At 35.9% G+C, this 497,850-nt stretch overlaps 1 long non-coding RNA gene and 1 pseudogene across 1 annotated transcript; one reads left to right on the top strand and one right to left on the bottom strand.

Annotated features, from left to right (window-relative positions):
* Positions 1–110,943: 110,943 nt before the first annotated feature.
* On the top strand, positions 110,944–369,205 carry LOC137221493 (uncharacterized). The gene is made up of 6 exons (XR_010942037.1): positions 110,944–111,160; positions 117,149–117,254; positions 153,197–153,265; positions 258,938–259,014; positions 291,052–291,137; positions 367,941–369,205. It is a non-coding gene; the product is annotated as an uncharacterized lncRNA (long non-coding RNA).
* LOC137220745 (ubiquitin carboxyl-terminal hydrolase isozyme L3-like) lies at positions 181,953–182,734 on the bottom strand (annotated as a pseudogene).
* Positions 369,206–497,850: the final 128,645 nt, after the last annotated feature.

Genomic DNA, 497,850 nt, shown 5'->3' with positions numbered 1-497,850 from the left:
CGGAGAGAAGTCGGGCCAGGCAGAAGGATGATAGGAAAGGGGAATGTTGGTTAACTAAGACTGGTTTCATTCGATGTGAGCTGCACACAGCTAACAAGGCATCAATGCTCTTACGCCTCCTACTGTAGCTGTCTCTATGTTGTGCATGACGATTAATATATCTTTGGGTCTCCAAAGTGACTGATTTGATTCCATCATTTTTAGAGGCAAAGTCTTTGTCAAAAGGCACACCAGTAACTTCAAATAAGGTATTAAATTAACTATGTATTATTTACTGCAAGTGTATTTCTCTGATATAAATCTAATTTATGCGGCAGGATGAGAAAAACGTTCATTGCCATTATATATTGTTTAGGGATGAGGATGACAATCTGTCACAATACCTCTGTGAGTCCAGATTCTAGCTAATTAATTCTTTTTGTGATGATAAATTTTATTTTATGCTTTACTTGTATTTTATCTCATATAATATAAATGAAATAGTAAATGAATATAATAAATATATATGAACAAATTATTTTACAATTTAATTTCATATTATGATTCAAATTTCAGTCACAGTTTTTCTAACATGCTAGCTCTCCTAATATTTATTTATTTATTTATTTATTTATTTTTTAAATCACATGACCCAACTTTATTTTTTTTATTATTTTTTATTTATTTTATTTTATTTTATTTTTTTACATCTTTATTGGAGTATAATTGCTTTACAATAGTGTGTTAGTTTCTGCTTTATAACAAAGTGAATCAGTTATACATATACATATGATCCCATATCTCTTCCCTCTTGCGTCTCCCTCCCTCCCACCCTCCCTATCCCACCCCTCTAGGTGGTCACAAAGCACCGAGCTAATCTCCCTGTGCCATGTGGCTGCTTCCCACTAGCTATCTATTTTACGTTTGGTAGTGTATATATGTCCATGCCACTCTCTCACTTTGTCACAGCTTACCCTTCCCCCTCCCCATATCCTCAAGTCCATTCTCTAGTAGGTCTGTGTCTTTATTCCTGTTTTACCCCTAGGTTCTTCCTGACATTTTTTTTTCTTAAATTCCATATATATGTGTTAGCATACGGTATTTGTCTTTCTCTTTCTGACTTACTTCACTCTGTCTGACAGACTCTAGGTCCATCCACCTCATTGCAAATAGCTCAATTTCGTTTCTTTTCATGGCTGAGTAATATTCCATTGTATATATGTGCCACATCTTCTTTATCCATTCATCCAGTGATAGACACTTAGGTTGTTTCCATATCCTGGCTATTGAAAACAGTGCTGCAATGAACATTGTGGTACATGACTATTTTTGAATTATGGTTTTCTCAGGGTATATGCCCAGTAGTGGGATTGCTGGGTCCTATGGTAGCTCTATTTGTAGTTTTTTAAGGAACCTCCATACCGTTCTCCATAGTGGCTGTACCAATTCACATTCCCACCAGCAGTGCAAGAGTGTTCCCTTTTCTCCACACCCTCTCCAGCATTTATTGTTTCTAGATTTTTTGATGATGGCCATTCTGACTGGTGTGAGATGATATCTCATTGTAGTTTTGATTTGCATTTCTCTAATGATTAATGATGTTGAGCATTCTTTCATGTGTTTGTTGGCACTCTGTATATCTTCTTTGGAGAAATGTCTATTTAGGTCTTCTGCCCATTTTTGGATTGGGTTGTTAGTTCTTTTTTTATTGAGCTGCATGAGCTGCTTGTAAATTTTGGAGATTAATCCTTTGTCAGTTGCTTCATTTGCAAATATTTTCTCCCATTCTGAGGGTTGTCTTTTGGTCTTATTTATGGTTTCCTTTGCTGTGCAAAAGCTTTGAAGTTTCATTAGGTTCCATTGTTTATTTTTGTTTTTATTTCCATTTCTCTAGGAGGTGGGTCAAAAAGGATCTGGCTGTGATTTATGTCATAGAGTGTTCTGCCTATGTTTTCCTCTAAGAGTTTGATAGTTTCTGGCCTTACATTAAGATCTTTAATCCATTTTGAGCTTATTGTTGTGTATGGTGTTAGGGAGTTATCTAATCTCATACTTTTACATGTACCTGTCCAGTTTTCCCAGCACCACTTATTGAAGAGGCTGTCCTTGCTCCACTGTGCATTCCTGCCTCCTTTATCAAAGATTGAGTGACCATGTGTGCATGGGTTTATCTCTGTGCTTTCTATCCTGTTCCATTGATCTATCTTTCTGTTTTTGTGCCAGTACCATACTGTCTTGATTACTGTAGCTTTGTAGTATAATCTGAAGTCAGGGAGCCTGATTCCTCCAGCCCTGTTTTTCGTTCTCAAGATTGCTTTGGCTATTCGGGGTCTTTTGTGTTTCCATACAAATTGTGAAATTTTTTGTTCTAGTTCTGTGAAAAATGCCAGTTGTAGTTTGATAAGGATTGCATTGAATCTGTAGATTGCTTTGTGTAGTAGAGTCATTTTCACAATGTTGATTCTTCCAATCCAAAAACATGGTATATCTCTCCATCTATTTGTATCATCTTTAATTTCTTTCATCAGTGTCTTATAATTTTCTGCATACAGGTCGTTTGTCTCCTTAGGTAGGTTTATTCCTACATATTTTAATAGGAATGGGAGTGTTTTCTTGATTTCACTTTCAGATTTTTCATCATTAGTGTATAGGAATGCCAGAGACTTCTGTGCATTAATTCTGTATCCTGCTATTTTACCAAATTCATTGATTAGCTCTAGGAGTTTTCTGGTAGCATATTCAGGATTCTCTATGTATAGTATCATGTCATCTGCAAACAGTGACAGCTTTACTTCTTCTTTTCCGATTTGGATTCCTTTTATTTCCTTTTCTTCTCTGATTGCTGTGGCTAAAACTTCCAAAGCTATTTTGAATCAGAGTGGTGAGTGTGGGCAACCTTGTCTTGTGGATCTTAGTGGAAATGGAACTTAGTGGAACTTGATCTTAGTGGAAATGCTTTCAGTTTTTCACCATTGAGGACGATGTTGGCTGTGGCTTTGTCGTATATGGCCTTTATTATGTTGGGGAAAGTTCCCTCTATGCCTACTTTCTGCAGGGTTTTTATCATAAATGGGTGTTGAATTTTGTCGAAAGCTTTCTCTGCATCTATTGAGATGATCATATGGTTTTTCTCCTTCAATTTGTTAATATGGTGTATCACGTTGATTGATTTGGTATATTGAAGAATCCTTGCATTCCTGGAATAAACCCCACTTGATCATGGTGTATGATCCTTTGAATGTGCTGTTGGATTCTGTTTTTAGTATTTTGTTGAGGATTTTTGCATCTATGTTCATCAGTGATATTGGCCTGTAGTTTTCTTTCTTTGTGACATCCTTGTCTGGTTTTGGTGTCAAGGTGATGGTGGCCTCGTAGAATGAGTTTGGGAGTGTTCCTCCCTCTGCTATATTTTGGAAGAGTTTGAGAAGGATAGGTGTTAGCTGTTCTCTAAATGTTTTATAGAATTCGCCTGTGAAGCCATCTGGTCCTGGGCTTTTGTTTATTGTAAGATTTTTAATCACAGTTCCAATTTCAGTGCTTGTGATTGATATGTTCATATTTTCTATTTCTTCCTGATTCAGTCTTGGTAGGTTGTGCATTTCTAAGAATTTGTCCATTTCTTCCAGGTTGTCCATTTTATTGGCATAGAGTTGCTTGTAGTAATCTCTCATTATCTTTTGTATTTCTGCAGTGTCAGTTGTTACTTCTCCTTTTTCATTTCTAATTCTATTAATTTGAGTCTTCTTCCTTTTTTTTCTTGATGAGTCTGGCTAATGGTTTATCAATTTTGTTTATCTTCTCAAAGAACCACCTTTTAGTTTTATTGATCTTTGCTATCGTTTCCTTCATTTCTTTTTCATTTATTTCTGATCTGATTTTTATGATTTCTTTCCTTCTGCTAACTTCGGGGGTTTTTTGTTCTTCTTTCTCTAATTGCTTAGGTGCAAGGTTAGGTTATTTATTCGAGATGTTTCCTGTTTCATAAGGTAGGATTGTATTGCTATAAACTTCCGTCTTAGAACTGCTTTTGTGGCATCCCATAGGTTTTGGGTCATCGTGTCTCCATTGTCATTTTTTCTAGGTATTTTTTAATTTCGTCTTTGATTTCTTCAGTGATAACTTCGTTATTAAGTAGTGTATTGTTTAGCCTCCATGTGTTTGTATTTTTTACAGATATTTTCCTGTAATTGATATCTAGTCTCATAGCATTGTGGTCAGAAAAGATACTTGATACAATTTCAGTTTTCTTAAATATACCAAGGCTTGATTTGTGACCCAAGATATGATCTATCCTGGAGAATGTTCCATGAGTACTTGAGAAAAATGTGTATTCTGTTGCTTTTGGATGGAATGTCCAATAAATATCAATTAAGTCCATCTTTTTTAATGTATCATTTAAAACTTGTGTTTCCTTATTTATTTTCATTTTGGATGATCTGTCCATGGGTGAAAGTGGGGTGTTTAAGTACCCTACTATGAATGTGTTACTGTCGATTTCCCCTTTTATGGATGTTAGTGTTTGCCTTATGTATTGAGGTGTGCCTATGTTGGGTGCATAAATATTTACAATTGTTATATCTTTTTCTTGGATCGATCCCTTGATCATCATGTAGTGTCCTTCTTTGTCTCTTCTAATAGTCTTTATTTTAAAGTCTATTTTGTCTGATATGAGAATTGCTACTCCAGCTTTCTTTTTATTTCCATTTGCATGGAATATCTTTTTCCATTCCCTTACTTTCAGTCTGTATGTGTCTCTGGGTCTGAAGTGGGTCTCTTGTAGACAGCATATATATATAGGTCTTGTTTTTGTATCCATTCAGCCAGTCTGTGTCTTTTGGTGGGAGCATTTAGTCCATTTACATTTAAGGTAACTATCGATATGTATGTTCCTATTCCTGTTTTCTTAATGGTTTTGGGGTTGTTATTGTAGGTCTTTTCCTTCTCTTGTGTTTCTTGCCTAGAAAAGATCCTTTAGCATTTGTTTTAAAGGTGGTTTGGTGGTGCTGAACTCTCTTAGCTTTTGCTTGTCTGTAAAAGTTTTAATTTCTCCATCAAGTCTGAATGAGATCCTTGCTGTGTAGAGTAATCTTGGTTGTAGGTTTTTCTCCTTCATCACTGTAAATATGTCCTGCCAGTCCCTTCTGGCTTGCAGAGTTTCTGCTGAAATATCAGCTGTTAACCTTATGGGGATTCCCTTGTGTGTTATTTGTTGTTTTTCCCTTGCTGCTTTTAATATGTTTTCTTTGTATTTAATTTTTGACGGTTTGATTAATATGTGTCTTGGCGTATTTCTCCTTGGATTTATCCTGTATGGTACTCTCGGTGCTTCCTGGACTTGATTAACTATTTCCTTTCCCATATTAGGGAAGTTTTCAACTATAATCTCTTCAAATATTTTCTCAATCCCTTTCTTTTTCTCTTCTTCTTCCTATAATTTGAATGTTGGTGTGTTTAATGTTGTCCCAGAGGTCTCTGAGACTGTCCTCAGTTCTTTTCATTCTTTTTTCTTTATTCTGCTCTGCAGTAGTTATTTCCACTCTTTTATCTTCCAGGTCACTTATCCGTTCTTCTGCCTTAGTTATTCTGCTATTGATCCCATCTAGAGTATTTTTAATTTCATTTATTGTGTTGTTCATCGTTGCTTGTTTCATCTTTAGTTCTTCTAGGTCCTTGTTAAATGTTTCTTGCATTTTGTCTATTCTATTTCCAAGATTTTGGCTCATCTTTACTATCATTATTCTGAATTCTTTTTCAGGTAGACTGCCTATTTCCTCTTCATTTGTTAGGTCTGGTGGGTTTTTATCTTGCTCCTTCAACTGCTGTGTGTTTTTCTGTCTTCTCATTTTGCTTATCTTACTGTGTTTGCGGTTTCCTTTTTGCAGGCTGCAGGTTCATAGTTCCCATTGTTTTTCATGTCTGTCCCCATTGGCTAAAGTTGGTTCAGTGGGTTGTGTAGGCTTCCTGGTGTAGGGCACTAGTGCCTGTGTTCATGTGGATAAGGCTGGATTTGTCTTTCTGGTGGGCAGGTTCACATCTGGTGGTGTGGTTTGGGGTGTCTGTGGACTTATTATGATTTTAGGCAGCCTCTCTGCTAATGGGTGGGGTTGTGTTCCTGTGTTGCTAGTTGTTTGGCATAGGGTGTCCAGCACTGTAGCTTGCTGATCTTGAGTGAAGCTGGGTGCTCGTGTTGAGATGGAGATCTCTGGGAGATTTTCACCATTTGATATTATGTGGAGCTGGGAGGTCTCTTGTTGACCAGTGTCCTGAAGTTGGCTCTCCCACCTCAGAGGTGCAGCACTGACTCCTGGCTGCAGCACGAAGAGCCTTTCATCCACATGCCTGTGAATAAAAGGGAGAAAAAGTGAAAGAAAGAAGGAAAGAAAGAAAGAAAGAAAGATAGAAAGAAGGAAGAAAGGAAGGAAGGTGGGAAGGAAGGAAGGAAGGGGAGAGGGAGGGAGGGAAGGAAGGAAAGAAAAAAAGAAAGAAAGAAAGAAAGAAAGAAGGAGAAAGGGTGGGAAGGAAGGAAAGAAAGAAAGAGAAAGGGAGGGAGGGAAGGAAAGAAAGCAAGAAAGAAAGAGAGAAAGAAAGAAAGGAAGAAAGAAGATAAAATAAAATTATTAAAATAAAAAATAATTATTAAGAAAAATAAATTTTTTTAAAGATAAAAACAAAAAACAGAAAAAATGGACGGATAGAACCCTAGGACAAATGATGGAAGCAATGCTATGCAGACAAAATCTCACACAGAAGCACACAGACTCCCTCCCGGCTAACTGTGGTACACTAACCCCCTGCAGGCTGTGTTCACGCTGCCAACCCCAGTCCTCTCCCTATGCTCTGACCAAAGCCCGAGCCTCAGCTCCCAGCCCTAACCACCCCGGCGGGTGAGCAGACAAGCCTCTCGGGCTGGTGAGTGCAGGTTGGCACCGATCCTCTGTGCGGGAATCTCTCCGCTTTGTCCTCTGCACCCCTGTTGCTGTGCTCTCCTCCGTGGCTCCGAAGCTTTCTGCCTCCACCAGCCACAGTCTCCACCAGCCACAGTCTCCACCCGCAAAGGGGCTTCCTAGTGTGTGGAAACCTTTCCTCCTTTACAGCTCCCTCCCACTGGTGCAGGTCCCGTCCCTATTCTTTTTTCTCTGTTTATTCTTTTTTCGTTTGCCCTACCCAGGTACGTGGGGACTTTCTTGCCTTTTGGGTGGTCTGAGGTCTTCTGCCAGCGTTGAGTAGGTGTTCTGTAGGAGTTGTTCCATGTGTAGATGTATTTCTGGTATATCTGGCACAAGGTGGCCATCCCTGGTTTCACATCAATATGATCTCAGGCACAAACCTCCTTGTTTTTCCATTTTGTCTTTAAGTTACTTGTTGAAACAACCGGCCCACCGTCCGCATGACTGTCGTGGCTTTAGCCGCCAGGGCCCCTCCAGAGCCGGCAGCCTCAGTGAGGCCACCCTCCGCTCGGGCTCCGGAGCAGTTCCATGACGGCGGAGGGAAGAGACCCCGAGCCGGGAGTTCCATCTCTGCGGAAAAACCCTAATATTTATTTTTAATAAAAAAGATGAGATTGCTGAATCAATTGTGATTAAGGATTATAATGGTATTTAAGAACACATCAAAAAGGCTTGGGTTTAAATCCCAGATCCACCACTTGGATCTCTATGATTTGGGCAAGTTATTTAACTTTCCAAAGCTTCAGTTTTCTTATTTATACAATAGAAATAACAATAGTACTATACTACATAGGGTTGCTATGAGGATTAAATGAGATAAGACATATATAGTTCACTGCCTGCCCATAATATATTTCCAATAAGTACTGATTATTTCTGTTGTTATTATTTTGAAGGTGTTGATAATGATGACTTCAGTTTTAACCGCTGTAGAATCTAGTGACTTTATAAACTATTGGACATCTTTGAGTCATGTGTTTTTCCAGTTGTACGATTTTATCAGCATGTCTCTTAGTTTCCTTAGCTGTAAAGTTCTATGAATCCATTCTGAATTTCCACACACCTTCAACAAAATCATAAGTGAAAAGGAGAAGTTAAAACATATGTTCTGGGGAGGAGTCAAGGTGGAGGTGTGGGAAGACGCAGAGTTAGCATCTCCCCACAACTAGGGCATCTGCCGGCCACTCTTGGGGGACTCCAACCCCCAAGGAGATGGGAGGAACCCCAAAGTGAACTGGTAGGATGTAGGGGCACCACGCGGGGAGGAGAAGTGGAGGCCAGACAAGACTGGTGCCCCTGAGGCTGGGGAGATCAGAAGAGGCAGGTGGGAGGGACTCTCCGGGAAGACCAGGAGAGGAGTGGAGGGAGATCACCTGGTGCACTGTGGCTGGGGAGTCCCGTGAGCTCCCAAGCTGGTTCTCTGCCATCCCAAGCCCCATCCAGGCTGTGTGGGTTCTGGGGGCATAGGAGGGAGGCTGGGGAGATCAAGAGAGAGAGGCAGCTGTGGGAGAAGCAGGAGAGGAGTGGAGGACATTTGCTCCACCCACTTGGGCCCAGGGAGCCTGCTGAGCGCCCAGGCCGATACCCTGCACTTCAATCCCCATCCAGGTTGCGTGGGTCCTTGGGGGCTTAGGAAGGGGGCCTGAGGGATCAGGAGAAGCAGGTGTGAGGGACCCTCTGGGAGGAGTGAGTGGAGGACGATTGCCCCACCCATTTGGGCCTGGGGAGCATACTGAGCTCCCAGGCCAGATGCCCTGCCCTCCAAACCCCTGTGCAGGCCACATGGGTCCTTGGGGGCATAGGAGGGAGGCCAGGGAGATCAGGACAGGCAGGTGGGAGGGGCCCTTGGGGAGGCCTGGAGAGGAGCAGAGGGCGGTTGCCCTGCCCACTTGGACATGGGGAGCCTGCTGGGCTCCCAGGTGAGGTTCCCTGCCCTCTGAGACAAGGGGTGGGGGACATGCCTGGGCCCCTTCTGTTCCTTGAGCCTAAGCCCCACCCCCACAAACCCCAGGGCGTTTTCCAGCCCTGTGGGTCCTGAGCATTGGCCCCTCCCACCACCCAAACCTCACCCTTGCTTAGGCTCCGCTCTCCACAGCCAAGAACTTTCCCTGCCTCCTTTTTTTTTTTTCTTTTCCCTTCTCTTTTTTACTATTTTGGTACTGATGTACCTTCCGGTTGTTGATTCATCTTTTTTTTTACGTTCTTTCTAACATATCTGTTTGTTTCCTAATCTAACTTTATTTTTTACTTCGTTATTATTCTCTCTCTCTATCTCTTTTTTTTTTTTGTCACCCCACGCAGCTTGTGGGACCTTGATTTGAGAGCATGGGGTTGGGCATAAGCTCCTGTGGTGGGAGCTCTGAGTCTGAACCACTGGACTAACAGAAAACCTCAGACCCCAGGGAATATTCATTGGAGTGAGGTCTCACAGACTTTCTCATCTCAGCACCAAGACCCAGCTCTACCCAATAACCTACAAACTCCAGTGTTGGAAGCCTCAGGCTGAACAACGAGTAAAACAGGAACACAATCCGACTCATAAAAAAAAACAATGAGACAGTAGAAAAATATGTCACAGATGAAGGAGGAAGGTAAAAACCTACAAGACTAAATAAATGAAGAGGAAATAGGCAATCTACCTGAAAAAGAATTCAGACTAATGATAGTAAAGATGATCCAGAATCTCAGAAATAGAATGGAAGCATGGATTGAGAAAAGACAAGAAATGTTTAACAAAGATCTAGAAGAACTAAAGAACAAACAAACAGAGATGAACAACACAATAACTGAAATGAAAAATACACTAGAAGGAATCAATAACAGAATAACGGAGGCAGAAGAATGAATAAGTGAGCTGGAAGACAAAATGGTGGGAATAACTTCTGAGGAGCAGAATAAAAAAAAAGAATGAAAAGAATTGAATACAATCTCAGAGACCTCTAGGACAACACTAAACACACCAACATTCGAATTATAGGGGTCCCTGAAGAAGAGAGAAATAAAGGGTCTGAGAAAATATTTGAAGAGATTATAGTCTAAAACTTCCCTAATATAGGAAAGGAAATAGTCACCCAAGTCCAGGAAGAACAGAGAGTCCCATACAGGATAAACCCTAGGAAAAAAACACCAAGACACATATTAATCAAACTAACAAAAATTCAATTCAAAGAAAAAATATTCAAAGCAGCAAGGCAAAAACAAAAACGTAGCATACAAAAGAATCCCCATAAGGTTTTCAGCTGAGTTTTCAGTGGAAACTCTGCAGGCCAGAAGGGAGTGGCAGGATATACTTAAAGTGATGAAAGAGAAAAACCTACAACGAAGATTACTCTACCCAGCAAGGATCTCATTCAGATTCGATGGAGAAGTTAAAAGCTTTTCAGACAGACAAAAGCTAAGAGAGGTCAGCACCACCAAACTAGCTTTACAACAAATGCTAAAGAAACTTCTCTAAGTGGGTAAACACAAGAAAAAGACCCACAAAAACAAACCCAAAACAATTAAGAAAATGGTAATAGGAACATACATATCGATAATAACCGTGAATGTAAATGGATTAAATGCCCCAACCAAAAGACACAGACTGGCTGAATGGATACAAAAACGAGACCCATATATGTGCTATCTACAAGAGATCCACTTCAGACCTAGGGACACATACAGACTGAAAGTGAGGGGATGGAAAAAGATATTCCATGCAAATGGAAGTAAAAAGAAAGCTGGAGTAGCAATACTTGTATCAGGTAAAATAGGCTTTAAAATAAAGACTGTTACAAGAGATAAGGAGGGACACTACATAATGATCAAAGGATCAATCCAAGAAGAAGATATACAATTATAAATGTTTATGTACCCAACATAGGAGCACCTCAATACATAAGGCAAATGCTGACAACCATGAAAGGAGAAATCAACAGTAACACAAAAATAGCAGGGGACTTTAACACCCCACTTACACCAATGGACAGATCATCCAAACAGAAAATAAATAAGGAAACACAAGCTTTAAATGATACAATAGACCAGATAGATCTAATTGATATTTATAGAACATTCCACCCAAAATTGGCAGAATACACTTTCTTCTCAAGTGCACATGGAACATTCTCCAGGATAGATCCCATCTTGAGTCACAAATCAAGTCTTGGAAAATTTAAGAAAATTGAAAATGTATCAAGCATCTTTTCTGACCACAACGCTATGAGATTGGAAATCAATTACAGGAAAAAACCTGTAAAAAACACAAATATATGGAGGCTAAATAGTGCGCTACTAAATAACCAAGAGATCACTGAAGAAATCAAAGAAGAAATCAAAGAATACCTAGAAACAAATGACATCGAAAACATGACAACCCTAAACCTATGGGATGCAGCAAAAGCAGTTCTAAGAGGGAAGTTTATAGCAATTAAATCTCACCTCAAGAAACAAGAAAAATCTCAAAGGAACAATCTAACCATACACTTAAAACAACTAGAGAAAGAAGAACAAAGAAAATCCAAAGTTAGTAGAAGGAAAGCAATCATAAAGATCAGAGCAGAAATAAATGAAATAGAAACAAAGAAAACAATAGCAAAGATCAATAAAACTAAAAGCTGGTTCTTTGAGAAGATAAACAAAATGGATAAACCCTTAGCCACACTCATCAAGAAGAAAAGGGAGAGGATGCAAATCAATAAAATTAGAAAGGAAAAGGAGAAATCACAACTGACACTGCAGCAATACAAAGGATTATAAGAGACTACTACAAACAGTTATATGCCAATAAAATGGACAACCATGAAGAAATGGACACATTCTTGGAAAGATACAATTTTCCAAGACTGAACCAGGAAGAATTAGAAAATATAAACAGACATATCAAAAGAATGAAATTGAAGCCATAATTAAAGATCTTCCAACAAACAAAAGTCCAGGACCAGATGGCTTCACAGGTGAATTCTACCAAACATTTAGAGAAGAGCTAACACCAATCCTTCTCAAACTCTTCCAAAAAATTGCAGAAGGAGAAACACTCCCAAATTCATTCTACGAAGCCACTATCACCCTGATACCAAAACCAGAAAAAGATAAAACAAAAACAGATAATTATAGAACAATATCACTGATGAATATACATGCAAAAATCCTGAAAAAAAGACTAGCAAACAGAATCCAACAGCACATTAAAAGGATCATACACCATGATCAAGTGGGATTTATCCCAGGGATGCAAGATTCTTCAGTATATGCAAATCGATCAATGTGATACACCACATTAACAAATTAAGGAATAAAAACCAAATGATCATCTCAATAGAAACAGAAAAAGATTATGACGAAATTCAATACCAATTTATGAGAAAAACTCTTCAGAAAATGGACATAGAGGGAACCTACCTCAACATAATAAAGGCCATATATGACAACCCCACAGCAAACATCATACTCAATGGTGAAAAACTGAAAGCATTTCCATTAGGATCAGGAACAAGATAAGGATGTCCACTCTCAACCGTCTTATTCAACATAGTTTTGGAAGTCCAAGCCACAGCAATCAGGGAAGAAAAAGAAATAAAAGGAATACAAACTGGAAAAGAAGAAGTAAAACTGTCACTCTTTGCCAATGACATGGTACTACACATAGAAAATCCTAAAGATGCCACCAGAAAACTACTAGAACTAATCAATGAATTTGGTAATGTTGCAGAATACAAAATTAATGCACAGAAATCTCTGGTATTCCTATACAGTAATGACAAAATATCAGAAAGAGAAATTAAGGAAACACTCCCATTTACCACTACAACAAAAAGAATAAAATATCTAGGAATAAAGCTACCTAAGGAGGCTAAAGGCTTGTACTCAGAAAACTATAAAGCACTGGTGAAAGAAATCAGAGATGACATAAACAGATGGAGAAATATACCACGTTTTTGGATTGGAAGAATCAATATTGTGAAAATGGCTATACTGACCAAAGCAATCTACAGATTCAGTGCAATCCCTATCAAACTACCAATGGCATTCTTCACAGAATTAGAACAAAAAAAATCTTACAATTCGTATGGAAACACAAAAGACCCCGAATAGCAAAAGCAATCTTGAGAAAGAAAAGCGGAGCTGGAGGAATCAGGCTGCCTGGCTCCAGACTATATTACAAAGCTACAGTAATCAAGACAGTATGGTACTGGCACAAAAACAGAAATATAGATCAATGGTACAGGATAGAATGCCCAGAGATAAACCCATACACATATGGGCACCTAATTTATGACAAAGGAGGCAAGAACATACAATGGAGAAAAGACTGCCTCTTCAATAAGTGGTGCTGGGAAAACTGGACAGCTACATGTAAAAGAATGAAATTAGAACACTCCTTAACACCATACAAAAACGTAAGCTCAACATGGATTAAACACTTAAATGTAAGGCCAGACACTATGAAACTTTTAGAGGAAAACAGGAAAAACACTGTGACATAAACCACAGCAAGATCTTTTTTAACCCACCTCCTAGAGAAATGGAAATAAAAACAAAAATAAACAAATGGAACCTAGTGAAACTTAAAAGCTTTTGCACAGCAAAGGAAACCATAAACAAGACAAAAAGACAACCCTCAGAATGGGAGAAAATATTTGCAAATGAACAACTGACAAAGGATTAATCTCCAAAATATACAAATAGCTCATGGAACTCAATATCAAAAAAACAAACAATCCAGTTAAAAAATGGGCAGAAGACCTAAATAGACATTTCACCAAGGAAGACATACAGATGGCCAAGAGACACGTGAAAAGCTTCTCAACATCACTGAATATTAGAGAAATGCAAATCAAAACTGCAATAAGGTGTCACCTCATGCTGGTCAGAATGCCCATTATCAAAAAAGCTTGAAACAATAAATGCTGGAAAGGGTGTGGTGAAAAGGGAACTCTCCTATACTGTTGGTGGGAATGTAAATTGATACAATCACTATGGAAAACAGTATTGAGGTTCCTTAAAAACTAAAAATAGAGCTACCATAGGACCCAGCAATCCCACTACTGGGCATATACCCTGAGAAAACCATATTTCAAAAAGAGACATGTACCACAATGTTCATTGCAGCTCTATTTACAATAGCCAGGACATAGAAGCAACCTAAATGTCCATCGACAGAGGAATGGATAAAGAAGATGTGGTATATACACACAATGGGATATTACTCAGCCATAAAAAGAAACGAAATTGAGTTATTTGTAATGAGGTGGATGGACCTAGAGTCTGTCACACAGAGTGAAGTAAGTCAGAAAGAGAAAAACAAATACCATATGCTAACACATATATATGGAATCCAAAAAAAAAAAAAAAGGTACTGATGAACCTAGTTGCAGGACAGGAATAAAGAGGTAGACATAGAGAATGGACTTGATGACACGGGGTGGGAGGTTGAAGTTGGGATGAAGTGAGAGTAGCATCGACATATACACACTACCAGATGTAAAATAGTTGGCTGGTGGGAAGCAGCAGCATAGCACAGGGAGATCTGCTCTGTGTTTTGTGATGACCTAGAGAGATGGGATAGGGAGGATGGGAGGGAGGCTCGAGAGGGAGGGGATATTGGGACATGTGTATGTATATGGCTGATTTGCTTTGTTATGCAACAGAAACTAACATGGTATTGTGAAGCAGTTATACTCCAATAAAGATCTATTAAAACAAACAAACAAACAAAAAGCACAAATATGTTTTGACATGTGACTTTTTTTTCTAGACTAAGAAACATGATTGGATAATAACTAAAATTCTTGGGGGTTAAAGTAATAAAAACTCTAAGTATCTATGGAGAATTTGTTTTTTGTTGTTAGCAGCAGTCTTTGCAGGTTGTCCTAATTTATTAAGAATCTAGACATTCAGAATTAACCATATAATTCCTTGAAATGACTTAGTCAACCTTGTTATTCACCATATGTCATTTTTTATTATAGAAAGAACTACCATCTATGTTAACACAAAACACTTTCATTTGGAGCTTGGTTGCGGAGTGGCTTTTTTTTTTTTTTTTTTTTTTTTTGCGGTATGCAGGCCTCTCACTGTTGTGGGCTCTCCCGTTGCGGAGCACAGGCTCCGGACGCGCAAGCTCAGCCGCCATGGCTCACGGGTACAGCTGCTCTGCGGCATGTGGGATCTTCCCGGACCGGGGCACGAACCCATGTCCCCTGCGTCGGCAGGCAGACTCCCAACCACTGCACCACCACGGAAGCCCGGGAGTGGCTTTTTAAACAAAATATTTGATTCAATGAAATAAGTCTTCACATTGAAGAGCAAAACTTGCATCAGCAGAGTCAGTAAGCTCAGTGGGTGTATGCATGCACTTTGGAGCCAGATTTCATGGTTTAAGTTCAGGATCACCTCTCACTGTCACTTTGGTTAAGTTGTTAAACTTCTCTATACCTTTCTTGCTGTCTTTTGGGGCAACGGGGAAGAGAAAAAAAATAAACGCACAAAACAGCTTTATTGAGATATTATTCACATACCATACAACTTGCCCATTTAAAGTGTACAAGTCAGGGGCTTCCCTGGTGGTCCAGTGGTTAAGACATCACCCTCCCAGCACAGGGGGTGTGGGTTCGATCCCTGGTTGGGGAACTAAGATCCTGCATGCCGTGGCCAGAAAAAAAAGTGTAGAAGTCAGTAGTCTTTAAATATCTTCATAGAGTTGTGCAACCAATACCACAATCAATTTTAGAACATTTTCATCACCTCAAAAAGAAATCCCATACTCATTAGCAGTCTCTGTCCATTCCCCAAAACTTGTCAACCTTAGGCAACCACAACTCTACTGTTTTAATAGATTTGCCTGTTCTGTGTATTTCACATAAATGAAATCATGCAATATGTCATTTTTTGTGTCTAGCTTCTTTCACTTAACATAATGTATACAAGTTTCATCCATGCTGTAGCATGTAACATCAAATAATTCCTTTTTATTGTCAAATAATATTCCATTGAATGTATATACTATGTTTTATTTACTCATTCATCAGTTGAGAGAAATTTGGGTTGTTTCCATTTCTTGGCTATTTGTGAACATCTGTATAAGTTTTTGTGTAAACATGGGTCCTTACTTCTCTTGGGTATATGACTAGGAGTTTAATTGTTGGACCTTACGGTAACTCTGTTTTTTATCTTTTAAGGAAATGCCAAACAGTTTTCCAAAGGAGTTGCACCATTTTGCATTCCTAATAGCAGTGTATGTGGGTTTCAATTCCTAAACATTCTTGCCAACACTTTCTATTACCTGTCTTTTTGATTATAGTGGTAATAATGATGTGAAGTGGTATCTTGCTATGGTTTTAATCTGCATTTCCCTGATAGTTAATATCTTGAACTTATTTTGTGTGCCTATTGGCCACTTGTATATCCTTGAAGAAATGTTTATTCAGATCCTTTGCCCATTTTTAAGTTGGTTTATTTCTTTATATTATACCACAAGTTTGGGAGAATTATGCAAGTACATTAAGTACTAAGAACACTGTCTGATATACAGTAGATGTGCAATAATATTAAGAAGCAGTATTATAACCTCATTTAAAATTATGCTGTTTCACTGAAAAATCTGTGAGACTTAAAGGGTTTATTTTGAGAAAAAGAGATGACTAAGGGAACTCAACTGCAAAGAGGAAATGATCTTAATTTTTTATTGTTTCTTATTCAATGTTTAATTGTTTTCTCCCCAGGTATTATTGTAATGGGCTTAATTAAAATAAATTAATAGGAGTTTTTGTACTCCTCTTTCTCTAAAATAAATCCAACTTAGTAGTTGAAAGCCATCCTAAAAATAAACTGTTGCTACATAGAATAGAGAAAAGCAATTCAATGGATAGATTTGTTTATCATGATAAAAAGATTTTTAATAATGGACAGGAAATGCTCACTTTATGTATATATGTTGAAAAATATAAACTATTCTGAGAGTAAAATGTTTCACTTTAGTAATTTCAACAAGCCTTTTTCTTACTAACTATTCTAAGTTATAAAATGTTTCACTTCCATTTTATAAACTCTGAACAAGATTCCTTTTGAGAATGCTGACACATCATGGAAGTCATAGATTAAAGTAATGTTTACAGATGCAAGTTCTATCATTTTTTAAATAAAGCAGGATATTTTCATTTTTAGCAAAATCATTTCCTGTACAACCATGATGATCACAGAAAAGAAGATGGAATGAGCATTTGGAGTCATAGAAGGTAAACAGGATAGCCATTAGCTACTAATGGAAAGAAGTTCAGCAGGGGCATTAAATCTGAATTACATAGCCACCAATTTGTATTTTATCATATTGATAATGAATGCCAACATTACCATTGAAACGAAACTAAGCATTCTTCCTTTAATCCCAATAGGGAATTTAAATCAATAATGCCACATTATCCATCTACGTGCATATCTATATATGCACATGTACTTTTAAATTACAAAATCATATAATGTGTTTTACTTTCATTTCAAATCTTTAACACAGTGATGTACTTCTCTATTCTTCCAATCAATTTATTCTGTTAGTGTTTTTCAGCATTTTAAATCCCTAAGCTAAGTCAATAATGTTGATTACTTACCATAAGCACTGTAAACCCTATTCTAATACAGGTTATTTGCAATTTGACATCCTCATCTATATGCATTATTCTGCTAGGAAAATTAAATGAAACCCTTGATTTAGAATCTGAAACACTTAGAAGTAATGATCCTGTTTACTGATTGACTGAAGTTGTGGTTTTTAAGCACTACTTAATAGAGGAAACAAAAAGCAGTATTCAAATAAAATGGAAGTACCTGAGTTACTTTAGGAAGAATACATAGTCAAGAAATAATAGGCTTTTATTTTATTTTTCCCTGTTTATGCCTCAGTGCTACTTAGCTAACATTGTTATTTAGCTCAATATTACACATCTTTTGAGATACATGATCTTTCCAAATTTAAACTTAATGAATCCTATCAGCAGTTCCAAGATTAGACTGTTATTTACATAAATCAAGTTTTCTGTTACATATTTGTTTAAAATACATTATTAAAATATACTTTAAAATATCATTAATATACATCTTTTATAAAGGGTTAGATTTATTTATAATCTATTTAATTTATCTCTTAAAATTTTATATACATGTCAGTACAGGGGCATTTATCACAGATAACCTGAGTTGAGTGAAATACCATAAAGTAATGTTTATAGAAATTCTCAAAAAGTAAAATTGCTGAAAATCCTTCTATGAAAATTGAGGCAACATTTATAATGCTTTTGCCTACTTTATCTTTTATCTGTGTAGTTGTTCTCAAGCCTCTCTTTTAGATGGGAATATCCCACTAAAGTCAATCGCATTTAGTTGTATCATGGATGGTTGAATATTTAGTGTTTGACTTAATGTTATGGCTATATTTAAAACTAAGAATGGGTAAACTTATTTCAGAGAAGACAAAGTAAAAATAAAGCTCCAAAGTATAGTATTTTGAGTTGAGCAAAATGTAAATAATGAATAATTGAAGAAATAATAAAGTGAGAAAAATTTTCTGTTTGCTTCTAAATAATTTATGAAGGATTAACTTGAACTGAGTTGAACATTTGAATTTACTGATCTTTCTTAATAGTAAAATATCTTTCATCTCTGAGATTAATATCTTCCAGTTAAAGTACATTAGACAAAATAGAGGGTATATGGTAGCATATATCCACTATTTTGGATATATGCTACCATAAAATTAAGTAGACTATTGAACATTTGGAATAATTAAAATACTAAGAGTATATTAAATACCAAATGTAGAAGTCCTCATTTCTAGATAAATAGTATCTGGTTTATGAAGTTTTAATTATTTTGGTTATCAATTTTGTTAATTTTACTTCAATTTTTTTAAAAGTAATTTCAATCTGTTGTGGAGACATGAAAACAATTCATGTGACAAATATTTACATTTTGGCTAAAAAACGATTAACGATTAATGTATCCTTAGGAGGATATGCTATAGTGAAATAAACAGTTTTAACTTACTGCAAATAGAGAGTAAACATACCTGCTCTTTCTCATTGGGCTGCAGTAAGGATTAAAGGACAAACTTTAATGTGAAAAAGTGGAATACTAAGTCCAGGGAGTGATCTACAAAAGTTGTCATTGAACTTTACCTGTAATGCATAACATTGAAAAGATTTGAAGGGTGATTTTGCTTTGTGTTTTAATGTACTACTTGTTCAACTGGACATTCAAGTGATATACTGTATTAAAGGGAGAAGCTAGAATTTAAAGCACATACTGTACAAACATATATATGTATGTGTAGATAGATATTTAATGTATATATATATGTGTGGATATATATTTAATGTTTAATATTTTTTCTTAGGTCAAGAAAATAAAGGTTTAGATAAGTTAGTCAAACCTTTCTAAAATAAATAATTCAAAAGTTAAACAGTGTAAATTAGGACATGCTTTTCACACATGTATGTGTACAGTATTTTTCAATTTCTAACGTGGTGGGTCAAGAAAATGAAGGATTAGAATGAATAAGTCAAACCTTTCTAAAACAATTCAGAAGTTAAACAGACTAAATTAGGATATACTTAGTTGATAAGTATTTCTTTTCAACACTATTAATGGGAAAAAAATAAGATTAGGGAGACACCTAACCACTTCACTTCAGGCTTTGAAGTGGAAATGCCTGTAGGGGTTCTGTATTATGTTAAGTACTTAAAGTTGGTCAACACCCTAGACAAGATAAGGAGATTAAGTCCTGATTAAACTCCTATCAGTAGAATTCAAATACTGATCTGGCAGGACAAGAGCTCTAATCAAGTGCTCTTGTTTGTCTGTCATTGGCTCAATATGAGACACAATCAGTCACCATTTCTTCTGTTCCAAACACAGCTTCTTCAACTTTGGTTGTTTATAAATTAATTTCAAAAGTCCTTGGCTACAGTTAGGTGTATGGATTCCATTTATCTGTGCTTTGGTGCAATTATGGCACTGAATTATAAGGACTAACATTAGGCTACGAGATGCCTATAAAGATTAAGTTATTTCCCCCTTTCTCAACAATTAGCAGCACGAGACTGTTTAGCAGAGATCAATTGTAATTGAGGAACTGAGAAAGGGCAATAAACAAATTACTGGTGCTTTCACGAAGTCTGAAGCCTGTTGGTTTACAGAACCTCTGTTATTTAATCCAGAAGCCCTGTAGGTTGTAAATTATCCATTACAGTTGTCACTAGGCCCTTAAACAGAAGTTATGTACTAGTTTAAAGATACAGGAAAAGAAAGTCTCCTGGTCTTTGTCTCAGGCAAAACAGGCTGCAGAGAGTTAGATCAATTTAAAATATAACACTAAACTTTTCAAGTGATGTAAAAAAGTTTAGAGGTTCAGTCGGATAAGAAAATACAATTGCAGCTGTTTAGTTTTTGTAACTAAAAATCTGATACAGAAGCTTCTTAAAATGTTTGATTTTGACTGATTCTATGATCTTATGAGTTCTATGAAGTCTAGGAAGAATAAAATAATTGTACATTTTAAATTGTTTTAAGATTGTAAAATCTTAAATTCTACATTAAGTACAAGAAGGATAAAGAGATAATACATATCAGAGAAGATATTTATTTTTTGGCTTATTTGAGGAAGAAAAATTGTATGTAACAGCATACGAAGAAGTGAAAGCTGAGGGTTCTTATCTTAAAATTTGACCACCTTGTTATTTAAGCTGTACAGTGTACAATTAAATACATAGGACATAAAAAGAAAAGCAGAATATGAGTTGTGTTTTCAAATACAATAATATTTTTAATAAACAACTTATCTAAAATATATTCAAACAAATAGGGTAACAATTTTTTTTCTTACATTGGAATAGTGCCATCTAATTTAAAAATAAATAAAATATTTACCAAGCATGCGATTTTCATGACAATGAAGCTTCTTACAGAAGCATTCCATTAAAAGCACATGGACCCTAAATAGAAAGTTTTAAAATTTTAGAATAATGAATATGTGGATACTTTTGTGACATTTCATGTGGACCAGAAACCATAAAAGAATATCTGATTGCTTAACAATCAAAAGTATCTAATGACCAAAACTCACCATAAATAAGATTAAAGAGATAAATGACAAGCTGGGAAAAAATTATCACCAGAATTTTGACTATGGTTAATATTGGACTTTTTGGTGATTTTTTTTTTTTTTTTTTGCAATAAATGTGTATCATTTAAAAAAAAAGTGATGGGGCTTCCCTGGTGGCGCAGTGGTTGCGAGTCCACCTGCCGATGCAGGGGATGCGGGTTCGTGCTCCGGTCCAGGAAGATCCCACATGCCGTGGAGCGGCTGGGCCCGTGAGCCATGGCCGCTGGGCCTGCGCGTCCGGAGCCTGTGCTCCGCAACGGGAGAGGCCACAACAGTGAGAGGCCTGCATACCGCAAAAAAAAAAAAAGTGATGTTATCTGCAGAGGGGATGAACAGGTTTTTTGTTTTGATTTGTTTTGTTTTAACCTGTAACTTCACTGAGGTTTAATTTAACCACTGTTTAGTTTTTGTAAGAAATGTTTCATGCAATACCTGCCATAGAGTAGCAAACTTAAGGTTCTTTATTGTTAATGGAAAATTGCTTTAGCTGAAGAAAACTCCCCTGCATGCTACAACTAGTCCACTTAGTTGCAAATTTTCTCTTATACTGACCAGAAGCTTCATTTTAAGGATATTAATTCTTAATAATAATTTAGAAAGTAGAAAAGAACTTAGATTTGCATTTGCCTAATATTTTCAAGATAAATAGACATGCTCCTTAGAAATGTGTCAATAATCATAATTGTCAAATGAGAATATTTCCACAAATAAGCAAAATGGGCATGTTAGATAAAAATCTATAGCATTGCTTAGCATTTTCCTTCTGAGTTCCATAAAATAAAACTTGGGATGCCACTTTTACAAGTCATTAAAGAGGAGCCATCTGTCATCTCCAGCAAGTTCTGCTCAACCCTTTGCTTCTATTTCCCCAGCAGATCTTAATAGAAAAAGCAATTCATGGAAATGAGAGAAAACTTGGTGACAGAAGCAATCCTCTGGAATAGGGGGCAAAATCCCATTCTCCAATTTGCACTGCAGGCTTCTCTTTTCTTTTTTTCTTGTTTTTTAGAAACTGTGCTTTTTACTGCATATCCTTTTCTCATCTAAAATGCAGATTTGCTGTTTATTGAGGTGTAAGTTTTGTTTGTTGAATGAGTATCGGCACAATCGCGAGCCACAACATAGTTTAAAAAGTTACCCTGGGAATAAAGATGCAGAGGTAGAGAATGGACTTGAGGACACGGGGAGGGGGAAGGGTAAGCTGGGACAAAGTGAGAAAGTGGAATTGACATATATGCACTACCAAATGTAAAATAGCTAGCTAGTGGGAAGCAGCCACATAGCACAGGGAGATCAGCTCAGTGCTTTGTGACCACCTAGAGGGGTGGGATAGGGAGGGTGGGAGGGAGATGCAAGAGGGAGGGGATATGGGGATATATGTAGACGTATAGCTGATTCACTTTGTTATACAACAGCAACTAACACAACAATGTAGAGCAATTATACTCCATTAAAGATGTTAAAAAAAAAAGTGAAGTGAGCATTAGAATTTTTATTTCTTAATTTTGAATAAATCAATTTTTTATTATAACAACAAAAAAGTTATCCTGGGAATAGACACTGCAAAGTATTACCCACAGTTTGCAATGTAGATTTTTTGTTTTATTGTAGCAGAATAGAATAAGTAGTAGAAAGTAATATTTAAAAAAAGAGAAATTTCTGTGCTGTGGAATGTTGGCTATGTCTGGGAGAAAAATACAAATTGGATGCCAGCGTGGCAAAGAAGGCTGTTTAACCATCAGAGGCCTTAATGCTTATAAGGGGCTGAACATTAAATTTAGGTGGGGTGGTTGCTTGGATTATGTGAACAGAGTGGGGCACTCTTTTGTTCTAGTTATGTATGCATCTCTTTACTGGATCAATGCAGGTAGCCATTTAATTAAATTAACCACATATCTGCCATTTTTCACCTTGGTTGTACTATTTGTCCAAAATTATTAATAAATGTTTTCAGGGAACTACTTAAAGAGTCCTAGGAGGAGACAAGATGCATATTTCAATGGAACTATTGATGAAAATCCTTTATAATTCTGGGCAGAAATGAAAGACATCTTTCTCTCTTCTTTCTTCCCCCTCACCCTCATCCTTCTCCTTTTCCTTTTCCTTCCTATGAAAGTAATAATAAAATAATGATAATAATAATAAACAGTAGCAATAAACAAATAACAATAAACAATATCTTTTAAAATAACTGAGATTCTATTTCCATTTAAGAAGGAGACAGGCTATCCTCAATTGCATCTACTTTGGAAAATATTTTTCTTCTAAAATAGTAATTTTGCCAAATAAATATTTTACTTGGTAGAGTTCAAATAGCTTAAGAAGGAATTTTGAAAGCAAATGCTTGTTTTATTGAGACATGTTTTGAGTGGAAATAACATTTCTGATCATTGTGGCAAAAGACTGTCTTGCTGTGGGAGCACAATAAACAGTCCCTTGCTATTAAGAACTAGATCCACGGTCCCTATGAAGTGCTCTTATGTGACAGGAATGCCTCATCTCTAGAAACTGAGCAGATGTTTAGTATAAGTTTGCCTGGTAGGAGTAAAAAAAATATTTAAACACAGACGTCTTCAAGAGCATTCTCTGCTGTCCATCCTGACAATGCTCTATTTGTCAATGGTTAAAGACTGACAACACCATATTTTCTGAATAAAACAGCTTGACAGTGGATTCTTTTCCTTTTTTAATTCTGAGAGAACTTCTGGGTGGTGTAGTGTATATACTAAATCATTAAGATGTCTGGAGGACTTTGATCTTATGGGGAGACACCTGGATAGAATATCTGATACTGTGTTGGTATTGGTATCTGGTAATTTTATAATCTGTCTTCAGAAAGGAAAATATGAATTATGTGGCTATTAACTAACATATAAAATAGAGATTTAGGTGGAGATATTAACTTCATAACTCAATCTTTCAAGTGAAACATCTACATTAATTAATGAATTCAAGAGTATTGAATTCACTTGGTTGTGATTCCACTAAACTACCAACATTGGCTGGTTCTCTAATTTAATTCTTAGTACCTTTTTTTTAGACTTTATGCATAATTGTCATTATATGTGATTTTTTAAAACTGAGAAATAACATTAAATATCAAAAAGGAGAAAGGGGTATAACTTGGTTCATTTTACCATGATTCTCTCTCAAAAGGAGAAAACTACTAGTAGAAACAGTCTGAGAGTTGGCAAACTTTTGTGTTTATCTGTGAAGTTATTTCTATCCTCTTTGTTATATATCCCAGGTGCCTTCATTTGTTGGTAAAATCCATGATTTTTAGATTAACAATATGATTTTAAATTCCAGGAAAGCTTTATATTGCATAAAAGGACACCAAGGAGATTTTGTTAAGCTCTTTCTTCCAGATCAAGTGAGATAGAATCAATTATTTCCCTTAAGTTGGAGAAACTCTGGAATGTCACTTCCCAGAACCCATGAGCCTGGAAGAAGGAACTTTCCCTTGACTATGGTCCCTTGAGTCCCAGTGGTCTGAGAATCTTCTCATATACTCTAGACCTTGAATTAAGAATTTAAGAATTCTTTCATTCTACTCTGATAAATATGAAAGATGTCTCCTTGGGACTTCTTCAGTGAAGGCGTCCCAGAGAAGATGTGTAACTGACTACCTAGAAAAGAGCACACTAGACTTCAATCCTCAGCAGCTTGAGAGAACTTTCAACTATTGTTGCCTGATGCTAATGAGAAATCCATGTTATTAGTTTACTAGAAAGAGAAGATCAGAAGTTTTCTGGCAGATAGGGGATCCGGAGTTTGTTCTTGAAGAACTAGACTTACATTTAACCGTCTAGGAACTCAAATCCTCTCTCAAACAGATGACACTGAACACCTTGGAAATGTCATTCTTCAATCCCCAGTCAACCCTTTAGTAGACCTTATGGATTTTGATAGGCCCAGGGAATGAAACCACAATCTCTTAATCATCTATTGACAAAGTCTCCAATGATACTTGTGCATCTAGATGAAAATGAACAGGCATTGGGATCTAAGATAGATATTCCAGAGACGTTCTTAGATACTGCAGAGAAAGTGAAACGTTACCTGGGACGTTTTTGTTACCTTCTCAAACTGCAGTCAAATGTTGAGCTATGTGTTTTGACTAAGGTCCCCTGAAAGTCCATACCCAGACAGATGATGGCCCAGCTGCAAAGAAGACCAGAGGTAGCTGGGTAAATCAATTAAAATGTATTAAATACCTACTTGATGCCAAGCACTATGCTAGGTAAATCTCACAACTCTGTCAAGTCTTCGTTATAAAGAGGGAAAAATAAACCCAAAGCAGTTTATTACTCTAATAATAATAACAAACAAACAAAACCACATTTGATGTTAAGGGAAATAAAAATAAGTAGCCCACACTCAAATTCTTAAAAATGCTTCTTAACATACATTGGTCAGGGATTTTATAAACTCATATCATTTTCCTGCTTGTAGTTACTTTAGCTCATAAGTTGAGCTTGAGACTGCCTATGCCAATCCTTCCTCCTGATCTCATTGAAGTACTCGTGGGGACTTTGCTCTCTTTACAGAAATAAGGGATTGCTTGTTGAGCCTGGAGAAAAGTCAGTGGTATGTCAGGAGTCTGTGAGAATCTCAAGGGCAATGATGCGATGTCTTACTTGGGGAAACTGGAGAGACTGGTTTGGTGCCACTTCTAAAATTAAGATGGTATCAGACAAAGTAGCAGAGTTGGGAGAAGCCTCCTGTGACAGATGATTTGATGGCGTACCATATGGTATTTTAGTATGGAAATGGTGACTAAACAAACTTGGCTGATATTCTCTCTCCTTAACAGCAAACCTTTGTGCTCATGAGTTGCTTTGTGCATACTGGATAAAGCAGTGCATCGGAAGGTAGGTTGGATCAGAAACTGGGCAGAAGAGAGGATGGATTTCATAGACAACCTCACTTAAGGTTTTTGATTCCAGGTGGGATGCTATTCTGAGCTAGGAAACAAAGTCACCAGAGATAAGGACTTCCTCCCTCCACCTTGTCACAAGTTCTGTTGTGATGTTAGTGCAAAGCCTATTCTGCCATCGGCAGGAGTATAAGAGACATTTGACTGTGGACTGTGAAAGTGACCCATCTTAACGTTGCTGAAATGGTAAGAACTTCAAACTTCAGTTCCAGATGTTGTCAAGTTCAGTCTCTGTACACAGAAAGGACAGTGTGACAGCTTTAATTCTTACTGTGTTAATTTTGAACCTAGTAAGGGTTTGTCTCAACATAATAGACACTATTATAATCGGGAGTACCTGAAATTATTAAAAATAAATTCCATATTTTTGCAGTGTTCTTCTGCTATAAGATTGTAGGCTAGACCATCAGACCATGTTTACTGAAAAAAACATCAAAATCAAGGCAGAGTTAGAATGGACCAATCGCTTATAAACGTTGTGGTCTAGGGAGTCTGCCATTTCTTCTGATATGGCTGAGTACATAATCACTCCTAACCTCTCTGATCACATTTTAGATTTGGATATCATTTACATAATTTATAAGCATGCAGAAAACATCCCAGAGGGCAAATAAACACATCAAAAATGAAAGAGAAGAAACACTGAAAATTATTCTTTGATTCGTTTTACTTCTCTTTCTTGGATCTATTTTGGGATGCTAGCTAAGCTACCAAATAACTTTTCTCACAAGCACTTTAGTATACTGAGTGTGTTTTCTGTTTTAATGTCTAATCCAGTTATTTTTATTCATCTCCCATTGGTAAATTATTCCATGGATTCCAACTTCCAGAATATAATTCCCAGTGTTTCAGGGCAGTTCCTTGGGAGATGTTTCACAATGAGCACGTTATTTCAGAGCATTTACATCTACCAGTTTATAGAAAATGTAATCTGCTCAGCTTTTGATCATCCTTATTAATTAAGAAGCACAATGGTAATGCTTAATCAATCCTGGCTCCTTTTGAAAATGTTACCCTATATTTTTCTTGCATATATTTCAAGTTTTCAGTCCATAGCATGGTATCACTCTTTTGTGACCAAAAATGATTAATAAAAATTTCTTAACTTAAACCAACAAATAAATAGTAATAACCAGAGGTCCCCAGACTTTTTGCCAACTGGGGAAGGATAGAAGTCAGAGGAAAGAATATTTTAAGAGCAAATCCTTAGGCAAGTAGTGACAAAATCCTTGTCCTTGAAGCTTATATAAATAACTTTCCACTGTTTTTTTAACCTTTTCTCTCCCCTCCCCAGTCCCCTCAGCAATGAGGCATGTCACTCCACTCGCTCACATCCATCTTTTTTTTATTGATGTCCACTTTGGTGTCTGTACAGGTCATCAATTTTGCTGCCTCTTAGGCAGCCAGTGGGAATGTACAAGTTAAGTCACTGGACTTTGTGTGTTGAGCTTGAGGCGGAGAGAAAGGGAGGAAGTGTCAGCTTTCTTTAGCACTAACAGTCCCAATCAGATACTGGCTCTGGGCCTCATAAATCTTGTGGCTGACCCAGGTGAACCCTGAGGCTCCGCGCTCACTGAAAACTGATCAGGCCTCTGCTTAGTTTAACAGGCCGTTCTCAGTGACAAGTGAAGGGTTCAACAAATGCACAAAACAGATATATATTAGTTGAAAAACTAATGGCTTTTAAAAGAATGTTTGACAATTGTTTAAGGCTGTCTGTAGATCCATTATACTGATAAACGACTGCCTTGGTGTATACTAAAGCAGAGCTGGTTCGGAGGACACCCACTTAAAGTTTGTGGGGTTTTTTCTCCTTTTCCCCCCTCCTTTGGTCATCTAGGTGTGCGCTCCATGAGCAGCACATCTAGAACACCTAGGAAAGTACCTGTGCTGCGTAAATTTAACCTTGCAGCCCAAGTGGAATTAAAAAGACTCTGAGACTGCCCTCAGTGACCTGCAATTGACCGCCTGAACTTCTAAGTTAGGGTCAGGTGGAGCCCAGAATAAGAGGTCAGAAGCTGGTCAGCTTTCCCTAGCCCTAACATGCTGAATAGGAAGACTTTATTGCTGTGATTTATGCAATTGGCCGAGACAGGTTAAGGAGACCTTAAAACATACCATAGGGCTCACTTGCACAGGGACACTGTCCTCTCAGAAAATAAATTCTGATTGTCCAGCTGGAAATCTCTTAGGGATACGCCTTGAAGTATTTTACCCTCTCTGTCTACAGAGTCATTCCCACACTCGACCCCCGAATGTGACAGGGTTAGTGTTTCCAGATTTATTTAAACAATACCAATGCGCCAAACGAAGCACTTTCAAACCTGATTAATTGCAAAGGCAGAATAACCATCAGTAATGAATTATTTGGGGGAGCAGTAAACTCCTACAAAAGTTAACTCTTAAATCAGTTGCTTCAGAGGTCCAACCACAAAGAAACTATAATATTTAGACCTTTCTGAAAAAAGAATTTGGGATTTGTGTTTGTCTTTGGAGCTTGGTTCTTGTGAACTGTATCAAGTCTTTTTGGATAATATACATGAAAATTACTCTGCTTTTATTGAAGAGTAAATTTTAGAGCTCTTACAAATAAGTTTCTGTTCCTAGTTTGTGCATAGTGGACTCAGAAACCGATCGACACTCATGATTTCCACTTTTACAGAAATGTGCAATATGTAGCTGCCATTCTTTGTTCAGCTTCCATGTTTGTAGCGAACCAACAATGTGGCTTTTGCGACACAAGTCATGATATAGTCATGAATGTCAGTTTTACTCAGGCTGAAAGCAAAGAATTGAACCCAGGTCTTTCACAGATAAAAAGCTACTTGATGCTATAAACCTTTAAGCTACCTTTCTGCTTTTTCACAGGGCATTTAGTGCTTCTGGGTGCATTTGCCTCTATAACTCAGGCTGGCTCTGATCTAATAAATGCAATTCACAAGGTATTAGTCTGTAATGTGGTCTAATTTCATTTGGTAAATGAGAGAAAAAGGTAAAACTGTGAAAGATATTCACTTTGTAAAATGGCTAGTGTGTAATATTCAGCAGCTAATTTCCATAAGTTTTTTAAAGACACACTTTAAACAAAGGGTGTGCATGCCCCAAATAGATGTGTATGTATGGGATTGGGACCACTCAATCAATGAGTGCTCTATCACTTTGTAAGGTAAATAACAGTCAACCAAATTATGTGTATAGTAAACTTATGCAGGACAAGCTCAAAGGTTATAAAATAATAAATGTTGTGGAAAAATATTTTTGGGGTACTTACTTGGTGCGCAGTGGTTCAGACTCCTCCCTCCCAACACAGGGGGCCTGGGTTCGATCCCTGGTCAGGAAACTAGATCCCACAAGCGTGCCACAACTAAGAGTTCACGTGCCACAACTAAGGAGCCCATCTGCCACAACTAAGGAGCCCATCTGCCACAACTAAAAGACCTAGTGCAACAAAATAAATAAATAAATATTAAAAAATATATTTTTGAACAAGTATTTAGCTGATTGATCCCAAGACCTCTGTGTTTTGTCAAGGTTACACTGATTTTTCTTCCCCCTCTTTAGTGTGGCCCAATGACATATTTCTTGAAAATAGGGCCTAGCTGTAAAAGGCACATTTCTAATGAGCCTAGAAAAACTTCTTATATATTTTTGGAAAAATATGCAAGATTCTGGGGCTTCCCTAGTGGCGCAGCGGTTGAGAGTCCGCCTGCCGATGCAGGGGACACGGCTTCGTGCCCCGGTCCGGGAAGATCCCACATGCCGCGGAGCGGCTGGGCCCGTGAGCCATGGCGGCTGAGCTTGCGCGTCCGGAGCCTGTGCTCCGCAACGGGAGAGGCCACAACAGTGAGAGGCCCGTGTTCTGCAAAAAAAAAAAAAAAAAAAAAAAAAAAAAGATTCTATTGTACGGGATGGAGGAAAGGAAAGGACCCTCCTTCTTGCATATCTTACTATAATGCTTTTCTTCTGGTTGTGGAAAGTGGACCCTCACCCAGGTTAGAGCTTCTATAGATATGAATAAGGCCTGATGAGAGTCACCCAAGGAAAATTAAGGAAAGGATTAGAAGTTTCAAGAAAGGCCTTTCTCCTCAGATCAGACCGTCATAGCCTTTGTCTTTTCAGCAGCTCAATTTTCTTTTGCCGGGGGGTTCCCATGCTTTAGTGTGGTTAAAATGTTGTTTTCCTGCTGCATTTAATCTGTTGTAAAAAGGGTATCTTTATTCTTGAACAATAAAAATTAAAGCTAATGTTCTCAGTTCACTGTAAATAGCTTTTTGGAAACTCGGTTAATTAAATCTTCCATTATGAAGTATTTTCTATTACTAGAAGAAATTAAAAGTAGACAGGGAACACAGGGCAGCCATTAATGAGGTTACTGAAGATGCAAAGGGATACTGCATTATGAGACTGGTTCCAGAGAAAGTCTGTGGTATAGCAAATCCCTAAAGAAATGAAAGTTTGCTGTACCAATGATCACTATTGATCAGTAGGTGTTTTTGAAAGCTCTTGCAGCAGTCAATGGGCAATTTAGTCTTTTGCCCTTGGAACTAACTGTTGATTGATTTCATGAATGACCTTGTTAAAAGAATAAACAGATTAATATTTAGAACTTGTTAGTAAGTAATACATTAGGAATTTAGCGTTCTGTATAGTTCAGCCCTTTTAGAACCGTTCAGTCCTTCCCATTCTGCATGGACTAAACCTCCTCAACTTTTTGTGTTATTCCTTTAATCCATGCCAATTCAGTCTGTGGGATTTCCTCATCACTTGTGTTCAAAACCATTTCTGTATCAATGAATATTTGGGAGAGTTGAATCCTTTCCAATTGTTTTTTTCCTGCCAACTCTGTTGGGATTTTCTCTCTTTGGATTAAAATTAAAATATAAAAATGCGGTCTTGTTTTCTTATCATCACCAATAATTTTTACAATCTTAAGAACACTAACTTTAGGTATTATGGCCAAATTTCAGCTCAAACAACATGCCATTTTTTTCCCCAGAATGCAATCAATATAACTTTACTGACAGAGAATGGTTGTCTTTTCAGTCTGCCGTGAGGCACTACTGGCAATAAGTAATTGTTAGTCGTGTTCCAGACCTGAGACGCAGCAAGTTTCTTACTTCTGTGCGTGGCAGTTGGCTTTATTCAACAAACTGCAGGTCACCAGCAGGGGCTGTGAGGATTGCCTCTCTTGATACATTAAGAATAATTTCTCTCCTTGTGTATTTCTCAACTCTGCAGTTCTAGGATCTTAACGTTTAACTTGTCTTGGGAAGCCTTTTTCTGTCAAAGGAAAAAGTGCTTAAACTGATGGGAGGCTAATTTTGAGGGCCTATAATCACAAAGAAGATAGCCCCATTCTTTCTTTATGGACAATAGGTTGATACACCTTTCATAATTTAGTTTTACTGAATAATAAGAGCCAACACATTAAGGCTTCAGTATGCTTACTGAACTAAGTGTTTTTATTTGCATTAACTCAATACTCATAACAACACTATTAGATAGGTTCCACTAATCTTCACTGAGAGGATGAAGAAACTGAGGCACAGAGATGGTAAAGCTTAAGGACAGTTAGTCAGTAGTTGCTGACAGGAATTCAACCCAAGAAATTTGCCCTTGGAACCTGGCTTATGAACATGCTATATACCACATCAAACAATTAATGATGATTAGGTAAAGTTAAACTGGACCAGCTCTAGGCAAAACCATGTGAACTGCTTGCATCTTTGTATCTTAGTGTCCTCTTGAGAAAACTACTTGACATCTTTCATGTCCTTTTCCAGGACCCTTCCCTTACATTTAGGAGCAGTCTTTACTCCATCTGCTTATTCTCTGCCACCATTCACACCTTATGTAGAAGAAAGAATGTAGTATTCATCACTTATGCGTTGACTAAATCCATCCACACTGTGATATCGTCTTTTAAGTAATTTATATTCATTCATTCATTCACTCCACATATATGTATTGAGGTTTTATTGTGTTCCAGAAACCTCTTTCCTTTCCCTTTCCTCCCTTCCTTCCTTCCTTCCTTCCTTTCTTCCTTCCTCCCTTTTTCTTTCTTTTCCTTCCATTGTCCTTAATTCCCTTCCTTCTCTCTTAAAGAAGTATGGCAATGAAGTGGAGCAGATGTACGGTCTTCTTCTTGCTTTTGAAATTCTGCTAAACCACAGACTGGCCTCAGGGTAAACCTTTTTAACCATTTTAAAGAGAAGACCAACAGAGTCAGAAAGTCACTCACTTCTCCAAAACCAGATAGTCCTAATCCCCTGGAGAAGCTTAAAAAAATACACATAGACACCTCTGAAGCCTTTACAAATTCCTCTCGATTTTAGGGCTTAGATTCATAGACTTAGCAGGCAAGAATTTCATGCGAAGTGCTCCAAGCACAGTGATCTCCTGTTATGAGCTGGCAGAGCATTTGCCCTAACTTCTTCAGGGAAAAGTGACAGGGCATTTTTGTTTATGAGACACAGTACTTGAGTTTTGCTTTTAGCTGTGCATTTTACATACACAGTTTCAAATGAAGAGTTAATTGAAACCATCATATTTTACCAAAACCTTTATGGCAGCTATCTAGAGCATGAATCACATCATTTGAAATAATCTTGGGTTTGCAACAAGATTTGTGCTTTTAATGAGCCTGGTCTAAATCATGGGTTTAATGCAGAACCAATTCAGTTAAACTTCAAGCTTTTACCGATTTTGCTGTAAATTTTTTTTTATAGTTCTAACGCTTAAGGGACTTTTGTCAAACTTTTTGGTGACAACTAGATCAAAAAAAAACCCCACAGTTATTTGGCTCTACATCTCTCCAGAGCTGGCAGAGAACAGGAATTGCAGAATGCAACTGGCAGGGCCAAATACACACAAAGACAATGTAATAACATTTCAAAAGAACAGTTCCATGGGGTTCTTTGTTGGAAGTATTATTTTGTCTGCTTTCAGTGATTTACTGCTTTTTTTTCCTCCTTCTAGATTTCATTCCAGAGCTTAGAAAATAACAGAATTAGAAATGAGAAGAGAAAAAATACAATTCTTTATACCTTTCATAGACCACAAAACACATGCAGTATAAGACTAAAATAATAAAAAAACTAACATTGGAATTTGTTGAAATGCTACATTTATGTGACTTTATTTTGTATTTAATTTAACTTATGCATTTATACTCACACTTAGTCCAGAAATGTTTTAAGTTTCTTCAATAATAGAGGAAAAGCAAAGTTATATAAATTTAAAAGCCACAAAAGAAGGAAAAGCGAAAGTGGACATGTAATAGAATTAAAATGACCAAAGAAAATACGTTCATGAAAAGATGTACAATATTCTTAGCCTTTAGGGAAATTCAGATTAAAACCTCAGTGAGATATTATCACACATCTATTAAAATGGCTTAGTCATATGGTAGTTCTATTTTTAGTTTTTTAAGGAACCTCTGTACCGTTCTCCATAGTGCCTGTATCAATTTACATTCCCTCCAACAGTGCACGAGGGTTCTCTTTTCTCCACACCCTCTCCAGGATTTATTGTTTCTAGATATTTTGACAATGGCCATTCTGACCAGTATGAGGTGATACCTCATTGTAGTTTTGATTTGAGGACACGGGGAGCGGGGAGGGGAAGCTGGGGCAAAGTGAGAGTAGCATTGACATATATATGCTACCAAATGTAAAATAGATAGCTAGCGGGAAGCAGCAGCATAGCACAGGGAGATCAGCTCGGTGCTTTTCGATGACCTAGAGGGATGAGATAGGGAGGGTGGGAGGGAGGCTCAAGAAGGAGGGGATATGGGAATGTATGTATGCATATGGCTGATTCACTGTGTTGTACAACAGAAACTAACACAGCGTTGTGAAGCAATTATACTCCAATAAAGATGTATAAAAAAATAAATAAACAAAATGGCTTAAATAAAAATACTGGCAATACCAAGTGCTGGTGAGACTGTAGAGAAAATAGACCTCTCACACATTGCTGGTGGGAATGCAAAATGGCGCATCCACTCTGGAAAACAGTATGGCCGTTTCTTATGAAGTTCAACCTACCATATGAATCAGCAATATCACTCCTGATGTTATCTATAGAATGTTATCTATAGAAATGAAACCTTATATTGACACAAACGCCTGTAGATGAAAGTTGGTAGCAGTTCTGTATGTTAGTGTCCCACACTGAAAACCATCTAAAGCCTTCTAATGGGTGAGTGTACAAACCGGTACTGAGCAATAAAAAGGAACAAGATGCTAATACATGCAATACCTTAGATAAACCTTACAAACGATGCTATGCTGAGTGAAAGAAGCCAGTCTCAAAAGATTACATACTGTAGAAGTCCATTTATATGACAGGCTAGAAAAGACAAATACGGTGGTGGAAAACAGCAGAGGTTGCCAGTGTTTAGGTACAGGAAAGGTGTAATTGTTCTGAACCCTGATTGCGATGGTGATCACACAAATCCATACATGTGTTAAAATACATAGAATTGTACAACAAGTAGAAAAAATGTAAGACTAAAGTATTTAGGTTTCAAAGCTGGCTCCAGGTTTTATAATGGGAAAAAGAAAAGTTGTTCAGTTACATAATTTACAAGATACATAATGGAGAAAAAAATACTGGGAACTCTGAGGAAGTTCAACTACTATTTATGTTGATACCAGATGTGCCTTCACAAAGGGAACAATGTGTTAATCACACAATAAGGTCCTACATGAACAATGATGAGTTTCACTGAAATGTTTCATTTTGGGTGCCTCAATATAGGCAGATGGCATCATAGCAAAACACAGCTGAGTAAAATTAATTCGAGGTGTGTCAACTCCATGTAATCTAAGGAAAAAAAATCCTTATTTTGCTCAATCTAGAGGTAAATTTTAACATAGCCTTTGAAGATGTAATCCAAGAAAAAAAATCTTTAGTTTGCTCAATCTAGAGATAAATTTTAACATAGCATTTGAAGAATCTTCTATATAGCTTAGCTTTCAAATAATATTGGTTTCTAAAGACTACTTTTAATGATTACAAGCACAAAACAACATAAAGGAAGGGTGGAGAAGGCAAGGGTGAAAGGGTGAGGTGTGGTCATTAAGATAGAAAAACATAAAATTAATTTTGTGGCACTCGTATCATCTCATTGTAGTCATAAAATGTGTGCAGGTAGAAAACACCAATTTTCAACAGCATTTTTATGTCACAAATTTTAAATAAGAGAATAATGTTCTGTATAAGCGGCAAATGTTCAATCCAATTTAATAATTTAAATTCCCTATTCATTCATGTCACTTCAAGAAAGCTTAATTTACAAACTTAATCTGGGGAAAACACAATAAAATATAATATACTTTAACATTAAGTGCTTCCTCTTGTGTTTTGGTTACACTGGACAGAAGAGAAATCTCCGGTTATCATTTGACATTAAGCCTTGAATGTCATCGAAAGACATAAATATGTGTATATTTGTTGTCATGTCTTGGGAAATTCAGTACTTACTTTGGTAGAGGCAGTGTTGCTTTAGACTAAAAATAAATTGAAGAAAATTACATAAACCATACCAAATCTCTTGGAATTATCAAAGAGATAATGAGAGTATCAGAGGAGATATATTACTATAGCAAAACCCTAATGCACATGCACACACATTTGAAAATCATATGACAATAATTGAAAAATTTATGAATATCTTATAATCAAGAAATATTCCATAACTATTCCTTCACTTAAAAACTATCTTAAAGTATTTATTTAAAATGCCATTCCCTGAATGCTTCAGTATATACCATTGCCATTTTGCCTAATGCATTTGAAATTATTTGCAGATCCTTATTTCTCAAAGATGAGCTCTAACTGTGTCAACCCTTTCCTAGGCAGCAATTTTTTGACTCATAGATCATTCTGATTCTAATGAGTTGGGAGTTCTATCTATTCAATGCTATGGGGTTGGCCACAAAGTTTGTTCGGGTTTTTCCAAAACATCTAACAGAAAAACCCGAACGAACTTTTTGGCCAGCCCAATATTTTGTTTAAGGCTTCCTATTGCTAATCATGGCATTCCTTTAAAAAAAAAAAAAAAAAAAAGACCAGAAAAACCCTAAACTTAAATGTTATCATTTTTTTTTTGGAGAGCCTAACCATATGCACTGTTTGCCAACATGCCCTGAACAGACACACTGTGATATTTTGTCTAACTGACATCTTTTTCATGGTCAGCAAATTCTTCCCTGGGAAGGGAATTGGACACAACTCTTTCAGCTTACATGAGTACCATTTGATACTCTGAAGAAATAATGTAACCTTGACGACGAATATCAAGTTATTGTACGGAGAATATTTTCTGTGATCTAGCGTGGGCCAGTATAAATTTTTTAAAAAATGGATGTTTTGCTAATTCAGGACAATGACAATTCAGAATGAATGCCAATCTAGTTGTCAAACTCAATGAACATATTGCCAGAAATATGTAAACCATTTAATAACTATGCTAGGAATGTAATATTTACTAATTGTATCAAAGAGGCAAATCTTATCAGTTTCTCTATATCTTACCTTACATCTTATATCTGTTAAAACACTTTCGAGGTTTCTCTGTTGCTCTAAGGAGAAAATTCCAAATTCTTATAAGGGTATAAGATTTCCTCTAGGATCTGTGTCCTGGTTACTTCTGTAGTCTAATCGTGCCTTACTTCCCTATACCTACCCCATGCTGTAGCTGTCTACACCGTCTGAAGTAGCTGTTTTTTCGTGCAGTTCTGCTTGCCGGAAGTACCCCTTCTCCCCTGTCTGCGTGGCAAACTCTTCCAAGTCCATCAGAACTAGCCGCTTTGGTCATTTCTGTGCAGCCTCTTCTATGGCAGATTTAGGTGTGATATTTGTCTTGCTCCACAACATTCTGTGTCCAACTCTAAAGAGAAACCACGATATTGTTTTTATCCAATCATTTACATGCCAGTTGCTCTCACTACACTGAATTTTTGGAGAATAGGAATTTAATTTTTAAAAAATCTTTGTATCTTATCAGACTGTCTGGTGTATAGTTGACGCTCAATAATGTTGACTGAATTAAATGTGTGTGGCGGTGATAATGGCAGGAGGGCATAGTGCTGAAGATGAGGGAGAGGAAAGGTACGCACCAAACAGCTTTCCCTCTGAGGACTAATTTGAGAAGACTCAATACACAGCTGTGAGAAAGATATAGCAGGCGAGAATTTTGACTGGGATTTATGAACTGTGCCCAGAGAACAGCAGGATTTTAAAGGCCGTATGGACATAGTGTTCCATAATGTTTTAGAAGTGAAAACAAAAATGAGGAGTCATTAACATGTGCACACCTTCCAGTTTGACTCTTGAATTAATTTGCCCATTTTGCTTTTTTAAAAGCAATTTACGCTGTGTAAACTGCTATGAAATTTCTCTGTGACCTTGGGAAAGTCATTTAATATCGCAGGGCCTCAAAATGCTTATCAAAGAAATGAAAGGGATTTAGTATTCACACTAAACCAATATTTTGTTCTTCATTGACATCTTAATAGTTTAATGAAAGCCATATTTTATAGGCTTAGTACATAGAATCTGACTTCGTTTTGTGACTTAATTGATGGGCTGCTCAATAATATCCCAAACCAACTAGTTTTTTTCCGCATTGGCTTGTTACAATATTTAACATTCCCACCCAGATTTGTTTGGGTTCAAGGTTATCCCTATAAGGATCTCTTTAAAATGCTAACAAACTCTCTAGAGGATAGACATATAAACTCATTAATACATATTCAATATGGATTAATGATCTTTAAAACTTAAATCTGATTGGATCACTGCCTTACTTAAAATCTTCCCAATGCACTTAGGATAAAGAGAAACTTCTTATTGTGGCCTTTGAACCCTAGAAATTCAACTTTCACCTCCCTATCCCCCTCTCCAGACTCATCCCCATCACTCTCCACCAGCTCTTTTTTTTTTTTTTTTTTTTTTGCGGTACTTGGGCCTCTCACTGCTGTGGCCTCTCCCGTTGCGGAGCATGGGCTCCGGATGCACAGGCTCAGCGGCCATGGCTCATGGGCCCAGCCATTCCGCAGCATGTGGGATCTTCCCAGACCGGGGCACGAACCCGTGTCCCCTGCATTGGCAGGCGGATCCTCAACCACTGCGCCACCAGGGAAGCCTTCCACCAGCTCTTTTAGTCTCCGGCAATCACCCTGCTACTGCTTGCTGTTCCCCTCACCAGTTTTTCCTAGACGGCCGTAGTGAGCACCTAGTTATCTTTGGCTTGCCACTGAATTGCTGCTTTCCTGGGGCGGTGTTCGCTGACCTTCAGGACTAAGTCACGTCCTCCTGTTCCAGACTCCCAGAACACCATGTGCCTCTGTGCCACTGGCTTCACAGCACTTCTACGATTATCAGATTACTGTCTGTCTTCCTCGCTTGATCATAAACTCCCTGAGGACAGGGATTATGTCTGCTTTTGCTTACTGTTACATCCTTACTGCCTATCATGATCCCTAGTACAGTACCATGCCCTCCATAGATATTTGTTGAATGAATGAAGGAATAAAGGATTAAATGAATAAATAAATATATCATCAAACCAATCAGCTCTGAGCCTTAAGAAGGCACAAAACTTCGTGGAATGAGATTAAACATAGATTAAAAAGCAAAGCTTCCCAGTGGCCTACTAGGATCCCTACTTCTCCCTCAGCCTGTATCCTTTCTCCCTCTTCTAGCCCTCCCCTTTTTGTTCATCCCATTTCAGCACAGCGGCCTTCCTGTGGCTCACCAAACACATCAAGCAGACACTGACCTGGGGGCCTTTGGGCATTGGCCTGTCCTCCTATGAGCTTTTTTTTTTTTTTTTTTTTTTTTTTGCGTTACGCGTGCCTCTCACTGCTGTGGCCTCTCCCGTTGCGGAGCACAGGCTCCAGACGCGCAGGCCCAGCGGCCATGGCTCACGGGCCCAGTCGCTCTGCGGCATGTGGGATATTCCCGGACCGGGGCACGAACCCGTGTCCCCTGCATCGGCAGGCGGACTCTCAACCACTGCGCCACCAGGGAAGCCCTCTCCTATGAGCTTTCCTCCAGACTTCCTCATGGCCAACTTCTAGTTCATGGGGAGCATAATTTTCTTCCCACATTGAGCACCCCTACAGTCCTCATCTTCCCTACCATGCTTTACTTTTCTCTTTTGCATACCATATTATCTGCTGATATCCTATATAATTTATTCATTTATTATATTTATTATTCTCTTTCTGTTTCCCTTCTTATAATGTAAGCTTCTTGGGGCCAGGGATCTCTGTTTGGTTCACTGATATAACCCAAATACCTGTTTGGAACACTGCCTGATGACATGTGGTAGCTCGACAAGTATCTGTTGAACGAATGAAGGGAAGGACGTGGGCAGGAACATTGTCTACCTGAAGTGTAGAATGGAAACTACCAAGCAATCACCAGTCACTAGATTTCTGATGGAGGGCAACAGGAGAAAGGTAGCATTTAAAAGACCAAATTATCCACTCCTCCATTTTACATTAGGCCTAACACTGCTTTTAAGTTAATGAACATTTATGGAGAAAGATTGTAATCTACTCCATATTAATTTATCTAATAGATAAGCGAATGGGAATGGCTATGCTTTTGACAAAAGAGAGATTTCTGCCTTTGAGTTCTCCTGTGTAAACATGGCAGATGGTTATATAAACATAGTACTTAAGAACTGTATTTGGCAAAGAAACAAGAAATATTCTTACAGGGACATTCTGCACTTTTCTTTATAAGAACTAGAGAATTGTATAAAGACATGAAGTTCCTTCCCCTCCAATTTGTGAAAAGTGAGTATCTACTACCATGTTCACCTGACTCAACCAGATTACCAAACTGATCAAGCTTTCTTGCTTTTACTCCAGTTGGATAACATTGACAAATTTGATGTTTATTACCTTTATACTTAGGAGAAATGTATTTGAGCTTTATTCTTTAATGTGGACACTATGTTTGATAGTTAACACTTGAAAATGTGGATTCTCATGAAGCACAAAAAGGAAAGAAAAAATAATGAGAGTAACCCGAAAGCATTTTAAGTAATACAACACCTTTAAGAGGGAAATTGCGGAAATTTTCCATTCAGTGGAAAATCTTAACTAAGTTGGGTTTAAAAACCAATTGTATCAGACTTAGAGGAGGTTTGATAATTTTTAAGGTCAAACTTGAAGTCACAAGGAAGATAATACAGACTTTATTCTCAACTACAGCTGCCAGGAATGTATTTAGCCTATTAATAAACAGATAAAGAAGGATCTTTTGTTTCTTCTACTGTTACTCTTGCTCTTTGAATCCTTACATGATTTCTCTGCCCACACTTCCTCTAAGCTGTTTTCTCCCAAAGGATGGTTTTACGTGGTGGTTTTCCTCCTACATCCCTCCCCCCCCCCCCCCGCAGTCTTCAATCTTTTTAAAAGAATAGGAAGAGAAAGAGAACTAATCATATATGGTTAACAATGCTATCTTCTTAATGAAATTATTTAGGCTACTGAAGTCCTCTCTATCCATGCTGTAGTTGTAAAAATTATTTGCATTACATTTTCTTATGACTCTTGTTATGTTGGCATTTGTATCTCTTATTTTATAGGAAGATTTCTAATTGAAGTCCAATGGTCTAGATTTCAAGTATCTAGGCAACGACTCTTGTTATATAATGGATATTTAAAGCATTACATCAGAAAAAGACCAAACCAAAAAAAATAAAGCTGCAGGTAGGTGGGGTCATGAGATATGTGCCTTGAATCCAAGAGCTGCAAACCTTGTTATTCAAAATACTGGAGAAGTGGGAAAGCTTCATTCTCTCCACCAATTTTAAAGAGTGAACAAGCTTAACCCACTGAACAAAACTCTGAAATGTTTCTAATTCCCTTACTATCAATGAAGGTAGACCAGAGAATGCGGAGAGAATTTTACCTTAGGGAAATGTACTGCTCTGCACTTTCAGTAACTGTATAGTCCATTTCTGCCTCTATGCTTGGAAATTAACAGCATGTTAACAGGACTATTGCCTACACTGTGGCACTGTCTGCTTAGGATTAGGCCATTAAATATTGATGGAGATAATTGTTCCTGCACTTGAACATCAGAAAGATGGAACTAAGAGTAGTTTAACTGGCATTTGTCTTTCTGCTTGGTAAATAGAGGGCTGTATTTTAAAGTACAGAATAGGTATTACCATGTACTCAGTTCCATAGCCAAAGCATCATTGACCAGAAACTGTGGCTTGTAAAAATGTTATAGTAAAATTTAAATGAAACAATTCAGCTGAGCTTTGTTGGAATTTACTGAAATAGAATGTGATAGAACTGAGCCTTAAGAACATGCAAGCAGGATTTCTTGCCATTTATCTAGTTATTTTTAAATTTTAAAACGATAGTCACAAGTATTATGGTAAGAACTGCTGTAGTATTTTGTGTGTTTTATAATCTAGAGGATTTCTTGTACTTTTACCAAATAATGCCTTAGACAGCCTGCTGACTAATAAGTCTCTAGGACTTACTGTATTGCATTGCAGTTTGTCATGTTAAGTGTCTGTCTTCCTGACCAGTTTGTGATTTTCTTGAAGGCTTATGTCCTGTTCATCATCCTAAACTCAGTGTCCAGCACAGTACTTAATACAACCTACGTAAATCAATAAATATGAGTCGAATTTAGTTTGCAGCATCATCCTTCCCCTTGATATTCTTTTTTTTAATAGAATTTTAAAAAATTAATTAATTAATTTTTGGCTGTGTTGGATCTTCGTTGCTGCATACAGGCTTTCTCTAGTTATGGTGAGCGGGGGCTACTCCATTGTGGTGCACGGGCTTCTCATTGTGGTGGCTTCCCTTGTTGCAGAGCACGGGCTCTAGGTGCGCGGGTTTCAGTAGTTGCGGCATGTGGGCTCAGTAGTTGTGGCTCGTGGGCTCTAGAGCACAGGCTCAGTAGTTGTGGCTCATGGGCTTAGTTGCTCTGCGGCGTGTGGGATCCTCCCGGACCAGGGCTTGAACCCATGTCCCCTGCATTGGCAGGTGGATTCTTAACCACTGCACCACCAGGGAAGTCCCCCCACTTGATATTCTTACCTGGTTATAGAAATATCTCATCTGACAGAACTGAATAAAACTAGCTTTGAACACTCTGCTGAGGCTTTAGGAGACAGTTTAGGTTATTGGTAAAAACATGGTCCTTCGTGACAAGCAGGCTTGTGTTGGGATCGAGGCTCTATCACTTACTAGCATGTGATTTTGGCAGAGTATTTAAAATTTTTTACCGTTAACTTTTCCATTAGTAAGACAGGGATAACAATGTCTACTTCTTAAACTGTTCTGACAATAACTGAAATAATGTATTTAAAAGATCTATCCACAGTGCCTAGAACACCATAGACTTTCAATGGCAGTAATTACTTTTTTTTAATTACATATAAAAATAATTGGGGCTATTTTAAGAATCTGTCCAATGAGTCTGTCTTTTAATTAAAGCATATCACAGAGCAACAGTGTCCGGAATATGGCAACAATGCTGGGGGAGTATTTGTTTAATTAAAATGACTTTCAATATTGTTTCTTTTATGCTTACATTTTATCTATGTATCCATCTATGTATCTGCCTATCTACCTTTAATATTCTTAGCCTGTGTGCCACTAATGACTTGATGGATAAATTGAGCCAACCCCAAATTAAATCAGAGCACATCTCATGATTTGGTGAACACTGTTGTTATGGACTGAACTGCATCCCCTCATGTTGAAACCCTAACCCCCAGTACTTCAGAATGTGACTGTATTTGGCTTAGGGACTTTGAAGAGATAATTAAGTTTAAATGTTAGGGTGGGCACCAATCCAATTCGACTGATGTCCTTGTGTGAAGAGGAGCTTAGGACACACAGAAGAGACTCAAGGAATGCACATGCATGGAACCAAGTCCACGCGAAGACACAGGGAGAAGAGGGCCATCTGCAAGTCAACAGCGAGACCTCAGAAGAAATCAACCCTGCTGACCCCTTGATCTTGGACTTCTGGCCTCCAGCACTATGAGAAAATAAATTTTTGTTGAGTCACCCAGTTTGTGGTATCTCGTTATGACAGCCTGAGCAAACTAATACAACTGTGAACAGTAAGCCAAGTCCAATTCAATTTTAATTTGACAGAAACTGAATCAAACAAATAATTTTAAAAATTTACCCAAAGGAGCAAATTCATTAAGGCTGATTCTAAGTGCATTCTGGCATATGTGAGGTGGAGAATTACAAATGCATTTCTTTTGGACCGTTTTTTAAAATTCTTATCTACCTGTTCTCAGGAAAGAGCCTCCGTCGCTTGACATACGAGCGCACAAATACTCTGAATGAAACCTACAGAAATGTTCAACATGTCCATCTTAACAGACCCTCATGGTGGAATGAGTCATATTCTCACTCATTTTATTGTTACATTCATTGACTAAGCCAAGAGTGTTACTTAAGATACATTAAAGTCACATATTAAAAACTAGAAACCATTTTCTTTCAAAATTTTTTTGAGAAATGCATAATGCATATTCAATTTTATAATTGCTTTTTTTCCCCAACTACACCAAATTTCTACTGTCAAAGCTAGAAAACCTCTGTAGAACTAAGAGAGCTAAAATTTTACTTCGAACTTTCTTCTAAGTAGACAGAGTTTCATTCACAACCAGATAAAGATATCTTTGTATCCTACTTATTGCAATAATAGACCGGATGGATTCTTGGTAAAACCTGAGTATTTTTAAATGCTCTATATGTTCTAGTTCTAAATTGCATGTTTTAAGCATATTGCTTTGAAATCCTGAAAAAAATGCATACTGAATTTTGATGTGTTCTAAAACAGTCATGAAAATTAACATCTTCCTTCAGCCCAGGGCCAAACAGATTTTTTTGCAGGGCCAAATTAGAATCTGCCTACAGGCTTCAGATAAAAAAAGGTAGCAAGCAGGCAACTTTTTAAAGTCAGAAAAGGCAAAGTAATCTTACATGGCTATCTTTTTTGGTAATCTAAGTAGCTGGGGAAGGGAATAATCTTTTAACTTAACCTTAACCCTCCAGAGTATGTGGATGGTAATAGATTTTTTCCAGGACATAGGCAGGCATAATGGTACTTTACATCCTATTGGCAACAAATTGTTTTAATATAGAAATATAAATTACTGGGAGTGAAACGTGTAGGGCATGTTAACTAGGTATTCTCCTTACATATTTTTTGTTAGAGTTTACATCTGAGCAGGTCTAACTTGTCATATGGAGTTGGGAGGTCAGAAACCAGAATCGTGGATTACTAATTGCAGATTGCTATTTCTACCAGCTCTGAGATTCCAAAGGTGATACTCCATAGGTGATAGACATTTACTCTTCTCACTGCTGCAGATGGAAACCCTTCTTGTAGAACTGATTTCCAGCATTGTGTTCCGCTGGGTCCTTTAGTGGGTCACTTCTTGGTTCACTCTGATCAGCTTTTTCACAGTTTTATATTCCTTTCTAGTCTGCTGAAGAGTTTCTTACAAGGAGAGCCTGGAAGGGAATCAGCTGGCCAGCCAGCCAGGATGTTTCCCGTACAACAGTATTTCATGGCCCTTTACAAAGCCGCTAAAATGGGAATCATTCTTTTGCAGTTTGGCCATCAGATTACAGTTCTAACGCTTGGGGTGTTGGCCATATCCAAATTAAGACACCCTTAGAGTTAATGAGATCTCTCTCTTCTCTGGAGTTCCCAGTGATACTGGCCTGCAGGATGGTCATTTTAACTGGCCGAGTAAGAAGTACTGAAACCTCATTGCAGTCTTTTCATCTTCCTTTAAATCCTTTTCCAGGGCAGTTACCCCTGGCAGGCTAAGCTCTAAGGGGTTGATAAAATACCCCACTTGTTCTCCATTGCACTCATTTTATTTGATGTGCTGACACAGTCAAATGTCTCCTCAAAGACATCATGTTGGCTGCAGTTTCTCCCTCCCCTCCTGCCTCCAATCTTTGTATTTTCTAAGCTGCTTCAAATCTTTGAGGAGTGAGTCCTAGGGGAAAACCAGAGTACTTAAATCTAGTGAACTGGGGTTACACAAAAAAATATGAAATTGTAATTATGTTATTCTTGGGTTGGAACTGGGGAAACATGAAATTCTTTGTCTAGGAGTACCCAGATTATGAATATAATGAACTGTAATAGAATCTCATGATCTGTCGGTCAACACCAATACTCTTGGTGTGCTAGCTGTGGAGGAATTTTATGATGAGAATGATCAGATCTAGTTTATCAAGAAAGATGCAGTACAAATCTCTGATTCACAGTCCATCTATTAGAAGTTTGAGAAACTATTTGTTAACCTCTGTGTTAATATGTCTGATGAACACACTCACTGGATTAAATGCTGAGGGGGGTGGTTTATACATTGCTAGTTCTACAAAATACAAGAGTCTCTACAGATTATCCTAACCCATCCCCCCTCCAGTGAATGAATTACGCTTGCTAGTTATTGAGATGAAAAAAATTTCTCTAAACCTTTTGAAAATCTCTCTTTGGAAGACTCTATTTGACCTAACATATAGTTCTATGTCTGACAGTGCTCAATTAATGCTAAAAAAAACAAAACAAAACAAAACCCTAGATAAATGTTTAGGGTTGAAAAAAAGAGGAACACACATTCTCTCTTGCTCCCTCCGTTACCCTCTCTGTCTCCTTTTCCGATACCAGATTATGAAGAAAAAAGTTTGTAAATGACTGAACATTTAGCATTAATGTATATTAAACCTATTCACTATGTGCCATGTACTGTGTAAGGAGCCAGAGAAAGAAAGAAAAGTAAGGTACTGTTTTTGCCCAAAGTCTAATGGAATAAATAGAAAGAAAAAGAGAATGTATCAGAAAGGACATAGTGTGAAGAGTAGGAAAATGAATAAATCAGAAATCATAATGGAAATGTAACCATGTGGAAGGAAAGGAAGTTTTCACAAAATACTCTAAAAATGTAGAAAAAATTGATTTTTAAAAAGCCTAGAACAATTCATAATGAGGGGAATTATATTTTTTGCCCTATAAAAAAGCTTGCAATTCTAATCTATTATAGTAGGACTTGTGTTGTTTGCTAGCTTTTGTTTTTATTTTTATAAGATGATGAATTGTACTCATCTCCCTTGTGATTTGGAGCATAAGTTTTCATATATGAGGGATGTAACAGTAGAGTAGAAACATTAGCTGTTCTAAACAGAGATCATCTTAGCAACGTTGGTCTTATTAGCTCAAAATAATAATTCCAAACTATAGAAATAGTGAAAAAAAATTGAACAAGGAAATGAAGCTAAGCAAAATTCTGTTATGATATGTTCTTTTTGACCATTGATGTTAACCTGGAGGCTGTAATCAACACTATTTTGTTTCTATCCAATGTCCCATTTTGAGCCCTAGTCATGTTAAATATCTAGAGACAGGTAGTCAGAGGCAGAAATCGGATGAAGTTGGACACTTTCAAAATTTGGAAAAGAAAGCTATGGTAAAGAAGTATTTTCTAAAGTATTCACAGCAAAGATCTTTTAATTACAACTCAGCAGGTAAAAAATAGTTTCTAATAAATCCCTTACAAATACATTGCCATATTTAAATTTGGGTGGCAAATGTTATTAATTAGCTTACCAAGCACTGCTCAAACCCACTTCTTTGGAACTCAAAACGATTAATGAAACACACACATGTTTGAGATTCTGGGATTATGATGGTATAGTATTGATGATGCTCAACTCTTACCAATAACACATTCATTCATGCCTGTATTCATTCATGCATTTTGTATGGTACTGTACTTGAGGGTACAGAGAGGAACATGGCACAGTTCCAGACCTCAAGAAACCACACCCTTTTAAAGGAGATGACATCACTATGGTTTCGAAGTGCTCATTCTCTTTCATTATATATACAAAATGTGGAATGATGGGTAAGAAGTCTTGGAAGTTAGAAGCCCTGTCTTTGAGTCCTTCTTTTACTGGTTAATAGCTGTGTTCCAAGCAGGGCAGATTCCCATCAGTAAAATCAGGTAGTAATTTGCTCATTGAGGTAAGGGGATTGTATGTAATAATCCCTGTGATTCACTTAGTACCGGAACTGGAACATTCAAATTGATCAAAAAATATTAGCTATTATTATCATCATATTATTTGAATCTGGACAACAATGATTTTTCCTTTTTGCTCAGAAAAACGCTAAGCAACTTGTTTATGAATACACAGACCATAGGTGAAAATACTGGGATTCAAACTCAGGTTTCAGTGCTGAGTGATTTACATGCTCAGTATTTTTTCTTTCTACTATATTAGCTCTCTTCTGAAATAGCTTCATTTCTAAGACTTCCTTGAAAGGGTAACACTTATAATTAATATGGAAAAATCATCGTGTAGTTCTTTCTAAATCTTCTTTTCTGTAGCTTATTTTGCTAAATCTTCTGTAAGAGTTATTCTTTTTACTCTTTCACAGAAATATTTATAATCTTGCAGCATACTTGTTATTAAATAATGAATAATCATTATTAAAAAACGTTATTCATTTTTGCCCAACAAAATATCACATTTTGGACCCAGCAACTTTAGACCCTTGATTAACTCTTCTTTTGTAGCTACTAAAAGTATTTTTTAAAAAAGTCTTAAGAAAAGATGTCAAGCATGTACTAAAGCTTTGTCAGTTCTGTTTTCAGGCTAGAGTATTTTTTTTTAACTGCTAAGTTATACACCCCATTGGAATCCATTACCGTGGCAGGTTTTTCTAGGCAAATAGCACACCAGAGGGATGTTTGGCTTTGAGTTTTCTTCTTTCTGATTTAGTTTATTCTTTGGTTGCTAATTTGCATTTTTTCTATGAAAAAGATTAGAATTATAATACATATGCAAATGCATAAAGAAAAGGAAGCCCTGTGACCCCCCCCCCAACAGTATGAACTTGGGCAAATTAATGTCACCAATTTCTGCCTCAGTTTAAACATCTGTAAAAGGGGGTAATAATTTCTACTATAAAGGTCTGTTTTGAGGATAAAATGTGATGATGTGCTGGAGGTGGCCGATTGTTAATTATTCAGGAATTTTGTGAGCTGGGTCTTAAAATCTACGTAGTTTAAAATTGGCATGAGGGAGTATTTACATAATGGAAATTGGCAAATTCTATAAATTAGAGTTTTCCTTTTCCTTCCTGGAGAGCAGGTTTACCAGCACATCACTGGGTAGTCCTTGTAAACTGCTTAGTAAAGTTTTAGGCCTACATTAAGAATTCAATATTCTTAGTTCTTAAAAGTACGATTATGATGTTAATTCAGAAATCTGCATAGGAGCATTTTTCTTCATTGTCTCTCCAAAGGCTTGTACCAGTTTATACTTTTATGCTAACAATAAAGATGTCAAGATATTTGTATTAAGAAACCTACCCCTTAGTACCTGCACATAGGAATCAATTAAATAGGAATATGCCGAATTTCATGAGAGAAAACTTCTCATTAGTTGATAACCAAGAGACCTTAATGAAATGGAGATGCACAAATACTGCTGGTTGCAGGTCATTGTAAGCTTCTTGTATTATTCCTTCTCTTTGGTAGCAACACATAAAATATTTCATGGATTAATCTGAGCTAACACTAGAAAACAAATATTTTCTAAGCATAACCTGCCACCTCATCTCTGTGTTCATCTGTTGGCTTCTATTACTTTTGTTTCTTCTATGAAAGAATTTTGCTTACCTGGAAGTAAAGTGTTTGAAAAATCACATACAAATTCAAAATATGTTTTTAATGATAGGTCCATGGCTTGGCTCTGTAGAGAGCATCCATATATCAAATACCTTCATGGTTCTGTCTTCTACTTGATCTGGACACAGGAAAAGCAGGATTCCAGGCAGAGGAGAGCAGTTTCCCAAACCTCACTTGTACAAGTGATTAGAGGCCACTGTTTGAATCCACATTTAGAGGGTAAACTCAGAAATGGGCCACATTTTTAGTAGGACTGCTTCTACAAGGAGGGATGAGGGGATCTGCTACAGCTAGATAGCAGATGTTGGGGAGAGGAAACTCCCCATTTAGATATGAAATAGAGGAAAGGGTACAGAGAATAAATAAAGCATGTCAAAGGATGTTGAAGGAGTATTTATAGTCAATATTGACTGACAGAAAAAAATTTGATCAAGGCAATTTTATTTTTGATGAAGTTTCTGGGAAAGTTGTTGCTCAGATCCTGTTACATTTCTTTTATCTTCCTAACATGCTATTGGTCTATATAGTTTTATCTTTATTATATACCTAATATACAAATTGAATAAATGTATAACATATATAGTCTCACAGTGGTTTTTCTTTTTTCTGATTGTAAATGTTTTATAATTTAAAACATTTTAAAATTTCAAGAAATAGAGGAGTGTATGAAGTGTATATAATCTCATACCTCAGATAAAATTACTTTTAAAATTTGGGTAATAATCTTTTAGACTTTTTAAAAACAAACACATTTATTGAAATACATACATACATATAGACATTCAAATACATACATTAGCATACATATATATTATTGTTCATTTACTTGTTTATTTTGAATATGGGACCATCCTATTCTAAAAACTTGCTTTTTCATTTAGGATAGGTTAGTTATTATTCCATATCAGGACATGTAGACTTTTCCATTATTTTTCATAGTTATATAGTATTCTGCTGCTTGTGTATTCCATCATTTTTATAATTAACATAATGACTGAAATTTAAGTGTTTCTAATTTTTCAACAATAAAAACAATGGCCATTCCTATGTATATTTCTATCTTATATTTATATACAATTGTACATTCATGGGTATGTCTGTAGAATAAATACCCCACAATGGATTGCTAATTCCTGCTTTTAAGTCTCACAATAACCTTGCAAGGTAAGGTTACCATTATTATGCTCATTTTATTGATGAATGAACTAAAGAGTACAAAGGTTAAATAGCTTATCCAAAGTCATGTTGCTAGTAAGGTGAAGAGCTAGGTTGCATACTTGTACCATACTTACACAGTCCAACTACAGAGTGCTATACAAAGCTGTCTGTCATTATTTCTTCTTCTTAGTATTTCGTTTATTCTCATATTTTAACATTTCTGAAGCCAGACTCCATCTCCACACTGATGCCATTTTATCATTGTCAACCAGGTAGCACATGATGTAGATGTCATTGCTGACATATGTGCACCTAGGTTGTTATTAGTGGTTCTGTGACTGAACACCTGTAACCCTCCAACAAGCTATTTAGGGACCTTGGCGGCATGGATATGAGTCCTGGTTGTGGTCTGAAAATCTTTTGAAACCTTCATTTAAGTAAAAAAAGTGCCAGTAACAAAAGTTGCCAAATGGGTATCAAAAGCCTGTAAGAAAACTCTAGAGATTAGCAGGGAATTTTATAAAGAAATATTGCATCACCAACAAGCTTGATGAAACAGTGAATAATATTTGGCAGAAAAATGCAGACATTGTTAACTATGAGTCAAAAAGTATTCAAGAAGAATTGGACTGTAAACGTAAAGAATCTCAATCAATTGATTTAATTTATATATTCAATGTTATGCACGCAGAGGAGTGATATGTGATAAAGTACAGATCTAAATGTAAAAAAGCTCTTTGAGAGAGTAAAAATAAAAATTATAAATGGCAAGAAAATGGTGTACATAGTATAATTCACAGTTTTTTTTTTCTTCCTCTTAGATATATATAATGTAACAGTGCCCCTCATAGTTAGTAGCTTTTTAGGATTTAGTGAAATATATTAGTACCTTACGAAGTTGTTTTAAGAATGACTCTAAATACTTAGAACAGTGTCTAATATACGATGAGCATTTGATAAATGATAGTTATTAAAAATATTTAATAGAAATTGCAAATTTTCTTCCCCAAATGGTGAATCAATTTATAATACCAATTTAACAATTTTATTACAGTAATTTATAACCTAAAACATAATTTGGTATAATTCTTCATCAAAAAAACCCACAAAGCTATTATCTCAAAGCTATCATATGTGACCATGTATCTTTGGGTGCAGATAAAAGAAGTAGTTAAGTTTGATGAAAGTTTAAAAAACCCCAAAATACACCATCTGTATTGTCTATAATCACTTAATTCTCACCTATTATTTCCTCAAATAGATGTTGAAGATTTCTGGGATATATATGGGAATGAAGATTGAACTTTCACCAATGATTCTTTGACCTCTAGCTAATAATAATAAGTTTTTAAAAGATAACATATTTTAAAAATTAAAAAAAAATTAAAGGAAATTTCTTAGAGGCTCATATTAAAAAAATAACAGTGAGAACATATTATATAACTGGACTCAGGAATATTTTGATATATATGAAATCAATCAGCTTTTCCATGGAATGAGGTTTTTTTGGGGGAGTGGGGACTTTGATACTTTATTGATTCAGTTTCCTGATCAATGCAAACTTGACACTACACTTTGACTTTAAGATATTGGAGTTGTTTCTCCCTACTCAGTTTATTTCTCAGGGGTGTTAAACTGCTCTAGGCAGGAATTAGAAAATAAAAGAAGTTGTTAAATAGATACAACTGAAAACTTTCTACCTGTTATTTTCTCATGGGGCATCTCCTATTTGAGATCATATTCTTAAGATTTTTTTAGAACCAGGAGTGCCTGATTTCCTAACTTTCATGTTTTGAACCTAGGAATCATAATAGAGTCACAGGAAGATGTTGCAAGAAAGATTCTGAATCTCCTTAACTTTCTGTGAATACTTTTTGTCTCTACCCATTAATTTAGGGTGTAAAATATGGCTTCCATGTCTGATATAGAAAATTGATAGTTTTCTCTTTTTCTTCCCCATCAGGAAACATTTCCTAACCTTTTGGAGTCACTGGAAGGTTTGGTCTTAGTCGCTCTTAGCAGACGTCTGTTCAGGCTTTGTGTGGGCCATGCTGCGGGCACTATCAATAATCGCGCTGCAGGCCATGGCCCACTTGCAGGGCTGACACACTTTCACTTAAAGATCCTTGAAAGAATGAATGGAACATTGGTCACCTCCATCCATTTGCCACACAGCTTCCACAAGGCTAAAAGAGCAGAGTCTGCAGGCACAGGTGAATTTCTATAAAAGAGTCAGAGCAAGTCAGAAGGAACCTTTGGTTAGGGACAAAGTTTATTTTCTGGATAACTTGTGTTTTCATAAATCTCATAAGAGAAGTTACATAAACATTCAAACTTTCAAAACAATTTTTAAAAATTTGTGCCTGTTGCCATCTCCAAGAAAGTCAGAATTCTGTTGGGAAACGTAGAAAGTATATGAAATGCAATATTCACATCTCTAGATATTCACCACTTATTGCAAATATAATCATGAATGAGAAACTTTATTTCGCATCATGTGTTGAAGTTGCTTGCTGCCATAATGTCGTCTCATTCAGTCATCTCTTAAACCTCTGCTCTCAGAGTTGTTTGTAGATATCCTAAGGGATGGACAGGTCCAATTCTGATTGTTGCGAAATTATTGCAATGTGAAGCTTTTAGTTGTTCCTGGGGCTGAGGAAGAAGTTTACTTTATCTTCATGAGGGCAGCTGACAACTGGGTCATCTTTGGATGCCCGCATCAAATCCAAGAAATTACCATACCTACACAGAGAACAGCATGGTGCTGCTTACCTGAGTAGGGGTGTTGAGGCTTGATAGTTTATGCTTAAAATGTATCAGGCCTCACGCCAGCATATCTAGTACAGTAGTTGTTAAGACAGCCAAACAATTGTAAATGAAAGTGGAGTCAAGCATTTAGAGGAAGAAACACTAATTAGAACTAATTGACAAGTGTTATAACACTCACCAGGGTAGCTCTTTACATAGGAAAATGATAGTTATGTAAATACAGTGATTAATGGTATTTGCTTAGCCATTATTTTTCTTCTTGGCATCAGGCATGATCAGAACTTGGCCATTGATTACACCTTCAAATTTATGGTAGATTTTTAAATGAACATTTCTGTTTCTCAGGCCAGTTTTTCTTGTGTCATTTATATAGGTGTGTGTGTTTTATTAGATTTCTATGTTTGTGTGTTTTACTATTACATCGCTGTTGGATATAGACACAATTTGTAACTATCTTTAATCTCTGTTGTGGAAGCTACTCTCAATCCACTGACATACTGAAAAATTGTTCCAAGCAGGTAAGCATAAATACAATTATATACTTTTTTTGTGATTTAAATATTCTGGTAATAATTTGAAAATAAGGCTTCAAGTCTGTCAATCTAGCATCTGCCACATACCCTATAATTCTCTTAAGAAAAAGAAGAAGTATGCTGAATACATTATTTATTTATTAGTACAGTTTACCATATTTAAAATTATAATTTGACAACTCCTAAAGTAGAAGTTTCACTAAAAGCAAAATCAAAGAAAACATATTCGACTACTTCTTAAACATGAGAAATGGGAAAAGAAAGTTTGTTAATGTCTGATCAAAGCCAGACACTCCAGATGGGAGCTGCAGTGGAAGGGCAGGAAGGTTCAGAAAAGTTTAGAGATCTGGGTTCAGGCTATGATTGTACCACTAATTATCTGTATAACCAATGAAAGCCACTTGAGTTCTTTTGATCTTAGTTTTCTTGTCTTTAAAATGAGAGGAGGAATGAAGCAGATGTTTTCCAAGGTCCCTTCTTCCTTTGAAAAATTAGTCCATTTCAAGTTATTTATTTTGAAATATTTCCAAGGTAAGTTCACAAGAGTAAAGTTTAGCCGATTTTCACAGAGAGTGGTAAAGAGCTGCTGGTGATAGTGGTGGCTCAGACCTGAAATTGAGTCCCATCTGGTTTATGACCCATATGGGCTTTACCTATTTCCTTGAGGGTGGGGATGGAAATTGGATAGAGGTGAGGGGATCTGATATCCTTGGATTGAGTTACTTTATTGAATTCTCCTGTTTCAATTATATAGGTATTATAAACTATCTTCTGATTAAAAAGAAAATTTTAGGGTAAGAAAAAGTACAAATTTGAGAGAGTTAAAGAGCCATTTATACATAAAATCATACCTCTTAACAAATCTTTTTAGAGAATGTGTTTGACTTTTGCAACCAAAATCATCACAACCTCTCCTATAACTCAATCTCAGAAGAATTATTTTATTACTGTATCAGTTTCCCAGGGTTGCCATAACAAATTATTACAAGTTAGGTAGCTTGAAACAACAGAAAATTATTCTTTCACAATCCTGGAGGCTAGAAGTCTGAAATCAAGTCAACCGAGCCATGTTCCCTCTGATACCTCTAAGAAATGTCTGTTTCATGCGTCCCTCCTAGTTACAGTGGTAGCTGACAATCCTTGGCCTTTCTTGGTTTATGGAAACATCATTCTAATATCTATCTCTGTTGTCACATGGTATTATTCTGTGTGTCTCTGTCCAAATCTCCCTCTCTTTATAAGAATACCAGTCATTGAATTTAGGGCCCAACCTAATGCAATTTGACTGCATCTTAACTAATTATATCTGCAAAGACCCTATTTCCAAATAAGATCACATTCTGAGTTTTGGGGTGGACGTGAATTTTGGGGGACAGTGTTCAGCTCAGTATAACTGTCATCTAAAGGAAAATGTCAACCCAACAAGTATCTGATGACAAATAAAAATATCTTAATTGAAAACTCAAAAGTTCATATAAATCTGTCACTCTTAAGCAATGTTAGGAATAGGCATCGGATATTATTCTCAAATATGGCTTATATTGGTCAAAATAGTGTGAAAATTACATTAAGTAATAACTTTCATAATAAATTTTGAACACATGAAACTTGTGGGATGACACACAAAATTGAGTGCATGCCAAGTATATTCAGTTAAACAATGTTGAGGAGCCAAAGTTACAGTTGAATGTGTAAAAGAAAAACAAAAAGGAATAGAAGATAATGTCTATTTTTTAAAAATTCTAAATTGTTTCCTTTATGGCTTTTTCCTATTCTTTTAAAAGTATTTTCTTCTCAATTACTCCATCAGACATAATCTCACATATCTACTATTCTGTTTTCTTCATTTTTAACTTTTTTTCTCTTAAAATATTGATTTTTATAATTCTATTTTTAGCTTTGATATAAAAGTAAGAGCTAGTTGAAAGGTGATTTATTAATTTTGACTATCATCAGTGGAAGCTGATCTAATTTAGCTACGATTATTTTTTTTTAAAGGAAAGTATCATGACTCGTGTATGGAAAGTTAAAAAAATTCTTCTATTATCACCTTTTTTCCAGAATCCCTCACTTTTCTAATGATATTTTAATTAAAATATGTTGACAATAAGGGTATAAACATGTTATTTAAATTTATGCCTGCAAATAATGGATCAAGCTTAAAACATGAACACACACACTTCATTGGAGAGAAAGACAGGGCCTAATGGTGGAGAAACAGGGTGTGCTCAGTGAAATACTGAGCAGTGAAATGGCATGATCAGATATGTAAATATATAGGATTTATCCTTTTATAGAGGGAAGTGAGACGCATGATTGTAGGAATCTATGTAACCTGGGCTGAGAGTTGTTAAACCAGACAATGCCCATGCTAATTAAGTAGAAAGGGATAAATTTACAGAAAATTTAGAATGTGGAATTGATAATGTGGGTTGGACAATTGAAGGGAAGGATCTGAGGATGACAGGTAAGTTTCTGTACTGGTCAATTTGATAGAAGGTGGTGGCATTAACCTTCTAGGGAATATAAGAGATGGATGAACAGGACTTGAGAAATAAATGGTTGACTTTGTGTTTGTTACTTGAGATGCCTATGGAGCATCAAAGAATAGAGTGCAAACAGTGGATTTGAAGCTCAGAAAAATACTTTAGATCAAGAGAATTTTATTTTACTTATTTTTTAAAAAAATTTTAGTAGAATATAGTTGATTTACAATGTTGCATTAGTTTCTGATGTACAGCAAAGCGTATCAGTTATACGTATACATATATCCACTCTTTTTTAGATTCTTTTCCCATATAGAGTATTGAGAAGAGTTCCTTGTGCTATACAGTAGGTCCTTATTAGTTATTTATTTTATATCTAGTAGTGTGTATATGTCAATCCCAGTCTCCCAGCTTATCACTGCCTCCTGCCTCCCACTTTCCCCCTGGTAACTGTAAGTTTGTTTTCTACATCTGTGACTCTATTTCTGTTTTGTAAATAAAGTTCATTTGTACCAATTTTTTAGGTTCCACATATAAGCGATACCACATGATATTTCTCTTTCTCTGTGTGAGTTATTTCACTCAGTATGACAATCTCTAGGTCCATCCATCTTGCTGAAAATGGCATTATTTTGTTCTTTTTTATGGCTGAGTAATATTCCATCATATATATGTACCACATCTTCTTTATCCATTCCTCTGTTATTTTTCCTTCCAGTTTTATTGAGATAAAATTGACATACAGCACTCAGTTTAAGGCATAAAGCATAATGATTTGACTTCCATATGTCATGAATGATTTATCACAATAAGTTTAATGAACATCCATCATCTCATATAGATACAGAATTAAAGAAATAGAAAATGTGTGTGATGATAACTCTTGTGATTTAATCTCTTAACAACTTTCATATATAACGTACAGCAGTTAATTATATTTATCATGTTGTATATTACATCCCTAGTACTTATTTATCTTATAACTGGAAGGTTGTACCTTTTGACCACTTTTCTCCAATTTTTCCCTCCCCTCATCCCCTTCCTCTGGTAACCACAAATCTGATCTCTTTTTCTATAGTTTATTTGTTTGTTTGTTTGTTTTTGAAGTATATAATTAAACTACAACACTATGCTAGTTCCCATTATACAGTACAGTGATTTTTTTCCTATGCATTTCAAAATGGTCACCACAATAGGTCTAGTTATGATATGTCACCACAAAGATATTACTTAGTTATTGACTATATTCCCCACACTGTACATCTCATACCCATGACTCATTTCTTTTGCAAATGGAAGTTTGTGTCTCTTTATCTCCCTCACCTATTTCTTTCCCCTCCGGCCCCCTCTCTGGTAACCACCTGTTTGTTCTCTGTATCTGTAACTCTGTTTCTGTTTTGTTATGTTTATTCATTTGTTTTGTTTTTAGATTCCACATTTAAGTGAAATGATACAGTATTTGTCTTTCTCTGTCTGACTTATTTCACTTAGCATAATACCCTCTAGGTCCACCCATGTTGTCACAAATGGCAAACTTTCATTCTTCTTTATGGCTAAGTAATAGTCCATTGTGTGTGTGTGTGTGTGTGTGTATATATATACAACTTATTTATCCATTCATCTATTAATGGACACTTGGGTTGCATATCTTGGCTATTGTACGTAATGCTGCAATGAACATAGGGGTGCATATAACTTTTGTAATTAGTGGTTTTGTTTTCTTTGGATAAATACCTAGGAGTGGAATTACTGGATCATATAGTAGTTCTATTTTTAACTTTTGAGGGAAATCCATACTATTTTCCATAGTGGCTGCAGCAATTTATATTCCTACCAACAGTTCATAAGGGTTCCCTTTGTTCCATGTTGATCAAGAGAATTTTAAATCTAATTTATCTCATTTTTTTTTCAAAAGAAAATTTTTAGCAGTTTACAATAACAAAGTAAAATAAATTGAAAATAAGGAATAAAAATGTATTAGAAAAGAAAATAAAGGTAGGACAATTAGAGGGGGCCACAAGTGAGATCTGTTAACAAAATGTGCTGCTACAAGGTCTTATACAGTTGCTTAAAGTGGAGTAGAAATATTCTCTAAGCTTTCTAGCAGCAATCATGAGGTGGGGAACACCATCACTGTCAACAGGGCATGGAGATTCATGTTTTGTTAATTGTCATATCCCTTGAACCTAGATAAATATCTGGCACATAGTAGTTGTTTAGTTAGTATTTATTGAATAAATACATGAAATTATTCTTAGATTTTTAAGGGATATTTTTATTGACAATAATTATTTGCCCTAGGGAAAATTATTCAAGTGTTTGGGATAGATTATATTCTTTTTTTCCAAGGACATTGATATTTAGTTGATTCAGTTAGCCGCAAAATATTAATGTCATTTTCACTTTGGTGGAGGGGGAAATCTAGGTTTCATTGAAATAATTTTTTACACTTAATACTAGCCTGTTCCTAGATGCTCCAGAACAGGTTTATTCATGAAGCTCTGTTTTATGAATGGCCTTGGTCATAACTGTCAAAGGAGGGTACTTATTCTTATCAGCTTCACGATTAATGGATACAGGAAGGAGGATAATTGGACTTTTGCTTCCTCTAGTTTTGAAGGTATACAGGAGTTTAATTCTCCCTATGTAGGCAAAAGTTGCTTCCATTGAATCATTTTACTATTTTTTATGAGCATGCAGCCAACCTGTGTGTCCCTTAAGTTCCCTGAGGAATACAGAGGAAGCCAAATTCAGCTGACATTGACTAGGGGCTGGTTAGATGTGGAGCTCACTTAGAATAAAGAAACAAATTATGACCACAAACATGACTTCGTAGTATCCTGATTTGTTTGAGAAGACTGAAAAGACCATCATATAATTTGTATTAAATGCCAAAACTTTCTATGAAAATGAGTAAAAAGGCAACTAAATTTTCTCCTGTCAGAAACACAAGCGATCTTTACCAACTATTCTGACTGCCCATGAGTCCTAGGACATGCCTTTGGCATCTTTTCTTACATCCAATCCCCCCACCCCCCGGCCACCTGCTGTCCATACAGAGACAACATCATTCTGCAATTTCAAATTTTTGTGAATTGATCTCCTCAGGAAGCATTGGAATAGAGGTTTTAGCAACACCACAGGAGGGAGTTTCCTCTTTGCTCTACTCCAGCCAATCTTTGAATCTATAGTCCTGAATACCTGCTATAATTCTTTCTTTCTACTTGCTACTCTTCAATTTCATGCCTTACCCTCATCACTTCTTGGGCACTTGAAAAAATAGGGTAGTGGAGAGAAGCCATCATTGATCACCAGATGTTTTCTAAGGACTCTCACTGCACCTGGTCCATGGTAGCTCTCATATGGCCATCTTGTGTAATCATTTATTTGAAAGTGTAAATAACCATGCTTCATTCTTTCAGGCAGTCCAATTGTTTCCTGATTTTAGATCAGTCTGTGTCACTCATTAGTCTTCACTGCTCCTTATTGAGATACACAGCTCAGCTTTACAAAAGACTTTCCAGATACCTGCTCTTCATTACTTAAGATGATTGATCAAGAGTCTGAGTTATCAGGAGTCTCTTGATTATCTTCAAGCTGGAAATTGTGTTGAAGAAAATAAAGTCATGCTGTCAAACCTTATATCACTTTTATGTATCTAAAAATCTTAGTCCAAAGCATAATGTGGATAATATTTAAAAAAATATTTTCAAATGTAGTGCTGTATCTTATCACTCTATTTTTCTCTGAGACTTCCCACCCAATGACTCTTTGAGTTTTTGCACTGCAGGAGGATAGTACATAATCTCTAGAACAAGAAGGTCTTTATTCAGGATGTACTTACTGTCCACTTAGATTTTCATTCGTGAACATATCAAGAAAACCAGTCTTTTGAGGAGTGTTATTATTCTGTAAATTTATTTAATAAATAAAAATGAAGCCTTTAGAATCCAGATTATAAAGTATATTCTATAGTATAGAAATCATATTCTTTCTGGATAGAACTTTCTAACATGAGGTTGACAACCCTGGAATAAAAAGAATATATGATAGAACTAAAATCTGCTCGTTGTAGTTTCCAGGGCTTATGGGCAAGTGAAAATAGAGACACAGAGAGAAAAAAAATGGTGATAGGGCTTCCCTGGTGGCGCACTGGTTGAGAGTCCGCCTGCCAATGCAGAGGATATGGGTTCGTGCCCCGGTCCGGAAAGATCCCACATGCCGCGGAGTGGCTGGACCCGTGAGCCATGGCCACTGAGCCTGCGCGTCCAGAGCCTGTGCTCAGCAATGGGAGAGGCCACAATAGTGAGAGACCCGCGTACCGCAAAAAAAAAAAAAAAAAAATGGTGATAATGCAGGGTTCATTTGTAAGTGTTCTCCATCCTTACCACAATCATTGTTGGGTTTCAAGGGAGGAAGACGTTTCTATGGGGAGCCTTAAGACACAGGAACTAGTGACATACCTTTACTGGCATCCTAGTGACATGCTTTTACAGGCATGATGCTGCCTTTCAGGAGAAGGCTTAAGCCAGGCCACTTCCAATATGGCACTGAGGGGGCAGGAAAGGTTAAGATTTATTGGCTTGGGACAGTTGCTTCTTCTCCATGGCATGTACTTAGAAGGCAGGGACCCATATTTGCCCTAATAAGGGAAGGGGCTGTTGATATGGCTGGTGGGCCATCAGATCTAGGTTAAGAGTGAAGAGGTCATCTTGTACGGAGAATTTTGACATCACAGTGACAGTATGTCATGATGAGAGAGCCGGATGGCACAGTAGCTTCTCAGGTGTCACCAGTCCAGGGAGCAGCTTGTCCATCCACTCTGCAACTAGAGACTTGCAAAGACCCTGAAGGAACAATGCACATTGTAAAACCCTTCTCATTCCCTACCCAACACAAGGCTACATGTCAACACTGTCTCATACACCAAGATGCCTTCTCAGAGAGAGGAGCAGGGGCAGAGAGTAAAACTTTACAAGACTGAACATTTTCTTGTGTTGTCCAGTCAGAAACACAGTTACTTACAAAGCTTGTTTTAATTATTAAAGTTGAATTGAGGTTACCTAATTGGACTAAATTATAGTCACCTCTAACCCTGTCTTTATCACCCAGAAGCGTGAAGAATTTTTAAGGAAATTGGGTTAGTTATAGAAAAATGAAGGCATTTTCTTTCCACATAAGGACTAAATGTATTTGTTCTAAATTATATCTTACCTTTGTCCAAATAATTAAGAAGTGGGGAAAATCAAGAAGACTTTATTGATTAATATTATGCTTGACCAGTGTTGCATACTACAGATAAGCCTTAGGATCATGGAACAATTAGTGTGGTTGACACTATTCAAAAATTCTAGCCCATTCATTGTTTCAGGAGGTCTACAGTGAGACATGTCTGAGTGGACATGGCTTCTCCTTTCAAAATAATTCCTTGTTGCAGAAGCAAGAAAGACCTGGTTTGACTGTGAGTGTAAATGAGCTAAAAAATTACAGTTCTTCCTCTTGAAGAAAATACTCAGTGTCAGGGTGTCCAGCTCTCGTCAGGGACACAGAAAACTCCATCTTTATTTTGATGGACTAAATGAGAGATTAGTTTGAACAGCTGATTTTTATCCCAGTCATTCCACAAACTGTCAATGTTTGTTTGAGATTTCTTGCTAGTAGGCTGTTTATCACTATGACTTGCTTTGTTCTTCCTGGCTTTGATCTGAGTGGACCAGATTCTTGTCCTAAGTAACTCCAGGGGAATTCCAGGACAAGGGCAACACTCTCTAATCTGATGCTTGGAAGCAATGGTTTTGCTTTCTCTATCATGTCTTCAATTTTCTGTGTGGCTCTTTTATTTTCATTTTCACTTCAGGTCATTTTCAGAGTGCAGCATATCAGAGAAACAAGAAGAGGATGGGTCTTCTGCAGAGGTTCTCTTTTGGATTGATTTTTTCAAAGAGCTGCAAAATAGCAATAAATGCCTTGCCCTGGTTCTGCCACATGGGAATCAGTCCCAAGACAAGTGTTTATTTCTTCAGTGAAAAATAATATCCAAGCCTGTTTGTGAGCAGTAGTTACAAGTATAGAATTGCATTAGCTGATTATGGGTAAGGCCTAATCCTTTCTAGACATTTTGTTTGATTGTTGTAAAATTTTTAAAAATCACAGTCCATTTTTGGCTCACTTGCTATTGTTTTTATATTACTTATAGATTTTTGGTTGTTTCTGACATGTATATGTACACTTTCAGCACATACACATAAATATTACCATAAATGTCATTCTCTTTTGCAGTTTCTCCCGCCTGAGAGAGGTGTCCTTTGTACATGAGCTAAGGGTTTCTGTGAACCTGAATTTGTTCTAAAGCAATTTGAAATCAGTATCTTTTAGAGAGTCTAAACCAGTGGTTTATGAACCTATTTTATATACATATCACACATATATACATATATATTTAAGGTCAAATAAATATTGGTCATAGATTTAAGATGATTTGAGAGGACTAAATTGACACTTTGGCTTGAGTTGTAATAGTTCAGTGCAGTGCAATGATCAGAATCTCACAAAATCTCTCTCTTTCTCTCTATGATTATTAACAAAGAGAATGTGAATTCATAAATTGAGTTTTACTTAATACAGTATATTTAGGATTCAAAAATCTTCCAAATATGGAGAGCAATAGAAAAGAAAAAAAAAAAAAGGGAGACCTTGTAGTGAAAAGGCGGAAAAACTTAGTTTAGGTGACAGTTAGGTGCCATATGCTCTGAGACACCTTCCTTCACTTCCTAGTGCATTCAAGTGGTGTCACTCTTTGGATGAAGGCAATGACACTACTTTGACAATACCATTCCTAAAATAGAGTTTAACTCTTTTTAAGCTGGCCTTAAGAAGACCCATATTTAGAGCCAAAGCTATTGTCATTAAAGAACAAATCTATGATGATAAGGAGACTGAAGAAGATGATGTATCTCTGAGTATGGCAACTAACACATCCACAATAAGCTATGGTTTTTCTACTATGCTATATAAATATCATTTATATACAGAACTAGTTACCTTTTATATAAATTTCTAAAATGTGTAAGTCTACTTATTATTGTATACATAAAGCTTTATTCTTTATATGTTATGAGCTCTCTGCATCATTCCCTCCTCTTAAGACTCACATGAAGAAAAGATGTAGGAAACTCTTCAGTTAGTTCAAATCTTTAGAGAATCACTAGTTGGACGCATTTTCCATAAAAAAGGAGAATGAAAGACAACCCTGGGAATAAGTCTTCTCTGGAGGTTGGACTTCTTAGCTCGTGAGTGTACTCACTTCTCACTTGTGACATACAGGTCCTTGTCCTTCAAATTACTATTTCATTTAAATTACTAATTCTTTTCATGTAGGAGTTTTCCTCAGCAAATACTCTTCATGTAGTCTCATAAAACCTATTGCATTCTTGCTGAGTTTTCAAATCAGATTTTACTAGTCAGTCAACTAAAATGTTGGTGAAAGTGTATAATGTATTATCTTTATATCTTGGCTTACAAGTTAACATAACACAACATAACATATTGATGGCAAAATGTAAAGCTTCACATAAACAAAAACAAAAGGCAAACACATGGAAGCTCAACACATAAGAGAATAGCTACGGGGTATAAAAAATTTATTTCTTATTTTCATTTAGCAGTCTACATTGTGAAATTTTTGGCAATTATATAAATTTGGGACCTAAGTTTTTAGTGAGAAATGAAACTATTCAAAATAATTTTCATAAATTAAAATATCAGAGGCATGTCACAAAGTAAAATTGATTAATTTGGTTTCTTGACGTTAGAGAAGGCATGCTGATAGGGTCCAAATTCCTCTCAGAGAATTCAACAAAGCCCCACACCAGAAGAATCTAGGTGAGTTGCTTAGTTCTGAGAAGACTGGATCATCTATGGTAAAGCCTATATAATTTCAGAGTTTTAATATTTCTGAATTCACCCAAATAAGGACCTAAACCACATGAAAAAAATGATAGAACCTGACATTGTACTTCAAAAATTTACTAAGCCCAGAACTACACCTAGAATGTGCTTCTTTTAATATAACACAAATGAAAATCAATTTAAAATAAAGCCAAACTAAGATGAGTGAGCATCCAAGTATTCTTGAATTCCAAACCTACATGATTTTAGAACTATGATTCAGTCATGGCTGAAGATAGGATTTAAAAGACTACCCTAACCATCTGTTCTTCAGTCTTGAGATTTGGTTAGTACACATTACCAACAACCATGCAAGTGGAAAAGAATTTAAAAGGGCACTTTTGGGCTTCCTTGGTGGCGCAGTGGTTGAGAGTCCGCCTGCCGATGCAGGCGGACACGGGTTCGTGCCCCGGTCTGGGAGGATCCCACGTGCCGCGGGGCGGCTGGGCCCGTGGGCCATGGCCGCTGAGTCTGTGCGTCCGGAGCCTGTGCTCCGCGGCGGGAGAGGCCACAGCAGTGAGAGGCCCGCGTACCGCAAAAAAAAAAAAAAAAAAAAAAAAAAAAGGGCACTTTTCTGAACATCAGTGCATTATTTGGAAACTTGGAGGAGTCTAGTGAAATGCTGTGTTTTAACCAGCTCTCTTCTTCCACCTACACATACTTTTCTTTTTTCCTTTGTATTATTTTCTTTCTTACCAAACTATGAGTCCTTTTGAACCAGGAAAGTGGTATAAAATGTCAGGTTTGTTTCTCTCTACCCTCCCTTTCCAGAATCTAGATGTTGGGATCTTTGCACACATTAGCTACTTAACACATGCCTGTATGTAAAGGACACTAGTAAGTAGAACTACTGATATCTAAATATTTTCTTCACTGTGTAATTCTGTGTAACTTTTTTCAGGAAAAACTTAGCAAGTTGAGTGAACTGATTCATAGCTACTTATGTTTTATACGAATTTCATAAACTTAATGGAAAATATCAGCTAACTCTATTGTACTATATATTAAATATATGTGGAATACGATCAACTTGGTAAACTAAAATTTATTCAAGCAACATTAATCATTCATTCAACTATCAGTTGTTGAGTTATTAATAAGTACCTAATAAGTATCACTCTGGATTGGATACTAGGGATACAGTTTAATATTCATAAGCCTCAAGATTATTTTACTCTAGGAATTTATTAAATAACTACTATGTATTAAGTACTAGTTAAGATGCATTATCTGCTTTTTCTCATTTAATTATAACAGGCCACGGTCTATTTTACAGATATGTAAACTAATGCTTAGAGAAGTAAATTGTTTTCCGAAAGCTAAAATTTTTTTTTTTTTTTTTTTTGCGGTACGCGGGCCTCTCACTGCTGTGGCCTCTCCCGTTGTGGAGCACAGGCTCCGAACGCGCAGCCCCAGCGGCCATGGCTCACGGGCCCAGCTGCCCCGCGGCATGTGGGATCTTCCCGGACCGGGGCACGAACCCGTGTCCCCTACATCGGCAGGCGGACTCTCAACCACTGCGCCACCAGGGAAGCCCCAAAAGCTAAAATTTTGAATAAATTGGAAAGGACAGCCTCTGCAAGCAACCAGGACTGCCATCCTGATGTCTAATAGTTAAATATGAGCTAATTCAAAGATAGTCATTAAAATAATGGATGCATAACTTCCAATGGACAAAAGGGAATACAAAAAGGTTTATCAGTTCTGCACAAATAAGAAACTGAGGTATAGAGAAATTAAGTGATTTGCTCGGATCACATAGTGAGCCAGACAGAGTTAGGACTAAGCCTGGATTTTTAATTGTCTGATGTTGCTCCACTGTGGTATTTGTCCCCACAAATTCAATTTTCAAACCAATATTTTGAAAGCATTTATTACATTTATTTTCTCATTTCAGGCATGTATATACTATTGTTATTGCTGATTCATATTTTAGTGATTTTTAAACATCTCCATTTATGCTTTTAAAATAATTTTTTTTTTACTGAAGTATAGTTTGTCATAGTATTTTTTCTTTTTTTTTTGGTTGCACGGCATCTTAGTTCCCCAACCAGGGATTGAACCCACGTCCCTTGCAGTGGAAGCCCAGAGTCCTAACCACTGGACCACCAGGGAAGTCCTCCATTTATGCTTTATGGAGGATTGTTAACATGTGCATCTCTAAATGATAATGTGGTTTAAAAAGATAACCTACAGTTTAAATTTTAAAAAATGTGTGTATACTTTGTCAAACTTTATTAAATAAGAAAGTATTGCTGCCTCTATTAAAATCATGAGAAAATGGCCATTGTTCAAAAAAGGAAGAATTTGTTCTGTGTATTTATAGAAGTACTTTACTTTTATCACTTCTGTTTTCCTGAGGGAAAGATATGTTGTCGAATTAAATATTTCTTTGCAACGTGATTTCAAAGGGTAAAATATGATCTTCTTGATTAATTGATTTGTAGTATCCAAAGCAGCAAGTCGAAAGCTAACAAAAAAGCAATATGCAATCTAGTAATGATTCTATTACTTTAGAAGCTTTTCTTTACTTACATTTATTCTTTGACCCCAAATACTCCAGTAGCAATGTAATTTAGCCTATTTTTTCAATAGAAAAAAATACAAAAAATGAATCTTCAAGATTCCATGAAAATCACTTGATAATGCACTGGAGAATTGCTATTAAGTTTCAATAATGGTAAAACTCTGGTTCAGATGCTACTCAAGGAGATTTTAGCTACAGTCATTTTAAAAAGTCCAGTTAAATCACATCAGATCACTAAAAATTTAATTTCTTTTACCTAACAGAACAACCATTTTTGAACTTACTGAAAGCTGACCACTGTTTAAACCAGTGTTTTATAATAGGTAGTTGATATAATATCCAATAAGTATTTTCCTTAAACATGGTGCTGCACGACTTACATGGAGGTGAAGACAAAAAGGAATGAGTGGAATTATTTCAGAAAAAAAAAAAATCTGGGTCAGAAATACAGTTATCATGTTAGACCAAATTTGGCCATTATCCACAGAGGGACCTGATAGAAAATAGGTTTTTGTTGATGAGTCAGCCTAGCTTTAAAGAAAAGAAATATTGTTATGGAATGAATATAAATAATGAGGGACCGGAGAGAAAAGCTCCTAAATATCTTTGAGCACAAAAATAAAGCATTAGCTTGTGCAGGCATGAGGAATTAAACCTAGAGCTACTGAAATTATGCTTACTAAATTCCTGAAACCCTGTGGGCCAGTTTATTTAACTGCCTTCTCCCTTAGTTTCACATTCTACTTTTCTTATGTGTGTACGAGACATGTGTTTTTTCTGGAAAAATAAGAAGTCCAGGCTATTCAAAATGACTTCCAAAGATGATGAGCCCCTTCCTCTAGCCACCAGCACACATCCTTTCCATCACCCTGCACATGTCTGAAGGGACAATAGGAACAGCTGCAACAGTCAACAATAATGTGCACCAGGGATGTGAGCCTGGTCTGGCCCTGTGTCTTCTTGGGTCACCTCTGAGGATGATGTCATGTCATCATGCTCTATCATGTTTAGTTATTAATCCTTTAGACTTACCAAAGAGAGAGGCTGCAGAGCTTCTGTATGGAAGAGCCCACCATTTTTGGAAGAATGTTGTGTTAGTGACACACATGACATTGAAACTATGACATAATAAAAATTAGTTTACAATGAAAATTGTACTTTGTCAGGAGTCTGGGTCACTGACAAATGACCCAGAGATGACTCATCTGTACACAGATCTCCCTCAGCCATAATGTAGAGTATATTGCTTTCTTGACATCAGGAGAAGTTTTATTCAAATGCATCTCCAATATGTTATTTTTAGATCTGGTCAGAATCCTATTAAATTTGAATTTTATAATATTTTTATGTTCAATTTGATTTCCTCAATTATAGAGCTTTACCTCTGATATCAGTAGTTCCATTACAGCTTCACACTACAAGTTTACCAGAAAAATTCATGGCAGTTATTATTTTTATGAGTTTGTACGTTCAAATATGAAACATACAAAATAGGTTAGAATTTATTAACATGAAACATTTAATACAGAAAGAGATAGGTCATTATAAAGTTATATGTCACAGACATATTGAATGCACCCAATTACTTTTAAATGTTTAAAGTATACCCATTATGTGCTATTATAGGGATTATAAACTATATTGAAGTAATATATTCAAGCATCCAAAAATCAGAGTAAATAAAAATAATTCTGCTCATTGGCTCACAGTTAGGAAGGAATGAGAGTAATAACAATAAAATAATAATGTGTGGGGAAAGACAAGTACATTCTGCAGCAGCCTGAGCTGCAGCAGGCCCTGATTCAAGGGAGGGAGCTAGAGGCTTCCAACTCGTAAAAATGAATACTTGTCTGCCAAGGAAAGACTGCATACATCTCTTCCTCACTCTTACCCTCCAGGGCCTTATTTTGACCTCCCTTTGAGAGGGAGAACCCTCATATTCATACCCTCTGTCCCTGTTGAGAGGGAGAACAGAGGGAATGAATATGACCAAGAACATTTCACTCCAGGAGCCTGTGACTCTGGGAGCAGTTCAGCACCTGCATCTCGGGGGTAGTTTAGCACTGGGATCACACTGACCTTACAGAGTGGAATCCGCGGTGAACTTCTTAATTGAGCCTTACCTTAGGGTTTGTTCTCATTAGGAGATAAAGTGAGGGACCATTTCAAGTCTTATCATTTAGCAGATGGGAAAGCTGAGGAATAGATACGTTAAGTGATAGCTTATTCCACTTCAGGTTTTTCTGGAGTTCCCTTGCTGAAACCCAAAGTGAATAATTGTCTATGCTGGCAACCGGAGACTTGTTTTCTCAAGAACATGGGATAGATACAAATGCTCAGTGACAATGGTTATTTACTCTTCTCATCCCAGGCTGCCTCAGCCATGCTCAGTGAGAGGCTTACATGTACCACTTCAGCTTGGAGCCTCACCTTGGGGGTGACGAAGGAACCTGAGCAGGGTAGGATGGTGCTGAGGAGGAGGGAGGTGGGGCAGAGAATGCTTCCTTGTCAGCCCTTGTTAGTCACGGTCAAGGAAGTACAACAGAAGATCAAGCTCATTACAAGGAAACATTTTTTTCTTATGGAAAAATGTATGAAAATCTTAAAGGTCAGGCTGTATGCTAAGAATTGTTGAAAAGCTTTGAAGCATTTGCTAACTGAAAAATGAATTATAGTCTATGTTAAAAATGATTATGTTTAAAAATAAGGCATGTACAGAGTTGAAAGGGACTTTGAAATTCCCCTTATCCATATACACATGTGACTGTAGAAAGACATGTTTCAATTTTTATACATATTTTAAATAAAATTTTTATTTTGGAATAGTTTCAGATTTATGGAAAATCTGCAAAGCCAGTACAGAGAATTTTTTCCCATGTACCCCAGACAAAATTTCCCCTATTATTAAATCTTACATTGGGCTTCCTTGGTGGCGCAGTGGTTGAGAGTCTGCCTGCCGATGCAGGGGAGGTTCGTGCCCCGGTCCGGAAAGATCCCACATGCCGCGGAGTGGCTGGGCCAGTGTGCCATGGCCGCTGAGCCTGCGCATCCGGAGCCTGTGCTCTGCAACGGGAGAGGCCACAACAGTGAGAGGCCTGCGTACAGCCAAGAAACAAACAAACAAAAAAATCGGACCCCCAATACAGGGGACACGGGTTCGAGCCCTGGTCCGGGAAGATCCCACATGCCGCGGAGCAACTAAGCCCACGTGCCACAACTACGGAGCCTGATCTCTAGAGCCCACGAGCCACAACTACTGAGCCCATGTGCCACAACTAATGAAGCCCGCGTGCCTAGATCCCATGCTCCAAAACGAGAGAAGCCACCACAATGAGAAGCCGGCGGACCACAACGAAGCGTAGTCCCCGCTCTTCTCAACTAGAGAAAGCCTGCGCCCAGCAAGAAAAAAAAAAAAAAGAATCAATATTGATATATTAACTAAAGTACATACTTTATTCAGATTCCCTTAGTTTTTTACTTATCATTCTTTTCTTCCTTTCCAGGAATCCATACAGGAAGTAATTTGCATTCTCCTAATGACAAATTGTGTGGATTGACCTTTCATATCCTTACCTGTTATCATATATCGGCTCCAGTGTGGTGTCTGTTTGGATCTTTTGCCCATTCTTCGATTCACTTTTTCTCCTGCTGTTGAGCCCTAAGTGTTCTATTCTGGTACAACTCCCCTATCAGATATGTGTTTCCTAAATATTTCTCTAAGATATGGCCTGTTCTCTCATACTCCCAATACTATCCTTCAAAGGGCAGTTTTTAACCTTAATAAAATAAAACCCATCAATCTTCCCTTTCATGGATGTGCTGTCCATGCTGTGTCCAAAAACTCATCCAAATCCAATCACCTAGATTTTCTCCCATGTTTTCTTTCAGAAGTTACACAACCTTGAATTTTGCATTTAGGTTTATTATCCACCATGAGGCAATTTTTGTGAAAGTTATAAGGTCTGCATCTATGTTCAGTTGTTTATGTGAGTGCCCCTTGTTTCAGCACCATTTGCTGCAAAGAATCTCTTTTCTCCATTGAATTGCACCCTTGTCCAAGATCAGCTGACCATATTGATGTAGGTCTGTTTCTGGGCTCTCTATTCTATTCCATTGATCTTTAAATATTTTACTCCACTCTCTTCTTGCTTCCATGAATTCTGGTGGGAAGTCTACTATAATTCTTATCTTCATTTCTCTCTAGATAAGGTGTCTTTTCCTCTGGCTTCTTAAAAGTTTTTCTCTTTGTCTTACATTTATTGCAATTTGAGTATGACATGCGTAGGTAGGGGGTTTTATTTGTTTGTTTTGTTTTAATCTGTGGTTTAAGGTCTATCATTAATCTTGGCAAATTTAAATAATTCTCCTGCTTTGTTCTTTCTTCTTTAGAGATATTCCAATTAGGTATTTGTTACACTTTTTGAAAATTTTCCACACATCTTGGATATTTTGTTTTCATTCATTTTTCTCTTTGCATTTCAGAATAGAAACCTTGGGAAGTTTCTATTGACCTACCCTCAAGTTCACTGATTATTTGGCATATCCCGTCTACTAATGAGTCCATTGAAGGCATGCTTAATTTCTGTTACAATATTTTTAATACTAGCGTATCATATAAATTCTTCCTTAGAGTTTCCACCTCTCTACTTACGTAAGCCATCTGTTCCTGAATGCTGTTTACTTTTCCATTAAAGCTCTTACCATAGTAATCATAATTATTTAAAATTATTTGATAATTCCAACATCTGTGTCATTTCTGATTATTGCTTTCTCTCTTCAGATTGTATTTTTTCTTGCCTTTTGTCATGCCTTGTAATTTTTTTTTGAAAGCCATACATACTGCATTGGGTAATAGCAACTGAGGTAAATAGACCTTCATTATGAAGATTTATGGCCATCCAAGTAGGAACTGACTGCGTGTAATGTGTGCTGTAGCTACAGGTTGCAAAGGCTTTAAATTCCTCTATTGCCCTTATTTTTTCCCCCTCCTTGATATTGGGCTTCTCTAATGCTCCTCCACAGAGGAATTCTGTGTCCAGCTCTTCCAGCTAGAATGTACTTTTATTTATACTGAAGTCCTTTTGTTGTGGTAGTAAGATATGGGAGAAGTGGAGTATTTTATTGTCTTCCAATTAAATCTTCATATTTTAGTGGGTCTGTGTCTTGTGCCTGTGACCTTCAGTAGTCTGATTCCCCTGCCTCTCCTCTATTATCTTCCCTGAGTGCAGAATTCCTGACCTATATACTTGAGGCTCTGACTCTTGTTGATTATGGTTTTCTTCTCCTTAGATAAAACAGAGAGTCTATAGGGAACTGAGAGTAGAATGATTGTCTTTGCCCCCGATTGCGATAAGGTTTGGCAAAATCCTTCTCCTTGGAGCCTAAGCCTTTTTAATGGAGAAGGCTCTGGGAATATTTCACAATGATTCCTCTTCCCCTCTCAGAGCCAGGGGAGTACCTTTCATAGCTCTTCCCTGTGAGAACCTAGTAGGGTTCCTGGAAGTAAAGCCCATGAAAGTGTGAGGCTTTCCCTGAAATTGGGGTTCCCAGGAGTTTCTCATTCTCATGCAATCCAAATTCAAATTGTAAAAATTAACCTTTAAGTGTTCCTACCCGTTTATGGCTCTACCAGCGTCTGCTCCACACGAGCACATCTTATGCTGTAACTAAGGATGCTCCTGTTCTCCAGATTTCAGGGTGGTGGTTTGCCCTGCAACCACAGTTCTCTTCAAAGTCCAAGAAATGTCATTGATTTTCAGATTAGCCAGATTTTTCTTGCTGTATGACAGGGTGATAACTTCTTAGCTCTTTATATATTGGAGCTGAAACCAAAAGTCTGTATCTATTAATTTTAATTTTTCTCTCTACATAGCCTCAGTGATATACTGGATTTAAATCATCATTATTATATCTACTGTTGTAATTTTTCTTACCTTTTTTTCCTTGCTCTTACTGGAAACAGAATATTCAATCATCAAACACTTCATAAGGCTCAATTCCTCTATTTTGGAAGTCTCTTCATTTGGTAGTATTAACCAAAAGCTAAATAAATTCTAGGCAATTAAAAGAAATGAACTGGAGTAAAATTTCTACACTGGAAGAGCTCAAGGTGTAGTAGTGTAAACAGACAAATACTAGGACAACTAAATAGGCAGGATGTTGAGAGTGCAGAAAGGCATATAAAGCAGACACCAGGTGGAGGAAGGGTTCTGGGAGAAATTGATGGAATCAAGAACAGTACTTAGGTAGGTGGAGTGGAGATTGAGGAGGAGGGAAAAAGAAACATTCCAGCCATGGGAACACCATGTGAAAGCATGATGGATCGATGAAGCAGCGTGCAAATCACTAAGTAGGGTGTGAAGAAGAGCACCATCTGTGGAGGAGTGTTGGGCTCTGCTAAGGCATTTGATTTTATTCTGAAATCTATTTGGGAGCTATTGAAGGATACTGAGCCGTGGTGTATTTGGATTGCATGTTATACATAGGACTCTGTCCGTAGAGGGGAAGATAAGGTATAGCATCTGAGACAGACAGCAGAGAGACAGGTTAAGGGTCTAAAGCATTTGTGGAGGTGAGAATTTAGGAGGCTCTGGATTAAGGCAGTGACAAGGGGGTGAAATAAGACACAAATATGTAAGATGTTAGGGTGCATATATACATGCATATATAGGGTGCATATATACGTGCATATTGTATACGTGAGTGGATTTAGGGGTTGAGGGAGGTCTAATTGTCTGTGATTTCAATAGTGGGGGATACGAGAGTGCCATGCACTGAAATGGAGGAGGAAGAGGAAGGGCAGGTTGTATTTAGAGAATGAGAGGGAAAACGACAAGAAGTTTTTTCTATATATTTCAAAAGTTCACTAAGTATTTCTTTTTAAAGTATTCTAAAACCTACTGTAAGGAGAAGAATAGATATAAAAAGAAGTTGCTGCCCTTATTTTGATAAATCAGATTGCATAATTTTCTACTCCTGAACGGAAATTAGAAATCATTATCATAGTTCAGTTTCAAAATCAAATGCAGTCTTGTTTCAGGCCATATACTTTCGTAAAGAGGTCGTGCCTAGTCAGCTATGATAACTCCAGCAAGAACTTTTTTGGGGTTCTACTATACAACTAATTACTGGGTAGAAAGACCTGTTTGAAAGGATAAGAAAAATGATGATGGAAATGTAGCTACTGATTAAACATTTTCTTTAATCACTCCCTGACTGATTGATGAGGAATAATCTTTTTGAAATTAGTTAAGGAAATTTTTGACTTCTGTAAAAATTCCATCACAGATGTAACTTACACAATAGTTGTTCTGAATCATAAAAAGTTCAACTAAAACTCCAGAAGAGCATCTAATCTATAAAGACTAGAATTTCTTCTGACTGATGAATCAGATTTAGTAAGTACATTTCTTCATAGTCAATGACAGATACATTTCCTACCCACCAGCTACTCTGATAACCAACATTGTAAGTAGTCTTTCAGGTCCTTTGAAGTCCTATGCTATTGCCCATACAGCATTTGAGCTTTCTTCTTTTGTTTTATGGTTATTTTACACAGTTTTGTTTGTTTGTTTGTTTTTTTGCGGTACGCGGGCCTCTCACTGTTGTGGCCTCTCCCATTGTGGAGCACAGGCTCCGGACGCGCAGGCTCAGAGGCCATGGCTCACGGGCCCAGCCGCTCCGCGGCATGTGGGATCTTCCCAGACTGGGGCATGAACCCGTGTCCCCTGCATTGGCAGGCGGACTCTAAACCACTGCGCCACCAGGGAAGCCCTACACATCATTTTTAATTTTAGACTGTGAGCTTCCTAGGAGCAGAAGTAACACAGTAGTTGCTCAAAAAAAAATTAATCTTTCAACAAACATTTACTGAGTGTTTATGATATACCTAAGAAATAGGATTTTATCACTGCCTTTAAGGAAGTGGTGTGTTAGTGAGTAAATAAATTTAGACTCCAGCTTTTCTGAATAATCAGGCTCCTTTTTGAAGGAGTTTATATTAAGTAAAGAATTAAACCAGATTTTTATTCCTTGAAATTAAGAGAGAAAATCATCATTTGGTTGAGTATGATCCATCAGAAAAAGCAGACATTTTTGCTTTAAAAATAAAGACATACTTTGTTGACAAGAGTCAAATGGAAGCATATAATGGATCGCTACAAAGAAGAAAACCAAACTAAAAACTTAAGTGTATTGATATTGGAGAACACAAAATTTAGTCAAAAGAGAAGCCCAGAAATCTTTAGAAATCTTCATGTAGTAACACAACACAGTTTCAGTTAGGGATATACTTACACTTAAAGTTCTAGATTTTTTGGTACAATAAGGAGAACCTATATGACTAATATTACTTCATAGTTGTCAAAGATAATAACCTCCTTTCACATTAAGCTATACTCCTCCTGAAACATTGGATCTGTAAGGTTTACTGATATTCATTCTCAATTATGCATCGGCAGGTTCACCTCTGCTCTGTTCTATTCACAGAATAAATGGAAACTGTAAACTAAGCATATACTGTATTAGTTAAAGGTTTACCAAAAGAGTTCCCATGGTTTCCTTTTCTCACTAAATGCATTCCCGCGTGTTGGAAAAGATCTCTGAAGCGGAATGCATCCCGGCCTTTAGGCCTGAGGGTACATTATTTCAAGCATATCAGGCTGCCTGGTCTAGTGCCTTTTACATGGGAAACATCTAAAGACCCTGTTCCCTCACAAAGATTTCAATAAAAATCCAAATGAAATTGATTCCTCCTTTGGCTTTGTTTTGATTTTGGAGATAGACACTCTGGTATGTTTATTCACTTACATTGTTTTAGCTCCCACAGCTAAACATAAGGAAGAGGAAGCAATCACAAATAGCTTGCTTACACAAATCGACCTTGGCTTTTTAAAATCATGTGCCAGATTTCATTTTATTAAAAGAAATGTTACTGCAAATCCATTAGTAGGAGCTATTTGTAAGATCTATTAATTCCTAAAATTAATGTAAAATAAAAGTAATGCTTTTTGCAAATATTTAAAGTGTCATAATTTCACAGGATTAATTTAAGTGATTCTAAAGGTAGTGCTCCATAAATCAGATAAATGTCATATGCCAACTTCTAATGAGTACTTTGTAAAATATCCCAAATTTTCCTTTTATTTTCCATTAATTTGTGAATAAAGTTATATATCATACCTTAAACTTCAAAGGTAGGTTTGTTGGTTTATTAATCCAAGTGTGATATCAGACCATAGAAGTGATTTGCCTCCTTTGGGAATGTCATTTGGAGATTTTCTAATTAATGCACTACCGTGAGCAAAGGTGACAGGTTAACCATAGCAAGAACAGGAACATGCTCATTCTTCACTGAAACTCTCAAATGTTGAGTCACATGCAGTTTCAGTTATTTTGCATGTTTGGCAATCTTTCCTCCCCAATGGAACAGTAAACATTAACTCGGTCCTCTGAAAGAAGCTTATAAAAACATAGTTAATGTAAGTTTCACCCTGTTAAAAACCTTTTTTTTATTACAAGGCCAGTTTTCCGTTTTGCAACATGATAAGAGTTGTGTTTTATTTTAAAAAGAACACGACCAAACTTCCCCACAAATATTTCAGATTTGTCACGGGTCACTAAAATGTCAGATCTCTGATAGTTTTGTTAATTCATTCTTTTTCAAGATGATAGATGAAATATACTGGGGAGTGGGATAGATTATAATATGGAATTTAGCACTTGAAGAGAGACTTTTTAATGGTACTATGATGACTTAAGAAAATCACAGTGTGTTTTTGTTCCGAATTTGTTTTCCAACACCAAACATTCCCAGAAACACAAATTATATACTCAGTGTCCTTGTATTTACAACCATGATAATTTTAATAAGGGCAGTTCATGCTACATTTTCCCTTTTCCAGTTTTACTGAAAATACAGTGGGCATTCTCTGCAGGCTTTCTAGAGGCAAAGCTGACGTCCGGGAAGGCTTTGGTGGACGGCCTCCGCTGTCCAGTCCCCTTGTGAAGGAACCTTCTGTCCTGCAGTGGGATTGCAGCTTCTTGGAAAGGGGAGCCATTTATCACAGTTCTAAATGAAAGCATTCTTTAAACACAAATGTCTTTTTCTCCCTTTGTCTAATTACTGAGAGGAAAAGTGAGAAGGAAATGTCAAAACAGAGAAACAGTGGTGTATAGAGAGAGCAGCCACTCTGGAGCTCAACCGGCTTTTGTGAGGGTCTGGGCGATTTGTCAAATGGTTGTGGCATAAGTCAAGCTCTGAGGTTGAAAGGTCTTGACCTAAGGAGTCCTGGAATCAGACAGTGTAAGCAAGGGGTCTGCTAGAATTTTCAGCTGTAGTGGAGATGAACAATGATGGGAGCTGGACATAACAAAACCTCATTTGCATAATTCAGGTAAGTAATTTTATTGAAACTGACAAGGATGTGACAGGCTAAGAAAGAGAAGAGAACACAGTCTTGCTGGGAACCACTAAAGCTCCTCAGTTAGGTATGTGAAAATAAATGACAGCTAATCTCTTCACTAAAAAATCTGTAAACAATGCTATTTTACCCAGGACTCACCCATGACCTTTTGTAGAGCCAGCTATAGATTCTTTCGTCTAGTCTTCCAGAATATAGCAAACAGAATGGACTAAATTCAAATTATGTTTTAGACTTTAACTGATAATAATTACTTCCCTTGATAGAGGCTCCTTCCAAGGCAGGTCTACATAAAGAAAGAGTAGAATGTTTTTTAAGTGGATGGTAATCAAAGGTTTGAGATCGATGCTACATAAGACCTTATTTTAACTTAAAAATAGATTTTTTGGGGGGGCATTTTAACTTGGGTAACTTGTACTAAGAATCTAAAAAGTGAAATGTCTTTAGCACTTGAGCTTGCTAATATGTGTTCAAGAGATCATATTAATCTTTGTCAGTTGATCTTTTCAGCTGTTTTTTGTCTTTCTATTTCAGCGTGGATTTAAACAAGGCATAAATTTAATATTGTTGCATATGTTTTAACAATTAAAATATTTAATGCCTAACAAGTATATGTTGTTTTTGACTTCTGATAAAATCTTATAACATCAGCAAAATCTACAAATTAGATTTTATGTGGCCTGGATATACCTATTCCTAAAAAAAGCAACAAAAATTATAAGATTATCAGTAAAAAGATTTCATTATTTTAGATAAGAGAAGCTAAATTCTTAAAAGCCCTCTCCTTGTCCTTTATATTTGGCTTCGCTTTTATGTGTGGATCACCAGGAGATAGCTACTTATCTTTTATAATCCAGGCTGCTCACTAGTCATTGGTGACTTTTATAAGCAAGGGCTGTAATGGATGGAAACAGTAATCAGCCTAGAGAAGAATGCTACTCAAACCTAGTTTGCCAGAAGAGAACTACGTCTGCTGTGCCCTTCAAACATGCAAAAAGTATGAAATCGACTTAGACACGAGTTGCAAAATCTCCAAGCATGTTTGGGTAGCAAATACATAATTCCTCCTTCTGCATTGTATGGAACACATATATAGTTTGGTCCACAATGCGGATCATTCCATCGAATGGGAAGCAGTTGAGAGTTCTGGCTAGATCAAATGTGGATCTCAGTATTATAAGCAGTCTAATGCATAATTCATGAGGCTTAATGAATATTCCAATTCATGACAGCCAACTGGCTCCATAGGTCACACCTCCTAGTCTCATATAAATAAAGAATGAGATACTGGAAAGCATACCAGCTGAACCAAACTGAGTGCCAAAAACATGCATATTAATGAGGCACTATAATAGATACTTGACTCTTTGGAGGTGCCTATATTGGTTTCCAGCTACAGAGGGAAAGAAAGTTCACAATGTACCTTTAAACACACCATACTGTGTACCATAAAATACAGCTCTTTCTATGAAATATAGAATCAAATTATAGTGATGTGATTTCAGATTCAGTCATTAATTCCATAACATCCTCTGACACTTCTAACAACATTGAAACATTCTGGAAAGAACCCCACCCCCTGCTCCCATATTCCTTTGCAAATCTCAACTTGGTAACTAGGGAGAGGAAGTCCTTCAACAGTGCTGTTCTTTTATGTGTTCTGTTTAGACCTTGGATCAGGATGAATGGTAGCTCAGATGAATGCATTTGTGCCATTTTTCTTGGCCCCAGACTATGTTTCCTCACTACCATGACATCTGAACAGAAGGAGAAAACATCTCCCCTTTGTAGCAGGCTAATTTAATTTGTACCTTCCACCTAGGGGTAAATATGTTTGTCTGTCTGTCTGAGCTTTTTGCCTACTTTCTTTTCTCACGGGAAACCCTACTGAGTCAAAAGCAGGAAATTGCTTAGTGCTCTAACTTTATTTTAAAGTAATTTAATTTTAAACCTTCTCACACCCACCCTAAAGTGAAGCAACTGTTGGAAGCCCCTTGGGATACCCTTAATGACTTCTGCATGTCTTCTGTGTCACAGATGTCAAAGGCTTGTTTTGAGGTATTGTGCCTTTCAGAATAGATGATTTAAAAGAGACGGCTTTGGGCTGTTTTACCCACAGAAGATGTGCATTCGTTTTAAAATAATGAAGAACAAAATCTTGCAGCTTTTACATTGACCCACATCCTTTCAAATCTGTATTACAACTCATTGATCTTTACTTGATTTTAACTTGATTTGGGGAATGATTTGTGGCTTGACCTTGTTTGACATAGAGAATTTGTCAAAGATTTAAAAATAGACTACCAACAAACACATTTTCTCCTAAGTAGAATAGCAGTATTTCATTCCTTAAAAACTTAGAAATATCTAGGTATGTGATCTAGATATTGTTACTGTTTCTCAGGGCATCCCAGATATTGGAATGAACACCTTAAATTAAAATTACAGAGAGTAGTAGTCTACTTATTAATAAAGCCTTAAATAGAGGCAAAATTCTCCTTCACTTGAAATGCACTCATCAAAATGTAACTTTGTTTCTCTTAATTGTTGTAATAGTTCTCAAATGAACTTTAAGAAGAAAAATTTCTTTTTTCTTAGGTTTGTGAAAACATTCAAATTAAATTCTCTTTCATGGTACTTATATCTCTCTACATCACTTATTTTTCAGAGATATAGCCTCATTAATAATCACACATTACAAGAAATAATGACTTATTGTTTAAAAGAGAAAAATAACTCTGTTAAAATTATTTTATTAATTCCTATTTAATGTAAAAGACCATTCTGGAATATATTATTGGCTTATAATATGGAAATCTTTACTCATGACCAGATCAATCTTATAATTTAGTACCATACGGTAATAGATTTCCATAATTTGAAAGGAATAGCAATATAGCAATAATGCTAATGATAAAGTTTATTAATTGAGCTTGAATTTTGAACAATATAATTAGTTCACAAGACAAGTAAGCTTATTAAAAGAGTTTTATGTTATTGAATAAATACATTTGAAAATTTCTTAGATCAAAATACCCACATATCCTTATGTGGAGCCACATATTCAAAAACATATGGAGAGATATAGCTTTTTCTGAAGAAGAATTCATAGGAAAGAATATTACAGTTGGGTATAAGAATTTTTCATTGCTTTCACCTCACATCCATATTCCTTCAAAATATGTCAAAAAATTGCTCAATATTAAAATTATCATCAGATAACTTCATTCCTAAGGCATTTCTTTTGATAAGGAAGCCAAATCTAGTTAGTGTGATTTAAATTAACTAGAAATTTGAGCATTTGATTTGTGGCTAGGGAAATTTTCCATCTTTTCAGTCTCTAAAATGGCACAAATTGACCGCTGCAGAAGAAGAGAGCTATCTTTAGCATAATAATGTGGCCTTTCCAACTGAATCCGAAGTTGCACATTAAGGCTAGCCATTAATACACTAGAATCTAAACCTGGGCTTGGCAAAGTATTTCTGGAAGTGGCCAGACAATAAATATTTTAGGCTTTGGGAGCTGCATATGGTCTCTCTCATATATTCCTCTTGGTTTTGTTTTGTTTTACAACCCTTTAAAATTTTAAAAACCATCCTTAGCTTGAGGGCCATACAAAAACAGGCCATGGGCCGGATTTTGATCACTGACCCTAGTTTATCAACCCCTAATGTAAGCTTTTAGGACCTTGTTTAATATAGCAAAACATCTGCTTATCCTCAGTCACATTGTTATACAGATGATCATTTTAAACTCAGGATTTCTTCCTTATTTATTTTGTATTGTGCTGTGATTCATGAAAGAATGTCTTGACCTTAAGGCTTTATATATATATATATATATATATATATATATATATATATATATATATATATTCTAACTAGTGTTAAAAAACTTAATTTATGGTACTTATATTGGAAAGTTGAATTTGTTGTTGTGGTGATAGTGGGGGCCTGGACGACTTTCCACAAGGTATTAGCTTTTCCACCTTGCTGCAAAGTGAATGATCCTATGTAACCATTTCTCCAATTAGGTAAAATGCTACAAGAGGTATTGTACTCCTGGAATTTTTCTTTAATAGACATTTAAAGGCAAAGTCTCTTAATTCTAAATAACACAAGATTTCAAAGAATTCAGGGTATTCTTTCAGTAATTAATTCAAATATATCAGTAAAATATAGTTTGTCTAATCTTTAGACTAATATGATGTAGATTTCCTCTGACATACCCAAAATAGTATGTCTAAAAAAAGCAAAACCCTCCTTTTTGTAAGAATGGCTTTCTTTAAGTCAAAATATTTGGATGAGGAGAGGATTATCTTTAAAATATCAGAATGCATTATTCAGTCCTCTTTCCCCAGCTTCATCATCAACACAGTGTATATTTTATGACCGTGCTTTGGGCTAAATTTACTTTGCACCCACAGCAATGGATTGTTCCTGCACTGCCCATCTCTCCCAGGTTCTGCACTAATTTATCTTCTCTGCATTCTTGTTCACAGTGCCTGGGGACAGGGTTGCTCGCCCAACAAATACAGATTCATCACTGTGTGATGAGGGGAAGAGAATTTTGCCTTTAGGCAGGTTGTTATTTTAAATGCAGCGCCAAGATATTATTTTATTTTACAGCAATACTTAAGGTCTAACATTTTGTCTTAAAACAAAAGAGATCATGGTCTAATGGCCCCAGGATTGATCCCAACCAACAGTAGAAATGCAAAGGCTACTCAGACCCTGCCGGAGGGGTTGGGAATGCAAGGGGATGCATCTAATGGGGAGTCTTTACCTTAGAAGTGTTGTAAGAACCATTTAGCATCAGGCAAAAAACTGTAAGGATGAGTATTTACTTGGTGGCATATCCATGACCTTTGCTTTTTACAACACAGGTTATTTTGCATCTACCATACATATGTCAGGGATTGCTTTTGGCTCCAGGGCATAACATGAAAAAGATCGGCTTGGACCTTAAGTATCTCAGAATCCTCTTTTCATTCTTGATTGGTCTTTTTCTTTTTTAAAAAAAGTCACATTTTCAGATCATATCTCTACAGTCATCACAAAGTGGTCCAAGACCTTAAAATATTAGTAATTTACTTCAGGTCCTGTAAATATCATGGACTTGCAAGTAATAGCACTTATTGTAATCATTAGTGAACTTGACTTTGTCCTCCCCTAACTAGAACAGGAATTGAAAAATCCCCTGATCTATATCAAAAATGTTGTGTGTAGGGTCACATGTTCACTATTCTGTAGAAAGACGTGTAGTTTTTTCTGTCTCAGAATTCCGTAATCCAAAAACACTGAATTAGAGTCTATATTTCTCAAAGCAGGGACTCCTCTACAAAAATTGGAATGCCAATTTACTTATTTATCATGAGAAGTATACTTACAGAGAATGGCAGATTCTTGAGTTCCTAGCTTACTTCATTCTTGTACTGTATGCATATCAGCTAAGAAAGTCTAATTATAATCATCCTCCCTATAAACTTTTGTGTCCTCAGCAACCTCATTTCAAAGTTTTCTTAGTGACTTACTTAGATGAGACTTCTGATGTTTTGTAGGCTCATCTCAAGTTGTATTTTACTACGGAAGTGAAAAAATAGTATAAAGTTTAAATTGCTTTGAAAGGCGATCCTTTTTTAACAGGAAATATTTGTCAGTATGATAAGAATGGAATTAAATAAAAACCTTCATAGTACGTCGTCAACTTTTAACATAAGTCAGAGCATAGTTTGAGACATTAATGCTTTTTGGGAAGTGATGCTTATGAGCCCAATATGCATTGGAAATCAAGACAAGTCCTTTCACTGAAGGCTAAGCTCTGTAGGGGAGGGACAGTATTCTACTCATTTTTGTAAGCTCAGTATCTAGCACTGTATTTGACACACAATAGTAACAAAGTAAAACTTTTTTTGACTTACTGAATGAAATAAATGAAGATCTTTGGAACAAAAAATAAAGGCAGGAATGGAGAGTTTGGGTGAATTTTAAGTTCCTACAGTGAAATTTGGGTATTCATTTGAAGGGGAATACATTCTCTAGGATGTCTTTATTTTCTTTAAACTCTACTCATACTTTAATATAAAACCAGCAGAATGAGATGAATCAGAACAAAACAAAAAGTTTCAAATCCCTCTCTTGGATACAAACTTCCTGCCGTCTTCAACTGAAAGTGATATCCTCTCTTTTAACATCATATGATATTATACATCTCTCTGACAGCATGTTTTGTGGCTTACCGTTTGTTGTATTTAACTGTGATGTCGCTGTGCCAATGGAAGCCTCTTGGTCTCTCAACCACCCTGGTAAATTTGACTAGGACCCTAAATTCCAGAGCCTATGATTGGTCAAATCAACCCAACTCTTGTGGATTTCTGAGGGCTTTCTTCTACATTTCCTCTGCCGTAAGATAATAAATACTGCCTCCTCTGATATCTGTACGTAGCATTTCTCACACACTGAACCTGAAATTTAGTCCTTTCACTGGTTTCCACAAAAATCCACAAAAATGAAGCTTTTGGTGAGTTGAAAAGCTTTTGCAGAAAAATCAACAATCACTGAAAGGTGGCCCTATTTGATTCTATAATTCCTTTATCTTAAACTTTACCTTGAATCTCTGCTCCTCCTTCAAGGATTTTCTCCACCACAGTTTTGGATTATTTTATGTACTACACAGAACAGCTTCCTCTTCCTCCAAAGCCTTTATCCAGGCTAACCTTCAAACATAGAACATTCAGCGCATTTTCCCAGAAAAATACAGCCTTGTCCCTTGAAAGATCTGTGGTGTCAGTTGTTAATGTTATTATACTCTGTGACCCCTGAATGTAAACTTTACCCCTTATTTACATTTCTTATCCGCAATCTTCTTAGGGTTATAGGAGCTTCTCAATAATACCTCACATGGATATAACACTTAAGAGTTCATCAAGAATTTTTAAATTTACTGCTAGTTTGAATCTTCAAAATAACGAAGTAATTGACAAGAAAGAGATACTACTTTAAAGCAACAATACTTAATCTAAACAGGTTAAATGATTTTTTTTTTCTTAACAAGATCATATGGCTTAATCAAAAACAGAGTGAAGATTTGAACCCAGATCTTTGGCTGTCAAAGTGTAGTGTTTTTTCTTATATGAAGCCAAAATTAATGTTAGCTAGATAAATGAATATTTAAATGTAGTCACCACAATACATATACAGTTAAATGGATGTGGTATTGAAAGCAAAGATTTTGTTGAGTCTTCTATACAGTGGGGTGGAATGGTGATGGGGGGAAAGATAATACCAAATATTATACAGACAATATAACATCCTACTCTAAGAGATAAAAGTGTCTTCTTACATTGTCAAACTAACATTATCATACCTAATAAAACTAAAAATTATTCCTGAATATCATCTCATGCCTGATCCATTTGCAATTCCCAAATATACAGAAAATGTGCTTTACAATATCTAAACTGTCCCTCAGTAGCTTTTTGGTAATACTCTGACTTGCTGAATGGCCTTCTACTAGTAGAGCTTTCCCATATTGGTGGGGAAAATTCTGCTCCCCTGGGTCCTTGTACGAAAAGGCTATTTTGAAGCTAATGAAATGATCTTTCACTAGCAGGATCAATCAACCTTTTTTGTCAGAAAGGCAACAAATTCATCTGTGCTAGGAGTGGGTCACAGAACAAAACAGAGCTTTAGTATTACAAGGCCACCTATCCTGAATTCTTACATTTTGTTCCTGCAAGATGACTGTCCAAAGTGACTGAAGATAGAGTTTGGGGACTTCCCTGAGATTACAAAAACCAGGATGTATTACTGTTTTTGTGCTTCCTTTAATAATTATTTGACATATGACAGATGCTGGTTTAAACTTGCTTTCACTACAGCATTCTACTTGGTAGAGAGGCTATTAAGAAACAAAAATAAAACAAAGATTTGATTTAGTCATTCTATCTCAACCTTCTTTTAGTGTGGATAATAAATATTTGACTATATCAATACCAAAGTCCATACACATGGCACAAAAGAAACAAATAAATGAGTATAAAATTACTTTCAGACTTGTTTATTTTCAGTGCCAACCAGTACTCGAATGTTTTTGGTATGGTCAGACTAATAGAGCCTCACACAAACAGTGTGTAGAGATTGATGGATTTTTAGATATTGGCACATGTACATTTACAGCTATCGACAAAGCTTAACTCTTTTCAAGAACATTACAACTAATATTGGCATTCTGTTTTATCTGTTGACACTCAACATGATGTACTGTGGAAGACTTTAAGACTTTCAGTGTTTGACTAAGCTTTATTCATTAATGTTTAATCACTTACAATTCAGTAAGCATTGTGCTTTCATTTTTTATGTGGCTTGTTTATCTATGTAAAGTAAGTCAACAGTGCCTTTCTGATAGTCTCCCAGTACATTTATAATCAGTCCCACTTAGTGATCAGTGATGAGTATGGATACAACTACTATTTGGATTACTTTATCATTTACACAGACTTTAAATTAAATTTTCCCTACACGAAATTATAATAAAAGTAAATACCAGCCAAACTCTCCAAAGCTATGAACATCCTGGAGGTGGGGCTTGGGGGGCAAAGATAATATTATCATTTTTTTTAATGTACTATTTAAAATGTGTTGTATGACCATGGGCTACTATATCTATGCTATGAATAAGAAAAATGCTTACATTAAAAAACATCTTGGAAGAAACTGATTTTTAGCCATTGAGAAATGGCTGTAGTGCCCATCCTTAAGAATAATTCACTCCCTGAAATGGTTGCCCTGAGGAAACAATGAAGGGACCTTGAGCCATAGTTCTGCACATGCCACCGCACTGAATGCACACCATTGTATCATCATCTTCAGGGCACTAGTGAGAGACAAAATGCACTTGGCCAAGGCTGGGGGAAATGGGGACACAAAGAACCCGATTCAAGCAAAGAAAAATGGGTAGAGGACACATTTGTCGAATTTTAACAGACTCCTGGCATTTGTATTTACTTTTTGTTTACATTTAGGCTTTTACAGAAAACACTGAAGTGATTTTGCAAGCCCTCTTTGTATACTGAAAAGCTGAAAATGTAGATAAAAGCACAATTTGTTACTTAAGAAAATTTATTAACATTCTCAGAAATAATTTTACACACTGGTTTCAAATAAACTAAGAAACAATTGAAAACTATTCATACAATAAATAAAAATGTCATTTCTTTTTTACAGCTCTACAAATGGAAAAATACAGTTCTCTTTTTCCCTTTCATGAAACCGGCCTGGAGTGTGAACAAACAGGCCAGAACCAGGCTGATAGACACTCAGTTATACTTTATTGCCGTCAGAGTCCCACCATCATGTCAGATATTATATTCACCACTCACCTGTCTATGATTGCTAGAAAAAGGATTCTCATATGTAGCTTTCGTAAAGTCTGAATTTGTTCTTTATTCTGTACTGTAGAGTTTGAATACATACTGATCTTTGTGAGTATGTGTTAAAATCATGCAATTCATGATCACTGAGGATGACAGGAAGATATGGCAGTAAGCGGAGGTTCAGAAAATTGGATCCATTGTAACTTTCGGTAGCGTAAGGCAAAAGGCATATTTTGAGGCCAAAGAATGTGTGTGCTGACCTGAAGGGTGGCCGTGATGGAAATGCCCATAGGGGAATGACACAGCTGGCCTCCTGCTGCCCCGGTAGGTTTGGCTGGTGACTAGTTCCACCTGTTGAGTTGTCCTATTGCATCCATTTCAGCCTCAGTGCATAGGACTGCCTGGGAAGTCAGCTGCCAAGGTCGAACGTGAGGTCCATTCTTGGAGGCCATTCCCAGGCTGATTTTCCAAGGGCCTTGATAAGTGGCAATGCCTTATTTCACCTGCTTGCTGCTTTGCAGATGTGTGTTTCTGAGGCACATCTGTGACTCCTGATGTGTGCTGGTATGGATTCATTTTTCTGTTTGCTTCCTCTGGGTCAATGAGTCTCAAAATTATGTGCATCAGCAGCTCCTGGGAGTTGGTTACAAATTCAGATTTCTAGGCTCAAATATGTCTGGATGGGAATCCAGGTCATCTCTGGGCCTTATTTTTAGAAATCATTACTATATCAATTGTCATAAAGAAACAGAGATTTCTTTTAGGTTTTTCTTTTCAAATGAATTAGTAAAAAGTAGCATCACTTATCTGAAATATTGGAAAATGACTCAGATAATAATTAAATCTTTACCCAATACAGACAAAACACTGATAGAAGTCACATTAAATTAATTTTGTTCTGCTTAATGATAAAATTGTGGAGCGATTCTCTTTATTATGCAGGGAACCCTGATTTGGTAAGAGACATACATTTATGAGAGATCTGAAACTCTCTAAGAAAATATTTTATATGTCACCAGGTCATGGCTGTTTCACTAATCACTCATTAGCACTGATGATGAGTGATTTTTTTCCCTTATGTTTTTGTTCATCTGCTAAGCTAATACAGAGTTTCATGGTTGATTTAATTTTTTTCTTTTACTACTGGAAAAATTAAATATTTCTTATGCTAATTGGTCACTTATATTTCTGCTTCTTTAGATTTTATTGTATATAATTTGCCCATTTTTTTCTTTCCCATGAGGGTATTAGAATTTTGACTGTTGGTTTGAAAGAGGTCAATATATTAAGGATATTAACCCTCTACTATATTTGTTAAAAACTTTTTTACTCTTAGATTTTAAAATGGCATAGCAGACATTGCTAAATAAACCAAGATGGAGTTTTGGAATCATTTTCAGCACATCAATCAGGCTGCAACTATGAAGAGACAAACTTTTTACACAAACTGAAATCACGTATTTGCTATTCCTGTTATATAGTTTTAATTTTTCTGTGTTTTTTTATTGGATCTGTAATTAAGCAGCATTTTAAAAAATGTGCTTTAAAACAGTGTTGTTAGGGCTTCCCTGGTGGCGTAGTGGTTGAGAGTCCACCTGCCGATGCAGGGGACATGGGTTCATGCCCCGGTCCGGGAAGATCCCACATGCCGTGGAGCGGCTGGGCCCGTGAGCCATGGCCGCTGAGCCTGCGCGTCCGGAGCCTGTGCTCCACAACGGGAGAGGCCACAACAGTGAGAGGCCCGCGTACCGCAAAAGAAACAAAAACAAAAAAACAGTGTTGTTAGTTTGGGAATTATTTCTTCATTTAAGTTTAAAGAACTCGGGAAAATCATTCTTGCCCTGAAGTCTTATGGGATATAAATATTCTGTATCCACTAATTCCAAGCAGCTTAGACATTGCAGGTTTACTTCTCTAGTTTGCTGTGTCTGTTGACTATTGTTTGCTTCTGCTTTTAACAGTGCTGGGTTCCTAGGGTTACCATCCTGGGACTACTTTAAATTAATTTGACCTTCTTTCTTCTGTGCTCTGACAGAACACAGTTAGTGGCAGTTTTTGGATACATAAAACTAAGTTAATCATGTGTAGACATAAAAATTAAAATTCTCAGTTTCAAAACTTAGAGCAAACTTTCAGGCAAGTTTCTACACCTCTCTGTGCATCTAGACATACTAGGCTCTTTGCTGTTCTTAAAATAACCTGAATCCACTTCAGCATCAAGGCCTTGAACTTCTTATCCCTCCCTCTTAGAAATGACCTTAACCTAGACTTTGCATGCATTGTTCACCCTATCATTTCACTGAAGCCTCTGCTCAAAGTTGACCTCCTTAGAGAGTTTTAAAAAGAATCTCTATTCATGTAGTATTCTGCTTCATTTTTCTTAAAGCTATTTTTCATTACCTAAAAATTCTTATATAATATACAATTTATAACTTATTATATGTTTGCTTTTTTATATACATGTGTTTTATGCATATTGGTGTCCCCAGATCCTAAAATACTTGTTAAACTAATAAATATACAAGTAAATCTAAAGTAATAAAATTAAACTCTATATAGATCTCTTTTTAAATAGTTCTTATTTTCAAATCTCACCAGTGTGAGATAACACCAGCAAAATAGGGGCCTGGACAATAGGTGTGAACATTTTGAATATCTTCGTGCCCTGAAACTCAACCAAATTATGTATAATAAGTAAAAAAGCTAATAATAGTCAATATTGTCTTAATAATTTATTAACATTTACTTGATGTAATCACCAAGATGATTATTAGCCAATGATGCTTTCATTCTTCCTATACATAAAATCTTCCTCGGTTTGATGCTCCAGGCATTAAAAGAGGCTATTGATTATATAATTATAGCCCAATTGTTGCTTTTGTTTAAAAAGAGTTCCCCACTTCCCTCATTTCTTATTGATATAAGCTTTGTTGACCTGATTAATTTCCCAGAAGCAAACTGAAATGTAATACTTGACATTGGGCTTCTGAGGCTACTCAAAGTCTTGCTTTACTCTTTTCATGACTGGCTTTTTAAGCTCATCAAATAGAAATTGATTTCCTAGAATTCCTTAATATTTAGATAACGGTGAAGTGGCTGTGTTTTCTGACAGTTTACTGTTTATCTTTGTTGCATGGGTGTGGGAGGTTGTAGATAAAACTATTGAAGAAATCATCTCTCTCTAAATATATGTGTGTGTATCTATCTGTCTATCTATCTATATACATATATATGCATATATGTCTCCTAGTTCTGCATTTTTATCAGATAATGAATGCTATTACTATTCTATTCTATGAACTCTATCTCCTTTAGTATTCATTTGTTACTTAATTGTCCTGTGTTAAACATATTCCCCATGTATCATTTTAACTAGGTAGTTCTTTAGGGCAGATGCCATACCTTATTCTTCCTAATTGGTATCCCCCAGTGCCTAGTACATCTAAGACAGTGCTGAACATGTGCTATGGAGTAAACAGTTTTCTTAAGAGTCTGACTTATTTGAGTTTGATCTATGGTTTTGTGTCCCCATGACTCTACCATTACTGCTACTGATATGTTACAGTTCATCATATTAAGTACTTATTTTTGAGTGCTTACTCTCTTCCAGGGTTGTGCCAAATGCTTTCAATACATTTCTTTCTTAACCTGAATGTCACACTGACTTTATGATGGAGGATCATTTTATAGGTGAAGAAACTGAGCCCTACAGAGACCAGCACTGATCACTTAGCCTGTAAGTCTTGGTCCAACTCTGATTTGAATTCAAAGGCTAACTGGCTTCCCTGGACTGAACATCCAGGTCATCTTCCTGAGCAGTGAACCCTGTGCCTCTAACAAGAGAGGAGACCAATAAATAAGGACCTTGATGTGTTCCTTCTTTTCATGGTGACCACCAGCTGTTCCTCTATCTTGTCTCTTCTTCTTTGTCTTTCATGTGAAACAGAAAAATATTATTTCATATCTTGAGACTGATATGATATATACATTAGAAAAATGAATAAAAAGTAAAGATACAAATAATAGTATGATCATGAACATTAATAAAAGCTGATTTGAAAATTAAGTGTTTTCCCCAAACCCTGAGTAATAAGTGAGGAAGAGCTTAGCTTACAGTGGGCCGGTTAAAATTGTTTCAAAAGAATTTTGATTAAAGTTTTACCCTGTTGGCCTTTTTCGTGGAAATAGCCACAAAATAAGATAAAACAAAAACATCATCAAACATAAACAAAACAAGTAGGCTTCTTTATATCAGTAAACTTATTTAAAATGTTCTTTTTATTGTTGAATGCAGTGAAATATCTTCGCAATTTTCCAACTGTGTTTTTCCAACCCCAGGGGAAAATCGCTTTGAAGAATGCAGCAAATTATTTTGTATACTACATCCAAGCCTACTGAACCAGAAGAATAAGGACATAGTGCTTGTGAGTTCAGCTGGATCAATAGCTCAGCCCTGGGATTTGCTCGTCTGCTGGATACTGAATGAAAAGCACTAAGCTGCCAGTTTGTACCATGGATATTTAAGACCCCAGTACAGTCAAGAGACATTTTTTGTAAGACAGAAAGCAGCTTACCTGTAAAAATGTTTAGATATATGAGCATACAACATACAGAGACGATGAAGTGTACTTGCAGATCCTGTAGGAAATTCTCCCTTTCTGCCCTACTACTCAAGAGAAAGAGCACACACACACACACACACACACACACACACACACACACACACAACTCTACATAGAAATATATACTTGTAGAACGCCTTTATTCCAAAGGCCACAAAACACTCCACAGACACGATCAAATCCATTCCTGCATCTCCGTGAATAAAAAGTGAGTGTTTGTGAATACCTACTCTTTCCTGCTGGAGAACGTTACACCGCTGGCCAAGCAAGTTCAGGAGGCGGTTTTCTCAATCTCTCACTTTCTTGACTGCACACTTCACCATCGTAGGCTGTCTGGTTGCATAATGTGTGTGCAATTTGATGAGTTATCAAATCAGAGTTCTGACAAGGAAATGTTTCTGTCTACTTTTCTGCCACTCCTAGTTTTTCCTCAATGAGCATCTGTATCGGTCCTGGTATCATAGCAGCAAGATAAGCAAGCAGCCCTATTAGATGGGAGGAAAGTCGTGAGAAGATATTAGATCCAGGCTTTCATGCTTAGCTTGAGACCTTTGTGGTTCTGTCACTGTTCTGAACATAGAAGACTCTCCAAAGTCGTATTTAGAAACTGCCCTGAGAAAAAGGGACAAACAAACAAAGCAATTAAGAAATGGAAAAGTAAAAGTCATCCAGCTAAAAAAGAGGTATGCACTGAGGCAATAAAAAGTTTCTGGCAGTTGGCTGTACTTATTCCCTCTTGTCTGTACTCAGAGTGGAAACATGCAATCCAGAATGATAAGTGAAAGCTTTTAACGTCCCATTCAGGCTCAGTTGCCATCTAGAGACTCTAGGAGTCCTTTCCTGGCATGGGGCCCCACCAGGAACTGCAGGGGAAGAGGAGCCACTGCTTCAATCTCTTTATCACTGTAAAGTGGTCCTTGCCTTTGGCGTTTCCCCTGGCTTCAGTTTCTGCTTCAAGCAGTGGTGCGGTGACTAAACAGATAGAAATAATGACAAAGAAAAATGTGAAAATATTTGATAAGACAACTCCTTCCCCTGTAGTGAAAAGGAAGATTCTGCTTTGATTTCACGATTTATCTGCTCATTTGGCTCAGGACTTTGAGTTTAACCATCAACCAAGGAGGTGAGGAGGGATTTTCTTTTTTGCTTCCTTCCCTCCTTCCTTCCTTTTATCCTCCCTTCCTTCCTCCCCCCACCCTTCCCTCTCTCCTCTCTTCTTTCAGAAAAATTGTTCTTTGATACTTTTTAGGAAGTGATTAGTGAACATTTGCTATACCTGTGCTGAGAATGTGACCTTGAGTCACTTAAGTGTTGATCTCTCTCTTTACTCAAAATATTCTTTCAAGAAGGAGCACAGCCAAGTGGTCTAAAGTGCAGTTTTACCATATGGTTAATATATCACAATCTTTGCAATTAATCAAATATAAGTCTAAATTTCTGCTTAACCTGTTAAATTGTATGACCTTGGGTAAATTGCATAATGTCTCCAGGCCTCAAATTTCTCCTCAGTAAATTACTAGTAATAATGTTTATGTCATAAGGTTGTGGTAGGGATTACATTAGATACTGTATATAAATGGCTAAATTCAGTGCCAGGCATCAAGTAAGCCCTTAATAATCGGTATGTGAGTGGTAATTCTTGATGGTCCAACTTTTTTCTTTACTTACCACCAATGAAATCTTTCAAATAAGTGGACTGTCAAAAGTTGCTTTGCTTATGGCAAGAGCACATTGATAGGGGTAATATGGCTGTTTGCAAGGGTTTCTTCTCACACATACAGTTTATCTTGATTTTTGCATGCTAATTCAGAATGGCATAGTCTTTCTTGATAGGAACCAAAGAAAGATACAAAGACAAACCAGAATTGAGATGGAAAAGACCAAATTGAAAAGAATGACTAGGAAAGGGGAAGCCCAAAGTGTAATAGAAAAGCCAGTTCTGTGTTGGAGCACATGGTGTGGAGGTTCAAAACAAGGTCTCTAGGCACAGTCAGCTTCAGATTTTCCCTCTGCCACTCTCTATTTGTATGGCCATGGGTAAATCATTTAACTGCTCTAAATTTTCCCTTTTTTATCTTTCAGAAATATTAGAATATTAACTACTCCAGGGAGTGTTGGAAGTATTAAACAAGGATACTATATCTCAGTTAAACCGAGAGCTTTCTTCTTCATCTTCTCTATTGGAATAATATTCCTAAACACCCTGTGTAACCACGTCATTCACATCATCCAACACTGTAAAATAAAGATGTACATGATATAAACAAATAACGGGCTAAATAAAAATGTTAAACACCTCTAGGTAAAAAATAAATTATTTAAATAAAATCTTAATGTCTTATACTCTATTATTTACATAAATTCCCCAAACAAGTGAAGTGTTTAATTTAGCACCAAATCTGAGGGTGCAGCTTTCCAGTCCCTAATCACCTGCACATTATAGCTTTACTAATACAATTTAAAGTCTGTTCAAAACAACTAAACCAAGGTATTTGTAACAACACCCACTTCAACCATCTTTGTTGGCTAATCATGGACTCCTGACTGATTTTATTGAGAAGTGGGATTGAGATCTTAAGGAACAAGCAGCTCATCAATACTACATAACATTGTTTATTTAAGTGGACAGCAACTTGTGTGAGCTCAAATACTGTTTAGACCAGTAAATGTTCTATAAAATAAAGCCGCCTTATCCATTCAAATATCTGAGGGGAAAATATTATAAATAATAAAATATTTTAAATGGCATTGCAAATGTTCACCTCAGGCCATACTTAAAGAATGAATACTGGAAATAAGAGTGTTACATATAGACTTTATTGTTTTGCTTTATGGATAGCGCAGCAGTTTTTGTTTGTTTGTTTTTTATGTAAAACTACAGAAAATGGCCATTAGCGTTCTAGTGATCTCTAAGTTACCTGTTGGTTTTGGAAGTGCAAAACGTTTCCATAAAACTGCTGATGTCAGTATAGCTTTCAGGCATAGGAAAGTGGTTACTTGGACCTTATTTTAGTTAAATAAAAAACTTCTTTAATAATAATTTTAGGTTGAGATGGGAAAAAATTTTTCTGCTTGTTCTTCTGTCTCCCTAATCAAACTTCTAATTGAAAACACATTTTTCAAACAAGCAGCAAAATAAAACATGAATATCACATAAAAAGGCTATTTTTTTATTAGTAGAGAACATTGTAATTTTATAGAATTTATTTTGGAAAATTTAAGGCAAATGTTCTGGTTTAGTTTAAACTGGCATCAGATATACCTTCATTGAATGGGGATTGAGAGTATTTGCTTAGCTCAGCTGACATTTAAAATAGATAAGGAAATCCAAAAAGGAGTCAAAAAATATTTTATAACATAATGTAACTGGCTTTTCCCAATTCTTTTTACATAATTTGGTGGGAAAGTGATTAATTGTAAGCATAAATGACTCAAGCGTACATGAGATTTCTGTAGCCATTACAGTACAAACCTTTTCAAAACGTCAGGACCTTGGAATTCAAACATGTATCATGGCTAAAAGAAGGTGACTGGAATTTTTCAACTGGAAATTTTCCCACATGTCAGGAGAGTCTTCTATGATTTCATATCCCTGTTCTCATGCTTTATGTATTTTATAAGAAAAGACTTCTCTTCTAAGGTTTGTCTCCCACTTCTCTTATATTTCTACTGGTACAAGAATCCTAGTCTGTCACTGTCACTCTATAAAGATGATATATTTTAATATAAATATTTAACGAGCCATTTTAGAATCATCTACTGAGACCTTTCTTTCCACAAGTGATGTTCTGTCCTTGATACCGTGGGTAATCATTAGTTAAATAATATCACCTGTAGCCTGCCTTGACTAATCAAGGTCAATTTAATTGTTGCTACAAAGTCTTGCATGTCCTCCAAGCTGCAGGAAGCCTAAACAAGAAGATGTTTGCGTGAGTTGTTTTCCAGGAATTGGAGTCAGCTGTGTAGAGTTCCAGCTGAGCTGGTTAAGACTGGATAGGACCACCAACTCTCCAACTGGGCATGTGCGAATGTCCGCTCTGTGACCTTTTGACATCAGAGGGCTGAAATTCCACCCTCAGATCGTGCAAAGAGCCTCCAAGTTTGAACGAGCAGAGGCCTGTAGCCTATTACGCATGTGCATAACGCTCATTACCACGCGTTTTTCCAGTCTTCTTTCCCCACGCCCTCCAGCCTCAGACGACCCTGCCCCTTTATTCGATATCCCATAAATACTGCAGCCTCTTGCCTTGCGGGGTTTGGGGCTGCGAGTTTTAACCATCTCTTTGCCCGGCTGCTTCACTGATCAACCTACAACTGGTCAACTGGGTTGATCAACTGGGTTTGTGTGCTGCAAACCTTGGCGTCTCAGCATTTTGGCTTGCTGAGCTTCAGATGAACGAACCTGCTTCTGCTCCCCGGTCCATGGTGAGTTACCATAAAAGAGGCGGAGCCCTATCCTTCAGACTATCTGGGGTTTCCATAGTGTCCTATCATGGTTAACTCCCCTCATTTTATGTAGATATTTCTGTAAGCCCCTAAGTGGGGAACCTAACTTTTAATCCTGATCTCATGTTTTTTTCTTCTCTCTCTAGAACCAAAGTAACTATTTCTTTTGTCTTCCCTTCAGATAGGATCTTTCTTCTCCCATTCGTTTCTTTGACATCACCCTCTCTCTCTGGGGTAAAAAAGCCTCAAAGCTTAGTGTCAGTAGCAGAAAGTGCACTGATTTCATATTTTCAAAGTCTTATTCCCAGGATATTGTAAGTGTCAGGTGTTGGAATAGGTTCTGGGAAACCAAGATGAAGAGGCACATCTCCTGCCTTCAAAGAGCTGACAGTTTACTGAACAGACAAGATGGATTGAAAAGTTTCCCCTGCCACTGCTCCCTACCCCAGGGCTTCTGTTTCCAAGAGTATCATCTGAAGTAAGACTTAAAGGAGTTTTCCCAATTTTGCATTCTAGGTAGAGAGGAAAACATGTTCAAAAAGTTCAGAAGATAAAAGAGAGCATGGGGTGTGTAGAAAGTGAGTCTAGTAGGGCTGGAACCTAAAGGGTGAAGGAGAAATAATTGGAAATGAGTTTGGATAGGTGGGCAGGGCCCATTCATGGCATTGTTAGTATGTCGTGGAGCCTATTATCAGAAGCCACTAAAGCATTTGGAGCAGATTAGATTTTCACAATGGAAAGATCACCCTAATATTAGAGGAAAAGAAGTGAAGGTTGGGGTTCGGTGGGGAGAGTTAGGGAGAAGAAGGAGGCTACTGAGTAGCCAGTTGTACGCTGATGTCTGTCAAAGGCAGAGCAGATGTTGAACATTTTGGGGACTGGAATTGATAGATTTGGAGGTTGATGAAATGCAGAGGTTAGTCAAGAATAAGGAATAAGGCTGATGTCTGAGTTTCTGGCTCAGGAACTGAGTAAATGCCTTATTTTCCCCTTAAGATTCTGAGTAAGAAAGGAGTTTTGGGGCAGATTTGGTGAAAGAAGAATAAGATCAAATGAATTTGGCTTTGGAGCTGCAGAATTTGACATGCATGTGGGAGGACCCAGTTGAAATTAAGTAATCAGTTAAATATATAAGGCTGGAGCTTTATACATTTAAAGAAAAGTATTTAAAATTTGTGTGGAGTGGCATACTAAAAATGGACTGCAGAAGCAGTTCACCCTGGGTGAAGGCAATAAAAGGGACGTTGTCTGTAGAACTAAAATTAAAAACAAAACGAATTAAAAGTTAGTCTGCACTGATGCTTCAGAATAATGCCAATGAAAAAATGCTCCTCCCTGTAAACATCTTTTGTCTGAGCCCCAACCAATTGCTGTGGTTACTATCTACTTTATAAAATCATGGTGCACATGCACCAGGAAGCCTACAATATTACATTCAGTTTTGGTTGTGGAAATCCAAAATAGAATGCAATTTCTGAAATTGGAAATGAAAATAATCAAGGGTATTATTAGGACAGTCCAACAGCATTAGAACACACGTCTGGGAAGATGAATGCCAAATTGGGGTATAATGGACATATATAAAAATCATATCTATAGATAAATTTGAATTCCATAAATTTTAGTACTACATCAAGGTCTCCATGATCTGATACTTGGTTATCCCTCTGATTTCACCGACCCCATTGATCACTTCACTCACATTGGCTTTTTCAGTGTTCCTCGTAGCCTGCTGCCTCAAGGTTTCTGCATTTGATCTTCCCTTTGCTTGGAATGCTTTCCCCCTGTATACTCACAGCTTATTCCTCACTTTCTTCAGGTCCCTTATCAAATATCCTTTTCTTAGGGAGTTTTCTCTTGTTTACATTATCAAAATCTGTTCCTCCCATCCCCACCATCCATCTGCTATACTCTTCAGGCCTTTTGCTTTTCCTTAACCACTTTTCGTTTTGTAATGCACAATAGATTTTACTTGATTTTTGTTTGTTCCCATTTTCCCCTAGAATTTAGGAACGAACAGGGGTTTCCTTTTATTGCTGTATCCCAGTTTCTAGAAGGCTCATAGGCATAGAGTAGGTTTTTTTTTTTTTTTTTTTTTGTGGTATGTGGGCCTCTCACTGTTGTGGCCTCTCCCGTTGCGGAGCACAGGCTCCAGACACGCAGGCTCAGCAGCCATGGCTCACGGGCCCAGCCGCTCCGCGGCATGTGGGATCTTCCCAGACCGGGGCATGAACCCGTGTCCCCTGCATCAGCAGGCGGACTCTCAACCACTGCGCCACCAGGGAAGCCTGGCATAGAGCAGTTTTGGTACCGTAAGTGGGGTCCAGCTGCTCACGACTCTAAAGCCAATAAAGAGGCAAGGTTGACGGATACGAAAGTTTGCTTTGTTTCGGACGCCAGCAGCTGGGTTGGGGGGAGAGCGCAGACTCCTGTCCAAATGCCGACTTCCGGCCTGACAATCAGTGGGCAAGAGCTTTTATAGCTGGAGGGAGGGGGCTACATGCAGAAACAGCACAGTCAGCTCTGACAGTCATCTTGAAATTGGTCATGCAGTGGTCTGATCAATGTCATCTTGATTTAAGTATAGCTAGTCTTGAGTTCCAGGGTTGGTTTGTTTCCATTTCTTTGAGGCAAGTTCTCAGAATTGTGGCAGCTTATGTCATGGCTGCAGCCTGGTAATCATGTAGTTAACGTCTCCCACCTGTTGGGGGTTTCAGTATCTATAGACAGCTCACAGGACATGGCTCAGAATATTATCTATAGCCCTTGAAGAGAAACTAAAGGTCCTTGACTATGCTTAATGACTAAACTATTATTTAGTCTTATTGGACTGTTTTCCTTTGTTCCTGAATTTTTCTCACTTCTCTGATTAAGCTTTGGCTCAAGTTTTTCCACAGACAAAAGGCAGGCAGAGGACATGGAGGAGGGAAGTACCGCAGGGTTCTGCTCTGTTTCAGTTACATAATAAATATGCCTTAAGTAGAGGAAGAATATTATATGATTTGTGAAAGTAGTTTTATACAAAATATATTTATGAAAATAATAACAAGCCACCTTTTGGGGATGAATCCATGTCTTAATTACTTTCACAGTGCCTATTTCAGTTTCTGCACCAAAAAATGCTTGATAAGTAGGGTCCTGGTTTACACCCATGGTCTCAGCATTAATTATTAATGACACCTCCTTTAATTTTCACAAGGGTGTCAGGACAATATGGTCCTCTGATTAATAAAATTCTGATGAATGAAATATTAAAAGACTACTCTGGAAAAGTAGAGCTGTTTGAGGTATATCCTACTTTTAAACCGTGCCCCCCATCTAATTATGCACTTAACTGAGTGAAGTTTCAAAGAAAATAGCTTGATATGTTCTCCCCCCTACCCCATTCTACTTCCTGTAGCTGTCTTAGTTTTATTTCCATTGAATTTCATAATAGATATATTTTTGGATTGAATGGTAATTCGTTTCCAAAGTATTTACTGAGTTGTTGTAATGTTTTTGTTCCTTTAAGGAGCTCCCAATCTGGTGGTGGTATTCATGGCATTTTAGAGCCAGTATTATAATTTACAAATATAAATGGATATGAGTTATTTTTAGAAACATTTTTAGGAAAGGGAAAATGCTTTTATTGCAAATAAGAAAAATAAACCTAAAATTAACAAACTGGAGTCTTCTAAAATAACAATGATGTTCTTATAAATTATCATAACTCTGTTCTACCATAAAACCCCTATAATCATAACATCCTAGAAATAACACCCTTAGATTTTGGCATTCATTTAATCTTTATTTTTATGAATATTTAAAATTTTTACATTTTGTATAAAAATTTTGTATCCTATTTTCACTCATTATAACAGGTACTGGGGCTTCCCTGGTGGTGCAGTGGTTGAGAGTCCGCCTGCCGATGCAGGGGGCACGGGTTCGTGCCCCGGTTCGGGAGGATCCCACATGCCGCGGAGCGCCTGGGCCCATTAGCCATGGCCGCTGAGCCTGCGCGTCCGGAGCCTGTGCTCCACAGCGGGAGAGGCCACAGCAGTGAGAGGCCCGTGTACCGCAAAGAAAAAAAAAAAGAAATAACAGGTACTTTCACACCACTACATGTCACATTATATGAAAAACACATAAGTATGTCTATAATTTATGTAAATTGCTTAATCCATTATCACAGACATTTGACTTATTACTTTTAATTATAGAACAATTTTGTAATAAACATCCCTATGCCTTGGGTTACTTTATATTTTGATTTCCTTTGAGGAAGTTAAAAGTAGAATTACAGGGTTTTAGCTAAATTTTTGTAGCTCCTGATATGATCTAAAATGTTTGTACTAATTTATAGCGTTTACAACAATTTAAGATGTTATACTTATTTCTAAATCTAATCTTCATATTTACTAAATTGGGCGTTATTTTCCCTTCTGTTATTAGAAGGGAGATGACAAAACTTGCCAAGCAGATGGAAGGCCAATAGCTACCATGATGCACATACTTAGTTTTAGTGCTTATTGGCCTGGTAATATAAGTTAGTGATTAAATGCCTAGACTTCAGATAAAATTAGAGCCAAATCTCACCTCTGTTTAGTATCTGATAGAATTGTAGTTTCATATAACTAATCTCTCTGAACCTAAATGGATATAATTCCTACTTCCTAGGATTGCCACAATGTCTGTACATGATAGGTACACAAAATATTATAGCTGTTATTAATGAAAGTGAAATTAGACTAAGAAAAAGCGCATTTTTGTTTTTACCTGATGATTTTAGTATTTAAAGGTTAAATTTTTTTCTGTATGTTTATTTACTATAATTATATATTCCTCTGATATTATTCAGAACTCTTCATACGTATGTGATAGAAATCATTGCAAAGTGATTTTAAGGAAAATACAATCCATAGGCTCATGTGACCAGTTAACTCACGGGTGGTTTGGATTCCGTGGACTCAGAGACTCACACAGTGTTATCAGGGTGTCTCTCGCTCTCTGGCTTCAGCTCTCACTCTATCCGGTTCTGCTCCTTATAAAGCGGTCGCATTCTCTCCTGTGCAGACAGGAACCCTCCGCGCGGGTTTGGAACATGCTCACCACTGGTTCCAGGAACATGCTCACCACTGGTTCCAGGCTTCCTCTTTCCAACCTAACACAGTGGAAAGAGCTGCTGTCTCCCAACATCCATTATTAAAACTTCTGGGATTTATCCCTCGCTCCTATCCCAATCCAGCCAGTTTTCTCAGGAGGAGCCCTAAACCCTAAGGCATCCATTGTGTGTAATGAGGAAAGTTGCTCATTTTGTTGCTTGAGTTATTTTCAGAGTTGTCTGGCTCAGATGAGATGTCTGGCTCAGATGCAAGTGTTGTGAATGCCCAGGCCAAGGTCAGAGAGATGACCAGAAATACAGGTTTGGGGAATCATCTTGGCTACCCAAGATACTATACCTGCCACCTATGCTTAGATGATGACATTCCAGAGAACACTGTCTGTGTGCCTGGAAGCACATGGCTATGCTGGTCTCCTGGTGAAGGTTCTCTGTCTCCCAAGGCGCTGCCCCACGCTCTGAAGTGAAGCTGTTATCATTGCCACCTTCTGGGGCCCAGAGGAAGCAGGGTTAGGCCAAGCGTATTCTTCTGGCTACATTCCCAGGTCCTCTTCTTGAGCTCTTTATTGAAGTGCCTCAAAAAAGTGGGGGGAGAACTTTTTGAAGTAATATTCTTTTGGTTGCTAGAGTAACATTCACGCTCTGCCACGAAATGTCCCTTGGTGCCACTGTCAGAGCCATAATAAGGCTCGTTTGTCAGTTCCAATGTGACATTTCTTATGTTTCTATATAATGCTTCTTAGATTACAGTCTTTAGACAATAATCATTGTCAGTGGGATCATCTTGGAAAACAAAGGAAAACAGGAGCATCTGAAGCCCCCCAGTCTGAACTGTTCTGTTTGCTCTGAGCAGTGCGTGCCTGCTGAGGTCTGAGCTGGCTGTGACCAGTGTCGTTTTAGTGAGTGACAGCATTGACTTGCCTCCTGCTATGAAAAAGGCCCAAATTTCCCTTCCACTTCCAGGGCTGTTTGGTTGGCCTTGATTTTCGCGCATGTGTGTGTGTGGGGGGGGGGGGGGGGCAAGTTTTTGCTCAGAAAGCTCTTTCTCCTTTGATTTTGCCTTAAAGGTTACAGGTCACGTTAGGCCAGGTCTGTGAGGATTTTGCTGAATCCTCGGTGAAGAGCAATCATTGCTATTCAGTTTCCTTCATTGATAGTAACATACGTTTTGACAAATAGTATGTTTTAGCCTAAGTTATGTGGTCTTGTTTATGCCTTTATCTTTAAAAATCTCAATTTTAGGGTTGTGAAAATCCTAGTAGAAGCTAAGGTCCTCTTTGTCAGCTAGCAGGTAGTAATTTCTAGTTTATTTCTAAATAACGTTTCATTCTGTGTAGACTGAGAAAAGCAGAAAAAATGAATCCAATAATAGACTTTCTCAAATGATAGATCCTCTTTTCGTGTAGAATATCCAGCTAATTTGGACGAATGCTTTTGTGTGGATATTTAATTATTCAGATAATTACCTTAATTAGCCAATGGAAATACAGCTACACCTAAACGGAGTTAGAAGTTGGGAATGTAGCCCAGTGCTCTTGATTTTGTTTTATTACTTGACTCAGAATATTAGTTTCTTCAATCCTCTATTGTTCTCTGTACAATTTTATTCCAGGCCAATTCATTTTTACAGCCCCAAATTGCACCTCTGTGTGAATGAAGTCTAAACCGTGGATAATTTCAATTGTCTTCTCACACATCTATTCTTATCTTTCTAGCTGCCTGCTAGCCATTTCCATTTGACCCATCACAATCACCAACTCTACCTAAAATCAAGCTGTTAATCTCAAATCACATTTCATTTTTCTACCCTAAAACATCCAGCCTGCCTGCCCTCTCAGTGGTACCAATGCTTTCCTTCCAGCTACTATCCCTTTCTCTTCCACCCCTTACAGCAAGATTCTTCAAAGAGTAGTTTATACCTGTAGTTTCCTAGCTCTCTCCTCTCTTGCTCTCCTGGATCAAATCTAACCAGGCCTTTGCCTCCACCTTTCCACAGAAACAGCTCTTATCACCAGTAACCTCCATATTAAACTCAGTAGTCAAATCCCCACTCTCATTTTACTTGAATTATCATCAGCATTTTCTTGACACATTTTCTTTCTTTGGTTTCCGGTGCAACACACTCTTCTGAATGTCTGGTATTTTTCTGGCTGGTCCTGCGCTGTCACCTTTGCTGGAGCCCCATCACCTCCATCAACAGGTGGGACTGCCTTGTGGCTCAGTGCTTAGACTTCTCTTTATGTTTATACCCCATACGAAGGTGTTCACTTTCAGTTTTATGGCTTCAAAGACTATGCAAATGTTGGTTACTCTAGACCTATATATCCAGCCTGAAACCCTTCTCTGAACTCCAGACATCTCTTCTTGGATGCTTAGTAAACATCTCAAACTTTATATGTTCAAAACTGAGCCTCTGACGCTTCCCCCGTAATTCTGTGTTCCACAGTCTTTTGCATCTCACTAAATCCATTTTTCTAACTATTCAAGCCAAACACCCCAGAGTAATCATTGACTTTTCTTCTCTCTCATAGCCCCAACTCCAATACATTAATAAATCCTGATATATTGATATTTACATTCACAATCAGGGCTGCCTACATAATTTGTGAGGCTCTAGTGTAAGATAAAAAATGTGAGACCATTTATTCAGTTATTAAGAATTTCAAGACTATGACAGCAGAGCATTAAACCAAGGGTGGAGTTCCATGAGACTGCCTAAGATGCCTGCCTGTGAAGCCTGTTCACAATATTTATTCTAACTACTTCTCACCCCTTCCACTCACATGAGAGCCAAGCCACCATCACTTTTTCCTGAACTATTTAAATGGCGTCCTACCAGGTCTCCCAGTTCCCCCTCTTGACCCTCTCAAAGTATTCTCAACTGAACAGAGAGATATAATAAAAGATAAATAGGAGAATGTCACTCCTTTGCTCAAAACCCTCCAGTGACTGCCATTTCACTCACAATAAAACCTCCATTTCTCTTTCCCCATCCCTCTTTCCACACCTAGGTAACTGCAGTCTCCTCCAAGCTGCCATACTGCTCTGTCCTGATTTTGATCTCCCTGTATCCTTTAATAAGGCCAGTCTTTATGAAACACTGTTTTTATCACCTCGCTTCATAACACACAATCCTTATCTCCTATCATTTCAAGTAAAAACTCCTCTGGCTCTTAAAGCCCTCCACAGTCTACTCTAGTGCTCCAAAAAAACCCCATTACCCATTTTTTTCTCTAAAAAGCTCCATTCTCTTTAGTCAAGCCAGGAAGCCAGGCTCAGCTGTCCTCCATATTCACCCATAATCCTGCTGGCATCATTTCCTTTAGTAGGGAGCACATTTTCTTTTTTTTTTTTTCTCTATGCCTGTCTTGATCATGCACATCCTCCAAGGCTTTATTTTTTTACTTCCTCCCTAAAGCTTTCTCTGACTATCCCAGTTCTCACTGATTTACCCTGAATTCTAACACCTGTTGAATTTAGATTTTTATATTACCCCCTTTAACACAAAGATGTGCTCTCTGGAATTGGTAGCAGGTTGTTTCACCTATAAGCACCTTTTGGGCAGGGTCTGTATCTTTTGCGTTACCCACTGCGGTGCTGAGCCCAGGGAGAATGCTCAACATACGTTTATCTATTGACTCATTATAGACATGATCTTAGTATCTAATAGTTACTGCCTTATTGAACATATGTATTAACAAGAGGCACTAAATATTAAATCAAAGCAGACCTTTTTGGAGTGTACCAGAGAAGGCACCCATGATACACAGAATAAGGAGAGTTACCACTTATTGAGTGCTTGGCAAGCATTCTACTCAGGGTTTTACGAAGTCCTCACAAAACCCTATGAGTTAGATATCATTATTGTTCTCATTTTGGTTATGAGTAACCTGAAATTCAAAGGGTTGAAGGAATTTAAGGGATTAAGGACACAAAGCTAGACATGGGTTTCAAATACAGCTGGTTTGAGAGCTGAGCCCACCACTGAGCTGACTGGCCTCCCGTAAGTCTGTTTACTGTAAAATTTGTAAGGCCCTGGACTACTATAATAATTTCAATACAAAGTTTCCAATATATTTTGCTAAGATACAAATCATATATTTTCTGTATCAGAGAACTATAGAGGCTTTGTACTTTGTTTTGTCACATATTAGAGAAAAATAGCCAAATATACACCCATTTTCTCAATTATGCCCACTTTATAAATAGCTCTTGGCAACCCGGGGGGCCTATACTGTGAGTGCATAGTACAATCTTCCAGTCATTCCACCACTGGGGTAAAAATTTCAAGGGTCTGCCAGTCTTACAAATTAGTCTCGGAAAGATTTGTTTTCAATAGTTGAGTTTAAAAACATTCGAAATTACATTTGCTACAGTTTGTTTAAAGCTTTTTTTTTTCCCTAGCCTTTCTGAGTTGCAGCTTAATTTTTCACTGTCTCATTTTAATTTCTCTTTCTTTCTGGATTTCATCCTCTCATTCATTATTCTTTGTCTCCTCTCTGTTTCTGGCTTTTCTTCCTGCAGCTGGGCTCTGGTTAGAAGGGGTGGACGCAGCTGCCCAACCGTTTTCACATTCTTCACTGATATGATTTCCTTGAGGTAAAACATCATTTAAGAAGTATTACTCAACAATTAAATGTTTCTGTCCTCCTCAAATTCTCTGTCTGAAAGTCTGCCAATAAGGCCCTTTGCAGTTGTTTGTATTGGTTTGGATCCCTTCCTGTAATGCACTATTTTATTTATGCTGGGCTGCTTGGCCTTTTATGTCATATTTTATTATAGTTCTAATTTCCTCTTTCTATCTAATCTCAACCACTGACTTGGTTCCACTGTTAGCTTTCTTTTTTTTTTCACGGGGAGGGCGTTCATTGACTACTTTTCACTGCTTTTTAGACTACATGTTTCGTCAACTTGATGGGCCGGTTTTCACAAGGTTTAGGGGTAATTTTGGAGGCAGGAGTTAAAATCCTCCAAGGCTTAGCAAGAATCTAACTTGTCCACCATGCTCCTGGCTTGAAGCAGGGATCATTTATATTGATATCACTAGGTAAGGACACAAAGTTATGCCCACAAGACTGTGATGTGGGGTAAAACCTGAGACTATATGGTTTGAACGGTGATTCTAAACAGAAGTATCTTTTAATCTTTCAACAGTTATCTTAGACTTTTTCAGAGCAGCACTCTAGTTGAATTTTCTTTTTTTTTTTTTTAAATTTATTTATTTTTGGCTGCATTGGGTCTTCGTTGCTGCGCAGGCTTTCTCTGGTTGCGGTGAGCAGGGCTTCTCATTGTGGTGGCTTCTCTTTTTGCGGAGCACAGGCTCTAGGCATGTGGGCTTCAGTAGTTGCAGCACACGGGCTCAGTAGTTGTGCTACATGGGCTTAGTTGCTCTGCGGCATGTGGGATCTTCTCGGTCTGGGGCTCGAACCCACATCCCCTGCATTGGCAGGCATGTTCTTAACCATTGTGCCATCAGGGAAGCCCTCTAGCTGAGTTTTCAAAGGAACCATTAGAGATTTAAAAATCTGGTTCTTATTAATTCATTGAATAACCCTTATTCATTATGCCTAGTTTATCTTCAGATAAATAAGGATGTATCAGGGTAGTTGAATCAAATGCTGCCCTTTAACATTTATAGAAGGAAAAGGGAGAAAGTGGATCCAGGGATAATATTAATATGTTTAACAACCGTGAACATCAGTGATCAGAATGGAAGCCAATCTCCAGAAGGAGTTGGGTCTTGGAGACTCCTGACATGCTGGTACTTACACCTTGGTTGCTGAATTATTGGGAGACAAGAGTCCCAACAAAGGGCACCAGGGGGTGCATGTGGGGCACTTGAGCTAGTAAGGAATTATTTTAATACTTTAATAAGCAGATACATGTCCATCTTGGGTGAGAGTGTGCTCACAGTTTCAGTTACAGTCATCCCCTTCCAATTTGTACAATGTGACAGGTGCACCCATAGACTTGGGATGGCATGTGATTTTTCATGGTGGTTCCTAGTGAAATGTGTCCTGGTCAAGTTTAGATCTTTTAAAATTGAGGTTTGCAACTCTATGGAAATCAAAGCCTGTCTTTGTCTACAGAAGGAAGTCTTCTTATATTTCAAAATGCATTAAACTTGGGATTGTTTTGGTTGTACCAGTTATTAAATGTATTTTTGGGAAAACCACTTAATAACTTTGATTTTCACCCTCTTCTTTTAACGGGTAAAAAGAAGGGAATTGCATAAGATGAGCTCTACGTTTCTTTTAAGATCTAACATTCTTTAATTCTATTTAAATACCAACAAAAAAAGTTCTTTTGCCTGGCATTTAATAGAGGATTGAATAAAAATTAACTCATCTTTTAGGATGTATAGGAAAAGACACAGTATGACCAACTTCAAGGGCGTAAAAACCAGCCCAAATAATCGCTTATTCACATCTTTCCACAGGTTTCCAACACTCTGTTTAAAGACTATCCGACTGAAATCGTTTTTTCTCCCTTGATTTGAATACAAAAGCATATGATAACTATGCTTTTTTCTCTATATATAGCATTCAGTTATATTCTGAAACATCGCCATAGCTTTCTTGTGTTGAGGGTTCAGAAATCTTCTCTCTGCCTGATGTGGAAGACATAATTTTTAATGTTTATTTCAGTTGAAAATGGGTTGAATTTTGTGGAAATTTATTTTTGAGATAGAGTTTGTCATTTCTGGAGCCATGCAAAATGAGCTATTTTTTTTTTACATGAATGACACCTATGTAGTAAGTCAGAACGATTAATAAGTGGTATAAACAGGCTTTACCTCAGAGAAAGAAACAAGAAAAGGTAATTTCTTCTTAAACCTTAAAAACCACTAAGCAAATAATCTGGATCACACACCAGAATTCTGTTAGCTTTTTGTGTGTCCACAGTTCTCTGAAGCACAAAAGCTAAATTGTTTTGGTCACGTGGTCCAACATCCACACTGACGACCTGTTCTACAGACAGCAGCTTTCATCCCTAATGATCACATTTTGATAATGCTCTTATTTAGAAGCTAAATCATGATCTTTCATACAAAACTAAATATATTCCCCTTAAGGTGAAGACTAATATTTTGCCTGCTCTAATTATAGTATCAGTTGTCATGCTATAGGTCCTCTATGACAGACATGCCATTAATGAGGGAAACAGCCATAAGACAATGAGTGCCTTGTTTAAGGTTAGGGTTCAGTATATTTTGATTGACCTTAGGTGTAATCCTTTTTGGTTCCAGTTTAACTGGAGTGTGTGTGTTTATTAAAGACTATACAACTAAAGAGTGAAACTAAGAACTAGAACTAGAAACCAGAAAGGGGAATTACAACAGGAAAGATTCAGCATAAAGATTTGGCCATCTACCTACCCATCCACCATTAAAGAAATATTTATTCAGGGCCTTGTATTTTCTAGACAATGTGTTCATTTTTGTGATAGTAAAGGAAAACAGATCTTGATCTCAAAAAATTCACTTTTGGGGTTACATCAAAGATAAATTATTATAATATACTCAGGTTTGTGAAACTAGAGAAACTTATAGAAAGTACAGTTGATAACAGTAAAAAAAATTATGTCTTATCTATATCAGGCAGTCATCTAAGCAATTTATATTTAATCTTTATGATACCAAGTATGAGATAGGTACTACAATTATCATTCTCGTCTTACAGATTGGAAACTGAAGTATAGGAGGTTATTTGTCCAAAGTCACTCAGTGATTCTGGGTCCATTGAGAGGAATCACTTCTCAGAGGGGAGACTGAGTTTTCTCAAAGAGATTGAATAGCTTCTGAGAACAGTTACAAAGGACCCTGCATATGGCAACTACTGAGCCAAGTAGGTCCTTGCAAAACCATACCGTATAGGATGGTTCTGTCCAGAGTATCTAGAATATTTTGTCCAGAATATGTATTACTTACACTGCTGAACAAGGCTGCAATGGCCACTAGTCTTGATATCACATTTCTCTTCCCAGTTATGTGTATGTTACAATGAGCCATTGATTTTTAAAGTCTTCTTATTGAAAAGAGCTTACCAGCTGACAAATTTCCCCATTTTTTGATTAGCTAATCAATACTGTGTCAGTCTGGGTATTAGTCAGGTTTTATCTATATATCTATATCTATATAACTAACATGATATGTATCTATCTATCTATTGAGAGAGAGATTTATCATGAAGTATTAGCTCATGTGATAAAGGAGGCTGAGAAGTCCCACAGTCTCACCTGCAAGCTGGAGACCCAGGAAAGCCAATGGTACAGTTCCAGCCCAAGCTTGAAGGCCTGAGAACTGGAGCACTGATGGTGTAAGTGCCAGTCCCAAAGCAGGAGAAGACCAATGTCCCAGCTCAACAGTCAGGCAGAGAACAACTTCTCCCTTCCTCTGCCTTTTTGTTCTATTCAGGAGCTTAAGGGATTGGCTGACACCTACCCACCCTGGGGAGGGCAATCTGCTTAAGCCAGACAATTGATTCAAATTCTAGTCTCTTCTGAACACACCATCAAAGACAAACCCAGAAATTATGTTAAATCAAATATCTGGGCATCCTGTGGCCCAGTCAAGTTGACATAAAATTCACCATCCCAAGTACCAATGTGTGAAGTGTCTGATTAGCGCTGGGTTATCAGGGGCCCAAAGAGAGAGAAAGGCCCATTGCTGCTGGCAGGGGTGCAGATACTTTAGCTGACAGACCACAGGTCCATCTCTGGATGGTTCCCATTGCCCCATGTCAGAGTTTGCTGGATCCAAGAAGTGCTAGATAAACCTGTCCTTCCAGTCAGTCAAGAGAAAAAACATTAAGGAAAATAGTAATTCAGCTGGTATATGTGAAAATGATTTTTTATAAGGTTTAAAATACTGTACAATCTATTTTCCACCTAAAGTAATTAGAGGGATTATATCCAATTTTGTTGAGAATGCAGAGAAATGAATTCACTTATCACAGTTATAGGACTGTAAATTGGCACAATCTTTTGGAAGGAAAATATGCATATATTTTGACACGATAAGATATAATAGATGTGCGCAAAGATAAGCGAACAGTTGTTAATTATAGACACTTCATTGTAAAAAAAAAAAAATTGAAAAAATTTACCTGGTGATAGGGGATTGGCCAGATAAATTATGTTACATCTAAACAATGGGATACTATGTTACATCTAAACAATGGGATACCATTTAAATATCACATTGTGGGAAGATTATTTATTGAAATAGGGAAAACGATACTATTTAGTCTTGAGCGAAAAAAGCAGACGACTAATATATTAGTATATTATTAGTATGTTAAAGTTAAATATGTTACAGTATTATACAGTATACTTTTATAAAGAAAGGTCAGTATATAACATAAAATATAAGTGTGTAAAATTATGTATAAATATGTGTACATATATAGACACATTCAAGAAGACTATAATCTAATATTTTACTAGTAATGGAATTAGAATTTTAAACAAGTTTCTTATTTTCTGCATTTAGCATGAGTTGTGAAATTAGGAAGAAGCTAATAATTATTACATAGATTATTGTTAGGTAGAGAGAAATCCAAATAAAATAAAATAAAATTTATGAATCATTAAATTGCTTTTTAATTATTATTTTTAATGAACCTGGTCCTTCTCCAGATTTGAGCTCTACTTTGCCCACACCATTTACCTGTTCTTGGGCTAATACCCTTCCTAACTAGTTTGATAAGGATTACTAACTTCTTTAATAAGGATTATTATGTGTTTTTTACTTGTTTTAACTAGTCTACATTTTTATCATCATTTCACATATGAGAAAAGAGTTCATAACTAATAAGGGGCAGTCCTTTTGTGTTGGCATTAGTTTCATTTCAGTATGATCTAGGTCAAAATGAGGCTGAGGCTGGGCCACAGGTGTTGGGCTAGTTGCCATAGTTTCTGCTAAGATTTAAAAAGCATGAGATTTTTCACATATAAAAAGTCAGATATGGGGGTTTTGTTGAAAAACAGATAGCTCTCACAATGCAGAGTTTGAGTTCCTACCAGACGGTGACGGGCTGGAGACGAGCAGCTGCTGTCCTCTGAAAATGGCACACGTGATCCAGCTTGCCATGTCCCACCACTCCACACTTCATACTTGGCTGAAATATCTTGCCTAAATTTATAGGCATTTCAGTTTGCTATCCATATTTGAATCATCCCTGTTTTCACCACATTTAAGGATGAGGTTGAAAGAATTGAGTGTTCTTTTTACTATCTTAAGTAAATCATCTAGATGACAATTGAACCTCTAATTTCAGGGTGTGTTTCCTTTTTATTTCCCCAAAAAGATGAGGGTGGGGGAGAGAGAGAGAGAGAGAGAAAACAAAGTGCATAAGAAAGGCATTTGTCAGAGGAAAGCATGAAATGTGAAGGAAACTGGTATTTGTAAGATTTTGTTTTTTCTGGTTTACAACTTTATCAGTGCCCATACCAAATTACTTTATTTGTATCTGAAGTGTTCAATATTTATTCAGTTTGTGCTTTAAAGTAAATACTTGAGCCTTTTTTTCCCTAACTGCCTTTGTGTATAGGAGCAGAAAAATAATGGAACATTAAAAGGAAACTAGCTTTGCAAATTTACTGAAATGAAAAACAGAAAAGCAGATTAGCTGGGAGTACTCCAAGGGGGCAATGATGCTGTGGCCTGTCAGGACATTGAGGCATTAACCAATGTGCAATTAAAAAAATAAAACCTGTGAGGAGGCAATGCAGGAGAATAAAAGCCTATTAGAGCGCTCCTAAGAGTTGAGACTCTTGCCAGCACAGCCATCTGTCAAGAGATTATGGAGAAGAAAATTTCCGCAGGAATTTTCCCTTGGGACCAGATGAAGTGCCAAGAAAAGGTGTGTGGCATCAGGAGTGAGGACAAACTCTGAGAGTCTTCCGCAGTGCTTATCACAGACAGAGAGGGAACCATCAACCCACTGGGTCTGAGAGAAGAGAAGACAGTGCAGTCTCTGTATTGTTTTTGGCCAGAGAACCTAGTTTGTCTTAACAAGAGGTCATGAAAACCAGTGTCTTTTAAGGTAAGTTAAACTTTGTTGTATTGAATCCTAAAATTTTTCTGTGATTCAAAGACAATGAAGTAATATGTTGAACTTTGCATACTAAGGATTCTAATACAAAAATGAATGTGAAGTTTGAGTCAAATTGCAGAAGGTGATCAAAAAATACTTGAGCAAAAATGAGAATGTCATTTTTTTTTTAATTTGAATCTTTGGAGTTTATGAAAATACCCAAGACATTTACTTACATGAAATGTTGTACTAAAATGCTCTTTTCACTTATTTCTTCCAAGTAAATGCTGGGTGATGGACTCATGAGTATTTGCCTCTAGAGAATTCAGTTCATGCCATGCTGTGAAATAATTAAAAACCATACAACCATGAAAGTTACAAGAGTTAATAATAGGGACAAATATTTCATAAAGTTCCTGGAATCATGTCAGGAAAAGATAGTTTAATTTTTAATTCTGAGTAGACCTTAGTTCATTCCCTGACCTATGTTCCCATATAGTACATTTTGTGTTTTTAACAATATTTATTCCCCATTTTCTTTGTGATTAATTTTATTTTTCTTTTTTAAGATAAGAAAGTATGTTGATTATAAAGATGAAATAAAAATACCACAGATTTATGGTCTAGATAAACATGCATTTTTTATTTCAAATTTTTTAAGTCAGAAAAAGAGTTATCTTTTTAAATGACAAGAAAATAAACATGTAAGAAGATAGGTCCCATGCTAATTTAGCAAGTATTTTTAAACCTATAGTACTGATAAGAAATTGTCAATCAGAAATTGGGACTAAATGTAGTTTAATTCAATTTTATATTATCTTGATCAAAATAGAGACATTTCATTTATCACATTGGTTACTTAGAGAAATGGATATGAACAGACATAAATATAAATGCTAAACAGTGGTAAGAAATAATCTTATGGGAAAGAACACCAAGTCCAAGAAAACAGTGCAAATTCTGAGGGATCACAGTGATCCAGTGTTAATGCTGGCCCTGTGCCCATGTCAGATTATTGTGTCTGTAACTGGAGAGAAATTATCATGTGAATTTAAGTCAAATTATCCTATGAGTTCAATTATAGTGGAAAATTAATTTTAATAACCCAGGTTTTTGAATCTTCCTTTCTCTCTTACAAAAGAACAGTTTTGCCTGAATCATCAGCATATTGTTTACATTCTTTTTTATTTCATTATTTCATTCAATCTTCCGTTCACTTTTCCATTTAACCAATATTTAGTGAGCGATGTTCAGGTAGAGGGCATCATCGGGCTAGGCATAAAAGTAATGCATGGATGTGGTCCCTACTCTCAAAAGGCTTACAGTCCAACACATGGCATATAACTTCTCCATTCAGCTTCAAAATAATTTGAAAACCAAAACTTAACCTCATGTTGTTGAAGTGATATTTAAGACTAACTGAAGTTAAGGCTAACAGAAGTTAAGTGACAGCAGTAGGAAGTATCTGTGTTAGTAATGTAATTCAAGACTTTCAGTGCATTGATTTTATTTGTACTTCAGTATTTAAAATTTTTTTAATCAGTAAGGACTGAAATAAGCATTTTTTACTCTGCTCTTGGATTTTCATTAAGTATAGTTTGAGGTTCTTTACTTTAGAAAATGTGGAATAGGTTAATTTTACACATAGAAAAAGGGAATTCCTGTTCAATAAAAAGTAGACAAAGTATACTGGGATATTGACAAATACTGCATCTCATTTGTGGTCAAAGTTATCTCTCTGCATCTAGGGATACATCTCTGTATATTAAGTGTATTTGAAATTAGAGATTAGATTCTTACCTGCTATATCCACTCTTGTTCCTAAGACTGATTTGGGGGTATATGCATTTCAAGCATTTTTTGGCAATATTACAATAGTTGGTCCTGAACAAAAGTGATATTTAAGTTTTGAGTTATGGAGATCATCTCTGGGATCCTTGCCAGAAATAATGAAGTTCTCGTTTGGATGAGTGGGTCTGGAAACTGTCACCTCAAATAAAATGCGTTTTATGATAGAGTGCGATTGCCATATTTTTTCAAAATAATGAAATACTAAGTTTAATAGTCAGTATTTTGATAATGTAACGTATGTACAGTAATATGAATATAACATTCTTTTCATAGAGAATGGATTAGTCAAAAGGGAGCAAGTTGGAATCATGTAACCATACAACTGTTAGGAACAAAATCTGGGGCATTAAAATCATAGTTCAAAGACCTATGAGTAAAGAGAGCAACTGATTGCTTTTGACTTTTTTTTCTTTCAGATAAAACGTATAGTAGGTTTCTAGTTAAGAGTTTGATGTTTTTAACCTTCATTTATTGGTCACAAAACATGTTCTTGTACTATATATTTTTAAATATTTGTCCCCTTTTGTCTCTGCTGAGCACATAGTGGTGGAGGGCTCATTGTTTTGGAGGCTGCCTGATGATTGAGGGAGTCCTAGTCTCCTCCCCGCCTCACTAGCACCTGATTGCTTTAGATCCAGAAAGTGGTAGATCAACTTCTCTTCAGATTCAGTAAATCACGTGAAGTAGTGCGGCATTATCTTTAAGCGTGAGGTGCTAATATCAAACTTGTTGGGTTTCAGTCTTGACTTTTCTAATTACTACTTTGTGAGGGCAAGTCTCTTACCTACTTTTGCCAGCTGTAAAATGGGCATAAAAAGGGCACTATTATTATTGTGTGGATCAAGTGAGATAATGTACATACAGTGCTTACCATGTTGTAAACTCTCACAAATATTAGTGATGATGATGGTGATAAGAGTTTGAAGAAATTCAGACCTTCCCAGTGCCTTGTTTGAATTCTTGCACTAGCCTCTAATGGTGTCCAGTTTGTGGTATCTTTATTGCATCCCATGCAAGTTGCCAGACAGCTTTCTCAAAAGCGCAAATCTGATGCTATTACTTTCCTAAAGTGGCTCTCCGTTACCTTTGACTAAAGACTCATACTTGCTAGTATGGACTACGAGACTCCTCTGTCACCCTCTCTGCAGTTTCTCACACCTCTGAGTCTTGGCACATACTGGTCCCTCTGCCTGGAACCCTTACTCCTGTTCCTTACCTGCCTAATTTGAACTTAACCTTCAACACTCAGCTAAAGCCGTCAGGAAGACTTTTCTGACCCCACCTTCACCCACCCCTCTTTATCCTCAGGACTGTACATGTTTCTAGTCTGTCAGCTTGTCATTTCCTTCAAAAGACTGTGAACTATTTGAGAACAGGGGCTATATTTTTTTCATTAACCCAGAATTTAGTACAATTTCTGTGACACAGAAGATGTATAATAAATGTTAATAGGTTGAATGAATGTTCTGGTGAGCAGGCGAGGAGCATTGATACTTCTCCTTTTATGACTGTGTTTATCTTCTGGGTACTGATGTCATGCAGAGGTACTGACATAAACACATGTCTCCGTGAAAGGCAAGGCAAGAATGGCCAAAGTACACTCTGTGAACATGCTTTTGCGTCTCTAAAAACAATCTTACTTTATCCTTTTTTGCTGCTGAGCTGGAATAAGAGAACCAGATAGAGTGCTTTTAATCTGAAACGTAAGTTTTAAACTGTACATTGACAGTAAAGAACGAATTATTTTTGTTGAAATTTTTGATCAAACTAGTTGGGCTAATGTATCACCAGAGTGTTGGTCAGAAACTTCTGGATCTGTGTTGTTCACCCCTCTCTGTAGAGTTTATTTAATCTTGTGATTGGAAGTCAAGATTGCAATAGTTCTTAGAATGATTATATCAGTATAGATGTAAAGATGTGGTCTTAGGAAATAAGATTCATACCCTAAAAATACTGTATTAAGCTATTAGTGTCATTAGGAATAAATTCAAAATGTTTATGGAAACAATTGAGCTATTTTATGAGACTCAAATTCTATGTTTTGCTGACATTTTGACAATGAATTGGGATTTTAATGCAATTTGTATATTTTTGAATAAGCAAATAGAGAAGACAGATACAATCCCTCTCCCTTCTTCAAATGGTGAGCTGCTTCTAGATGCTCCAGTTTTGCATTTCCTGCCCTTTGAAATAAACTGTTTCAATCTGGAGCAAGAGCCTCTATGCCCAGGTTCCTGCCCTTTTCTCTAGCACCCGTTAGGGGTCTCTGCCACTGCTGTTATAACTATTAGAAGAGCAGAAGAGGGAAAATATCTCATCACTGGCATGTGCTCACTGCTGCCTTTCTCATTCTGCTGCCAGCTTCCACTCATCGGCCCCTTCTCTTTCTTGGCACCCATATTGGAAGTGACCCTGCTTGGAGTCTCGCTTTCCAGGTTCCATATCTGTAGCACTGTGCAGTGAACCAAGACTCAGCACCAGCTAGTTGCATGGGTCTTGTCCTAATGTGAAACTTGTCAGGTGGCTGTGCTATCTCCAGGGTTTTCTTTGTTGACCCTTAATATGAAAGCAAGTTGTGGCCAAGCTGGTTTGGAATGAGAATATCGCAACCCCAAACTTAACTGCTCTGAGAATGAGTTATACCAAAGTAATAATGAGTTATAATCAAACTATACTACCTTCTGATGTAACCATTTAGTTTTCCTTCTATCCTTTACTCTTTATGGTCTACTCAGAAGGGTGCCAAAGGCTACTTTTTATTTTTTCTTTCAGCAATATGGACTGAAGGTCTATTGTGCCGACTAATATTTTAAATTAAAATTTTACTCCTTGGGTAAATGAGTCTACATGTGAATTCTCTGATTGCTTCTTTGTGTTTCCAGGACCTGGCATAATCCTTGGCACGGAGTAGATATTTAATCCTTGTGAATATTTGAATGCGATACTAAATAGAGTTGGAGTGCCTAGTATATATTGGCAACTTGGAGAAACTGTATAGATTCTACTTCACTTTTAGGAAGACAGATGAACTGGCATCAGAAAATAGCTGAGAGACCATTGGATTTCTCAGAGATTTTCACGAAAGGACAGTCACAGGAAGGAGCCCTTAAGGCCCGTTATGAGACCTCACAAATCATCACTTTTTAAAGCCCACTTCAAAGGTTATACAGGAACACAACTGGTAGGGGGGGACCGTGGAATTCCATGGACTACAAGTCAACAATGCCTAGGGAAAATATCTAATAAAATACTAATTTTGAAACTGTTTTATGTAGTTGAGAAGTCCAGATTAAAAGAATAATCAAATGGAAACTGAATTAATTGACAGATTTCATCTATGTATATAATTCAGTTCCTGTTTCTATTCTTGTTTCAATAGCAGTTTCTCTGCTGCCATTCGTCACAGCATTGCTGCAATAAACACCTTACTATTGTCTGAGTTCTGCAAAGTTGTATACAATATAATTTCTGGTACATGTATGCATGGAATTCCTTTATTACTAACAATGAACACAATGGAAGTCTACATTTATATAGTAGTTTATATTTTATTAGTTATAAATGTTAGCAACGTGAGGGACCTTAGCAGGTCTAAACAAATTTGCTCATTTGATAGATGAGGGAACTGAGTCATAAAGTGATTAACTTATTTTTTTCCCCCATGGAAAAATTAACCAAAAATTGTCATTCAAAGTTATGTTTTCTATTATATGAAAAGTGATTGTCAATGAGACGCTCAAGGTCAAGGTTGATATCTGGCTTTATCTTCTTTTAAAAATGAATTTAATGACTTCATTAAAATCTAGGGATATATAAAAGGCAGCAATACTATCACTCCATTAACAGAGATTTACTTATCAGGATTTCAAACAAGGAATTCATCAAGCTAAAATTCTTTCCAGAGAACAGAACTGTCCTATATTCAGGGAACATGAGGCCCATATCTTCTGTCATGCCCTTGAAAATTCTGACAACATACTCTAAAATGGCTGCAAGAGGCTGCTTTCTGTCTCAGCTGGCTCAAGGTATAGAAACTCTTTGGAGGGCCAATATGCTTCGAGCATCCTGGCATGTCTGTTCTGAATCAAGCTTCCATATTCCCAAGTTAACCTACCTAGATATCCTTAAGGCTGTTTATCCTTCTAGGTGTCCTTAAGGCTGAGAACTGGCCTTTAGAGGAGAGTCATCTCCCACAGCGGCTCAAGACCCAAGGCTATTCAAGAGAAAAGGCAGAAACAAGTACAGGAAAATAGTGAGTAACGCTTTGGTACACACTCACATACATACACACACACACAAGCAGTTTACAGAGAGAGCAAAACATACCATGGCAGTGACTTCTTTATCTTGAATAAAGAACTAAGTTCTTTAAAGAAAAATGGCATAATTAGAATAAAACTGTCTTGACTCAGAGAATCTATGGTCCTGTCAAATTAGCCTTTCTGATCCTTGAACTTGCCGAATTTGTCTTTGTTTCAAGACCTTTGCATCAACTATTCTGCTACTTGAAATGCTCCCCCTTTATGTTCATGTGACTGACTTCTTGTCATCATTTGTAATTTTCAACTTAAATATCAACCTCAGAGAGGCTTTTCCTGACCATTCTAAGAAAGGCAGCCTATTACTGCCTGACATCACCCTATTTTAATTCTTTGCATTGCATTATGCTCATCAATAACTAATATTTTTTATTGTTTACATTAAAATGTGTATTCTATCTTCCCCCTTACCTTGGCATAATATAAGACCCCACGAGGGCAGAATCTTGCTTGTTCCTTTATATTCCTCGCTTGACACATAACAGATACCCAATAAATATTTACTCAGTGGATAGCTTTTTCATCACCAGAGATTAAAAAGTTGAATTATAACTGGTGTTTAATAAAAAAGTTGTTTAACTGAATTTGAGGACTAATAATAGTGGAGGGAATTCCAATAAAGTTATCTCTCTCACAATTTTCTTTGACATTTTCCTTCCATTTACTAATTTGGGGTGAAATGTCCTTGATAGTTTGCCTTAGATATGAAAAAAAATCAAAATACTTGATACAAGTTTTGGTGAGATTTAGCATTATACTGAAGTTTGATTTTAAGGCAGAGATGGTTTCTGTATATTTCACAATTGATTAACCAATCAACCAGAATACATTGAAGGGTCAGGTTTATGAGATTCCTTTACTTTGTATTTATGTGTAGGCTTTTAGATGAGGAATATGTTTAGACTAAAAGTATCATGCCGTTATTTTTATTACAATGTGTGGCGCAGTGCTGTTTTCTTTAGTTCTGTTACTTACGTTATTTACTTCTGTTGAAAAACAATGACAGAGGGACACCACTAATTTTAATACAGAGTTTAGTAATGATGGTTTTGTGATGGTAAGCAGAATCAATGACAAGCAAAGTAACTTATTTTCATACAAAACTAAATTATAATTGCCAGATATTTATTTATTTTATTTTGGCAAGTCTAGTAATCTTCTAAAATAACCTGTTTGATAATATTCTGTTAAGAGCACATCAAGAGCACGGGGTGACAACTGATTCCAGAAAGTATTGTGTAATTTACTTTAATATGCTGACAACAAATCTGTACCGATTTATGAGAACACTGGATGCAGATGAAAGCCCAAGAAATGAAAAGGGCATATTTCGGTAACTATAACACACCCCATTATCAAACCTGAGACTGAGATTGGCACATACTAAAAAATGTTGCTATCTCTTAATCTGCCACTCCAGCATGTTTCAAAAAATTCCATAACCAATAACTGGGTCTCCCAAAACATACTTCCATACTTCCCTTACTGCCTAAAACATTCAGTGCGTCTGTGACGTGGTCCTGATGCTGTGGTTTTTGCTTGAGCATGACGAAAACCACGTGAGATGCCTCTGTCCTCCACTGCATCCTGGACCCTGCCGTCCTGCTGGATTTTGCTGACATCAAACGGAGTCCTTAGGGTTCAGAAAGGCTGGGCAGGTGCACCAGACACATCAGAGGCAAATATGTAACAGCACGGAGCATTTCTGCTTGGCTTGTTGGGTTTGACATGCCAAAATAGCCCAGAAGGAATAATAGTGCCTTTTGAAGTAGCTGAGATGCTTCCCCGATGTCACTTCTCTGAGTTTTAGATCAATGCCTGGAAGATGAATCAGAGCATGTGAGAAGAGTCACCGAGGGGAGATGTGTTGGAAAGCTTGCAGGAGTGAAGCACCCAAGCCCAGAGGAAAGGTGGGGTGAGATGTGCAAGCAGGAAAAAAACAAAGGGCTGAGTCATTGGAGGCCTAATTGACAATGGCACAGCTGTGACAACAATTTGCCGGCAGCCTGACCTGTTTGATGAAAGGGCCTCTGCTTTCCTTGGAACCTCAGAGTTGCAGCGACTCACAGGAATGCACCACTCATGTTTCCAGCTGGCTCAGCCTCATAAATACCTAAACTCACAAGATGACATTTTTAATGCTCTGCAATTGCTATTCTGCATTTATATTTATTGCAATTCAACATATCCATTAGTGCATCTATCATTGATAAGTTTGTCACTGCTTCAGGAAAACAGTCCATCATGCTGCATCAATTTCCCTTTACAAGCTATTAATGTACTGTAATGCAGCTTACAATATCATGTGGATATATTTGATTAGAGAGGTGCCAGAGTCAGTCAGATTGAACTGAGAATTGCAAGAGGACCCAAAATCTTAATTTATTTATTGTAAAGATGAACAGCCTTGCTGCACAGTGAATGTGTTAATACAACAGGTGTATCTTTTTCACCTTCTCAAACAGGCACTGAAAAGAACAAACTTAAGCAATATATTTTGACTCAGTTTGAAGCACAACAGACCTACAATATTTTGTTGACACTTGACATGTTTAGCAGAATCATATTCATGTTTTAATATTTTCTGCATGCAATTAGCAGCTTTATTCAGGAAACAATGATGGCATATGAGTCCAGGAGATAGGAACAACTATGGCTTTCTGAAATAGGGTAAATAAAAATATTAAAACTTAGTAAATAAAACAGATGTTCAATACATGACTTGAGATAATTCTGGATGCTATAACAATTTCTGTTAAAAATAAAAACAGGGGCTTCCCTGGTGGCGCAGTGGTTGAGAGTCCGCCTGCCGATGCAGGGGACACGGGTTCGTACCCCGGTCCGGGAAGATCCCACATGCCGCGGAGCGGCTGGGCCCGTGAGCCATGGCCGCTGAGCCTGCGCGTCCGGAGCCTGTGCTCCGCAACGGGAGAGGCCACAACAGTGAGAGGCCTGCGTACCGCAAAAAAAAATACATAAAAATTTAAAAAATTAAAAAAATAAAAACGCATCTAAGACCCGACACAGCCAAAAAAATAAAGGAAATAAATTTAAAAAATAAAAGAAAACAAAAGGCACCTGTACAACAAAAATTCTAAATTGTATAGAAATGAACAGTGCTCATGCGTATGGACTATATTATTTCATTCTGCAATTAGGATCTGGCAAATCACTGATGTGCATGGAATCCAGAGGCTGAACTATGTCAGGACAGTCTGAGCTATTTTAACAATTCTGGCCATAGTAAAATGCTTGAGCCATTTTTTAAATCTTATTGTATCTTATTGCAAAATGTAAAGGAAGACACATTATGCACTTTAAAAATATGTTTGTGAAATATTATGAAATCTACCCTTGAAAATTATTTTTCTAGAGGGGTTATACATGGATAAACACTAGAGTCAGGCACATATGCACTTGAACCCTTACTGAGTTACTTTTCAAATGTGTGGCATCGAGCCAAGGTAGTAATTTCTTTAAACCTCAGTTTTCTGTATGTTTAATGATGAAGATAAGACCCATGCATAGGATTGTTCTTAGAATTAAATGAGAAGCAAATTGTGGTACATCCACACAATGAAATACATGTAGCTATTGGAAAGATTTAGATGGCCCTGTATGGGATGTTACAAAATAATTGCCAAAGGGACTTCCCTGGTGGTGCAGTGGTTAAGAATCCACCTGCCAATGCAGGGCACACGGGTTCGAGCCCTGGTCCAGGAAGATCCCACATGTCTCGGAGCAACAAAGCCCATGTGCCACAACTACTGAGCCTAAGCTCTAGAGCCTGTGAGCCACAACTACTGAAGCCTGCGTGCCTAGAGCCCGTGCTCTGCAATAAGAGGAGCCACCGCAATGAGAAGTCTGCGCACCGCAACGAAGAGTAGCCCCCGCTCGCTGCAACTAGAGAAAGCCTGTGCACAGCAACAAAGACCCAACGCAGCCAAAAATAAATAAAATAAATAAATTTATTTTAAAAAATTGCCAAGAACTAGTTAGATTAAAACCATCTAACATTAAAGTATTTTAGATTTTATAGTAAAATATATATAACATATGCACAGAAAAATTTTGGTGGGATATACAAAACGTGGAAATGTGTGATAAGGTAAAGGAAGAATAAGATTTAATTTTCATATTATGTCCTTTTATACTGTCTGATGTCTTGCTATTTGTTCATATTTTTATGATTAAATGCATAGTTTAATTTTTTTAAAGGATGTAATTCATTAAAATGATTAATATTATCTGGCATATATGAGAGCTCAATAGATGTTGGCTGCCAGTTATAAATGCTCCTTTTCCCCATGAGATGTGATAGAAATTTTGCTCCTGCTCTAATAAGTAATGTAAAGTTTGAGGTTAAATAAGGAGTTGGCATGGGAACAGATGGATTTTCAAAGTTCCTGTGATAAATGTCTCCAAGTGTGGGTGCATTGTAAACACAGGAGCACCAATAGTATGAGGGGCTGCTTAGAAAGACTGCTGGCCATTCAAGGACATCTTTACAAGCATAGTGCACAGGATGAAGAAGGTAGACCTTCCTGTCTACTCCTTCCCAGTCACAGCACTCTGGAACCTTGTGCCCCGAGTGGCTTCCCTATTTTAGGAGAGATGTCACAGGTTCGAGTATGTGCAGAGGAAGATGACCAGGGCAGCATAGAGAGCAGAGTCCATATCAACATGAATAGTTCATGGAGCTGGGACCCGGAGAAGTGAACAAAAGGGACCCCTCATAATGACAGTTCAAGGGCTGCCACACAGAAGAGGGATTCAACTTAATCTCTGTTAGTTCCTGAGGGCAGAACTGGGACCGCTGAGTAGAAGTTTAAAGGAGACATATTTCAGCTTACAGCTGCAGCTAAAACCCAGCATGTCATGATTTATAGCAGCAAATGCCACCCTAGGCAAGGATAGAATTTTCTGTTAAATTCTGAAGATAAAAAGTACCAAAGCATCTGGATTCTCACAAGGATAAGATCCCAAACTTAAACTAAATAAATAATCCCCACAGATACTGCTTTCCAAAGGTTAGATACATCCAGTGGATGAACTTGTGTCGGCAGCAGAGCTCCCTGCCCTCCTTGGTCCCATCCCCTCACTGCTTCTAGCAGTGTTCAGTAAAGCACATCATCTTCTTCATGCTGCTTTTAGCCCCTTCTCTTCATTCTGGTATATAGCCTACAGAGTTTAGATACTGGACATTACTGCCTGCTGTTGCTGGATTTGTCTCTTTGCCTCCAAAGGGCCCCCTTTTTTTATCCTGTGACTTCATGGCCTTCTGTTCATACTTCTGCTGTTGTATTTAGCTTCTGCCTTGCATTAGCGTTAGTTGGGCAATACTGGTTTCTACTCACTAAAACATAAGCTCCTTGAGGGTTGACACAATATATTTTTGTGTCCTAGTATCTTAGAAGAAAGTAAGCCTCAGTAGATTGAATCACACCCCTTTATGAAGAGTAAATGGGGGCAATCACAGATTTAAGTGTAGATTTAAATGTTTTTAGCAAGCCATCCATCACCTCTGTATGACCATTAGCTTTGCTAGAGTTCATCTATCTCGGGTCATGAGCAATGAGGAAATTCAAAGCACACAATCAGAAGAGGATTTTTAGATAATGATGCGTACGCAAACCTGTGTCTCAAATCAAGGAAACCTATAATAAAGACATATCTTCAAGATTTCTGCGATCGGGCTTATGGATACTTTCAGATTTGTCCATGGATGATTCTCCAAACGTTTTGCAATCATATTTGCATAGGGACGGAACAATACTGTCTTTAATGCTGGAGCAGAGTTCAGGGGTCCCCTACTGCGCTAGGTGTTACCTCTGTAGGAAACTCATTATCAGCCTTGGAAGCAGCAGTGAGCAGAGATGAGCCTCCAGAAAGCTCGAGGATACAACACTCTGCTTACTTGGGTAGTCAAACTATTTCGCTAAGAGTAACTGAGTCTTATAGATGCGTCGCATACCCTTTCAGGTCAGTGGAATCTTACATGCGTCAGGCTTTTCAACACGCAGCATAATTTTTCGCTCTGGCTTTCTGTACCCTGTTCAAAAGTGTATTTGAGAGTCTTAAATAACACACAGGTTTCATAAGCACTTCACTTAAAATGAGGAAAGCAGGATAGGATTTTAGCCTAAGCATCAAAAAGAGTGGGGCCTCTGAATCAGGTTCAAATGTTAGAGTGAACTACACTAAATGTTTGCCCTAGATTTCCAAAAATACAGCTCAAATCTGAAAAATCTAGCACACTAAAAATAGTGTGTGTCTCTTAGAAATATTAGGGTTTTTTTCCAAAACTTTCAAATACTTTAAATTTAAGGAATTTTAAATTTTATTTTAAATTTAAATATTTTAAATTTTCCTTCCCATCAGCAAATGTACTGATGGGAAGGAAAAGACATTACTTTTAAAACATCACGGATCAACTTGTTCTCACAATTATTCTTACAGTCTTATAAAAAATTGTCTGGGGCTTCCCTGGTGGCACAGTGGTTGAGAGTCCGCCTGCCGATGCAGGGGACACGGGTTCGTGCCCCAGTCTGGGAAGATCCCACATGCCGCGGAGCGGCGGGGCCCGTGAGCCATGGCCGCTGAGCCTGCGCGTCCGGAGCCTGTGCTCCGCAATGGGAGAGGCCACAACAGTGAGAGGCCCATGTACCGCAAAAAAAAAAAAAAAAAAAAAAATTGTTCTGATACTCATTAGACAAATATAATAAATTGTTGTGTAGTAAGCATCTGCTCTGTGCCAGCCATAGTCCCGACTGCTGCTGGACGTACACAGACTAGACACTTCGGTCTAGACTGGTGGGGGGGGTGGGTTGGGCGGGAGCAGAGGCTACAACCTAGGCAACTGATATTTCTTCATGACACTTAGATGAGTTGTAATTTTCACCATAGTTTAACGTTTACAATGTCTGTCATCTGAGCTGTGACTCCATGAAGGCAGGAAGCTTTTCTGTCGTGTTCTTGAACAAGACAATGTCTAGCACAGTGATGGCACATGACAGGTGTTCAAGAAATGTTTGCTGAATAGATGAATTAGATGAGCAAACTACTGTATTTCAAAATCGAGTGATATAAGTATTATGAGAGAAGTGCCCACAAAGCACTGGGATTCAAACAGAGACATCTTTGGTGAGCTGAGATGAGAATTGGTGTGTCATTTGAGATATCCATTAAATATTTGGGGTGCGTGTGTAGGAACTTGATCAGATTGAGATACTGCACCCAGCTTCATCCTGATTCTAAAATGAAGGTTTTACATTCCAGTCCCTAAAATGTCTCATAGGGTGGGGGAGGGATATATAAAAGACAATGCTTTATTGTTACCTCAACTTGAACCTGCCTGCAGAGCCTGTTCAGGCATTGTCACTGTCCCTCCTAACCACGGGGGAGAGGGAGCGATCTTTGCTGGTGTTTACAGATGACAGAGCTGAAGGTATTTCAAGCCACGTGAATGAGTGCAGACCACAAGATCAATGGAGGCCTGCGGAGAGTTCCACAGGCACTGTGTGAATGACTTAGTATTTCCTGGCCTAGGAGCTGCTGGTGGAGAATGCTTTTGCTGTTAGCAGTCCTGCTTGCACGTTCACTCTTGGGCCGTGTGACATTATTTCTCTCGTGCGAGCTACCCCCGTTTTGCCCACAGGCACTCCCGTCGCTACCCGGAACATGACAGCTTTTCCACTTTGCCTCCAGTGGTGCCTCACAGCATCCCCACCACTTGTGATCAACAGCTTTAGCTCCCCTTTCCGCTGTTCCTTTAGCATCTGTCTCTGTCGGTCCTCCTCACACCCTTAGTCTGGCAGCCTTGGGTGGCAACAGGCCTGGCCTTGATGTCAGCTGGCTTGCGGAGTAGGAACTCAGCGTTGATGACTCCTCCTTGTCGTGTGAGTTTACACACAATTTATCTGAGAAAATAAACACAAGAGATCCTGAGCTGGGCTGTGATTCTGGAAGTGTGCCATTCTTTGCAGGGCTGGTCCAATTGAGAAATTTGGGGGCAATTCCATTAGCTAAGTTAGTAGTTTGATGTCCTGTGTATCAATGCATCCTTTGAAAGGATCTCATCAGATCTGAATTGCCTATAGGTATGCTGAATATATGCTAATCCTCTAATGCCTATAGACTTCTGATTTAGGGATCATCAATACCATGTAGATTTCACTATCCATGATTACAGATTAATTCTTCCTTTTGAAGATTAATCAATATATATTGATGGCCTTTGAACTTTAGAAGTTCACAACCTAATGATATGAAAATCAGAAACAGTACCACCAAAAGCCAGTGTCTAATAATATTGGCTGAAGTTATATACAGATATGCATGTATTTTATATTATATTTAAAATTTTCTTTAAAATTCTCATTTTATAATTCCTAATGACCACTTATTGATTAAATCCCTTTTCAGTCATAATAAACAGTTAATAATTATTGTTGGAAAGTGAAGTCTTTGATTATAAAGATCAGGACTACACATTTTTCCAGAGAATTTTAAAATTCTCTCAATTTTCTCTTTTTTTTCTACCTGAATTCAATAACGTGGGTGAAGTATATAGTTGTTTGGTGGCTGACAATTGTAGTTGTTTTGTCTGTTAAGATATGTTCAGCTTGGGTAAGAGTCAGTGTTAAGCCCAAATGCCAGCTTTTGATTTATTTCGCTAAGCCACGCTTTCTCTTTAGTATCAAACTATTAACATATGTAAAATTGTGAAAAAGGCTAAATATGCAGTATTTTCATCTACTTAAAGTTCTTCCTCTGACCTGGTATTGCATGTCTTATATTAGCCAGGCCTCTTTTGGTTATAAGTTCAGTGGATCCTCATTTAATATACCTCCACTTAACCACTTCTCTAGATTAACAGAAGCCCTCTATTCCCCTATAAAATGCACTAATGCTAAATGCAAGTGTTAGATGGTTATTCTCTATCATACTTGAGCACTTTTTCTCCTACTGGTGAGCTGAATGCTTCATAAGAGTAAGGGATGTTTGTTTTGTTTTCAAACATGTTTATGCCTGTTATAGTATTATAATTATGTAATTTAATATCTGTTTCCTGATGAATTAGTGAGAAAGAGAGTTGTGGGTGCTGAAACTAAATCAAATTCTTGGGAAAACTTGATAAGGGCAAATCATTAAAACAATATTGCTCAGGAATCACCTATTGTAAGACGATTGTGAATCAGGAAAAAAATCTGTAAAATTTGGAATGATTGCGTACCCAGATTGCTTTACCATTGGCTTAAAACCCCCATGTTACTTTGAAGAAGTTTAAATTAGAAATCACAGTTATCAATTTTGGCTGTAGTTTGTACAAGGATAACAGTGAAAACTCCAATCAGCAGATCTAAAAATAATTGGAAAATATGTATACAGTTTATATCTTAAGTTAAAATAAAGGGTTTGAAGTATCCATCACCTTTATGATTTCCCACTTGCAGAACTTTTTCAACGGCCGACCATCTCCTGGTCTAGATCCTTTTGGAAAATGGTTTCCTCCAGCAGCAAATACTGGCTCTAGCTAGGTGACTAACTGGGATAATACTGGGGGTCTCATTGACTCCCAGGATGAACTGCCCCAGGACCCTGGGTGGGGAGGCAGCAGGGAAGCTCTGGGAGCTCAGAGGCAGGAGTTTGGTTTGTGGCTTCATCTCCCACTTACTACTGCTCACGTCAGCCCTGGCACATCTCAGTCTGTGTCTCTAGATTTTAAATTTCAAGTTTCTGGGAAAGAGAAGCTGATTCTACCAACTTGGATCAGCTACCCTTGAAGTAATCGCCTATCATGAATCAATCATCTCTATTCCAGAGAAAGAGACTGGTTTTGTGGTCATGAATCAAAAAACCATTTTTGCAAAGAGAGAACCATTGTGAATCATGCACCTGCCCCCAAGAAGGATGTACTTTGCCCTGAAAATCGATTATTTGAGAATTAGAAAAAATTTGAAAGAAGTTTAGTGATAAATATATAACGAGGATGAGGAATTTTATCCACCAGAATTCTGGGGAGCTGCTCCCAGAGCTCTAAGAGAGCTTGGAGCTGTGGATCAGGGTATAATTCCTGAAGACATGGCAGGCAGAGAGGGCCACATATAGGAACAGTGGGACTTTCTGAGGGGTAGGGTATGAGCAGCAAGGGTCTTAAAGGAGGAAACCAAAGGGAGAGCAATATGATGCTGAGTGGTTAGTGAGAAGGAGAGAGGTATAGGAGAGGGGGAGAGAGAGGGAGGGAGGGAGGGAGGGAGAGAGAGAGATCTTGACATCTGTCTCCTCCATGGGATATTGGGGAGAGAAAAGATCTAAAGCATCTTGCAGAACATTTGCAGGGTGAAGCACCACATAAATACCTGCACCCTCCACTTCAAGAAAACCAAAATAAAGGTCGATGTTATTTTTAAAAGATTTTGTTGTTGCAATGGACGAGCAAAAGCAGGTCTCAACAAGGCAGCCAGTAATTATTCACACTAAAATATCCACAATGAAGTACACATTGGCTACAGTATTATAGGCTCAGTTTTGCTTTTGGAACTCATTCCTGTTCTTCTCAGAGGAAAAGAGTTGTATCTAAACACATTCATTCCATTTATGGCAAAATAGAAAATTAGAAACTCAGGTTCTAGTCTTTGTTTCCCCAATTAATAGACCTATAAACTAGTATTTCTAATCCTCATTTTTCTGACTCATAAAATGTGGTTGATGGATATGAATACCAAGTAAGCGACATGTACAAATGTGTGCAATACAAAAGCCAAGTATTATTCCAGCTTGAAATTATTAATGGCTAATTGCTCATTTACTCTTACTCACTATGAAACCTATAATCCTAGGAAAGTAGAGATAGAATAAAGCAAATACCAATAAGGAGCCTTTACCTTTCCTCTCCTCCACTTTATTATTTCTTCTGGAAGATCACAAATATCACTCTTCTTTTTTTTTTTTTCCTCTGGCTTCCCCAGCACATTCAGATTTTCTGGAGTTCTTCCCCCCAACCCCTCCAGAGTATGACACAGATCCCCATTTCTCTTCCTCCATGACGCTGAAACCAATGCAAAGGCCCTTTGGTTTTCAGGGATTTCCTAAGAAGGGCTGCCTGGAAATAAACACCAAATCAAAAATTACACACATTAGAGAAGTGACCAGTTTTCCAGATACATCAATATATTTTCCACATATTCGACCCAGGACCATAATGGATGTGTGTGTGTAACTGGACCTTCACAAATGCCCATTATCCCCTCCCAAATTTTCAGGTCTAGCGTATGGTATGTTTTATTCCTTAGTGTTTTATTCCTTTATCGTCGGGAGTACTGCCTAAGATCTTGTTTTTTTATTTTTTTTAACATCTTTATTGGAGTATAATTGCTTTTACAATTGTGTGTTAGTTTCTGCTTTATAACAAAGAGAATCAGCTATACATATACATATACATATATCTCCATATCCCCTCCCTCTTGCGTCTCCCTCCCACCCTCCCTATCCCACCCCTTTAGGTGGTCACAAAGCACTGAGCTGATCTCCCTTTGCTATGCAGCTGCTTCCCACTAGCTATCTATTTTACATCTGGTAGTGTATATAAGTCCATGCCGCTCTCACTTCGTCCCAGCTTACCCTTCCCCCTCCCCATTTCCTCAAGTCCATTCTCTATGTCTGCGTCTTTATTCCTGTCCTGCCTCTAGGTTCTTCAGACCATTTTTTTTTTTTTTTTTTAGATTCCATACATATGTGTTAGCATACGGTATTTGTTTTACTCTTTCTGACTTACTTCACTCTGTATGACTAGACTCTAGGTCCATCCACCTCACGACAAATAACTCAATTTTGTTTCTTTTTATGGCTAATATTCCATTGTATATATGTGCCACATCTTCTTTATCCATTCATCTGTCGATGGACACTTAGGTTGCTTCCATGTCCTGGCTATTGTAAATAGTGCTGCCGTGAACATTGGGGTGCATGTATCTTTTCAAATTATGGTTTTCTCAGGGTATATGCCCAGAAGTGGGACTGCTGGGTCATATGGTAGTTCTATTTTTAGTTTTTTAAGGAACCTGCATACTGTTCTCCATAGTGGCTGTATCAATTTACATTCCTACCAACAGTGCAAGAGGGTACCCTTTTCTCCACACCCTCTCCAGCATTTATTGTTTGTAGGTTTTTTGATGATGGCCATTCTGACCAGTGTGAGGTGGTACCTCCTTGTAGTTTTGATTTACATTTCTCTAATGATTAGTGATGTTGAGCATCCTTTCATGTGTTTGTTGGCAATCTGTATATCTTCTTTGGAGAAATATCTATTTAGGTCTTCTGCCCATTTTGGATTGGGTTCTTTGTTTTTTTAATATTGAGCTGCATGAGCTGCTTATAAATTTTGAAGATTAATCCTTTATCAGTTGATTCATTTGCAAGTGTTTTCTCCCATTCTGAGGGTTGTCTTTTCATCTAGTTTATGGTTTCTTTTGCTGTGCAAAAGCTTTTAAGTTTCATTAGCTCATGTGTTTGTTTATTTTTATTTCCATTTCCCTAGGAAGTGGGTCAAAAAGGGCCTTGCTGTGATTTATGTCATAGAGTGTTCCGCATATGTTTTCCTCTAACAGTTTTATAGCGTCTCGCCTTACATTTAGGTCTTTAATCCATTTTGAGTTTATTTTTGTGTATGGTGTTAGGGAGTCTTCTAATTTCATTCTTTTATATGTAACTGTCCAGTTTTCCCAGCACCACTTATTGAAGAGGCTGTGTTTTCTCCATTGTATATTCTTGCCTCCTTTATCAAAAATAAGGTGACTATATGTGCATGAGTTTATCTCTAGGATTTCTATCCTGTTCCATTGATCTATGTTTCTGATTTTGTTTTTGTTTTTGGTGGTACACGGGCCTCTCACTGTTGTGGCCTCTTCCGTTATGGAGCACAGGCTCCAGACGTGCAGGCTCAGTGGCCATGGCTTATGGGCCCACCTGCTCCACGGCATGTGGGATCTTCCCGGACTGGGGCACGAACCCATGTCCCCTGCATCGGCAGGTGGACTCTCAACCACTATGCCACCAGGGAAGCCCTATTTCTGATTTTTGTGCCAGTCCCATACTGTCTTGATTACTGTAGCTTTGTAGTATAGTCTGAAGTCAGGGAGCCTGATTCCTCCAGCTCCATTTTTCTTTCTCAAGATTGCTTTGGCTCTTCGGGGTCTTTTGTGTTTCCATACAAATTGTGAAATTTTTTGTTCTAATTCTGTGAAAAATGCCATTGATAATTTGACAGGGATTTTATTGAATCTGTAGATTACTTTGGGTAGTATAGTCATTTTCACAATGTTGATTCTTCAAATCCAAGAACATGGTATATCTCTCCATCTGTTTGTATCATCTTTAATTTCTTTCATCAGTGCCTTATAGTTTTCTGAATACACGTCTTTTGTCTCCTTAGGTAGGTTTGTTCTGAGGTATTTTATTCTTTTTGTTGCGGTGGTAAATGGGAGTGTTTCCTTAATTTCACTCTCAGATTTTTCATCATTAGTGTATAGGAATGAAAGAGATTTCTGTGCATTAATTTTGTATCCTGCTACTTTCCCAAATTCATTGATTAGCTCTAGTAGTTTTCTGGTAGCATCTTTAGAATTCTCTGTGTATAGTACCATGTCATATGCAAACAGTGACAGCTTTACTTCTTCTTTTCTGTTTTGGATTCCTTTTATTTCCTATTCTTCTCTGATTGCTGTGGCTAAAACTTCCAAAACTATGTTGAATAATAGTGAGAGTGGACAACCTTGTCTTGTTCCCGATCTTAGAGGAAATGTTTTCAGTTTTTCACCATTGAGAATGATGTTGGCTCTGGGTTGTTCATATATGGCCTTTATTATGTTGAGGTAAGTTCCCTCTATGCCTATCTTCCGGAGGGTTTTTATCATAAATGGGTGTTGGATCTTGTTGAAAGCTTTCTCTGCATCTATTGAGACGATCATATGGTTTTTCTCCTTCAATTTGTTAATATGGTGTATCACATTGATTGATTTGCGTATATTGAAGAATCCTTGCATTCCTTGGATAAACTCCAATTGATCATGGTGTATGATCCTTTTAATGTGCTGTTGGATTCTGCTTGCTGGTATTTTGTTGAGGATTTTTACATCTATGTGCATCAGTGCATATTGGCTTGTAGATTTCTTTCCTTGTGACATCTTTGTCTGGTTTTGGTATCAGGGTGATGGTGGCCTCGTAGAATGAGATTGGGAGTGTTTCTCTCTTTGCTATATTTTGGAAGAGTTTGAGAAGGATAGGTGTTAGTTCTTCTCTAAATGTTTGATAGAATTCGCCTGTGAAGCCATCTGGTCCTGGGCGTTTGTTGGAAGCTTTTTAATCAGTTTCCATTTCAGTGCTTGTGATTGGCTGGTTTATATTTTTTGTTTCTTCCTGGTTCAGTCTTGGAAGGTTGTGCTTTTCTAAGAAGTTGTCCATTTCTTCCAGGTTGTCCATTTTATTGGCATATAGTTGCTTGTAGTAATCTCTCATGATCCTTTGTATTTCTGCAGTGTCAGTTTTTATTTCTCCTTTTTCATTTCTGATTCTGTTGATTTGAGTCTTCTCCCTTTTTTTCTTGATGAGTCTGGCTAATGGTTTATCAATTTGGTTTATCTTGTCAAAGAACCAGCTTTTGATTTTATAGATTTTTGCTATTGTTTCCTTCATTTCTTTTTCAGTTATTTCTGCTCTGATATTTATGATTTCTTTTCTTCTGCTAACTTTGGGGTTTTTTGTTCTTCTTTCTCTAATTGCTTTAGGTGTAAGGTTGGGTTGTTTATTTGAGATGTTTCTTGTTTCTTGAGATAGGCTTGTATTGCTATAAACTTCCCACTTAGCACTGCTTTTGCTGCATCCTATAGATTTTGGGTCGTCGTATTTTCATTGTCTTTTGTTTCTAGGTATTTTTTGATTTCCTCAGTGATCTCTTGGTTATTTAGTAGTGTATTGTTTAGCCTCCATGTGTTTGTATTTTTTACCGATTTTTCTCCTGTAATTTATATCTAGTCTCATAGTGATGTGGTCGGAAAAGGTACTTGATATGATTTCAATTTTCTTAAATTTACTGTGGCTAGATTTGAGACCCAAGATGTGATCTCTTCTGGAGAATGTTCCGTGAACACTTGAGAAGATAATGTATTCTGTTGTTTTTGGTTGGAATGTCCTATAAATATCAATTAAGTCCCTCTTGTTTAATGTATCACTTAAAGCTTGTGTTTCATTATTTATTTTCATTTTGGATGACCTGTCCGTTGGTGAAGGTGGGGTGTTAAAGTCCCCTACTATGATTGGGTTACTGTTGATTTCCCCTTTTATGGCTGTTAGCATTTGCCTTATGTATTGAGGTGCTACTATGTTGGGTGCATAAGTATTTACAATTGTTATATCTTCTTTTTGGATTGATCCCTTGATCATTATGTAGTGTCCTTCTTTGTGTCTTATAGTAGTCTTTATTTTAAAGTCTATTTTGTCTGATAGGAGAATTGCTACTCCAGCTCTCTTTTGATTTCCATTTGCATGGAATATCTTTTTCCATCCTCTCACTTTCAGTCTGTATGTGTCTCTAGGTCTGATGTGGGTCTCTTTAGACAGCATCTGTATGGGTCATGTTTTTGTGTCCATTCAGCCAGTCTATGTCTTTTGGTTGGAGCATTTAATCCGTTTACATTTAAGGTAATTATCGATATGTATGTTCCTATGACCATTTTCTTAATTGTTTTGGGTTTGTTATTGTAGGTATTTTCCTTCTCTTGTTTTTCCTGCCTAGAGAAGTTCCTTTAGCATTTGTTGTAAACCTGGTTTGGTGGTGCTGTGTTCTCTTAACTTTTGCTCTCCTGTAAAGGTTTTAATTTGTCTGTCAAATCTGAATGAGATCCTTACTGGGTAGAGCAATCTTCGTTGTAGGTTTTTCCCTTTCATCACTTTAAATGTGTCCTCCCACTCCCTTCTGGCTTGCAGAGTTTCTGCTGAAATATCAGCTGTTAACCTTATGAGGAGTCCCTTGTATGTTATTTGTTGTTTTTCCCTTGCTGCTTTTAATATTTTTTCTTTGTATTTAATTTTTGATTGTTTCATTAATATGTGTCTTGGCGTGTTTTGCGTTGGATTTATCCTGTATGGGACTCTCTGGGACTCCTGGAGTTGATTGACTATTTCCTTTCCCATATTAGGGAAGTTTTCAACTATAATCTCTTCAAATATTTTCTCATTCCCTTTCTTTTTCTCTTCTTCTTCTGGGACCCCTGTAATTCGAATGTTGGTGTATTTAATGTTGTCCCAGATGTCTCTAAGACTGTTCTCAATTCTTTTCATTCTTGTTTCTTTATTCTGTTCTGCAGTAGTTATTTCTACTATTTTATCTTCCAGGTCACTTATCCGTTCTTCTGCCTCAGGTATTCTGCTATTGATTCCTTCTAGAGAGTTTTTAGTTTCATTTATTGTGTTGTTCATCATTATTTGTTTGCTCTTTAGTTCTTCTCGGTCCTTGTTAAATGTTTCTTGTATTTTCCCCATTCATTTTCCAAGATTTTGGATCATCTTTACTATCATTACTGTGAATTCTGTTTGAGGTAGACTGCCTATTTCTTCTTCATTTGTTTGGTTTGGTGGTTTTTTACTTTGCTCCTTCATCTGCTCTGTGTTTCTCTGTCTTCTCATTTTGTTTAACTTATTGTATTTGGGGTCTTTTTTCAGGCTGCAGGTTCATAGTTCCCATTGTTTTTGGTGTCTGCCCCCAGTCGGTGAGGTTGGTTCAGTGAGTTGTGTAGGCTTCTTGTTGGAGGGGACTGGTGCCTGTATTCTGGTGGATGAGGCTGGATCTTGTCTTTCTGGTGGGCAGGACTGCATCCGGTGGTGTGTTTTGGGGTGTCTGTGACTTTATTATGATTTTAGGCAGCCTCTCCGCTTTGTGTGGGGTTGTGTTCCTGTCTTGCTAGTTTTTTGGCATAGGATGTCCAGCACTGTAGCTTGCTGGTCATTGAGTGGAGCTGGGTCTTATCGTTGAGATGGAGATCTCTGGGAAAGCTTTGCCATTTGATATTACATGGAGCTGGGAGGTCTCTAGTGAACCAATATCTTGAACTCGGCTCTCCCACCTCAGAGCCACAGGCCTGACACCTGGCTGAAGCACCAAGACTCTGTCAACCAGGCTCAGAAGAAAAGGGAGATAAGAAAGAATAAAATAAAGTTACTAAAATTAAAATACTTTTTTAAATTATTTAAAATAAAAAATTAGAAAGTAATTAGAAAAAGAGAAAAAGAAGGAAGAGAGCAACCATAACAAATCCACAAATGATAACAAGCGCTAAAATCTGTGCTCAAAAAGAAACAAAAAAATGGACAGACAGAACCCTGGGACAAATTGTAAAAGCAAAGCTATACAGACAAAATCACACAAAGAAACATACACACACACACACTCACAAAAAGAGAAGAAGGAAAGAAAATACATATATATATTAAAAAAATGAAGAGAGCAACCAAATCAATAAACAAATCTACCAGTCATAATAAACTCTAAATACTAAACTAAGATAAACATAAAACCAGAAACAAATTAGATTCAGAAAGCAAAACCCAAGTCTACAGTTGTTCCCAAAGTCTACCGCCTCAATTTTGGGATGATTCGTTGTCTATTCAGGTATTCCAGAGATGCAGGGTGTGTCAAGTTGATTGTGGAGATTTAATCCACTGCTCCTGAGGCTGCTGGGAGTGATTTCCCTTTCTCTTCTTTGTTTGCACAGCTCCTGGGGTTCAGCTTTGGATTTGTCCCCGCCTCTGTTTGTAGGTCGACTGAGGGTGACTGTTCCTGCCCAGACAGGACAGGGTTAAAGGAGCAGCTGATTAGGGGTCTCTGGCTCACTTAGGCCAGGGGGAGGGAGGGTTACGGAATGCAGGGTGAGCCTGCAACTGCAGAGGCCAGCGTGATGTTGCAACAGCCTGAGGCATGCCATGTGTTCTCCTGGGGATGTTTTCCCTGCATCACGGGACCCTGGCAGTGGCGGGCTGCACAAGCTCCCAGGAGGGGAGGTGTGGATAGTGACCTGTGCTTGCACACAGGCTTCTTGGTGGCAGTGGCAGCTGCCTTAGTGTTTCTTGCCCATCTCTGGTGTATGCGCTGATAGCTGCAGCTCACGCCCGTCTCTGGAGCTTGTTTAGGCGGTGTCCTGAATCTCCTCTCCTCATGCACCCTGAAACAATGGTCTCTTGCCTCTTAGGCAGGTCCAGACTTTTTCCCTGACTACCTCCCAGCTAGCTGTGGTGTAATAGCCCCCTTCAGGCTGTGTTCATGCAGCCAACCCCAGTCCTCTCCCTGGGATCTGACCTCTGAAGCCAGAGCCTCAGCTCCCAGCCCCCACCTGCCACAGTGGGTGAGCAGATAATATTCTCAGGCTGGTGAGTGCGGGTTGGCACCGATCCTCTGAGTGGGAATCTCTCTGCTTTGCCCTCCGCACCCCTGTTGCTGTGCTCTCCTCCGTGGCTCTGAAGCTTCCCCCCCCCCGCCACCTCCATCTCCACCAGTGACGGGGCTTCCTAGTGTGTGGAAACTTTTCCTCCTTCACAGCTCCCTCCAGAGGTGCAGGTCCCATCCCTATTCTTTTGTCTCTGTTTTTTCTTTTTTTCCTTTTGCCCTACCCAGGTACGTGGGGAGTTTCTTGCCTTTTGGGAGGTCTGAGGTCTTCTGCCAGCATTCAGTAGGTGTTCTGTAGGAGTTGTTCCACATGTAGATGTATTTCTGATGTATTTGTGGGGAGGAAGGTGATCTCCACGTCTTACTCCTCCGCCATTTTGAAGATCTCCGCTGCCTAAGATCTTGATAAGAGTTCTCCAATTCTTGTACAGCAGAACTTGGTTTAAGGAACCTCCTGCTGTCATCCTCTCCCTGTCCCCACACCCTTTCCATCTATTGGGTAGAACCTTCTCTTTATGGACGATGATCTGAAAAACCTATGAGGACAGCACTATGACATCCCAGAGCACTCAGCATCAAGCAGATCATTTATAAATTAAGGAAACTCTTGACAAGTACCTGCAATTGTAATATTCCTCTGCCTCTCAAAGGAAAAAGAAATCACCTTAGGTCATTTCAGGCAGATAAAATTTGGGTCTCCTGTATGCATTGGATGAAAAGGGACATGTATGAATTAGTTTTTACTGCACTCTACATTGCAAAAAGATTATAGCTCTCCATAAACTTAACTCATAAAATGACATTCAGTGTAAGTTATTTCTTTCCAGAGAGATTCCCATGGAATGCCTGTAGTTTTAAAATAGTTCTCATTATTTATTGAACTACTTAAAAGAAATAAAAAGTGATTATGCTTATGTTTTCTTAAAGAAGAAAAAAGCTAGATTTTAATCTATTCATGTTCTCTCTATGAGAGTATGTTCCAACTGAGAAATGGGACCAAACAGGAAATAACTTATGATTTTTTTATGTGAAAGGGGGACCATAACCATCACTTCTGTTTAGTTTATAATTTTTCAAGTGTTGCCAGCCTTTCATCCTTTCCTGATGGGGCACTTTTTAACTTTCATCATACATAGTTATACAAATGGGTATTAACAGAGGAAAAATTACATGAATTATTTAGGAAAGCCAAGTGCTTTAAGCATTACTGTGAAAAATAACATCCTTATCATTTGTGTATAAAAAGCCAACATTTACTTATTCTGGGTAAAAATAAAATACGTTCTTGTGCCAGTTAATGATAAAATTATATATATATGAGATAACATATATGTGTATTATATACTATATGTAGTGGATAAAATTTTTTCTGAAAACATTGTCTCTAAATGTATGTCTGAGTGGTATTTAAAGATCTTTTTTTAAATTTCTCCATAGAAATTCCTTTCGTACAATACAAATCATTCAAACCACAATCATTAAAGTGCTTTTGAACAGTAAAGTTCTATACCAGTAGTCAGTATTATTATTACTTCTATGGTTTATGTATACCCTATACACTGCATTCTACATTTTATGTATTCTTTTATTTGTGAAAATCATTGTCAACACAATGAACTTTCCAAATACCAAGAATGATTCTGTTCACAAACACTCTGAGAGAATCATTTAGAATTTTTGAATAATAAAAAATGAAATCATTCTCTATTTGTGCAAGTTCCTAGGGTGTTATGAATGCAATGTGATCTTGGTATTTGCTTATCAAAGGAATGCACTAAAATACTGCAGAAAAGGCCATGGGTCATGATGAACTCCATTTTATTACTTAACTTGACTTTGACTATTAATTCTACATTCCTCTCTCTTCTGTTGTTCTTATTAATGGGTTTTAATGATGAGATAAAAGTCTTTGTCTAGTGTTTAGCAAAAAGTTGTAGAATTTCGACATGAATTCAGCTTTATTTTATAGAAGACATTGTGGTTAGTGAATAGTTTGCATTATGATGTTTTCAGATCTTACTGGGAAAATGTAACTCAATGAATAGTTTTCTTACTTGGTGATTACTTATTTTCTTTTGTACTCTTCTCATTGAAAATTAATTCAGCAGTATGAATTGAATTCCTGTATATGCTTCTAAGGTGGTCCTTTAAAATGACTTTTTCTCTTTTGTTCTTGTATTCTGTTTCTGTGTTACTTTGCTCAAGATTCAAATTCCCAGTAAAGAGGATGCAGTTGGCTAAACTTAAGTGAAGAGCTGTAATGAGGTGGTAAGAGGAAAGTTTTGAAAGAAGGAGCCAAAACTCCTTCTATGTTTTACAGGTGAGACAGGCACATGGATTTAACCCCCTAAGACTGCACTCATTAGGGGAAAAGTAATGCCCCAAAGTAACGTGGGGTATGGAAAGCAAAGGGAGAGAGATAATGGTCTCTGTAGTCAGGAAGCCTACATGGAGTGGGTGGAAATTTAGCATAGCCTTGAACAAAGTGTGAGTTCCAGATGGGCATAGAAAGGGAATCAAAATCATTCCAAGAATGGATCGATTTGAATTACTAATATTCAGTTGTTCGTTTTCTTATAATCTCATGAGAGTGGTACTGATGAATTAAACAATCAATCACAGAGACAATAGCATTACAAACTAGGAGGTGTGTTTGGGTCCCATAAGTAAAGCCACTTTGTAACATGAGTCTTGGTAAAGGTTTCTAGTTTATTTTTACCTGAATTTCACTTGGTCTTTGGTAGCCTTATTGTGAAATACTAATACATGTACAACTTTTCATCTTCTTCACAGGGGAACTGACACTACTGTGAGTTTTATTATTGACTCTGATGCCCTCAGAGGGAGGTTCAAAATATTGCAAATAAGGGATGTGAGAAAATTATTTTCCCCAATCATTTCTCAGTTCAAGTCTTAGCTGTGCCCTTTACTTGTTATGTAACCTTGAGCAAATGTCTTAAATGCGCTGACTTCAATTCCACACATGAATATATAATATTTATATCGATTGTTTGATATACTTATTGAATATAATAGATTAAAAATTGTTTATAGAATTAAGTATATTGCCAATTACATCTCTTACATTAAGAGAACTAAATGCATTCTGGAATTAAAAAACCTAACAATTTGAATATTTGATGCCATTTTCTAGGGAAAATATAACCAAACAGTTCAATATGAGATATACATGCACAGTACAAGAATGAGGTTGAAACTTCAATGTCTCAAAAAATAGCTTTATATAGTCATCTTTTAAAATTAAAATTATATTCTTAGAAATATGTATAAATGCTGTCTCTACTTTTCCCAGTGTTTTGTAGGCCAATAAAAAGACAACTCATTTTCTATCATCAATAAAATCAGATTTCCTAGTTTAAAAAAATAGAACAAATATAGTTCTTTCTCAATTTTCTGTACCAAAGAAGCATTGATGTAGATACTCTAAAATAGCAGGTAATGTAATCAATGCTTATGTTACTGGCTTGACAAACATTGTTTTGAGTATGTTTTAATTTGGGTATTTCTGATCTTTGAGAACCAGCTTTGCATAAGTTGGATCAGTAGCTGATAGCTTGGTTATGTGATATGATTTGAGTGGGCAAATCCTAAAGTATCTTTCTAGTGTCCAAAATACCTGAAAATCTCGCCAAACTTATCGAAAGACCTGGTTAAGAATTAAAACCTTACCTGGGAAGACCAGAAAATTAATTAACTAATGCCCAGAAACATGTATGTTCTTCTCTTCCGGAACCCAACTCCATTTTCCTTTGCTCCTCTCTCAAAAAAAAAGCCTTCTTCATTCTTTGCCAAATATTTGTGTAATTACCTGACTTTAATTTCTTCTTATTCTGTAACTGGCTCCCCCTTTCTCTCCACTTGTTTTAATTCTGTATCGGCCTCTAAGGTCCAGTTTAAACTGTCTTTTGATAAATCCTTCATTATTAACTCAAGTAGAAAGGCATTGTCCTTTCTCTGAACACTTATGAACTTTGCGGTCTGTATGACTCATTTGCCATTTAATCATTTGGTTTTGCCTTGTGACATCTACTCTATTGCATGTTTAGCTTTTTAAAAAATTGTTCTTTTTCCTTTTTTTCCCCCTCATTTTTCTTGTTCAATTCATTCTTCGCACAGCATCCACAGTATTCTTCCAAATGTCACTCTCCTATTTAAAACCCATTGTACAACCAATTAGGTCTGTATTCCTACCTTGACTTATGAAAGCCACATGAGAGCCATGTGAGTATTCTTTCAAATCACATAGCACAAAGGGCTCTTTCCTACCTTAGGGCTATTGCCAACACTATTCTTGTTGCCTAGAATTCTCTCTGCCTATCTCTTTATGTGGTTGGCTTCTTCTCATTCTTTAGAGCTCCATCTATGTGTTACCTCCTCCACAGTCTTACTCCGACATTATTATCAAAATCTGTTTCTCTCTGGGTTCTCTACTTTAGGACCTTATTGCTTTCTTTCATATGTACAGTGATATTTTTCTTACCTTCATGATCTACTCTTCACCATTCTCCACCCTGCCTCTGCCCTGGAGTCTTGCCCTGTGAATTGCATCAGTGAACTCCTGCCCTCTGGATTCAAGTTGGGTTTAGCCAATGAGAGAGGAGATTTAGAAAGTGAGGACTGAGTACCAGTACTTATTCTTCTGGCTCCCTCCCTTCCAGGTCATCCAATGTTGGCTGTTTCTTAGAAAGTAGATATTGTGTATATTTCCATTTTACAGATGAAGAAACAACTCAGAATGGTTAAGAGATATATGCAATTACACAGCTACAAGTTGGTAGTGTCAAGATTTAAATTTAAGCACTTTCTCTAAATCACCCTGCCTCATTTGACAATTGAAACATCACAGTTGATCCAAGTTTTATTTCTCAGACCAGTTGAAAACACTAGTCTGAGCTTTATTTCTCTACCTCTTTGCCTCTAAAATCACTGTCTCTTTGACTTAAGCTCACAATAGAGGGTTGGAGGAAAAGTCACCACAGTATTGATACCATGTGTGTTGACCTGTAGAATTCCTACGGAATGTGTTATCAAATGTGCTCAAAATCATCTAGACCTGTGAAAAATAACAAAGAGTGACAAAATTTAAAAAAAACAGTAATAACCATCTTGAAATATATCCTGAAGATAAGTATAAGACATCATAATAATAATAACTTAATTTTAAGAATTACTTGAACTTAATTTTTAGGTTAAGTTAAATAAAATCACTAAAGATCTTTGTATTGAGCTGCATATTTTTTATATCATAACAAGATTGACCAAGCTCTCAATGAGAGAATATTTTTGAAATCATCATGTGATAAGACTCTTTATCAGTAGTATTTCTATATTATATTTTGTTAACTGGGAAAAAATTACTATTTGGACTTTATTGAGAGAACAAATCCAAAAGCTAGAATGTAAATTCAGGGAGAAAGCAATCCTTACAGGTTTTAAATCTTAGAGATAATCTTGTGGGGAATAATTGTTTAGGCCTTGAAAGTTTGAACGTTTTACACGTTTTGCTAAAACATTATATGTCCAATACCTCCACCCTTCCTTCAAAATTGAAGAGCTGTAAGAAAAAGCTCTCATTCTCTTAAGAAGATCCATTAATCTCCTTAAACATAGAAAAGGCAAAAAACATGAAGGATGAGAATGAACCCTAATGTAAATACAGATAAATATAGCAACAGCTGTAGTTGAACAGTTACAGAATTGACTTGAGAAGTGAAACCTCTGTAGTACACACACACACACACACAAACACACACACTTTGGATTTATTTATGAAACAGCGTCTTCTAAACATAGAACCTTGCATTGCAGAAAAGGCAATTAAATAGAACAGCATGAGGTTGTCAATCACTTCAACAACTAACAAAAGCATCTACTATCAAAGCAAATAATGTAAATGTGCAAAAAGGTACCTTGCTATCAAAGCAAATAATGTAACCATGCAAAGGCAAAGAATTCTCTGTAGCAAATGTCACCATTTTAATGTTCACCATTTTTGTGTATGTTTTTGCATATCCTTGATCCTAGTGTGTCAGTTATTCTGAAATTTGTTATAGAATTGGCCATTATCTTTTCTTAGAGGAATTGGTCATTGTGTGAAGCTTTTGAAAGAGGTTGGGACTTTCTTTTTCCATCTTCTCTTTCTTTCTTTCTTTTTTTTTTGTTGCCAGTGTTGTACAAATAAATGGACAGTCACACCTTATCATCACTTAAAGATGCATGTGCATGCTGCAGTTTACTGAAACGTGATTGGCTGCTACATAAATCAATCTGATAGAGATCAGTTCCATGAAGAAGAGATAAATCATTAGCCAGAGCTTTTGGAATGTAGTTCATTTTAGATAGTGATTATTGATGATTTAATTTTAGCAGTACATGTACATGCCTAGACCATGATGTTATATAAAATGTTAATGCAGAAGAATATATTCATTTTTAAAGTGAGTATAAAGAAACCAATTAGAAGTTTACATGCAAAACATGTCAATGAAATAGTGGTGTTGAGAAGTCGAAAGTTCTGTTTACTAAATAAGTTAGAATGTAGCCTTATTTCTCAGGAAAAATTCTTAAATCTTTTCTTTAGACAGCAGCACAGAGAAGTGGCCCCAAACTTCATTTGACTTATCACACCCAGATGACTGAAGCTCAGGACCATTTTCGATGTACATCTTCTGCATCTTGGCCTCCATCTGTACTGTTTTTTTGTGCCCTTAGACCCACCACTTCTATTCATTTCAATTCAACAGCATTTAGTGGGAGTCCTCATGAGGAGAGATCTTGTGCTCTGAAATGCACTGTTTGTTTTCTATCATGTGGGTAAGTAGGGAGTGGGGGATGTGTGTTCAGTAGTGCTGACACCAGTAACTCCAAGTGACAGTGGCATAAGACTGGCAAAGACATATTGAGAGGTAGACCAGCTAGGTGGTGCCCAGGACCCACATCTGCAAGGGACACTAGGACATCATTGGGAAATTAATAAGATGGAAGAATGGAATTTATTAGAAAATTTCCAAGGAAAGTTATACACCTTGTTGGGAGAAATACTTTGATAGGCTAACTTGGAGTGGGAATGAACTGGTCAAATAACAATAGCTGGTCACCAAAATATCTTCTCAGAAATGTCTTTGATTTACTGAGTGAAGTATTCAAGTTTGGGTCAGAGGGAAAAGCTGCCACCAACAGGCATCTTCCTTCTTTACCTCATGAGGTCCTGCTTTGAATAAATGTGAACAAATATTTAAACTATACTGGTTTGCAGGGACACAGAATTATTGCCCTGCCCAAATGCCTGGTGTAAGTCTCTGGAGAGTAGGGCAAGTGAAAGCACGATGGCAGTGCTTAGTGAAAGTTTTATTTTACGTCTCTGGTCTTTGCCCCTGGCTAACCCAGAGTGAGTCATTCTGGTTTTTTCAAATCAATCTCTAGTCTTTAACAGGCAAATCCATTTCATTGAGGAGATGCAGTATATTAAGTTTGCGATCAGTTTTGCAGTTTTCTTTTCCATCTCTTGCCTCTCCATACACAATCCCTCTAGTCTTTGCTTTTGCCTTGGAAGTGTCATCATCTTTTCTAACTCCTAACAGTTCCTCAGTCTATACAGCCTAAGATCTGAGCTGATTAACCTGCCAGCTTCTAGAATCCAGTTCTTACCTTGTCCTTTTATACTGGTGACTCTCTAATTCACTTATTTCCCTTATTCTGAGTGATCCCAAGACATTAGGACCTCTCCTTAAATCACACTGGGTACTTCATTTTAATCATGAACTCCCCAGTGGAACAGGGTACTTACTTAGGTAGATGTCAATATCTGTATGAAAATGAATGCCTAGAATCCAGAAACATCTTGCCTTTTTTATTTATTTTTAAATACATTTTTATTGGAGTATAATTGCTTTACACTGTTGTCTTAGTTTCTGATGTGTAACAAAATGAATCAGCTATACGTATACATATATCCCCATATCCCCTCCCTCTCGCGTCTACCTCCCAACCTCCCTATCCCACCCCCCTAGGTGGTCACACAGCACCAAGCTGATCTCCCTGTGCTATGGGGCTGCTTCCCACTAGCTATTTTACATTTGGTAGTGTATATATGTTAATGCTACTCTCATCTTGCCTTTTATTTTTTTTAAAATTTTTTAATTTTTTTAACATCTTTATTGGAATATAATTGCTTTACAATGGTGTGTTAGTTTCTGCTTTATAACAAAGTGAATCAGTTATACATATACATATGTTCCCATATCTCTTCCCTCTTGCGTCTCCCTCCCTCCCACCCCCCCCATCCCACCCCTCTAGGTGGTCACAAAGCACCGAGCTGATCTCCCTGTGCTATGCGGCTGCTTCCCACTAGCTAGCTATTTTACGTTTGGTAGTGTATATATGTCCATGCCACTCTCTCACTTTGTCCCAGCTTACCCTTCCCCCTCCCCCTGTCCTTGAGGACATTCTCTAGTAGGTCTGCATCTTTATTCCTGTCTTGCCCCTAGTTGCCCCTAGGTTCTTCATGACATTTTTTTTTCTTAAATTCCATATATATGTGTTAGCATACGGTATTTGTCTTTCTCTTTCTGACTTACTTCACTCTGTATGACAGACTCTAGGTCCATCCACCTCACTACAAATAACTCAATTTCATTTCTTTTTATGGCTGAGTAATATTCCATTGTATATATGTGCCACATCTTCTTTATCCATTCATCTGTTGATGGACACTTAGGTTGCTTCCATGTCCTGGCTATTGTAAATAGAGCTGCAATGAACATTGTGGTACATGACTCTTTTTGAATTATGGTTTTCTCAGGGTATATGCCCAGTAGTAGGATTGCTGGGTCGTATGGTAGTTCTGTTTGTAGTTTTTTAAGGAAACTCCATACTGTTCTCCATAGTGGCTGTATCAATTTGCATTCCCACCAACAGTGCAGGAGGGTTCCCTTTTCTCCACACCCTCTCCAGCATTTATTGTTTGTAGATTTTTTGATGATGGCCATTCTGACTGCTGTGAGATGATATCTCATTGTAGTTTTGATTTGCATTTCTCTAACGATTAATGATGTTGAGCATTCTTTCATGTGTTTGTTGGCAGTCTGTATATCTTCTTTGGAGAAATGTCTATTTAGGTCTTCTGCCCATTTTTGGATTCGGTTGTTTGTTTTTTTGTTATTGAGCTGCATGAGCTGCTTGTAAATTTTAGAGATTAATCCTTTGTCAGTTGCTACATTTGCAAATATTTTCTCCCATTCTGAGGGTTGTCTTTTGGTCTTGTTTATGGTTTCCTTTGCTGTGCAAAAGCTTTTAAGTTTCATTAGGTCCCATTTGTTTATTTTTGTTTTCATTTCCATTTCTCTAGGAGGTGGGTCAAAAAGGATCTTGCTTGCCTTTTAAATTGCACAGCTTTCCCCCACCTACCCCTCCATATCTTGATTAAAATAAGGTAAAGCAAAGATTTTATTCTGATGAGAAAGCTTGAGACATTGGAGATAGAAGCTGGCATATATGCTAATAGGAAGTGTTATATTCTTTGCATATCACATCAGATTTCCTCTTAGGAAAATGAATGTTCCTCTGTGGCAGTCACAGAGGAGGTCAGGGTCTTGATTCCAGGTGAGGGAGAAGGCAGCTGGTCAGTGCAACATACTGTAAGATGGGTGTGTGTGTGTGTGTGTGTGTGTGTGTGTGTGTGTGTGTGTGTAAAGGAGAAAGACATTTAGCAGGAAACCCCTTGGGAAGGTGTACACATTCTGAGAGGAGTCCTACAAATCTAGTGTCCTGTCTTGTATTTCTTTTCTGTTTCTTTCTGCTCTCCCTAAGCCTCCAGGAAAGTTCTGTAAAATACCTCAGCCCGCTGCAGGCTGTGGGGAGTAATGAGACAGGCCCACATCCATACTTAGCACAAAATGGCACGAGGGGAGCAGAAAGAGCGTTTGAGAAGTCAGACTCCGGCAGGAAGAGGTCGCCGGCAGGAGGGTGTGGCAGCAGACAGAGACAGATGGCTGGCTGAGGGGGAAAGTGTAAACGAGCACACATTCTGTAACATGTAAGCAATGTCTGGGATTCTCAGAGTTACCAGGGCACAAGAAACTGCTAAAAGACCCAAGTCCCTCGGGGTGGGGTCTCAGACTATTGTTGTACAGTCATTAAAGGGAAGGGCGACCCCTGGAGGCCAGAGCAGCCTACAGCGCCAGCTTCCTTTATTCACCAATTTTTTCATGATGCACTCCTTGTTAAATAATAAAAACGCCCACCCCTCCTGAAGGGCTAGCTAAGCATTTTGAAAAATGCATTATTTTATTAGACCATCTTATTAGATTAATGTACAGTTAGAGCTAAAGGAATAAATGCAAACTTAGCAGTGTTTATCCTCCCAGGCACCTGCTCCTTGATTCTTCTGATCCAGAGAATTGAGCATCCTTACTCTTCCAGAAGAAACCACGAAGTGTTCCCAATGGCATAAGTGTCCCCTCACCCCCTCTCCAACCCTCATCCACCACCAAAAAGATGTCTATTTGCTAAAGTAGTGCATTCTGAACTAGCAGCACATTTGCTAGAGTTAAATGTTTTCTTCTCATAGTCTAGTGAATGAACTTCTTAATGAGATTTGAACACATTACATACTTTGGATTCACTGTCAAGCCTCTTGAAGGGGAATTCCGTATGTAGCGGAGACACGTTCTGTGATGAAACTGTACAGCTAGGAAGTAATGTTTTCAGCTTGATCCCAAGGGCTGTTGGGCTCTGAGGTGTTCATGCTGAAGCAGAGGCATTGGCAGTCACTCCAGTGAATGGAGAACTGTATCCAAGCCTGGCAGATTATCTTTGAATCTTTGACAAATACATAAGTCTCTTTTCAAATAACATTCTCAATTTCACCAGTTCAGAAACAGCTTTTGTCTCCTTAAACACAAGTTATGATCCCCAGCTGACTCACAACTTACATACTGATCAAAAGTAGATTTCTTCTATGGCTTGACTACCGAAAAGGTCTGCCTTCTCTCCTTATTCTAATTCATAACAAAATAACTAATATACTGTATTATGCAATTTCGAATGGAAATATTTTCTGAAGAACAAGACAGAAGAATTGTCTGATTGGTTTTTTGATTCAAGTTGGCAAGCTCATCCTACTGAAGTGAAATAAATATTTAGATAATTTAGATTATTTTAAACCTATAATTTTATTTAAAAATTTTTGGTTAGCAGCTGCTTAGGCACCAAATACTCCGATAGTGATGTTGCCCCAGGGTTCAAAAATCAGAGGAAGAGTTGTCGTTTATTGTGATCTGACTTTATGGAAGTCTCTATGAATGCTACAAACTTTTTCCAAGTGATGTTTTACAGAATTGCTTTTAAAAACCCCAGAGGGTAAATAGTATTCTCAGAATAAACAGAAAAATGCTGACCTTGTCAGATTTAGCTGCTGAAAGCCAAGCTGTCTTAAGACTTGGAGGATCAAGGGTCATGGTTATAAACAACACAGATTAAAAAAAAAAAAAAAGAGAAGAAAGTAAGAAATCTAGAAGGAAAAAAAAAGGGTAGTGAGCTGCACCATGAATATAAGTAATAAATACGTTGTCCTTGACAAAAAGGGAAGGAGATATTTATGTAAAGATATGAAATAAAACTAAAGCAAAAACACAACCAAAAAAACCTGAGGCCCAAAACTACTTGAGAAAATGTTTCTTAGAGCATATTTAAAGCCGGAAATGAGTCACTTTAACTTCATCTGTTTTTGGTTTCAGAAGGGGAGAAAGGTCAAAGCTTCTTTGTTTTAAGTAAGCTGGTCACTACTTCTGAAGTGTAACATGATAGGGTTCAGGAGCCTTAATGAAACAGGCATTTCCCAGACACCCTGAGCTGTGTGAGAGTCCTTGGCAGCGGCAGGCCAAAAATGGGTCTGCAAAAATGTGTCATAAACAAAGGCAAAGCGGAGCATGACCCCTTCTTGACTTTCATATCTGGGTGTGTGTTTCTGTAGCCACCTCTGAGGACAATAGAAAGCAGAAATCGGCCATTCCTTTCTCTCTTGTCATACATTACCTTGCATTATAGCTCCACAACCAGAACCATTACAGTTCCATTTATACCCAGGCACTAGGTATAGATCTATGCATTTTAAATATTGCCTTGATACAGTGATGTCTTCTGTTTAGCTTAGACAAATTAAAGAAATAAGTTAGGAAACAATTATCATCGCAGGGAACACAAGTACTAACTTCTAACAAATTCTACAGTCCTACTGAATTCAGCGTCCTTCCAATGGAAAAGTTAGAGTGTAATATGTCTAAAAAAGTAGCGAGGCTGAAGCTGGCTGAAGAGATGGATTTCAAGAAGTAAGCGCAGTCGACTCTGAGCCTGGGAGGCCAAGACAAACTGCCTTCTGCAGCAGGAAGGAGAATATAGCCCTTTCTATGTCTTCATGGGATTTGTCGAGGGGAGGGTGTCTTGACTATGGGGAAGAGGGAGTTTTGGAGGAAAGAAACGAACCCTGAAGACACAGTCAGACACTGAGGATTTCCATAGCCTCTCCTGTTGGTGGCTGGCCTCCCCTTTGCTGTCCTCCTGTATTCCATCTGGAACGTGCTGCTTCATATACACCTCGGGACTATGGCCTGGTTGTTTCTGACTTTGACTTGGCAAACTTTTCCAGGCCTGCTGTATTCCTGTCCTTGTTTCCCAAGAGCAATATAGTCACTCTGGGTCATCACTACCACGCCTGTCACCATTTTGCTTAATGGTTGAGGTTTCATGTTTTTGACCTTGGGTTGAACCCGGTAATGAATAACTTCTCTATACTGGCTCAGCAGTTGAATTCTCAACGCCTTTCTCTGACGATATGCATGTTTTCAATGATTAGAAGTGCAGCCGCCAAGTAAGGAAAGAGGGTGATATTTACATGGGCTGGGCTTAGTGGCAGGATCTGGAGCTGTAGATATTCCAGCATAGATGCCTGTTCACAGCAGTGCTCCAAAGTTGTGTTTAGTGCCTGTCTAAAATCCTGTAGGACCTTCCACTCCATCCCTTTAGGAAGGCAGAGAAATGTTTTGCAATCATGACATGCAGTCCTTTATAGTTGATCAAGATACTTTGTATACATTATCTCACTGGATTCACCCCAATCTTGGGAACTTAGTAGAGAAATTATTATCCTCCAGAATTACACCACTAGCAGGCAGCAGCTCTGGAACAAAACCCCACGTCCTATTATCTTCCATAGCAATGCTCTTTCTCCCATTCCATGCTGCTCTCCCATGGTTATTATAACAAGAGTAAACCCACAGATGCAGAGTTTTAGAGTTGTGTGAAACTTTAAATATTATCTAATTTAATATTAATATTATTAAAAAGATGAAATTTAGCTCTGAAGAAAAGAAGTGGCTCACACAGTATTATTGGTAGAAAACACCGTATATCTGACTTCAAGTCTTACACACACACACAGGAGAGAGAGAGAAAGAAGGGAGATTGAGGCAGAAATTAATAAGGATTAGGTGACAGTAATAAGGAAATGTTCAATGTGGTCATGGTTTCATGGTAGTAAAATTCAGCAAGGCTAGATTCTGATATGAAAAACATCAAAATAATTAGTTTGATTTTTCTTTATACAGAATATGACAGAGGCATGCTCTTAATCAAATTTTAAAAGAAGTTTATAGCTTATAGTTATTTTTATTTATTGAATATCTCCTGACCTATAAGACATTGCTGGTGATGTAAATATGACCAGGACATAGTCTCTACTCTCAAAAGACTCTTTGTGTCAGAGGAGTTTTTGGCAGTTTTAAACCATGGTCGCAAACTGTTTGACATTCCTGCCATTAAAGGTGGGATCTATGTCCCCTGCCCATGAATCTGGGTAGGCTTGTGACTGCTTCAACCAGTAATGGTGATGCTACATGACTTCTTAGTCATTTAAAGCCATGAACTTGGCGGCCTGAGCTGACATGTAAGAAGTCCGGCAATTACCGTGAGCCCACCATGCTGGATAAAGATGCATACACCTCATGTAGGGATTAGCACACCTGCTGAGCCCAATTTTCCCACCAACCCCACCAAGGCACCAGAATGTGAGGAAAGACATCTTTGACCCTCCATACCAGTCCAGCTACCAGCTGAATACCACCAATTACTTTGTCAATGCCCTGCAAAATAGAAGAATCACCTGGCCAACACCTGTCCAAATTCCTGACCCACAAAAATCAGGAGACATAATAAGATGGTTGTTGTTTTAAACTAAGTTTGAGGGTTTGTTATGTAGCAATAAATAACTAGAACATTGATATAATAAATACAATTTTAAGGAATTCAGAAAATAGGAGGCATCTGTGTTAAGGGGTAAGAATCAGTCATGAAACAATTAGATCAATAAAAGCCAGAAAAATCAAGGAAGTCTTAGGAAAAAAGTTAAAATTGAAATGGATCTGGAAGAGGCAACCTAACTTCCTGAGGAGGCAATTAGGGAGAGAACAACATGAAATTTAACGAGCGTCAGAACTGGTGTTAGCAATGATAATGGCAACTAGCGTTTATTTAGTGCTTACTATGAGCCAAGAACTCCACAAAGTCCCTCATATATGATTTTATTTCATTTATAATGCATATCTTATAACTTTCAAGATATGCATTATTATGCCTTTGGTATGTGGGAGGAAATAGAACTGTTTGCCCAAGGTGACAGGTATCCTGCGGTGGGACCACGGCTCCAGTGGGATATGTCTGACTCTGAAGTCCATGATTTTAACCCTCGTTTCTATACTGCTCTTCTGAAATCACCTTTCACCAAATGAGAAATATAACCATATTATACTTATAGCTTAGATAGAACGTTATTGATATGAATAAAATTCTAAATAATTTCTTTAATTTTCTAGGGCGTTAGTAAGTAAATCAGACATGGCATATGTTTTATCTCGTCTTGAGTCCACAATATACATCTGGTGATTAAAATTATTTTATCAATATTTGTGAGAAGCCATTAAAATGTGACTTTTTAATAGAACTTTAAAAAATCTGCTATTTTTCAGTATCACCCTTTTATCAATAGCCTCTTTTCAGATTAAAAAATCCTTTGTTCTAATTGGGACATACCAACTTTTCTAAAAGATCTTCTTCTGGGTATTTTCTTTGCAAGTACTGAGAAAATGCCCTCTGCTATGTAGCTGAATGCAGGATTGGTTACTTCGTTGATGGTATTTTAACCCCTATAAGCTATTAAACAAACCTGAAATATGATGAAGGAGCTCAAGTTTTAACACACGGAAATAAATGAATAATCCAAATCATATTCTTAGCTTTAACTAAAAGAAAACACATGTGAAAAGGTGCAAAGAAATGCAGGAAGATAGGGTTTAAGTGGTCATCTGGTATAGAAAGGATATCAGGAGATTGAACAGTGTTGTTCTCTCTGATTTAAATTGTCATTAAAAACAGACTCAACCCTGAAGTGATAATCACAAGCTTTAAATCACCTACTCTGAATGTCTCAGAAAGTAGAAACCTCATCTCTCAGGAGGAAAAAGTAAATCAGTACAATGTGCCCACCAAAGAAGGCGACTCTGTGCGGGCAGCAAAGGAGGTTCCCATGCATCTTCATCTCTTAGGTGGACCAGACTGTATGGCGTTGCTGTGAGAAAATGTCCATGAACGGAAACAACGCTTCATCCAGAAAGAATAGCTCTTACAACATAGCCAGCAAAGGAGTGCTTCAAAAGTAACAATGTGAGACACATACACACGCAGTGCCAAAGGTCTGTTCCTCATTAAATTATTAAGAGTATTTTAAAACAGATTAAGTGTCTGTCCAAAGAAGTAACATGGCTGCAGTTGTGTTATTGTTTGACAAACTGTATATTATAAACATTTTCCTGTCTTTAATTATTCTATTATATGGAAATACCAAAATTTACTAATTGAATCCTCTGTAGTTGGGCATCAGGTTTTCTTTTCCTTCACTGGTATCAAGAACTTACTTGAATATAAGTCTTTGTGCACATTCATAACTTCCTTCTAATACATTCTTAAAAATTAACTTACTGTGTCAAAGAGTGCACATGTTTTTCAGGCATTTCTTACATAGCACCAATTTGCTTGCCCTAGAGGAAAATGATGCCAATTTATACTTCCATAGACTAGGAGAGTAGTTCTTTCCTTTTACTGAGTATAACAATTTATTTTTTTCATTTCAAAAATGTGCAGATTTACTAAGTCTCTTTATTCCACATATTGTTTTTTAGTCTTCTAAGCGCATTTTTTTCTGATGTATTTTTTAAACCATCAATTGTATCAATATCAGTATATTCCTTAAAGATTCTCACTTTGTTGTTATGATGTTAGCTAATTGCCTGTAATTTCTTCTAGATTTTTATTGTTTAATTTTAAAAGGATATTTTAATTCACCTAGAAATAATTTTGATGTATAGTGTGAGAACAAAAATTAATATCCTTCTACTTAAAAAAAAGTACATTAAAAGCTATATACCCCAATTTAATTTTTGTTCAAAAATCGTTGTCTTAGGAATCATAACCACACATTCTAATGATACTCAGCATATTTGTAACTTTCATCTAAAATTGTCTTCATTGTCAGTAGAAACTTCATAAACACACCACTCAGGGGTTTATATATGACTTTGATTCTGATCAGAAGTGGAACGACTCAGCGTGATCACTTACCTCATTCAGTAGACTTGGCTTTGATTGGCTTTATGCTCTCTCTAAAAATACAATTTGACCTCAATTGATGAAGATTCGCCACCACCAAGAATATTTCAAAGGATTTGGACCAATGGTACCCAAAAATTCACCAAAGAGGACTTCCAAAAATATACTGAGTAGTGGAATAAATGTCTGTCTTCCTAAAGTAACTAATTTGAAATTGGCAACACTAATTTTGTTGTATCCATTCCGATTTGGTGGTTTGAATTTTTGTTTTCATTATTTAACAATTGTACTCTCCATATTTTCTCTAAGAATCAGCTTTCTAAGTGACCAACGTTATGTATTAAACATCTCTTGTGTGATTTCAAAACGTTCACGTACTTGTGAGAAAAAACATTTATATCAAAGCAAGGAAGTGTGTGTGTGCGCGTGCATGCGTGTGTTTTAACCAGACTAATTAATTCTAGGACATATGTAGCAAAGTATCTCACAGAGATAGGATTATGAACAATATTCTTATTAAACATAGATTTTTCTTGTAGTAGATTTAGTAATGAGAAGAACAACAAGCTAAGAACACAAATAATATGTTATGCTAATTAATAAAAGTGTATGTTCCAGTAGCACACTCTTTGAACAGAAACTTTATTTCCAGAAATACCAAAAAGAGCATAGGGATATATTCTATGAAGTCAAGAAGGGGAAGAAGTTTTATTTAGAGATAGTAAAGTAGTGCATCTAATTTCTTCCTATTCACTTTTTTTTCTTCAGTGTAAATGCCAGTGGGTGATTCCTGTACGCTGAAGCTACCACAGGTTCTTCCCACTCCTGGACCCTAAGGTATTTGATTTTGTAATTCCAAAATTGGAAGTTTTTAAAACACTAAGCACTAATTAAACAAGTAAAACCCTACACATTTGAGAATTCTGGTTAGAATAGGAGAAAGGATATAATTAGAAGAGAAGGTGAGTAGGGGATTTATCCTTCAAGTATGAAAGGAAGAGTCATGAAATGATTAATTCTTTACCTTTTGGAGACTACTAACCTTGTGACCTGTAACCTCTTAATTCTTACCTGGAAGTTCAAGACGATCTCACAGGCTTTTGGGGGTCAAGTTTTTTGCTCAGGGAAGTTTAAGGAGCACCAGACCAGAAACACCACTGGAAGCCCCCTGGCCATTCCCTCTTCTCTTCCCAGTTCCAGCTTTATTCTGCACTTTGAAGGATCTTGTGTGCATGTGGGTGGATGTTATAGCCACATGTCCACATTCAGGCTCTGTCCATCTTCCCCAACAGCCACCTCATAGCCACAGCTCGGAACTGTACCCACGCAGGCAGTGCTGTCAGTTACTGAAAGGATGGACAAGGAAAGGGCCTCTTCAGGCCCCAGAAGCAAGTTCAGGGCCATTAGAGCAGAGTGTAGAGGGATGGGCTCAGGATCCAGGTGGGCATGTCTTCTTAGCATCATGTCTTCCTCACTGCTTGGAGAGTAGCAGGCTGGAGGAAGAGCCCAGAAGTGTTCTCTAAGACACAGAGCTTGGGACCATTTTGCCTCAGTCCAACGTGGTAATGATTTCCAGGGACTGGAATCTTGGTTACTCATCTAGTCTTGGTTCCCAAACCAGCACTTGCATTCTGCCATGTTCTTCCCAAAGACCGCAGCTTTTCCTGAGACCTTGATTTTAAAGATTTTGTCTCCATTTTCTTCTGCTGATGACTTGGATTTCTGTCTGTCTGCTCCAGGCTCCTTGAGCATCTTATTAATTAATCCAGAGAGCTAGAATCTCCACTCAGCATCTTTTGAGCATGATGCTCATGCTGACTGCTAGTCTTAACTCACACCATAGCCCACCTCTGGCTCCTTCTTCTGACCACCTACTATGCTCTAGTGAACTTACCCTCTGCTCTCATTGTCTGGTCTGATCTGGAATCAAGTGAAGCCTCTGTAGAAGAGATTCTGACAAATACACTTGTCCTGGAAAGGACGGCTCCAGGCCTACAGAGAAGTCAAGAAACAGTAGCAACAGGGCACCCAGGAACAGGCCTCTAAAAGACCATTTTGAGTCCATTACCCTTAAGTGATTAAGAGGCCATTTCAAGGAGAGGCCTCATGTCCCTTCTGAACATATGTACAATTATCCTAAAAGGAATCAAGCAGATTTACCTTTAGTGTAGGCCTTACCTCGCAGAAGCATTCTTGCCTTTCTTCCTACAGATGCCTTAATTACTTTAATGGGGATACAGTCTTTCATTCCATAATTTGAGAGAAAAGGCTTAAAATACACAGGCCTGACTATGGTTAGGCATTTGCAGAAACTCATTCACACTAAAGTGTCATCAGTCAATCAATCAGTTAGCAACTATAAATGGCAGACATTAGATCTCTTCCTTTTTTGATGAGCATGTGTAGGGGGAAAGATAGTAGAAAGAAACTTTGAAAAATCAATGCTTCTGCATATGTGGGTGGAATTACCATTGAGACGAGGAAAGAGGAACATAAATGGAAGGCTGGGAACCTCGAAGAGAACACCCAAAACTTCACAGATTCCCTCATCTTCTCATTGCCAGACTGAAGGTAGAATTCAGTCCAATTCAATTCCACTCTTAGGACCTAGGGTTCAAAGAACATAATCTCTAGAAAATTAACCAGCAGTGTGATTATGTTGGAAGAATAATATCACACTACATATTCTGTGGAGGAGAGACAATAGATACGTTCAACTTACATTTTGAAACCTGAACGCACAGATGTGAAGCAGCCTTTCACGTTGTGTGGAGTCTGAGGGTGTCGCACGTTGAAGCGTGGGATCTGGCCTGTGGTTACCATGACCGAGGATCTTTGAATAGCTACCTTCATACATCATTTTCTGCTCTTATCTTGACTTTGCCTCTTAGGGCAAACAAATTTCATAGCAATAAAAATAATACTAGATAACATTTTTTGAACAAAGTATTCGGCTAAACAAGCTACTTGGATTGCATTATTGAATCCTCACAGCAACCCTAGGAGACAAGTTTGAGGATGGAGGGTTAGGAGTTTTAGTAACTTGCAGAAGTTACGGAGACAGAGATTGATAGTACCAGGATTCTAATCTCATTCCATGGATACTCATGGAAAATTTTGTTGTCCAGTGCTAAGTGTAACAGTAAGAGCTACACTTTATGGTTTCTTCTGTATATTTTGTGTTCACATCACTCTTTGCCTCAGGGCTTTGGGTTAGAGGGGATGTTTTGCAACAGTAAATGGATGACTAAACATCATAATCACCTGTGATTTAACTGTTCCCAGGATAACATGTTTTCAGCTATGTAACTGTTCAATAAGTGAGATAAAAATAAGTGGCATAAAGCTATCCTTAAAGATGGCTAACAATAAATTAATACGGCAAGAAATGGAATATGGCTTTCTCATAGAAATCTAAGCAGAGCCACATGCACGAAATGCCTACTTTAAACATGCAAATAAGTTTGATGTCAATCTGCTTTTCAGAACTTCTCTGCTTAAAGGATTTTGTTCTTTTTGAAGTAAACAAGCTAGAAGGCTCTGATTAAAGTAGGTTAGACTCATGGCAGAATGTTTGAGGGAAGCAACATTTTTGCCACAAGATGCTTTGCTCCTAGAAGCTAACACTAGACTTATGGTGGGAATTAATAGGATTATTGAAACTAGATAGCAATTAATTTATTGATTAATTCTATTATTAATTGTGCAAACATTTATTGCATATCAGAGACAGGTAATATATTAAGATACCATGGTTTGCTCTGTGGAGGACACAAATACTAGCCATTTAAAGGCTCAGGCTTTTTGGTTTGTATCAATAAAAACCAGCTGAGGCTACCATTGAATCAAGAGGAGACTTAGTTTAAGGAGATACAGAATTCTAAGAAAGGGAATATACCAAGGGATATTCCAAGGAGTCATGGAACTTATTCCCTTATCGCTGTGGTCATGCCTACTAACCCAGTGCTTGGCACATGGAAGTACTTGATTAACAATTGCAGCATAAACTAAGGGCTGAATCAAGAGCAGAAATGTTTGTACCAGGAAACCCAGAAAGTGGTCAATTTCCATGTCTTACCTCTTTGCCTTTGCATTCATGTTTCCCCATACTCTCTAGAGAGAGACTATGGCTGCTCTACCATCCCGGAGTTTAGATATTATAGTCCAGTTATACTTCCTCACCATGTGTGATTCCAACTGGCTCAAAGTGAATGCCCAGCCATAAGACTTGGCTTGGCCCTCATGGCCAAGAGGGAGATTATGTGGAAAAATATGGCTGCTGGGGGCACACCTAGAGAGAGCAGTTCTGAGGGCGATGTTTATTACAGCCTCGGCACATAACTCAAGTGTTTACACCAAGCAAAAATGGATCCTGCAGTCCCAGGGCCTTTAGATATGTATATAAGTATACATTGTTTCTCAGGGTACTGCACTTGAGCCCTCTGACTCTATTTACTCTCCCTGCAAACACACTACTTACACCCCTGTTTTCAGATAACCTCTTATAAGTTGATGATTTCCAAATCTATTTTCAGCATAGAGCTCTCTCCTGAGCTCCAGATCCACCTATCCAATTTCTTACTCAATTTCCCATGCATGTCTATTAGACACCTCACTTTTGATATGCTCAAGACTGAGATCATCTTCCCTCCAAAATCTGTACCTTCTCTAGGATTCTTTAGCATGTAAAAATGAATACCGTTTTTGAATCTATAGTAAAGACTGTGGTGAATGTTGGCAAGTCGCTCTCGTTAGAGGGAAAAATATAAAGATACAAAAAGGACATCTTGGAATTTGGAACAGAAAATTAAAATCTAAAAACTGCCAGCAATATCACACATTAATAAAATGTGGGCCCACACATAGTCTGAAAACAATATGTAATTTGGGAATTCAAATCCATGTATTTGGCCACTGGAGTAAGACTTAGTAGTTGGGTGATGATACATCCCAGTTTCCCTGAAACAGTTCCAATTTATTCCTATTGGCCCAACATCCTATCTAGTTTTGTATCTGTTTCCAATGTTTAATTTTTGATGAAGTATTATTAATAGTTGAATTAAAATAGTCTTGGATGGGCTTAGTAGAAAGAATTCCACTTTTTTATTCTACTTTCTGCCATGAATTCATCTAGTAATGTGTGAGAGGTACGTACAGTGAACAGAATTCTCACTCTATCACTAGTGACAGTAGCTAGCGATAATCCATTTATCTTTTCATAGCTTTTTCCAGACACACTGTGGCTAAACTCCCATTTCATCCAAAGACAGCTAACTCCATGTGTTATTTGTATGGTAATGGGAGGGGTATCACACTCTGATGCCCCTGATGGTATTGTTAAACTAATTAGTTGTGCCAGGGTCCATACAGTGCTCTGTGAGATGCATGAAGTCATCAATCAGTGGAGTCAATGAGAAACATGGGAAATGATAACTTGGGTGTACATGAAACATAAGCAGGTAATAAAGGCTGAGCAGTCTTGCCCTGGAAGACATAGAGAGTAATTTAAATACTCTTGCTAGAATAATATGATATTCATTACATGGTGCAAATCTATAACTTTTCAATTGTTTTATTTTGGAGAATACTTTTAAAATTTCCTACAGAATGAAGCTCAATCTTCTTGTCATAAAACGTTTCTGCCTAGCCTCTGCACCTCAGTTCTTGCCTCTTCCCTCCATGTACCCTTCAGTTCTGCTACATCTATGCATCACATATACTATCTTCCCTCAGGACATGAAGCAGAAAATATTTTCTCAGCCTCATAATTTTCCCCCGTTTCTCTGCTTGGCTTTCTCAGCATAAGGCGCATTCTTTTGCTATAGCACTTAACATAGTCTACTACAATTTTGGATTTGCTATCTTCCTCTCTAAACTGTGTCGTTGGAACAGAGAGTCTGTATTTCCTTCAATATTCCCAGTAATAAAAATATTCCCTTACACATAATATACATGCAATAAAATTATATTGCATACAAGGTAGAAAATAAATGCTGTAACGAGGCACGAGGCACAGGTAAAGTGTTATAGGAGAGGAAGCAAAGAGATAAGTGATTTCTAGCTAGAGAGAAAGGGGAAAATTCACACAGCATTTAATTTTTTAATTGATCTTGTGGTATGTATTGGATTTGGGGAGAAAGAAATCCTAGGCAAAAAGTACAGCATAAGAATATAGAAAGTGTCCTGAAAACTGAGAATTTAAGTGTGGGTAGGGTAAATTATAACATGAAGTTGAGTGGTGAGTAATACTTAGAAGGTCTAGATCAAAATTCCTGAATGGCAGACTGTCTAAAGTTCAGAATTTATCCTATTAATAGTGATAAATATTCTGAGTGTTTGGAGTCAAGCATCTTCATGTAGTCTGAAAACTACGTGAGATGACTTCATAGGAGGAAAAAAAAAAGGAAACCAAAATGAGAAAATCACTGTACAAACTAGGTGAATAAGTAGTGCTGTCCTGTAGCCAGATTGTATTGGCTTGTGAGAGCCAATTGCTAAGGTTTCAGGATTTTTGTAAGTCAGTTTTTATATACAATCATAATTAAAAATGGAATTATGTAAACTTAGAATTAAATAATTTATATGCAAATAAAGGTAATAAATACTCAGAACTATTCACTTCATACTTATTTTACTATTATCTATGCATTTGAGGTCACACGTATCTGTATGGTTCAAATAAGATAAAATTATGTATTACTCCACATCTCTTCCCAACTGTGTTTAGCGACGTTATGATGCAGTAGCTTGACATCAGTCACGATGGGAGTATTTACACTACAGCAATTGGCAAATGCTACAATCATGACTTTCCCCTACAAAATCAGAATTGGCTTGCATTTATTAATATTTTTGCTAAGATTATAACTTTATGCTTTCTCCCTTACATTTATCAAGGTCCCTTAATATATGTCTTTGGACAAACTTGAAGTGGAATTACTATAAGCGTATGTACACATTGCATAGTAGTATTTTTTAAGAATCCATAAATATATTTCTCTGTGTGAGTTCAGAGGCAAGAAGAGTGTTAACTAAGGGAGTGAGGAAAAATCAGAAAGTATTGTATTTTTGATCAATTCTAACAACAAAAAATATATATAAACACATATTTCCAAATAAGGTCACATTTGGAGGTTCTGGATGGACATGAATTTTGGGGGGATACTATTCAACCCATAACAGCTCATAACTGAGTTCAAAATTTCAGGAAATACTAAAATAATTTTAAAATTACGGATATGGGTTTTCTAAGTAATAAAATCATGTCCTGGTTTATTTCATATTACATCCTCACTCATTTTTCACATGGTTTATTGTCTCCTTCCCTCGTTGCTCTAGTTTCGGAAGGCTGCGCGGCTTACCCATAAGAAAGGGTAAGCTAGCCCCTGTGGTTGATCTTTATGGGAACACAAGATGACAGATAAGCTGAATGCACTCTTTCTAAATATTTGACCCACAAATGTAGCCAGACACTTAAAAATAAAATCTGTGTTTCCTAGCTGTGTGGTTATATTAATATCAGACAAAGTAGACCTCAAGAGGAGGAGTACTGCCAGAAATAGAGGGCATTTCACAATGCTAAAAGGGTCAATTCATCAGGAAGACATATCTTAAATGTGTATTCACTTAATAAAAAGAGACTTAAAATCCGTGAAGCGAAGATGTCAAATTCACAATCATAATTGGACATTTTTTAATACTCCACTCTCAATAATTGCTAGAACATATAGACAGAGATATCAATAAGAATACAAAGAATTTGAACAGTACTATAAACACTCTTGGGCTAAATAGCATTTATAGAACACTCCACCAAACACTACAGAATACACATTCTTTTCAAGTTTATTCAGGAAGTTCTCCAAGGTAGACAGTAGGATAGACCAAAAAATAAGTCTCAATGAATAAAAAACAAAAGGATATCTTACGAAGTATATATTCTCTAGCCGCAACAGAATTACATTAGAAATCAGTGATTTATTAAAAGACACTCCAAATATTTTGAAATAAGGAAAAAAAAAGAGCTGCTTAATGATATCAGCTCTTAAAAAGGATGTCAGTTAAACAACTTAGTCAACTCTGTGAATTCCTGGTCGGCAAAGAAAAATTTTGGTCAAGAAAATTAAAACTCAATCAAATAATCCTTTTGAAATTTATGGGTAATGGGGCTCTTTAAAGTTATCTTATATATTGCCATTAATCACTGGCTTGCTGCATTTATAAAGATGTATTCAGCAATATAACTAATCCTTTCAGGTATCCTAAGATTATTTACAAAAATACACTATATTACTTTTAATGGTCCCATCTTTTAAAACTTCTAGGATCTCAAAGCCTTTCTGGAACGGGAAGGAGACTTGCCAGTTGTCTTGGAAATGTAAAATAAACACTTTTTCTATATATGTTAATGCCATTATTTATTGAGTATTTACTCAGCTCCAGTGTAACTGGGGTCATTAGCAAAATAAAAGCAGCTCAGATCCTGTCGATACTTGACCTTTAAAATAGTTGTACATTCTGTGTTCCTGGATATCAAACCAGCTAGCCCCCAATGTGGCATCTTAGCTGTTGTTGCAGTGCAAGTAGAAGCAGAGGTGCCATTCCTTGTTGAAAACTTTTTGGGAAAAAAATCTTCTGCTGTAGACATGGTGTTTCAAAAATCAGACAAAATATATTTCATGGAAAATCTATTTTGAGATCGACATTCATTTGAAAAGCTAAAACTAGCATCCGGATAAAAAAAGGAAGGGATGAAACATCAAACTGAAAATATCTTCCTATATTGTGACATTTTCTCAGATGTAAATGAGACCACCTTTAAGGCTGTCACAAGCAAAGAAATCCAACTGGGGTCTTGATGACTGAAGGGATGCTGAAGAATCTCTCATCAGCGGACCATAAAGAATAAAGCAAAAGCTATCAGTAATGTGCAGATGTTATCAGGATGTGACTTCAGCACAACCCCACATCCCAGTGGAGAGACAAAACTGCAGATGTTTAGTGTATTACAGGAACTAACCGCCAATTCTGTTTTGCTTCTCCTACTTTATAATGTTTAATTTTTTTTTAAAGACATGAATTGCACTTTTGAAGAGCTTCCTGCAACCTGAATCACTTTGTAAGTCTAATTGCTTACAACTAGGATGCTGGGAGCTCTGGGGAAAGTGGCAGATCGATTACTACTTGGGTGTGGGACAGTGTGGAGTATGCAGGGGTGGGATGTGTTTAAGCATTCAAACGCAGGTGATGGGAAGAGAGTTGTCATTGTTGTGTGATAGGAACCCTAGGTGCCAGGTAGACCTGTGTACTGGTTTGACAACAAATCTACTTTAAATTTGCTCAAGTCCTGACAAACCAAAAGAATTCACAGAAGCTCGAATTTGTTAAAGTACAAAATATTTGGAGATGTGAAGCAAACAGTTCTGCCCAAATGATTCTTTTCTTCTTTTTAAGTGAAAAATGGTAATGATTTAATAGATTATTTATATAGCTTCAAAAGAAATTATTTGCCTTGGTGAGAATTCATTTTTGGGGAACGTCTGGGTTTTGATTTTTATGTTCTTGATATCAGCCAGTTGTAAACTCGTGAACCTATATTCATTTTGACTGGTTTAGATGTGGTCATTTTCCAAGCAAGTTTTGTTTTTCAAATGAAAGCAGCCTATCTATGCTCTGTTCAGACGCTGGTGCCCTCTTCTGCCCACTGCAAGTCTCTACTGTCCTGTCCCCTCTGCTTTCCACCCCCAGTGGCTCTTTTCTCCCTCAAGGAGCCTATAGGACCTTCCCTTCAGTGTCTTTAGATCTAATGAGTCTACATCTTCTGGATCACATGGACTGAAGGTTATAGAACAAATCACAGAAAAGGGGAAAAAAGGTAATTAAAAAAACCAACATGACCTCTTAGAGAATAAAGACATAAACCATGCTAATTTGGGGGATGGGCTTGTATTTCAGGAAAAAAAAATGTAATTTACATTCAAAAGAGTAAATATTAGGAAGCATACCACAGAATTACATTCTAGTAATTACATCTGTAGAAATGATTACATCTGGTATTTAAAAAGATGAAAAATCAGAGGCAGATATCACCTGGAATAAGGGCTGGCTTAACATATATGAGTTCTTAAATTAATTTTCTTTGAGATTCATGAAAGAAGAAAGCCAGAAAATGGGGATAACATATTGCACTTGATTCTAAAGGGAAGAGACGAGAGGAGCAAAAGCAAAAGGAGAGCCCTGCTTTATCCTAGAAGGCTCAAGTAAGCAAAGAAATTCTAATCTGATCATTAGAAACAAACCAAATCAAAGACAAAGCAATTCCTGGTTTTAAACCAAAGACAAAGCAATCCCTGGGTTTAAAGCACATTTACCTATTTATGTCCACACGCACTGAATGTAATGGCAAGTGAACACAATTCATCTCTAAAGGTTGGTTTATTGTGGGCTTGTGTTCTCTTCATGTTTGTTTTCCTAGTACCCAGCACAGTGCCTGGTACTTTGACATTGTCCAATAATGTTGATTTGATCGAATCATTGAACAAGAACAAAGAACCCTATTCTGAATATTGGATGAAGTGAAAGATTCAGATATTTGAAGACTTCAACACTCTTTGTCTAAAGGGCCACCTAAAACTTATAAGAAAATTTCATGTAATTTTTATGTCAGGATAGGCAACTACAGAAGGAATGAAAGAAATTTTTTAGTGTAAGATGGTTCTACCTTTGCTAAGATGTGACCGACTGAAAACCTCAAAATATTTTGAGGAGATGCTATCTGCCAAAGGGATTACCACAATACATGTAGGATCAAAGAAAATTCCACATTTTACCCTGGTGATTAGCTGTAATTAAATAAAGTAAGTCTTTTTAAACTTCATTAGCAGCAAGATGTTTGCTACAGCAGAGTGGGCACAAATCATCCATTCTTAATTAAAAGATAATCCACAGGATGGCCATAATCTTCTTCAAAAAATACACCATTTCCCCCTGAAAGATTTTCTCATCAAATAAGGATAAATAACAGTTTCTCTGAGTTTAAGCCATGAAGGAATGGGTGCTCCTCCCGTCTGCTTGAGTGAGTGCTGAATGTGGCTGATAGCATCACTTTGGCATGCTATTATCTAAAATGGTAGAATACCTCACTTCAGCAAAGTCTGACATAAATCTTTGAAAACAAAGACATTGCATATGTATGAGCTGAAATAGATATGACAGTGTTGGCACATTAATATTCCTGTCACTAGGGGGTTTCAAACTTTTAAGGAGAGGATGAGAATGAATTCAGACTGTAGCTGGTAAAATAGGGCGACATACAGTAGGACAATTAGGCATTGCTAACCATAATAAAACATGTGCAGAGAAAGGGTTCCCCTGCTCCCTGCCTTTGGTTAAAAATGACTGTGGGATTATCTCTTGGGAATGCCAAGAATAATTAATTTGGCTTAGAGATTTGCATGGTTGTTCTAAGCATACTAATAAGAATGTTCCGTGAAGACCAGTCCCACTCAATAGAAGAGAGAACTGTTTTTTCTTGTGTAGCCACTGTGGTGGTTCATGGCTAACAGATGTTTCCACTTATTCCTCAACAACCCTCATTAAAAGTAACTGTGAGGCGTAATTGACTAGTTCTCCACATAGTTGGATCTACATAGAAAATAGTCCTATCACTGTATGTTTTACAATGATTTCTTTTCCCGTTTTTTGTTGCTGATATGAAAAGCTTTACCATGACCTTTTCACTTAACTTCTCAGGAAGAAGTAAATGGATGAAAACTAACCTTTTTCCTCCATCTTACTCTGGATGGACTTACTGTGTGTTGCGAAGTTCTACTTGGAAATGCCAACCATTTTTAGAAAAGCCTTGTAAATCATCAAATTCTAGAAAATCATCACTTACTAGGGAAGATGACATAACAGTTGTATTAGATTTCATTCTGTAGGGGAGTGGGCAAGAGTTATTCAACACCAGGTCCTAATGAAAAATTGTCACTAAGTTACAGTTCTGGTGTTTGAAGCTGATGTTGAAATGTCAGAATTTTTTCTTTTGGTAAAACGTATGTGTTGACCTGGTGAGTGGATATGAGGGGCTGCTTAAAAGCTTTTTTTTTTTTTTTTTTTAACCAAAAGCTTTTTGGATATGTTGGGAGGCTTGGTCTGAGCCTTGACGGCAGTCACCAGATACAGGAAAAAAAGGCTTCAAAACCTCTCCTTTGCCAAAGAGACAAGAAATAATATCTGACAAAGGCATCACAAGCAAACATGATGGCGAATCAGTAATTATACAGGCTACAAAGGAGAGCACATCTCACTTCCAAATGTCTTTTTTCTTCTTCTTCATATTTTACTAATAACATCTCATAGAGGTGCTTAGGTCAGTATTTTTAAAAGCAATTTAATATATGACTGTGCTTTGGGTTAGGTTTAACTCCTTTATTAGACTAATGCTATTTGTCATTTCATGCATGTGTCAGCATTGTTTTTGAATGGCAAAAAAGGTTGGGAATAAACCAAGCACAAAGAAAGACATTCGCAGCTCACTATATGTAATTTTGCTTTAGAAAGGAATAAATATTCCATGAAGATAGGTTATATGCCACTTGCAAAATATTGCTATCTCTTAAAGGGAGTTACATGTTGAAAGAAAAAGACAATAAATTAAATAATATTAGTGAAAAAATGGCAGCAAATTTGACCAGATCCAAGTTGCATAGCTTCACTCTTTAATCTCAGACTCTTTGAATGTATTGTTCTTGATTTTGGAAAGCAAGTAAGAGAAAGGCTTTTCAAAAGAAGTTACAAGATTAAATTTCAATGTCACAATATTACTTTGTTTTTCATCAAATAGTATACCATGAAAAATTTACGTGTACAAAATGAATTTTCATCCCATCTTACAAATAAATCATCATTAGAAGCATATGTCAAATGAATCGAAGTCCAAGTTTCAACCAGGATGGATGTGAAGAAAAAGAAAAAAATGATAAATGGGATGGAATATTTACTTCAGAAATAACTGCAACTTATACTTTCTCAAAATCTTTGCCTTTTTATTTCATAATAATCTGTTACTGATCAAAGATATACTATATGTCAAATAAGCAAGATGCTTCTGGTATAAAATTATTGATATGAACCGTAAATGAAAACAAAGTTACTTGGGCCTTGAAAATGTTCTCTTTCATGTTGATTCATTGCAGACAACTAATGAATTGCAGTCTCTTCTTCTTTCCCTGACATATTTGGGATGGTTTACATGACTTTGAAATGTCTTACGTATTTTACCACCCACTATAGAGTATTCGGAAGAAGGGAAGAAAAACATGCATTTATCTTGCTGGTGGTCATTTTTTACCATCTCCTTCAGTATCTAGGAATACCAAAGGTATACTGATAAAAGGGAAAGGAGAAGAAAACCTAATCAAATGTATTAAGATACAAGAATATATTTTAAAGGCTATCTTAGAAGATATTTGATAATTACCAATCCACTGACCACATGGTCTCTAGTATGAAGGCACTGTAAGATCTCTGATAACCATGTGCTAATCAAGCTACCTATAAAGTGGCTGTAGATAAGGGTGCTCCTGAAATTATGTCTATAAACACCAGTTACCATTTTAAAAAGCACTAGAAAGATGTATTTTTTCCCAGCCACATTCACATAAAGAAATTTATTTATACCCTTACAATTTCTTTCTTAGGATAGTCTCTTTTGTTCTATCGGATCATATAGATTAAATTTACTGTGATATTATGTTTTCTGATAACTATGAAAGTCAGAATTTCAGCATACCACTGATAAAGCTATCATATCCCTTTATTATGTATAATGCACCTATTGTGATTTAGACCCTTGCAAAAGCTAAAAGCTTTTATTAAAACATTTCAGACATATAACCATATTTGATTTCAAAGATACAGTATAACATATCTTGTTTATTTGAATTAAACGTTTGTCTTACGTTTTAGTACACCATACTAATTTCGTTGTTTAAATTGGACAAAAATGGCCATGAGTTTGATTCTATATGGAACTGAAACATTTAACACAATAATCATTTCATATGAAACGTAGAAAACATACCTACAAACAAATGTGAATTTGATATTATCAATGAAGAAGAATATACCCTAAGAAACTGGTACCATTTAATGTTACATGCTATGGCATTTCATTATCTGGCAAAATAAATCTTCCATCTTTCGTTACCACTTTATATAAAATAAATAAAAGACCAACTTCTTTTCTTATCCTTGCATTGCTTACTCCTTGAAAAGCAGATATGTTTTATAAAAGAAGTTGTTATATTAAGATGTATGTCTGCTTTCCTTCAGAAGACAGATTAGAGTGCTTCAGCTGCCACTAAAGTTGTCGTTCTTTGTAACAAAATGTAATGCTGCATATATAAAAATGCAAAGTGTAATGTAGAGTCAAATGTCTCTCAGCACAAGAGTTGTTCGTTTTAGCACCCATTTTGTTGGTATTTATCAACTTACTAATTATAGGCAAATTGCTTCCAACACGAAAACTGTGATGATTAGCAGTTTTTTCTGCTAACTCTAGTCTACTGTAGTTCCGGTAAAGAATGTCAATAATCCAGATTCCTTTCTTTTTCCTGCCTTAGAATATGTAAAAATAAATTCATCAGGCTAGCATTTCTAAACTTTTGGGAAACGTGGTTTGGAAGGATGGGGGTGGAAAGAGGAAAAGGGATGGATTAAATATATCAAATCAAGAGAAAGTCTACTTGCTACTTCCCAGCAATTGGACAATCTTGAAGGCTCACTGGAGATTGGTCTAGCACAAAATGGAATTAGGTAATCCCAGTTTAGTAACAGAGTAACTGTGTGTGATTGCACAGTAATTGCATAGGAAGTGCATCAACTGCTAGCACCCAGCATAAAATCTCTATGTTAAAGGGAGGAAGAAGAGTCTTAAGAATTACTTCACATACCATCATTGATACCCAGCAAATGGCTGGCATATGTTGTGTAAACCTCTCATACAACTATTCAGCAGAGCTATATGTTATTGCTTGGTCAGACATAAAACAGTCTGTAACCTTCAGCTTTCCAGTACAGTCCTTTAAAGTGAGCTCAGATGAAAATGGGAGTAACATACCCATCTAGAAAACATTCTCATAACGTGCAATACAATAAAAGGTTGAATTTTCTATCACCATTGCTGATTTCACCCATTTGTTTCTCATTACAATAAGTAAACAAGATTAAATGCAAAATCTTACAGTTCAGAGTACATTACAAAGCAGAAATGTCTGTAACGAATACTGACTTAGTGTCTTAACCAACTTATGTGTCTCTAAGTGACTATTTCTCCCTGCTAGGAAGTTTTTACAATTTTAAAGTTATATTGGCAGGTTCCAGTCAACAATGATGTCTGCAATGGCCTTCTTTCTCCGATACGTTGCTTTTAGTCTAATTGCTTATTTGCAGTCTCAGCAAGCAGAGAGAAGAATTTTATCCTCTTTGCCTTGTCTCTGAATACTAACTAGCTGGCCCAGCCGAGGCTCTCTAAAGAGAGAAACTGCATGAGAGACACACTGCATTTGACACAGTCAAGAGGTAAAAGAAAGAGCAAAACAAAAGTCTATTCAAGACTGAATCCTCTGATATTCTCCCCCATCCCCCAACCCCTTTAAAAATAAAGCAAAAGGGGGGAAAACCCATAAATCCATGCCTGAATGCCTGAGGTTGTCGGAATAAAGGACAGTGAATGACAGGTGACTGTCAGCATAATTCTCAGTCTCCAAGTAATCACTTTTTGGCATTGTTGCACAAAAAAAGTGTATACATAACAAGGGAATATGTCATAAGTTCTCTATGTATGCACAGACAAGTTCAGCATAGGAGAAGCAACTAAGCATTTCCACACCGACCCAATGGTTTCCTTTCAGTTCAATGTATTGTTGCTGGAAAATGTTCTCAAATTATTAAGTGTTTTTCTAGTGACAAAAATGCTAAATAACTTTGGGGAAACTACTGAAGGGTTATGAACCTACTTTCCTCTTACTTCTTTTTCGAAATGTATTTACAGAATGAGAGATCTGGCTTGATAAATAAAACTCCTTGCACACGTTGCTAAAATGTTAAAAAAAAAAAAAAAAGGAATAAGAGTCAACTGATGAGTTTGATTTTTAAAAGTCTCCTCTCCAGCTATTTTCCCCCAAGATCTCTTTACACTTTCATCTTCACAGACGGCCTTAATCTTCCTGTCTTTTTTGTTCCAATGTCTGGTCAGTTTGTTTTAAAGTCACCTCCCCCTCCCCATTTGCTGGAACTGAAACTTGACTTCGGGCACTTGGAGTTATAAATGCTGATAAATGTGCAGGCCTTTCCAGAGAAAGGTGGGAAGTGCTGAAGCAGGAAAGGTTTTGATGATTATTTAAATAACGTGTATTAAGTTGTCTGTTGCATGAGCTCCAGGTACAGAGAGATAAACAACGGAAGTGATAGAGTAATTGGTAATTAAAAGAAGCCTGGCCTCTTCTCAGATACTGGCGCACTCCAGTCTGCTGACCATCCGTAGTGGAAGGACGGGGATCCTAGCCTCAGTTCCACTGGGCTGAGGAAGAGACAAAACTGACCAGAGCTCCAAGCTTCTAGGTCCTGCCTAGAAGACGTGGGCATGGAGACGGTTCACTGTGACCAAGTTGCTGATGCCAGGTGTAACCAGGTGACGAGCAAGAGTCTAGAGACAGTGATCTGTGTCACTCTAAGTACTCACAGGGCACCATGAAGGCAAAGCTCCACTGCAGTTACCACCCCAGCAGGTGTTACCACATAGTCTAAATCTTCTGAGAGAAATGAAGGAGGAAGGAAAGAACTCGAATGACATAAAAGGAGACAAATAAGAGGAAGTTACTTTCCTAGTTACAACTTCTTTCTTTCGCTTGCTATAAAGGAAGAGAAAAATCTTAAAAGGATGAGCATGACTGAATGCTGTGTATTTATTTCACTATTAAATATGGATAATAATTTGTTTTGCTTTTAAAGTGTGGAAGTTGAAAGTCCTTGAGAGAAAACAGTCACCTTATACAGACTTGAACTCAGTCTTCAAGAAGTTAATTTGTAGAATATTTAACAAACTGATCAGATGAGAATTTTCTTCAATTGCATATGAAATATGTCTTTGCACAGATAAGTGAACAAGATTGCTGGATTCTGTTCTCGTTTTTCACTTACAGTGGCTGTAACTTAAGCTGCCACTTTTGAGTATTTATTTCAGAGGCCCAAATAGAAATGATTATATCCAACACTTGAAAATGTTTTCATATAGTCCTTATTTGTAGTAATATTTCTACTACATTTTTATGATGGTCCTCATGAAAAAACTCCTAAAGAAAACAGTAAGATTAAAAATCTTCTTGTCCTGGGACTTCCCTGGTGGCCCAGTGGCTAAGACTCCTGGCACCCAATGCAGGGGCCCCGGGTTTGATCCCTGGTCAGGGAACTAGATCCCACATGCCACAAGTAAAGATCCTGCATGCTGCAACTAAGATCTGGCACAGCCAAATAAATAAATAAATACATAAATAAATTAATTAAAGGAACATTTTTTAAAAATCTTCTTGTCCTGATTGAGATTGACAAGTTTAGAGCTATTAAAAGTCACAGATAAAATTGTTTTAAAATTCAGGATTAGTCTAATATTGCTTTTGGTTATTAGGAAAACCTGGGCATGGGAGTTATATAGGACAGTGATATGAGACAAAGATTTGAGAGGAAATAGACCAAATTTCAACTTTTAACAAGTGAAATTAAACGTATGCATGTTTGATGAACTGATTTCTCTTTTTAGCGGGGGGCAGGGGGGAAGAGGGCTCAAATGAACCAGGATTAAAGATGACTACTCAGTACTTGCATGAACATTTTTTCTTAATGAAAATAGAATAATTATTATTTTAAAACCAAAGATTTATTTGTGGATGATGTGTCAGTGTGCCTGTGTGTCTGTGTGATGAGAAAGTAGAAAGAATTATGTTGGGAATAACAACTAGAGCCTTTCAAAAGGAAGATGTTTAATTCTTCATTTCATTATATTTAACAAGATTCCTAATATACAGTTGAAGAATTCCAATTATTAAAAAAAAATAGTGACCTTTGGATCAATCATATCTTGACAATTCCTAGTGAGAATTCAAGAAAAAACTCAAGGTCTTAAAAGTATAGAAATCTATGTGGTCACCATCATCATGAAATAACAGAAAGTTTCATATATTTTATAAATAAGATGATTATTTTTTGAGCTATTTATTTCTATGAAGACTTAATTTTTTTTCCCTAATGACAAAGAATGAGGTGGTCAAGAGAAGGCATGAAATACCCAGCTGACAGTCATTTTTAAAGAGTAGGTGATAAATGCTTTCATTCTGGAATCTGCTCAGCCAAAATACATTAGTAACTGTAGTTTACCCAATATGGCGATCCTCTAGGTTGCACGTCTGCAGTGCCAGGGCTGAGGAGTGGAGCGAGTGACCACTGTGAGCCAGTAGCCAGGGAGGCAGTGTGGCAGAGGTGGGGCTTGTACTCTAAATGGAAGGAAGAGAGGTTGAGGAGAGGTCTGCAAGAGGAGAAAGAGCCTTGCTGGACAAAGAATGAAATGAGCAAAGACACAGATGTGATGATGAAGATAGGTAGAAAATGTCCAAATCCTGACTTTCCCTTTGCATAGATAGATAAGACAGAAGGATATCTCATGTTGGGAAGTGAAATTCTGTGATAATAGTTTAGGAAAGTTTATTACTTTCTATTAATGTAGTTTAAAATTTATAAAGGAGAAGTTTTATCTTAATAATATAACGAATACTGAGAAACAGAGAAAGAGGGATGTGAAAACCTGGCAACTTAAACTATTTTATCCCTTTTCTGGCTGAGAATGGAAATTCAGATTAGACATTCATGTAACAATTTGACTGACACCCTGCCCTACCCCCACCCCCCCCGACCCCGTGTTCTTCCTCCCCCTGGGCACCAGGACTGAAGTTCAAGAGCCTATGTAGCAGTGACTTACACAGTGCTGTTTGAGTATAAGTTGGTACAGTTTTTTTTTTCTGAAGAAAAAAACAAACAAATGCTTTATAGGTCAAAAACCTTGAAAATGTATATATATACTAACAATTCTACTGCTTGGAATTTATCCAAGATAAATACTCAGATAATCCAGGTAATTAAAATGGAATCCACCTAAATGTGAACTGTAAAAGATTGATTAAGTAAACTATGTTATATCCAGATGTCTGTCATTGCTTAATTCCAACCATGAGAAATCATCACTATTGACAATTGTTCTAAGTTCAGGTGAAATGGAGCAGTTATTCCGGATCAGCAACCCTTGGGACTGTGCACAGGTATCTGTGTGGGCAGTCTGTACTTTATGCTTGATGAGATGCTTAAACATATGCAAATGCTTCCACTATGTTACATATGGCTGTTTGCCACCCATGTTCCTCCAGTGGGAAGGTTCAATTTGGTTACCAAGTAAGCAGTTTCTCTTTACACTTAATGGAATTTTAAATACCAATAGTATATCAAGACATAGAAAGAAGATATCAACTGTGTTCACAATAAGATGGCCTGTAGAAATCATCTTTGCTTTACCTGTGCCCTAAAGATTAAAAAAAAAAGATAAAAAACTAGCTAACATCTGTCAGAAATAAGCAAATGTATGAGTAATGATTTTTCAGAGAATTATATAAAGCAATCACAATTGTGAAATTAAATTTTTCTTCACATATAGGTTATATATATTTTTTTATGAATGCTTTCACACTTACTCCAAGTGCTAAAGAGAATCAATTGAAGCTAGAAATTCTCACAATTTTCATGGAACGCTACCCTTGAAGGCTTCAAACGTCTGCTCATTACCATTTTAAATGCATTTATTTAAATCTAGCATTTACTTTCCTTTTTCTACCTGTAAGTAATGCATTGGTAACATCAAAAATTTACTTTGGCAAAGATACTATTTTTCTCACAGAATAGGTTTGGGGCAGTAGTCAAAAATTTTTGCTAACCCACAGTAAGAGTTTTCCTCTCTACTGGAGATGACTGGCCTGTGCTCCCCAGGGGCAGGTACCCGACATGAACACTCTCTGTGTTCCAGCAGTGACTGACAGTAGAAGATGCTAAACAAATGTTTGTGGCAGGAAGAACACTTAGAGGCAATCCTCGCTCCAACGAAGTTAATTATACATTGTCTCCTGAGTACATTTTGCTCCTTCTTCCTACCTACAAGCTTGTCAACCATCCTACCGTACCTACTGAAACTCTGCTCTTCCCTAAGTCTCACTCTCTCTATTATCCTCTCCTGATTAACTGAGGCTACTGCCATTTCCCCTTTCTTTAAATATTTAGATTTTTATCTGTTCTCCCAATATCGTGTATGTTATCTTGCATTATAAATGATCTTTCATAATTACATGCATTATATATTAGTAATGGTTCTTCCTTGTAAGCAACAGACACCAACTCTGGTTAACAATAGTAAAAGGGAACTCACTGGAAGAATATCCAGGTGGGGACTTACACAATTAACAGGGAGCTGGCAGACCAGGCTTCAGACCATGATTCAAGAAGAATCAGGGCAAGATGGCAGAGGAGTAAGACGTGGAGATCACTTCCTCCCCACAAGTACATCAAAAATACATCTACAAGTGGAACAACTCCTACAGAACACCTACTGAACGCTGGCAGAAGACCTCAGACTTCCCAAAAGGCAAGACACTCCCCCACGTACCTGGGTAGGGCAAAAGAAAAAAACAGAGACAAAAGAATAGGTACGGAACCTGCACCTCTGGGAGGGAGCTGTGAAGGAGAAAAAGTTTCCACATACTAGGAAGCCTCTTCACTGGCAGAGACGGGGGTGGGGGGTGGGGGTGGGGGAAGCTTTGGAGCCACAGAGGAGAGCGCAGCAACAAGGGTGCAGAGGGCAAAGTGGAGAGATTCCCGCACAGAGGATAGGTACTGACCAGCACTCACCAGCCTGAGAGGCTTGTCTGCTCACCCGCCGGGGCAGGCAGGGGCTGGGAGCTGAGGTTCAGTTTGGGAGAAACACTCCCAAACTGATTCTGTGAGGCCCCCATCACCCTGATGATGAAAACCAGACAAAGATGTCAAGAAAAAGAGAAAACTACAGGCCAATATCACTGATGAACATAGATGCAAAAATTCTCAACAAAATACTAGCAAACAGAATCCAACAGCACATTAAAAGGATCATGCACTGTGATCAAGTGGGGTTTATCCCAGGAATGCAAGGCTTCTTCAATATATGCAAATCAATCAATGCAATACACCATATTAACAAATTGAAGGAGAAAAACCATACGATCATCTCAATAGATGCAGAAAAACTTTCAACAAAATTCAATACTGATTTACGATTAAAAAAAACTCTCCAGAAAGTAGGCATTGAGGGAACCTGCCTCAACATAATAAAGGCCATATGTAACAAACTAACAGCCAACATCATTCTCAATGGTGAAAAACTGAAACCATTTCCTCTAAGATCAGGAACAAGACAAGCTTGTCCACTCTCACCACTAGTATTCAACATAGTTTTAGAAGTTTTAGCCACAGCAATCAGGGAAGAAAAAGAAATAAAAGGAATCCAAATCAAAAGAAGTAAAACTGTCACTGTTTGCAGATGACATGATAATATACATAGAGAATCCTAGAGATGCCACCAGAAAACTACTAGAGCTGATCAATGAATTTGGTAAAGTAGCAGGACAAAATTAATACACAGAAACCTCTTGCATTCCTATACACTAGTGATGAAAAATCTGAAAGTGGAATTAAGGAAACACTCCCATTTACCATTGCAACAAAAAGAATAAAATACTAGGAATAAACCTGCCTAAGGAGACAAAAGACCTGTATGCAGAAAACTATAAGACACTGATGAAAGAAATCAGAGATGATACAAACGGAGAGATAAACTATATTCTTGGATTGGAAGAATCAACATTGTGAAAATGACTCTACTACCCAAAGCAATCTACAGATTCAATGCAATCCGTATCAAACTGCCAATGGCATTTTTCACAGAACTAGAACAAAAAATTGCACAATTTGCATGGAAACACAAAAGACCCTGAATAGCCAAAGCAATCTTGAGAAAGAAAAACAGAGCTGTGGGAATCAGGGTCCCTGACTTCAGACTATACTACAAAGCTACAGTAATTAAGACAGTATGGTACTGGCACAAAAACAGAAATATAGATCAATGGAACAGGATAGAAAGTCCAGAGATAAACCCATGCACACATGGTCACTTAATCTTTGATAAAGGAGGCAAGAATATACACTGGAGAAAAGACAGCCTCTTCAGTCGTTGGTGCTGGGAAAACTAGACAGCTACATGTAAAAAATGAAATTAGAACATTCCCTAACACCATACACAAGAAGAAACTCAAACTGGATTAAAGACCTAAAAATAAGGCCAGACACTATAAAACTCTTAAGGAAAACAGACGCAGAACACTCTATGACATAAATCACAGCAAGATCCTTTTTGACCCACCTCCTAGAGAAATGGATATAAAAACAAAAGTAAACAAATGGGACCGAATGAAACTTAAAAGCTTTTGCACAGCAAAGGAAACCATAAACAAGACCAAAAGACAATCCTCAGAATGGGAGAAAATATTTGCAAATGAAGCAACTGATAAAGGATTAATCTCCAAAATATACAAGCAGCTTATGCTGGTCAATATCAAAAAAGCACAAACAACCCAATCCAAAATGGGCAGAAGCCCTAAATAGACATTTCTCCAAAGAAGATACACAGATTGCCAACAAATTCACGAAAGGATGCTCAACATCATTAATCATTAGAAAAATGCAAATCAAAACTACAATGGGGCTTCCCTGGTGGCGCAGTGGTTGAGAGTCCGCCTGCCGATGCAGGGGACACGGGTTCGTGCCCCGGTCCGGGGAGATCCCACATGCCGCGGAGCGGCTGGGCCCGTGAGTCATGGCCGCTGAGCCTGCGCTTCCGGAGCCCGTGCTCCGCAACGGGAGAGGCCACAACAGTGAGAGGCCTGCGTACCACAAAAAAAAAAAAAAAAAAAAAAAAACTACAATGAAGTATCACCTCACACTGGTCAGAATGGCCACCATCAAAAAATCTACAAACAATAAATGCTGGAGAGGGTGTGGAGAAAAGGGAATCCTCTTGCACTGTTGGTGGCAATGTAAATTGACACAGCCACTATGGAGAACAGTATGGAGGTTCCATAAAAAACGAAAAATAGAACTAACATATGACCCAGCAATCCCAGTACTGGGCATATACCCTGAGCAAACCATAATTCAGAAAGCGTCATGTACCACAATGTTCATTGCATCACTATTTAAAATAGCCAGGACATGGAAGCAACCTAAGTGTCCATCGACAGATGAATGGATAAAGATGTGGCACATATATACAATGCAATATTACTCAGCAATAAAAGGAAATGAAATTGAGTTATTTGTAGTGAGGTGGATGGACCTAGAGACCATCATACAGAGTGAAGTAAGTCAGAAAGAGGAAAACAAATACCATATGCTAACACATATATATGGAATCTGAGGGGAAAAAATGGTTCTGAAGAGCCTAGGGGAAGGACAGGAATAAAGACCCAGATATAGAGAATGGACTTGAGGACACAGGGAGGGGGAAGGGTAAGATGGGACAAAGTGAGAGAGTGGCATGGACATATACACTACCAAATGTAAAATAGATAGCTAGTGGGAAGCAGCCACATAACACAGGGAGATCAGCTTGGTGCTTTGTGACCACTTAGAGGGGTGGGATAGGGAGGGTGGTAGGGAGATACAAGAGGGAGGAGATATGGGGATATATGTATATGTATAGCTGATTCATTTTGTTATACAGCAGAAACTAACACAGCATTGTAAAGCAATTATACTCCAATAAAGATGTTAAAAAAAAAAAATTCAGGAAGGACAGGTTTTAGGAAGTAATAGCACAGTAAGTTTCCAACAGGTGGAATAGAGTGGTCAGAATACCATCATGGTGACAGATCGAATTGTCATATTTAGGCCATAGATAGAACTTCCTACTCTGCTAATGGTCTAGAAAAAAGAATAATTTGCCCCCCCCCCACCTTTCTAGAAGGAAAGGACCAGGCTAGAAATTCACACACCAGGAGAAAGAGGGGATTTCCAAAAAGGAAATTGGTGGGGGGGCCACTAGGAAGAGCATGAAAGGCAAGGCCTTCCATTTACTGAATTAAATTAGATGATTAGCTCCTGAAGTACAGGCAATGACTTTACACTATTTCATCTGTAAAAAGGACCCACTAGTGACTTGGACAAGTATATGGCCAGACATGTGCTGCTAGGAAGGAAAAGGGGCATGGAGAGAGATAATATTTATTGAAATTGTGTGACAGGGCTACACATATTCATGAATGCAGTCATTACTCTGTTGCTCACATGAGTCAAAACCATGTAAGCGGCACCCATCCAGAAGGCTACCTTGTGAGACTTGCATTGTGTGTGCGCTGAGGTTGTGCACAACCTGGATATGTCAATGGAGATTGTATATAATACTGATCTTAGTGCAGTACCTGTTAAAGGTATTCCATAAATTATGATTATGTTTAGTAATGATTTATTATCAGAGTTAAGATTCTCTACTCTATTTGTGCAGGGGGGATCTACTTTTGCCTTTTTTCAATTTGCTCTTGACTGATCATCTAGCTTGTCAAAAAACTCCACAGATGAAAGATGAAGCCCTGTATTTAAATCTCCTCCCATCGGTAAAATAAGAGTCTATGGGGGTTCCTGGGTGACCTAACAGATATAAAACAGGCTGAATTAATTGTTAGTAACCACTTTTTAAAAATTATATATACAATGAATAATTCTTTCCAGCTGCTAAGTTTGAAAAGAAAAGAGTAAAATGAGTTAACAAAAACAAAAAACTCAGCCTTTCCCAAGTCCAGAAAATTTGATGGGAAATAAATGCATTCACCAGACTCATTTTGTGTAAGGAATATTTTCAGTGTTCTGGCTTTACTTAGTTATTTCCTCATTTCAGAGTTAAGCCACACAAATAAAGGAAGATGACAGTGCCAGGAAACACACATCCATCCCCCTTTCCTATGAGTATGCAAGCTGCCAGAGTGCTGACAAAAGTTGAAAGGTCAGCAGTCATCTGTGGCAGATGTGCTTCATTATGATAAACACTTGGATGCTGAAAATGGTTCTGTTCACAGATAGTTTATAATTTAGGTGAGAAATACAAATGTGAGGAAGGTTCACTGATGGGAATCTTATTTCATGTTTGAGCGCAATTAACCAGCTGATAAACAGGCTTTTGTTTTCCATATGAATGGACAATGTCCATTCATTTGGGACACTATCTTGTCAAATGGGCAACAATAACAATAAAGTTTATGTATCTTGGCTCTCTTCTGCTCTAAAACCTGTAGTAACCTCCTGCGATAGAATCAAGAACCTCAACTGAGCGTGCAAAATAATTATCTTCCAGAATCCACCTGATGGTGATGCTATGGAAGATTATCTTGTTTTGAACTGGAAATAGGACTAAAAATCTCTTTTAATTTCAATAACTCAATTTTAGTATAATCAGAACATGCTTGTAAGCCCTAGTATTCGATATTCCACAAGTTTATGTGGCTTAATCTTGAGGATGATATACGTTATCAGATTTCAAAAGACAATCTAAATTTTAAAAGCATATGACAATTTCTTATTATCTGGACTATCTTGCAGCCATTTTCTAAGCCCTTACTGATAAAATGCTGAGGACTTTTCATTGCCACTTAATGTTTTACCACAAACTATAAATTTTGCACTTGACTTTTTTTCTCCTCACCCACACATTTTCCAGTGTGCCATGTTCATCTCTCTCTCTCTCTTTTTTTTTTTTTTTCTAAATAATAAGATCATCTGTTTCTGTTTTGGCTTCATAAATGAAGATGACACATGACTGTATTGGGGTTTTTTTGCTCACAGTGATTATTGAAAAGAAAAGCCACCTGTATCTTCTTGCTTAGTTTCCCTTGAGAAGAATGAGCAAAGTGAGCTGTGTAGCCTAGTAACCATGGAACATGGTTCCTGTATAATGTTCACAACTTTGGCAAGGTAATTATTATTGCTATGCAACTTCTGGTAAAATCTGTGAAAGAAAGGAAATTATATTATTAGCTTTCACATGTTGACCCAGATATGACTGGATCAGTTTAAGAAGGCAAATCAGTGTTGATTTTCATTTATCCCCTCAATAAATATTTATTGAGTACTACTATGTCCTATTTACTTGAGGATAGAATTACGAATAATGTATGGCTTCAGTTCCCAAGAACTTAATAACCTAGCGTGTTTGGTTGTACTGCTAGTAGCAGTGGTAGATACTGGTGATGACTGGTGATGATTTTGGTTTGTATTGGGAAAGAACTGTTGGGAAGCAGATATATCACCTGGACTTGTACATCTATCCCCTGGGAAATCCACACTAATTTAACTTTTTTACCTGCTACCTTTATTACCACAGAATTGTTTAAATGTGATATTTCTTTTTTTTTTTAATGAAAGCTTATTTATTTATTTATTTTTGGCTGTGTTGGGTCTTCGTTTCCGTGCAAGGGCTTTTCTCTAGTTGCGGCGAGCGGGGGCCTCTCACTATCGCGGCCTCTCGTTGCAGAGCACAGGCTCCAGACGCGCAGGCTCAGTAGTTGTGGCTCACGGGCTTAGTTGCTCTGCGGCATGTGGGATCTTCCTGGACCAGGGCTCGAACCCGTGTCCCCTGCATGGGCAGGCAGATTCTCAACCACTGCGCCACCAGGGAAGCCCTAAATGTGATATTTCTTAATTACTGATGCCTATCACTCTTAAATCTCATTTATATTTTAATGAGCATCAAGGTTCTCAAAAAGTTTCAAAGGGTAGACATCCAACGGTGGGATCAAACTTTAATCAAACATAAGAAACTTTTCTCAGCTTCCTTCTCTGTCTGGGAAAGTGCTTCATGCTCTATAAGAAATATGCTCGTTGGCATAAAGGATGTAATTTTCCTGTGGAGATGAGACATGTATATATGTGTATCTAAGTAATATACAGTATACATATGTATGCACAATGCTCTTGCAGATTCGTATACTTGTACACATACGTATAATGTGGTATAGACCATGTATAAAAAAATGGTACTTCATTCATTCTAGGTAACAGGTCACTGTAGGTTGAGGGTTAGTCATAGAGAAAGGTCATTATTAACTTTGACATAAAATGATGTACTAAACTTATTTTAGTGAAAAGAAAGAAGACATGTATTTTCTCATAATGAAAATGAAAAAAGGGAAGAGAAACAATATTGAGGACTCAATGTGGTGAGTAATTTCAGTAAATGGAATATCCACCCGGCCCTTTCACTCTGGCCGAAGAATTGGTGTACAGCACTGTTTTCTTTACGTTGAAATCTTAATGATGAAGAACAACTTACTATGAATTTTTTTCCAGTAACAGTTACCTTTACAGTATTAATGACTCTTGACTTCTCTTGTTTAACAGTTTTATTGTTTACCTGTTAACTGTATTTGGTAACTAGCTATTATGAACCGAGAAGTATTTGTTGACTTTTATGTGACCAGCCCTGGGCCAGGTTTTAGAGAGCAGAGCAAAAATGCAAGACAAGATCCTTTCCTGCAAGGGTATTCTGATATTATTGGGTGGCCTACTCTCTGGCAATACACTTGAACATGAAATTACTGGTAATATGGAAAGGGACATGTGTTGCTGCTATAGGAAGACAGGGTTTGTATCTAAGGGCTTTTCAGAAACTTGAGGAAAACACAATACCAGCAAGCAGGAACCCTGCTTCTGGCCTGTATCTTAGGGAGCTCTGCACTGTATCTTAGGGAGCTCTGCACTTTGGAACGCCTTCCACTAAATTTTTAAAGATTCCTTCTGGGGGCTAGGACCTACAGGGTCCAAGAGGGCCATCCAGGTCAGGCACCTGAGTTCAGACCACAGCATTTCTTTCACGGGGTCACATGAGATTAAGCTTCCAGCATAGTGCTGACATGTTGATTTCAGGTGAATCTCACTCACTTTGAACACAGGTGGAGATTAGGGCCCTAGGCTACTGATAGTCCGCCTCTAACCCTTGGGCCACAGGGACAGTTCTCAGCTCTCTGTGTCCAGGTCATATGGCTTCTCTGATCTTTACTTTGTGCCCATCCCCACCCCACTCCTGCCCCCAGTTGTAACCTAGGACAGTTTCCCTACTCCTTCCACAGGCTTTGCACTGCATGTCAGGCAGATCTCTGGCAAAGGCTGTGCCTGTCTCCTTGGAGGACTTTCCAGGATGTTGCTCCTTGATGCCCATCAGCCCTTCTTTTCTTTTTTTTTTTTTTTTTTTGTGCGCCTCTCACTGTTGTGGGCTCTCCCGTTGCAGAGCACAGGCTCCGGACGCGCAGGCTCAGTGGCCATGGCTCACGGGCCCAGCCGCTCCGCAGCACGTGGGATCTTCCCGGACCGGGACACGAACCCACGTCCCCTGCATCGGCAGGCGGACCCTCAACCACTGTGCCACCAGGGAAGCCCGCATCAGCCCTTCTGATCAAGTTTTCTCTTGCCTGTGATTGATGTGGAGGCATACTCTCCTGGGTAGTCTTAAACCTTGCTGAAAATGGATGGACATTCCTTGTGTGAATAGGACTGTTCTTGCTCAGCTCATGGGACCCTCAGCAATCTTCCTCACTGGTGGCCATATGTGGTCAACATTGAAAGGTATTAAATTCTAGGAATGCAGTGACTTTAGCTAAAGATTTCAAGGGAAGACATATTAAGAAGATATGTTATTCTATGTTTATAAAATTCTGTTTGATAAAATTGAAATAACAGAAAATAATAACTCACACTTTCCTGCCTACTTTGGGTAAGATTTACATTTATTTGTAGTTCTCATCAGTGAAGCAGTTATTACCTTTGATGGCACAATGAAGCCATTGGGTGGAGCAGCGTCATGAGTAATGATGTAACTAAATAAACGGTATTAGGGAACTGGAGTAGCAAGAAGATCTGTATTATTTCAATACAAATGCATTCTGAAGAGCTATGGCTTTATGAATCGTAATGACACTGCTATCTTTTTCATGTATTGTGAGGTATGACATTAGTTAGGAAATGACACATTAGACAATAAATAACATCAAGAGATTGTTCTTGAACCTGAACAGGAAGAGATAGAGCCTGGATACTAAGAAGAATCATCATATGCACTGATTATACAATAGACAAATATGTAACTACTTCTTCTCTACCCATTGTTCTAAGTCTTCATTTCTGCCTCATATGGGCTCATGGATTTTGTAATATATTTCAAATGTAATTATTTATAGAGATATAATTCAGACATTCTAAATTGATCACCCACTGGGTGCTACATAATTTATTTATTTTTTAGTTGACATAAAGTTCAGTCAAGTTAATGAAAAATATCAAAATTTTTGAATTAGTGTATGACAGAAGAAATTTAACTTTGTTGCAAATAATACAGTATTTGGTGTTTCCATTCTGGACAAGCTATGCTGCAGAAATAGCAATGGCATTGAATCTCCGTTCATCAGGGTCACATTCCATAAACTTCTTGAAAACTTCTATGGCATCCTCTAATAAAGTTTCATCACTAGTTTCCCCATGGTTAATTGGAAATGGTTGCCATCCATCTAATTCATAGAGATGCCCATCTACATGAACTAATGCAATAAAACGAAGATCTACTTTTTCATCTATATTTTGTGCCTCAGTCTGACCTTCATGGTCACTGGTCTCATGAGTAACTCGAATGGAGTCATAGTTCCCCAGGTATATGGCTCGTTCTTCAGGGCTCAGTGATGCAGACTCCTCCAGGAATTTTTTCAAGGTCGATCCAGATTCAAAGTGCATCTTGTCTTTATTGTTGGCAATAGCATGGATCAGTCCAGTTGTTCCACAGGCCCTGCTGATCGTTCACCTCATGAAATATACTGATGATGTAATATGTTGTCCCTGAGATTTTATTTTTTCCTCTTCTTCTGTTCTGAATACTTCATACTTTTCTGTAATAGGGAAGAGAAGCAACACTGCACACACAGGTCTTGGTACCATGCTAAGGAGTTCAGCATCCATTCCATATACATCAACAAACTGCCAGTTAGGATGTAGACCTAATTGTTTGAGAAACTGGTTGGTGACCTCGGGATTGGCCTCCAGCGGCAGCCAGCGCTGACCCTCCATGGCCGCTCTGCCTGGCCCCTCTCCAGCTCTCTAGACATATTTTAAATGTTCAAATGAATGGAGTACATGCATTGATCTTGTTCCTGTGCCAGCATCCGCTATAGAAAGTGCAACATTTTTTGTGTAATTGTCCCATTATTACCTTAACTAATACTTAATTTTACTGCAAGTGTTAGATTTTAAATTTTATGTGTCCTAAATACTTTAAGAGAGTCTTTTCCCCCAGATTATTTAGACACAGTTAAAATCCCACCACAAGGAGAAATCATAGTCTACAGTATTATTATCTAATGGATTCAAAAACTATATGTTTTCTGATCCTGGCTTAATTGTCAATGAATGAACACTATGATAATGCCAGTAAACTGAAAACTTAGTAGTAATAACTCTAAATTTAAGATCAATTTCTTATTATAGTTAATTTTTCAATTTGCTTATGAAATTTTTAAAAGTTTCCTTGTTTTCTTTCACTTCCCTTTTAAAAAAACTTTTCTTTTTTGAAAGAAAACATAAGAAATTGTGATGATTTCAGTTGGGTAAATTTCATGTCTTAATGGTAAATTAAATTATTTAAAATAAAACCATGGATAGAGTAAGTGGTTTAGTCTAGTGTTTCTTCCATAATAATGAAAAGAATCTTTTCTAGGTACCCAGCTGCCCCACTGACTATTTATAATTTTTAAGGAACCACTTTATACATTTTAATTTTGGTGTCATAGGCCACATAAAGATGGATAGACCCTTGTAAAGTGACCAAGAAGAATTCTCTGATCATACTTGATGCTTGTAGTCATCAAAGAGTGTTTGCTTTCAAAGGAATTATTATACTTCCAGCTTGCTTGCCTTGGGGAATGTCAATTAAATCCAAATTATTTAATGACAGAGATTTTGCCATTTTTAGAGACAGGGTAAGTGAACTAGAAATGACAAAAATCAAATGAGAAATGAAAAAATACATTTTGATGTTTACCTGTAAATTGCTTATCTTTCAATTAAGCATTGGTTTACCCTTGCCAAATGTCCCCATTTGCAGATGCCTGTTAAAAAATAAGCTGTTTTCATTTCCTGCTAGTACACAATTTAGCTTCTTTTAATGCATGCTTGTGCTCAGGGTTTTCTGAAGAGCCTTGTGTTATCTCTGTATCTAGTCCTTATAAAGAATCACTTTCAGCATGTGTGGCCTGGTTCCTAACAGTCTATCGATTCATTGAATTTCCTGAATTTCAGAAAGACCCCCATTGATTCTTTATGCTGCCTGGCAGAGCAATTCTTAATTTTTGTCTGATTCTTTCCAACATCAGTCTTAAGAAGAAAAGGTTTTTCTTACAACGCCTTGAAGGGTTTACTGAATCATGCATCACCAAGAACATTTTAAAGCATTATTTTGTCTGTTATTTAAAGTGGAAAATGCCGTCCCTTAAGACACTGGCACTCTGCCATTTGCCTCCAGAATATTTCATGGTTCACTGTCAGGACTGCTGCTTTTTCTCCAAGAACATATGGGCCATTTTGGAGAAGTTTTCTGTAACATTCAGATGCTGAACATATTATCTGTGTACACTTGGTCTCCAGCAAATAATATTTCTGGAATTTTAATACCTAATGGATTCTTTCGAACTTACTGAAAAGTCTATTAAACATGGTAACACCAAAGGAGGGTTGTGAGTTGGAGGTAGAAGGAACTAAATATAACTGATGCAGAGTGTAGCATCATTAGAATGTATTCCTGTGATTTTATTATTTTTCATTGGAGTAGTTCTCTTCTTCTCCTCCCTCTTTTTTCTCTGAACCTCCTCCTTTTCCTTCTTCTTAGTGATTTCAAGTAGTCACTGCAAATTATTTTAAATGGGGGAGAATCTTCCTATACTCTGTGGTGTTGATACATAAGTCATTGGAATGTGGTAGGGGTTAGCCACACTTGTGGATGATTGTGTCATTAAAACTGCATCCAATCAATCTGGGAATACCTCACCTGCATTGTTCTGTAAATACCTTTCTTACTAAAACACCTGTTTGGTTTGATGGTGTATATTTTTAGTCAAAGGAGTCAAGCAGAACACATTTAAAACAAACAATTAAAATTAAAGTGTGACTACATTCTGGATAGAAGAGCTAATTGCAACTCCAATAAAGAATAGCTTCCCCCCTTGTACAATATAATGTACTGATGACCAGAACTGGGCAGATTCTAGTGGAAAGACACTCATTCCTTATATTACTGTTCTACCAGATTGTCTCTTTGCTGGTCATTTGGTGAGCAACTCCTTGATTTGCTGTTATGGAGCTAGGTGGCTCTTAAATGAGCGATAATCTGCAAATGGTTCTATGATGATTAAGGAAGAATGGAAGAGTACAAGGAAATAAAACAAGAAAATAATAATCATGTTTTAGATCTTGAAATCACTAGTGACTCCATAGGCGGGGACCTCTGCGTAGAAAGTTTTTTGCCCAAGCAAAGCTGGGGTCTTTCCAGATCCTGAGGAGTTGAGTTGGAGAGGACAGAGGTGATGATGGTCAGAAAAAGATAAAAACAGAAAATAAAAATACATGACAGAATCTCTGTGTCATCACAGAAGGGATGAAATCAGGGATAGATTTTAGAGACTGTACCCTTTGGGGAAATCCAAAGTAAGTATGGCCATGTGTCTTAGCACTTCAGTTATTTCATCTCCCTTACGTTTCAGATATGGATGTGATCTGGTTGTCATCTCACTCTTACTCTATGTGTCATTTTGCCATTTGGCCATGACAACAACCAGTGTGAGAATAAGAAGTCATGGCCTTCTCTGGACTCACTGTGTGGTTAGTGGCATCCACTTGCTCCCTGAAGATTTCTTTAAAGGACAGGGAAAAGTGAAGCTTGGGAAGGATCCTGATAGGCAACAGGAGAGGAGGAGGAAAACTAAGATTCCTTCACTCCCATGGCCATGTAGCAGACAGGAGAGACAGTGGAAATGATTTGTTCGCCCTCACCTTCTAGAGGCAAAGTCAAGAGAAAAAAAATCCACACTTGTTGGGAAAGGTTCAATTAAACAAACATAGTTGTTTAATTGTCTGCCTGATGGTAGGTTAGTATATTTCACTTACCCATAAACCACAATGTGATTATTTGCATATGACTCACATATTAAAATAGTATTTGTTTTTCAGATTAGGGTGTTCTCATTAAAATTAGGTGAACAAAAGTATAAATGTATCTTTACGAAATCCCCAAATAGATACATCCTAAAAAGGAAATTTGGAGAGTGATATACTACTGTATCTTTTAGTACATCTACAGTTATCCACCCCCCAAGCATCACCCTCCCAGTCCTGATTTCTCTGAGCCACTTGATGCTTTCATTTTTACTTACCCTGAAACATACAACTTGGAGTTAGAACTTAGTACAACACATGATAGTGTTTCACTAGAATGTTTACCACATGGAGACAATCATTTAAATATTTCTATTCTGGAGACACACCTTTGATTTCTGTGTTTGAATATGTGTTATGAGAAACATGTTCCGTGTTTATTCAAAGATTCCCAAATCCTGGCGTGTATTATTTAGTAGAACTGGACCAATTTTAAATCCTACTACCCCAGGAAGCCCAAGGTATTCAGAAGATCTACACACCTATAATGTCCACACGTACTGGCGCCCACACACCCAGAGTCAGAAGATTCTCAAATTGTGTATTTTAAGAGAGACAGTATAGAGGAGTGGGGAGGGCTGCATACGATGCTGTATTCAAGTCAGTAAAAGCGTATCATTACCTTAGAGTTTCTCAAAGGGAGTTTAGATTCCGAAAATCCTATGAACACTTTGGTAGAGTGAAGTCTCACCTGTGACATGATCCTTTGGTCTTTCCTACGTTTTTGCCCTTCATGTTCAAAAGTGGTGCTTCGGATGGTGTCAGTGTATTTGTCAGATCTCCATCCATCAATAGGCCTCCTTCTTGGCTTGTTTACACGAGCCCTGACTTGCAGGGAACATGGGCAGCCGAAGAACACAGGGAAGAGGGCCATGATAACAGCAGGGAGAGAATGCCACTGTGCCTTCTCTCATACCCAGGATGTATGCCCTCTGTCCTCACACGGAGAGTCATGAAATGAGGAAAATGATATTCATGGCATCTTTTATAAGACATTAAGTCAATAAAGTCTTTTAAAAATTCAGTGACTTGTAAATCTTTATTCTTAAGATTATATATATATATCTTAAGATTATATATATGTATAAATGATGAATCTTGTTTTTGTCTCCAGTGGATATAGGCATTTGATCCTAGACAGTCACCAACATTTCTTTTTACATAGTTTATGATGACAGTCACTTGTTTTTCCACCTTCACTAGAAAGACATAACTCATGCTCCTCCATTTAACTGGGACTTAATGGAAGAAATGGTGAACCCCACCCTGACCCCAGGGTTGAGACTCTTTCTTTCTGTGACATGCACAATCCCTGTGATGCTAGACCATAGGAGAGCATGACAGGTAGTGTATCACCAAGAAGTTCGTTGTCGTATGCATTGTGAAAATGTCATGAGCTCTAGACCATTGGCAAGAAATTAACAAAGACCAACTATATAGGTTGCTTGTTACTGTCCTTTGATACCACCACTAGAATAATTCTTCTGTCTTCAAGTTTTGTCAGTCTTGTTGCTCTAGTTACCAATTTAATAGGGCCCTATGTACTTTGGTATGAATACTGACCATGTCAAAGCCACGATTTATGCTAACACAGCAACTTCCCACAGGAGCCGCTAATCTAAAGGTTATGTAGTAAATCTTAGTTGGATTGAAATGTATAGTCCAAATGCCATAGTACACAAACACCATCTTTTTTATCCACTTATCTCCGTCATACTATTACTTGTTAGCTACTAAAGGAGAAAATTTTGATTGTGTTTAATTGGTGGCAATTAATAATATTAGTTCCATCTTCAGTATTCCATAAGGCATATGATTTCTCTACATCCACTCAAATATTTCAACATTTACTCAGATATTTCAAATGGTTAAACCAGCTTCCTCTTTGACATGCTTAGAAGAGACCCTGGGTTTGACTTTTTATGCTTTTAAATGCACTGTGAATCACTGTGCCAAACTCCTGCCCTTCAAGTGAGTGATATATTTTATTTACACTCTTAGAAAAACTCTACGCATAGCCATTATTAATCACTCACACCTTTAAGAATGATCTTACCTTTTAGCTATTCATCAAGATCGGTATCCTTCCTGTTAGAAAGAAACACATCATAACCGATGTACAATCAAACTGTAGATGGGCCCAAGTACACGGCTAATACCAGAATAGATGTCTCTTCACTTGAGGATTACACTCACATGTGTGCATGCACACACACACACACACACACACACACACACACACACACTCACACTCACACCTCAGTATGCTGTATCCATTCTGGCAAGTCCCTTTAAAATGCCAAACTGCTAAAACCATGTCAGCTCTTAGATAATACATCACTATGATATTGAAGAGCAACATATCATTTCCAAAACTGCTCCTACCCTGAGCAAGGCCAATAAGACATTGGACCATTGGAAACAACAAAAATTCAAAGACCGTAGTCTACGATTTTTATCAAAAGCAGGAGAGGGGGAAATTGGCAAATAAATAAGTTCTCTCTGCTGATGTACTAATTTCAAGAGAAGGCTATTTATAATTGAACCATATCTCCATTTAAAAATCAAGAAAATAAAATTTTCCACCTTTGACAATAAATGCAATGCATGCTTTTCATTAGGGAAGAAACGCTAAGTACATTCACAAAATGTGTTTAAAAGAATTTCCTTTTTTGGTGGACATTCTCATGCACCTCTAAAATGTTGGCTGGAAATTGCAGAGGTGATGCTTTCATCAGCCCCAGGGGAAAACAAAACAAAATAGAAATGAAAATATCTTTGATTTTCCCTTTTTCTTTAGCTACTACTCTGATTTTTGTATTGGGATAAGAATTAGAAAAGGCCAGGGCTTCCCTGGTGGCGCAGTGGTTGAGAATATGCCTGCCAATGCAGGGGACACGGGTTCGAGCCCTGGTCCCGGAAGATCCCACATGCCGCGGAGCAGCTAAGCCCCGTGTGCCACAACTACTGAGCCTGTGCTCTAGAGCCCATGAGCCACAACTACTGAGCCTGTGTGCTGCAACTGCTGAAGCCGACGCGCCAAGAGCCTGTGCTCCGCAACAAGAGAAGTCACCGCAAGGAGAAGCCTGCGCACCTCAACGAAGAGCAGCCCCCACTCGACGCAGCTAGAGAAAGCCCGCGTGCAGCAACGAAGACCCAATGCAGCCAAAAATAAATTAAAAAAAAGAAAAAAAGGCCAAATGTGTAGCTGGCTTCTAAAAGGTTTTAGATAACAGCAAAATGAGGTAGAAAATGCTTCAGAGTAAGATTCTTATTACACAACATCTGTCTTCAAACGTGCATAACCTTAAAAATATCACTAAAATAAATATATCATGAGAGAGACATTTAACTATACCGGTAGCACTTTAAAATTACAAGATCAAGAAAAACTTTGCAGTAAGGCTTTGAATCATAGAAGATGCTAAGAACTCTCTTTTCAACAGAATGTTTAACTCCCTGGGCATTAAGGAATTACTTAATTGAAAAGGAAATAACCCATGGGAGAAAATGTAGCCAGCAGTAAAGCTGCTTACAATTTTTGATAGGCCCTAGTATAGCACAGCAGAAAGGCAAATGATTGTGTGCTCACTCCAAAACTCTCTTTCTTAAGAGTTTCTCATTCATTAATTTTTCTTTGGTGGCATTAAAAGCTTCCGAAGAGAGAGGCTGGGATATTGAACTTGTTATGAATATCCTTCTTACTGATTTCCTCAGTTCATGGAAGGCAGATCTGTAAGACACAGGATCTAATCCCAATTTAGACTTTTCTAACTAAACCCTAAAGCAAAGAAAGGCAGCCCCTGGAAGAAGTTACTGCAGGTAACAGGGGTATATTGCTCACCATTAAGTGTCTTAAACACAGAATAGTCAATCTTTCTTGAGGTATATTTAGTGAATGCTTGTAATGTGCCTGGAATTGTGTGAAATTCTGGTGAGAATATAAGCATGGCAAGTACAGGTCCCTTTGGTCAAGGAGTTCACAGTCTAATATATGAGACTCATGTGAAAATAATAACATTATAATGTGACATGGACCACGGAATAGCTGAGAATACAATTCCATAGAAACAAATACTCGAGAATTATACTTCATGTGGGCTTTAAACACATTGTGGAAAAGCCATCCTATGTATTTTAAAAATATTTTCCTGAGAAGCGAAATCATTTTGTGATCTTATATATTACACGCCTTTAAAGAGAGCACCCCACTTTTTCTTGTATCAAACTAGGAGTCTCATTCAATGAGGATGTTACTCTATGGCATGATGAATTTAAAGCAGCAGCGTTCATTATCTCCAGGTTTCAGGAAGGCAGAGGCAGAGACAAAGGGATACCCCTTTAGGATCTGCATTACTTTAGCCTGTTACATTTCAACTATCAAACCTGCACAAGAAGCACCCAGATTAGTCAACAAGCAGATGATTAGAGATAAAACCTCTCATCTTGGGATAAATTTAATCCAGGCAGCATGTGCTCTTTGGTCATTTTATAAATATAGCATTTTAGAACAACATTCTCAGAGATCCAGCAGTGTATATCCAGCATTGCAGCTAAAATAGTCAAATAGAAATAAAAATAACTCTCCAGAAAGTCGCTGGCATTCATGTTTCCATTGGAGAATAATTACAGAAGTCAGTTTAAAAGCTAACTTAAGAGATGTTGAACCTCTCACCCCCGCAGAAATGCTAATGACTAGTTGTATTATAGTCTTAAAGCAAAGGTTCCAAAACCTTCTCTTTCCCAGATTTACGGTGTTACAATTACTGGCCGGGACCAGGCTCTCTGGAAGGAAACAGAAATTCCCTGGGCAGGGAGGAGATCCAACCACACATCTCCGGGGGCAGCAGAATTTAGCCCTGAAGGTTTAATATTTCTAATCCTGTTATTTTCTAATCCTATTACTACAATGTTGAGGTGAATTGAATATATTTCCTTCTTTATCTTCATGCAATCTCACATATTTCCTTTAATAACGACTTCTGGCTGACCCTGCAAGCAATTTTGCTTCTTTAATTCTTAAAAAGAATATATACACCATCTAAATGATATCTGTTTATAGTAACATGCAGTGCTGTCTCCTTGCGTTGCCTCATGACAAAGCTGGTATTACAGTGACTACACATCCAGCCCGTGATTTCTTGCCTTTTATTAACCTAACTTATTATTACATCAAAAATCATGGTTTCCACTGATGACAGATTCAGCACACACACATTCACACTAATGTGTGTGTTTATGTGTGTGTGAAGTAGCTACACAATGAGTTATTGAGTTGTATATAGAAAAAATGCTAGGCAACTGCGAATTACAAGGATATAATGCCATCAAGGGGTTTAATGGTGACATCATAAATCACAAGAGCAAGGTATAAATGGACTGTGCTTTCCCACAACTCTCAGATGCCTCTGGCGCTATGATTTTAAAAGTTGTCTACTCTCCCCCAACCAGTATTCCCTTCCACGTGGATAATTTGTGTTATAATTTCCACCTTCTCCAATCCTCTTTACTTTTCCTCAACTTCAAACCTTCTCTCTACACCTGGAAAGAATCTGTCTTTCCCCCTCTGCTATTAGAGCAGCTATATTTAAATGGAACACTGGATTGTCCCAAGTTGAAATATAACAATTCTAGAAATCTTGCCGTTCTGGGCTAGGTGTCACACTCAGACAATATGACAGACAGGTGACAACACATGCGAGAATTAAGAGATTTTTCTCCTCTTGGATAACAGTATGCTTCGTGTACTATTCTCTTTTCCTCTGAGACTAGGAAATCTAATTACTACCCCTGTTAGGACTGCAAACATAGAAATGGGTTTTATAGTTTTGCTTTTTATTCGCATCTGAAATTCAGTGAATCCAAGTAATTTATTTCTTATGTCCTAAATGATTCCCTTTTCTCTCTGATGCTGTCTTACGAGAGAATATATTAACATAAAGTAATAACTGGCCCAAACTTGTGTCCAAATTTAAATATGTCCTAGCAAAGCCAGCTCCATTCTAATTGGTTTTATGTGTCACTTTAAAGCTAGAAGACCCAACCTCCTGGCAGCTTTGCTTTGGGTCTTAATTAGCCACTTAACTGCAAATTGGTTGGCACCCTAGTCCTTTCATCAGTTGTTACCCAAATAGCATCACCGACTTAGGATAAAGAAAAGATCCCACATGTAGCAGGTCTTTCCATCATTATTGCCCTTTAATACAAAGAGGGGGGTTCCCAACTCTAATTAAGGCTACGTTTTTGATAGGCAATTGGCATCTTATTTAATTCACTCTCAGTGCAGTGTCTTAAAGGGAAAACAATCACAGTAATGTGTGTATAGTGCTATATAATTTACAAAATATTTTCATCTACTTTATTACTCTTACACAGTGTTTTAGCCATGTATTAATCAATGTTCTTATTGGTTGTAGTGATTTAAGATGTAGGTGTTATTTCAGTCCTTATCCATTTGTCTGCATATCCACTAAGCTATCTCCAGCATATAAAGGGAGTCGTTATCTTTATTTTTTGTTGCACTTCTAGAATGATACACATACTACATGGAGAGGTACTTCTCTGCAAAGCAAACCTAAGTGGTTAGTGGGCAGAAGAGTCACCACCTTCAAAGAAGACACAGTTAGTTATGAGAGAGAAGAAAAGAATTGAGAAAGAGCAAGGAGGCTTGGTTCTGTGAATATAGAAATAAGCACATAAGGAAGAAAGGGGCCACAGATATAGGTTAGATCCAAAAATTTGCCAGAGAGTGAGAATTCAAAAAGAGTGTGACTTAATTAGTTTAGTGTTTTAACAGAATACCCTCAGTTGATGCTTTGCATGCGATATGATATAACATCCTTTGTTCCTGCTGGAAAAGAAAATAAATAATTATGGTGCCTTTTTAGTAAGCAACACTGTGGCTTTTTTAAACCTATCTTTTCAAACTGGTTTTATTAATTTATGCTACAACACTTTTTATAAATTTTAAATGCAGGTATTCTTTTCTAATCTATCATTTTAAACCACTAGAAATTATATATGGTCATTACACTCAAACTTCCTATCTTTCTGAAAGGCAGCAGTTGAGACTTTGCATATCCCAAATTTCCTCTGCCCATCACAGCTCCTGGAGCTGACGTCCAAACCCACAGGCTGACCAAGAGTGAGATTCTTTCAGGCTGTGTGTTTCTGAAAACTTGGAAATACTGAATTATGTTTATGAGATTCATTTCTCAACTGCTCCAGAGCTTATAAAATATTAGTATTTACAATATCCCGGAACAACGAACACAGCATGGAGGCAGCTGCCTCATCAGAGACTGAGCCACAATGATTTCAGACGTTTGTCTATTTATCATGGATTGGATTTCCTTGGCAAAGAATTCAATAAGGATGATGAGCACACCAGTCCAACACTTTGCTCAACTTTGCAATGAAATTTGCCCCTCACCATCACTCCAAAAGCAATGCTTCTATTTGGTAACCCCGTTGCCTCTAAGGTGAAGTGTGAAAAATAGCGATGAGGAACTGAGATCAAATGAAGTCAGGCCTTTGATTAAATGCAAACTGAGAGGTGTTGTGAAGGGAACACAGATATTTTCCCTTTGGCCAACATAGGCAGCATCTACAATTAAATCTCAAAAGGAGCAGATGTATGCTTACAAGAAAGATTTGAAAGAAAAATCATTAGGAATTATTATGCTTCAGCCATATCCAAAAGCAAACTTGTTCCATGAAATGTATGAGCTATTAACTCTGGCAACACTAGACCTTTTTCCCTCCCATATGTGATTATACAGTACCCTGTTTTTAAGTATATTATGCATTTGAATGTATCCAACAAGTCCTCTGCCCTAAATAAAAATTCAGTCATCTAGAAGAAGCTTGATGATAATGCAATCACTGTAAATTACTCAGCTAGCAAAGGATTTTGTTTTTCTACGTCAGACAAACAAATGAAGCACTTTACTTAGTATCTTTCACCTAGTAAGTACTGAATAAAATGTCCAAATGAACGAAATAGTTGAGAAGAAAGAACTAGTCTAATAAGATAATATTTCTAGCTCATGCTACATGGTTCCTTCTGTGATAGCTGAAGAATCTTGTTTTAACCACTTCAAAAGGGAAAATATTTTATTTTTGTTTAACTACCAAAGTAATTTCACAGTGCAGCTGCTTGCCCACAAAGAACCCTGGGTAAAGGAGGGTCCACCTGAAATAGATGTGTAGCCAAAAAAAAAAAAAAAAAAAATCTTGGTGTGTTTGAGAGTTCATTAGGCCTTCCCTGTGATAGACATTACCCTGAAAAATAAAATGGAGAGTCTCTTTTCCTCTCTCTAGATTGAGTTTATTCTGGCCAAAAAAACACATTCCAGAGTTTTTCTAATTTCCTTACTGAGTTCATTTGTGAGTGGCCACAACAGTTGGCCGAGGTCAGCAAGTCAGGACCACAGTGCTTTATGGCTCTTGGGAGTTGTAATTTTTATATCAAAATGGAGGTTATTCAGGGTGGTTGTTTTCCCCCAGCTGTTGTTAAGTAGACTGTATGCTGACCACCCAGTGGATGAGACCAGGGTGGGTGGAAGTGGAGAAACTATTTGATGTGACTCAAAAGAAGAAAATGCAAGATTCTTGAGGAAGATTCTATTCTGGTAGGAGGCCATGAAATACTTGTCTTAAACAACTAACCTTATTTTGTACTCTAGATTATAGACCTACCTCCTATGAGCAGCCCTTAAAAATTGAGACAAAATAGAAGACAGTGCCGAGGTGCTGTAGGAAGAAGATATGTATTAAAGTCAAGTTCATAGAATAAAGAAAATAGTTGACTCTAGTCTCTTAGATATTTTTAATTTGTTTTTTATATCCTGTTTTGAATAATACTAAAAAGTCAATGAATAATTTAATATTAATTGAGTAAACCTTATGTAAGCTATTCTATCTGAATAATTTTATAAAACTGGAGTTATAGAACTGACTTTATAAATAGACTATCAAGTAGAATTACTATTTCTAAATAATAGAAGTAGTAAAAGGGTGCAAGAATAGAGTGATTATATGGTTTTGTTTTACTCATGGATGAATAAGTAGTTTTTTCTTTAAATGACTAATTTAAACCTTAATTAATCCTTGGCTAATAAAGTAAACATAATTTAGTTCATTAAGGTGTCACTGAGAATAGAGACATGTCCATTTCTATTACGTTACTTAGAATGTAAGCTTCATGAGATTAGGAAAACAGGCTTATTTACTACTATATTCCTAGTACCTACAACAGTTGCTGACAAATTTTAAACATTAGGTAAACTATTTGCTGAATAAATGCACCTAAATCAGTGATTTCGCTGACCAAAGAGAAAAGCTGTAAAACCAAAACAAACAAATCACAGAAAAACAAGAATCTTAAGATTGAACCCAGAAATTTGAATGTTTTAGTAGATTACCCAGTGATTTTGATGATCATTTAATTCTGGGAACCACCAACTGTATACAGGTGGGTACCATGTATTAGAAACCACAAGGTGAGCCTATCTATAGACATAGAATTCAATTTAAAGGAAAGAATTTGAATGTCTTTAAAAGAGGCACACTCAATCTGGTTAGCAAAAATTTCTGTATCCCTCTCTACCATTGTACACTAATTTCATTTTACTCATTTTCTCTACCTGTCTCACAACCGAAGACATTTGAGTTTCCAATCTCTGAATTATAGATTCTTGTAACTCAGTCTTCACAGACTCTCAATTTATATGAAAGCTTCAATTTGATATTTATTTTTCCTTATTTTATTTTTATATTTCTCATAAGAAACAAAAGGCACTTTTGAGATTAAAAAATAGGAGATCCAAGAAGAAACTTGAACTAGATGCCCATTAAAAAACTTCCAACAGTGAGATTCTATGAAGACACTCATAATGAAAGTCTCAAGTATTTAGTACATTCCTCAGGTCTCTAATGCTTTTATGGAGAGAGGCATACAGAAGACAAGCAAAAGAAGAGGTTTATACCTTGAGGGCTGGAAACAGATCTGCCTTCAAATGCAGGAATCTCATTTGCTATTTGAAAATTTAATGTGGCTTTTGTTAAAGGCACATTGCAAACTGAGATTTACCTCTTTCAGGTTACCAATGTGATAAAGACTCAAATAGTCCTTCGTGGTTTGAAGGAGTGTTTAAGGCTTCTTCACCTGGCCTCGTTTCTCTCTTCAGCTGCATGTTTTACCACCTCTCTGAACTTTTACCCATAATATTTTCAGCTCCTGGAACAGACCACCGTCTCTCTTACCTTTAGGCATTCTCTCATATTGGTACTACCATCTGGAATATCTCTCTCATCTTATCTTGACTAATTCATCTCTTAGATTCTGGTAAGGAGACATTGTTTTTCCTTAAGGAGATGAGTTCCAATGTAATCCATCAGCCCTCAAGTTGCTGGTTGCTTCAAGGAATGGTGCCCCACACAGGCTCCATCTTAATGCTGGTAGACATTAAGAAGTGGCAGTAACTAGACTGGGCTTTGTGAGAAGGAGCCCATACATAGTTTCCATTCCTTCCACCATGTCCACTCTTTCCATAGTCCCGTTGCACAAGCTCATTTAGGCCCTGGGGTAGCAGAGGAAACAAGCCAGTTGATATCTATGAGACAAGTCATCCTATCCATGTGGTTATTGAGGGCTTACTCTGGGGGGAACATTTTTTCTTGTGAGGATTAACTGGAGACACAAAGAGTTACGTGCTTTACACTTACCCCAAAATTCCATCTGTAGATTTCTACTCAAGACTTCCTTATCTACAATCCTCCAGCTTCATTCTTCTGCCCATGACTGAGTAGCCAAGGAATTTCCCACTGTCCATGAGTTCATGTATAACCATCCTTCAGATCACTTCTCCCTCCATATTAAGTGAATGATGCAGTGTACTGCTCTTATCTCTGCCTGCTGGTAAGATTTTCCCTAACACAGTCCTTTAGACAAGTTCTAAGTGGGAGTACAATGGAATGGTAGTCCGTTTTCGGCTACCACCAACATATGTGAAAAGGCTCAAGTTCCTTTCTTCATTATGTGGTTGTAGGGACCCCCCTTTCCCCTCCAGTGGGCCATAGTTGAGGGAGAAGTGATGGCACAAGCATGAAATAGAGGGCTCAGGCTTAAAGTTGGCCAGAGCCCTCTCAGAGCCAGTAATGCAGTGGGCACTGGGACAAGACAGAGGTGAGGCAGAGAGGACCTGAAGTGGTGCATATGAGGTGCCTGATAAATATCCTCAGTGTTTCCACAGTGACTGACTCATCGGATGTACTAAAAATATTTGTGGATTTATCATCAGAAGCATGAAACCATCAACACTGATGAAGAAAGTGACTATTCTGAGAAGTTAAGGGAGGTGAATCTTAGAAACCTTTTAAATGGAAGGAGATAGAATTAAAATGGCTGTAGTAGCTTACAAGACAATGCTTAAAGGATGGTTTTTAGGCAAAAGCAGACTTAAGAGATATAGTAAGAGTGAGCAAGTATGTCTGAGAGAATAAGGAGGGATAATGGAGTAAAAGATAAGGCAGGGAACTGACAAGTTTTAAAGCACCGTGTAAACGTCTACCTGGCCTGGGATCCTCTGGAAGACGTGTGCAGTTGGGCTGGGTAATTTTATGTGTCAAATTGACTAGGCTAAGGGATACCCAGGTAGCCAGTAAAATACTGTTTCTGGGTGTGCCTGTGAGAGTGTTTCCAGAAAAGATGAGCATTTGAATCAGTAGCCTGAGTAAGGAAGATCCCCTCCCCAATGTGAATGGGTGTCATCCAATTGGTTAAGGGACCAAATAGAACAAAAAGCTAGAGGAGGGGCAAATTCTCTGTCTTTAATTCACCTGGAATGTCTGTTTTCTCCTGCCCTTGAACATTGGAGCTCCTGGTTCTCAGACCTCTTGACCCTGGAACTTAGAATAGTGAAGGAACCCCTTTACACCAGGAGTTACATCATCAGCTCCCCTGGTTCTCAGGGCTTCCAACTTGGACACTACCAGCTTTCCTAGTTGTCCAGCTCGCAGACAGCAGATTGTGGGGCTTCTCAGCCTCCATAAACATGTAAGCCAATTTCTATAATAAATACCCTCTTACATGTATCTTATGTATACCCTCTTGATTCTGTTTCTCTGGAGAACCCTGACTAATACAAGAGTGCAGAGAGCACTGACAATTTTAAGACTGCTAATTTGAAGAGGACTAATTTGCAGCAGTTCTTATGGGTTGTAAGCGCAAGCTGTTGCAGTATGAGCTGTGAACTTGAAATATAGTGATTGGTGTTTTAATCCTGTCGTTGCCACCTACGGCATTTTCCCTTAGCTGCAATGTGAGAGACGGAATAGGTCTTTGAGCCTCTTTCAGGCTTGAACATTATACAATTATGATCGCAAATTAGAACCCTAAGATTCTGTGACTATCCAAGGGAGGAATCCTCAAAGCCTGACAAAAAGATAGCTTCACAAGGTGTGGAGGTGTGGGCAGTGCTGTATAAAAACGTAAAACAAAATGATTGGACATGCAAGTGATCGTATAGCTAAATGATCAGCTAGCAAAAATATGATGAAGATGATCTTACGGGATATAGGGAAGAACTATAAGAAGTCACATTTTACTATTGTCTAGATAGGGATGTCAGTGAGACCTTCCATTGGACAGGAAAGAGAGGGAAAGTGAATAGCAGATTTCGGTGATATCTGCATGTAGATGTATCTGGTAGCTAGATTCGTGTCAGTAGATAAAACTAAGGTTTTAATCTAAGTATCTTAAATTGGAGTCACATGAAACTTCCCTTGCAGATGAATTGTATGATGTGAAGTTAAAGGAAATTCTGGAAAGGTGGCTGAGTAGTAAAATGTAAATACAGCAACAAAACCTCCAAGCTCTTGGGAGACTGAGGGAACTATAGTATGTTATTGAAGAGAGGAAGAATACAAGAGTAATAGTTACTCCTCTCACATTATCTAGCTACTCCCTCTTCCTTTTTTATATTTTTGTGAACAACATGGTGTTTGTGTATGAATTCAGGTTAGATAGGATTAAATCAGAGGAGAATTTAAACACTGTTTTTGTTCAAAAGATAAATGTCAGTGATGGGTTGGCAGATGACTTCAGTATGCAAATATTTTGGCTTTTATCAAGATAAGATGGATTCCAGCACAAACTACTTCCACCTGCAGACTTTTCTTAATAAAAATGCAGTCATGTTGTCTTGGGTCGGTCCACTTTCTTTATCAAGACGCTCAATTTTCTTTACTTCACTATAATGGCCCTGAGATACATTCCTCCTTGACTAAGGTTAAGGTGGAGGATACAGATGTAATGCCATACTATAAAACTAGTTTTATCCATCTGGATCAACTTCCATGCTATTATTATCCATATGGGAAATTGCAAAGAAAGCAGAAATATGACTTTCATTAGATTTGTAAAATGTACTGATATAAAACAGAATAGATTGTCTATCACTTTGTTTATCGTTCTGGGCAAAGAAATGTGCCAATCATCCAACTATATATATTTCCATATACAATTGAATACTCCTAAGATATTTACATCTAGATATGTTGTCCAATGGGAAAATCTTTCAAAGTGATCTATTGTTTTTATCTGGCTCTTCTCTTCCCACAACTCTGGCATATTGTAAATTGTCTCGAAGAGTCTTGTTACAATGTTTAGTTCTTTAATCTCATGTCAAATTGAAGGCTAGTTTGACGCATATTAAAAAATGGTAGAAAATAGAAAAGAAGACATTGGTGATAAACAGTGTTTAATTCCATTTTGGAGAAAACAATCAACTCTCTTTAGGATAAAGCTGAAAATGGCAAAAGCTCACACACATATACAGTGCTGTATCATTCTCAGGTTAATAAAAACAATTTATATGCAGGGTAGTGAACAAGAGGGGTGTTATGGAAAACATTTCTCACCCAGGGACAGTGTACCAGATGTGCTAAGACTTACGGGAGCAATCAGAGGTGACCAAGTCTCTGTGGCAGGCCTTATTAAGTTAGATGGCGACCCAGCATCTTCGAATTATTAAGCTGTCGAGGACTTCAGTGATTAAAACTGAAGAAAGGTCAGATACAAACCTTCAGAATGTCCCTGCACTGAAATTTTCTTATAGGCACTAGACCCTCATGGAGATACTTCTCTTGATACATGGATTCTTAAACATTAAATATTTGAACTGGATTTATGGAGAGCTTGAGGGAATTTTAGTGGATGATGCTTCCTCAAGCTATCTCATACCAGTTTCAAAGCTTTAACCAACATCTCAAGAAATATCCTTAGAGGGTGATTTTGCATGCCATCAGAACTGAGGGCAGAGGAACAGATTCATGGGGACTTTGACATGTTCAGTTAGGTCCAAAAAGACAATAGTTACAGGTAGAGACATTAGGATAAACTTTCAAAACCTTACAATGACTATATGTAAAAGTTAAAATTAAGTTAGCACTTGTTGATGGTTTAATGCTCCCCCAAGTCATATCCTAGGCTTTAAATATTGTTTGAGTTTAGATAACTTTTCTCTGTCCTGGGCTCTTCCTCTCCTTCTCCAAATATATCTCTATATTATGATACATAGATAAACCAAATTCTGAATACATTCATATGTAAATGTAGAGGTACAGGGGTATCATGTATCTATAAATAAATACTACGCATGCATCGGGATGTTAAACGTTACCCTTCCTGTTGTCTTGGAATTTAAGCAGAAGTCTCAATTTGATATGCACCAAAATGCTTCATATCCGGAAGCAAGTTGCTGTACTATCTCCGCAGCACATGCCAAATCGGTTCTGCAAGCTTTAGCCTGTTGTTCAATTCCTCAGTATTCCTGATGATGACTCATGGTATTAATAATGGTGGTATAACAAACAGAGAAGATCAAATTTCAAATTCAATGTATTTTATTCCACAAGTTCCAAATCTTATTTTAAAACTATACTTTGATACGAACAATACAATTTTAGATGAAGGATTTAATAGACAAAATGATGGATTTGCTGTAGTTTCTTAAAAAGTATTTTTGAATCTTTTTTATTGAAAAAAGAAAATATTTTTACTGATATAATCTATAGCTTTTCTTTATGAGATTTTTACATATTGATAGTTGATTCATATTCCACTTCCCACAAACCTTAAAGTCCTGTCTTTCTAATATGCTTAACATGAAGAATAATTCAGAGTTTTGGAATGCAAATACTTAAACATGAATTCTTACAGTTTGTGCACATGAGAAAATTCCATAGACGACAGTGTCCCTGTCTTTGTGGAGACACAAATCTCAGATCGCTTTTCAGATTCGCACATGTTCTTTCATTTTCTTTCTTGATCAACATGCTGCCTGTGCTATTTTCCCCTCCACTTTCTGACTTACATGAAAATCCTGGAAGTTTGAGGAGCTGGCTTTCTGTGAGGTAAATCTTGACCAGTGGGAAAGGGAAGGAGTCAGATACATCAATTGCTTCTGTTTTCTTTCTCTTCCCCACGGACTCCTCAAGGCTTGCTTCCTTTTTGCAAAACTTGCAGTTCTGAGTGCCAGGTAACACGAGGACAAGGCAACCAACCATGTGTCTTTGTGGCTCCTTGTTAAGCAGAAACCAGTGTGGTAATACATCATAGCATACTGGTTTCACATTTCTTTGCTTTGCTTCACCTTTTCTCTCACCTTCACTGCCAGGGCTAACACCTCCTAAAAAATGTTAACACCTTAACCCTTGCCCCATCCTCTGCTTCCTAGAAGACTCGGTTAAGACACTTTCCATTTAGGATGACTTCTTTCAGCATATGTAGACTTGGGCCATCAGCATTCTGGGAAAAATTTTGGTAATGAATCTGTCCTTGATATTGTTTTGATAAACTAAAGGAAAAATATATGTATCTGCAGACTAGGAGTTTATTTATTCAGACACCTAAAATTGTGATAGAAAAGACGACTGTCAAAGCCGAGTGTAAGGTTGTGGTGGTAATCCCAAGACTCTATCAAGGAGAGAGAGTTACCTCAGTCTGGTCCAGAGAAAAGTTACTGGCTTCAATGCATAATATTTAAGATTTTGTAGCACATTCCAGATTGCATCACCATTGTTTCTAACCCAGTGGATGATCTTACAAATGTTATCTGAAACTCAGTGAACAACCCAAGCCCCGTGTGATTAGGAGTATAATCTGGATTCTACTAGATTGGGTTATTGTATGTCAGAAAATCTTGGCATTCATCCCAACAGCTGTCATAGATGGATTTGAGAGGACCATGGTGACTCAAGTGTGGCTACGTAGAGTGAAGTGAATGTGGCAAGAACTTTGCTTTTTATACCAAATTCAGAAATGAGAATAGACATTGACCATGAGATTTGGAAGAAAGTCTATAATTTGGTGGGTAAAAGTGCTTATGAGGTGTTAAAATGGAAAGGATATGTAAACTTTGCCATTGATGTAAGTGTGGCTTAATTGAATCCATATTTAAAACAATATCCATGTTCATCTACTATTAATAATAGTGAAAGATATATGACATTGAGAATAAATTCTTCTGAGCCTTTCTTGTATTCTAAATGCTCAAGGATTACCTTTTGTTATCATCAAGAATCTGAGAGTAAATATATTTTGATATCCAGAAATATCTAAAACAATTATGTTATCTGGGTTCTATGCTAAGGAAATGTAACAGCTCTAATGTGACTAACCATTCAGTTTCCATCCATACTCATGGATCATAGTTTACTGTTTCTTTCTAAAGTGAGAATTGGGCCAACACTATTCAAGCACACTAATAAAATGCTTGCATTTTAATCTATGAAAAAATTAAGTCAACTACCAAATGTGCCAAAAAAAGAAAGAAAAACAAGAAAGAAAACAATATAAAATTACACGGCTTAACCTAAAACTAAGTAGAAATACGTATGAGGGTGAATTTTCTCCAATGAAACAATTAGACTACACATATCAGACAATATTCCCCTTTGTAATATGTCCTCAGTAGACTTAACAGCTAAGTTCTGGGTTAAGTTTTGAATAAATCAGTTGGCAATTAAAAATAACTGTAACTGGCTTTGAAAATTATAAAAGTAATGTAATTTTCACTGTAAACGTTATAAGTATAAAGAAAAGCATGTTAAGGGAAACAGTTTGCAACACCCAGGGAGAGTCATTGCTAATTTGGGTGTATTTGTGCCCTAATATTTTAAAATATATATTTACACAAACATATACTTCCAAATTAAGATAATACTGTGTAGGCAGTATTGCATTGTTTTGGGAGTTTTCTGTCATCAATTTTCCGTGTATTTCTCCAAATCTTTTCATAATCTTTGAGAAAACAATTTTTAGTGGCTTCTTCATAGCATTACTTCACATGGCTGTAGCATACCTTATTTACTCATTAGTTCATTGGTAGATATTTAGGTGCTTTTGTCCATTTTTCTATTAGAGAGAACTCTGGACTGAGGATCCGTATATACATATACTCTTTTTTGTGTATCTCCTATTCCTTCTTAAGTAGTAGAATTACTGGGTCAAAGGGCATACACAATTAAAATTCCTTTGACACTTATTACCAAATTTATAAAAACTGGACGTCAAAATGCTATCCCACGTATTTTCGATTTATGTTTTTGACTATTTATTGAAATTTAACTTTTAAAATTTATTATCAGTTTGTATTTATTATTTATATCTTAATGTCCTTTACTATTTTTCTACAGCAAAAATTTATCTTATGTATTGGGATATAATAACTCTTTATATATTAAAAGTTCTTAAAATGAGTGTGCCAGACATGATTAAAGATGAAAAACAAAGAACTGACTTTCACAAGCTTATTTTAGCACTCCAAGACAGAAAATAAATAAGCAGACATGGAAACAAGATATTTGTTTGTTTCAGTCAAAGATATTTCTTTGTCTCTGATCTTTTAGATAGCAATAGGGGTGGTGGAGTAGAGAAGAGTGATGCCTTAGCTAATGTGTTCAGAGCATGATAAGGTCCTCCAGTTTCTCAAATCTTTATTTTAAAAACATATATCACTTTATAGTTTTCCTTATTTAGGTCTTGTCCACTTCTTGTCAAATTTCTTCCTTTGTATTTTACATTTTTGTTGTTATAATGCAAAGAGAGATCCCATCCATAATGTTTCCTAACTGGCTATAGCAGGTGACTAACAGTTTAATTGTGATGTCTGTAATTTGAGCTACAGTGCCAGTGTTAGCATCAGAGTGAGCCAATTACCGCAGATGCTACTCAAAATTTCCTGGGATTGAGCCCCTCGAACTCTCTTCCCCTAACTTCTTGAGCTCACACTCAGTGTAGAAGTATCAGAGTTAGAGAACCTGACGATGACCAAAAAGTTTAGCCTTTTAAAAAGTATTTATGCCTATTGGTAGTTTATGTCTTTAAGTTATACTATGAAATTTGCTATTTATCAAAAACACCTTAATTTTTGTGTATTGCATGTAGTCAAGTTTAAGAAACTTTAAAAAAGTATTTATACATTCTAAAAGCCCATTTAATATTTCTCAAGTTGTATTACAGTTTTTGAAGTTATTTTCTTACAGATTTTCATTTAAAGAAGAAGAGAAAGTTGACTATTATGACTGGATAATGTTGAATGAGACTGGGATGCTCTCTCTGCTTTCTGACTCCACACTTGACCAGGGAGGTTGTGAATGACTATATGAAGGGGGTTGAGTGACTGTTATGGTGGGAACAATTCTCAGGAATGATCTATCTTCCTATCTTGCTGAATGTCAACCTGTGTATTTCCATGGGACTAATTACCAAGGGGGAGCCCTGACAGATCACATTAATCCAGGGAGAACATAAGAGTCAAGGAGAAACTTTCTCCTGTGATTCTCCATAAGTTCTACCTATAGTTTGTTTGCAGGTGAAATTTTGGGACGTTTTTTCTCCTAGAATTCAAAATATAATATTAGCTGCAATTTTACATTAACATATTTCACTGATATTGCTCTGTGTAATTATTGTTTTCCTACTAAGCTTGAAGACTTTGAATGCTTTGTGTTTTGGAGTCAAATCAACATGCTTGTTATATTTTTTTACAGGCTTAGCTGAAAAAAAGTTTAAGTATGAGGGCAAAAGAATATTGATACCATGAATTTCTTTTCTCCCTACACACAGAGATCCCAGTTAAGGGTGGGATGAATACTTGCCTTCCAATAACCATCCCCAAACCATCATCACATCCCCCAACCCCTTCGCCTCGGCCTTTATGCAAATCACTTCCTTCTATATGTTCCCATATCATTTCACACTTGACTATCATTGTGCTCAGCACCATTACTTAAAATTATTTACTTCTCTGAGTTTTCTTTACTGGATTATAACTCCAAAAAGGTAGGAAATTGGTCTTATTTTTCATTGCGTCTTCTTCAAACTTCTGTAAGGGCAAGGTATATAGTAATTGTTTATTGAATGAATCAATAATCCATTGAATGATTATTTTATTTTGTTCTCACGTTACTTCTGAAACTGATCAACACCAGCGTCTGCCAAGTGCTTTTATAAGCTATTTTAGTTCTATATTGAGTGACTAAAACTTAAACAATATTCTGTTAAAAAAATAAAATGGTTGTTTTCACTGTGCGTCTCTTCAACTTACAGAGTAAATTCATGTTTGGTTTGATGAGTAAGCGTATTCAGACGTTTATCTGGCACACTTGAATAAATTCTGAGATGATAGATCAGTGTACTGTTTTTAAAGTAATAATAGAGTGTGTGGAATTCAGTCGAACAGCTTCTAGCAGCAGCAACAGCTAACACTTATATAGCATTTACTATGTGCCAGGCTAGTAGCTAACTTAAAAGCACTTGCCAGGCATGATTTAAAGATCTACATGTATTAATTTCTTTATTCCTCTTGATAGTACTATGAGGTTGATATTATTATTCCCGTTTTACATATGAGAAAACTGAAGTAGAAAGAAGTTAAATAAAGTGTCCAAGGTTATGTAGCTGGTATGTGGTAGAGTGAGTATTAGAAACTAGGCCCTCTGGCTTCACAGACTATGATCCTGACCATTGTGCCAAAGACTCTATTTTAGATCACATTTAGAACATGACCCTGAGGATGAAAAAAATATTGAGTGGTGAAAATAGAATCACAGAAACATAAGCTACCTTGACTTCAATAACATCAACGTTAGACTGAGAAGTTTATTGATGGCAGTAAATTCCTAGATTTTGAATCATATGCTCACACCCTAAACAAAAATCTTAAGAGGAAAAAGTGGCACCTAGGATGCCCATTGCAGTCTGTAATGGCCAAACTTAATCCAAAATCTATGAACAAACAACACTGTAGGAACTGCGGGGTTCTTTTATGTAGAAGTGGGGTTTTTCTCAGCAAAGATTAATTAATTAGTGCTAGTTAAGAAAGACTGTCCACCTGGGTTTTCCCTCCTCTTCACACCCCTAAATCTCTCTGAATCTTGGCTAAGCAAAAGGGGTACCTGAGACTGCCAGCCCATCCTTTGTGCCTCTCAGTTTGTCCCCTGCCATCTGTCCGACAACACTGCCACCTCTCACACAATACCCACCCCCTCCAGCTTTCAGGCAACCTCACCAGCATGGCCTTTCTTTCAAAGCCTCTTCCACATCTGATTTCATAAGGCTAAAAAAATGACTTTTTAAAGCATTTTAATAAACAAATTAGAACTTAACAGTAGCTATCCTCATTGTCATGAAGCAAAGTAGGAATTATTTTAAAGGGCGATAGGAAGAATCTTCTTACCGCCACTCTGTTCACCAGAAATGCACCTTCTCTCTGGTATTGCCTACAAAACCGTATTGTTACTCTTGAACGGATACCATCAAACATTGCCAGACATCAAACAAATAAATAGCACATAATATTTCTCCAAAGTCTCAGAGTCAGTAGGTTGCAGAGGTGCGATTTGATATTTTTCTATTCTGACTCCAAATCTCAAACTTCTTTCATAAGACCATGATGCAAAAACCGGATGAATTTTAATGAGGGACTAGAGAAGCAGCAAGGGATGATGTCAAGAGAGAGCCAGCCTGGCTGGGAGATTCTGGGAAGTCAGCTCATAACCTAAAATCTAAAAGTCTCTGAATGTGAACAAAAGGGTGAAGAATAAAAGGTCCCAGGAATCTCAAGAATGTTCTCTCTTTCGAAATATTTCTGGAAGTGTGATGTTTATGCCAGGCTACAGTGAGAGACTGAAAAGGGGTTCAAAGTGGATGCCGCAGTGAGGAAACCCCAGCTTTGTAGATTTGTTTGCCATATTTATTCATTAGATTCCAAACTTTTAGATTTACATTCCAACTTTTAAAGATATTGTTTAAAAGGTGTTGTTTGCCACCAGATGAAAGATGATGAAGAGAGTGCTGACAGAAACAGAGAAGTGACTGAGATATTAGTGATGTTGAATCCATGTGATTTAGCATCTATCTGAATTTGAGGAAAAGAGGAGATCTTATAATCAGAGAGGCCCAGAGTTGTGAAACTGGAAGATCTGAGAAGGGTGTTGGGTTCAGTCTGAGGTGGAGTTGATCAGAAGGGAGTTTTGAAGCGAGACAAAGTTTGTGACGTGTTATGGTCAACATATATATTTGCTTAGAAATGATCGTGAAAGCCAGGCTGCTACAGGTAGTTTTTCAGGGAAAAAAAGAGAGAGGTTAGGTCAGGGAGGGATGAAGGATGGAAACTTTGGAAACTTTTGTGTAGGGAGCAGAACAAGAAATAACAGTCTGAAAAGAAGTCCTAGAAGGAGCAGTTGGAGAGAGCAGCTTTGCAGAAGGTACTGGCAGAGAGCTGTGAAGATGCTACAGAGCAGTTAAAGATGAGGATGGAAGAAAAAAAATCTTAGATCTGGAAGATTATCATTACACCTCTGAGAGAGCGATTCACTAGATCAATTGTGCAAATGGGAAAAGAAAAAGTGAAGAGATGGAGGTTCTTCTTCTGAGAATGATCTTTGAGAAAACTAGCAGTAAAAGAGAGCACACGGGCAAGAAAGGGGTGTGAATGGGAGCACAAATGTTGGTATGTTTGTAGTCTTACAGTCTGAAGGGAAGGATCCAGGGGAGAGAGTGAGAGAGAGAAAGATGTGTGAGAGAAGAGAAAAGGCATGTGATTACTGGGACAAGCTCTCAGAGGATGTGGAAAGAATGGAATGAGGTCGCAATTGAATAAGCCCTGAAATTACTGCTTCTGTGATGGGAGGGAGAGAAGAGAAGTTGGAAGGAGAAGCTGAGGGTTTTGAAGTGAAACAGGAAAGGCATTAAGGAAGCTCATTGTCATTAGTCTTGATCTCACTTAAGTAGAAGGTGATATTATTTGCAGATAACAATTAAGTGTGAGCTGGGGCTATGTTCTTGAATGAAACAACCTTATGCAAAGGCAGTCAATTTAGAGACAAATTAAAGCATTGATTAGTTCACAGTGCGTGGCTGATTTCTGCTGAGTTTATGATGGAACCAGTTATTTTGTTATAGAGTTCTCTCTAGAACAACTTGAGAGTTCAGGAGCAGAAAAACTGGCCTTCGAGTTAGCATACATCTTGTTTTCTATTGTTGCTTCCAAACTTCTTTTCAGTACCTTCAAAAACTCAGCGAACTATTTTCTTTGTCTTTATTGCTCTTATCTACCAACTTCAAAACCCTTATGTGCTTCTGTGATTTCAATACTTGTGTCATCATCTTTCTCTCCTTACATCTTGACATCATCCTCCCATTGCTCCTCCAGCCATGTTAATAACATCACTGTTTCAAAGTCCCGTGACCTCCTCAGCTCTATTTAACTACATCTTATTCCACCTAAGCAACCCATGAACACACCAACATTTCACACACTGTAGTCATTTTACATAGCTGTTTTTCCAGTGTGATCTTGAGCTGTGGCTTCAGATTTAAGAATCTTAATTAGGGAGTAAAAATATACTTTAATTTGAAGGTAAAATGACATATATATTAAGCTGAAAAATAATTCTTATTCTGCAAAACTGGTTCTCCTGCATCCAAAGTTCTAATATGCTCTTTTTCTCTGAAGCACAATATGTAAGTAAGCTGATTAGTGAATATAAATGAATGCATCACATTTTTGTTTTGGGGAGCCTCGATCAGAAGGACTTGGGCCTCTGAATGCATCCACTAACATTTTTTCAAAGGATTTTTACATATTTCTGAGCACTGGTTAATTTTAAAGGCCCTCAGAATGCCCCACTGAGATGACACCCCTGATTAGAATATGTTTAACAAAATACAATGTATTTTATTGGTGCATCAGTTATTACTAGGGAAAGCTACTTCTTTGATAGCATAGATTCTATTTTCCTGAAGTTAAAAAAATTCCCTACATCTTTTTCCTTCTGACAAGATGGCAAAAAGGGAAAAGAAAAAATTCTGATATCAACGTCACACAGCTCCAATTCCCATCCTGGATATTTTTTCAATGAACTGGTTTGCAGAGCCATGGTTGGGAGGTTGGCTGCTTCAGCTCTCACACATGTGGCCCACCACTTTCATCCTCCCCCAACCTCATAATGAGTCCTCGGTGGGGCTCTGTTAGGAACTGGGCTGTCAGCCTCAAGTGGGCACTGGCTGCTTTCAGCAGCATTGCTTCTGATGATATATTTGTTAGGAGGGCCATTTGCTAATACCTGATGAAGTATCGCTAACATTAAGCTTCTTGAAAATGAGCTTGCTTTGCTAACCTAAGGGCTGTGGGACCTCTGGGATTAGGGTGCATAGTAATGATGAAGTTTGGTTCCAGACCACCTGTCTATGACAAAGGGCTGGGGAGTTGAGACATCCCTGAGAAGCATTCTGCACAAGAAAAGAAGAAGGAAAGGGATGTGCCTCTCCAATGCAGATTTCCTTCAGATTCAGTGAAAGTTTACCCCCAAGGGGCTCACAGCCTGGCAATTTTTTTGCACTGAGCGTTTTGCTTGTCTCATGTTGTCTCAAGAAACTAAAACTAACACCTTAACTAAGGGGTAGAATTTATCAGGAAGGTTAAAACCAGTGTAAAGTAAAAAATTGGAGAAAATTGCCTGCAATTTTCTGGAGTTTATTATTCTACGAAGCTTCAGATTAGTAATTCTGGAAGGAGGGAAGGAAGGAAGGAGGGAAGGAAGGGAAGATCAAAGTTACTCAGGGTCCTTGGGAGTACTTGTTAATAACAAATTCTAGGCTTTATCCCTAGAGATTCTGATTCGCTAGACCTGACACGATGCCTAGATATGTGTGTTTTAACATGTAATCTAGTCAATTCTGATGCAGGTGGTCTTAAGAAAACACTTCATGAATCACTGACAGTGAGTTTCTAGAGACTTGGAATTTAATCTTTAGCTACCATCTTGGCCCTGTTGTAGTCAGACTTTAAGATTCACATGAACTCTCTCCAAGTTTCTATTCTCTTTCCATGTATAGATTCTCACACATGTTGCCATCTGTTAATTCAATCACTCATTTAGTTTCCATGTATTGAACACTGGAGGCTTTGCATTTGCCCTCCAGAGCCATTCTCCCACCTCCGACCTGCCCGTGTCCTGGAGGCCAGGCGGTAAGGATTGCATCAACCAGTGCTCTTGCCTTCAGAAGGCCAATGGGGAGTACAGTGAGGGTATTTATTTTCCTGTGCTCCATTTGAGAAAAGTTTGGCAGTGGCCGAGTTTCCTCCAGTTTGCCAGTGGCTGAATTCCTCTATTAAAGCATCTAGTAGGAGATGCCATAGCTGTAGCTCTGGCAACTGGCCCACTTCTCTTTCCCCTTCAGGCTTAGAAGACTAACAGCTTCTTAAGATTGTCTAACCCAGGGTGCTCCATCATCTCTTGCTGATTACATGTAACTCTCTTCATACCTTGTAAGGGTTCTGTGCTTCATTTAATCCTCTTGAGCGTGACATGCTTTCCCTGAGGGGACCCTGTCAACAAATTAAGAAACTTTATACCAGCTTTTTATATCAGGTCTTAGAAAATAAAGCAAGGTAACAAATAATTATTCTGAATTGGGATAGGTATTATGATAGCAGTATATACAGAATGATAAAAGAGCATAGTGGAAGGAAAAAAGGAATCTGTCTTGGCAATTGGGAAAAGTTATAAACAAGATGACCTTGCCGTAGGGTCCTGAATGTTATTTCGGAATCTTTAGGTGGAAAAGCAGGGAGGAACAGTCTGCAGAGAGTTCCCGTGAACACTGACTGCCATTACAACACTTCAAGTCACTACCATCTCTCACAAGGGTTAATGCTACAGTTTTCCTTCATTCTTTCTTACCCTTTTCCAATCCAGTCCACACACAGTGGAGAAGTGATCTTTATATAACATACGAGAAGAATGTCAATAAATATGTGTTAATAAAAAAAAATTTCTAAGTTTTTTCTAGCTAAAACTTAGAATGTATAGGAGGAGGTAGTGGTAACCGTGGTGGAAAATAATGAAGCATGTACTCTAAATAGCTACTTAAACACTGCAATATTATGGAAGGTTTTAGAATAGAGGATTGACATAACCCAAGCTTTATTTCAGAAACCCTGGAAGCAATATGAAAGATGAACTGTGAGAAGAAGAGACTAGAGGAAGAAAAAACTTATTAGGAACCTCTTCTCACATGATAGGATTCTCTCTGATCTTATAGAAGTGATTCTGTTATCCATTGGAAATATTCTCTGAAACCGATCATTTTCTAAAATATTATCTTCTGGTAAAGAGTATGAAAATCCCCAGTGATAATTCACACCTAAGGTTTTACAATTGTCTAGGCATATTGCCCCGAGATAACATAAAATTCTAAATTGCTTTAATGTTCTATTATAGAGAAAAATATGTCATTTAATATTCAAACTTCAAAATTTTCTCGGCAATCTGATAATTATACCTTAAATCCAATTTTTTGACTTTAACTTTTTCACAAATGTACATTATTAAATCAAACTACTTCTTTTCCCAATAAATTCTGGCATAGATATTAAATACATATTGTGATCATATAAATTTAGGTCATTATATTCTGATGAAAAGCTCTGAAAATAAAATATTGAGCATAATTTTATTATTTACTTAAAAATAATTGGCTATCATCAAAAATAATAAATGTTATCTTCTACAAATAATACATGCTGAAGAGTGTGTAGAGAAAAAGGAATCCTTCTACACTGTTGGTGGGAATGAAAATTGATGTGTACACTATGGAAAACAGTATGGTGGTTCCTTAAAAAGCTAAAAATAGGGCTACCATGTGATCCAGCAATCCCACTCTTGGGTATATATCCAGAAAAAATGAAAACTCTAATTTGAAAAACTACATGCACCCCAGTGTTCCTAACAGCACTATTTACAATAGTCAAGGCATGGAAACAACCTCAGTGCCCATCAACAGATGATTGGCTTAAGAAAATGTGGTACATATATACAATGGAACATTACTCAGCCATACAAAAGAATGAAACATTGCCATTTACAGCAACATGGAGGGACCTACAGATTATCATACTAAGTGAAGTAAGTCAGACAGAGAAAGAAAAGTACTATATGATATCACTTATATGTGGAATCTAAAAATAACACAAATGAGTCTATATACAAAACAGAAACAGACTCACAGATATAGACAACAAACTAATGGTTACCAAAAGGGAGAGAAAGGGAAGGAGGGACAATTTAGGAGTATACAAACTAATACAAATACAAATACAAACTACTATACATAAAATAGATAAGCAACAAGGATTTATTGTATAGCACAGTGAATTATATTCAATGTCTTGTAATGGAATATAATCTGAAAAAAATATAACTGAATCACTTTGCTGTACACCTGAAACTAATACAATATTGTAAATCAAATGTATTTCAATAAAAATGAATAAATAAAATAAATAGGGAGGAAATTCCTATAAATTTATTTTCAATATAATGGAAAATATATTTTCCATCAAAAATTTTTCTTTAAAGAATCTGATTTTATATGATTAATGACTCAAGTACAGATTAGAGGAAGAAGTGAAAGATGAAACAAAATTTAATTGGCCCCATCATGCTCTATAAAATCATATTATAAAAACCTTCTTTGCTCATGTGAAACTATTTCTTTTATTCTTTTTATGTGTATGTGGTTTTTAAAAGCAGCTTTATTAATATATAATTGACATACAATAGACTGAATATATTTAAGTTAAACAACTTAAAAGGTTTTCACTCATGCATCTACCATTATAATAAAAATGATGAACATATCTATCATCCCTATTCCTCCTGCCTCCTGGTAATCCCTTTCTCCCAACCCTCCCTGACCCCCATATTGCCCCTAACAAACCACTGATCCATGTTCTGTCATTAAAGATGAGTTTACATGTCCTGTAATTTAATATAAATAGAATCATATAGTATTTTTTGGTCTAGTGTCTTTCATTAGTATAATTATTTTGAGATTCACTGATGTTTTACTGTGAAAGAATATTTCATTCCCTTTTAAAGTGAATAGGATTCCATATCGATATACTAGGGTTCTTTATACTTTCACACTGATGAAAATTTGGATTGTTTCCATTTTGGGATTATTACAAATAAAATTTCTGTGATCATTTGTGTGGACATATACTTTGATTTCTCTCAGATGAACACCTACGAGTGGAATGGCTCGATCATACGGTCGATATTTTTAAAAAATTTTATTACATTATCAAGTTGTCTTCCAAAGTGATTGTATCATTAAACTTCCCATCAACAGTGTATGAGAACTCCAGCTCCTACACGTTATTATCAACACTTGATGTAATCGATTCCCTTCCTCTTCTTTGGGAACGCCCATTAAATATGTATTAGATGACTTGAAGTTGTCCCATAGTTTACTGATGCTCTATTCATTATTTTTAATCTTTTTCAATCTCTATGAGTTTGATTTAGGTATTTTTATATCTTTATATCTCTACTTAACTTTTTAAATATATATTATAATAAACTGTCTTAGTGTCCTTGCCTGCTAATTTTAACATCTGTGTCAGCTCTGGGTTGATTTCAATTGATTATTTTATGGGTCTTTCTTCCTTCTTTGCGTGACTGGTATTTTTTTATTAGATGCCAGACATTATTAATTTTACCTTGTTGTGTGCAGGATAATTTTGTATTCCTATAAGTATTTTTGTGCATTGTTTTGTGATGCAGTTAAGTTACTTAGAAAGAGTTTGATCCTTCGGGGTCTTTCTTTCAAGATATGTTAGCCCAAATAATGCTTAGTCTAAGGATCCCTGTCCATACTGAGGCAAGATCCTTCTTTTTTTTTTTGAAGTTTATTTATTTATTTATTTATTTGGGCTGCATTGGGTCTTCGTTGCCACGCACGGGTTTTCTCTAGCTGCAGCGAGCAGGGACTACTCTTCGTTGCGGTGCGCAGGCTTCTCATTGCAGTGGCTTCTCTTGTTGCAGAGCACAGGCTCTAGGCGCATGGGCTTCAGTAGTAGTGGCTTGCAGGCTCAGTAGTTGCGGTTCGCGGGCTCTAGAGCACAGGCTCAGTAGTTGTGGTGCACAGGCATAGTTGCTCCGCGGCATGTGGGATCTTCCCGGACCAGGGCTCGAACCCGTATCCCCTGCATTGGCAGGCGGATTCTTAACCACTGCACCACCAGGGAAGTCCAAGATCCTTCTAATTATATTTTTCCATTTTGGTCCCGTGGGAGTGCTGAGCACTATTACCTCTCGTCTTCTTGGATGGCTCTTTCCCCAGCCTCATGGTTTCCTCAGAGCGCGAATTGCTCAGCACCCAAGCATACAACGATTGAGGCAGACCCTCTGCAGATCTCCAGTGTTCTGGCTCTGTTCGTTTCTCTCTTTTCTGGAACTCTGTCTTGTGAATTTCAGCTGCCTTCATCTCCCTGGACTCTCTGTTCCATCTCCTCAACTCAGGGAGTCTGCTGAGTTCCCTGGGCACCCCATGCTCCCCATTCTGGCACCACAGGCCAGAAACACTCTCACAACTGGGACTGGGGCAGTAAAAGAGCTTGCCTCATTTGTTTCTTGTCACTCAGAAATCATGTCCTTTTTTGCCTGATGTCCAGTGTCTTGAAAACCATTGTTCATGTTTTTGGTTATGTAATGTGGGAGGGTAAATCTGGTCCTGTGACTTTATCTTGCCTGGAAGAAAAAGGTGTCTATTATAATGGATGATTTTCCTTCTTTAAGGATATAGCAATCATTTTGGTTTTCTAGAAAAACTATTATATGTCAGGAAAAGGAATTCAGTTGTGAGGAATGTCTATGACTCCAAGCTTAATTTCACAAAATGTTAGAAATGATAAAACACTTACTTTTCTAAAATATTGAAGATAACTACTTTAATGAAGTACATTAAATACTTCTCAAATACGTTCTCTCAAATAGTCTTACTATTTTTCTTTTCAAGAACTCTGCCAGTAATATGAGTAAAATATGTTTAAAAACTATCTATATACTATAATCACCTACATGACTATGTTGAATTTAAATATAAAACATTTACTATTGGGATACATACCTGGCCTGGATACTGTTATATTTTAGAATATGATATAACAGATTCACCATTTCCCACTCTGAAAGAGCCATCTGTATCTCTTGACGTGTAAATAGAATCATGCCCATAAGGATAGTTCCTTAGGACCATCAGCTAGTTCAGACAAGCATAATGCACTAGTCTATATGAGGCACTTTAATGTCTCTCAGACCATTTGGGTAAATTTTATAAATGGCATCTTGTTAAGGTCCTCATTACACTGGTGTGGTTAATATACTTCATGTGAATCGCTCTCATAATCCATCATTTTTAACTGCCAAAACTCATATTCTAGCTCTGCTGCTTACTATTTGTGTAATTCTGGGCATACTCTGGCCTCTCTCTGGCTCATATCCTCATCTATAAAATAGAATTAATAAGAGTAGAACTTCTTAGAACAGTGCCTGACAAATAATATGTGCTATGTAAAACTTTTGTGAAAAGAAATAATATGCAGTTAATACTGGGCAAGGCTTGCTGGAAGAGGAGCGTCTGATAATGATAACACTCGGTGGGATTGCTCATAGTTTTCTTCTAAGAGGAATTCTGGGGTGGCAAGAGGTCCTCTAAACCAGTGTTTGACAGCAACGAGGTATGTCTTAGGAAAGAGGACCCAAGACAGTAAGTGGGCTGGAGATAGCTCTCAAGCCTCCTGCAGCCCAACAGCAATAGAGAACATCCTATAATTATTTTGCTCCTAAGAAGTCCAGAGAAGAGGCTAAAGGTTGGGTTGGGACCAAAGCGACACAGTTAGTGCAGGATGGACCCTGTGGCCATGGAGTAAGTGGTAGATGCAGTGGAGGCCAAAGGCAGTATCTAAAGCTCAGGCCGGCCAACCCACACCTCCCTGGTGCCAATGCAAGCAGGCACCGATACGCCTGGGCCAACCGCCTTCACCTCATGTTGTGAGAACACACAGGCCACCAGACCAACAGGAAAAGTAAAAGAAGGAAAGGTCCAGAGAAAGAGGAGGAACAGTCAGAAGGCGATCACTCCTCAAGTGTTTGAGTCATCAAGAACTGGACCACATTTTCCTGGACGTGGCTAGGTTGGTTCTACCCTCAGGCAGAAATAGGGTTTTAAGGAAGAAATTAAGTCCAGTTGTGACAAAATAAAGTTGGAGATTTGAACCCCTGAATTTCTCAACTGTTAAATTTGTACCAATAAGTTTTAAACTGTAATTACAATATAGGTGCACATAATAATATGTGATGCTGTAAGCTTTGGCCCTCTGGTGTGCAGTCAGGAGGCGTGAAGCCTAGGCATGATTCTGTTGCTTCTAATTGTGATAACTGGAGCAATTCTATAACCTAAAGACCTGTTTTTTTGTTTTTTTTTGCTTAATAAAATGTGTGTTGTAACACCTGTCCAGCATTCCTCGGGTTTCCCGTGAGCATCAAATGGGATTATTTATGTAAAAGTACTCTGAGAATCTATGAAGCATAATGGGATCACAGGGAATTATTATAAATTAGAGCATGAGCAATGATGAGTTTTAGAGGCATCATGGAATGCAGATTTATACTAAAACGCATGCCCCCAAATGGAGTTATGGAAGTCAATATATAGTGAAGGGAGTCAATATACTGAGCTAGGAGGGAATATATTACAGTCTTCAGAGTCAGAATGACCTGATAAGGAATTCAAGAATTCTTAGCACAGATATTTACTATCTTATGGCATGAATAAAGTTAATTTACAGTTTTGAGTCCCAACTTTCTCTTCTGCAAAATGAGTTTGCAGTGAAGAATGGAAATCATGTGTGGTAAGGGCCTTGGGCATAGCAGGCCTTCACTAACGAATGATAGTTAATTTGTTCTCAAAGGATGTGAACCAGTTTTACATTACCAAGACAGGGTGGGGAAGTGGGGGTAGATGAGAATGTAGGAGATGTGAGGAATGAGAGCAGTGGTAAGTCATATACAAGATTGCAACGTTCATTGATTGAACACTGTATAACCTATGCAATTGCTTCCTGAGGACAGGGAAAGTCACAAGAATCATTACGGGGAAGGAGGAGATTGAATTAACTCTCCTCCATGTGTTCTGGGAAAGCATGTGGGAAGTTTGGAACCATCTTTAATTGGCTGTAAAGACAAAGACTGCATATGTTCCATGATGGCAAGGCTGGGATCAGTTCATTGTGGCATCTGTGGTACCAAGCTCAGTACCTGAACAGGACACTCCTCCTCTTTTAAGCTTACGATCTAGTGAGGCAGGCCGAAATCGCTTTTAAAAATATGCAAGTGGGGATTCCCTGGTGGCGCGGTGATTAAAGAGTTCGCCTGCCGATGCAGGGGACACGGGTTCGTGCCCCGGTCTGGGAAGATCCCACATGCCGCGGAGCGGCTGGGCGTGTGAGCCATGGCCGCTGAGCCTGCACGTCCGGAGCCTGTGCTCCTCAACGGGAGAGGCCACAACAGTGAGAGGCCCGCGTACCGCAAAAAAAAAAAAAAAAAAAAAGTAAGTGATTCTGAACATTATTAGGAAAAAAAATGGTTTCATTACTATGAAATAAAAGGCATGGATCAGATTGAAGACGAGCTAAAAATGTAGTTTGGGACAGAGTAGGGATCATAGTGTCACTAATAATAATTTCTTTTTTAAAAAAAAATCAGAGTGATTACTCAAGGGAAAAATGTGGGACCTCCTTCGTCAATGAGGCTATTGTGAAGGGTGCCATGCTAGCTATGTGGAGATGAAGCCCCAGTGGAGGGTGAGACTTGGAGCAAAAGACCAAGGGGGATGACCTTGACTTTGGGAATCATCTCATTAAGGATGGCTTTGACACCTTGTTAAAAAATCTGTTTCTGGGAAATTTGGAACATAGGAAAAGGCAAAAGTTATCTAGAAAGCCATGATTGCCCCAAAAGTTAGCAAGAGGAATTTTGTTCATCTTAGGTAGATTAAATTTTAGGTAGCAAATTGATAATAGGATCTATCAATCTATCATCTTCACAGTTTTCTAAAACTTTCATATGAATTAGTTCATTTAATATTAGACATAGTCAAGGCATATGTCATTAGCCTCAGTTTGCAGATTAAAAATAAAAAGTTCAAAGAGGGCAAGTGACTTGCTCAAGGTTACACCACAAATAATGGAGTTGGGGCTAGAACTCATGTCTTTTGATAAACAATCAAAGTCTTGCTACAACATACACTGTGTTATACTCTGCATTTTTACTCAGATACAAAACACCATTTTAAATGAGAGAATTGCCCCAAACCTATAGATAAAACTAAAAGCAGTAGGCCAAATCCAGGTACTAGATCTTATATTGGGATGTTGGAGTATATCCCACTTTCACATCTATTGTTGCTGTTTTAATCAGGTCGGATATGATCAGGATTTACCTTTCCTGGTTTTCAGGTTCCCTATAATGGGATTTTTTGAAGTTTTAAGAAATGTTTCTTTGAACAATTTCAGTTCTCAACACCTCTCCCCCTTTTAAGAACAAAATGGAGTTCTCTGCATTGGCGATTCAAATCAAGACGTGCCTAATTAAGCAGAAAGGCTTCCACTTTGGTGAAGCATATTCTTGGCATAGGTCTGTGGGGGGCCAACACAGCATATCAATAGGTCAAGAATATCTCCCATCCCTGAAACATTAGGCTGATTCATTTGAGACATTAGAGAAATTTCCTTTTTCCAAATTTCATTTATGAGATAACCTTAAAATGAACTACTTTAGGGCTTCCCTGGTGGCGCAGTGGTTGAGAGTCCGCCTGCCCATGCAGGGGATACGGGTTTGTGCCCCGGTCGGGGAAGATCCCACATGCCGTGGAGCGGCTGGGCCCGTGAGCCGTGGCCGCTGAGCCTGCGCGTCCGGAGCCTGTGCTCCGCAACGGGAGAGGCCACAGCAGTGAGAGGCCCGCGTACCGCAAAAAAAAAAAAAAAAAAAAAAAAAAATGAACTACTTTACGAGATTGAGAGATCATGGCATTTTTTAAGGTCATGTTGTCCTACATAGGCAAGGGGAAAAAAAATCTATTTTATCAGTTAATTCTATTGTCGTATACACTTTCTCTGCCAAACTCCAAGTTAAAGACCCCAAAACAGTTTACTTTTTGGTTATAGACTAATGTCATTTTCTTCTTTTCTTCCTTTTCTTTTTAATTTTTTGTTCCTAAGGCTATCAGATTAATTAAGCTTATAGATACAGGCAGAGGGTGTGAGAAAGATATAGGGTTTCTAGATCTATACAGGTTTAGTCAATACTTTTTACTGGTTCTGGAAATTAAAAGGAGGGAATAATATCCTTGTTCAGAGGTACATTGCTAGAGACAGGATCCTGTGACATTCTGGCTGAAGTGTCAGTCCTGGATTTGTGCAATTTTGACCAGGCCTGACTACATCTGCATAGACTGTGGATGATGCCTTTTCTCCAGGAGGGCAGGTCATTCCCCCCTTTTATTTATGTTCCATTTCATTTAGTATGTATGGTGGGCATGGTGCCACTCTTGACTTTTAACCCTAATGGAGAGAGCACACAAGTTGACTGGGAACCTCTAGGGAAAATTGAGCTTTAATGACAATTTGAGTGTAAAATCTGGTCTCTGGAAGAAAGGTCACCACATCTGCATAGCCCCTGGAGTCAGGCTTAGAGCCCTGTCTGCTTTCAAATAAAGAAGCATTTTCCTGTGTCTTAAGGCTGCTTTCATTTGAGGTACAAGGAGCACGTGACAGAATCAGGGGAACTGAGTGATGTTTGTGCATGTTTGACTGCACTCTGCATCCTAAGAGAAGACTTTGGAGAAACCCAATCAATACTACAAGCATGTCCTGGACAGCAGCAATGCTGTTTTCATTCTGTTACGATAATGAATTGAAGTCTCCCAACAGCAGATATAATAAGCACTATTCAACCCTTGATATTCAATCACTTTTAACTGGTTATATGTATCTAAAATTCACTGTTAACTGTGGTTTTACAATACCCCATTGGCAACCTTTAATGGCTGTCTCTGCACAAAAGTGCAAAAACATCAAAAATGCCTCTCAGTGCCATATACTCAGTGCTTCCCTGTATTTCCTAAAATGTTTTCCATTTTTCATTTAAAGTCCAGTGGAAGGCATTCAGACATTGTGCACAAAATGAAGTGCTTTTGCCTTCAGTTTGAAATGATTTTTGCCGTTACTGTTAGCCTAGAGTTCATATCTTCATCGCTTCTGGTTGTGGAGTGATTTCGTGTTATCTAGATCCCCTAAAGCAAGCTAATCTTCTACAAATAAAAATGAAGAGAAATCAGTTTGTTTTTTTTTTTTTTCCACAAGACTCACTTGCATTCTGTTTGTTTGTTTGGTATCTGATTACTTTTTACTCTTTAAATAATTTTTTTTTTTTTTTTTGCTATGGAACGAGAAGCAGAATAGCAAAGGCAGTTTATGTACAGGAGAAATGAGCAAGTGTTTCTAACTATTATTAACAGAAATGAGACAAGAAATTAAGGGCTCATGAAAACTCCTGGTAAAATCCACATCCTGGAAAGAATCCAGGTTTAGAACTTACAGTATAAATATAAATAATTCTATCTCAACATATTTTACTAGCTTTTCACTTTGTTTTCAATTTAATTTTAAATATGAAGAATGTATTGTCTTAGGGTTAATTCAACATTTGAACAAAGTATCTGGTCAATTCAAACTATGTTACAAGGTCATGTTAAATTACATCATTAGATTTTAAGATTTCAGTTTCATCAGTTCAGAGTGCTTCATGTAAATGGGATAAATCTGACCAAATTCAGATCTTGGACAGGTGAGCTAGTGGCCTGTATAAGTGTTTTTGGTTCACTGACTGAAATTGGTTTGTAATCATTTTACTTTTATTTCTGATTTGATCCATAGGCTTTATAAGATGATTTCAAAGAATCCACTTTATAAGTGGATTCTTTGAAACATTCATTTTACTACGTAAAATACAAAACAAGGCAACAATGACAGAAGCCCAAATTAGTTACCATAATAGAACAAATATGGTTAATTTTTTTTTTTTAGTTTTATTATGCAGAGTCAGCAAAAGTATAATGTATTTTAGTCTAAATATCAGTTAAGATCACAATATTTGAGAAAGATAATAATGGAAGCCATTATTGTGACAAAATTTACAAATTTCAGTATTTGTAAAAATACTAATATATGAATAATTCAATAATATACATAGTTAGATTTTGTAAATAAGAATTAAAATAATAGGCTCTAAGTTTCTTTATGTCGTGTATACAGAATAGGCAAACTTCTACTTCCAAACAAATAAAAAGCTAAAAGATTCCATCAAAGCAAGGGTGGTAAACTAAACTTAGCTTTTATAATAAAAATAGTGTCAAATTCAATTTCCCTTTCTACTATCAAGCAATTTTGAAATGTTTTGAAGTAGCACCAGGCTGCAGAGTAATACAATCTGCAAAATATCACCAATATTTTCAAACATGTGGTAATGATTTTCCTCACACTTAAAAGTGGTCCCAATTCTAACAATAAGCACAGTTGCTCTAGAAAAAATGCTAACTTTGACAGGTTTGCTAGCCATTTTTTATTATGTTTAATGAAAGATCACTAACTTCTTATAATACTTCAAAAGATCATCACATTTTGGGGAGGGGAGGTGCAGTAATCACTCTAAATCCTTATTGCCCAAGCAAGTAGTGACTACGCTAGACTAAAACATTACTTAATTAGGTTACCTATATTTAAGATACTTAGAATTTCAGTAATTATTAATTCCCCAATTGTGGAATTCATGTAATCTACTTTATGAGACATATTATTAAAAAATATCCTTACCTCATAATGTCTACAATGTGAAATATAGACTTTTTATTTTACAGAAAATAAACTCAAAATTAGGAACATGTATAGTACTGATAAAATATGAATTATTTCTCTTAAATTCTGGGGAAATCTAAATTTTATCAAAATTTGGAAAGGCATTGCAATTTATCTCAAAGTGTTATAAAAATAGACAAACATGTACAATGACACTTGCAGTAATAAAAGAATTTGGGAGGAAAATAATTCAGGTCCAGTATCATGACCAAGTTTTTTGGTTTGTTTTCATAGAAACATAAAATAATATGTATTTTGTATAATTAATTAATGACTAGAAGCCTAAGAAAGTTGTAAAAAAATCTTTGTTTCGAAATGATGCCTATTTGTCTTCTTGATATGGTTTCATTCAAGATCTGAAATAAGCAGAAACTAACACATACCATTGTAAAGTAATTATACCCCAATAAAGATGTAAAAAAAAAAAAAAGATCTGAAATAAAATTCATTGAAGTTCAGCCACTGTAGAAAAATGTTTCATAGCTAGAACACAGAAATGATTTAATAAGTTCTATGAAAAGTCAATTTGCATGAGATCAGCACCTAGCCTATAACGGGTGGTAATGGATTGTTGGCTTGATTTTATACCACTTGACATCAGATTACAATACACTGAATAAATGTTAACCTATAATCCCTTTAGTAAAAGCGAGCATTGTTTGTCTTCCCTTGTAGAGACCACATTGATTTTCTTTTATTGGATGTTCAACCACTGCACCTTAGATTGATTACTTTGAATTAAATGTGCAGAGAACATTTTTATTATTCTAAAACAGCAATCTTAACATTAAGGAGATGCACTTCCTCCCATCCCTCTGTACTACAGAATGTATACTCAGCCATATCATTTAGATTTCTTTAGTTTTCCCATTTTGTTTCAGGGCTGCTGTGATGCTGACCCCTACTCTGCCCCATGACCCTTGACCCAGACGCATCTGACCAGTCAAGGCTCTGGGGGTGGCAAATTAATAGAAGCCCTGCTTGTTAATTGCATAAAAGAAAAGCCAAAGAATTCATCACCTCAGTCATGGCCATTGCTTTCCTTTGACCTCCTTCTCCCACAAGGCTTTTGCTGGTGGTCACATCTGTGGTTTTCCTATAGCCTACATATTTGCCATATAATTATTCAGCATCAAACCTTATTAATCAAATCGATGCTGTGTTCTAAATGGAAATTGCAGGATTAATACAAGCATTCATTTCATCCTGAAAATCTTGATGGCTTTAGCACGTGAAATCCAATTGGAATATAAAAGAAGGGATGTAGAGACCTGATTGAATTAGGGGAGGCATGGTGCACATTAAATTACATATGCCAGCAGGGTTCCCTGCTTTTATAGTAAAATACTGCTTTGGAGTCCATACGTCATATACCTCTTGTGATTTTCTGTTATTCACTAGCACTCTCAATAAAAGCAAGTACATAAAAGGTTTCCATATTTTTAAAGCTGTTTTAAAAATATCCAGTGTGTCTTCAATAGAAAAAAAACACAATTTTCTATGACTATCTCATTGAATGTAAGAGATTATCACAAGATGATATAGTTGAAACTAAGTATATTTTCTACTAAATGATGTTAGACAATGCTTCATGTGATGGAAAAGGATATATAAATCTATAAAATTATCTTTCAATAAACCCTTTTTTACTCTAAATGTCTTTAGTAGGTGGTCAATAAATATTAATGGAATTAATAAAGAAAAAAACATTTCATACAGGGCTTGGGAAACTGTTTTTATTGCGGACAACACTATTTGAGACTGAGACTTGGAAACCAGAGTCACAGCCAGATCATTATTGACAAGTACCTCAAAGATTTTAGCAAAGCTCAATAGCTTATTCTTTGGGGTTAACCCTGACCTAGTGCAAGATTAGCACTAGCACATCAATAACCTAAGGAAATAGGCCAAATTATGTTCTTTAATGCTTCAATTTGAAAATTTGGGCACATTCTAGAAATTCTTTTCTCCCAAAGAGGTTTATTTAGCTCAGTTTTTGTTTTTAGGCTTTGTGAACATGAGAGAAGAAGTGAGTGTCTTTGTATTGATAGCTCTGTTACGGATGTAGCTAAGCTTTAGGCACATTTGTACATGACCATTTGAAAGGAATTTAAATGTAAAGGAAGTACAATAATCCTACAAAGATAGATAGCTATGAAATAGTAAAGCAATTTGGTTAGGAGAATTCAGTGAAGGGAAATAGTGTTGTCTCATCATTAGAAGTTACACACCATAGGAGACATTTCTTCTAAAATTTCCTAGTTTTATGTAATTTAAAGGTCAGACTTTGTCTCACCTAAAACAAGTTTAAACTCACTTTTGAGACTGTAATTCTCCCTTTTTTTTTAAACTAATAAAAACAAAGATCTTTCCACAAAGGTCTGTGACCATTATGTGAATTAGAAAAAGTCACCACCTCTAGACAAACAGCTTCCTGGATGTCCAGCTTGGTGAACTTTTACTTTTATCCCAAATAGAAAAAGGAATATCTTGCCAAGGTGCATGGCATGAGAACTAGATTTCATACCCTCTTATGCTCATGGCAATGTGTCCTTGTACAGTGAACAACCTGTACTGCCTTTTGTGGCAGACCTGCTTTCTGTGAATACTCAGAGCCACATGGACATCGTCACTTGCTTTTCATTAGTTACCAATAGACCATATTTAGTCCTTAGTTTTAAAGAATAAATTTGAATTCAAATAAAATTAAGGGATAAACTCAATAGGGAGAAAGTTCTAATTAAGGAGAATTTTTCCATGGAATACATCTAAATGCTACTTATCTGCCAGTTCACCTTTGTTTCTCTTAGAGAATAGGAGTGAGTTTTCTGTACTTGATTTTCTTGGGTAGCTGTACAAGTATGCCTTTGAAGGACCCTGACTATGGTAGCTCATCTTCACCAGCACTATCATTTGGGGGCAATAGCTCAAAGCATGGGGGTCTTCTCTCCTCCCTAAGCACACATTTTTGAGTGATGCATTTCTCTAGAAATCCCATCTTAACATAAGAAAAAAGTTATGCAGAAGATCTTTATGGCAATATATTTATGAAATTGCATTTGACAATCATGAAAACAAGTTTCTGTGCTTTATTTTATGACACAAATTCTTTCATTTTAATACATCCCTTGCCAAATTAGATGATTTTACTTATGAAACTTTATATATACATCACGATTAGTGGTAAAAGACAATTAGGTGTGAAATAAATCAGTTTATCATCCAGAGAGAGGATTTTAAGAACAAGTTGATATATAAATACTGTCAGGTGCTGTCTGTTAGTTAAAAATAAATTGTACCTCAGATCCTTCACTGTAATTGCCATCATTCACTATTTATACATGACCTGGAATTTGATTCATTTGGAATTGACTTAGAGCTTTTGTTTTTCATCAGCCTTCCAATAGGAGCTTAAATTAAAATGAAAATCTTCAGGATGAATGAAACTGTTAATTCAGCATTCTATCTGATCTTGGCATAATTATGTGTATGAATAAACATGGGCATGGGCAAGTGTGTGTATGCATGTGTGTATACAAGCACGAGAAGCATGTCTTCCCACCTTCCAGAGAGGGGTGGTATAGTGGTTCTGTATGAGGTAGTTTCCCAAATAGTTCTGCCAATCTTTTCTTGCTGAGGTCTAGAAAGCAAAATTTCTTAGAATCAGCACTTTAGTAAATGAAAGTAATGAATTAGTTTGATGTTGCACTTCATTAATAAAAGGACAAACAATGTCCTGTTTTACCAAGAAAGCACTGTATGCCCACTTATAAGTAATGATATATTTTTAAAATTTATTTATTTATTTTTGGCTGCATTGGGTCTTTGTTGCCGTGCACGGGCTTTCTCTAGTTGCAGCGAGTAGGAACTACTATTTGTTGCAGTGCGCAGGCTTCTCATTGAGGTGGGTTTTCTTGGTTTGTGGAGCATGGGCTCTAGACACGCGGGCTTCAGTAGTTGTGGCTCGCGGGCTCTAGAGCACAGGCTCAGTAGTTGTGGCGCACAGGCTCAGTAGTTGTGGCTCGCAGGCTCTAGAGCGCAGGCTCAGTAGTTGTGGTGCGTGGGCTTAGTTGCTCCGAGACACGTGAGATCCTCCTGAACTAGGGCTCGAACCCGTGTCCCCTGCATTGGCAGGCGGATTCTTAACCACTAGGCCACTAGGGAAGTCCAGTAATGTTATTTTTATTAATAGGAAAAAGGAAATTTGCTAAGTATATATTTGATGTGTCAGAAGTGTTTTCAAGATAGGTGCGTGCAGAAACTGAAAATTGCACCCTCGAAGCCTAAGATAACTTTTTCTGGGCCAGTCATGTAAGTGATTCCCTTTGCATGCCGGGAGATCCAAACATTTTGTGTCTCACCAAGGATGTACATTCTCTCTTTCTGAAGCAAGCTGAAATTCACTCTCTCTGTTCTGAGGATAAAAGTAATTATTTGGTGTATCTAAATTAGAAGACTAGAGCAGACCAGAATTAGAGCACCACAGCACATAGTTAGGGTCTGAAGAAAAATAATGCCTGTCTAATTCTATCGTGTCTAGATCAGATGAAAGTGAAGACTATTAAATACTCAATGAGAAACAAACAAAACAAAAACCTTGTCATTTTTTTAGGAGACAGATATGCAGAAAAGAGGTAGGAGAAGTCTGGTGGCAAAAGATGTATAAATTACTTCACCTCCATGAGAACATTCTCCATACAGTACAGTGAGAGATACCATGAAACTACATAACAATATTTTGAACATTTCTTAAAGTTGTACAATAATCTAAAAATTCATATTAATATTCCCTTAGGTTTGGCAAGAAATCCATAGAACTGAAGTACATGTCACAATGAGTTGGATTGTATTGCTCTCATTATATTGAGCTCACCTGTGATTTGCTTTATTGTTATAATTATTTGCTATCATTTGTCATGGAGAAAAGAAATCCTTTTATAACAGGGACCAATCCTGTTTAAAGAAGAGTCAAATGTTCAAACTCATTTTATGTTGTCAATGTGTCTCACTGAAATGAAGGAAAAAATATTTTAATACTATATATCGTTAGGTTCTTTTTACAAAACTACTTTTAAAAAACTTTGCTGCCATATGAAGAAATAACCTCTTCGCATTCATATAAAAATAGGTGATAAATGTCTAAGGGGATAATTTTAAGAATCTGTACTTATATCTATACACAACGTTTTTTTTTCTTCTCAAGTTCAGTTTAAAACCAAGGGATTAAATTATCCAAGTTGTCAAATGATTGTTTTTATTTGATGTCACTCTATTCAGTGTTTTGTCCTGGGACTGTGTAGCAATGATCTAATTTGGATCCACTTTGAATATAGGTGAAAACTGCATTTTCTGTTAAATCTGCACAAGTGTTTATATATTTTGACTGAACTATCTCAACACTATGAAAAGTACTCTTTTATAATATGCGATGCATATTTCAAGATGATATCCTTTTCCATGATGGAAGAAAAGACATCTCGTTTTGCCAGTTGTCTTATAAAACAAAGTAACTCTCTTTCACTTGGTAATACATTGGCCTAAGGAAGTAAATGATCTACATATTATTCATATATATATTTATATTATATATTTATATTTACAGTATAACAAAATACCATTAAATAAATAACAGCTAAAGAATAATCTTTTCTTTCCTTAGCAGTAGAGTACAATGATAACGAAAAGCATGTTCTAAGAACAGTCACACAGATAACAAGCCATAAAACAGAATGATCCAGTGAAATCATTCTGAAACAAAAAACTGATAAAAGCTAGACATGTTTCAAAGAATACATTTTCAATGTACAGATGATGATTTATGCGTAAGAAGAGCCTTTTAAAACGTGTAGGTGATAGGAGCGCTCAAACTGTACCCACTGTTCAAGTCTCAAGTGACTGGACACTGGGAATATGAACAGTGCAAATGGACTCTCACACTTTACGTTACAGGTACTGAATGACCATAGGAACTGACAAGTACAGAGGGCGAGGTCTTTATTTTAAAAGTGGATTGGAAAATTATGTTTTAAAAAATTGAAGAAACAGAATTAAAGATAAATCCACCTCCTCGATAATCTCTTTCTGAAGTTGGCATTTAACAAGGAGCCGGCTATTCTTTAACGAAGGCCCATCGCACTAATAATGCACTCTGTGCTTTTACCGACCGAATCATGCCATAAACTCAAGATTCAGTGCAGGATGATAGCCAGCCTTACACCAGCCCCCCAGATAGTCCGGGACATCTCAACAAACACTTGAAATGCTACCAAACCCAAGCTGCCACTTCACATGATTTATGATGTCATTAATGTCAAGCTATCAGTGGACAAGAGTAAAAGAGACAACAGCAAAGCTGACTAAAAACAAATAGTTTTGATTAAACTCAAGGACGTTCAGTACAGCTTTCAGCAAAAAGGCATTCATCATTTCCGAAGCTGACCTTGTGTTTTTTTCTCCCTTCATTTTAAAAAATCTTAAATATAAACGTAACACACGTTGGTGTTCTTGCAGACTCCGAACCCCGTGGTAGCTGTGTCCACTCTCTAAGGTGAAATGAATGAAGTAAAAGATACAGTACCTTTTTCGATGGGGCTGATGGAGTAGTTAATTGACCCTTTCCCTTAAACTCTCCCTTCCCCTCTCCTTTTATTTCCCAGAAGAATTCTGTCACTCTCCTTCTAAATCATTTCCAAAGAGTAGGCTCTTCTCTCTCTCCCCTCTCCTGTTTTTTTGTGCCATTTTTACATTCAAAAGAAAGAGGGGCTAGAAATGGGATATAACAAGAAAGATAAAAATGTATGTGAAGTAAATAAGGGAAACAAATTATTTTCTTGCAAACATTTCTAATTTGGCCACAAAGTTTGTCTTCTAGAAACATAGTCAGATTATTCCTCAGAGTATTAGTGTGCTCACATCTCTTGTAATAAGCGGGCATAATGCTCCTTCATCTGACGTGGGCTCTATTTAGAGCATACCAATTCTCTTTAGAGTAAGGATTAAAATAGAAAAATGTAAAGGAGAAACAAATGATTTATCAGAGATTTTGTTCTTTGTCAATATCCAATTGGACTGTCACCTCAGGAAATCTCATTTCATGCCCTTGTAAAAGCTGCAATAACTCATTCAAACAACAGGAGGAAACTAATAGTTCAGGCTTTAAAAATGTATTTGAAAAAGCTGTCAGTGACTCTGTTTTCTTTTTTTTTTTTAAGGTAATAAGATTTTCTACTCAAGTAGAGATTTTAAACAATGATATTCTCCCCATACACTACTGGTATATCTTTATAAGCATCCGGACTTCACATTCTTTTATTCAATAATTCTTTTATTTTGTTAACGTGGCACACTTCAAAACCATGAGGTTTTATCAGCAGATATGGCTTTCACAGACATTAATATAAATCGAATTATATCTCAATAGCAGAATAAAATTATTTAATTATGGTAGTTCAATTTTAACTACACATATACTTAAAAACATTTAAAAAATCATTATCTTATAAGACTTAAGATAAAAGCTTTTTTTTTAATGATTGGAATACTTTCTGAAATGTTGCCCACTTTTAGTTGGGATCATTTACTCATATACACTTAAAACACTCTGCCCCAAGTTAGGTATATTTATTCTGATTATCAAAAATTTTCTGGTAGGTTTTTTTTTTTATGGGAAATAAGACAGACTGTTTTATAAGTATTAACTGTGCATGAGAACATTTGTAATATCACCCTTGGAGAATAATAAACAGATACTACAGATTGAAATTCTGACATGGTTTACAGAACAATAATCCAAACATCTGTTATAATGACAAGGGATTTGAACAGAATAGAGAGTAAATGGGAAAGCTATGCTACTTTTAGTACAGTTATAACGTTAAATCAAAGCAGTGCAGCTCAAGGCAGCTTCCTGCTTATATAAACAATTTTCTACATGTTCCTGGGCCACAAGCCAGATCTCAGATTCAGTTACAAGCACAAGGTCAAGAGGGAATCAACAGTATGAAATTACTGCCTATGAATCAAAAGAATAAATGGATAATTAAATATGAAAACAAATTAGGAGGTATACTCTCATTTAACTCATCAAATGACTTTCTCGGGCAACTTTACGTATGGAATTTGTTACAGAAGCAGTAGAAGCTTCAATGTACTTATTGATTAAACCTGAGTTATTAGCATTTCCCTGAGTTAGGCTCACCATATCATGTTTTTCTACATATATATTTGAATCCATAAGAAAATCCAACATCTAATCATAATCAGGAAGATAAATATCCAGTCATAATTTTATTCATAGAAGAAATGATGCTAAACAATTTTACACAAATGATAAAAGCAAGTTTCCTTAAACCTGAACTTCTAAGAGACACATTGTTGTTTGGAGAGACTTGTGTCCCAGGTGTTAAATGATCTAAAATCTAGTTTTACTTTTGTCAATATCAATACTGTCTTGGCCATATTATTTAGCCCCTCTAAAATCTAGTTTTCTGTAAAATTCAGATGACATTAGAGAGACCCTGAGAAATTGTCTGAAATAAGAAAAAAATATGTACACAAAAACTGTAAACTGACATATATATATATATATATGTATGACAATGGATTGAATGTTTTGAATTAAAGTTTCTAATGAATTTCTCAGTCTAACAATATGTTTGTCTTCTGATATGAATAAAAATAATGTCATCAGATATTGGCTAGACCAACTTCTTTATTTTTGGTTAGGGGCCACCTGAATTCCTTTTCATGGAGAGATATATTCATAAAATCTACTGCAAATATGAAAGAAAGGAAAATAATTGAAAATAAAAAAGGATAAAAGTTGAGAGGAGAAAAAGTAGTAATGTGATTTTCTTTTTATTCCTTTTTTTTTTTTTTTTGGTGGTACGCAGGCCTCTCACTGCTGTGGGCCCTCCCGCTGTGGAGCACAGTCCCCGGACACGCAGGCTTAGCAGCCACGGCCCATGGGCCCAGCTGCTCCATGGCACGTGGGATCCTCCCGGACCGGGGCACGAACCTGTGTCCCCTGCATCGGCAGGCGGACTCTCAACCACTGTGCCACCAGGGAAGCCCCTTTTCATTCTTTTAAAAAGAAAATTAGAATTGTTTGGGGATCAAAACCTGTGAATTTCCTCTTCCCAACACACATTTTTGAAGGCTCCAGAATGTGCGTGGAGATAATCTTCTCTGAAAGAGTGCAGCCTTAGAAGTTGAAATAGGAAATTGAAGAGACAGAATTTATCATAGAAAATATTTCACATGAGTTCATCAGATTGGTGTAGTTTCAAGTATGCCATCAGGTTAAACATCATGCTTCTAAATTATTCTATTCCAACTGAAGTCCACCTAAACTCCCCTCAGAAGTTTCAAAAAATGTAAGAAAACAAATTACCAAAGTTTAATGATGGCTTAAAATTGTTCTGAAATGTTGAAAAACTAAAAAAACGATGGTCTTCCAGTTCCAGTAAAGATAAACACATGCCAACATTTCCCTTTCACTGAGTGCAACTATCAAACCTCCACAACTTGCTTGAGCAGTATTTGAGAATACTGAAAAGTAAATAATCAGCAGGCAGGAAAGGAAAGAACACTAGAATTTGAAGTACCATGAAACAGAGTTTATTATTTTTTTCCTCCAATATTTATTGGCCTGAATGCAATGCACTATAAAACTCAGAAGTGAGCACTATGGTTCAGACACAGAAAGATCAAGGAGAAACCGTCTAGCTCTGGTTTGAGGAGCAGAAAAGGAAACTCCTAAAGTTCAGTGACAGTGGGAGAAATCTCTTGATTTTTCACCTCTCCTTTTTCTCTCTTCTATTGCACTCCATACACAGGTTTTCCTGCAGCCAAAACTCCTTCTCTTTGGTAGAACTACATCTCCAAGAGGGTGGTACAAAACTGTTGATTTTTATCCCTCTCCCTCGTCCTCCTGCCACATAGCTCTGGGGGAAGTGCAATCACAGTAGAGGACAGTTTCTGACCAGAAGACCAAAAAGTGAAACCAAGTGGACTTGAAAGTACCACTGGGGCTTCCCTGGTGGTGCAGTGGTTGAGAGTCCACCTGCCGATGCAGGGGACATAGGTTCGTGCCCCGGTCCAGGAAGATCCCACATGCCGTGGAGCGGCTATGCCCGTGAGCCATGGCCGCTGAGCCTGTGCGTCCAGAGCCTGTGCTCCGCAACAGGAGAGGCCACAACAGTGAGAGTCCCGCGTACCGCAAAAAAAAAAAGTACCACTGATATTTAGGGAAGAAATATCTTGGGAAAGCAATAATTTTGTTTATTAATTCCTGGGTTATCCCCAGACCTATGCAAACATGGGTCTGATCCTAATTAGCATACCATAGACTTTAAGAAGTGTGCTAAGAAATAGATCTCTCATTAGGTCTCAGACTGATCACTGGGCTATACATATGCAGGATAGAAATGATAGCACTGCAAAGGCTTTGAAAACTGAACTGACATTGGAAACACAGCCTATACAAGGCTAAAATAATGATCAGCACTCTCATAGAATATAAATAAGACCCAAAGTCTCATAAATGTAATATTCAAAATGAACACAATAAAACAAAAATCACCTGGCACATGAAGAACCACAGATATTTCTACTCATATGGGAAAATGAAATCAAGAGATACCAACGAAAAATGACAGAGATGTTGGAATTATCTGGCAAGGACTTTAAGGCAGTATTGTAAGTAAAAATGCTCCAATGGGAAATTGCAAATGAACTTGAGTCAAATATTAAAATAGAAAGTATCAGCAAGATAATAGAATATATAAAGAAAAAAACACATATAGACATATACATACCTAACTTACATGCACCTAAATAAAATGAATAAAAAATGGACAGAACTGAAAGGAGAAATAGTTCATCAATAACTGGGGGAGACTTTATTGCTCCACTATCAATAATAGACAAGTAGTCAAAAGATACACAAGGAAAGACTTAAGGAAACAACATAAACTGACAATCTGTATCTCACACTAACATATATCTTTAGAATATTCCACTGAACAGTTGCAGAATACACAATCATGTCAAATGCATAAGGAATGTTTGCCAGAATAGACCCATACTAGGCTTTAAAAGAATTAAATTAAAAGATTAATTTAATTAATTTAATTCAATTAATTTAAAAGAATTAAAGAGAATATTTTAATTTTAATAAAGTTCAGTTTATCTATTTTTTCTTTTATGTACCATGATTTGGTGTTGCATCTCAAAACTCATCACCAAACAAATTCATGCAGATTTTCTTCTTGATGATTTATAGTTTTCCATTTTACAGTTGTATCTCTGATCCAATTTGATTTAATTTTTGTGTAATGTGTAAAGTTGCATATAGACATCCAAATTTTCCAGGACCATTTGTTGAAAAACAACTTTGAATATGAATTGCTTTTGTGTCTTTATCAAGATTTGTGTGGTGTGTACAAATGTAAGTCTACTTCTGAGCTCTCTTTTATGTTCTATTGATTTATATGTCTATTCTTTCATTAATGTCACGTGGCCTTGATTATGGTCACTTTAGAGTAAGTTTTGAAATCAGTAGTATGAGCCCTCCAACTTTGTCCTTCTGTGTTATGTTGACTATTGTCAGAAGCTTTGACTTTACAAATTTGAGAATCAGCTGGTTGATGTATATATATTATTATTTTGCTAGGACTTTGATTGGAATTGCATTGAATCTGTATATCATTTGGAATCATTGATAATTTAACAATGTAGAGTCTTCCAATTAATGATCATGGAAAACATCTTTACCTGTTCTTTAATATACTTCATTAGGATTTTGTTTTCTGCATGCATATTCTATACATATTTTATTAGATTTATATCCATGAATTACATTTTTATGCTAGTGTAAATGAATTTTGGGAATTTCAAATTCCAAATTCTCATTGCTGGTATGTAGGAAATCAATTGACTTTTTACTTCAGCCTTGTATCTTACAACTTTTATATACTCACTTATTCGTTTCAGACATTTATTTGCAAATTCAAGGGCTTTTTCATGTAGACAATTGTACTGTCTACAAAAAATAACAGCTTTTCCCCTTGTGTATGTTTGTATTGCTGTTTCTTATCTATTGCAGTAAGACTTTAAGTGCTACATTAAACACAAATAATAAAAGAGGACATCCTTTCCTTGTTCCTGATGTTAGGGGGAAAGAATCCTGTGTCTTAGTTATAATAGTCGTTACAGGTTGTTTTAGGTGTTCTTTACCAAGTTGAGGACGTTCCACTTACTTAATTTTTGAAGAATTTTTGTCACAGATGGGTGTTGGATTTTGTCAAATGCTTTTTCTGTGTTAAGTGATACGATGAGATGATTCTTCTTCTTTAGCCTGGTAGATTGATATTTGAATGTTAAACTAGCCTTTTTTAATGGAAATACATTTCATTTGGTCATGGTATATAATTCTTTTTTATACAATGTTGGATTCAACTTTTTTTCATATTTTGTTGAGGATTTTTATATGTATGTTCATGAGAGATACTGGTCTGCAGTATTCTTGTCTTGTAATGTTTTTCTTTGGTTTTGATCTTAGGGTAATGCTGACTTCATAGAATTAGTTAAGAAATGTTTCTTCTGCTTCCATTTTCTGAAAGAATTGTCGAGGAATTTCTTCCTTGAATGTTTGTCATAATTAACTAGTAAAACCTTCTTAGTCTGGTAATTTCTTTTTTGAAGGTTACTATTTATATTATCTTAAATTTTCTTAAACATGTTTAATGAACCAGAATATGGACTATCTTGGTGCATGTTCCTTGTGAACTTGAGTATAATGTATATTCTGCTTTGGTTGGGTGAAACACTGTATAAAAGTCAATTACATCAAATTTATTGATAACACTTTTCCAGTTATCATATCCCTTGTGATATTCTGCTGGCTTAATCTGTGAATTACTGACAGAAGGGTGTTTAAGTCTTTATATTATTGAATTTCTGTATTTATTTTTTCACTCTATCAGTTTTACCACATACATTTTGAAAACCTGTTAGGTATAGACATCTATAGAATCCTTATGTCTTCTTTGAAGGTGGCTTCTTTAACATTATGTAATGCTCATCTTTATCTTTGGTAATATTTCTTGTTTCGAAGTTTTCTTTGTCTGAAATTACTATATACCTACTCCAGCATATCTTTACTTGGTGTCACTCTGATATATCTTTGTCTATCCCTTTACTTTTACCAATTGGAGTCTTTATATTTGAAGTGGATTTCTTTTACAAAATATACTATTGTCTCTAGTTTATATTTGTTTGTTCACTCATTTAACTTACAAAGTTTAATTGGTATATTTACATCATTTACGTTTTAAGTTTAGCTGATATTTAATCATTGTATTTCTTCCCCTCTTTTTTCCCTCTCTCTTTCTGCCATCTCTGATATTAATTAAGCATCTTATGTGAGTGATTCCATTTTACCTCTTTTCAGAGTATATCAATTATACTTAAAAAAATTTTTTAATTTATTTCTCTAGAGTGTACAATATACATTTTAAATGAATCTAAATCGATCTTCAAAAAAAAAAAAAAAACTATACACCTTTCCATGTAGTATAGGTAACTTAGAGCATTCTCAATACTCCTTCCCATCCTTTGTGGCATTGCTGTCATGCACTTCACTTATCCATAGCCTATGATTACCCAGCATATTGTTACTGTAGGTACTTTGAGCAAACAGGTGTTTTTTAGATCAAATAAAAAATAAGATTTTGTTTTCCCTTCATTTATTACTTCTCCAACACTCTTCTCTTTTTTATGTAGATTCAGGTTTAAACCTATACAATTTCCCTTCAGCATGAAGAACTTCTTTTAATTTTTCTTACAATATTGGTCTGGTGAGATATTCCCTCAGTTTACTTTGGCTGCACAAGTCTTTATTTCTCTATTTTGAATGATAATTTTGCTGGACATAGAATTCTAGTTTGGTGAGTAGGGTTTTTTATCAGTATTTTAAATATTTGACTCTTCTTTTTTATATGGTTTCTGATGAGAAGTCACTTAATTCTCATCTTTGTTTTTCTATAGGCAAGGCATTCTACCTACACCTCAAGCTTCCTTCAAAATTTTCTTTGTTTTGTATTTTCTGAAGATTGACTATAAATGCTTAGATCTGGATTTTTCTGGGGGGAGGGTGGAGTCTTTATTCTACTTGGAGTTCTCTGATCTTCCTGGATCTGTGATTTTTAAAACACCTGGATGAATTTTGGAAATGTCTTATCCACTATTACTTCAAATATTTTTTCTGCTCCATTTTCTCTTTCTACTGCTTCTGGTATTCCAATTATAATTATGTTAAACCTTTTGGAATTGTACCGCAATTCTTGGATCATTTGTCAAAATTACTACTTAAGTGTTTCTACAGTAAGGCCTATGACTTCATTGTCTTCTGCTTCACATTATCACCTCTCATCTGTTATATCTCTCTGGATGTACATTTCCAAACAGATTTCAAGGTGGCAATTTGCCTCATGACTCAGCTTTCTGATGGGTCAAAAAAAGTCGTTGTTTTCCAGTTTGTCTAGGTTTTCTTGTTGTAAAGATGGGAGTGATAACTTCTAAACTCTTTACCTGGTTAGAGATGAAACAGGAAGTTCCCTCTCTGTTTAATTCTCTGTCATATTTATCACAATCTAACAAGATGTGGATTTTATTTATTAATTATTAATTAATAGTCTTTTTCTCCAAATTGGCATGTAAGCTTCATGCAAGCAAGATTTTTTGTCTTTTTAAAAGATTGTTATTGATATATATTAAAGTTTAGAACACTATCAAACTCCCAGTATTACACAGTAATATTCCTTGATTTAATGAGTTCATGTTGGTTATTTTAAAAATATAGACAAAAACTCTAAAGTGGTCAAAAATACTTCTTCCAATTAATTTTCTTTTCATATCCCCTTCATATGCCTTTATGTCCCCATAGCATTTCTACTTACTGGCAGCAATCCAAAGTAACGGCAAACTTTCACAGAAAAGCAGTTGGTTTGATGGTGGATATTTCTGCGATAATTGATTTCAAGGATGAGAAATAATTCTCATCTCACCTACAAATTTAGTAGATTAGTAGTAGTTGCTTAGAAGCCAGATATTAAGCTCAATGGAAAAAAGTTTCATAATCAATGAAATTTATTTTTCTACTTATTATTTAGAAAGAAAAGTTGTAGTACTTGCTCTGTACATGCCATCTCTGGCCAGTGGCACACAAACACCAATTAATCATTTTTAAATAGGTGGCAAAATGCTTTCCTTAGGCTGCTCTTAGATGTACTCTTTCTAATTTAGTCTAATTCCCAAAAATGTTTGTATAATTCATCTATTACTAAGTAATTATTTATTTACACAAATAATTTCAACTTAAATTTAGTTCTTTCTAGTGAAAGAAAACTCCTTTAATTTCCAGTAGCTAATAATCTTTCTACTAATATGAGTAACCTTAGTTCAGCCTAATTATATTTAACCCATATTGTCTACTAGCTTATATATATTAGAATTTTCCATTTGAGTCATCTTTCTATCAGCCTTATAATATCAGATTCACTAGGTTCAAGTATAATCAGCTTGAAATTTATTTGGATAGATTTGCTTTCTGGGAATTCAGATTCATATTAAGTGGTTGGAATTTAACATCTTTATTTTAGATGGTATGAACTTTCATATATTTGATGGTAAGAACTTTCAACAACTGGCACTCTGGAGTTATCAGAAATATTGCCACTTAAATTCCTGGGAAAGCCTACCAGATAGCATATCCAACTTAAAATAACAAGGTGGGTTTTGTCTTTTGTATCAGATCAATGTTAAATAAAGAGATTTTAAATACTGTGTTTTTTTTAAATATATTGGTATAATACTTTCAATAAAATCATTGGGATAGAAAGCTTCTAAATTTAATTTTTAAGTCTAGAAGGTATTGAGGAAATTTTCTCTATTTTAATTGCGGAATGAAAAATTATGAGAATTTTCTCTCTCTTTGTAAAAGCCTTGACACAAAACTGTCTAGCTTTTGCTCACTGAGGTATTTATTATTTTTTGATGATTTTTTCTTTTTGAATGAAATGAAATTAATTAAAATTACTGGTAACATTTTCAAAATTTGACAACCCTAACATAACCTAGAGTTAAAATTCTAGGGAAATAAACATGTAATATCTGAACACAGGATATATTTGATTTGCTGAAAGATAGAGATGAAGCACAGGGAAGTACAACAGTATGCAGAGACATTGATATATTTGGACTGGATCCAGGTCTGTTCTAGAAATTCCATTATTTTTATCCCATAGAGTAGCTCAATATAATTGTTTGATATATTGTCCTTACTGTCCTTCAAAACCATGCCTTTTTGATACCTTGGGCTGGCATTAGAGGCTTGAGAATAAAACATGAAGTAAAATTAGGTCTGTTTATCTGTTCTAAAATGCTTTAACACAATTAGCTATGTTATATCCCAGATTAAGAAGTTAGATTTTTTTTTTTTAATTTTAAAAGTCACTAGACTAGAGCTAATCTCTCTAGCTTGTCTAGGGAAGAGCAAGACTTTCCTCTTCCCTTCTCTTGATTTGCTTTGCTTTGGTGCCATGGAGGTGTTAATTTTATTCCATCCAGTTTTAAAATATTAATTGTACCTGTCAAAAAAATATTTCCTCCCGGAACTGGATGTTGTACATAAAGAAATGTCATATTGAAAGAAATGGAAGCATGAACTCTGAAAGCTTTAGTTAGCTAAATGAATATTGACTGGCTAATACTACATATAATGAACAAAGATTTAATAAGGTCTCAAGCAATAATGTGAATTGCTCATCTCAGTTACCAATGTTTCATCACATCTTAAAAAGGTAAAGTTTAACTCTATTAAGATGGTCAGGATGATCTAAAAGTTATCTCTGACCTGTTTAGTTTACCAGATGGTAAATGACCAGAATAGAGTTAAATGTGCCGTTGTCTTCGTTGTATGGAGTTTGGGGTGATGACTGAAGTGCTAGAGTTTAAGCATTCTAAACTATTTCCTATGCTGTACAAAGAAGAATCAAAGAAATTTGCATCATTAAATGATTAAATCCAACAGTGGCATCATTGGTAAGATCATTCATGCAACATTCATTTAACACTACTTTATGGAATATGTTATGTGTTTTAAGGAACAGGTCCAGGAAAGATAAGGGCAGGATTTACTGTGTTCCAAGGATTGTACTAAGCACTTTGCATGGACTATAGCATATTATCTTTAGAAGGAGCCCTTGAGACAATCATTTTTATCACCCCCTTCCCAGGTGTAAAACATTGAGGCTCAGAGAGCTGAAGTAACTTGTCCCTTAGGGACACACAGTAAGTAAATGAGTAGACGAGATTTGGTTCAACCCAGGCATAATTACCCTCCTTCCTGCTCCCTACAGCAATATACTACATTCCTATAAACATAATCAGAAGCAGATTGTTAAGGAGATATTTAAAGTATACTTCCTCTACTATAGGTGTTTAAATCTCCTTGTCCTGATTTATTTCTTTTGTTGTTGCTCATAGATAGAGACTGTGGTAGGCAGAATAATGGCTCCAAAGATGTTCTTGATCTAAGTAACAGAACCTGTGAATATGTTACCTTATGTGGTAAAAAGAAACTTTGCAGATGTGATTAAGTTAAGGATCTTGAAAGGGGAAGATTATCCTGGATTATCCCCATGAATTCAGTGTAATCACAAGGGTCCTTATAAGTGAAGAGGGAGGCAGGAGATTCAGAGTGATTGGATGTGAGAAGAAATTCGACCAACTATTGCGGCTTTGAAATGGAGGAAAAGAACTATGAGTCAAGCAATACAAGCAGCCTCTAGAAGCTAGAAAAGGCAAGGCAACAAACAGAGTCTCTCCTACAGCCTCCATAAAAAACAATTCTGCCAACAGCTTGATTTTAGTCCCATACATGCCATTTCAACTTCTGACCCTCAGAACTGTAAGAAAATATCTTGTATTGTTTTAATTCACAAAGTTTCTGGTAATGTGTTACAGTAGCAATAGGAAACTATCATATAAGCCCAAAGCAAAATATTTACAAAAAAACTATTTCTTTCTTTTTCCTCCCTTCCTCTCTGCCCCCCGCTCCATATTTCATAAACGATTTGGATTATTTGCACAACACATATTCGGGTGAACTTTATTTATAACCAACCAACTTCTTTGAGAGATATTAAAAGTACCAGTTACTGCATTGACTTATTGCTTTGACTCCCCTCTACCTGTCTAATATTCCAGCTATTAGTTGGTTTAAGGCAAAGGATGGATATACATTATATTTTCCAATGCTGATTCTAATTGAATAGTGGTTTTATTTTTGAGTGCAAGCTTGAGAAAATTCTGAAGCCATGTTGAAACTTAGGAAAAAGCACTGTGATCAATTATCAATGTAAATATTTGCTGTGAACCCAGGAGGAGAGAAGTAATGCCATGTTTAGAAGTGGGAGAGACCTGGAAATGTCTTTAGAGATATGAAGGAGAACTGATTCATTGGGAACAGTCAGAGATCACAAAGAAGCTTGAAGGTATTGAGTAAATGCTGAGGGAAGAAATACCCAAAAGGAACAATCTTATTTCAAACATTTTTCTTGGGGGTCAACTTGGAATGACATTTCCTGGATCTCATAACTGCGTATGTCACAGTGAATTGAAATAATAGACTTTGATAGACTCACAGTGTTCTGGTGGACTGTAATCCATACACAGTAATAATTCCTTTGGCAAATGGAGATTTATAGACTACGCAAAGCCATGAATTGTTTTGCTCATCATTACGGTTGATAAAAGTACTCATAGCAACTTTTAGTAGCCTGACAAGTATCCCAAACTGAAAAGGCACCTGGCCAAGGGAAAACTGAGGGTTAAGTGGCATGATTATGAACTTTGGATTGTGTTTGATGAGCGCTAATTAAATATCAGATTAGAGACCTCCCTCCCTTATTTAAGAACAAATTACTTGAGAAAAATACTTGTTAGAATAATTTGTCAGATGTTCTCTTTTATCATTATAGCAATGCCTCAAAAGTTACTGTATGGAAAGATCAAAATTCTGGCTTTTGCTTTAAGTTCTCAATGTACATTGACCAAGAGCAATACTTCCTATGTGTAAGAACGGTAGAGTCCATAGCTTTAGGGAATTTGATGGTCTAGAATGCATTTTTAAGCAACAGACATTTCTCCTCAACTATTAAACTCTTAAGTTTTCATTTTTATTTACATATAACTTAGATATTTCCTTGAATAATTTTTAATTATTGTTGTTATTAACTGAGATGGAAAAAACCCATTATCTAAGAATAGGAGGAGAAAAATCTCTTTTCAATTGATATATTTATCATTTTAACTGGGCATAGTTATAATTGTACACACTTGCCAAATGGATGTTTACAATTAAGTCTTCTTTACATTAGTTGTGACATTAACTTACTATGGCCAACTCAGCCTTTAAATCATGTGCTAATTTAATACTAGATATATACTGTAGTTGAAATAACTATAGTATATATCAACTAGTATCAAAATGTTGGTAGGTATAAAATAAAGTACCTCCTTTATGCAATTAAATCTACTGATTAGCAATCCATTCATGTTGGGTTTATGGCACACAGATTTGTCACCAAGCAAATGAACAGTTGTCAGGTTAAAAAGAAAAAAAATGTTTTGAGTGTGGAAAAAATACAGAGATTCCTAATATATAATCATTGTTTAAGACAATATAAATGTCTGTGGTTAAGTGTAAGTAGGACATACACAGGGAAGTGGAAAGAGAGCAAAGTTTTAGGATTGATATACAGTGAATAGCCTTGCATGAAAAAATTAAGATTCTTCTGAACCTACCTTAAATAAAGCATCCGGCGCGTGATAGAGACGGATCACTTGTTCTCATAAATCTGGCATTTAAACTGAACTAGTTATGAATATTCGTGACAGAAAGATTTAGCCGTATGCCTCATCCCCCCACCAGTGACTGTATAATTAGTCTTTCCGTTAATCTTCATTACCATTGTCATCTTCCACCTTGTCCTTTGAAAACAAGATTGAAATAGAAGGATATCTCGAAATTCATATTGAGAAATATGAGGGTTGTAAGCCATTCAAATGACAAAGGTGCTTGGAAGAGACAGCAAAAGTTATTTCATCTAATCTATAAATACACCAATGTTAAATTGATTAAAATTTCAAAGGAGATTTTGGTGCATGTTAATGCTGATGAATAGTCTATAGACAGCAAAGGGTAAGATGAAATGCAGGCTAGGAGGAAGCACTAAATTGTCTTTCACATTCCTTGTGCTCTGTCTTGTTCCTGCCCCTTGCCCTCCAACACAACTAGCTACCACTTCAATCTTATAGCACAAATGTGCTTCTGGAAAGGCATTTATGTGATAAGAACTAAGATCATGGATACGTTTTTAGAATGCCCTCATGAATTCTGTAAAAGAATAAGAGAGACAGATTGAAACTTATCCTTAAGAATTAAGTTCTCCATCACTGGGAAAGCAACTTCATTTAGGCACTATTGACTGGTATATCACCAGAAGTAGAAGTCCACTAATAGAAAAATAAAACAAATTATATTACTATTTATATAGCACCTACTAGGCATTATGATCATATGTTACCTGATTTTTCCCACAATCCTGCCCTATAGGTATTTGTCTCCTTTTTTTAGATGAGGATAGAGGTAGAATAATTTGCTCAGGGTAAGTGTAAGTTTGTGGTAGAACAGAACTTGAAACCATAGTGGTAAGATTTCAAGCAGAAGCTGTCAGATGGTCTCAAATACTTTTCAGGTGATTCAGGGTGATTCAAGGAGGGAGAAATGGTGCAGAGAAACATTAAGCTATATGGAGAAAAGCAAAAGTTAAAAGAGCAAAGAAATAGACTTGACAAGAAGGATATAGTGTCTTCTGAAGATTAGGTTCATTTTTACCTGAAATTAGGATGATAAGGCCCATTTTATTTATTTTAAAAACCTCTTTGGTTGCTCATCTGTCCAAGAACTCCAATTTTCTGTATACACAAGGTGCATTGGCTTTAGATCTTGACTGAAGTTATTGATAAAATATAATAGTTTCATCCACTTTTTCACCTTCAAAGACAGATAGCTTTTTTTAGGAGATCTTCTGAGTCCTTTACCTGGCCTGATGTGGAAAGGATCATGCCACTTTCATTGTTTGCAAAAGCACATGAACAGAAGCTTCATTGACTTTCAACATGAAGTAATCTTCCCAGTGAAATTTAGAGAAGAGTCACCTTCCTGTCAATAATAGATTAAAGGAAGTTTTGTTTTCAATATTCCTGCATAACCTGAGCCACTTATTATTCGATGCATTCTTTTAAGACCAAGTATCTAAATCAAGCAAGAACATCTTGTATTGTCACCAAGTGATGAATTTATATGTGAAGGATAGAGTTGCTCTTTTGTTTTTCATTTATACATAAATAAATGCATTTTTCATCCTAGACATGAATTAATTCGTGCTTTTCTGTCCTAGACATCTACAACATGAAAAGAATGTAAATCCAGACCTATCGATATAATTAACATTGGAAACAGTAAGAGTTGGAAAAAAGAAATAGCCCGACAATATATTTACGTACTTTAAATCCGTCATAAGCTAATGAAGTACATTTTGAATTAGAAGGATAAAGAAAACTCATTGGATTCCAGATTGGGTACTTTCTAGTTATGCTATGCTATCTTCCATGTTATCTTCCTGCCACTGTAAGCTGATACAACTGAAATAGGTAGTTAATTTCAACACACAAAAAATATGACATTTGAGGTACCCAATCTGGAAGAAATTGTTGCCTTCGTTTTTAGGTACTTCTTCTTTGTATGGTAGTGAAATTTCTTTTAATAAGATTCAAACATTAATTCATATCATTATGACAATAACAAAGAGCTTTGGCACCTTTTATTAGAGACATATATGGTTTGAAACTAAACAACAATGCAAAATCATAGCAGTGTGGGCTCTTTCAAAAGTCAGGTTCAGGGAAGCATTCAACCATTCCTTAAAATAATTTTAACTCAAACCCTGGACCACTTTAGAAAACCAGAAGAGTACATTAGGTGGAATTCAGATCAGGGGGAGTAAATAAAGGGTGCTCTATCATTCTCTCACCTTGAGGAAGATGCTGCCATTTGAGGCCCCATTGATTCCAGAGCTGGCTATAACCTCATTCTGGAGAGTATTTGATATCTTCCCTGGAATCATATTCACAAAAGTGTATTTTATTATTATGTTGTCAAGTTTTCTTAGAAAACTTGAAATAAAATTTATGTTTGTATTTGCTATACAATATTTTTAGGAACTAGTGTCTTATATATTAAGTCTGAGAAATTTAAATTCTTCCTCTTGTCTAATAAGGGCACATAACTTTGATTTCACTGCTGGAAACTTCAGATACAAATTTTAAGCAAGAATAATCATGTTAGATATGCAGAATCTTATCATCAACATATTTTTATAATCGTTTCCTTGGTTCTGATTTTTGTTTCTCTTTTACTTCATAATAAAAGTCTTTTCCTAGAAATCTGCTTCGAATACTCTGTGGGGAAAGGTGGGATTATAAATAAATAGAAATTTAAAAATATGTATGGTGGGACTGCATATTATTGGATAGAAAATTGTCCACTATTTTTCTATGAAGATGTTCCCACTAAAAAAAATTTAAAAAATAAAAGAACTTCTGTTTCAAGTAAGCATTCATATACCTGAGTACTCGAATTGTAAAGCTCATGCAACACAATAAATATTAATGATGAGATAAGAATTTGGGGGTCTGAGGTTCTTGACCCCCAGAGTTAAATACACTGGTACAAGTGGATTTAGTCCTACTTAGCATGAACTGCCCAATGTTTCCTTGCAGTTCAACTCTTGGGTCTTCTGTTTTCATGCTTTGGTTCCTTAAAACTTACCTACAACTCTTGCTGTGAAAAATAAACCAATTTTATTGTCATTTTTGTTTAAAACTGCAAATGACTTGTACTTAATAGTACAGTCTAGGTGGTGGAAAGATATTATAAAAGCCCAAATAAATAACTTCCATTTTGGGGAAGGAGAAAGAAAAACCTTGAGAATGTTGTGTAAAAAGTATGCAAGGACATAGAGTTGAGAGCATTAAAATTTGTTATTCAAAGATTAATTTACTAACATTAAGAAAGATATTTTATTATTGTGTTTTAGATCCATGCTTATTAAAACATTAAACATTGCCTTACCCATACTTGCAAGCTATAATTATATAGACTCACTAGAAATTTCCAGTTGAAAAAATAAAAGATTTCATTTAAGTCCAAGAAGATTTCTGGTTTTTTTTCAAAGCAGTGGGTTCCTTTTTCCTATTTAAAAATGGAAAACTCTGCCTATGTTTTCTTTTCTCACGCATCTCTAAACTAACAATCATCTAAGACAGTAACGAGTGTGACCCATAAGAATTAAGTTGTACCCCTGAAAACCAGTCAGTTACAATCAGTATCTCACTGTTTCATAAACTGAATTTATATTCCTGTGAATTCTTGCCAGAGTTGAAAATTTCATATTATGAATTATTGCACCTATATGACCCATTTCCAAATGCCCCCAATGAGGAACACATAATCTCTCTACTTAACATGCATTAAAAAAACATAGATAAGAATTGTTATTAAATCTTTCACAGCTATGTCTTAAATTGAAATTATTTCCTTTAAAAAGAATAGTTAAATAGATGCAGAACAGAAAATTGGTTATCAGGGATTAGGGAAGGCAAGGAAGGTGTGATTGTAAAAGGGCAGCATGAGGAGTTCCTTTGTGATAAAGAAACAGCTCTGTACCTTGATTTCAGGGGTGGTTATAAGATATGTACATGTGGTAACATGCCATAGAACTATATATAAAAACATGCAAGAATGAGTGAATTCAAAAATTGCTGAAATCTGAGCAGTATCTATCTATGGTCTGGTTTATTGAATTGTGCCAATCAGTTTCTGGTTTTGATAATGTACTATGGTTTTGGGAGATGTCAGGTTTGGAGAAAGATGGGTGATAAGGGACCAAGGACTTTTCTGCAATTTCATGTGAGTCTAAATTAGTTAAAAATCAAACATTTTTTTAAAAAGCAATCAAATTAGCTGAAAGTGAGGCAGGTTTCATTGATTTTATTTTCAGAGTCACCTAATATATAACAAAAAGAAAATGAATTTATGTATCCAGCAGAAATAAATACATAAAGGAATCATGTTTAAGTATTTTTGAAATTGATTTCCTACATTTTGATTTTTATGCAATATTATAATTGCATAAAAGTTTATATTCAGTGTTTGCCATTATGTTATGACAGAAAATAGCATTTCCCATTTTCCTACTAATCTATGGATCTAGATGTGTGAGACCCCTTGAGATGTGACACCTAAAGAAAGTAAAAAGTATCTAGGCTCCATTCAACACTTTTTAAAAGGCTGCCTGGCTACTTTCACACCACCTTAGTGTATAATGGCAATTTATGGAGAGTCATTCCTGTCAAAATTCAACAGTGTCTTTTCTATGTACCTTAGGACAATAAGTAGGTAGCATCTATTGAGTACTTGTTATGTTAACAAGAACAGTGCTAAAATCTTTATAAATTGTCTAATTTAATATCCATTCTCACCTAATGAGTCAGGTTATTATCATTCCAGTTTTACAAGATTGTCCTAAATATGTCAGAAGCTTTCTTTCTAAACCTGGTACTGCTGGATACTGGTTTGAAAATTGTGTTTACTATTAATTTGTATCTACTGAAGTGTACACTTTGATCTTAGGGCCACATTGACAATTCTGAAATAGCCTCTTCTTCTCAGGCTAGCCACAATAAACTCACTTTTCAAAGTTCTCTAGGTTTAGCGCTAAATTCAACTCATCAAGTTCTTCCCAGTCATCAATGAACATAATACATCAGCCCAGTTTGCAGCTCATTCTCCCAGAAGAAAGTGCCAATGGTGTGTCAGCTCCCAGAGATGGGATATCCTGCATATACCAGTTAAAATTTCTGCTTTTGTACTAAGGGCTTAATGGGATTTGCATAATTGTCTTGATTTATGAAAAGCAATTTATTAATCCAGGCTTCAGGACGTTAGTGATATTCCAGTTCAGTGTTGCATGATTAAGGCAGGTTTTGAAACACAAAACAAAAGAAACAAACACTCCTCTAAACTTTAAATGTACAGATTCTCAAAATTATAAAAGATGGTGATGAAGATGGTGATGATGATAATGATGATGATACACAAAGGATCAATTTTCTTTTGGTGAGGAATTTATTGCTTCACCTGTAGATTCTTTATGAATTAGGTTTTTGTGGTTGATTTGAAAGTACAACACAAAACATAGGGCAGCTAATTAAATTGTGCTGTTTCTTATTAATGTTTAACCTTAATTCATCTTTTCAAAGGTTAACTTTTCATAAGTTTTGCTCTTTAAAGTTCTCTGAAAGCCGAACTGTATGATTTACATTCCCACAGTAAATTCCTAGCACAGGGGGACCCAGTAAAATATGCAATAAATTGATGTTTGGAGACAAGGAGTGTAAATGATTTAAAAACAAACACTATAATATATCAAAACCATTCAAATTGTTACTTATGTTTAGAAAATTCTTTATTCACATTTCTATTGCTATATGTTTCTATATGGTATATTATGTTATGCATGATATATTCTATAAAATATTAAATATATTTATGTATGTATATGCATTCAACTGTCTCATCAAAATATTCAAACTTTTAATAAAGTTAAGTGTGATTAAAAATTAAAGTAGTAGGTTTAAAAAAATGGTATCTGGGTCAACTGCCTTTCAACAGACAAAACTGGCTATTATGTACTTATTTTTAAGAGGATTTTGGGAAGTTTCCAAATTTCTTAGTTTTATAAACTTCTGTATAAATCAGCATAAAGGGGATAGATAGGGATGCAGAGAAAAATTGCCATGCAAATTATTCAACTGGGATCTAAATTTCTAAATAAATCAGCTGTCTCATCATTTTACATTGAGCCCCATTAAAAACAGTGCTACTACCTTAATTAACCCTTAGCCCTTAACCCTTAGTATTTATAAATACTTATAAATATTTATACTTATTAAGAAAGTATAAATACATACAGAAATGTATATGCAAGAAGTGAAAAGCACTTGGAATCCCAACACCTTGAGATAATTGCTATTAATATGTGGCATATACATAATGGCCCCAAGCCGGAAACAACCTAAATATCCATTAACTGGTGAATGGATAGATAAAATGTGGTATATCGATGTAATGGAATATTATTTAGCAATAAAAGAGAACAAAGAGTGACACCTTTTAAGTCATGGTTGAATGTCAAAAACATGCTAAGAGAAAGAAACCAGAATAAAAGACCACATGCATGAGTCTATTTATATGAAAGGTCCAGAAAAGGGAAATTTATAGAGATAGAAAATAGATTGTCAACTGCCAGAGGCTGGGAATGGGAAGGGGAATTAATTGTAAATGGGCATAAGAGGTCTAACTGGGGGTATGAAATGTTCTAAAATGGATTTATGGTCATGGTTGCACTACCTGGTAAGGTTTTTAAAACCCTTGAATTGTATGCTTGAAATGGGTGAACTTGAGAATATGAAAAAACAAATCCCACTAAAGATTGTTAAAAAATATGTGTTGGCATAACACTGTCCCAATTTTTTCTAATGAATATAATAAAAGGGATTGTAATCTACATTCTGACTTACAGTCTTTTTTTTATTGAGTATATATTATGGGCCTTTTTTATTTCAGCATGGAGCTATATCACCATTTTTGACAGACTATAATAATTTATTGTATGTGTACCATAATTCTTTTTCTAATTTTTCAACTTTAACATACATGTATGTGTGTGTATGTGTACATACCTTTACATATTTGGTTTGATTTTTTGCATAAACTAAATTCCTATAACTAGAAATTTTGAGTTTTGAGTATGAAAATTATGCATATAAATACATATGTAAGTATATATTATATCTGTCTATTTCTATCTATTTTTATCTGTCAACAGATAATTCTCAGAAACATTGTACAAATTTATACTTTTATCTTTACATAATGAGAATACTCATTTACCCTTACCATTCACAGCAAATGGACATTATCACTCTTACTAATCCAAGTTAATATTTTGAACAATTTAACGATATTACTTTAATTGGTAGTACCTACATGGAGAGGTTAACATCTCTTCATCTATTATATGTTCATTTGTATTTCTTTTTTTTTCGACTTGCCTGTTTGTTTACCTTGCTCATTTGTTTCAGTTGAGTTGTCTGTGTTTAATCTATTAGGTGATAAGATTTAGCTACTTAGTATTTGACTTTCACATATTTTGCAAATATTTTTTTAAAAATTTTTCTTTGATTTTAAAATTTTTATGCTTGTTTGTCATACAAAAGCTTTGCTTTTTTTTTTGTATTCAAACCTATAAAATTTTCTTTATTGGTTTTTCTTTTTGATGCTATGCTCATGAAATTCTCCCCTCCCCAAGATTATAAAAATAGTCACCTAAAATTTTTTTCAGTACTTCTTTGATTTTAATTTTCAACTTAAGTATTTAAATCACTTGTAATTCAGTTTGGTACTAGTAGTATGCTAAATATGCAGCTTTGCTTTTTATCCTTATGACTCCTCAGTTGAATCAGATTGAATAACCTATTCATTTCCTAATCTAGTTTGAAGTTAGCACCACTCAGGAGTAACAGAAATGGATGGATTTCAGCCAATTTTGAAGAAATATATATATTTATGATAAATATTTGGCATAGTATTCTCATTCCTGACAGACAATTTTGCAGTCCTTAGTTTTTACATATCACCAAATCAATTAAAAATTGGGACAAGAACTGTTTCCTATTTGAAAGATGAATTAGGAACATTGTCCTTACAGATGTATTCTGACATAGTCAGCTAACTGAGAGGAGAGACACAATTCCCACTTCTGTTTGTTTGTTACTTCCCATAAAATTCTGTTTCATCATTGAGTGAATTCTCTCCATTTACTCCTCCTTCTTGGATAAAGTATTTTAAATTAAATTGAAACTAAAAAATCCCTATAAATTATGATAGATGTAATAAAAATATAAATAGAAAATAAAATATTAGAATCACAGCACTTAAATATAGCATTTAGAGTATGCACGTGTTTCTATGATTTAAAATGTATCATAAAATATGTACAAATAGTTGAAGGTAAATTTTAAAGAAAATTTTGAAGAAAGCCCTTTCTTTCTAGTCCAGGGTAGGAAGCACCCTCGGCTTGAAATTATAAATGCTGATATTTATGGAGTGTTTTCCATTTGCTAGGCACTGTTTTAAGTAATTAATAAATGTTGAGTGCTTTGATTCTCACAATAACTCTATGATGAATCCATTGAAGCACCAAGAGCTTAGATAACTCACCCATGGCCTTGTAAAAGGAAGAGCCAAGATTCACTCCAAGCAGTCGGTTCCCTAGTCCAAGCCTTAACCACTATGCTGGCTCTCTCCAAAGACTCCAGTGATTTCCAGCTCTGCTTCTTCAAAAGTCTTGTGCTCTCAGAGAAAGACAAATATCATATGATATCGCTTATATGTGGAATCTAAAATAATAGTACAAATGAACCTGTTTACAAAACAGAAATAGAGTCACAGACATAGAAAACAAACTTATGGTTATCAAGGGGGAAGGGGGGGAGGGATAAATTGGGAGATTGGGATTAAAACATACACACTACTATATATAAAGTAGATAATTAACAAGAACCTACTGTAAAGCACAGGGAACTCTACTCAATACTCTGTAATGACCTATAAGGGAATAGAATCTAAAAAAGAGTAGATATATTATATGTATAACTGATTCACTTTGCTATACAGCAGAAGCTAACACAACATTGTAAATCAACTATACTCCAATAAAAATTAATTTTAAAAAAACTTTTAAAAAAAAGTCTTGTCCTCTCATACTGTCACCATCACAGATTTAGGTTTCAACTTTGATACAAAAGGTAAAATATAGACTGCTTTCTTCATAGAATAACTATGGGGATCAAACTGGATATACTGTTATATCAAAGCACAATGAAAAATGAGTTTTTATCAACATTACAAAAAATTTCCTGCTCATTTTTATTATTCATCTAGAAACTTCAGACTGACTCTAGACTCCAGTTATATACACTTCATGGGCTCATTCACCCATCATTCATTCAAATAAAAAATATATAACAGGCAGTTATTATGAGCCAGTCTATTTAAGTGTTTGGAATACATTGATGAACAAGGTAGTGAAGCTTCCTACTCTCATGGAGCGTCCAAGTGTTTCGGGGTAGGTCAGGAGGACTTTACAGAAAATAAGCAACATTTTAGGGGATGTAGAGCTCCAAGATGATGCTAATAACATTAGTCCAAAGGAAGTATAATTTTCTATACTTAACACCATGAAAATCAATTCAGCTGAAGAAACATTTCATGAAATCCTCTTCAGAATTAAAACCACATCGTGTTAGAAGGCAGAGTAATTCTCAAACATATGAAATCAGTTATTATTTTAATGTTATTACATCTCAAATCACTATTGATGGAAATTATATCAATCTACAAAAAGTGATTCTTAAGAATCAAACTCAGACTGAGTACTGTATAATATAAAGTGTATACTTCATTTTATTTTGGGCCTAGGTTTTTAAAAGCTAGCATTTGAAAACTAAGGTTTTGAGCCTTACTACTTAACCCAGGATACCCGCAACCAAGTACAAACTTTTACTTTCCAGTTTCTGGAAGAAGCACGCAACGGAACATCACCAAATACACAATTTAGCATTTTGTTAATACTTGAGAATTAAATACTAGAGTTAACTAATCTTAATAATTAGCCAGGAAAATCAGCAGAGCTTCCATCAAATGGAATAAACCAATAGGATTTGTTGTGCCAGGAGTTCTATTTTACCATGAGATCAGTAAGCCAGGACATTAATTTTAAGCTCAGTCTTTAGGTTTATTCTTGCTCTTGTCTTTTGAGTTGGGCTGTGTCCCAAAGCCAATGTGACCAGAAAAGGAAGAAGGTCGAAGTAGAAATCATGCTCCAAGGTGAATTGTAAGATGTGAGCAATTTTTAAAATATTAATATATTGTTAAGAGATATCCTGCATGGTAGGTGATGAGTCTTTGCCCTTAGCCCTTGGCTTCCTTATTATAGTTTTTTGTATAATGCATTTATTTATGTTCTTATTTTTTCATTTTTTTTAACCAGATACTAGCAGTAACATATTGGCACCAGAGCCTCATAAACAAAGTTAAGCTGTGAATTTCTAAATTTTAATATGAAACACATTTCACCAACTCACCTAAAACCACCCCCAAATCCCACCATAAGCCATCACTTGAACCAGATTAGCTGAGCCAGGTTCTTGCAAGATGCCAGATTTCTGCAGCTACGCTTTTCATATTCTCTGACTCTCAAATCTGAGTAAATTATATGCTTAGTTTGATATCGTAGCATTTTACACTTTCCTTGGTCTTGGCTTTTGGCATTTTCTACTAGAATGCCAATGCCCTCAGTAGTGTCTTTTTGTTTACCACTGTATCACTATCTTACAGTAGGGCTGATATAGAATGGGTATTAAGTAAATATTTACTTCATAAAATTTTAAAAAATACATATTTCTATAGTTAGATGAGTTATTTAGTAGATAAAATTACTGACAAATAAATTCAATCTGATAAAATGAGTAAGAGATTTCAGAATAGGAAGAACAACATTTGAAATGTTGGAGTTGTATGTACTCTGTTAATTTTTATAAAGTTTTGCATTCACGTGATGTATGGAATGCTGTTTAATGAATTAAAGTGCTTTCAACTTTAAAGGTGCAAAAATCCAATAAATGTAATATTTACTAGGAAACTTAGACTGATATTGGCACTAATAATTACTCCTCTACATATACACACACAGTGGAAACCTAGCATTCACAATTTCCAACCATTTCAATGAGGCTAAAAGTTTTAGGAGGAAACTTTTCAGAGATGGAGCATGTAGAAACTTCATTCCTTGTCTTTTAATCAAAGGAAGGATATATTTCTAAAAGCTGTCCATCTGCCCTTTCATGAGCCCTGAATTTACATGATAAAAAGCAGAAATATAATTAATATATTTTTTCAATAAGAGACAGTTTTAGGCATGTGCCTCAGCAATGAATTGTGAAAGCTTTGACACATCTAATTTTGAAATCTATGTCACCACCCTGGGAAAGGAGGAAGGAGAAGGCAGGGCCTCTGCAGCCTTTCGCTTCTGAGATGTTTTTAGTGATCTATAGCTGCAAACCAAGGGAAGAGAGTTTCCATTTTGCTCTTGAAAGATGTATCAAGCCCAATTGCCAACACATAGTCTTTCCTGTCACACATTTCACTGATTCTAAATCAGTGAAGGAGCTGTCTTCTGGCAGCATTACTGCATTTGAATCTCTTTCTTTCAAATCTAATCTACAGTTGCTGAACCAGGCAATCTGCATTCCAAAAAAAAGGCTGTGACTGTAATAACATTAGGCCACTAATATTTCCAATAAGTAGAGTGATGGAAAAAGAAACCTCTGTAGTGGAGGGAAAAGAAGTTGTGGGAGAACCCCATAGTATATTTTCAAAAGTGGAAAGTCTGGTGGGGGGACAAGCTCAGATTGTCAGTCTTTCAAGGTCAAATGCATTAATTTGATAGAAGTTCAGTCCACACTACCGGTTTGAGGCAGATTCATACAAAAAGAGAAAGATGTGTATAGTTGTTGGAAACTCAGGATCTCTGAATCATAAATACTAGATTCATTAATAATTTTTGCATGACAAACTACTTGATTTCAGCTAGCATTTTCTATAAATATTAGACATGGGTTGAATCGACCTAATGAAGTTCTTGTGATTAGTGCCTGAACTGCCACCTGGGAGGATATTACATGAAGAGGGCTTACCATTTGAGGGGTTTATTCTGGCTCCTTTTCCATAGATAATGGATGTCTATAAATTGAAAACTAATCATTCTTACTGTATAACCCTTCCCCTCTTGTCCAACATGGGTGCCCAGGATGCCAAGAATTTCAGGGTTGTGTTTTTGAATGTGATTGTGTTGGAAGTTTTCACATATACATATAAGGCACATAATGAACCTGAATCTTCTTCACCTGGTGGTATAGAATGGTACAAAACTTATACAGATAACAACATTGTTAGAGTATGCTCATGGAAGGAATATGAATGTCATCTATGCCTACACAGCCATGCCAACTTCACATTGTGAGTTAATCAGAGTAATCCCAGTTGGACTTACCGACATGGGAAATGACTAGTGAAGGCAAGAAGGGGAGAACAAGAACAGGGACTGTTCACTTTTCCAATAATCTAATATACATTGTTGGTAATTAAAAAATGTTTGTGTAGAAACGTTCATGGAGTTAGCAGCTTATTTCCAGGTAATGGCAAGTTATTTTCTCATACAGCTTATAAGGTACATATCTAAGCAATCTTAGGCTCCAGTGCCCAGAGAAGGTTAACCGTCAGGTATGGAAAGAGACTTTTGAATATGTGCTACAGACCATCCAGAAAAGACACACATTCATAGAAATCTGAAACTAGTTAGCCTTTGGCCAAGGGTAGGGAGAATTAATGCATAAAAAAAATAAGACATTGCTAAACACAAACTTATTTTACATATTAGTAAAGCTATCCTCTTGAAGAAATAGAAGGTTTTTTTTTCTAATTTTTCCTAACACTGTTTTAAAAATCTTTTTGAAAAATCAGATGTAGATTAACATATACATTCACATCAGTCCTCTGTCAACATGTGATCAGCTTTGTCTGTTTTGAAAGGCCTAACTCAGTCATTTCCAAAATTGTCCAAACATAAACAGTACTTTAAATTCAATAAAAAAAATATATTTGTTGGTTCCCATCCCATACATGTTGAAACTGAATCCCCAGGGAGGGGTGTGGGAATCTGTATTTTTTAAAAAAGAATCTCAAGTGATGTTCTCAGACATGTTCGGGAATCATAATCCCAAACTATTACCTGAACATAAACCCTTTCTGTGATATCTGTGAGCAGTCAGAATTCCACATATTAACTAAACCATATTTACTTTTCTGTATATTTCTCATTTTGAAGGCAATGTAGAGGGCTCATTCCTTCTAGGGAAGTAAGTGACAATCTGTGTTAATAATGATATTGTTGAAGACTGTCACAAATTCTGAATAATCTAAATTATTTGTGCAAATCACAAGAGGAATAATTTGGGTATTCTTTGGACTCACTATGTAATTTTTAGTAGATGTTCTAGTGACTTGCATTTCCCTGGTTAACCAAATTACATGAAAAATGGTAGATTAGATTGATGATCTGTCATCATATTTTAATAGCTCTTACTATACTTATGGAATATTTTTATAATCTTATGTTAATTACTAGCTATCCTATTCTTGGAAGAAAAGAGCTAAGAAAATGAGAACGAAGAATCATCTAGAGGTTTTGGTATTTAGTCAGAATCAGTCTGGTGTTTGATCCAAACTGCCCTTATGATGGAAATACATTTATTTACTCTTATAAACAGATTTTAAAAAGTGGTAAGGTGGAATTTCTTCTTTCGATGAGCTATTTCCCAAACTAGCTTCATAATATAAAATTTTCCAACGTTGACTATATTTTCTTCCAAAAATTTATCTGGGTCAGTTACCACATGATGGAATTATTTACTCCTCAAGTCACTGGTTAATTGAACACATGATTACAAATCTACTGTGGGCTAAGACTGAGGGAAATAAGTCAGACTTGGTCTTTACCTCCCTGGAACTCATAGTAATGGTGAAGTCAGGGTGGAGCATAGGGTTTATTCCAGACTTGCAAAAGCCCAGAAACTAGAAAGAAAATGGTACTTTTACCTGATTCCCAGGGCCATGGATGGACACAGCTGCAGTTGCAGGAGAGAGCTGACCTAACTCCCTGCTCTCAGTGAGGGATGCTTCTCCTTGGACTGCACATCCCTGTTTATCACATATTCTTGTGGATGTCTCAGTCTTCCAGGTCGTTAGTTACCAGAACAAGCAGCCCTATCATGTTGTGCCCATCCCCCCATCCAGTGCTCCCACTTTTACATGCTCTCATCTCAGGGACCTCCAACCCACAAGAGCCATCCTTTTCAGGCCTGGATTCACAGGGACACAGCCTGTGCAGTTACACAAGGTCCCTACTCAGACACGCCTGATGCTTGGTTTAATGCTTTATTGTCACCATCTTGAAATTCTTAATAATTTTTAACCAAGGGGTCTTGCATTTTGTCTGGCCCTGCTAATTTTGTAACCCACCTTGATTACCCACTTTTGTCACTGCAACATTACATCCTTGTGACTTGCAGTCATTTCTGCTTCAACTTTTTAATTCAGCTTGAAACAGCTGGTCCAGTTTTTTGAAATCTTAGCAAAAATTTCACCTTCTCATAGATACTTTTAACCACCATTTCTTTCTTTTCTTTTTTGGGTCTTCCTTTTTTTTTTTTTTCAGATCTAATTTTACCTATAAGTCCTGTTTTTCATACTTAACCACCATTTCTAAAAATTAAATCCTCTCTGCCCAGTTACCTCCATCCATGTCACTGCTTATTATCACTACAACAACTATGACAATATGGAACTATTTTATTTGTTTACTTATTTGTCTAATATAGGTATACTCCTTTCAGGAAGAAACCTTATTTTATCTTTTTTTCTTTCTTGCTTTCTTTTCTTCATTGAAGTAACATTGGTTTATAATATTGTTTCACACGTACAACATTGTATTTCTACTCCTGTATACCCTACAGCATGCTCACCACCAAAAATTTAATTTCCATCCATCACCTTATAGCTGATCCTCTTTACCTACTTCATCCTCCCCCACCCCTTCCCCTCTGGTAACCAGTACTGTTCTCGGTACCTATGTGGTTGTTTGTTTATTTATCTTGTTTGTTTGTTGTTTATATTCCACATATGAGTGAAATCACACAATATTTGTCTTCTTCTGTCTGACTTATTTCACTTAGCATAATACCCTCAAGGTCCATCCATATTTTTGCAAAAGGCAAGATTTCATCTTTTTTTCTTTTTTTAATTTGGTCTTATTCAATATTTTACCTCTATGTCTTACAACATTGAATCAATCAATAAGTGAATGTATGAAATTCATGAATCTGAAGCACAGGAAGCATGAGGGAGAGTGGTACAAGACAAAGCTTGTGAAATAAGGAAGGACCACGAGTTGGGGATGCTTGTCTTTATCCTCTCAAGGGAGAGAGATATAAGTTGAGGTGTAGAGATGTTTTTCCAATATACGAATGTTTGACGTTGCATTTCTATTTAAAACTGATTTTCCTGACAAAAATCTATTTCTCATTACAAGTCATTGTATAAACTGATATTTTACTTAAAGGAAAAAATAAGAATAATTGATATTTTTTAGTTTTTTGGACTTCAGAATATGTCAATACTCTCCTTAAAAGTGAAACAAACACTGTATTCCAAATATGTAGATAAAATAGACCAATTATCCTCAGTTTGGTACTACCTAACAAAATATAGCTGCCATTTTGTTAATATTCCTATCTTTTTTTCAAGGGAGTATAAAAAGGAAGGAGAATTAATATCTAAATTAAAATCTCAAGGGTCATTGTATATATTGCAAATGTTCAGGTCATTCAGCACATGAGACTGATAATGCAAAATTATACTATTTTTCTTGTGAACATCATTTTTTTTCTGGGCATATATTCTTTTCACTGAAAAAAATTATATATTCAGTTAAAATGATCTTATAATCAAGTGAGTAGGTGTATAGAAATGTCAAATAGGAATGATAATATTTCCCACCTACCTGCCTTCACAGGATGCTGTGAGAATTGATATGAAAATGTCTTTGAAGTGTTTTGAACTGCTTAGAAGAAAGATATGATATAAATACAGAGCTGTATTTTTGGAATTATGATTCCAATGGCCTCTATGATAAATCCTGTGATTTTAGAGTTAGAAGAGATACAGTCACCTTCTTGTCCTAACTCTTCACTATAGATTTGAAGCCCAGAGAGGTGAATATTTTTGGTGCCACTAACTATATAACAACTTATTTTTCAAACAAAATTAAACATTGATTCAGTGAACATTTAGCATTGATTTCATAGCTTTGGACATTGAAACAGGTGATGTCCTGGTAACTTAGTGCATTAGTTTGGTGGGCAGTCACAACAAGATACCACAGAAATTTATTAAACAACAGAAATTTGAACAACAGAAATTTATTTTTTCACAATTCTGGAGGCTAGAAGTCCAAGATCAAGGTGTTAGCAGGGTGGTGTTTCTTCTGAGGCCTCTTTCCTTAGTTTGTAGATGGCTGTCTTCTTGTGTTTTCACATCATCTTCCCTTTGTACCTGTTTGTATCCCAGTTTCCTTTTCTTATAAGGACACTGGTCATAATGAAGTAAGGCCCACCATAATGACTTTGTTTTAATTTAAGTACTTTTTTTAAGGCCCCATCTCCAAACACGGTCACATTCTGAGGTACTGGGGGTTGGCACTTTAACATATAAATTTGGAGAAAACACAATTTAGCCCATAACACTCAGATACCTGTGTTTGGGCCTAGCATGAAGTCACTAACTAGTCATTCCATACACCCACATTTACAGCCTTTTAATGCTTCCATTGCTTTTTTTCAGATATGCTGATCTTCCTTCTGGTTCTGAAACATGCCCAGCACTTGCTCTCTTTGGTTCTTTGCACTCATCTTTGCCTGGTAGGTTCTTTTATAATCTCTTCATATCACTATGTGTCAGGTCTTAGCTTAATGCCATCTTCACAAAGATGTCTTTTTTTGGCCACATTATGTAAATCAGTCCTAGTGATATTGATTTTCTTATCTTATGTATCTTCTGAATAATCTATGAGGAAAAAAAAGCAACCTTGGATGCCTGGGAACTGATATGACATTTAAACCTAGACCTCAATCTCAATGTCATTACAAACTTATCTCCCTCTTACAGCTGAGCCATGTTGTTCTCCTGCAGAGCATGATGTCACAGAACATTCCCATCAGCAAGGTCATCGTGCACCCCACAGAATAACCACCATCTCCCCTCATTAAGTGAGTGACTAGAGCTTTTGAAAACCAGTTATAGCTATAACCTTGCCTTAATCTGCCTTCTCTGTAGATAAGATTTATTGAAATAGCCGATCATAGACTTGTTCCTTCTTTATGACAACCCCCAATCTACCCCTAAATTCTCCCCAACATTACTCAACCAGAGCTCCAATCCTATGGTCAATTCTTTCTAATGCCCTTATTGAGACACACCACAGTTCCCAAGGTGTGTGTTCTCCCTCCTTGCAATGAGTGATAGATATAACTTGTTCAGCTGCAGGTGTTCCTGGTAGTCTTTTGTTGGTCTATTTTCTAGATCATTACTGTCTGTCTTCCATGAAGGCATAAGCTACGTGAGGGAAGGAATCTGGGTTTGCCTCATCACATCTTCATTACTAGCACTGTTCACAACAATGTTCGCTGTACCCAGCACATAATAGGCACTCAGTTAGTATTGGATGAACAAATGAATTGGATGAACAAATGAATCAACCAACACCAGAATACTTATGACTATTTTATACCCTTTCAAGTGCCTCTGTTTAGAATGTTTTAGGGTCTTCATAGTGATATTAGGGATATATAAGAAGGAATATAGTCCCTAAGTAGGGAATGACATAGTGCAAATGGTATATGAGGAAGATCATTACTGTTGCTGGCAGCAGAAAAGAGTCCTGGGGAAGGGAATAGATATTATTGTGCTAGGTAATAATAGTAAGGTTTGGGGTGGACACTTGGATAAAGTGAGCAAATGGCCTTTTGAGAAATGTATCACACAGCAGTGTACCTTGAGAGTACATTAGTTATAAGGTACCAAGATAATAAGTTTGACAAAATACATTCAAGATTGTGAGTCTCCAGAATTTTTGTTTCAGTCATTGTTCTCATTAAGTATTCACTATTTGTACCTGAAATGGAGATCTATTAAAAAATGTCAATTGTTTTCTTAGTTATTGTAACCTTATCTTACACGCAGTAAGTTTTAATTCTAAATTTCAAATCTACTGATTCAATACTTTTAGGATAATCCTACAGAAATAGACTTTCTGAATTTTATAATTGGATTTTATTTTGCCCACAGAATTATACATTTTTGATTCCAAATATTGAAAGATGTGTATTATTTTATCGATTTGTATATTAATTAAATTTCTATAAGTAATAATAATGTGTATCTAGATGTTTCCAGTTACACATAATCCTGTTTCATGCTTCATGCAAAACAAAACAAGACCCTCTGATTACTAAATTTAGCAATGTATAATCCTATATAGAAATTACTGCTGAAGTAGTAAATAGTATTATATTTATGTTTTATAAGAATGAACAAAGACTCACTTATGAAGCATCTGCTTAGACTCCACTATTTTTTTTCTTTTAATTTGTGAGATCAAATTGTTTTAAGTGGCCAACAATTACAACTTGAAAGGGATACTTTGTTAATTATATTTCTCCTAATGTGGATGTCCAAATGTTTCAATTCTAAATATGTAAGTTGAAAGTTTAATGCTAATTTTCTATGGTTTAAGTTTCTTGTGACTTTTCATCTATGAGCTATTGTATTTGATTTCACGTCTCTAACTCTTTTGAGTTCTGAGTTACACATCTAAATCTCTGGCAAAACATAGGCTTAAATTCCACTGCTCCTATCAGAAGGGAGACTTTATTTTATGGAGTGTGAACAGCTGTGCTAAACAGAGTTAATGTTAGAATTACCACTGAGAACAAAAGTGTGGAGCTTTTCACTGCTTAATTAAAAAAAATGTTTCAAGTGCCACCTTCAAAGTGTGACAAGGCAACAAAAGTAAGAAAAAAGAAACAGAGTAGAGAGTATATCTTCATGTTATTGGAAAACAATCTACCAGGAGGAGTTGGAATATACTACTGTGGGTCGTCTCTTAGTAGAGTTTTGTTAATATATATCTGGGCATACAGCATGATGCACTTAAGTGTTTACTTATTTTTTTTAACAAGGTTTTTTCCTGGCTAGTTAGCTTACTGGTTCTCCCATTATTAAAAATTTGGAGGAGTGGAAAAAGAATTCTGGTGTGACTTTCACTTAAAGAGGCAAGCTTCAGGCAGCATCAAGGGTACACTCTAGTTCTGGCAGGAAGTGATCTTGAATGATGTTCATAGTCTCCAAGTCCTCTTGTTTTGAAACTAGCACAAAGAGCTCCTTAATATGGGAAAGAAAAAAGGGGGGTGGTGGAGGGAGATCTTTAGGACTGTCTCTTTGGTGAGTCTCCAGTGGAAGAAGCCTATTATTTATTTATTTTCACTGAAATATTAGGTGAGAATGGTTATAGTAGAGAAAGCTTGCTTTCTCTTATTTCTTTGAGAGTTAAGCATGGGGCATCCACGACCTAAATCTGGGCAGAAGGGACCAACTTTCCCCTTGACCCATGTTCTCCTTTCAGACCTCAGGTATTTTGGGGAAAGAACAACCAGTAGCCTTTACAGCTATGACTCAGAGTGTTTGTTAGAATGAAAGGCAAAAAATATTCATTATGATCTATTTAATCCAATTAAAAATATTGGTTTCAGGTCTTACATTTAGGTCTTTAGTCCATTTTAAATTTATTTTTTGTATATGGTGTGAGATAATGTTCTAATCTCATTGTATTACATGTAGCTGTCCAGTTTTCCCGGAACCACTTGTTGAAGTGACTCTGTTTTCTCCATTGTATATTCTTGCCTCCTTTGTCATGGATTAATTGACCGTAGGTGCACAGGTTTATTTCTGGGCTCTCTATTCTGTTTCATTGATCTAAGTGTCTGTTTTTGAGACCTGAAACCATAAAACTCCTAGAAGAAAACTTAGGCAGAACACACTTTGACATAAATCATAGAAAATTTTTTTAGATCTGTCCCCTAAGGCAAAAAAAAAAAATAAAAGCAAAAATAAACAAATGGGACCTAATTAAACTTAAACGTTTTGCACAGCAAAGGAAACCATTGACAAAACAAAAAAGACAACCTACTGAATGGGAGAAAACATTTACAAGTGATATGACCAACAAGGGTTAATATCCAAAATATATACAGAGCTCATACAACTTGATAAAAAGAAAAAAGAGCAGAAGACTCGAATAGGCATTTTTCCAAAGAAGACATACAGATGGCCAACAGGCACCTGAAAAGATGCTCAACATCGCTAATTATTAGAGAAATGCAAATCAAAACCACAATGAGGTATCACCTCACACCAGTCAGAATGGCCGTCATTAAAAAGTCTACAAATAATAAGTGTTGGGGAGGGTGTGGAGAAAAGGGAACACTTGTGCATTGTTGGTTGGAATGTAAATTGGTGCAGCCACTATGGGAAATAGTAAGGAGGTTCCTCAAAAAACTAAAAACAGAACTATCATATGATCCAGAAATTCTACTCCTGGGTAAATATTGGGAAAAAATGAAAACACTAATTCAAAATGATACTTGCACCCCCAGTGCTCATAGCAGCACTATATACAATAGCCAAGACATGGAAACAACCCAAATGCCCATCAACAGACAAATGGATAAAGAAGATGTGGTACATATATACAGTAGAATACTACTCATCCCCTCCCTTCTTATTTACTGATACCATTCTTGGAAATGGATTTTCCAACAAAATTAAATATGCATTTCTGAAGCATAGCCCATTAACCATTGGGCATCTTTTAAAATGCAGTCTTTTAAAATGTTCATGCTTATGATTAAAAAAAGAGACTAGATTCTTATTAAATAACATTTTCAGCTAAACATTTCATGATTCATGGATGTTCATCTCAATATTACTGATGTATTAGATCTGATACATCTGTGTGCTTTTAGTTTGTTTCTTCAGTTCAACAGGATTTAATTTGATACTCCCTAATATGTTTCACACATAAGTTCTTTACCTATACTTTACAAAATGACAAAAGTAATCTCCTTTAGGCATAGTTCTCTGTATTGCATCACCAGTATTTATGTGAGTTTTGGGATGGTTCTAAAAGCAAGAATATATAAGGAAGTTCGTCTATTCTGTCTTTCTGCTTCATCTAATACTTTTTAAGAAGTCTATTTGACAGTCTAATAGCAAATCAAATATTTTGGACACCTAGACTCAGCTAAAGTCTAGATACAAACCACATATCTGATAAGGGATTGATATTCAAAATATATGAGGAAGTCACACAACTCAGTAGTAAAAAAATGAATAGAGTTGACCCTTGAACAACACAGGGGCTGGGAGCACTGACCCTCCACACAGTCGAAAATCTGCATATAACTTATAGTAGTACTCCTTATATGCGACTTCTCCATATCCATGGTTTCAACAAATCTTGGATCCTATAAGTGTACCTACACAGTTCAAACTTGTGTTGTTCAAGTGTCAACCATAATCCAATTAAGAAGTGGGAAGAGGACCTGAATAGATATTTTTCCAAGGAAGATATTCAAATGACCAACAAGCACATGAAAAGGTGCTCAACATCACTAATTGTGAGGGAAATGCAAATCAAAACCACAATGAGGTATCACCTCACACTTGTTAGAATGGCCATCATCAGAAAATCTACAAACAACAAATGCTGGAGAGGGTGTGGAGAAAAGGGAACACTTGTGCACTGTTGGTGGGAATGTAAATTGGTATTGTCACTATGGAGAACGTTATGGAAATTTCTCAAAAAAATTAAAAATAGAGCTACCACATGATTCAGCAATCATATTCTGGGTATGTAACCAAAGTATATAAATCACTATCTCAAAGAGATGTATGCACCCTCATGGTCATTGCAGCATTATTTACAAGAGCCAAGATGTGGAAACAACCTAAGTGTCCATTGACAGATGAATGGATATAGAAAATGTGGCATACATGGTCACTGGAATATTATTCAGCCATAAAAAGAAGAATAACCTGCCATTTTCAATGAAACTTGACAGCATTATGCTAAATGAAATTAGTCAGATAGAGAAAGACAAATGCGATATCATTTACACATGGAATCTAAGAAAACCAAACTCAGAAACAGAGACAGATTGGTGGCTGCAGATGTAAGGGGGTGGGGTTAATGGGTGAAGGTGTCAAAAGGTACAAACGTCCAGTTATAATTTAAATAAGTTCTGGAGATAGAATGTACAGCATGATGATTATAGTTACCAATACTGTATTATATATTTGAAAGTTACTAAGAGAACAGATCCTAAATATTCTCATCACAAGAAAAATATTGTAACTATGTGAGGTGATGGATGTGTTGACTAAACACGTGGTAATTATTTTGCAATATGTACATATATAAAAAAATTACGCTATACACCTTAAACTTATACAGTGTTATATGCCGACTATATCTCAATAAAGCTGGAAACAAAATTATGGTAATAACGTTTAGGACCATTTGGGGATTAAACAAAACCTTATATTGAATTAGCATATTGTGAGGAACTACAAAATGATATTTATTACTACATTTGACCCTTGAACAACACAGGGGTTAGGGGCACCAACCTTCTGAGCAAAAATCTTTGTAACAGCTTTATAGTTGGCCCTCCTTATCCATGGTTCTACATCTGTGGAGTTGACCAACCTCAGATAGCGCAGTGCTGTAGCAGGTACTTAGTAAAAAAAAATCTGCATATAAGTGGACCCATGCAGTTCAAACTCTTGTAATTCAAAGGTCAATATTGTTATTACACCTATATTTTCCATTACTTTAGAGGAATCTGATTTAAACAGTATAAATCATTCACATGAAGTCTCAAGATGCTTTATATAAACTAGATGGCAGAACAGGATGACGTTGGAACAAATTTCTAAGAACCATGTATTTCATTTTTTATGGCAATGGGACTAATCCTCTCAAACTTATAGCTCTTGATTTGTGTAACTAGGTCATTCCTATTGATTTTTGGAGAAAGAGTAACAAATGGGATTTGGTAGACTTTACAGAAATACATGCAAGGAGGAAGAAAAGGTATTTTTAAATCATAAAACTTTTTATTGAGAAAGAGTCAAAGCTAAAGCCATACAAAAGCCAGCACTATCTCCCCTTTACAAATCACAAGCCTGGAGGAAAAGTATATCCTTGAAATGGAAGGGTCAGTTGCATCTTAAGTAGTGTTAGACTATGCTAGTAGCCTAAAAGGTGTTTTCCCAAGGACATTTTGGCATGTCGTCCATGATTTTCACAGGCTTCTGATGTATTCTTGAAAACTCAAAGTTCTGTTCAGTATCTGATATTTGTAGTTGACTGTGTAAAAGATGAAGGCAAACCATTGGACTGATTTCCTCTTCCTTAGAGTTTTACAATATTCTATATTGAAGTGTGGTAATTCTACACGGAATGTACTGCTGCCTTAATTTCACTAAATGAATGTCCAGAAGGTTGAGAGCTCTTTCATCTTTAGCCTTCCTCCCTTTTCAGTCCACTCTTACACTGTGCCTTTCCTTCTGTAACAACACCTGCCATGCCCCTTTCTGAGATTTTTAAAGGTAGACGTGATTAAGAGTAATTTGGAGCAGGTCTAGAAATGGCCTAGAGAAGTTCAGGATCAAGCTCTAGAATTAGCTGATTTTTTGGCTGCCCTGGCAATGTGTGGGAAATCACTGTGTACTATAGAATTTTCCTTTTTATTCAAATACTTTGAGTTTATTACCTATCTGCCCATAGCTTCAGCCTTCTCTAATTATTTGTTCCCCATTTCAGTATATAGGATAGAATCTTATTCCTACTAAAATTATACTATGTATTTTATTAGTTATGAGGGAGCTAAGGTGGGAAGGTAGAAAGCAATGCCAGTAGAGTAATAGTTTCATTAATAAGTAGGACTCACTAATGAAAAACTTCTTTTCTGGAGAAAATTAGAAATCAGAAAACCAGTTTTCCACTCCAGCAACTGATGCTAAAAAGCTTCAGTCAGACTTGCCTTTAGAGTCCCTTCCAAATACCAGTGGAACTACTACCAAGCAGCTTAAGCAACCAAACTAAGGCGTTGCTGTCCCTGTGCTTGAAGATGCTCTGAACGTCACAGTGGGGCAGTAAAAAGATGTGTGGGTTAAGATCTAGTCCTTGTCACTCTATGATGTTGGGGAGTCATGTAGCTGATAGGTATCAATTTAGTCATTCTACAAGGAACAGTTTAAATTAACAGCCCAATCAACACAATCCTTGAAAAATAATCAAATTTTTCCTTATTTACTTGGGGAGTAGAATTTTAAAAAACAAGAGAAAACAAAGGTCATCCCTAGGTAAGTTAAAGCTTCAGGTAAAGAACTCTTTACACTGGAGACAAATTATCAGGCCTCATGACTTCCTTAGGACCTGCCTGTTTATCTCAAACAATCTGTGCTCAGAGGTGTTTTTGTCATAAAGCTAAAATTGCAAAGTGCAACATTTTATATGACATAATTTTTTCAGCTTTTTGTTTTACACGGGTGATTTCTTATATAATTGCTCAACTCGCAGGTAATTTGTAAATCAAGATATTACTATATAGCAACATAGGTAATAGGCCATCACAATAGAAATAAAATAGAGAAAGAGAGAGAGACTAATAAAATATAATTATATATTTTTTATTATGGAAAGGCAATTTCTGCTTTCTATTGAAAATAAGTATAAGATTAGTAGTTAAATTTGATGATAAATGCTTCCTTAGATGCCTCATTTGTCTCTTATTATAAAAGTTATATGACCTTCAACAGAGATGTCAGGTTGCTGAAAAATACAAATAGTTTAAATATGTTTTTCATCAGACTGAAAATTTGTCTAAGGGGCCCTTTGAATGAGATGAAGCTGTTTGGGAGGATCATATATAAGTTTGCATTTAACAGTAAATAACATATAAAAATAAAATTCAGTGATTTCAGGGCTTAACTGCATTTATAATTAATGTTCTTACCCACGTAATTAAGTTAAAAAGATAGGTAGAAGATAAATGTGATAGGGGAAAGCTGGAAAGAGAAAGACAAATGTAAATTTGTTTCAGAATATTTTATTTTCACCATGGTTATGGAATATTGCAAAGAGAATTATATCAATATGTTTATTCTGTTACTCAGGAACTGCAATTAATTTCACTTAAATGTAATTTCTCTTTATAATACATTTTCCAGTACATGGCTTCTTAATCTCAAAAAATACATTTTATTTGTAAACCGAAATGGTGATGGAGTTTGCTTTTCTTTCATTGTGATGGTTCAGAAACTTGGAATTACCTGATGGGTCTGGCAATGAAGAGACAAGGAAGTAAACATAATCGTAGTTCCATTTTTCTGAAGTTTGTTTTCCTGATGTGTATTCTGATTATTCTAGTTCTTAGCCCACTCACAGCTGTAGAGAAGTGGCCATTTCCAATGAGTGGTCACTTGTGAAAGTACATTGTTTTGTGACAGGACAGTATTTGCTAGGACAGAGTCAATAGGTGGGGTGATAACTTCATTTATTGGCATATTATAGGTTTTGATGAAAAGTATGGGCAGTTGTGTAATCTGCAGTAGGAAATTAAAAGTAATTAGAGATTTAACAAAATTTTCATTGATGTGAATATTAAGGAAGTCAGAAAAGCCTCACGTTATTTCTTTTTGTATTTATTATTATTATTATTTTGCAACGGTTAATATGTGTCTTTAGGTTTCTGACAGAAGGAAGACACTTACAAGGATCAGAAGGTAGTATTCCACCGGGGGAAATGTATTTTATACTCAGCAATAGAAATTCTACTTTGAGTTCTATGGAGAAAAAGGTTTACGTATTGATCCAACTGACCAGCTAGCATGTATTTTTTGAAAGAAATTGAAAAACCTAAATATGGAATTCAGCTTTTGACTGTAGTGGGTAAACGGCTGCCACTAGGAACAAGTTAATTTTTTTTAAGTGGATTCATTTAAATAGAAAACAACCCTCACAGAATCTCTTTATTCTACATGGAGAATTAGTCATTGTGTTTTGCCTTTTGATGTGCTGTGGCAAAAAGGATCCACACATAAATTCCTTTTAGCTTTGCTAATGTTCTGTCAACTCTGGGACCTGCAGATGTAACCTATAGAGATAGTGCCGGCTCTTATTGCCAAAGTCTAGTTTTCCCTAAAAGCACACATCATGTTTCTATCTTCTACTCTTGGGTATTTCCTTTCTAGAAATGGCACCCTAATGAATATTAGACTAAAGTAATGGCATGGCAGTTAAAAATATATTGTTTCTTTTCAGATCTTCTGCTACAGAGACAAAGAGAGTGTGTGAATTTTCTTCCTTTTATTCTCACTTAAAAATTAATATTAGCTGAATCCCTGATAATCAGCACTCAGTCAAATAAACAAATAAATCAACAGGGAAATTATTTGTAAGATAAATGTGATCTAAACTGTCACTACGAAAAGCCAAAGCAGAATTCATTTTATGCAGACCTCAAGCAACTCAATTTCTGAAGGATGGCTTTAATGGTAGCCTTAACTAAAATGTATATTTTAACAAGGCATATTTACAGCACATAATAAATGTTTAAATTAGATTAATTAGTATGCATCGTTGAGGCTTTCTTACTGTTTAGAATTATTTGCCCTGCTGAAGTAGTAAATCTAGATGAGCTGAGCACTCAAATGATTCTAATAACAACACTTGGCATTTGTACAGTGCATTATATTTTCTAAGTACTTTATAATTACAATATTAATTAGTTAAGTGACATGTGATCTTGTGAAGAGGTCTGCATCTTATCCCCTTTCACAAATGAGGAAACTTTAAATGCAAAGGACAGTAATTCACATTGCAAGTAAATCAGGTTAAGATTAAAAACCGTTTTGTATGACTTGTGAATGTCTGATGCTGCATTTTACTAAGAACAATTTATTTCGATGTCATGTTCTTTGGATCAAGAGGTAAAGGTTTCATCCCATATACAGATTTTCAGAAAGCTAGCAGAATAAAGAAAGGATAGAAAAGAGAGAGTTCTTTAATTTCCATTGCATTCTGTCTCCTATACTAAACTTTCATTATATCCTTGAGGCTGAGTTGTTGAGCCTGGAACCTTGATGGTGAATTGGGTAGCCTCCTGGAGGACCCTTGGTCCCCTATCAGAGGAAGCATCTGCTCTTTACTGAAGCATCTCTAGTGCTTCATGTCAGTGCAAAGGGGAACAATAACTTCAAAGGCTAATGAGGCTGGGAAATTCACTTAAGTGTCTTTGGTTTATAATCTCAACGCAAATTAAGTAGGGTTTCCAAAATATTATAGAATAATATGAGATTATTTTAAGCAAGCAACTTCAACAAGCATTAATTAATTATTTATGTTCTGTCTTCTAAGGGGAAACTCTAAAATTAATGGAACATGGCTTCTGTACTAAGAGACTTGGAGTTTAGTAGAAGGATATAAACATGTCAACAAATTAAAGCAATATGAAACAAATAGTTGTTAGGCACTTGTCACCCATCAGGCATGATTTTAAGGGATACAACAGTGAATAAAACAGGTAAAAACCCCTGCCTTCATCTAGCAGATATTCCAGTGAGTGAATAAAAAGTATTAAAGGTAGTGTGATAAAGAAGGGATAGAGTGCTTATAGATGAGGCATGCAAAAAGCGGTAGCCAGTATTTACCTATCTGCAGGATATTGATGAATTGCCATTTGAATTTAATATTGTTAAATGAGTCAATGTTTATTTGAAAGCTATAGAGAAGAACTTTAGGGCAGCAGGGGGACTGGAGGATGGAGGGTGGTTGAAGTGACAAAGGGTTAAGTGTGGAGAAAATATACGAAGCCCAGAAAGTTTGGTGGACAAAGACTTGGACATATGAGAGTCTGGTAAACTGCAAGTAATTAGGCAAGGCTGGAACTTATGGTACATAGGCAGTTGGCTTCAAAGGTTAGTAGAAAAACTATGGACCCACAAAATCTGGAAAATTAAGAACACATTAATTATGGCTGTGTAGTATACTGGCAGAGAAGATAGCCAAGATGGAAGGTGCTGGAAGCTGCTTGGCTTGGTGGTGAAGGAGGATGAAGACACTAGTACTAGGTGAGGTGAGAAGAGCTCCCATCTTTACCTGACTTCAAAAAGGAAGCCTTAATTAATGTGCTCAGATAATAAAATAGAAAACCAAACAACAGCCACAGCAGCAAAAACCTTTCTAGTATTTTACCATTTATTTGATTCTTCCTCTTCTTTTCCCCTCCAATTACATGCATAGGGTGATCAACTGAGAATTACTGAAAGCAAAGCAAAGCCAACCAAAAACCCTTGAAATTCACAGGCTAACATCAAAAAAGATTCAAAATTAGGTAAATGGAATACCTTATACGAAATGGAATAAAATTCCAGGCTGTTTCACAAGTCTCCTTGTTTTACAGAGAAAACAATCAGGTTGTAGAAAGGTTGAGTGGGTCTCCAAGTCTTTACAGTATGGAGACCTCTTTAGTCAGGCTTAACTATTTCAAATATTCACTGTGTCCACTAACAGACTATTAGAAATGTAATAACCTCTGTTTGTTGTTGTTGTTGTCATTATGGCTACCATTATTCCTCCAGCAACTACTCCAGTAGTTCAGAAACCACTATTTACTTTTACTTATATATCTATCACCTAGTCCAAGTGAGTGTCACTTATTTGTTGAATGACTTGTAAACATATTTCAAAACTTCTCGACAAAAAAGTACTGATGCTGAAAAGTACTGAAACTGATGCTAAGGGGAGATTAGCACCCAAATGAGGTTTTCTCTCCTTATATCTTACTTTTTGGAAGAACTGAGGGGGATTTATCAGAGAAGGAAAGCAAAACATTTTGGAGGAAATGAATTTTGAGGAGTGCTCACCTAAGCATTTGCTGTATCATTGTCCTCATGAGGAGGCAGTCTGTTTTAGTGTTTATCATTCTCTTAATCTGTGAAGTATATTTGCTTGTGAAATTTTTCAAACTACAAACCCCCAACCTCCTGTCTATAAATATCACCAAAATCTATGTGTACATGATTTTTACTCAAGTATTTTTTTTCCTTCCCAAATATAATGAAAATAACCAAAACAAGAACAAGAACATCATCGTCATCAACAACAAGGACAAACAACAAAGGGATTGATGAGTTGTATCAAATAACACAATATTTTTCCTTCTTTATATACCTTTGAGTAAGAAACAATTTGTCTGGATCTCACTTTTCTCTCATGTAAAAAAGAAGGGTACCAACTATCATCACTATTTTAATAATGTTCTTAGAATACTAGGCAATGCAATTAGACATGAGGAAATCATAATGTGACAATGTTGAATAAGAAAAAAATATTATTTTCAGATATTATGTATCTGAAAGGCCAACCTAGTTTACCATAAAACTATTAGAAACTTTAAGATAAAATATTAAGATTGCTCATTACAAAAGCAATACCAAAAGTTCATGGCTTTTCTATAAAAATAAAATGAAAAAACAAGAACCCATTTTTAATGGTAACATAAAAAATAAGTGCACTATGGGCTGAATTATGTCCCCCCAAATTCACATATTGAAGCTCTAACCTCCAGTGTGATTGTACTTGGAGTAGAGAAGTAATAATGTTTGAGTGAGATAACAATAAAGAGTGCGGCCCTGATCCCTTAGAATTCCTGTCTTTAAAGGAGAGCCATCGGAGAATTTGCTCTCTCTGCTCTTTGAGGACACAGCAAGAAAGTAGCCATCTGCTAGCCAGGAAGACACCTCTCACCAGAAACTGAACCTTACTGGAATCTTGATCTTGGACTTCCCAGCCTTCAGAACTGTAAAAAAGTAAGTTTCAGTTGGTTGTGTAACTCAGTTCCTGGTTTTTTCAGGGCAGCTCAAGCTGACGAATACAGATTTTGGTATTGAGAAGTGGAGGTGCTGCGGAGTCAAATACTTCAAAATGTGCAAGTAGCTTTGGAACTGTACAATAAGAAGAGGCTGGAGGACTTTTGAGACACATGCTATAAAAAGAGCCCACATTGGGGGCGTACTCCGGGGAGCTGGCGCTTTGGACAGGGTTGCTTGGGCCGACGAGGGCGCAGGGCTCCAGGGCTTGGGGCTGGCCCCCGCCTCTCTGGGCAAGCGCGCGTGGCTGGCGTTTCTAAGGTGAGGCTGCGCACACCCGACCCTTTCCGGGGGCAGAGGAAACACCTATGAACCCTTCGGCCTCCTTCCTGGCCTGGCTCCAGAACACAGGGTCAGAAGTTGAGATTTCCACTGTCGAGGAGCAATGGAAAAGGGCTGCAGCTGCTCATTGGAGAACTGAAAGATTGAGACAGAGAGCTCAATGATATGGTTGTAGTACATCAAAGACAACTCCTTTCATAGGAAGAGGATCGGCAGAGAGTGTTGACTTTGGAAGAACGTTACAGCAAATTAGAAGGTCAGACATACATTCAGCGGCATCTGTCATGTACTTGTACACACCAACACATTAAAAGGGCTCACGGGAAAGATAGAGAAGGAGCATTTCAACACAATCCCTGCTACCCTGGAGTTTATTTTAATTGAAGATAAGAGAACTTCATGAACACTTACGAACGAACAGACAAACACAATGTGAATTAAAGTAGGGCAAGCAAAGTACTTAACTGTAGAAAGAGTGCTGGGACAGCTCCAGTCAACATGGAGTGTCAAGAGTGAACCTGAAGGAAATTAGTTTTGAGCTAGAATATGAATGAAGATGCCATAGAACTGGCCATTCCTCTTGACCTGACTCAAAGATTTTAAACTTTTGGTATTGAACTTGATCTCAAGTGCCTAAAACAGTCATCTTTTAAAATTATAGCAGTCTCAAAAATGGCTTACAAAAATTTCCGTTTGTACCATATTTTAACTCTCAGCCTTTTGGTGCTACCCTAAAGTCTGAATGTTCTATTGACACTGCATTAATACTAGAGTGTCCTAGAGGGGAAAATACTAGATCTGTTTAATAGAAAGATAATCATATATCCCCTTCTTTTTAACTTATTTTACACAAAGGATTCTGTAAACGTGACAACCTAAATATGAATAATTTTTCCATTTCTTTGATGACCATACCCACCCACATGTATATACACATAAATGCAGTATTTAGTACAATTGTACATTAGATGGAATATAATATCTTATATAAATATCTTTTATATAAACATATGAAAGAGTAAAGATAACATTATACACAAGCATACCTTGTTTTATTGCACTTTGCAGATATTATGTTTTTTTTAGAAATTGAAGGTTTGTGGCAAGCCTGCACTGAGCAAGTCTGTCGGCACCATTTTTCCAGCAACGTTTGCTCACTTTGTGTCTCTGTGTCACATTTTGGTAATTTTGTAATATTTCAAGCTTTTTCATTATTATCATATTTGTTATGGTCATCTGTGATCAGTAATCTTTGATGTTACTACTATGACTCGCTGAAGGCTCAGATGATGGTTAGCATTTCTCAGCAACAAGGTATTTTTAAATTGAGGTATTTAAATACAATACAAAGGTATACACATTGTATTTTGGACATAATGCTATTGCATGCTTAATAGACTACAATATACTGTAAACATAACGTTTTTATGCACTTGGAAACCAAAATATTTGTGTGACTCACTTCATTGTGATATTCCTTTTATTGCAGTGGTTTGGAACTGAACATGCAATATCTCCGAGGTCTGCCTGTATAACCATCAGTATCTGGTTTTAAAATGAGCAAGACATTTGAATAGGCATTTCATGGAAAACTGAATGGCCAATAAATGCACAAAAAAGTAAAAAAAAAAAAATAGCCCACATTGCCTTTACCAGATTGTTAATAGAAATATGACATTAAAGGTCATTCTCATGAGGTCTCAGATAGGTACAAGGAGCATGTTACTGGAAACTGTAGGAAAGGTGATACTTGTCACAAAGTGGTAAAGACATTTTGGTGAGGATGTGGAGAAATTGGAACACTTGGGCACTGTTGGTGTGAATGTAAAATGGTGCAGCTGCTATGAAAAAGAGTATGGCTGTTCTCAAAAAATTAAAAATATATTTACCATAAGATCCAACAATTCCAATTCTAGATATCTACCCAGTAGAGTTGAAAGCAGGGTCTCAAAGATATATTTGCACACCCATGTTCATTGCAGCACTATTCACAATAGCCAAAAGGTAGAAGCAACCTAGGTGTCCAATGATGGATGAATGAATAAACATAATGTGGTATATGCATACAATGGAACATTATTTAGCCATCAAAAGGAAGGGAATTCTGATCTATGCTGAAATATAGATGAAACTTGAGGACATTAAACTAAGCTAAATAAGCCAGCCAAAATAAGACAAATACTGTGTGATGTCACATATGACGTACCTAGAATAGTCAAATTCATTGAGACAGAAAGTAGAATGATGGTTGCCAGAGACTGAGAAGAGGGAGGAATAAAGAATTATTTAATGAGTATAGAGTTTCAGCTTTGCAAGATGAAAAGAGTTCTGGAGACTGAATGCACAACAATGTGAATATACTTACTACTGAGCTCTACACTTAAGAATGTATAAGACCTGGTGGTCCAGTGGTTAGGACTCTGTGCTTCCACTGCAGGGGGCATGGGTTCGATCTCTAGTCGGGAGAAATAAGATCCCAAAAACCTCGCGGTGTAGCCAAAAAAAAAAAAAAAGAATGCTTAAGACGGTAAATTTATGTTATGTGATTTTACCACAATTTAAAAATTGTTTAAGAAGTTAAAGGCAGGGCTTCCCTGGTGGCGCAGTGGGTGAAAGTCCGCCTGCCGATGCAGGGGACGCGGTTTCGTGCCCCGGTCCGGGAAGATCCCACATGCCGTGGAGCGGCTGGGCCCGTGAGCCATGGCCGCTGAGCCTGCGCGTCCGGAGCCTGTGCTCTGCAACGGGAGAGGCCACAACAGTGAGAGGCCCGCATACTGCAAAAAAAAAAAAAAAAAAAAAAAAAAAAAAAGTTAAAGGCAAGTTGCAGAATAAGAGCCATTTGTATAACACCATTTATACAGATAGATAAATCACAATTTAAAAATTGAATTAGGGCAGAACAACTAACTAAGGATAAGAGAGAAAAGGAAAAATTAATTCTGTGTTTTATTTTTACCTTTGTTGTATTTTGGAATTTTGTCCACAAGCATTTATTATCTTTACTTTGAAAAAAATATTTAGAAAGGTAGATTGATATAGATAGGTAGACAGGCACATGAATAGATGGATATATAGTTGGGATGGACCATATGAAATTGGTGATATTTGATCAGTTTTTTTGGTTTGTTTTTTTTTTTGTTTTTTTTTTTGTTTGTTTTGTTTTCGGTACGCAGGCCTCTCACTGCTGTGGCCTCTCCCGCTGCGGAGCACAGGCTCCGGATGTGCAAACTCAGCGGCCATGGCCCACGGGCGCAGCCGCTCCGCGGCACGTGGGACCCTCCCGGACAGGGGCACGAACCCGCGTCCCCTGCATCGGCAGGCGGACTCCCAACCACCGCGCCACCAGGGAAGCCCATTTGATCAGTTTTGATCCACAAAAATGGCAATCTCATACAATTCAATAATATACAGGAATCAGTAAAAGAAAACAAAAGTAGCTTAATTAATATTTATGATCCTTTCCAGTTTTAATTTTCCAAATCCCCAAAAAGATAGCTCTAAAAACATATCAATTTAGTGTTAAAAAGTTAGAAGTCCACTGAGTTTTTGATATCATAACCCAAATTACTTCATTTGAAAATTTGCTTGCAAGTATTGGTGTTCGTGAAGCATTTTAGCTTATTGAACTTCTAAGGTTAGAATTTAGGCCTTACTGCATTGTTTATATTTAATCCATTTATTGACTTAAATAATACAGACATATGTAGCATCTTAAAGAATATTTCTAGACAAGTCAACTTTGATTATCATAGAATGTTTTTCACATACTAATTATATCAAGAGAGAATATTTTAATGTCACAGAAGTGGAATTGCCCTTTTTGAATGCACATCAGTATAAAAGACACAGAACAGAAAAACCATGATTGTCAATGAGAAGAAGCTTATAGTGTTTGGTTCAAAAACCTTTCTTCACCTGTGATGAAGCTCACATTCCTTAGGCAGATAATGTATAGTAATAGTTGAAGCATATAATAAATATCCTTTCTTACTAATGTATTACATTTTATTAGCTAGATCAATATTGCTATAATTTCCACCCATTAGCATCTCATTGCTGTAAAGTACATAAAAATATTTACATTAACACTGATCAAAATTGCAACAGTGTGTATTAAAATATGAATGACATATAATCAGAATTTTCTGTTTCTACTGCCTCCAGTTATTTCTGACCCCAGATATGAAGTTCAAGTTTATACTTAATAGCACAATTATGTAAATCTGTAATTCTAACACTGAATTACAGCTGGTAATGATCAATAATTATATTTATGTATGATGTGAAGTTAATACTACCACCATAGATTAATGTAAACAACAAAATTATTTCTGCAGTCAAGAGCTAACAAATCATCATAAACAGAGAACTAAAACAATCTCTTCAGAGCCTAATTCCTCCAGCAGAGTAAACAGATTTTTTATTCCCAATGAATGTAAAGCCCCCAATTAAAAAGAACACAGCTCTACCAAAAATAACATGATGGCTGAGTATTTCACTACACTTTTTAATTCTTATTTCAGTCTTCAGAAAAGTCAAGATATCCTGAAGTATCTGATATGCCTTTTTTGAAGGACACCGGGAAAAAGTGAAAGACAGAAAAAAAAACAGAAATTCTAGAAAAATACAGCCAGCCAATTTAAAAAACAATTTGGAAAATATGTATACTTTTCTGTACATTACAGAGTTCAAGATCCTTCCATTAAAATAAAAAAGAAAAACCTTTGCAAATATATCAGAAAATTGTGTACAGCTGTTATGTCATTTGATCCTTTTTTTTTTTTTTTGCGGTACGCGGGTCTCTCACCGCTGTGGCCTCTCCCGTTGCGGAGCACAGGCTCCAGACGCGCAGGCTCAGTGGCCATGGCTCACGGGCCCAGCTGCTCCGCGGCATGTGGGATCTTCTCGGACCGGGGCACGAACCCGTGTCCCCAGCATCGGCAGGCGGACTCTCAACCGCTGTGCTACCAGGGAAGCCCCGATCCTTTCTTGAATTGATGCCATAGCTGAAGGAAACAAAAACTTGAAATATGCCACATAAAATAAAGTTTAATTTTCAACAGTTAGGAATGACTGAACTAGAGAAAAGACATAGGAATCTTGCTTTACACCTTTGCATTGCTTAGTGTTGTGTAAATAGTAGAGGTGAGCCAGACTGGAATACAATGGAAAGAACTGAAGAATAACAGGTGCAGCATTATAAAATTATTATGCTCCTTGCTAAGACTAAAGTCAATGTCATATTTTTTATTTCACCAACTAGGTTAAAAGAGGAGGAATTTGCTATAGGAAGATAAGCATTTTACATCTGTTTTATTTAACATCATTCACTTATGTATATTTTTAGCTAACATTCATGTGGGGCTTCCTGTGGGCCAGCCACTGTTCTAGGTAGTTTGTGTACGAGAACTTATTTATTTTCACAATTACTCTTTGAATTCAGTATTATTAATATCATCATTTTATAGATGAGAAAACCAAGACACAGGCGGATCCAAGCTCGTATAGTTAAAAAGTGGAGGAGGTAGGATTTAAACCAGTTTCACCTGAAACTAAAATCATGTTCTTTGTTTTGTATCACACTGCGTACTCAAAATTATCTGTATTATGCAGTGGAACTCTGTTAAAGTACAATTTTTGTCTTTGTAATTTAGCACAAGATAGAGTATTAAACATCACTCCACTTCAGGGTTTCTCATCTTTGGCATTACTGACATTTGGGGGTCAAGGGATTCTTTGTTTTGGAGACTGTCCTGTGCATTGTAGGATGTACAGCCTCATCCCTGACTTCTTCTCATTAGATGCCAAAAGCACTTTCCCACCGACTTGTGACAACCAAAATAGTCTTTAAGGAGAAAAATCACTCCCCCATAGAGAACCACTGAATCTTAGCCAAATCCTAACTACTGCATATAGTAAAACACATTTTTCGATACATTCTTTTCAATAACCTAGAACACTTGTCCCATGGAGGTCAGATATTATCTTTATTCCCAATCTACCTAGGAAACTTCACATCTTGATTCCATCAAGGATGAATTTGGGAAATGAAAACTGACAACAAGAATTAGTCATTTCCATGTAAACAGCTTCTCATGATGATGTCTTGAGATGGAAGACCTCCCTGTCTTTTATGGATTCTCATCTCTGACATAGCTTATTTTTCACTTGTGACCATATTGACAATTCACATAGACATCAGAAAGGAGGTAATTTCTACTCCTCCTTACCTACTGACACAACTACTTTACAAATCCAAAGATTGCTTCTGAGATAAGTTAAAATCTATATTGTGAATGTATTTCTTTTCTTAATTTAGATGAAGTTCTGGTTTCTTTTAAAGGTCATTTTAACAGAATAATCCCATTCACTTTCATACTATAGAAACTTCTCTTGGGTAGTAAGGAATTATTGGCTGAGAGCCTGAGTCTTTGTGAACAATCCTAGTTGCCTTTTTAACAAAGAGGATAAAGCAGAATGACTCTAAGCCTCCTTTCAGAGGTTCCTTGTGACATGGTGGTCTCCTCACACTGTGAATTTTCCCCCAGTGATCTGGGTTGATAGACTTACATTTCTTACCTGGTCCCTATAGGACATTTCAAGCAACTTAACCAAGGGTAAGCTTGTTCATTCTACCTTTTCAGTACAAAAATGTTTCAAAGAGTCTATTTCTTTTCTAACTTGAAAAATACCTCTACATTTCTGCAAAGAAAGATTTGTTATTATTAATATCTTTATTCATATAAAGATTCCCATTTATCAGATAGCCAAGGTTTTTGAGACAAAGCTCTAACCTCAAATTTGCAAAATGGAACCCTGAGCCAGATTTTGCTCACAGGAGGGTGTGTGCCTGAGTGTGAGTGTATGTGTGTATGAGTAAGGTTGTTATTATTACATTATTTGCTAACATTTAAAGCTTTGGGAAATTTCTTAGAAAAATATGGATTTTAGGGGGGTTTTTTGAAATAATTGGAGGATAAGAAAATAACAGATTTAGTTTTCCTATATGACAACCATCTGTCACAGCTAAGCAGCTGTCCTTTTCACAGGGGACATGTAAGCCTCAACATTCTCTACTACCTTGCATCTTGCCAGTCTCACTCACTATGTGTCTTGCTAGTGTCTCTGGGAATTTGACTTTGTGACTTCTGCTCTAGTCCCTGGAAGGAACAAGACAGAACTTAGTTCTCAGAGGACATAGAACTCCAAGGATGTACCATTTCCAGAACTTAAGAATAAGGTGAAGGACTTCTCTGGTGGCGCAGTGGTTGAGAGTCCGCCTGCCGATGCAGGGGACACGGGTCCGTGCCCCGGTTCGGGAAGATCCCACATGCCGCGGAGCGGCTGGGCCCGTGAGCCATGGCCGCTGAGCCTGCGCGCCCGGAGCCTGTGCTCTGCAACGGGAGAGGCCACAACAGGGAGAGGCCCGCGTACCGCAAAAAAAAAAAAGAATAAGATGAAATATTAGGCTCAGAAAAATATCCAGAGACCAATGATCAAATCTGGGTTACAAATTATAATACTGCAACATTGTGATTTATAAGAAATATATATTTGGTCATTCAGATGTCCACATACATATTTCTCACATGAATTTTGTCTTCATCCATAGCTCCTGGCTCACTGCTCCCAAAACTCTTGGAATTTCCTGAGTGATAAGAGCAGTGGGAGCATCTTTTGTATAATATTTAGTCTCTGGTCCTCAGTTCCTGAAAATGATTCAGAGTCATAAAGACAAAGGGTTGTTATTCATAACAAGCCCCTAACCACCACAACTAGGTTTATGTTAATGAGGTGACTTTTGGAAAGCACCTAAGGATGGGGGCTGGTTGTCAGGTGAACCAATCACAGGGGCGTAGAACTTTGCGTCCCACACCTTGAGTTCTGGGGAGGAGAGAAGGCGCTAGAGGTTCATTCAATCACCAATGGCTAATGATCTAATCAGTCATACCTGTGTAATGAAGCCTCCATAAAAACTCAAGAGGAGAGGGTTCTGGGAGTTTCCGCGTTGGTGGAGGTGGTGGGAGAGTGGTGCGCCCAGAGAGGGCAAAGAAGCTCCTCACCCTTTCCCCATACCTTGCCCTGTGCATCTCTTCCATCTGGCTGTTCCTGAGTTATATCCTGTAATAAACCAGTAATCTGGTAAGTAAACGGGTTTCCTGAGTTGTGTGAGCCACTCTAGCAAATTAACGGAACCTCAGGGTTGAGTGAGGTTTGTGGGAACCTCTAATTTACAGCCAGTTGGTCAAAAGTTCAGGTAACAACCTGAACTTGAGACTGGCATCTGAAGTGAGTGTGTGTGCTGGGGACGTGGCAGGGAAGTTGGGGGATTGGGAGAGAGCAGTCTTGTGGGACTGAGCCCTCAACCTGTGGAATCTCTCCAGGTGGTTTCAGGATTGAATTAAATTTAGGGCTCTCGGCTGGTGTCAGAATTGCTTGTTGGTGTGGGAAACACCCCCGACTCCTACGGTGGAAATTGGGTTCCAGAACCCTATTAAATATAAAAATCGTTAAGTCTGACTTTATGTAGAATTACCATGCCATTACCCTAGAGTAGGCATTATATCCTCCCCTTGATGAGAAATAGGAATTAACTTAACAAGTGGGGCAGTATTGATGGTTAAATTGGCCCAGATGTGCAGAATGGAAGTTTGCAGAAGGGTCTAATTTTGTCTTTCCATTATTGAACACAAAAAAATGTGGGGTATTTTGATAAAAATATATTGTATTTCTAGACTTTGTATATTGAGCTTCATTTTGGCCAAAGAATTGTATAAAAATATAAATTGTTCTATGATTCTCTAGTACATATAGTAGACCATATTCTCTGAGCTCCATGAAAGGAGAAAATATTTAAGGATTTACTAACAGAAGAGGAGAAGGCTATTAAAAATATCATTAACTTTACTTAGCTATACACCAGAATTTCACAGAAACTTAACAGTGGTTAAATAGTTTAATTTGGGATGGCAGACAATTAGAGGAAGCAGCTGATAGCTGGGAGACTGTAAATAGTCTGCAATGGGTATACATAGTTATGTGACAAAATGCTTTGAATAAAATATAAGGGCACTTGATTATAAATAAAAAGTGACAATTAAGGGAGAAAGAAACTATGAGTCAAGGAGAGAATCTCCAATGCCACAATCAATCAATTACATTTTTCTCAATAGAAAAGCAGAAACTACAGAAACCTCTATTGTCACGATTGCATCAGTCACTTCATGAATCCCATTTTCAATGAAACTTTTGCAGAAATCCTAGTACATTATAGGAATATTTATTGTAATTACATGGATACACTACCCACTATTCAGGATCAGAGATATTTATACCATGGTATCTTGGTTGATGATCTGTGTGAAGCTCAGACTAGGTGTTGAACAATTGATGATAGGCCAAGCTTATTCTGCAAATCAGTTTGAGAACTAGAAGATTAAAATATGTGTAGAGGATAAAACCAAGCCTGTGCTATTCAAAGCAGAATGAGGACTTAGGTATTTGAGGACTTAAGTTTAAATACTTCACCTATACCCAAATGAGGAAAGCTTGGTAGTTAGCCCCCAAGGCACAGGACACGTGTACTTCAAGATTTTATACTTCGTGGTATGTCAACCAATATCTATTACATTGTATATATATTCTTAAATTATCTATTTAATCAATTCTTTATAGTTCAAGGTGTGCATTTTTGTCTTTGTTTTTTCATCCTATGGCCATTTTCAAGTACAGAATTAACTTTTTTTTTTTGAGGCATTAAGGAAGAACCTTACTGGGTGAATCTGACTGATATCTAAGGATTCCATTCTGGTGTATAGGCAGAGCAGACCAGGTCAGTGGCATCCCAGAGAAGGAGGTAGACAATAAATAGGACAGAGTTACAGGGCCTGGGTGAGGCAGAGACAGTAGTAGTTCAAAGACTGGATATCTTTACCATGGCTGCAGACCATGAAAATAGGGAGAAAATGTTCCTCAAGTTGTGTTTTAATAGTAGATATTTGAAAAAAGCCAGAACTAAGTTAGATGGTCAAAACCCAAGTCATCAATCTGGGGGTCTACTGGGAGAGAAGAAGATGAGATACTATATCAACTCTCTATTCCTCATAACAAGCCAACCTTAGATTCTTTGGTTTAACACAGCAACGGTTTACTATCTATCATGAGTTTGGGAAATTCCTTTGCTGATTTTTGCCTCTTGGTTTCTCAGGTGATATACATTTCACTGGAGAATCTGCTGGGCTAGAATGTCCAAGATGGCAGATGGTGTAGACTGTTGGCTGGGGAGCCTCAGTTCTTCATGGGCTGTTACCCTACAGGAGTCTAGATTGGCTCCTCACACGCCAGTCTCAGGGCAACATCACACAACTTGTACACAGCTTATTCAACTTCAATTCTGTCATATGTTATTCGTTATAAAGCAAATCATAAAACTAGCCCAAATTCAGTGGGTAGGGAAATAGACTTCCTCTCTCTCCCTTTTTTTTTTTTTTTTTGGCCACACTGTGTGGCTTGTGGGATTTTAGTTCCCTGATCAGGGATCGAACCTGAGCTCTTGGCAGTGAGAGCGTGGAGTCCTAACCACTGGACCGCCAGAGAATTTCCCCAGACTCCTTCTCTTTATGGGAGGAATTGAAAAGAATCTGTGGATGTATAACAGCAACGACATTGAATCAATACTGGGTGTTCAAACCAGGGACCTAAGAGCATTTTATCAGAGTTAGAGAATAGGAAAGTTTGGAGTAATTTTCAAGGCAAAATGTGGTTGCCCACAGGAAGGGTAAATGTTTGAAATGTTATTCCTGTGAATGTTTTGGATATATTTAAATATGTCAGTGGGGTGTACACAGCTACAGAACGAGGCCTAAATAGGGATTTTTCGGTGGTAGCATGATTTCATATATGTAACAGAAATATACATACATAAATAGTTGGAACAATTACTTCTTTATTTCTTTCACTATTACAAGCTTTTAAGTGCTCTGGTTACAAAATAACTCTGAACTCACACTGGACTTTGTGTCCTAAATCTATATGAACCGGGGGTGTTTCCTACCAAATAATATTACATACTTTTCATTGAAAAGCAAACTCAGAACGATTGTTCTCTCAGGAGCAGAAGACACTTATGCATGGATCTCAGAACTCTAGGGAAATTTTTTCTTACATCTCAGAGTCAGTTTTATCTTGGATTATATCTAGTTATATCTTGATTTTTGTTTTCTAATTGCTGATCAAGAGGGCAGAAAGCAGAGGATCCAGTATTGTTCTGGTGGTGCTTTCAAGAAGAGAATCATAGTTCTAAGCCTTTCTTTTTTTGTGGCCTCTCCCGTTGCGGAGCACAGGCTCTGGACGCACAGGCTCAGCGGCCATGGCTCATGGGCCCAGCCGCTCCGCGGCATGTGGGATCCTCCCGGACCGGGGCACGATCCTGCGTCCCCTGCATCGGCAGGAAGACTCTCAACCACTGTGCCACCAGGGAAGCCCAGCCCTTCTTATTTTAAGTGAGTCTTAAACACGGATTTATATAACCATATGAATTAAGGATTGGCTGGTTTGGTTTGGTATTTTGTATTGTCCACAACTGATTAGGTTTATCTTTATGTTATCATTAGATTACAATACAATGATCATGCATCACGCATAACTCAGAACCCTGAATACATTTAATGAATGGAAGTGATTATCCGAATTCACTCTTCAAATGTCTAGTGTATTCATAAGATAATTTAGATATTTTACCCAATGAGATCTTGACTTATTTTAATCTTCATTTGACTTCTTAATTATGGCAGATAATAGATCTAAATTACCTTCTTTAAATTAGATCAGAAAGATAAGATTAAATTGCACTTCTGACCAAAGTATCATTTTTCACTTACTGAAGAACAGCGTGAACAATGCCTACGCTTCCACTCATGTTAAATTCTAAGGTTTCCTCCACTGTGCAAAAGTGAAATTTATTTCTCTTTTGTATTTTTTTGTAACAGCAAGTACACACCACTTCCTATATTTAATATGTACTTGCATCAGATTTAGGTTTAGTTGCATATTACACTGCTTCTAAATAATTGTGGGCTAGATAGTTAATTTTTGTCTAGTGTTTAAAATTCCCTAAGGTAGGCAGAACAGGGCTGATCTGGCTGCTCCAAAGCTACTCGGGTATCGTGTTCCTTTTAGATCATCCCTCTCTCACTCCTAATGTGTGCCCATGGAATCCAAGGTAGCTAGTGGAACTCCAGTTGTCATATGTATGTTCTAGAACACAGGATAAGGGAAGAAGAGATAAGGGATGACTCCCCTCTCTTCAAGTATATAATACTTAATTTTCATTTTACTGACTCAATCTCAGTCACATAGCTGCATCTGCAAAGGATGTTGGGAAATGTAGTCTTTTAGCTGAGTGCATGGCAGTCCATCAAAACTTGGGATTCTGTTAGTAAAAAAGAGGCGAGGAATGGATATTGAGAGGCAATTATCAGTCTTTGCTACAGTACATTGTAAGAATTAATTGAACTGAAAAGAAATGATTATGTAGAGATTTTTGATGTGTGCTTTGAGACTCACTACTTGGCAAGGTGTTTGAAATCACCTAATGCCTCATTATTTGGTACTTTGTGTCATTTAAAATGAAACCTGAATTTCAATTACCAGAAGATGCTGTAAGCTCTTAAAGTATGAATTTATTTATCTTCAATTTCTGCGCTGACTGCAACAGCTGCATCTTACCAGTGAACCCCATCTGATAGAAACACGTGTCTGATTTCTATTTTAGTCCTGGCATAGTAACTGTGAAAGACTTTGGTTGGCACTTAGTTATATTGCTAATATGTCACCTACTATTATTGCTACTGAATCAGCTTTTCTGTCACATCTCTTATCATGTAGCATATCTGTAATCCCCATAAGTAAGCTAGAATTATATCCTTTTCCAAAAATTTACACCTTAATTCTATGCCTAAGTATATACACCCCTACTGACTTGTGCATTTCACATTTTGTTTTCTATTTTCACTTAAATTCTAACACCATTATTTAAAAATTGTCAGACAATCAAGGCTGAAAAGAAGGAAATCCAGTAGAAAATTATACAGTTGGCAGTACTGTGTAAAAAATGGTAAAATTGTATATATTTATTACTTTAAAAAAATGAGATTTTTATTTTTGTTTGCTTTCTTTTGGTTCCTTAGAACATTAAATCCTACAATTTTTACCTGACTCAAAAATTTGTTCTTTGCTGCCATTAGTTAAAGCATTGTCAATATCCAGAAATCAGAATTTGGGGAGGTTTAAACATTTCCGTACCAAAATGTTTTTCACAGGTCCTTGTGTTTGTTTATTACAGAACTTCCTAAGGCTATTTAATAATTATGATCATTTCATTTTTTATGTTTTTGAGTCATATTTCAGGTAGACAATCCCAATGGGCCAAATCCAACTTTCCTAGTTGATTCTTATTTAATTTCCATTTTCCATCCACCATATTGACCTGGGACTGTATTCTCCTCCTACAGTATCCATTTTTTTATTAATGTAAACTTTTAGTAAAGCATAAAATACATACAGAAAAGTAAAGTATCCTAAACGTATATCATGAATTTGTGCAAAGTGAACATACCTATTTGTAACCAGCCCCAAGATTAAGAATTAGAACTTTACTAGACCCCAGATTTGACTTGTATCTTTTTCTAGTCACTATTCTCCCTCTTGACTTATAGCACTGAATATTTGGAGTTACCTATTTTTGATCTTTATATAAATGTAATTATGCAGAACATAGAGTTTTGTGCCTGCCTTCTCTCATTTAGAAATTCATAGATTTTTTAAGATTCTCATTTTTAGATTCATAGATTTGTGTGTGTGTGTGTGTGGTGTAGTTCATTCATTTTCACTGCTGATTAACTTTCAGTTGTCTTTGCCTTATGAACAATCTTCTTATGATGTGCTTGGTATAGTTTCTTTGTAATTATTCTGCGTGGGATTCATAGCACTTCTCAAATCAATGGGTCAATGTCTTTTGTAAGTTTTGGAACATTTGCAGCCAGTATCTCTTCAAATATTCTTTACCTCCCATTCTCTCTCTCTCTCTCTCTCTCTCTCTCTCTTTTCCCTTCTTCTAGGAGTCCAGTTACATACATATTAGACTGTTTTCACTTGTCCCACATTTTTTATGCTTTTCATTGTCTTTAATGTATCTTTCCTTCCCCCTGCCTTTGTTCATCATTTCGATATAGTCTGCTGACCTGGACGTATTCTATTCTGTTGAACAGTTTTCTGCTATGTCTAACATGCTGTTGATACCATTTAATAGGTCCCTAATTTCAGATATTTTATTTTTCAGTTCTAGAATTTCCGTTTGATTCTCTTTAAAGGTTTAATTCAGTGTTAAAATTTTTCCTCTTTTATCTTCATTTCCCTCATTCTCATGAATATATTTATCATAATTATTTTAGAACCTGTCCCTTAACTCTAACAATTAGATGATCTATGGACCTGAGTGGGTTTTTTTCTCCTTGTTGGTTTTCACGCACAGAGTTTTGTCTTTAGTGTGCCAAATAATTTTTGATTAAATGTCAAATATTATATATAAAAGCTGTGGGGGCTGCAGCTGATGTTATCTTTCTTTAGAGCGGGTTCACTCTTTTCTTTGGTAGACAAAAGTAGTGAAAGCTGATCACCTGAGCGAATCAAGGACGTGTCGCTTTGATGCTGCATTGTAGCTCTGATATGGCTTGGCCTATCACTGGTTCATCCTGAGTTTCCAGTTGAGTGGTTAGAGAAGACTTTGTGGCCCCATTCTCTTGGCAGATCTCATATTCTTTTATTCTGTGAGGTTGATAAAATCCTCAAACTACTTTTCAGAGATTTTATGCTTTAGCTTTTAGCCTCCTACTCCGTGCAGCCCCAGAATCTGGTCATTCTTTTGAGGTAAAACCCAGCCATATACTTAAGCCTCCCTTCCAAATCTTTATCAGAAGCTCTTTTGGTTTTTCTGTTTCCTAGAAGTAACTCTCTATTAGTCCAAAACCCTAATTCTCAGTCTCCTGTTGAAGCCTAGAATGGGCAAAGGCTCCGTGGTAAAAGCAGCTGCAAAAGTCAGCTCACTCACTCAAGATTCTCTCCTCCCTGAAGTTTTAGACCCTCCAGTTCTTGGTGCCTCAGCAGCTCTCCAGTGTCTTCAAACAAATGATTTGTGTGTTTTATCACTTTCTCCCAATTGTTCTCCGTGAGAACTTTGGACTGCTAGAAGCCACTGAATTCCACCTGATAGAATCTGGTTTTTACTAACTGATTTATTCACTTTACTTTAAATACTGTATTATGCAGATAACTTGGAAATTTACCTCTCTACTTTTGTAGTTTGTTATTGATAAGCTTTAACTATCAAAGGTCTTAATGTGTCCTTATAGTATATATAGAGATGTATATCACTTTGTGAAATAAAACATATTAGAAAAAGATTGTCATAAAATATGTAATCCTAATAAAATGCATTTAAAATTCTTAAACTTTATTAAATCAATATATTCTATGAAATCTTTAAAATTAACATTTCAATGTATAAAATATATATGTATTAAGAAAAAATTTTCAAAATCTTAGAAAAGTTTATCTGGCAGAATTGGGAGAGAGGGGAATAGGGAATATGTTGTGTGCTTTTTTCTCCTAATTTCTAATGTTATTTTATTTTTTAAATTTTTATCTGATTTACATTATATACTTGAATAATAAAATAGATTTTTTAGAACTTATGATAGATCTTACATTTTCTAATTTCTATCTATAGCTTTATTTCTTTGAGAAATCTCATGTATGCCTAATTCAACCACCAGTTATATAGGGATGGTTTCCAGCCCAGACAACACTGTTGGGCTCAAGACCTGTTCATAGAAAAGTCACCAAGTTATTGTGACTTAAATGTCATATGGGTACTTCAGACTCAGCTTGCTGAAAGGATTTCTACCCCATGACCCTCACTGCATCTGACATGCAGTAAGCACATACTATGTATTAACTGATTAAATGACATCCCCTCCTCTGCTCCAATTCAGAACCTTCTCCTTGCCAGCTGGTGGAGAATTCCTCAGGTTAGGTTTCCTATACTCTCATAATATCCTGTGCATAACTCTATCATAGCACTTATTATAGTATATTATACTATGGTAGACATTTGTCTGTCTCTTGTCTCTGAACATGAATTCCTTGAAACTACTATTACAGAGACAGTGTTTAACAAATATTTGAAGAAATGAAACTCTTGGAATATTTAACTGAAATTTTTAGGTTTAAAATTAAGATTTGCAAACCAAAGTATACAGATTTTGAGACATTTAATGAGAGCTTTCAAAAGGACATTAAACATACATATGTTTTGAATTCCTGCTAATTTTTTAACCAAAGTTCTTCAACAGATATTCATGGATAAGTGCCAGGCAGGGTCTTAAAAAAAGTGGTGATACATCAGTCAGCAAAACAGAAAATGACTGGTGCCTTCTGAAACCTGTAGTCTAGTGATAAGAGAAAACAGAAATTAAAAATAAATATAATAAATTTGTAAATTATATAATGAATTATAAGTAGAAAAGTGCTATAGATGTAAAGAAAAATTAGAGCAGGTTGAGGAGGATCAAGAGTTTTGGGGGAAGAAGTTCAGTTTGCAGTATTAAATGTGTTTCTTAGGCCACATTATAAGATTTGAGCAAAGACTTGGAAGAAAAGTGTTTGTTTAATGAATATCTGCAGGAAGAATGGTCTGGATAAAGAAAATAACTAGAGCAATGGCCCCAAGCAGTTCCGTGGAGCTGGAGTGGCGTCAGCAAGAAAGAGGGAGGGTAATGTAAAATGGGATGAGAGGAAGCAAGCCCCAGTTCATGTTGGTAATTTTAGGCTGTTGTAAGGATCTTGGCTTTTACTCTAACTGAAATGGAGAGTCATTGCTGAGTTTTAACAGTGATAGGACATGATCACAACTACATTTTATAGAATTGCTCTGTTTTGCTGCACTATGAGTAAATTGTAGGGGAGAAGGGTATATGCTGGGAGATCTGCCATGATGATGAGAGAAAAAGGTGGTTTTGACTAGGATGGTAGCAGAGAGGTGAGAGGTGAGAGGTGGTTAGATCCTAGGTATTTGAAGGTGGAGCTGATGAGATTTGCAGATGGATTAAACATGGTTTTTGGCCTAAAGGATAGTGTTGTCATCAACTAGGGTCTAAAGGCTGTAGCTAGAACAGATTTGGGGAGAGAAGATCAGATTTGGACATATATTGGATTTGTGTATTAGACATGTACATGGCTTATGTCAGGTCATCAATTCAGGAGAGATATTTAACTTAGAAATATACATTTGCAAGTGTAAGCATATAGACACTATTTAAAGCCATGGAACAATGTGAGATCACCAAGGAATGGGGCCTAGATTGAAAAGAGGAGATCAAAGATTGAGTTCTGGGAATCATTCAAATTAAGAGGCTTAGGAGAAGAGGAAGAACCAGGAAAGGAGACAGAAGGAGGCATGAGGAGTAAAATAATGAGACTGTGGCCTGGAAATCAGGCGAAGGAAATGTCTCAAGGAAGAAAGAGTAATCAACTCTGGATTGCTGATAAGCCAAGTAGGACAGGGACTTGGAATTGACCAGTGGGTGTACTATTATGGAGCTGTGATCAAAGAGAGGAATTTGGCAGTGGTGGTAGTGGTGGTCCAGACTAGGGTGACATTAATAAAGTATAGGAAGGGAGGAATTAGACATAGAAAAGTCTGCTGAGGAGTTTTGCTGAAAAGGGAACAAAAAGATGAAAAAAAAGTCTTAAGATGTGAGAAATAATATTATCATAATCAGCATATTATTTCTCATATGCCAATGGAAGGTCTAGCAAAGAGTGTTATAGGATTAACTGAGGGGCAGAATTTCTGGTGCTCTGCCTTTGAGTAGGGATGAAAGATGGGAACTTGTATGAAATTCAGACTTTCACTGAGAAAAGAGCTTGGGAATTGAATGAATGACATCAGGCAGGAAGGCAGAGCATGCAAGTATATGTACTGGGGAATGTGAAGGGTAGATTCTTTGGAGTTTCTTCTCTGCTTCAGTTTTTTTTTCAGTGAAGGAAAAAAAATGTCATCAGCTGAGTCAAGACAGGGAAGAGGATGCGGAGGTCTGAAGAGTGAGAAGATGTGAAATACTTGTCTAGGAGAATAGACATGTGAATGGACTAGAGACATATTTAATGATTATATGACATCATTAAGGCTGTAGGCTATGAACAGCAATATAAAGTGAGACCAGTCAGCATGATGGGGTGTTTTTCTCTAGTCAGATTCAGCTGTACGTATGTGGGAGCAGAGGAGGAAGAAATCTAGTTTTAACCAGAATCAAGAGAGCGGCAAAGGAATTAAAGGTATATGCAAGAAAATAATTATAATGCCTGACCATGGAGGCTTTTTCTTTTAAATTTCAAGTTAAAAAAAATCAAACAGACTTCTTATTTTTGTAAACCAAGATAATATTCTCTGGAAATGGAATGATGAAAATAATGTGTTCATTCATGATAATGTACCAAATAAAAATCTAACTTGAAAATTTAAGTTCAAATGTATTTATGAAGTTTCTTCATCTCTTTTTTAGAACTTCAATGAGATATCACCATTGACATTTCAGCATTTGATTATTCTGCGTGTATTCTCTGAATGGAAGAATTATTGACTACCAAGGTAAGTAAAGTAATGAAATTTAAAAACAAAGTCTCTGACTGTCCAGTCATTTAAAGTATCTCTTCTGGATAAGATAATATTTAAGGAAACTACTGGAATAGGAGAGAATAAAAAATAACACATTGAAGAGCACTGAATTCACTTCTAAATCTCATTTTCAGAATGGTTATTAACTATATACATATATATCTGTTATTTATCTTATGATTGAAATTACACTGAAAATCTAGAAAAAAATGAAAACTGCATATCTGATGAAGTACTACATCACTCAGATAAGTACAAAATAGTTTTCAGTGATCCTGGTCCTAGGAGAGGTAACACAAATGAATGTGTATATTCCTTTTGCAAATATACATTTTGTTGTCCATGAGGTATGGCCCATTATTTGAAGGAAAACATTTAATTTTTCTTTACTTTATTACGTGTTACCTAATTGCTCCTTTCCCGTATGATTGGTTAGAAATTCTTTTCTATTTAAAGTAGCATACTTTGGGCACTAAACGAAGTCGATTTCAAAATAATTCTGTTGAATTGTCTCTTAATCTGACGTATATGAACATATTCATATTGTTGAAAAATGTTGCACTTGTGGGTGTGTACTTACACACAAACTTGTGGGTAGAGGTCTCTACCTTTTATAAGCTTCTCAAAGGGATATTTGATCCCCAATAAGAGTAGTGATAACTGATACATGATACACGATAAAGGGGACACATTTATTCCTATGCTCTAAAGAGGAGTAATTCTAGCTCATCCTTATATCCATTACACAGAGTAAAAATTTGTAGTAGTAGTTCTCTTTTGCATGTAATGAAACTGGGTTACAAAAGGGACAGGTAGATGTACCCAAATCACCCAAAAGGCAACAGTGTCAAACACAAAAGCCACATCTAAAAAATTCCCTTTCCAATGGACTAACCAGGAGCATGCAGTTTTTCAGCTGTGAGCAATTGGCTACTGATAACCTTGTTCATTAACAAATCAAGCAGCTGTTCAGATCTGCAGAAAAGCCCCCATGTTGTCCTTAAATACTCCAGTACAAAGTCAGTGTAAACCAATTAAGTTACACGATGGGAAAAGCATCAGATGTGTAACTGATGATTCACTTAACCTCATCCCACTCTTCTTTTAGCTTTCAATAATCATCAACCTCCAGAAAATGATAAGCTTTTACATCAAACATGAATAAATATTCCAGGGTGAATTCTACTGTTTAAAGAGAAACACACATTTTAGGAACTTTTAATTTTTTTTCTGTGTGGCTACCTAAACTTTAATCATTTTTTTTACTCTTAAAAAATACTTTAAAATAGTAACTGGAAGTAATATATGGCCCAAAAGATTTTACTATTATGTTAGGAAATGCTGTTTGCACTTAAAAAAATTGTCCCATTATCAACGGAAAAAATGGTGAAGATATCACTTTTCAGATTATAATATTGTAATGAACCAAACTATCAAGATGTACTTAGTTCATGTAAGATTTGTAAAAAGAAATCTAAATTAGGATTTAAGGGAGTGTGGCAAATTTAACACATAAAATTATACATATTATTTACATTTTTCACATAAATGGAATAAAGCATATGGTCTACTGTTAGTTAACAGTTACTAACCTTTTTTAGTTAACAGTTACTAACCTTTGTAACTGTTAGTATTTTAGAAATAATTCAGTTCAAAACTCATTATGCAAGAGTTGAAATGATTTTACCCATATCTTTATAATTGCTTACTTATTTGGTAGTATCAAAATTGTGGCCAGTATTAATCTTAAAATCACAGAAATTTTGGAACTTCAAAGGACTCGCAAGGTCCTTGGATCCAACTTCTTTATTTTACTTCCTCAATAAAAACTCATTAGGAAAATAATCCTATTTTTCACATTCATTTCTCAAAGAAACACAGATTTCTATGCTCTGTCACCCAGCCCCACTCTCTCAATGAAAGGAATGACCTTGAATTGAACTGTAGGAAGTAAATGGAATAAAAGTTTACTGAAAAAGTTTAGTAAGGATACAGAAGATTGATGCGTATATTTGTGTTGGACACCCTTCCTTGTGCTGCATATTCAAAGTGATAGAATCATGTTATTTATTATATTTTTCAGATCATTTGCAATGTTAATTTATATGAGTTTGATATCGCTTTTGTCTCTTAGTTGTGTGTTATTCTGAGAAATCCCTGGGGAAGCAAAGGATTTATATGCTTTGTGTACATGTTCTGCAGACTAAGCACTCTGGCATAATTATTTTTGGCACTCACTAACTGATTAAAACATCCAATTTAACTCATGATCAGTAAGATTAAACCTTTTTAATATACCTCAAAAGTAAATTATCATTTACTACTCAAACATCCCTTTCTGCACATGTCCCCAATAAAGCCATTATTTTTCCGTTAATGTACCTTTTAATGAGGATTCCCTTTTATTTCTTCCTTTGGGCAAAACTGCCTTACCCTTTACAGAGAGGTAGGAACAAAGATGAGATGGAGGCTGACTAGATAAGTACATGGGTTTCTAATGTCATACCAATTACAAGTCTTTATTTTTGTTGTATTCCATAAGGAATTTTCTGTTCAAGAAAACATGTCCCTGATTTGAGTTTATTTGATGTATAGACAAATGGGAACAGTTAGAAGAAAATAATATTTGAAAAAAATCCTTTACCTGACTCGGGGAAAAAAACTGTCATCTTTTATTTAATTTTAAAGTAGTTATTTTTAAAAACTTAAGTGTTACACTTCAGTCTTGCAGTGAAACCCACTTAACAGAATACCCAAAACACTTTTCAATATTAGAATGATTTGAAGGGAAAAAATGTTCCCAAGAATTAAAAAAGCATAATATAATCCTAAATTAGAATAATTGTAATTGGCAAGTCCTCTAACCTGCTGAGGACCCTTGCAGTGGTTTATCACTGTATTGAGAGAGGAGGAAAATAAAATGTAATAGATAACATGCATTGGTTAAGCTAGGGCCTCGTGGAGCTTTGAAACAGTCACAGGTGTAAGCACCTCACTCACATGCTGAGGGAGGTATGGGGGAACTCAGATTAGTAGAATCCTCCTGTGTGAATGCTAGAGCGTTACTGTGTACAAATGTCTTGATTACTGCCTTTTATGCATAGGATTAACATCAAATGAAACAAGAATTATGGAGTAAGGCTTTAGATAGAAAATAGGTCAAGTCAATGCAATAAATATCCTGTCAGAATTTTGATCCAGATTTACAAATACTTCACCAGATTGCTAATAAGCCTGTAGCCCCACATGTAAATATTTGAACAGTATGAAAAAGGCTTCTGAGTTAAACAAGACTACCATGCCCCAAATAGGTTGAACTACTGAAGTGTTGTCATAAGCCAGGCAGAAGGGACACTTTTCTGGAATATGTGGTAGACAGACCCAAAACACTGCCAAAACTTTTCCCCTAAATTGTCAGGAAATCAAAATCTCAAAATGGTCTAAATCTAGCCATTGGTTACACAAATTCTAAGAGCTTGAAGAAGCAAGCTTACAAAAACTTTGCATAGATATCCGATTCTTGGATCTATAATAAGTGTTGGAGTCTTCTGGAAATACCAAGGAAAAAATTGGTCACTCCTAAAAATATCTTTAAAATGACCATATCCATAGGGTGGTCTCCACTCCAAGATATATTGTAGACATGGGAATATCTTAAGGATCCACTAATAAATGTGATTTTTTTTTTATTAGGTGTGTTTGTGCCAGCACTCTAGACCTTAGGGGCCACACATTAGCATAAGTTCAGTGAGCATACATTTTCTCCATCTCCCCATTCCACATAAAATTAGAGAATAATTTACTGTTGAGGTATAAGATATGAATCCCTTTGTTAGTGTATTAGTTTCAACAGTTATTAAAACTTGTGTAAGACCTATCACATTTCCATTGTACCGTTGAATGTAATATATGGTCTTTCTTCATTTTTTTTTCCTTTAACTTTTTGGCCAAATAAGAGACTAAAGGCTTCAAGTAAAACATTTTTTTAAAAAGTGAAAACGATAGTAATAAATGTTCTATTTTCTTTCTTCTGGTTCTACCAGCTATTCTACCAAATATCTAATATATTTACTTGATGCTAATTGATGAAATAATAATGGGCATCCTTTCCAAACAAGAAGTGAGTTCAATTACTGATTATACCATCTGTAAAAAGGGAGTATTCTATCACTTTCCAAGAGTGTGATTTATTTTTAACTAAGAATGAAAACTTAACTTTGAAAATGGGAGGGGTAAGTTTGTTGTGCTTAAACTTTCATAAATTGGCAACTTTTGGCACAGGTGCCAAAGATAGAACAAGAATAAATGTCTCAAGCCTTGGTTATTAGAGTTTGATCATAAGCGTTGTGGTGTAGAATTCATGGATTATTCATGTGTAATTACAGATAGCTATTGTGCTCCTTTAAATCATCCCTATGGCCCATTATGGTCCATAACAACTGAAATACCAATTGTCATAGTAAGGTTTGGGCTCTGTCACAGAGTGTGGACTATAATCAATAATGATGAATGGTAAAATTTTACATCAAGCAGTCTAAAGTCTGGTTGGCTCCCTCCATAAATCTGTACAAACACCAAGCAGAGCAGCTGCAGGGTCTGGAAATTTAAAAGCCAACACTCGCCTTACCCCCTACACGCATTTACCTCTGTAAAAGTTAAAAAAAAAATAGGGAGGAAAGAAAAAAGGAAATGCTCAATATATCAATTCTAATAATCCACACGCTGTTTGAAGAATTTCCCTCTATTTAAATGGGAGTGAACCCTAGGTTGTTTTCAAGGTCAATTTCAGGTGAAAAGGGGGTCATCTAGAGGTCACTCAGGCTCCCATGCAGGTCAATAACGCCTCTTCACTTCCACAGCAGACAAGCCGCTCACACCCAATCAATCCACCAACGCTGCTGCTGCACCCAGCGTAATGAACAGTGAATAAATGTAGCCTATCATCACAAAACATGCTTTTTAAGTACCTTTCCTTTTCATGTAAAACCTCTCGCTGTCAAATTCTACATTCACTCATCCAGCAGTGAGTAGCAAAAGTGAGAAATCAGACTCTCATTGGGGTTGGTAAAAGGTCACAGCTGACAGACAAGGAGGTTAAACTGCCGAGTTAAAATACTGTTCATTACCCACTGCAGCTTTTTGCTAACTACACTTCTTTGTGTTAGAGTCAAGCAGTACATCAATATGCCCCTCCTCCTAATTTATTAGCAATTGTTGAATTGTATGGGGTGGGCGCTAAAAGGGAAATTGATGTCTTATAGGTGCATATATATGTATAAATTCTTTTGCTTTTGCAAACTTCGAATTCCTTATCTATTTTCATACTCAATACCCTATCCAGCATTGTGTCTACTTGAGATGCACCCTAGTTTTTAGGGAAACATGATTCCTAAGATCAGAAGAGACTGAGTAATCTGAATTCTAAAGGCACAGGATCAGTTGTTTGGAGACTTTTATAATTCACATTTTTTTTCTAAAAAGAATTGTATATAAGGCATTTTGATTTTTTCAGTCAAAATTTTGATATGGGAAACTATAATTTATACCAAAACAAGCAAAAAAATGCATGTTAAATATACATAATGTTTCAAATTGCAATTTATTAAAAATTGCAAGATAGTCTTTTGCTGACAAGGTTAGCACCTGTCAAACACATAATGGAGTTCAGAATATAATCTGTTATTTTTTCAGGGAAGTGTGTAATACCTGCATTTTTTTCATTAATTCTGATATAGTCAAAGGAGCCTTTAACAACAGTGAGTAATCGCAGAAGTGTAAGTGGAAATAGTACTTTTTCTGAATTCAGTTGACTAAATGAAATGGTTTGGTGTGAAATCTGATGGATTAGAATAATTTTCCAAAAATGAAATTTCATTCTTTGATTAATTAGTACGTAGGTGGAATTCCCTTTATTGAAATGCAGAGGCTTCGTATTTAAAGATCCCAGTATGAAAACAAGTCAGAGAGTATTCCAATACAAAATCACAAATCATGAATAAAATAAAGGTTTACTTACATGCTCTCTACAACAATAATTTGACTCAACAAAATTACCATTATCTATTTACATCTTTAAAAAATGCATTCTGAGATTTATTCTGGAAAAAAATATATCTTTTTTTTACCCCCTCCTGTATGCCTTCTCTCTCAGTGGGACTGAAAATAAAATGTTATGACTTAAATCACAAGAGGCTAACATCATTTTTAGCAACAAGGGCTGCATAATTTCAAGACTATGAGTGAGTCGCTGACTTTAACTAAAATGTTTCAGTTCTCTGCGTATATAGGTACATAAATAATTCAGAATTAATCCCTGCAGAGGGGACAATGGGAATCGTAAATTATCCATGTGCCGTCCTCAACATTAGAGGCAATGAACCTATAGTAACAAACTATGAGTGTTACTCATTACATACATTTCACAGACACCTTAACCTTTTGAATATTAATTTCCCTCTGCAGCTTGTAGCTAGGCAGTATCATTTTTTTCATTTTCCTTCCCATTCCTCTTGCCTTCATTTCCTTCTCTCCTTTTCTCTTTTACAAAATCTCCCAAATCGTATGTAAGCCGCAGCTATTGAGTGGATGCATTGCAATACATTGATTTGTTACAGAAAGGCTGTTTCTTTTTTTTTTAAGCAGCATGTTTTTCTGTAAAAAATCCCTTAATATTATATGTAGCCCCTCTGTAGAATGTAAGGTGAGGTGTCACAGTCAGACTGTCCTTATGAAGATAAACGGGGTTGCAAATCTGGGCCAATCTGACTTCACTGGGGTTGACGGTGTCCCTTGAATTTCACAAAAATATATAATAATTTTTTTAAACTAGGAAGATATTGCAGAATTGTCATAATTTTCATCCAAAGATGAAAATAAAGTTTTTAAAAAAGAAGTACAGTAGCTCCTAATTATAAAATTTATTAGGTCTTTAACTGTTAAATTAGGGAGCTTATTTTTTTAAAAAGACTTAATGAGCTATAACAGTGTGTATTCTCATTTTTGTCTCTAAATTACCCTCTCAGTTAAAAATACTCTGATAAGCTTTATAACTCTTATTTTGAAAGATATACAGAGAACAGAAAGATTTCTTTCTAGTCTAATTCATTATGCCCCATTCCTGTCTATTAGATAAGATCAATTGAAATGCTGATCATGAAAAATTTTTTTCATAAATAGAATTTATACAATAAATATAAATACATAATTGTGTGTGAGGATGTACCTAAATATCAACACACATGCTTATGTGTATTATACACACATATATATATATTTATATATAAAATTATGTGAACAGAATTAGAAATCCCAGCAATAAGCTGAACTACATATACTATGAAGGGGGCCCACAGACATGGCTGGAGTGAAATGCAACAAAATTGTTTCCACACCAGGCTTTTCCAATATTTCATCATGCCCTTCCCCAGCATGGTTGCATGTCTTGTTCCCTCATCTCTTTCAGGTCTTCAATTACCTTTCTATACCTTCTACCAGTGCCCAATTTAAGATTACAAACCTACCAATACCAAAATCTTATTTTCTTTCCTTACTTTATCCATCTCTGACGCTCTTTTAACTCTAATATAATATATAGTGTGCTTATTTATATACTTATTGTCCTGGCTGGAAGTTCTTTGAGGGCAGGGAGTTTCATTAATTTTGTTCACTGCTATATCCTGAATGCCTGAGAGATAGTAAGAGCTCAATAAATATGTTGAAGAAATGAAACACAGTAGTACATTTGAGGTGTCAAGAACTATTTGAGACTCACTATAGTCCCAGTATGGCTGGATAATGGGACTAATTATGACATTAATCTAATGCAACACTGCCTTCTCTTTCTGTGTCATTCCCCCTCCCTGCCCAATATGTTAAATTTGGGCATCCATTGCCTTCAGACTCTCCCTGCAACTGCTTTTTTTTTTTTTTTTGCAACTGCTTTTATTAAAGTGAAAACTTTCAGTAAAAGTCTCATATCATTCATTTACAAATTACATTGAACTTGTCAATTTGTCCTGCAAAATGTATTTGCATTCTAAGCTTTATCTCATATGATACAATTAATGGATTTGTTTTCTATTGAAATTTCCAGTATAGACAATGTTAGGTGAAATAATTTCTTTTTCATTTTGGTTTAGTAGATTCTCATTTTATTGATCTTTAATTCATGTTATTTAAATTCCTATTCTTTTCACCTACATATAAGGACAATTCTAAGGTTCATTTAAGTAAACTGGGAATTGCCTTACCACGAGCTGAGGTGGAGCTACCAGGCACACACACACCGGCTCTTTTTCACAGAGGGCAAAAACAATTCTCAGTATTTTGAATTTGGTAACAAATTATATTTTCTTATTAAAAAGCAGACATTTAAACCAAAAGTCCAAAGAGTTTTTGAAATTACTGAAGACCTGGGTTTAGCTTTTACTTAGGTAGTGGTATTAGTAGATGTGAAGAAAATCAAAGAAGAAACTTCACCTTAAAAACTTGGGCTATCTGCCCCCAGTCTTACCCCAGGAGAGAAATTTGTGGAACTGAGTTATATTTTATCCCATCATTTTGACATCAATGATATTGATGTAAAATTAAGAAATCACAATTCATAAAAGTAACATACGGAAGCTACATTGAAGCTACAGCATATGATTAAACTGTTATTCTCCATATTTATGTGGAATCCTGAAAACAAAGACCCAGTAAATAAATGGCAGCCTTTCTAGACCAAGTTGTGAGTATGTTATTTGAGTATATCTTTTTTTTTTGGTAATCCAATCTCTTTTCTATTCAGTTAGCAGAAGTGATCATCATTTAGTGACAAATGACAGTGTTGTCAGGAATGAATCTCAATAATTAATCACAGTTGTGTAAGAAGCATAACATTGTAATTTTCTATAAATGAACTTAGGTTCTACTTCAGTGTTTCACTTGGAAAATGATGTCAACCATTCAGGGTGCTCTCTACCCATGTCTGTTGGTAGAAGTCTATATTTCTGGGGCTTATGCAGTGGCCTAGCTTGGAGGTGGGGATAAGCATCTTGCATGCCATCGTTGCCATCACCTAAATTGGCATCTGCAGGGGCATCTATTTACGTAAAGAGTTTGCCTTTTAGACCAAGCACAGCCCACCTGTATCCCTCCCTTATGAACCTACATGGCTTCTTTTTCATAGTTGCTTTAATAATCTCCTAGATACAAAAGACATTGCAATTTTTTGCCTCTCTTTAGGGCCACAGGAAACTTCTCGCTGTTCCTCTGACTTACTGGAGCATAGATTGTGTCAGGAACAAATAAGTACACACCCCACTGAGTCATCTTTACTCACCTCCTCCTGCACCATCCGTGCTGGTTGAGAGGGTAACACCAGGGTGGTATAGCTTTTCTGATTACTGTAGTACAATACATGTGAGCAGTGAGCACCAATCTTCTTTGTCCTTTGATTTCCCCAAACCCATTTGAACATCGTTCTCTGCTTGCCTTCCTCTTCTCTTATTACTCCCTTAAGAAGCAGGAGACTGGATCCTGATTGTAAAACAGAATTTTAGGATAGAATTGTTTAGGGTACTTGTGAAAATCCTGCATGGTGCCATACAAGTTTTTAGAAAGGACTATTTAGAATTGGCATGTTTACACATCCAATCAGCTGTTAAGTTGAGTTATCTCTATGACAATGTACTAACCCACAGTGAGATATGTAATGTATGGAACAGTTACTTCAGTTTGGAGCAGAAGAGAATAGACCACATTTTCTTTCTGTAGGAAGTAATGAGAGCAGGGGGAAAAGTAGAACTCTTTGTGACTTATTTCAGTATCCCCTTGAAGAGTGCAGAGTAGTGGGGGATGAATTTAAAGTGAGGAAATCAATTCAGAAGAGCTCTGAGGTACAACTTCCTGAGGTACTAGTTTTCTTGATTTTTAGTTTTCTTAGGGGGATTCATTTCTAAAGGTAGTCAGACTATGATTTAGCAGGGAGATAACTTCTTGTGAAACATGAATGTTGACCTCCTTATAAAATTATCCTCATTCTGCAGGGAAAGAAAGAAATTAGTGAACACATGTCCTGGTTATTCACTTTCATCATTTTTCCTTCTCCGACCCCAAATACATGGTTATACGTGCTGGGTGTCCATGTTTAATAACTTTCTTTAAAAGTTAGTTCATTAAGTTCAGAGCAAAAAGAGAGAACAGTTATAGGCAAAATGCTATTTAGTGACATTCCATAAATAAAAGATTAATATGGTTAAAACATCTTCACAATATATTTGAACTGAGTGAGCCTATTCAATCAGTTAAGTCTTGGAGGTAGACCTGAAGGGGTGAAAAATTACAGTATTATCAAATTATTAAACTTTTAATTCGCATTTAAATCAGCTACAGTTCTGTGAATTGGACAACCAGGGTAATTTGGAATATATAATGGAAACCATGTTGCCAAAAGACTCTGTGTGTGGTGTGGAATGAATGCACCGACTTTCTTGCCATTTTCAGTACTTTGCACACAGTACGTGCTAGGTAAATTCTTGCTGAACTACTTTAGAAAACCATCCCTCTCCATTCCCATAAGTGCCCATAAATTATTTCTTCCTGAAGGATTTTAGGTCAGGTTCTAGGACCTACCATCCTTAGCAATATAGTCTATTGGCTTAAAGCATAGTAATGTAATAATAAATAAAATAATGTAATAATCTGCAAATACCTAGCAGTTAACATAATTAGCTATACATTGTTTTTTTTTCCTGAAAACTATATGAATAGATAAAAGAAGGTGTCTAATGAGACCAAGAAGCTACTAAGCATCTGAAGATGAAAGTGGTACCACAGAGATGAAAAATTATTTTTTAAAAATGCAGAGGCTAGTGACATCAATGAAGTGTTTATACTTATCTCTCAATTTTGTTATGCATTATTTTTCTTATTTACAAGCTAGACAATAACTGCCATCTACTACTTAAAATTTAAATGTTCATCCTGTGAAAATATCAGATGCAAAGCAAAGCTAGGTGATGTTTCCTCCAATGTATTGATTCATTCCTAATATTGATATATTAGAAATAATAATGTTACATATAATATTAGAATAATATTGTGATAATGTTATATGAAAATTTCTTAGTGAAAGTAACAAATATATGCATTCTTTTAAAAATCAAACTTAAAAATAAAGAACAACCTAATCTAACTTTTAAATTTTTATAGTTGTGACATGCGACCACTGGGATATTTCTAGAAATGGTATTATATTTAACACCCATTTTTCCTTGTCCCACTTTACCCTTGTAATTTTTTGATGTACCATGATCAAACAGTGCGCCCAAGGTTATTGCTTCTCTGAGAGATGGTATTTCTGGGAATGACCTTATAATACTTTCAGACACATTATTGCTGCCAACATTTGGTGATAATGTGTAGAGAAAGGGCTAGGACTTAATTGTAGGAACTAGGCAAAACTATTGGAAAATGTTAAAGTTTAGAGGCCCCAGAAATTTAACTCCTCCATTTGTTGTGTATAGGTATGTATATACACATAAGCACACACACATATATATGTGACTCCAAGAAAATAAATTTCCAGAGGTGAAGTACCACATATATACATGTATGCATACACACACACTCACACATATGTGTTTGTATAATTAATTCATTGAATGATTCCTACATAAAAGCTCCTGTATACATTGTATGTGTCTCAAGATACTCAAAAACCTGAAAGTTCTCTACAATTTTAACACCAGTAATAACCCACCATGGTTAGTGTTGTAGGATATCCACATTATAAATTTTTTCTAGTGCCTGATTTCTGAAGGGCTCCACATGTCCTTCTAAATTTTCTTTAAAGCTCATGGATGGATTGAATGATTGAACCATATCTTAAAAGTTGATGAGTCAACTAGAAAGAATGTGGTGAAGCAAAGATATTCATCTACTCAACATTTTCCAAAACAAGCCTTGGTTCAGAAAGTTGGAAAAGTAGCACACACACTGACAATTTGGGTATTTCTTCAGGGTGCCATTCAGTAGATAGAAGAAATCAAAGCTAATTTATTGAGTTAATGAAGGCCCCAAGATTAGATGAAATTTCAAGGAACAAGTTTGGATTAGAACAAATCCCTCAGGCTTAAATTAGGTAACAGTAACTGTCCATTTCCTTCATGGAATTAGACTACAAGTTCCTTTATAGCTGTAATTTTATCTTCTTAATGTTATATCCTTGGCAGCCAGGACATAGTAGACATTCAATTCATATAAGCTGAATTGGTGAATGAATGAATGAATGATTGAAAAAAAGCAATTGAAAACCTTTTTCAGTTTATCATCACTGATAAACTGAAGTTATAAGTACTCAGTGGTTTTGCCTAGTGAAACACATTCTACTAGACAACATAATGTGAAATTAAAATGAATCAAGGTATAATAAAATAAATACAATATTAGTAAATGTTAATCATTAAAATAAATCTTTGCCTTAGAGACAAGTATGAGTTAAATTAGTTGTATCTTTTCACAATGTTGTAATTCATATGACTCTCAAATGTTTCATTTATTAGGGGTAACACTTTTTTATTTTTCTTAATCTTTCTTTAAAGTTATGTTAAAATTAAAGAGTACCTTTTTATTCAAAGAAAACTCTAAATGAATAGAAAACTATTGTCTGGATATTCTGATGAAGGAGAATGAAAAAAATATCTATGCTTGAATATTTGTAGTTATTTTAGATGAGCACAAGATAATTGTGTGCTTAAAAAGAATAAATCAAGTAAGCCCACTTGACTGGGACTTACATATTACATGGTTTTCCTTCTTAGAGGAAAAAAAAACCCTTATGAACCACAGTCCAATTATTCAATTTTGCTTCCTAATTATGGAAACTACTCATTTCTTGGCCTCAAGCAATAGATGATACATCTCTGAAGGGTGACACAAAATCTGTCACCATCTATGGCTCATTTTAGTCAATGTAAATATTTTTGGAAAACAAAAATAAATAGTTTAGAAATTCCTGCCTTCAACGTGGTTGAGATATACATCATTCCTGATATGTGAACTCTGGTTCATATCCTCCTTTAGATAAGATTGTGGGGTATGCTTTTCTCCTCTAGGACAGTGAAAAACACAGAAAGACAGCAATTGGAACATGACTATAGACATGTTTTCTCATAATAAAAGCTGGTGTTTAAGCTATCAGTGAAATTAGAATTAAATTGGGCCAATAGCTCATGTTTTTAGAACTATCATTTAAGAAATTATATCCATTTCTCTCCTATATGCCACAAAAAGGATATTGCAAAGTAACAAATTGAGATAAAGCTCCTTCCATACCTTCTCAAGTGTCCTCTGAAGGAGCTGAAGATTCAGAGCCAAATTAAGCTCTTCAAAAAATGTGTTCTAATAGCTTTAAAGATTATAGAGAGGATTAATGAGATGGTATGTATGGAATGCTTGCCACTCAATCATGAAATTCCGTACTAAATATAGTTGCTCTTAAAATTACAAACAAGTTTCGTAGCAACCATCCCTTATAGGATGTGGAGTTCCTGGAATCAGCTATTGGATAGAATAACTTTATAATAATAAAGATTTGAAGAAACGTTTCCACTTTAACTTAAATATTTACCTAGAAAAGCTGGCCCACATATTTATTTACGGAGCAGCTGTTTTTGCCATTTTTGCTTCTTTTTCCAGTAGTTCTCATGAAAAGTTAGGGGCTTACTAACTTAACTCACGAAAATATATTGGTGTATTTTAAAGACAGCAATCACAAATCATGAGAATCATACTTCTTATTTAACTATGTAGACTACTTAAGGAGTATGAATTTAAAAGAAATTAGCGACAGCAAATTCTTATTTATTATTATCGGTGGATAGTATTGAAAATAATTGAAAATAATTAAATTTCTAGAATTATTTTTATCACCCTTCCTATATTAGTGAAAGAAACATTATTTTGTGAAATCAAGAAGGACAATATTTTCAGAATCATGTTTAATTTGAAACCAGGGATTATTTGAAAGACAGAAATATGAGGTAAAGCTAACAATATTTAAGTAATTGGAACTCAGAAACAAATTCCTGGCTGGATCTTTTTAAAACCAGTGGAGCCACTTTTTTTCAAAATTTGAGATACCACCAAACTAAAGAGAGGACATGAATAAATACTATTCAAATAATTGTATTGCCTTATAATGAAGCATTCCACAATATAGCAATAGAAGAGATTCAAGGGTTAGAATGTTGACTTGTCAGATCACATGTTTTGTAGAGTATAAAGTACAATGACATATAATAATAAGCATCAAAATGATGAGGCAAATCTTAAATAAGGATATGCATATGCAAATTAAATCATGTAGCATAATTCTGCCCACTAAATGTTAGTTGAATTGAACTTTTAATGTTTTATCATTAGGGAATATGACCTGATAGAATGACAATTTGATTTCCTGGGTAAAGTTCCCTTATTATTTCCTTCTACTTTATACTTTAGGCAAACAAAACTTATTCAGCTGGAGGGGTGTCATGATAAGGAGAAAGATCATACTGTTAACATCAGTTGAATCATACAATAAATGGGTACATACGGGTACATTACAGTCTCTTGTTGTTTGTGTGTTCTGCCTTCATTTTATAGATAAAATTTATTACTACTTAACATATTCTGTCTCCTCCCACTAGATTGTGTATTCCATGGGAATAAGAACTTCATCCATTTTGTTCATTTCTGTATCCTCAGAACCTGGGATGTAGTAGGATTTAAATAAATATTTGTGGAATGAAATAATTGACATCAACATTCATATAGACACATTTATGAAAACTTTTATGCTCTTATATGAGTAGAAAAGATAGTGATATATATTACGCCCAATGTTTGCCATAGGATTGACTTAATAGATTGAAACATGAATGACTTAATAGATTTTTTTTTAACAAAGAAAACATAGATACTATTCATAGGAAAATCATAGACTAGCTATGTAAAGATTAGAGTAGGAGATAGAAAAGACACCCCAAACTAACAAGAAAGCGTTTTATTTTTTATAGAATTTCAGTTGGCTAATATGGTTGTATGACCAAAATTGTAGACTTATTTCTAGAATATGTGGCTCCTGGGTGTGGTAGTTCTGTAAAGACCAGCAGGATAATTTTCTTTTTAAAATAGAGCCAAGGATTACATTTAGTGTAGGTATTCCATGTGAGAATAAGATACTTGTTTAGATTTGAAGGGGAAAAAGTAATGCCTAAAGAGACAGAAGGGTTTGGGATGCTAGATGGTAAAACTTACTTTGTTTTAAGTACTTATAATATACAAAAGACCACTTTCATATTTTAGCTTACTATTTATATCATTGATATTTAATACTCATTTGTAAATAACCACAGACTACATATTAATAAATACCTTTCTAATGGATGAATTTCTGGTGCTTTTTGGGATGACTGTGTTTTCTTTGTCAGTATTTAGAATGCCATCAGATAATCTTGTTAGAACTTTGACAATAAGGAATGAGACTCCGTAAATTCAGCTTATAGCTGTGACTAAACTTACATATTCTCATCTCACTTCACTTAATAATTAAAAGAAATCAAACTTACTTTACTTCAAAAAATGTGGGTTGCTTAGAAACTCCTCTAGAATTGGTTTCACAAAATAGATATCTTGGCTAATAGTAAAGGTGCAGTGCTGATTTTACTGTATGGAAGTTTTTGATTTCTTGAAATTGGGCTCCAGTTAAAGAACTTTGAAAGTGCCCATCAAATGCTAAGAGTCTTCTAAAAATGTGAAGTTTCAAGTGATGTTCTATGAAAGAAAGACATTAGGCTAATTTTTCCACTAAATATAACTAATTCTTTGCATTAAATTAATCAGATATTTTGCTGTCATGAAGAGATATCCAAAATGATAAATTGGAGGTGATAACACAGTAGGCAGGCACAGAATCCTGTCTTATACTGACGTTGAGCATAAGCAAATTTGAAATGGTAATTATTAGTTCTTTCCTTCAATTGTCTGAGCATCTAGACTGAAAGTGATATTTTTCCCTTAGTTATTTTGACAAATCACTCAATTCTTTTTTTCATTCTGAACATAATTCTCATATAAGCAAATTTGTGAAACTTTCTATAACCATCATTCAACTGTAATTTAGCCTCCATAACTGGGGAAAGATGCCATTTTAGAATCGATATCATCATGATACATCCATTTGATCCATACTTTTAAAATCCCATGCATAGTTAATATAATTGTTCTAGATTTTTGTTTTCTTATGCTGCATAAGTGTCCTAAAGGTCTATGGAACTCAAGCACCCACCCCCCTTTGTCAACACACACATTCTAGCTTAAAATAGCTGCATGATTTCTTTAATTCACAGATCATTATTGTTATTATTTGTTCAGATACTGTTTATACCCAATTTAGAATTTACATTTCATACATAGCTACTTGGGCATCAATTTCAACCTTCAGAGCTGTTAGCAGAAATACATAGATCTTTGAAAACATTGGGAACAACCAATTGATGGGAGAATTCTATGCTGATTTTCAGTATTTGACACAAATTTAGCTGACAGTTACTTTAATTAAAAAAATAAAATACTAGAGTAGAAAGTTATTCACCAGGAGGTAAGTGAAGACTACCAGGAATCAGCTAATGACTTGTTCTTACATTAGACTGAACCTAGGTCAGAAAGGTAAGAAAGGTAAGCATCTAGCTATTATACGGCCAACTTTATATCATTCAAGTCAAGCTTGAAAAAGCAGGTTTCAGATGTTGACTTTTGCTTTCCCCAGATATATGTGATCTTTGGAGGAGAAAAAGACAGCTTTAGGCCCTTGGTGCTGGCATTTTCATGTCTTTCTCAATACCGCAACCATGCTGTGTCCTTTGGAGATGCTCTTTTACTGGACTGTTCCCCAATGAAACTGGGTCTTGAAGTGTCAATGGTATCAAGAGAGATCATAGGGTACCCCTCTAAATCTGCCTCTGGTTGATGTCAGTCCTGCTAGCCCTGTGGATTCTGGTCATAGCTGCCAACTTTCTCTTTGAAACTTCTTCCTTTCATTATGTTTAGGTGCCTCTCAAGTCACCGAGCTTTGGTCCAGACTCAAAATCAAATTTCTTTTTTCTCGTCTCTCCCTGACTGATCTCAGAGATATTACAAAGTGCATTAAATCTCCAAAGAGAGACAGCACTTAAAAGTGCTATTTCACTTTTGTGTTAACTCACAAAAGTCAGTATCTCTGACTGATCACATATGAAAGAACCCTTAAAAAGAACAGTATCACATTAAAAAAATTAAAGCATTTTAAACTGCTCTTTGGGGGTCTATCTTCTTTTAGACACTTCAACCTGATATAATGGTGGGGGTAGGTGGGTGGAAACTTGGTCTAAAAAATAATGATTAGCAAATTTAGGAAATTCTTTAAGTTTGGCTGGATACTTTTTGCTTTGTCAGTACTACTGTCAGTGTGCGTATTTCACCTCTCATTTGACCAATTCAAATTTCTCTATATAAAGTTCTGTTTTGGAAAAATTGGCTTCCTTTTTTTACCCCTTGGATAAAAAGTAGTCATAATGATAATACTGAAGGTAGGCACAGAATTCTGTGTTTTCATAAATATAAAATTGAGTACTGTTTTAGAAAAGGTATGCCATCTTAAAAAAAAATTAAGAAAACTAAAAATTAAATGCTGGGGAGATTTTATTAAAGAAAGGAAAGTAGATCATGTTTGATAGTACATGGGAATGATGTCGTAGTTGTGATTATTACTTACTTTCCTTGCAGAGAAAAGGGTATTAACTTTAACATATTTACCAAGAAGGTTGGATATCTTGTCAAGTATATAGAATAAAGCTCAGAAAAATTAATCTGATCCAAACTTCCCCAAATAGTATTTCTTTGTAACACTTACATTGTAAGAATGGAATCCATATGTCTTTAACTAGCTCTTATAGAATAGCATGGAATACCCAGGAAAGGTGTGTGATTAGTAACCTTTCTATTCTATCAATGGAAAACTGAATAATTCTCAGTCTCATATACCATTAAGAATCTTCAATGACTGGAAAGTCACATGTAGATTTGATTTTTATAAAATATTTCTTACGACAAATTTTCCAAACTAAGCATGAGAAATTGAAGAACATTTTATTTGATTTTTAACTTTTGGGGATGCATTGTGTGTATGTGTGTGAATGTGTGTGTAATTTTCATTTTCTGGCCTTTGTGAAGGTGAGCATACTAAGACTAGAGGGAATGTGGAGATTCGATTTTGGAGTAACTAGTACATTTAATGTGAGAAAACACTGCTAAAGTATTGTTGCCTCTCAACAAAGATTATACTAAGTATCGTCTTCCACATGGGAAAGGCAAACCATAACTACAAAATAGTCCTTCTTCAGTAGTTTTCATGACTGGTGTCAAATTGATATTTCTTTTTTTCCCCTTGAGTGTGAAACAACTGCTAGAACCCTTTATACTTTAAACCTTGAGGCAAATGCATATAAGTATTTTTATCTTACAGAGTAATTAACTTTTAAACTTTTTATGCTATTGGATGGAATAGATATTATATGTAAATCTAAGAACATTCGTGGAGCTTACTAAGTTTTTATATATTTACATAGTGTGAGGGTTTAGTTCATGATTCAGTTTGCTCCAAGTCAGAGAAGTTGACATTTTGATTTTGATTTTCACGTATTGAAATGTTCTAAATTCCATTTTCTAGCTGGTTCGTTTGCATTGAATTTTTTAGATGAACAAGAGTGCACCTCATTGACCGGCTTTCCAAATTTTTAAATAAGGTAAATTCGACATCAAACTCAATCTGTATTCTTCTTTTTTAAAAGAAAATTTATTTGACAGAGAGCATAATGGAGCACAAATATTAGTACCTCATGTTATAGTTCAATTACAGTATCAGTGCCCACTAAATAAATAGTTAACATCATTGGACAAATAATTTATATGGCTTATAAATGGAAAAAATATTCACATAGTATGCTGTTTAAAACTTATGGATAAAACTTACCTATACGATGACCATAATGTTAGGAAAAGAAATAAATAGCTCTAAAGTTATATCATTCAAAACTGGCAGACTAAGTCTTCAATCTGAAAGATTCATAAAATAAAATGTATTTCTATAGGATTGTCCTCTTGGTTATTTTAAAAAAGAATATATCTTACATATTATCTAAGATAAGTCTTCTTGAATTAAATATGTTTCATAAAATACGTATTTTAATTTTTGAAGAAGTAATAGTTACATTTTTCAGATATATTGTGTGAACTAATGTGAGCTTATGCTTCTAGCAAAACAGCTATTCTCGTCAAAATCAACATGGGAAGAGCTAACATATTTTGAGCAATTGTTACTTGTCAGACACTGTTTATGCACTGATAAGTATAAATTTATTTAATATAACGATCTGTGTGGTAAATACCACTATGAGATCATTTTGAACATAAAGAAACTGGGGTATAGATTTGTAAAAAATTTTCCCAATTACGCAGCTCATATAGATTAGATTTAGAACTTAGGCCCTTAACTAATGATAGGTATTACATATCAAGTGTTTGTGGAATGTCTCCTCTCTGTCCTGGATGTTTATCTCCTTTAGTTTGTGTTGCTTCTCCAGAGAAAAAATATCGAGATGAACTTGAAAATTTTAGTTTATCGTCTGGGATTTCTATTATCTTTCCTAAACAAGATACAGGCAAATGAAAAACTGATTTTATAGTTTGTTTTGTCTTTGTTGTTTATTTTATTTCATCAAGATTTTTGGTCCTATGTTGACATAACTTAAGCAATTTAAATAGAGGCTAACATACCCTAGAGAGAAAAGAAAGGTTGGTTGTATATACTTCATAACTATGTGTATTTGTTCCCTAAGAAGTTTTTTTAAAGCTTTTCTTAAGATATCCCTGAAAAACATGTTAGAAGATGTTTTAGTTGGGAAGCTATGACAAAATATATGAAATGTCGGGATGATCAACTTAAATTATTACTTACACTCTTAATATTTATTGTCACACAAGCATAGTGTATTATGCCCTATAAGAAAAAGAGGGAAAAAGCATTGTTTTATTATTTCGGTTTAGAAATCTACAAAGGAAGAAGTTAGGCCTGACTAAAGCTAAAGATGAACATCAGCTCTAGGGGGGAAAAGTGCTGAAATGAACAAAAGTTTTTATCAGGTAGTGCATTAAGTTTTATGCAGTAAACTAATTAACTAAAAAAAAAAAAAAGCAATTTACACAGATGCCCTGTCAAACACTACAGGGGAAGCACAGATGGGACACTATCAAGTAGCATAATGCTCTAGTACTCATTTATAAAATCTGCATAATTCTTCCAAACATCTGAAGCCCTGTAAAGAAACACATGCTAAATTTAAAAAATATATATATTGCTCTAAATTCAAACACTCTTTTACATGCTGCAATATATTTGAGTGGGTGAAGTGCTATTTGTGGGTAGTATTTGCCTCACATTTAGTAAAGTTTAGAAATGGAAACAAATGTACACATACAGGGAATTCCCTTGAATAAGCAATATATCTGCCCAATATTTTGATGTACAATGTATTTCCAGTATATTGCTCTTCCTAATTGGATGAACATAGGATAGCTTGAGTAGTTGAACAATTCACTTGTTTAAAGAGAGGTGTAAAATTCAGAAAACTTTATCTACACTGCAGGAGAGATTTATTTTCTCCTTTTAAATTATTTTGTTTTTCAGGCTTCAAAAGCCTCATTTTATTTAATTCATTTTATTTAATTCATACTGATGTTACTTGTGTTATAATGGTTTTTGGCCTGATGTTGGAAGCAAAAGTACCTAAATTTAATAATCACTGCTAACTGCACTCATGCATTTTCCTCTAATGATATTAGTGGGCAAATTTATATTGTTTTGCTTTTTGCTGATCTTTTAAAGATGTATTTTTGAAAATGACTCGAGTGCCCTGAGCAGTATATAAAACAAACATTAACTAAATGTCTGACTTCTCTTTCTCTGACTTAACGCCTTATCATCTTTCCTGCCAAGATTCTTGATGTTCCTTTATGATTTTATTCTTTTGCTTTTTTGTTTGTTTGTTTTCTTAATGGTATACGCCAACACAAGAAAAGCAAGAAGTGAAGTTGGGGGTTAGGGTTGGGGGCTAGGAATGAAAAGCCTCCATGAGCATTGCTTTATTTTTTTCCCGAATCTCTCTGCTACCTCTATTTAAGACATACAATATGCAATCTCATTGCCTTTGACCTTACTGGTTTCCTTTTCAAATGGGTACTAATAATTAACACAGAGCCATTGAGTGATGCGACTATATTCTTCGTTGCATTGTTGAACATGCTAAATAATTTAAAAAGCACAGAAGACTCTCTCATGCTTGGTGGGGGAGGTAAAACCATACCCATTTGGAGGGGGCAGGGGGCTGAGGGTCTTTGCTTTTTTGTTTCTATTGAATGCTTTTCGGCTGTACAGCTGGAAAGGGCATTCCTATAGGACTTTAAAGGCAAAGTAGAAAAATGACATAAAAGCCTTGCTTGGATTTGATTGATGCACTCTCATATTTGAAGTTCACTCAGAGCTTTGTGCTAGAAGGCCTGGGTCACTCTATCCAGCACTCTAATGAGACTGTGTGTGAACACTTCCAGCTTTGTAGGCCTTGCTTTAATCAGAGATTGGAAAACACTCCTGACTGATAGGCTCCAGAATCAGACCTAAACAGAAAATAACATGCTCGATTTGGCCTCTGAAGGTGGGTTGAGCAAATCTTTGTGATGTATTGGAGCATTTGCTGAGTGCAAGTGCACGTGGGGTGGTTCCTATTTCTGTCGGCAAATACAAATTTTTCACTCAGCAGGCGTAATCAGAGCTAACTCGAGAGGAGAAATAACAAAAACTCAACAGCCCTTAGCAACTCAGCATGGCATAGAGGGATTTAAGACTTTAGCATTTTATCTCCATCAGTATGAAAATGTATGAGGAAATCTGAACTTTGAAAGTGCAAATAAACACGTTTAACACATTGCAAGCCATCGATTTCACTGGGTCTTTTGCCGGGCAATTTCAATTCTTTTTTTTTAAATCAATGCTTTATCAATTTCACTTTAGATTTTCAAATTTCATAAAAACGTATTTCCTAGTTTGCACCTTTTAACTAACTGACTCATTCAGATGAGCAAAGAATAATGTAAGTAGCACCTCCCAATGGGTTACTAATAAACAATGAGAATCTGAAGTCTAAAATTTTGTGCTGAATGGCAAAAGATAGTGTCATTCACTGATAGGAAATGACATTCTCCTCACTCTTCATGAGAACTACTAGAAATCCCCAACAACAACCATACACAGACGCCTGAGTCAGAGATCCTTTTGAAATTCACTTATGGAACTTTCTTATAAACAATGCAATCATGAAAATAACCAGTAAAGGTTAAGTAGCTTAGAGTGTTATTTTCACCAGCTGCACAAAGCATGTATACTCACTGCTTTGTTTACATAATTTTGACATAAGTTCTCATTATTTTGTAACTTTCTTGTCTTTATTAATGTCATTTCCTAGAAGCAGTACAATATCAAAACCTGAGATTAATATTGAACCCCATGTCCCTTTATCATCATGTCCAAATAATGAGATCCTTCTTAGAGCACTATATACCAATGTTATTCAAGCATCTATGGTGCTAAGGTTATATTAGTAAGATAACCACGTATTTTATCATCCAAATTTATATACTTTTAGAATGAAAGAGCACTATTATTAACAAGGCCAGAGAACAGACAAATTGTGGATTGTTCCAGGAAAACCAAGACATATGGTATCCTACCTATAGGAAACTTTCTTTGAGTAACATGGAAGTCTTAATAAATCTTGTGATGACAATTTTTCCATAACACAAATTTTACCTAGCATTTTTTGCATGGCTAGGAGTCACCAGTCAACTTTGTTTCCAACAGCAGTCTAAACGTATTTGGCTCTATGTTTTATAGATTTTTTTTAACAATTAAAATTTTAGATGTACTTGGGTTTGAGAATCGTAAGGAAATGTTAAGAACTGGCAGATATAGGCTACACCTTTTTTCTCTTAATATTTGGCTTGACTCCTGGAAGGACTACAGGGATATAAGTGGTTAAAGAGATAGTAATTTTGTTCTGAGTTCAGGGCACTGAAAATATTTCCTTCATCAGAAAAGTGGGCATTAGACATCCAAATCAAGAGCAGGAAATTAACAGAATTCCACACTCCACATCCTGACTCATGCTCTAACCCCATCTCATGTACTTTCTTCCTCAACCACTAGGGAGGTTTATTATGAAAAAAAAAAGAGTCTGCCAGATCACAGGATTCTGCACCCAAACTTGTAAAGGAACTAGGGATGTACTCCTGTCAAAACTATAAATCTTGGGGTCAATATTCTAGGTAAATCTCTACTTTCACTATTGCCAAGATATTCTCACCTTTTCCCTCAGTCTGTTTTTCAGAATACAGGTGAATTATTTGGTACAAATTAAATTCCTCCCCTTCTGTCTCTCCCTCTGCAGCAAAGCTTAAAAATAATAAACCTGGAATGAGAGAATCTAATAGGCTATCTAATTCCTTTGACTTTTATATTAAACAACTTGCATAAATGTTTGCATATATCTCATAAAATAATAGTTTATTGAATGAGTAAATAAATAGGACTAAATTAAAAGGTTAATGCAAACATTTCCATATATACCTATGTGAATAATTATACAAACACAAGTTTGTAAATATTTGTTTCGAAAGTGCTTTTTTTTGTTCAATATTGCCATTTATTTTAAAATTGGAAAAAAAGATTGTAAGTTATTAAGTATTTTCTCTGCAGTTCATCAGTCGGCAAGTATTTATGAATCTAAGTATGCTACAATTGTTCTTATTTTTGGACATTTTTGCCTTATGTAATTTTATGTAAAATATATATAATTTTCTTTTAACTTGGAAATTACTAGTAAAACTGAAATGGTTACAAAAGAGTCATATTCTCAGTAAAATGAGAAAACCTGATTGCATGTCAAAATATCATCCTGGTGTTTAAGATTACGGAGAATATATAGCTGGATAAACTTGTTTATGTCATGTGCTTCCTTATGGTATCATTTCCTTATATTTGGGGTTGTAGTCAGTCAGCTCAGATAAACCCAGTGAATAATAAACAGTGAAATCATTTGGTATAATTAATATATTGCTTATAACCTTGACTACCTTTTTTCCCTTTTCTATCACATCCAATCTAAGACTAACCTCTGTCCATGCTACCTTCTAAACAGCTGCCCAATAGGGCTGCTTTTCTCTATAAACCTGTCACTGATTTCGATTAAACCACACTCATCTCTCCCACACGAACTGTTTGCCTTCAGTTTTGTCGCTCTTCAATCCGTTTTCCACATTGTGAAGGACAAGCTTTCTAAAATGCAAATCTTTGATCATTCCCCTGCTTACAATTGTTTGACAGCTCTGCACTACTCCCAGATAAAGCTGGACTCTAACGTGGCTAACAAATTCCTTTATATCCGGCCCGGCCGTTGCTCACATACTACTCTCTCTCACAATTCCCTCCCTTGCGTTCTCTTGCTCATTTTCCCTTAAACATTCTTTCCTTTCAACCCCTCCCTCTTTCTTTCTATAGTAATTTAATTCTTTTCAGCCATTCATGCCTGTTTTGCCACTTCCCCTCAAAATCTTTTTTGATTTCTGAAATCTGGGTAAGGTTTCTTCCTATGTACACCAATAATAGCCTGCTTTTACTTTATCATATTTGTCCATTTACTTATCAGAACCCCTGCTACATTGCAAACTTCATAATAGTACTCACCTTTCTTGTCTGGTTCACAATAAGTCAGAGTTAAATATAGTTAAATATGGTACATGTAGGTGTTCAGTATAGTTTTTGATTGATGGGTCAATTGATGGATTGGTTGATTGAAACATGAACCTCTATGAGAACAAGTTGATATTAAAGACATATACATTCCTATCTTGTTAACCACATTTCCTAACACAATTCTATGTAGCTATCTGGCTTCAATTATATGAAGTACTTTTAAAAAAAATCCATCATTTGATTTCAAATCTTCCTCAATTGGTCTTTGTTATTTTTCCCCTTTATAAATATATTCTTACCTCTCTCTCTCTCATTCTGGTCCTGTCTGGGTTTCAAAGTAAAATATATCATCAGTAGGACACAGAACAAACAAAAGGTCATTTCCATGAAATGTTGAAAATGAATTCTAAAACCCTTGAAGGAAGAATGTTGACATGGATTTCCATGCTGTATTGGTAGTCATTAGCAGAGATGTTTACATTGATGCATTCTTCTAAGTAAGGAAAAAAACAAACTTTATCAAAAGTTATTGAGTCTTCACTGTCAAGTGAATATAATACTCACTTAGCTATTAATTTTCTATTAAACTATTTTTAAGATCAGGCATCATACTTTATCTTCTCTCACTCATACTTCTAGGTCTGAATCTTATTTTATGTGTCTGAATGACGTTTAGACATTTAATGATGATTTAGTTGTAAATATTTTCCTCCCTGCAATTGTGACACAATACAGTTAAAAGAGGAACATATTTAATGTATAATAAATAAATGAAACTCATAAAATGAATATAAATATCACAGATTTGCTTCTTTTTCTTCTAATTGTTTTCAAATTCCTAAAATATGAAATGGAAATGGAAGAAATAAAACAAGATTGAATTTACTTAGCTTATAAAGCATAAAGTTAGAATTAGAGAAAATATCTAAACCTAGGTCAATTTAACTAAGAAAATTTTTAAAAATCCAAGATTTAAAAGAAATGAGTCACTTGAAATATAAATAAAAGAAATATTGGAAAATACATTTGATCAGACAGATCAAGCACCAAACAGATCAAGGGACTTGAGAGAAGTCTGGTTCATGTTGGATGTAATTTCCAAGTGTATTATGTTTACTCACAGTCCCAATGCCCTTTTTCTTGGCTACCTACTTTTTGACCAGATTTAAGGAATTAAAATGTTTCAATAAATTAATTAATACAGGGAACCTAGAAGCATCTCCTAACATATGACAATTTTTTTTTTCTGTGATGGGACCACAAATGTTAACTAAACATTTCTCCTGTGTGAGCAAAATAGCTCTAGTCCTGACAATACAAGGGGAAAGTTACATTTACTGCCCTAGAGGGCCAGACCAGCAACCTCAAAATATATTTTACTGCATAGCCCAATAGTTGGCTTTCGTGATATGAAACTGTAGAAGCTTACAATTAGTATTTTTAATCCAAGCTCCCTCTGCTTTATTATTTAACTATATAAATAAAAAATGTTTAAGTAAATATTGCTATCCAGGACTGTGGGAGATACCTACTAGCCTTAAACAAACCTCTGGGGAATAACACCACTGGAATCAGGAGAGAACTTTAAAGATCTGGTCACCACAGTTCTAGGAAATCTCCTGGAAAGCAAAAATAAATCCACCTTTTAATGTACCAGGAAAAACAATTGTATTAAACCACATTGTTTTATTTGTGTAAATAAAATAATTTTAGGAAAAGTCAGGTTTTGATCAGTTACATCATCCACATACAGTTTATTCACTAAAATCAAGTGCTGCTTCTTTTCGTTGTCAAGTTCTGACACAATGAAAGTCATTCTAGAGGTGTTTTTAAAAGTGCTTTATATTTTTGGTAAATAAATAATTTTCTTATAGCATTAATAGGTACATAGTTGGAAAATGTCCCAAACTATTTTAGTTTTAAACTAAAAGTTCAAGATGTTTCCAAAGGTCAGACTAATTGTGGTTGAATTATCCCCTTTTTTAAAAAAAGCACGACTCTTCAGTAAGTAACATAAACATCATATCAGAGGTTGCTCATGTGGGTTAATGAAATAGTTTATTACAAATAGAACTTGCTCTTTTGTTGGTAAAGAAGTAGACGTTGAGATCAGAGAAAATTAATGTTGTTTTTCAGTACTTTGGTTAATCCCCTTTTATTTATTTGTTTTTTCACTTTGGAAAATACAGTTTGTTCTTTTAAGTCAATAGGCTTATCTACTGCGTTGTAACGTAATACAGAAAAAATAAACTAATAAATGAAAGGGCTGCTTACACTTTTTTTTTTTTTTTACTAAAATTCTACTAAATCTTTCTACTAAAATATTCTACTGGCTTTCAAGATACATTTTAAGATTTGTCAGGCTCAGGCAAATTGTGGAAAGCAAATAGATTATGGTTATAGAAGATAAAAATGTGTAAGAGGTAAAATAGAACTTACAGTCATTAAACTAGAGAGAAGAGAAACTGAAATAAGTCTTTTTCTTTTCAAAGAAAATAATCTCAGTGTTTTTAAATCAAGAGGAAAAAAGGCAAAGGTCTAACTGCCATGTAAACTCATTTTAAATGTCATGTCTTATTAGAACCTAATAATCAGAGTGCCTATTTCCCCCTTTTGCTTGAGCCATCAAATTTGTCAAAATTTTATGATAATTCATTCCATCATTCCTTAGACATTTAAATGACAGACAGTCATAGTAAAGGGGAAAAAGCCTCTGTAATCCTACTCCTCCTGTTAAAACTGCCTCCAGAGGGGTTTTTAAAATATTCCATATCATGGCGTGAGCAGCAGCTAAACTTCTCAATTCTACTTATGATTCCCTGCCTTTCTGGAAGATGACAGTAAATTGGCCACCTACCATTCTTGACCTTTTGGCTTCTGAACCATGGCTGACCAAGTCTTAGCTTGACTTGTCTAAGTCAGTAGCTCTACTATCACTCTCATCCTCTCCCAAAGGGTCTGAAGCTTTCTGTCTCCTGAACGGGTAAGCTCCCCCTCTAGTGTTCGCTGCTCATCAAATTATTCCTCCAACAAATAAAACAGAACTGCCGAGTTTTTGGTTCCTCGTAGAAGGACATAGCTTGGAGTGACAATTATAAATGTTTGTAATAGCACAAAGAGGAAAATATAAGTATAAATTCTACATTAAAAAAAAAAAGTGTTCTTTCCTTTTGAGCATCTTGAAGGCATCCCAGCTGTTTGGCTGTGGAATTCAAGGAAATGCTGCTTGTGCTACCTTGCACCGGAATGCATGGCTGAGGAGAATGAGCTTGGATGCTCTAAGATGACCTGGTTAAAAAAAAATTATCCTTTTGTGTTAGGAAGTTTGAAGCCTGGTTATTAATAAGTGACTTTCCATTGAAAACTGACAGCCAGGACCTCCTTATTTGCAGACCAATTACCAGTCAAGGAGTAGGATTGGCGAGTGTGGAGGGTTAGAGGCTCCAGCACTTTATTTTTCCAAGAATTTTGAGGAAGACCAGTAAAATAATTAAATCCTCTCTATTTGATGTTACAAAGAACCTGGGTAAATAAGGTCCTATACACTAAAAGGCTAACCCTCACAATAGCTGACACAGAACTACGGAAAAAAAATACAATGGATATTGGTGATAGTTTTAAAGTATGTTGGGCTCAAAGGTTAAAAGTTCAGCCACTTCATTAAAACTAGTGTTGAAGCTTCAGTGAGACATAAACCAGAATTTATCATGCAGTTGAAAGTAAGAGAAAAGAAAAACAAAGGAAGAAAGATCAAGCAAAAGAAGGAAAAAAGTAAAATAAAAATCTGGAAGAGTCCTGAGAGGCTAAAGCTCCAGTTGGTTACCAAACTAAAATTTGGAAGGCTGTTTTATCTTCAACTATGGTACATAATTTTAAACTAAAACAAACAAGCAAGAAACAGAAAAAAACACAATATTCTTCAAAGAAGGCAAAAAGATTTTTACTATTTAAGTGATTGGATCAAAGTATGTTTCAAAGGATAGTATGTCTTGGAATAGGTTATATAATTTATTTAAGACTCAGATTGGAAATAATATGACCACATTAAATTAGCTTTGGCTTTAATCTTCTGAATTTGGGGGAATAATTTAAGCCCTCAACCAACATTTCTCTTAATATCAGTGGTTCTATAAACATGGTTAGATAATTTTATTCTTGTGTTATAAATTAATATGCACTTCTTAATGACAATACTAAGCTTTTTAAAATGATGATAAAAAAGGGGAACCTCCTAAACTCAAGGGAGGAACTTCCTTTTAAAGTATTTTGTTTTCATATTACTTCATGATCAAAATTATCACTATTATCATCATTATCATTAAGCAGGTATCAAGCACCTACAATTTATATAAATATACATCCTATAAGAATCCAACTTGCATTTCGTTTTGGTGTTGAATTACTCTATTTTGGTCTAATAAAGATGTTAAAATATCTTCTAGAGTAAAATAAACCTTTCCTTAAAAATATTCCTTATTTTGTTGCTATTTTCCTCTTGTTCATTTAACACTAGATTGCTTAATACAAGAAGAAGAATGCCTTCAAGCCCTGCAATGTTAGACCACCTTAAGTTTTTCCTATTTTCAATTTTCCTGTTTCTGTTTTATTAAATCCTATTTTAGTGCTCTCTTTTAAAGCTGACTTAAGGCTCTTAAAAAGATCATCATTCATGAACTGGTGGGGTGAGGTGACTAAGGCCTGTCTTTGATGAACAGGATGCCCTTTGAAAGTTTAAAGGACTAATATGGTCCATGGGTACATTCAGTTTTGAACTTCTTAGATGAGACTGACAACACATAGGATGATCATTTTCACTGAGTTTAGGGTTTTCCAGGTGGACAACTCTGCTCTAAACTGGACTGAGATCACACACACTTCTCTCTGAACAGTTGTTTGATAGGAGTATCCCTCAATCACACGTCTCATACTAGGTTGCATTATGAGACACAGCATGAATTGAAGGCCAGCACAAATATAAATACCACCTTCTTTAGTTTTTTTTTTTTTTTAAGACGGTTCTCTGAACCATTAGTTCAGGCAAACTTGAAACCATCAGTAAAATTCCAAAGTAAATAGAGTACCATACATAACAGGAAAATTGAATTTTATGAAATTTTCATAGTTCAAGTTTCTAGTTGTACAAAATTTGCATCAAAATTTCTAGCATGAAGGAGGTCATGAGTTATATCAGCTTGGCTAATTTAATTGCTAAAGATTATGCAGCTTTGCAAAGGACAGATGAAGGGGCTCCTATCCATCAAAGTGGTTATAGGAAAACAAACACACAGAAAGACAAGGGCAACAACAAAAATAAAAGCCCAGAATAAATTTAACTACACAGAACCCAAGTGTCCTTGTAATTAAGACTGATTTATAATAGGATTATAAAATATAAGAACCGTAAGGGATTTTTAGAGATGATCTCATCTACTTTTCTCATTTGCCAAATCTCAGGCCCAGGAAAACTTAGTAAAATAAGTTGCTTGTTTACTACCATGTTCTCTACAAAATAGAGAACAAAGCATGGGATCTTCACCTTTGGGTTTCACTTGCAGTTGCTCTTTTCACCTAGTGAGCTTCAGCCATGCCCTGAAGGTTGGTAGGGATGCTTTTATTGAAATAGGAAGAAAGAGACATTTTTGGAAAGTTTGGAATAGATGTGAGTTATTCAAGGAGATAGTAAATATCTAGGGAGGAGAGAAGTTAGAAAAGGCACTTGTTACACTCTTAAAACTCATGATCTTTACTGAAAGAACAACTAACAAGATACAATTTGTTATTAAAACTGGGAATTAAAGAACAAATGATGACTGAATGAAGACCATATACTTCTTTTTAACAAATATATTGGAAAATTTATCAAGGTATTTAATTTCATGGTAGTTCTCTATAATAAATCTACAGTCCTAGGCCCTAGCAAATGCATAAATATAATACTTATGAATTATAGTGAAAACTTTGATCAAGGGGGCTCATTTATTTTCAGAAGAAATTATACATTTGTTGATTAGTTAATTAACAGCAATATCAATGATGATGAGACAAGAGTATACTGTTCAATGGCTTTTTAAAAATAATAGCAAATTAAAAAGAGAGAAAGAAAAGGTGGAAGTTTTGAAAGCAATGAAAAAGTCTAGATTTAGTTAAAAGAAAACGGTCATAAGAAGTATAGATGACACCTTTCAGAGTTTGAAGTCAGTAGGGAAATAAACAGATGTTTATTTGTAGGGAGAAGTGTCTTCAAAAGGTGGTTTAATGTTCTCATTGTGCTGCTGAACTAAGTAAGAAATGAACTACATGAACTAAATAAGAAACAGAAGCATTGCTGGCATTTACATTTAAAACAAAACTCATGGATTACAGGTTGTTCTTTAGTATGAGAACAAAGAATGCATACATTAAACATGAATCAAATTGCCTAGAATCAAATGTAATTAGTGTAAGTTGCTAGTCCACATGGTAAATAAGTTATTGTGGAAATATTAGAACTTGATTATTTTGATCATCCTATAAAACTTCTATTTATTAAGAATTCAATTTATTAATTGTCTCCATTTGGAGGCCTTCTCTGACATCCATGTCTTCCATTGCTCCCTTCTTCCTTGCTCTGGGCTTTATTTGTAATTCTGGGCTTTATTTAGATACTAACCTTTTCCACACTCTGCCTCAACTGTTGATTTCCTCACCTTATTTAGCCAGAAAATACCCAAGGGCAGTGATTATAGCTTTCTTTTCTGCATCTACAGCACCCTGTTTTCAGTGTCTGGCACATAGTACACACTCAATAGAAAACCATTTCATGAATGAAATTGTTGGTGTAAGGATTAGAATGAAAGACAACTTTGGCTTCAAGTCTGCATTCTACAGACTACTCATTATTTTGTGGATACAGCAGTAATGTTTCCATGAGAGTAAACATTTTTTTTTCACAGTGAAGTGATATATTACAAATTGGAACCACACATGGTAATTGTGACTCTTAACTTCAATTCTAATATTATATAATAATTGTAAAACTTCTTTGCTCTAGCATGTCAAAATTAAATCCTTTTAACAAGTGGCTCTCCAAATACTATATGATAATAACTCAAGCACTTTAACCTCATTATATTTTCAGTGTTTAGTATCCAATTCATGCCATTATTTCAGTGAGTATTTCAGGAATGCCCTGGCAGCATAGTAGTAAGTAAACTTTCTTCTCCTTGTGAAGTTCACCTACTAGGATAAGAGGCAGATGATAAACACACCAATAGATGTGGCAAAAGTGCAATGGAAGAAAAGAATAACAGATTATAGAAGTTACAGAATGCTAGGTTGGAACGTGCTTGAAGGTCACCAAGACTCTGCCTTTGTTGTCCAACAATATGTGAAATTGTTCCTCCTTAACTTTTTCTAGAGGTTTAATCCAAGGATACCATGGTTGAAATTTGTACTTCCAACATGTTTTCAAATCTAAATTGAATGCTCCTTATATTGCAATGGCCTGAGTATTCTGTTGTTGGTTATTCTCTAGACATATTCAGGACAACTTAGTTTGTAGCAGAAATTATTACTTTAATAAGATTTGAGAAAGATGGGGGAAATGCCCAGGATATATTATAAAATAAGATTCTTTGAGAAACAAATGGAAAAATGAAGAAAGTAGATAAGGGGGTATAGGAGGTCCCCAGAAATCATTAGGAATAATAGAGAAGACAGTCTGTTACAAAACTTATACCTTCAGCAAGATATCAGGTAAATTGGGCAGGAGTTAAATCATAATATTATGCACATATGTGTACAAATTGACCTAATGGAAGGAGTAAAAAGTGATAATCGTTGCAAATAAGTCACTCTACTTCCAGTAAATTCTATAAACCTTAGACTGGAAATATGGTAGATGGTGTTTAAGTAGGAATTAAAAGAAAGAGAACCAACCATGACATGATTACAGAGACATAGTATTTCAGAGATGAAATAGATCTTAGAAGGACATTTATATAAACTTTTTACAGTTGAAACTGAATTGAGGGAACTATTAAGTGCAGACCACCTTGCAAGAGAGAAGATGTAGATAATTCTACACAATATAGATGTTAACATAAGCTTAGCTCCTTTGCTTACTTCTCTTATACCTGATATCACATCTTATGAATGTGAACTTCTTGATTGTAGGAGTTATGTCTCACATATCACTAAAATCTTGCTGTTTAGTACAGAGCCTGGTATAATGGTTCTATTATAAATACTTGATTACTGCCTTGCTTGCTGAATAAATAAACAAATGAATGATGAATGAATATATGGCTGACTCTGTGCAGACTATGATAAGTCAAAAAGCCAAACAACACAGCACCTGATAAAACTTGACTTAATTTTCAGAAATTTTTTTCTCTCAAACTTTTAAGAAATAATGAAAAGAATTCAGTTCAATCTTAATTCCAAATAAAAATAAAGTCAAAATTATTGAGTGCAAAGCGTGTGCCAAACCACTTTCTTGTATTAGATTGATTCCCATGACAACCCCCCAAGACCTATATAATCCTTGATGAGAAAAAATGTAACCAGGTCTAAGGGAAATTACATAAATTGCCCAAAGTAACAGAGCTGATAAACAGCAGAATTAGATTTGAATACAACTCTGGATGACTGCACAGCCAATGCCCAATGCCTTTCTGTTCTTCCATTCTCCCTTCCAGTGAAATATGGGTTGGAGAAGTGGTGTTTAAAAACCTAGGAGAGTGTAATGTTAACTTAGAACTTATAACAACTATGGATAGGAACACTGAATATAGTTTAATCTATACCCTAAACTTCAGGGAAACACATTTCAAAAATGTTGGGAGAAAAAAGGCCTAATTCCATGGTCATCCACTTTAAAATGGAAGATGGCTCCAGTGTTGTAAAAGACTCTGAAACATGAAATTAACAGTAAAATCACTTAACTGCCTTCTTCTTCTAAATCTGGGCTTTGTCACTTCCTAGTGTATGATCTTGGGGACATGACTTCTCTGCATATCATTTTCCTAATTTGTAAAACAATGATGACAGCAATACTTTTCTTTATGAAGTTGGAGAATTACATGAGATGCGATTGTAAAGAAAAGTGTTTAGAATAACGGGGGCACATAATTGACATTTAATGAATGTTAGCTATTATACTGAAGAAATGCAAGTATCCCAATGGTTTTGTGATAAAAGATACAAGATCAAACAAATAGCAGCCGAGAAGGGAGGAAGTCAAGACAGCATGGAATAAAATTTAGTGGAACCAATTGGAACTGAAAAATCAGTTCTCCTTAGGGAGAAGGTTGAAGTAGCAGCCTAAATTCTGAAGAATACAGACTTCCCTGGTGGTATGGTGGTTAAGAATCTGCCTGCCAATGCAGGGAACACGGGTTCGAGCACTGGTCCAGGAAGATCCCACATGCCACGGAGCAACAAAGCCCCTGCGCCACAACTACTGAACCTGTGCTCTAGAGCCCATGAGCCACAACATCTTGTGTGTCACAACTTCTGAAGCCTGTGCACCTATAGCCTGTGCTCCATAACAAAGAGAAGCCACTGCAATGAGAAGCCCATGCACCACAAGGAAGAGCAGCTTCCACTCACTGCAACTAGAGAAAGCCCATGCGCAGCAATGAAGACCCAGTGCAGCCATAAATAAATAAATAAATTCAGAAGAATAAAGTGAATCTGCAAAAGTTGAATGCAATCTGCCTCGGCTCTGGGTGGCATGAGTGGTGTGGTCTGAGTGACCACAGGCTTTTCAGAGAATGAACACATCAGGAATCAAAAAGAGGTTAAAAAAGAAGTTAAAAGCTAGGGAAAACTGACTATGGTTCCAAGATTAAATCGGATAGAAATAAATGTAAAGGCCTGAATTTAGGCTCAAAATGTCAAAATAATATGGAAACAATTGCCATTACCTTGGAGACAAATTTGTTTATTGATTGAAAATTATCTTTATTTCCTTTATAATACTTGTCACTAATATTATTTTGTGTATTTTTACTTGTGCGTTTGTCTATAAATTACTAGAATGTATGTTTCCAGATAGCAGGGAGCTAATGCATCCTGTCCACAGATGCCCACAATGTGCTTTGGCACAGTGACTGACACATAGCAGGCACTCCAGAAACATGTTAAAACAATTTTTAAAATAAATCCCCTTCACCTTACCTTTTTGGGAAAGTGTCTTAACCCTTCTAAGCGCCTGAGTCTTCATCTCCAAAACTGTTATAATAAATGAGATAATGTACGTAAAGTACTTGGCCTGATGCAGCTTCTCGTAAATGCTAATTTTACTCTTCCTGTCTAGTGCTGTTGTGTAGAGGATAAATCCTATACTCTATAGAAGCATATCCTGGTATGAAATGACACAGGTCTGGTCTTCTTTAAATACCGTGTTTCATAGACTACATAATCTTTTATATATTTTATCTTTGCTAGAAACCCCTAAATTATTTTGCAATGAAAGTTGCTATTTACACTATATCTTTAGTAAAATATTGATTAAAAAAATCAAAGAAATTAAATTACATTAAATTATATTAAATTCAATAAGCATTTATTGAGCTTTATTACATTATATAAAGATAATACCATCTCTATCTTCAAAGACTGTGTACGGTCTAGCTGGGTGGACTTAAATAGCTGTATTGCAAGGAATATATAAAAAATGTAAAGAGGATCTGGAGTCAGCACTGTTTTCAGTATGTGATTTTTTTTTTTTACAAAGTTGGTATTGAACTCTTGGAGACATCAATTTTAATACTAATAATTGTGTGCTTAGAGTTTTCTTTGGTTAGACAAAAGCACTACAGAGCAGTAAAGCGAATCACAAAGGGTTATTTAGCTGTTCTATTTTTTTTAACTTCAAATGAAAACAATTATATTTGAGACGTGCATTTAAGAAATGGGTGAATCATAAGGTCAAATTATCTTTAAAACAGAATCAAATGACCATTGAAATCTCTTATGAAAGACATTTGGCTTAGGAAAATTGTTTTCTTTTACTTGAGACTCAGCATTTATATATTTGCTGTTTTAAAATTACTTCTAAAGATTATCTCTGTATTATAATGGAATTGTTGTGCAAATATGGCTTAATACATAGAATGAGAGCTATTGTGGTGTCCTTTAGGGTTCCATCACAACCCGTAAATAGGCTCTCGGGTCTCTGCACAGTCTGCCCTCTGGTGCCCCAGGTCTGTGCTGCCATAGTCACATTCTCCAGCTTATCAGTCCTGAAATAAAAAGCATATTCTGAGCTCAGAAAGAGACTTGATAGTTGCAGCCTAAATTCAAGTTAAGAAAATCAAATACTATCAAAGGCAGATTTTGAAGGAAGCCTTATACCGTTAAAAGGCAGAAAAAAAAAGAAAATATCTTAAAATGCCAGTTGAGCATTGTTCTAACTATCAGGAAAAAAGGCATGATATGGCAGAAAGATTTTCAATATACCACATTAAACTTTCTCCAAGAATTATAAGGTGATTTTAGAATTTCTAAAGCTGAGTGTCTATTGGAAAAATGATCTGTATAATAAATACACTTAGTAATGAATGCAGTCTTCATTATTTTACAGATTCCTTCTTAGGAAAAAATAGTTATAGCCAAGTATACTTTTTCTTCTCATAGATATTTTAAAAAATTAAGCAAGATTCAAAGAAAGTCTACCTACTGACCCTATGCTACATACAAAATATTTTTTGAGCTTGGTTGCCAAAACTCTTACACTTTAAATAATCATAGGAAATAAATTCTAGGAAAGGAACAGCATATATTGAAATTATAAAATATGGTTTAGAGTTCATAAGTTTCATGATGAAAATTTATTTTGCAATTTAAACAAGCTGCCAGATTTTATGAAAGACATCTTCATATTCCAGATTGATATTTAAAATGTGATCGGTCTACAATCTTATTTTAACCTGAAATGATCAAAATCAGGCTATTTAATACTTCTTGAGTTGTAATTCATTAAAGAAGATGATTAAATTCAGAATCCACTAGTTGAATATGCGACAGTAGCTGTCATTTTGTGGTGTTAACAGTTTATGATAAACATCTTTTCACATACAGAACATTACATGATTAGCACAATACAAAATGAATAGCAAAGTTTTGTGTATTGCAGAAGAATAGTTGGCATACTTTTTTGTAAAAAAAAAAAGTATAGCATTGGAAAACCCACGAATCTGAAAATTGTGCATTAATTAAAGTATTATAAATTCATTTGTTATGGGGAAAGTAGACTTATGGTTGATTTTAATGTTGAGCTATACTGAATTGCTTGCACAATAGCACACATGTCTTTGATGATACAACCTCAGAAATAAATCATTTTAAGCAGCAACGGCAGCAATTATAGAAGGATGTCAGGTTACAAAAACTGAGCAATTAGACAAAAATTTTACCAGGGCATGATTCAGTGTAGGTATGATTTTTAATATTAATTTCTGTTATATCTCTTTATAATAAAATATTTTTTAATCTCTCTCAAGAACTCTCTAGTTTAACTAAATCCTCCCACCAGATATGCAAACTAGAGCCACGCTAGTCATTTTGGAATTGTGAAAAAAAAGGAGGTAATAACGTGTTGTGTTAAACTCTACTGTTCCAATTCATTTCAATGAGAATCAGTCAATAAAAAGTCCTTGTTTCAGCAAAGGCGAGAGAAGAAACAAAAGGACTTAATGAAATGATCTGTTTACAAAATGCTAAGTGAGGGTTCTATGAGAAAACAGCATTAAATCCAATTTTGGTTTCCTAATGCAATTTAGGAAATCTCATATGCTCCCAGATTTTGCTTGTCATTTTTTTTTTTTTAACGGACTGAGGCATGTAGCCATTTTTTTGTTTTCTTAATGTTAAAAATTTTAAAAAAAACTGTTTAACTTTCTTTCTCTTCAACTTTGCTACAGCATTTCTAAATAGCCCAGAAGAGATAAATCAACGCCTGAACTGTAACCTTACACTTATATACTTGTTAAATGGCTTTTTTACAGTCTGTTATTGCTAGAAATTGGATTGCTTTTAAACTAATGCTGTCTGGCGGGCAAAAGTGAGTGAAACCGCAAAGCCTGGAGGAACACTAATTACTTGTTTTAATTAGCAGCAACTTTCACTAGAGTATAATCTCCCGACAGGCCACTGTTCCGTAAGTGTGAAAAAAAAATCATGTAGGAACAAACTGATAATCTCTTACTTGCCCCTAAATGAGAGCAGAACTCTTCTTCTAGTGTAGACGGATCATCCTGTACAGGCCTCCAAATCCGGCGGCAATAGGGCCTACCAGGCTAGGCTACCCAATTCAAAGATCTTTAGCAATCAGTTGTACAATAGAGCCTCTTACTTTATGCTTCTACATCATAAAAGTGGTCCTTTTGTTACATTTCCATCCTGAAAAGGGTCTTAATCCCTTTCTTTTCAGACAGTCTATGGCAAATTCCATGGGGACATCCCATTCGCCACAAGGACTGAAATGACCCACTCGGAAAGCAGCATGCAAAGCTTTGAGCCTTTTTCCCCCTGCCACTCTCCAGAGAACATTAAATGGTACTTTTCATTCCCCTCACCATAGGGGGAAACCCCTTAATGATGACAGAGAAAGAAAAATTCCATCACTCTGTCCTATGATACCATTCTGCTGTCAGGCAGGCGTTTCCCTGGTCAGAGAATCAAACATGGCTTCCAGCAGGTGGATGGTGCTCAAGGTCACAGGCAGCCAAATGCAGAGGTTACACGCGGAGGAAGCACAGGTTCCCACAGCAAATTAAGTCATCTGTGAAGCCTTCTCATTTCCCAGTGACTAAATTTATGACTGCTCTAAAGGGTCATCGTTGCTTGCATGCACATGTGCTTTAATGAAAGCATCTGAGAGTTTAGAAGAGTGGGATCATCATCCCAATTAAAACATGCATACATGAGCTACACGTTCAAAGAAAATGAGCAAAATATTCAAATGTGTTTATGTAACTCTTTTATTACATATGAAAAAGATAAAACTTCATCATTTTTAATAATGTAAAAGTAAAGACTTCAATAGTTCATTGAACATGGGAATATTTCTAAAGTAAAGGTGGAGGTATTGGGAAATAGCAACATTTTTCCTTGATACGAAAAATTATTTTAACTTTTGCTTTAAAGATATTTTAAAAAACACAATATTATAATTGAGTAAAGCTATTATAAATCTTGATTACTATGCTATGGGTTCCCATAGCGTTTGAAATATGCATTTCATTTAAAAAAACTGAAGCTGACTTTAAATGATTTTTTTATAACATAAAAATATGAAACAGTAAATTTGTAGGTTCCACTGGATTTAATAACCTGTACTTGATTAATTTACTTCAAATTAAAAATAGTTTTTTCATAGATTTCTGCCAGTATTTAATTTTTTTATTTAAAATACATTTTAAATAAGGTAGTTCCTGTTCAAAAGATAAGATTGAATAGAATCTATTCCATTTTACACTGGGACTTGGAGAATTGTCTAATAAATTTACACAAGTGTTGAAATTTCCAACTGTAAATGGTGATGTCGTTATAAACATTCCTTTGATCTGATTATGCTATTTTTTAAAAAACTTAGACATTTGTTAAATATTTGTCAATTTTCTGGATTAACAGTTAAGGAATACCTTAATTTAAAAGTCCACCACCCCTTTACAGGTATAACTTCTTGCAAAGTTATTTGTATATTATCACATATCACTGGGAAATATTATATATATAATTTTATATGGTAATATATACACTTCATTTATCTCATACTCAAGGATATAAAAATCTCTGAATTATAAAAAATCACCTTAAAAATAAAACCAAACTCAAAACCAAGCACAGCAACGCTAGAATACAACGTATATTTTATTTTGCCATTATTATATCACTCAAGTGGTAATATTTGCCTATGTTTGATTATTTAAAATATCAAGGTAAAAAACCCTCCAAAATGCTTATACTATATCTTTCCTTTGTTACTGTAGAAGAGTTCTCTCCAGGAACTTTATTTTAGCTTGCATAAAGGTACCTTTAGTTACTGTTTTGTGAAAAGTGAAACTTCACAAAGCACTTATACAAAATTATTGAATCCTAGGCCTGCAGTTCATTTTCTTCAATGGTAGGCTTGTGGTTGGGTTGTGTCAGAGTCCAGCTTGCGGCGGGTTGGGGGGATGGTGTGCATGAGATGGCAAAAAGAGACCTGAATGAGTAAAAGTAAACATCCAGAATAAAGGAGCAGTTGAAAGGGGCTTTGTGAGCAGGGGTGTTGTAGGAGAGGAGAATGAGTGAGGGTGGGGCTGTCCCACTCTTTGTTTCCCGTCACAGCGGTGTGTCTGAGGACCTGCATTGTGTCATGAATGAACTGACCATCTCTCAAACAGGCTAAGAGTCACCCCCATAAGCACATTTAAACCATCAAGCCTAAATATTTAGAGTGATTTGGGGCTCTTTTTTCATTAATCAGCGGCTACCTACCTACACTGCCTCGATTTTCTGTACGCTCTTTCTCCCTAATACTTTTTATAAGACACATTCTGAAATTCCTGGGCAAAAGCTATGCACGGGAATGGATGCTGTTTAAGTTTTAAGAGAAATGGTTTATTTTGTAAGACATATGTGCTATATAGGGAACCTGCACATCAAGTGAGATGCAAACTCAAACACAATTTATCTCTCTTTTCAAGTTTTAATTTCTAGGCAGAATATGTTTTTGAGTGCAGTTTTACTTTATTTTCTCTTCTATGGGAAAAGGATACCCATGTTTGAAGAGTTATCTTTCAGAATCTATACACCACAGGAGAAGAAAGTTGACAAGTACAGGTTGGAAAAAGAAAAGAAATAAAAAGGAAACATAGTTTTTATCCCCTCACTAAATATCAAGGTATTTGTGTTTTATAATCCTGAAGATTCTCTAGGTAGGTGTCTTGATGGGAAGTAAAACTTGAAAGTCCACGAGGGACTCAATCACAATTTCCAAGTGTCATTTAAATTCCATTATTAACTTTTTCAGTATCGTGACTGGTGGTTAGCCTCTTAGGGAAACACCATTAATAAAATGACTTAATTTAATTACTGAAAATCCAAGTATGGAATATACGTGTACTTTATCATTATTTATATTTCTGTATGTACATATATATACGTAAATAGCTATACCTTATTTGATAAGGTCTTATGTAAAGGGTAAATTTTTCTTCTAAGGTAACAAGTGATAAAACTATAAGGATTTTTTATTATTGACCTTTAAAGCAAATACTTATTCCTGACTCAAAGCACCTTCACCAATTATGTATAAAGCAAAACTTTGAAGGTGCAGGTATACTTACTATTTTGATGATTTATTTCTTTATCTTTGGAAACATTTGTCTTTGATTTTAAAACATAAATGCCAAAACAAAAATAATCTTATATTTGAGAAGGTGTGATAATATAAATAAATATTTTAATTTTAAGTACTTATAGCTTTCCAGTATTTGCATTCTGGATGCACAATTGTGTTCAAATTGTGAAAATTAATTAGGCTAATATTTGTTATTTGTTCCCTCTCAGTATGTATATTTATTTCAGTGAATATCCTATTTAAAATTTTAAATAATTCCCAGAATCATAGGGTTCCAGAAATTACCTTAGAAATTGTTTAATATAGATTTCCCACCAGGTTACTTTTTTTTTTTTTTGAATGGACAATTTTAAACCCAAATGTAGTCTTATGGGGTTGAAACCTCTGGCTGCCCTTTTATGGCATTTTCAAAAAGGTTATAAATAATAAACATGAAAGAACTCTGTAAACCAAAATGCAAATCGTAATTATAAAGAATTTTTGTTTTATAAAGATTAATCAGTTACTTAAGACAAGTTTGCTTGCCTCCAAGAACTCAAAATATAAGAAAAAAGAAGTTAGATATGTTCATAAGTAAGTGCTAATTCTTCTGATTGAAATACAAAGAACTCTGAAGTATCTTTGATAAATTCTTACTATGTGTCAGTTATTACTTTAAGAGTTTTACCTGAATAATATCATTTATCTTTCACAACAGCCCTATGAAATAGTTACTATTATTCCTACTTTACAGATGGAGAAACTAAAGCCCTTTAAAAGTCAAAAACATAAAGTTAGTGGGTTTTTTAATTTAATTTTTAAAATTTTATATTGGAGTATAGTTGATTTACAATATTGTATTAGTTTCAAGTATGCAGCAAAGTGATTCAGTTATACATATACATATATCCATTCTTTTTCAGATTCTTTTTCCATATACATTATTACAGAATATTGAGTAGAGTTCTCTGTGCTATACAGTAGGTCCTTGTTGATTACATGTTTTATATATAGTGGTGTGTATATGTTAATCCCAAACTCCTAATTTATCCCTTCCCCCCACCATTCCCCTTTGGTAACCAAAAGTTTGTTTTTGAAGGTTATGAATCTGTTTCTGTTTTGTAAATAAGTTCATTTGTATCTTTTTTTTTTTTTTTAGATTCCACATATAAGTGATATCATATGATATTTGTCTTTCTCTGTCTGACTTACTTCACTTAGTATGATAATCTTTAGGTCCATCCATGTTGCTACAAATGGCATTATTTCATTCTTTTTATGGCTGAGTAATATTCCATTGTATATATATACCACATCTTCTTTATCCACTCCTCTGTCGATGGACATTTATGTTGCTTCCATGTCTTGGCTATTGTAAATAGTGCTGCAGTGAACATCCGGGTGCATGATCTTTTCAAATTATGGTTTACTCTGGATATAATAGTAAGTGTTGAAGAATGTATTTGAATGAAGACAGTCTGACTCTGGAATCTATGCTTTTATCCACTACTTGAGACTAAAATACTCTGTAAGTATCCCCAAGAGTGTGCAAGCAAATGTGGTGCTCTTAACTCCTCCAGATGAAATACATGACATAACTGAATATGAATTGAACAATGATAGAGTTCACAATGGTTTTTTCCAAGTTGTTATTTATGACTTGAAATGACTTTTCATACAGAAATGCTATTATAAATATACTTCCTAGATTACAAATATCTGTTTAATTCATGATTAGGTTTTTCTGTACTAAACTTGTTGATCAAATTTTCTGTGCTTTATGATTTATGAAGTACTCATTATTTAATATCCATTTATTGAGTATGTGCTCTATGCCACATCAGAATATTGTACCATGATTATTAGGCACACATATTCTAACAGAATAAATGTGGAATTTTTAAATGGATTGTTATAAGTCCTATAGTAAATATACTTTCATAGTATTCTAGGAGTATAGTAGAGATTAGCTTTGTTCTGACTGGTGGATTTGAGGAAGACTTCAAATTACAAGTGTTACTGATATTTAATTTGGAACCTAAAGGATGAATAGGATTTGATGGGAACCCAAAAGATGAATAGGATTTGATGGGTAGAGAGGAAGAGATGTTTCTTCTGGAATGTTCCAGAGAACATTGTATGTTCTGTGGAATATACATTATTTGTTATGTATTATATATTATGTAAGATAAGTAAAAAATAAAATTATGTATTTTTTAATGAACTATGACTGTTAAACAATTTTTAATCATTTTTTATGACCCTTAAGCTTAGGGCTATAATTTCTGATTCTTGTTTATCCAGAACTCAATTAGCACAATATTGGAGAATGTTATTATTGTTGAGATTTTACTACACGGTTACAAGTTCTTTAACACTTCTCAATGGAGAGATGGGATCAATTTCCTTTCCCTTTCAATCTGGGTGGCCATGTGGCTACTATGGACATTAAGGTGTGCTGGAAATGACACTATAGGACTTCTGAAGCTAGTTCATAAAAGGCCATGGTGCTTGTCTTGTTTGCTGGAACAGAACACTTTCTCTTGGAGCCATGAGCGGCCATATAAAATGTTTGACTAGAAACCATATATTTTGAAAATTAGTCAAGTAAGAGACATAACTCTATTAAAATGAGGAAAAAAAAGTCTGACTAACCAGAGGCCTCTATGTTAGAAGGATTCAGTCAAGTTTCCCAACTACGCCCTGCCTTCCCTCTATCCATCCCCACCAAGATGCTAGAAATGTGAGTGGAGCCACTTTTGATTCTAATGTCCAGCCCATCCTCCATTCATGCCACATTGGGGAAAAAAAGTAGTCATCCTGATCCCCAAAATCATAAGGTATAATAAAGCAGTCGTTATTTTAAGTCACTAAGGTATGAGATAATTTGTTACCCAACACTACATAGCCAGAACAAACTAGAATGAATGTGTTCAAAATTATCTTACATATGTTAAAAGTACTTGACTTTATATATATCTCTAACTGCATTCTCATTCCTCTCTTTCCTTTACTAGAATTCTTGAATGAATGAATTAAAAATGAAATTAAGGATACAGCTTTAACATTAAATAAATAAAACAATTATAATAAATTGTGATAACTACTATGAAGTAACTTTAGAAAGTGTTATAAAAAACAAATATTAGGAGAATCTACTACTAATCTACACATTAGTTACTCAGGGACAGCTTCTCTTCAGAAGTGAGATGAATGATGGGAAGGGGAAAGAAGGAGAAAATTAAAAGAATAAACTTTCCAGGAAGAAAGAACAGCTATGTTGCAAGTCAGTGAAATTGGAAAAAGCATGGAATATTCTAGAAACTGAAGGAAAAAGAAACAGTCACTACAGCTGAAACATAAGAAGCTAATAGGAAAATAACTCAAAATGACTTTGGCAGTGTGGCTCAAGATTCATTATTATAGAGGAAAATTTCTTTTAAAGAGTTTGGATTTAATCTCAAATTCAATGGGAAGCTATGTAAATTCTTTATAGGTATTAGCTATTATTATTTCTATTCATATTATACAATATCAGATGTCTTTCTACTAAAACATTATATTTACAATACTGATATAGCATTGAACTTTTAATATTTTTTCTTTGTAGAAATTAATTTTGAATTCTTCTCAAACTAAAAGCATGTTCTCAGCAGAAAGAATAATGCCATTTCTCCCTACAATTTGTCCCCAAACGGTAACTCCTAGGCAGGCTCTACAAGGTACAGTGGTACAGGTTGTTACGTGGAAGAAGAAAAAGGGCTCAAGGGGAATATGGAGTAAAGGTTCCATCTTTTCCCAACATTGTAATAAAATACATTTCCAATGGCCATAGTGAAGGTTAAGGCAGTACTTATGGCAGTTGCAAGACTTAAGTAAAATAATCCATGTGTTTCACTTGTGACATGATATAGCACATAGTAATAAAGTGTTAGTCATCATTGTTATATTTGAGATGTAAAATTATGTCAAGGAAACATTTCTTCTGAAATGATGTAAAGGATGCTTGTGAGGTCAAGATTCACAAGTTGAGTATCCAGTAGTGCCCATTGTCAGCAGTAGCAATTTAGTTAGAGAGGCTAGCTTTTCATTTATAAGCTATGTGTAATATACCAGGCTGTCACTGAATAGAGTCATTATTTTGAGAGTAAGTTAATTAACTAATTTTATAAATAAACCCAGACAAAAATTTTATTCCTTAAAAAGGGAGTTTTTGCTGATTTCTCACATATCTCACTCCGCAGTGAGACCATTCAGGATCACTTCACATAAACTTGGGTAGTTAATATAATCTAATAAGGTCAAAGAGGTATAGACTGTTCTTTCTCCTTTTCCTTTCTCACCGAAACGCGCCATAGGTATAAGAATGTAGCCAGTTACTCCCCAAACCAGTTTCCTTTCTCTGTCTCTTCCCTTACATGCATCCAGATACAGAGGACTCCCTGGGGAAAGGTAAACCATGAGATGGAGGGAGCCTGGTTCCCTAAATCACCATGTGAGAGCTCTCTAGCCGAACACTAACTTTGAGCTGTTATGTCAACAAGAAAGAGACAGCTTGCCCATTAAGCCATTCGTTGAGATTTTGGGATTGTATGTTTTAGCTGTTGGAGTAACTTGATTAATATAACCACATATACTCCGGACACCCCAGGAAATGCCATTCTCTCAAGAGATAAGCTTATTATTTTTTAAAGAATCACTTAAAATTACCATCTTTCCCTCCAAAGAAGCTCTCTCCTTTAGTTGTCTATTTCTTTTAATAGTAACACTACTTTTCCAGTCTCTTAAGCTCAAAATTGTGGTATTTTCATTGGCTGTCTTGCCCCTCATATATAATTGGTTGCCATCTCCAGTACAGTTTGAATTCTCAATGATTCTTACATCTAGCCCTTCTTTAGCTGATATAGCAGTTTAGACCTTTAGCCTCTTTCTTTGATCATTATTTAAGCAATTCAACTATAGTTTATTTCGTTCTCAATACATGCCCAGCATTGTGCTAGGGAATATATCAGAGTCCAGCCAGGAGAAAAAAAAGCACAGTAATTTGAATAGAGAAAATTCAATATGAAGAGTTAACTAGCAAAAAAAAGGCTAAAAAAGGACTCTAAGGCTAGAGAAAAAGCAGATGCAGAGAGCAACTACTTTACCTGGGGCCAAGGGAGGGTGAAGAAGAAGGAACTAAGAACTTAGAAGAATAATTCCTCCAAATGCAAAGATTCAGAGCTACTGGGAGAAAGCGTGATTGCCACAGAAACACAGAGCCTGTTGGTGCTTAGGAAATCTGCAGTAGTGAGAAGTGGGTCCAGCTGGCCCCTAAGAATGACCCATATGGGAGCTGAGAAACCCGCTCAAGGGTGGGGTGGGTTGTACCTCATCCTTAGGAATGTTCCCTTGAGTGACTGAGAAACCTGCTGGAGGAGGCCATCAGGCCAGAGAGGGTCCCCACAAAAGGTTTGTCAAGTGGTCAAGAAAACTGCTGGAGTGTGTGAGTGGGCCAGTCCCTAAGAAAGGTCTGGTTTTTAGTTTTACTGTGTTCCTCCAGGGCCCTCTCTTAAAAAAACTTTGCATCAAGTCAGCTGGCAAAGGAGAAACATTTGCAAGGTCCAGCCATAGCATTACCAAGCTGGGCAAAGAATGGATTTGGAGCTGAGAAGCATTACTATGATAACTGGCACAGGGAATCAGAATAACAACAAAGTCTCCGTATTTCATTAACTCAGAAAGTACTTGTGCTGAGATAAAAGTAGATGTGGATGAGTGATATGATAGGATATATAAAATGTTCCTAGGAATATAGAGAAGGTCACTTAATCCATCCTAGGGAATGGGAGGAATGATCATGCAAGAGCTGATGCTTTGGCTGAATTGCAAAGAATGAGTAGGTATTAGCTAGCTGGGGCATGGGTGAAGAGGAGAGAACTTTTCAGACAGAGGAAATAGCAAGCACAAAGGCTAAGAGTGAACTAGAACATTGTTCACATGATGAATTATAAATTATATAAATTGCAAACTATGGCAAAAAGATACCTTTTTTTGGTAAGCATAGGTTAGGTCACTAATTTGTCTTCTTTGTTTTTTTCAATGTTATTCTGAGATGCTTGAATTTTTATCCTGAAGACATTGAAGAGTAACTGAGGATTAGAAAGAGTTGGTGGGTTTAGGGGTGGGGTCAAGGTCAGAATCACAGTACAAAAATTCCATTGCCAGGGTGAACTTGATGTAAGTTCTACAAGGATTGATATCTCGATTCACTGGTGAAACCCAAATGCCTGTAATAGTACCTGGGACATAGCAAAGGCTCAACAACTATTTGCTGAATAAATGAATGAATGAGTGAGTAATAGTTCATTTTAAAGTCGGTAACTAATTTGACTTGAGTTAGAAGTGATTGAGTATTCAGTTACAGAAGTTTAGGAGCCAGATAAATATCAGTCTTCAGCTCAAGAGTGTGTTCTGAAAAGAAATTTAATTTGGGGAATTGCCAAGATACAGGCAGCATTTGAAATTTTGAGTTTAGATAAAATCATTTAAGGAAAGTGTAATGGAATGCTATGAAAAGAAGAAATGACAGAACTTAGGAAACATCAATAATTATGATAGGAGTAGAGAAAAAGAAGTCAGAAGTAAGATTGAGAAATAACTAAAGATTTTTGGACAAGAGCTTGAGAGTGAGGTAGCTTGAAGAAAAGAAGAGAGAGGGAAGATCAAGAAAGAAGCAGCAGTTAATAGTTTCAAATGCAGCATAAGAGTCAAGTAAGATAAGAAAAGTAAGCTTAATATCTTTTTTTTTTTTTTTTTTTTTTTTTTTTTTTGCGGCACGCGGGCCTCTCACTGTTGTGGCCTCTCCCGTTGCGGAGCACAGGCTCCGGACGCGCAGGCTCAGCGGCCATGGCTCACGGGCCCAGCCGCTCCGCGGCATGTGGGATCCTCCCGGACCGGGGCACGAACTGCGCCACCAGGGAAGCCCAGCTTAATATCTTTGTATCTGGCTTTCTCTCCATAAGCCTATGATATAACTCTCTGTGAGCCTTACTAAAGTCTAGTTCTAATCGTTTAACTCCCTCTTTAAAAACTCACTGATTCCTCTCTGCCCTCAAGTAAATTTCAAGAACAATCAACAAGGCCCAACCTTCAGGACAGCTGTGACTTCTACTTTGAATCCCACTGTATTTCACTGGGACTTACAATCAACATTTTTATTAATGTTTGTATACGTTTCTTATCACATCTATAATCACTCTCAACTGGACTGTAAGTTTTCTGAGAACAGGAACTGTGTCTTACTCTTTATATTTCTGCAGATTTAGTGTGATGCTTAATTTTTTTTAAGTAAAATATATTAAACATTCACCATATTCTGAAAATTGAACTAGATTGCCTTTTGTTGTTATACTATTAATTAACATTAAAGCTTGTAAGTTAGGTATAATATTACCATTTTGCCTGCTCAGTGGACTTAAAACTCCTTTCCAAATTACTATCATGTAGAAAACTGGGATTTCAAACCAGGGCTGTATGGTGATAAGGCTGTGAAATGCTTTTTTCCACATTGCACTGCATTGTAGATGGAAGGACACCAAAAAATTTTTTTATAATTAAATTGCTTTGAATTGATCTTGACCTTGGAAATGGTTTCCAACTGTATTAGTAGAGTTCTTTGCTTTATCTTATTGCCTATTATTTTAATTTTATGCTTTGGATAATGACATTGAAAGCAGAGGCGGGGGGATAGAGGGATAACGAGTTGTAGATGACAGGATTCGGATTTTGAATGATCCTGACAGGTTGCAATGATGGGTTCGCATACATGAGCTGAAATTCACCAGGAAGGGTTCTGGAGGGTGCGTTAGTGTGGGGGAGGCTCAGAGGTGAAAGGGCAGTTAGGATGGTTTTAAGCGGTCCAGGAGAAAAGAAATGTGGACTTGAACTGCGTTAATGGGAATGGATGTGAGTGACACAGAGCACTTAGAATCTGTATACTGGGACAAGTGAATGGCTGCAAGAAGGAGAAAGAAAGATTCAAATAGGACTTTAAATATTTGAGCCTGAATAACCCAGGAAGGGTGAAGACATTGGCATAGACAGAGGGGGTCAGAAGGAGGACCTGGATTGGTGGTGGAAGGAGAGGAAGTAAGTGATTTCAACTTTATGTATGCAAATTATTCAAGTGGTCATAAAACATTTTCTTTTTGAAAATTGGGACACTGTTGACTCGTCAGTTAACTCTTCATTTTATGCAAGGTATTGAAACTATTCTTGAGTTTAAAAGCTACATAGTATTTTTTTTTACATCTTTATTGGAGTATAATTGCTTTACAATGCTGTGTTAGTTTCTGCTGTATAACAAAGTGAATCAGCTATATGTATACATATATCCCCTCCCTCTTGCGTCGCCCTCCTGCCTTCCATATCCCACCCATCTAGGTGGTCACAAAGCACCGAGTTGATCTCCCTGTGCTATGTGGCTGCTTCCCACTAGCTATCTATTTTACATTTGGTAGTGTATATATGTCAATTCTACTCTCTCACTTCATCCCAGCTTAACCTCGCCCCTCCCCATGTCCTCAAGTCTATTCTCTACATCTGCATTTTTATTCCTGTCTTGCCCCTAGGTTCATCAGAAGCTTTTTTTTTTTTTTTTTTTTTAGATTCCATATATATGCATTAGCATACGGTATTTGTTTTTCTCTTTCTGACTTACTTCACTCTGTAAGACAGACTCTAGGTCCATCCACCTCACTACAAATAACTCAATTTCGTTTCTTTTTATGGCTGGGTAATATTCCATTGTATATATGTGCCACATCTTCTTTATCCATTCATCTGTCAATGGGCATTTAGGTTGCTTCCATGACCTGGCTATTGTAAATAGTGCTACAGAACATTGTGGTACATTACTCTTTTTGAATTATGGTTTTCTCAGGGTATATGCCCAGTAGTGGGATTGCTGGGTTGTATGGTAGTTCTACTTTTAGTTTTTTAAGGAACCTCCATATTGTTCTCCATAGTGGCTGTATCAATCTACATTCCCACCAACAGTGCAAGAGGGTTCCCTTTTCTCCACACCCTCTCCAGCATTTGTTGTTTGTAGATTTTCTGACAATGCCCATTCTGACTGTCTGAGTGATACCTCACTGTAGACTTGATTTTCATTTATCTAATAATTAGTGATGTTGAGCAGCTTTTCATGTGCCTCTTGGCCATCTGTATATCTTCTTTGAAGAAATGTCTCTTTAGGTCTTCTGCCCATTTTTGGATTGGGTTGTTTGTTTTTTGATATTGAGTTGCATGAGCTGCTTATATATTTTGGAGATTAATCCTTTGTCAGTTGTTTTGTTTGCAAATACTTTCTCGCATTCTGAGGGTTGTCTTTTCATCTTACTTATGGTTTCCTTTGCTGTGCAACAGCTTTTAAGTTTCATTAGATCCCATTTGTTTATTTTTGTTCTTATTTCCGTTTCTCTAGGAGGTGGGTCAAAAAGGATCTTGCTGTGATTTATGTCATAGAGTGTTCTGCCTATATTTTCCTCTAAGAGTCTGAGAGCGTGTGGCCTTACATTTAGGTCTTTAATCCATTTTGAGTTTATTTTTGTGTGTGGTGTTAGGGAGTGTTCTAATTTCATTCTTTTACATGTAGCTGTCCAGTTTTCCCAGCACAACTTATTGAAGAGGCTGTCTTTTCTCCATTGTGTATTCTTGACTCCTTTAACAAAGATAAGGTGACCATATGTGCGTAGGTTTATCTCTGGGCTTTCTATCCTGTTCCACTGATCTATATTTCTGTGTTTGTGCCAGTACCATACTGTCCTGATTACTGTAGCTTTGTAGTATATTCTGAAGTCAGGGAGCCTGATTCCTCCAGCTCCGTTTTTCTTTCTCAAGATTGCTTTGGCTATTCGGGGTCTTTTGTGTTTCCGTACAAATTGTGAAATTTTTTGTTCCAGTTCTGTGAAAAATGCTATTGATAGTTTGATAGGGATTGCCTTGAATCTGTAGATTGCTTTGGGTAATATAGTCATTTTCACAATGTTGATTCTTCCAATCCCAAAACATGGTATATCTCTCCATTTGTTTGTATTGTCTTTGATTTCTTTCATCAGTGTCTTATAGTTTTCTGCATACAGGTCTTTTGTCTCCTTAGGCAGTTTACTCCAAGGTATTTTATTCTTTTTGTTGCAGTGGTAAATGGGAGTGTTTCCTTAATTTCTCTTTCAGATTTTTAGTTGTTAGTGTATAGGAATGCAAGAGAATTTTGTGCATTAGTTTGGTGTTCTGCTACTTTACCAAATTCATCGATTAGCTCTAGTTGTCCTCTGTTAGCATCTTTAGGGCTCTCTGTGTTTAGTATCATGTCATTTGCAAACAGTGATAGTCTTACTTCTTCTATTCTGATTTGGATTCCCTTATTTTTTCTTCTTCTCTGATTGCTGCTTCTAAAACTTCCAAAACTATGTTGAATAATAGTGGTGAGAGTGGGCAACCTTGTCCTTTTCCTGATCTTAGAGGAAATGTGTTCAATTTTTCACCATTGAGAATGATATTGGCTGATTTTTAATCACAGTTTCAATGTCAGTGCTTGTGATTGGTCTGTTCATATTTTCTATTTCTTCCAGGTTCAGTCTTGGAAAGTTGTACTTTTCTAAGAATTTGTCCATTTCTTCCAGGTTGTCCATTTTATTGGCATATAGTTGATTGTAGTAATCTCTCATGATCCTTTGTATTTCTGCAGTGTCAGTTATTACTTCCTTTTTATTTCTAATTCTGTTGAGTTGAGTCTTTTCCTCTTCTCCCTTATTTTTCTTGATGAGTCTGGCTAATGGTTTATCAATTTTGTTTATCTTCTCAAAGAACCAGCTTTTAGCTTTATGGATCTTTGCTATTGTTTCCTTCATTTCTTTTCAATTTATTTCTGATCTGAATGTTACGATTTCTTTCCTTCTGCTAACTGGGGGTTATTTTTGTTATTATTTCTCTAATTGCTTTATGTGTCAGTTAAGTTGTTTATTTGAGATGTTTCTTGTTTCTTGAGGTAGGATTTTATTGCTATAAAGTTCCCTCTTAGAACTGCTTTTGCTGCATCCCATAGGTTTTGGGTCATCGTGTTTTCATTGTCATTTGTTTCTAGGTATTTTTTGATTTCCTTTTTGATTTCTTCAGTGATCTCTTGGTTATTTAATAGCGTGTTGTTAGCCTCCATGTGTTTGTATTTTTTACAGTTTTTTTTTTCCAGTAATTGATATCTAGTCTCATAGCATTGTTGTCAGAAAAGATATTTGATATGATTTCCATTTTCTTAAAATTACCAAGGCTTGATTTGTGACCCAAGATATGACCTGTCCTGGAGAATGTTTCATGAGCACTTGAGAAGAAAGTATATTCTGTTGTTTTTGGATGGAATGTGCTATAAACATCAATTAAGTCCATCTTGTCTAATGTGTCATCTAAAGCTTGTGTCCTTATTTATTTTCATTTTGGATGAGCTGTCCATTGGTGAATGTGGGGTGTTAAAGTCCCCTACTATGATTGTGTTACTGTCGATTTCCCCTATTATGGCTGTTAGCATTTGCCTTATGTACTGAGGTGCTCCTATGTTGGGTGCATAAATATTTACAATTGTTATATCTTCTTCTTGGATTGATCCCTTGATCATTATGTAGTGTCCTTCTTTGTCTCTTGTAATAGTCTTTATTTTAAAGTCTATTTTGTCTGATATGAGGATTGCTACTCCAGCTTTGTTTTGATTTCCATTTGCATTGGATATTTTTTTCCATTCCCTCACTTTCAGTCTGTATGTGTCCCTAGGTCTGAAGTGGGTCTCTTGTAGACAACATATATACAGGTCTTGTTTTTGTATCCATTCAGCCAGTCTGTGTCTTTTGATTGGAGTATTTAATCCATTTACATTTAAGGTAATTATCAGTATGAAGGTTCCTATTACCATTTTCTTAATTGTTTTCAGTTTGTTATTGTATGTCTTTTTCTTCTCTTGTAACTCCTGCCTAGAGAAGTTACTTTAACCTTTGTTGTAAAGCTGGTTTGGTGGTGCTGAATTCTCTTAACTTTTGCTTGTCTGTAAAGGTTTTAATTTCTCTGTCGAATCTGAATGAGATCCTTGCTGGGTAGAGTAATCTTGGTTGTACATTTTTCCCTTTCAGCACTTTAAATATGTCCTACCACTCCCTTCTGGCTTGCAGAGTTTCCGCTGAAAGGTCAGCTCTTAACCTTACGGGGATTCCCTTGTATGTTATTTGTTGCTTTTCCCTTGCTGCTTTTAATATTTTTTTCTTTGTATTTAATTCTTGATAGTTTGATTAATATGTGTCTTGGCATGTTTCTCCTTGGATAAATCCTGTATGGGACTCTCTGTGCTTCGTGTACTTGACTGACTATTTTCTTTACCATGTTAGTGAATTTTTCAACTATAATTTCTTCCAGTATTTTCTCAGACCCTTTCTTTTTCTCTTCGTCTTCTGGGACCCCTATTATTCAAATGGTGATGTGCTTGATGTTGTCCCAGAGGTCTCTGAGACTGTCCTCAATTCTTTTCATTCTTTTTTCTTTATTCTGCTCCATGACAGTTATTTCCACTGTTATCTTCCAGGTCACTTATCCATTCTTCTGCCTCAGTTAGTCTGCTATTGATTCCTTCTAAAGTATTTTTAATTTCATTTATTGTGTTGTTCATCTTTGTTTGTTTGCTGTTTAGTTCTTCCAGCTCCTTGTTAAATGTTTCTTGTATTTTCTCCATTTTATTTCCAAGATTTTGGATATCTTTACTGTCATTAGTCTGAATTCTTTTTCAAGTAGACTGCCCATTTCATCTTCATTTGTTTGGTCTTGTGGCTTTTTACCTTGCTCCTTCATTTGCTGCATATTTCTCTGTCTTCCCATTTTATTTAACTTACTGTGTTTGGGGTCTCCTTTTCACAGGTTGCAGGTTTTTAGTTCCCATTGTTTTTGGTGTCTGCCCCCAGTGTTTTGGTGTCTGCCCCTAGTTGGTTCAGTGGCTTGTGTTGGCTTCCTGGTGGAGGGGACCAGCGCCTTTGTTTTGGTGGTTGGGCCTGGATCTTGTCTTTCTGATGGGCAGGGCTGCATCTGGTGGTGTGTTTTGGGTTGCCTGTGAACTTAGTATGATATTAGGCAGCCTCTCTGCTAATGGGTGGGGTTGTGTTTCTGTCTTGCTAGTTGTTTGGCATGGGGCGTCCGCACTGAAGCTTGCCGGTCGTTGAGTGGGGCTGGGTCTTAGTGTTGAGATGGAGATCTCTGGGAGAGCGCTCACCAATTGTTATTATGTGGGACCATAAGTCTCTGGTGGTCCAAAGTCCTGGACACAGCTCTCCCATCTTGGAGGCTCAGGCCTGACACCCGGCTGGAGCACCAAAACCCTACCAGTCACATAGCTTTCTACATTGTCAGACTGGCTTCTGTTCAGGGTTTCCAAGGTGCTATTCTTCTGAGAGTCATTCTAATCTCTGCTCTTCTCCATTCCTTCTGAAAATTATGAACCAGGAACTAATCTAGGTCTATGGATTTCAGTAGTAAAAAACAGTCAAAAATGTCTGGGTTCATGGAGTTTATACTTCTTGTAACCCGAGTCTCACAGGGAACGTGGACTGTTTCTTGGTATTTTCTAACCCAGGTGTTTTCTACTCTGAGGATTTCAGTGAAAGATCCCAGGAAAGTGCACCCCTATACCTCTGCAACTTGATTTTATTGAGTTTCCAGGAAATGGGATACTCCTATGTGTTAGCTGTGTGACCTTTTTTTTTAATGGATGGCACAAATCTTTCCTTTGCTGTAAGGATGAATGCTATTATCATTGTTTTTAAAAAGTGCTCCAGGAATTTCTTCTCTCTGGAATTCCTTTTAACATAAACTCAGACCTAGATTTTTGTTTTAGGGGATAAAGTTTTCAACATGTACTTAAAGCTGGTCTTGCTAAAGCTGGGCCACCTGCAGCAGCGACTTATTCCAGCCCCTCTTCCATAAAGCAACCTCCCAAATTTAAATATACCCCAGGAGGAAAACATGTTCCCTCCCTGCAACTGTTCTGTGAACCCACAGCTCCAGGCTTTTTCTTAAAAGATGCTGACCCATGCTGGTGAAGGCCTTTAAAAACAGGTAATCTCAGGTACAGGTGGTAGAAGTATATTTTGCTACACACTTCCTTTATAATAGGCCTTAGTGTGTAGCAGAGCAAATCTTCCAACATTGTTTTTCTTCTCCAAAACACCTGTGATTAGTTTGGGCTCTTTGCATATTATAGAGTTAAATAGTCAACTTCTGCAGAGAGAGTTGAATGCCTCGGAGCCTGGAATTCCAGTGCCTGGAATCCTATGCTTGGAGGCACTCTTTTGAGTTGAGATATTATCTTCAAGAGGCCCTCTCCTCACAGCTAGCACCCGGTCAGCACTTGTCTCACCCGTCCCCCTGCAAAGAAACTTGGAGGCCAACTTCACAGTCTCGGAACCCTGCTACTTGGAGGGCTGCTTAGAGAGCAGCTCTGCTGCGCCAGCCACTGCCAGAAGGCTGGTATTTCCGCTACATAGTATTGAGCAAATACTTTGTGTCAGCAGCAAAACAGGGTGCATTGTGTGCGTCATCTTACTTAATTGCCATAACTTGCCTGGAAAGTCCATAACAGCTGACGAGACTGAAGCTGGCAACTAGAAAAGACAACTTAAAATAGCCAGAGACATTTCTTAAGACATCCAGGGGCATTTGTGGAAATCACTAAGGTTCATATTAAATTCATTATTAAATCTTACATTAAATAAAACTGAACTCTTTTTGTAACATTTCCACCTAATATGAACCAGTAGTTAAGCCCTGTTTTCATCTCACTGGACTTGTTACGTGACTTTGTTTCCCATTTTGTCCCAACTTTGGCATTTACCCATGGGCTGAATCTATTTGTTCTTGACTTCCTTGCTTAGAATGAGCTGTAGTGTCTGAACTAAAATTCTGAGTCTGACCCATCTGGCCACCCCTAGCTGGTCTTATCCCACCCCTGTGCAAAAAGGAGCTTGGATATCATCTGACAGATATGTCTTCTGGAAACTCTCCCACTCTCTCTGGGCTTTCTTGGATTATTGTTTGAACTAGCTGTTGAAGGCTGAGTGGGAGTTTCATGAGTGAATAAGAGAGGAAGGATATTCCAGATAGCAGAAACAGCATGTTCAAAGGAAAATGCAGGGAGGCACAGCAGACAGAGGTAACTGTCTCAATGATATTTGTTATACTCAGTATAAAGAGTCTTCACAGTAGAGGTTGAAGATGAAGACTAAAAGATGAGTAATTCTATATTTCACTTTCATCTCCCCAAAGCAAGTGCTTCTCCCTTTTTTGCTTATCTTTATACATCATGCATAGCTAAAATGAACTTGCCTTTTTCCAGTATTATCCTTAAAACTTTATCTCGTCTTTGACTTTCTCTTCTTGGTGTGGTCATAGAGGTCTATGACATATTTTACTTGTAATTCTTAGCTCATCAAAACAAACCTTATGGTTTCTTGAGATAGTCTTGTTTGTTTCTTAATTGGTTTGGCTTTTTTTTTTGTTGTTTCGTTTAACTGTTCTGCCCTTAAGATTCTTCTCTGGGGGAGTTGAAGGATGGAATTCTAGATACCAGATCATACCTGCACCTCTGCCTATATTTTATTTTATACATAGTTTTCCTAAAAATCTAAGATACATGTCTGTCTAAGAATCTCCAACAGACAATTTTTACACTTTTGTGAACTCCTAGATGTCATATAGCAGTTAATTGTTAGTTGTGTCTTCCCAATATTTAGTTTTTCTTCATTTCCTGATTAATAAACTCTACAAATTTTACCAGGATACAGAATAAAGACCACGTTTCTCATGTTCCTGGCCTAAAATATGGCCAATTGGATATAAGTAGAGATTACGTCTATATAGGAAGTGTTCTAATAGGAGAGTGATATGAAGTTTTCCTTTAATGAGGATGAAGTGATTGGAGCACTTGGACTATGCTGAAGAGGACCACGTCAGAAAAGCAGTAGCAATAATAACGGCCAGCAGTATTTGTAGTATTTACTATGTACCAGGAATTAGTTTTTACATTTTGCATATGTTTACATTTTGCATATGTTTTACATTTTGCATATGCTTCACGACAATCATATGAGGTAGGAATCTAAGTTTCCTCATCCCTAAATAATACTTAAGACCAGGGATCATGTAGTCACATTGCCTGGGCTGGTGTTTGATGCTGCATTTCACAGTTTTATTACCTTACTTAACAAGAGTTAAGAACAGCACCTGGACATGAGAAGCACTCATTAAATGTTAGCTACTATTAGTTTTGAATAATTATTACAAATTACTATCCATAGTTCCAATTAACAGTGTCCATTAAAATAATTTATAGTAAGTAGTTATAAATCTATTTATAGATGTAGATGTGGAGGTAGAGAGAGAGATGAAATGACTTGCCAAAGATTAAACACCTAGAAAGTGGTGAAGTTGGGTTCTATATCCATGTTCTTAACCTGTTGTGTTTTGAATGAAGGGCTGAAAGGAGCCTGGGATCTGCAATAATTTGTGATATTGCTACACTAACCCTGGATTTTGCTACACTGGCCTCTGGATTTTTTCAGCAATGAATCAAATCTCATGCACTAAAGCGGTTCATCTGGGTTTTCTCTTACATGCAGCCAGACTTAATTCTAACTGTATATTGTCTTAATTTCTCCCAAGGCCGCTGCCACTTTCAGATCATTATGCAATTCTTCCTTATAGATCAAAGTCCAGTTCAGAGTAAGAATTCTTATTGCCCCTTGCATCTTCTGTGAGAAAAGTTATCAGCAACAGTAGTGAAGAATTTTACGTTCACAGGACTTTTAAGTTTCATGGAGCTGGTGACCCCACAGATAAGTCGATAGGTGAAGGCCCCACAGCTACCATCAGCCTCTTCCCCCAGGGCTATGTCACTTATTGCCTGTATTAGGAGATCATCATTCCCATTCTCTGTATGCTCAGGCATTCAGTGGTACACTTCTACTAGAGCAGTACTAGAATCTCTCTTTTTATTTTCAACCAGTCTCAGTCTCTATCTTCATGATCTTCTCTCTTCCTGATCGTGAAGCTTAATAGAAATACATATCTTTGTATCTGTTTGTACTAGATTATGTCCAATTCTTCTTGTTGCTAAACTCATGATTTTAAGAACAAAGCTTTTTTAAGAACTGGTGGACCTCTTTATTTAACACAAACACTTCACCAATTCTGCGGGTGTTGCCTAATGGAAATATGGTAGGATATGAGTTTTGTTTTTCAATATTAGCACTTAGGACCTGTCAAAATTGTTAATTGTTTAGTATAAAATGGCATAAGTAAAAACTAGGATGAAATAATGAATAAATTAGTGAAGTTTAAAGTAACAAATTTAGAAGTGTAGTAGAATCTAATAAAACATTTTCTATTTGTTTTATCTGACATTGCTATTGGATAATATTTAGTTGTAGTATAGAAATTCATCTATAGTTCTTAACATTTTATACCCTTTCAACGATCTGGCTAGAAATAGAAACTCACATTAACACATTTTGATACTTTGCTTTTTTACTTAATTTTGTTTTTTTTTAACTCAGAAATGAGAACTAGGAAATCCATAATCAGTGCTTGAGCATAAGGAGGAAAATAAAAAATTACATGGTGTAAATTTTAGACTGGAATAACCAAGTGGAATATCTTTGAAAACTGCTCCATCTCTTGGTACTACCTCTTAAGCAGTCAACTACAAGGATGATTTGATTTAAACTAGAATCTTCTCAGATATACTCTGAGGTGTAACACTAACACACTAAAGTAAATACCACAAAACATCCTTTGCCTTTGAAACATAACTGCTGTCATAATGACCATCTGCTGGCTGTAGGTTTCGAACATCCAGTGACCTTTGACATTTATGACAAATTATGTACCAAAGTGCTAGTGACACCTTGTTAAAATGAAGCCAGAGGCCCTCAAGTTCTCAACCCCTCTTGTCTTTAAAAAGGCATGGGTTAAACGGCGGCAAGAGGCAGCTTGGACAGAAAATACACATGGCAACAGCTAAAATGAAATGAAATCCTAATCCTGTACACTTTCGACTTGTGCAGCTAGCTTCACTGCAATGTGCTTTCAACCATTAAACTACCTTAACCTTCAGAAGAGCAAAACCAGTTAAAACTGACTGAAAATTTGCACATCACCACACAAGATTTGATTGATTCTTATTTGAAAATGGCGTGGAGAACAGTCGCTTACTGTAATATTTTTAACCAACAAAATATGTTTCTCAGTCACCTCTGGTGCACAGTGAAATTGATGCCATATAAAAGCAATGTGAAGAACACTTTTCAAAGTCACAAAGTTAGTCTAGCCACAAAATACAGTAGTACCAGTTGGATTTAGACAGAGTAGGCTATGTTGTAAAAGGTTTTTAAAAATGCATGATCCCAGTTCCAGAGATACATACTAATTTTACATATAGGGGATAAAACGAGGTTAGTTAGTACTTATAAAAACTCTATCTGTATGTTTTTGTAAGCAGTAATTATTTTACTGCTATTGTCATAAAAATCATGAAAATAATGTACAAAAAATTAAGTTATAAAATACAATTTCTTTATAGAAAAAACAATGCAATGCATTTTAAATTTATGATCTTGTGACACAAGGTAATGGTCTGAGGACAAGACTTACTCTTAGTTAACCTAGTAATTGTTAAACTTATGAGACAAACTGTACAAGAAAATGTATATAATGCCACATAATGGGATGTCATAAGAATGCTGACATACTGTGAAATATTAAGACATTTCTCAAACCTTTAGGAAAATTCGAACTCCTTAGCATTCAACTTCTCAGCTGTGTTTGTTGACTGATTAATATAAAAGAGGCTGTGTTATCTTTGGCATTAAAAAAATAGAAACTGAGCCAAGGAAACCACAGAAAATGAGGACATATACTTAACGATGAAAAAATCTACATCGTACCCTCGTGCTTATCTAAAAAGCAGTTTACCTATTTTTTTTAAGAAATGATTAGGCTTTCACAGCTGTGTTTTGTTGGAGATGTTATTTACAGTTTTGAGATTTGCTTTAGATAAAATGCTAACTTGTCTAAAGGAGAATTTATGACCATTGGAAAACTAACTTATGATGAGGTTTAACGTTTTGTGTGTGGGGTTATAAAGTTTTCATTTAACGTGTTTGAATTTCCAAATTGGATTATATGATAAGTGAAATGAATTCTAGAAATACACAATCACCATGGTTCTTCTGTGTGTGTTTTAGAAACTGTATCAGACAATTATTTTTCTTACCTTTTATCTAGAGTACTTTCAGAGGGCATGGGCCACAGATTTAGATATTGCACCATTCTCTCCTATTAGAATATTACAAATCATGGGTACCTGTATAAAATATGCACATAAGTATATGAATATGTTTGCATCTATGTATATATATTATATTTATAACTTCATCATCTTTTATTTGAATATTCTAATTGACATTTCAGAGACAAAATTAGGTCTTAAGCAAAATTTGCCTGCAATATATTTCTGGTTCCTTTCTGCCTTTGCATTTCAGCAGATTCTTTCACCCTCATCCAGTGCCTTTGTTTGTTCTTTTTGCCCCCAAAAGGACCACCACTTCCCTTTCCCCACACTCCCCCCTCAAAATTGGCAGCAATGTTACAGTCCCCAGAATATAGGGAAATTTAGATTTCTTTTCTGGTAATTAACAAAATAATACCAATGAACACAGTATCACTGTAAGATTTTTTTCTATGGAATGTTAGATATGGAACCTTAGAGACCATGTTATCCAGTGTTTTTTTATTAATAAATAGATTTTTAAATTAATTTAAACATTAAATTAATTAATGGAACTCCTTTTGCATTGCCTAAGATATCTCTGCTTGAAGTGGAAGTGAGAAGCCAAGAGCCCTAATTGCTCATCTTGACTTCCTCCCCCCAAACTTCTCTGGAGTTACTGTAGCTTGTAAAGAATTCCATGAATAGAGTTTGAAAAGCCTTATGTAGCCCAACAACACAGACACAAAACTAAGTCTAAGAGAAGTGAAGTGACTCTAGCTTTTGTCTGAAATGTTCCTCCTTAGTCAATGTCTTCATATTTGAAAACCCTTTTCACGGGACTACTGCTCTGTCATGACCTAAATGACATCTCCTACATAGTCATCATATGCTATTTTTTTGCCATGCTCTTAGTCTTTAAATAATACTCTACTGAAATTTTTTGTGTATCCCATGGGGACAGAGACCATTTACCTCATTTTATATCTAGCACCTCTGTCTGACCATAGCAGGTACTCATTAAATGTTAACATAAATCAGTATTTTCTTTAGAGTTGACGAGTTATTTCATGGCTTAATACTAGCAGAAACAAAACAAAACAAAAATACTAAACTAAAATGAGCAGTTCTCCAATCTTATTGCAAGACTTTATTATGTGATTTTGTTTTAGACTCTTCTCTAATAAGACTGTGTATTAAGACCTCTATCTCAGTACTCAACTCAAAACAAATGAAAATTACGAGAATTTCAGATACAAAAAAAAAATTATTATACCCACGCTAAAGAAGTTTTGTTGTATCTTGCTTTGTAGCTAAATTTGTCTAACATTTGTGATGGCTACAACTATATTTTTCCACTGCATGTATACTTTCTACATGTGTACATACATGTTTTCCTACATGCATACTTCCCGATCTTAGTCCTGGCTGGTGGATAAGGATGTTCACCTTCTCCTCATTTGCTGCAACTGGCTGCTTCTTGTTTGGCACCAAGTATGTCTCTTCCACCCACACCCAGTACTTTATAGTTTCACTCTATATCCATTAGCTCAGTATCACAGAGAAGAAATTGTGGTGCTCTAGGACTGTCTGAAATGGAATGGGTTACTATAAAATATAAATATTCAGTGGGTTATTATAAAATATAAATATTCAGTGGGTTCTAGTAGAAGGTGGACTGTCTTGTTTTCTAGATGTTCAGGAATGAATTTACTCATCAAGCCATGGACCAAACACATGTCCCCACTATTAAATATACCAGTATAGTCACATCCACATCAAAAAGCTCTGCCTTCCCCTGTTAAAACTCTGTTCTCCTAATGTAACATTCTGCACTTTTTCCTAAAGAAATGCCTCCTCACCTACTCAAAGACATCACCTTAGCAATTCTCCCTCTATGTTCTGTATCTTCCATGTTTCTTCCCACTATACATACACAATGTAACATCCTCCATCTTTAAAACAAATCGCTCCCTAGAGCTCTCTCACTGATTATCTCTGTCTACTTACCACCACGGCACTTTTCTCCTCTGCCTTGCAGCAAAACTCCCAGAAATAGATTCTATATGCATCTCAACTTCCTCCCTTTACTTTCCTCCTATTTTCTCTTGAATCAATGCCAGTCAGGCTTTTTGTTATTCTGAAACTCAAAATTATCTTGCCAAAGGATAGGAGACTGGAGCATTTATAATCCTGAGTCCTGTCTTCTCATTATTGAGAATTGCCTGTGGTGTCCTTGATTCTATACACCACCACAAGGGCTGAGTGAGTTTTTTCATTTTGGAAAAAATACCTTGAGGCAGTTAAGCAGAAAAACTTGGGAGATTGTTAGCATGGACTGGAACTGTCTACCAGAGTTTCAGCAGAGCCTGGAGATTGACCAAGGGGATATGGAGCACAGGACACACAAAATGTCTGCTTTGACATTTTCCCTGTTTGTTCCATCTTATTCTCTTTTTATGAATCCTCCTCATTTTCCTAACCTTTAAATTGGCATGCCCAGGAGTTAAACCTTAGACCTTTCTCTTTTTTAAACTACATTTACTACTCATCTGACCTTATACAGTCCAGTTACTTTGAAATCATGTGTATAATGTTTAACTTTTTGTTTACCTCTTTCCTGAATTTTAGACCAATACATGAGGTGCCTTCACAATATCTCTACTTGAATGTTAGTTCAAAACCAAACTCTTGACATAAATTTACCATAAAACCAAGTAGTTCCCCTCGGAGGAATCTACCCACGAGAAATAAAAACATATGTTTTTACAAAGACTTGTACGTGAATGTTCAAAACTGCATTATTTTTAATAGCCCCAAAGTAGGAAAAAACCCAACTGGTAACATATCCATTCAATGAAATACTATTCAGCAATTAAAAGGGACGCCATATATGCTATAACATAAATGAATCTCAAAGCATAGTTCTAAGTAAAAGAAACCAGACACAAAAACCTATACGTTGTATGATTCCATTCACATGTAATGTCCAGAATAGACAAATCTACCAAACAGAAAGTAGTTTTCACCACTTTCCGACTAAGAATATTCTAATCATAGGGACTCTGAGCTTGCTTTACCTGCACCTAGAAAAATTTTCCTCCGAATATCTTGTTCTCCCATTTTATTTAGCTTTCTGCCCAAATGACAGATATTCATAGGGGCCTTTTCTGATCAACCAATCTCAAACAGCTCTTGCAATCCACCATTCTCAGATCTCATTTGGCTTTGCTTACCTTCTTAGCTCTTATCACAAATGGGCATAAACTATGTTTGTTTTGTCTGTATCTATCAATAAAGTAGAGACAGGGAATTTACCTCTTGACACGTCTGTATGCGAAGGGACTGGAAGAGCACTTGGCAGATAATAAGTAATCAAGAAATTCAGTCATCCATCCATCTGTCCATCAGTTTGTTCATTCTTCCATTCAACATTTTTCCTTTTAAAAGTTCTAGATCTCATATCACGTGTAATGACACTGTCAGTGTATCAAATAGTGTATTTTTAGAAGGCAAGTGGAAAAAGAGAAGCCAGGGTATGGTGAAGTTAACAGAGACAAATTGACAGACAGAAATAGATATGTGTCTGTAGACTAACAGTAGCAGGATAAGTTGGATGGAAGCATAGTTGCTGAGTCTGTGTCCCTGGGTGACAAGCCTACCCACCGAACTGGAGTTCAGGAGAAAGGTTAAGTTGAGAGACAGGACTTGGGACTCATCTGCCTAGGGGTGATAGTTAAAACTGTTGTATCCTGAGTTATTGTCAGCAGCTGCTCCTACACACTCGGGAACTCTCCATTAACATTTAAACTGACTGTCAAGTCCATAATTTTGTCCTCTCTCTTCCATCAGTTGCCTTCTTCCTTTTAAAATGTTGAAGTCCTCCCTGTCCACTGGCACATTTACCATTGCCAACCACTAGTTCTCCAGTATTTTCCATTTTCAAAATCATTTCACTTTATTATCCAGGCTTACTCCATCTTACTTTTCCCCTTCATTCCTCTACTTCCTTAACATATTATCTCATTTCAGCCATCTTCAATGGGAGAACTCTGATTGCCATCTATGGTCAAAACCACCCTTCTTCACTTCTGATTAGCACCCTCTATGTCTCAATGTCTAATAACCTGCTCAGTGGGTAGCATGATTTCCCTGCAATAGAATTTTACTAGAATTGAACTTCTGTTTCTTTAAAACTATTTAGAGTTTGTACTTGCTTGAAAAAGTTTGAACCTGAGAGAATTCAAACAAGCTGAAAAAATTATTTCTAGAATCTTATAAAAAATTAAGAAAGATACAGGTAATTGTGGACATGGACACAAATTAGTCTTTTAATCAATAAATACATTTTGATTCTTAACTAAAATAAACAAGGTTCGATGTAACTGCATACCTGTTGAATTTATAATCTTATTGAAACAAGAAAAGAAAACTTGGGAGTTTGAAGAAGGATAATAAAAAGGTAAGAAGTAGGTTCTAACTTAATAAAAAAAGTTAAAGACAAGACATGGAGAATTAAGAGAAAAGGAAAAATGGCCATTCAGGAAAGGTAAGAATAATCAGAAATGTAGCAAGCATAAAAGGTCTGTCATTCTCATTGTAGGAGTGTGCTATTACCAAAGCATGACAGTTTTAAAGTACAATAAAAGAAAAAAAATTACATAGAAATCATCACGATCAAATTTTTAAAAATGTATTAGTGATATAGAATATTAATGTCATTCATGTGAGAAAAAATAAAAGCATTTCCAATAATTATCAGGATGTGAAATATCAGTTATATAACTACCTAAATCTTTAGGTAAATGATTTTGATATGTACACAAGGATATCTAAACAACACATGCAAGATTAGTAAGAAAATCATCAGGAATAACAGCTAGTGCTTTATGATAGCGTTAGTAGAGCTCCCTCGAGGGCTTAATATCACTTTGGCCCAATTTGATAATTTGATGGAGGTTTCAAAAGTAAACAATTATATATAACATGTTTCTATCATATATAATTATGTAACTATATATTATATCACATTGTCAAAGCATAATTTTATACTAAAAATATCTTACACAACTTATATTTTTCTATGCCTATAAAGTTTAGAAAATATATTTATCATTATTTTTACTTCATCGGTGAGGAAAACACAATTAAGAAATATTAAGCAACTTCCAGATCACATAGTGGGTATTAAAACAAGGTCTTAGTGAATCCCCAAACCAATGCTCTTTCTACTGCAGTATATTGCCTCCCTCTATATGTGAATCAAAATGAGGATATAATTTACATGTATTAATTGTCTTTATATCTCAGAATATAGCCTGTGATTGCACTTCAAAATCCACTTTAGAAAACCGGTTTAATTGGGCTAAAATTTGTGAATTTGGGTGTCTGCTGTTAAAAGGCAAATATTGGTAAAATGATAAGACATGGTTATCATTGGCTATAAAATTTCCTAGCCCAAAGTAATCTATCACATCAATATCTATCGGTGACAAAAAGAAAGAAGGAAAAGTCTGGAAAATCTGGCCCTCCCTGGAAAGCAAAGCTCAGAAAGAAACCCCTCCTGCCGGGGCTCTTTGTATGGATGGTGGTGGGGAGGAGAGGGCCTTGACCTCCTTAGCTAAGGAAACAGGGACCAAAATGGGAAAGGAAGTGTGAATCCATCAAAAGCAAATTTTTTGAATTTCTTACAGTGCCTTGGATTTGGTGCTTTATACTAGGGCATTAAACCAAAATTCAACCCAGTACACTAGCATACTTCATTATTTCGATCATGCATATGTTTTCACATATTAAACTCTTTGAAATCAGAATGTGTATTACATTTAATATGATAAGAGAGCATTGCATCTTAGTTAATTGGCAGCATTTTTATTTCTTAGTAGTGGTGTATCTTACAACTGATGGCACCTTAGACTTAATGAAGGGCTGTAAGTGAGGTTCATCTGAGAATCAAAAGAAAATGTGTATGAGTCTATTCTTACGTCTTCCACGGAGGCTCAGCATCACTTCCAGTGCAAATCCTATTCTGATCTAAATTTTATTAGTCTTTAACCACAAGACTAATATCTTATAAGTGTATCATTCAAGTTCCTTATCTGTTCCATTTCTCTATGAAGATGGTGTGATGTTAATTGAAAAAAAAAAAGTTAAAATATTCCATTTATATGAGCAGTATATATAAAAGCTATGAAATCTTCATGGCATTTAAAACAGAATTTTAAAAATCTCATAGGATTCAGAATACTTTTACTTTTTAATGAATTTTCAAATTTTGCAAGATGTTTGATTTTTGGAAGCATCTGTAGTCAAACGAAATATTTTAACTAAGTAGCTGGTCTGAGATGTAAAGACTGAGTTCAATCTAAAAGAAAGTCTTCAGTCTAATAAATTGAGTGCTGGTTAAACTCTGAAAGCGAAAGCTCTGAGCTGTATGTTTCTAGCTGGATTCTCAGTTTTTGTTTTGTTTTTTAATAAGGCATAGTTTCCCATGCAGTAACATATGGTTTCAATATTTGAGCATTCTCAGCCATTTTCCCCATATGTTTGTTGTAATCGACTAACCACACATGGCCAAATTCTGCCCTTAGATGAGCACAGAGAACGCTCACTGGGGTCGAAGAAAACAAGCACATTTCATGCAGCAACCTATGGTCCTCAAACCAGGCTCCTGTCACTATTTGCACAATAATGAATAGTGCAAATGAATAATTATTAATACATTTTAGAAATGACTCTGGTTTCAGAAGCTCTTTTGTTCTGAGAATCTCTGAGATGAGCTGTTTGACAAAGGAGCTGTTGAAAGACTTGAGGAAAGTTGTGTGCAATGATGTGCATGCATTGAGTTGGGGAATGGGGAGCATCAAAATCATTTTTAATGTGATTTTAATTTAATGTGATTTTAATGTGTCAGTAACCCAAGACATGATTTACTTATTTCATTCATTCTACAATTTAGCACTCATCTAGGCACTCAGTATACATTGTCTGTTCTCAGGGAGCTCCCATTCTAGGAACATAATACTGACAGTAAACAAATAAATTAATAAATAAGCCAGGAAGTTTATATAAGTGCAATAAAGATTATAAAACTGAATAATGTTAGAGTGATGGGAATATTTTTGCAAGGGTAGTTAGAGAAAGTCTTCTTTTGGAAGAAGTGATATTTGACCTGAGACCACATCGATGAGGACGAGCCAGCCGTGTGAAATCTGCAGTGGAAATCAGGATATACCAGACAAGAGGAAGACCCTAAGGCTTGGACAACCTCATGATTCTGGAGGGAGGTAGGATAGAAAATATAGGCAGGGACCAGACCATGCAGGTTCAGGTAGACCACGATAAGTTTTGTGGATATTAGTTTAAGCACACTGGAGTATTTTAGGCAAAAGAATGAAGCAAACTGATTTACTTAAACATTTGTATTTAAATAAACCATTAGATTTGCTTTGCCAGCAACTGACCACCACAACAGTAACTATTGAGGATAGCAATGGAAAATACAGAGAATTCTACTATTTGATGGGAATGAAAATTGTGACACTAGCAAGGATATTTCAAGACACTGAAAATCTGAGACATGATTTTGGTTTTCTGGGATAGAATTTCTCTAGGCATAAGGTCCTTGACTACTTACACACAATCTAAGAAGAAATCTTCCTGTGAGCTTTAAAGGGAAAAGTAAGACATAGAATGATCTACATGTGAACCTCACACAATTAACATAAACATACTTCCATCTATGATAATAATTAGGAAAATTTGGATGAATGGTATCGTGATAATAGAATTTTTTTGACGGGTAAGAATTTTTGAAAATAGAAAAAATGATTCATTTGGAAATCACTTTATGATTTCATAAAGTGGTTTCCCAAATTGAAGTTTAGCGGATACATGTACAATAAATCTTCCACCAACCCTGTGCAATTTCAATTTGGATCATTTTTTTATTCACTTTAAATGTAATATACTGACACTTATACATCAGTATTAAGGGTATTATAATTCTTTGAAGGAGGTTTAGTTTTCAAAATAGCAAAAGAAAATTTTTTGACATATAAGAATGTAATTACCCAGCATCTAATCTACCCTCTTTTGTTCTCTAAGATGATGGTAAAGTAAAATCATAGAAAATAAAACTAAACATTTGGAAACATTTAACAAATATTTGCAGAGAGATTTATTTTCCAAATATCTACCGTGTATTTTTAGGTTTTAGGGTCCTCACTAAGTTCCATGGCACTTTCAAATAGTTATTTATGTTCAGTGACATATAGAGATTTATATCAAACCAAGATTGCTTTGATCCAGAAATCTATAATCTGATAAATGTAGGATGATGGAACTTTGTCTAGAGATTTTGAGAGGGCATGGATTTTCTAACTTAATTTGTAGGTAAATAGAGGAATTGTCTGTTTATTGGCTACATTGATAAGATAGGCGAATATATGCTGTGTTAACAGAACAATCCCAAGTTTCCATGGCTCAGAACAACAAAGTTCATTTCTTCCTTATGCTCCATGTGGTTGGCAGGAAGGTTTTGCTTTTCATAGTCATTGGGGCATCTGGGTTGATGGAGGTGACTTGATTTTGTTTCTATCTTTTTATTAATATAAAAATTATACAACATGAACTCCACTGTGTTTTTTAGGATATTTTCAATATTTGCAACCGTCATCACTATCTAAGATATACTGTATCTGTTAACAGTGACTCCGAATTCCGCCTCTCCTACGCCCAGGCAAATGTTAATCAACTTCTGTCTCTATGGAGTTGCCTATTCTGGACATTTCATATAAGTAGGGTCACACAATAGGTAGTCTTTTGTGACTGGTTTCTTTCACTTAGCATAATATTTTAAAGTTTCATCCACATTGTAGCATGTATCATCACTTCATTCCTTTTTATTGCCAAATAATATTTCCTTATATAGGTATCCCACATTTGTTTATCCATTAATCAGTTGATGGACATTTGGATTATTTCCACTTTTTGGATATTGTTTTAAATTTTATTGAGGTATAGTTGATTTACAATGTTGTGTTAATTTCTTCTGTACAGCCAAGTGACTAATTTATACATATATATATTCTTTTTCATATTCTTTTCCATTATGGTTTGTCACAGGATATTTAATATTGTTCCCTGTGCTATACAGTAGGACCTTGTTGTTATCCATCCTCTATATAATAATTTGCCTCTGCTAATCACAAATTCTCATTCTTCCCCTCTCCTACCTCCCCTTCCCCTTGGCAACCACAAGTCTGCTCTCTATGTCTGTTTTTGTTTCATAGATATGTTGACTTGTATTTTAGAGTCCACATATAAGTGATATCATATGGTATTTGTCTTTCTCTTTCTGATTTACTTCATTTAGTATGAATAATCTCTAGGTCCATCCATGTTGCTGCAAATGGCATTGTTTCATTGTTTTTGATGGTTGAGCAATGTTCCATTGTGTATGTGTGTGTATATATGTGTGTGTGTGTGTGTGTGTGTGTATATATATATATATATATATGTATATATATATATATATATAAAAGATGTCATATATATGTGTGTGTGTGTATATATATCCCACATCTTTTTTATCCACTCATCTGTTGAGGGACATTTAGGTTTTGTCCGTGTCTTGGCTGTTGTAAGTAGTGCTGCTAAGAACATAGGGGTACATGTACCTTTTCAAATTATATTTTTGTCTGTGTATATGCCCAGGAGTGGGATTGCTGGATCATATGGCAACTGCATTTTTATTTTTTTGATGACCCTCCACACTGTTTTCTGTAGTGGCTGTACCAATTTAACATTCCCACCAACAGCGTAGGAGTGTCCCCTTTTCTCCACACTCCCTCTATCATTTATTATTTGTAGGCATTTTAATGATGGCTATTCTGACTGGTGTGAGGTGATACCTTATTGTAGTTATGATTTGCATTTCTCTAATAATTAGCAACACTGAACATCTTTTCATGTACGTTTTGGCCATCTGTATGTTGTCTTTGGAGAAATGTCTATTTAGGTCTTCTACTTTTTGGATATTATGAATAATCCTACTATGAACATTTGTGTACAAGTTTTGTGTGAACATGTTTTCAATTCTTTTGGGCGTATACCTAAAGGTGGAATATCTGTGGCATATGGTATCTCTATGTTTAACTTTTTGAGAAATTGCCAAATTGTTTTTAACAGCTGCACCATTTTATATTCCCACCAGCAATGTATGTGACTCCAACTTCGCTACATCCTCACCAACACTTGTTATATTTTCTCTATTCTTTTTTTAATGGATATCCTTGTGGTGTCAAGTGGTATCTCACTGTGGTTTTGACTTACATTTCTATAATGATGAATGATGTTGTGCACATTCTTCGATGTTGTGTTTATTGTCCATTTGTATATCTTCAGTGGAAAACTGTCTATTCAAGTCCTTTGCCCATTTTGTAATTGAGTTATTTCTCTTTTGGTTGTAAGAGTTATTTTTATATTCTGGATACTAGCTGCTTATAAGATATATAAATTGCAAATATTTTTATCAATTCTGTGGTTGTCTTTTCATTTTATCAATAGTGTCTTCTGAAGCACAATGTTTTTATATTTAGAAAAAACCCAGGTTATCTATTTTTTCATTTGTAGCTTTTGGTTTTGGTGTCATACCTAGGAAATCTTTGACAAATCCAAGATCATGTGAATTTACACCTATGAGTCCTTCTAAGATTTTTAGAGTATTAGCTCTTACATTTATGTTTGTGATTCTTTCTGAGTTAATTTTTGTATATTGTGTGAGGGGTCCAAATTCTTTCTTCTGCATGTGGATAGTCAGCTTTCCCAAAACTATTTGTTGAAAATATTATAATCCCCCACTGAACACTCTTGGTTGAACTTTTGTCAAAAATCAGTTGACTATAGATGAATGGGTTTATCTCTCAACTCTCAATTATTTTCCCTTGATTTATATGTCTAGCTTTGTGCCAGTATCACATTGTATTGATTTGCTACTACTACTAGCTAGTAGCTACTACTAGCTTTGTAGTAAGTTTTAAAATAGGGAAATGTGAGTCCTCCAACATTATTCTTATTTTTCAAGATTGCTTTTGCTATCTGGGGTCCCTTGCATTTCTTATAAATTTTAGAATGAGTTTGTCCTTTTCTGTAAAAAAGAACTTTCATCAGTATTGCATTAAATCTGTACATCAATTGGGGAGTATTGCCACTTTAATGATACTAAGTCTTCAATCCATTAACAGAGGATGTCTTTCTATGTATTTAACTCTTCTTTAATTTATTTAAATATGTTTTATAGTTTTCAGCATACAAATCTTACACTTATTTGGTTGAAATTTTTTCCTAGTTATATTATTCCTTTTGATGCTATTGAAAATAAAATTGTTTTCTTAATTTCATTTTCAGATTGTTCATAGCTAACATATAGAAATACAATTGAATTTTTGTATATTAATGTTGTATCCTTCAACTTTGCTGAACTCATTTACCAGCTCTGATTATATGTCTATGTGTGTATTCTTTAGTATTTTTTATGTATGTAAGATAATGCCACCTGCAAGTAGTTTTACTTCTTCCTTTCCAAACTTGATAATTTTTAAAAATTTCTTCTTGCTTAAATGCCCTGGCTAGTAATCCTATACAGTGCTGAATAAGAGTAAAAAGAACAGATATCCTTGTCTGCTTATCTTAGAGAGAAAGTTTTCAGTCTTTCATCATTAAGTATGATGTTAGATGTGGATTTTTCAGAGATGTCCTTTATAAGGTTGAGGATGTTTTTTTCCATTCTTGTTTGTTGAGTATTTTTATTACAAAAGTGTGTTGTATTTTGTCAAATGCTTCTTCTGTGTCTATTGAGATGATCTTTGTTTCTTTATTCTATTAGTATGATGTATGACAATAATTGATTTTAATATGCTCAAGAAATCTTGCATTCCTGGAATACATCCTACCTGGTAATTGTATATCATGCTTTTTTAAATACTGCTGAATTCCATTGGTTAGTATTTTATCTATATTCATAAAAATGTTGATTTATAATTTTCTTTCCTTATTATATCTTTTTCTGACTTTAGAATTAGGCTAACACTGGCCTCATAGAATAAGTTAAGAAGCATTTATTTTCTGTTTTTTGGAGGAGTTTGAAAAGGATTGGTATCAATTCTTTTATAAATATTTGGTGTAATACACCAATGAAGACACCTGGCCCTGGACTTTTCTTTGTTAGAAATTTTTCCATTACTAGCTCAATCTCTTTAGGTCTATCCAGATTTTCTATTTCTTCTTGAATCAGTTTTGGTAGGTTGTGTGTTTCTAAGAATTTGTGCATTTCATCCAGTTTACCTAATTTTTGAAATATAATTATTCATATTATCCCATTATAATTCTTTTTATTTATGTAAAGTGAGAAGTAATGTCATTATTATAATTCCTGATTTTAATAGTCTTCTCTTTTTTCTTCATCAGTCTATTTATAGATCTATTTGTTTTTACTGATTTATTTTTCTATTTCTTTAATTCCCTATTTCAACTATTTCTCTTCAAGTCTATTTCCTTCCTTCTTCTTGCTTTGGGTTTAGTTTTCTCCTCTTTTTCCAGTTACTTAAGATGGAAAATTGATTTACAATCTTTTCCTTTATTAAATTAGGCATTTAGATCTAGATCTAGATCATTTTTCTTTAAGGACTGCTTTTGCTGTATCCCACAAGTTTTGCTATCTTGTGTTTTTATTTTCATTCATGTCAAGTATTTTCTAATCTCTCTTGTGATTTCTTCTTTACTTATTTGTTATTTAGGAGTATGTTGTTTAATTTCCACATACTTGTGAATTTTCCAGCTTAAATGATCAACCCAGTAGTTATCAAGGATACCGAAAAGCCTTTTATACAGTAAACATCTTCAAAGTGGGCAAAGCAGCAAGACCCGTAGAACCCTGGCAAGACCCTGTCCAACCCCACTACTACCATCCTGCATCATCTTTATTTTGTCCCTATACCCTGTGAAAGTATTTGAGGAGAAGGATAAAAGTGACGATGGTGTCTACTCTAATTTCTCTGTCAAATGTCCCTACAGGCAGGAGAACACATTCTCAAATAGCTCTACCTCAATTCCAGCTTATCCTTTGTTCTCCCACCTTCCCAGCTCCATCCCCTGCTGTCTGGACATGGTGGATGAAGAGAATAAAACATAAGTATGGGCTATTTTAAAAGGGTAGAGTGGTTGAGTAGAAAAATTTTAGTCTTTTTTTCTCTCCATCGTCATGGCATGTGATAGTAAGACCTTCCTTCATAAACTAGTGAAGACCATGAGAAGTAGGTAAATGTCCCATTTCTAAAGATTTTCAAAAAGATAAAGTTCCAGATTAATTTTTAATTTTCTTTTATTGTTTCATTCTTTAACATGGAAATAGCAAGAAAGCTCTATCCGTATTTTCCTTTAAAAAAGCAGTTCATGGGAACATCAGTTTTGCAAAGGAACCAACCATCATTTCCATGATCTCTTCAATATATGTTCTTTCCACTAACACTGATAGTTCAATATTTTGCTGTCACAAAGCAGCATAAATAACACTGATGATGATTCTATTGAGAAAGTCCCCAGGGTACGAAAGTTAAACCTAGTTAATTTAGCACATCTTTCTGTGTGCCACACATGCCCTGAGCATATAGTTAGTAAATTACTCAGAATCTGTACTTTCCTGTCTTAATATTTTAAATGCATATGAGTTGTGTATATGTTTTTTTTAAAGAAACTCCTGTTTTAGTGAAATAAAAAATGAATGGCAACCTAGAAGACCTCATAATCCATTATGCAAACATTTTCATTAAAACTTTTATGATAGTTTCTGTGCAATAAGTTTCCATGCTCAGGTCCAACTATCCCTGCAACATGGTTCCAGCATGAAGCACTGAAGTGACATCTTTAATATATGACCTAAGGAAAAGGATAAGGCATATGAAAAGTGTTATCTCTTAACATATATTTAATATAGTTTATAGTCTAAGCTACTTGTACAGATATCATGAACTTAATAAATGACATTAAGTTATTTTTCAGTTTTTAATAGACACTCTTGAGGGGTCAATAGTTTCCGGAGTCTACACAAATTATTGTTACTCATAGGTGTGGATATACCCATGATATAAGACTTGAGAGGGTTGATGAAAAAATTCATGAAGAGGGCAAAAACCCTGCCCCACAATTGAACTAAATCAAAAGTTGATGTGCTCCTACATGCTAGTAATGATTGCAAAGGCTTAGTGTGTGCCTCATGTAATGGACATAGTGAGTTAATCCTCTAGACAGGGCAGAAAGCCTGCATAACTTTTTAGTACATAGTATGGTGCTTTGTACCCAACAGACAATAACTGAATACTGTGCTTGACTACAAAAGAAATTGAAATATAAGGAAATATAACACTAGACAAGCAAATTTCTTGTTTAAATTTCTTTAGCCACTAAGAAACAAACACAAATCTCCATCATTCTTGCTATGCCAGGCTTTACAGTAGTGCTTTCATAATATTTTATAGATAGAACCACATTAAAACATCTGTATTTAAGGAGCAAACAAGGGAAAACAGCCAGGCAAAATTCCGAGAATAGAAATGACCAAAGTAGTTTGGGAAAAGTGTAGTATTCAGACAAGCCACTGGGTGAGGAGTAGGCAGGGGTAGGAATATTTTTTGAGAATGGTAAAGTCCTTTTTAGTGTCAACTTATGCCAGGGTCAAATAAGAGAATGACTGAAAATTATCCGTGTGCAGCACTAGTGGCAACAATTTTGGTAGAGTGATAGAAGTGGTAAGAGAGAAAAAAGAGGACCCAGGATAAGTATATGCTGGATGTCAGCAGGTCAAAGGAGTTAACTCACAATGGTTTCTGTTTTCCCTGCTGAGTGGGAGGGAAGGTTGTCTCCTGGGAGTGAGGGTAAGTGTTTTGGAGAGATGAGAGTGAGTTTGAAATAGTTGCTGTGAAGAATGGGTGAGAGAGCTGACCAGGCAGCCCTGTGAACCTCATTGGGGTTGCAGACCATGACCGTAGAAGGTCATAAATGTTTTAGTGGAGAACCAGGTACTGCTGTGAAGTTTCCTCTTACTCTCTGGGTTTCTTTTGAAGATAAGGACTATATCTTAGGTTTCTAACCTCAGCAGATAACATAATGCCTGAATTCTATATAATGATCTATAATTATTTACTGTGTAATGAAATGCTGACCTATGTCATAAGATGTCAACAGCAACTATTGACTTATTCATGGACATCAACAGATAAACTTCCTTGTTTTCTGTCTATGCCAACTATGTCCCCAAACTCTCACACTATAGTTCTCCCTTCTAATCCCTCTTTCTCTGTGGCCCAGTATTTTCCCAGTCAAGTGATGGTGATCATAGAATACCAGGCATCTATCAAATTTAGTAATTGCAAAATCTTTCCAATGGAGATTCTTGGCATCATGGCTGTATTAGGGAAAAACCCAGAAAAGAGAAAAGCCTACTTGTATAATGAAATGTTCTTCTTGATCCTCATTTCCAAACTGATTTCCATCACAGAAATATACTATTCCTTAATGGTAAGCAATAGTTTCAGTTTCAGTTCATACAATCAGTATCTTTAGTGTTAGATCAACAGTATTAGAACTCTATATTTTGTGCTAACCAAATAGAAAAGCATCCTATTTCCTTTGTACTATAAAACTCTAGACAGAGTTAATTCACAGCTAAAACTTGAATTAAAACTCTAAACTGGTTCAGTGAAAGACAACCAATGATCAAGAACATTGTCTCTCATTAGCTCTGTTTTCTTAATACCTTGTGATGACTTTTGTTCCCATGTGTATGGTTAGAAGTAAACAATGATGATTATAAAAAAAAAGAAAGAAAGAAAGAGTCTGGGATTGTATTCTACATAGACTAATGTGAAGGAATCGAGTTGAATGCATGATGGCCAATCTCAGCCATGTCATAGGATAGCTGGAACAAGATATATTTCACATCAATTCAAAATAATTTCTGTGCTTTTCCATTCATTTTAGCTGTATTGAAGAAGGGGACAGGCTGGGACTCAGGAAGATCACATAGCTGATGGCTTTCAAAATGAGACTGTATGTGATGTATAAGAACATCAGGCCTTCGTTCTAAATTGTGCAGGCACTAGTCTTCATTTAAAAAGTATGCTAGAAAAAATATTGCCTGATCACAGCCATGTTTTAAGATCTTCAATGCTTGTCTATGATTAGGGGGTGAAATGGCTTTAAATTTTTTTTTTTTTTTAGAAATTCTGGCTTTTCTGTGAAGATCAGCCTCTTCCTAAGCTGCATCAACTTCAAATATTCTGCTGGCAGTGTCTGCACAAGAGGCTGCTAGGCTTCAGTCTGCTCGGGCCCTGGGATTCTACAGGGTCTAGAATCCTATGGTGCATGTCTATTCATTTCAAATAGTTTTCAAAAATAGAAAAAATGTGAGAGGATGAATGCTTAATATTAAATGAAAGGGATCTTGTGCTACAAAGCACACATTCTGCCTCTGTTGTATAGAATCCTAATTTTGAGGTTGAAATTTATATTCTTAATGTAATTTCAAAGTGGAACATAGCTTTTAAAACAGGAAAACAATAAAGGTGGCCATGCATAGCTTACAGATATGGCTGTGCTGGTAACGCCTGCACCGTGGTGTCAGGGTTCTCCATGCATAGGTTACCTTTAAAGCCAGTCAGGATACCAAGGTAAGTATTAAAGCACTTGAACCATACTCTGAGAAAATAAGGAGCAAGCGAGGGAGATGCCTATGAGTTTTGTATAAACATTTCTCATATTGAGATTCCATTTCTCATTTTGTTTCTGCCTGGGTTCTCCAGGCACTCTACATAATGTTAATTATATCTTACAACTCCAGGATATCATTAAGAATATGTGAAATCCTCATTTATATTATTTTCAATTTGCATGTATTCTTATATATCTTTTGGACTTGAAAAATTATAAAAAGGTAAAAAATCAAAAAGTCAAAACAAAAATTTCCTTATGAATCTCAATGATGAACATGGAATATGTACTTGGTGGTACCCTGTACCCACTAAATAGAATTGGTGCTTATAGCTACATGTGTTTTACTTTCCAGGCTATAAGATAGAAGGCCATTAATGGATTTCTAGTTTCAAACAAGGCATCTTTAGTTAGAAAATGCAAATGAAAATTTTAGTAACCAGTCCTCTAGCACGATACTTGCCTTACATGTGAGAGGTGGTTTTGGAAATCAGTCACATCAACTTTCATTTTCCTTACCTGGACAATATTTTCAAATGCATTAACTTCTAATATAGGTTATTAAGTGTATGACAAATCTGAATATCCATTGTGCATTTAATTTCATATTTTAACATTTTTATCCACTTACACGAAGAAACAGATGTAGAATACTTTTATTTTAGGGTCAATTATACCATATTGATAAATGAAAATGACACTGTACCTTATTATTATCATTAATAAAACCATTCCTTCAATGGGAAACTTCTATCTTTTTTACCGAAGGCACAAGCTTTTCCTTACCAGTGTATATCATGTGTCTTCTTTCAGGAAACAACAGATAAATGAAAAAAGAAAGAGAAACAGTTTACACCATAACTTTTACCATTGTCTTCCACCTCCGCGCCCTCCCTCCCTCCTGCCCACAAGCAAAAATAAAAAAATTATTTGAACTTGCCGGAAAGAGTTTGCTGTGACTAATTGCCTTTCTGGTGTGTGTGTGCCACACTTCATTTTATGATTAAGATTTCTGACTCAAGAAATTGTCAGCAAAAGACAATATATCAAAGTTTAAATATCAGTAATAAAACAGTACAGGAGATATTCTGTGACTACTTAGAACTGAAAGCATTTTATTGAAAAAGGTTTGTTTTCTTTGGCAGCCTTCCATGACCTCCTACTGTTGACAAAACTAGCAGCCTGTCCTGTTTGAAGTGTAACTGCCAGCAGAAGCTGCTGCTTCAGAGCACTTACAGGATTTATCTCTAATATTTTCATCAAACACACTCGCGATACACCTTACATAATCTTTAAATTATAGGAAAATGCTAGAAGGGTGTTCTGCAAGTCACAGTCTGAAGTCAGGGGGGAGATTTATGGCTCTTTCCAGTCGACATTTGTGACTGACCTACAGCACACCAGGGCTGCTATTTCCCTTTCCTGATTCATGATAAGTGCAGCTGCCTCCAAATAAGCCCCCCGAGCCCATTAATGCTTAGTCCATTCCCTTATGGTAAATATGCACATCTCCAGTCTCACTTTTTAATGTTCAGCTGTGATGAAGTTGAATAGAAAACCAGGTTGCCTTAGCTTACTGAAACCCTTTGCCAAGTAAGTGCCTTGCCATCAAAGCGTGGGTGCCCCAAAGTCCATCTTACCTCTGGCTCTAATTAAGGTGATGCTTTCCAGTCTAGTTTACTCACAAAAAAATTGCAAAATCGTTTTCCCCTTGCAACCTGGGTTTTAAGGTCCTGGACTGTGATGCCTTCCATTTTTCGCTGCCAGCACCCTATCTAATTAACGAAATTGCATCAAGATTGATATGAAGGTAAATATTAAAGGCACAAAAGGGAAGGGGAAGCAAATTATTTAAAATGTCAGAAAAGCCAAGACATTCATCTTCCCTGCCGCAATTTGTTTTTCATTAATAAAATATACATTGTTTTCCACTCGGAAAAGTTATTAGTGGCAACACAGTCTGCATGAAGCTTTGTCTCTTCCAAAATGAAGTCTTTGTTTAGACATTGGTGATGGGGGTTTTGTGTCATTGTCTAATCTGTCAGATTAGATGAGCAAGTGTATTTAGGGGTGTAAAGATGTGCAGCCACACCTGCTGTGCAAAGCTGTGAATTCACAACTCTTCTGACTATTAAAATGTGTTATGCTGGGAGCTCTTTTGTTGTAATAAAACTGTTGGTGGTTGCGTGTTTGAAGTGGCGCAAGTGTCAGGCCTTATTACAATCATAATAATCACACCAAAAGTAACCTCATATTTTGACTATTTAATGTTAATGTGGAACAAATTAAAGGCTAAGCACCTAATAGATTCGGAGATGTTAAATTGATTTTGCACTCAAATTTTTCTAAGGAAAAACAGAAGTCCATTAATGAAATAATATTCACGGTCCAGAAAAAACTATAGTCATCTGAAGAAGAGTTTTGAAATAATATAGGAAGCAGACAAAGGATACACAACAAAATATGAAGCCAATGTTGTGACAATAAAATTATTGTCAGGAGAATGCTATTAAATGTGATCCTTAAAGAATGCCAATTATAATTTCTTTATTTGTTGATGTCTGTGCTCGTCATATGAACATACTATGATATTTTATTCCCTCAGCTAAATATTGGATCGTGCCTAAGCAGAGATAATGCTTTCTATTTATCCCTAATTACAAGACCAGTTTTTTTTTTTTGCAGGTTCTATTATTTTACTGTGCTAAAATGTGGCTACATTTAATAATCTTTTATAACAAAGCAAAACAAGATAATATTAGCTGCCTCACTTATTAACTCACCATGCACTTTCTAAAACCTATTTTTCTACCTAATTTGTCTTTTTATCGTGTTTTTCCCCCCTTTGGCATATTGGTGTTCTTTAAAGAATGTCTAAGAAATCTATAGGAATTTCTTTAGTGTAAGTTAGCAGGGTATTGGCTGAAGAAAAAGAAATTTTTTCTTCAGTATTCTAAAAAATTTTAAAAGGGAATGGAAAAAAGAAAAGAACAAAATGCTAAGCCTAAAGAGCCTCTGTTGTCACTTTTATAACACTAAGCAGCTTGTGGCAGGTTTAATAGACCCTAATCTAGAGAGGCCTTTTTAGAGACCTTAGACCTGTATGGCCTCATTAATTCAAACTGTACGTGACAGTTCAGAGGTGTCCTAAACCAGCCATTACGTGCATAAACAGGCTCGGATGCCAGCGTGGCACGTACACTGTCCTCAGATCAGAATTTGTCATCCTCGATGACTATGATTAGAGAAAACCTCTAAAACAGAAGAATTTTTTTCCTCTATAAATACTAATGAACTCTGATCATGAGGTCTAGTTCATTCCCTTCCAAAATAGACTTTAAAATATTTTAACACTAACCTAGAAGAAGATAATGCAAACTTAACAGAGAAAAGGTACTGGTTAAAAATAATTGAAAGATATTGGCCTCCTTCAACTCTCCCTAAATTGTCATTTTATGGAGACTCAGGCATACAATTAGGTCGTTCTCATTTGACAATCATCACCATGCTGAGACCTGGATCTCATATGTGTAACATCTGGATTGTCCTGCAGATGTAGCAGGGTGACAGCTTCACACATTCCTTGAAAAGAGGCGTCCACACACTGACAGTTACTCATCATTCAGAAAAAGAAAAAAAAAAAGGATGAAATGAAAGAAAGATTTTCCTCCTGACTCTTAATTTAGGCTAATCTATGTAAATACATTATCTAATAACAACCAGCACAAGAACAGTTTTCCTGCACAATTGCAAATTGCAGCTGCTCCAAATTATAACAAGAAATATTTTACCTTGTGATGAAAAACAGAAAAAGTTTTACTGAAGGCCAAACTTTATATAAGAAAGGAAATAAAGAGTACTTGAAGATTTGATTTAATTTAATTAACTTTGTAATAATCTTAAATTACTTCTTTTTTAATCCTTATATAAATGCCCAATAAAGACTTTGAATGTGAAAATGTTAAAATAATACGTAAACCTAGTATTTTAATTAAATCAACACCAAACTAATTTCTAGCCATTACTTGTTGAAAGAAGTCTTTTTGATAACAGGATTGTTCATCCTAAAGCTTCATAAAGTAATAAATATATATATATATATAAAAATATGTGAAAATACATACACATGTATTTTTCTTTCTAAGCTGAAATTTTCTGCAAACCTGTAATGTTTATTTTATACTTAGTCTTCCTAACAACATTGGTGTTTTAATCGCTTACATTTTCCTCAGAACCTTGTGCCCTTGTTTTCCAGGCCAATTTTATTCTGGATAAGCAAAATACTGACTCTGTTTAAAACTTTCCTGCACAGATGACATATTTTAAAAAGGCAGATATACAAAGACTGGTTTCCATTTCCTGAAATTAATGAAAGTCACTGTATGCAATGGATCTTTAGGCGAGAAAATACATTATTTTATGGAAGATATTAAAAAATGTTATGCAGACTTCTCTTGCTCTGTAGTATATCCAATCCAGCTACAAAGATTCAATACTCTTGACTTACATTTTTACGTGCTGGATTAGTCTTTATATTTGTTTTGATAGAAAAGCAGGCAACAGCCTATTTCATGGACAATAAATTCAAGATAGTAATGATGAGATAGTATTGCCTCAGCTAAGTACACTCAGATTGGAGGGTCACATATTTGACCTCGATCTAGTATGGTCCTTAATGAATCTATATACTTGATTAGGGTTACTGTCTTTTTATGGCTCAAAATAGCTTTGCATGGAAAACTAGCTCATTTTAAGTGGAGCTGAAAGAATCATTTTGCTTCCAACACATCTCTAAAACTTTTCCAAAGACTTTTAAATGCTTGCTTTAAAATTCTAACGTCCCAGAAAGCTGTCCTTCCCCTTGCCAATTCTGGTTTTGTTTCACAACCTTCACTGCATATGGAAAAAATTCTTCTCTGCCACCTTTTAATGGTATGGAAAATTCTATTTTTCAAATAATCAGTGTAATTTGTGAGATATTGCATTAAAGCCCTAGTCTTGCAGAATTTTTCATGTCTTCCTTACCTATCCTGTTTCACAAAAGAGAACTGAAGAATTGATGTTGGCATGTCATGTTGAGAAATTTGTTTAAGTAACAGTAAAAGGCAATCAACAGTAAGGATTAGAACTTGGAGCCATTATATGTCTTTTGTTCTATTTTGTGTGCTTTGTTCCCTTTATTCATTCATTTTTATTAGTATTCTGTCAGCTTCAAAGTAAATGGGATTTTTATAGGGTCCAGTCCCAGATATTACCATTAATGTTCTGGTTAGCATGCACTGCACCTTCTTCATTATGCAATGGTCTTTTACAGTCTCCCCGCTTCCTCGGAGTAGCTCTCTCCTTATCTGTGCTTCCAACTCCATCTGTCTGTCTCTCTGCTTCTCTCACTGCATCGCTCACTCTTAATTCAGGGAAGTGATTTCTTACCTCTTGTCACTCTCTTTCTTTCTTCCACTCACTCTCAATCAGAACTCGTTTCCTGATTCCGTGACTGCTCTGGACTCATGTATCTCCCTCACTCCCTTCCTCTTTCAGAATCATGATCGAGATTCTTTCTATCCTCTTCTTCTTTTTTTTAAAATGCAGCTTCTGAAAGCCTTCTTTTCTTTCTTTATCTTCTTCTACCTTTCAGGACTTGGAATGTAGACAAAATTAGACAGTAAAATACTGATTTCACATTACTAGGTACACTCCTGAAGAAATAAATATTTTCTAAAAGTTTCTAAAAGTATGAAATGGTAGGCTTCCGTGCTCTCACTCATTAACAAATGTAGTGGACGTTTTAAATCAAGGGTATTTGGAGATGAAATGGTTACTTCTTAGGTGTGAGTTATTGTCTCTAACAATGACAAAAAAAATGAGAATACAAATAGACAGGTTGTTCATACTTCCAGTTGTGTTTCCTAGTGTTGGACTCAGGCCTGAATCTGGAAAGAGCAAAAGTGTTTGGATTTTAAGTCTTTTATATACCACTTCATATGCTTAGATTGCTTTTATATTGTTACTCCTCCACATTCTAAAATGTGTTGGTTACACATTCTTTTTAATATATGATCTTGGTTGGATGTATTTACACCGGAATTACAGTGCCAGAATAGTTAAGTCATTCTAACAATATCAGAAATTTCGTGTGGAATTCAATAGTTACAAGGATTTTTAAAATAGCATTATATATCCCTAAGCCCTTCACAGTGAATACAGTGGAAAGGTCAATCCGTTTTTCCTAAGTTTTAAAGGTAAAACAAAAATGCAATTTAAAAAGAGGCAACTGCATCTATTTTAGACCTTCTTTCTCACTTGGGTTACGAACAAGGTAAATTTTCAGTCACACACCACCAAAAGTAAGCATCACAGAAATGACCATTTTAATATATACTTTATTTCCATATCATTCCAATTTTGAATGGGAATTCTTTAGTAATTCTCTCAAGTGAATGCTGCCTTAAAAGAAAAATACCTCTATTGGCATAGAAATCTCCAAATACTAATGAAAGTGAAAAAGGCTAGGAAAAACCAACAAACTTTAGGGGAAAATAAACCTCAGAGTTAAAAATAAATTGAGGACACTAGAGCAATCTCTACTATCTCTGTAACATAATTTGTAAATTAATCTTTTTCCTCAGTAAGATAATGACGCAAGTGCTCTTCCATTAATTACTAGGAAAAAAAAAAGCTGAATGATATAAATGTAATTCAAAAGGAAATACATTGATTTTTTTTTTTGCTCCATGTAATTGTCACATAAGTAGGCCATAAGCTATGATGTAGGCAACACCCACAGCTTATTGGAAGCAAGCTTGCATTTCCATAGTCCATTTTCACATACCCTAATAAACAGAATAAAATATTTAACATGACGGTAAAACTCAGTTCTCTCCCACCTCTTCTTGACAATTCCGTAGCTCAATATCCTGTACATTTTTGCTTGAGAGGATGAAGTTTTTTTGTTTTTTTTCCTCCAGTAGTATTAATCTATTTTTCTGTCTTAGCAGGGATACATTAACCAGGACGAACTCTGAACACGTTTTTATTTCTTACCATAGAAAATACAGCTAGATAGCTCATTAAAATGTATCAGTGAATAATAACCTCTTCCTTTAAATTAACTAATATCTAAGTTTAATGAAGCTCCATTTATAGTGATTTTCTGGCTGAAGTGCTCTTCTCTCTGCCTAATTATGTGCACGGCTTTCAGACAACAAGGCGTGTCTTTAACATTAGATAAGAACCTGAGCTTTTATCTCAATCAATAGTCTTTAGCCTTTGAACTCCTGTCAGAGGAAGACCAGTCCGTCATGTTCAGTTCTACCTGATCTCTTTTTCTTCTTGATGCACGCTGCCATTTACAAAAGAAACACACACACACACTCACGCATGCTCACACACACCCATGCACACACCTCAGATATAAGCAGGCAAAGTGTTTAGATTATTTGCCTGTCTGTGTGTGTGTGTATGTGCATGCGCACAAGCATGTGTGGACAGGATCCTTTATAGCTGTAAAGATGTGTGACTGTAATGATGATGTTAAAATTTTCTTGTTTCCTTTCACTGGGCTTTGTGTATCTCAAAGGAGCCCCATATGGTGCTCTTTGTCCGTGTCATTACCTCGTTACAGCCACTGTCTGCCAGCCAAAGGTAGAGCGAACGCTGCAGCTGTAGACAGCGATACAACTGGAATTGTCTAAGGTCAACAGTGCCGTAATTACTTTAAAATGTCAGCGTACAATAAAATACAACAGTTCATCTGGCAGAAAGCAAATTAGCTTTGACCATAGCGTAATTACCCTTTTCTCAGCACCATTAGAAGAGATCAAATCTCCACATTCACTGTTTGAGGAAAGGCCATCAGAGTACACTCTACCTGACAAGGATGCACATTTGCCATTTTGAGATGTAATTAATTGTCCCTATAATAGAAATTTTTATATTTGACTCTGGAATTGAAATGTGTAATAACCTGGCTTCTTCATTTTAACCATTTTGATGCTGGAAAGAAAGGTCTGTTTTGCCAAGTGTAAATAAGTAGTATGAGTATCATCCAGAACATATTTTTCGTTTTGATGACAGTTAGCTCTACGGCAAGAGTGAAGTCACTTCCACACAAATTAAAAATGGTACTAATATCTAGATACTACATCAGAGGAACCAAATTAAGAAATTAGCAGCATTAAACTCTTCCTTTTATAGCTTCTTTTTCTTCTTTGCATGTATATTTCCTAGCTGGCTGGGATAATGTGAAGTGGCTTTATACTGACTTATTAAAGGTTGATTTCTGCCAGTGATCTTCGCCTATGCTTCCACCTCACACACAAGGGCAATCTAGGTAAAAGAATGCCCCTTCCCCCTCTCCCACAGGATTAATGTGTCATTATGCTAAGACATCCTCTTTTTTTTTCAAAGACACTCATCATTAATGGTGGAGGGTACAAAAGCACCAATGATATAGTAATTTGATTAACTCAGAAACAAACAGCAAGGAGCTGACCAGTGACAGTCCCTGTAGGGCAGAGACTTCACTGCTTGTTGACTTTCATTAATATTTAAGGGCGCCAAAGATGCTTTAAGCTCATTTGAAATGACTTAAGGTGTCTGAGCAGCATTTCTCCTTGTGACTGGTTGTAGATATACATGAAAAACAGCTGTTTTGTATCACAAGAGCCTTGCACTCTATTTAGGGAATTCCATCACCATAAAGATGTTTACTTTTTTTTTTTTTTTTGATGTTTCATTCACTATGTTGTGGGCTTTTTCACAGTTTTTCAAATGAGAGCATGTTCTCGCGGGTTCAGAAATCTCCTTTTTGAGCACAGATTTCCTGGGGGGGAAACTATCTATGAAACCAACAAGGAACTTTATAGTTGGCAAGAAAATTCTTAATGTGATCCCGTCTTATTGAACCCTTGCTAGTTTTAATGTGTTAAAGCCAAAACAATAAATAAGCTTTCTGGTAAAATCACTGTAGCATATCATTGATCAGTTTATCTCTTCAGAGCAGAAAATTATGGCATGTACAGAGCTTTCTCCCCAACTGCTGGGTTGCTTTGTTCTTCCTCAATGTCATTTATAACTCTTATATCATTTCACAATGTAAGAAAAAATAAGGCCAGAAAAACATTTAAAAAATAAGGAAAATGGTCAGATAAAGTTTCTAAAATAGATATGAACATTTAGAAGAAAGGAAAATTCTTTCTTTGAGGCCCGTCTAGTTCTAGATTAAATCAAGATGCCTGTGAATATATTTAATGGATAATTTGTAGAGTTCAGGGAAGTAAATATCACAGGGTGAGCTTGAAGGACCTAGTTAGACTGACACTTTTAAATTGGCGAGACCGACCAAACTGGAACTTTCAGCCCCCTGTGAACGGCATGAATTAATGGCTCACTGTTAAGTGGAAAGAGAAGTGATTTTTTTTCCACCCAATAATACTTGGAAGAGCCCTTGGCAGGCTAAACAGTCCTCTGAAATAGCCTGAAATTTGTATTAGCCTTGACTTTAACGCCTTTGACAATCTCACCCAAAGTCACCTTTACTCTCACATTTTCCCAACACAAACTCTCTGCTCCAGGTATACTGTCCCCATCTTCCATGTCCCCACCATGTAACTATGGGTCTCTCCACTTAAGTGCCCAAAATGCTCTCTCTGTGTTGCCTTCCCTACTGCTTATTACCCTCCAAATAAGATTGGTATTCCACTGTCTGTCTGGGTAGTACATCCATAATGATGTCCTCCAAGTCCATTTCACAATTATATCTTTCTCTTCTGAATATCTAAAAATTCCATCATTTGTGGCACTAATTCAGCAATTAAATGGTTTTCAGATTTTTTTGTATTCCTCCTCTTATTCCATTTGTATAAATCTTGTTTTAATAATCAAAATCAATTCTTATTAATGGCAATGATCACATATTAATTGTCATTGCTTCCACCACTGGTCTGCTAAAATGCTATGGACATAATATCATTTTTAAAAAATATTAAATAACATTACTTGTTCAAGAATTTGGGAAATTTGGCAAAAATATAAAGATATTAGTGTGTATATAAAATTAGTGATTATTAATTACATATGTTCCAAGTGATTAAGAAAAATACAAAATGCTAGATTACTAGATCCAAACAAATGCTTCTTCCAACTTTTATATTAAATCCATCCATGACTCAAAAGCATAAACTTATTTTCACTTGATCCAGTGGCATAAGCTAAATAACTCAAAGTGAAAACATACTCTACAAATACTATAAATGATATAAAGCCAGGAAGATGTAAATCAAAAGCTAACATAGTTTGCTGTGTTATGTATTTGGTATCTGGAAAAAAATAAAAGCAAGCATTCTTGAGGAAATCACAAAATAGATTTACCAAAAGATGTTGTAAAACTGTAAAGAGAGAGATAAATCTTGGGAAAAAAAGATTAAAACTAACATTAAGTGCAACAGTTAGAACTAACATGTTCCTTATGGAATTTGGCCTGCATTGCAGAAAGGCAAATAACCTGTATAGAAAACAGTGCCCATCAGTTTTCCTCAATCAACTGAGCAATCATTTAAAGGCATCCAATTGTTTAGTTGACATTTCCTTTACGTTAGTAATCCTAATTGCTAAGATTATATTTTCAAAATGAAATATTTGTGAAAACTATCAGCCTACTCTATTTTTTTTCTTTAAATATTGCCACCAGAAAGCATTTCCTTTCCAGTTAATTGAAGTAATTAACTCTTTCTTCCCTTAAACTGCAAGTAGAATTGGACATGCAAGGCCTAGTACTGAGCTTCAGATGAAAAAGAGAAGTTTAACATGAGGAATTAAAGAAATTTTAATTTATGCAGATTTATTTTTACCCTTTTCATAATAACCCTTAGTTTGGAGCTATTTATCTTTACATATAATGCCTAGCAATCTTTTCTTAATTTAATTTTTATTTTATATTGGAATATAGTTGATTTACAATGTTGTGTTAGTTTCAGGTGTACAGCTAAGTGATTCAGTTATACATATATATATATCCATTCTTTTTCAGATGCTTTTCCCATATAGGCTATTAGAGAATATTGAGTAGAGTTCCCTGTGTTATACAGTAGATCCTTTTTGATTATCTATTTTATATATAGTGATGTATATATGTTAATCCCAAACTCCTAATTTATCCCTTCCCCCGTGTTTCCCATTTGGTAACCATAAATTTGTTTTTGAAGTCTGTGAGTCTGTTTCTGTTTTGTAAATAAGTTCATTTGTATCATTTATTTTTAGATTCCACATATAAGTGATACCATATGATATTTGTCATTTTCTGTCTACTTCATTTAGCACAATAATCTCTCAGTACATCCATGTTGCTGCTAATGGCATTATTTCATTCTCTTCTGTGGTTAATATTCCATTGTATGTATGTGCCACATCTTCTTTATACATTCATCTGTCGATGGACACTTAGGTTGCTTCCATGTCTTGGCTATCGTAAATAGTACTGCAATAAACATCGGGATGCATGTATCTTTTTGAATTATGGTTTTCTCCAGATATAAGCCCAGGAGTGGGATTGCTAGATCGTATGGTAGTTCTATATTTAGATTTTTAAGGAACCTCCATACTGTTCTCCATAGTCGTTGTACCAATTTACATTCCCACCAACAGTGCAGGAGGGTTCCCTTTTCTCCACACCCTCTCCAGCATTTATTGTTTGTAGATTTTTTGAAGATGGCCATTCTGACCAGTGTGAGGTGATACCTCATTGTAGTTTTGATTTGCATTTCTCTAATAATTAGTGATGTTGAGCATCTTTTCATGTGTTTTTTTGCCATCTGTATGTCTTTGGAGAAATGTCTATTTAGATCTTTCATCCATTTTTTGATTGGGTTTTTTTGTTATTGAGCTGCATGAGCTGTTTGTATATTTTGGAGATTAATCCCTTGTCAGCTGCTTCACTGGCAAATATTTTCTCCCATTCTGTGGGTTGTCTTTTCACTTTGTTTATGGTTTCCTTTGCTGGGCAAAAGCTTTGAAGTTTAATTAGGTCCCATTTGTTTATTTTTGTTTTTATTTTCATTGCTCTAGGAGGTGGATCCAAAAAGATATTGCTGAGATTTATGTCAAAGAGTGTTCTGCCTATGTTTTCCTCCAAGAGTTTTAGAGGATCTGGCCTTACATTTAGCTCTTTAATCCATTTTGTGTTTATTTTTGTGTATGGTGTTAGAGAATGTTCTAATTTAATTCTTTTACATGTAGCTGTCCAGTTTTCCCAGCACCACTGATTGAAGAGACTCTTTTTTCCATTGTATGTTCTTGCCTCCTTTGAAGTAGATTAATTGGCCATAATGCCTAGCAATCTTAATACATTTTCAGGAGTAGATTTGCTTGACTACTCTCTAAGAGAACTATTTCATACCTTTGTCTCTCTTGTTAAAACTCACGTGCCTCCAGCCCTTCTCATTCTTAGCTGATGACTTTGCTTTCATTCCATTGACTGAAACAAACAAAAACAAACAAATGACTTCTACCTTCAGCCAAGATGAGAAAAGAGGGACCAGGTTTACCCCCCAGACCCAAATAGCCAAAAAACAGATAAAATTTTTAAAAAGTTAAAAAGTTTTCAAGACAGTGGAAATCAGGCAACAAAGTATAGTGATTCCTGAGAGATGGGAAATCAATTAGGTAAGCTCTATTATTGCCACATTTTACTGCCTTAAGAGAGATTACAGGTTGGGTACAGGGAAAGAACACACTAGGAAACCCAGCACTCCTCCTGCATTGAGGAGATAGAGCTGAGAGTCTGGAGAGATGAAGGTAAGTATATGTCCCAGGACAGAACACAAGAGAAGAGAGATCTGCATGAAGAGAGAGCCCCAGAGCCCAGCAGAAAAAACTCAATAGAGCAATGATCAGAGTCTTGGGTGGTGAAGAAACCACCCAAGACCAGAGAAAGAACTATCTAGCAAGATTAAAGGGAACAGTGCCAAGGCTCACACAGCATCTAGAGTAATGCCTGTTATCACCAGCTAGATAGGAAAAACTGACAATTCATGGGACTCTGGGTAAAGTACTCAAGGACGACTTGCCTCAATAGTGGGAAGTAATTAGCTCTAGACTAAGCACTGTTCCATATCTATCTTAAAAAATCATCCAAAAAAACCTAAAAAGATAAAAAATTTTCCAAGTAACTTAATTTTGCTCCAAAGAAAAACTCAAGAATATTTATAGGAATACAAAATATGCAGCATCCAATGAGGTAAAATTAATGTCTGACATCCAATCAAAGATTACCAGACAGGCAAAGACGTAGGAAAACAAGATACATAATAAAAAATCAATCAATAAAAACAGACATTAGAATGAGCAGAAAGGAATTAAAACAGTTGTTATAATTTTAAAAATTGTATATGTTAAAAAATTTAAGAAGAGACATGAAAGGTATAAAATAACAACCAACCAAATGAAACACCTAAATCAAACTTCTAAATAGCAAAACTACAGTATCTGAGATGAAAAATAAATGGATGTGATTAGTGGAAAATTAGATTTCTCACGAACATAGATATAAAATTCTAAACAAAATTTCAACATATATTTGCAATGTATAGAAAAGGTAACACAACATGATCAAATGGGGTTTATCCCAACAACATAGGGTTGATTTATTATTAAAAAAATCAAACAGTGCAATTCAGTACATTAACAAACAAAAAAGAAAAAAATGATTATCTTAATAAATGAAGAAAAAGCACTTGACAAACTCCAACACCCATTTATGATAAAAACTCAGCAAACTGGGATTCATAGGAAACTTCTCCAGCTTGATAAAGGGCATCTACCTACAGCTAACAACATATTAAATGGTGAAAGACTAAATTTTTCCCCGTAAGAACAAGACAAATATACACACTCACCACTCTACTCAGTATTGTACTGTGGTTCTAGATGGTAAGGGAAGAAATATAGAAGGCATCCAGATTGGAAAAGAAGTACAACTGTATTTATTTTTAGATGACATGGGCATTTAAGTGGAAAATTCACGGAAAAATTTCAGAGGAAAGCTATAAGAACTAACAAGCAAGTTTGGCAAGTTTGCGGGATACAAAATAAATATATGTATAAAGTCAATGGTATTTATACATACTAACAATGAATATGGTCAAAAATTTAAGGAAACAGTACCATTTAAAATAGTCCTCCATTCTAGGCCTCAGTTCAATGTGCTACAGCTGCGCTGAGTTAGTCTCTATTTCTCAAAACACCTAATTTATTATGGCCTTAGAACTTTTGTTCTTGGTCTTCTCTGTTAGAAGCACTCCTCTGCTATATCTGCTCATGGCTAATTATTGCATAATCCAGATCCCAGAAGAAATATCACCTCCACTGATAAGTCATCTCTGATCATCCTATCTAAAATAGCCACCATAACTACCACAACCACTTTCTATTCTCTCACTAGAATTATTTTCATCAGAGATCAATCATTGTCTATTCATTTGTTTATTGTTGTCTCTCCTACAAAGTGGCAAGCTCCATGAGAGTAGAGACTTCATCATCTTGTTCATTGCTTGTATTCCATCATCTAGAACAATGTTTCAGAGATGATAAGCACTCAACAAACATGTATGGATTGTTGTTAAATGAGACAATGAATGTCCATTGTATATTACGTGGGTACCATACTTAAAGGTGAGATGTTTTAAAGTATTAATCCATTTTTAAAGAGTTTTTGCTTTCTGTTTTGAAATTTTTATAAAAATAATTAATTTTTCAGAATATAGGCAAATAGTTGTTACTTGTCTCTGTGGTATCAGAAAATATAATGGTATTATAATCTTTCCTGAGTGTTGTCTAATGGCAATAGTGGGATAGGAATAGTGGGCTTCAGGAGATGTGTTTGCAATCAGAGTGAATAACGACATGCATGCTAGTTGCCTTACATATGATATTCCATTTATTCAAAAATACAACCATATGTATTACTCTTTCTTTTTTGCAGATGGAGAAATTGAGTCTTGATAAAGAAAATTAACTTAAAAATTAACTTGCCTATTATAACAGTGAAGTTGTATGACATACCTAGGCCAATTTGGGGGTTGATCAGACCTGAGCTTTACCTGGGACATTCCTATTATACCACATAGGTTTTGAGAGAAAATGTTAGCTGAATGTTGCTCTACATGTTTAGAGATTGAGAGATAGGTTGTCTTTACTCAGTGAAGGAATACTCAAAAAAGGCCAATTCAAAAATGTAGCTAGTTAAGTTGCCCAGCGTTTTTACTGATTCACATTTTTTAAAAGTATAACCATATAGGACCATAAAGACCAGGATGACTGTGTTGATTAGAGACTCCAGTGCTAAGAAGAGCAAAGTTTCTGACTTATTATTTTAACAAAATGTTTTCTCTGTTTTACTTATGGCGTACTGCTTTTGTATAACCATGTCATCAATACATGCAGAGCTTGTTAGCCTCATCTTGTTTTGCAAAATAATTTTAAAGTTTATGTCCTGAGTACCACTTTGGAAACTAGGCACTATTTTTTGTTTTATCTTGTTTTCAAAATTAACACACTCACACAAATTGTATAATCTTTCTATCCTCCTGTTCCCACAAAGGTGGAATTACTATAGTATTCTAATATGTAAGCTTAATTACCCTTTTTCCCAATGACATTATCTTCTTGTTTTAAAAGCCAGTTATTTTACATATCCCTAAATGGTGGCATGTGTTAGCACAGGACCAATGGAAAAGATCAGGTGCATACGCCTAAGTAAAAAACTATGACAGAATGAATTTTATCCTGATACAGAGTAATAGAGACAGGCAAGGGAAAACCGAATACCACATGGAGGCCTTTTGTTCCTTCAAAGCATAATACAAATTCAGACCTTCAGATAAAAATGTACAAGCTGCCAACTTCAAAGGAGGAGCATTAAAAAATAAAAAAATAACAACAATTGAGAGTTATACCTTGCATATATAAACACTTAGTGTGCACATGTGTGCTGGTACCTCACATTCATAGTGCATATCTGATGTCAAACCATATTATCTTAATAGCTGAATTAAAAGATAACTATTAAAAACTCTGAATTCATAATGCTTTGTGTACGTAAAAAAAATTCATAAGGTTCTGTAAAAATTCTGGCAGATACAACATTTAACATTATTTACATTCAATTAGGCAAAATCAAATCCTACAAAGTTGGTTCATTAGATTTCTCCAAGGCCAGTTATTTATTTAAGCACTGAATAATTAATATGCAGTTTCTTCCATAATTATAAGGCTGTCAGATAAGAAACCTGCTTCCTAGGACAGATAAAGAAACTTAGAGATAGTCACAGATATAAACCCCAATTCACACCTATGAAGCATTTGGAAAAGTCTTGCATGAAAATGTGAATCACTTTACAGAGGCAAACAACAGGGACCCAAATGGAGCAGTAAAAACCAAGTTAATGTTTGTTTTTTCTCGTTCTTAAATACAGAATCAAGTAGGGAAATCAAACAGTGAAATTTTTTATTTCAGTTAGTATTTTTTCATTTAAAGACAATTAGAAACATGGAGATATTTTTCTCAACATAGATATTTAGAAGCAGATAAACCCAAGTTATATCTTCATCTATGATAATAATGACCTAAAATGTTGCCATCCTGTTTCTCTAAGTATTATTCCAAACTTTTATTTCCAAACAAATAGGCATATCTGCAAGTTTTTTGAATTCTTTAGCAGGGTGTTAACATATTCTCTCATTTATGTAAAACTCTAACAAGCAAGCTCTCAATGAAATCATTTCAGTTCTGTACGTTGTTTCTTATATAGCTTAATCCTCTTCCATTACTATTGAAGGACCACAAGTAACATCCATGTCTGGTGCCTTCTCCTCCATACTTTCAGTCGAACCCACCTAAGCCTCTGTATTCTTCAGTCTTTCTTCCCAGGAAGGTCTTCCACTGCATCTTTCTTCATTGCCCAGTGACAAAAAATCATGCCACTAGTACAAAATCTCCTTTGTTTGTCTCACCTTTTCCAATATATCTCCCCTTGATTCACTGTCAGACTCCCTGTGGCCCAAACCGTTGAAACCTTAATCTTATTCCCTCTTACAGAGGATGCAGTCAACTGGTAAAGCAATATTTTACTAGTTTCTTGAGAGGTCCTGAGAGGGAAGGAAATGAAGATTATTTTTGCTAAGCAACATGGATAATATACCTTTCCTTCTTAGTATCTTATAATGTTAATTAATTTAAAATGCTGAAAACAGAACAGAAAAGAAAGTTGGTTTTCTTTGTTAACCCAGTATTTTCCAATCTATTTAAACCTATAAACTTTTACTTTCACATAACATCTAAGAAAAATTTTTGGAAATAGGTTTTAAAATCGTTACTCTACTGTCTTGTACACTGATGTTCTCTTTTTTAAAAAAATTTATTTAAATATAGTTGATTTACACTATTGTGTTAGTTTCAGGTATACAGTAAAGTGATTCAGTTATACACATATATACAAATATATATATTCTTTTTTTACATTCTTTTCCATTATAGGTTATTATAAGATATTGAATATAGTTCCCTATGCTATACAGTAGGTCCTTGTTGGTTATCTATTTTATATACAGTAGTATGTATATTTTAACCCCAAACTCCTAATTTATCCCTCTCCCCCCCTCCCCTTTGGTAACCATAGATTTGTTTTCTATGTCTGTAAGACTATTTCTGTTTTGTAAATGAATTCATTTGTATCCTTTTTTTTTAGATTCCACTTGTAAGTGATACCATATGATGTTTGTCTTTCTCTGTCTGGCTTACTACATTTCTTATGATAATCGGTAGGTCCATCCATGTTGCTGTTAATGGCATTATTTCACTCTTTTTTATGGCTGAGTATTATTCCATTGCATATATATACTACATCTTTTTTATCCATTTCTCTGTCAGTAGGCACTTAGGTGGCTTCCATGTCTTGGCTATTGTAAATAGTGTTGCAATGAACATTGGGGTGCATGTATCTTTCCAAATTATGTTTTTCTCTGGATATATGCCTAGGAGTGGATTGTAGGATCATATGGAAGTTCTATTTTTAGTTTTTAAGGAACCTCCATACTGTTCTCCATAGTGGCTGTACAAATTTACATTCCCACCAACAGTGTAGGAGGTTCCCCTTTTCTCCACATGCTCTCTGGCATTTATTATTTATTGACTTTTTTGATGATGACCTGCTGACCGGTGTGAGGTGATACCTCATTGTAGTTTTGATTTACATTTCTCTAATAATTAGCGATGTTGAGCATCTTTTCTTGGGCTTTTTGTCCATGTGTATGTCTTTTTTGGAGAAATGTCTATTTAAGTCTTCTTCCCGTTTTTTGATTGGGTTGTTTGATTTTTTTGATATTGAGCTGTATGAGCTGTTTTTATATTGTGGAGATTAATCCCTTGTCAGTCACATCATTTGCAAATATTTTCTCTCATTCTGTAGGTTGTCTTTTTTTTCCTTTGCTATGCAAAAGCTTTTAAGTTTAATTAGGTCCCATTTGTTTATTTTTCTTTTTATTTCCATGACTCTAGGAGACAGATCCAAAAAGATGTTGCTGAGATTTATGTCAAAGAGTGTTCTGCCTATGTCTTCCTCTAGGAGTTTTATAGTATCTAGTCTTACATTTAGGTTTTTAATCCATTTTGAGTTTATTTCTGTTATAGTGTTAGAGAATGTTCTAATTTCTGATGTTCTCTTTAATAAATAGCTATAAGAAATACACAATACTTTAATTTTAACCCATGTGGTCCCATCATCCTTGGTGATTTCCACATATTCAAATTGCCCATTTAACAACTAGCCTCACAGTTCACCAGTTTCCTTAACTTTTTTTTTTTCATCTTACATCAACTTTCTCAACAGCATGACCACATCCTATTTCTTTACCTCAAAATAGGACTTTCAATTCCAAATCTCCTTATCTGCAACTCCAACCTCTTTGCCTGACACACTTGCAGTCAGAATATCCAATGAGCAACACTTCACCTCCTCTGAGGACTCTGGTCATGCAAGCCATCTCAATTAGTTGAATTCATGCAGTCTTTTTGCTCTACGCTGGAGCTCCACGACTAGTAACTCAGGCCTGTGCGACATCTCTCCTAGGGTGCTATTATTTCCTTAATCTTTCATGGCTGATCCTCAGCTCAGCTGTTCTCTTATTTGTCATTTATTTTCTTTGCTTTAGCCGCCAAATTAGTTCTAGAAAAAAAATCAAAGAGCCTTCCAGATATTGATCCACTTTAACATGACTGAACCAGGTATTACTGGATATTAACACCACTGCAGTGGGCATGATATCAGACACTTAACTATCCTAGTGTTGGCAGTGGTTTGCCTGAATAAGTAATGGTTTTGGAGAAGAGACTTACAACTCAAAGACAGATCCATCAGAGTTCACAGATTAGAGATGCACCTACATTAGGGAAAGTATTCCCATCTTCTGGAGATGGTTTAAATGACCAATTTATTTTACTTGGTTGAGCATTAATTTGAGAACCAGATTACTTCCCTTTCAATTCTTTGATTAGAATGGGGAAATAGAAATGAAAAAAGTGAATAAAATTATAGAGTTTGAAGGACTTAGTGACGTTCTGAAAAAATGATTTGGGTAGTCAGAGATCAGTACATAAATTAGGTTCCTGGAAGGTAGAAGAAATCTGTCTCAGAAATGAAAGCAATCAAAAGTAACTTCAGCTAATCTACAATTCTGACCGAATTATTTTTTCTACCAACTGTCCACCAACATGTTACAGAAAAGAATCATCTCCTAGATGCTTTTGCGCCATGTAACAGGAATTGCCAATGTTTACACACTCTGTAGTTTTCCTCCTGCCTCATTCCTTCTTCCCATGTACCACCTGTAGTATTTTTCCAAGATTCAGGTCTAATCTTACAATTTTTCTCCCTCTTTCTATTGATGAGTTTACTTAATCATGGCTGCAGATAGTGCTTTTATCATGAATCACAATGAATTGGCCTGATCTGCTCCTTTCAGTTCTAGTGTCTTGTTTCCAGCTCCAGGCTCACATTATCATCTCAAGTTAAGCAAGTCAAAATCTAGTCTGTCTGACCCCAAACCTGCATTCTCCACACATTCTGTGTGATAATGGTATCTTCATTTTCCTAGTCTCTCAGGTAAATCATTCCTGTACCCTCTAGTACTTTTTTCATTCTTTCAATCTGTTACCCAGTTTGTCATCAAATTTATCTTTCTTCCATTATAGCCATTCTTTCCTTTTCTTTATCAATGTCATTGTCTTACTTTTGATCTTTATTATCTCACATTTCTTTCTTTTTTTTTTAAATTTATTTTCTTTATTTATTTTTGACTGCGTGGGGTCTTTGTTGCTGCACACCGGCTTTCTCTAGTTGCGACGAGCAGGGGCTACTCTTCATTGCGGGGCATGGGCTTCTCATTGCGGTGGCTTCTCTTGTTGCGGAGCACAGACTCTAGGTGCACAGGCTTCAGTAGCTGTGGCACATGCGCTCAGTAGTTGTGGCGCACAGGCTTAGTTGCTCCACGGCTTGTGGGATCTTCCTGGACCGTGGATTGAACCCGTGCCCCCTGCATTGGCAGGCAGATTCTTAACCACTGTGCCACCAGGGAAGCCCTCACATTTGTATTACGTAAATGGTAGTCTAAAAAGTTCCTCTACTTTTATTGTTTTTCATATTGCAATTTATCCTTTAACATATTGTGAGATTCATCTGTCTTCAACATCACAACTCTCATGCTCAAAATCACTTACTATGCCTTTCCTCCTCACTACCCTTGCCTAATAGTCTAATCATATCCTTTCTAAAATATGCAGCCCAAGCTCCGATTCTTTCATGAACCTTCTATGACCCCTCCAGGTCACAGTAGACTATAGTTCCTGTGAATTCTAAAACATTTGTGACTTATACCATTGATATCACACTACATATATAGGCTTTGTATGGTTATCTGCATTTTCCTCTGTGTACAGGGGGAATTTTTTTATTACTTTGTAATTTTTTTTATTACTTTGTATTTCTTTGTATTTCTCAAAGCTTCTAACATAAGTTATATATAAAATAAATGCCACTTAAAGGAATGAATGATATGTAATGTCCATGGCCCCTTAAACCAAGTAACAAAGGGACTTCGGAGACTTCAAAGACACAAACCATTCAAGACTATTGTAGTATTGGTGATTTTTTTTTTTTTTTTTTTTTTTGTGGTACACGGGCCTCTCACTGTTGTGGCCTCTCCCACTGCGGAGCACAGGCTCCGGACGCGCAGGCTCAGCGGCCATGGCTCACGGACCCAGTCGTTCTGCGGCATGTGGGATCCTCCCGGACCGGGGCACGAACCCGCGTCCCCTGCATCGGCAGGTGGACTCCCAGACACTGCGCCACCAGGGAAGCCCTGGTCACCTTATTTTTCATAAAGGAGGCAAGAATATACAATGGAGAAAAGACAGCCTCTTCAATAAGTGGTGCTGGGAAAACTGGACAGCCACATGTAAAAGAATGAAATTAGAACACTCCCTAACACCATACACAAAGTAAACTCAAAATGGATTAAAAACCTAAATGTAAGGCCAGACGCTATAAAACTCTTAGAGGAAAACGTATGCAGAACACTCTGTGACATAAATCACAGCAAGATCCTTTTTGACCCACCTCCTAGAGAAATGGAAATAAAAATAAACAACTGGGAACCTGATGAAACTTAAAAGCTTTTGCACAGCAAAGGAAACCATAAAGAAGATGAAAAGATAACCTTCAGAATGGGAGAAAGTATTTGCAAATGAAGCAATTGACAAAGGATTAATCTCCAAAATTTACAAGCAGCTCATGCAGCTCAATATCAGAAAAACAAACAACGCAATCCAAAATGGGCAGAAGACCTAAATAAACATTTCTCCAAAGAAGGTATACAGATTGTCAACAAACACATGAAAAGATGCTCAACATCACTAATCATTAGAGAAATGCAAATCAAAACTACAGTGAGGTATTATCTCACACGGGTCAGAATGGCCATCATCAAAAAATCTACAAACAATGAGTGCTGGAGAGGGTGTGGAGAAAAGGGGACCTTCTTTCACTCTTGGTGGCAATATAAATTGATAAAGCCACTACTGGGCATATACCCTGAGAAAACCATAATTCAAAATGAGTCATGTACCACAGTGTTCATTCCAGCTGTATTTACAATAGCCACGACATGGAAGCAACCTAAGTGTCCATTGACACATGAATCGATACAAAAGATGTGGCACATATACACAATGGAATATTACCCAGCCATAAAAAGAAATGAAAATGAGTAATTTGTAGTGAAGTGGATGGAACTAGTGTCTGTCATACAGAGTGAAGTGTCAGAAAGAGAAAAACAAATACCGTATGCTTACACATATATATGGAATCTAAAAAAAAAAAAAAAAATTCTGAAAAACCTAGTGGCAGGACAGGAATAAAGATGCAGACTTAGAGAATGCACTTTAGGACACAGGGAGGGGGATGGGTAAGCTGGGACGAAGTGAGAGAGTTGCATGGACATATATACCCTACCAAATGTAAAATAGATAGCTAGTGGGAAGCAGCTGCATCGCATGGGGAGATCAGCTCGGTGCTTCGTGACCACCTAGAGGGGTGGGATAGGGAGGGTGGGAGGGAGACGCAAGAGGGTGGAGATATGGGGATATATGTATATGTATAGCTGATTCACTTTGTTATAAAGCAGAAACTAATACACCATTATAAAGCAATTATACTCCAATAAGTATGTTAAAAAAATTAATATAACATGATCAATTGAAAGTAACATAGATAAGTATTGCCTTTATATAGTTACCTGAAATACAATAATCTTAGAAACTTCTTTTGTAAAGCACAATCTTACTATTGTTTTGGTTCAGTTTGTCTACTGGCTTCAAATAAAAATATGTGTAAAGCTTATAATTTCTTTGTAACCAAACAATTAACTTTATTCTCTTTGGTAGTCAAAATCTAAAGTATAATCAGTTGTAATTTGGGTAAATTAATGTTAAAAATGTTTTCAAGTGTTTGCCACATTATGTTCAGTTTTCTAAGTATAAAAGTCTGATAAGCAAAAGGAAAAATATTTTTTAGAAACTTTTTTGCAGTTTTTCCTGAACTGACTGCATTAGAATCACCTAGGTGCTTGTTAAAAATTTATAGATACTTGGGAGCCATTCGGAATATTGAATGATAACCTATGATGTAGGGCCCAGATATTTACTTTTTTTTTTTTTTTTTTGCGGTACACGGGCCTCTCACTGTTGTGGCCTCTCCCGTTGCGGAGCACAGGCTCTAGACGCGCAGGCTCAGCGGCCATGGCTCACGGGCCCAGCTGCTCCGCGGCATGTGGGATCTTCCCGGACCGGGGCACAGAACCTGCGTCCCCTGCATCGGCAGGCGGACTCTCAACCACTGCACCACCAGGGAAGCCCGATATTTACATTTTTAACAAGCTTCCCAGTAAACCATGATGCACAATCAAATCTGAGAATTAGTACTCTAAGAAGGTGTTCTCATAGGAAGCCTAATCAGGATCTCAGAAGCAAGTTATAACATGTGGAATAAATAATTATTTATACATGATTGTAAATAATACTAATTATATAAATAATTAATTTAGGAGAATCTAGAGGAAAATGTCTGTTAATGACTATAGGAACTTACAAGATACAGGCTTCCAAGGGGTAGGCACCCCCATTTTTTCTTGCCTTTCATCTTGTGCCACAGGACGGTGGAAGCAGAGGAGTTTGTAGACGCCTATATCAGTGCATTTATAAAGTTAGCCAAGTGCAGTCTTTAAGAGTCTCCATTGCTTCATGCAGTGAACTTTGTTACTACTAACCTCCACACTAAAGATTTAACAGAATATTAGCAATTTAAATCTTTAGGACCTGCTGGGATCCCTGGGTTTTGAGATCTCATGTGATGGGAAAGAGCCAGTAGATAACTTCAGATTACATTAAAAGGCAATCAGTTTATTTTTTTAGCCTATGAATTCTCATTTAATGTGGACTTAGCTACAAAGTATAAAATGAACTACTGCCAGTGAAAGTAGTAGAAATTACTTCTACTACTAAGAAGTTATTTTTTTAACTAATTTCATCTCATAGAATTATTTCATTAATACTAATGCTATAGTTTAGTATAGAGTTATATAAGCAGAAATTCTTTCTTTTGCAAGATCCAAACAAAAGCAAAAAAAAAGAAAAAAAAGGAAGGCGGGGTGTTTGGAGCTTACAATGAGAGTGCAGGAACATAGTTGAACAGGAAGACTTAAAGGAACCCAAGCCAGTGCTGTGTCCATCTTTTATTTTTGCTCCTCTCCGACCAACCATCCACTTCTCTCCTTTTGCAGACTGACTTCCTTTGCTAGTCTCATTTTATGTAATGCAGAATTTAGTCACTAACAGAATCTGAAAAAAAAAAAATTGATTGCCTTTTTTCGGAGTCCTAGCTTATTCCTTGATAAGTGACAGCCCTGCACATGGGTTAGTCAACTTTGTCCAGGTGTTGGGGGTTTGAGAAAGGGACTTTGATTTGTCCCTCTTGAACCTGCTGTCCACTCCCAGACCTGTGATTGGTGGGTATAGGCAGGGTTTGAGAGAGGATGGAAATGGGGAACAGGGATTCATTGTATGAACATAATTGTGGTCCCCCATAGAGACTGAAAGGAGGGGCAATGACCAAAGAGAAGATCATTGTGGGGTTCCTATCACAGACTTGATGTTTTCATGGGAAAGCTTGGTTACCTGAAAGCATGAAAAAATCTAAAGTGGCTTGACCTGTGCTCCATAAGCAAGGGTTTTACAACCATTTAGTGATAATCTCTAAATTACAGAAACATCTTTAAAAGGTAACACAGCATAACAGTATTAACAGGAAACTTTGGTTTAGACATAAGCCAGGTGCTTTACGTACATTATTTCAATTTTTCCCTGCAACTCAATCATTTCCTCCATTTTACAGATTAAAAAACTGATGTTCAGTAATGACATTAACTAGGAAAATATGAGGTCAGGCATCTACACGAGGTCTGTGGGAGCTGAAAAGCCATGCTTACTCCACTACACAATTCATATTTTCTGAGTTCAAGGGCATATTCTGAACCCATTGTAACATTATTTTAAAAATGAAAATGATTAGCTACTATACAGAAAAATAGAAATGATCAGAGTACGGGGAGAAATGTGTGATGCAATTTTTGCCATCATCCAGAAGTCCTCTCAACGTGTTAGAGGAAAACTTCTTACACTGAGACCCATACCCCAGGCTGCACCTTTATTCCTTTGCCTGGTCCTTGAATGTAGGGGCAGATAGTTTATTCTGTGGAAGAGGATATGAGAGGAAATAATCTTAAACTCTTTAAGGGATAAAAATCTGGAATTTTGAGGAGTAGATTTGTGTGTTAAGGCTCCTTTGCAATGTTCAGTGGCCTGAAAGAATTAAGTGTCCTGAAGCCTTTCTCTTCTTGCATAACTTGGGTCCCAGGGAAATTTGTCTTCATTTGTATCCTCACTCTGAGAGCAGGATGTGCGGGTACAAATTTTCCAGGCTGCTATTTTCGGAACATATGGGCAAAGCTGAAATATCTGAACATATGTATGTATGTTTGTGTACGTATATGAGCATTTATATTTGTATAAGCAACCACATTTTTATTCTCATCATCTTCCCTCCCTCTTCTACATTTGGAAGATATTTGAAATATGGAACATGTGCTTGGTGGGCAGGCAGTAAGTATTATTTTATAATGATCAGCAATCATGTGTGTGTTTTCTATTTTGCACCTAAAAAATATCTCATGTGAATTTTTTCTATTTTATTTGTCTGCACATACTCTACACTCTTCCACGAAGACAAAGCTGATTCGTTATAATCTTGTTGAAGAAAATGTGGTTTTAAATTATTGTATATACCTAAGTCAAACAAGATTTGCCAAAATTTTAAAACACAGAAATATTAAAAAGATAGTTATGATAACTGGTGGCATTATTTCAGGGCATTCAGCGTAAAAGTGCAAACTGTAGAAATGCGTTTCTGTGCCTGTTTGAATAAATGTGGGTCCGTGGGGTGGGCGGGTCTGTGAACATATGCGTGGGGAGAATCTGTGATGTGGGTTCTTACACACGCATACATTTTTCTTGGCAAATTTGGTGGGACTACTGATTTCTTTAAGTCTTTTAAACACTCGATTATATTCATAATGTTTGTATTTGACAGTATGCCCAAATATCAAAGATGTAAAATTACACAATTTACTCTTCTCGAGTAATTCAGGCTTTTTAAAAACGGTCCACAGCTTACCATGCTTTCCTTTTTCTATTTAGTTTCTCTATTCTTTGCATTTAAAACAAATAAACAAAAATGGCTAAAATTACGGTTGATTTTGGTAACTTTAAGCTTGGATGATCCGTTCAAAATCTTCACATCCCAAAGAGGATAGTTAGTCAAATGCTACTATCAGCAATTTCAGAAAGTGGGAAGCTAAACACAAGATTACAAATGAAAAAGAACAAAACTGTACTATGTAACTATTTATTAGAAGGTCTTGACATTATTTATGCATTTAAATAATGCATTTAAACATTATATGGCATTCTAGTTATTTCATATGATGGAAAAATCTTACTCCTTGAAAGTCTGAGAGTCCCGAGGGATTTCTTTTTTTAGCATCATCTCCGGCCTAACGGACACAGTATCTCACTTTTCATTCAAAACACAGCTCTTTTCTAAACATGAACTATGTCATACACTCATTGTAGTGCATATCTTGTATGCCTATGCTTCCAACAATAATACGCATTCGTTTCTCATGAATCTTGGGAACCCGAGGTGAAGAAGAGATCATAGTCCCATATGCAGTACCATCCTTCACTCAGTATATCTCCCCTGCACGCTGAAGGTGTTTGAGTAAATCTATTTTACTCAAAGATCTTTTTCTCTTTCAGGAAGTCAACATATTCTCGATTAGGATTTACCCAACCTCAATTATTGTTCCTTGACTCTGAAAACCTTAACCTGCTTCATTTAAAAACAGCCATCAGAACGAGATGAGTATGTTTTTAACACAGTAATAGCATACATGTCAGCCTGTTACCCCATTTCTATGCTTCCTGTTAGAGATCTCTTATTACACAGTCCCAAGCACTGTTTACCTAAAAGCACCTTTCAAGTACCCTGCCTTTCACTGAAATGCGGCTGCTACTGTGTACTTATTTTAAAAATGGCTTGACAGAATTGCTAATGTTCTCATTCCTTCAGGATATTTCCTAATACTTGTAGCCTTTTCATGTTTCTAATTAGGCCAGTAATGGTCCCTGAAGTTAAACCAATTAAAATTATTTACTGTGACACAGTGTGGAGATAATTATCTGATATCTGAATCCAACTTCTGCTTACTTCGCAACATTACTTAATAGAAAACAGAGAAACTGATGCCCATGCTTTCATTTTCCTTGTCTACCAAATGTGTTTGCCCTATAGCAAACTGTTTAAATAAAGCATTAAAATCTTTGTGGTGCTAATCAAAATGTTTAAAACCCACTCACACTCCCTTTGTAGTTCTGAAAAGCATATAAAACTCTTACACATTACCTTTTACATTATAGTTGCTGACCAAGGTAGTATTACAGCCACATTATAAACAGATACTGCAGCTTCTGCAGTTTCTAGTAACCTTATTTTTCTCTCTTCCCCTACTCATTTTCTCTATTTTTTTTTCTTTTTAATATTTTTCTTCTTTCCTTTTTCTCTTTGTCTTGTGCTTTTTTCAGGATTGTGTGATTCACTCTAAGGGGCACAAATCCAATGGACTTTTAAATACTAGCTTCATACAACAGAAGATCATTCTGTATAGTCTAAACATTTATTATAGCATGGAAGGAAACAAGTTAGATTTATTACTATTTTATCTTTGCATAGGGTTGGGTGTTTGGAAGATTGGAGGTTCACAAAGAGAATTTTCACTGACGGCAGAAATCTCAGTAAAAGTTCAGTTTATATTTAATGTAAAGAAAAAATCCCTCTAGGAAAAAAAAAAGCACAGAGCAAGTAAATCATGTCGGGAAGCAACGCTTTTCATTAAAATTTGGCTGGCATCGTGTAGAGAATTTGGACAAATGTAAAGACTAAGACTGTAAGTTAGGCTTGCATATGCTGTAGTTAAATGCCAAAGTGCAGACTCAAAAAGAATTATAGCTTAGACTCTTTGAGAACATTTAGCCCATAATCCCCATGCAAATTATTCTAAGAGAAAATTGAGTTTCATGCCAAAATGCCACCTTGAGACTGGCAACGTAAAGTTGTACATTAAGCCTTATCTTAGGATGGATTCCTTTACTGCTTCCCGCTTTTTGTTCAGATATTCATGAAAACCAGTACAGATAGAGTACAGGCACAGATGCATTTTCCAAGTCACCATGTGCTTAAGTGGAGCCCCTTGGCTGTCATAATAACTATACCTTAGACAAACAGATCACAATGGGGAGAAGTTAGACATGCTGGTCAATTCAGAACCGTAGTCCAAGGCTGTGGCGTTCAGGAACTTCTGGTTCAGGACCTGGCTTGGGAATGGTAACGGATCATATCTGAGAATTTGTGCCTACATTGTATGACTAAGATGCCCAGTTATTTTTCTTGGCACATAGTAGGGAATGCCTATCTGTGTACCACATATGATTGAAAAGGCATTAGGTTAGCAGAGTGCCAGGAAGGGTAGTGGAAACTTTTCAGAGAGGCCTTGAGATCATTCAAATATGGGGTAGGAGCCTTTGAACAAGCTCTCTTTCCTGTAGCACTGAGTTTAACCTTAGTAGAACTAACATGTTCATGGTGGTTCGCAATTGAAGAAATCTGTGATCCTACTCCTATATCATGTATTTTGCACATACCTTCATTATCACAACAAGCTTATTTCACTGTTTAGTTATTTCTCTTTGTTGGTAAATAAATGTTGATAAATTTAACAGCAGTTAACAACATCTCTTCAAGGTTAGTGATTGCAAATCTTTTTGGAATAGGTGGAGATATAGATTATAAAACAACACAACCTTAAAATATTTGCAAAAGATGACTTTTCCAACTATTTCTACTTAATTAAGCTTGCTGACTATTTTATTTCTTTTGGTTTTATTTATGTACAGTATTTTACAAAAATTTATATGATATCTTAAGTATTTTTTTTTTCAGTATTAGCTTTGTCTTCGCAATTATTTTAGGATTGTGGTCCAAGTAGCCATGACTTGTAAAGGATTTAACACAGAGAACTTTACAGAATAAATATTTTATTATTAAATTTGAATACAATCCCAGAGCTATGGATTCTGTAATATGAGTACAGCAAGGGCTCAATAAATGTTTTTGTATCCTGAGCTCCAGAAGTTTGTACCATAGCATATTGATTAATACTTATGCAAGTGAATTAATCTGTGTTCCACAAGAACACAAGAGTGAGAGAAGGAGGAAGGAAATTTAATTTTATTCAAGCTTTAATATTAATTTAACTCTTCAACTAAATTTTTGAAGTTTGATACACTGCTATTATTGTATTACTTATTTTCAGCATTTGCTTTAATTATAAGCATGAGGAATACTGTTAGTAATATAGTTATTCCCCAGACTCTTACCCCTCTGCTCTTAGATCATCACATAATACTGATGAACCCAGATATATGTTTAAATAACATAGGTTATAACTTAATGTTCACAATAGAGGCTGGAAGCAGAATGGATTAGGAAAAGAAAATATTTCCATTAATGGAAGTTAAAATAATTGGAGGAGGAGAGAAAAAGATGATGAGAGGGTGGTACTGAACATATAAATAGAAGAGAGCATTACTAAAACACCAGTACCTACAGTAATGTAAATATACCCTGGAGGCAATACTAACCCTATTTTGAGCAAATATCAAACAGTATCCGAAGAATAAAAAAATAAATAGATCAACTATTTCTAGACTTTCTTGGGGGTGATTGGAAAAATCATGAAAGATTTAGAATTCCATTTTTCTAAATATTATCATTTTAATCTAAGAATTTACATGCTGAAAATTGACTGGATGACACATGTTTTGAAAACTTCAGTGTCATAGGCTTTCATCTAGCCCGCTTGGCCTATTAATCAGCATAAACGGAGAGTGGAGAAAGGGAGGAAAAGGAATGACAATGTTGCTCTGAATGTAGGTCTAGTGACTACACTCACGTTAAGAAGCAAAATGTGAAAAGTATAGGGAATTAGTCCTATAAATGGGAAGAAATGAGGCCATCCTGCTTGTTTTAGAGTCAATCAGTCAAAAAATGTTGATTGAGCACCTTTTCTGTCTCATACCACTGGGATGCAGGGATAAACGAGAATGACAGAGTCCCACTCCTCAAGGAGATTAATTTCTAGAGGAGAGAGAAGAGATGATAAGCACATCAATAAATAAGATTATATCAGGAACAAATAAGTGTGAAGAAAAAGATAAAACAGGACAATGAGGTAGAGGTACCAATGGTGAGCACTGGGATTTCATTAGCTATGGTGGTTGGTACCAAAATATAAAAGAAAGTTATGTGCCAAGGTCCTGAGAACAGGATGAACTTGTATTATTCTGGCGGTGTGGCTTTTTAAAGGAGGCAAAGAAGGGGACAAAAGGAAGGATTGGAGTTTAGAGATTACAAGTAATCTGCAGACCATATGGGATTTGTGGACCGTGTGAAGAATTTTGAATTCTTTTTTTTTTTTTTTTGGCGGTACGCGGGCCTCTCACTGTTGTGGCCACTCCCGTTGCGGAGCACAGGCTCCAGACGCGCAGGCTCAGCGGCCATGGCTCACGGGCCCAGCCGCTCCGCGGCATGTGGGATCCTCCCGGACCAGGGCACAAACCCGTATCCCCTGCATCGGCAGGCAGACTCTCAACCACTGCGCCACCAGGGAAGCCCAAGAATTTTGAATTCTTAATGTCGATGTCCTTGCAATGGGAAGTTACTATAGGATTTGAAGCTTGGGAGTGAAATTTCATCTGAATTTATTTTCAGATGAAAACCTAAAGCTCCTAAAGGTTAAGTAGTACATAGGCCTTTTAATGTTGAACAAAATGATGAAAATTACTGAGCTAAAGTTTCCAGTACTTAAAAGTGACTAAAATAAATTAATATTTAGAACAAAAGGAATCACCTCTCTCAATGAATAACTGTATTAGTCTGCTACGGCTGACACAGCAAAGTACTACAAACTGGGCAGCTTGACATAAGAAATTTATTATCACAATTCTGGAGGCTAGAAGTTCAAATCAAGGGGTTGGCAGGGTCGGTTCCTTCTGAGAGCTATGAGGGAATATCCATTCCAGGTCTCTGTCTTGGTCTATAGATGGCCATCTTAATTTTCATGTGGTCTTATCCCTTTATATGTGCCTGTGTCCAAATCGCCCCTTTTTTATGAGATTCAGTCATATTGAGTTAGGGGCTGACCCTTCTCCAGTGTGACCTCATCTTAACTAAGTACATCTGCAATGACTCTGGTTCCAAATGAGGTTGCATTTTGAGGTACTTGGGATTAGGACTTTAATATGTGAATTTGAGAGAAACACAATTCAACTCATAACAATAACTATTTTATTTAAAAAGCTGAAACTATTAAGATACAAGCAGAAAAAAATGTTTCTCCTGTCTTAATGACCCTTTAAACTCACTCCTTAGAAATTTCTTCCTTACCCCTTAAATGAAATCTTAACCTATGTTGCTCTTTTATTTACTTATTTTTTAAATTTTAGTCTCACGAATGGCATTATTTGAAAAATTAAAATGTCCAGTCTGGTGGCACAGCTGCATAACTCATTACGTATGCCACGTAAAGATTCTTCCTTCCTAACTTTTTGTTTGTTTGTTTGTGGTACACAGGCCTCTCACTGCTGTAGCCTCTCCCGTTGTGGAGCACAGGCTCCGGACGCGCAGGCTCAGCGGCCATGGCTCACGGACGCAGCCGCTCCGCGGCACGTGGGATATCCCCGGACCGGGGCGCGAACCCGTGTTCCCTGCATCGGCAGGCGGACTCTCAACCGCTGCGCCACCAGGGAAGCCCTTACCTTGTTATTTAAGTGAGGGCTCCCATAGGGAGGAGGAGGAGGGTCTGTGTAGAAAATGCTCTTTCCTAGCTCTTACTCTCACTCTCCCCACTTTGGTTTTAGGCCCCTTCAGTGTTTTACCCAGATGAGAAAGTGATTTAGGGAAAAGAGCCTTATAAGAGGACACTATGCACCAGGTTAGGAAAATATTTAGCGCTGGCTTTCGACCTCATGAGCTACTTTTGTAGATTTAAATACATGAATAATGAGGTTTGGGGGAACTTCAACAGCAACTCCCAAGGTGGAGGGAAATGGGAGGACTTTCGTCCTGGGACATCACCACTCAGCTCCTGTGTGTTCCTTATGCAGACTTTTTTTTTGTTGTGGCCATTGCCCCGTCATCGTGGTTTGTGACTATCTTGAGCAGAGTTCCATTTCTGATGGCTCTAGGCTTTCTCTTATGGTCCACAGCCAAGCCTCTGGAACCATATGTGGCACTAGGACAGTTTGCTTCCAGTGCATCTCACTGTTTCTCTGCTCTTGTGACTCACAGCCACATTGTCTCTCACACTTAGGTTTCCTAAATGGGAGTCAGATACAAGTGCACCACGTTCCCAGTTGTAGTGATCACAGCACATACTTTCTGAGCAATCTCCTTACAGCTTTCTCTGTGGTCCTGAATTCAAGAGGATGGATACAGCCTTTACCCATCTCCCAAGGGGAGGGCTTAAAAAGTTTTTAGACGTTTACAACATTCTCAGATTTTTTTCTGCAAAAATACTTATCTTCCCAGTGTTCTTTGACTTTGATCTTCATTATCGGTCTGTGGGTGTTGGATGAAGGGTCCCCACACAACTTTGGGGGCACCCCTTTTATAAGTCTGGCATAAGTCTTTGGAATATAGGGGAAAGGGCACCAATTCTTTGGTTGTTGACCTTCATGGGCCCACCTGAAATTAACATAAAGGAGTCCTCTTTTGCCATTCAGGTACACAGGTAACAGTGAAGTCTGGGTTATAGGAGGGATGCAATCTGCTAGGCTCACACTCAAAGTCCATTTAGGCCCTTCTGCCTGTACGTGAAGAAATCACCAGTAATGATTTTCTGGTGTATCTCTCTGTAGTTAATAGAAACATCAGAGATGGGTTTGTTTTGATTCCCTCTAGAGATACATTTACCTCAAACATCCTGATAATACTCATAAAGTCAAGGATCTTTTCTGGCACACAAGCAACATAGTGCTCCAGATTTTCATCCGTGAGTTTTGGGAAGACCTCAAGTGGTACACAAACTTCTCTCAACATATTTTTAGTGCTCTGCTCACATCCCCCATTACTGGCTGGTTCCCACCTGCTGCTGGAGTACTGAAGCCAATGATTTACACCTGTGGCCGCTGAGGAATTGCCTTTGTCAGACGTTAACCAGGTCAGCTCACCTGGAGATGACTAGGAAATTAAACCCTTTACCCAGGAGCAGCCCATAAACCATAGGGTATAAAAGCCAGGCTTCTTGCTTCAAGACGCTGCCGTGGGATCAAACTTCCAAGTTTCGCCTCTGGATGAAGCCAAGGTTAGACTCTACCTGAGACCATGTTCTCAGTTTACCACTTTTTCCTTTCCTTTCCTTATTCCTCCTCCAACTAGGATTTCTCCTGAGAGCACCCTGAAATGGGGAGATTTTAAACTACTTATTCTGTTACCGTAGCAGTCAAATTTTCTCCTGGGAGTCAGATTTCATGATTTCTAATTTTCTAAGAAATACCCATTTTACCTCATTTTCGAATTTATTGACATAAGTATTTTCATGATATTCTTTTATCCTTTTAATCTCTATGGCAGCAGCAATTACGGTCCCCTTTTCACTCTAAACATTGATTGTCTCTTCATTGTTCCCTGGATTCCAGAAGTTTTTTGTATTATCGTTTTCAAACAACTGGCTTTGGCTGTATTGATTCTATTTAATACTGGATTTCTATCATCAATATCTTTATTTTTTTCCATTTATTTACTTTTATTCTTTTTTCAGCTTCTTACCTAATTTATTTTCACGTTTATTTTTTCTAATATAAATATTTAAGTAGTTTTCTCTTTCTATACTGTTTTTCTTGCTTCCAACAAGTGTTACGTACTATTTTCATGTTTTTCACTTGTATTTTCTAATTTTCATTATAATTTCTTCTTTGATATGTGTTTTTTCTTTAATTTCTAACATTAAGTTTTTTCATTGTCACTCTTTTCTAATCTAATTTGCAGTAGCCAGAGAACATAGACATGTGATATCAATTCTTTGAGATTTCTTTAGAATTGCTGTTGACCTAGTATATGATCCAGTTTTCTAAACCTTTCTTGTATCTTGGTGGTGAAGGTGGGGTGGCAGGGTGTGAGGGGAGGAAAGTATATTCTCTAGCTGTTGCTTTTGCAAGCGATATTGTATTTAGGTTCACTAATCTGTACGGTGCTGTTCCTAACTTTTAGATCTGTTTTATCCATTTATCACTAAGAGAGTTGTTAGTATCTCCTTCTACATTGTCAGGTTTAACAAATTTTTACCATCAGTTTTTTCCTTCTTTCTTTTTTTTTTTTTTGCTCTGTATATTTTGAATCTGCATTTTAGATTCTCACTAGTTTAAGCATTATTGTATCTTCCTAGGTAATTAAATTTGTCAATAGCACATAATGACGGGTCTCACCACTAATAATGCTGTTTGGCTGATGAGTAACAGCTTTGTTGGCTCTTAAATTAGTATTTGCTTAGCATGTTTTTTCCATCCATCTTGCTTCCTATATTCTGTATTCTCATGTTCTAGATTGCCTTTTTAATTGGCATATGGAGGGGTGGATGGGATTTTTAAGTATTCTGGAAAACTTAATCTTGTTCCTGGAGTGTTTAGTCCAATTATATTTATTTTAGTTGTTGATATGGTTTATATTTTATCATTTTGTCTTGTTTTTGAAGTTTTTCACTTCTCTAAATTTTATGGTATTATTTAGGGTTTTATTTTTGCTGTCTATTGGATTGGTTAATTTTATAAAGTTTAGTTGATTTTTTTTTCCCCCACTTACCAGTTAGGCAGCTATGTGTCTACTTCTACTGTTTTAGTGCTGCCTCTAAAACTTTTTAAATGCATATTTAAATTAAAAACTGTAAAATCAGTAATAGTGTCCTTCATCAATGCAATGTGGAAATGCTAAACTGTTTTAGTGATTATAAATCTCCACCCAATTTACATAATACTGCTGTCCAGTGTTTTAGTCTTATCCTTTTTTTGACTCCACAAACATTATTGTCTTAATAGCCAAATTTGTTCAGATTTGCATCCGTTTACCATTTTCGTTGCTTTCACTCCTTCTTGCATGATTTTCTGAGATTATTTTCCTTTTTTCCTGAATGTGATATTACAATTTATAATAAGAAATATATGTTTGATTTTTAATCCTTGTTTTTTGGTACATAGATCTTAAACACTTGGAATTTCCTGTGAGAACTATAAAGGTGTCTTGATATTCATAATAAACCCCTTTCAACCACACCTGAGTTTATATTAATTAGGTGACTTTTGGAAAGCACCTAAGGATGGGGCTGGTTGCCAGGAGGAACCAGTCATGGGATTGGAGGGTTGAAACTTTGAGTTCCCCTGCTTCTAGGGGAGAGGGGCTGGAGACTGAATCCATTGCCAGTGGCCAATGATTTAATGAATCATGCCTATGTAATAAAGCTTCCATAAAACCTCAGAGGACTGGGTTTGATGACCTTCTGGGTTGATGAACACATGGAGACTCAGGGAGAGTGGCACAGCTGGAGAGCGCATGGAAGCTTTGGTGCCCTTTTCCTATATCTTGCCCAGTGCGATCTCTAACATCTGGCTATTCCTAGTTATATCCTTTTAAAATAAACTGGTAATCTGGTAAGTGAAATGTTTCTCTTGAGTTCTGTGAGCTGCTCTAGAAAATCAGTTGAACCCAAGAAGGAGGGTGTTAGAACCTCCAATTAATCTACAGCTGGTGGGTCAGAAGCCCAGGTGATTGGTTTCTGCAGTTGGAGAGGAAGCAGTCTTGTAAGACTGAGTTCTTAATGGGATCTGATGTTATCTTCAGGTAAATAGTGTCAGGATTGAGTTGAATTGTAGGACATCCAACTGGTGTCAGAAAATTGTTTGGTGATGTAGGAGAACCCATACACATTGTAGTTTGGAGTCAGAATATTACTGATGTACATCTTTAGACATTCTGCTAGTGAGGGTCAGTTAGCTATAATTCATTTTAGACTCAGCAGTTACGTTATACATGGATTTTGAAAAATTCTTAGCTCTAGCTCTTCATGCCTCCTCTTCTCATTCTGCCAATCTCATTTGGTATATGGAAGATCATCTCACTGTATTCTCGGTGTTTTTCACATTTTTCGTCTCCTTGTCTTTATGTGCTACATTCCAAATAATTTCTTTAGATCATCTTCCAGTTTACGCTCATTTTGTCCAATGTATTGCTAATATATGTATCTGATATCAAATAGCAATTAAAATAATTTCGTTTCTACAGGTTCTGTTAGTTGTTATTCAAGTCTGCATGGTTAGTGTTTTATCAGGGGTGGGTTATGAATAGGGAAGGAAAATTTCACGAGGAAGTTGGTACTTAAACTGGGCCTTGAAGAATGGAGAGGATATTTGTTTCTCAATTTGAAAAAAACAATTTCAATAGGTAATAAAGTTGACAGAACAGTATAATGAATTAAACACACATCTCCCTTTTCCCTAAACTTAATGATTGTTAATATGTTGCCACATTTGCATACTTACATTGCTTGCTCTATACACACACATGCAAGCATACACGTAGACTCACACATGTATATTTTTTTATAATTTGAAGTTTACAGCGTCTCATTTTACCTCTCAATAAGTCAGCATATATCTCTCAAGAAATCCAGAAAATTAACAGTAGTATAATACTATCTTATTTATAATCAATATTCAGGATTTTCAAATTATATCCAAATTGTACATTATAAACTTTTAATCAAAGACCTAGTCAAGGATCATGCATTATATTTGGTTGTCATTTCTCTTTAGTATCTTTAACCTAGAAACAGTGCTTCTCAGTGGGGGAAGTTTTGTCCTCTGAGACGTTTGACAACGTTCATAGATGTGTTTGGTTGTCCAGGTTTGTGGGAGGTGGGGAGAGAACTATTGGCATACAGTGGGTGGAGAATGGAGATGCTACTAAACAGCTACGATGTACAGGGGAAATCTCCCACAAGGAAGAATTATCCAACCCCAAATGTCAATAGTGTTGAGGCTGAGGTACTCTGATCCAGAACTATACCTTTTATCTTTTTTTTTCCTTTCATAGCATTGATATTTTTGAAGCATCAAATATAGTTGTCTTGTAGAATGTTGAACAATTTGGCTTTTTCCGATTATTTCCTCACGACTCAATTTAATTTAAACATTTTTGGCAAGAATATCATGTAGTGATACACGCCTTGTCATTTTTATAGTCTCTTGTTCTTCATTATTCTTCCAGTATCTTGCTTAATTTCTTTAATTATATTAAATGCCTTCTTATCCCATTATTTGTCATTATTTAGGTCTGACGTCTTTTTTGGAGTTTCTTGGTTTTGTTTACTTGTTTCAGCTGATTCTCAATTATATAGTGGTTTATTATTTACAGGTTTTGGGGTAATATTTGACTATAAATGCATGTCCTTTGTTTTCTTACCTATGGGAACTCTGACACCAGATTTAAAGAGATTTTTCCTTTTTTTAATTTTCAGGAAGTATTTACATTTCTACTTTATTTTTCTTGCCAAATAGTTAATACGAATCATGAACCCAAACTCATGTGACTGCTTAGAATTTCTCTTGGAAGACTGGCAAGTATTTCTACCATTTCCTCTTTTTGGCAGGTTTTTAACTAGTTGATTCACTGGGGTTGTTGCCCTTCTGTAGTCTAGTATTATGCTGTATTTCCCAAGTTTTTCTTTATCTCTTGCTATGGTTCCAAACCTGATTTCTGTGCTTGTGTGGACACAGATGCTAGGTTGATGGAGATTGGCATATTCTCCAGGGCAAACACCATTACTCTTTACCTCCCTGGTTTTGGGCTTTCTTGTTGCCTTTGGCCCCCAACCACTTTCTTTATTGTTCTCACAGCTCCTCCGCGCATTTAGAAATATCTTTTCTCTAACCAGCAGTTTGTTTCCTTCCCTCCCCCTTGAAAATTTCTTGAATATACTTCCACATTTTGTTAGAAACAGAAGTCTTTTTATTCAATCTTTAACATTAAATAGTCATTCCAAATCTTCCAGTTTGGACTTTTCATGCAAATGAATGGTATTCTAAGCAGTACACAGGAATAGATCTCTCTTCTATTGTAAAACTGTGCTGAAGAAACTACCAAAGTGGGAACTGACATCACCATCTTTAGTTTTTCCCATTGGCTATTATTTACCACCAAATCAGGATCAAAATTTACCTATCCATGTTGACTAAACTCTAGATGTAGGATAAATTGCTCTTATTTCTGCTTCCTAATTGATGGCTTATATATGTCATACCACACCATCTTTTCCTCCTCTGGTGTACCATTTACAGCTGGATGCCCACATATGTTCTTTTGCTGTCTGAAACTTTTTGAAAAGAGGCAGATATAATTAAAATTTTTGTGGAAAAAATAACCTAGACATACATTTTTGTGGAAAATTTTTGTGGAAAAAATAACCTAGATATTTTTCAAGTTATTAAATGGTAATGATGTTACATTTAATTTGTTCTCTAAATATGTATTGAGTTCCTTCCTGTGACAAGCATAATATCAGAAAGTTGGGGGTATAGCAGTGAACAAAACAGACATTGCTTTCATTCAGTATGATATTCTCAAAGTCTATCTCTGTTGCTACAAATGGCAATATTTCATTTTTCATGGCTGAATAATATTCCATTGTGTATATATACCACACCTTCTTTATCCATTCATCTGTTGATGGACACTTAGATTGCTTCCATGTTTTGGATATTATAATAGTACTTCTATGAACATTGGGGTGCATGTATCTTTCAAATTAGAGTTTCTGTCTTTTCAGCACATATGCCCAAGAGTGAGATCACTGGATCTTTTCAACACATATGCCCAGGAGTGGCTCTATTTTTAGTTTAAGGAAACTCTATACTGTTTTCCATAGGGCCTGCACCAATTTACATTCCCACCCACAGTGCAGAAGTGTTCCTTTTTCTTCACACCCTCTCCAGAATTTATTTATAGACTTCTTTTTTAAGTTATTTTATTTATGTATTTATTTTTGGCTATGTTGGGTCTTCGCCGCTGTGCATGGGCTTTCTTTAGTTGCAGCAAGCAGGGGCTACTCTTCATTGCGGTGTGCGGGCTTCTCATTGCAATGGCTTCTCCTGTGGTGGAGCATGGGCTGCAGGTGCACGGGCTTCAGTAGTTGTGGCACATGGGCTCAGCAGTTGTGGTTCACAGGCTCTAGAACGCAGGCTCAGTAGTTGTGGCACACAGGCTTAGCTGCTCTGCGCCATGTGAGATCTTCCTGGACCAGGGCTTGAACCCATTTCCCTTGCATTGGCAGGTGGACTCTCAACCACTGAGCCACCAGGGAAGTCCCTAGACTTTTCATAATAGCAGTTCTTACCAGTGTGAGGTGATCCTCATTGTGGTTTTGATTTGAGTTTCTCTAATAATAAACAATGTTGAGCATAAACATTGAGTACATTTTCATAAGCCTCTTGGCCATTTGTATCCATTTGTATGTCTTTGGAGAAATGTCTATTTAGGTCTTCTGACCATTTTTTGATTGGGTTTTTTTTTGATACTAAGTTGTATGAACTATTTGTATATTTTGGAGATTAAGCCCTTATCAGTTGCATTGTTTGCAAATATTTTCTCCCAGTCCGTATGTTGTCTTTTCATTTTGTTTATGGTTTCCTTTGCTCTGCAAAAGCTTTTAAGTTTGATTAGGTCCCATTTTTTAATTTTTACCTTTACTTTTGCCTTGGGAGACTGATCTAAGAAAATGGTGCTACAATTTATGTCAGAAAGTTTGCCTATGTCCTCTTCTAGGAATTTTAAGGTGTCATGTCTTATATTTAGGTTGCTAAATCCATTTTGAATTTATTTTTGCATATGGTGTCAGGGAGTGTTACCATACTAAGTGAAGTAAGACAGACAGACAAAGACAAACATTATATCACTTATATGTGGAATCTAAAAAATAATACAACTGAATTTATTAACAAAACAGAAGCACACTGATAGAGAAAATGAAGTTGTGATTACCAAAGGGGAAAGTCGGGGAGAGATAAATTAGGAGTATGGGATTAATAGGAAATTATATTCAGTATCTTGTAATAACCTATAATAACCCAAATCACTTTGCTGTACATCTGAAACTAACACAATATTGTAAATCAACTATACTTCAATAAAAAATAAACCACTATAAACATAAAAAACATCAAATACCAGACATTGCCTGATTTTGTGACATCTGAACAGTTTGAGGATGCAGATATTAAACAAAGCTTTTTATTACATGAATAATTAAAAACAATGATAGGTGTATACAGAAAAATAACAGATTTTTTTATTGGAATAAATGAGTAATAAAATTTTCTGTGAAATATTTGAGTTGAAACCTACATAAAAGATACTATTTTAGTAATCAATGAAGAAAAAATATGTTCAAGTAGAGATGAAGGAAATACCTTAGTGGATATGAGGAGCTGAAAGATGGTATGGGATTGGACTTAGGTCTTTTTTTTTTTTTTAAAGAAATTAAGTGTAGTGAGAGGACAAAGTCTACAGGTTTTTTATCTTATTCTAAAAGAAACAGAAAGCCCCAAAGGAGTCTTAGAAGCAGAACAGTTCACACTTTTACACAATTATTCTAACCCTTTTTCACAAAACAGGATTGATGGGGAATGATAGTACAAGAGGACAAATTCAGTTAAGAAGCTGTTGTAGTAAACCAAATAAGAGATGTATATGGCTTGAGACTGTGCTGTGATCCTGAGGGTAGAAAGAAGAAAACTGGGCAAAACAGACTTTGAAGATAGTTAGTAATATTTTTGATAGATTAGATTAAAAGATGAAAAAAAAAAAACCGGGATAGAACTTACAAAGACTGGGACAGTTTCAAAAGGTATAACATATGCATAATTGGAATACAAACATAGTAGATATTAATCTAATTATATCCATGATTGTCTTAAGTGTAATCATCTAAATGCATGAATTAAAGGCAGACACTGTCAAAGTAGATTAAAACAAAAAATATATTTTGTCTGCAGGAAACATTTTAAATAAAATCATCCAAGAAAGGTTAAAAGTAAAGAAGACTACTTAGAGAAGAACATTAGAGGAGATTGAAGCCTCTGGCAGCTATAGGTACAAGAACATCTAGCCAGATTAGCCTAATTCTCACAATAAAGGCATATTTATCTCAGTTCTTATTGTCTGACATGTAGCCATCTTTCAACAACAACTTCAAAATCATAAGGAATTCTAAAGGCAAAAGCAAAACAAAAATAGTTTGAAGAGTCAAAGCAATCATCAGAACCAGTTCTGATATAACATAGATCTTGGAAATACCAGACAGAAAGTTTAAAATAACTATTATTAATATTTTAAGGGGTCTAATGGAAGGAATAAACAACATGGGAGAACAAGTGGGTAATGTAAGCAGAGAGATGAAAGCTAAAATTAATCAAAAGGAAATACTTGCTATTAAAAAAAACACTGTAACAGAAAAGAAGAATGCTTCTGATGGACTCATCAGTAGACTAGACATGGCTGAGTAAAAAATCTGTGACCTTAAAGATACACCAACAGAAACTTCCCAAACTGAAATTCAAAGAGACAAAAGAGTGAAAAATGTAATAGAGAAAGATATACCATGGTAACATGAATTAAAAGAAAAATGAAGTAGCTATATTAATTCCAGGCAAAGTAGATGTCATAATAAAGAAAAGTATCTAGAATAAAGAGAGGCATTACATAATGATAAAGGGATTAATTCTCCAAGAAGATACAACAATCTTAACAATAAACTTAAAATAGAGCATGTATGCACCTAAACAACATAGCAGCCAAATATATGAAACAAAAACTGATATAGCTGAAAGGAGGATAGACAAATCAACTAATACAGTAGACAACTTCAATCCGTCTGTCACTAATTAACAGATCCATTAGGCAGAAAATGAGTAAATACATAAGTGACTCAACAGTATTATCAATCAACTTAATCTAATTGACATTTATTTCTAGACCTCTTTATCAAACAACAGCAGAAGTCATTTTCTCCTTATATTTACACAGAACGTTCACCAGGAATGTTCTGGGTCATAGAATACACCTTAACAAACCTAAAAGAATGGTAATCATGCAACGTATATTTGTTCTCAGACCATAATGGAATTACACAATAAATTAATTAACAAAGATAATTGAGAAATCCCAAATAGTTGGAAAGTAAATAACACATTTCTAAACTGATGGATCAAAGATGTCTCAAGAGAAATTGAAAAATATTTGACACCACATGAAAATAAAAACATTCCATTAAATTTGTGGGATGCAGTGAAAGCTTTCCTTTAAGGGAAAATAAATGCATATACTACAAAAGAGAAAAGATCTTAAGCTAATAACCTAGCTTCCTCCTTAAGAAACTAGAGAAAGAAGAGAAAACTAAGACTGAACCAAGCAGAAGGAAAGAAATAATCAAAATTAGAGGAGAAATCAAAAGAAATTGAAAACAGGAGACTAGAGAAAATCAACAAAACCAAAAGCTGATTTTTGAAAAAAGAAAATGATTTAAGTGTCTGGCTTTGGCAGGTGATACAAATGAAGGTGATATTTGCTGATATAAAAAAGGAGCAGTGGGACTTCCCTGGTGGCACAGTGGTTGGGAGTCCGCCTGCCGATGCAGGGGACACGGGTTCGTGCCCCAGTCCGGGAAGATCCCACATGCCGCGGAGCGGCTGGGCCCGTGAGCCATGGCCGCTGAGCCTGCGCGTCCGGAGCCTGTGCTCCGCAACGGGAGAGGCCGCAACAGTGAGGCCCGCGTACCGGAAAAAAAAAAAAAAAAAGCCGCAAATTTCGGAGATGGATCAAAGTTATAGCATAGGACATGATTATATTTAAAAACAGGTTAGCTAAGAAGTAGGCAGATACTTGAGTGTAGGCTCAAGAGAAACTTTTGGCTTTTTGCAGACATAACATTGGGACACACTGGAGTACAGATGGGCTATAAAGTCATGGAAATAAGTGAGGTGAATGGGTGAGGAAAGAAAGTTGACAATGCCTAGCTATGTCAAATGGTGTTAAAATGTTCTGGCAACAACAAATAAAGAGTGAATTTTTTTTAGGCAACATGGAATCATCTTGTGGCCTCAGCAAGAGCAGAATTAGTGGAGCGGTACATGTGCAAAATGTCAAGTTGGCATAGAGAGGGTAGGAGACTTACAGTGGGGACGGAGGGCAAGGTGAGTAGATAATGCCTTTCAATACTTACTTCAAGTGTAGCAAAGAGGTAAGTTGTAGCTGGAGGTTAATGTAGGGTCTGGATGGTTCCTTTGTCTCTTTAGAACTGCTTGGGCTCCTGAATGTCTATGGAGATGACACAGTAGGAAAGGGAAGTTGGAAGATTCAGGAGCAAGTTCCTGAGAAAGTGAGAGGGAGCTAGTTAACCTGGCACGGGGAGAAGGAGAAACTGCCCTATAGTGAACACTGACTACGTGTCGGATGTTAAACTCGGGGCTTTATGTAGATTATTTATCTTCACAATAGTCCTCTGAGGTTGATATTTTCTCCATTTTATCATGAGAAATTCAATTTTAGAGTCATTAGAATTTAATTCAAACTTAGAGAGCTAGTAAGTGATGGAGACAGAATTCTAACTGGGTCTGATTGCAGCACCTATATAATAGATAGATATTTTTAACTACTTCTGGTATTGCCTCTTAGTTTCATATCTGCATCCACCCTGAATCTGCAACCAAATGAAATAATTATGATTTCCCTCTGATAGTGAAATACTGAGATCGCAGTAGAGCTATACCAGGAAAGAAGTTCCCAGTTCTGCAGTGTTTGGCTGTGAATCAAATAGATTAATGCACCCACAGTGTCTTGATACTTACTATTCTTTCTTGCCTCAAGGGCTTTTTCCTGGATATTTGTGTGATTGCTGCTTTCTTTTCCCTCAGATATAAATCTGAATGCCACTTTTGTAGAGAACTTGAAGAAGTGAATATCAGGGGGAATATTGAAAATGAGAATCATGGGCAAAGATTGGCAGGACCCACCTCCCAAACTTTTCAGAAAATAAACTCATTCTAACCAGATAGTGAGAATTTAGGCCCCATTGGCAAGTTCATTCTTCTTTTCTTTGTGATGCTAGGCAAGTTAAATAACCAGTCTGTGCCAGTTTCTTCACTATAAAATGGAGATAATAATAGAACGTCTTACGGGGGTTCTTATAAATATTAAATGAGCTAATTCATATAAAATGCTTTTAACAGTGCTTAGCACATAAGTGTTCTATATTGTTAGTTACCAATATTATTAAAGTCATCTCTACTGAGAGATGGGATACATTATCATGCTCTCTTATCATGCTGATGCTAGAACACTTGCTCACTCTAATTAGTTCCCCTTTGTTTTGATTCCAGACTTACAAAGGAATTTCCCAATGATTATTTTGCTCCACTTTATATCTGCAGACATGAAAAGAATCATCTAGCCCCCTCTGCTTGGGATCTATGGCTGTTAGTTTCATTGTAAATTAATTAATATTCTTATGAAAGTAATCATATAAATCTGTCCATAAGAGGAAATTGTCTGGGCATACTGTCTAAACCAAGAATATTCTGGTTCCCTGTGTTGATTATTTCTCCATTAATATGAGGCTTTATTCAGATCTTCATGAGCTTGGAAAATGTACCTTCATCCTGGCAACATGCTTTGGAGGTATTGAGAAGAGTAGGTTGGACAGCAGATTGGTGACTTTCTGGATGATGAAAGTCACTGTCTTAGGAGAGAGTGGGCAGCCTTATTCCAGGCAGACAGCATATACCTCTGTATGCAGAACTTTTTTCCCACTTGCATTTATAGAATCCACTGCTATTATCTTTGTGGTACAGATGGTGATGAGAGAAGCAGTCACTTGCCCAAGGTCACATAAACATGAGTAGCAGAGCCTTCACTCAGACTCAGTTTGACGGCAAAGTCTTCTCACTACATATATACTTGGTTCCAGTAATAGTAAATATAAGAATGATCAGAAAATTATCCAACTGAGGATAAAAAGAGTTATTTGAAATATTTGTTTAATAATGAGAACTGTATAAAAAGAATTTTGTAAAATCAAAGGAATATTCAAATAATCATGTGATTATGCATATAATTACTGTCTTTCCCTCCCCCTACTCACACACACACACACACACACACACACACACACACACACACACACACACACACACTCATGCCCTTATACAGATTTGCTAGTATACCGTTATTTCTTTACGTTATTTTAAACTCAACAAACTGTGAGTTAATAGATTTAATTGCTGTGAAAGAAGAACGTGTTTGGTGTAAATTAAAAAGACACTTCAGAAAATTGTTATTAATGTGGTGTGAAGGTTGGTTATAGCTTAGTTAGGTAATTGAGTAACTTGGTCATTGTAAGGGTTTTCCGATCCAACTCCAGCTGAAAAGTTTGGACATTAATAGCAGACTTGTTATAAGTCATAGCTTACCACAAACATAAGTAATGTGATTTGTAAATTCATTGGCAAGATTGTAGACGCTGAAGTAACACCATCATGTTGCTCTGTGGAGCGTCATTTGGCTTTTTCTTTCTCTAAGCTTCTCAGCTTGGAGCAATTCCTGAAGAAGAGTTTAACTACAGTCCATCAAGCCTCTTAATTTTGGGGTGCCACCTATACTGCTGGGCTCCATGGACCAGCTCTCATGCTTGGTTCGGTTTCTGCAGCACCTTTATTAATGCTATGAGAATGAAAGTCAATGTTAACAAATCTACCCAAATATCACATATGGCTGAGAAAAATACAAGTAGACCAAAATGCAAGCGCAGAATTGTACCATAAAGAACAGTGCATATCAATAGCTACAGAAGGAAAGAACCATAAATAAATTCAAAAGACTGTGGAGGAACTGGGGAAGAGGCAATAGTGCCAAAGAAAAGCTTAAGGACAGTGATTTAAAAAAATATTCCCGCTCATGTGACTTGGTAATAAAGAAAAGCCAACATTATTAAGAGTGCTTACGTAAGAAGGCAATCGTTAAAAATAAATTTGAGGATTTTTTTCCTACAACATTTCTAAGATTCATTTTTTCCTTTTTATTCCTACTCTTCTGCTTCAGTTTTCCCTGCGCAGCCCTACTTCTGGTTTTCCTCGTTCTCTCCCATCACGGCTTTTAAGAAAAGTCTAGACCCACATCCAGAATAGTCTTTTACAAATATCACTCTCATTAGATGATCATCTACTCTGGTCATTCCTTTATTTCCTCCTACTTGTGTCCTTAGGTTACATCATGTGCCTTCCCAGCATTAAGACTGTTCTCAATTTTTTTCCACCTGGATTTATTTGTCCTTCAGTCCTTTACTATAATCTCAAGCACAGCTTATTTTTTAACATTTTACTAGCTTTTCATAGTTTAAATGCTTAAGTAAATACTTAAGTAGAATCTTCTACAATATAATATTGCATTCCATGTAGAGTTTTCACTGTGTAAGACTAGACTCTTGTCTCAAATACAGTTAACGAAGTTGAGTTATATTTAAATGTTAAAGAAAAGGCCTTACCTATTTGTGCTTAAATAATAAAGGAAGAAAAAATGAAGATGATAGTAGTAGAAAGAACATTTTCAAATACAAGCTCTGTCATTGAGTTCTAAGACTTTGGGCAGATTTCTCAAATCTCTGTTCCTGAGTAGTAAAATGGAGTAAACAATATTGAATTTATACATATAATCAGCTAGACCTATAGACATTTTTGCTATATAGACAAACAGTTCTGAGTAAAGCAAATATTTCTTTCTACTTTTCCAATTTCCATTGTCTTCTTCAGACTGTAGCTGTTTTCTATAATGCCATATTTCCCCATAAGAATTCTTCTGTTCATGAAGATTTTAATGAATGTTCTTTTAAGAGTGTTTTACTCTACTGAGAAGCAATAGGAAACTGTGAAATTAAGATGGCACAGATATAGAAGGAATAATAAATATAGTCTCTAAGATACAGCCTAAAAAACAACAAGCTCTAGTTTCTACCATTATACCAATTAAATGACAAACACAATCACAGAAATACAGTGTAGTAATTTTAGATCTTATTCTAAAAATGTATACATTGTATTACACCTATTCATAGTTGATAAGTTTTTAAAATATGCATTCCATAATACTACTAAATGGAATACACTGCACTGATAGAATACCTAAAAAAAATCTAACTTTTATCAATGTAAGCAAATGACAAGTGATTCTAGTCCTAATGTCAGTCTGCTAATCACCACAGCTAATCAGCCCTGGCATTCTCATGGTTCAGTGGGCAGCAATGAAGTAAATGGCCAGTCTTTGGCGTTAAGGAGTTAAATACTCCTTAGTCCAAACTTTGAAAAAGTTTTGCTCCGTGCCCTTTTAGACAATGACTAACTGTTAAGCTCAAAACTAATTAACATTTCAAAAACTAGTGTTAATCAGTATTAGGAAGACTCTAGAGAAACACTTCCCCGCAGAGACCCTTTTCTTCCTTTGCCTTAAAGCAATAACTTCTAAATTATTACTTTAATTTTAAGTTGTGTTTGGTACCTGGTAAACAAACCTAAAAATCAGGAAGCCAAAAGAAATGGAATCAGAGGTTGTTTCCAAATCCTATTGCCCTGATTTTACTTGTTTATAGAAACCAACTCTAATATATGCAATAATCTTGTTCTCTAATATGGGTCCATAAACTCATAGAACGTATGAGTGGATACAACTTAATTCCCTACAGCATTACTCTTACTGCTGCTATCTGCAGATTTAGAAACAGCACTGATAGACTGTCCAGTTGTATGAGACTAAAGTAATCTGATTTAAAATTCTATATTTAGGTTTGGGAAGTGTCTTTGCACCCCAAATTCCTGCCCACTGCCTCATCTTACACCTGCAGGCACTGAAGCCCACGGTCACAGAAGTGGCTAGTGGTGGACATGCATTTAGAATACAGATGTTTTCAGTTCTGCTCTGTTCTTCTCACTGATGAGCACTTGATCAAGTGATAGTGATCATGTATTTAAAATTACAGTTTCATTTAATTGGGATATGTAAGTAGCAATAAACCTCTACTTGCCCATGAACTTAAAAATGAAACATGTGGGGCTTCCCTGGTGGCGCAGTGGTTGGGAGTCCGCCTGCCGATGCAGGGGACACGGGTTTGTGCCCCGGTCCGGGAGGATCCCACATGCCGCGGAGCAGCTGGGCCCGTGAGCCCTGGCCGCTGAGCCTGCGCGTCCGGAGCCTGTGCTCTGCAACGGGAGAGGCCACAACAGTGAGAGGCCCGCGTACCGCAAAAAAAAAAAAAAAAAAAAAAAATTGCGAGTAGCTTTAGTCCCAGTCATGAGAAGACAGAGAGGGAAAGAGTAGTGACACTGTCCTCTTTTCCTGAATTTTAGTAATTACAACAGGCAAAATAACAGAAATCGTAGGGAGATGGTGCTCTTTTGTCTTCACATGGAGTGTTCCTTGAGGCTTGAGACCCATTGACCTTATCTGCCATTGAGTCTCCGGGGCCCAGCATGTGTGAGTGATACACTGTAGGGACTCCATAAATAGTTATGGTTTCTGTTTACTTTCTTCTTTCATGCAGTCTGAGAGGTTGGAGGTAGATGTACCTCACACACTTGATCATTGAAGTATCAGGAATGACTGGGAATAAATGAAGATGCTAATCTTCCTAGTTGAAAAGTTTTACTTAATTCCAAAGTGTTGTTGCTATTGGGTCAACTTCCCTCCTGATGCTGAGGTAGTCGGCAAAAGTTGGCTAAGAAAGGATTAGTTAGGAGCAAACTGGGTTGCGGAGAAAGTCTTATCACTATAAGAATTCAAGCATATTAACCTTTAGTATAAAGAAAGAATGGTATGATTGTATACAATTTTGTGCAAATATAGAAAAAAATTCAAGGTGGATAAACTTTTTAAAAATAAAAAAACTATCTCAAATATCACCTTTGGGAGAAAGTTAATTGCAGGCATGTCTTAAGAATATATGGTATGCATTATAATACCATGATAGGCTATTAAAGAACGTAGTTTTACACGTACAGGAAAATAATGTATGTACCAGATGCTTAAGAATGTTTATCTTAATGGAAAAGAGAATGCTAAGGGAAAAGGGATTTTTCTCTTTCTATCAATACATTATTTACACCTGCAATGCTTGAGCTTGATCGTCAATAGGGTCATGGTGAAGGATGCCCGCTCTGAATTAACATTTATGGAGATTGAGCACTGTCTCTTCTGGTTACTAGTTAGTATTTAATATCTGAATGCTTCCATTTCGTCAACTGTAAAATTGTGATATGATAATTTTCACTTTACAGAATAATTTTGAAGATTATATGGGATAAAAGATTGAAAAGTTATCCAGTGATAACCATAAGGGGAGTCAATAAATGTTACTTATTATTGGTTGTATCATCATTGTTAATTATCAGTAAAAGCAAAAAAACACTTTAAAAGTCTAAAACTACACTTGAAAAGGATCTGAATGAAACATATTTTTAAAGTTACTTTGTGTAAAATGTTAGTTCTAATACCCTTGGAATGAGAGCTCCCTTGACCATCTTATCTAAGTATGTTCTTCTGTTTTCCATCATCCATGTTCATTTTCTTATTAACATGTTATATTTTATCATTAACTATCTGTTCATCTCCTACCTCCCTTGCAAGTATGTTAACATCATGAGGGCCGTGATGACATCTCTTTAATGTTGCACTGCAGTACAGCTCTGGATACCCAGTCCTAGCACAGTGACTGTTCATAATTTACAGACAATTTATTTTTGGGTCAGTATTCTTGGCTTCACATGGTATAAACCCAGTTCAGATTATACTAAAGTAGAATCTATCAGCTTGGCAATCAGACATGGAAAACTGTAGCGCAAAAGGCCTCATTATAGCCTAGGTTCAAGGACTTCTCTGCGTCTATCCCTCTTTCTCTTTACATCTCTTCACCCCTTGAAGGCTTACTGGGTGGCAGAAGCCAGGACTGCTTAACTATCCCAAGACAACAGTTTTATAATGTGTTATCCATAGGGAAATAGCAAGCTGCCCTGGAGAAAGATTGTTATTGGTCAAGACTGGGTCATATGCATAAATCCTTGACGGGAGTGGTCTTGTACAGACTAGCAACTCTTGAACCCAGGGGAGTCAGTACTGTTACCAGAAGAGAAAAGAAATGCTGGAAAGAAAGGGGAAAGAACAGCTTTCTACTACAGACATAGAAAACATTAAGTCAATTCTCTTAACAGTTGACTATATAGTTTGAGATTTTTGAAAGCTACAGGTGCCTTTAAACTTTTTTTAAGGAATAAAACTTAAATGTAAATCTTGGGCCACTTTTCCATTACATAAACAAAAGCTTTGGTTTGTGAAGTGTGGATACTTTAATATAGTCACAAATTTAGGTCAATGGAGACGAACGTCAACCATCAATATTACCAGCCCACTCCTCCATTGTGGTGGGAGAGCTGAATGGGGAAATAGAGAAGTAATTGCTGGGGACAAAGCTGCTGGAAATGCTTTCTATAAGTCTATCCTTGACATCCTTGTCATGGAAGCATGCAAGAAACAAACATGAAAACGAGTTCATCCACAGCAATTTCTGGGAGAATATAAAACCCAATATTATATCAAAAATCCAACAATACAGAATGTTAAATACAGATTAGGTGCCAGTGTGTACTTCCAATTTAGAAAAATCAACTTAGGAAACCCTCTTTAAATCAAATAATATTATCACTGAGCTGTGTTTAAAAGAATTGGTGCAATATAAGTCTTATCTTTTCTTTAATTGTTTTTATTTTTTTACCCCCTGCTACTCTACATTCTGTGGGCATGAAATTAATGAGTCTGGGTGACTGGATTAAGGAACTGGTGATATTTAACTTCTGACATTTCTAGAAAAGTTATTTTTAGAATTAAGGATGGTTGCCTTTGAATATCTAATGTTCACATTGAAATTCCATTGGTCTTTGATCTTACAATATTATATAGAAATTTGTGTAGTTTTCTGGTACTTGATAACACCATATTGTCAAAAAATAGTTATAAAAGGGGAGGGATAGGCCTGGTGTTATTCCTTGACTCATGAATGGACATGCACAGGGTCGTTAACTGATGGAGGAGGTGCGTCTAGGAAAATCTTTGACCACTTTGATAAATGCAGATGATGATTAAGTATGTGACATTGTTCCCATTTATTCAGGGCTGAATCAATCAGTGCCCCAAGTCAGCCTGATGCAATGGGCTACTCTAGATGTGGTCTTCTGAATAAGACAGTGTTAAAATGAGGTCATGACCACTTTTCACGGTACTTTTTTTTGCTTGGCCACATTCCAGCTTCGCTAATTAAAGTCTGTCTTTCTAAGCCCCCTTTACAGTTTTAATTGGGTATGTTATTTCTCATGAATTGTATGGAATTGTTATTCACTGTCATAAGCAGTGGCTGTATTTCACCAGAGAGGTGGTTGCATTTCATCATAGTGATCAAAGGAAGGGAAACGTGAATATAACTTCCTTGAGAGCACTTTGCGATGCTTTGAGCTCTTTGGAAGAAAGCTCTAAAAAGGAAAACAATGGTGTTCTTAAAATGTAAAGTATTGCTATTATAATTTTTGAAGGAAAACCTGAAGATTGAGAATGTGTTTTCTGAGTGAGGTCAAGAAAATTATTTTTACAGTTTCAAGGAAAGAGCATAAATATGAAAATCACAAATCTAATTTAAAAAAAACTTTGGTGTCATCTCTGAGAAATCTCTATATTATGTGTAGGGAAAAGAGTTGCAACTTCTAAGCCATTCTGAGGAGATATTCTGTAGAATATACTAGTTTCTCAGTACTGAGAAGACTACAACTGCTCTTCAGTTTATATTAACTGAGGCTTTATTTACAGTTAATTTTATCCCCCTTCTATATAGATTGACAGTCTGTATTGAGCAAATATACTCCTAGACAAACGATAAATTTTCACATCAAACTGAGCCTTTGTTTAGCTTATTTTTAGTTACCTTAATTGATTGGTTGAGTCACACCTCTTGGTGGGGGGGTCATCCCTACACATATACACATGAAATAAGAGTCTCTTTAGCACAATGGTTGCATGGAGGGAAGGAGGACAAAATAGCTTTGTGCTACAGACATAATAACCGATAAAGTTATTGGCTATTTTCCAAGTATTTATATTTTTAGAATCAAATGAGTTTGGTTTAACAGAATAAAGTAGAGTACCTTAAAAGCAAGGGTAAAAAAGAATAATACAAATAGATGAGATGGAAATGTGGTTTAAAAATGAATTCAAAGAGAGATTATATATTTGCTACAGATATAGTTCCAAGTTAGCTCTGCATTTCAATAATGAACACAAGAAAACTGAAAACACAAATTTAGCTGCATAGTTCCCCATGTCTCTAAGATAAAACACAAATTGCTCAAGAACAGAGAAATATTTCTCTTCCTAAAATCATTTGGTTTCCCCCTGACTTGAGATTCCCACGAAGAAAACAAGGTACAATTTAGCAGCAGCCTCAAAAATACCCTTACAGAAGACATAATTTTTCACAGGACTTTGTAGTCAATACTACAAAGATCTTAAAAATAAATGCAAGTGTTGTACAAAAACACAATTCCAGTAGGAAAACTTTGGTCCTGGCTACCCAAGCAAACATAGATAACTTTGTTCCACACTTGTCTGACTACCAAGTCCACGATTTTCACTTTCTAATACTGCACTGTGAGACATGGCAGCATCAACACAGCATCATGCTGTTTACTCAGTAACATGAGAATAGTGTTGTATGACAGAGCTGTCCCACTACGTGAATTGTATGTGTTTATATATACAAACATTCACATGTATGTGCATATCCAATATAAAAATACTTCATAGGTTTCTATCTCTGCATCCTATTTTATTTTGCTTTGTTATACTTAATACTACCTGAAAAAAAGTGTGTATGTGTCTCATGCCCACACATACACACACACACACACACACATACACACACACACACACACACACACACATTAATTTCAGGAGCACAAAATTACGTTAACAATAATCCTTGGTTTTTAACACATTGCCATCTTGGGTCCTTGCATGATCCTCATTTTTATTCATTCATTCATTCAGGATATAATGAACACCCTTGAACCCAACATCCAACCCCTAGATCTAAAACATTAAAACCAACTTCCACTAATGTGCTCTTTCTCTCTCGATCCTTCTGCTTTCCTCAGAGGCACCTAGTCACTATCCTAAATTCTGTGTTTATCATTATCTTGCCTAAATACATACATACACACATATATGCTTGAACAATAATTTTTAATTGTTCCTAATTTTTAAGAAAGCCTTAATGCTGAATGTAATCTTCTGTGGCCCACTTCCTATGCTCAAGTACAGGCTAGCCATGTTGTTACAGGTATCCATATTCGTTTCTTTCCTGCACTGTGTAATAATTCACAGTGTAAATTTACCAATTTTTTCCTATCTATAGTAGGTCCCAATTTTCTGCTATTCTTAACAGTATTTCTCTGCACATTTATATAGATATATATGTGTGTGTGTGTATATGTGTGTGTGTGTGTGTATATATATATATATATGTCCTTGTGCAAATGTGCAAAAGTTTCTCCTGAGTATGTACCTAGAAATAGAATTACTGGGTCTTAGGTTATGTTTAACTTTACAAAGCAAAGCCAAAATGTCTTCCATTTTACACTCCTACCAGCTGTTTTTAAGATATTCTTTCAGCCTACCTCATCTCTAATAGTATCATAAGACTTCTTAATTTTTACCAACAAATGAGTGTAAAATGGTATTTAATTTTGATGACATTTTATTATTTATTATTTGATAAGTTATTATCTTTTTCTTCCACTAGAAAATAATTTTCACAAAGCCTAATACTTTCGTCTTCTTCATTATCTTATCCCCAGATAAGACTACTATGTGCCTGATAGTATCTGGCACAGACATTCTCAATGAATAATTTTTAAATGAATTATTATGAAATTATGCATAACATCATAATTGATCTTCAGTACCATATTTATATATGAGAAAATACACACATAATTAGGGTATATAGTAAATTTCTAAAAATAAGTGTTTTTGGTGAAAGTAATTATAGTCTACTTTTTCAACTTTATATTGAGATGCGTATATATTGTTTTGAAATGTCTAGCCTGCTTACTAAACTTTCTTTGTGTATATTTCTTTTTTTCAAATTTTTATTTTATATTGGAGTATATTTGATCAACCATGTTGCATTAGTTTCAGGTTGTGTATATTTCTGAACAGGAGAATTAGGAGACTTAAATTAAAAACATAGTGACGTTGTTAAAAGTTTAAGAGGAAATTTTCCAACTAATAGAACCTCAAAGGTATCTAAAATCAGTCTACCTATAGATAAATACATAGATAGAAATCTGGAGATAGTAACAGTAAACAAGATAATAGTTTATGTTTGGTTCTCCAAACACCTAGAATAGCTGCTACTCATTACCATGTACTATTTTTAATATCAGCTTATATAATTATTTAAAGACATCTCTACGTTTTATAGTACAATTTCTCATTAAGACTGTAAGTTTATGTTGCGAACATTTAATTATTAGAACTCTTACAAAATAATTTTCGGTTCCTGATCTATAAGTTTTGATTCCGTTAACACAGAATGAAATGTGGCTAAATCAATTTTGGTGAGATCTAAATGCAGATTCTCGAGGGCAGTGATCTTCAAAGTGCGGTTTGAGGAACTGTGAGGGTCTCTCAGACCCTTTCAGAGGGCTCACAAGGTCCTCTTTTCCAATTGTATATCTATGTGAGGCCAGATTTTTTTCATGTACTTTATTTAAAGTAACATTGCAATAGGTTGGATGCTGAAGCAGATAAATTCTCCTATCTTCTGTAAGCCAGACATTAAAAAGATTTGCAAAAGTACAAAGGAATTTCACTCTTCTCACTATTACTTCTTTTGGAAAATATAATTATTTCTATAAAACATTTTGTTAACCTTTAATGTTTATTATTTTAAAATATTTTCAAAAATTTGTCAGTTTTAATTTCTAATACAGATAGGCATTGATAGACATTGATAGAAATAACCTTGATCAACATGGATAGAAATAACCTATCTAAATAAAAGCTCTTTGCAGGTCTCAGCATTTTTTAACAATATAAATGAGTCCTAGTACGAAATGTTTGAGAACAGCCTCTCTTGGGGAATACATTTTCAATATATAACTATAGACATAAAAATCGTGCTTATCCTTAATAAAAGAGTCATTGACATATTCATTCATCAAACAGTTATGGTGCTCCTACTATGTGTCAGGCACATGACATGGTGCTAGGCTATTGGGACACAATGGTGAAAGCTGAGTTTGTAATCCTTTCCCTTGCAGAGTACAACTGGCCTAAGCTGGCAATTATAAAGGAGTATAAGCTGTGGTTTCACATAAGAAGAGTTTTATTTTATCAACATTATTTAAATTACAATTATAATACTAGTATTATGGAAAAACATAATTACTGACTAAAGTAGGATAGCATATGTTTTAAGCCATATTTATACTTCACTCATTTATATATATATACCTATAAATTTTTTTTAAAAATCAGAGACATTGTGTTAAAAAGCAATCATTTAAATATAATGCATTAAAATAAATAGAAGTGGAGAGCCACATAGTTATTTAAGAAATGAAATTTCAGAGGATTGCATATCACAATTAATATGCAAAAATAATCATTTTGATAAGAAGTTTAATGAATCCTTTTTCTCTAGTTATATGCAGAGTCAAATATACTATTACTACTTCAGTATTAATATTTTTGACTAATAACAGCTTAGTTCCTTAAATAGGGTATTCTTAAAAAATGTCATATTATGCCCTGTTGTACTCACTTACCTATTAATGAGTCAGAAAATACCTTTTAAGCCAAAAACAATCTAAAAATAAAGACATGTATAAAATATGTCTAAGATATTTCTGAATCTAGAAAACAAAGCACTAAATTAGAAGGAAAATAAACCACATGAAATGAAACACACTGATTGGAAAAATACTCATTTACTTTATTAATTGAAATCTACATACCAAGCTTCATAAGCCTGGGCACAAGATTCCCATCATAGCATCTCATCAGAGCTATATTGCTGCAGATTCCTAAGAACACAATCTATAGTGAGGTGCATGTTTGCTATAAATTGATGTGGTTTAGAATCCTGAGGTGAAACCAGTGGAGTCTGTAATGCTCACTCATTACCCTGTTGCCATCTTTGATCTTACATGCTGTTTTGTATATTGATTTGGTATATTCTTACCCTATTGATATAGGCTCTTACACCAAATGGCTCTGGCTCTCCTCATTCTGCTTAGCTATCCTCCTAGGGATTTTTAACTACATGTAAAGGTGTAGGGTATTGTAATCCATAAGGTAATTATGATTATAATTTCTTTTATGACTGACATCCTTCACTCAGTAAGAGAGTATAACCCCAGGCCCAACATTAATGACCCTTAAATCATATCTCTACACCAAACAGGAAAAACCTGCTGTCAACATTATGTCTAGGATCCTGAAGTATCGTTTTATGCTTTTGAAACCATATTGGTAGCTTCATGCTTGGCTTTCTACTGTCTTCTTGTTCACTGTGGTGATTAGTGTGTTCCGTGGTGCTCACCCCTTTCTATCTGGCCCAATATCTGAGCCAAGCACCACGGCCACCTGTGGGGTGAACTTGGCTGCTGTGAGACCCAGATGCTGAGCTCCAGTATGTAATTTTCCAGCAACAGCATCTGGGTGTTTGGTTGGCCTTTTATCTGGCTTATGTTGTCTGTCATGGTGGGTGTAGAAAGCCTATGAAACTGGCACAAGATTCATCTCCTCGTCTGTGGGCCTATCTTATCCATACAGAGTGTCATTTCGTCTTGATGCTCATTTGGTGATGAGTGAGATGAGCAACTGGAGTGAAATTCCCTGGAAGTCACCTACACACGTAACCTTTTCACGTTTTCCCCTTCTGACTTCCCTTCCCAATCACAGCTATATATGTCCTACTTATTTCTATGGTCATATGTTCACTCTGTCCCCATTGCCACTGTGAATCAGAAAGTGTAATAATATGATTCGGTGGTTAGCACATGTGTGTAGAAGCCATTTCCCCATGATTGGACCCCTAGGGCTCTACGCTGCTTTCAGCTTCAGGTTCTAATTTTAGACTCCGACTATCAAAATACAATTCCTATCTCTCATGCCATATTCATCGTTTGAATAAAAGAACAAGATTATTAAAGTTTAAATAGGGTTGGTCTTTTAATCAGAATATTAACACAAGATGGATACCTCTAATACACTACATCAGCAAATATCAAATACCTTTCCATTTTATGTCTCTTCAAAACAAGATCATATCATTTGAAAAAGATTGCATTTTTTTCTTTGACTTTTTCTTTCCTAGTTTTGATCTCAAGGAATATTTTTTAACTTTGCCTTTTATCAAGGATTTGTACAATTACAATTCATTGGGGAACACAAAATACACACAAATTTACATAGTTTTCTTTGTTTTTTAAACCAATAAATGAATAATAAAATCCCAAATATTAATCATCATAAGAAAATGTGGTAAATTTATTAAAGTCAGATACTAAAATAACCATTATTAGCTTGTGAAATTTAGTTTTTATTTTTTATAATCTAACTTACGAGAGAAAATAATGTTAGGCACACAGTTTTCCTTAATGTGAAAACATAACTCCCTATATGGTAAGATATGTGACATCTTTCCTACTGACAAGTGCTTACAGTTCTGTTCATTAATTTTATCACTAACATAAACTTTTAATATGCATATGCTCAGAATATAGGACTTCCAGGGCAGCTTAAAGTGACTGTAACCTGTAATTACTGTTCCTGTACTTGATTATAATAATATGATTGCAATTATTCAGTGATTTTAATACAAGCCTCAAGCTACATAACAATAATTCAAGTTCAGTGATTGGGAACATGTTTCTGTTTGGCTGTGAAATGATGTTCTAAACCACAGTGATTCAAAGAACTGAGCTATAATTCTGTTCAGGTAATTAAAGTACATTTATATTGTCAGGTAAAATAACCTTATTTTGAAATAGATTGATTAATGCAAAAATTCCATATAAGTCAAAATTGATGATTATCATTCATTCTTTAAGAAAAGGTAGTAGAACAAATTCTTATGCTTGGTTAACTTGACCTCTATGACCATGTATCTAAAAATTGCAAATAGGGGAGAAGGAGGAGACAGGGTGGAGCCAACTAAAGGATGTATCAGTGATAGCCCGTTAATGCTGCCCTCAATATTTCTATGGAATCATGGCACTTGAAAAGCTTACGCCAAATGCATAGGTATAATTTATTCTGTAGAAAAGCTTCTAGAAACAACAAACATCAAGAAAAGTATTTGAGGGCTTCCCTGGTGGCGCAGTGGTTGAGAGTCCACCTACCGATGCAGGGGACACGGGTTCGTGCCCCAGTCCGGGAAGATCCCACATGCCGCAGAGTGGCTGGGCCTGTGAGCCATGGCCACTGAGCCTGCACGTCTGGAGCCTGTGCTCCGCAGCGGGAGAGGCCACAACAGTGAGAGGCCCGCGTACCGCAAAAAAAAAAAAAAAAAAAAGTATTTGGTACAGAAAGGATCTCAAAATATAGGAGGTAAGAGTAAGTGTCAAGGACAGAAACACACTTTTGTCTAACATTTTCAAGGAAGCTTCTCTAGAAAAGAACCAATCTACTACATACTACATCTGTGACAATAGGCTGACTTTTTATTTTGATATTTGTTTCCTTTTTTAAATTAAAATTAACCAGTAGTAAACCTTGACTCTAAAACAAAAAATAAAGAACCGTAACTGACACTCCCAGACACTTAAACTCAATCTAATGGTAAAGTAGCAGTTCAAACATGAGAGCTATACAGTGCCAGAAGAGGGATAGTAGTTTTAAGACATTATCTTGAACTAGAATGTCAGAATTACTGGACTGCCTGAAGGGGCAGAGGCAGACCCAATAGACTTCCTTGAAAAATGCATCCCTAAGGCTCTTCAACTCAATCTAACAAGCGACCCAGTTTTCTTCTAGAGGTGCTTCAGAATTCCAGGAAACAAAGGAGCAAGGAGACAAAGCATAATCCTGATTTTTAAAGTCCCCAAATAGAGAAATGAAGAATGAATTCTCTGTACGTGTGCCAAATGAGGTACACATTACAAAAGAAAATAGAAAAAACTCACAAAGTACTTTTTCTTTCTGACATTAGACCCACATTCAGGTGAAGGACCAGGAAAATTTCATGCTGCCTGTATTATAATAGGTAAATTAGGGTAAAACATATATCTTTGGATTAAATATAGCATGGAAAGCCTAAGATCAGGTCAATAGAATAAGTGATCTCTTCAAGAGTAAATTCCCAGGGACAACTCAGGAATTAAGGGAACATTTCTAAACAACTGACCATGATCAACTTCAAGTGATTTTTCACAGCAGAGGAGGGATTTGGTATACCATCAGCAGATTCAGTTGGTGATGTTTTTGAACCACATTCTCAAATGAATTCCTTTCCTGTCTCAGTATTTCTTTGAAGAATGTGCTTTACCAGACTTTATATTTTGGTCTCAGTGTCAAACCATCTCTATCTTTTTGCTAAAATAGAGACTTGTGGCATAGTATTTTACCAGTGAATTCTTCTTAGGGTTATATGCCTTGCCTGGTTTTAAGGGTGGTCAGAGCAAAATACTAGTTTTCATTTTGAAGGCCATTTTATTTAGCTACAGTTTGGGGAGTGGGGAATGGGATGGGAAACCTCAAGGTAGTGAAAAATACTCATAAGTTTGAAAAATGTCAAAAAGCTTAAAAAATTATTACATAGGCATGATACTCAATATAAATCTCTCTAACTATGTGGACACTTGTTTTCTTCCTCTGACATGATATGGAGACGTCTAATATTTATATATTCTATAAAGCTAGATAGAATATTTCAGGGAATACAGACAGCCTACCTTTGAGTTATGTTTGAAACCTGAAAAATAGAACAAAAGTTTTCTAATCAATTTTAGGGACTAAATGGGTAATATAGAAATAATGAAGAAAAAATCCAATCATTTTCTGTACATTGCATAACTTTCTAAAGTCATATGTTTGTAATATATTCATTATGTTTGTAATATTTATTCACTGAAAGCCAAAATAAAATAATTTGCTTATAGGTTTTAGAAGAAAAAAGTAATTGATGTATTTCATTAATAGTTATGACCATATAGTTGTAGTTCAAGCTTACAAAATGATTACCCCTAGGACTAATGCTACCCCTTAGCTACTAAAGGAACCTCAGGCAGCATTGACATGTCATCAGTTTTTAATCGCTCCATGGTAAATTTTAGAATCATGTGAGGCAGGAAGTAACTGATGCTCTTCTCCATTATCCTAGAGGCTTTATACATCTCTAAGATGTACCTTTACACATGTTCAAGTATATATTTGTATGTATATATCTTTCTGGACTGTCTGGTCCACAGTTCTAATTCTACCTGAAAATCACCAGCTGGTAATGTAAAATTAACTTTAGGGAGTTGGTGGCAAAATTGTGATTACATTCTGTAGAAAGTTAACTGTTGCCTGATATTTACAATAGACGATTTAGAAAATCACTACACATATAATCTCAACACATAGAGATTTAACTTGGTTATGGAAGCATATCACATATAATCATGGGATTTTGTTTCAGAAGGAAACTAGATATCAAATAATAAAATACATTTAGAGTTGAGTGGATTTGGTCCAAAACAATGCAGTAAATTTCTAAGGTCACATATTTGGTCAATGGCAAAACTAAGAAAACACGGATTTTCTGACTACTTGTTCAAGATACTTTCCAATGCCTTACTCATATTTCAAGACTAAGTGGATTAGGCTAAAAGTGTGTATTTTATCTTGTACTCAAAGCAAAAAAAAAAAAAACCTAATAGGAATGAAACGATCTAACCAATTCTCTTAATTTGTGTTTCCCTAAAAATAATACAAATGAAACAGAAAATTTTAGTGTGTATATAATTTATTCCTCTGAGTTGTTTGTTGTAATTCTTCAATTCGTTACAAAGTAAAGCTCAGAAAAATTATGTAATTTTATCTTATCTTTATACATTCTTCCTTAGTAGATATCACAAGATAGAAAATCTCCATTATTAAAATGATCCCTTAACAAATCTGTGAGAATCGAAAGATATTAATGTGAAAATCCATCATATAATTTTATTCCAGTACTATTACCTTAAGATATTCTCATAAAGACCAATATTTGTAACCTAAAAATGAAATAAAGAAAGATGCTGAGACCAGTCTACTACTATCGTAGTTTAATCTACTTACCAGCTGTGAGTACTTTAAATATTAATCTCACCCAAGCCTTTTTCTCCATCCCACTGTAATAGACTGTTTTTTATTCATGTGAAGTGGTTTCAATTTCCAACAGTGCATCAAAGTCAATAAAAGAAACGGATATACAGCACCTACTTTTAAATCTCCAGAGATTTTTTTCCAAATCATTAACCAAGGTGAGCATCTTACCACTACTTCCACAATTGCTTTTGCCTAATGACACTTGGTTAATATCCAGCAAAAGGATGCTTCTATCATCATACTAACTGTTGGTCCCAACTGTATATCATAATGTAGGAAACCACATTTTCATTGACCACAGTCACCACAAATTCACATTTTTACTTCTTTTTCTGTATGAGGAGTTGTTTATTATAGACTCAAATATTAGCATCTTTAGCAGTGAAAGTTCAAATGCCCAGCTCTATTTAATTACATGTAGTAATTTTAACAATGGTGGCCCAATTTTGTTTTTTAAGTTTTTTAAGAAATTGGGTAGTTTGTTTTGATAGACAGAACAATCTCATGGAAAAGAGTCCTGAATTAAAAGTCCTCAGTTAAAGTATTAGAGAAGTCACTTAACTTCAGTATGGTAAGTTGTATTTTTTCTTATCCATGCATATAATGGATACAAATTTACCTCAAATAGTTTAATGGTAAAATATGTATTATCATACCATAAATTTTCAAATTGTGTATGAGGTATGGTATTGCATTTATTGTGGATTGAGTATGAGGTTTAAAAAAGCATGAGCGTCATTTAATGGAGAACGTGTTAATTCTTAAGGGTAACATTTCAAGTTTCTAAGAAGGGAAATTACTTTTAGTTGTTTCTCTTAGAGTGCTATTTTTCCAAACTTGAAGGTAAATGCTATTTGAAGAACGCCAATATCGATCTGCTCTTTAAAATTATAGCACATCTGAACAGCTTCTTAAAAAGAGGAGCGTAGATGAAGTTAGAGAGTGGCATGTACATATATACACTACCAAATGTAAAATAGATAGCTAGTGGGAAGCAGCCGCAGAGCACAGGGAGATCAGCTCGGTGATTTGTGTACATCTAGAGGGGTGGGTTAGGGAGGGTGGGAGGGAGATGCAAGAGGGAGGGGATATGGGGATATATGTATATGTATATCTGATTCACTCTGTTATAAAGCAGAAACTAACACACCATTGTAAAGCAATTATACTCCAATAAAGATGTTAAAAAAAAAAAAAGAGGAACGTACCTCCACACTATAGAACAGCGGTTCTCAAATGTGTTCCTCTAACCAACAATATCAGCATCACCTGGGAACATATTAGAAATACAACTTCTTGAACCTAGTCCCAGTTCTACCAAATCATAGTGTGTGGGTGGAGCCCACCAATTGCCTCTATTTAACCCTTCATTCTGATTACATTTAAGAATATTGGTTTTTTGTTTGTTTATTTGGTTTTTGCTGTACGCGGGCATCTCACTGTTGTGGCCTCTCCCCTTGCGGACCCAGCCGCTCCGCGGCATGTGGGATCTTCCCAGACCGGGGCATGAACCCGTGTCCCCCGCATCGGCAGGCGGACTCTCAACCACCGCCCCACCAGGGAAGCCCAAGAATATTGGTTTAAACAAAGATTTTCAAACTTGTTCTGTAAAGGGCCAGAGAGGAAATACTTTAGGCTTCGTGGGTTATACGATCTCTGAAGCAATCATAGACAATGTGTAAATGAGTAGACATGACTGTATTTTAATAAAATTTTATAAAAACAGGTGGTGAATTGAATTGGACCTACAGGCCATAGTTTGCCAACTCCTGGTTTAGAGAAAATGTTTTTTGTTTGAATAGTTCTCTTCCATCTGCTAGTTGACCCCTATTAGAATCTAAAAGCACTATAAGGCCACCCAAAATACATCTACAGATGTGAGGTAGACGGGGAGGAGGATAAATAAAGACCATGAAATATGGAGGGTAGACCTGAGGAAAAAGCCATATGGAGTGGATAGTTTGAGTTTGTGCTAAGAACCATAGCTGACTTAGTATACAGTGGTTTGTTCTAAGACTATTTCTGAATTGATGTGAGCAGTATTACACATGTGATGGTAAGATTTGTTGTAAAATTTCAGCCTGTGGTATCTGGAATATCCCAACTAGGACATTGACAAGCATAGTTTGGTAAGACATGTGTTCCACATTTACAGCGGAACTACTCACTGATCCTTTTTCTATATAGAAGTATACTTTGAATCATTACTTAGATTTAAACAGAAATGATTATTTAGAATAAATTTAAAAAAAGATATCCTCTTAAAGTCAAATTACTTAAAGACCATTTACATTCACAATGTTTGTCCAGTGATATTAGACAGACACTTTTTTCCTTTTGTATAGATAAAGTAACCAATGCCCATTAATATCATAGAATCCAGAATAGAACTTTCTGACCATGCTCAATCCTATGCATTTTATTATTTTTATTTTTTTAATTATATTTATTTATTTTTTAACAACCTTATTGGAGTATAATTGCTTTACAATGGTGTGTTAGTTTCTGCTTTACAACAAAATGAATCAGTTATATATATACATATGTTCCCATATCTCTTCCCACTTGTGTTTCCCTCCCTACCACCCTCCCTATCCCACCCCTCCAGGCAGTCACAAAGCACCGAGCTGATCTCCCTGTGCTATGCAGCTGCTTCCCACAATCCTATGCATTTTAGAGTGTACATGTCCAAAGACAGTACCTATAGCTTTTGGAATGAGCCATGTAATCTCTAGGAAATGTTTTTTTTTTAAAAAAAAATTTAAACTAAAAAACAACAAAGTTAGCTTTGGAGCTTTTTGTCTTTTTATTTATTTATTTATTATTTATTTATTTATCTGAGGCAGGGGGGCTACAGGTATGTTTTGAGCCAGGAATAGAGTGACATCTCAAATTTCAAGTTGAAATGCCAAAGAATCGCAGTCTTGACACCAGAAGAACACATTCAGACTTGAAAAAGTAATAGTAGTACCAGCATATTTATTGTAGCGTAAACTTTACAAGTCCTGAAGAACTTTAATATACATTATTTTATTCAAACCCAAAGACATGTTTTGCTCTAGGAGAACTTATAATAAGAAATATAAGGCAGGAAAATTATCTTAATTTTCTCAAAATCATTAAGTAGTCTTAACTCTCTCATAAAATTATTAGATCATCATTAAAATTGTCCCAGAGACATTATGTAAAATTTTGTGTTGCAAGCAAAAAGGCTGATCATAGACTGATTCTGTGAAGTATAAAGTGGACATAATTATAAACAGTTAAAAACTACATATTAAGTTAACAACTATAAATATACTATAAAATAGTCTATCAGCAAAGTTAAATGATTGGTTACTCCATTACACTGTTTGATTGAAATACACTTTTGGGGAGGTTTAAAATTTCTAAGATAATAGCATATCACTTCTATTTGGTGGAATATGCATCTTTTGCAGTCAATTTCTTAAAGCAAAGGAGCTGGAAACACTTAGTGAGGAATTTTAAACCCCTAATATAATTTATTTTCTATGTGAAGTGGATTTCAAACCTGTGTGAATAATTGTATGAATTTAGTGTACATTTGTACATTTCAAGTGTAACCCAACTTTGAATTACATTAGATTATCTGTAACTTGAAAACCGAGTATCATAGTTACAGATACACATTGCTATCATTAAGTTGAAATGTTTTGTCAAGTCACATCAAACAGAACACCAGTGATAAAGACATACACAAATAGAATAAAAAGGGGAGTCGTTTGCAAAGATAACTGATGAAAATTGTCTTAAAGCAGATTTAAGCTCTAAATTGTTCACTCAAAGCCTTATAAGTACAAAGTAGAAAGAATCATCCATGGTCATCATACACAGCCTCTGGCCTTGTTTGACTAACAACAATTTTGAGTCATGTTTTACCTTAAAGAATGTGACAAGGTCACAAACAAAGTTCTGGAACTCATCCAAGCCTAGTGTTTCTAATTTCCAATAGATACTAGTCTTCAGGATTTAGGAAAAAGAAATTGGAATTCCTAGGAATTCTTGGGATTGCTGAAATCATAAATTACTCTTTGTTTTTAATAACAAATTATTTACATGTTTCTAAGATTAATGACTGAACAAAATAATCAGTGCAACATTTTTATGTGTTAGGGTTATAAGTTTCAGAAGTATTCTATAAAAGAGAACGAATAATAAATGCAAATATTATTCACCAATACATTGTAACAAGATTAGATATTTCAATAAAATGTAAAATATTTGCCATAATTAATAGATAAAACTAAAGGAGAGAAATAATGTAAAATGTATGACAAACTAAAATCATTTAAAACATTGAAAATAATAATTCAAGTACTTAATACTTTCAAGTTATCTTTTTTTTTCAAATGTTATTTTACAACTCATTATTTGAATCTTCAGCCTTTATACTACCCAGCGAAATATCTTCACATAATTTTAAAAACAAGGAATAAAACCCACTACATCAAGATAAACATGATATAAAATCTACAATGGGAATACCTTTTCCCATACATTATAAGGCTTTAAAGCAAATATTTTATAAAGTGTACTTGTGAAAAGACTTTGCAGTTTCGTTATAAAGGAACAACCAAACTAACAGAAGTCATCAGATTAGAATTACTTCATCTTCCCACCAACAAAGTTAATAACCCACTCATACATGTTTCCATAAAATCTGCCTTCCCTCCTATCACAATATATTGTGCAACAAATTTCGTTCCATTTGCCTTACAAGGTTTTTGCTGTTGAAATTATTCTCTCTCATCTGTATCATCAAATTTTCCCTTGCTACTGAATTGTTTTTCTTTAGTTCACAGACACATCTCACAATATTTCTCAACTTAAAATGAAACCAAAGCAATAAACCACAACCCTTCCACCTTGCCTATCTGCTAGTCTTTATAGCAAATTCTACAAAATCTGCTATACTTGATGTTTCCTTGTCCTCATCTTCTATTCTGTCCTCAACCCATTCTGTGGTTGCTCCTCACAATGTTTCCTCACAAAACACTGAAAATAATAATTCAAGTACTTACTACTTTCAAGTTATCATTCTTAAAAATAGTTTTAAAACACACTAATTTCCTTACCTAAAAGTATTGAATTTTGTTCCATGATAAATATTTAAGATGTAGAAAACTTTTCTGTGGACATTGGTTGAGTCGTTACAAGTGCTTCGCTCTTCAGCTTGGGCATTTGAGTACATGTTGCTTCATATAAGCTCATTTATTTATTTTATTTTACTAGAGTATAGTTGATTTACAATGTTATGTTAGTTTCAGGTATACAGCAAAGTGATTCAGTTATACATGTACATATATTCATTCTTTTTAAGATTTTTTTTCCCACATAGGTTATTACAGAATATTGAATAGAGTAACCTGTGCTATACAGTAGGTCCTTGTTGATTATCTTATATATAGTAGTGTGTATATGTTAATCCCAAACTTCTAATTTATCCCTCCCTCAACATCTCCCCTTTGGTAACCATAAGTTTGTTTTCAGTATCTGTGAGTCTGTTTCTGTTTTGTAAATAAGTTCGCTTGTATTATTTTTTTAAATTAGATTCTACATATGAGTGATATCATATGATATTTGTCTTTCTCTGTCTGACTTCATTTAGTATGATAATCTCTAGGTCCATCCATGTTGCTGTAAATGGCATTATTTAATTCTTTTTTAAGGCTGAGTAATATTCCATTGTATATATGTACCACATCTTCTTTATTCATTCCTCTTTGATGGACATTTAGGTTATTTCCATGTCTTGGCTATTATAAATAGTGCTGCAGTGAACATTGGGGTGCATGTATCTTTTCAAATTATGGTTTCCTCCAGATATATGCCCAGGCATGGGATTGCTGAATCATATGGTAGCTCTATTTTTAGTTTTTTAAGGAACCTCCATACTGTTCTCCATAGTGGCTGTATCATTTTACATTCCCACCAACAGTGCAAGAGGGTTCCCTTTTCTCCACACCCTCTCCAGCATTTATTGTTTGTAGATTTTTTTGATGATGGGCATTCTGACTACTGTGAGGTGATACCTCCTTATAGTTCCGGTTTGCATTTCTCTGATAATTAATGATGTTGAGCATCTTTTCACATGTTTTTTGGCCATCTATATGTCATCCTTAGAGAAATGCCTATTTAGGTCTTCTACCCGTTTTTTGATTGGGTTGTTTTTGTTGTTCTTTCCTTCTTTCTTTCTTTTTTTGTTATTGAGCCGCATGAGCTGTTTGTATATTTTGGAGATTAATCCCTTGTTGGTCACTTTGTATGCAAATATTTTCTCCCGTTCTGTGGGTTGTCTTTTCATTTTGTTTATGGTTTCCTTTGCTGTGCCAAAGCTTTGAAGTTTAATTAGGTCCCATTTATTTATTTTTATTTTTATTTTCATTACTCTAGGAGGTGTATCCAAAAAGATATTACTGTGATTGATGTCAAAGAATGTTCTGCCTATGTTTTCCTTTAAGAGTTTTATAGTGTCTGGCCTTACATTTAGGCCTTTGATCCGTTTTGACTTTATTTTTGTGTATGGTATTAGAGAATGTTCTAATTTCATTCTTTTACATGTAGCTGTCTAGTTTTCCCAGCACCACTAATTGAAGAGACTGTCTTTTCTCTACTGTATATTCTTACCTCCTTTGTCATAGATTAATTGACCATAGGTGCATGGGTTTATTTCTGGGCTTTCTATACTGTTCTATTGATCTATATGTATGTTTTTGTGCCAGTACCTTACTCTTTTGATTACTGTAGCTTTGTAGTATAGCCTGAAGTCAGGGAGCCTGATTCCTCTAGCTTCATTTCTCTTTCTCAGGATTGCATTGGCTATTCAAGGTCTTTTGTGTTCCCATACAAATTTTAAAATATTTTTTCTAGTTCTGTGAAAAATGCCATTGGTAATTTGATAGGAATTGCATTGGATATGTAGATTGCATTGAATAGTCTAGTCATTTTGACAATATTTGTCTTTTATTTGTGAAAATAATTTTTCTGCTTTTCTTAGTTTTGGTTTTACCATTGAACTAAATATTGCTTTTGTTAAGTCATATTGGAGATCAGTTATGCATTTCACAATGAAGATTTCATAACATTCATATCATCTTCCTTTTGTATTTCTTCTGGAATATTTCCAAGAATCATAGCCTATAGAAAATACTGAAACACTGGAAAACACCAGTGAGCATTACTGGATAATATTAACAAATATTTGTATCTCCTATCAAGTTTAGAAGTAGTACATATGTTAATCGTCAATTTAATAACTTATTTTACTTTTATATTTGTTTCTTGGAACATAACTCATAGTATTTGTATAAGTATACTATATATATATGTAAAGTTATTAGTATTTATTTTAAAGAATGACTCATTATAAACAGCACACTAAGCCAGCAAGAAACACATAACATGACTGACAATACTACAGGCAAGACTGGCTGATTAGATTGTGACTGCCTCTGGCCTGTGTGATCTTGTACTAGTTCCAGAAAATATCCACCTTAACATGACCCTGAGTGTCAGGGTGTCTTGCTTTTTACTTAATGTCAGTGGATTCCTTCAAACCAATAACATCTCTGTATTGATATTTAAGCCTTAACTTCACAGAGGGATTATAATGTATTACAATTTTCCTGTTTCTCAACTGATAAACTTGAACATTCAGAACTTGGAAAAAATACATAAATTTTCTAAGAAACACTGGGAAGGAATTCCCATATGAGGACAATATTTATGTCAGTTGTATTAAGGTAATATTTATTATAACTCCTATCTCAGTATTTGGTTGAAGAATGCATATGCCATCAGATTTCCAAACTTTTGTCCCACAGAGCAAGGGAAACTGGCATTGATAGGATTCCTGTACTTATTAATGCAAAATAAGGTAAAAATCACCATCAGAAAGTTACCCCTAGATATTAGCTTCAAAAAGTAACAGCTGTCCAATCACCTACTGACATATCTGGGGATAGAGTAAATTGTTTATGAAAAAGTACTCAGCAGTCAACGAGATGGGGAGGTAACTGGGTCAATAGTGACAGACTGCAAACAAAAATTACATCTAATAAGTGTGGAAATAATTCTAACAGTTTATAACAGAAAACGTGGGATGTATTTTCTTTTTTTATTAATTTTAAAATTTTTATACAACTTTTAAGGCTTACACTCCATTTACAGTTCTTACAAAATACTGGCTATATTCCCCGTCTTGTACAATACATCCTTGTAGCCTGTCTTACACCCAATAGTTTGTACCTCCCACGCCCCCTTTCATTACTTTTATTTTCAACCTAACTGTCTTAGGATGTCAAAGTAAAAATTTATGTGTGCAGAAGACAGCATATACTGTGAATGATAAAATTAGTGCCAAGAAGCATAATTTGAGGAAATGCAAGTTCCTATCATTTCTGTTGACCATCCCCTACAGGGGTATGTGTGTATGTGTGTTTGTGTGTCTAAAGTTGGTAAACTGGTAAATTCCTTCCTGACCTAGTGTTATTAATGTATTATGTGATTTGCTTGGCTGGATTTATTTAGAAATAATGTGTCATTAAATAGTTTTCCTATTTATACCTATCATTTTGCCTAAAGTTAAATGATACTTAATGTTGTTACTAAAGTGCAAAAACACCAAAAACCAAACAAAAAACCTTTCAAGATGAACTGTCAAAATGAGACAAATGCAAACTATATGTCCTAGAAAATGATCTGAGCTTTGTTTAGTATGATAGTGAAAATGTTCCATTTAAAAGTTCTCTTCCTTTAGAACCAACAGCATTGATAACACACAAACTTTCTTCTGGGGGAAATGAATAACTAAGTTTTAACAAACATCCATGCCCTGAACTCTTTGATCCATGTGACACTGAAGATTCCAGAGGTGATTCAAGGATTAATACTGTCATTTGGCATATTTTTCTCAAAGAATTCCTGAAGTTTTTGGTTAGGGCTGAATTTAGTTACCATGTCCTTAGCATATGTTCTTTTGAAGAGCAGCTGTTACACAGCTTTGTGAAGCAAAAAGCATAAGACTAATATGGGATCTAAAGCAAGCGCGGGGTGGTCAAATAGTCAGTTATGTCAATTACAGCTGGTTGGGCAATCTTCCAGTCCATCAGCTCTACAGTGCCCATTAAAATGAGCATCAATGAGAAACATGCCTCACTTGACATTGATAAGCTTTATCTTACGTTGTGTAAATATTGAGGAAGATTCATGAAGTCAAAGTTTGATTTTAAACAAATGTTGCATTTGATAAAACAAGGAGTTTGCTTATTTCATATAACATGATCCTCATTAAGTGAGTTAAGAATTGGGCTTACCAATCTCAGGCATCTAAAAATCCCTAATATTTTAAATATTTAGGTAGTTTATTTGGCTTAAAAATATTAACTTTTATTTCCTCTTTCTATGAATTCCATGGCTATTGTTGTTAGCTAGGTAATACATCATTTAGGCAAAAGCATTAAATTTGTCTAAGATAACTTGAAAAGCTATAATAGCTGCCTCCTTTCCTACCTGTACCTTAGGCAGCTGTGAAAAACTAGAATGAGTAAACCAGGTTATAGGGCCATATAAATATGTGTGTGTGTGTGGGTGTGTGTGTATGGGAGAAAGAGGTGTAGATTTGGATATATTCATACATATAAATCTATATATTTAAATATACACATATCTACAAACATGTAGATGTATATGCATATATGTGTATATATACACACATATATCTTCTGAACATTAATAGAAACATAAATTTATTTCATTTTTGGAATTTAAAGAACTGACAAATGGCAACTTTTAAATTATATAATTCAAGTTCTTATTTTACTACTCATATCAAGTGTAAAGCTGTTTACCAACTTTGCAGGCTGGTATGTACTGAAAGATAGCTGGTTCTCTACTGAGGTTGTCATGTGGTAACCCACTAGAATATTCTCCATTGTAGGGAGAAGGGATTTGCTGATAAGGCAGTTTCACAACATTTTTGATCTAATCGAAAATTGACTCCAATTAATATTTCCTCTAAGGCAAGAGAGAGAATCCACTGAGACACGTACCTTCTTTTACTCAAAGGTAATTATCAAGCTCCAGGAATGATTGGTTTAATAAAATTTCTAATGATCATATACAAAGTATGTATAATATAAATCAGAAGACTGAGCAGTCCTATAAATGCTACCAATACTTAAATACATTTTGTGACATATATTTATACTGCCTTCAGATTTATCTACAATGCATGTCACAGTTAGGCATTTTACAAATACATCTATCTCTAGGCTATTTTTTTTTTCTTTTTGAAAAATCTCTTTCTGGAAAACATGTAAGCATAAGTATAGATTCATAAGTGATGTTACACAAATTGTTATGCATAATTATAGATCTCCTTATTCATAAATGTTTATATACAGATAGAGCATGCACTTCTTCGAGCTTTCTGTGTTGTTCTTCATTAATATAATTTGATTTCTGAAATTCTTGTGTATTTAGAATCACTGGAAAGAGCCTTTGACCTACTGAGAGAGATACTAAAATAGATTCCTGTATGAAGAGAAAATAGAAGGGAATACTTTCTATTCATACTAATCCTGAAAATGTTCCAGGTCACTGACCCACACTGATAGGGTGTACATTAAACTCCACCTATTGTTTCATGATACATTTAATTTCTGGGTACTAAATCTTAAAATGTTCCCTTTATAACCTAATACATTGTTTTTTCATCTTTCAAGGAGAATGAAGATAGCGTGCAATTCAAGCTCTTTGCACACAAAAAATGGAAATATTGGACAATATACATTGCTTAATATTTTTACCAAATTTTCCATGCCTATGTGGAATTAAATATGTTTCATCTCTGCTACTTATGTTTCCTTGGGAGTAAGAGAAAATAATGTATTTTATTTTTATGGGCTTGGTAAATATCCAGAAAAAAAGCTTATGTTAGAGACAACACAAAGGTTTAAAACTAAGGTGTTTTTTTCTTTTCTTAAATCACTCTTTGTCCATTAATCACTGTACATTTGTACTCTCAAAGTATTATGTAGAAGCATTTCAAAGGTCTGTAACAAAGACTTAATTGAAAAGGATTGTGTATTTTCATTTATTAACTTAGGTATTGTGATATGGGGAAACGAGTATTTCAAATCTTTTTAGGACTTTAATGAGCACATTTTAAGAGATTAGTAACGCCTCTTCAACTCACCCAACTTCTCAACCCTGCTCTAAGGGAATCACATGAGCACTTGACCTCAGTAAGATTTTAAGAAGAAAAACAAACTTCATAAAATTTAATCACATTAGTTGAAAGCTGGAAGGATGTTTTAATGCTTTTCTTAAGCCACCAAGCTCCATTACCTGAATCCTATCAACATAATCCTTTCTAAGAAAGAAAAGAATGAATCAAATGGAAAAGATTTGTAATTGAATTATCTTCCGTCTCAGGGCCAATTAGAAACATTTTTTATCAGCACACCTAGATATAACCTTGACTGTTTCTAATTAGTCCATCAGCTCAGATAATAAGAAATGCAGGGACATTTTTACAGGGTTGTAAATTGAGAAGAGTTCACATTGTTGATAGCATGTGTACTATCCATGTACGAATAGGTGGGGAGAGAAGAGAGAAAGAAGTGCATTTATAGTAGGGTGAAGTGTTATGACATAAAGTATTTCCATTAGTGAGTAAAGAAGGTCATTCTTTTGCACAGAGAGAATTATAATTCTATTGCTGTCTAAACCATATCCTTTTTAGATCGTACCAGGTTCTAGCCAGTTGTGCTGTTTGACAAAAAATGAATGTGGTATGTCGTCTGTATTAAAGTAGAGTTATCAGCATAGTATAGATTTTTGGCATGATTTTCCGTAAAACAGATGATAGTAAAACTGGATATTGGAAGTGATGGAATATGTGCATTTCTAACTGATTTGTGGGTAGTTAATACATTTTTAAATGTCAAAGTCCATTTCAGAAGTGGAATTGAATACAAAAGGAAGCAGGCTCGATTTGCTATTCTGATATTCTGTGTTAAGGACTATAACATTCTTGATATTTCGTTTCATAGAAAACTTGATAAATGAATACCCTGAATTCTCCTGAGGAGTGCTGTCATGGAATTAGACAAAATGAGCATTGCTGCATGGATTACTGTTCAAGTGTTAGTTATGATTTTTATTTGATATTTTCCACAAATGATAAGTATACCATAGCTCCGGTTTTAAGAAATAATGAGTTACTTCCTACAGAGAAAAACTCTTTGAACACAGTTCTCCATGAGTAAATAAGAAATGCAGCAATTTTGGTAAAACTACATTCAACCTATTTTTATAATTATAGGTGAAAGGTGTGTGTGTGTGTGTGTGTGTGTGTGTGTGTGTGTGTGTATTAAAAACCTAAAGTTACTTCAAAAACTTTAACATAATTATTTGGGGCCCTCTTTGTTTTTTTCATTCATATGTTTCCACAAGTATTTTTGTGCTTTTTCTTTCAGATGAATAATTGTGAATAACTTTAAAACAAACTGTATGTACCCAATGAGGGAATTTCTAGTCTATCCAATGAACAAATATTTACTGAATACCTACTAGAGACTAGACACTTACATAGGTAAAGTCTAGACTAAAAAAATAATAAGACATGGTCACTGCAGTCAAGTAGTTTTTGTTCTAGACATACTTACCTACACACATTAATGTGAGAAAAACCTATGGGAAGGCAATATCTAAATCATAATAGATGTTTAACAAATGTTTGTAAAATGAAAGATGAAAGTTTAGAACAATATGATTTTATCCAATGCAACTACATCTTGCATGCTGTTTTTCATCACTAGACTCTCTGGTTTATAAATTTATTACTCCTATATTTCAAATAAGAGAAAATATTTACAATGAAATAAAACATTTCCTTATACCAAAATGCCCATTTAGCAATTATGAGATACAATAAAGGAATTAGAGTTGGAAAAGGAATTTTATATTTATCAAATATAAAATGTGCTGCAATCCCAACTTAATGGTGAAGAGAAAGATTCACTTAAGTGATTTGGAAAAATCTTTTATGTAACTTTCATAGTTAGTTATAAAGCTGGAAAAAAGCGGTTTTAGTGTAAACATTACTGCCTGCAGTTTTCAGTTGTAGTTTAGAAGAGTTATTCCAGGCATAAGAATTTCACCGTTTATCACTTTTTACTTTATGTAAATTAAATGAATTACATTATTGTAGCTAGAATAAGAAATTGTTAACCTTGCCATTCAGTACCTGTTTTTAATAACACATATTTTGATACTATTAGTAACTGTATTAATGGTAGCGGGGGGCTATCATTTTTAATGGTTACCTGTACAGATTGAGGACTCTCTTGAGCAATTTCCTATTATGTTTGCATATACTAACTGGTTAAGGGTGGGGATAGTAGCAAGCAATTCCCAGTTGCTCCTGTGAATTTGCAATTGACAGATAGTAATTCTAGGTCCTGACGTTTCTGCTACTAGTGACTCACATCATTTAAGAAAAAATTTACCCTTCCTGGGCCGTGCTCCTTTTAGGGAGATGAAGGTCATGGACAATCTCCTGATGTCATTCCTGTGTGCATAACACCATATATGTCGATCATGAAATATGACTTCATACTTTGCCTCTGGGGAGAAAGAAAAATTATGCAGACATATAAAACTGAAATACTCTTTTCCGACCTATAGCCAAGAGACTAATTCTTTGGGGATAGGAAAAGAAAAACACTGTAAGGGGTTAAATTTAGGTGAAATACGGCACTAAAGTTATACATTTAAAAAGGGAGGCAAGTTCGCCATTAGTTGCTTGTCTGAAATGGCAGCAAATGTAAATAAAATTGTAAAAAACCATTTTATCCTCATAGTTTACTAGATATTGTATATTTATACTTAAGATAATTATCTTAAATAATATAAGAACCTGAAAGAAATGTCAAATATAGTTAATAAAAAATTGTTTTGACGCTAAGAATTAAACAGGTGTTATTTTGGCATACATTTGTTAGTGAGAAAGAAATAGCTAAAATACTAACTGTCAATTCTATCCAAAACATAATATTTTATGGCTCTTAGTTTGAACTTTTCATTCACAAAACTCTCTCCCAGCCATTCTTAGTGTACAAGTTTAAATTATTACCTGCCTTTTGAACATTTGAACATAAACAGAAGATACTATTTTTTTTTAGATACACAAACAGTAGTGAAGGATATTTTAAAACTATTAACTATTTGTATTTGTTCCTGATGTCTTAGTGTCCCAAAGTCGTTATAAGTTGTTACAAGAAAACATAGGGAAAATAATGATCTGGGAGAAATGTATCAATATTTTCTAAACTGTGGAACATCAATATGCCACTTTTATTTTCTCTACTGACAAACTGCAGTGAGGTAAAAATGCCTTCACTGAAGTCAGATCTTACCTTGAGGTTAGATGCCATCTATCTGCAGCTAAGTCGTTAAAAAAACAATACAGTGCTTCCAAGATAAACGAAAAAACACCAAAATCCCAGACTACTAAGGATTGTCTCATTTTTCATAGTTATTTCATGTTTAATCATAGCCTTAAAATTTATAATTCTCCTGTTTTTCCTGCCTTTCCCATTAAAGATGAGCTTCAAAATTATTGGTGTCCAAAAGAAGCAAAAGAAAGAATATAATATAGTGGAGGAGGTGACCAATATAGCAATGACCTCATATTTGTATAGTTCCCTAGAACTGAGAAAGCGCCATGGAACAACCAATAGAAAAATGAAAGTCCAGATCACCATGCTAAATTGATTAGTTCTTTATTACTACTACTATTGTTTTATGAACTGTGAGGATACGCAGTAGAGAGATCTGGTAATTCTGAAGTGAACTGTGGTGATCAAACAGTATAAACTATATAATCTATTTCACATCTCATAGAAAAGCCAGCTGCTTTGGGTTAATAAATCCTTTTCACTCAGAAACAACTGTTGCCAATATGCAACTTTTAGATAATAAAAGTGTTCCTTGAAACTAATAGTCTATTTATTATAACCCCCCAAATCATTCTGGGGACATAATTTAATCTCATAGTACACCCTAAGTTTCACATATTTCAAGTTTTACTTTGCAAAAAAGGCAACTTGAATGTCTGTTTTGGAGGATATTATGATCATTGTCAGAGAATAATAGTTGGATTTTACACAGACATATTTTATTTCTTCAGAATGCAAGCTCTGATTTCAGATTTAGTCAGAAAAGAGATACACATAAATCTATATGACCAGAAGAGATAAGTAGATCATAAAAAGTCCACACACATCATAACGCTGCACATCTAACACAGAGATAAGGACAGTTACAGATTATTATAGCATGGATAGCTTGATAATCTATGGTGAATCTATGATAAATTTCAAACTATAACAAATACAATGACTCATTTTTTCTAAAGAAACAAACCACGAAGGCATAAATTTACCCTGAGATTTGTGTCACTAAGAACCTGAATAGTTCAAAGTCAAACATTATGTGACATGCTTTAGATTACTCTTATGAAAGGCACTATAGAAATGTCACCCTATTATAACCTACTGTATTTAAGAATTAACTGCAGCAGAGCAGCCAGGGGAGATGAATATATAGTGATGTGATCATCCCCCTCTATTACTCATCCACAGTTAATACAAAGTGAGCTTTAGAAAAGAGTCTGTAAGACAAAGAAATAAACACATTGTTAAAAGCATGCATTTAATATCATGATTTCTTTTTATTAATTCTAACAGACCTTTATACTATAGTATTTGCTCTAAAATGATAAGAGCCTTTCATTTAAATGATGCAATCAGTATGCCACAAGCGGGTTCTTTTTGTAGTGGGAGGAGTTAGCAGCTCCAACATTCAATTGACCTGTTTCCAAATAATCTACAGGAAAAAAATGAAGATTAAGTCCTCTAACAAGAGCAGTTTTCACAGCCTTGCATACAAAGAGAGGGATTCGGTAAGAAGATGAGAGGGCAAGCCGCATTGTGCTGGCCCACTTAAATCTTATTTCCAATTCACTAAATGTGTTATTTGACTTGGCAAGTGAGCTAGTATGTGTATTAGATCAGCAGGGAGCCTAATCAAGGAGATGCCAAGTTTACTGCAGCCCTTCTGAGCTGCATTAGCCTCAACTAGTGACCTTAAGCAAAGTGGGTGGTTGAACCCAAAAGAGAATAGCATTAACTTTTGCTTGAAGTTCAGCCTGATTTGAAGTCTCCTTTTGTGCCTTATTCCAAAAAAAAAAAAAAAAAAATAAGAGGGAGAGAGAAAAAAAAGCAAAAAGCATTTAACAGAATTGAATCTAGTCTGCTCAGCACCATCTTCACACGCAAGGCTTCATAGAAGCTTGCCTCCACTAATGCTGACACATGCAAAAGACATGAAAAGCATTAACTCAGCTGAGGCACTTGATTTTGCAGCTGCAGAACAATTCACGTTGTAACTCAGTAACTCAGATGGGGCTTTTCCACCCAGATAAACTGCTAATTTGCTAATTGATACAAAAAGTATTTTCAAATATTAAATAAACTGCAAATAAAGCAAAAAAAAAAAGAACATAAATTACAAGAACACATGAAAGACACATAATTTCATTTGAACATTTCTAAGTAGTAAAGTATTAAAAGACACATCTCCAAAGACACGTTTTACCATGCACCCAATATTGAGTATCCATTCCTTGTTTCATATGATAGACTGTGTGTATGAGTGAACTCCTCAGTTATATTTTGTACCAAGTAAAGGGCAAGACTTTGAAGTTTAAAAAAAAGTTGTTATATAATTAATGCAAACTGTAGATTCAGCTTTAGAAACTTATTTGTTCTCAATTTGGTTTCCCTAGTTTAAAATTGCTATCTTGTATGTGTACTCAAAGATGTCTAACAATGCCAGTTTTTAAACATTGTTTAGAAGCTCTTCAGATTCTATCTTTAATTTCCGTGTTGGACTCAGAAGTATTCATACAGCAAAAATTTGTTGGATATGTAAAGTATAAAATTATCAAGGTTCAAAACATGAATGTTTTATAGGCTCTTCTGTAAGGACTTTGGCTATAAAACTTCTTTTTCACCACAAAATCCAAGACGAGCTTCTTTTTATGCCATCCTTCATTCTCCACTGTTTGTATGGCTTCCCTCCTCAAATCTATCTGAAACACAAAGCCAAGCAAAGCATCATCACCTTCTGGAAAATGCAAAAACTACAGTCAAGATCAACACAGCAAAGCATCCTTCCCATGGATTCATTTCCTTGGTATTTAAGTGATGGGATGACTCTACAGAACTCAGATTCCGCATTTAGCTAGATGCTCCAGGTCACAGAAATATTCTGCTGAGGCCATTTTTAAAAGACCATGAAACTACCCCATCGTTTTATGCTTCCAGGTAGTTTTATCATTTGTATCATATGTGTTTAGAAAAAAAAGTGACTTAAAATAATCTGAATAGTATTTAGGAATAAGATGTTAAAATAATTGGCATTGACATTGCCTTTTGAACTCTGGGTTTTAAAACGTTTTCCAAACATTAATTGCAATGGGACCCCTGTGAGGCTGATAGTATCATACCTATTTTCCAGGACGGTAAGCAGGGAGCACAGGGCCCATTTCTTGCCTTGCCCCATGCCCTTCAGGGCTTGTCAAGGCTCAGAGCTCCCTTAAAAACCATTGGATCAGCTCCAGGGGAGCACAGAGGAAAATGAGAAATGGGCTCTTAGAGATTTAAGGGATTTTGTAAGGTCGTGTGCCAGTGAGCTGTAGCTAAAAGTCAAAGCTGAAAATCTAAGTTTCCTTATTCGGTGGTTAGATATATTTCCTCATTAAGATAATACGTGTAGAATGCCAGGCTTGCAGGAATACTGGAATCTGTTGCTGCACGTTTTTGAGTAACATATTCAATAACAAAAATGTCTCCCTTTGATTTGAATAAAAATGACTAAATGTTCAAGGCAGCATGTATAGGAGCCAAGCAAGGACCGACAGTGAATTTTAACATTGACTTCTAAAAATTGTGAGAGAGATGCTAACAGCCTAATTTGTAATAGAGACTAGATTTTGCCCTGAGATCAGGTGGTGGTATAAAGAAGAGGCATATACAGAAAGTGGAATGAGGGGTTAAAAGTCACACCAAACATGCTGCAAAGGCCTGTGGGCATCTCAACCTTTTTTCTTTAATTGGGAGAAGAAGAGCTTTTGACTAAAGTCTAAGTTCTACAATGTAGGCCGGTAGCCCAACTGGGAAATACTCTTGATTTGAACAGTTTGCAGCTGTTCTATTCTGAACTCTTTATATAGATCCTCTTTCAATACTGGGACACATATTTTAAGGTAAAAAGGGTATTTTACTAATTTTTTAAATGAAGCTTTGACTGCAAGCAATACTTGGAGTTCGTAATCATCGGCTGGTTCTTTCCCCTTCTGCACTGCAGGAATGAGGGCAGTGTCACAGCTGGTTGTCAGTACAGCTCTTATTACTAACACCAATTATTGATTTTTAAAAGGCCTATGCTATTAGTACCCTGCTACATCTCTTCACACACAATATGTGTTTTAAAAATTCCTTTTCAAAAAATATAAAATCTGAGTCTAGCCTTTCTATCATCAGCATGCTTGCTCTTTACATTTTATCTTAAATCTTCACAGGAAAGCAAAACCAGGATTTTTTTTTTTTTTTTTTTAACTTCTCGGCTAATTTAGAAGCAGAGATGCTTTACCCATATGATCTCCCTGGCAGGTATCACATTAGGAAAAAGCAAATGGTGGGCAGTGAGGAGAGAATAAAAGAACACAATTAGAAAGTTTAGGATCTTCTATTCTCTTTTCCCTGCCTTTATTTCATGCTATCCCAATCTGTGCTAAAGCCAATCCTAAAAACCCACCTGGCCGCATTCCCACGAGGATGTCTGTTTTTGCATAGGCCTTCATCTCAAATTGGACTTCTCTCTTCTCTTTGCAAGTTCCCGATAGCTAATTCTAGAAATTCTCTCAAAATACAACTATTCACACTTTAGTCACTCTAATGATTTATATTTTCCCCAAGTAATAAGCAGTTCTGAGAATTTATTTTTAGCAGTTGTTTATAGATGTATTAGTTTCCTAGTCCTGCCTTAACAAAATACCACAAACTGGGTGGCTTAAACCACAGAAATTTATTGTCTCACAGTTCTGGAGGCTAGTAATCTGAGATCAAAAGGTCAGTAAGGTTGGTTCCTTCTGACGGCTATGAGGGGCAGTCTGTTCCATGCCTGTCTCCAGCTTCTGGTAGTTTTCAGGCAGTCTTTGGCTTTCCTTAACTTATAGAAGCATCTCCCAGGTATCTGTCTTCATATTCACATAGCACTCTCCTTATGTCTGTGTCCAATTTTTCTCCACTTTATAAGGACAGTCATAGTGGATGAGGGTCTGCTGTGATGATCTCAACTTTATCCTCTGCCAAGGCAATATTTCCAAATAAGTTCACATTGACAGGCACTGGGGGTTAGGACTTCAACATCTTCTTGGGGAACACATTTCAAACCCAAGCAATAGGTTTTGTTAAACATCTTTACTTGCAGCACTACTAGAAAATTAATGCATTAATTACATGGGAAGTTTGCAGGCATTGGTAAATAAAGAAAATTGAATTTCATGAGGATGCCAGAAGTTTGCAAGTCAGAAAATCAAGTTTATTTAATCTATCCTAATACGTACAAAATATCTGATAGAGGTTCTTCAGTGACAAATTCATGTAAAGCTGAACGGACATTTTCTTTATCAACTACTGAGTGTGCTACTGCTACTGGACTTTAGAATTCTAAAAATAAACAAGAGGTACTTTTTATCTTCAAACACTGAAATTTAGAGGACACCATAAAGGAAAGCCATATAAATGGTGGGGGAAAAAAGGCAGGAGTCATCTCAGCATCAGCAGCCTCATAGCTATGGGGGAAGGAAGTGAGGGTGTGTCTTTATAAAAAACACATCTGTACAGTCTCACCCAACCATAGGGCCAGCTGGGGCAAGAATACTACAAGGGTACAAGGGAGGCCCACACTTCATATATTTAAACATTTCCAATGAAATTAAGCAAACTGCTCACTGAAACATATTCTAATGTCCTACATTGCCAAATAAAATCTTTAAGCAACAAAATATAAAAATAAATGCATAATCATGCTTTTTTTATATGACCGGAGTAGGAAAAACACTGAAATGTGTTGGAAGTAGATCATTGCACAGGTTTGAATCTTCTGTTGATAGGCTGGTGATGTTTGAGTATTAAAAGAGATATCCATAATTCATAAACCTATACATATATATACTTCATACAATTTTCTCACCTTCATTTCAGTAAAATTTTATTGCCTTCATTGAGATTTGCACAGAGATTGTGAAAAAATTCACATGAGAATTGAAACTTTTTAGAGCATCGCAGATCTTGTTTAAATGAAATCTAGTTATTTTAATAGCACATAGTTCACATTGTCATATGTGCCAGAATATAAAGTCAAATCTGATATATATACATTTTAAATAAGAGTAATCATCTTGATAACTGATGAGTAGGATGTTAAGTATACCTTTATTTTAGAAGAGAAAAATAGTCCTCTATTTTTCTTTTACCTGACTTAAGTAGTGATTTTAGTGAACATTTTTGGAAATTTCTAAAAGGCAATAGAAACAAATCAAAACTAAGAAGCATAACATATACATTTTATAAGACTTATGAATACACTGGCAGTCTCAATAGCTGTAAACCTCTAAAACAGCTGGATATTGGGTATTTGGTAACATTTGGACATCTGATTGTTTTTTTTCTTTTTTTACATTTTCCTCTGCAGTCGTGGCATAGCACAGACACAAATGACAAAGAATTAGCAAAGTTTCCTTGATTTACAATGTCTATTTTTTCTCAGTAGTTTTCCAGGAAAATACACCCTGGCTTGGTGGTCTGATCCTTTGAAACCTCTAAAGGAGCTTAAATATAGGTAAACATCAATGTGAAATGAAAAGAATAAACTGTTATTTCCAACTGCAGTGACTCAAGGTGAATTCCTATTCACAAAGACAATTCCTTGGTTCATTCCTCTGACACTGTACTAAAATACTAACCTGTGGTTTTACTGTAGACACAGCAGTAACTTTCATGTTAAGAGGAAATTAGTTTTTATGGCGAGGAGTTGGATCATCATTATCTTTATTTTGCTGGTAATAGAGTAATGAAATACAAAGCACTTAGAAATACTATAGGTCCTTAATCTTCTATATAGATGAACTATAGATAAATAGTTTACTTGAGCATAGTACATGAATTAATGTTAATCATAATTTTATCATCTAATCAAAGTAGATTGTGTGACTCTGGAAGTCCTGAAGTTTACCTATGGTTTAACATCATGCTTCTGGAGCCTTAATGCCCTGCCCACTGCTCACTCCAGAAACCAGTATGAAACGTTATAGTCTCTGGATAGAGCTTGATATTTCACAAAAGGGGTTATGTCTTAAACACATCCAAGATTATTACTGCAAAAATGTTATTGTTTAAATAGTGACTACGTTGACCATTTCAGTTGACAGTCTCTGTTGCAATTTATCAAAGGCATATTAGCAGAGTTAAGGTCACCAATAGGAAACTATTAAAAATAAATGTTTTCATTTCTTCTGATCTAGTGCTTTTCCTGCAGCACTATACATCACTTTAGCGCCTCTTAATTAAGAGTGATGCCTGCCTCCAACTTCAAAATTACAGTGCAAGTATTCCCCTGTCCCATGGTTCTTTGGATTTACAAAATAGGCTGTAAAGCTGGATTGCATTAGCTTAAAATCAAATCAACACCGATACATAGCTTTTAGTGATTTATAACAATGATTTCACTAGATGCAGTAAAAAAGTATCTGGGAACGAGAAATTTTCTCTTCTCAAATATTGAAACTCTCTCCCTCCCTCCCTCTTTCTCTCTAAACTAACATTGTATTTTATTACCTTAGAAAGTTTCATAATCTATACCTTATTTGCAATATGTTAAATTTAGGATATATTCTTTTACTATATATTGTTTATTAAAAATATCTAGAGCATTTATTGTTAAAAAAATTAAAATGCATATTCCTTATGTAAAAGTAGAGACTGTAGACAGATAAATTAATAATGATGTAATGTTTTTAGTTTTAATTTTGATTGAGATAATTGTAGATTCATATGTACTTGAAAGAAACAATTTGGAGATCCTGTTGTACACTTTACCTACTTCCTGCCAATGGTAAACTATAGTATGATATCAAACCAGGATATTAATGTTGATACAGCCCACCAATCATATCCAGCTTTCCCAAGTTTTACTTGTACCCATATGTATGTAGTGTATTTAGTTCCATATGCTTTTATCACATTAACTAATTTGACCACGTAAGTATTTTCTTAAATTTTAAATACCTATGCTTAACAAGGGCTTATGGGTTAGATTACATACAATTAATCTTAAAAGTTTTAAAATACTTAAGAAAAATAGATTTTCCTTTAGAATCCTAACCAATAAATATACTGCATTTTTAGACCTGGCTAAATGTCCCTAGCAAGTATTTTGGAAAGACCGACTCTTGTTCCACCAAATGAAAGACAGTTTAAAAATCAGCATTGACGACTTATTTTTTTTTCTTATGAAAGCACATCGTAGTTTTAAATCAGAGGTTCCAAAGAGGTTAAGAACTATGAATCCTTTTTGAGTGTTTGGGGCATCAGCTCATTAAGAGTAACAGAGCAAGCTTCCAGTTTGAAAAAGGCACCAACTCAAACGTGTAATGATTTCACTTTCAAATTTCTTTTATCTCAGCTGCTTCTACTTCAACAAATATAAGTGCTTCAGATATAATAAGACTAATGAGCATTGCGGATGATTATGAAAATACAATACTTCCCAAGGCATAATGATATCTTATTTTCCCCAAAATTAAGAAAAAATAAAAAATAAAGGAAGTTTCCCTTGTTAGAGTTGTCATTGCCTGAATAAGACCTCAGTTAAAACCAAAAACTCAACTTTTGAACACATCTATGAAGAAAATATTTTGTGAGCAGGACTCCTTAGCTTTTAAGGTACGTTTTATTAACTTTAGCAAAGATTCTGTATGTGCTATAGGATTACATCCTAAAAATCAAATGTGCCAAAATGGGTCATTTGAAATCACTGCCTCAACGCAGCTTGGAGTTGGCATTTTGCTGATCAGCTCACCGTGTACTCTTGGGTACTTTCTCTATAAAGTGGTTACAGGTCCAGCCTTCCAATATTATAGTTGGATGCACTATATAAAAGGGCCATTTTCTAGTAAGTACCTTATTTGCTTCAGAGCCAGAGTGTAGAAGCTCTTTCATCAGTCACAGTTTTGAAACAGGGATGGAGTGTATCCATTTGTTCAAAATAGACAGTGTTCCCTGTGTTGGAAATGGTGATAGAAATCAGGAAAGAACTTATAACCAATGCTGTGCAACATAATTTTAAAAACAAACAAAAAAATAAAGTGCCTAATCTGACCCACAAAATGAGACATCTGCAAACCGCTATAGCAAATTGTGTAATGAACGGCATCTCCAGGGTCTCGTCATGCAATTCAGAGCTGTTTTTGGCTGTCTTTCATTTTGGTTTGAAGACAGATTGTTTTACAAGGTACATCAGCCTTCAGGGAATAGCAATTTCCTCTACCCTCTCTATCTTTGATCAAAAATGTATTACTTAGCACAGTAAGTAAACAGCCCAACAATTTGTCATTGAAATTATTGCTTCCTGTGACTATTTTTAGTGTTTTTTCTTTAACATTTACTGAGCAATTCGTAATAAGAGATGATAACCTTGCCATTTGTTTTTTATTTTTGTAATGATCTCAGAAAAACGTTTTGAAATATGATCTGCTCTTTAATGAAATGGGTAAACTACTATGCTGCCAGGAATTGTACCCAACTTCCTCACTCAGTAGTCATGGGAACTCAAGCAACAACCGCAACCCACACACATAATGCGGGAAATGATACAGAACACATATATTACATTTTTGTGGTGATGTGTTTACCAAGAAAGGCCACTTTAGCATTACTGAAACTCCAGAAATATTAAATTAAGGAGATTCAAAATGTGGAAATGCTGGTAGAGCACTATGCTCAATTATAAAGTATTTTGCTTTTTGAAACAGTTTGATAGCCACCTATTAAATAATGAAGTTTATTTAACATAATACATTTAAATGTGACAGGAAAAGCAGCCTAAATACAATACTATTCCATTTTGCTCTTTGCTGCTATGTAAAATCTTTCTCAGCCCTAAATACGTTCTGAATACTTTTATCATTCTTAAATACAGCTTTATTATTTTTATTGTTATTTTAGTTTGATATGAATATTACAATCTATATAGGAAAGCAATCAACATCTATTTATTATTTATAGGCTCTACTTCTTATTTATTTATAGGCTCTACTCTTCTCTAGCAAATTAGAGAAGTTATGTCATTGTACATATTGTTTTTTTCTGTTCCTCAATTTTCTGTGGAGAATTTATTTTCTCTCTTATTATTGTTTTGGAAATATGTTGCATCTCATGTTTGCAATAGTCCTTAAAAGTTAGGGGTTATCAGTTCCATTTTTTCCCCTATATTTGATATGCATCTAGAAAACACAGAACAAGTTTTTACTTGTTCTATAATACTTATGGACTACACAATGGATAATTTGAATTTAGAGACAAAGATATGATTTACTTTATTATTAATAAATATGTATATTTTACTACTATATTCTATGTTTAATGATCACTTTTATATGATTTCTTAATATAGCAGTAAGAATAATTCTATAGTTGGTGGAAAAAACAGTTTCAGTTCTCTTATGATACCAGTCTTAATCACTAGTCTGATAGCTGTAAAAAAAAAAAAAAAAAAGAAAAAAAAACAGACGCATATTTATAGCATTTCAGGCTCCCTGCTATGCTTCCCAAATGCTATGCCCCATAAAAAACTGTGGAATGAAAAGAAAAAAGAAACACTGAAACTACACAACATCTCAGAAATGTATAAATTCAAGATTCTGTGTAGTCCCTTCTGATGTGGTGGTGCCTTTTGAGGTTTCACAATGATATTGTTGAAACATCTCTCTGCCTTCTCTTTGATTTCCCCCAATATCTTCTTGAGTGTCTGAGTCAAAAGTACTCTGCTAGCAACTCTATGGACCAAGCTAAGAATCCTCCAGAGCTTTCTTGAATGTTGGTTAACTAATGAGAAAGTCTATAACTAAGAAGCGACTTATTTTCTTACATTTTATTCTATTAAATGTGCAAAATTGGAGAGAGATATATATACATACACACCCAATTTATATGTATATATACATATCCAAGTTATATATGTATATATATAATCTACATATATTATTATATATAATATATATACCCAATTTACATATATAATATGTGTGTATATGTGTGTGTGTGTGTATGTACACATGTACACACACACACATATATATATATATGCTAAGGAGTCCTAGTAGTCTCACTCCATAAAGATAAGTGAAATTACCTGCAACAATTCTCAAGGTCTGTTTTTTGATGGAAAAGGGAGGAAATGTAAAATCATACTCTCCTTTTCCTTCCAAACACTGTCATAAAAACAAGTTAGGTTGTGTAAACGTTTTCCTTGAAATTCAAATTTGTGGGAGTTTTTGCATTGAAAATCTTCTATTTTATAAGAGCTATTAAGAATTTTATGAGCTATTCAAAAAGAATACATTTCCCCTTAAAAGAAAACAAAGATAGTAATTTCTTTAAACATTAACTTTTCTTTATTATTGATAAATACTATTTTAATTTAGGAAATCTTTAAAGACATTAAAATGTAAGCAAAGAGAAAATATTCTTACTTTTTGCATTGTAACTAACTTGGAAAGTGATGGGGTGACTAAAATAATTTTAAAAGTGAAATGAATATTAATCTCAGAACTTCCAAGAAGGGATAGCAACAAAAATAATAAAGGTTTTCACTCTGCTTTCCCAAGGATACACCTTACATCTTTCAGGGAAAGCTAAGCCAAGTGCTCATGGCAATAAGACTGTCTGTCCTTGGACTGGCAGCTGCTCGACTTCTCCCTTAGCTGTTGATAAAGTGCAATGGTTAGCAGCTGTTAAAAAAACAAAAACAGAGGAAGGAAAGCCCACTAGTGAACACTTTAATCGTCATTAAAACAGGAATACAGACCCATTTGCCTCAACATTGGATGTCAAAACATTTACGTACAATGACTATACTTCTATATTTGGTATGTTTACTTCAAATAAATTCTTAGAAATTGTCCAAAATAGGGCAAAAAATTTAAAGAAAACTGAAATCACCCACTAGACTGTAAGTTTCTCAATAACAGGGATTTTTGTGTACTTTGTTTACAAATGTGTCTCAAGTGTTTGGACCACCCCTGCATCATAGTAGATACTTGATAAATATTTTATGCTTGAATTAATAATTTCATAATATCCTAATCTTGTATTCTGTGCTCAATAAAGAAATTTAGGAGAAACCTAAGTTTTAGGCTTGTTTTAACATGTAGCCTTTATATATGAAATTCTAACTTTAATTTATTTGAAGTTTTAATATCACAGAGTTAAAACAACCCTGCCATATGAGATCTTGTGCTGGTTTAGAGTGAGGACCCTGGAATCAGACTTGGATCAGACTTACGATCTTGGCCTCACCACTTAATAACTTTGTGATCTTGGGAAAATGGCTTAGTGTATCTACGAATTGGTTTCTTTTCTGCACAATATAGGTGTTTTTAAAGATAACTAGCTTATAAAGTTGTTGTGAGGACTGTATATTTAAGAGGATTTTAGGTTTTAACGTGTGTACTCCAATCAGTATATAAAACAAATCTTTATTCACTGACTTATATATGAGTACCTATATAGAGACAGTCTTGTAGTTAACTTACTGAAATATAGGATCTGAAGGGTTTTAAAAGATTTCAGATCATCTTAAAAACATTCTCAGTATCTTAATTGTTGGAATTGACATGCATGTATTAGTCTCTCTTTAGTAGTATATACCTGATCAAAATACATGTTGAACAATTATCAGCTTAAACAACTTACTTCACATGCACTTAACAAAATGGCTAGACAGATAAGCAGAATTTGGGGAGAATAATTATAGCTAAAATTTACTGAGCACTTTCTAATCCCAGATATTACACTAAGTGCTCAAAAGACAAAGTTTTGATGACAATATAAAGGGTCACAAGAATAAAATTTATGGAGAACAGAAAAATCCCCAGAGAAGTAGGGCCCAAGTACAAAATCACAGATGGATATTCAAGCAATCACATGATATGGGTTGTTGAACTGGTTTAAAGTGAATCTGAAATTGCAGTTTCTTCATTTAAGAACATTCCTGGGGCACGTAATATACGCCAAGAATTGGGAATAAGGGACATTGTTTTTATCGAAGACTTGATAGGTAGTGGCACACCTTGCTTTAGTTTGCAAGGCAAAATAAAAACATTAAAAGGCTGCTGATGACTTTGTAAAGTACTCGATATCTCTCCCTCCCTTTTTCTTTCTCTTTCTCTTTCTCCTAATGACAGTTTAGCTGGAAATGGTTCTATTACTAGAAACATTTAGAGCAAGAATACAGTTCCTGACAGCCTAAATTTGATTTATTCAACAAACATCGTATACACAGAAGCAGCTTCCTGGTTTCATTGTCTTGACACCATCTCCTCCCTTTGTTTCCAGCAAGGGCTATAATTTCTAATACTTTTGATAGTGTCTCAGGAAGCAGAACTAGTATGGGAAGAATATTAAATGTAAAGGTAGAGTGGCAACCTCTGATGTGAAAGACAGTCTAGAAGGATGAATGAAAAATCTTAACCAGTAAGACCATTGGCCACATAATGAAACAGTCAACACTGTAAAATTATACCATCTCACTGTCAGCTAAGGAGCCAGATTTCTTCTAATTAAGGGAAATCTTAGTAAATGTTTCCATTTTACATTAAGACAAAAGGCCTGACAGGTATTTTATTCTATTTCAAATATATAAACACAATGGTGGCAGTCGTTTAATATAATGGGTTAGCCTAATAGTTAGAATTTGAGTCTTTCAGGTGAGTTTTACTTTTTGAAACTGCAGCTCCATGCTAATTGCTTCGGTGGTAAATTAGGATTCTCTTAAACTAAGATTTAAGCCAGGATTATGACACATTTTAGGAGTTAATTAGCAAAACAGATTCAAATAATACTAAATACCTTCTAAAAAGAGTAGTTTACATTAAATATTTTTCTTACTTTTCATCATGTATAATATTTTTCTACTCACAGATGGGCATACTATAGCCTGTGGGCCACATCCAGCCTGCCACCTGTTTTGTTACAGCCCAGGAGCTAAGAATCATTTTTATCATTTTAAGTGGTTGAAGAAAAACAAGAATATTTTATGAAACGTGGCAATTTTATACAATTCAAATTTCAGTGTCTATAGTTACAGTTTTATTGGAACGTGGGCAGTCTTGTTTGTTTCCGTATAGTCTAGGGCTGTTTTCACGCTACAATGGCAAAGTTCTGTGAGTAGCTGTGACAGAGACCGTACGGCACACGAAGCCTAAAGTATTTACTATCTTGTCCTTCATGGAAAAGTTTGCTGACCACTGTTCAAGCTCATTGCACTGATACTCCCCGAAGGAAAAATAGTGGAGAAAATGAATGCATGTACAGTGGTCTGAGTCCAAACCACTTAAGCAAAATAACAATGTTTTCATTCTCCTTGGTACTTTAATCCTAATTAAAAGGTAATAAACATTTCTAAAATAGAGGACCAGGAGAAAAGCCGGACTAGAAGTTAGATTTTTTGCAGCTCACAAGAGCAAGATAGCCACTTGTGCCCAAAGTTCTTTGTTAGGCTTCTGTGCCCAGACTTGGTCTGGGCATGCCATGATTCCAACAATGAACTCGGATCATAAAAGAGGACAGAGCTGGCCAAAATCTGACTTGGTACCAGCTGTGTGAATTTGCTCCAGCATCCCAGTGGGTCCCTGGCTCGGCAGATCTCTGATGAGAGCACAGATTAACTACATATCTCCTCTGTAAAGTTCTGCTTTCTATTCTCCAACCTACTTGACTTCACATAATTCAGCAGGTCATTTTTTTTTCTTTCTTTCTGTTTCTCTCAGAGCCAGAGCTACCATCCGTTCTAAAGTATGTACTAAGCCATCAAAGGAATGTAAAATATTTATTTTCATGCAAATGTGGGCATTATCTGGAAATTTCTGGTTCCAGGCTAATGGGCTAGGCTTTGAAAATAACTTTCTCAGTGTGTTGAAGAATATTTTCTTCATTTTTATGGCATTGCTTTACTTACTATTATAGTGATTGTTATACACCATTACACTTTAAATATGTTTATACCTTTACATTTTGCTCATCATATGTACTTTAAAAACATGACTCTAAATAGAATAAAAAGACACATTTTCATTTATGACAATTTCACTATGTGAGGGAAAGATGATAGGTTGAATCTTACATTAAAAGCCTTAAACCTTTTAATTTGCATTATTACACTTATTTTTCTTTAAAATTAATTACATTCTGGGCAGAAGTTAATACACTATACTTATAATTTAGAGAATTAAAACTTTCACTAGCACTATACAATTATTACATTGCTTTTTAATTGTGTTTTACAGATTCACTAGACTGTTGGTGAGTGGAAATGCCAATGTAAATTAAGTACCATTTAAAAAATGATTGTATTTGAAAAGCAATATAGACCTTTAAAATCTCTGTTCTGTTACCAGTTTGGGAAAAATGGGGATAAAAATTAGAGCCTAAATAGGATGTTAGCTATTAAGCTTCTTCAACGTTTAAACTCTAGCCAACAGCTTAGATCATAGAAGAATGGTTCCCAGATCAACTGATCTCAAGCTGTTCAAACATCTACTAGGGTAATTTTTTCCACCAGTATGCAAAAGAGAAGTTAATAAAAAAAAGGAATTTTAAGCAACACATTTCTATCATACAGAGCAAACCTCATAGGTATAAATCTCAGAGGAGTTTGAGGCCTGCCAAATTCCAATCTCACGTATACATTTAGACTGGATCTAATTTACCAGCATACAACAAGTTTACCATACAGACCAGCAAATTAAAATGAGAAAAACCAAAATAGTTACCTCTTTGTTCACAGAGATCATGAGTGACTTATTCTTGCTCTGTTTTTATTAGAAATACTGAGCTTATAACCTTAAATGTTAGTTCAAATGTGGTCAAAATTATGTTTTTTCTACTGTACATAAGTTTTCTTATGAAGTTAATTTAAGTCGTTCCTTTTCTTTTCTAACTGGTTCCTATAAGATTGTGTTATAAAATAAAATAAAAAACATTATGGACATTTCTTATGCCTTTGAGTTGGAAATACCTGTGAATTAGTAAGTATTCATGAAATCTTGGCTCAGTTGACTCTCACCCTAAAGTAAGAACCTCACGGCCTCCTGGTAGATATCTATTAACTGCATATGTTGGCTTTGCATTGGGACCCAGTTTTTCTAAATATACTTTATTGAGCATTTTCCACTTTCCCCATAGTGTGTCATTCTTCGGGGTCTTTGACTTTACAGGTGTGTCATGCCCTCCTTTCCAATGAAAGCCATTCACTTCATTTGAAAGAAGAAACATACTATGTATAATAACTTACCATTTTTTCAAGGTTACAAAAGCCAAGATCTATATCAGAGTGTGGAGAATTGTTCTCTCCCCAACTCAGCCTCATTTTGTCACTTCTCACCGAAGTATCTTTACAGGTACTTAGTGTCTCAAAAACTTCTCATGAAAAGTGATTCCTCCCATGTTGAAAGAACTAACAATTAGCGCTCTTCTCCCATTCTTGCATCCCTGTCTCCAAGCTAGGAAATAAGAGAGGTTTCACTACATTGTTCCATTACAGCGTTTTTTAAAGGCAGGAATTTGAAAATTTTATTACTATAGAATAAGTTTCTAGATTATATTTTATTTTCTGTTTAGGTATTAATGAGAAATATAGAACCAAATGAAGATAATCAGGGGAAAAATAATGCACTGTCCTTGTGAAAATACAGCTTAAAATGAAATTAAAAGCACCAAATTTGTAATTTGTAATAGAACATTAAATAACTTTCAAAATCAGTAACAATTCAATCAGTAGCATCTAAACCGAATTTGAACTAATGACAGGTATAAAGACTGTATGAGCCAATGACTGTAGCTCTTAGTCACCAAAGTCCACTAAACATATAGAATCGATCTGTATGATTGTTAGGACAAAAAAATTAAAGTAATTTTTTATCAGTTTAAATTGATACAATTAATTGATGGTATTGATGGTATTGATTTTTCCAATACAACAGATACATCTGTTGATGCTTAGCTCACCTTTATACACATGAATATATATTGTACAATATAAAATTTTATAAATTTTTACAAACTTTATAAATTTAAAAACTTTTAGGAAATAATATAAACTTATCTTTTCATCATTATGTCTTCTGTGTCAACAGTTATATCAGGTTGGTATCGTTTGAAGAATAAAGTGATATTTGTAAAGGGCTGTTTTTCTTTAAATACTGGATTTTTAGACTGAATGTTAATAGAATTTATTGATATTCAAAAACGATACATTGGGGAGACATTGTTTTAACATGTGGCAGGAGAATTTAAAACTTGGCTTCTTAATTGCTAAATAGTCATAGCAAATCAATTCACTTGACTTAAATTGCTTTATGATAATATCAAGTTGGAGGCAGAGGGTTAGACAAGAGAAGTTTTGACTAGGAGTCAAGTGACATTTAATTTAATTTAATTTTTAATTAACATAGGGAGTTTATTTAATTTTTAATTTATATTGAAGTATAGTTGATTAACAATGTTGTTAGTTTCAGGTGTACAGCAAAGTGATCCAGTTATACATATACATGTAGTTATTCTTTTTCAAATTCTTCGTTTTGAGCAGAGTTCCCTGTGCTATACAGTAGGTCCTTGTTGATTATCTATTTTAAATATAGTATTGTCTATATGTTAATCCCAAACTCCCAATCTAGTCCTCTCCCACACCCTTCTCCACTGGTAACCATAAGTTCTTCTCTAAGTCTGTGAGTCTGTTTTCTAAATAAGTTTATTTGTATCATTTTGTTTAGATTCCACATATAAGCAAGATCATATGATATTGGTCTTTCTGTTTCTGACTTACTTCACTTAGTATGATAATCTCCAAGTCCATCCATGTTGCTGCAAATGGCGTTATTTCATTATTTTTTAATGGCTGAGTAATATTCCATTGTATATATGTACCAATCTTCTGTATCCATTCATTTGCCGATGAACATTTAGGTTGCTTTCATGTCTTGGCTGTTGTAAACAGCATTGCAATGAACATTGGGATGCATGCATCCTTTCAAACCATGTTTTTCCTCAGATATATGCCCAGGAGTGGGATTGCTGGATCATATGGTAACTCTATTTTTAATTTCTTAACGAACCTCCATACTGTTCTCTATAGTGGCTGTACCAATTTACATACCCACCAATACATACCACACTCTTTCCAGAATTTGTTTGTAGGCTTTTTATGATGGACATTCAGACTGGATTTTTGGATTCAGTTTGCTAGTATTCTGTTGAGGATTTTTGTGTCTATGTTAATCAGTGATATAGGCCTGTATTTTTTTTGTGGTATCTTTGTCTAGTTTTGGTGTCAGCATGATAGTGGCCTCATAGAATGAGTTTGGGAGTGTTCTTTCCTCTGCAATTTTCTGGAAGAGTTTCATAAGGATAGGTGTTAACTCTTCTCTAAATGTTTGATAGAATTTGGCTGTGAAGCCATCTGGTCCTGGACTTTTGTTTGTTGGGAGTTTTTTAATCACAGTTTCAATTTCAGTACTTGTGATTGGTCTGTTGATACTTTCTATTTCTTAATGGTTCAGTCTTGGAAGATTGTACCTTTTTAAGAATTTGTCCGTTTCGTCTAGATTGTCCATTTTATTGGCATATAGTTGCTTGTAGTAGTCTCTTATGACCCTTTGTACTTCTGTGGTGCCCGTTGTAAATTCTCCTTTTTCATTTCTAATTTTATTGATTTGAGCCCTCTCCCTTTTTCTTGATGAGTCTGGCTAAAGGTTTATCAATTTCGCTTATCTTTTCAAAGAACCAGATTTTAGTTTCATTGATTTTTTCTATTGTTTTCTTCATCTCTCTCAAGTGACATTTTAAATTTAAAATATTAGAATGTATGTGTATCAATTAAGAATTTGACAAAACCAGCCCCAAATACCATTTACCGTTCTTCTACAGTTTGTTTGCTAAAATACATTTTGACCCATAATTATTTAATTTTTACCTATTTTTGTTTAAAGTAAAAGAAACTTATTGCCAATAAATATTTTACAAAAACATGTGCAAACACAGTTTTGAGAACTAAATAAAAACTGATGTTATTTAATTAAGAAATACTTGGCCGGGCTTCCCTGGTGGCACAGTGGCTGAGAGTCCGCCTGCCAATGCAGGGGACACGGGTTCGTGCCCCGGTCCAGGAAGATCCCACATGCAGCAGAGTGGCTGGGCCCGTGAGCCATGGCCGCTGAGCCTGCGCGTCCGGAGCCTGTGCTCCGCAACGGGAGAGGCCACAACAGTGAGAGGCCCACGTACCGCAAAAAAAAAGAAAAAAAGAAAAAAAAGAAATACTTGGCCATATATGATGGTTCAGACAAATTTAAAGAGCTACTAAAGGGCTAGAAAAAGTGGAGATTCCTTGCATAGAAACATCTTAATATTAAAGTTATTGTAAATTTGATTTTAAAATGTTTTAAGTCATGCAAGAATTCATTTAGTGATGAAATGCTGAGTGGAAACTATACTTTAGATTACACAGTTGTTTGTAAACAGAATTCTAGCTAATGACTTTTAACGTGGAAAAATGTTCAATAAGGGAGAAATAGTACAAACAGACAATTAAAATTTGAAAGGAGAAACTGAGGAAATTGATTCGAAGATTCAGAAAATGTTTTTTTTCCAACAAATGCTGCTTATCTCAAAAGGGTAGCATGGCGTAAGAGGATAGTAAAGAAAAATCAACTTTTTAAGTTATTCATTTCTGATTTGTTACTATGAATATGTATTTTTATAATTAATAAAAGGAGAATACTGTGAGGCAAATGAATCAAAGTTTATAATTTTGTGCAGAAGGAGAGAAAAATATATGTAAAGTGTATGTCCCCTACATGCTTACATGGCTCAGGACGTTCAAAGATGTTTAATTTGATCCAGCAGGAATATGGATGGATATTCTCTTCACAAATATACTGGGCATCCAGCGGTCATTTTTAGCTTTATCTTCATCCTGCAGAGTGTTATACGTAGGCATCCATCCTCCTGGGTTTGCTAAATGCTGTCAGGGGAAGATGCATGGCATGGGAGTTATTGCTTCTGTTTCTCAGTGCTAAAGTTACTGGGGATAAACTGACTAGTGTACTTAATGCAGTTGATGTGAAGGTCTACTCAAGTAAGAATCAATGGTGTAAATGTTTAAAGTTCCCACTCCAGTGAAGGCTGTGGTTGGCTGGTAGGTGCACATCAAACATGATTCTTTGGTACCCAAATGGTTCTTCTCCAAACACACTTGTTTCCATTCCTCTCCAGCTCTGCTAGGCAGCACCTCCCTACTTTTAGGCCTTCTTCCTCTATTAAAAAACTCTCCTATTACAAAACAAGCCTTTGATTTTAAAGCTTCTCTTGCCTACCTTCTTGCCAATGAGCATTGGTAAAGAATACATTAATTGTCTATAAATTGATGATAATTCACAGCATTCACACATAGATACTGAACCATTTTAACATGTACATCATTAGTCTGCTTCAAAAATGATGTATATCCAACAGTGGAGTGAAACAATAAAGGAAATAGTTTTGTTTTAAACTTCTAACAAATATGGATTTTTTATGCAACATAGGGCACTCGTCATGTTAGAATCAAATTCTTTCATATCTAACCAAACTTATCTTGGAAAATAATAAATATTAAATATTTATGCCGTGAGTTTTAATTTTTAGACCATAATTTTTTTGGAGCAGTAAATCTATTGATGTTCTTTGAATTTATTCTATTTGGAGTTTATTGAACTTCTTTGACGTATAAACTAATATTTTCATCAAATTTGGGAAGATCTGGGCCATTATTTTTTCAAATATTGTTTCTGCCTTTTTCTCTTTCTTCTGAGACTACGCTTATGTATATATTGGTGTGCCAGGTAGGGTCCCACAGGACTGAGTCAATGATTCCTATTTGATTTATTTTTTTATTCCTCAGACTAGATAATCTCAATTGCCTATTTTCAAGTTTATGGATACTTTCTTCTACTAGCTCACATCTGCTAGTGAGTCCTTTTAGTGAATTTTTATTTTTAGTTCTTTTACTTTTCAACTCCAGAATTTTTAAAATAATTACTGTCTCCATATTGACTTTCTCTAACTGATGAGACATTGTTTCACAATTTTGTCTGTTCTATAGACTTTTTCTTTAGATTTTAGAAATAGTTATATGAGCTGATTTGAAATATCTGTCTAGTAAGTCCAACATCTGGACTCCTTCAGGGCAGTTTCTATTGACTTTTATTTCCTGCATATGGGTCATACTTTCCTGTTCATTTACATGTCTCATAAATTTTTGTTTAAAACTTTATATTTTAGATAATGTGGCAATTCTGAAAATTGGCTTCCTATCATGGTTCTTTTTCTTCTAGTTTAACTTAATGGTCATCCAATGATTGTTCAAATATTTTCTTTAATGACTTGAGCCAGTAAATCTTCTACCTTTTCCAATGGGTTCATGTTTGTGCTGCGGCATGCTTTAGTGCTCAGGAAGCTTACAAGTATGCCTAGCTTTAACCTCCTGCTTGTATAGATCAGCCATGTGAGGGATCAGGTTCCTCCTTGGTCTTTCTGTGTATGTAAACAGAACTGCACATTTGCCGAACTTTTAAATCCTGAAGAGTATCTCAGAGCTTTACAAAGCCTCCCATAGACAGATTCTTCTCTGGATTTTCCTTTAAAATTTTTGACCAGGATTCTGCTTGCTCCAACTAGTATCACAGACTTAGGTAGTTTTTACAATCCAAGAAAACTCTCAAGAACTTAAAGATATGACTTTACATATTGAAAAAGACCACAGTGGGGGAAGGAAAGAAACTCAAGAAATGAATATGACCTAAGGATTTTATATTCATTCAAGCTCTTCTTCAATTATCCAGGTTATAGAAAAACATTTTTAAGCATACAAGAATTCAGGAAATCCTTTTCTAAAGAGCCATCTTGGGAAATCTATTTTATATATAGACACATATATATAAAGTTCATTTATAATCTTTTTTTCTATTACTAAGATATATTTGACATATAACTTTCTATTACTTTTAGGTGTTTAAATAATCCTAATTCAATCTTACTATAAATTTCAACTTTTTTATAACTAGTCAATATGACATTAAGATTCACACAGAAAATAAACCTTCAAGAATGTCTAGGACATAAAGAACGGACTTAAGGACATGGGGAGTGAGGGGAAGCTGGGATGAAGTGAGAGAGTAACGTTGACATATATACACTACCAAATGTAGAATAGATGGCTAGTGGGAAGCAGCTGCATAGCACAGGGAGATCAGCTTGATGCTTTGTGACCACTTAGAGAGGTGGGATAGGGAGGGTGGGAGGGAGGCTCAAGAGGGAGGGGATATGGGGATATGTGTATACATATGCTGATTCACTTTGTTGTACAGCAGAAACTAACACAACATTGTAAAGTAATTATACTCTAATAAAGAGGTTAAAAAAAAAAGAAAAAAGAGAGATATACAACTTTGACTTAATACCAGATTCTTAAAGGAAAATTGCTCATGGAGTTAATTATTATGAGTGAATCTGAAGGTTTACTTTAGTGTGATTCTCTGGGTAACAGCTTTGGAGCTTCCTCTTCCAGTGTTTGAAGCATGCTCTTTCTTTTTTTTTTTTTTTCTTCTTAATTATTTAACATAGATATTTTTTAAATTTTTATCTGAGTATGGTTGATTTGCAGTGTTGTGTTGGCTTTGGTTGTACAGAAAAGTGAATCAGTTATACATTACATATATCCACTCTTTTTTAGTTTCTTTTCACATATAGGCCATTATGGGGTATTGAGTAGAGTTTCCTGTGCTATACAGTAGCTCCTTATTAGTTATCTAGTTTGTGTGTGGTAGTTTGTATATGTCAATCCCAACCTCCCAGTTTATCCCTCCCCCTTACCCCTTGGTAACCATAAATTTGTTTTCTGCATCCGTAACTCTATTTCTGTTTTGTAGATAAGTTCATTTGTACCCTTTTTTTTTTAAGATACCACATATAGGCAATATCATATGATATTTGTCTTTCTCTGTCTCACTTATGAAGCATGCTCTTAAACAAGGCCGCAAGAACAAGATATGGAGCCTGCATAGCTTTTTTACTTTTTAGTTTGGGAATTGCCCTATGCCTGCTCCCTTTCCCTCTGTCCATAACTTTCACAGCTTTCATCTTACTTGGCTTTCACCTGGTTCCGTCCCTTTCCCTGGTGCTGACACTGGATGCAGAATCTTGTTGAGCCCTGGCACTTCCTTGGCATGCCATTTCCAGCATGGACTCTTCATGTCTACACATACCATGGCTACAGCCAAGTGGTACCATGTCCCTCACCCTTGCCAGGTCTCACAGGTGAAACACTTCAAAAGGAGCTCCCAAAGACCCTGTCTGTTTGAGGATGTAGGAAAGAGTCTTATATAATTATACAGTTTTTACAACCAATCATCAGAATTGGAAAAGTGTGAAATTATGGGTACATTACAATTCCACCAAAGAACTGGATGAGCAACATTACTGATTCCACAGAAAAGAAATCCTGGAAAATGATAATTAAATTCACTTTCTTCTTATACTTTATATTTCATCAGAATGCTCTAAATTGTCATTCTTTAAACCACGTTTTTAAGTAATGCGATATTTTCCAAATTGTGGATCATGTCCCTTTAATGGGTTATGAAATTAATTTAATAGGCAGTGAAAAGCAGTTTGAATAGTCTAGACTAGTTTAGAATGAAATGGAATAGAATAAAAATATTAAAGTGAAAAAAAAAAGAATGTCTAGGAAAACACTAAACTATGAGTGGGAACCAGTCTTACCACATATTAATGTATGTTATAAAAAGCTTCTATAATCAAAATTGGATAAGTATATGGATGTGCCTTTGAGTCACCTCCACACTTTTTGGCCATTTCTAAACTGCTGTTAAGAAAATCAGGTAAAATTTTATTTTTTTCCTTCAGTGATTGTACTATTTATTTCTAGAATTTCCAGTCTGATTTTTAAAAATAATTTTCATTTCTCACCGTATCTGTTCCCTCATTAATACCATATTTTTCTATAAGTGTCTCTCTCTTTTTATACATATATATGTGTCTCTGTATACATGCACACACACACACACATATATATATATATCTATATATATATATTTCCATAAAAAATATTCCTGCTTTAAAGTCATTATCAGTGAACTCCAGTATCTAAACTGTCTTGGGTTCAGTTTTTACATTTTTTTTGAATTAGTGATTAAATTCTCCTTTACTTGAATGTCGAACGAATTTTGATTGTGTACTGCACCTTCTGGATGACATACTGAATAATTCCCCCAGAAAGTGTTGTTTTGGGGTTTGTTTCTGGTTGACATCTAGAACAGAGATCCAAGTCACTGTAGGTCTGTAGAAAGCCCAATATTTTTTTCAGTCTCCTCTGGTTGGAATTCTACTTCCAAATTCTGTCTCCCTTAATGATTTTGTTGAGACTTGGATTTTGGTTTGTTAGGGCCAGTCTAGTGTAGGTTTTACTATAGGTATGGACTTACTCCTAATTTAGGACCTTCCATGAGAATTAGATAATTTATCTTTTCTGGCTACAGCTTGAACTCTTAAATTCCCCAGTATTGACTGACTTCTGTTAACTGTGTTTGCCCTGTAGCAGTCGCTCCATGGTAACTTCATATAAGCAGTCACATCCTCTGATCTCTGCTTGATCTCCAGCTTCCTGTAGAGATCCAGTACAATCATGGGCTCGTCCCATGAGTTTTCCTTTTCTCAGGAATTGCAGTCTGCACTGCCTGCTGTCCAATGTCTGAAAATAGTTGCCTCATGTGTTTTTGTTTTGTTTTGTTTTTTCCGAATTCTATGATTGTTTACCACACCAGGGTGAGTTTAGTTCCAGCTATTTTGACATTGCCAAAAGAAACAGAAGTCCCTTGCATGATTCTTAATTGTTTTATTTACTGGTATTTCAGAGGCCTTACTCCATAAATGCAGTAAGTTACATCAGTACATTTTTGTGATGCTGGAAGATCCTTACATTCTTGGGATTAAATAAGAATTAGCCAAGTTGCATCTGTCTTTTTATATACTATTATTTCAAATTTGTTAGTATTTTACCTGATGTTTTATGTTATATTCACAGTGAAATTAATGTCTGGGTTAATTTTAGTGATACTACTTCTTTGGTGTCAGACAAATGCTACTTCTGAATGGACTGGAAAGTTTTTTATATATTTCCACATTTTGAAACCATTTAGATAGTATTTCTCTCTTATATGACTATTTGTTAGGTTTCTGTATACTATTTTAAAAACCTAGTGTCTTACCTCAGGGGTAAAGTGCTGTAATAAATACTATTGTAATAATAATTTTATTGTGTTTTCATATATATATATATATATATATATATATATATACAAGAATTACTTTAGGGTACATAATTTAATTTGGAATTGCCATTTTATAGGACATGAACCTATCGTTCCAAAGTGTTTGTACCAATTTACATTCCTACCAGTAGGATATGAGCCTCTCTCCCTATTTATATCCTCACTTATACTTGTTATAGTTAGTCTTTTAATTTTGATAAATTTGGATGGGAAATATGTCAATTTGTTTCATTTGAGTTATTATTTTTGTTTTAATTTTCGTGATGTAGAGTGAAATTGAGATCCTTTTTATATTTTCCATTCTTTATTCCAAACCTTTATACAATTTTTTATTTGGTGTTTGGAATATTTCTTACTAGTTCATAGTTGTTATCTGTAAAATCTAGATGCCAATTCAATGTCAATTTTTCCACTGCAAATAGCTTTTACCAGTTTGTGGCTAGCTTTTAACTTTATTTTCTCTTTTATTGAAATATGTTTTAATTTCAACGTAGTCATTGTAGTGAATTATTGCTTTACCATTTGTTTTATATATTTTCCAAGAAACCCTTTTTTATTCAAAGGCCATAAAGACATTTTCTTACATTTTGTTTTGTAATTTATAAATTTTGACTTTGTACATGTATTTCTGGGACAGGAAAAAACTGCTTCCCTTTCTCTATTATGTTACACTCTCATAGCACTTCTGACACTCCTCTTCTGACACCAAATATATGTTTTTTTTTCCCTACACCAAGCAATTTTTCAACGACTGCCTCCCTGACTTCAGACACCAATTGAAAGTTGAGACTGTCACCTGTGCTTCTGACCAACCAGCTATAAATTAGAGATTACCACAACCCCCTCCTCAGGTTCCATATTTTGCTAGAATGGTTCACAGAACTCAGGAAACAGTTTACTGAGTAGGTTACTGGATTATTATAAAAAGGATACAACTCAGGAACAGCCAGATGGAATAGGATGCACAGGGCAAGGTTACGGAGGAAGGGATGCAGAACTTCTATGCCCTCTCCAGTACCTCCTTGTCATCCCCAACCTGGAAGCCCTTTGAATGCCATACTTTACAGAATTTTATGAAGATTTCACTATATAGTCATGATTCCATATTTAAATCTTTGGCCATTGGTGCAATCTCCAACCTCTCTTCCCTCCAAAGGTCAGGGGGAGAAGGTGGAGAGCTGAAAGTCCCAATCCTCTAAATTAGATCATTGGTTGCCCTTGGCAAGCAGCCCCCATCCTGTGGGTATCTAGGGGTTTTCAAAAAATCACTCATTCACATAAACGGAGGTGTGATTGAAAGTGTCTTTTTATGAATAACGAACGTCATTCCTTTCACCTTTATTGCTCTGGAGTTATTTCAAAAACTGAGGACAAAAGAACAAACACTATAACAAAAGATGCTCCCATGGCTCTTATCACTTAGGGCATTATAAGGGTTTTAGGAGCTCTGTGTCCAAGAACTGTGAACTAAGACCAAAATATATATATTCTTATTAAAAAACATAATATCACATTATTTAACTTACCAACCATCATTTTTATGGCATAGGTATTAAATTATCTTCTGTATGGATAATCAATTTTTCCAGCACTAATTAGTAAATTGTTTACTAACAGTGATAGATTTTGTTTGATACAATCTCTGTGTGACATAATTTTTGTATAATGTGGTATATTTCTAAACTCTCAAATCTCTTATATTTGCTTCTTTCTCTGAAAATATTATAATATTTATTAACATTTTACAATAATCTTGATATCTCACTGGTTAACTGTTCTCACTTCATTCTCCTACAAAATTTTCTTGACTTTTTGATCCTTCGTTCTTCTGTGAGGTTTTCTGGAGTTTGTCAGACTTCATTAAAAACTCTGTTGTTGGGCTTCCCTGGTGGCGCAGTGGTTGAGAGTCCGCCTGCCGATGTAGGGGACACGGGTTCGTGCCCCGGTCCGGGAAGATCTCACATGCTGCGGAGCGGTTGGGCTCGTGAACCATGGCCGCTGAGCCTGCGCCTCCGGAGCCTGTGCTCCACAACAGGAGAGGGCACAACAGTGAGAGGCCCGCATACTACAAAAAAAAACAAAACAAAACAAAAAAAAACCCTCTGTTGTTAATGTACTGCATTTAATTTATAGATCACTTTGCACAAACTTGATATCTTAATAATACTGAGTCAGTACATGAAGGTGTTGTATGTCTTAATATATTGGGGATCTTATATTTTGTAATTATATTTTATAATTAAAATGTCTTATTTTGTAATTATACAAAATATATTATTTACTTTTCCCTGTATAGGTATTTTTTTTAGGTTTAATCCTAATATCTTCATGGTTTCTGTTGCCACAATAAATGGAATCATTTTTCTATGACATTTTCTTATTGACTTTAATCAGTATGTAAAATCTTGCTGATTTTTGAATTTTAATTTTTCAAGTTAGATATCCAGTTGGTTATCTTATTAGGTACAATATTTTGTCTATAGACCCACTTTGGATATTCTATGATATCATACTAGCCACCATTAAGAGATTTTTACTCTTGGTTTTAATTCTTCTAAATAGCATGTTTCCTGAAAAAGGGAACACATGACCTCACAAACTGCAAGGGAAGATGTGAAATGTAGCCTTCCTATAAACTCAGGAAGAGTAATGAGAATGGTGTGCATTTAGCCAAATTCTCCTACTGTCTGCCCTTCGGATCACCAAATATATAATTCTCTCTCTCTTTACAAATAATATACTCACTTAAAATGCCCATCATGTCACCCAGTCACTGCATTCAATTCAAAGTCCAAAACATCTCTTCTATGTGACAGCTTTTGATATTAAACAAAAGATCCATGTCACCACATGCAATATATAGTGGTAGGACAGGATCGCTATATTAAATACCTCTAAGAGGAAGGTATAAACATATAAGGGAAAGAAAGAGAGTAATTCAAAGTCCCCAGGGGGCCAACATTTTGAAGGCTTTCATTCCATTCTCTGGAAAGAACTTCTTTGCCCATTATTTTCCATAGCTCTAGTTTCTGTCATTTTGGGGGCATCTCCTTGGCTTCATCAGAGATGCGTGTTGGGAGCCTGGCTTCCTTGGAGGATATGCTGAATTCAAAGTCTTCCTCCTTTTCATGGAAATTTTATTGGCTAAGCATTGTTTTAAGTCTCAGAAAGTCAAAGGCTTTTTAAGAATAAATGCTTGTTTCTTTGGCACGGTATTTCTTCAACAGTGCAACAGGCGTCTTATAAATTTGCTTTTAATAAGATACAAATTTCATTAACCACATCCATCCTTTTGCCCCATCCTCTCTCTCTCAACTTGATGGTGGCTGCCATGAGGCTATCTGGAGCAAGAGGGGGAAGGTCATAACACTTGATCTGATTTTTGCCCTTGGTCCCTTTATTTAACTGAGAAGTTCAGCTTGGGATTATACTCTTAATATGATATTTTTCCCATATCATTTTGTTCAACTGAAATTTTTGGTAGGGCTGTGCTACTTTTGAATTTATCACCTTCCATTTAGACTCTGGAAGCAGCTAATCTGTTGAAGTCCACAAGACCACAAACTTGTCTCTATTCCTTTCATGCCTGCTGGAGAACCAGCTCTTCCATCATTGAGGTCAGCTTTCTCTTGTGCTTTACCAATCTTAGGCACTAATAGCCAGCACGTACTGTTTCCCAACTCTTTCCTCTAAAGATACAATTTCCAAAGAAATGTTGTTTGCCTCCCAATATACTTCAAGTATTATTTTTACCTGAAGTCTTCCAACTGAAAAACAAATGTCCCTGGGCTGATATATTAAGTATGGATGATTGGGACAAGTAGATTGTGGGGGCAATGGTAGTAGGCAAACATAGAATCATGGAAAGAAGTCAGGAAGCAAATATAATAATTCAGGAAGACATGATAGTGACTTTAGACAACATGGTGGCAGTGGGGATGGTACAAGGTCATCAAATTCTCAATATATACCAACAACAGTCTATATTATTTGATGATAGATTAAATATGAAAGAGTCCTATTTAAAGGATGACTACAAGATTTATAGTCAAAAAAATTTGTAAAGATGTTTTTGTCATTATTTCATAGTAAGTACTACAGTAAATGTTAGGGATACAAATATGAATAAGTCCCAGTGTCTTTCCTTCCACAATTTATTTTTTATTTGAGGAAATGATCATACAACTAGATAATCACAATACAGTGTATTGTGGGTAAGTGTAATTATATAATTATGAAATGAGTGTTCTGGGACTATATAGGAGAGAGTAGATCACTTTACCTGGGTGGTGGGAAAGGGGGTAAGATTTTGCAAAGGAGGTGACAGGGAGTTGATTCTTGAAAGATGACTAGGAAGGTGCAGAGGACTAGAAATTTAAAACACCTATTAAATGGGAAATTTTGTCCTTTATCACAGAGATCTCAATTGCCCATATGAGCAGTTATATAACAGACATAAGTACAGTCACTATCTGGTAGCAAATGTCAGCATTGCAATCTTACTAACATATTGTTTTCCCATTGGTTGCAAATTCTAAATCTTTCCTTCATGTTAATCTGCAGTCTGGGATCAGTTGAATCTCAGTTTGGCTACTAACTAGCTCTGTGAAACTTCATAAGGAAATTAACCTCTATAAGGTCTCATTCTCTTCAGCACAAATCAAGGTATGGACTCCACTATTGCTCAAATCACTTCCCATGGTGATCTAATCGAAAAAAATCAAAGATAAGTTGAAAATACAATTATTCCTAAATAAAATTATTCATTGATAGCATTTATTATTCATGGATAAGATTGAATTAAACGTTATCAAAATTTCCTAAATCAATAAACATGTCATGCCATATTTTCCATTTCCTTGGACAGATTTCAACAGGATGAAATGGTAAAAATCTCCCAAGTTAAAAAAAAAAACAAAACTACATGCTTAATGAAAAATAGTCACATTTAGATTTACTATATTATTGTGGTTAAATTATAATGAAATCAAACTTTGAATAACGGTAAGCAAATTTGCTACTCCTAAAGTTGTATTAATTTGTTGCCAAAGAATAAATGGCACTTTCCTTACATTGGACCCTAAAGAAGCTCAACGGTAAATCATATTTATTTTAAGATGTTCATACGAGAAAAGTTTGACGCATAGATAAAATCTGAGGTATATCTCACCATGAAAGTTTTGAGTTGCTTTGCCATGTGAGGTCATCCACTGTAAAAATCAACAGTGAAATGATCTGATTTGAAAGAATCATAAAACTCAAAGGCAAATCTATATTTGGAAAATTCTAGTGATGTTTTGAAAACAACTTAATGACTCATCTAATGAATGAGATGGTGTGGCTTCTTTGGAATTCTAAGCATTTGAACATCTTCTAACCTAAACTCCTTCTTCCCCCCATTTTTCTGTTCTTTTTTGTTTGTTTGTTTGTTTCCAATGAATGGCTAGGGATTAACTTTCATATTCCCATACTTTTTCAGGTCACACTAACACTATTTGAGTTGTATAACTACCACTATGGATTTAAATCTATAGTTCTGAAAACGTTTTATTTAGAAACTGAGGTGGTTATAGATAGGAGTTAGGAAATTAGGAGATCATGGATTAACATCTTGATCATGATCTTAGAGGGAAGTCACTTCAGTAGCACTCAAGTCCCTTATGTCATTTAAAATTCCGTATTTGACTCGTGGGTGATCTCAATTAATTTGTTTAACAAAAGTGTTTTAGGTGCCTACTGAGTGCCAGGTAGTGTACATGGCACTGACACAATCATTACCTTCAAATAGCTGAGAGCATTCTTCAAGTTGTGTGATCCAACCATATTTTACTCTTTTACTCTGTTGCAAGAGGGAAGATGGCAACAGCCAGATTATGAAGGATCTTATAAGAAATGTCAAGAAAATATTATTTATTGCTCTTTCCATATATATAAAATAGGGCAATTATTTATTTGTGACATTATTAATTTATATAAAATATTGTTACCTGAGCCAAGCCAGAGAGAATTCTGAAAGAAAACAAAATACAAGTTATTTAATATATCTTTTGTAATGCTTTAATTACAAAATGGTTCTGTTTCTTTTTTACTCCTTCAAGTTTGTGAAATGTATTAATCTATTTCTAAAATGTTTTGGTCTTAGAATAACCCATTTTGCTAGACACATTCCCAATAATTTTTAAGCTCATGTTTATTTTAAAAGTAATGCAATACATGTGTTTCTGATTCATTTCACTTAATCTATCCAAATATTGTTGTCTGTGAATGTACTAATGGAGAAGGAGCCTTTTTTATTGGGTGTTTGAAATACTTTAAAGAAACAACAATTTGCCGAGAAGTAAAGTAACTTCTAAAAGTTTGACGTTCTTGGTATCTATGAAACACATTTCACTAAATTTATTCAAGCACTTATTTCAAGAATCCTCACTAAAATAAGAACCACAAACTTAACTAAATCAAGATCTTTCATTCCTTTTCTTTCCAAACCATATGGACCTAGTGTCCAGATATTCATAATCTGATTTAACAAATTTCTTTCGATTCAAATCTCTGTGTTTCAGACAATAAAAAGAAATCCAACACATTACTAAAAAGAGATACAAATTGAGAATAATGAATAGCTGACTATGAATAGAAATGAAATGCTATGATTTCTACATGTCAATGAATATTACTCAATTAACGTAAAAAAACAAGGAGAAAACAATCTGCCTTTTCAAAATAAGTGGTGTGGACTTTCTCATACTTTTCTTGATCTATCCACTGAATACAAATAATTTTGGCCTTTTCCATATTTTCTTCTCTAAGGGAATCTTTCCTCCAGGTATGCAGGTATTCAAATAATAACAAAAACACCAAAAAAACAGCAACATTTCCTTCACTAGGAGCAAGCTAACATAACGTAAGAACTCACAGAGACAGAATGTCCTTACAAACTGATTGACTTAAGAGAACTTTTTTTAACTTCCCAAGAACTTCAGTATCTTTTTTTCTTTTGGTAAATAGAGATAATAATACATATCTAAGTTGTTTTAAAAATTGATAAAACTAACCAAAATATATTCCACTTCCTTCATAAAGTGGATCTTATTTAGTTCTAGGTATTGATGAGCTGCAAGATTATTAGTTGAGTCCTTTAAACCAGGGGTCCCCAACCCCAGGGCCGTGGACTGGTTAGGAACCTGGCTGCACAAGAGGAGGTGAGGGGTGGGCGAGGGAGCGAAGCTTCATCTGCTGGTCCCTATTTCTCCCCATCGCTCGCATTACCGCCTGAACCATCCTCCTCCCCAACCCCCGTCCGTGGAAAAATTGTCTTCCACGAAACCGGTCCCTGGTACCAAAAATGTTGGGGGCCGCTACTTTAAACCATGTGCCTAAAGTGGATTCCATTTAATAATAGTTTTTTTTAAGGAAATGTTAAATTGCTGCTGTACTCTTATACTACTTTCCACAAACAAATCCTCACACACATTATTTTCAATATTTCTCTAGGTTTTCAGTGCATCTAAGACAGAATTCTTGAAGTTAAAACAGTGCTACTTTGTGAATATTTTCCTTTATGGATTTGGTTTCCAACATATTCTTTAGTTAGTAGTTTTCTTCTTTCAAACTCTCCAATTTTGATCAAAATTAATTTATTTCTTATTAACAATATGAAATAGCAGCTGACAATTTGGACTGTCGGCAAAACTAAAAAAAATTTATGTGATTACTAATAACAAGAAAAAAAGGCCTTTTGACAATAATTGAATAATTAAACATTGGGAAGAATGACGAAAGGTGACAACATGTACAAACTGTATATTTTTGAGGAAGATTCTTGGAAGCTACTATAAAATCTTCTACATACATTTTATTGGCCAGAATATAATCACATGGCCACATCAAGTTCTTGTAAATACTTAAAAGTATAATCTGAGTATCATGTGCCCAGCTATTTTATTTTTTACACATAGAAGAAATTCAAAACAGATACTGAGAACAATGTGTCTTCTTCCCTCATGATCCAAGTTTGATTCTTTTTTAAAGTTCTCTTTCTAAAAAGTTTCCTACTCAGTAAGTATAATGCAATGCAAGAGAAGTACTTTGTTGTCTTAAGAACTTAATCCTTCTCTGTATGCTAAATCTCTATTAAAACAAGTGGAGAACACAAATATTTAGTAATATTTAAAGTGAGTGAAATCTATCCTTTTATTATCTGTAAATATTACTAGTTTTTACTCTTTTATAAAAGAGCAAACACATGACTAATGTTTCCTTGAAATTTGCTATCATCTCTCTTTGGTCTTCGTTCCACTGTTCCTAAATACTTCTTCCGGTATTTCTCTTATCTTCAATTTTCATCCACTTTTTTTTTGCTTTAACATTGTATTTTAAAAAATATTTATCATTAAAAACCTACCTTTATCGTCAAACAAAATAACATAGTAGAAAACTGTATTTACTTTCTGATATATATATATTTATTTACATTATAAAATCAGTAAAATATCTAGCAAAAAAATCGTTTGATTTACTGACTATGGAGACTAATGGAGAAGTAAACAGCACAATGTATGTTTATATTTTGGAGAGTTGAGACTTACACGTACAAACACATAATGAGCAATGTAAACACTTAAGTATTTCCAAGCTAAATTTTGGGTTAAGGATTAAAAGTCTCCCATGCATTCTTGAGTAAGAATATTCAAAAGGAATATGGAAAATTTCCTAGAAGTAGGATTTAAAGTGTTCTTTGAAGGAGGTTTAGGCAGTCAAAGAAGAAAAACTGGGACATTTCTGGAGATAAGAACGACATGGACAAATAATAAATGTGGGATTTAGCAAGGCAAGTACCAGGTTACTGAAGGTTCTGTTTATACTAAAGAAGAGGGTTGGGAGTAAAAGGAAGTAATTTCATAGATGCTGTGGCTAAAAAACCTTAAAGATCTGAAGAGTTTATTCTTTCCATGATAAAGTCAATTCTCATATGACCTTTTTTTTTTTTTAAACAGAGAACAGGAGTATTTATTTATTTATTTATTTATTTATTTATTCATGGCTGTGTTGGGTCTTCTTTCTGTGCGATGGCTTCTTCTAGTTTTGGCAAGCAGGTGCCACTCTTCATCGCGGTGCGCAGGCCTCTCTTGCTGCGGAGCACAGGCTCCAGACGTGCAGGCTCAGTAGTTGTGGCTCACGGGCCTAGTTGTCCCACGGCATGTGGGATCTTCCCAGACCAGGGCTCGAACCTGTGCCCCCTGCATTAGCAGGCTGATTCTCAACCACTGCGCCACCAGGGAAGCCCTCTCATATGACTTTTAAATTTTAGATTGGCATTTAATTTACAGGAAAGTCATGAAGATAGTACAAGTCCCCAAGTACCTACACATAATTTCCCCTATTATTAATGTTTTATAATGGTATGGTACCTTTATCACAATTATTGAGCAAATATTGATAGATTATTATTAACTAAAGTCTACTTAGATTTTCTTAGTTTTTACCTGAAGTTAGTTTTCTGTTTCGGAATCCTTTCCAGGATACCATACTATGTTTAGTCACCATGTCTCTTTAGACTCCTCTGAATTATGACAATTTCTCAAACTTTCTTTTTTTATTGAACTATAGTTGCTGTACTATATGTTACATGTGCACAATATAGTGATTGACAATTTTTAAAGGTCATACTCCTTGTGTAGTTATTATAACATATTGGTTATATTCCCAATGTTGTACAGTATATATTTGTAGCTTATTTTACACCTAACAGTTTGTATCTCTTACTCCCCTACCCCTGTATTGCACCTCCCCTCTTCCTTCTCCCCACTGGTAACCACTAGTTTGTTTTCTATATCTATATGAGTCTGCTCATTTTTTGTTATATTCACTAGTTTGTTGTATTTTTTAGATTCCACATATGAGCGATATCATATAGTATTTGTCTTTCTTTGTCTGACTTATTTCACTTAGCATAATGCCCTCCAAGTCCATCCATGCTGTGCTGCAAACGGCAAAATTTCATTCTTTTTTTTGGCTGTGTAGTATTCCACTGTATGTATATACCACATCTTCTTTATCCATTCATGTGTTGATGGACACTTAGGTCGCTTCCTTGGCAACTGTAAATAATGCTGCTATGAACATTGGGGTGCACGTATCTTTTGAAATTAGTGTTTTTGCTTTTTTCAGATATATACCCAAGAGTGGAATTAATGGTTATATGGTAGTTTTATTTTTAGTTTTTTGAGAAACCTCCATACTGTTTTCCATAGTGGCTGCACCATTTTACATTCCCACCAACAAGGTACAAGGGTTCCCTTTTCTTCATATCCTCCCCAACGTTTGTTATTTATGTTCTTTTTGGTGATAGCCATTCTGACAGGTATGAGGTGGTATCTCATGGTGGTTTTGATTTGCATTTCCCTTATGCTTAGTGATGTTAAGCATCTTTTTTATGTGCCTATCGGCCATCTGCATTTCCTCTTTGGAAAAATGTCTATTCAGATCTGCCCGTGTTTTAATCAGGTCGTTTCCTTGTTTGATGTTGAGTTGTATGAGCTATATATATATCTTGTATATTAATCCCTTATCTGTCATATCATTTGTAAACATTTTCTCCCATTAAGTAGTTTGTCTTTTTGTTCTGTCAGTGGTTTCTTTTGCTGTGTGAAAGCTTTTAAGTTTAATCCGGGCCCATTTGTTTATTTTTGCCTTTATTTCCTTTACTTTAGGAAACAGATCCAAAAAAATATTGCTGCAATTTATGTCAAAGATTGTTCTGCTTATGTTATCCTATAGGAGTTTTATGGTTTCTAGCCTCACATTTAGCTCTTTAATCCATTTTGAGTTTATTTTTGTATATGATATTAGAGAATGTTCTAATTTCATTCTTTTACTTGTAGCTGTCCAGTTTTCCCAGCACCACTTACTGAAGAGGGTGTCTTTTCTCAATTATCTAGCCCTGCCTCCTTTGTTGTAGATTAATTGACCATAAATGCATGGGTTTATTTCCGGCTCTCTATCCTGTTCCATTGATCTGTGTGTCTGTTTTTGTGCCAGTACCATACTCTTTTGATTGCTGTAGCTTTGCACTATAGCCACAAGTCAGGAAGCCTGATTCCTCCAGCTCTGTTCTTCTTTCTAAAGATTATTTTGGCTATTCCTGGGTCTTTTATGTTTTGTATAAATTTCCATATTACTTGTTCTAGTTCTGTGAAAAATGTCATTGGTAATTTGATAGAGATTGCATTGAATCTGTAGACTGCCTTGGGTAGTGTGGTCATTTTAACAATATTGATTCTTCCAATCCAAGAATACAGTATATCTTTCTGTCTGTTTGTGTCATCTTCAGTTTCTTTCATCAGTGTCTTATGGTTTTCCGAGTACAGGTCTTTTGCCTTCTTAGGTAGGTTTATTCCTAGGTATTTTACTCTTTTTGATGCAATGGTAACTGTGATTGTTTCAATTTCTCTTTCCACTTGCCTTTTTTTTTGATGACTTTGACATTTTTTAGGAGTACTAGTAATATATTTTGCAGAATGTCTCTCATTGGGATTTGTCAGGTATTTTTCTTGTACTCAAACTAGAATTATTAGATTTTGGCAGAAACATCACAGAAGTAAATGCTCTTCTTGTCACATCATATCAAGGATACAAACTATCAATATGATTTTATCACCACTGATGTTACTTTTGATTACCTACCTGGCTGAGGTAATATTTGTCAGGTTTCTCCACGATAAAGTTACTCTTTTATCACTTTCTGTTTCTGCTTCTTGGAAGCAAATCACTCTCTGCAGGCCACTCCTAAAGAGTAAGGAGTCATGTTCCACCTCCTTGAGAGTAAAGTATGTAAATTATTTGGAATTTTTCTCCATGGAAAATGCATCTATTCTTCCCTATTTATTTATTTTAATTATTATTTATCATGGAATCATAGATCATTATTTTATCCTTTGCATTATAATCTAATATCATTGTATTTCTTTTGTTGCTCATACTGTTCCAGCTTAGAATTAGTCATTCTACAAGGAGTCCTGGTCCCTTTTATTGGAGAATGGTATTAGAAATCAAGCTCTGGGTGCTATGTGTGCTTATTGTTGTTGGGGTGTCATTGCTTCTTGGCTCTCTTAGCTGGTAGAGCAAGGAAATATTTGTGAGTATATAGACCAACTTACATGTTTTTATCTATTAATATTTATGTATTATCCATCTGTGTATAAATAATTGTATAAATATGTAACTTACATATATATATATATATACAATATATGTATAAAGGTCAACCCTTTGACCTTTATATATATAAAGCACTCTGATGAGTCTATACTGATATATTCAACTCTAATTCATTACCACATGGAACATTCTAGCCTTTTTCCCTTGCTCATCTGTAATCTCCTACTCCAATACTGAGAAACCTGGCTCCCACCATCTGGAATCCAGTTAATTAATTGTTCAATTCCAGTATACATGTATAACAGATTAGAATTATTAACTCATACTCCCATGAAAAACATGTAATCAACTAAAGTACAGTGCTTAGGGACAGTTGCTTTTGCATTTAGTTTTACAGTCTTCCCTCATTTCCAAAGTTACTTACATCAGTACATTTTCCCCACCATGTTGACTGAGTTTATTTCATACATCTATAATACAGTTAGACTATTTTTTCACAATCTGCATTTCATCCTGGGATCCAACAGCCTCCTAAATTATTATTTTTTAAATTTGCATACATTAAGTTTCACTCTTTATGCTGTAAATTTTATGAGTTTTGGTAAATGTTTAGTGTCATGTGTCCCCCCTTGCAGTATCTTACATAATGGTTTTGCCACCCTAAAAAATTCTCCTGCACTTCATCTATTCAACCCTCCTCTCTTCCCAAAGCCCTGGACACCATTGAATAAAACCAATTCCTTAAGATAATTTTAATAAAGCTATATTAGAAAAATTAAATATGTTGCCTGAATACTAATTCTTTCTTAGATTTTTATCTTATGCCTACATACAATAAGAGGAAAATTCTTTCACCATTCTTAGGGTTTAATAATTTTACAGTATATTTTATGTAATAGTTCTTCTATATCAGATTTCCCATATCACTTAAATTTCTTCAAAATATTCAGTGTAATACATGTTACTTAACATCATTATGAAGCATTAGCTTTTGCACGCCAAAACTAAATAGAATAGTACAATACTATAGTATTCACCATCATCATATGGAAATTTTTATTCAATCATGGAAAACTGGAGGCCACAGTTTGTCAAATGATTGCAGAATTTAGGATCAAAGTTAGTATTATCAAATATTGCATTAAATTTCATGGAATATGTTCACAAAAATTTTAAATTTTTCCTAATTTCTTAATATTTGAAATTTCATGCAATTTGGGAATCGGAATCTTAAAAATAAGATATGAGGCCTATGCATCATATTCCCACACATTCCTATCACATTTCTCAAATAAGATTGTAGGAACTGGGCATGCATTTTTACTGTGAAAGCCATACAGCTTTATTGAATGCAGGGAATTTAAGGAAGGCCCTAGGGTTCTGATTTCCACTAAAAAGGCAATATATTTTGGCAGTAAGTCCATATAGTTTATCTTAAGCGTCCCAGCACTGTCTTTGAAATGTTTCAGGTTGTCCACAATTAACGCTTAAGGGGCTAACAAAATATTTTTAAAAAGCCAATTATAAAACCATAATTTATTTTGATTCAACATATGTTGATGTGTGTATTCCTTCCTCTTCCTACACACACACACACACACACGCACGCATGCACATACACACACATCAGCACCTTCAGAGATAATGTTTACAAATATCCTAATCAGATTTGACACTAAGTTAAGCTGTTTGGCCCATAACATATAGTATAACATAAAGGTCACTAATGCATTACTGTGCTGCTATGCTATATTTCCTAAATTCTTGGTACAAGGAAATGACTTAGGGTCCAGATTTTTATTTTTCCTAAGTGTTGTGTACAAATGTGACAGTGGTTTTCCCTTTCTGAAGTATGGTGGGGTGGGGCGTAGAGAGGTATCACACACATAAAGTTTGAGAGAGTGGCAGGTGAACGGGGTATAATTTCTTGTTGAAAATCCTCCATCTCTCTTCCAGGTAAGAACCTCTGTATAATAGCAGCACAGTGGTAGATGTGCCAGAGCACACAGGGCTGCATGCACTACACCAGAGACCAATGTGTCATTGCTTAAAAACCTGTTTGCTATTGGAAAACAAACAGCCAAGCATGCAAACCAGGAAGCTGTTCTGACCTTCTACTCTCTGGTCCCCAGGGAGGCCATTTTTTTTAAAAAGGAAGCCATTGATTTTTTACATCAGACAGATACATATCACAACTAGTGGTAAATTGTCCATGATTCCCTGTATTATGTTCCCCAGGGAGTCCTCTGTAAGGGGAAACCAATGATTTCAGGTATGAAGTTGCCCTTAAATTATCGCCTTTATAATCTTAGTACGTACTGTGTCAACAATAGGAAAACAAAGAGGAACATAGTCCAAGCACATAAAGAATGGATATTTGCTAAAAAGGAAAAAGCAAGAAAATCTACTTGGTTGTGTTTAAGACTACTTTTACACACAACTCAAAATTACTTTGCTCAATAAGTATAGGAATGCTTCATGTTCCTGTGAATACACACATTTGCAATAAGACAGGATTAACTACATATTGGATTCTTACTCATCATCCTCATCTCTAAGCATAATACAGAGTTGGAATGTTAAAAATATCCAAACATGATTTTATTTCCATTTCTCATGCAATTATTCTAGTTTTCGAATACCCCCTTCTGTGGCATCTTAGAATAACTCTTGTTCAGAATAACTCTTTAAAAATATGTTAACGATAAGAATTCAATGGGGTAGAAGAAAAAAATGTAAGTTAATCCAAAGGCACTTATGTCTTTATTTTCTACCTCATTTAAAAAAAATGATGGTTTGGGAGGGCCAGTCTAACAAGTAAAGGATGTAGAATTTGATTACTGCCAGGGTCCAGAAAAATATGTCGTAAATTAGAATCTATACAACACTAATACTTCTTTGAACTTTTATAAAATTTGACACCTCTTGAAACATAGTGCCCCTATCCTACCTATTTCTGTATGCTTTTATGAACTCTAGTTTCACTGGCTAGCTCCAATTTTCAGGTGTTTTCTCTTTTGCTCACATGATGGTTTACAGCGGCAGCGTACCTTAACTGTGGCCTGTCAGCAACCATAGTACTAAAAGAGCGCCTGAATTAAGATTGCATCTGCAAAAGCCCTGCAGTTATCTCAGATTGGTTTGTTTTAGGGACAGTAGCATGACCCGGTGGTAGCCAGACAATATAACATTCTTTTGAACTGGCCTGACCCAAATGGAATTGTGAATATGGTCAGCCTTATGTGAAGCAAATGGCTAGAGATCTTATCTAAGAGAAATCAGGGTGCATAAATCAAAAAATGGGGGAAACAGATGCTTGGCAGACAAACAAGTCCTGCTCTATGAGTTCTGATATTTTGAGAAAAGGCAAATGTTGGAAGCTGATGTAAATTTGAATTCTTCTGTGCTTATTTAAAAATTAATTTTCCCATCAACTACTGATCTCACATTATGAAATGGAAGCAAGAGTGTTATAAGGAGAAAAGTGCTGACTAAGCTTGGAAGTAGAAGAACTAATCACTAATTTCAGTTTTACCATTGAACTGGGCCAAATATGTTGAGTAGTCAAAAGGAGAGGTTGATCAGGTCATTTCTAGGTCTCTTCCACCTCTTTGACTCTGTAATCTGTGAATACTGTCAGTGACCTATTATAATGTATATCTGAAGGAGTTTAAACCAGATGGGTGGCCTCATACTAACAAAAAGAATGACATCATGTGATCCCAATAGTTGAGGAAGAAAGACTTACTGAATTTGGGGGGATTCCAGAGTTCATGTGTGGTCCCAAGGGTTTGCATTTTTATTCCTATTTTCCCTATAATTTGCTGTAATTAACAATTTCAAACACCACCCAAAATAGACACTGCAAGATTGCATTTTCATTTTAGCCTGCCTAGCTGTTGCATACCTAAAGAAAAATAAATAAAAACTCTGAAAGGCAGCCAACTCAAATATTGCACACCTGGCTCCCATTTGTTATAAGATTATCACTGAAAACAAAGATTCTTGACTTTTACAGCCCTTAATCCTGTGGCCTCCTCAGCAATACTCCCCAGTCTAACTTGACAGAAACTGAACCAAGAACAGAAGAAACCCCGAAAAGATTCATGTTATGATCTCCATATTAACGTCTCCCTCTCCTGGCCCCTGAACTCAATGACAGCATTTAAAACAAAAGTACAAAAAAAGGAACTAAGATAGCAAGAAACATGTTGGGTTCCTTCCATCCTCCCACCCATGTGTAACGATAAAACTAAAATACAACAAAAACATTTTCCTTTGGCAGGAGAATTTTGCTTTTCTTTTGGAGATACCAAATTCCCATAAAAGAAAAAAAATTCTGTCTTGAGTTCTTTCGGTTTTAAAAATGTTTAAGTTTCTTAAATATGCAATTGGATTAGAAATCACGAAGAAAACACAATAGAACAGACTGCCAAAAAGGCCTCCTGCTTGTCTAGGTGTGTCTACATTTAACCATTCCATTTTGCTTCAGCTCTAAATTGTAATTTCTAATTACAGTAGGCTTGCCAGGTTCATCAGGTCTGTGAGAAAAGTAAACACAGAGAATAGAATTCTCAGTCTAGAATTCTATTCAAAAAGCCTTCAAGATTATTAAGACCAACCCTCTGGCTCTAAGTTTGAGTGTTCCTCAAGTATCCCAGATATTGAGCAGTTTGCCATCTTCCTTTTCTTTTCTTGAAGATCTAGATGCATATTTGAATAATAACCTTGTCTTATTTAAAAGCGTCTACATATCTGAAAATCTTTACTGAAAGGAAATCCTGTTACAATTAATGTTTAAATATTATGTCTTTTTAAAGCCCATTAAAAAAATCCATCTCTTTATATATGGAGAACAGCAATATTCTGTCCTTTTGTGCAAATATATTTGGGTATTTCTTGTCTAATTGAAAATATCATCACCCTATGGGGACAAGCCTCTTGGTAATCTGTCAGGTGTGCCCAAAGCAGATATAGGATACTATTTTCTTTTTCTTTTCCCTCAGAGAGTCTAGGTACACTGTACCTGAGTTCCCTTACCTTAGTATAAGCAAGAATTGTTGTTAACAATTATGAATACTTTAATCATGACACAAGGAGAACTGAGTGAATAGTGGGTCTAAGAATTCCAAGTGGTTGCATATGGAAAGACAATGGGAAATGTGGACAAATTCCAGCACAGTACAAATGAGGAACTGGAAACGTGGAGGGTAAAAAGATGTAGAGATATCTGCTATGGGAGTTAGCCATGGAGGAAAAGCTGGAGGTTAGTGTGAATAGATATGATGAATCATGACTATTAGAACCTAGGTTTGCATGGACAAGCATGTGAGGGGTGGGCTTTCAAGAATAGAAGGTGATAGATAAAGCTCATTTTGGGAGTAGTGGCAGGAGATAGCAGGTTCAATCAAGGTCAGAAAGAAAGTTGAGGATCTCCAGGCAGTGAATTGAAGTATGTGTTAGTAGAAGACAAAAACTCAGTAACAAATCCTGGACAGAGGTGAGGTGGGGATAGAATAATTCCTGTCAATTATACCACTTCTCCAACTTCTCAACAACCTCCTGCCCATGTTGATAGTTACAGTTGCTTCTCTTCCTTCAACAATAATAAATTGAATTACTCTGCAAGATTCAAGAAGACTGCCTTGAACCCAGAGATGGTAACTCTTGGTCAATTATCATTTGTGAAATCCAAAGTAAAGAGTATTTCTAAGAAAAACTCTATCTTTAAAAGGTCTTTATGTCATGGCTTTAAATTAATAGTGTTTGAAAATATGAAACCAAAATAAGGAAAGCCCTCTTGAAGAAAGTGAATTTGTAATTTATTTTAAAATTCTAATACGAATGTTGCTGAAAGTAAAATAAAAGATATATTCTCATTCACTACTCAGTTGGTGCAGAATATCTGGATGACAACTTGTCAATATGCACAAAAAGTTTTAAAAATATTGATACTATTAATTCTTAGGAACTAGGAATTAAAGATAAAATTTTTTAAATTATATATGAATATTTATTACACTATAATTTATAATAGTATTAAATTAGTCCAAATGACCAACGATCAGGAGTTGGACATTAAAAGTGGTTTATTCATGTTATAGAATATTATCCAGTCATTAAAAAGAAAGGCTTTTGAAGAATAATTAGTGACAATAAAGAATGCTTCTTACATAATGAGAAGCAGTATGGAAATGTACATGATTCATAATCTTAATTTTGTAAAAACAAATTTAAAAAGAGAAGATAGGCTTCCCTGGTGGCGCAGTGGTTGAGAGTCCGCCTGCCGATGCAGGGGACGCGGGTTCGTGCCCTGGTTCGGGAGGATCCCACGTGCCGCGGAGCGGCTGGGTCCATGAGCCATGGCCGCTGAGCCTGCGCGTCCAGAGCCTGTGCTCCGCAACAGGAGAGGCCACAACAGTGAGAGGCCCACATACCGCAAAATAAATAAATAAATAAATAAAAAGAAGATAGAAGAAAAACAAGTAAAGTAACCAAAAATAACTAATTAATGTATTCATTTCTTTACTCAACACATAGTTACTAAGCACCTATCAATGAGTGTGCAAATTCCTGTTTTCATGGAATTGTTGCTCTTGTAATACGTAGATTAAAAATAGAGTAACTTGATAGATGACATACATGTATATTTAGTTATATTAAGTTATATGTGTGTGCGTATAACATATAATACAATCTCTTGAATTTCCCTAATTGATAAAATATGGAAGATTATAAAAATGTTTACCTCATAGTAATGTTATGAGTTGAATAAATACCTGCAAAGTGCCTAAAATAGCAAATGTACAATAAATGTTACAATCTGTTATTTTTATTGTTATTCTCTCTTCTCTATCTATAGGTGAACTTTATGAACTGAACCTTCCAGGCTTTGATTGTGATAATGCAAATTTGACAAATCTCTCCTTTTCATAAAGATGACTTTCAAACTTAGTCTTGTTAAAGTTCTAAAATCAACCTTCTTACCTATGGTTATATGCTTCATGACTGAGCCAGAGAAGGAGAAGCTGCAGTAAAACTAATTAAAAGGAGAACTGAAATAGATGGGCTTAATATTTAATAATTATTATACCAGGTACATCCTTTTAGAGTAAGTTGATGTGTGAGTGGTAGGTGAGGAAATGGGGAGAGAGAATAAAAGAAGACTTTTCAGAAAGTTTGGCTATAAAGAGAAAGAAAGAGATAGGGAATACACCAAAGATATAGATTCCAGGTGGTCTCCTTGTGTACTTCCTTGTTGGCTGATGAGTTTTTAAAGATGGAGCACTGTGGTTAATCTTTGCTAAATATGACCACCAACAGTTTTCCTCCTCTCTTTGTGTTCCCATCTCTCATGCTTTCCACAGAGAGACAGAATATAGTTTCCATCACCTTGAATCTAGGCTGACCTTGTGACTTGCTTTGACCAATAGAATGTGATGGAAGTGACATTCTAGAACTTGTAATACCAGCCTTAAGAGACTTGTAGCTTCTACTTTTACCCTCTTGGGATTGTTGGGGAGGAAAATTTTTTCCTTCTTCCCTTCCAGTTTTGTTGGCTGGTTTAATAATTAAATCGATGTAAGATAGACTAAAAGGAGAAAAAATAAATTTAATTACATATGTATGGAGTCCTACAGAGGTGAGACTCCAAGGTAGTCAGGCAACTGAGGCTTATCTGCCATCCTGAGCTAAGAAAAGGAGGGTAAGGTTCTGGGAATTCACAGGAAAGGGAAACAATTTACAGGAAGATGAGAAAAGCAAATGTTTGGTACGTAAATATCTGCTGTGCCACGCAGACAAGTTTTTCTAATATAAAATGTTATCTCTGGTAATAGCTCTCTTCCTGGTATAGACCCCCTATACAAATTCTTATAGGCAATTAAGGGAGAGGTAAAAAGCTTTTTCCTGAGTCTGTTGGGTTATAATTGCCTTCATTTCAAAACAACCCACATGCTAAAGAGACACATTTTAGGGTGGCATATCCCACTCCCCCTCAGGATCAAGGCTCCATATTCAGAAGCTCAGGCTTGCTGATGGAGAAAGAGGCTTGATCAGTCCCTAGCTGTTGTAACTACTTATGGGAGCGAATGTAGCCATCTCAGCATTTTTTTTTTTTTTTAAACTGGCTGAGCTCTCAACTGAAGACAGTGATATGAATTACACCACATAGAGCAGAGACTAGCTGTCCACATGTATCCTGGCCAAATTTTGGAATTGAGAGTAATTAAATGGTTATTGTTGTTTTAAACAGTCTTTTTTTTTTTTTTTTTTTTGCGGTACGCGGGCCTCTCACCGTTGTGGCCTCTCCCGTTGCGGAGCACAGGCTCCGGAGGCGCAGTCTCAGCGGCCACGGCTCACGGGCCCAGCCACTCCGCGGCATGTGGGATCCTCCCGGACCGGGGCACGAACCCGTGTCCCCTGCATCGGCAGGCGGATTCCCAACCACTGCGCCACCAGGGAAGCCCTAAACAGTCTTTTGAGATATAATTACCTAGCATAAAATTCACCATTTAAGTATACAGTTCAATGGTTTTTAGTATACTTAGAGAACCATCATCACACACAATTTTAGAACATTTGAATAACCTCAAAAATAAATACTCACATGCTTTTGCTATCATTCCCAATCCCCCATCTCTCCTCAACTCTAAGCAACCACTAATCTATATTCTGTATCTATAAATTTCCCTATTCCAGAGATTCATATGAATGAAATCAGATAATACAAGGACTTTTGTTGCTGGCTCCGTTAGCATAATGTTTTTAAAGTACATCAAATTTGTAACATGAATCAGTACTTCATTCCTATTTATAGCCAAATAATATTCAATTGAATGTATTATATATACCATCTTTACTTTGTCCATTTGTTTGTTGATTTACAATATTATATTAGTTTCGGGTATATAATATGGTGATTCGATATTCTTATACATTTCAAAATGATCACTACGATAAGTCTAGTTTCTCTCACCATGCAAAGTTACTACAATATTATTGACTATATTCTGTATACTATACATTACATCCCAATGTCATTTATTTTATAATGAAAGTTTGTACTTCTTAATCCATTTTCCCTATTTTATCCATCCTTTCACAACCACCAGTTTGTTCTGTGTATCTGTGAGTCTGCATCTGTTTTGTTATGTTTGTTTGTTTACTAGTTTCCATTCTTTCTCTATCTGACTTATATCACTTAACATAATACCCTCAACATCTGTACATGTTTTTGCAACATGGTAAGATTTCATGCTTTTTTATGTCTGGGTAATATTCCATTATTTATATATATCATGCCTTTCTTATCCATTCATCTATCAATGGACACTTAAGTTGCTTCCATATCTTGGTTATTGTAAATAATGCTGCAGTGTACATTATTCATGCATATATCTTTTTGAGCTAGTGCTTTCATTTTCTTTGAATAAATACCCAGAAGTAGAACTGCTGGATCATATGGTAGTTCTATTTGTAATTTTTTTGAGGAAACTCCATACTGTTTTCCATAGTGTTTGTACCAATTTACATTCTCATCAACAGTGTATGAGGGTTCCCTTTTCTCCATATGCTCGCCAATGCTTGATATTTCTTGTCCTTTTTATAACAGTTATTCTGACAGGTGTGAGATGATATCTCATTGTGATTTTGATTTGCATTTCCCTCATGATTAGTGATGTTGATGGATTTGGGGGTTTTGTTGGTTTGCTTCCACTTTCTGGCTATTGTGAATATTGCTGCTATAAGCAATCATGTAAAAAATTTTGTGTGGATATATTTTTATTTCTCTTGTACATATATGTGGGAGTAGAGAGTCATATAATAACTATATATTTAATCATTTGAGGAAATGCCAGTCTGTTTTCCAAAGCAGCTGTACATTCCCACCAGAAGTTAAAATTTCTCCACATTTTCACCAATACTTCCTACTATCTGTCTTCTTTATTATAGCCATGCTGGTAGGTGTGAAGTGGTATCAATTTATGGTTTGATTTGCATTTTACTGATGGTTAATGATGTTGAGCATCTTTTCATGTTCTTATTAGCACTTGAATATCTTTTTTAGATAAATGACTATCCAGATGCTTTGCCCATTTTTAACTGGATTATGTTTCTTTTTCTTATTGAGTTGTAAGGATTCTTTATATATTCTAGATACAGGTCCTTTATCATATATATAATTGGCAAATATTTTATCTCATTCAATTGCCTTTTAAACCTTTTGATGTTATCTGTTGAAGTACAAACATTTTTAATTTTGCTAAGTCCAGTCTTATCTACTTTTGTTGTTGCTGTTGCCCATGATTTTGGTGTCATTTCTAAGAATCCTTTTCAAAATTCAAGGTCATGAAGGTTTGTTCCTGCATTTTCTCTTAAGAGTCTTACAGAGTTAGCCCTTACATTTAGATATTTGAGCGATTTTGATTTAATTTTTGTATACGGTATAAGAAAAGAGTCTAACCTTATCTTTTGCATGTGGCTATCCAGTTGTCCCAGGATCATTTGTTGAAAAAGACTCTTCTGTCTTCAATTAGTGCTCGTGCACCCTTGTCAAAAATCAATTTACCATAGATGTATGGATTCACTTCTGGGGTCTCATTCTGTTCCGTTGATCTATACACCTATTTTTGTGCCAGCACCACACTGTCTTTATTATCATTGCTTTGTAGAAAGTTTTGAAATCAGAAAGCCCAAGTCCTCCTATGTTGTTGTTTTCAGGATCGTTTTGGCAAATTTGGTTCCCTGCAACTTCATAAGGATTTTAGAATTAACTTATCAATTTCTACAAGGATGTCAGCTGAGACTCCAGTATGGATGGCATAGAATCTGTAGATCAGTTTGGTGAATACTGCCACTTTAATGTTGTATTTTGACTCACGAACATAAGATTTTTAAAAAAGCGTTTTAGATTTTTAAAAATTTCGTATGACAATGGTTTTTAGTTTTGGCTTCTTTTGTTATTCCTACGTTATTTTCTTCTTTTTGATGTTATTGTGAATAGATTTGTTTTCTTAATTTGGTTTCCAAATGATTACAAGTCTATGAAAATGCAATTGGATTTTACATATTGATCATATATCCTGCAACCTAAAGATACTGAGTTCATTTATTTTAATAGTTTTTAGAGGATTCCTTAGAATTTTCTGTATACAAGATCATGTCAGCTGTGAGCAGAGTTAGTTATACTTCTTCCCTTCTAATGTGGGTCACTTTTATTTCTTTTCTTGCCTAATTTTCCTGGGTAGAACCTCCAGTACAATATTGAAGAGAAGTGAAAGCAGATATTCTTGTCTTGTTCCTGAACTTAGGAGAAAAATCATCCAGTCTTTCATCATTAAGTATTATGTTAGCTATGGGTTTTTGGGGTTTTGTTTTAATAGACGTCCTTTATCAGTTTCAGGAAGTTCCCTTCTATATCTCATTTCTTGAGCGTTTTTATCATGAAAGGATGTTGGATTTTGTCAAATGCTTTTTTTTTATCTATTGAGATTATCATGTGATATTTGTTTTTTATTCTATTGCTATAATGTATCAGTTAGTTGATTTTCAGATGTTGGACTAACCTTGCATTCCTAAGCTAAATGCCACTTGGTCATGGCTTATACTTCTTTTTATATGTTGCTGGATTCAGTTAGCTAGTATTTTTGTGTGTGTGTGTGTGTGGTATGCGAGCCTCTCACTGTTGTGGCCTCTCCCGTTACGGAGCACAGGCTCTGGACGCACAGGCTCAGTGGCCATGGCTCATGGGCCCAGCTGCTCCATGGCATGTGGGATCTTCCCGGACCGGGGCATGAACCCATGTCCCCTGCATCAGCAGGCGGACTCTCAACCACTGTGCCACCAGGGAAGCCCTGCTAGTATTTTTTTATAGTAATAAAATATACATAACATATAGCCTACATTTTAACCATTTCCTAAGTGGGTGCTGTTTGTATAATATATATTATCCATCCTTTTGTTTTCAATCTATTTGTACTTTTAACCTGAAATGTGTCTCATAGTTAGTTTTTGTGATCCAGTTTTAAAATCTCTGGCTTTTGATTGCATTGTTTAATACATTTACGTTTAATGTTGTTATAGATAGAGTTGGATTTATGCCAATTTAATTTTTTTCATGTCTTCTGTCTTTTATTTTGTTCCTCTTGTATTATTTTACTATACTTTCTTTTGCATTAAGTAAATATTTTCTAATGTGGCATTTTAATTTTGTTAATGGCTATTAACCATATTTTTTTAAGTTTTGTGTGTGTTTTTACTGATTAGTCTAGACTTTACTATATACTCCAGACTTGACTTGACTTTACTACTATATTCAAATTATCAGAATTGGCTTCAGCATTATCCTAGCTTGAACCTAGTGATATATAGAAGTGTTACTCTAACATAGCTCTCTGTTACCTTTTTCCCATTTTTAATGTTACTGTTATTATTACACATATTGTATCTATTAATAATAGGAACCCAACAATACATTGTTTAATTATTACTTTACTGTCACTAGTCATTTCCTTAGCCAATTAAAGCTTTGCTACCTCCTGTCTTATTTGCGCTATTACCGGCAAATATACTCTATCTGTTGCATTATTATATGCTATAGGCCCAATATTATATTATATACATATTATTTCGTACCATTGCTTTTTAAAATCACTTATGAGAGTAAAAGAGAAAAGTAAGCTATTTCTTTAATAATTACTTTTACCAGTGCTCTTTGTTTTTTTTCCATGTGGACTCAAATTATCATCATGACTGGGGTTCAGCAGTAGAAGGGAGCCCCCGCAATCATGACAGCACTCACCTCAGGACTTAGCCTCAGAAAAAAAGCAACTAGGGGCAGGATGAGACATGTTTAAGTTTTGGTCTTCCCAAAAGAAAGCCTTCCAGTTGGGAGCTATGGGGAGAGGGAAATGTATATCCTTGTCTGTAGCAGTCTGTCTGTTTGTTGGTTTGTTTATATTTTTATTAAGTTATAGTTGATGTACGATGTTATATAAATTTCAGGTGTATAGCATAGTGATTCACAGTTTTCAAAGCTTATATTCTATGTATAGTTATTATAAAATGTTGCTCTTCCCTATGTTGTACAATATATCCTTGTAGCTTATTTATTTTATATGTAATAGTTTGTACCTCTTAACGCCCTAGCCCTACACCTATCTTGTCCCTCCTCTCTTCCTTCTCCCCACCGGTAACCACTAGTTTGTTCTCTATGTCTGTGAATCTGCTTCATTTTTGTTATATTCACTAGTTGGTTGTATTTTTTAGATTCCACATATAAATGATATCATACAGTATTTGTCTTTCTCTCGCTTACTTCACTTAGTATAATATCCTTCAAGTCCATCCATGTTTTGCAACTGGTAAAATTTCATTTTATGTTTATGGCTGAGTAGTATTCCATTATATATACTACATCATCTTTATCCATTCATGTGTTGATGGATGCTTAGGTTGCTTCCATATCTTGGCAATCGTAAATAATGCTGCTATGAATACTGGGGTGCACCTTTGAAATTAGTGTTTTTGTTTTCTCGGATATATAACCAGCAGTGGAATTGCTGGGTCATATGGTAGCTCTATGTTTAGTTTTTTGAGAAACCTCCATACTGTTTTCCACAGTGGCTGCACCAACTTACATTCCCACCAACAGTGTGTGAGGGTTCCCTTTTCTTCACATCCTCCCCAACATTTGTTATTTGTATTCTTTTTGGTGATAGCTGTTCTAACAGTTGTGAGATCATGTCTCATGGTGCTTTTAATTTTCACTTCTCTGATTGACAATGTTGAGCACCTTTTCATGTGCCTGTTGGCCATCTGTATGTTTTCTTTGGTAAAATGTCTGTTCAGGTCTTCTGCCCATTTTTTAATCAGGTTGTTTCTTTGTTTGATGTTGAGTTGTATGAGCTGTTTATATATTTTGAATATCAACCCATTACTGGTCATATCATTTGCAGTTTTTCTCCCATCCAGTAGTTTTTTGTTTTGTTTTGTCAATGTTTCTTCTGCTGTGCAAAAACAAAAGTTTAATTAAGTCCTGTTTGTACATTTTTGCTTTTATTTCCTTTGCTTTAGAAGATAGGCCACAAAAAATATTGTTATGATTTATGTCAGAGTGTTCTGCTTATGTTTTCCTCTAGGAGTTTTATGGTTTCTAGCCTTATAGTTATGTCTTTAATACATTTTGAGTTTATTTTTGTATATGGTGCTAGAGAATGTTCTAATTTCATTCTTTTACATGTAGCTGTCCACTTTTCTCAGCACTACTTGTTGAAAAGACTGTCTTTTCTCCATTGTGTATTCTTGCCTTCTTTTTCCCAGATTAGTTGACCATAAGTGTGTGGGTTTATTTCTGGGCATTCTGTTCCGTTCCATTGAACTATATTTATTTTTTTGAGCCAATACCAAACTATTTTGTATTACTGTAGCTTTGTAGTATAGTCTGATATCAGGGAGCATAATTCCTCCAGCTCTGTTCTTCTTTCTCAAGATTGTTTTGTCTATTTAGTTTTTTTGCGTGTTTCCATACAAATTGTAAGATTATTTGTTCTAGTTCTGTGAAAAATGCCCTTGATATTTTGATAGAGATTGCATTGAATTTGTAGATTGCCTTGGTTTGTATGGCCATTTTAATGATATTAATTCTTCCCAATCAAGAACATGTTATATCTTTCCACCTGTTTTTGTCACCTTCAATTTCTTTTATAAGTGTCTTATAGTTTTCTGAGTACCGGTCTTTTGCCTCCTTAGGTAGGTTTATTCCTAGGTATTTTATTCTTTCTGATGCAAATGTAAAGAGGATTGTTTCCTTAATTTCTTTTTCTGATAGTTCTTTTTTAGTGTATAGAAATGCAACACATTGCTATATATTAATTTTGTATCCTGAAGTTTTACTGAATTCATTGATGAGCTCTGTTTTTTGGTGGTGTTTCTAAGATTTTCTATGTACAATATCATGTCATCTCCAAACAATTACAGTTTACTTCTTTCTAATGTGGATTTCTGTTATTTCTTGTCTGATTGCTGTAGCTAGAACTTCCAATACAATTTTGAATAAAAGTGGTAAGAGTGGGCATCTTTATCTCTGTCCTTATCTTAGAGAAAATGCTTTTAGCTTTTCATCTTTGAGTATGATGTTAGCTGTGGACTTGTCATATATGGCCTTTATTATGTAAAGCTATGTTCCCTCTATGCCTACTTTCTCGAGCATTGTTAACATAAATGGATGTTGAATTTTGCTAAAAGCTTTTTCTGCATCTATTGAGATGATCATATGGTTTTTATGCTTCAGTTTGTCAATGTGATATATCAGATTGATTGATCTGAAGCTATTAAAAAAACCTCATATCCCTGGGATAAATCCCACTTGTTCATTGTGTATGATCCTTTTAACATACTGTTGGATTTGGTTTGCTAATTCTTTGTTGAGGATTTTGCATGTATGTTCATTAGTGATATTGTCCTGTAATTTTCTCTTTTGTGATCTCTTTGTCTGATTTTGGTATCAGAGTGATGCTGGCCTCATAGAATGAGTTCAGAAGCATTCCTTCCTCTGCAATTTTTTGAATAGTTTGAGAAGGATGGATGTTAACTCTTCTCTAAATGTTTGGTAGAATTCACCTGTGAAGCCATCTGGTCC

The sequence above is a fragment of the Pseudorca crassidens genome, chromosome 3 (genome assembly GCF_039906515.1).
Source record: "Pseudorca crassidens isolate mPseCra1 chromosome 3, mPseCra1.hap1, whole genome shotgun sequence".
NCBI classification, from domain to species: domain Eukaryota; kingdom Metazoa; phylum Chordata; class Mammalia; order Artiodactyla; family Delphinidae; genus Pseudorca; species Pseudorca crassidens.
Note: the sequence above shows the minus strand (reverse complement) of the source record. Positions and strands in the feature narration are given on the sequence as shown.